At 40.4% G+C, this 527,012-nt stretch overlaps 10 protein-coding genes across 18 annotated transcripts; 7 read left to right on the forward strand and 3 right to left on the reverse strand.

Moving 5' to 3' along the window:
• Positions 1–12,517: 12,517 nt before the first annotated feature.
• On the forward strand, positions 12,518–107,247 carry cnih3 (cornichon family AMPA receptor auxiliary protein 3). Of its 3 annotated transcripts, XM_074684753.1 has the most exons (7): positions 12,666–12,876; positions 40,311–40,379; positions 50,850–50,897; positions 84,963–85,074; positions 94,123–94,270; positions 94,870–94,924; positions 105,593–107,247. In XM_074684753.1, exons 1-6 carry the CDS (start codon positions 12,799–12,801, stop codon positions 94,895–94,897), a joined length of 483 nt encoding a protein of 160 aa, XP_074540854.1. In that variant the 5' UTR covers positions 12,666–12,798; the 3' UTR covers positions 94,898–94,924; positions 105,593–107,247. The 3 variants fall into 3 exon arrangements, with proteins under 3 accessions (XP_074540855.1, XP_074540854.1, XP_074540853.1); XM_074684754.1 differs by lacking the exon at positions 94,870–94,924 and having other exon boundaries at positions 12,518–12,876; XM_074684752.1 differs by lacking the exon at positions 94,870–94,924 and having other exon boundaries at positions 84,963–85,075; positions 94,127–94,270.
• A 106,521-nt stretch (positions 107,248–213,768) lies between these two features.
• lbr (lamin B receptor) lies at positions 213,769–234,895 on the reverse strand. Of its 3 annotated transcripts, XM_074685720.1 has the most exons (14): positions 234,702–234,893; positions 228,996–229,170; positions 228,650–228,865; positions 225,946–226,044; positions 221,934–222,105; positions 221,653–221,849; positions 220,971–221,025; positions 220,676–220,870; positions 220,490–220,593; positions 219,972–220,097; positions 219,646–219,814; positions 219,418–219,498; positions 218,891–219,013; positions 213,776–216,075 (listed from the first exon to the last, which is right to left on the reverse strand). In XM_074685720.1, exons 2-14 carry the CDS (start codon positions 229,158–229,160, stop codon positions 215,915–215,917), a joined length of 1,863 nt encoding a protein of 620 aa, XP_074541821.1. In that variant the 5' UTR covers positions 229,161–229,170; positions 234,702–234,893; the 3' UTR covers positions 213,776–215,914. The 3 variants fall into 3 exon arrangements, with proteins under 3 accessions (XP_074541822.1, XP_074541823.1, XP_074541821.1); XM_074685721.1 differs by lacking the exon at positions 225,946–226,044 and having other exon boundaries at positions 213,769–216,075; positions 234,702–234,895; XM_074685722.1 differs by lacking the exon at positions 234,702–234,893 and having other exon boundaries at positions 213,773–216,075; positions 228,996–229,166.
• Positions 234,896–237,734: 2,839 nt separating this feature from the next.
• Positions 237,735–418,900, reverse strand: enah (ENAH actin regulator). Of its 5 annotated transcripts, none has more exons than XM_074684926.1 (14): positions 418,549–418,900; positions 334,445–334,610; positions 329,525–329,702; positions 295,069–295,141; positions 269,734–270,041; positions 258,453–259,265; positions 252,172–252,500; positions 251,536–251,678; positions 251,140–251,188; positions 248,988–249,039; positions 248,704–248,770; positions 244,877–244,961; positions 243,902–243,959; positions 237,735–241,478 (listed from the first exon to the last, which is right to left on the reverse strand). In XM_074684926.1, the coding sequence occupies exons 1-14, from the start codon at positions 418,551–418,553 to the stop codon at positions 241,441–241,443; spliced, it is 2,364 nt and encodes a 787-aa protein (XP_074541027.1). In that variant the 5' UTR covers positions 418,554–418,900; the 3' UTR covers positions 237,735–241,440. The 5 variants fall into 5 exon arrangements, with proteins under 5 accessions (XP_074541027.1, XP_074541026.1, XP_074541029.1 ...); XM_074684925.1 differs by lacking the exon at positions 418,549–418,900 and adding an exon at positions 354,001–354,840; XM_074684928.1 differs by lacking the exon at positions 418,549–418,900 and adding an exon at positions 354,001–354,837 and having other exon boundaries at positions 258,453–258,605.
• Positions 418,901–422,783: 3,883 nt separating this feature from the next.
• On the forward strand, positions 422,784–425,449 carry srp9 (signal recognition particle 9). The gene is made up of 3 exons (XM_074685285.1): positions 422,784–422,970; positions 423,111–423,179; positions 424,836–425,449. Exons 1-3 carry the CDS (start codon positions 422,899–422,901, stop codon positions 424,953–424,955), a joined length of 261 nt encoding a protein of 86 aa, XP_074541386.1. The 5' UTR covers positions 422,784–422,898; the 3' UTR covers positions 424,956–425,449.
• Positions 425,450–427,828: 2,379 nt separating this feature from the next.
• Positions 427,829–446,535, forward strand: ephx1 (epoxide hydrolase 1, microsomal (xenobiotic)). The gene is made up of 9 exons (XM_074685764.1): positions 427,829–428,108; positions 431,113–431,300; positions 434,347–434,527; positions 434,608–434,826; positions 436,706–436,835; positions 436,945–437,159; positions 437,483–437,591; positions 439,780–439,902; positions 442,118–446,535. Exons 2-9 carry the CDS (start codon positions 431,118–431,120, stop codon positions 442,320–442,322), a joined length of 1,365 nt encoding a protein of 454 aa, XP_074541865.1. The 5' UTR covers positions 427,829–428,108; positions 431,113–431,117; the 3' UTR covers positions 442,323–446,535.
• Positions 446,536–447,068: 533 nt separating this feature from the next.
• On the reverse strand, positions 447,069–477,193 carry LOC141802305 (uncharacterized). Its single transcript, XM_074685842.1, has 27 exons — positions 477,079–477,193; positions 475,420–475,575; positions 475,144–475,311; positions 474,865–474,886; positions 474,549–474,787; positions 472,889–473,044; positions 472,613–472,780; positions 472,336–472,368; positions 472,114–472,245; positions 469,813–469,968; positions 469,537–469,704; positions 469,245–469,291; positions 468,817–469,207; positions 467,094–467,231; positions 466,345–466,430; positions 466,154–466,215; positions 463,726–463,847; positions 463,396–463,614; positions 460,689–460,930; positions 460,503–460,608; positions 460,236–460,414; positions 452,418–452,582; positions 450,973–452,337; positions 450,829–450,870; positions 450,644–450,694; positions 448,489–448,555; positions 447,069–447,170 (listed from the first exon to the last, which is right to left on the reverse strand). The coding sequence occupies exons 1-27, from the start codon at positions 477,191–477,193 to the stop codon at positions 447,124–447,126; spliced, it is 4,842 nt and encodes a 1,613-aa protein (XP_074541943.1). The 3' UTR covers positions 447,069–447,123.
• Positions 477,194–500,503: 23,310 nt separating this feature from the next.
• On the forward strand, positions 500,504–501,493 carry LOC141802306 (trace amine-associated receptor 1-like). Its single transcript, XM_074685843.1, has one exon. The coding sequence runs from the start codon at positions 500,504–500,506 to the stop codon at positions 501,491–501,493; it is 990 nt and encodes a 329-aa protein (XP_074541944.1).
• Positions 501,494–508,939: 7,446 nt separating this feature from the next.
• On the forward strand, positions 508,940–509,932 carry LOC141802308 (trace amine-associated receptor 1-like). Its single transcript, XM_074685845.1, has one exon. It carries the CDS (start codon positions 508,940–508,942, stop codon positions 509,930–509,932), a length of 993 nt encoding a protein of 330 aa, XP_074541946.1.
• An 8,038-nt stretch (positions 509,933–517,970) lies between these two features.
• Positions 517,971–518,963, forward strand: LOC141802309 (trace amine-associated receptor 1-like). Its single transcript, XM_074685847.1, has one exon. It carries the CDS (start codon positions 517,971–517,973, stop codon positions 518,961–518,963), a length of 993 nt encoding a protein of 330 aa, XP_074541948.1.
• Positions 518,964–523,957: 4,994 nt separating this feature from the next.
• Positions 523,958–524,950, forward strand: LOC141802311 (trace amine-associated receptor 1-like). The gene has a single exon (XM_074685849.1). The coding sequence runs from the start codon at positions 523,958–523,960 to the stop codon at positions 524,948–524,950; it is 993 nt and encodes a 330-aa protein (XP_074541950.1).
• Positions 524,951–527,012: the final 2,062 nt, after the last annotated feature.

Below are 527,012 nucleotides of genomic sequence, written 5' to 3' on the forward strand. Positions count from 1 at the left end.
AAATTTAGGACAAGTAAAAATGTGAGATTTAATTTTGTTTTTTGCTTCTTTCCCAAATATTTATCTTAAAATATCATGTAGGGTTTACAGGAAGGTGGCTGTCAGTGTTAACTAATGGTACAGCTAGTGGAGGTAGTTCAGGGTTTTATGCTCAAAGACACTTCAGCATGTGTCCAGCAGGACCTGGAACAGACAGCCGACCCTCTAAATAAAGGGACAGACTCTTCCACTGAGCCACATTTACTTAAAACAAAAACAAAAGCAGATGAAAAATAAAAGAAAAGAGAAAAACAGAAATCCTTCTTGGTGTCGAAGGCCACTCTCCACAGTTTTGCCTGCATCAGTGTGGGAAACCATCTGGCATCAGATTTATGTAAATAGCAAAAGCCAAACAGGATGACAACTGCTGCTTCAGACGGCAGCGACCGTCTCAAACATACAGTGGGTTTTCTGTGTGGGCTGATGGGTGGTTTCACAGGTCAGTATGTATGTATAAATTCTCTGTTAGTGACAGTACATGGGCAGCATGATGAGATTACGTAAAGTTATGACAAACCCATGGAAATACAAGGAAGAAAATGAAAGACTGCCATCTAGTGGTGATGTTGAAAATTGCCTCTGAGATGTAGGCAAACAGAAACCACTGAGGGACTGAAAAATAGAATGAGATGTTGGCTGGCTGGCATCTTTCATGAGCATTTTTCAGGAGCTTTGTTTTAATTGGTCCTCTGGAAATCAGCAGCTTCACTCAGGGGAAATTATTTCTTCTCCACAGAAGTGATTAAAAACAGTGAGTAAACACCAATCGACGTCACACATATGTACAGGATATGTGTTATACAGGGCCATCAGGTATTCCAAGACTGAGTGGAGAAGCTTATTACAGTTTTTCTCTATTGCTTTGGCTCATTTCTTATAACAGACCAAACATTCTCAACACTCTTGGTGCTTTTGCTTGAAATAACCTGGATTGATCAGCTTAACACCATGGATCACCTGCAAAAAGCTTATAACTCTCCCAAAACAGTTCAGTTAAGTGTCAAAACCAAATTTCTGTCTCATACAAACAACCAGTGCCTCCAAAATGCATCGTCCCTTTGGCCTGCTAGGCAAACTTTTAGATGTTTTGTCACTATGACAGAGGACCAGTGAAATATCCCTAAGGTCCACCTCTCATTCTGGGCCTGGTCCTTCATTGACAAAGGTTCCTGTACTCTAACAGTACAGTAACTAACAGAATACAGTTATATATAAAGCTGGATTAAAAAAAAGGAAAAAAAAAAAAGATTTTATGGTAATAGCAGCCTCCAGGGTCTGACATCACACAATGTGTTCATACTACAAAGGACATATAACCTCTGTTACTCACACACATAAAACGACTTCCCTAAATCAGAGAACAAAGAAAATTTATAAATCCCAAAATAACTGTAATATAAACACATAAACAAAAACAAGGAAAATCATATGTAGCCTAAAGTGCTGTCAATAAAGCTGGAGCTTCATAACTAATGCTTCTTCACTGGTCCTCACCTCCCCCTGCTGGACACCATCTTTGCTCTCCTGACCAATCACACGCCGACATCTGTCTGGTCACAGATTTTTTTCACAATCATAGACAGAACCTGTCAGGTGATCTGAGATGCGTGAAACTCCTCCTTTGAGTTCGAGTTTAACCTGACTTCTGATTTATCAATTTATCAAATGTTCCAAGAGATTCATAAATGGTTTTCATGTTATTGTGTTGCTGACTAATTTTGGCAATTGAACAGACTATTGTGCATGAGGTGACTCATACAATGAAATGATACTGATATTTTTTGGAGACACTGACCATTAGACCGAGAATCAACAATCAGCTTAGATTAACAAGATGTATTCACTTGAAAATTCTAGGTGAATTGTGCTAACTGTAGGCTACCTGTACTTTGCCTTTTGCAAAACTAAACATAAGGATTTGCAATACTATAATGTACTGAACTGCTCTTTTCAAAATCTTTAAAATACAACTTTTTCTTACACTTCTGGTTTTTAAGGAGTGCTTCGAGTTGATCTTCGATAACTGTTTTATGATGTTGTGATTTTTTTTTTCTTATTAAAATGACAACTTGACAAGCTGCAATCATGAAATTTCCAAGTCGTAAGTTGTTAGGCTAGTATAAATAGATAGAAAGAAATTTTGCATGGTCCAGGGCAGTGTTACCCAAACCTGGTCCTGGAGAACCCCTGCCCTGCATGTTTTAGATGTTACCCGACTCCAACACACCTGATTCAAATGAATGGCTCGTTATCAAGCTCTGCTCCATCCTGATAACGAGCCAGATAACGAGCCATTCATTTGAATCAGGTGTGCTGGAGTGGGGTAACATCTAAAACATGCAGGGCAGGGGTTCTCCAGGACCAGGGTTGGGTAACACTGGTCCAGCGTGTACCCTGCCTCTTGGCCAATGACAGCTGGGATAGGCTCCAGTATTTCAGAAATGGTCATGTTTCCAGCAGTTTTACAATGTAAATCACAACATTTTCTCTTTTCCTTCATTACAACCACAATGACCTGTGACAATTAGACCAGTTCTCAATACATTCCATCTGAGCAGTACCTGAATTTTAAAAGTCTACCTCATACTCTTTTTCACCCAGGGTTATCATCAAGCCTTTATTTTAACCCAATGACCTCAGTTTAGCATCAGCTTGAGAAATACAAGAAATACATGCAGTTCAAGAAGCTCCAAAACAAATAATCTATGCTGCATCCAGTTCTCCCTGTGGGCTCAATAAAAATTGTGTCTGCACTGTCAGCACTTTATGTGAAATGCAGTTTTACATGACTGCGTTTGCAATTTCATTGTCACTAGACCCCTGCAAAATCATTTCTCAGGAGGCAACAGAGGCGTGACTTGCTCTGGTAATGTACAGCACAGTGGATGATCTACATATCAATGCACACAGTGAATAAGATCCTTATCTGGCCCCTGTATATGTATGTATGTATGTATGTATGTATGTATGTATGTATGCATGTATGTAGATATACAAGCAAACCCTTCTGAGGGTTTGGAGAAAAGGTGTTTTACATGTGTTTTCTGTGCCTCACATTCTGCACCTCTTCCTCCAGCCTCAGAACCTCACCACTTACTGGTGAGCCAAAAATCTTCTGAGATGTAAGCATCTCAGGTACTTCTGTTAAACTTGTTCAGCTGAGGCTAATCACCTCACAACAGCCCAACCCTTGTGCCTTGGTCCACAGTTTATCTTACGGCTTAAGTAAAACATGTAGCCTATACTGGATTATATCATGTTTAGTGGTTAATCATGAGAAATCGTGTTGTTTTAGCACAATGTGCACAATCAATAAAACATTCAGATTGCTTTATGCTAACTCAACCTAATTGGTTTAGGCAGGAATACAATGTGCAACACCTCTCCAGAGCAGGAGGTGGCAGTAATGTGCAATCGGCCCTATTCATCAGAGGATCATTTGGGCATCATTTTAAAGGGTGCAAGTTCCCAAGAAGCTGGCGACCGATCCACTCGCTGTCGCTAGGGGTGCATCTCTGGACATAACTATGTAAACTTTTGTTTGTGTAAGTGGTACAAACTAATTAAGTCATTTTTGTTGTGACAGCTCATTGAAACAATGAGTGAGGAGGGAAGTCAATGCATATGAGACCCTTCTGTGCATTGAGATGGTACTCAATGGGCATGGACTGGCCATTTGTGCTCGACTGGCGTTGACCGGTGGTATGTGCTCCATATGGCCTAGCCCATGTTCCCAAGGATTTTTACATTTTGTTTTATGTTGATAAAAAAAAAAAATGTGTTGACAGACTGTGCTTTGTTGACCAATTTGAAACTGAATTGTTTTAAGATTACACAGTTGGTCCATGCAGTGGTACACAGACAGCCTACATTGCTTTTGTTCAAAGCAATGTAGGCTACAACATAGTTCAATGTACAGCAAGGTCTTATATCCACTGTGTACCCTCCTCACTTACGGTTCAAAGGTCTTACCTAAAGGCAGGTACACACTACAGGAAAATGGGGCTGATTTTTGTCCCGATCCCCCCCTTAACGATCAAAGCCAGCAAAGGCCCGTTTGTCTGATGACATCATGTGATTTTCCTGTGGTGTGGGGTGTGTTAAGAGTGATTTCTTCTGGTTGGAGCCGCTTGGAGGGCCTCCGATTCAGAGATAGTAGATAATGAACATGTTTAATATTTGCGACTAAAAATCCTGTAGTGTGTGGGGCGCTCCGAGAGGAGCCGAGCAGGTACAACGTGTAATGTCACGCGTACCGGAGCAAAGCCAATCAAGACGTGAGCTGACTCAGCTGACTGACTGAAGAGGAGGTCAGAAATCTATCTGCAATACTTAAAACGACTTTACTCACCTCCAACTTGCATTGTTATTCATTCAGCTCATATCCCCACTGTCTCCATAACATTTTCCATAATACTTTTTTCTTTTTTTCTTTTCTTTTTTTTTTAATTCTAGAGTCTGAAAACAAACATCTTTGTTTTTTCCTGTACGTCCGTCATGTTTGTTTACACCAAAGTCAAGTTTAACTATGCGAGATTTTGAATATTGAGTGTGAAGAAGCTGAAGCTCTGCTGAAGAATCTGTTAGTGTGTGGTGTCCTCAGAGTGCAGACCACACACTGTAAGATCAGGAGAGAGAAATCTTCTGCGATCTGTCATTTTTTATCATTAAGTGTGTGCTCTCTGAATGTGTGAAGTTTTGGAGAACCCTGTAATGTGCATCAGCCTTCAGTGGATACGTTGAAACAATCTTTACAAATTAAGTAGGACCAACACATTGCAAATAAGTAACACTAACGGCAAAACTTTATGTTCACACAACATATTAACAATCAGCTGATTCAACAAGTTTGCTAAATGAAAGCAATTTAATTGGGTGAAAACAAGTTCTTCAGAGTCCATGGCAGGGGAATGTCATGATTAGCAGTTTGGTGTTAGCATTGAGCCACAAGCATGAACGTTTACTCTCTGTGGTGATGATACACACGCAGATGTCAGTACACTTGAAGTTAACAACATTAAATATTTACTTTACCATTTTAAACATTTACTTCAAAAGATTTAACACAGGCAAAATACCTCAAACCTGTGTACATGTTAAAAGACTATAGCTTTTATCTGTTAAAGTATTCAAACACCCATGAGGCATCCAAGCACAGCAGCAGCAGCTAACAGAGCGCAGAATGCTGACTCTGAGGATGGACCAGTGGGCTGTACGCAGCAGCAAAGTATCCAGGACTGAAGTAGTAATTCTGTTTTATGTGGTTGGCTTGAGGACATTGGAGATTATTGATTAAATTATTATACCCGTGCTCTTTCCAGACCACAGAAACCAGCACAGCACTTTTGGGTGGCTCTGCTGTAATCATTGCAGTGATCAGATCTGTGCGAGTGGAGGACTTTAATTGTATTGACCTGACCTAAATGAGCATTATGCGAGGCACTGAAACTAATGATACTGAATAATGATTACACCCAAATGCACCTTCTTGGTCTTGTAAACAAACAGCACAGAAAAATGGATCTGTTGTATTTTTAGGTCAGCTTTATAGTTATCATTGTTCATGTTCAGGCTTTATGATGCCAGTCTGATAGCTTTGAAAAACAAAAATCCTGACATCAAACTCCAGAAAACAATACCCTTCATTAGATCTTAGTATTTGTAGACATTGTACTTTAAAGAAAATTAAAGATGTTTTTTTAAAAGAAAAAACTTCTACAACGTCTCCAATATCTGCTTAAATCAAGAAAAAGATATTATTGTTCAAGAAGATAATTTAATGTGTGTTTGAAACATTTAAAGCAAGAACATTAAATACATTTGCATTTTAGTTTTGGGGAGTTTAGATACGGTCAGTCTCAATGACAAGTTTGAGTCGTGTGTATCTTTTTAGCTTCAAATAATCCTAAATTGTAAAATAATCAATGAAATCAGCATAAAAATGTCTACCAATTAGAGAATATGACACTGAGATAATCTCAGTTTGTTTTATTTCTTTCTGGGTAATGTAATGTTATGTTATGTACAAGAAAGACAAAAAAAAAAAGCGTTGGGCTCCTGTTTTTTTTTTTGTTTGTTTGTTTGTTTCAATTTTTGTCTTTCCATTGTTTGAAATAATCCTGTTTTTTTTTTTTTGACCATAGTAAAATGTTAATTTATTCAAACTCACAGTGTGTGGATAGAATGAAAGGACTTGGAGAGCTTTGGCATGATATTATCCTCACAGTGAATTTTTATGTGAGTTGTGCGGTCTTAAATATGTTGGTAACCAGAAAATAAAACCCAATGGCAAACACTCTAATAGTATAAACATTAGTGGATCCAAAAGCTCGTGAGATTCAGCCTTTTATCCTGCCACCAGTAACAGCTTTGGGATCCACCTATCAGCACTTTTCCTCTTCATGATAAACATGAAAATAGTTCCATCTGCTGGTAAAATGTTGCCACTGCCACCGATATGGTATTTATATCTGATTTAGTGATATAAGCATCTGGCTCATCATACTGAAGTTTAGATGGACTTTTACCAAATTAATAATAATAAAAATTTTATTTGCATAGCACTTTTCAATACAAGTAAAAAAGCGTTTCACAATGTAAAGTAAAAACAGGTAAAAATGAACAGCAGATGTTAAAAAACAATAAAAACAAATGAGACAAGGAGCCAAGCAATAAAATAAATCAATATGAGCAAAACCAATAAAATTCAGATAAAATTGTGTGTGTATATATATATATATATATATATATATATATATATATATATATATATATATATATATATATATATATATATATATATATATATATATATACACAGAGAGAGAGAGAGAGAGAGAGAGAGAGAGAGAGAGAGAGAGAGAGAGGAGAAATGTGTATCTAGCCAAACATGATATAGTCCTTTTTAGTCATTGACTTTGAGTCTGTATGTTTCATGAAATTTAGATGCAATTTTGTTTTTCAGCAGGGGAACAGTGGTGTTGTCTCCTCTGTAAAGTTTTCATAGTATGTTCATCCTGTCACTTCACAATCAGTAACGTAGGTCTTTAACAGACAGATGGTATAAAAATTACTTCTCTACTCTTTTGTTTGAAGTACTCTTAAAACCAAAGTAGATTCTAAGATTCTAAGAATCATATGCAGCAAAAACTTTCAATCAGTTCCTGGTTTACACGGCTAATACATCACAACAAATGACTGAGCTGACAGATTTGTTCCCGGAGCTCTGCCCTGTCATCTCCTGATGTGCTTCGACTGGTAATGAAAGCTTGCAGGGCTGCTGTTCATTTCACGTGTCAACCATCAAAATATATTTTAATCCAAAGAGGGATCTCTCAAACTTGTTGACAAAACAAAAGTGAGTTGAGCAGTAGAGGAAACAGCCAAGTTAGACTTTAAGAACGATCCTGATTTGTGCTAAAACACACAGGTGGGTGGGAGACCTCCACCACCTCATATCGCTGTTTGTCTGTTTAGAAGGAGCGTGCAGAGATTTGATCATGAGCTGAGGTCGTGGGAGTCAGAGCTGTGCTCTGGGGAGTAGTAAAGTCTGGTACAGACTTCTGCTTGGCAGACGGGTACACCATCTGTAAACCAGTGAACAAGAGTGCATTTAGAGTGATGTTGACTCAGTATGTGTCTGTAGTCAGACAAATATTAAGAAAAAAAAAAGGTTAAAGCCACAAGCTGTGACGGATGAGCCCTCAAATTCATGACCCCCTCAGAGCATGTTGTTGTCGCAGCATGTGCTGTAAGATTTGTGTTAGCAAATAGCCATGTATGTAGATGAGGATAGGCTTCAACAGCAAGCATACATGGGTCAGTTTAAACACACAGTACATTGCAGTGATGTTTTTGACCCTTAAGTATGACCAATGACACTAATGTATCGATCAAAGTTATTCATTACGGAGTAAGACACATGACTTCCTGATGACAGTATGAGACATGGTACTCCCGGGTGAAAAACAAGATAAATATGTACTGAAGCTATGACACTGAACATGTGTGTGTACATTTTGACCCAGATTTAACACTGTACACACAAGAGCTATGAAGGTTTTAATGCCAATTAAATCATGTGATAACTTTTCATTGTCATTTCGTCCAGTATAGACCAATCTACAGTCCAGATCATCAAAAAATATGTGCGTCTAGCTCCATTTATTCAGACGAGATAGCGTCAACTTCTATCGAGTTCTGACTGTTACAGAGCTACTGGTGTTCTTATGCAAAGAGTGACCGTGCTAACTGTTGACTCTCAGCCAAACGTGTCAGTAATTGTTGGCTGACACCAGTTAATAGAGTTACACACATGCTAAACACAAGCAACATCTGTGGCTGTTGGTATAAATGTCTTTTTTATCCAACCTCAGTTTACAAGGTTTAACCAAAAATGAATGATGTTAAGAGCTGGATACCATGCTCAAAGTGAAACTACAGTATATTAACAAACTGTTAACCAGTCTTTAAGCAATTTTAAAATACAAACCATTAATATTCTGATATATTTGGTGCAGTTCTCTGTCTGGATGATGTTTTCTGGCTCCTTATTTATAACCCAGGTCTTAGTGGTCAGTATATCTCAGCCAGCTCGCCACAAAATGTCCATCCATTGAATGTCTGCCCACTTGTTAGTGCCTTCCATTCACTCACTGGTTTCTCACAAACCTGTGAGTCATCTGTCAAATTGGTGTACCTAGATTTGATTTAAAAAAATGTGAGAATCTCTGTTTGCAAACAGTAAATTAGCCTATACATACAACAAATTTGAAGATGATCCTAAATAACTGGAATGACTTAATTCAATTATGTACTCGATAAAAAAAAAACGTTAAACAAATTTCTAAACTTCATATTTGACCATGATGACAAGAGACTTTTTTTTGTAGGTCTCGGCATAATTATAATGCACACAAAATTCCATGCATGTAGGTGAAAGCAAATGTAGGGGCTGAGATTTTGGTGCCTGGGGGGCATGTATCGGCACAAAAGCACCACAGTCATTAAATTTTCCCCAAGCCCGAGGTTTGTTCAAAGTTTGGTGACTTTAAGAACATGTTGAAGGCATGTAATGTGGGGTTTATTTCAGACATGAAGAAAGAATCTTTTCCCTGAACAAGAAGAATCTTCCAGTTCCTGCAGCACACTCAGTTACCATAGAGCCATCAATAAATCTCTATTTACACATCCCTTGATCACAACAAGAGTTATCTTTACAAGTAGTTTTTCTTTACTAAAACATTAACAGGTCTAGACTGGCTAATGCTGTATTATTAACAATAACCCGACATCAGGACAAGACAAGGAGTTTGATCTCATCTCAACCCAACACGAGTCAAGGCCTTTTCAGCGTTTTTTTTTGCTACCGCGGAAAGAACAAACTTCCTTAAACAGACAGAAACCTTGAGCAGAACCAGACTCATAAAAGACAGATATCTGCTAAAACTGAGTTGGGGTTAGAGAAGAAACACATGGCTAAAATAGCACATTGGGACACCCCCAAATATTTTCAGAGGTTCCTGTAGCTCACTCACCCAAGTAAATATAAAGTTAGTATGAAATAATCTTATCCATACATCACTGACTACAGCAACAGGGGTGATTTAGGGTTCAGTGTCTTGCCCAAGGACACTTTGGGATGTGACAGCAAGTGCCAGGATAAAATCACCAACCCTCCAGTTGAGAGACAACCCAATACTCCACCAAGTCACAGCTTCCCCACATAAAAACAAACTGGTTTGTCAAAAAGATGCTGAGCAATGACTCAGCAATATCTTAGTTTGGTTGCTGTGCAGACTCTTCAGTCAGTCTGTTTGTCTTTATTCATCAGTGTATCTGTCGGTCTCTGCTCCTCACAGGCCTGTTTGTCTCTCACTGACACTTTGACACAACAGCCTCTGCCCACAGGGCTGTCCATGCTGTCATATCACCACATGTGTGAGGGGAGAAAAACACTGTCACTGCAACAAAGGCAGATCCTGTAATGGCTCTGCAGCACTGTGCAAGTGTCTGACTTCCTTTCTCATATTCCCTGTGTGTGTGAGAGGAGACTGAGTGGATCTCAGTCAGTTGAAATTGAAAAAGCTGCAGCTTTCTGTATCATCGCAAGGAGTGGAACTGAACTGTCAGACACATCCAAAGTTACGACAAAGCTACTTTTTCATACGGCCCATATGATGTATTGATTATGCCACTGAAATAAATCATGTTTTATACATTTACATTTTCCGTCAAAGTCAAAAACAAAACCTAATTTTATCTTGAAACGTCTCACTAAACTACATTTGAACTGTGCGTAGGCTATCTGCGTCTGTACATTCTGCAGAAGCTCAACATCTCTTTCAGCTGACGTCTTTCAATGAATGGATTTGTCATGATGTTAAAATGTGCTTCATGAACATCCAGAATTCAAAAACAGAGGACACAAGACTAGATCAAATTTTTGAAATTGAGCAGAAAAGAAAAAAAATGGTGCATACAAAAAAACTTCAGTTTGGGGCTAAAAATGTTGTTTCAGGTCAAAATTGTCCCAAGAACACCACGAAAAACAATCCTGATAAAATCCAGATCCTGATCCTGCCATAAAAAAATCGTGACACATTTTCCCCATATCCCCCTCTAGTGGAGAACATTTGCCTTGGTCAGAAACAAAGTTTGCTGATGTCCACCCAGCACATAACACTGCAAAAATCTGACCACATATTTCAAAAGACTAACGACAACAGAGGGACAGGTGAAGTTTTGTTTTTATAAGCCTGTGATAATGGCACAAGTATGTTTGACAACACTTAGCGTCTGATTTTTACAGAAATCATCAAAATCAATGCAAACAGAGCATTGATAGGCTATATTATTGTCATGGTTATTAAATGTCAGTAAGGGTCACTGACCATCTTTTGTGAACAGACAGCCCTGGACCATAACATTTTCCAAGAAGTGAAGATGCTCTGGAGAATGTGACATTAAAAATTTAGACTGTGGTCTTTTATTGCTAAGTTCTGAGCTAAAATCTTAATTTTTTGCTTAACAACAAACTTCATCATGAGCGTACTTTTAAGATGTAGCCCCCTTTTCCTGTAATTTAAATAACTGTTTTATTTATTTATTTATTTATTTTCTCTCTTCTCTTTCCTGAGAGAAAATGATATCGCTGCAGTTCCGTCAGAGGTGGCAGCCTGGCCACAAGTCAGCTGCCACAATCTGTTGCTAGGCGACAAGCGACGTGTCAAGATGCATGAAGCAAATCTCTACAATCCGGATATATGGACAATTTCAAAATAAAATTCAAGAAATACTTTAAAATCATTGGGTTCACCCACAGCAACGTACCTATTAAAAAAAAAAAAAAAAAAAAAGATTAAAATAACAATAATTTATTCCAGTAAAAAACTCAGATGGCCGCGGCTTTGATAGTTCCATTCAAATGCGAATTATAGAGCAGTGTAAGTGTTGAAAGACCTGTAAATGCAATATTTGTGATTTTTGTACTGCTTGTGTTAAAAAAAATAAGATAAATAAATAAATAAATAAATTACAAAAAACAACAACAACAACAACAACAACAACAAAAAAAGTGATTATTTCTAGGCCTCGCTGTTTTTTTTTTTTTTTTTTTTTTTTTTTTTTTTCCGGAAAGCTGAGATGATTTCCTTTTATTAACCTTCTTATAATGAAGCCTTCACGCAGTTTGTCATAACGTCAGACGATGGCGCCAGCCCCATGATTATTATATGATGATTTATTTACTATCCTCCAATGTTGGAACACACACCGTCTATCCTTCAGAGAGGGATATGAGCGTCAACATGTAACATATTGTTGTGGTTATTATATTGAGGAAAGTATTCCCAAGGTTTGAGTGTGAGTGCCTAACTTGCTGTATGGGTTTAGATTTAAAAATGATTCTGAAATAACACACTCAGGGATAAAATTGAACACTTAGTTCTCTTCTGCTTAGATGATCAATCACTGAATCAATTAGTTAAATAAATTGATAAAAAATAAATAAACACATCAGCAACACAGTGAAACAATCAAACCCATCAGAAGTTATTGTAAAGGAAGAAATTTGCGCGCACGTTTGCTACACACTGTAGACACACTACACGGACCTGTACAATGGCTGCTGCTCTTTTTCAGTCCACCTGTTTAAGACCACAGAAAGCTGCCTCCTCTGCACACGCCTCTGTTAACACGTTTTTCTAAGAGAGGGGGGAGAAGCATCCTTCAAAAACGCCCTGTGCATTAATTGGCAGGGAGCTTGACTTAAAATGATCACCAGCACCACCACAGCTCAGACACGTCAGAGCTCCTTCCGCCGCTGCCGAATGGATCACCTAAAAATTCACCTCCCCGGCATGGTGTCGCGCCAAACCTCCTCTCTTTAATTTCCCTTCATCTCTGAGGAGACTGCTGCCTTTTTTTTTCCCACGGTTTCTTGGACATCTCACCAGCCCAGAGAAGCCTGAGCGGTGACCATGCCAAGTGCACTGCTTTAAGACACGCTTAGAGTCACATCGCTGCCGCTGCTGCTGCTGCTGGGTGGACGCACGGCTGGTCATCTTTAGAGCTTTTCCTGCAACAATTTGTTGCAAAAACAGTGAGGGGCGAAGCCATGGTGCCGGTACCTCATCGGCTCGTCATGGAACCGTGAGAACTTTCTTCTGGACTCCCCCCATCCCCCCTCTTTTTTCTTTTAGATGTTTTTTTGCGGGGTCTTATTTTTTGGGAAATTATCATCCGTTTCCCCTTTCAATTATGTTCACGTTCGCTGCCTTTTGCTACATGCTGTCTCTGGTCCTCTGTGTGTCTCTGATCTTCTTTGCAATATGGCACGTAAGTATTTAAACATTTTATTATGTGTTCGGAGCGTCTGTTGTGTTTGATTATCAATGATTGATCTGATCATCTGGGATACGCAGGTGTCAGAATAACGCGTAGTGACTCCTGATGGCCCAAAGCTTTGCGCCTTGATTTGATTTAAATGTGCTTTTAATTCACACCGTTTCACATCAGTGGATTTTTTTGTGTGGCTTTCCCCCACACGGCAGGTGTACACCTGTTTGTCGGCTTCATCCAGCCCACTTCCCCTTTCCTGACCGCTTTTTTTTTTCTCCCTTGATGTGGCTACTGCAGCTTGATTTGGAGAAAAATGCAACCCTGTGCAGCAAACAAGATCAATTAAAGCGCCTTCCTTCCAGATCAATTAGGAAATCCTGTAGAGTGTAATCTCCCCTGCTCATCCTCCCAGCTCTGTGCTCTCTGCCTTGAAAACGAGCCACTGCTACACACCACAGATGATATGACTGACTACATTACAATGTTTAAATAATCTAATTATTTGCTCCCTAAGCAACATCTCCATCATGCAGAGCCTTATGTAAAGACAGAATTGGGTCAGGACCCTCTGCCTCTCGCCCAGAGACTGCCTTTTCACAGCTACAGACCTAATGCATTTGGGATGGATGATACTCAGGCAATTACAGTTAATAGTTGGTTCTCCTGCCTGTCAGCTAGGCAGTGGAAAATACCTCATTTTTTCTTGATTCATCATCATAAAGATAACAACTACAACATCAGTGCCTGTCTTTGTTACATATGGATCCAGCACCAGTGAAAGTGTGACTATAGAACACATGATCCTGTGGTTCAGCGATAATCCAAACCGCACCAGGCTTTTTACTGCATTCTGCTTAAGACAGCAAAAACAGAGGGGATGCCTCCTCCACCAGTTCTCATTCAGTGACACACAGACATGCAACATAATAAGCTTTGGCTCCATATCGCACAGAAACATAATTGGGAAGCAGCTCTAAGGTGGGAATATGTGGAGCAGTGGAAGTGTTGAGCAGAGCCGAGGCTGCACGTTATCATCAGCCACCTGCCAGGTGCAGGGGAATTCAGGCTGTTACACTTCCACCTCTATCAGCTGCCCTGGAAGGTGTCCATCTTTCTGTCACTTCTTTTTCTTCAGTTTGAAAAACTCTTCAGAGGAGCGACTCGGAACACTGCTGTCGAAATCGGCCAAATGGTTAGTTTGTTAAGCCATGAGCAGCATCCTCATTAACAGGAGAGCAAGAGTGCTGTTTCCAAATCGATCAATCTATACGACAAGACAGTGACAGCACGCACTGAGCAGTTGTATCAAATAAACTGGTTTGATTCAAAACTGTCTGGGTTTTTGTTCCCATGCCATCAGATCCATATACTTCCGAGACTTTTTGCAGTGTCAGAATGTCATCACACAAGCCAGGATCACATGGAGCCGAATATTCCGATTAGAATCGAGTTAGAAGCCCAAACCTGAATCAAAATGCTCCATATAAACATCTCAATCCGAATCTAATTTCATTCAGTTGCACAGGGGTAGTATATCCCTTTTCCCAAACCGTAAAATCCTGTCATGAAACAGCGAATTGGAAAGTTGTCAGGCAGGGTTCTGTTGGCGCATGCTCTGTCTTGGCGTAAACATTGATCAATCCCATGATTTGAGGGATGAAATGTGCTGCCTTAAGTTGTCTGGCAATGTCTGAGGCTTCCTCTTCATTTGGCCTCCAGATGAGCTCCTGGATTGGTCCTTTTAACATGCCCGTAAGAAAACATGTATGTGAAGTTTTTAGGGCTGCAACTAACTTTTTTTTATGTCGACTGATCTATTGGTTATTTTTTTCAATTAGCCAATTAATCACGGTTATTTTGTGTTTCAAGCTAATTTGGTCTTTAAAATGTGCAGACCTTTAAAATTCAACCTGTGTGTTGCATTTTGGCTGCATTTACCCAGAGTTAGGTTCTCACCTCTGATTGGTCAGCCCTGAGTCATGTTTGTTTGTTTGGGCTTATCTTATTCATTATGGCATAAAAATATGAGTACAATACAAAAAAATGAAATAAATCTCAAGATGAATGAAGCAGGTAACAGAGAAATGAAATTGTTGTTGGCAGTGTTGGTTGACAAGACCTCTCATTAGTGACTTTGGGCTTGTTTTCTGACTTTTATTTGCTTGTCGGGGTTTGCTTTGCTCTTTGTATGATCCCGTCTGACTCTCTCCCAGCTCTCCATGACAACACGTTTAGTTTCATTTCTCTACATGCGCTACTTCCACTTAGCTCATGCCCACTCCACCCCTCCTGAGCTCCATCAGATAAATGTCCCCACTTTTAAAAAGTTAGGGGAGTTTTGACGGTATTTTGTGACTCAGATCCTGAAAAACTGTCTGTAACAGAGAGTGAAGGAGACTCTCTAAATTACGTTATCTTGCGCTGAACACTCGGAGCTCTCGCTGTCCAATCCGCAGATGTAGAGCCTCCGTCAGGGTGTAGTGCTGGAGATTTTTCCTCATGAATATTCCCCATGTATGAACTCAGTGGTCTTTTCCCACAAAAGTATCCAGTAACGTAGAGCCTAATGCAGTGAACTGAAGGTACAGATGAACATTGCCTCCTGGTATTTCATTTGAGGATATGACAACAACAATAAATACAATAATACAACGCACTGACTGTCAAAATTTGCGTTGATGATTTCTAATAGTCGACAAGTTGATTATGTAGACCAATCATTGCAGCCATAGAACTTTCTCACCGTGCCTTTGCAAATGCCAGATTGGATGGAGACAAGGTGGCATTCTGCACAGCTGCCAAGTCCATACAAAACAATAGCGACGCACATAATAAATGGAATGGGTGCTCTGACGTTGACTTCATCTGGAGCCATTAATCCCTCTTCCAAGGTCGGTAAACTTGAGAGGTACAACTATTTCCCACCAGTCTTTGCTGCAGACCTTCATTCACAGCTTTCTGGTCTTTGGAGGAGGCATGAAGAGAACAGGCAAACATCGCACAGCACCAACAAAAAGGTCCTTGATCTTATGTACGCCTTCTTCTCTTTAGTGCTTCCAGTACGAGCGCGTCAGTAGCAAGCTGTTGCTTTAATAAAAGTATAAAAACAATAGCTACTACTTTGCATAACAGACGGTACACCTCCATCTTTGATTAATTACGTGATGTTTAAATAGATCTGCGTGTATCACGTGTTTGTTAAACAGCTATTCTGTTTAAATGTTGTAGGACATGTAAACACCAGATTAGAATGGATCACTTCACTTGTAAACTGTTCACTCGAGATCTTCAATCAGAAAAAATTTAATCTGAATGAGAAAAATTCTGTATTTGCAGCTTTGTATCTACTCTACAAGGGGCGGCATAGACTCGAGCAGAGTTGGTCACCACGGTTGAGTCTCGATTCAGTCTCACTGTCCACATGCTTCACCCGAGTGTCTGTACTGGCAGTGTGTCATAAGGATTAGTTCATGTTGATGGGTGCTCTATGAAGCAGAATCTGCCCTCAGTGTATGACGAGTGTGGGTTAAATGGGTGACATGTCATGTAAAGAGAGTTTAAGTGGTCAGAAGAGGAGACAAAGAGGTCTATTAACATAGACCACTTACAGCCTGTCTGGTTTATACATTTGGAGCTCATCAGACGGCAGCTGTCACTTGCCAATGCAACAGAAATTCAGAAGTGTTAACAAAAAATATATTTATCACAATTTTGATATGCATCCAGCATGTTCTTTCCTATATTTACCATACAAGACAGGATGATGATAAGTCTCATATTTTATATTTTAAGCGTGAATCGTGGTAGGGTGGGTGTTACAAACAGAACAAGATGAGACAAGGATTACATTATCTCTATATTTTTACATAAATTGCAGAAAACTTAAGCAGCCTTTAAAAAGAGTAATCTAGTTATATGTTATACCTGCACATCAAGTGATTTTTTTAATCAGATCTACTTTTCCCATTCATAGAAGAGTCCCCCAGTTCTCCAAAGACTTATAATTTATAGTTATTCAATAAATTGCACTCATCTGACCATGTTTTAAAAAAACCCCACATTATTATTTTGAGGAAACTGTGAAAGAGTCTGCAGGGAGGACGCAGTGGAAATAAATGAGCATGTTTTTTTTCTTTTACATATTAATACCCTGCAAGCAGCTAACATTAGCATCTGAGTCATGAAAGTCAGAGATGAACTAACGACTGCACACAGCACCGTAAAAACCTCCATTATTAATCGTCCATAATCAATCAATCCCCCATCAAATCAAGTTAATTAGTTCTCAAGTATTTGCCTTTTCTGCCCCTCCACTCATTTTCAGTAGCTTGATACATTTTTCATCAGCTTGTTTTGAAGTAGGGGAGCTCACTGAATATGACTGATTCTTTCTCAGTCACCCTCATTTGCACTTATTTGATGCTCCTCCATCAGAAGGAAACCAAAGAAAGACGCAGTCTAACTTTTTATTATCTATTTTCACCCTCCTGGGTATCCCCGAACTGGCATTTTAGTTAGGTAAGAATAGTTTCTTGTGAGGAAATATCACAACTACAATGTGAAGAAACCACTGATACATTGTTAACAAAATGACTTTTTGATAGCAACAGCAAGTCATAAGAGATTTGCTCATCATTTATACCTGAGTCACATTTTTATGTCTATCACCTAACATCAGCTAGAGTCGGTGGGTTGAAAATGTGTTGCCTGATCTGCCTTCCTCTTGTAGTTTTCTGTCTTGGATGTTATTATTACCCAGCTTTCTTACTCATCTCCTGACTGTGTAAGAAACTTGGTTTTCATTGGTGGATGGTCTATTACTACAGTTTTTAACATTTACTAACATTAGCAACACCAGAGGAAAACTGATCACACATCAGTACAAATCAATCCCCCCCCAAAAAGAGTTCAGAGGCTTTAGTTTCTGCCTGTTGTCTCTACAGACCTTAAGGTGAGGTGGCTTCTGTTAGCATGCTAATTTATCAGGCTAAACAGCATGGATATTTCCAGACAGAAGTTACCAGTTGCCACAAAGAAATGTAGGCCATAAACAGTGATGATGACACCAGTGTTCAAAGTCGTGATATTTAGTTCATTTGATTTTAAAGTTGTGTCAACTTCAGAGAAGGAGTGCTAAATGAGGACAGTTTAACTCCACCTCAACAGGAAGACAAATAAGTGAGGCTATTTAAAAAAACAACAACAACAACAATAAAAAACATTATTTTAAATCAATAAGATATTCTTTTAGTCACAGTTTTCTGCTATCTTTAGCTAAAGTTAGTAGCCTGGTAAAATGCAGGGTAATGCTTTGCATCAGGGTCTTGTCACACCTGGCTTCTATATGCCATAACTACCTGCTTAACATACACTATCCATACTTAAACCATTGAGCCAATTATTGCACAGTACGAGACAAAAACAGTCCTGAAATCTGAATTACTGAATCTATTTGGATTCTGAGTTATCACATTTCTTCAGCCAACTACAAAATGCCTCACAAACTTGGCTTGTTCCTCCCCTCCAGTCTCAAAGGAAACCCTGACACATTAAATTTTTCATTTTTTCTTAAAACCTTTTAACTTTACAACTTTTTTTAGACATACAGAGATCAACATTTTTTTTTGCCAGTGCAGGGCATTCTTAGGCAATGACGTATACAGGTTGTGTGAGATACAGTCAGTGATACCAACTTAAGCAACTTTATCGTTCTATTTAGCAACTTATCAGACCCCTCTGGTGAGTTTTTTTTTTTTTCTTCAAAAAAGCGATAAACAGTGTTTAACATCAACAAAACAACCAAAAGCACAAACACTAAACCAGAATAATGTCTCACAGGAGCAAGGCTGGAGCCACATATTTCAGTACAAAACTACACCTGAGTTTTTGGCGATAAAAAAAAAAAAAACTGAAGCCAACCTCAGCCCGAGCTGATAATCCTGTTATTACAGCCCCTCTTTTAACTAGGGATGGGTTCGTTTTACATTTGAAATGATATGGTACTGATGCCTGGTACCTGGCAATCAGTATTCGTACTTGACGGTACCAATTTCTGGTACTTTTGTATGTGTTTATGTGGTAATAAATAAGAATTTGTTGAATAGTAAAATCTCAAAGTTTTTCAAAATAACATATTTATTTCACAATATACAACCTTGCATTGCTATGTTCATGTCCGGTATGGAAAACCGCCTTCCACTCCCTCACAGTCACAAGGATGCATTTAGGTGCCTTTACATTGCCCGGAAGATTTTGTGTGAATTGGTACTCGGTTCTTCAGACAGAATTAGGTTGGCACCTATAAAGTACCTAATTCGCCATCATCTGTTGTCTTGCAAGTTGGATGGAAAAGTTCAGAAAGTATGGCTAGCTGATTCTGGTTTGCCTCTTGTTGCATTTCACCCATTAACCAAAAACTCCCAGTTAGCCTGTAACGTTTCAACTATTTTTAGCAGTTTGCAGCCACATTCCTCCAAACAAAACACCAACAAAACTCTGCATTCTAAATCAATATGTCGCATATCCAATGATAATTTTGATCCTTAAATTGATGAATCCAGCTGCAACTGCTGTTTATTTCCAACTTTAACATCCAGCTACCATGCTTTAGCATGGCAGTGGAAAGACAAATGACTGGAAAGCCAAACGATTCTCGTTTTGGAATATAATGACAAGTTCAGAGTTTCCTTCAAACAGATTCAGTTATCAACAGAATCATGTTACATAAAAAATACACCCATAGGAGAACTCATGTAAGCAATTAATTTTAATTAACATAAAAGGTGAACTGCTCCCTCCCCCCATGCTTTACAGCTGAGTGCTTCAACAGCCTGACTCTGTTTGGGTGAGTCTCCTCCATTGTAACCACATTCCCTAATGGGCCTGAAGTGTCATTAAAGCTGGGAGTGAGCCACACAGTCCTCAGATGCTCCTCTGATAGATGGGAAAGCGCTGTGGTGGTACAGATATGATGTCGAGGATGTCCAGGCAATGTGGTGGAGGGCAGAATAGATAACTCAGCTGTGGTTCCTGTCATAGTGTTAGAGATGTGCTGTTTAGTATGAGGCCTTGTCTGATGCATTGGGATATTGAACATATTCTCTCATGCAGGGAGTACCATGTAAGGCTGCAGTATTAAAAATGTTGGCTGATTGGTTGGTTTTATATGGTTTGTTTGGATGGAATAAAGGTAACACCATGAAATCTCTTTCACCTAGTGAATTATTTTTTTTACAGAAGGAAGCATTCTGCTGCAAGCCCCTTCTCACCCTTCATTTTTAGCTCGTCTTTTATTTATTAACTTGAATTACTACACACAGTGAAGACTGGTTCAAATAGCACTAAAGTGACACCCCACATCAGGATTTCACACACACCCCATGATGCATTTGCAGGGAAACAGAGCAGATGAACCCTTCTGCCTCCCTTTCCTGTTTCTTGGTGTGACTTTGCATCACTCTGAGATTTTGACAAGTACAGGGCATTCACAGGTTTGACAGAGGTGTCGCGTGAATAATCATTCAGACTGAACAACCATAATGCTCCCTCATCTCAGCTGCTGCTGTCTCTGTGGTGTGCTGATGATGAGGCAAAACAGTTATTTTCCTGGTCGCTATGTGAAGGAGGAGGGAGAAACCAAGGAGGGGAAGGAGTCTAAGGGAAAAGAGCTCAGATGTAGAGGGGCTTATCTATCTTACAGAATTAAGGGAGTTGGAAAAGCATGTCCTGCACTTTTTTCCCTACATCAGACATCTAATGTTTGGGTGTGTTGGGGAGATATGGTTCAAGCCCCTGAGGAAAAGAGCTGACAAAGTCACAGAGAGAAAGATGAAAGGAGGTGAGGCAGAGTGCCAAAGAAGGGGGAATGACAGGAGCTGCTGGAGTGATGAGATGGTGGAGAATAAAAGGCGAAAGGTCAGAGAGACTACAGATTTGTCTTTCTGGAAGATGAGACTCGGACAGATTGGGCTGGTGGATAGATGACAGGAACAAAGTGCAAAATGGTGATGAGACATGAAAATGGATGGGAAAGGCAGATGCAAAGCTGTGAGTAGGTTGCAAAACAGATGGGGAGCGATCAAAGGGAACACAGGGTAATAGGAAATACATTTCGGTTCTTCGTCTGAGGGCTGAAGTTTCTTGATAGCGCAAAGGAATAGACTGGAGTTAGATCAAGCTTTTCTGGGAGATAGGCCCCTGACAACATGAGATATAAAGGCAAGGAATGGCAAGAGGATCAAGAACAAATAATTAAGAAAAGAGAGAAAAACAGACTGATTCAGTTCAGCAAGAAAAGCTTGGAGCTGGAGAGGGCACCTCAAGTCTTCATCTGGATTATTCATGTCTTAATGAATGCTATGAAATAAAGATGAAGTACAATCTGCGTACCTCTGAACATTCTTGTTACAACTGTGTTTAGTGGTGTCTGAAATGATTTACTCATTCAATATTTACTGAACATTTTTTTGTAGCTGTCAAAAAAAAAGCTAAGTTAGCCAGACCTGCCAGGAGTGTCCAAACTTTTCTCAAAGGGGGGCCACAGTTGATTTTGTGAAAATGACAAAGGACCAGCAGCTCTTGCTGACATATGTATTATTTCTTAAAGTAACATATGAATGCTCTCTTTGTTGCCTTCTTTTTGTGATTTCTGTACAAATCAGTCGCAAACGCCCCGTTTACATGAAGTGGTTCAGTTCGGTTCCGTTCAACACGGCATTTCCACTGACTAATCCTGGGACAGATCCCCAAATAACCAAGACGAGTTGTCCTACTCCTTGGGACTCTTCTGTATGGGTGCCAGACTGAACCGACCCGATCCCAGAAGGTGGAGCTACAACACTGCAGTCAGTTGATTGGTCAAAAGAATCGTCACTTACCGCTAGATGTTCTACAATGTTGCTTTTTGTTTACTGTGCCACATTTTTCTTCTTCGTTGGATTTATTAGTGAGGTTAACTTTATCATGCTGCTTTGACGTCACACTATTATTTAACTGATGCAGTTATTGGCATCCGGCTTACATGCCTTCTATTACCAGGGGGCACAGTTGGCTGTGACCAGGGACCAAGGACCAGGCTTAACCAAGCCAATGGCTGTTTTCCAAACCACCTACTATATACTACATGTGAATGTAGTATGTAGTAAGCACTTCATGCTTTTGCTCTTAATATGTATTATGACTGATCTGTTGGGTCTGTTTTGTAGTATGCTACTCTGGTTTACAGCCTTGGAAGGAGGAGCTACAGATGATTGTTTTTTTTGTTTTGTTTTTTTGCCTTCAATATATATAAAAACAAGCTATGGGCAGATCTCAGCATTTAGTTATTTTGTTAATCATATAATAGCAGAATCATCATTCTTGATTTCTAATCTTACACCAGAGTTATATTGCTAACTGAAAATAAATCTGAAAGTAATTTTTAATTTTTACAGCTGATGGAAAAACACTTTTATATAATCCACATTAGGGCTGGACAATTAATCGGATTTTAATCGTGATTTCAATTTTGCCATCTGACAATCATAAAAACAATATAATTGAAGAAAAACAATTAATATGCCACACAGTGTAGATGAGTGCAAGTTCCTGTGCTTCATAGCTCTTCTGTATTCCATGTGCAGCCACAGCGAGTGTGTGTGACTTATGTGTATCAATAATACTGTATGTGCCACTTGCTGGTTCTTTAAAGTTGTGTTTTAATCAGTACTGGAGTTTTTGAATAAATGGATAATTGTGTATATTAATTGTGATTTCAATATCACTTAAAATAATCAGGATTCTTATTTTTACCATAATCGCCCAGCCCTAATCCACATATGGTTGAATCAGTTGTTTGTATGGGCTAATGAATTTGTTAAAGTAAACACCTATTTTATGACAGGAAGTGACAAGATGTATTGGTGTTTCTTAATAATAATAATAAATTTGTAGAGCACTTTTCATCAAAGCGATCTCAAAGTGCGACAATAAAACAAGGTTAAAACAGCAAGATTACAAAGAGGTTAAATGCCTTCAGTGAAAGCTTTTTTAAAAAGAAAGGTTTTTAGGCCCTTCTTAAAAGAGTCTGTTGTTTGTGGAGCCCTCAGGTGTTCAGGGAGGGCATTCCACAAGCGAGGAGCGGCTGAGCTAAATGCCCGATCACCCATTGTACACAGTTTAGTCCTGGGGGGCAGAAGGAGGTAGTTGTTACCAGAGCGGAGGCGTGATGAGGTTTGTGGTTTGAGAAGTTCTTTTAGGTATGGGGGGGCGTTTCCATGGATGCAGTGGTGGGTTAGGAGGGAGAGTTTGTATTGAATCCTGAATGAGACCGGAAGCCAGTGGAGAGAGTGAAGGATGGGTGTTATATGGTCATACTTCCGCACCCTCATCAGGATCCTAGCGGCGCTGTTTTGGATGTACTGGAGTTTTTGTAGGCCCTTGCTAGGAGTCCCGATGAGGAGTGCGTTGCAGTAGTCAAGCCTTGAGGAGACAAAGGCGTGGACCAGTTTTTCAGCATCTGTAAGACTGAGTAGTGGACGGAGTTTTGCAATGTTTCTGAGGAAGTGAAAGGAGGTCTTATGGATGTGTTTTATGTGAGTGTGGAAGGTAAGGTGGCTGTCGAACCCTACACCCAGATTGGTGACTGTTGATGAAAGAGGAATGTGCTGACCAGAGAAGTTAATGTGGGTAATGCTGGATGACTGGACCTGGTGTGGTGTGCCTACTAAAATGGCTTCAGTTTTGGAGCTGTTTAACTGCAGGAAGTTGTTTGACATCCACGCCTTTATCTCCTCAAGGCAGGTGCTCAGAGCCAATGATGATGATGAAGATGATGATGATGATAGTGGGGCTGCAGATGAAAAAGGGTCTGTCTTAATGTATTATTATCACATTATTTTACTTCTATCTCGATCTAATGTTAGTGTTGTGTAGTAGATATTTTGCAGACTCATTCCAGTAGATGGCGGTAATTCACCAAAACCTGTCACCCGCATAGACAAACAGTGTTAGCGCTGTGCATTTGTGGGAAACAGTATGCCAGGTAGACTGGTCGCATACTGAGAAATTTTCCTGGATCAGTAGGACATCCAGGGATATTTTGGATACTGCCGATTTTGCAAGTTTTCAAATACTGACTACCACATACTAAATTTCAGCCAAAATATTTGGCACTGCTAGTGTAGTAGACTGTTTGGAAAACAGCCAACCTGTACCAAACCTTACTGATATAAGCTGTACTGCTTGGTGGAAACAGGGCTTCACATACTTGTGTCACCATTACAGACTGATTAAATGAAACCCCACCTTAACACACCTTTTTTTTTTTTTTTTTTTTTTTTTTTTTACTTTTGTGCTCCATTTCATTACTTTATATTCATCATGTGTCCTCTGTGTGTTTTAAACTCTGGATGTTCATGAAGCACATTTTCACATCATGATAAATACATTCATTTAAAGACGTCACCTGTAAGAGTTCACGAGTTTCTGCAGACTGTGCCCTTGATAGAAAACGGACACAGTCAGAGCATGATTCATTCCAGTATAAGATCATATGATGAAAGTTGGGGTCTGTCTGAAAATGGACCTCAGGCCAATATTGGCCTTTTGGCCTGGCTTTTAAAATACCTCTCTATTCACTGTTAGTTAAGCTTTTGCATTAAATGATTATGACTGTAAAACTTATACATAAAGCCCCTAACAGGCAGTCTGCAATCAGCATAGAGTTTAGTTAATTTGCAACAATGAGTCAGTTCAGATTCAAGCTAAAGCAAGAAGTCTCATTTTAATAGTTTGGCCTTTATTACTATATTGTATTTAGTGTTGTTGTAGCGATTCATTAATACCTTTAGTAGATTTTCTTCCATGCAAAACACTATGCAAAGAAAGGGTACCTGTGTGTTGGACCCTGAAAGTATTTTGACAATAATTACTGACTGCTTTAACAGTTAATTCATTGGGATAAATGATTACCTTGATGTAATTTGGCAGAATTATTAACCCTTTTAAATTGGTTTTAGAATCAGTATTTCTTTCAGCCAAACAAAGAGTCAAGTTCATTAAGCCAGTCCATTAAGAATAATAGTTTACAATAGCAAACATGGACTCTAAAATAGACTTGAAAGATCTTGTTACTTCAATTAGTCTGAGGCATTTTGTCAGCATGTCAACTCTTGACTGCACCCTGTGGCACCATTTTCCCCTCTGATGGACGTGGTTTTCATGCTGCATTGTCTTCATCAGCGCTTTGTCGGCAGAGTCAAAAAGTCATCTAATACAGGAGTTCATAAAGGTGTCACGGATCTGAATTAGAAGAAGTTCAAGTCTTTAAAGGAGCAACGCCATCCCATAAATCAGGAAGTGGATGGACAAACTGACTCTGCTGGGAAGAGTTGTTAGAGGGAAAGGAGAGATCGTGTTCTTGATATGATGGAGGGTGATGGAAGTAGGTGGGTTTGTTTTGGCCTTGGATTTGCTGGCTTTGAAAGACACCAGCTTATGGTCAGAAATGGATGGGTTGGACACAGCACAGCCACTTCATGGCCTTCTGTGCGAGTTGGAGACTCAATAAATTATTTCTGTTCAAAACTGTTGAGGCATGATACAATTCCCCTCCTCTAAGTACTGTCCATGTTCATATTAAAAATCAGGCCAAAATGGGGTAGTTTGATATGTGCAGGGGCATTAAGTCTCGTCACTTAAATGGAAATCTTCTTTATTTTTCGTTGACAAGATGATGACAAAATTAAAATGTTAGTGGTGGATCATCAGACATTCAAAACCCTGGGTATATTTTTTTTTCAGTGTGTCTCATCCGTCAAAATGAAATTTATTTCTATAACAGTCTCATTGAGTTAGCAGTGTTAGCTCAGTTACTGTACAGGTGAGCTGTGGGTTCAAGTTCTCACCTCCTCTGTGCATTTTTCTCATGTCCACTGATAACTTTTTTTAAACCCCTGCTGTGGGTTAGTTACATGAACAACCAGCACCTGGGCTGATGTCTGTTTATCAATGAATGTTTGATGATTTTTGCTGATGTTAGCATGTTAGCATAATAACTCTGTGTCTTCAACGCCAATGATCCTAGTTTTTTTATCCGTTTGACTCTTTTGGAAACTAGACGCCACTTAAATCTCACTACATCATCACCCCTAGACTCTCGCTGACTGTCTCGCAGAGCGACTGTTCAGTTACTTCCAAACAAAACACAATTTTACAAACTGTTGATCAACTGTTGTCAGATAAAAGCAAAACTCACAGCAATCAGACTTAACTACGATGCCACTACGTTCACTAAGCTATGAGAGTGAAGGTTACTGTATTCAGAAGCTATATCATGTAGTTTCTGAAAACCGTAATGTTCACTTATTATTGCTTATGTAGCTTATGTAGCTGATGCAGGACCTAAATGCAGCTTAGCCATCCAATCCTTTATGAAATGCAGTGTAGCTGTTATAAGCTGTAGCTGTTGCTATAGCAGCATTAGATAGATCGTTATAACAAGCGATTTCAAAATACAACCAACAATTCAAAACTGGTCCTGGGTTGTCTTCATTTCAAGGGCTGTGCAGCCCTTCACCTTAACCCTACAGAAAACTGGGACACCCCTTCACTAGACGTGCATGTGCAAAACCAAAGGCTTAGGGGTAGACATGTACCGATCAATTTCCTTAATTTTGGGGGATCGGTGATCCGCCCATCTTTACATATAAAACTGATCTTATATACCTCAGGGGAGGTCTGACAGCCAGCCATTGTTGCTTTTTGCTCTGAGACCTAAAACTCAGGACACTTTATTGGTTGTTTAAGTTAAAACATAAAGGTTTTATTGTTTCACAGGTATTGTTCAATGATTTTCAATAAAATAAGATTGGAACATTGAAGGTATATGCTGTCAGTTATAAAAAATAAAAAATAAAAATCGGTATCAGCCCAAATCTGTTTCAGCAGGTCAGGCTTTTTAAAGATCGGTGATTGGCCAGAAAATTGTGATCGGTGCACCCCTACTTAAGGGGTAAAACAGGGGCTAAAGAGCAGAATTGGGATTGGCCTTCAGTGAGATGTTTGGCAGTTTATATCAACTCTTCATCATCAGAGATGAAGAAGCAGTTCGGAGTGTGGTAAACTGTCTGTCCAGTGAGTCTGTTTGAAGTCAGAGATTAAAAATAGAGCCAGTGTGTCCACAGATAGACTGTTATCTTTGTAAGGATCGTTCTTCTATAAATCTACTTTTATCTGTGTGTAATGACCTTTCCTTACTTTATAGATCAGTAGGGACAGCACAGCAGCTCTTCACTGGGAGGAGAGTCCAGGCTGAACTGTTAAACTTTGATGTTTAACAAGAGAAAGTGTTCAGAGGAAAATGTTGAAGATTTAAACACTTGCCTTAATGCCAATCACTGGAGTTGTAGTAATGAATTTACAGAATAAACGGTTTAAGTAAAAGTAAAAGTAAATATTAAAACTAAATTTAAAAAAAGATTTCAAATTAAACAGTACTAAGGAGCTTTGCATTCCCCCGAGTACAGAAACAATGCGAAGATGTTTTTACTTCCACATTTCAATGTCTCTGGCCTGGAGGATGAAAACTGTAGTATGAATAGACAAAAAAAATGTGTTTTTCATTTTATGAGACATTTGATGCTCAGTGTCATAGAAGAAAAACACAAGCCAGAAAATGAAAACAGCAAAATATGCTTGAAGACAACCATATGACAAAAAGACTGTGATTCACTTGGCAGTCACAATAAAACACAAAGCCTCAGTCCCTTTTCTAAGAACCATACCTGAACAGTAAAAACCAGGCGCGAGCTTGTGCTGAAGGCGTCTGAGTGAGACATCAGGGGAAAGAAATGCAGAGGTGATACAATTGATTGTAATCTCAATGAAGCAAACAGTCAACAGAGCTTTGTGGCACCAGGCACCAGGGGCTATAATGAAGGTGGAGCTCAGTATATAGCTGGGTTGGCTCAGCATCGATCTGTGTTCATTAACCCCTGCTGGCCCCCTCATCCATCATTCTGACTCCACTGTTCCTATTGTTTCACTGTAGAGTGTGAACAATAGAGTATTACAGGGCAGTCTTTTTTCACCCATTCCATTTCCTTTCTCTATTCTTTATTTTTTGGAGTTATTATTTCTGGTTACATTTAACTGACATTTTAGTATTGTGCACAAGACTGGGCCCAAAGCCAATGAAGGCATGATTAAAACTCAAGCTCCCAAAGCCCTGACTGTTTCCTTTGAGAAGCCCCCTCATCTGAAACACCAGTCTGATCACTGTTCCAGCCTTTTCATTTCTGAGCTTTCTTAGATTTCAGATAGCTTTTTCTGGAAAAGGGTTGGGGAGTAATATGACGAGGCCTGTGAGAGTTTGTGGATTGAGAATAATCTAGAACTTTGTTCTTTATTCTTTTCCATGGGTTGAAGAAGTCCTATAGACTGAATAATACATGGACATTGTCTCTGTGACATCACCCATCTATTTCTGAAGTGAAGTTTTGAAGCCTATCGTCATCATAACCAACAGAGCACCTGGCTTTGTGGTAATGATGACTGGATCTAACTTTAGTCTTTGAAGCAAGGAGGAGAGGTGAGGAAGCTTTTATTCTCACCTTGTCTGTCAATCAGGCCAGCCATGCTGAAAAATATGGAAAACATTTTTCTTTAGTATCGTCTAAATTACTGATTAGAGAATGAAATCTCCCTTTTTATTGTGTGCTGTATTAGATAATTTTTTCTTGGTACCAGTTGTTCGCGTATTTATTTTATGGGCTGTTTACATGGAAACAATTTTGGGATAAACTACAAAGATGTTGTTACGTTTTTTCATGTCTTTACGTGGAAATGTCATTTTAGCCAACATAAAATGGAAACTTTTGAATATGGCCATCAGAGTGAAATACTCTTCAAGCGCTACAGCCACCATCCCCGTTTCGATGGCAAGCAAGGTTTTCAGGGGGAAACACTGGCGCCATGCTTCACTTTGTGCAAGTGCATTACACTTTCATTGTGGCAACTTAAATTGCTTAAAATGTGCATCTGTTGCACCACTTCTGCTGGCTTGACTTATTTTGGTCTGTTGAGGAAAAGGAAGTGGTCATGGGATCTGTCTCTACACTTGTATTGTTGTTTCCAGGTAAACATAGATTTTTTACATTGCGTTTTTGGGTGAGATGTTGCCATGAAATCAGCACTTTCCTTCCCATTGTCAGATGAATGTCCCTCACTCGTCCATAGACTTGGTAGAACTGTATTTTAACCCTTGATCCTTCACCAATCAGGTAATACTGAAATCAAGGATTGATGGGATATCTTGTGAATGGCATCTTGTTCTGAATGCGTTTCTAACTAGAAGGTTCATGAACTTTTAGTTCCTGGTAAAACAATCCCAGAATCTACATGGTTCCTGTGGCACGTTGTTTGTCTGCTTATCCACCACTGGTAAAAGCCCTGGGTTGATTATGTACATCAGGCCAATGACATATGGAAAAGACAAGTCAGCATTGTTATGTGTAACACCACAGTTAGCCTGTTAGCATAAAGGATACTCACCCTGTGCTGGTTTCGGCCATGATTTATTTCACTGTGTATGAATTTGTTGATGCTTGAGAGTATTTTGTGTTTTTCTGAAAAAGGAAAACTGAACAAGGACTTCTTTGGTGTATCGGCAGCTATTGTAAACTGGAAATTTACTGACATGTTCATCTGAAAGTCTCCAGTTCAGGGTCACTCTTTTAACTGAAACACCAGGAGCTGACAGAGACACATTCACACTGTCAGGCTCAAAGAAGACCATTGTTTAGGAGGTACTAAACCTAGACCATCACAGCTGAAGGTCATCTAATTGTGGATGGAGGAGGAAATAAACACTGTGGGTGCTCCGTTAATCAGAAATGTTCAGCTTGCAAGTCCCGTCCCTCAAAGTTCCTGGAACTCTAAAGTACTTCCCCAAGGCAGGGCCTTTTTCAGGGGTACATTTATTATCCCAGAACTAAAGCTAGACATGGGTTCCTGGGGTTGAAAAATTACATCGTTCTGGGTTGGGATGGGTACCTTTCCCATTTGAAACGATGGGGTACCAATGCTCGGTACCTAGCAATTGGTATCAGTACCCAACGGTACCAATTGTCTGTACTTTTTTGTGTTGTATGTGGTAAAAAATATAAATTTGTTTGATAATAAAATCTCAATTTTTTTCAATTTAACATTTCTCAGTATATAACCTTGCAATGCTGTGTTCATATCCAGCATGGGAAATCTCCTCCTCTTCTACTCTCTCACAGTCAAGGGTGCATTTAGGTACCTAAACATGGTACTTTTTGATTTTGCGTGAATCAGTACCGGTAATTTTGACAGAATTCGGTTGGTACCCATAAGAGCACCTAATTCGGTACCCATCCCTAGTTCTGGAGATGATGTCCAGTGTGGAGATGATCCTTCATTATGTTTCCTCACTAGCTGCCAGTATGTTTGATGAAGCTGCATGAACCAGTCTTTCTTTGACAAAGGCAAGTATTGACCTGCAGCAATGTCAGTTTTTGGCTGTATATAGAGCCTGAAACGGCATATGTGTTATTCATCTAGCATCCGTCCCTCCGGAGAGCCCTGACAGCTGAATCATGCATACAGAGTGCTGATGTGGACATTTTCTGGAAGGAGGGATTTGTTTCATTTGATCTCGTCACAGTGGAGAAGGAGGTTAACTGTGCCAGCAGTGTTTATTAACATCAGAGTAGCTGCCTTCTCCAGCTGTCTTCCTCTGCCAAGGTGTTCAGCACAGATACAGGCCAGCACTGACAGGAGCATGCTAGCGATGAGAACGCAAGCCAACTTCGAGCACGTGGACATCCAGTGACCTCTGGGAAGTCTGTTTGAGAAGGGGGATTTTTTAAAAATGTTTTGTGTAGAGCCCCAGGGACCCTTTGCACATTTATATTTTGCACCACTCCTCACCAAAAACAAAACAGCATGAAACAAAAACAAGGTGGAAAGCAGGCAGCTCTGGCTTCAACCAGAATCTTTGAGTTTAATTTGATGGTAAGGTACCCACACTTTGCTGTTTGTCATTTCTCTGAACAAACTGACATCTACATGTTACTCTGTTGGGATAAGATGACATTTTAATCCTCCTCATGGGTGAATTGGACAGCCAGTGCTGAAAGTGTCGTAAAGTTTGCATCATGCCAGTTTGTAAATGCAGAGAAACAGTCAGATAGCATGAAATTGAGTGTCTTATGTGGGTATCTGAGACGCTGTGTTTGGAGCCAGCTCCATCAGGTTCTAAATTGGGCACCAGAGGTTAGTTAGAAATGGTCGTGCAGAAAATCAACCCAAGTTGTGAGGGCTTACAACCCAATGAATAATTGAGACGAGGCGGTAAATAATTAAAGCAGACCTTGTAGTCCTCCACATTAGAGTGGAGGTTTCTCTGATTGCTGTTGTTGTTTTTAATCTTGTTCTTTCCAAATGAATACCTTAAAGGCCAGATGGAGAGAAAAGCATGTTTGTGGTTTATTATAGCCTCCACCAACTGAGCAACATTTGACAGATTAACATTCAACAACAAAATATAACAAACTAGCCAGCATCGATCTTTCTGTTTCCCTCTGTTGCAGACACACACACACACACACACACACACACACACTCTGCAAGGTGTTAATCCACAAGCAGCCGCGGCCTGCATTAAAGCATGCTGTTTGTGCCTGTTTCCCTGTGCCTAGAGAAAAGAAAATGATGCCAGTTTGCTTTTTGCTACTGCCAGCCAACCTTGACTTCAAAGCAGTCTGTCAAAGTCGGCTTCCACATCAAAATAGGACTGCATGTGCAAATACAAACCCAGAGCCACTGCCAGCAAATATCAAGCAGGAATCACCCTTGAAGCACGTCGCAAATTAAAAATTTGGTCTTGCGGAAGGCAGCTCGTGGGCTAATGTTTCTCTGATCATGAGGAACTGATCAGTTTCAGTTCGAATAGTCAGTTTTCTGGTTTAGAATGGCTCATCTGTTCTTTGTATTGTTCCTCCTTGTAATAAAACCTTCTTCCTGGTGGGATGATTCTTTGTGACACAGTGATCTATAGGGGTTCCAAAGAGACTAATTTCTTCGTTTTTCAGAGGCTCTAAGAGGATGATCTCTTGGCGTTGATTGCAGTGACACCTTTGGTCAGAATGGGAAGTGTTTTGCAGGGATAAAGATTCTGTTTCCCATGAGCACCATGACTCACTGTTGCAAAGATGTATATGTATGGAGAGCTGATCTTTTTGACACTGCTTTTACGAAGTGGTGTATTTATTAACAGTTACGTCGAGCTATTGTTTGAAGCGTGTCAACCAACAAACTCAGTTTGTGCTGTAGTTTAGTGTCAGACTGTATTTAGTGTTACTCACAGCCCAGTACTCCAAGACGTGTCTGTAACCTGTAACCTGTAACCTGTAACGTTACAGCCCAAATACACCAGATGGAGTCCATCACTAATTCTGTATTTATTGTTATATAGACAGAACCATCTGAAATTGACTAAGTAGTCACATTTAACTCATCACACTTCAGTAGTTTCACCAACTTAAACAAAAATGCAGAACAAAATCTCATTTAAGTAAGGCAGACTCTGCCCATTATTACATCATGAATGATGTGTTGACCTCAAAGTGCTGCTAAGTTATGCCTCAGATTCACCAGATGTGTCTCCTGTCTGTTGTTCGGTGACTTTGTATGTCAATTCACACGGATGCAGGTTCAGTCTGTCACTTTGCAAATAGGGATGGGTACCTTTCACATTTGAAACTGTACTGATGCCCAGTACCTGGCAACAGTGTTGGGTGTAACAAGTTACAAAGTAACCCGTTACAGTTACCTAACTACATTTTTGGGTAAAAAGTAGTGTTACGTGTTACTACTGAAAATATAGTAATGAAATGTAGTTCCTTATTCAGTTGGGCACAACTTTACTTTTCCCAAGGACTGGTTTGACAGCAGCACTGCCTCAGCTGCGCGTGTGCAACAGTCACAGCCCTCACTGAGGCTGGTCCTCGCAATGGCATGCAGAGAGCAGTCAGTCTTGATGGCATTATTGTCTTTCTTGTCAAGTGCTCTGTGGCATTTTTCAAAATAATGAGCACAAAATGATAACCTGTTATGTGCTACATAGCAGAACTTTATGTAAGCGAAGACACATTTAGGAAATGAGATGGGGTTCTGCCCAAAGTCGAGCACCATAAAATTAATGAGTAACGTAGAAAGTTTCTTTCCATAGAGGGTAACTAAGTAAAGTAAGGGACTACTTTTTCCAGAAGTAACAAGTAATGAGCAAACACTACTTTTTAAAAGTAACTTCCCCAAAACTGCCTGGCAATAGGTTTCTGTACTCAACAGTACCAATTTTCACTACTTTTGTGTTTGTTTAGGTGGTAATAAATATTAAATAGTTTAATAGTGAAATCTCAATTTTTTCAATTTAGCATATTTATTTCTCTATGCAATATACAATGCTGTGTTCATCTCCAGCATGGAAAATCACCTACTCTTCAACTCCCTCACAGTCACAAGGATGAGTTTCAGTACCAAAACATGGTACAGTTTGATTACACGCTACTAGAGACAGAATTTATTTGGTACCTATAAAGTACCCATTTCAGTACCCATCCCTATTTGCAAAACACTAGACAACAAGAGTCCCAGGAATGAGGAGTTCCTGCTCTTCCCAATAAGTTAGGAATAAACCTCTTCCCATTCTTGTTTGGGCAGTGAAACCTGAAACCCGTTGACTCCTGGCCTGGCTGCACGGAGCAGATCCAGTTTAAGTTTACATATTGACTTGAAGTAAAATCAATCAGATCTGGAGTCATGACAGAGCAGAGAGACCTGAGATGCATCTGGTGTATTTTGGCTGTTGGTGAATCCTGGTTATGCCCTTGTGCTCATCTACCAACTCCAACCTCACCAAGCAGAGCTAATGTAATCTCAGTCTTTATTTTATTGATAGACTCTCAAGTTTGAACAGACCACTGCAGAATATCTGCTGACTGTGGGTTGGAATCAACATTATCACAAACAGTTTAACTCATGTTTTAGCCCGTGCTCTATCACTCTCCTGTTTAGCTTTCTTCTGCTCTGATCTCTTTTTTTTTCTTTTGGCCAGTTTAGCTCCTGCTACAAAATAAATCCAAGAAATCCTTTTTCTAGAGTGAAAATGACGGATCTTACTTCTCATTTTGCAAACTCACTTCTCACTGCAAAACTTTGCAGGCTGATGTAGTGTTGTCAAGGGGACTTTAGGTCTACAAATCTATGGATTTGTGTTCTGGGGAGAATCCAACCTGTCCACAGACATTGAGAAACAGCATTTTGAAATATCTGATTTTGGTGCTGGTTATCTCATTTTAAATTGTAGATGATGAACAGAAAAATATGTGAAATAGAGACTAGGCTTGCGGCTAAGGACCTCACAGTACCTCTAGGTGAAGCCTGATCTTATTAGCCTCTCATTACCGTGAAAGCCTTGATTTGATGTGGATGGCCATCCATTTTTAAAAGCCTTTTTAATGAGCCAATATCAAGAAATAATGATATTTTCATGCATCACAAGTTACATCATGCCTCACTTTGAAGCCATATTTCATCCAATTATATTTTAGCAATGTTGCCAAGTTTAATTTCAGCAATTATTTTTAGTGTAACGTTATCACAAGGTCGATAGCAGAAATAACATAAAAATCGGAGCAGGAGTGTAGCATATCAAGTGATCCTGTCAGCCTTTCATCCACTCTGGAATCCAATCTCATCTTTTTCTCCTGTGGTGAACACAGGGATGTATACGAGGGATGTCTGCAGCATTAATACACACTGTGCTTCTCTATACGCCAGGATTTATGCATCCATGAAGACTGTGAGTGCACAAGTGTGGGTGTGTTGGTGTGTCCGTGCGTGTGTGTTTCTGTCGCCCATGAGAAATAGCCTGGAGGAGGTTAACACAGTAACAGAGCAAGGCAATGAGCCAGGATCACTGCTGGGATCCACTGGGAAATAACATGTAAAGAGCTGCCTGTCAGTGCGGGGGCGAGCCCTGGGAAATAATCAGGGATGGTGCAAACCTCTGCCGTCTCTCTGATCTTAATTCCCCATTCTGGGCAAACACACACATTCACATGTACAAACCCACATGTCACTGATTCCACTGTTTCTCCATCAAAAAGCAAACAATGCATCGTTACCGCTGTAATGTAGATAAACACCAGTCCTTTTATCCTCTCTCTCTCTCTCTCACACACACACACATTGTTCTCTGCTATCGCACAGTTTTTCCCGCGATGCACATACACTGGAGACTAGCTCAAAGGCCGATACGCTGACACACTCGTATGGCTTCCTGCAATGACTCCTTCACTCCCTCATCCTCGCACACTTACCTCCAGAGGCCTGATGAATCAAGCAGTGACATCTGTCTTTGTCGTCAAATTGCCTCCATTGCAACAAGCGTAACACCAGTTGATCTATTTGGCATGTTCACCTGGGTTTGTCGTCACTTCAAGCTGTCCACGGTGCAGCAGCTGGAAGGATACCGAAGTCTCTTACATGCAATTTTTGTATCTTGAACCAGATTTGTTCTTTTTTTTTTTAACTGAGACAGGATGTGCCAGTGATCACAAGGCAAATGAAACGGTTTAAAAATCAAGGATGATCTTAAGGGAAAACTTCAGCCGAGTTAATGACAGAGCAGTGGGATTGCTAAGCAGATGTGTCACAGGTTGTTCCTTTCTCCACCCTATCTCACTCCCAGCTCTCTTTATTGCCCTCTGTGGTCCAATGCAATCACTCACACTCACACTCACACTCACACTCATGGCTCTGGTGTAGACAGTTTAATACCACACTGTGCCCTCTCTGTGAGCCTGTGTATCAGCAGACTTTCCTGAGGAACTGAACTGTAATGTCTTACACAAGACGTGTCAAGATTTGGGGACAATCAAGGTCCATTTTCACACGACCCCTGGCTCTCATCTTATAATGTATTATTTATGGCACTGAAATGAATCATGTTCTTAATCCTGTGTACATTTGCATTTGGGTTAACCTTGCAGAGCAGATGGACCTGCCTGATTCAGTTTCTGAAATCCTGCAGATCCATCTTGCCAGGCTTCATTGACCAATGATTTCACTCGGCTAAATTCTGACCAGCCCAATCAGGGAAGAGAGGCGGGAGCAGTGGAAGTGACGAGAAGACGTGACGTCAGCAGACTTTCATACTTATTCTTAAGTTAACTTTACAAAAACAGCAGCAGTCGTCTAACGCCATTATCACAGCTGTTTCTCGGGTTCATGTAGTTGTTCATCTGTTGTTTCTCAGTTGCAACGCACATAAGCTACGTCATACTGTGGCTTGATGTGGATTGGTCTGTGGTGAGTCTGTCAATCAGAACGGTCGTCCAATCACAAGCTGCTGATATTTTTGAAGGTCCCACCTCTAAAAACAAATCCACAGAGATGCTACCCGGAAGGACTAGTGAAATATTTCCGTGCCGGGTAAATGAAACTGTTTGTTTGGCGTGTTAGGTTAGGGATGGGAATTAGGTACTTTTAAAGGTACTGACCAAATTCTGCCAAAAGTACCGGGACCGATTCATGTAAAATCAAAAGGTACCATGTTTAAGTAGCTAAATTCATCCTTGTGACTGTGAGGGAGTGGAAATGTAGGAGATTTTTCATACTGGACATGAGCACAGCATTGCAAGGTTATATATTGAAGAATAAATAAATTGAAAAAATAAATATTTTATTATTAAACAAATTGTTATTTTATTACCACATAAACACAAAAAACTACCAAAAATTGGTACCGTTGAGCACTGGTACTGGTTACCAGGTACATGGAGTTGGTACTGTATCATTTCAAATGTGAAAGGTAGCCATCCCTACAGCTGAAATGAATGTATCGTATATAATTCAGGTCAGAAACATCCTGAAAATCAATCCTGACAAAATCAGATCCTGATCCTGCTATGGAAAAAAAATATCCTGACATCTTTTCCCTATATCACCCCGTAATAGAGAACATTTGTATTGATCTGAAGCAGAGTTTGCTGATGTTTATGCAACACCCAAGACTGCAGAAAACTGACCAGTTATCATCTGGATAACTGAGGGGCAGGTGGGTTTTGATTTGACAAGTCTGCAATGATGTCACAAGTATGTTTGACCAGAATTTTTTACAGAAATTCACAAACAGAAATAGTTAATACTACTCTAATACTACTAAATAGTTTCCTACACAGTATTTATGAATGAGCCTTTAATCAGTATTGTAGCATTTGCAAAAGAGACTTTGAGACATAATCCAGATTTTGATGTTAACGGTTCTTTTGACCACTTCATACCAGTTACTGTTGGCCGTAACCACGACTAAAAAGTAACACTTGGCTCTCTAATTAATTCTTTTACAAGTGCGTCCCGCAACTTTCTCAGAAAACACATCACAGACAGCTGCTGAACTGCAGCTCAAAGGTGATGCATTCACCGAGCCTTGTAATTCTCAAGTACAAAATAACTCATCTTAGCAGTAATATTCCCATCATTCAGTTCAAGAAGAAAGGGTTAAAAAAAAAACGGGAGACTCCTGCAGAGAACAAGAGTGTTGACAGGTATGCATTCATATGTCACTACAGTTAATAAATATGCCAGTAAGAGCTGCTGGTGGTTGTCTTCACCACATCAACCGTGGCCTTTCTTTAATACTCTCGCCTGTGATCAAGAAATTAGAGAAAGTTGTCCTGATCACTGTTATCTTTACCTGTCTGGTTGTTGATAGGCTCCATCATAACAGGGGACACATAATGTAGCTGTGTCACTCCTGATACTTAATTGATGTTGCTTTGAAACGATGGCCCTTTGGCATGGCTGTCTCATTTCATTAACTTTTTGCCTCTTGCCTCTTTCCTGATGTGAGGTGTGTGTGTGGGGGGGGGTCAGAGGGCCGTTTTTCTTAGCATTAAATACATGGTTAAAATATTTCAAACTTACTGAGCAAAAGTTTTCCATAGATTTTAAAGAAAGTTTTCTCTCACTCCAATCCAACAGTTACTTCTGTCTGCCATTTATCTGTTTGATATGACATGAAGTCTGTCAAGCTTCTAACTACAGGGGGTGTTCACATGACGTCTAACAATCAAGACTCTAATTTTCCTGACACCACAAGAGGGGAGGGACTTTGACCTTTGCTCCTGTCTCTGTCCCATCTTCCCAGGCCAGATATTTCCTTAACTACTTCAGACCCACTCGGTTAAAGTCCCCCCGCTGACACACAGGATTTCTTTAACATGTTTCCTTACTTTTCTCTTATCAGCAATAAAGAGTTTATCAACCCATGTCCTCAGTTCATGGAGCATATGTCTGTTGCCGTGTTGTTGTCTATTTGTATGTTGCTTCCAACTTTCTGGCATCCAACTGTAAAACTACAGCTCTGGATCAACACACACTCATGCTTCTTGACTTTATCCAGACACCTCTCACTACAATTACAAGTTGCGTAAATTTTAGTTGGTATTTTTCAATAGAGCTGTCCCTTGAAGGAGATCTTGTGCAGCAAAGTTAATGTGCCACCAAGTCTTTGTTCCTCCACAGTGCCTTCAGTCTGGTTCTGAGTATTCATATGAGGTTTTCTGTCTGTGTAACATCACCTGGCTGACACTGGTCCTCAGCAGCATGGGCGTTTCGACCCTTTATCTTTCCAGCAACCTTCAAAGAAAAGTACAACCAATTTTTTTAAATGTGCAATTCAGCAGTTCTGCAAATACACTGAACGAAAATATAACTCTTTTGTTTTTGGTCCCATTTTTCCAGAAATGAATTCAAAGATCTCAGCCTTTTCCTATAAACACAAAAGACATTTTTCTCCTAAATAATGTTCACAAATTCGACTAAATATGTGTTAATGAGCACTTCCCCTTGCCGAGGTTAATCCATCCACATCACAGGTGTGACACATCAAGATGCTGATTGGACAGCATGATTATTGCACAGGAGTGCCTTAGACCAGCCTCAATACAAGGACACTCTTTGGGTTCAGGTGAAAAAAATGGGAATAAAAACAAAAGTGTTGTGTTTATATTTTCTGGTCAGTGTATGTTAGTCTTATAGTATTTATTCAGATTTAATTAAACTCTATTAAAGCAAAAATAATGATATATACCTCTACTAAGCCCCCCCCCCCCCCCCCCCCCCCCCAAAAAAAAAAAAAATATATATATATATATATATAGAAAAAAAAAAGTGCCCCCTCGATCTTTGTGATTAGTTTCTTCTGAAAGTCACGATCAAACTGGGTGCTCATGTATGAAAATACTAGAGCAGGGCTAGGCAACCTAGGGCACAGGTGCCATAGCTGCCACTTTTCTGTTGTATTCTATTTAACACCTAAAAAGAAATTGAGCACACTATAAATGTTCTTACATAATTCAACAAATACGTTACAAGTCCGGAATGCCCGAATGTGTCTTGCAAGTGTGTCACCACAAAATTCTTGGGTTGACAGTCTGTTAGCTCAAAATCGCATCCATTTTAGCTGCGTTATCAAGGCAAACAAACCAAGCTCCAGTCATTTTTTTCCACATAACTGGACAAGGGAGTATGGCTCTATTTTCAGAGATGGCAGAAGATTGAGTGATATGCACCCTTTGCTGTGAAAGTGTGGTGCGTAGGACATTAGGTGTGCAGAGTCTTTTTGAGACCAAACACGAAACCAGTGTTAGCAAAGTATGCTGAACAGAGTAACACATTCAAAACTTTCCCTCCTGTTAAAACATGGGCAACAGGGGGAGGTTATAGCATTTCTCACTGCGTAGCTGAGCATGGAAAACCATTCAAGGAGACTTTCTTATCAACTGTCAATGATTTTATTAAAGAAGTCTTGGCACTTTGGGCATGAGTGTATTTTGAAGTGGCACGAGTCATGGAAAAGGTTGCCTACCCCTGTACTATAAAGCATCAGGGAGTAGCAAGTTTTAGAGGCTACTTTGCCTTTCAGCAGGGCAGCAATAAAATATGAAAATGCTACATCTCACAAGTAATAGCATTGGAAGATGGTTGACCGGTAGGTACGAAGACTTTTATAACACTCTGTGAATCTGTCTTGGAGCTGAGCAGTCCTTAACATCTGATCCTAAAAACAATGGTTTCTGATTCAATACTTTATCAGTTTTCTGATAATCTTGAACTTTGTTGGACAAAAATGTGACGTGTGATGCTCCTGCTAGATCAAAAGAGCTGAGCTTTTAAAAAGCTGTTCAGCTCTGGAAACAACGATGTATCCAGGATTTCAGTTAAACTAGCGGAAACATCGTCACTGTCCAACACCGGTCTTTCTGAGCTCCAACACACTCGCTGTTGGAAATGGTGATGTCCTTTCAAAAAGTTGTTTTCCTGATCACATACGTCTTTTTTTCTTCTCCTCTGTTTGACAGATAACAGCGTTTGACGAGCTCCAGGCCGACTTCAAGGTGCCAATCGATCAGGGCAACCCACTCCATGCAGTAGGTTTCCATTTTCACTCTGTTAATCATTGATCCCAAATATTTTCTGTGTGTTTCTTGAAATTTTGTCTTTTCGTTTTCCTGAGGATGGAAATAGTTTGCTCATATATCAATTTGTTCAAGGCCAAACACGTAACACAACACATCACTTCTCTTGTGGATCTCAGTATTTCCTCACTCTGTCTTTTTCTTTTCACTGAGTTGAATTCAAAGAGCAGCAAAGACACTGGTTTTGTTGTCCTCACTCCTTTTCTCAGCTGTAGACTCCTGGTATACAGCCTCATCCCAGATCATAAAGAATAAATGAATCATCCTGACAAAATAAATCTTTATTCCAGATCTCCATAAACACAAGCGGTGAGTCGCACATATAACCGAAAAACAAGTAAAAGATAGTCCTTGTCCTGAAACTCAGATCCTCTTGCTGCAGCAAATGCTGTCAAGACTTCACATAGCTCACTTCCTGTTGGACACACAAACTTAAAATGTGTCAGAAACTAGTGGAGATATGTAAGGTTTGTTTTAAATGCTCCAAAGGAAAGCAGGGATATGGTCTGACAGAACAACACTTGGTATCAAAAATTATTTTCATAGTATTTAGTAAGAGAAAGCAAAAGTTCCAAAGACTGAGACTCTGGGACTGTTTTCCTCTCTTCCATCACTTACCAAAATCATTTCATCTTCTCATCTTTTAGTGATTTCATAGTAAAAGAAAAAAATAAAAAATAAAAAAGGAAAATGTGTTGTGCTTCACTGATCCTCAAATTTGGCACAGCGGCAGCTCGGAGTAGTTGTGGAGAAACCGTACATTAGCGCCAGTCAGCACAGGGAAACGGCCTCCGCTGAAGTTGTTTTAGGACGGTTTCCAGCCCTCTAAATCTCTCTCCCTTGGGTCTTTTGTGCTTTTACTTACACAGTTGGTTCTTAATAATGCATGGCAGTACAGTACAGCATGAAGAGTTAGTGTGGAGGTGACTTTGACTTAAGAGCTATAGACTTTCACACTATATCACTTACATGTAAAACAATGATGGACAGAATGTCAAAGACAATGGAAACTGAACAGAGGAGGTCGGTCAGAGACAGAGAGACAGATGATAAGGATTTTTTGGGAAGTTAAACAGAGTATTTGCTCCACTTCTTTGTGTTCTCCATTTTGCAAATCATTATGCTATGCAGAATGCATCAAATGTCCCTCAAGAGGATTGTGCACAGGGCTCCATCTCATTTCTTTATTCTTCTTTTTTCTCATGCTCTTGAAACCTGAACCCATTCTTCCCCCTCGCTTAACGATTCTTATGCGATGTGCTGTGACTGCAGATTTCAGGATGAAATCACAACCTTTAAAATGCAAACACTGCAGATCTTCTACTTTTTTGATAGGTAATTTCTATGACTTATCATAGTCCGACAAAAAACAACAGTGGTTTTCAACAAATTAAAATGTCAAAATATACTTTAAATTACAAAGGGTTACATTGTGTTATGTTAAGCAGGCTCTACCTTTAAGTGAAACCGCTTTTGAGATCCCTGTCCGAATGAAGATCCCAATATCAGAACTGAACTGCTTCATTGATGGAAAAAACAAAGATGCAGCTTATTCTAATTGAGACTGAAAGCACTTTTCAACCCCAGGAACTAGGGTCAGATTTGAGTTCTGGGGTACCAAATTTACCCCTGAAAATGGCCCTGCATGGGTCATTTTGTGTCAAAATATCCTCATCAGATAAGTCTTTAATGATATTCTTAAACTGTGATACAAACTGTTTTTAGAAGGATGCATCCAGTTAAAAGTCATTAATGAACAGGCTCGTTTTTTTAAGCTGAAACATGGTCAATGTCTGATGGCAGAGTAGTCCAGTGATTCAGTGCTTGAAGCTGTTTTAGGTTTTCAGAAACGGCTTCGATCAGCAAAGGCTTTGCAACTTGTGCTTTTCTCCTTTTTAGTGCCAACAACTCCATGTGCAGTGCAACAAATCAAGTCCAGCATAGACTGATTGTTCCTGTGGCCTTTAAGTTGAAAATCACGCAGTGGTAACATATATTTGGGTAGTTTTTAAATCTCTCTTATTCTGTAGGCAACCAAATCTTTGTTTCTCTGACTGACAACCTAGAAACTCAGTGTAAACCATAGACTGTATAAAACATGGACGTAGCCTCCGCAACGTCACCAGTCTGTCTATGACACTTGAAATGAAGCCAATCCGTGGCAGCCACATTCTTTGTGACACTGGCTGTAAGTTTCAATTAGAGTAGCTACAGGGTGCCCGGCAGTCAGGTGACCTGAGCTCTGCCTCTGATTGGAAAATCAGACAATCCTAAAAACTTCTTAACTGCAAAGTTAGAAAAAAAATGTACTCACTGTATAGTGTGTGTTGATAGTGAAATCAGCATTTTAGACCCAAGCCGGTTTTTTGAACCAGGCTGTAAATTTGTTTTTTTATGCTGTAAAAGTCAGTTTTTATGGCTGGGTGTGTACGTGACTTCCAGTCCTTCTGAAGCCAGCCTCAAGCGGATTCTCGTTGAACAGCAACATTTAGCACTTCCGCATAGACTTCATTCTTACTAACTGGATGTTGCCCCTTGGTGTAAACTGTCTTTCATGATCTGTTGGAGACTTATTTTTTACCTTTCTTAGCTTGTGTCCAAACTTCAGGACAAATTTCAGTGAAATAACTTTAAACAGTCCTCATGTTCGTATGTTCAGGCAGAAACAGTTGTAGATCATGAGAAACACATTAATGGAATTAAGAAGCCTGAGAGTTTTGGAGAGGAAAGCTCAGATATTTAGCTTGAAACTTAACTGTTTATCAACTTTTCCCTATAACAGTGTAATGGATTTTTGAAAAGTTTTGTTGAGAGTTGGTAAAATGGTTCAGTTTTGAAATTTTCTTGACCTAAACGTAACTGTACAGGAGTGAATTTTTTCACATCCAATTCTCATGGATATAGGAATGACAAAAGTTGTATTTTATTTATTTTTATTTTATTGTTTTATTATTATTATTTTATTTTATTATTTTTTATTATTTTGTCTACCATGCTGTAAAAAATGCTTTTATTTTGTTGTAGAGATGGACTGGTATTTTTTTTTTTTTTTTTAATTTTTTACTTTTTATTTTTTTTAGTGGCGATGATACCGTTACTGAAACCGATTATAAGCAGTCAAGGTGGCCGATAACTAATATTTGGAGAAAATAATTGTTTGCAGTAGAAGTGAAAACATTGGCATCAATATTTTGAATAATACCAACTCCAACACTTAACTTTATTCAAATTTCTTTGAGCAAATGTTTATTTAACAGCTCCCAGGCTCAGCAGTGCATATTGGAACGTTAAATGAAAACTTGGAAAAATTGGGACTGGGATGCTCATTACGGCTTCGGGAGCGACCGCAGCCTAAAATTGCTTGCTCCCTAAATTGACTTCTTTTTTTGATCTATCAGCCATTAGATTTAAAAAAAGCCAGTATGCTTCAAAACGCTGAACATCAGGTCTCTCCTTAATTTTGACACTGTACCCGACAGGATGACTGATGGAGCCGATCTCAAATTGACTCTAGTTGGACGACAGTTTTATGCATTTCCTTCTTCTTCTTCTTCTTCTTTCTTTGACTTTGTCATGTGTGCAAATTTTATCATGTGCACTATTTTAATGTACACTTCTGCTTCATATATTAACTCCCTTACACAGTCACAAAAGGTGACTTTAATGACATAGAAATATGTTAGAGCACATGTTAAATATTAAAGAGAAATAAAGGCACAGATATATCCAGGTCTGAAATAACTGAGGCAGGGGATGCAGGAAGGAGAGTCATCTGAGGCTGTTTTTTCATCCCTGTGTTTTATGAATGTGAATGTTAGCAGCGTTTTCATTAGCAGAGCTGAATGATGTTCATCACTTTCCCACCAAGGACACACAAGTGACAACAGCTTCTGCAGCCTCTTCGCTCTGCTTAAATGTACCCCACACACTCCTCTCCTCTCCCCTCGTATCACTCCATCTCCCTCCACGCCTGCTGTCTCCCACACTCTGGATCAAGGTTTACCGGGACTGAAGGAAGGGATCATTTCTCTGCATTTTAATACAGTTTGCCTCTCTTGAGCTGAGACTTTTTAAGCATCTTCTTTCACATCATCTTTTAGGGTTTAGTGTCTAGTTATGCTTACACAGCACACTTCCTGTGAGGGAGAGTTCCCTAATTGGTCTGCCTGTTAGAATAAAGGTCTAACCCCCCACCATCCATCTCCAAACTTCCCTTTTCCAACACACTCTCTTTTCTCTACTCTTGTTTATACTCCCCAAAAACTCTTGCCTGTCAAGCCAATTCTCGTTGAGGAACATTTCAAAGAGGCATCAACCTAATTGCTTGCTAATGAGTAGACAGTTGCGTATGTGTGTGTACATGCACGCTAATAAACACACACACAGCACTGCTTTGAGTGGAATATATTTGCATGTCCTCTTCTAAACCCTGAAAAAGATGAAACTAAGTGGAGATGGTGTCATGCATGAATGAATTAGTCTGGTCCGTGTTGAGGTGCATGGTCTGAACCAGAAATAGAAATTAAGGGTGGAGATAATTGGCAATCAGTGCAAGCCTTTCATGGTGTGTGTGAGTATCTAAGTATATATAGCTGTGTGTATACGTGTGCAGGGGATGAGGTCGTATGGAGGACACAGGGAGGGTTGCACTTCTATATTTTCAGAGAACATGAAAGACTTCTGCATGCGTGCAAGGAATATTTCATCCAAAGCTGTCAATACGAAATCCTGTACTGACTAAATTTTTCTGCTCTTCCCCCTTGCAATCATGAATTCCCTTTTTTGCCTGTTGTGCAGCTGGCGAACATCGCACTTCAAAGTCAAACTTTCTGAATCTGAAGAGGTCTTGCTTGTACTTGGAAACATACAATAATGAAAAGTTAAAAGGGAGTGCAGATTTTTTGCCCTGTGCTTTTTGCCGTCTTGCTTTTGAAATGAGGTAAAATCCTGCAAGAATCCTGGAGGACAGGGCAGTGAAGAGTGTGGCATTAATTGGCGTGTCTCAATACAGAGAGATGAACAGTAATACAAATCAACAACAGTCTCCCATATTTTTATTGTTGTTCAGCTGTTACCTAAGACTTGTTTGCAGCATCCTTCCCAGGAACCCCTGGTTTCATTATTCAGAGCAGGCATCAATGAAACATTAATAAGGAGAAACCTCTGTAGCAGTGTGCGCTTCTTAAAATAGTAATCAAATATGCATGTTTGCATTTTCATCCATGCATACTTGAAGAAATGATGCACAACACAGACCCTCAGAGTTTGGAGGACGGACTAGCACCACACCTTCAAAATTGTTAAATTGGAATTTAAACTTTTGTTAGTGTCAAAGACAGAAAAGCATTACGTTTTTCCACTTTCCAAATGTCACTTTTTATTTTGTTCTTTCTGATTTTTCGTGACCTAGGCTGTGTCTCAATTCAGGGGCTGCAGCCTCCCTGGGCTGTAGCCTTTTTTATGTTCCCGACTCCAACGCACCTGATTCAAATGATCAGCTTCTCATCAAGCTCTGCTCGAGCCTGATAACGAGCAATTCATTTGAACCAGGTGTGCTGGAGTGGGGTAACATCCAAAACATGCAGGGCAGGGGGTCCCCAGGACCAGGGCTGTTTCCCAAAGCCAAGGTACCTTGCCTTGCCTTGGTCTGATGTGGGCGTGGGGTGGGCGTGGACAGGCATCCACATCATTAGTCGCTGCCCAAGTGCTGTTCCAATGTTCATGTCCTCCGGAGGCATATGTCCTCCATTTGGTTAGCATGTGGCTAATTGACCAAGGATACACAGGTGTATCCTTCGCTGCCTTGCCATGGCTATAAATACCCAACATGCAACGCGTGAATCTACAAAAAAGGAAAAAAAATGGAAGGAAAAGACGCACCAGTGGAGGCGCGTGGTAAATTCCAAATTAAATGTAAGTAACAAAATACACCTCTGAAAATAACAACTTATACCATGTCCACCGCTTAACTCTTTTGTGTGTCACTCACGTAACTATCATTACTGAGAAGCTGCACCTGCAGAGTGTCAATGATCTGACAATAAAAAAGCAGAAAGTGTAGAAAAGTGGCAAGTTATGACAATATTTGAAGCTGTCTGAGTTCCTCTCAAAATATGCCTTTGTAGGCTGTTCCCGTTTTGAGCAGAGGCAGGACACTTGCCTTGGATTGGAAGGAAGTGGCTTCGGAGGCACTGCCTTCCAAGGCAAGGCAAGGCAAGGTACCTGGGCTTTGGGAAACAGCCAAGGATTGAGAAACACTGGTCTAGTCTACGAAGCATTTCCTGTTTGTCACCCTCTATGTCACACGACACCACCCTCACCTGTCAGGCTAACATTACTTTCAAACACATGAAAACCAAAACCTCACATTCAAAACAGGATGTTTTTTACTTTTTTTTTTTTTTACTCTGTGTCATTATTGTTATTATTATTATTATTATTATTATTATTATTATTATTATTATTATTATTATTATTATTATTATTATTATTATTATTAATTATTTTTTATTATTATTTTCTTTATTGATAGAGTATATAACTACCACTAACGTACATTTTCAACATTTGAGTGCTGGGGGGATGGTAGATAAAAAAAAAAAGTATAAAATAAAAACTGCTGGAATGATTTAATGTCATTTTTGATTTCCCTGTAAAAAAAAATACCAAGTAAGTTAAATATTCTTTGATATTTCAGAAATACAATCGTGTAGTTGTTGCCAGAAATCCTTTACATCAAGATAAAAGAGGACTCCTTCTGGAGTTCGGTCATGTCCATCATCTTTGCCGTTTACTTCGTGGCACCCAAAAAGAGGGTCAGATTCATCGGTAGCATTTAAAGGAGCCTTTGAAACGGGACAGCCTGAAGTAATCAGTCTTTAAATTCAGCCTTCGTAGGCTGCAGCCCCTGAATTGGGACACAGCCCATCTCTGAGGTCGAGAACATGCAATGACCACATCACTTCTATAAAATCATCTGATACATATCCACTCACTGGAGACACACCTACCTCACTAAATGTTGCACTCTTCTTTTTCTTTTTCTTCAAAGTGACTTGTTCACTGACATCAAAGTGTTGAATACAGACAGAGACACATAAGCATCCTTGCTGGGATGAAAAAAAAAAAAAACTGAGTGGTGCTTGCAGAGTTAAAGGCTGCCAAAAAAAGGCTTGGTGACTCATTGGGAAGTGAATAATCTTTAATTCCACACACAACAACAACAAACACAAACAGTAAATCAAGATTGTGTTGCTCTGCAGCTTCTTTGTGAAGCCAGGCTTTCAAATACAGTATTGCTGTGACTCCTTCCTGTCTGTCTGCATCAGCACAGAAACAAGACAAAAATAAACCATCCAGCAGGACTGATCACAAATACCAAACTTCAGTTTTAAGATAACAAGCACAGTTTCTAGTCAAACAAATTTACAAATACAGTAGAAAACACTTCACTTGGATTATCTTGATATGCACTCAGGGGGCACTTTATTAGGTTCACCTGTTCAACTACTCGTTAACACAAATATGTAATCAGCCAATCACATGGCAGCAACTCAGTGCATGTAGTCATATAGACATGGTGAAGATGAGCTGCTGGAGTTCAAACTGAGCATCAGAATGAAAAAGAAAAATGATTTAACAGACTTTGAACATGAGCGTAGTTTTTTGTTAAGACAGTTCTGAAGGTTTAAGAGGGTCCAACCCAGTCCCACTTCAAACCTGATAAAGACGTTAAGGAGTGAGACCTCAGTATGTGTGAACTATACTTAGCATTCTTTAAACACTAAATTTAAATTGTAAGCAGCATAAAAATGTTTGGTTGTTCTGTGGTCAGTTGTCAGTAAAGATACTTTACTGTAGAGTCAACTTCTATCAAGTCCTGACAGAATCAGAGCCATTACAGAGGAACTGGTGTTTTACAGTGAAGAGTGACTGTGCTGACTGGAGACCTTCAGCTGAACCTGTCAGCAATTGTCAGCTGACAGTCACCTTTGAAAAGGGTCACACTTCACTCAGAAATACTATCTGTGGCTGGGAGACATGAAATATGTTTGACTGTAAATAAATAATATTAACCGATGAAATCATACAACCAGTTTTTACTTTGTGTAGTTAATGTAAAAGTTGATTTGAAGCTGAGGTTATGAACACATACAACACGAGGAATCAGTATGTAGGGTAAATGAAAGGAAAGTTTGATTGACAGAAACAGATTTCATGTTTACAGTAAAACTACAGTATATCGTCGCCAAACTTTTTGAGACTGAGGGCTAACTCAAAGGAAACGAGTGGTATAAAAGCCTACTCGCCTGATACAAACTTCTTGAACAAAATTGCTTGGATTGCTTTTTAATAACAATAGTAGTAGTGAAAATAATGTGAAGAGACTGCTCACATGTCAATGTTAATTATTCCACAATTATTAATAATGATTTACACAACGATGATGGGAGGAAACAACAGTGACCAGTGCTGATTTTTGGAACATGCCTCATGGGCACCTGAGGTGGTTCATGCTGGCGCACAGGTGCATGAAAGGATGTCTGTCTCTGTGTCAGCCCTGCCATTGACTGGCGACCAGTCCAGGGTGTACCCCACCTCTCACTGTAAGACAGCTGGAATAGGCTCCAGGATTATAGAAGATGAGTGATCGAATGAATGAATTATAAATCCTTAAGTAAATAATCATAATTATTCTAACACAAGTGGTGCAGTTTTCTGTCTGGACGTTGTTTTATGGCTCCTTTGTTATCACTCATATATCAGTCCTAATTATGATTATGTCCACGGATAACACCGTCAAAAACATCGGGTGACCTGTGCGTGTAAACCCCTCTCTAGTGCACACCTGGATTTCTTCTCTAAAATCATCCGTCCTCTGAATATATATCAACTTGCTGATGTCTTCCATCAACTCAGTCATTTCACACAAAGTCAGGAGTCCTCTACAAGAATAGAAAATACTTTATTTATCCCTGAGGGGAAATTGGAGATAGATCTTACGTTCCCAATAACGATGGATGGAAGGACAGGTCGATGTCATCACTTCTTAGCTCACACCTGAGAACCAGCACGTCATCCTCACCTCCTTCACACCTTGTGGGGAAACATCAGGCCTTGCACCAGTTAGCATTGACATGCTAAAGGACGCTAACTGCTGATTTCACATGTAAACAATGCAGCCATGGTTATGGTATTGTACCTAGTAGTGCCTACTATCCATCAAAGTAGTGTTATTTAAAATTTGAAATTGCATGTTTTGGTGGTGAACCTCCTCAGTTGCTAAAATACATGCACAGCTGTTACTGTTTACAAACAGTAAAAGGGTCTACAATGGCAAACTAATGAAGCAGAGATTGAAAAGCAGAGGCAGCAGGATGATTGGATAATGAAGTTTCCAGGTGTTACCGTTATAGTCAATACTGCTGATCAGGTGATGAGAGAAGCGGGAGATGGACAGAGAGACAAAGAGACGGACTGCAATGATTTTACTTCCATAACTTTCCTTCATTAGCTTGTACTTTGTCTCAAACCCTGTGATTTCAGCTGTAAAGTCCTGTTTACTGAATCATAAACCCTTTTGCACTTCTTGTTATAAACTATATCTATTCCTGGTTTTACTTTGTTCATGTACTGCCTTATTTTTACAGAGGCTCAGGTTGTTGTCTTGTACAGCTGCTGCTCATAGTCATACTGTATGCAAAGGTGAATAAGGATTAGCTGTGAGCTGCTAAACAAAGCTCAAACTGTTTACAGCAAACAAAGTTATTACCCAGATTACTAAAGCATATTTTTAACCTCTTTTTTTCTGCTTTTTGTCTGGTTTGTGTATTTCCACACAGCTTTGATGGTCTACGTCCTTGCGATTATGTTATACTCGTATCACTCCCATCGTCTGCGCTCGCAGCCTGCCACACGAAGCAGAGGAAAGTTGACTTTCACAGGCACAAACAGCAGGACGCTCAGATCAATGTATGATTCATGAGCAGCCAAATTATGCATCGCTCCCTGTGGAACATGCAGGGCTGCCAGTCATGTCCAGATTGCGTCGCTATAGGAATAACTTAATATTTAATGGTGGTGATGGAAGCTGTGGTGTAATGATGGCTGTTAAAGTCAGCATTGTGGAAAACGCTGATTTAAGCACCTTTACAGCTTATTACACATGCAGAAACACTTGAACATACAAATGTCACATCATTGCACTTACATAATGTCTGTGGAGCTGATGGGTGATGTGCCGAGGAGAGTCAAGACGCTGCTGCATTCAGGGCTTCAGAGAGTCTCAACCAGCACTTGTATTCTGTTCAACCCTGTTTCAACACATTGTACTCTCTGATATAAACTTCTCATCTTTATTAGACATTAGGATCCTTAAACAGAAAGTTATAATTTTTTTTTTCCCTTTCCTTCTCCTTTCAGAGGGAGAGACTGCGAAACATAGAGAGGATCTGCAACCTGCTGAGGAAGGTAAGCAAAGAGAGGCTAATCTTGCTTGGATTTCCATTGAGTAAAAACACAATAACTGACTGGTATGCCTGTTAAGTCTTTGAGTATTAATATTCCAGATATTCAGAAAATAAAATGGTAGAGATCATCTTTCAATTTTGGATTAAATTCAAAAATTTGTGACAGATTTAATGTTTCTTTTGTGATCACGCCCTGTAACGTCACATTAAGTAATAACACGATAATATGTAGTAATTAAAATAATAATAAATAATAATACATTTTATCTATAAAGCCCTTTTCATATAAGGATCTCAAAGTGCTACAACTTTATAAAAACAGAGAATAAGAAATTAGAAAAGATAAAAAGATAAAAGGAGGCAATAAGACAGTTGGAAAGAAAAGAAAAATTAAAAACAAATTAAAAACAGCTTAGAACAGGCAAATCTAAAAGCATCATAGTTGGCTCAAAGCTTTCCTAAAATGAAATGTTTTTAGCCCCTTTATAAAACAGTTAGTACAGTTTGTGGCTCTTAAGGTGTCAGGGCCCCATCACTCATAGTCCTCAACCTGGTCTGTGGTGTATAAGGAGGTTTGAGTGGGTGGAACGGAGGGAGTGTGTTGTGATCTAAGGATGGATAAGTTCTCTGAGGTAGGAAGGGGCATGTCCATGGCTGCACTGGTGTGTAATGAGGGAAACCTTATACTCAATCCTGGTGGAGACGGGGAGCCAGTGGAGTGACTGATGAATGGGGGTGATATGATCATGTTCCCGCACTCACATCAGGATCCAAGCTGCTAGGATTTTGCTAGGGATCCCGATGAGAAGTGCATTACAGTAGTTGAGTTTGGAAGAGATAAAGGCATGGACAAGTTTTTCAGCATCTAGGAGGGATAGGATGAGGCGGAGTTTGGCGATGTTGAGGAGGTGGTAGAATGAGGTCTTGCAAAGATGGTTGATGTGTGATTCAAATGTGAGCTCGGGGTCCATTATAATAATGTAATATCTTTTCACTTCATCTTGTAAAAATGCAGCATTTCATGATAATTTGCTGCATTTTGTGATAAAATTCTTGAACTAAATGTAATAAACTTTGCCACATAATGTAATAAGTTCTTTGTAAGAAGTGATGTGTGTGCGAAGCTATAGACAGCATATGCATCCATGTGCACACATTAAGGCCAGGGTGATACGCTATTCTCGCGTTACAGACCCCTTTACTATTTTTCTTGAATTCCTCATCTGGTAATTGAAATTAACGGCTTCCCCACAACAGATTAATGCTTCATTTTCTTTTTTTGTTGGGTGGTAGAGCTGCATGTGAGTATTCTGCAGGTCTAGTCTCAGTTCAGTTTGCTTTTTAATTAATTTTTGATTTGCACAGTGATGCTTTCTTTGTGTTCCTGCCTCATGTTGATTTGACATCAAAGAAGAGACAGAGATTTAGAGGGTCTGTGCCTGTGCCTGTGTGTGTGTGTGTGTGTGTGTGTGTGTGTGTGTGTGTGTGTGTGTGTGTGTGTGTGTGTGTGTGTGTGTGTGTGTGTGTGTGTGTGTGTGTGTGTGTGTGTGTTTGTTTGTGTGTGTGTGTGTATGCCACATGTGCACATGGGAGCACATGTGTGTGTGTGACAGTTTGCCTTGAGGACTCAGTGTGAGGCTGAAAAAGAGGCCTCCTCCCAGCTTTAATGTGACATCTGTTTATCCCTCCACCTCCCTGAAAGTTGCAGTGCGCCTGCACGCCTCATGTTTGTGTGTGTGTGTGTGTGTGTGTGTGTGTGTGTGTGTGTGTGTGTGTGTGTGTGTGTGTGTGTGTGTGTGTGTGTGTGTGTGTGTGTGGGTGTGTGGGTGGGTGTGTGTGTTCAATGTGAATTCTGCTGGAGGTTTGTTGGTTGAACAGCTGATCTTGGTTATGGGTGTTGTTGGATTCAGCCTCTGGGCCCTTTTTTGGCCCCTTGAGAGGACATTCTTCCTACGGTGCTTCTGAAGGGACAAATACACTTCAGTACCCAAACACACATGCAGAGCTATGGACAATATATGCATACAGGACAATACGCTATTCTCGCAATTCAATTCTGTTATGATTTCGGCGGTGCCAATTCAATTTAAATTGCAATTCTACGATATTAAAGATTTTTGCGATTTTTAGTTTGCTTTTTTAACACCACATCATGTGAAAAAGTTAAATGATGATGATAATATTTACATACTTTATCAGGAGCCATTTTTTCCCACAAAATGTACATCACATGAGTCAGAGAGAAAAATTTCACCCTCTACTGAAAAAATGTGGAAATTTTGTTTCCAATCCAGTTTCTAAACAAAGACTGAAATAAAGAATTTGAATTTAAAGGTCCCATATTGTGCAAAAATCACTTTATTAAGTCTTTAAGTGAAATTTGTGGGTCTGTGGCTTTCCTCACAGCCCACAAAATGTGATATTTAATGACAAAACCTGTACTTATTAGTGCTTGTGAATGTAAAATCCTGACCTAAAACGAGCTGTTTGGATTTTGGGGATTCCTTTTTTTGACCAATCAGGAGCAAGTGTGACCTGATTGGTCCACCAGAGCAGATACCCCCGAACCCCCCCTCCACCCACCCACCCACCCACCCCAAGAATGCCAAAGTTGAAGAGCCATCACTGCTCTGCTGTTGGCTGTAAACAGCCACATAGTTCCATGCACAAGCTTCCCACCTCGGAAGAAGACAAGACTAAGTGGCTAGAGTTCATTTATCGAGGAAATGTTCCAGCTACACTCAGTAAAACTGTGCATGTGTGTGCTAGTCACTTCATGGCCGACTGCTTTTCCAACTTTGGACAGTACAACAGAGGGCTAGTGAACAGACTGGTCCTGAATCCAGGTGCATTACCAACCATCCACCAACAAACCTGGGACCCTGAAAATGTGAGTATTTTAAATGCTGTGTGCTGTGGAGCAGATGTAAGAGCTTTTCCTCAGTGCCCCCCCTGTCTCTGTGTTAGCTTCAGGATGCTAACTCTAGCTGCAGTTGGCCTGTTGTTTTAGCCTGTAATCTTACGGTTAACGAGCTTCACTGTTTTCTAAACATTGTGCACTCGGAGCTCGTGGCGCCGCTCTCAGTGACGCAGAAGAGCGGGGCGGTATCAGCGGTGGCTCATTTACATATGAAGGTCACGCCCACTAAATCAGAGCGTTCTGAACAGAGGGGCTATGAGAGCCTGGAAACAATGCTGCTGTGCTTGATTTATTGGCTTTTTGGACCAAAACATGTTACTACCATTTCATCAAGACATCAATGATCCATATTAAACTGCAGAAAAAGAGCAGAATATGGGACCTTTAAACGGTAAAAAAAAAAAAAAACAACAACAAAGAATCATGATTTTTATATTCCAGATATATCGTACGACTACTTTTTCTCCCACCCTTATTACTCATTAAATACAGGTGTGACCCACTGTGAAGACATGTCTGTGAGTAGCTGCAGAAGTTTTACGATGATATCATCAAACACACATTTAAAGAGGAGGTTCAAGAAGCTAAATGTATTATTCTAATTAGTTTTTACCCTAATGAAAAAAAGAGGCCTCCAAAATCACTTGATGAAGAGATTAAATTACTTTGAGACATAAAGCAGAGCTATTACTGAACAATAAGCTCTCTTGCAGAATAGGTTTTATGTTAACGGCTGAACTGTACTGTGTGTAAACATAAACACTGCACATCTATCTCTGAGGAACTGAAACATGAAATAAAACCCCAGCCAGTTCACACAGTCTCACCATGTTGTGTGTATGAGCTGACTGATGAGTGTTATTATCTACTTGGCTGAGGACCTCCAGAGCAGACCAGCTGAAACAAAGGACATCCCAACCAAATGCCTGAAGTGACAATTTCCTTCTCTTACATCAAATCAAATTCACACGTCTCCCTGCAGTTAATGAACTTCATGCTTAAAGCCCAGGCGCTGTATTTCTCTTTGTTGCTGGGCCTGTCAGTGAGGATGCCTGAGGTCTTGATGCAGGAGGATCTGCTGCATTGTGAAGCCTTTTTTTTCTCCTTCTTCTTCTGTCTGCAGAGCTTCTCCACTAAAACTATTCAGCTCTCTCCAGCTGGCACACTCGCAGCACGGTGGTCCTGATTGATTTGGTTAAAAGCTTTGGCTGCTTTTTCTCCATGTTGGCATGTCTATTTGATAGTTTTCAATGCACATGTACACACACAGGCACATGGACACGTGCCATTTTTGTTCTCTGTAGAGGATGTTCTGTTCAGACGTTTTTGGACGCCTGCAGACCCGTGCAAATGACGGTAGCTCAGGGGAAAATTCGAGGTTCTGTGCCTATGAGTATTCTTAAATGTGTGTATGTGTGTGTGTGATTCATTAGATATTCAGTCTTGTGGCTTGAAGCGATGAGCCGTATGTTGTCACAGCAACTGGGCAAACCTGAGTGTACTCATTAGTGCTCTTCCTGCCTTCATTTTTGGCTGGTCTCACCTCTTTTTTCCTCTTGTGCCTTTTTCTGAATTCTCTCTTCTCTAACTTCTTTCTATCCCTCCTCCTCCTCCGTTCACCTTCCTGAGGGATGTAACGAGATAACACACATCATCGGCAGCAGAGGATGAGCACAGTATAGACTTATTTCTGATTTTGCTCCCTTTTATGATAGTGTTTGCCAGGTTTTTAATGCAGTTACTGGTTTTATAAATACTGTTGGCATCCTCTTGGTAAAAGTCCTCAGGACCACACAGAGAGGGAGAAACACAGACCTTGAAGGACCAAATTCACTGAAGATTGCACATGCAGAATAGACAAAAATTCATTTTCTAATCCAGGGATTTCCAAACGTTTTGGCCTACAACCCCCCAGGTCAATCCAAAAACATGAAAACAGAAAAGAAGAGGCCTGTCCCCAACAAAGAAATGTGAACAATATACACTGTAAAGCAAAAAGGTACGAGCCTCCTATTGGATAATTACTGCATGAACAAGTTATTCAACCCCAACTGGTGCAACTAGTTGCTTCTTGTTTCATAAACAACCAAGTCAAAAGACACATCCCATGGTCCTGAAAAAGATATTTGTCTGTTTGAGAAGGGTCAAATCATTGGCATGTATCAAGCAGAGAAAACATCCAAGGAGATTGCAGAAACTACTAAAACTGGGTTAAGAACTGTCCTACGCATTATTAAAAACTGGAAGTTTAGTGGGGACCCATCGTCTTAGTGGACGAAATGTGGCCAGACACAAATCCTGAATGATGGTGATCAGTGATCACTTAAACATTTGGTGAAATCAAATGGAAGAAAAACAACATTAGAACTCAGGACTATGTGTAATAGTGAAGGGAACTCAAGAGATTGGGACAGAACAGCTGTGTAGCTTTCAGAAAAACACTAATCAGTGAGGCTGACCGGAAAAAAGGCTTCGATTAGCTAGGGAGTGCTTTAAGATTGGACTCTAGAGCAATGGAAGAAGGTCATGTGGTCTGATGAGTCCAGATTGACCCTGTTACAGAGTGATGGGCCATCAGGGTAAGAAGAGAGGCAGATGAAGTGATCACCCATCATGCCTAGTGCCTAGAGTTCAGCCTGTGGGGGCAGTCTATGATCTGGGGTTGCTGCAGTTGGTCAGGTCTAGGTTCAGCAACAGTCTGTGCTCAAAGAATGAGGTCAGCTGACTACCTGAATATACTGAATGACCAGGTTAGTCCATCAGTGGAGTTTATCTTCCACGGACATATCCCAAGATGACAATGCCAGGATTCATCGGGCTCAGATTGTGAAAGAGTGGTTCAGGGAGCATAAGACATCATTTTCACTCATGGATTGGCCACCACAGAGTCCAGACCGTAACCCCATTGAGAATCTTTGAGATGTGCTGGAGAAGGCGTTGCTCAGCGGCCAGACTCTACCATCATCAGTGAAGATCTTGGTGAAAAATTAATGCAACACTGGATGGAAATAAATCTTGTGACATTGCAGAAGCAGAGGAAATGAGTCGTGCCCTTCCAGAGTCAACTAGAGCCAGTAAACTCATGAAGAGTTGCCTGTAGCCTCAGCCTACTGACAGTCCTGCCACTGTGACTCAGTGAGTGAGGGTGAGGGTGAGGGAAACTGTGGACTACTGCCACAGACAAGGTGTGAATCTGCTGTCAGCTCTTTAACAGTTCATCATTGTTTGCCTTGCTTTGTTTTATGTGTGACTGTATAATTGCGTATTCTGACCACAGGACACCACACCTCGAGAAAATAGCCAGTTAAAAATAAAAACATTCATTACCATTCTGTGTAAACCCTAGAGATGGTTGTGTGTGAAAATCCTAGTAGATCATCAGTTTCTGAAATACTCAGACCAGCCCGTCTGGCACCAACAACCATGCCACATTCAAAGTCTCTTAAATTACCTTTCTTCTCCTTCTTGATGCTAGGTTTGAACTGCAGAAGATCGTCTTCACTGTGTCTTTGTGTCTGAATGCATTAAGTTGCTGCCATGTGATTGGCTGATTAGATATTTGCGTTAACGAGCTGTTCAACAGGTGAATGTAATAAAGTGAATGGGGCTTGTTTTTTGGAGCAGAAACATTGTTCTACTGGTCTGCTCTGTGTTATTATTATTATTTTTTTCTTTTTACATCACTGCTCTGATTTACAAAATCTACCTGGGTCTATGGCCCATGGTGGAAATGTGGACATAGAATGAACTACTGGAAAAATTGTTCCTGTACAACTACGACCGTGTAGTTCCTTGGAATGTTTTATGACAAACAAAAGGTTCCTGGATCTTCTGGTTAAAAAAAAAAGAATCTTTTAGAAACATTTTGAAACTCATTTTGCTTGTCACTGGAGTAAAGAAACTTTAATCCCATCATAGTGTTTGACAAGTCTCTAAAAAGATGTGTGCGTATGCAAAATGGAGTTGGAGACGCAGATTGCTGTGTGAAATTGAAGGGACTGTGAGGAGTATCTCAGTGGTCTCGAAAAAGTCTACCTTCTAGATTTATGCCTGCTCATAATCCCCTACTTGAAATGAGATCATCATCATCAATACAGGTTATTTTTAAATGCTATTTCCAAACTTCCTGATTGGGCTGGACAGGACCAGATTGAATTACGGCACCTCAAATTCTCTATGACCACACCACGCTTGCTGATCAAGTTTTGTAGTGAGAAGAGAGATTTGTGTTTTTCTCTGCTGAAAATTATTTCTTGGGCTAATGTTGTAGACTCCTGTTGACACAGGAGCTGGCTGAAACATATGCTAAAGGCTAAAACACAGGCTAAGCTGTTTGTGGTAATGTTTATTCCAACCCACAGTCAGCAGTTATTCTGCAGTGGTCTGTTCAAACTTGAGAGTCTATCAATAAAATGAAGAGTGAGGTTACGTTAGCTCTGCTTGGTAGATGACTGGCAGGACATAATCCGGATTCACTAATGTTACATGTTACAGACACGTCTTGTAACACTGGGCTGTGTGTAATGCTAAATATAGCCGGCTACTAAACTATATTGCAAATTTACAAAGATTGTTTGTTGTCATGTTTCATCGGCCAAAGGTGTCGCTGTAATCCACTTCAAACTGTTTTCACAGTCCCTTTAATTTAGATTTGATAAAGATAAAAACAGACTAAAGTCAATGGCAACAGAACTGTCAGGAGCAGGTGAAGCACTGAATGTATTGTCATCAAAGTAACAGGTGGAGGTGAAACGTGCAGATGTTTGCTAATGTTCCGTGAAGCAGATGAATGAACAGAAGTTTATTGGTTATAATTTAATTCATCTAAAATAATATGGCTCAGACGTACATCATCATCAGGATTATGAAAAGCTGTGGTTTAAAATTAACAGCTCATTTTGGTGAATTTCAGTCTCCTAAATGTAATTAAATAAATGTTTTGTAGCTTCTAATTATAGGACAGAAAAGGATCAAGAAATGGTATTCATGTTTTTTTCATGGCCAATAATCAGTTTACAGCAGCATCCCAGCTCCAAGAAAACTAAGCTTCAAAAACGACAGCTGCAGGAATAAGCAGTCATGGTTCTGTGGTAACCCTACATTTCAGTGTATGTGTGTGTGTGCATGTGTATTTGTAAGTGTGTGTGAGATATGAGGATCACACAGAACACTGTGAAGCAGGAAGAGTGTCAATAAATCTCTGTCAGTCAGAATAATGAGCTCACACTAACCTTGGTGCATGTTTGATTCCATCCACTGTTACCATCACAGAGGATGGAAGAGATGGAGAGAAAGAGGTGGAGAAAGAGGTGGAGACAGGGATGAGGCGAAGGTGAGAGGAAGAGGAAGAGAAAGAGTGGGGGAGAAGACAGAAGAATTAAAAGGGAGAATCTGGAGAAAGATAGAAGAGAGGTAGGAGAGGGGGAAGGGAAACTCTTTGACAAGAAAATAGCAAGCACTGTTAGGCTCAGCAGGAAATGAATATTAATAGCGTGCTGCCTGACTTTCACTGGAAACAGCCCAGATTCCCATGGTTGTAGTCATCAAGCACATACTGTATTGTTTCTGAGGCTGCGTTGTATTCTGCAGTGTGAAAAATAACACGTAGTATTTCCTCTGGGGGTACGTATGGTCAGAGCATTTTAACTCTTACTAAACCAAACTCCTGCCTGTATTTGTCACGAGTCTTGAGGCAGGTTACGACACAAGCAGCTGTTAAAAACATATCAGGAGGTTTCCTGCACAAAGTGTATTCAAGATATGTAAAGGTTAACAACTGTGATGGTTTAAGAGGAGTGAAGCTGCTTAAATTTGGGGAATAACTCGCTTTTTTGTTCTTGTTTAGTGTTTCTACATTTGATTGTGGCTTTGGGGGCTTTTGATGTCTGTCTTTAATTCTGAAATGCAATATACTCATTCTTTTATTTTAGGTAGGGATGGGCAAGTACTGGTTTCAGTATCGGGGATTGGGCCAATACCCGCCTTTTTTCAAAGTATCTGTACTCGCGTAGGCTGCCGATACTAGCAGCCAATACTCAAGGCAAAAATATTTTACATTGAGTTAGCCCTCCTCGCCAGTAGTTTGGCACTTCATTGCTGCAGTTTGACACCACAACAATCTGTGTCAGGTCGTGTTCAGACAGCATGAATGAACCAGTTTGAGTTGACAGTCAAACCATTTTGTTTTGCACTCCACTTATTTAAAAAAAATCACTAAAACTCTGCGAGTTGTCAGTTTTACTTTGCACATTGTTAATTTATCGCAAACAAATTATTTTCTCGGCGCGAGTTGTTTGTGATTGATTTCGGATGTAATTGCAGAGTGACTTTGCTGTCTTTGTTCAAAATGATCTCAAAGTGTTCACTGAAATTTTATGTATCAAAAGTAGTAGGAGTATCTGTACTTGTACTGGTTTCAGTCTGAAAAAAATGGCTTCAAACATCCGTAGTTTTGGGGAATGTTAATGATGTGGGACTGGAGTGGGGGCTCTGCTTATAAAGAATGTAGGTGCAGCTCAGAGATAGAGCTAGATTAGTCAATTCTTGGGACCATAAACTCGAATCTGTTTCTTTTAGTCTGTGTGAACTGAAATTTAAGCTAGCACATTTCAGTTTGAACTTGCACAACACTGGACCTGGAGGTGGGTGATAAGGGCAAATAAACATACCTCAATTATTTTTTCAAATTTCCCGATAATGATATCCTGACAATATCAAACAAAAAAAAACTACAAACTACTTGCCTACCAAGAGGAACACTATGGATGGACACAACATTTCAGAACAACAGATCTTGTTTAATTTCAAAGTGCTTCATACATCTCTGTGAAACATTGTCCAACACTATTCTATGGCAACTGAACAATGACAGTGTTTCCCCTACCACTGAATATATACTATAATTTTATTTTCCATACAGCGCCAGATCACAGCAGAAGTGATTAAAAGTCACCTTTCTCATAGATCGGGTCTATACCTTGTTTTTTTGTTTTTTTATTCAACACACTAAAAGCCTTACGTTATTCATTTAATTTAGATGACGGAATGTTGCTTGTACATCGTTGTTCACATTTCTACTTGCACTGTTTTACTCACAATGAAGTTCCACCCCAACACGTCCACAGACACACAAACACGTGCGCGCATTCACACACACAGACAAGCTCATACCGTATAGTCGACAGGTGCTAGAAAACCACCACAAGAAACATCTCCCAACGCCTTCTCTGTGATGATGCAACACTTACTCCAAAACATTTCCAGGTGAGGGACATGGACTCGATTAAATCATCCGCTGAGACGGGAGACTCCTGCATGTTTCCTCCATGTGCGGTTTCTACTGAGTCACGTGACTGAACCCTGTTCGCTGATTGGCTTCTGAGGCAAGCATTGAGCAAATGATGACTTTCAAGCACCTCTCCTTTGCCATCTATGCACTGTCTGTTTATTTTTTTCAAAACAATAATACTTCAGAATGTAAAATTGCATATTGTTAAAGCAACATTTTGGATAATATTGTGAATAATTCAATATATATCACCCACCCCTTACTGACCCATGTTCCATCCATGAACATGAAGGAGGTGAAGTTTATGACCCAAACTGTGGCCAGTCAAAAGTGAGAGCTCTAAAGGTTTTGGTTTATAGATTTCAGGCACTCATTACATCCACTCAAATATCAATGGGCTAAATTCACAAATTAAGATCTGGTGCCAGACACTCGTTACATTAATCATTAAAGGCAGACTATCAGTTGACTTTTATTTGAAGTTTAAAGCTTAAAAAGTCAAAACATCCAAATGACTTTAGCCAGGTGTGTGGATGCTAGATGCATGTCTGCTTCATACCAACACAAGAATTTGGTTTATTGTGGATTGTACTTAATGAATATTTAGCATTATACCAGAAAAAAAACAGACTTGTACTTCTGATGGGGTCATAGGCCTTACAGACTTCTGCGTCAATGTGTTCATGTTGCTCTGCAATATTCCTCCAAAACACATGAGGGCAGTGTGGTTTCATATGATACATGTTAGGATTTAATTTAGAGCAAATACTACAAATTTTGTAAAATCTGTTTGGCTAAATGGACCAATCACAGGTCTCGTGTTTTGCATTGTTTTGCCTCATAGTTACATTTAGTAGGAGGTGCTACACACGTGGACTCCTAAGTTAGAAAAGGGCTACGCAGTCCTATGACATAGGCTACACTGTTAATCTTATGCTAACCAGATTTGGTTAGCGGAAGACAATGTGGCATCAGTCTTGTGGCTACATCTCTGTGATTTATCAGCACTTATTGAAGCTGTCTTTTGGATTCACGCCTCACTGTTAGTGGAGCATAGAGACATGGGGCTCTAATTTCGTGGCGCAGCATAGGGGGCGCAAGCCTGGCGCACCCTGCACAGTGCTAATTTCATGCGGCGCACCGTCTGCGCAGAGATGGGTGTGACTGTGCGCCAGAGGGAGGTGTCAGCAGATCCATGTTGGCGCAGTGACAATTTCATGCCAAAAACAGCGCAGAAAGTGCGCTGAAAGCTCGCCAGCTCCAACCTGGTCTATCCTCGGCGTAAAGCGGAGCGCACCCTATGCAGCTGTAATTTGGTGACAGGCGCACATGTCAACAAAGCCTCAGAGGCAGGTTTCCAGAGTGTCAGACACATTTTAATGCAGTAAACAATCACAACAATCACTATTTAATGTAACCATCTGAACCAGCATACACATTTATATCTATATTAACTGTCCCGTCACATCTGATGTCAGATTAAAGCCGTTTGTCATAATGGAAAGTTAACCTGACAGCAGCTGGAAGTTTGATGCACATATTACAATTAAACAATAAACAGCCTTAACATCTGATACTGAGTATATATCTGGTTCTCTCATTTCATTTAATTCAAAGAAAAGAGGGAGAGAAAAGACGAAGAAAAAAGAGACAGAATAAATGTGTGTCACTCAGGATTTACCTGTGATTTCCCATATTTCTCTGTTTTAGTCTTTATTTTTAACATGATCTAAAAAGATGGAGTACATTATTGTAAGGAGGATGAGGTGGAGACACTGGGAGAGTATACAGTATATCACCAAAGGTTCTGCTATTTGGCGATGACAAACTAGGAGTACAGGTGGATCAAAAGTATTCTGAATGGATAAGCCAGCTGTGTAACTGTTTCTTAATTTTGTACTCCTATTAATAACAAAGGAACAGATTACATCTGTCCCGGGAGCTGGCCCACACGGTGATGCGCGTCGTGTCATTGGTGGTGCTGGGGATCATTTAGACCAGGGATGTCCAACTCGTGCCATGGAGGGCCAAGAGGCTGCAGGTTTTCTTTCCAACCAAGAACTCCACCAGCTGATTCCACTGATTACCTCACCTTCAAGCAGAGAGCAGGGACTAATCAGTGGAATCAGCTGGTGGAGTTCTTGGTTGGAAAGAAAACCTGCAGCCTCTTGGCCCTCCATGGCACGAGTTGGACATCCCTGATTTAGACCAATCAGACGCTGCGCCTCGTCCACAGGGCATTTAAAGGCGAGGAGAGGCGCTTATTTGATTGGTGAAAACAGCGTTTGGCTGTGTTAAACCAACTCATGGCTTTTCGCCTCCCTCTTTGCCATTTGCGCGGAGGGAGGCGTGGTCGCACCTCTCTGCGCCTCTCTGCACCACCAGTGCGCCTCTCTTGGCACTGCAGGAAACTTGCAAAGTGTGCCGGTCACGCCCTGTCCGCGTGGCGAAGGCCGGCACAAGGCAGGTGTGCCTGGGCTTGCACCTGGTCTACAAAATTAGAGCCCATGGTGTCCATTCAAGAAACAGTTAATGGTTTAATTCAGGCATGATTTTGAAAACTTGGACATGTCTTGTCTTTCTGTTGGCTGTATTTGAGGCTTGGTCGAAGGATGTATGATGTCCAGTGATGCAATAGCCTTGATAATTTGTCAATCTTCTGTTTGTGTTCAGACTGTGATTGTCCTTCAGCATGCAGCACAAATGTTTCGTTGTTTGGCAAAACCTTACTGTAGAAAAAAAACAAAAAACAAACTCTGACTCCCAACAGTATGTTCTTATTTCCCTAATTTGCAGTTTATTCTGTGAATTATTAAATAGAGTTTGGTTTAAGGACAATAATCTGACTGATATAAACATTATAAAGAACTGTACTGTCCAGATTTCCTCTTCGAACGGTTTTATTGACGGTGTCTTGGTGAAGCAGAGCTGTGTTCCCGCAGTGCTTCTGAAAGACACCTTCAAACATGAAAGAAGCTCTGCATCTGCCAACACCTGGCTGATATTGCACCAGCGTGTCAGCAAACAGAAAACACAAGCAGCAATGAAAGGACCTAAAATATGCACTGCAGCAGTTTGCTCTGTGTTTGAATGACAGTTTGCATGATGTTGAATTCAGTATGAGGGGATAAGTAGCTGAAAGAATACAGCTCTCCAGGAGGTGAGCCAGCCATCTGTCCATCCAGACAACACCACTAGCACTTCATTATCCATCCCTCCATATGTCCCAATAACAGCATTCTTCTTAACAGACAACATGTCAGACACAAGGTGTAACCAGCACTGCAGCATCCAGTGCTTCCAAACTGGAGCACATGGATTTTACAGTGAGAACACCTTAAAAGTAAACTCCAGGCTGCTGCAAGTCCCCAAAGTTTTCAGCCAAAGGATAAATGGTCCTGATGCATTCAGGGCTCATACATAATCATGAAACTGTCTGAAATATACCTACAATGTGCATATGGGGAGATAACTTTGACAGCTGACACATAAATTTAAGTGACAAGTTTCAACAGCCTGGTGGAAGTTGACGACCCAGATGGTCGTCTGATTTGGTCTTTAGAAAGTAAGTCTTTGGCATTTACACCTGATCCAGAGAGGTTTCCCAGGACTTCAAAAGAGGTAAAATAATAAATAAAATAAAGAACTAACAAAAAAAGCAGCTGGCTTTGTCATAGTTGAGCATCATATAGTGGAGAAGTTTTCAGTGTTGAATTTTTCAGCGTCAGAGCAGAAAGAGATAACAGAACTGGTTTTCAACAAGATTTTTTTTTCCTTTTTTCAAAGAGAGCTGGTGCTGAGACATGGGAGTTAAAATTTATCCTGATCAACTCTTCAGTGTTAACTATACATCATACTTGTGCCTCTTTCAGTTACCATTTCTGTTACTTTGATTCAGCCGTTAATGTACTACAAAATGTCATCTGTTGAGATGGATTAAAAGGAAAAAAAAAAACTCAAGCACCAAATCGTCAAACTGTATAACTCTGTCTTATGAACAAAAAGTTTCCTGGTTTGATTTCTCGCAGGGTTCCTCCTGCAGTCCTAAAAACATGCTCATAGGCTCCAGCTTGACTCTTTAGTTTAACCCTATCGAGGGATTATCAGTCTATGTCATAAAGATGCACACGCGTTTAGCTCCATTCATTCAGACGAGTTAGTGTTTTTTAACACTAAATTCAACCTGTTATCAGCATCAAAATGTACGGTTGTTCTGTGCTCAGTTTTTAGAAACGATACTATACAACAGAGGCAACATCTATCAAGTTTTGACCATCACAGAGCAACCGGTGTTGTGGAGTAAATAGCGATCATGCTAACTGGTGACTCTTGGCTGACAGTATCAGTGATAAACGGCCAAGAGTCACCAGTAAACAGGGTCACACTTTACACAGAAACACCAGCGATGTCTGGGGGCACATAATTAACTCTGGACGTAGTTTTCTGGTTCTTTTGTTTTGAACCAGGTCTCAGACTCAGCAGTCTGTGTGCTCTTTTTGGTCTGGGAGGGTTTCTGATTAAATGACACACGTTTATGTCCTGGTCTGTCACAGTTTGGTAAGTGTCCACGGAAAATGCAGTCATGAGCATAGAGGGACAGTTGTGTGTTTAAATTGCTCTCTGGGAACACGCTGGATTTCTCAGGTGATGAATCTAGCTGTTTGTCAGATCAGAGCTAAATGTTCATAGATTCTTTTTTCATTCTTTTTTTTTTTCTCTACGTGTTGTTGAAGTCAGGGCGAAGCCTGCTTCTTCTTCCTGTTACAGACAATCAAACTGGAGTTTGAAGAAGGAGTAGGTTTGGAGGGGATGAAGGCGATGAGGATGTTCTCCTGTGGTTCAATAATTCTTTTGAAGTTACAGTACAAAGCCCCCCCTTTCCACTCTTCCTCCGGTCTCTGTCTTTCTGACTCACTCTCAGTGACTGTGTAGGTGTCCATCACGCAGGTCACATCAGTCCTCACATCTCCCTTAGACACTGAAAAGACAGCAGTGTGTGTGTGTGTGTGTGTGTGTGTGTGTGTGTGTGTGTGTGTGTGTGTGTGTGTGTGTGTGTGTGTGTGTGTGAGAGAGAGAGAGAGATAGAGAAAGAGATAGGGAGAGACGTGTGGTCTGGTGGTGAGGTGTATTCTCTGGTGTGGGGTCACTGAGGGCCTGTCCTGCATACTCTGATAAACTCAGACGTTTGCAGAGACACAAGAAACAAAAGAAAGCTGCTGTGTACACACACACTGCTTGATGTTTTGTTGATGGTACTGATGCCCGGTACCTGGCAATCGGTACCGGTACTCAACCATACTTTTTCTCAGTACTTTTTTGCGTTCATGTGGAAAGAAAAATATCAATTTGTTGAATATATATATATATATATATATATATATATATATATATATATATATATATATATATATATATATATATATATATATATATATATATATATATATATATATATATATATGTCCAGCATGAATAATCACCTTTTGTTCCACTCCTTCACAGTCACAAGGATGCATTTAGGTACCTAAACATGGTACCTTTTGGATTTTATGTGAATCAGTACCCGGTACTTTTGACAGAATTCGGTTGGTACCTATAAAAGTACCTAATTTGGTACCCAGGTTTTAGGTTTTTAGAAACAGTCAAGGCTTTGCAACTTGTGCTTTTTTACTTTTGAGTGTCAATAACAACAAATCAAAGCCTGCACAGACTGATTGTTCCTGAGGCCTACAACTTGAAAAGCACCATATGGTGGCATATGTTTAGGTAGTTTTTAAATAAAAAGAAAATCGATTCATCACTTGTCTTATTCTGCAGACAATCCAATCTTTGTCCCTTTGACCGACAAACTAGAAAACTCTGTGTAAACCATAGACTGGATAAAACATGGACGTAGCCTCTGCGATGTCACCCGCCTGTTCCCGACACTTGAAATGAAGCCAATCCTTGAACGCAGCCACATTCTTTATGACGTCGGTTACAAGCTTGCCCTTCGAACAGCTACAGGGCACTCGTCAGTCACGTGTCACCTGAGCTGTGTCTTTGTTTAGAAAATCAAACAATCCTAATAACTTCCAAACTGCAGAGATAGAAAAGAATTCTTTCATCCTACAGTGTGCCGATAGTGAAATCAGCATTTTAGACCCAAGCTGTTTTTTGAACCAGCCTGTAAATAGGTTTTTTAATGCCGTAAAAGTCTGTTTTTTTGGCTGGGTGTGTACATGACTTCTGGTCTTTCTACAGCCAGACTCAAGCAGATTCTTGACAAACAGCGACTTTAAGCACTTCAGCATTGGCTTCATTGGCACAGACGTGCTAGTTATATACTAAGCACTTTACACTTCATTAGTTTCACCACCAGGAAAAAAACTGCACAGAAATATCTCATCAAAGCCAGGCAGACACTACCCATCTTTACATTATCAATGACACGTTGACCTCAAAGTGTTTCTGCTCTAAGTTACAGCTGAAATAAACCAGATGTGTCTCCAGTCCCACGCTGTTCCACTGTGCGTTAGCTGCGCACATCAACTCACACCAACGGCATGTTCAGTCTGAACTGAACATGAAGGAGGAAATTTTGCACTTCTTAAACCAGTAATGAGCCTCTTATCATTCTTGTTTGGGCTGTTTGTTGTGGTCAAGTTAAATAAGATCTGGGTTTGACACAGTTTGTTTTATTCTGAAAGTCACTGAGCATTTTTAGGTAGTTTGCGTGCACAATTTCCTGTCCGTCTTGATCTGCTTTCTGTTAAAATGGCGCATCACAGCTTCAGCATCCAGCAAAAACAGGATTCTAGCATATATGCTAAGACCTGCTGTAGGCGGACCACATCAGAGTGGATCCAGTGTAAGTTGACACATTGACTTGAATGGAAACCTATCTCATCCAGCGATGTAAGAAAGGAGCCAGACTGGAGATGTATTGGTGTATTTTAGCTGTTAGAGTATAGACAGAAAGAATACAGTTTAGGAATCATCATAACAAATTTGAAATCCAACTCCCCAGAGACCAGAAAGCTGAACTATGCACTGCGCTGAAAGCCATCAAGAGCGGAGCTGTCCATGGTTCTGAAAGTTGATGCTGTAAATCAGCACGTGCCACTTATCAGCCTCTGCAACAGTTTTCATGAAGTCTGATCAATCAGTTCTGCTCTAACTGCTCACCATGGAGCCGTAAGGAGTCAGAAACGATAGCAAACAAAGTTTACAGCGACACATGCTGGAGAAGTTAATCATCCTGAGTCAGCACTCTCCGTGGGTGCTGGGTGGGTGCGCCTGTGCCTCTGTGTAAAGTTGACTTCTCTCTCAGGATGCCTTCAGCCCTGTCATAAGCTTTCATCACGACAGGGAACTGTGTGTCTGTTTTTGTGTTTGTCAAAGTCTAAAAGACTTCTGAGTAGATTATTCTTTCAATTTTGACACTCAGCTCAAGCCTTTCATTACGAAATGACTCATCCCACTTTAGCTTAAGTGACACTACTGTCTCCTACCGACTCCTGACATCAGAAAGGAAAAAAGCTGCTGTCTAGTCGTCAGTTCATTTCTCTAAAGCTCTTAATGATTTACAACATTTTAAGAAAGTACTGAGACCTGGAGATCACACCTTCATTGAGAAAGAGAACTTGACTGTAAAGACAGACACTTCCAATCATTCCTGGCCTCAGGGTAAGAGGGCGTCAGGCAGGAACAGCTAAGTACCACAGTGAGCTCGGCTTATCTAAACTCAATGAGAGCCCTTCATGTTCAGCTTCAGGGGAAAACTGTCTTCCTGGAGCTCAGTGATCAATATATATCACTTCACTATAAAAGTCGCTACATCCATAGGTATGAAAAAAGCCTTTATTAAAACCGTTTTGAAAATGATCTGATGAAAGATTTTAAAATTACAGCTACAGCAAATGTCTTTCAGTTGTCAAACGTATCTCTTAATCAGGGGTGAAAGTAGTTTTAAATTCTTGCTGGTCTCTCTTTTCATGCACTTTGAAATAGAAAGTTCAAAACCCAAACAAATGAAAACATTTCAGTATCTAACTGCAGGTAATCTGTACGCCCCTAAAACAAGCAGGAATTAAAAACCCTTGAGGATATGGCATAGGATTTCTTTGAATTGAAACATTGATAAACAGAAGTTCTGAATGTCACTGTTTTTAACTGATGGCCTTTTATTGTTCTCATCACTTCTTTGTACTGTATTGAGTCTGTGTGACTGTTTGTTAAACTGTGTTTAGCTGCCATTCTTGGTCAGCTCTCCCTAGGAAAAGAGATCTGCTGATCTCAATGGGATTAACCTGGTTAAATAAATGTTAAAAAATAAAACATCCAAAACACAAGTCTTTCAGAGCAGATCATGGGGTCTTGAGCAAAAACTCTTTAGTGGAACAACCCCTCATCAAAAATGATCACCTAAAAGATTTTGCGCACAGTTTCTTGACATCTGACATCCAGACCAGTTGTGGAAAACGTCCCAGTGCGTTGAATCAACTTACCAATTTGATTCCCATAGCAACCGCTGAGTTAGTACGGCTGAGCCAAATCTCCAATCATTAGCACATAAACAGTTTCTTTTCCGAGCAGTTCTGTATCATTACAATAGATAAGAATAACACAAAACACAACTGTTTACTCTCCTACTGATTTTAATTGGGGACATTTTGCAATAGATTTAAAGACATTAAACGTGTGGTACAGGTTTCAAAGGCTGGGTGCAGAGACCACCGGGCTCCGTCTCTGAGGGGAGGAGGAGAGAAGCAGGGCAAGAGCCTTCAGCCTTTATCCAGTAACTGCATGTAAATACTTTCAGCCAACATACTGTTTATTATCTACTCACTATTCACTTACTCAATAAACAAAACTTTTTTTTGCATATATTGTAAGAAAAGCTATTTTGCAATGCTGTACAGGATTCTCTAAGTTATGTTGTGTATCTTATACGATCACAATAAAGCATCTATCTATCTATCTATCTATCTATCTATCTATCTATCTATCTATCTATCTATCTATCTATCTATCTATCTATCTATCTATCTATCTATCTATCTATCTATCTATCTATCTATCTATCTATCTATCTATCTATCCTTCCTTCCTCCCTTCCTTCCGTCCTTTATTCATTCATTCTTTCATTTCAAGGCTCCGTCCAGCATGGACTAAAACACACCGCGGACAGTTCAGTAACAATTCGGAAAGAGTTAAAATGGATTTATAAACAGACAAAGTAGTTTTTAAGACTGTGTATTGCGAACAGATCTATTTTCAGACTCAGAGCGCAGCACTTCCTGGTACTGCATACCCCCACTGGATCTTTTAGTGGTACACAGTACCAGACCGTACCATCTGACTTTCACCCCTGCTCTAAATACTTTATTAACACAACAGATATCTTTGTGAACAAAGTTTTTAAGTAAAAATCATTTTCACTATGGGAGTGCAGAATGGCATTGGAAAAAAAACAAACAGTTGTACATACATTTTACAGCAGGGTTATGAGGAAGTTTTTATTGCATTTGAGACATATCAAAGCATTAACAGGTTATCAGACAAAGGGGCAGTGTGATGGTGATGAAAAATACAAAATACAAAATTAAGAAAGCAAACATATATGAGTTCAGTGATTAAACTTGGTGGAAAATACTTGTGGGAACAGTTAAAGTTTTAATCAAAAAGCACTGCCCTGTATAGGATATGTAACATGTAATAAATGATAGAGGCTGATGATCAGAGGTTGTCAACAGAAAAGGTCTGGCTGGTTCTTTTTATGCAAATATTCTGACCTGAGTTTTATTGTTTTTTCCTCCTTCATTATAGAATCTGACTAAACTGTATGAAGATAATGAAAACGATAAATTTCCCTCCTAACAACAGTTGAACCGTTGAGTTTGAACAGCTAAATGAACCACGTGGGTCCCTACTCCAGAGCCTCTCAGAGGACCATGAATCATGTAAAGGTTGTAAAATATGTAGTTATTTTTTCGCCCGTTTTCCTTCCTGGAGGGGTATGAGACGGTAATTTGCGAATGGGTCTGTTTTGATCTCGAGCAGGGAGGGAAAAGCTGCTGCAGCTAAAACGAACATCCAAGCTTCATCCAAAATGAAAGAGAGGACCCAAATGAATTAGGTGGAGAAGAGAGAAGTGTGCTTGATGAGGCTGGAAGTGGAGAGCAGCATATGTTTCTTAGTTTGCACAGCAGCTCCTGAGATTTTCTTTTGCAGCAGACTTGATGCTTTTTAATCAAATGTGTTCAGGTTTGTGCCAATCATAGGTCTTTATTCTGTGTCCCTCTCTCTGCTGTTGACAACCTTTATTTTCTGACTGTTTCCTATTAGAAATGTTTATAAAGTACAATCTGACCAATCTGATGGGTTCCAATTCAAGACTGTGTGTTAACTAAACAAACTTTGTTATGTTGCTTAGCTATTTTGCTGGACAAAAACAGGAGGGACAGGGTGCCAGGCACTGAAATCAAATTAAAGCCAGAGACGACTAGGCTCAACATGAATGAGGACAGGCTATCATTCCAGTTGTCTTGCAGTCTTGCTACGTACTGAACTCAAACACAGCCACCGTGAGTCGATGGATGAGAGAGCACACAGTCAAAATGCAACAAAGCAGAGACAGACTAGACACAGATCTGATTTGAGTCCAGCATTAGAGATAAAAGTGAGTCAACAAAGGTACAAACAGGTATGTCAGACTGAATAATACAGCATTTAACTTTATTTGACAAAACAACTTGTCAAAATCAAGAAATTATTTCAAATTTATTTCCACATCTGTGTAATTATCTTGGACACCTGACACAGCACACAAACTAAAGAACTATGGAAGAAGGAGAAGTTATCCATCTTCCTTGTAAATGTCTAAAACATAGACGTAGTCTCGCTGACGTCACCCGTCTGTTTCTGAAACGGAAAATGAAGCACATTGGCTATAGCAGCCATATTGGTAGTGGCAAGGGCTTCGCCTACAGCCATAGGGCGCCGGCCGTCATGTGACCCTCAGCTGTGCCTCTTATTGGGTGCCGGTAGTAAAATTAGTGACTCAAACAGGATAGGAGTTTTTTTAACCAGGCTGTAAATAGGTTAATTTCTGCTTTGAAAATTGCTTTTTTTGGCTTGGTGTGTTTGTGACCTCCTGTACTTCCGGAGCCAGCCTTAAGTGGACACTCGAGAAACAGCAGATTTTAGCACTACAGCATTGTCTCATATTCTCAGACCGGAGGTTACCGCTTGGTCTAGAATAAAGATAAAATAACACTTAAACAGTGTTCCAACAAGCCAAACCCTTTATTACAAAAGCTTCTCTTTTGTGTAATTTTTATATTTTACAAAGTCTAACCAACAGGCCCGATTGGACCCCTCTGTGGACCAGTTTTGACACCCTTCAACCATATTGTCCAAATGTACATTTTTGACATTCACAGTCAGTTACATTCTCTGTGTCAAAGTAAAGAAAGTAAGAAAGTAAGAAAGAAAGAAAGAAAGAAAGAAAACAGACAGAAAGAAAGAAAGAAAAGAAAGAAAGAAAGGACAGGAAGAAAGAAAGGACAGAAAGAAAGAAAGAAAGAAAGAAAGAAAGAAAGAAAGAAAGAAAGAAAGAATATAAGAAAGCAAGAAAGAAAGAAAGAAAGAAAGAAAGAAAAAAGACAAAAAGAAAGAAAGAAAGAAAGAAAGAAAGAAAGAAAGAAAGAAAGAAAGAAAGAAAGAAAGAAAGAAAGGACAGGAAGAGAGAAAGGACAGAAAGAAAGAAAGAAAGAAAGAAAGAAAGAAAGAAAGAAAGAAAGAAAGAAAGAAAGAAAGAAAGAAAGAAAGAAAAAAGAAAGAAAGAAAGAAAGAAAGAAAGAAAGAAAAGAAAGAAAGAAAGAAAAAAAAAGACAGAAAGAAAGAAAGAAAGAAAGAAAGAAAGAAAAAAAGAAAGAAAGAAAGAAAGAAAGAAAGAAAAAAAGAAAGAAAGAAAAAAACAAAACAAAACAAAAAAAAAACAGCAATGTGAACCTGTACCTGCAGCGAGGTCTGAGAGCTAAAGCCCCAGAAGCGAAGCAAAAATCAACAAACAAATATTTGTAAAGAAGTTAAGCCTTTAATTTTAACAAGGACACACACTAAACTCGTGTCCCACGGACTATGTGGAAGGGGACTATTTTGTTCATGACATAACATCTCTAAAAGAGCCTGACATAAAACATCGTATCTCCTGTCGTGTAGGTTCTTGTCTCCACTAATGTCTTTTTTGTATATAATGTTATATTTGATAGCAAATTATAAGACCACTCTATGAGAATCTAAGCTTAATTTATCTATGTTATTAGACTGTAGCAGTCATAGTGATCAGTGAGCAGGCATGGCTGAATCTTATTCCAGAGCAACTGTCTCACTGCTGCAGTCTTAATGCTCATACCTGTTTACATGATGCTTAACCAGGTGTTTGTCAATCTGAGAGGTCATCGTAGGGCTTCCTCTCTTTGTAGTAACACACTGCTGGTTCTTCCTCCTCGATGTCCTCCCTCTTGTTTTCTTTCTAGTTACTCCCTTCATTAGCTGTGAGGATTTCTGGGTGACCCTGTGTGCCCAGGAGTGCACCCCTCAGATCAGTCACAGCCTGAAAGTAGTTGAAAAGCTCTGCTCACCGCCCTGCCCCAGCTGTGGGAGAACACTATGAAGCGCGCAGACACACTAATTGGATCCTCAGAGTTAAAGATCAAATCCAAGGAGAACTTGTCCCAGGCTTTAAAATCAGTGTGGCTTGGAGCTTTTTGTTCACAAAGATGGTGAGTTGTAGGAAAAAGTCTGGGAGCTGTGTCACAGCTGGGAAAGCAAGAAACAAGGGAAGTCGAATGAACATAAACACAAGGAATTACTGAAACAAAACACCAACTGTACTAATGAATGAAATCATTTCAGTTGGTGTTAACCATATGGTTTTATTGTTGTTATCATAATTATCCATTATTGTTGTTAAAGGGCAATTAATGGTATGAGGTGGGGAAATAATAATGGTTAAAAAAACAATATTAGTGATAATTGACTATTCTCTATTTACCCTACAGTAAAGATTCAGTCTGAATCACAGGGATACAGTAACATTGCATGAGTCATTTATTTCTGAAGCAAAGTTTTGAAGCTTATCATTAGCAGGCGCCTTGTTTGAAAAAGGTGATTCAACCTAACTATGGTCTGTTTAGCCTTCTTGAGTCAAATAGTGCCTATCAGTCAGGACAGCTGTGCTAACTGTGCAAAATTCATAATCTTATCATCTTCTGAACTACTGATTGAATAAAACTGTATGCTGTGCTGAGAGCGAAATGAACTCTCTAGACTAACAGTGTTTTTTTTTTTTTTTTTGTCTGAGCAATTGGTTAGCATCGACATGCTAGAGGCTGCTAACAGGTGACATCTTGTGTGTAACATGTTACATGTAGGTTGTGTTAGCACCACTGCTAACACAACCAGTTCAGTGTCAATGGCCAACAAACAAGACATGAAAAGTAATGAATGGCTCAAAATACAAAGAAAAACAAAATTATAAGGAAAAATACAAAAAGAAAAAGCAAAGAAGAGAGAGCTACTGCAACAGGCAGACACTTGGGCTGCACCTAGCAATGGCGTCTGAGGGTTGATGTCAGTCTCTTTGGTACTTGGACTCTACGGGGAGGACTCTTCCATGGGATGCACAGCCTGTCTCTGTATGGAGTTCAGATCCCAGTGGTAAAGGTTTCATAACATTACAAAGTCTTCGTAGTAACCAGGAGATGGTTGATAAAGTTGTGTAGGGCTGATGAAACTGCAGGCCCTTTGGGTGGTGACAGTGATTGGTGGCTGATGAAGCTGTGTAAGCTGGGTAGTAGACATGCACCGATCTCCTTAATTTTGGGGGATCGGTGATCAGCCCATCCTTACATATGAATCTGGTCTGACAGCCAGTCATTGTTGCTTTTTGCTCTGAGACCTAAAACTCAGGACACTTCGTTGGTTGTTTAAGTGAAAACTCAAAGATTTTATTATTTCACAGGTATTGTTCAAGCTTTTCAATGAAATAAGATTGGAGCATAAATGCTGTCAGTTATAAAAAATAAGAATCAGTATCAGCCCAAATCGGAATCGGCAGGTGAGGCTTTTAATAGATCGTTGATTGGCCAGAAAATTGTGATCGGTGCACCCCTACTGGGCAGTCATGAGGAACTGAAGTGCAGGAGTGTAGAAGTGAGAGTGCATGGAGGCGTGTGCTCAATACATGAAGTGAAATCAACAATAAAATAGCATGCAGCGTATACTCCTTCTGACCTGAACTTATGTTAGAGCTTCAATTTCACTTAAGGAAATCCACTGAAGAATCACATCTTTGTGACAGTGGGTGACGGTGCTCGGGGAAACGGAGTCTTCCTCTTCAGAAAAACACCACTGATGCTGGTCAAAGGTGTCACTGGTATGAACACCCAACAGATAGACCCCACAGTGCCTTTAAAAACCTTAGATTTTATCATACAAGAATAAAACCCAGCATCCCCGACATCTCTTGATCCACTTAGGGCCCTTCACTGCCAAACATAAACCCCCTGGTCTCTGCAACTTCACATCAGAACAATACGTTTGAGGACAACATTTTGAAAAGGCACAAGAGGTTATTTTTTTGTACCCTTGGGTAATCAGCAGTATTTAAGTGGGGCATGAAAACAATCCCTAAAGCATTTCCTCTTCTTTTCCCCCATCATAAAGTAATCTACAGATTTAGTAGAAACAACCCTAACCAGAGCCGTCTGTGAGCATGGCGTGCAAAACAGTTTCTCTTGTGCAAAAAAAGTGAAGTGAGGCTGTGAATTACGGAGACGCGTTCAGTTATCAGGATAAAATATAAATTACCACATGAATGGAGCCTCATGAGTGTTGCTGCTGGGTGCATCAGATGGGTGCAAGGGCAGCCCCAAGGCACCCCAGCCAGAGAAACAGATCCCCTGCAACAGCCAGGCACAGTCCCAGATGGGTCCCTCTGTCAAGATATACACACACACACACACACACACACACACACACGCACGCACACACACATGCGCGCGCTTTAGAGGATTTGCTCGACTGTGTGCACATAAAGAAAGAAAATAATTTGTTACCCATTAGCATGAAAATTGGATATACATGCTTGAATACTTTCTAACACACACCCACACAAACTCATCCACCACACTGTGAACATGTTCAGTGACTATAAAAGAGCTGCAGCAGGGTCAGCTGCAGCCTACAACTTGGTTTACACATTTTGAATCATACATATGTGTTTTCTTTCTGTCCTGGCAGCCAACATGTCACACTAAGTGAGCACTGAGAGGGATAAAGAATCCTCCAGAGAGTTTCCAGGTCAGATCTGGACCTGGCAGTGCTTCTGTAGTTCTCCTGGTTTGTTTGTCATTGTGAGCACCACCATTTCTTTGTTTTTCTACTTTATAGTGTCACCACACAGTGGTTTAAAAAAAAGAATAAGAAAGACCATGTCATCTATACACGTCTATCTCACTGCTTATTAGACTTCACTGGGTTGTAATTGCAACAAAGTCACTAACTTTCTTATTTCCCCTGGCACACTGACAAGCAGGATTTGATGGCCTCCTGGAGGAAATATATGTGTTACAGCAGCTTACAACAATTGAATTTATTTTTATTTATTTAACCTTTATTTAACCTGGTAAAACCCATTGAGATCTGGATCTCTTATACAAGGATGACCGGGCCAAGAGTGCAGTGGCACACGTCGTAATTAATAAATGAATAAATAAAGAGCAAAAATACAATAATGAAAATAGAAGTGATTAGAAGAACTTAAGATAACAAGTAAAGAATAGAAACTAATTAGGAATAGAATAACTAGAAACTAAGAAGAAGCAAGCACTCGGTCACAAAAAGCTGCATTTTGACCAAAGGAACTTCCCCTACTCCTCCAGGTTTAGTGCTTTGGTTGTAAATACACACCTTGTAATGGCCCAGCCTGAGGTTAGTACTGCTCAGATGTCCAGGGACTTAAGTCAAAGCCCACAAACTGATGGTTTCTGATTAAACCTGGTGCCTTAGACAACAGAGCAGTCTGTTTTAGGCTTTTCGAGACAGCATTTACCAGCGACAGCTTTACCACTAGTGCTTGTCTCTTTTTAACTTTCAACAAATCTGTCTGCAGTACAATAAATCATAATGAAAATCAGCACACGCTGAACATCCTTCATGACAACAGGCTAACTGCAGCTGCAGTATACCTTGTCTTTTTCTTCTGTGGTCTCATTTATGCTAAATGGTCATCATCGATGTCTTACTGCACACTACAGGTCTGGTAATGTGTTGCTTTTGTGAGTATTTTTTCTCCATATGCCATTGTCCTGTTTGCATAATCAGCCTGTGGTGGAAATGCCAACAAACAAAAGTCCACAGGAACCATTTCAATGTTGGGTCACGTTTTACCAGGAATTGAAAGTTTGTGAACCTTCTGGTTAAAAAGCACCTATGACTTACATTTGCAACAGTGTTCTGTTAAAAACAGAAGGCAATACAGCTGCACAAGGTAGCCCCTGGAAACACACACACTTTATAAACCCTATAGCCCTTATACAAGCCATTCATTATGCAGTGGATACAGTTTTATACAGGGAGAATCAGCCGACAAATGGCCAAAGGACATGAAAGTCCAAACACAACAGCACGACCAAAATGCAAATTAAAGAACGGAGGTGCAGCAAAAAGGAAAAACAACTCAATAAGAGAAAGAGAGCCTCAAAAAAAAAATTAAGAATGCAAGTTAAAAAAAAAATCACCCAAACACAGGAAGCAGCTGTGAGAGAAAAAAGCCCAGACTCTTTCAGCAAAATGGTGTTAAGAATTGACTGAAGGGGAGTGAGATTTCCCCAGCAATGATTTCATTGCTCAGAGGAGAAAGTGGTATCCTTCTAAACATTAAATGAGCAGTAACCTGAATATTTAAAGCCTTTCCAACCTGAGAAATGATGCAGGCATGGTGGGGATGGAAGTGTCCAGCATGGAAACTTCCTATGGAAAGTCAGTAACAGGAACGAGAATTGTCTTTGTTGGCTGGTGCACGGTAACCTGACACGCCAGACGGACAGTTTCATTTATCCGCCACGGAAATATTTCACTAGTCCATCTGGGTAGCAGCTGTTCTGATTTGTTTTCAGAGGCAGGACCTTCAAAAAAAATCAGCAGCTGTTGATTGGGCAACTGTTCTGATTGACACACTCACCACAGACCAATCCACATCAAGCCACGGTATGACCTAGCTTATGTGCGCTGCTGCTGAGAAACAATAGACGAACAACTACAGGAACATGAGGAACAGCTGTGATATTGGCGCTAGAATGCTGCTGCTGTTTTTGAAAGGTTAACTTAAGAATTAAAGGAATGCTGACAAGTACTAAAGTCTGCTGACGTCACGTCTGCACTTCACCTCCACTGCTCCTGCTGCTCCTGCCTCTCTTCCCTGATTGGGCTGTTAAAAATTTAGCCAAGTGAAATCGTTGGTCAATGGAGCTTGGCAAGATGGATCTGGATTGAGACTGAATCAGACAGGTCCATCTGCTCTGCAAGGTTAGGTGCACGGCAGCTTGACCACAAAGATCCCCTTGAGCAATTTTCAGTTTACCCATGAATAGTTGACAGTTCCTTGTGATTTGTCTTTTTTTCATCGACTGATTTACAAACATCCTAAAAAAAAATATGTTTCATAAGGACACATACCACTTGTAGTTCGAGATGGGTACCTAATTAAGTACCAACTGAATTCAACGGTCTTAGGGTGAAACACAGAAGTTTTGTTGGGTTTTTGCCGCTGGTTTATACGGAAACAGTGTTTTAGCCGACCTAAAACACAAACTTTTAAAAATGGCCTCCAGAGTGGAATTTTTCTTAAATGCTGCAAGCACCGTTGCCGTGCAAACAGTAACCTGGCATTTTTAGCGGAAACGCTGACATCACACTCCACTTCACGCGAGCGAATACAACAGGACAACAGTATCGTTGTTATGATTGACACAAACTACCATGTTGTGCTTGTGCTGCTGAATCTGCTGAATCTGCTGACTATCTTCATACAAAATGTGCATCTCTTGCTCCACTTCTGCTCTTAGTATTCACGAATACACCAGATGATCGGCTCATCTCTACTTCGGCAGAGATCTACCAAAAGCGGCTTCTGGACAAGACAGTTATAGCACCACCTGTAGGCCTGGAATGCTTACTACAATGTTTTCAGTCCCTCGGCCATTCTGTGTTAACGCAGATTTTTTTTCGTTGTGTAAAAAAAGGCCTTGGTACCGATTCAAGTAAAACCAAACTACAACTTTTTGGTACCTAAACGCAACTTGTGACTGTGGGAGAGAGGAAGAGTGGGCGATTTTCCATGCTGGACATGAACACAGCATTGCTACATTGTATAATGAGGAGTCACTACTTTAAGTTGAAAAACCTTGTGATTATATTATCAAACAAGTTAATACTTATCACCACATAAACACACACAAAAGTACCATAAATTGGTACCTCTGAGTTCCGATACTGATTGTCAGGTACCGGGTATCTGTACCGTTTCATTTCAAAGGTGTAGGGTACCCATCCCTACTTGTAGTCCAGGTATTGTCTTCATATCAGTTTATTGTGTTGTTGTCAGGTATGTTTTATGTACTCCTCAGTGCTGCGTGGTCACTGGAGTGACATGTTCTGCTTTTACCTTTCTGTGAGTGCTGTTAGCCAGCAGTGAAGAGGACAGAGAAGAGGGAACAATGCTCAGTGTGACTATTTGTTTTTTAATGAGCTCTTTGCGTGGAAAGGGAAGAGTCTGTGAGCGTGTCCTTGTCCGTGTGCTGCTGTGGTTTGTTTGTGCATGCAGCTTCCTGCTTCAGTCCTGAAAGCAAATGGATATTTTAAGGTTTAGTCTAAACAGCAGTTTTTCTAGTTCCCTGCTGTTCAAGTGCTATTCGATGAAATGTGCTTTTCTGTTATTAGGAGGTATGTGGCCATCTGAATAATGCATCATTCACGCAACCTTGTTAAGGCGGTGAACGGAGGAATGTTGGAGGCCGGGCGGCTCTGAATGGCACCGTAATGCTCTGGCCTGTGGGCTTTGAAATATACATGAGAAATGAAGTGGCTTTCTTTGTGATTAACATTAAATACAGCGGTGGAAAGCTACTGCAGATATCGGTGAAGTAAGACATTTGGGTCATTCAGGTATTCAGAGAGATTTGCATAGTGAGCAGTTTGAACAACAGAATCTGATTGGTCAGACTGGAGCTGGTGGATTTTCTCTTTTGTTGTTGTTGTTCTTGTGTGTGCCAACCCTCAGGGTGACTACAGAATAAAGAGATGCTTATTCTAATCGAAAGTGAAACTGCAACACTTTGAAGCAACTTCTGGTTCTCAGGTAGAGAAAGCAAGGCTTGAACAAATGTCAGGGTTTAATCATCCTAGTGTGCTCTGTTGTAAATTTTTTCTAATACTTCAGTACCCAGGACCATGGAAATTTGCTATCCCATACACTTAACATTAAAATGACTGCATGATGTTACTTACACTAGCTGTTGAATTAAAGAGACATTTGGTACCCATGGGTAACAGTTTGTCAAGGTACGAATAACTTTAGAGGTGGGTGGTATTTCTTTGACAAGTGTAAACTTGTTCTCTAAATCAGAAAGAAAGACAGCTTTCATATAAAGACGACATTTCACTGAAAATATAACTTGAAGAAGAACTGCCTCTGGCTTCAGATGGAGCTGAGCTTTCCACTGACATCAATGTCTTCCTCAGTTTGACTATGAGCGCGACACCTCACAGATTCTTCTGTTCCTCCAGACAGCTTTAAAATGAAGCTCAACCCACAGTTTGACTCAGTTTATGACATTCTTTTGCTCTTATTCATTTTACTTTTCAAAGTAGACTCCATTTATCTGTATCTGTAATCTGTAACAGGTGGAAAAAAATGATTGGTGAAGATTAGTTCAAATCATAGGGTGTGTTTTGAAAATTGCATTCTTCCTTGAATTGTGCTGTTTTGATGGTTTGCAATTTATTTAAACGTTATTAAAAACATAGCATAGTCAACCATTCAGTGATTGAAAGTTAATGATGTTTTTATTTTTTGAAAAAGTATCATCATTTATAATTTGATTCCAGAAACATGTTTTAAAACAGATGAGTCAGGGTTATGTTTACCGATGTATTGCATCAGGTCTTCTTGTCATTTGGAGCATCATGAAACCAAAAATACAAAGGACACTCTGAGCTGTTGAGCAGCCGAAACCCTAAATCAGGCAGGAATGGAGCACCATTTCACTTTCTTAAACTCCAGAAACTAGTCTCCTGGGTGAAGAGGTGATGCAACACATCAGTAAGCGTGCTATGTCCCGACTTTTTTAAAACGTCTTGCTGACATCTCATCTGAAACAAGCATGTATTTTTCATAAAACTCCAAAATGTAACGTTGTCTTTGCACCATTTATATTTCAATACAGTGTTTGAATGATGTGCAAACCATCAAATTGTTGTTTTTAGACAAGTGTCCCAACCACTTTTGAAACTGGTATTGCATGGGCAGATATGTGGGACTGTGCTGTCACAATGGAAACATGGCAGAATTGTCACTTACACCAAGTCACATCTGTAAAGGTCTTTGCACACTGAGTCATTTTTTTTTTCAGATGCGTTTTTTGGATCCGAAATCCCCTCCCAAAAAAGTCACGCACAGACACCTTGCATTGAATCTGTGCATTTATTTTGTATTAATTGCAAAAATTTGCAGTTCGAGAAAAATTGGATCATCAAGGAATTGATCCTAAGCAGCAGCTGTCAGTATGTTTAAGGTATGTGCGGCATGCACAAACAGACATAGACACAGACACACAAGTCTTCATTCATTAACTAAACATCGCCTGAAATGTGTTAAGATAATGTGTCAGAAAACGTGAAAAAAAGATGTTCCAAATAACTGGTATCTCTGAATAGTCAAACTATCTTTGAAACGAGCTGGGCGAATGCAAAAAAATGCAAAAAAAAAGGACTCGGTGTGCAAAGGCCTTAAGTCCAAGAATTTGACCAGGATAAAATATACTCTTTGACTAGAGCCTGGCATCTCGTTCAGATAAGAACTATTCAATAGCTATTCAATAAAATGTGCATTTAGGGTGTGAGGGCTCAGAAGGCACAATTCAGTTTGTCGCTCGGTTTTTGGGTCACGGTGAAGTACGAGTTGGGTACAAACATGGACAATATAATTGATGGATCTAGTATTAATTATGTCATCCACCTGTTTCTGACACAAAGTTTTGAAGCAAATCGCCGATGGGAAATATTTTGGAGAAGAGCTTTGTGACTCTTTACTAACAGCTACAGGTCGCCTGCTTGTCAGTCAGCTGAGCTGTGCCTCTGATTTGAACACCCCATTATCGTTATATCTTGTTAACAGCTAAGTTAGTAATAAATTACCTCCTGTACACTGTGTGCTTTTACAGAAACAGAAAATGCTGTTAAAGTTCAGACTTAAGCCATTTTGTAACAGGCTGTAACATGTTTAATTCTGCAGTGAAAATTGTCTTTTTTTGAATTGGTCTGTGTGTTTTTTTCATACTTTCATACTTCTGGAGCCAGTCTCAAGTGGACACTCAATGAACTGCACTTCTGTATCATCTTTGTTTCTCACAGCAGTTGCTGCTTGGGTATATCAGGAAAAAGCAACAGCTTCAATTAAACTCACAGTTCATCATTATCTCTTTTTGACTTTTTGACTTTTGCCTGGCTAATGGTGACAGGCACACCTGGATGATGGAAAGTTTGAAGTGTTTGATTTTCTGTGCGACTGTTGGACAGTTCTGACATATGAAGCTTGGAATTTTCCATCAAAGTTGATTCAAAAGAAGCAGGTGGTGTCCAGTGGTGTTTTGCAAACAAATTATAGATTCAATACCTTTATTGGAGTGTTGATCCTGCCATGAATGAACCTTTTTTGCCACAAATTCATTATTTTGACTGCATGCACAGAGTTGTGCAAAATGGCATTTTGGAATTAATACATATACCATTATGCCCCAAATACATCAGATACGTCTGCAGACCGGCTACACTCCATTGCATGTTGAATGGTTTCATCAGCTCACACAAGCTGCATGTTCAGTCTAACAAGCTGCATGACTGACAGTCAGCTGGAGTCAAGAGATTGAAGAGTTCCCACTTCATTGATAAGTCTCTCTTCATTCATGTTGGGCCATACAACCTATTGACTGCTGGTCTGGCTCTGCTCATCATGTCAGTTTAATGTTGTAGTCAAGCTAAATTTGATCTGGTTTTGACATGGTTTGTTTTATTTTGAAAGTCAGTGGGTCTTTTTCGTGTTTTTTTGTGAATGGCTTCCTGTCCCACTCGATCTTCCTTACGCTGAATTATTGTATCACAGCTCCAGTGTCTGGCAAGAATAGGATTGCTCTGTATTACCATAGGCTGTATATAGAGTGGACAGTGTGGCTCCGCCATTTACCATTGTACGGTTTTGAAGCCAAAATTCCCTTGTCACAGGCGCAGCCATTGTAGCAGTTGTGCAGCCAGAATCTGTGCAGTAGAGGTACGTGATGTAAAACCTCATTTTTAACCTCTTATAACCACTGAAAACAGAACTCTTCTGAAAAAAGAGGACCTGAATACAAGGCAGCCAAATGATATCTTCAAATCACCACAATAATTGGATGTGAGAAAAATTTCTGCGAGGTGTATTAATTTTTTAAAGTTTGACCACAGCCCATCTGGAATGACTGGGGAGTCCGATTTTTTTTTACCTATACTGCAGCCAGCCACCAGGGGGAGCAGTTTTCATGGCGACCTCACTTCGAGCTGAGCAAGATGACATCCATTTGTTTTACAGTGTATGTGTATTACCTGTGACTTGCCAGACTTGCCTCACAGCTGAGCCGCAACAGAGTGGATCCAGTGTACGTCTGGGGACACTTCTAGTGTATGTTAGCTGTTACTGTGCGGAGATCTAAGATATAGATCACAGATATATAAATTGATTCATGTATTTATCTTTGGCAGCTGTGAAGTCCTTCATGAATGTGTCACGTAGGATAAACCCCCTTAAAAAATGTCTTCTATGAGTTTCCCAAAGAGAGGACTTGAGAAAATCCTGGTAGTGAACATAACACGTGTGAAGGAAAGAGCATTTATATTGAAAGTAAATCAGAGCCTTTTTATCCCACAAAATCTCTGCAGACATAGACTGATAATAAAACCTGTTTTCTTTTTTTTCTCAATTCAACACTATACAGATCCAAAACTGCACTGGTGACACATTGTTACCTGTGCAGTTTGCCAAGAGGTTGTCTTGCTTCCTGCATTTTGAGGGCCTTGCACTCCATTTGTTATAGTGATAATAATGGAGCCCTGCCATTGGTGTATGCTGTCCATTGTGGAGCTAAGCTCTCAGTAATCAGGATGGGGGTATTTAGCCATTTGGAATGCTTGCAGATAGACAGATTTGCAGTAGCTAAATATAGGCTATTTAAGGATTTGAATGCTAATGGGGATACTTTGGAGGGTTTTTTCCACCTGCAGACATTGAAATGATAATCAAGGATCCTCCAACAAACTGCCCTATTGCTGAGCTTTAAAAAGTGGTGAACACTCAAGCAGTTCAGCTCTTGTTCCAGGGTAAATGTCATTAGATCAATATGCGCAGTTAGTATCTCTCATCTCTAGAATCTCTGTGAAGGAGGAGGAAGAGCAAACTCAAGTGTTTGCGCCTGTGGTTTCAGTGTGAAGAATCAATTACTCCTTCACTGCTCTTCTCTCTGACTTGTGCTCCTCTTCTCTCTGTTTCTGTCTCTTTTTAGTTGGTGCTACCAGAGTACTCCATCCATGGACTCTTTTGCATCATGTTCCTTTGTGCTCAAGAGTGGCTGACTGTGGGTCTCAACATCCCCCTGCTTTTCTACAACACATGGAGGTAACTAATTAAGCCAATGTCTCCGTCCGTGTGTGTGTGAGGAGAAGAGTGTGTGAGTGTATTCCTGATCCAAGACATTAGGATTTATGTCTTGGCTTCTTTAAGAGATAACAGAGAAAAAGGAAAATCTATATAAAAAGAGGAACGGTTCATTTTACAAGGTCAGAAAACTACTCAAAGATGACCTCTATGAATTCTTGAGTCTGTTGCTTTTCAGACTGTAAACGTTCTGTAGCTCAAGGGAAGGAGGTCTTGGCTCTGAAACCTTTAAAAGGGCTGTGAGGAGTTTCTAAGTGATCTTGAAAAAGTCTCGTAGTAACCTTTAGAGGTCGGCAAATTTCACCACACTTAGGTGATAATTAGACAAAGTTTTTTCTTATTTCTTTAAAATTAGCACATTACTTCTTTAAAATAATGTCCAAATATATTGTCCTGAGGCACGATTGGAAGGTAAATGTTTTTTTCCAGTGTCTTTGAAATTTACTCCAAATTGCAAGGTAAGAAGGTGAAGATTAGCAAATAATTTATTTGAAATTAAATCACAACCCACCACAAAATGTTTCTAGAACTATCCCAACGTTTCTGCTATTTCCAGAGAGAGAATCTGGCCAGAAGTTATGTGCTAATTTTCACCTGATTCTCGTGAAATTTCAGGGTAATTTCAAAGAAATAAGAAAAATCTTTGTCTAATTAAAACCCAAGTGTTATGAAATTTGTGGACCTCTTAAGTAAAGTGTTACCATTCTTCCTTCTAGATAAATGCCTGACCATAATCCACATTTTAAAATGAGATTATCAGCACCAATATTACAGATCGGGTCGAGCAGCCTGTCTAGTTCTCTTTGACAACACCACGCCGGCTGACTAAATTTAGTCGAGAGAAGAGATAAAACACAGAGATCTGTGTTTTTTCTCTGCTGAAAACGATTTCTGTGATTAATTTAGTAGTGATGGTGGACACAGGAGCCAAACTGTCAGACAGAAAAAAAGACAGAAGAGCAGAAGAAAGATAAACAAGAGAGTGATACAGCCCGAGCTAAAGGCTAATTAGCCTTTAGTCTGGGCTGTTTCACTCTATAACACAGGGACTAAACTGTTTGTGATAATGTTCATTCCAACCCACAGTCAGCAGTTATTCTGCAGTGGTCTGTTCAAACTTGAGAGTCTATCAATAAAATGAAGAGTGAGGTTACATTAGCTCTGCTTGGTAGATGACTGGCTGGACATAACTAACCAGGATCTAACATTACACATTACTGACATGTCTTAGAGCACGGGGCTGCCAGCTGCGCTAAATATAGGCGGCTACTAAGCTACACACAAACTGAGAGTGTTTAATTGTTGTCACATTAGCCTACAGATACATTGGAGCACCGGGCTCCCGATAGCGCTACATATAGCCAGCTACTAAAATGTCTGCTTGATGTCATGTTTCAAAACGTAGTGTACGTAACTGTACTGATAAGTACCTTACCTCAGCAAGTTTTATTCAGTAAAAACAAAGTAAATTTGTTTCGATCCAATCTCCATTTAATTCCAAAACAAACACAGGCCTCACTGAAAGTAATTTAAGACAGTGTGCGTGAGACTCCGGACCAGAAGGTGGCAAGGGAGTGCAATTAAAACAGATCCTCCTCATAGCATCTTTAACTGCTTGAGGATATAATATTACCCCACTTTAAATGTGTTTGGGAACATGACCAATGTTTTGAGCTTAGTATGTAGAAGAGTGCGTTGGGCTCCATCCTGTCTCCGGTCCTTGGAGTCAGAGTCTGATAAATGGGTCACCAGTCAGTAATCTCCCCATTTCTTTTGATTCTCAATCTTTGTCTGCTTTGCTCTTTGTCGCTGCTCTTGCCACCAGTGTGGGTTTGATGTAGACTGCTGAAGATGGAGAGAAGAGAAGAGGAGAGGATGAAAAACATCTTGCTGTCTTATTAATTGGAGGTTGTGCCAGATGCCCAACAGCTACAGATGCTGCCTTCTGCACAGCTGAAAGATGAGAAGACAAGGGAGGAAGGAAGGGAGAGTAAGGCAGAGATGGAGGAGGCTGGAAAATAAAAGAGGAAGTAGCAGAAGGGAGGGTGGTGTGAGGGGAGAAGAAAAAGGCAGTGAGTGATAGCAGAGATATCTAATATTGACAAGGTGATACAGAGGAGAGTGAGGAAGAGGGGAGACACCGTGGTGAGCAGTGACAGCAGAGACTTTTCTCACAACAAACAGGGATCAGCGAGTGAACATATGTGTGTGGAAACATGCTAGCTATAAACTTCACATGTACACGTGGTGCTTTGCAAGGGCTCGTGTTTTTTTTTGAGGTCTGCTCCCAGGCTGGATTCACACCTTTGCCAGGCAATAAACAGTTAACAATCTTTCAACATGAAGTGATGCTGTGAGATGTCTTGCAGAGAGGAAGAATATCTACATAAGGAAAAGGCAAACAAGAGTTAAGCTTTGGAGAGTTTTCTGTTGTTTAAAAGAAAAACACTCTCCAATAATAACTACATGGAAAAATAAATACTAGAAACAAAGACATAAAGCACTTATCACGGTTCATAACTTATCTGAATAGTGACATTTCTTGTTTCATGTTATCCTTTTAAGGGCTGCAACTAACAGTTATTTTAGTAATTGATTACTCTGATGATAAAATTCACGATTAATCGATGAATCAGCAAAAAAAGGATGCTACATTTATAAAGTATAAAAAGTGATATGAGGGTATTGTCACTTAAAGAATCATCACTACGGGCAAAATGACAGAGAATATATTGTTATGCCATCAGATTAAGAACTTAATGGGCCAAAAAGGCAAATAATAAAAATGTGTCCTCAGTATTTTCACCTGCAGATCAAACAGTACACCCCCTCTGCCCTAGCTCCATATGTAGCAGAGCTATCGCTAATGCTAACGTTGGTTTAATGAAGTCCTTGTGGTTTTCAAACAGAGAGATGATTTAATAAACAGACTAAACAAGTCCTAAAAGACATACTATACATTTCACAACATATAAAAGAAGTGTATGTGAGATTTTGTAGCTCCTCACCTCGTTGTTGAGCTCCCTGACTCGCCATCGATGAGCACTGGATCATTGCATTTCAGTCACTCTTGTCAACACACTGTGTGCTTTTACTCAGCGTGAAAAAATCCCAAACTCGGGAATTTTTGGATGAACTGCTTCTCCAGCTTTGCCATTATTCACGTTTACTTGTTTCTATCACCTGCTGGCTCGGCTTCTCCTCCACCACGCTGATCTGTTTTCATGTGACGCATACAGCCCAGATAATCTACACTCCAGTCCAGTAGATGGCGGTAATGCACCTTCAGCTAGTTGCCAACCACTAAATAATCCAACAAAAAGGAAGAAGACAAATAAACTGGAGAGAAAATAATACAGCAATGACGCAGCACAGTGCATAGATTATGGAAAAACAATGTTGACGCTTTTACAAATCGATTTTTATTAGTTTTATTGATTTGTCTTAGTATCCCTAATCCTTTTGTCCGTTTCATTTTTTCAAACACAACACAGGTACCATGGTAACACATGTAACTTGTACATTTTCATCATTAGAATAGAATAGAAAATACTTTATTTATCCCCGAGGGGAAATTCAGGAGTCACAGCAGCATTTAAGAAAACAAAAGTAAGAAAGAGTATAGAAAGTGCAAAAATGTCCATAAGAAATTAGATGACGACATCCCGTCCACCACTCGTCCACCACTCTCCAGCCCAGCCAGTCTCCACCTCCACAGGGTCCAGGACTGAGCCTCCCCAGCAGTCTGTTCAGTCTCTGTCTCCTGGATCCTGTCTGCTCACAGCAGGCGAAGCTCCTCCGATGTGTCGCGGCGTCTGATGTCAGCTCTGTCAGCCACGTCCATGAACAGCACGATGCCGCTGGGTTAGCACAGCTAGCTCATCCATCCCCCGGAGCGAGATCCCACGTTCCCAACAATGATGGATGGAAGGACAGGTCCACGTCGTCACCTCCTAGCTCACATCCGAGAACCAGCACGTCGTCCTCACCTCCTCCTCCTCAGCTCAAGGGAAATCACCAAGCCCTACACTAGTTAGCATTTACATGCTACAGGCTGCTAACAGCTAATTTCGCATGTAAACAATGCAGCCATGGTTACATGTAGGATCTCCAGACAAACACAGGAGAAAAGTAGTAAAAAATACAGCCGAAGCCACAAAAAGTTTGGTGTCCGTGACCGACAATGAACCATACAAAGTGATGATCCACTCCAAACACAAAGACGACGAAAAAGAGACGAAAAAGCCACAAGAAACGGACAAAGACGAGAGAGCTGCTGCAACAGGCAGCTACTCCGGGTAGCGCCACTCATTAGTCACAAATCAATTTTTGTTCACCTATCATGAAATTTTAATTGCCAAAAACTGATACCTAAGAACACCTTTACATTAAACCCCAGCTGTTTGCAAACATTCAGTAGTTACTTGATGGCAGCAGTGAACAGAACCTCTAATTACTGACAGTGAAGCCTGTTTGTAATGTTGGAGTGATGGAGTAAACAGTGCGCTGCCTCCTAAAATACACATACCTTATCACTAACCTTTTGTTTTTTTTCATGACTTTATTCAAATGGATTCTTTTTGTACACACACAGAGGCATAGCCATCATTTCAAAAGAGAGGAGATAAATTGTTGACGTTTTGAGTTTCGGCAGATAACAGGACAGAATGTATTTAATTGAGCAGATTTAGGGGTGCATGTGGCTCAGTGGTTGAGTAGCTATCTCTCACTTAGAGGGTCTGGAGTTTAGTCCCCACTCCTCCCTGAGTTCTGGGTCTTCTGCCTCTTGCTAGCTCGATTGCTGTACATTTTAGTGTAAACAGAAGTTCATTCAAGACAGCTTGGAAAATTAATCATGTCACTTTGGTCAGTCCTGGTGTGCTGAACTGGCCCTCAGACATGACTGAAAAACTCACTACCCCTGTTTGAAGGTTACAGAGCAATACGCAAAAAGTCTCTTTGTCTTGAAACCCAGTTGCAGTGACATTTTTCAGGTCACGATGAAAGCAATCACAACATGGGAGTGTGTGCTTGGAGGTTGGAATGCAAGAGAGGTTGTAATGGTTCTTTTTTTCAAAAATGCTTTTATTGTTTATCTGTGTGGTGTTTTTATTTCTCTGTTAAGGTGCTTTTCAGCCAGAGGGTCCAGGTACCTTTAGATCCTGGTTAAAAAATACCAGGAACTACATGGTTCCTGTGACCCATTGTTTGTCTTAGACACTGGCAGATTATGTAAATCAGACCAATGAGGAAAAGAAAAAAAATAAGGTTAAGGTAAGGTAAAAATAAAAAGAAGGTCTCCAGTTTACAGGGTCACCCTTAAGACTGTAACACCAGGGGCTGACAGAGACACACTCACACTATCAGGTTTAGGAGGTACTAAACCAAGTCAATCATAGCTGGGTGTAATCTTATTGAGAACGTAGGGTAAATTAAGGCTACTCCACTTATCAAAACATTTCAGCCCTCCAAAGTTCCTGGACCTTATAAAAATGGACCTCATTTGTTTAGGCCATATCCACATGTAGCTGGGTATTTTCAAAAACGAGTATCCCCCCTCATCCATTTTTGGAAATACTTTCGTCCACATAGCGGGTGAATAGGCCGGTGAGTGTGGCTCGAAGCATGCCAAACCCATGTGTTTTCCAGACGTAGAACCCGTGCCAGCAAATCAGAATAAGCTTCTGTCGTTTAGCAGTGATGTTAAAGAACAGAAAACTCTGTTTAACGGCGTCCACATGAAACCATGAAACCGGAGTTTTTAAAAATCTTCACTTTGGCTGGAATTTTCAAAGAACATTGTTTTTAGTGAGGTAAAACTGTGGTTTCGTGTGGATGACGTAAATGTATAAAAATATCTGCAGTTTTCCAAATACCCTGCTACATGTGGACGTGGCCTTATTCTGGTTGAAAAGCACCTTTTGACTTAAAGCAATACTTTTCTGCTGTATAGCTGTGTTTTCTCTTTATTTCCTGTTATCTTTGCTGCTTGTTGTTTCTAATAACTGATGGACTCATTTGATGTTGGATATTGTGCATTTGAAGATAAACTTGCTTACCTCCTCAATCATTATGCATCTAATACATAAAAACAATTTCAGCATTCAAAGCCTCCTGTCACACTCCTCATACATCAAGATGTACAAAGTAACCAATGTTTTCATACATGCATGATTCATCTGCTGCCCAGCAGAAGTGTGAACATTCTGATCAATTAATGACAACAAAATCATTCCATGAACCATCGCTGATCATTAATGGACATCCAGAATAGCCATACATAAACATCTGTTGGTTTGGGTCGTGACTGAACAGACCACATGCATAAGGATGGAGGCTTATTGCATTACCCATAATACCCTGAAAAACATATATGCTGGATGTTGACATTGTAAATTTGGATGTTATGTAATGGAGAAGAAATCTGGCTTCATGCAACTGGTCTGTTTCTCTGATACTCTATTTTTATTTGTTGCAGAATCATGTTCATGTGTATCATCTCTGGGGTCCATTTAAAGTAAATTCTCCCCCATAAAGCGTAATGAGCCAATTGTGTATTAGCACATAGGCAGCCTTCTCTCAGGAACAGGAAGAAGTTAAATCTTCCTCTCTGTTCTCCTTCTTTTCTCTCAGCGATTCTCCTTAAATACTTGTTTTCATGTGGTTTCTGAAATAACTATCACGTGTACATCGAAGCCCCAGGAAACATCCTACCAATCACAAACTCACTCTGCTATTGTCATTATTGCTTACAGCTTGAAAGAAGCCATTTGTATTATTAAAATGTTTTTAAAAATGGCAATGAAATGCAGATTGTATTTAAGGGTGCATTTCTCCTCAGCTGTGTGTTCACTTAGTGGGTTAAGAGTGACTGTAATAAGAAAGGAGAAAATGTGTCATTAAAAGCATTTTGAGACAAGAGTCAAATGGACCCCAGACCTGATACTTTGATAGGAACATAACTTGACCTGGGTGAAAATATATTTGAATATCCATTCAAATATCAATCATATTTTGTTTAACTTGTTGTAACATTTTCCATTACAAGTCAAACCAGTCAGAGCCTCTACCCCTTTACTTCAGTACGGCACACCAGCAGGTTTCAGTGACATTATAAGTAACAGGCACCTGTCTCCCATGAGCTTATTGGACATGGCTGCTGAGGTGACATATTGACAGAGGTGATTGCACAGACAGGGTCCGCTTTTGTAGTTTTGCTGCGGCGCTGCTGTCAAAATGTCAGAACCAGACCAAATCTAGTGTTGGTTTTAAAAACCAACACACATCTTGATTCTGTCCTTGGATACATGCAATTCATGTATTTCTATCATGTGGCTTTTTGTTGAGTCCTTTTAAAATCTGTTGAGTTTCACTGAAAATACTCCACAGTCCTTGTTGTAGTTCAGAAAATTGGCTGCATGGCAGATCTTCATCAAACTAAACGTACATTATAACTAATAAAAATTTGACTTGTTCTCTTTAAAAATTTCCAATTTATTGTAGTATTAACTGACAACTTGAATTTCAAAATCCCACTTTTTTTTTTTCTTAGGTGCCTCTAAAGCCACGATTCCACCAAGTAGATCAGTTCGGTTTATCTTAGTATGGCACATAATTTGTGGCATTTTCATTGACTAATCCTGAGACAAAGCCCCAAATTGCCAAGGTGTACCGTCCCACTTACTGGTACGGTACCCTTCTGTTGGGTTGCCAGACTAAACCGATCTGATCTCCAGAAGGTGCAGCCACAGTACTGCAGTCCGTTGATTGGTCAAGAGAATTATCACTCACCATGCAACAGCGGCTGCTTTATATTTCCTGGCGGCACACAGTCTTCTCTGAAACAAAGCTTGATTGCGCTTTGTAACAAAGAGCCACATGGAAATCACAAAGAGAAGACAAATTGCTGAATGTCTTCCATTGTTGCTCCTTGTTTACTGTGCCGTGTTTGTCTTCTTTATTGATATATTAACAGGGTACACCTTGGCCCGCTGCTATGGCGTCACACTGTTTTGTAACTGACGCAGCTATCGGCATCCAGATTTTATGCAACCTCCCAAGAGGGGGCACGGTTGGCTGTGGGGACATTAACAGGATCAGGCTTCACAGATGCAACCTGTACTGCACTGTACTGATTCATACTGGACTGCTTGGTGGAAACAGGGCTAAATACACCTTTGTGCTTCGCATAGTGGACACTTTTAATAGCTCTCAGGCGCTGATGTCACTGGTGCTTTCAGTTAGTCAATAGATCTGATTAAAACATGACAAGTTTATTTGTACATATAATAAAACATAAATAAGGGTATACTTGTGAAGATTTTTTTATGTTTACCTTATAACTGTGACAACCGCTGACAAGTTAAGCTGAAGGTCTTAAGTTAGTATAGTCACTCTTTCAGCTTTCAGTTTCAATTCAGAGTTTAAAGAGCAATAACTCGTCTGAATGAATGAAGCTAAACCCTGCCTCCACTGCTAAGATGGGTGTACGTCTTTATGAAGACAGGTTGTAAAGGGTTTGGTAATAAAAGCAGTTTTTGGCTGTAGTAGTGTCGTAAAAAAAGCCCTGCCTTTATAGTGTGTTTATAAACCTTTTACTCCCTAGTTGATTTGAAAAATTCATCGTCTATCAGTAAGGAACAAGTGCAACAACGAAATGCTGATCATGTCAGGAGACTTCCCCAAAAAATAGCAAATTATCAACATCAGACCTATGTTGTTCCTCTTGACCTGACCCAAAGCCTTTATACAAAAAGTGTGCTTTAGTTGATTCTGTGTAGTCTGTGCCTTGTTCAGGGAAAGGTTTCATGAACGCTCACCTCAAACATGTTAAGCAAATGTTTCACCCACGTCTGCTGCATGATGGTGTCCATCCTAACTCATCATACCATTTTTTTCCATACCTTCCCCATTTCTCTCCATCATCTTCGACATCTACCTCCTCCATTACCCTCTCCTCTTGGGTCTGGAACGGGTCAACTACCCGCGATGTGGTTTTGCCCTCTGTGGTAGGTACTTTCACTCCCCAACGGACACGAAAGAGCTGCTGTACGACCCAGCATCTGTGATGAACGGCGACACGCTCAAGTTCTGCCTGAAGGAGGCCTGGTGCAAGCTGTCCTTCTTCGTCCTCTCCTTCTTCTACTATCTCTACTGGTGAGCACATTGTGACAGGCAGTGTGGGGAGATAATTGGATTACATGTAAAGAGATTACATTAATCTGATTACAGCTGCCAGAGTGAAAAAATGAAACAGAATTTAAGCCTCTTTAAATAAAAAAACTTTGACCTAGACTAATTTAGGAATGGAAGTTGAGAAAACACACACTCACATATGTTTGTTTCAAACCATACTCCCATCTCATGGTTACATAACTTGGTTTGATTTCACAGATCTGGTGAAGCACAGTGCAAATCACTGAATAAAGTAACCATCTCTCTGGCTATCACATGCAAACTCTTCACATAGAGCAGATCTGTTAGGTTAGCTAGGTTTACGTCTACCACTAATGCATGTGATGTCAAGAGAAGTTGATTCTTTACTTCATTGACAAGCACCAGCAGAGTGCTCAGCGCCAGGATATCAGTGATACACACTGACGTTTAAAGTCTTTGTTCAATGCTTGAAGTATCACCTTGTTTTTAATATTGTCCAATATCTGATGCTGTTTCCTGATGATAATGTGATCAATGCTGCTCTCCATGTCTAACAATGACTCCGGATCCCTGTCCCATGTGTCATGTGGGTGCTGCAGTGTGTGGAACCTGGATATATCCCTCTAATAGTCTTATCAATGGAAACACTTAAAGGTACAATCCTTATTTTATTTCTACATGTCATGCTATGTAAAGGAATTGTGCGTTAACACTATCATCGAATTTGAACCTACCACTTCTCCATATGGCCAACACAGATTTCATTAAACTATCTTGATCTGGATTTTTTCATGAGCTAAACCTGCCGTTAATGTGGCATGAATGACTGTTGGCAATATGGACCAAAGTTTTCAAAATGAGCACAAAACTTCTCTGAAGCCATGCAAGTCAAAGTTTTAGCACAACCAAAAAGGATTGCAACTTTAACATGGAGTTGTTCTTATATGTGTGTGATAATGCTGTGATTTAACATTTAACGTGTGTTGCAGGTCCCCTCTTTGAAGAGAAACATGTGCTGTTGTGTCTTTTAGGGCAGGTGGTGCTCTGTTAATATGTTAATCACAGCATTACCACACAGGTAGAAAAGCAACATCATGAGCAATGAGGGAATGCTCCCTCTGCGATGACACAGTATTTCAGAAGTGTGTCAACTTGTTCAGTTTTGAGAAAAGAAGCTTCATTTTAGACTTCTTCAAACTGACACAAGCATGGGTGCTGCTTCAATATCACTCAAATTTTACCTTAAATATTAAGAACACTGTTGAGATGTCTTTTGCATTTTCTGCACATAACCCTATCTCTTTTTTTCCCAAGGTTAGCATAAGCAGGTCCAGCATTTCTGCAATTCAAGTTGAAAAGACACTAGTTGTATTCTTTAATACATCCTCTGATATTTAGAAGAAACAGATGATTAGGAGAAAGAGTTTGTGTTGTTTCCCCTCCTGGCATGGTAGAATGGTTGAAATCAAAAAAGGGAGAAAATGTTTTTTTTCTGTCTCTTATTTATTTCATTCATTTCATGCCTGAGTCTGTAGCAGTTAGCACAGAGGGTCACATTTCTCCAATACACAAAGTAAAATGAAGTTGGCTCTGCTCTGGTTCATTAAAGGCTCTGTGAGGTTTTGGTGTTGATTGCAGTGACACCTGTGGCCAGCATCGGTAGTGTTTTTCGGGATAGTGTCACAGGCTGTTTTCCAAACAGCCTACTACACTACTATTTTGGCCAACATTCAGTATGTAGTAGGCAGTATGTGAAAACTTGCAAAATCATAGTAAGGTAGCTCTGTTGTTTGAAACATAACAACAATCAAACTGGGAGTAGCCAGAAGGTGAGCAGACTATTGCCCCATTTCCGCCAAGCAGTCTGGTATGGATCAGTCCAGTTAGGTGCAGGTTTGATCGGAAATGTCTGATCCTGTTTGCGCTTCCACAGCCAACTGTGCCCCCTCTTGGTAGACGGCGTGTAAGCCTGACGTCAATTGCTGCCTCAGTTGTATAATAGTATGACGTCATAGCAGCGTGACATAGTGTACCCCTACTAATAAATCCAATGAAGAAGAAAAACGGGACACAGTAAACAAAGAGCAACGATGGAAGACATTCAGCCTTTATCTTCTTTGTGATTGGTGTGTGGATCCTTGTTAAAAAGCACAATCAAGCCTTGTTTTAGAGAAGACTGTGTGCCGCAAGGAGAAATACAGCAGACACTTTCACGCAGTACGTGATGATTCTTTCAACCAATCAATGGACTACAGTGTTGCAGCTCCACCTTAAAATATGTTCAATACAGAGACAAACCAAAATGAACTGCTTGGTGGAAACGGTGCTTATCTGTTTAGTGTTCTTCACCCTGGTGCTCTGAGACGTGTCCTTAACTTGTAACATTAGTAAAGCCTGGTTATGTCCTACCAGAGCTCATCTACCAACTCCAACCTCACCAAGAAGAGCTAACATAACCTCACTCTTCATTTTATTGATAGACTCTCAAGTTTGAACAGACCACTGCAGAATAACTGCTGACTGTGGGTTGGAATCAACATTATCACAAACAGATTAGCCAGTATTTTAGCCTGTGCTCTGTCACTCTCCTGTTTAGCTTTCTTCTGCTCTGATGTCCTTTTTCTATCAGTTCAGCTTCGTTGTCCATCATTACTGCAAAAGAAATCCAATAAATTGTTACTTCTCCCTTTTGGTACTGATAATCTCAATTCAAATTGTGGATAATAAACTGACAAATATTTAAAGTGAGACTATTTCAAGATCTCGTATGAACTCCTCACAGGGCCTTTAAGTGCTGAGCAGCACACGCAAGGTGGCGTGTTTGGTCATGTTCTGGACACAGGATGTCTGTGGTTGTATACTGAGGATGCATCTTAAACTTATTCCATCTTGCTTCTCCATCTCACTCCATCCTGTCCTGCTCTGGCTCATGCTGGATTAACCTGCTGTTTTAGAGACCAGGGACAGCAGCAGCAGCATTATCAAGGTACTCCTCTAACTCAGGGCGATGGTCAACTCACTTCCGTTTCCATCAGTTCCTCAGATCAGATCCTCAATTGCCTTTCCATTTGGGATTCTTTATTCTGTAATGGAGGTGGTTTACGACAAGGCGTAGCTCCAACTGGTAATGAACAGTGAGCTACATTCAGTGACCTTTACGGTAAACGTAGGTCACATGATAGAGGCACTGAAATGGTAGAACTGGAAGTGAATTGGTCTGAAACCTGCTCCTTCAGGCTTGTTACTGTTTCCTCGCCTTGTGACACTTAACCCTCTTTCTCCTGCTGCCAAAACCAAACACACCCTGCACCACATGACTGCACCTGTGACCTAAAGATCCTTCACACCCTCACAATACATGTTACCTCATACACACACACACACAGGCACAGAATGTGTGCCTTTAATTAAAAGTGTGCATGCTCTTACAGACCCGTACAGCCTAACATGTGCTCTCCCCTCCACAGCAGGGAGGAGGGTGATTGAAAACCCTATTTGGTTGCTCAGTGGAGTTTATCTGAGAGATAATAAGCTGGAATTACTCTATAACTCTTGATTTTGTCCACCAGGGCACAGCTGAAGGGCAGAAGCACAGGTTACAAGGGCAGCTTTTCAAACACCTATTTTTCATATTTTACGTTAATCCTTTAGTGGTCCCATGACAGGGGCGTTTTTGTAATCAACAAATCATTTCTGCCATAATTAAAAGACGATAACTCTGCAAACAGAGCTTAATTTGTCACAGTATAACACCGAGAGAGAAACTCCATGCTAGTTGGCTTGTGTCGACTCAGTTTTCATTCTGCCATAGCCCAAGGTGAGCTCTGTGCTGTCTGGCCCTCCTCAACTGTAGCTCCTCTGGCTCTGGATGGTAATGATGCCCTGCCTGCCAAATGAAGTCTTCCTCAGAGTGTGATCTTAGACCTTAACCCTTCAACCTCTTGCCTCTCTTCTCCTCCTCCTTTTTTTCTTCTCCTGAACTTGTTTTGTCACACAGACGTTTTTTTCCCTGCAACAAGAAGACTTTTCCTTTGCAAGATGAGCAGGTTTATTGTCTCATTTTTCCACTTTCTCAATGTTGGTCCTCAGCATGTTGATGGATGCTGCTACCTGTGTGCTATCCTGTTTTAAACTTACTTTCCCATCATTACTTCTTCTCTTCTTCATGGCCATAGAAACCTGGCTTCTCTGTTTGCTTACTCCCACACACACACAGGCCACATGAGGTTAACCTTGGCTCATTACCTGCACAGATGTTAGAGCCTAATGGAGTGTGAAATAAGCGACATCTGTCATGAGACCAGGATGTTTTATGTTTCTCCTGTTTTTAAAAACAGAAATCAGCCCTGTAAAAATTCACACCATAAATCACCCATCAATACAATTTGTACTCTATCGTTATACTTCAATATGAAAACATCAATTGTTATGAATATTGTGTTTTGCACTGGAAGAGCTACTTTTCCATGTGCTATTATAAAGTCAGGATTCATGATGCAATGTTCACTGAAGCAGAAGAAAATGTGTTCATTCATTGTTTTCACTGAAATCACAATGTCCAAAGAAGTGTCTGACAATAAACGAGATAAGAGAGGAGGAAAGAGGCAGCTTGTGATTTGGCTGCGAGAGAACAGTATCAGAACAGTGAGACAACAAGCTGCCAAGCTCAAGTTACCCTTTTCATGATGACCATGTTAATCCAGTGGCTAAATAAAAGAACAAACAGCGCCAGCGGCACAGGATTATAATCAGCTAGAGCTAATTAGCATTAATTGGGCATAACCGCGTAGAACAGACTGAAATTTAAAGCTCCAGTGAGGAGTTTTAGCTGCTTATGAAACCAACTGAAATGAATCCTGATGCCTCGGTATGACCTACATAAGCTAAACAGACGACAAGCAACATGATTTATTTTTATTTTCTCTGTGTTTTAGTTCTTAATAAACGCTGCCACAGGGTAGGTGTCAAATAAACAACCTGACAACGGTGCACTGCTGAGCCAGCTTTATGATAGCAGTGTGAGACGGCGAGTGACGGTTTGCTCCATAAAAAAACAGAGGCTAGTACGTACATCAAGCCATAAGTGACAAAAACAGACTGTTTATAGTAAATAAATTTAATGGAGGTAGACCCAACCATTACAGGCGCTAACAGCAGGATTACTGCATGTGTTAGGCTGTTTTAAATCTGGATGAGTACTGAGTATTGATGGTTCCTGTTAGGAATTGATCAGAAATGGTTTAGCCTTTGTGATTAACAGTTCCCTTGTTGATTTTTTACAGAATCCACAAGACAAGAGAGGAGAATCAAGATCACTTTAAGAAAAGGGATGCTAAAAACAATTTGTGCAATGCTGTAATATTTTTATTTATTTATTTAACCTTTATTTAACCAGGTAAAAGACCCATTGAGGTCAAGAACTCTTTTACAAGGGCGACCTGTCCAAGAGAGGCAGTAACACATGTCACAGTAGACAAAACAGACAGAGTACAGCCACAGAGATTAGAATACAAACAATAAAATGCAGGAGTTATTATAAGAAAACAATTTAAGAACACAGGCACTGTTGAATGGATTCATGTTGTCGGTTTCTCAGGGTAGAGTGAAAAACTTCCATAGAAACAAGTTCAGCCAGTTTCAGTTTAGATTGGAGGGCATTCCAAGTAGAAGGAGCAATGAAAAGCTTTTTTTCCTGTTTAAGTTCGTACACGTGGAACAGAAAGATACAAGATGTCATTTGACCGTAAAGCATAATGGCTTTCATTTCTCCCAAGAAAAGTACTTAAATAGCAAGGACCCAGGCCAAGAAGAGCTTTATACACCAAAGTCATCCAGTGGGTGTATCGCCATATATCCAGAGAGGGCATGCCAGCTTTAGAATACAGTTCACAGTGATGGGTGAAGCGACTACAACCCGTGACAAACCTCAGAGCACAGTGGTAGACAGGACTGAAGTCAGGTGGTTGAAGCAGACATATACACAACATCACCATAATCAAGAACAGGCAAAAAAGTAGCAGACACCAAAAGCTTCCTAGCTCTGAGAGAGAAACACAACTTGTTCCTATAGAAGAAACTGAGCTTCGCCCTTTGTTTAGAAAGTAGATTTTTCATATGCACTTTGAAAGAAAGGTCCCCATCAACAGTTAATCCAAAGGTACTTATAGCTGGTAACCAGCTCTAGGGTTTTACCTTGGAAAGCTATAATTGAGGGGATTTCCTCCAGAGGAACAGATGCCTTTGAAAAAAGCATTATTTAAGATTTATCAGCATTTAAAACCATTTTTAAAATTTTCAGACGAATCTGCACTACATCAAAAGCAGTTTACAAGAATTCAAATGCCTGCGCAACTGAATGTGAACAGCAGTAAATTACAGAGTCGTCAGCATAAAGATGATGTGACGCATTTGGCAAGTTTGCACACAAATCATTGATATAAATTGTAAACAGAATGGGTCCTAAGACTGAGCCTTGTGGGACGCCTTTTGTGACCTCAAGAAAGGAAGAACTAACTCCAGCCATCTGAACACACTGTAACCTATTTACTAAATAGTCGGCAAACCAAGCGACTGCTTGTTTAGAAATTCCAATCTTGAAGAGAATTTTTAAAAGTAGATTGTGGTCAACAGTGTCAAACGCCTTTGATAGGTCAAGAAACAGTGCAACACAAAACCTTTTGAGTCCAAGGCCTCAAACACGTCATTAAGAACTTTAAGGGCAGCAGTAGTGGTGCTATGCTGTTTCCTAAAACCAGACTGAAGAGGGTTTAGAATGATGTTTGATTCTAAGAATTCCTTCAGTTCAATATCATTCAATGGTGGCTACACCACTGCCATGTTCAAACATTTGTTGACATGCAGCATAAACACCAAAGGTGTCATGTCATATTTATTTACTTTTAAGCCCAGTAAAATGTTCTTGACACAGAAAACCTGTAAAGCTACTTTCTGTACAGAAAATTCAGCAAAAGAATTGAGAAGGGAATTGATAAAAATTGGGCTCAACATACAGAATTGATAATGGCATTGGTATCACCAAAATCTTATCAATACCCATCTCTAGTTTTAAAGATAGGAGACATACTCATGTGTTAAAATTTAACATGAAAGATGACGAACATTTGGGAAATTCTTTGTGAACGTTGAAATTAACAGCAAATTTAGATTTAGGAGGAATTATATATATTTTTTACAGTCATGGTGCAGCTAGTTAACTGGCCAGCTTTTAGCAGTTGAGCATTTGGTTCACACTATAGCCGAATGGGCTGTTTCATAAAGGTGTGACGCGACTTATGGTCCTGTTTGTGTAATTACTGGATGTGCATGCAGGCCAGGATGATGATTTTAATCTGGAAATATCATTGTTACAAACCAGAAAAGAGAGATTAAACTTGATGCTTTTGTCCACACAGGATGTCTAAACTGTTACATCACATTTCTTTATGGGACCTTTAAGCAGCTGTTAGTGATGGTGGACCAAAGTGATGGCCATGCCAAACAGCTTCTTCTGCTGGTGCTGTTGACTTTGTTGGATGACAAAGCATCTTCCTCACTGGAGGAACAAGCCTGTTACCATTTGAAGCAATCTCAGAGCAGAAAGAAATCAAGATGAGATTCTGCAACCAGTGGCAAGCCAGAACCAAACCCCATCCTTCAAGATGACAAAGCACGCCCCCCACAGAGCAAGGTTTCCAGAATTTGGGAGTGGGGAGGAAGAAGCGACCTGCCAGCAGTCCAGACTTCAACCCCATTTTTACACTTGTTCAATCAGCTGTTTGACCAACACAACCCCTTAACCTGACTTGTGTCTGATGCTGGTTGACGTGTGTGACCTCAGTCAATGGCGGAATAAGCTGTTTGGCATTGGCAGAGAAGATATGGCACAACCCTCTTCCTTCCTTCCACAAAAGGAAGGAAGGAATGAAGGCAGGAAGGAAGAAACAACAAAAAAAAAATGTTATCTTATCAAGTTTTTTGTCTTATTTCAATAGAAAATGTCTTTAACGACTTACTATAAGCCACATTAACCTGACCAGTCCAGAAAAAATGTCCTCTCTGAAGTTATTAAAGATGAAAATGGGGTCTGAATTGCTTGTCACAAGTTAAAAAAAAATCTGCCAACGGAATAAAAGAAAAGTTATTTGTATCAAGACATTATTGTAGTTTCAAGCAAATTTTCTAGCAAGTTTGTCTTGTTCCGTCAGGGATGAAACAAGATATTTTTTCTGGGTTGGCAAGTTAAATGTGGCTTTTATTGTGCATATCAAGACATGTTTTACTTAAAGTAAGACAAAAACACTTGATAAGATTTCAGTCACTCAGCTCTGCTGCTCATCCAACAAATGTATGTTCCCAACAGATGTGGCTCAATTGAAAAGAGAAGTTAACAGGATTCCCAGCAGCATTTTGAAGAGCATGTGTTGACCTCTGCTGTTTATGGAGCTTAATTGTAACTTGACATGTTTATGATGCAATTCAGGTCTTATGGCTGGTAATAACTGAGAACACCACCTAATCTGATCAAATATACACAGTTTATGAATTACAGCACATCCTATCCAGGTATTTCCTATTCATGGTCAAACGTTTTGTTAAGCTTGTGATGATTAAAGCTGATTCAGAAAGAGAACTACCAATAAAAAGCATGGATGAGGTGATAGTTGTTAATAGCAAGCCAAACAAGCAGCAGCACTGGATATGTTGAACGATACTTCCTCTGAGCTGCAGCATCTCATGCAGCGAGTCATATTTAAGCTTACATAATGTTTAGTTAATGTCTCATTAGGCTGTGAGAGTGAAGGTGCTGTAATTTAAAGAGCTACAAGTCCGTCGACTAATGATGAAGCCAGTTCCCAGAAGGTTTAATGAGAGGAGGTCAGGTCTCAGAGGAGGAAGCAGCCTTTCACTTTTGATCTGTCCGCCCCTCCCCTAACCCTCCCTACCTCTCTCCTCCTCTTTCTTCCTCTGCTTTGCTTTCTCTCTGCATCATATTTCCTCCCCGTCCAACGCTTTTCCTGAGTCAACCAAATGAACTCCCGGTCCTCTCACCAGCAGAGTTTAACAGAGGTGTTGGGAGCTCAGAGATGCTCGGGGGGGTGATCACGATTTTTTGGAAGTGCTTGTAACTGTCAGCGAGCTGCTGATCTGTTCCTGTCAAGTCACAGCTCAGTGAGAAGTGTTGAGTCCCCAATCTGTGGTTCTGGCTGGTCCTGTCTAATGCAAACACTCATCCATGTCTTCTTTTCAGGGGAAAACCACACGTCCCTGTGTCAAGGATCTATAGGTGTTGTGATCATGACTTTATAAAGGAAATGGATTTTATGGTGTTTCCTACTTTGTGCTGCAGAGACTTGTGCTTTGATGCTTTGCTCATTGCATTAACATGATGCTTTCATTGGCTTCTGCTTTTTCTTTTGCATTCGGGAGTTCTTCTTCCTGTCTTTTTTTATATCATAATCTAAAAGCACTAACATGCCAGGAAGGATGTAATTTTTTTGTTGTTGTTGTTGGAGTTCAGTGTTAAAAAATGAAGTAAAAAATGAATAAATATATAAATAATTATATATACACACACAAAAAAAAAAAAAAAAAAAAAAAAAGTGGGGACAAAAGAAAAGAATTAAGTCCAGCGGAAATCTTGTTACCAACATGTTCAAATAAAAAAGTTTCACAAGACAGGAGTTTTCAAAATTTGCAAACTGGATGGATAGATGGATGGATAGCAGCATAAAGAGGTTAGAAAAAGGTGGTCAGGATGGAGAAGGGGGGAAGGAAGGAAGAAAGGAAGGAAGGAGGAAAGAAAGGAAGGAAGGAAGAAACAAAGAGGGGTGGGTGAAAGGATGGATGGATGGATGGATGAAAGCATAAATAGGATGGACAGAAGAGGGTCAGGAGGGAGAGGGAAGGAAGGAAGGAAAGGAGAAAGGGCAGAAGAAGGGAAGGCAGGAATGAGGGAAGGAAAGAAGAATGGGAGAGAAGACAGAAGGGAGAAAGAAATAAAAAGGAGTGTGTGAAAGGATGGATGAAAGGATGGATGGATGGATGGATGGATGGATGGATGGATGGATGGATGGATGGATGGAAGTATAAAGAGGATGGAAGAAGGGGATGGTGAGGGAGAAGGAAGGATGGAAGGGAGGAAGGAAGAAAATGAATAGGTGTGGGTGAAAGGATGGGTGGATGGATGGATGGATTGATGGATGGATGGATATACGCATAAAGAGGATGGAAGGAAGGAGGTCAGGAAGGAGAAGGAAGGAAGGAGGAAGAAAGAAAGAGGGATGGGTGAGAGGATAAAAGAGGGATGGATGGGTGGACGGATGGATGGATGGATGGGAGAAGGGAAGACTGGAGGGAGCAAAGGAGGGTGGGTGAAAGATTACTGGAAGGAAGGAAGGAAGGAAGTGGATGTATAGATAGATGAAAGTTTGGTGAAATGATGTAGAAATGAAAGCGTGGAAGGAAGGAAGGAAGGAAGGAAGGAAGAAGGGACAGAGGGAAGGAAGGGGGGAAGGACAGAGGGAAGGAAGAAAGGGGGGAAGGAAAGGAAGGTTGATGGATGGATGAATGAATCTGGTTGATGAGTAGATGGATGGATGGATGGATGTACAGATGGGTCAGATGTATGTGTGTGTGTGTGTGTCTGTGTGTGTGTCTGTGTCTGTGTCTGTGTCTGTGTCTGTGAGGACAGACAGCATTAGTGGGTTGCAGTGAGTGCATTAGTTGTACATATAAACATTCAGCCTGATATCTGACTAATTTTAACAGTTCATTTTGATAATTAAATTATATATCAGCCAACAGTGAAATGACAAAAACTCTTCCTTCATTGTGATCATATTTAGAGTGAGTCTTTAAATAATGACAGGAAGAAAATATGTGGACCTTTTGCAAACATTTGCCACTAAAGAAAGAGCCCCGTCACTAAGACTTTCTTTAGAATAAACATCATCACACAGTGTGACGCAGATCATGACAGAAAGCTTCAGAGAGACTTAAAAAAAACAGCAGCTGGTCTTCTGTCAGCAGCGAACATTAATAAGTCCACCTCTAAAGTTTCCTCTTTCAAGTGCACGAACAAACACACCCATAAAATCTGGAGTCAGCTACGAGAGCAGTGTATGGATATGTCATTTGTGCAACATTTCAAACACACACACACACACACACACACACACACACACACACACACACACACACACACACACACACACACACACACACACACGCGCGCGCACACACACACTGTTCAAATGTTTTACTTTCTTTTTCAAGAACGTGTCTCACTCTCATTTCCTATTTCTTCCTCTTGTTGTGTTGCAGTATGATCTACTCCTTGGTTACCTCATATGACTGATTCATCAGCAGCTGGAGAAAACATTAAACGTTTGGACACACAGACTGCCATTGTTTTGGTACAGAAACAGGACATTCAGAGTAGAAAGGAGAAAGAGAAACTTCTTTTGCTCTGAAGTCAAAGAACTGAAGGGGGTCGTATCTGCCTTTCTATTTCCATTTAATCTCTGACTGTATATAAAGACTTGTTTACAGTTCGATGGTCAAAGAGAGACCCGAGTTTATCACTGCCTGGCCAATGTTTGTACCACACACACACGTATACCCACACACATGCAAACACACACATACTACACATCAACAGCCTCCTCTGGGTGTCGCACTGACCACTCAGTGCCAGCACCCGTAGCCCAGAGGACGAAGAGCACAGTAGCGTTTGCACAGTTTGTCTCAGGCACAGCGTGGTGAAGCACTGTCCAGCCCAGCACAGCTCACCAACCCTCAGTCATTCCTCCTCGACGTCTCACCACCCGTAGCTTCACTGGTGAGCCACAAACGAGCGACAGTTGGACACATGATCAAGAGGACAGACGGATCTCAGTGTACAGACGAGCAGGAACTCTGAGAGAGGCTCCAGAGCAGCTCGCTACCAAACTTCTCCAACGGTCGGGGCGCACAGTCCGTTAGCCTGTGGGTTTTTCTTTCTCAAATTAAGTGAATGGCTTTTGTGACATGTGCATTTCAGTGTATTCTTTGACAAAAGACATTTATAATAATTTATGATCTACAGCAAAAGGTACTCTATACAGCAAATGCCTCCTTAGTGTTGTCCTAGTGTTGTACTGTTGTGGGAAACTTTTCTAAACTCAGACTAAAAACTGACACCTGTCAAAGCTTTTTTTAGTAGAGGAGCACACATTATTTGCACAAATCAGTGTATTTGATCTTGCACAATATTTGCAATATTTGGCTTTGTATAGTAGAGATCATTTATGATAGTTTAGGTGAAGGTCTTCCAGCAAAGTGAGAACTCTCTGGCCCTGTTTGAAGACAGGGGGTGCAATGTCAAACTTCTCTGACTTCAATTTACACCATGGTCCAAAATGTCGTCTTCTCAGTACAATGAATAGATTTATTTATGTCTGTTTGTGGGAAACTGCTGGCTTGCCTCCATGTTTAGTTTGAAACAAGATTATATTTTATAACCACAATGTAGTCAAATGAGAATTAAACAAGACGATAAAGGTGCCTAGAATAAATCTGTCTTTATCTTTGATTTGAGTAAAACACCTGTAGCAGATAAGGCAAAAACTTTACTCATAAATAAGAAAATGTTTCAGTGTTTTGTCCGTAAAATGATTCCCAGAGAGAGTTGTTTCTTGGTCAGAGGATGGCAGCTGGTATAGTGGATGTGTTGCTCAGAGAAACTTCAGCAGGGCAGGTGTTTGAACCTGCATCTTCCATGTGTAGCACAGTTTTCTGACCATCAGGCCGTTCTTTGAGTCTTTACCGTTGTCTCCACACAATGAGCCCTATTCATGAGTTATCACCAGGGGAGCAGAGAGGACTGCCCAGCTCTTCTTGTTTTTCTCTTATTCGAGCATTTTCTATCCTTTCTGTGTATGTGACCAAACAAGTTCAATTTAGATATTGTTTATGAAATAAAGTATTTTAAAATCAAAGCCTGCTGTTTCCATTTTTAACATCAACATTTAAAGGGAAATAGACTTGCTCTTTTACACTTCACAGCAAATTCACCAGTTACACAACATTCATGTGCTGAAAACAAACAAAAACCAAAACAAGCCAAGTATTAAGAACTTCCCTTCATACACATTCACACTGCTTGATACATCATTACAAGCAATTTGGGGCTCAGTTTGCTAAAATTCAATCCAGCATGAGCAATTCTGCATTGAGCAAAAACTGTACAGAGTCGCTAGGACAACAGACTTGTGCATCAACGGGGCGGTACACCTGTTCAAGGATAAACCAGGTCCCACAGTCCTTCTGACTTTTTTTATTTTAAAGTGATACTCCGGGATGGAACAAGTTGGGTCCTATCACAAGGTTTAGGGCAGAAATTACCCCTACAGCAGTGATTTTGTGCAGCAGAGGCCCAGAGCCCACGCACCAAACACCCCCTCCCTGCTCCTCTGCAGGTTTCCTCTGCACTCAGACGGGGCCGTATTTTACTTGACCAAAAACACGAATAAACGGACTCCCACCGAAAAAATCTGATATCAGTCTCTATTCACGCTTTATTTAGAGAATTTTCAGCGCGTTACTTTCACACAAAAACACCGCTAAATAAGGCTCTAGTTCTCATTGTGTCGTAAAAACGGCGCTACCTCTGCTGCAGAGCCACAGCTGGTTCTGGCGTGCCAGATATAAACAAACGCAGGTAGTCTGCCAGGACGAAGAGACAGAATCAAATGATCAGCTCATTATCAAGCTCTGCTCGAGCCTGATAACGAGCCATTCATTTGAATCAGGTGTGCTGGAGTGGGGTAACATCTAAAACACGCAGGGCAGGGGGGCACCAGGACCAGATTTGAGAAACACTGGGCTATGCTAATGCTAGTTGAGCTAACAGCTATCTCAAATGCTAAAGCTCATTGGGCTAACAGTTACCAGGGCCCTAGCATTACCCAGTGAACCAGGCAAATATAAAAACAAGCGGGTTAGACCCTGCACAGTGAGTACATGACCAGAAGCACCACTCAGACATTTAATTTGTGGATGTATTTTAACTGCCGCGGTGCCCAGCATAGCTCTCTCGGTAGCCTCAGTCAGCTGCACCGACCCCCATTAATAAACTCTACACCGCTGATCGTGTTATTAGCTGTGTTTAATATACTACTGAAAAGGCTTTGAAAATTTGCAGACAAATAGTGGCGGTATTTGGCGGAAATGTGCTGGAAGCCGGTCACAATTAGATGTAGAAGAAGAAGAGGTCGACATCATGTCATCATTCCTGGTAAGTACGGTGCTCGGCAATATGCGATTTGAGACAGCACTACACCCTCAAAATTTGCGCACTAAGCCAGTTTGTGGACCTCTGAAGTCAAGTGTTGCCACACAAGCGATAATCCTGCCAGATACCAATACTCTTTGATTAATTAATAATGAGGAAATATCAATACCCATGCAGCATTTTAAAACACTAACCTGTAAGAAGATGGTGGAACAACATTCATATGACTATCTGTGGGACTGTAATCTAAGCGAGTGTGTGTGAGACTGCAGGTGAGCAAGTGTGTGTCCGAACCGTGGCAGACAGGCACTGACAGATTGGTGACAGCCTGTCTTCCCAGGATGCATCTGGGTCCAGTCCATGGAACTGCCACATATTTCATCATAATTAAACCAGGCACACTCTGCTGACCCCGTGGCCCCTCAATGTGTGTGTGTGTGCGTGTGTGTGTGCGTGTGTGTGTGTGTGTGTGTGTGTTTGTGTGTGCAGACTGGCAGTGATGTTCTTGGATTAGTCCCCCTCCCTTCACCTTCCTCTGTTTTTGTTCTCTTCCACCAAATCCCCAGCAGCATCCAGCTCTCCTCTTAAAGCTGTGAAATGACATTGAGCTCTTGTCCTGCGGCTCCGGCACACTGTGCTCAGCTGTCTGGTACCCGAGGTTTGTCTAAAAAACTCTGTTCCTTCAACTTTTCACAGCAAGGGAGCTCATTTAAATCTCGCTCTGCATGAGGCTAAAGCTTCCTGATGCATATTGGTATTTTTTTATATTAGAGGCCCAGCAAAAATTGGCTCTGTGACTGTCCAAACATGTTTTCCTGACTGAAACGAGACAGTAAATCAACTCTCATGGGATGAACTGACTAAATATGTTATATCACTGAGAAGACATTAACGAGCTCAAAGGGACTGTGAGGAGGATCTGTTTTAATTGGACTGTAGTGACACCTTCTTGCCCGGAGTCGCATGCTCACTGTCGTGATAACGTGACATGTAACGAGACCTGTGTTTGTTTTGGAAATGAAGATTGGATCCTGTTTTGAAACAACTTTTCTTGTTCAGAGCAACTTTTCATTACAGACCAGGTAATAACACAAGATATCAATAGTTACTTAGCGCTGTTGTTGAAATATGACAACCGATGCTAGTTTGTACTGTAGTTTGGTAGCCAGCCGTATGTAGCGCTACTGCAGCTGAGTGCTCCAACATATCCATAGGCTAATGGCTAATGTAGTTGCAACCTAAATATCACAATAAAAAAACCTTGTAATGGAAACACTAAAGTAAAAAAAAAAAAAAAACTACAATAAAAAAATACGAAGATTTTGATAGTTTTCATGCTCTCATGACACGTTTTTTTCAGAAGTTTCGATATTTAAGTTTATCAGAAAAGTGTTAAAGTGATACTCCGGGATGGAACAAGTTGGGTCCTATCACAAGGTTTAGGGCAGAAATTACCCCTACAGCAGAAATTACCCCTGCAGCAGAAGCCCAGAGCGCTCGCACCAAACACCCCCTCCCTGCTCCTCTGCCGGTTGCCTCTGCACTCAGATGGGGCCATATTTTACTTGACCAAAAACACAAATAAACGGACTCCCACCGAAAAAATCTGATATCGGTCTGCATTCACGCTTTATTTAGAGAATTTTCAGCGCGGTACTTTCACACAAAAACACTGCTAAATAAGGCTCTAGTTCTCATTGTGTCGTAAAACGGTGCTACCTCCGCGAACTAAGCGGCGAGCGCCTTGTAGCCAGCTGTGGCCAGCTTCTCAGGAAGGCTGAGAGCAGGTCAGAGTGCAACAGGAGGGAGGGAAGGAGATGTGTGTGTGTGTGTGTGTGTGCGTGGACGGGAGAGCAGGCGAGCAGGAGATGATGAGTTTCATTCAGTGTTTTGTTTGTGCCTGTTCTGAGTTGGCGGGATTACGGCCGACAGTTCGACCAGTGAATAAAAACACAAATGTTCACAAATCAGCATTATCATCATTTGCAGCGTCTGGACAATTCAGCATTTCATAAATTGAATCACAGGACGAGATTTTACCCCAGCTGTGCACAATTCTAGTAGTAATCAAAACACCATCAAGGCGCAGTTGTACTTTATTGAAACTTCAGAAATATTCGTTTGATTTAGCGAAAAAGTATGATGAAAATACATTTTGTGACAACAAGCAAATTTTGTGCGTTTGTGCAAAATAGTTCAGTAGCTGGCTATGTATGGCCCTACTGACACCTGGTGCTTTAAGACATGTCTGTCATGTGTAACATTAGTGAATCCTGGTTACGTCCTGCCAGTCATCTACCAATCAGAGCTAATGTAACCTCACTCTTTATTTTATTGGTAGACTCTCAAGTTTGAACAGACCACTGCAGAATAACTGCTGACTGTGGGTTGGAATGAACATTAACACAAACAACTTAGCCCCTGTATTAGCCTTTAGCTCGTGCTCTATCACTCTCCTTTATCTTCCTTCTGCTCTTCTGTCCTTTTTCTGTCTGACAGTTAAGCTCCTGTTTCCACCATCACTACAAAAGTAATCACAGAAATCAATTTCTTAAGAGAAAAACACTGATCTCTCTTGTCACTTCTAAACTTTGTCAGCCGGTGTGGTGTTGTCATTAAGACTTGGATGTGTTGTAAATCATAATGTCATTTTAAGGGGGATTACGATCAGGCATATATCTGGAAGGGAGACTTTTTTTTTTCAAGATCACTTAGAAACTCCTCACAGTCACTTTAAGGAAAATAAAAAATGCCCACTATAGAGCCCTTTTTTTTATTTTTAACTATTAACGTGCAGTTTTAAAATGATGCTGGTACTGTTAGGTTCTGTTTTTGTCTCTTCGGAGGTTGCACCAAACTCCATTAGGGTCAGTATCTGGGTTTGAGAGTTGGCTATTTTGCTCTTTGAGTGTTGTTTACTGACTCAGCCTGTTTGTCCCTAAAAACCTCTTAACTCTAATTCAGTGTGAACACGACCCAGGGAGCTGGCTCTCTGCCTCTCACCTCTTCTGTCTTCTATTTTTTTTGCTTTCACTGCATCTTTCACTGCGAGCTGTTCATCCCTGAACAAGACGGAAGAGAGGAGGACGTGTGTGTTTGTGTGTGTGTGTTTGGAGGGAAGGTAACTATGCATCATGTTCACTGACATGAGTTGTTGTGGTGTCTTGCTGAGAGGGAGGGTTGGTTGGTCAGGGTCCTTTACGCTCAGGTTTGTTTTCATGTCAAACTTGATAACCTGCAGGTGAGAGGCTGGCGAAAGCGGCATCCTCATTACACCACGGTAATCAACTTAAACCCAAATCTTTTCTTCTTTTAAATGGTGAGAATAGGCTCCATGCACAGATCGCTTCTGCATTGGCGTGCGGTGGATCCTTAAGCACGTAAAAAATCAGGCCACAATTGAAAACATGCACATGATTATTAATATGCATTAATAATAACAATTACTGTGCATAAGGCATTTTCAAAGAAAGAAACACCAAAATTAAACAGAAGTAGCAAGAAACAAACCTGTTATATTCACTGAAAAGGCCTTTTAAGGTGGAGATTCTTTAAAACCTCTATTGTACCAGTGTTGTCTTATAGACAGCAACAACAAATTGCGCATGGAAACTTGTATTTTTAGACAATTAACAAAAAGTTAGGGAGAATCAACTTTTGGATGAAATTTATGGTAAATGTAAAAAATTCTTGCAACAGTAATATTATATCATGAAAGTACGGCACTAAATAAGAAGCATGCACTATTTATTTCTTCATCTCAAAACATCAGCTAAGCCTATCCCTAAGCACCAGCTGGAGCTCGACATCAACATCTCATGTTGTTTCCCAGTCGTCTCAGAGTCTGCTGACGTGTTCCTCTCATCATGAAGGGCGTCCCTCAGGTTGAGGAACCTCGATGATCTGGGGCACTGTGGTCCAGGAAGTTGAAATCCGGCCTGTGTGGCTCATGCAGAGGCACAATGACTGGATTAATTATGTTATTCATGACATTTGGCTTGTTACAGTATCATTCACAAGTTCCAGACTGTAACACCTCCGCCTCTGACATCAGCCATCATTTCTGCTTAATGTGAATCAACTTTCAACAGAGGGTCAGGTTGTATAAGCTGTCATGAAAAGGTGGGTTTGAGCTGATTTTTGAATGAGAGGAGGGAGTCTTAATTGTTGATGTCTTAAGGGAAAATCCAGAGGGAGAATGCTGTTTCACCAACAGTACAGTTCTTGGTCCTGGTTATGGGGGTCAGGAGGTTTGTGCCAGAAGATCTGAGGTGGCAGGTGGAGGAGTGCTGTTGGAGGAGGTTGGGGGCAGAGTTGTTGAGGATTTTGCAGGTAATGGGCAGGATCTAGAAGTGGATGCAATACCCATCTCTATTCTTTGGCGTTCAATCCCAACTAAATGAGTAATCTTGTTTTTTTTTTCTCTTTTTATCTTTGCATCTTTTATCCCTTACATTTTATTCCCTTTCCTATCTTTTACTCTATTTTTTTTTTAAATCCTTATCTTGTTTTATTTCTGTTTTTATGCATATTTGATGTTTGGCTCCTTAATATAAAGTGTATGAGAGATTGTTTTGTACCCCTGTAAAGCACTTTGGTCAACCAAGGTTGTTTTTAAACGTGCTCTATAAATAAACTTTGACTTGACTTGACTTGACTAAACAGAGAGCCAGTAAAGGGGCTGAAGGATGGATGTGGGAGATGTTGGTATTGCTGGAAGAATTCAAAAACTGTATTTTTGATCATATTGTGCATTTGAAGGAGCAAAAAGCAACTTTACTCAGTGCTGCTGCTGCTGCCTTAGCAGACGAGTAAGTGCTCACGTATGAGACATCTTCTGTGGAAAAATCTTGCAATTTTCACGTCAGTACTGGTGAGCTTGAATAAAGAAGAGTGCAAGTTTTTTTACTATCACAAAGCATTATCCTTGACTGCTTCATCCTGAAATGAAAAGAGCAAATTTGTAAGAGTGTGCCGCAGCCAACAAGTGTCGGCTTGATGCAATTGACATTGATCTTGATGATGACAGACTTGATTCATGTTTTGAGACTTTTATTCTGGAAGGGGTCTGTGTCACTTCCAGGTCAGCCTGCCGATCAGCTCCTGGTGCACATCCTGCAAGATACAGTTTGCTCTCAATCAGTAATCCTTGCTAGTGTGTTGCCCTTTTCCTAAATATCTGCCTGTGTTATGGCACTGCATGGAATTGAGCTGGGTTTTGTTCTTCGACCGGTGCATTAGGTGCATGTCGAGTCAGAATTAGCGACTGGTCTGTTTCCCATAACGTAAAGGGTAGAGGATGGTGCGAAGGTGTGCCATTTAGCAGAGGTGGAAAAAGATAAATAAAATTTCTGGGTTATTTAAAATCTGTCCCTTTATAAGGATACAGGGAAATAAAAAGTCTGCATGTCCTCAGGCCTTTTAATCTGATAACCCCATCAGTGAGTCAACACTGTTAGAAACTATCATGAAACATTTAAAGAAGTCGGTGCATCTACTGTCTTGCTAGAGCTAACTCCTACTCTTACAACTTCATTATAACTGAAAACAAAACATTAAAGACCTAGAAAAGAAACCCCCCTTGGACTTTATTTTATTTCATCATAAATTTAAACTGAAGTATCATGAAGCTTCCAGTCAGTGGCTGCAGTAAAAACTCCTTGGGTTTCTTCCTCTTACTTGTGTATGTATGTGTGTGGCAGAGACACAACGAGAAGCTGTCCTCTTTAAACACAAAATAATCTGTATTATTATTCAAAGCCTGCCTGAAACTAGAACTGACATAAAGTAGCTTATACAACTCAAATAAGACACTTATAAGAGCTGAACAGCGGCTCTTGCAGAGTCTTCACAATACACTTAAAAGGAATGAGCCTTTTCAAAGAACGGCCGGGGAAAAGAGAAAATTGATTTCTTTGAGATTTAAGGTTTACAGGGACGAGGTTACCGGAGCGAATATATAAACCTGTGATTATCTCTTTGACCTGATTTCTCATACTTACATGGTTTATTGTATGCAAATAAAGAAGAGGAATACAGGACTTATGTGAGAACAGAAAAGGCACACTGGAGAGACAGCCTGGATGGTGTTATGGGTCCTCCTGATGCAGCGTATCCCGATGAAACTTTTATTTTCTGACTTTTGAAGCTCTCCAGTAACACTTTATGTTTCCATCTGGAAACCACTGACAGTTTCACAGACTCCTATGAACTTAATTAACCCCCTGAGTGCCTGCTTTTTAAACTTTCAGGCTGGTGGTGCCAGCAAGTTGCAGCTGGAAACTGTTGGAGGGTAAAGGGCCATTCCACCTCTTTGACCAAGCGCTGTGTTTTTCCTCTTTTTTTTCCTAGTTAAATTTCTGCTCTGCTATTGAAATGTGGATTTTATGGTTCAAGCTTAACTTGAAAAAAAAATTAACTTGAAAAAATAAGTTGTGCCTCTAGTTTCTGTGTCTCTTAATAGGATAAGTTCGGTTTATACAGCTTTTACATTGTTTCTAGAATGAAGTAGAACAAAATACTCACCCAGAAGGCTTTCCTGGTCCAAGCAGTGCTTTGGGAGATATTCAGACCCAAAATCGTGCAGCGGACGTCCGTATAATGGGATTCATCGGGGCATAGACAGCGCCGCTCCTAAAACTGCATTAATCATCCAAAAACTCATGTTTTTCACCAATATTCCATCATGGTCCGCTCCAGGTTAGTCTTCTGCTGCAGTCTAGAAAAAATCTGATATCGGTCTGTATTCATGCTTTATCTAGAGAATTTTCAGAGCGTTACTTTCACACAAAAACACCGCTAAGTAAGGCTCTAGCTCTCATCGTGTCTCTTCATCCTGGCAGACTACATGCTTTTGTTAATATCTGGCACGCCGCGCACGGACTGATACACTAAGCGGCGAGCGCCTCGTAGCCAGCTGTGCCTCTGCAGCGGAGGTAGCACCGTTTTACGCTACGCCGATGAGAAATGGAGCCTTATTTAGCGTTTTTTTGTGTGAAAGTAATGCGCTGAAAATTCTCTAAATAAAGCGTGAATGCAGACCGATATCAGATTTTTTTGGTGGGAGTCCGTTTATTTGTGTTTTTGGTCAAGTAAAATATGGCCCCGTCTGAATGCAGAGGAAACGGGCAGAGGAGCAGGGAGGGGGTGTTTGGTGCGTGCGCTCTGGGCTTCTGCTGCACAAAAACACTGCTGTAGGGGTAATTTCTGCCCTAAACCTTGTGATAGGACCCAACTTGTTCCATCCCAGAGTATCACTTTAAGTGTCATTTTAACTTCAGTGTAATTAAGCACAATCAAAACCAGCAAATGCTGAATATCTTACGTGCTAACATGCTAATAGGCTAATCAAGGTGTTGCACACCTGAATGTCCTTGTTGTTGACTTACTTCCTTTACTGCCATAAACAAAGAATCTTCTTCTCCAGTGCAGCAGGGAGAAAACTGTGTAAATGGGTCTCTCTGAGGAGTCTCTTGGTATTTACACTGGAGCTAGTGGGGAGAACAAAAGGTGAGTTTTGGATATTAGATTGGCCACTGACCCAGCATCTCTTCTCCTCTGGGGGTGATCCACAATGAAATGTGTGGGAAGTGTACCACCTACTGTCTTGGTTGAGGTCTTGACTGTGTCTGTCACTGGGTGTTAGGTGTGAAAAATGCTCCTCTGTTTTTCATTGGTAAGAGTTTCCTGGGATATTGTCAGGCAGCAGTAGCAGATCTCGCACTTTCTTTGTATTATGAGGGTATTTTAAGTCTTAAAGCTGTGTTTTTATTATGACTCAGTGCCCTTACTATCATCATCTTTATAGGCTTACAGTACTGTGCTTCACAACATGACAACACTTCATAAACAGACCTGAACAAAATCTTAAGACCAGTTGAAAAATTGCTGGAAAAAGAGCTACAATTTGCAAAAGCAAAAGGGGGAGTGTGACTTAAAGCACTTTGAAAAAGTAATTTATTGAAAACAAGTAAACAGAAATAGGTTGTTTATCAGCTGATCCAAAGTTTAAGACCACAGGCTGTTAAAGTCAAAATCTGCTCAAAATGTTAATTTTCTTTCAGGCATTCAAATGTCATGTCATGTCAGTCATGCCCTCCTGATGGCTAAAGCTAAGAAGCTGTCTCTTTTTGAACATGGTCGGATCGTCGAGCTGCATAAGCAAGGCCTCTCGCAGTGTGCCATTACTGCTGAGGTTGGACGCAGTAAGACAGTCATTCTACATTATTTTAAAGATCCTGAGCATTATGGAACAAAATAGTCAAGTGGTAGACAGGGCAGTCCTCGACCGAAATTAAGGCCCTTACTGGAGCCGACTGCAGCGCAATAACCATCAGACGGCATCTGTGGGACAAGGGTTTTCAAAAGCAAAAAACAAATTCAAAGACATCGTCTCCTTCAACGCCACAAAACTGCCCGTTAAGACTTTGCCAGGGAGCATCAAACATGGGACATTGATAGGTGAAAAAAAGTGTTATTCTCAGATGAGAAAAAATGAACCTTGACGATACAGATGGCTTCAACGTTACTGGCATGACGAAGAGATCACACCTGAGATGTTTTCTACCCGGCACAGTGGAGGGGGTCCATCATGATCTGGGGCTTTTTCATTCAGTGAACACTGGAGCTTCAGGTGGTGCAGGGTGGTCAGACGGAGGCTGGTTACGTGCAGATGTTGCAGCGGGTATCCTTCATGACTGAGGGCCCTGGTCTGTGTGGTAACAGCTGGTTTTTCAACAGGACAACGCTGCAGGTCACAATGCTGGCTTGATGAAGGACTTCTTCAGGGAGAATAACATCACTCTTTGGACCATCCCGCATGTTCCCCTGATGTAAATCAAACAGAGAACATTTGGGGATGGATGGCGAGGGAAGTTTATAAAAATGTTGTCAGTTTCAGACAGTTGATGCCCTTCATGAAGCTATCTTCACCACATGGAGCAATGTGCCCAAAAGCTTCAAACAAATCTTTGAAGTGATTAACAAGAACGGTGGAGCGACTCATTACTGAGTCCTACTGTGAAAAACTTTTGTTCTGGTTTTGAGAGTTTTTTGTAATTCTTTGAGTGATGGTCTTAACCTTTTGATCAGCTGGTAAACAGCCTATTACAGTTTACAAGGTGTGTCAAAGTGCTTTTTGTCATGCTCCCCTTTCTTGCTTTTGCATATTGTAGCTCTACTTAAAACCTCATTAAGATCCAAATGTGCAAAAGGTACATTTTGGCAATTTTTCAACTGGTCTTAAGATTTTGATCAGGTCTGTATTGTATATTCATAAACCATAAACCACTTCTACTACATCAGTCATTTGTAATCTGAAACACCAGTAACATCACTGAGACTAATCTACTGAGAGACTGATATGATGCCTATTTTGGAATAAAAACATTTAGATAAAAAAAACTAATGAAGAAGAAGAAGAAGAGCCATCAGGACTTCATTTTTCTAAATGTCTGTGTTGTAAGCTCAAGTATGAACCATTTAGAAACCATACCTTGTAGGAGTGAAGTTGGGAGATCCCCAGGGTTTTTTTTCTCTCTTCCTTTTTTTTTTTTTAGGACATCTTCACATTTAAAAATCTACTTCCTGGTTTCAGTTGACTGTCCTCACAAGTACAGAGTTACCTGTGTGTGAGTTCAGACAGGGCTCAGTCAGACACAGATGCTGGGCTCTGTGGGAGTCCTAATTACCAATGATGTGTTCCTTTTCCTTGACGCTGAGCTGACCTTCAATACTCGTACATTAAGCACAAGGTTAGCGGTGCTCCCACGGCTCCCACACACTCTTACCTACACACACCACTCATGCCTTCCTCCTTTGTTGGAGGAGCAGCTTGTGTTTGGTCTCTAACTTAAAAAAAAACAGCTTCATTCAAGAAATCCTTCTTCCTCGTCTGCTACATGCTTAAGGCTGAGCAGCAAAGGTTATGTGAAGAAAAACTGGGCACAGAGAAGGTTACAGAGATGCCTAACACATCATATTGACACAGTTTTAAATCAAGTTTCAAATATAATTTTAAGGCCACTTCTTGACTAATTTTCGCCAAAAACTGGTTCTCAGGGCAGTTTGAAGGACCAAGTGACAAAGAATCTTTGTTGCTCTGCAAATGATGGAAAAACAAACAAAAGAAAAGTGGACACAATTTGCAGCAACAACGGGCACTATCTAATCACACAAGCACATTTCAGTGACACACACCATAATGTTTCATCGCTACAGTTCAGTGGGATCGAAGAAGTCGCCCTTCCTCTTAAGGTGGGGGTGGGGGAGGATCACCTTCCAAACACTGACTTTTAAAGACCTTTGAGTTGAGCTTTGCATCTGTTGGAAGCATGATCTGATGATTAATGTTTTTCTAAGAGTCATTTTGTGCTTGATTTTGAATTTAATTGTATGAAGTTAAAAGTCTGATGTTTTTGTATTTTGGGGATCTACTCGAACCTAGTGCTGTATGTATTTTACTGTAAACTGTTTGTTATTCATCAAGTTTTCTTGGACTCAAGAGGTGCACACCTTTTTTTAATTTCAAGAAAATGTGAGTAAAAGGATGGTTTACTTGACAGATTTGGAAAAATGAGAAATGTTTAAACTCTTTAGCCTTAGACTCCATCTAGAATCCAGAGAGAGTAGTGATGCTGAGCAGGACAGGACACTCCCTGAGAGAGTCTGAAAACTGTCTCTAGTGATGTAGGAAAGATGCAGGCTGAACTGAGAAGCTGAGATGGGTTGGACGTTACTTATGGCTTAAATACACCAGATATATCTGCAGTCTGACTCTGTTCTGTTGCGTATTGACTGCGTTTGTCAACTCACACTGGCAGCCACATGACTGACAGACAGCTAGAGTCACAGACCGAGGAGTTTCCATGCTTCCCTCTCCATTGTTAAGACTCTTCATTAATCTTGGGCTGTAAAACCTCAAACCTGTTGACTCCTGGTCTGGTTCCGCTCATTATGTTGATTTGTCATCGTGCTAAATACAATCTGTTTTTGACATGGTTTGTATATTTTTATCATCACTGGGTGTTTAAGGTAGTGGAGGAACATCCTATTGTTAAGACTAAAACAAGTGAACGCGGAAAAAAAGTGGAGAACAGGTTTTAAGTCCTGTCAACAGCAGCAGGGTTACTCTTCAGAAGAGGTTGAGGCTAAATCTGGTTGGTGTAATGCTAAAGAGTTCATTTCCATAATTAGCTGCTCTTCGGAACAGGACGTGACAGTGAGGACCAGAGATAGGGAGAGGGACTGACGTGAATGAATGATGAATTAAGGATTGATTAATGTGGGAAGGAGTATGAAACAGTCTTCCTGCTTGAACTTATGAGAACAGAATACTGTGTGACCCAGCGCTACCATTTCAACAATTTAGACATCAATCAAAAGTAAAGGGCCCACATGAGATTCATATCTTAAAAAAAAAAATGCTACTTACTTACTTACACTGATGACTTGAACTGATATATACCCCTCACCAATGGCAAATTTAACGCTGGTTAAAGCTGAAATGGTCGTCCCTTGTATCAGTGTAGAAGATCAAAAGATGCTGATCCAGTTGGTCTTTTATGGTTCAACATAAAGTGAATATGTTATAAAGATTTTAATGCACCATATATATCTTATTTGTCTCACATATGCGGTTACTCTTTTCATTTCAAATGTACTCAGTGGTTTTAAACACATCAATCTAGATACTAAAGTTATTTGCTGTTAGGTGAGTAACTGCTGTTAGCTGTTCAAAGGAACAGTTCAGTTTCTTGTGTCACTGCAGACTGCTGGTCGAGTAATGAATTTTTTTCTTGTCAGTTTTTTTATTTGTTGTTTGTTTGTTTTCTTTTTTCTTTTTATTGGCTTGATTTACTAACTTTGGTCATCTGCCAGAAGATGGGCCACATGAACCATGTGGTTTCTGGGGATGTTCTACCAGTGATTAAAAGCTCCAGCCCCAGCATCTCTGTTCTGTAAACCTGTGGTTGATGGTTCATATTCTCTGTTACTGTTATGTAAAATAGTCTAAAGGCAATTTTCTGTGAAAGACAGTTCTGCTAATTTATGTCTCTCTACAATCTACACGCGTAAATATCCAGACACACTAGTGCAACAGTGTCGGGCGGTGCGAGAGTGAAGTACCGCCTCTGGAAAGACCAAAATAACAAGAACATTCAGACTTGTGCTGTCCACACACACACACACACACACACACACACACACACACACACACACACACACACACACACACACACACACACACACACACAGCTCAGGGTGACAACAAAGCCGATACAAGTCTTAAAGGAGAAACTGCTTACACCACATGATCCACCTATAGCATGTATGTTACAGAGGTGGGGGGTGGAGGTAGAAATAAGTGTGTGTCTCTGTAAGACTCTAGTGTTTCAGTATCTTATACTGTAAGTTATATAATTCACACACATACTGTTCCAGTGTACAATCAGTATCTGTGATTTGACAGAGGCACAGAAACAGTGATAAACTCTGTTTTTTCATTCTCAGTTTCAAGTCACTGTGAGTATTTTCTTGACTGTAAATGGACCAAATGGTAAATGGACCAGTATTTGTAAAACGCTTTTCTAGTCTGTCTGACCACGGCAGGCGCTTTACACTGCTGGTCATAAACCCTTTTATATTCTGAATATTAGCCATAATATGGTTGCGCAAGGGCCAGGTCAACACCAACAACCCTTTTGAAAACTGAAATATGCTCATAATTCTGTTTTTAATAACCTGCAAAACACTCCTAGGTTACTTATTTTCTAACCCAAATATTTGGTCATGTATACACCTATAAAGATATCCCCATTGAAAGGAACATCAATTTGTGTTCTGCGCATGGTCTGTTCGCAAGGAATCTTGGTCTTTGGAGTACAGGAAGTTGGCTGTGTTGTTGTTGTTGTTGTTCCTGCTGTTGCTATGGATAAAGGAGGGAGAAGAAGTGGAAATGAAGTGCATTGTGTCATAATGTTCTCTGTGGGTCGAGATGTTGTCTGTGTGTCACTGTTTTGATCAGGATACCAAGTCAATAGGAATAACCCTGTTTGATCACGCATGTAAACAGGTTACTATCGTAGGAACCATCAGTCCATTTAACGCAGTCACACCCTTCCATACACCACTGACCAACAGTGGGAGTCATTTGGGTTTCAGTGTCTTGCTCAAGGACACTTTGGTATGTGACAGCAGGAGCTAGAAACGAGCCCCGGCCTTGGGACTGAGAGGCTACGACTCCATCACTGAGCCACAGCCGCCCCAAACAAACTTCATTAAAGTGGACATATCATGCTTGTTTCTCCTTTTCACTATGCCAGACTAGGATGCCTGTAAAGCATTTCTGCCCTCAGTACAAGTCATTTAATTCCTTCATTGCCCCACAATAGCGTTCTCAATATCCTCATTTTAGGCCATTCTGAAGATCTCGTTGAAACCCTCAGTTTCAAGAATGACCTCCAGTAACCTCACAACGTCACAGCCCTTTGTGCTCTGATTGGTCAGTTCTATCAGAGGGGTGGAGGGGGTAGAGCCAGGGGGCGGTTTTTGCAGCATGGCAGTATTTACAAAATCGCCACATTGAATGGAGCAGACCGAGCGAGTTTGCTGTTTGCCAAATCTTCACCATAAGGCATTGATAGCACTAATAAAATGGCAGAGTGTAGGATACGTCCTTTTGTACTGGACCCCGAGTCAGACCCGGACGGTTCTGCAGCTCAGGAGGAAGAAAATCCACCTCAACACAGATCATCTCAGGACGCTTCAGTGTGGTGAGTCAAACCGGTACTGTATGTAACATGTATAGTTTATACGTTTATACTCGGCTCTTGGTGGGTGTGTCCCTCGGTGGCGGTTGTGTGACTAACTGACATCACAGAGGAGGAGCTGCTTTATCAGATTACTTCAATAAAAAGAGAGGATCCTCGTGTCGTCACGATGGTATCTCGACGCCAAGTGTCAATGACCTATTTTCAGAGGCATCAAATCTCGTTCTAGGATATCAGACAAAATACGATATCTCATTTTTTGAAAATTCAGAGGGTGAAAGGTCTTGTTTTCAACTTTATTAGTTTATATGTAAGTAGTAACTCACGGATCAGCATGATATGTCCCCTTCAAAATTTTTCATCTTTCACTTAAAACAGAAAAAAGACTTCTGAACCCTATATGTTTGTCTGTGCCTTAGGTTTATAACTTTAGAACTGACACACGTATCATTAGCGTTCATTTTTCCTGGTTGGGCTTTCTTCTCCTTCCACCAGATCTGAAGCTGAGAGAAATCGATGGATTGATTGAGCCACAGGGAACAGGTGCATGTTAGAGTGGTGGTGATGAGCTGAGAGATGTTTAAACATTTACAAGTGAGCTAATGAGTTTGACAGCTTAAATGGGCCACCCAAATGGTAATGGCAGTGTGCAAGCTCAGCTGACAGGAGAAGACTCAGAGCACGGCATTACCTTTAGCTCTGTTCCAGCAACAAATATCATGCAATGAGTGAATGACAAAGGAATCTTTATATCCAGCAGTTGTCTAATACCTAAGGTGACTAAGTGTTCTGCTTAGTGTGGAGCTGCCAGCATTTGTGTCACTTATGCCACGTCCCACAAATTTAGATTATGTCTCTCCTAAAACCTTTTTACCTGTTTGCCGTGTGAAGAGGACGACAAAGCTAAGGCTGTTGCATTGGCCCAAAGTTGGTCTACCAGCTCAGACATGGGTCAAGGGATCCTTTCAACATCCTTGTGGCATACACTAAGACTATATTGGCACAAAACCATGGCACGTGCTACCAGGAAACGCTTTTTGGCAGAATATGATGGAAACCAATACAAATATAGCCAGAGAAGCCAACACTGGAGGGATGTGCTCTCTTCCTCTAGTTCAGTCAGTACTTGAGCTGCAGCTGAAGAGTCTTGTTTGAAAAGCCTGAATAAAAGAAATTTCAACCATCAACCCCGGAAGTGTCAAAAGCATGAACACTTACACACTATGGAACACTTAGGTAATAATTAGACAAAGTATTTTCTTATTTCTTTGAAATTACCCCTGAAATTTTATGAGAATTTGGTGAGTATTAGGACATAACTTCTTTAAAATAATGTCCAAATTTATTGTCGCAAGTCACAATTGGTAGGTTACTGTTTTTTCCAGTTTCTTTGAAATTTACCCCAAATTGCAAGAAAAGAAGGTGATGGCTAGCAAATAATTTATTTGAAATTAAATCAAACCGACCACAAAATGTTTTTAGAAGTATCCCAACGTTTCTGCTATTTCCAGAGAAGCAGGTGATAAATAGCTGCTTAGTTCTTGAACACAGAAGTTAGGTTCATTGTTTCCTCTGATAATTACCTTTGAAATGTTAAGTGAATGATTCAATTTCCCAATAATCAGTTGATAGTTTGCTATTTGTTATTTAATTTCACCAAGTTCTTTAGGACCCAGTTTGTCAATATGCATAATTAAGATCAGATGCAAAATGATAAACCTTTATGTTTAGACCTATAATGTTTTACATTCTACAACTGAAGGCTTCAGATGTGATATTCACCAAGAGTGGGGTTGTAAATTGGCCTTACCTGATTGTGATAGACACTGCGAGAACAGGCGCTCTGCAAAACAGAATCTGGCCACGCACAGTTGACGGCCTTGTTGTGACATGACAGACAGGTTCACTTACCTCATGTGCAAATACTGCATAATTGGAAATTATTTATTTAACTATGACTGACGACTAACTTCCACTGATCGGGCCAGTTAAATTCTTACTAATTTCTGCAGAGCTGACATGTAAAGTGAGCTGCTATACTTTAATTTCTGATGTGTTTCACCAAATTCTCATGAAATGTCAGGGGTTATTTAAAAAAAAAAAAGAAAAGAAAAGAAAAAACTTTGCCTAATTATTACCTAAGTGCGATCAAATTTGCAGACCTCTAAAGTAAAGTGTTAACAAATAAATAAATGAATAAAAAACTAGATGAGCAGGATTTTCATGTTACTAAACCCAGAAAATGCAAGAGTTATTGAAGTGTCACCTTTTTTTTTTACCGTTTTTTTCTGGCTTCATTGATAGATACAACTGAGTGTCGTCTGCATAACAATGAACATTTATGGCATGTTTTCTCACAATAGCACCAAGAGGAACCATGTATGGAATAAAAAGAATTGATCCAAACAATGAGCTTTGCAGAACTCCATAACTAACCCATGTGTGCACAGAGGACTTTCGTTAGCATGAACAAACTGAAAAACAAAAAATTTGCTTCCGCACCAGTGAACCTGAAATCAGTGTACTGCACCACTAGCTGCTGTCTTCATTCATGATTTCTGTGTTTATGCTCCTCCTGTTTCAGATCATCAGAACATTAAACTTTATTTATGTATGCAGGTAAAAATCTGCATCCTTACAGCCTCACCTGACTTTGAATGGCTTTGTGCCACAGCCCCAAAAAGAAAGCTCAAATGAAACGATAAAGGTTTGAGGAATTTGGAAAATGATTACCCTGACTGTCAGGGAAAGCCTTGAACACAGCACTGCTCTCTCATTCCCTCACACTTTCGCTCCTTCCTCTCTGTTCTTGACCCCTCCACACTTATAAAGCCACCCCCTTTGCCTTTTCCTCCATCTCATCTCCTCCCGTGTTCTCTGTCACATAATACAAGGGAGTCTCTAACAATAGCTCCCAGGAGGTAGCTGCAGATCAATTTCCCTGCCCCCTGCTATTGAATGGTGTCTTTGTGTTGGAGTAATGCATCCAAGTCAGTCACCTCGCTTCTGCTGCAAGGCCCAGCACTTCACTGGAAGTTATCACATTTCCCAGCTCTCCCCAATCATCCCCTTCCTTCTCCAACCTCTGCCACCGCTGACACATTGAATGAAAGCATTGTTGCTTCAGAGGAATTACCAATGAGGTGGTTCCTTCAGCTCTGAGGAGGAGGATGGATATCTGAAGAGTCTGATTAAAAATCTGGGCGGGCAGCTTGAATGATAATTGCTTGGTCCTTTTGCACAGGCTCTTAACCTAAAATCCAGATGTTGAGGAGCAGATATCATACCGCCAAACTGTTTAACTATGCTGATCAATAGAAGGACACTTTATCTCTGCTGGACCAGTTTCTCTACAGACTGGAAACAAGGAAGGCGAGGCAACAGTACGAGTAACATTTAAACTTAATTCCACGCTGCTGAGTTTGGTCTTCTCCCCCAGTCTCTTACTTTAGACGGAACATGGCTAACTCTATGAAGAGGCCTGTTGGTCCTGAACTTCTATCATTTACTGATGATAGAGGCCACTGGGCTCATTAGGACCTTCAAAGCAGCAATTTTTTTCTGAAACCTTCCCCAGATTTGTGCCCCAAGACAATCCTGTCTCAGAGGTCTACAGACAATTTCTTTGACTTCATGCTTGGTTTGAGCTCTGACATGCACTGTCACCTGTGGGACCTTATATAAACAGGTGAGTGCCTTTCCAAATCACGTCCAATAAACTGAACTTACGACAGGTGGACTCATATTAGGCTGTAAAAAACATGGATGGATGATCAAACAGGATGTGCTCAATGTTGAGCTTTGTGGAAAAGGCTTTGAATACTTATTTACATATTATTTAATTTAAAGAATAAAAAAGAAAAATTTATTCCATTTAAGAATGCGGCTGAATGATAAGAAAATGTGGGAAAAGCGAGGCATTGTGTATATTTTTTTAGTTGTGAACCACCTTGTCACTTTGCTTCCTGCAAAAAAACTGTCTTGAACAGAGAACAGTAGAGTTGAAAAGAAGCTCTGTTTGCCAGTTATTCAATTCAATACAAAAACATCTTGGCAAAAGATATGTCTTTTTTATTTATTTAACCTTTGTCTAACCAGATAGATCCCATTGAGATTGAAAACCTCTTTTTCAAGGGAGACCTGGCCAAGACAGGCAGCACTAAAAACACAAAGTTACAGACAAGAAGCACAAAAAGAGACAAAGTACAGTCAATAAAACACAAGGTAATGGATTAAAGTCATGTTCTGTTCAAACAACTGAGCTAAAACACTGACATTGAGTCACTCTGCAACTGGTTCAACGATGAGGGTGCAGAGCACCCAAAGGCCCTTTTCCCAATTTTTTGCCGAGCATTTGGGACAGAGAGTGTAATGAGAGTGTCTTTACCACAGTGGGTGAAAGAGTTCATGGGAAGTGGAGTCTTTATCCTAGATTAATATTATCAATTCTGCACAAAGGTGTCACTGCAAACAACACCAGAGAGTCCTCAAAGCCCATTTAAATGTGATTATTTTATCATCCAGATTAAATGTTAATCTACAGTTTCCCAGACAGGGTCTTCTCTTTGGGTCAGAAACTTTGTGTGTGCATGGGTTTGAGTCTGTGCTGAGTGTTAGTATGTGTCTGTTTGCCTCTCTGTCAGTCTCTGGTAGCTGTTGTATTTTACTAAATAAAGGTTACATTATCTAATCTGAGATTAAAATGTTTAAGTGCTATGTGGGTTAGTTTACTAATCTCTAAAGATTCCTGGGTCCGTATGCATGTCCAGTCATTTAATAAACGGTACCATTAGTCCAAATTTTCTGTCATGGGACAGCCTGTTTGCAGCGTTAGCCGCATACACGACTGCAAATAATCAGTCAGTCAACTAATTACACCATGAAAGAGACACAGGTGCAGATTATGTCATAATTAAGGAGAGCCTCCTGGAAAACCCCATCAAACAAACTCCAACTGCGCATGTCTAACACTCATAAACTGGCGAGCAGTAACAGTGAGACTGAGAGAAGATCAAGAAAAATATTTTTCAGCGGCAGAAATGGAGATTTTGTAACAAGAACACACACACAGCTGTTATCAGTGAGTCAATCAGGTAAACAAAGAGAAAGAGAAAGTTTGTCAATCTTAGAGTAAATGTGTGTGGTGTATCTGAGCGCAGAGTAGAAAACTTCAGAAAAAAAATCAGTAATATGAAAGCTGCTTTGAGAAACAAGCGCTGCAGTAATGCCCCAGTGCCTTGATGAATAACTCTCAAAGCAGTCTATGAACTCCAACATTTCACCACACACATCTTGAAGGACCCAGACGTATAAAAGCAAAGAGTGAATCACCTGTTTGAGACCTTGATTGCCACTTTTAGCTCATCTGTTATCTGAAAAATTTTGTGTTTCCTAAATCTAAATTTGCTGGATGGCTACACATTGCCACCTTTCCAAAGGGTTGTCAACAGTCTTTGTATATTTAATCTCAAACGGTAACATATTGCGGGATGTCTGCCTTTATACAGCTGAACATGCATCCTGCCATTAGCGCCTGTAATGGTGGGGTTTACCTCCACCAAAGCAAACACACTTTCAGGGCGTTAACCAGGCTCATGCATACCAGTAATTCATTTTTTTTTTCGCTGTGAGAACAAACAGTCTGTTTTCCCTGCTAATGGCTTGTCATGCATATGGACCCTGGTCAATAACTGCAATCAAAACATTCAGTTAAAAACAGTTTGCATGTCTATTTAAACAGGAGGTCTGATGACAGGTTTGAGCTGGATGACAGGAGGAAAGGTTACCGTGCCAATAACTCCACATGACACCCACTTAATGGCTCCAACCTCACTTACTGGGATTATAGTGTGTGTGTGTGTGTGTGTGTGTGTGTGTGTGTGTGTGTGTCTGTGTGTGTGTGTCTGTGTGTCTGTGTGTCTCAGCAGGAACTCCATTTTGCTCCCAGTGTGTATCTCCAGTGTTGGAGGAAGACCTTTAGATTATCTTTAAACCAGCTCCTCATGGTTCCAACAAATTAATATTAATCTCTTTATTGCTCCCTCTTTAACACCAACTACACACACACAAACACACACACACACACTATCACTACCCAAACTATTGTGCTATCAATTATTGATATTGATATTAAATATATTATTGCTAGTTGAGTCTTTCTCTACCAATAACTCACATTCACATCCAGGAGCCTTGGAGAACACATATATTATAAAATAAGAGCACAGGGTATCTGAGTAGATTCTATTAAAATGAGCGTGGTATCGTCTGCAAGCTGACTAATAATGATTTCTTGCTCTGCTACTGTAATCTGCCTTTCAGATTTCTTGATTTGGTATGAGCAGCTAAATGCTGTGTGAAGAGGAGGAAGAGGTTAGGAGAGAGACCGCTACCTCGACCAATTCCCCTTTTAACATCAACCTGTGGGGTGGTGCCAGAGCTCAATTTGATAGAACAATTACTTTTAGCACAAATTTTTTTATAGCTTTGCTGAAAAAATTCCCCAAAGCAAATTTATTCAAAGAATTAAAAATAGACTGTTCGATGTTGTTGGATAATTATGTTTAATAGGATCAAAGATGATGATGAAATGGTGAAGTTTACTTGAAATAGATTTACAACCTTTTTAGATGTAAATGACCCCTGAGCACACTCAAATAAAGACTACATAAATCAGGTATTCAGCTCTGAAACAGTTGTGCTCCTTTAATATTAAAGTATGCAGACTATTAAAACGAGGTAATTATTATTGCATTATTGCATTTAATGCAATTTGTTGTGCTTGAAGGTAAGTTGAAAAGATAAAAACTAAACTGGAAAACTAGCAAGAGACACTGTCTGCTTAAATATTTACTTACAACAGTAATTTTTCAGTAATAAACTAAGGACCATACTTTCTGGACTATAAGTCACTGTGGAGCATAATCACACATTTTTTCCAGTTGAACCAGTCAAAAAATGCAACATGAAGACAGAAACAACAGAAATAAGTCACACTGGATCATAAGTTTCATTTATTTAGAATGATTTGGTTTGTTTACAGTATTTCCAGAGTGAACTTTTTACATATAACTGTGATAAATGTTTGTACATTAGGATTTTTAAATATTGTTCCTACAGCTCCTCATATCTGTGATCAGTTTCTCTTCTCTACGTGCACTCCTCTCCTCCTTCCCTCCCCTGCTCTAGGTGAGTGTTGCAGGTAAGATCAGTGCAGTGTGAACTTAAATGAGCTCCATCTGATAAATGTCCTCACCTTTAAAAATTTACGGGAGTTTTGGCGCTAGGTTATGAGTTAAACCCAGGAATCTGTTTGTAATAGAGAGCAAAAAAGACACGAGTGAACTTTAAAATCACGTTATCAGGGGCTTAACAACGGGAACTGACACGGTGTCCACGAGGGAGGAAGGAGACAAGCGCATCAGCAGTTATGTCAGCAGAAGACTTAGCAAATAACCAATGAGCTAGCACTGTGTGCAGGCAGTGCTCATGGGAGTTGTACTGTCATAGTCGCATACTGCAATGGGTTTAGTATTTCAGATACCATTTCAGAAAACTACAGTCAAATAATTCAACCCCCCCAAGGTGTCTAGTAGGAGTGATGGTGTTACCTGCCACAGCTGGAATTCACCGACATTTCGCAGGTTGGCTGGTGTTAATGTCAAGCCCTGCATACAGCTATATGAATATTGCAATAAAAAAAGGGTGTTGTAATCCTATGGACGGGGCCCTGCATTTTTCTTTTTTGTTAATTGTGTTTGCCTGTAAAACTACCTACAAATTGCTGACTTCTAAACCATTAAATGCCTACAGAATCTCAAAAATTTTGGCGGTGTCTACACTTAGTAGGATAATATAAATTTGTCTATTTAAGTGGAGTTAAGCCCCATTTGGTGAAAGGCTAAATACAGGCGTAGTTTCCCCTGAAAAATTACCCCGCAAAAAACTGTGTTTTTCCGAAGGTTGGCCCCGAAACCCAGTTCTGAGAAAACCCATTGGGGACGCTCCTAGGGACCTCACAGACACATCCTAGTAGTTTTGGAGCCCTCGGGCTACGTTTTGTGGTGACTTCATTCATTTTTGAATGAGAAAAGTCTCCCAAAATGATTGACATTATATAACAATGTGATGTTCCAAATTAACTAAGTCATTTTGGGCAACTTTTTGAATTGGTAAAGCCACCTTTAATGACTTTATTTTGGGTGACTTTTCGAATAGGAAAAGTACCCAAAAAATGACTCAATCACTAAGTCATTTTGGGCAACTTTTTGCATAGGAAAAGTCTCCCAAAATAACTTCATTTTGGGCGACTTTTTAAATAGGAAAAGTCACCCCAAAAAACTTCATTTTGGGCCACTTTTTGAATGGGAAAAGTCTCCCAAAATGACTCAATCACAAAGTCATTTTGGGCCACTTTTTGACTAGGAAAATTCCCCGAAAATGACTTCACTTTGGGCAACTTTTTGAATAGGAAAAGTCTCTTAAAATGTCTCAATCACTAGGTCATTTTGGGCAACTTTTTGAATAGGAAAAGTCGCCCAAAATGAAGTCATTCTGGGTGACGTATTGAATGGTAAAAGTCGCCCAAAATGGCTTCAGTTTGGGTGTGTTTTAAAATAGAAAAAGTAGCCCAAAATGAAGTCATTGTGGGCGACATTTTAAAATTCAAAAAGTCCCCCACAATGACTCAATTGCTATGTTATTTTAGGAGACTTTTCCTATTCAAAAAGTTGCCCAAAGTGAAGTCATTTTTCGGGGAATTTTCCTAGTCAAAAAGTCGCCCAAAATTACTTTGTGATTTAGTCATTTTGGGAGAATTTTCCCATTCAAAAAGTGGCCCAAAATGAAGTTATTTTGGGGGGACTTTTCCTATTTAAAAAGTGGCCCAAAATTAAGTCATTTCGGGCGACTTTTTGACTAGGAAAAGTTCCCGAAAATGTCTTCACTTTGGGCTAAGTCAAATTCAAAATTCAAAAATGTCACCCAAAATGACTCAATCACTAAGTCATTTTGGGCACATTTTCCTATTCGGCACTAGGACCAATCAGTAGAAATACTGGTAAAAAGTCCCCCAAAGTGGAAAAGCTTCCCCCAAAATTAATTGGGGCGTAAGTTTGAGGGTTTTTTTTTAATTGATTGTAGAGTAATTGTCAGTTTAAATCAATAGTAGCCAATCAGTTTTCATTTAACTTTAAAAAACTTGCTGCTAAGCCTAGGAGCTGTTTAATAAACATATGCTTGAAGGCATTTGAATAAAGTTAAGTGTTGGAGTTTGTATTGTACGACATTTTACGCCAATATTTTCACTTTGACTGCAAATTAATATCGGCTTCAAATATCAGTTATCGACCTCCTTGATTACTTATAATCGATATCGGTATCGGTATCAGTGTTGGCCCTAAAAAAATCCATATCAGTCTATCTCTAATTATTTTTATTATTTAGAATTTAGAATTAAGATACATTTTTCATGTTTATTGCTCTTTGCTCTCACTTCCATTGTGTATTTAGTTAGTTGGGCAATTTCTGGCACTAATGCATGCAGCTTACATTGGACCAAATACTCAAATTCACCAGGAAAAAAAACCTACTTTTTAAATCAAATGGATTATATCCATTGGTTTTGTCAAAATGAATGAGTTAGGATTTGGTAGATATCAGCTGCAATGTTACCATCAGCAGGTGTTGCAGTGTTAGATTCTAGTTATAGATCTCTATGACTCAGTCTTGGAGTAAATTGTCTCTCAGTCTTAAGGTCATGGGTCAAATCCCAGCTCCTGTAGTCACTTGCTAAAGTGTCTTTGAGTAGGATACTTAAACCCTTGCTCTTTCAAGCGGTGTGTGGATGCCTTTGATGGGATTAGCTTATACTGATGATTCCTTACTGTAGCAGCCTCTGACGTCAGTGTGTAAATGGGTGAATGAGACTGGCAGAGTTCAAGTTCTTTCAGTTGTCAAAAAAACACAGAGAGAGATATGAATACAACTCCATTTGCTATTACCATTTAACTCCCAGTTAACAATGGTGGAAAGACTGCTACACAGCTGGAAGGATGTATGACTTTTGTTTGTACGGACAGAAGTGAGAAACCGGGCATGCAGGACTTCGAGTGAAATTAGCAGTGAGTACATCAAGTTATAAACTCATTTTGGACTGAGCCACCTAATAGTTTAACTGCTGTTGAATCACTGTGTGCCATCTGCTGCATTTAAAAATACGCTTTCAAGGCTTTCTGTATCAGCTGTGTTCTTGTTTAGAGAGTCTGTGGGTCTCGTGGCTTCAGGCAGAATGAAATAAGGCCAAGCAGAGGCTTGTGAACATCTCTGCAGTGCTATCAGAGCATGGGGAGTAATGGACGCTTCAGAGGCTAACCACAGCTTACTTAAATACACCCAGCGACAGTGTTGTAATGGAGTCACTAAACCTGAAGCCACAGCTAAAACTCGAGCCCTTGATGTTCCAGTCTGAGCCACCAAAAACTGGTGAAAATGCTCAGCTCATCGAAGTTTCACTCCAATAATGGTTAATCCGTCTTTAAAAGTCAATTACATTTACTCTGCTTACAATTAACAAAGAGGAAATTCTTACCTCAAAGCTGGTTTAATGACTAGCAGTTAGCACCTGTCCTGCTCCAGTAGAAAGGGTCAAAACAGTCTGGTTCAAGTTAAAGGTATAATCCAAATACATCCACAGAGATCTACAGATTTCTTCAAATCCACAAAGGCCGTACACACTTTCTCAAGCACCCCATGAAATAGTGTGCTAGTTGATTACTCAGCTGTAGCGGTTAGCCTCAGGGCTTGTGTCCACAAAAAGTGTTTCTTCTCCTGTAGTGAAAGTGCCAGGTGCTCCTTCAGAAGTTTTCAGTAGGAGACGTTCTGCAGGTCATTGCTCACTCAGCATTTTTTTTTCCATCTGAGACACTTAGGACTGCCCTGCTGCTTTGATACCAACACAAGTTTAAATGTTAGCTCGTGTCAGAGGACTCATCACAGAGGCTTTTGGCCTGGGTGAAGAAAATGTTAACTCTGGCAGGAGGAGACAACTAACCAGGATGTCCGTTTGCTTTATGAGATTATGACACCCACAAGTTAATTATTGTTTTCTTTCAGTGTTTTTTTATTTATTTATTTATTTTATTTTTTTACATTTAGCCTTTGTCCTGACATATTTTGCAAGTTTAATTCTTGACAACAAGTAAAACAGTGAGGTTATATTTGTGCCACCAGACACTGAATTTGAATTAAAATATTGAATTTGAAAAAGCATGATGTGTAATAGAAGTTAATGTTTTGAAATTGAATTTATTTTTTCAGTTGAATTTATTTCTTAAAGGTCTCATATTATGCCCCTTTTGCTGCAGTTTAATATGGGTCATTGATGTCTTCATGAAATGGTAGTAACATGTTTTAGTCCCAAAAGCCAATAAGTCAAGCACAGCAGCATTGTTTCCAGGCTCTCAAAGCCCCTCTGTTCAGAACGCTCTGATTTAGTGGGCGTGGCCTTCATATGTAAATGAGCCACCGCTGATACCACCCCGCTCTTCAGCGTCACTGAGAGCAGCGCCACGAGCTCCGAGTGCACAATGTTTAGAAAACAGCGAAGCTCATTTACTGTAACATTACAGGCTAAAACAACAGGCTAACCGCAGCTAAAGTTAGCATCCTGAAGCTAACACAGAGACAGGGGGGACACTGAGGAAAAGCTCTTACATCTGCTCCACAGCACACAGCTTTAAAATTACTCACATTTCCAGGGTCCGAGGTTTGTTAGCCGATGGTTGGTAATGCGCCTGGATTCAGGACCAGTCTGTTCGCTAGCCCTCTGTTGTGCTGTCCAAAGTTGGAAAAGCAGTCGGCCGTGAAGTGACTAGCACACACATGCACAGTTTTACTGAGTGTAGCTGGCACATTTCCTTGATAAATAAACTCTAGCCACTTAGACTTGTCTTCTTCCGAGATGGGAAGCTTGTGCATGGAACTATGTGGCTGTTTACAGCCAAAAACAGAGCAGTGATGGCTCTTCAACTTTGGCATTCTCCTCCCAGGGAGAGGAGTGGGCGGGGAGAGGGTTCGGGGGTATCTGCTCCGGTGGACCAATCAGGTCAGACTTGCTCCTGATTGGTCAAAAAAGGGATGCTGAAGTCGGCAAATCCTGGAAATTCCAAACAGCTCGTTTTAGGTCAGGATTTTACATTAACAAGCACTACTAAATACAGGTTTTGTCATTAAATATCCCATTTTGTGGGCTGGTAGGAAAGGCAAGGACCCACAAATTCCATTAAAAGACTTAATAAAGTGATTTTTGCATGATATGGGACTTTTAAATTGAATTTTAAAGTGTATTTTACCTATGAAAACTAAACTCTTTTTAAACTTTAAATTGTAAAACACAGAATTCAATTTTAATTCACAAAAGACAGATTCAGTTTTACAATTCCATTTCAATTCAGAGCAGCACGACCATTATGTCATCTTGTGCCTGTAAAGGAAGACTAATGGAGCACAGATTCACAGACACCCTCTACACGTCAGGCGGGTGACATTAATTTATGTCAGCCCACAGCTGCACTCCGCCGTTGGTGATCGCGGTGCTGGCAGACTGCAGCACGTGCTGTGTAAATGCAATAATTGGCACGGCCCTCACCTTTTGTGTGTGAATTGGGGGTTAGTTTAGGTTTACTGTTTTATGTTAGTGTCAGTTTTGCCGGTCCAACTTGGGTTGGGTTCGTTGCTTTTTTAAGCATTCATTGATTTAACAAACACAATAACAAAAAAAAAAATCTATCCATCTATCATCTTCCACTGCTTTTTCCATTTCAGGTTCACAGGGGGCTAGAGACTATCCCAGCTTTCATTAGGCATAACGTGGGGTGCATCCACTGTTGTAGATTTCCCCAACATGTATAATAGCACAGTCAATTCCAGTAAATAATGCCCGTTGAGCCAGGTAACTTGTTGGTTTTTTTACGCCATGACACCTCCACTCATTTGATCGATCTTTCAAAATAAAACTAAATGTCAGCCTCAAACGTCTCAGAGTAACATTGTGTTCATATGCTGGGCGTTTCCTTAAAGTGATACTCCGGGATGGAACAAGTTGGGTCCTATCACAAGGTTTAGGGCAGAAATTACCCCTACAGCAGTGATTTTGTGCAGCAGAAGCCCAGAGCGCACGCACCAAACACCCCCTCCCTGCTCCTCTGCCTCTGCCTCTGCACTCAAACGGGGCCAGTTTTTACTTGACCAAAAACACAAATAAAAGGACTCCCACCAAAAAAATCTGATATCGATCTGCATTCACGCTTTATTTAGAGAATTTTCATCGCCTTACTTTCACACCAAAACACCGCTAAATAAGGCTCTAGTTCTCATCGTGCTGTAAAACAGCGCTACCTCCGCTGCAGAGCCACAGCTGGCTACGAGGCGCTCGCTGCTTAGTGTATCAGTCCGCACACTCAGCGTGCCAGATATAAACAAACACAGGTAGTCTGCCAGGACGAAGAGACACGATGAGAACTAGAGCCTTATTTAGCGGTGTTTTTATGTGAAAGTAATGCGCTGAAAATTCACTAAATAAGTAACTAAACTAATTAATGATATGGAACTAGACTTGATTTCATTTTAGTAATTTTTTAAACCTAACTGCATAAAGCAAGTGTAATATATACATGCCAGGTGTTCTAATAATTTTGGCCTCACTGTATATTTTCTCTGTCAACTGATCCATCTCTGATTTTTGGTCTTGATTTTAATTAGCTGCTGAAGTGGTACTGTTCTTCTGCAGCAACAGCGGCCTTACTGTTGTGTAGAATAAGAGCAAGACAGCTAACGTTTAAAAATGTGTTTGTCTCAGACTGTATTAGCCTCATGGTCAAGGGTTCCTGCTAACAGAGCTACTGTGTGCTCCTGAATGAGACTAAAATTGGCCCCTGATAATAATAGCTAGCTCATTAAGCCACATGCGACATGGTCAGACCTCCATTTATCTCTGTCTTTGAAGTGGCTTTTTGAGGAGTTAGGTGTAATTTATGCCTATAGAGCACAGTGTGGGCTCAGAAATGTGGCTCTGATTCTTTATGGAGGAAAATATTCCTGACAGAGGAGGAAGAAAAAGTCTTTGATGTACAGTGCATGCATTCAAAATCTCTCATTTCTATCTAAATATAATAGGAGAGTTGATTTGCTGAGGTTTGAATTTCAGTTGAGACGTATCAAAGGCTTGATCCTTAGTTCAATGTTTTCAATTTTCAATTATTAGTTCAATATACAATAAACCAGGGGCAATCAGTCATAATAAGCTATTAATGCAGTTAATGCCCAAGCCCTTCAATAAAATCATTACAAAAATTAATCTGTCAGTGAGTTCTATTATACAATACCTTGGTTCTACTGTTTTGGTCTTAAATTTCTGCCTCATCTGTCCAGTTTTGTTTGCAAAAAGCTTGAAAGCTGACAGCTTGTTTCAAGCATGCGCACTGTGATACAGAGTAGTATCAGTGCTAGAGGCCGTGTTTACTGTACTTGAGCATTTTGAATGGCAAAAAAGCTGTCAGTGAAGCAGCTTATCTGCCAATGTGCATGCTCATAACTGGATTAACTTCATAACTTCATTGCCACAGTAGCAGAGTCAAAATGAGTGAAATCAATTCAATTCAGTCTTTGCGTTGAGTGCCGTTTTCCCGGAGAACTTTTGAGGAAAAGAAGAATATAATTTAAGTGGTCGGCCTACTCCTGAATTAATCAGCACAAAAACGGCAAAGAATTTTGACTGTCACTTTCAAGCTAGCACTTATGACCAACATAAATGGCTTGCTGGCTGTCCACAGGTTCGCAAATTGTTCTGTTGGCCATGTCTCATTTTTTCCACGGAACACACAGTCTAGACTACGACAGGTTACGGTGATTTAAACAACCTTCAACACTGCTATCAGCAAGCATGAGCGCGCATCTCCACACATACTTTGTACTGTAAATTCCAACACATTGTTGTTGGTAACATGGGCAAGTGTGAGTGTGAGAGTGTCTATTAAAATCGAGTTGATGTAGTAGTTAAAAAACTACTATAATATAGTAGTCTCACTATAATAAAGAGAGGTGACTATTTATCCCGTTCTCTCACTATACTATTGCATGGTATTCCCCACCTTAATAAAATATTCTGCAGCCTGACACCTCCGGGGCTCCGTGTAAAAAATATTAGATGTTTATATTGAAAACTAAATAGCTAAAAAATGGGCGCTCGCACGGATGTTTCCTCTGTATTCCTTTCAGTCTCCATCTGTAGCAGCTCTGTGTACTACTGTTCATACAGGTATCCTTTTGGTTCCAAAGTGAATGGAACTTCATCGTCGCTGCCATAGTCACTCATTTTGAATTTCCTACGCTGCCTCACAATCCTTAGAGTACAAACAAAAGAATTACGATACTAGATCAAACTTACACGAGGCTACAACCGGCGCCCAAAGCAAAGCTTGTTTACATTCCCTACAGCTGAAAGGAGGAGGGGGGACAGAGCGCACTAGCGTTGCGCGGAAGGATACATGACCAGTTAGTTAGGTCCGGATAAATGTTAATATTTCCGAAGACCTAATGCACTTAAAAATTATTTTATGTAGCGTACTCTTAAACTGTGGTATTACTTTTTGATTTTAGTTCTTGTAGGCAGAGAAAATAGCCTTTGAATTTAGTACGGTATTACCCTGTTAGGGCCTATTTCCTCGTCACCATCGATTACAGTCTGTGTCTTACTGAGGGAGAGGAGACCACTTTCTACTGTATCTAATGTCCTTAGTGGTCACATAGAGCTCATACAACCCCACTTCGAAAAAAACTGAACTGTCCCTTTAACACTTCAGCGTGACCACTGTAACAGGTCACCGCTCGCCACTGCAATATACAACTATCAGTTCAGTTATTTACTGGAACCGCATGATAAACTTTGTCAGCCAGCCTGGTGTTGTCATAGAGACCTAGAAGTGCTGTAAATCAATCAAGTCCTTCTCAAACTGATTGGGAAGCTACCGAGTAGAAGCTACGAAGCATTTTGAAATGCCTATATACCCACATTGGCACTGATGATGACATTTTAAAGTGCGGATTACGATTGGGCGTATAGAAGGGAGACTTTTTCAAGCTCACTTTGAAATGTCCCACAGCCCCTTTAAAAAAACAGTCAAGATATGATGATTAGGTTTGATTAGACTGGCAAACACAGAAATAACCAAACTATTCAGTACACAATAACTTCAGATCATGATGGTGGAGGAGGGTCAGTGATAAAACCAAATTAACTTATAAGACAGACACACTTCACTGGTGTCCGCAACAAAAGAATAGCTGGGGGAAAACATCACAGTGATTAAATCTGACGTCAGACTGCTTGTAAAGGCGCTAATGAGAGCTCATGTAGCTGATGTACCGCTGACTTTACAACACTCAACAGTCTCCCTTTCGCACTTTCATGGAAGATGGTCTGCTAAGTGAAACTGTTGGAGTTCTCCTGTTTGTGTGTGAGTGTCTCCGTTTGAGGCCATAAAATTGAGTGTCCATGGTTCATTAGAAGAGTGGCAGAGAGCTTCCCCCTGCACAATTTGAAGTGCTAATGTTATAATTGGTGCAGAGATTTCAGTGTTACTGGTGATGCATAAAAACCAATGCAGATGGCTTGGTGACTCAAGCACACACATATACACATCAGATAACTGAGCGCAGAGGGGCAGGGAACTGAGTAAAAATTATTTTCATCAAGCATGACACATCCATTTGACATCTTACCATGAAGAAAGTGCTTAAGCAATCACAGTTTTGGTTGGCCAGCATCAGGGCTGCTAATAAATTTTCTATGGAGCTCATTCGTGCATCCCCACACCCTACAGGATCTGTCCTCATTTCAGAGATGACTGGGAAGCATGGAGAGGTGGGAGGAGTAGGCTGCAAACAGGAAGGAAAAATGAAAGTAGAAATAAAGACAAAAAGATTGTGTAGTGCTTTATGACAGAATGCCAATGTAGGACACACAGATGTCACAAAGTGCTATTATACAAGTGTGTTGTGTTGTAAAAGGGGGCAGATAAGAAATGAAGTGGATGAGATAAATAGTCGTTGTGGTGGGCACATGGAGATTGCAAACCTTGCCAGGTAGAGACAGAGGCACAAGAGGGAACACAGCTGGCAGAGAGGTGCAGGGAAACGGGCCTGGAGATAGGCCTACGGGGATTGTGGATCAAGAGCAAATCATCAAGCATGAGATCAAGGTCACAGAAACACAAGGTAAGCAGTCTAACTGCAGCCTAAAGCCTGAACCACTGCAATATACACCTCGCAGGGAGTATTATAAGGCTGATGAGCTGACAGGTGACGTGTTCAATGGATGCAAGCCAATAGTAAAAGCAGGTTGGAGTAAAATGAAATAAATAAGTATTCACTTTTTTTTTTTTTTTTTTTTTTTAGATTGACATAAGCTTTGTGTGGGCTCAGGGGGACTTGGCAGAGCAGGGTCATTACAATCGGACAGAGGTGAAAGCAGAGCCACACCAACCGGCCACTGTATGAGTTACACCTGTTCTGCTGCTTAACGCAAATATTCAATCAGCCAATCACATGGCAGCAGCTCTGCAGCATCAGAATGGAGAAGAAAGGTGATTTAAGGGACTCTGAATATAGTTGTTGGTCTGAGTATCTGACAAACTGCCTATCTACTGGGATTTTAACCCACAACCATCTCTAGGGTTCACAGAGAATGGTCCCAAAAAGAGAAAATATCCAGTAAGCAGCAGTTCTGGGGGCCAAAATGCCTTGTTGATGCCAGAGGTCAGAGGAGAATGGACAGACTGGTTGGAGCTGATAGAAAGGCAACAGTAACTCAAATCACCACTGGTTACAACCAAGGTCTGCAGAAGAGCATCTCTGAACACAAAACACGTCCAACCTTGAGGCAGATGGGCTACAGCAGTAGATGACCACACCGGGTGACCCTCCCTTCAGCCAAGATTGGACAATAGAAGATTGGAAAAACGTTGCCTGGTCTGATGAGTCTGGGTTTCTGCTCCACATTCAGATGGTAGGGTCAGAATTTGGCGTCAACAACATGAAAGCATGGATCCATCCTGCCTTGTATCAACGGCTCAGGCTGCTGGTGGTGTCACGGTGTGGGGGATATTTTCTTGACTCACTTTGGGCCCCTTAGTACCAACAGAGCATGGTTTAGAGTCCACAGCCTACCTGAGTATTGTTGCTGACCATGTCCATCCCTTTATGAGCACAGTGTACCCATCTTCTGATGGCTACTTCCAGCAGGATAACGCTCCATGTCATAAAGCTGGAATCATCTCAGACTGGTTTCTTCAACATGACAATGAGTTCACTGTACTCAAATGTCCTCCACAGTCCCTAGATCTCAATCCAATAGAGCACCTTTGGGATGTGGTGGAACGGGAGATTCTCATCATGGATGTTCAGTCGACAAATCTGCAGCAACTGTGTGATGCTTTCATGTTAATATGGACCAAACTCTCTGAGGAATGTTTCCAGTACCTTGTTGAATCTATGCCACCAAGGATTAAGGCAGTTCTGAAGGCAAAAGGGGGTCCAACCTGGTACTAGCAAGGTGTACCTGGTAAAGTGGTCTGTTGGTGTATATGTTGGCTGGGCTTTGAACTGTGTAGCAACAGCTGATGTTGTCCATGCTAACTAAAGGTGAAAACTTGAGGCCAACATGTTGAAAAAAGGCTGACTAGGGTACAGATTGGCTGCTTTTGTAGTTGGAGGATAGGAGTAGGTCAGGTTAAACCTAATTAAAATATCAGCTGACCATCGTTACAAATCTTTTTTTTAATACATTGAGTTTCTGCAGTAAAATGAGTCATAGCAATAGGAACTCACTGTTTTATTCAAACCTCAGCTACCGGTGACTTTCCCTAGTGTCACAGTTCATTTATAGGTCACCATTCTGCCCAGAGGCTTATTTCTGGCCACAAATGTCCTTCTTAGTTTGTGAAAATCCTCGAAATTACCAACTGCAGGCTTTATTGTGATTGTGTGGTGCTTTACTAGAAGTGAGAATAACAATGAAGTATGAGTCACCGGGTTTTTATGTTACGAGTGCGTCACTGCTGTTTTTAAAGGAAGACCCCCTGAGGTAAGAGCCTTGGGAATCACCGGGATTTGAATATATGAGAGGCAACATATGCCTAAAATAGAAATGAGACCGAGGTCAGTGATTAATGTGGACATGGACCTTCTCTCTTATTAGTGGAAATAAAAGAGCAGTCGCTGGAAAAGTGAAGCCAATGAAACGTTTTGGCACCAGCCTGGAATCGTCAGTGAGCACTATAATCGCTCTGAACAGATTCTGCTTACATTTGCAGAATCAGAAAACCTAAGAAATGTCTCTTTGTGCTGGAAGGAGTTGATAGAAAAGCAGTGTTGATCAAAGGAATAGACCCTGTTTCGTCATTTCAAAATAAATGAGCTGAAATGAAAGCAAGAACGCAGACCAAGGTCTTCAAAGAGCCCTAATACACGCTAGCCTCATTTAGTATTGTCCTTCAGACATGAAACATTCAGCGGTGACTTTGAAGTGTTTCATCTTGTGTTGTGGAAAGTTGAGGAGCACCAATGTGGGGATTACATGCAAATTATAATAATTTCATCACTGTCTCAGGAATGAATGATGAATGCTTGCAGAGAACAAGGTGTCCCTCGGTAAATGAGTCCCAATTTCCCTCACAGTGACTGTGCCTGTGTCCACAGCTTCCCACTGTCTCTGTGGATTCATGAGCTGCCCTGTGTCCTTGGGATGTCCTCTTGTTGGATGTGTTATCTCCACACCTCGTGTGTTATTGACAGTAAGTGTAACGGTTGGGCTTACTGAACAAGGGGAGCAGATATATGCTGTGAATTCAAATGAAACTGAGCTGAGATGATGGTAGATCAGAGCTTATTTGGAGTACTTTGTATGTCACAGACAGCTGCAGTCTTGCAGGGTAAACACCACCGTTTCATTTTCATTAAAAGGAGGGTTGACTGTTTTCACTTCTGCCAAGAGTCCTGTAAAGACAGGAACAATCATAAAGTGCATTTTTGAAAAAACAAAGAGTGTTTATTGAAAGAAATGTCACGTTTCTTGCTTATCATTTTGTAAATTCAACCTCAAATGTAAATAAAACATTTTTCTAAAGCGGTTTTTCTCACACCTTTTACTGTTTAATTTATTAATTTGACATGAATTGAAATAAATTTTATATGACCTGGCGTTTATTTTTCTCAACGAGGAAATTGGGTAAAGGGGAGCCCCCCTGCCCTGGCGGAATGGTTGCAGTCGGGTATACGATCAACTCCTGGGATACCTGGAGGACCGTATGCCTGTCGATTCGTTCCATCGAGGATGTTGAAGATTTTCACATCTTTGGAATTATGATAACCAGCTTTCTGCTGTTTGAAGCTGGCGGTTTCCTGATTTATCGCAAAATTAAAAAGACCCAGGCAGCACTTTTAGGATTCGAGAAGATGCCCGTCACTGAGGGATTGTGCAGGGCTGTCAACACTCGGACTCCAACGATATGCAAACTTAATCGCAGGCAGGATGTAATTCCTGGACTTCTTCGCAGGATGGATATCAACTTGGAGAAGTTGTTAGCTCGGCTCGGCTGTAATGGGCCACCAAATAAGGTCATGTGGCACGCCGCAGAGTTGACCAGTTTGGACTTAAAGGCAGACGGAAATATTTTCAGTGTGTCTGCCTGACCCAGAGAATCTTTATCTCTCTTTCGGCTCCTCTGCGCCGGCCTTGGTAGGCTGATAACGCTCTATTCTCCTGGATGGTATGCAGACAGATGCTCTTCCCCTCCCATCCCCCACCTTCCTCCAGTAAACTCGTCTCTGGATCAGAACTCTTCGAGGGCGTCTAACGGCAATACCTGTGGCCTTGTCACCATCAGACGGCACAAACATTGTTGAGTCTGGGCAGGGATGTAGTCCATGGGCTTAAACCTACACACACATGAAGTCACATGGCACACACAACCTCAGACTCGACGCCTCCTTTGGCTCTGTTACAGTTCAGCTGCAGAGGGTTGATGCGCACGTGCCCGGGTAAGGCTGAGCAGTGACATTTGTGCAAGTTTTCAAGTTGATGTCTGTTGTTATCATGTGCTCATATGACAAGGTGTTTTTTTCTCGATCTCAAACTACGCCCCCTGTTGGGAATAGTCTGGACAGACCTTTTTTTCCCCTTTCTTCTCCCAATGTTGTTTTTTCATATCTATTGCAAAGGGACGCTAGATAGCTGGCAGCTCCAAGGTTGATCCCATTTCTGCGTTTCCCCATGTTTGTTTTCTTATATGTCTTGAAAAGGATGTAACTGAAATGAAATTTCTCCATGGGGATCAATTAAGTATTTTGATTCTGATTCTGATTCTGATTTAGAAATAATTAGAAAGGAAAACTATTGTTTCTTTCAAACTTCAACCCCTGACAAACAAGGAAATCAGGCTTTTATCAGTTTTTAATTTCCCCAGCCAAATCTGCAAGCCAATCAAAAGTAACAAAGCCTTTCTTGGATATAACTTCTTTTCACAGGAGTTGCATCTTTTTCTTCTTCATATTTAACCAACTCAAGAAGAGAGCATCTGTAAACAAGCTCAGAAGTTGTGAAAGGAAACTAAGAGGCAGCAGTAAAAAAATTATATATATATATATATATATATATATATATATATATATATATATATATATATATATATATATATATAAAATCCCAATGCTTGACGAAGATGGAAGAAGTTTTAACAAGTTGTTAAATTTCTCCCACTTTCCACAGAATCAAGTTTGTTCCAGTTGAAATGTGTCTCTCAGCCGCAGGAGAGCTCTGATGAATTTTTGACCAATGATTTGCAATCATGTGCAACCGCACAGCTGCACAAGTTTTTGTGTCTGTTTAACTGTGTACAGCACGCTTAAACATTATTTTCATGTTGCTGCACTTAATCTGGCTCAGTTAAACCAAGTATATACACTGGGTAGTCTGACATCCTGATCTCAGCCTTTTTTTGTGTGTTTTAATGTGTCTGCCAGGCTGTTAGTGCAAGCATGCATAGCTCTATGTAACAGGCATTAGATACTGAGACAACTGTTTCTGTTTTGGGCGTGTATCCCTGAACTGCAGTCAGCTGATAGCAGGCTGAGCTATTTCAGAGTTTAAAAAAAAGTTTTATGAAATATTTTGATTTATATGTCATCTCTTCTGTTTGCTTTTTTTCTAAATACTCATGTAGCTATTTTAATAGCGATTAGCGTTGCCACTGAGTCAGTGTTGATGTCAAATGAGGAGCTCAACACCAGACTGACTTGAAGTGTTTTGTGTCAGTGATCAATTGAACTGTTCAAATGGAGCCGAACTGAACATTTCATCGGAATAGGAGTGATGAAACATAATGCTGGAGGTCATTCAGTGGCAGTGATTTTTCACCTGAGCCACCGACAAATGAAGAGGGAGGTTTATCTTCTGCGCTCTAGGAGAGCACAGGAGATGAACCTTCGTTACACAAAGCTCCGGTTGCGTTACGACATGACAATTACAGTACGTACGATACGATACGATACGATAAGATACGATATGATACGATACGATACGATATACTTTATTGTTCGCCTAGGGAATTTTGCTTTGGACTTACCTGCTGCTTACAAGTCTCCACTATCTGATAAAACAAACAACACAAAATTGCACATTGCCAGTATTGCACACAGACACATATTGCACGTTACAGAAATTGCACATTTTACACATATTGCACATTCCCAGCTATAAAAGAAAGAAAACCAGGTAAATATTGCACTCCCTGATAACTTAGATGCTGTTTTAATTGTTACTGTTGTAGAAAAGCCATCAGCTGATGCTGCCCTCTAACAGAAACATCAGTGTCAGCAATCAGCATCTATTTCACGGCCTTCATTTCATGTCTCGGACAGAATGTGAACAAACTGCTTCAGTTATGGTTAGTCTGACATTTACCCTACACCCTGGAGCAAAGTGCGACTCTGTAAAATACCAAGGGTTATATAAAGGCCTGTGCAGATGGGATTAACAGTACTAGAAGAGGTCAAGTTTATAATTTTCGTCTTGTGCAGGAATGCATTATTAAGAAGAAAATTTCATCTGGCTTTGCTTGAGAAGAAGTAAAACAGGAAACAAAGCATTAGGACAGGGCATTTACAGACATCATTGTTCTCTGAGGATTTTCCATACCATCGATGATGACCCACATTTAACAGGCTTCAGAAGGTCAATAACAGCGACAGAAAGCCTGCAGCGTTGCCTTTTACACCTCAGGAGTGCGCAGTAAGCTCTATTGAGAATCATTTATTTCCCTCTTTTCATTGTTTCTGTTATTGTTCTTTTCTCATAAACAGTAAACATCATACATGATCAGCATTCTGTTTTCAAGCCGCTGTCAAACTGGAATTCATATCAAGAGATGACATCACTTACAGCAATTACATTTAAGCAATTTAAACATCAATCATCAGCTTTTTTAAAATAGCCCCTTTTATACAAATCAAATGCTATTCAAAGTGATTTACAGGGATTGAAAAAAATGATTAGAAATTATTATAATAAAACAAGATAGGGGCAAAACTTTTTGCAGCTGTGGCATATACACATTTGAGCAAGCAACTGCACCCAGGTCTAGGGTCTTCATGAATGGACGAACGTCCAGCCACATTTGATTTGACGCCGGCTTTCAGCTTCCTTTCGAACCCGCTACAGGTTGCTCATCAGTCAAATGACCTGAGCTGTGTCTCTGACTGGACAATGAAACAAGGATTCAATGTTTTTTATTTGCCATTTGTAGATGGACCGACAGTCCAGACACACTGGAAATCTTGTGCGGGGCATTCTCAGAGTCAAAGACAAAAGATATAAACAATATAAAGATACGTTTAAGATATTTAAATAGGGTATATAAAAAGTCTAAAAATAGAAAATATAAACACTTTAAATAAAGAATATGAAACAGTTTAAATAAAGAACATACAAAAAAAAAATCCACTGTAAACAGTAGAAAGTATTGCACTTATTGGAGGTATATGTATTTCACAGCCACCTTATTCCACACAGAAACAAGTTTTTACAGACAGAGTATTACACATTTCCAGAGGATATAATAATACTACTATTAAAAGTGACATATTGCACATAATAGGCGCCGCCCTTGTGGCTATGGCTGCCTCTTGCTGCAGCTCTCTCTTCTTTGTCCGTTTTATGTGGGGGGGGGGGGGGGGGGGGGGGGGGGGGGGTTCATCTCTTTTTCGTCATCTTTGTATTTAGAGTGGATCATTACTTTGTATGGCTCATTTGTTGGTCATGGACACCAAACTTTTTGTGGCTTCAGTGATATTTTTACGACTTTTTCTCCTGTGTTTGTCAGGACATCTGACATGTAACCATGGCTCCATTGTTTTCATGTGAACTCAGCTGTTAGCAGCCTGTAGCATGTCAATGCTAACTGGTGCAAGGCCTGATGTCTTACCACAAGGTGAAGAGATGGAGGTGAGGACGACGTGCTGGTTCTGTGGCAGGGAAGAAGCTGTCGATCAAGAAACAATCCTAATAACTTCAAAAGCACTGAGTAAGAAAAAAATTCACCCAAGCTGGTTTTTTTTTTTTTTACCCTGGCTGTAAATAGTCTTTTTAACCCCTTACTGCCTGAATTAATATACAACCATACAAAAAATGTGTTTTGTGTGTTTTTACAGTCTTGCAGATGCTAAACAGATCGTAGATTGTAAATTTATATAAATCACAATTAATAGTTATAAGTTATATGATATATATAGATATATCTAGTTCCCCTCTTGACCAATATATTTGCACATAGTTCATTTGATACATTCCTTGATATGTGAAAAACATGATTCAAAAGGCATTAGTGGGATACAAAGTTCATCTCAGCTGCATGAAGACCAGACAGGGTATGTCCCAAATTCATGACAACAAGCATCAAAGTGTCAATGACGTGAAAGTGAGTTTTATGGCTGGGTGTGTACGTGACTTTCAGTCTTTCTGCAGTCAGCAAGTGGATCCTTGATGAAAAGCAACTTTTAGCACTTCTGCCTTGGCTTCATTTTCCGAAACCGGATGTTGCCCCTTGGTTGTTGTTGCCTGTTGCAGCAGCTCGCTCTTCCTTGACCGTTTCTTGTCATTTTTTGTCTCTTTTTTTGTAATCTGCATTTGGAGGGGATCATTACTTTGCATGGCTCATTTGCTGGTCGTGGACACCAAACTGATTTTATCTCCTGTGTTTGTCTGGAGATCCTACATGTAACCATGGCTGCATTGTTTACATGTGAAATCAGCTGTTAGCAGCCTGTAGCATGTCAATGCTAACTGGTGCAAGGCCTGATGTTTCCCACAAGGTGAGTAGAAGGTGAAGAAGACATGCTGATTCTCAGGTATGAGCTAAGAAGTGACGACATCGACCTGTCCTTCCATCCATTTTATTGGTTATTGGAAACATAAGATCTATCTCCAATAAGATAAACAAGCTAGCCGTGCTAACCCAGCAACAGAGGGAATACCAGAAGTTGGAGTAGCATCTTGCTATTCACAGACATGGCTAACAGAGCTAACACTGGACATGAACGCCACATTGAGGGAAGAACTTCACCTGCTGTGAGCAGACAGGATCCAGGAGAGAGAGATGGAGCATGACTGAAGAAGCTCAGTCCTGGACCCTGTGGAGGTGGAGGCTGGTTGAACTGGACAATGATCGACAAGCTATCAGCATCTATTTTCTTATGGACCTTTTTGCACTTTCCATACACTTTCTTACTTTTGTTTTCTTGGTTGCTGCTATTCTATTCTATTCTATTCTATTCTATTCTATTCTATTCTATTCTATTATTTCTGATTTGATTTTCCTGCTCACTCTGTCCAGTGTCATGTGGTAAGTAGTAGTTATACTTATACAGTGTCTTTCTGGTTTTTCTGACCACTCAAAGTGGACACTGCTGGTCTAATTCACACATTGTTTACACACTGATGACAAAGACTGCTGCAGTAAGGCACCATCAGTGATAGTTCATCTTATTCATACACTTCCAGACACCGCTGACCAACAGTGGGGGTAAATTGGGGTTCAGTGTCTTAACCAAAGGCACTTAGACCCACTGATTGAGAGACAGTAGCCACAGCTGTTGTAGGAGAATGTTCATTTTAATTGTCAAAATAATGCAGCAATGACGTCTCCTCCAACATCACTGTAACTCACTCAAGCCTTTGTAGATTTTAAGGTCAGTTTCCATACAAGCTCCCTACACAGAGGTCAGTGGGACACGCTGTAAAAGTTAATGTTTTGAAATAAAGTACATTTGATGTATGTTGGAGGATAAAAACATCCAGGATCGTTGCGAGCTTCTCTGTCAGTGAATTTCTCTGCTTAGTCATTTCACGCATCCTTGTTCCTCTGCTTTATGTCCGCCTGTCTCCAGGGCGGCCGGCCTAATAACTCCTGTTCTCAGCTCTGTGGATTCAGCCAACCCGGGAGGAACATGTTGCTCTGGCTGAAAACATCAATGAAGTTTTATGGCTCTGCCAGGACACGGTTTGTGGAAACAAACTGTTCTGCAGAAGGATGCACCAACATATATAGACCACATAAAACTGAGATTGGCTGGGTGAGTTAGACCAGTGCTGGATGGACTGGAGGACAGAATGAGAGTTTCTGCTGCGAATGACTTCAGTGCCAAACTCATATCAATCTGTTTTGATTACAACAGCAATCATACATTTAATATAACCATGCTAATCGCTGCAAAAGTAAGGTAATGAAATTCTGCTGATCTAATTTCACAACCATGTGCACAACACGGATGCATACATCCCCATGTGAAATAACAAATACCTTATTATTCTGACAAAAAGAAGCAATTTTCAGCCCCAGGGCTCTTATTAAGCCAGCTCGGCCCACATTTGGGCTCTGCCAGGAGCAGATTCAGCAGAACATTTCGCCCTTGCATTGTGACATTATGCTGTGATTGCATTAAAATAATCTCTATCTGCTTGCTTTCAGTGCTGCTTTGGGCCATGAGGCGACCTATAGAATATAGCCAGAGGTCTACGGTGCAATGCTTGGATCAATGTGAGGTTTCTTTTTCTCTGCAGAGGTAAACATATGTGTCTCACAGTACAGTACAGAAGCTCCAATGTGGAAGTCATCAAAGATAACTCCACATGACCTTTCCCAACAGGTTATATCATTTGATGTAGAGTTTCTATTTTTACATCACTAATATAAAGGTATTTAAAATAATCACATCAAATCCTGAGTACAGTGAAACCTACAGTGTGTACACCCTGCACTGCACAGACAGAGCTGAACAGAATGCACAGGGGTCATGTTTGGCCATTACATTTATATCCATTAATACTGAACTCTGCTGTACAGTTTGTCCATTACTCATTTGTGACACTGGGTTATTGTTATTTTTTGCATAACCAGCTGCAAAGTATTTTATTTGTCTCGTAATTGTACAGTTACATCTGTGTTTCCAGTCAGCTGGAAGGGTAGAGAGTAGGTCAAGATATTAATCGTTAAAATGTCATAATAAGACGGAGAATCCTCCTCTGTCATACAGATTTAGGGCAAGTTACAAAATGTTAACAGTTAAACCGCTGCACGATCGATGTTGATGATACAGATACAGAAGGCAGCAGCAGCAGTCATGACATGTGTAGGTTAATTAACATGATGATCACCATAGTGCCCTACATAAGAGCCGTACAGCACTTTATTTCCTCTGTCTGATCCACAGTTTGTCCACTGTTTTTACACCTTTGTTTTTTGTTTGTTTTTTTTAGTCTGGTGAATATGAGGAGAGGACACAGGGTTCTGAGAGGACTTAATAAAGGATATGGAAATAGTGTTTTTATAAATGCCTGTTCATAATCCACTATTTAAAATGAGATTATCAGCATTGTATTTGGTTATTTCTAAAGATATTTCTCAGTTAGTCAAAGTTAAAGTTTAGCAGAGCAAGGCAAGATTTGTTCTTTTTCACTGCTGAACTTGGATTTCTTGGATTAATTTTGTAGTAATTGCTGACACTGCAGCTGGACTATCACAAAGAAAAAGGACAAAAGAGCTGAGAAAAGCGAAACAGGGAAGTGATGGAGCACAGGCTGAAACACGGGTTAAACTGTTAGTGATAATGTTCATTACTACCCACAGTCAGCAGTTATTCTGCAGTGGTCTGTTCAAACTTGAGAGTCTATCAATAAAATGAAGAGTGAGGTTATGTTAGCTTTGCTTGGGAGATGACTGGCAGGAAATAACCAGGGTTCACTAATGCTTCAGACAAATCTTAAAGTGATACTCCGGGATGGAACAAGTTGGGTCCTATCACAAGGTTTAGGGCAGAAATTACCCCTACAGCAGTGTTTTTGTGCAGCAGAAGCCCAGGGCGCACGCACCAAACACCCCCTCCCTGCTCGTCTGCCGGCTTTCTTGTTAAAAAGATCTGCTCTTACTAAAACCTCACACCTTGGTAAGAGTCACGTCCTCATGATAGTTGGTGATGGTTGCTTTAACCAGGAAAAACACTATAGAGGGATTATCAGTCTACGTCAACATAAAGCTACGCACGCATCTCGACCGCAGAAGCAGCTTTTAGCTCCATTCATTCAGAGGAGTTAGCGTTTTTTAGACACTAAAATCTACCTGTTAGAAGCATCAAAATGTACGGTTGTTCTGTGAACAGCCGTCAAAAACATTACTACACAATTTAAGCAACTTCTGTCAAGTTTTGACCGTTACAGCGCAACTGGTGATTCGGCGTTACTAGCGACCGTGCTAACTAGTGACTTTCAGCCGACGGCAGCCGTGATTAATGGCTGAGAGTCACCAGTTAACAAGGTCACACTTTACACCGATACACCTGCGACGTCTGGGTGTGTGTAATTAAATGTGTCTTCTTTATCCAACCTCAGTTAACCAGGTTTAATTGCAACAAGCAATAATAACTGCTGATACTCAAAATACAGGTTTGACTTTGCTTATTTAATGAAAAAGTTGGTTTGGGGCTGAGATTCTGACCAAACATGGACTCAATATGGACAGTAAATAATGAGTGAAGCTATAAATTATGATTAACAGAAATAGATTTTATGACTTAAGTAAAATTAGGGAATATTATGAAAAAATGTTTATGTCCTGGTCTGTCACAGTCTGATAAGTGTCCACAGATAATACAGTCATGAGCATCGAGTGACAGTTGTGTTTCCTCTCTGGGTACATGCTTGGTTTCTCTGCTAAAAACGTCTGTCCACCTAATATCTGTCCACTTGCTGATCTCCTCTGTCCACTCACTGCTATTTCACAAACCTGGGAGCATTTTACCCTCCGTCAAAGTGATGACATTAAGTTAAAAAAATGTGTTTTTTGGTGGTTAACTCCTCCACATCAGTTAACAAACCATTATACTCTGCAGTGCTTCTGCACCCAAGTTGCGCACACATCCACCGTTGTTAATAAACAAATAATCCTTCTATACGACTACAGCTCTAACCAAACAGATTGTCCTTATAGAGCCTTAAACCATTAAATAATAAAAAGATTCACAGTGCATGGAATCCCAAAGAACCCAGGCCCTAAATTCAGACTTTCATTTGGTTAGCCATTTCCTCCCTCCGTTCCTTATTTAATGTGCTGCATGCAATAACAGTGACATTGTTAGTGTTGTTAAAATGACACTGACAGAGCTGGCGTAGACTGTGGTTAATGGGCCACAACAGTGACGCAGAGTCAGGGAAACACTGGCTGGCACTCCAGCTGGCATGACGCAGCAACTGGTGAAAGGGCAACAGGACATATAGTCACATTCACTCAAGACATGACTCCTTATACACTCACAGACTTCCCTTTTTTACCCACTAAAAGACATGAATATCAAATGATGCAATGAGGCTGCACATCAAACTGTAGCCAACCACATCAGCTCTTGTGAGTGACATTCAATTACTGCAGGCCCTTTGGTGCTGTTCTCAGATTTTCTTCCTTGCAAGACAGTATTTTCATTTCCATAAGAAATTATCCCATCATTTCCTCTGGCAGCTGACTGTGGCTTAATGTGTTTCACTTTTTTTTTTTACACTCTCCTAATTTTCTCTGAACAGGCTTAGCTGAGCCAAGATGGGTCCAGGGGAGAAGTTCAATCAGCTGCCAGAGCCAGACAAGCTTTTCAAATCCATAAGTTTGTAGTACGACTGGGATACTAAAGCAGCTCGGCTTCAGCGCTGATGGAGGAAAAAGAAGTCAGGCCCATTCTGCATTCATGAGATAACAGTGTTTATCGAAAAAAGTCCAACTTTTTCAATCTAAACAGGAGTTTTTGTAAAGAATTAAGAGCAAAGTTTGATGGGGTGAAATCAGCAGGCGTCCTGAAACAGAATAAAGACCAACTCTACTGTGTGTCTGAGTGTGATTACAATGTGTTTGCAGAGGTTTAGGACACATCCTGTCTGTTCATGTGCCTTTGACACTGAGACACACCTCTCTCTTATGTTAAAGTGCTTCAATGTAATTTTATTTCTTTGTGATGGGTCACTTTTTTTCCCCTCCATCTTTTAGTTAGGCTTATTAAAAAGAGGATGCTGATGCTGCAGTAACTGACACAAGTTTAACTCAAATTCATTTTGTGCTATTTATTTGAAACTTTTAAAAAATTGAAGTATTATCCTCTGGGCTAGTATCTGCTGACCTCTAAATTTCCAAAACGAGTGGATTTGATATTTGCCCAGAATTCTCAGTAGTAGTCAAATAAATTCAGGACATTGAGTTTTATAATAAGCTTCTAATGCAGGCATTGGCAAACTACGGCCCGGGGGCCACATGCGGCCCGTTAAACGTTTTAATCCGGCCCGCCAAACTTGAAAAAATTAAATGAATAAACCTTGTTAATGTTTTATTTTCCCAGCAATTCTGATGTTTTCTATATAGAGAGTTCACATTTAATATCAAAATATCACACAAACAATTTTGACACAATATTTTAGTATTTTTTGTTTTTTTCATTTTTAAAACCAGGACAGAAAAAAAAACGTTTTTCTGTAATTCTGTTTTTCCGTTTTGGTTTTATAACAGAAAAACAAAAAAACAAGTCAGTTTTTTTCATTTTTAGATTTTGTTTTATAACAGAATAACGAAAGAACGAACCATACACGGATTAAAAATCACATTATGATTCCATTCTCTCATATTCTAATTTTAATTTCAAAACAAAATCAAAACAGCGAAAAATAGACTTATTTGTTTTCAGATTTTTTATTTGAAAACAAAAATTGAATAACAAGTTGTTCTGATATTGGATTCTAAAACAGATATGGAATGAATGAAGGATACCCTGATAGTTACCAAAGCACTCCATCCATCTGCTCCTGGTCCGGCCCCTTTGTCAAATGTTAGAACCCATTGTGGCCCACGAATCAAAAAGTTTGCCCACCCCTGTTCTAATGTATCACAAGCACACATTGGCTAAAGCAGACTTTTTTCATCAGGTTGCTGAAAAAGGTTGGAGTTCACAGCTTGTTCGGTTATTACATCCCTCCCTGAGTAGCAGAGCTGTTTACGTCACATGTAAACATGAGCGTAGCAGGGTGGAAGTGAAGTGAAGCCGCTGATTGGTACATGTGGAAAATTGTAGCAGAAGAGAAAGCAGCAATGCTTTAAACTTCTTCAGTGTGCAGGAATTTATGTCCGGGAAAGCTAGAAAGTGTGTTAAAACAAACTGTGCAACTTTGTGGTCCAGCACAGGGGCAGCGTGGGAATAAGTCAACAACTGCTGAGGAGGGGAGGTGCTTAAAAACTCTGTGCTGGAAAATGTTTGGTGTGTCTCTGAAAACTTGTCTTGTCCTGATGTTAACTGATCATTCCATTTGACACCTATGAAAAGTTGATGAAACTAAGGTTGGCCTTAGCTGCAGTAGATAGCTTCACCATACAAACACACCGCCTCATTTGCGTATCAGCCAATCACATGCATGTTCCCTCATACAGATGCCTGTCATATCAGGGATGACTGATGAACTATCAGCCTCTCACATTACACTGTTATTGGTCCAACACATTTACTCACATTAAGGAAAGCTCAGTAACTGCCATTACAAAGTATTTTTGTTTGAATTTAACTTTATTTAACTTAACAGTAAAAAACTCATGTTGCCCAATCCACAAGAAAAAAAGTTTTTTAACTCCATAAAAGTCCCCATATTATGCAACTTTTGAACAAGTTCAAATAGGTCTCAAAGGTCCCAAGAAAGTCAATTTAAAGTTTTTTCCCTCAAAATCCAGTTATTTCCTGGACTTCAGCCACTCTGTAAATCCCCTCTCCCGAGCGCTCCTGAGAACAAGCTGTTTCTGTGGGCGTAGCTCTAAATGATAATGAGCTGCCCTGTCCATGCCTCCTTCACAACTTCTTTGGATGAGGGTGTGGCTTTTGCTCCTGTACCATGCTGCTGTGTTTGCACAGAGTGTGTAGATATTGCTCATAGAAGCGCTGCCGTGGTTCAGTCATACCAGTTTGATCCAGAGTCTGACCCAGAAGGAGAGGCGCCTGAAGAAATCCAAACTCTACGGCTGCAGCAGGATGTTTCTGAGTGGTTAGTAACTACTGCAGTTACCATCAGGTAAATAAAATTAATGTTAGCAGCTTGGTGCTAACCAGAGTTATATGACCATACCGAGCAGAAAGAACTGTGTGCAGCCTGGACTGTTAGTTTTTCCAGACAGTACCATGAGGGACATCTATCAACAAACTAAACAGCAGCAGTAACACACACATTAGTGGTGACTGTGGTCTTGGCGTCCATAATAACCGCTGAGAGTGCATTCGCTACCCTGTAGCACAACATTAGCTCCGCCGGGGGCTACCACGACAAGTACTCACATCCGTCCAAACAAAACATAACATGTGTGTGAGCACACACATATAACATTTTAGGAGTTGTTGTGGGTCCATCTCCATCAAAAATAGAATTAATCCACTGCGTCTTCAAAACCTAATAAGATGGAATTAAAAAAAAGACTTCTGCGCTCTTTTGTGCAGCCAGCAATAGAGCAAATGCCGTGCTTTGCTCATACCGTCGCCATGTTTATTTTTCCGTTATGTTCATTTTTTTTTGTTTTAGAGAAGGAGACAATAGAATTTTCTCATTTCGGGGGTGTTAGTAGACAGGCTGGGGATGCATATAAATGTTACAAAACCAGACTAAAGTGAATTTTGCATAATATGGGACCTTTAAAGGTCTGAGAGTGAACCAATACAGACACTTTTAAAGTTTAGCACCATGTGTAGTTGGTATGCCAACACTGCTGGTTAATGATTTTAATGATCTCTCTATCGCACATTGCACATTTTTCTGACATCTATTCAGTGCACTATTTTTTAATTTAAATTGTGTATATATTTTAATTCAACTCTGTACAAAGTTTTTTTATTTAATATTGTTATTTTTTATTATTTTTCTCTTCTACTTAAGCTCTATTTTTTTCTACTTCTTGCAATATTTAGTGTTTCTCTAATGTCTTTCTTTTCACAACATTTGTACTGAGAGAGTACAGTTTAAACCGGAGTCAAATTCCTTGTATTCTTGAAAATACTTGGCGAATAAAGGCGATTCTGATTCTGATTCTGATTCTGATTGATCATGACCTCCCCATAGATGATCTAGAAATTATATTAATATATTAGATCAGGGTTGTCCTGGGTACTTTAACACAATAACACAGGTTCAATGACTGATAATATCCTGACCAAACAGCAAATACAGTATAGTGTAAGATCAGAGCAGGATTAAAGAGCACACTGCTTTACAGAATTTCAAACTTTTATTCCCGCTCAAACCTTTTGAATCACATCAGTAAATCAAAAAACAGAAATTAAAAATATCCATTGTAACAGTACAATTGGCTGTTAAAACACTTTAATTTTAAAAACACACAAAGTTCCAACTTTGTTTCATTCACTTCGTTTCATTCACTCCGTATACAGCTGAGCTCCGCTCTAATTATTTGTTGGTGACGAGAGCACAGTGTGAGGCTAATGAACTAATCTAATGATGCTGTTTTGCTCCTGGTCTCAGACACGTTAATGGAACAATCTGCCTGAGAAGAAGCATCAAGTTTTATCTTAAAGCCTGGCTGCATGACACATGGCCCTGAAACACTCTCAGCTACACCAGAAAAACATTGAAATGTTAGATTTAACACAAGGAAAGGCAACCGTCATCCAATTCAGGTTTTCAGAAGAGAAAATAAAGATATCTCAGCTGCTTCAATGATCAACTGGCCAACCTTTCCCTCAGCGTCTGTGACTTGAATTAGATCAAAGAAAGGTCAGTGTGGCCTTCAGAGCATCATCAATAAATAGTGGGTCCGTGACATAAAAGCATGGTTTACGTGGATGGTGCCCTGAAAGTGCGTCCTATCCTTTATTAAAATCTAAGAATGCTGAGGGTAGATCATCTCGTACATTCATTATACCATTTTAACCAAACACACCCTGAAACCGCTGCCAAAACTCTTCCAAAGTTGCAGTTATATGTTTTTTTGTAGCTTAAAAGAGATTTGTTTTGGTCAGGCTATAAGACAGAACAAAAGAAGTAACAGCTGATAATTTACATTAATATATGAAAGATTAGTTATGTTTTAAATGTTTCTGTGCTTCGGTTACATGTTGTGCATGCAGCTCCTCAGGTCATGATGGTTAAACCAAACCTCTGTGGGTTTGTGGAAAATGTGAACGCAGTCCCACTGGACAGAGTGATTCCCTCAGGACGGCTTACATGTCTGCTGTCACATCTGTGTTTCCAAACCATCATAACTCACCACATCTGTCACACATTGGGTAACAACCCAGAGCTAGAAAACAAGAAACATCCCGGGTGGCTCCAGGCTGTACCCTGCCCCTCACCCAAGGACAGCTGGGATAGGATCCAGCCCCCACAGGACACTGGATAAAAGAAGCAGCAAAGATAGTGGACAGGATTAATAAATTCATGTTGTGATTAGACCATAGATCATTTCTGTTTTGTATTTTGTTTTTCAAAAAACTTTAAATCTTCATTTCTGTGAGAACTCCAATTCCTGTTTGTATTTGTTTTAAAAAACCTGTTAAAGTCAGGTTTCTGTCAGTCATGGCGGAGAAGAAAAAAAAATCTTTTCTAATGTGGTCGTGAAAGAGATAAGAAGCAAAATACCAGACTCAGAGACTCAGGACTAGATACTCAGATGGGATGCTCATCCAAAATGAAGTAAAGGATCTGTTCATGTCTCTTTTTCAGCGTGACGTCGCTGCACAACTATAACAAGCTCAGTTTCTGCAGCTGGTGCTCGTCCAACACTGAAAAAAGAAAACAGTTGGACCAACTTACAATATTGCTTCAATTGGTAACACCTAAATAAATTAAGTGATTTAAAATGAAGTTAATAAGTTCAATCAACACGATTGATTTAGTCAAATTAACTTAAAAATTTGATTGTTCTCAAATCAACATTTTGCATCAGTCCAACTTAAGGTTTTGAGTTGTTTCATCTCAATAATTTGCAGAACCTCAAAGTCAAATCTGATGAGGTGTTTTTATACTTTATTGCACTGTAATAAAGTGACAGGTTGAGCTTACTTAAAAGACTCTAGGGAAACAATTGCACTAAAAAGGTTAGCACATATGACTAATATTTTTAAGTTGAGTTTACTTTATTTCTACTTGTAAAGTTTACTTTACAGCCTATTGAATTGACTCATTTCAGACCTTGAGTGAGGAGGGAATGCAGTGGATATTAGACCCCGCTGTACATTAAGCTGTTAACCTGCCAAGAGCACAGACTTTCTGTGCTCCACATGGCAAGGGCCTGCTGTCTGTGCCCTGTGGCATGGACCATGTACCTTTAAGCGTGTCTACTGTTTTAAATGTTAATAAATGAGATGTGTTGATGGGCTAAAATTATGATAAAAATGACACACTGGGTTTTGTCTTCAGTTATATTTAAATTTCCATTACTGAGAGAGAATTTTAATTGGAGCCCTCACTGCCGTGGAGCACAGGCAGCCAGGACAAGCAGCCTATGCCTTGGAGCGCAGCCAGGCGTCCAGGCAGCCAGGCAGCCAATGCAATGGGGCACAGCCAAGCAGCCTATGCCGTGGAGCACAGACAGCCAGCTGGTCCATGCTACGGAGCACAGACACACTGACCCTGCGTGTATCTTAATGTGCAGCAGGGTATCATATCCACAGCATTCCCTCCTCATCCACGGTTTTCCTTTTGGGGTTGCAGATTATTGAGTTGAAACAACTGAAAACTTTAAGTTGGACTGATGTTGATTTGAGAAGAATTGAAATATTTATTTTATTTGACCTATTAAGTTGCGTTAATTGAACTTGTTAATTTAATTTCAAAAAACTTTATTTAGGTGTGACCAATTGAAGCAATTCATTTAAGTTGGTCCAAATACCTCTTTTTTTAGTTGTACCAACGCAGAATTTCAAGTTGACATGATCCACAAAATACACTGGAAACCTTAACCTAAAAATTTTGAGTTGGTTTGATAAAAAAAATTACATCACTTCAACTGACTAGAGATTCCCTTTTTACAGTGAAGATCTGACAGTGACTACAGACTTTCAAAATCAAACAGGTTTTGAATCTGACTTCAAATCTTTTTTTGTTTGTTTTGTTGGGAAACTAGTGATCAAAGTTATCACTGGGTTAACTCTTTCATATATGTGATGGTGACACAGTGACAGCGTTTTGAGCGAGTTCTGTAATACAGTAGGAAAGATATGGTGGCTTGGCTTTAGCTGTTTGAGCTTATGGCTTCAGACTTTTTTAAAGCAGGTACATGCTTCCAGTTACATTAAACATTGTGGCAATGACCCTTTACGATTAAAAAATAACCAAATATGACAGTATGAGGAGCCAATCATCATTAAACAAATCAGCAAGAGGAGACTTCTTCTGGTTGAGGAACGCATGAATTTCATGCAAACATTCTGGAAATTAATTTGGCGACCCACCTTTGGGTCAGGACCACAGACTGTATATAGAGTGGACAGCATGGCTCCGCTATTTACCATTGTACAGTTTTGAAGCCAAAATTCCCCAGTCATTGGTGCAGCCATTGTAGTAGTTGTGCAGCCAGAGTCTGCGCAGTAGAGACTGTGAGGGATTCTGGGAGAATCTGAGTGGAGCCAGGTGACAAAAACAATATATATATGTATATTTTTTTCTTTTGCAAGTCTGATCACTACTCTACCTCCTGACATATTTTACAATCCCCGAAAAAAATACATGAGAACGGCAGCTGTCAATCATCATTAAACATGACATAAAACCCTGTTTTTAACCTCTAATAACTAATGAAAATGAAACTTCTCAGAAAAAAAGAGGACTTGAATACAAGGCAGCCAAATGATATCTTCAAATCACAACAATCGGACGTGAGAATCATTGCTACGAAGTGTATTGATTTTTTAAAATTTGACCGCAGCCCATCTGGAATGACTGGGGAGATGGATTTTTTGACCTATACTGCAGCCATCCACCAAGGGGAGCACTTTTTCTGGGGACCTCATTTGGAGCCAAGCAAGAGGACATCCATTTTTCTTACAGTCTTTGGTCAGGACCCAGACTTCGGGAATGACTGGTCTATGAATACAACCCATGGCGTGGATCACCATGAACAAAAATACATAAACACAAAAAGCCAACACAAACTGAGTAGGTCTGCAACAAGAGAAAGGAAATCAAAGACAGATTACAACAACAGAAACAAAAAAACAAAAGAGCATGTGACAATACAGGCTACTATAACTTTCCTGTATTGTAAAGCTGTTACAGTATTTGAGTAGGATGTTAAGACCACGCATCCTCAAGTTACATTTCTGCGCATTCATCACAGCTTTTCTTCCATGTCTATTTTGCAAGCCATTTACACAACCGCTCCAAGAATGACCGAGAAAGTTCATCTCATGGAAATTTACTTGGTTATTAATTTCTTTGTGCCTGATTGACCTATAATCGTTTTTATCCAATGCTTTGCTTCTAAAAAGATTACCACCTGTCCAGAGGTTGATAAGAGGCACAGGAAAATGTAAAGTTAAGAGCACAGGAATAGAAAGAGCAAAGAGGTGGTGTTGTAGGAGTGAGAATGAGGGTATCACTGAAAGAAGGGCAAAGGAGAAGCAGGCTGGGATTAATTAAAGTTGACTGAGAGGCTGACTCCTCACTGGATGGTAATGACTTGTATCAGCAGAGAACAGGGATTAATAACGTGCTTTGTGTGTGAGAGAAAGTGTGTGAGAGAATGAGATCAGCTGGCTGGACTTTCTTAATCCACTCAGGTATTGTATAGAAAGACTTCACCATCCCCCCCGTTTATCTTCACACGCAGACAAAAGCAGTCATGTATCCAGCTCCTGCCCACACCAGAAGAAAGCCATCACTCCCGCTCTGTGCTGCGCTGCGCCGGGAACGAGACAGCAATCACAAACAGAGGACGGGATAATTAGATGGTAGGTGAAAGAATGAGAAGATATGAGATGAATGAAGACACCATGACAGGGAGACAGAGATCCAGTTAATAGGATAAAGCTAAGCAGCGATCAGAGCTGGTGATACTGGTTCACAGATCTGCATCTGGGAATAAAAATAGACAGTTTGAAACTTCGATCAAAGACCAGTTTTTCCAACACAGGTGTATTCATTGATCTCATAGAAAAGGGAATCCTTCATCAGAAAGAAACACACTGAACTGCTGTCTTTGAATGAACTTCAGCTCGCTCTGAAGAGAGCACTTACGCTTCCTGTGAGCTCCTTATAGAAATCTAGTCCCACTGTTACCACTCACATCTTTGCATTGAAGGAAGAGCTGAAAAGATTAACTCAGGTTATGTGGCTTAGCTTGTGTTATGTGACTGTTATTCATTCTTTTATGTTTTGTCACACACATCTGTTCCTAATGCTTTTTATGTGTCGTGTAATGCTCTTCATTTTATCATCTCAGCAGCAGGAGCTCTTGAAATAAAAGTGGGATTACACATAATAACTAATGGGTGATACAAAATATCAAATCCCAATTAAGAGTTAAACAGTCACATTCAGATAAAAATATTAATCACAAATTAACCCCACAAATATTGTTAACATGAGGTGTTTTTCTGTGTCACTTCACCTATGTAGACATGATGAAGACGAGCTGCTGAAGTCCATTCAAAGCATTAGAACGAAGAAGAAAGGTGATTTAAGTGTCAGAATTTGGCATCTACAACATGAAAACATGGATCCATCCTGCCTGAGTATTGTTGCTGACCATGTCCATCCCTTTATGAGCACAGAGTACCCATCTTCTGATGGCTACTTCCAGCAGGATAACGCTCCATGTCATAAAGCTGGAATCATCTCAGACTGGTTTCTCCAACATGACAATGAGTTCCCTGTTCTCAAATGTCCTCCACAGTCCCCAGATCTCAATCCAATAGAGCTCCTTTGGGATGTGGTGGAACGGGAGATTCTCATCATGGATGTTCAGCCGACAAATCTGCAGCAACTGTGTGATTCTACCTTGTCAATATGGAACAAACTCTCTGAGGAATGTTTCCAGTACCTTGTTGAAACACCAAGACAATAGTTCTGAGGGCAAAAAGGTCGAACCTGGTCTGAGCAAGGTGAACCTGATAAAGTATCTGTATTGTCTAGTTATATTTCTAGATATACCATGTACATTTGTACAACTCTAACAAAGTGAAGACATTAACCTTTACATACTGTGCTGGTCAAATTTGACCTGTTTTTACATTTGATAGAGAATATTGGGAATCTTGAACTTTGTAACAGTACAGGTTGTTTGTGTGTAATTTTATTGGGCCAGAGGTGACAGAGTTAGAGGATGTGTCAGATTAAAATCTTAAAACTTTGATTATAGTGAAGAGTCCTAACACTGCTCTGAAAGCAGAGACTGGTTTATAATATATTTTTTATTATTTGCTAAAGGTTTCTTTCTAAGTGGTAAACATTACATTGATTTTGATAATTATAATTTCTTGTGATACAGCAGTGAGGAAAGTGGTTAATGGTTGCAACGGTTAAAGATGGTTATATTATGAATTTCAACTGTTTCAGATGGTCATCCTGTTTTCAAACCCAATAAGATATATTTGAATCATTATGGATTTTATGTCTTGACACTGTGTAAAAGTAGGTTTTTTTTATTTTGTTTTGTTTTATTTTATTCTTTTATTTACAATTAAAGATGAGCTATTTAAATATTTAAATAGATATGTAGGTCAACATTTGGTACAGACACTTTCTATAAGGGATTTCTTGGTCTGGGAAGGTGTAAAATATGAAAAGAATGAAGGGTAAAAATAGCCAATGAGTGTTGGGAAGTTTTCAACTAATTTGTTTGTAAAAGTATTTTTCTGCTCTGTAGAATTTTTAAAGATTTACCATTTGACAAAGATAAACATTAAACCTATACTTTTAAGTCTAAGTCAGCATTTCATTTTCTATTGGCCCATATGTCTGTTGAGCGGTCTGTCTCAGTGCAGAGCATTGACTGTAAAAAAGATGGACATCATCTTGATTGGACCCAAGTGAGGTCACCACAAAAACTGCTCCCCCTGGTGGCTGGCTGCAGTAAAGGTAAAAAAAAATCTGTCTCTCCAGTCATTCCAGATGGGCTGTGGTCAAACTTTAAACAGTTAATTCACCTTGTAGAAATGCTTCTCACGTCCGATTTGTTGTGGTGATTTGAAGATATCATTTGACTGCTTTGTATTCAAGTCCTTTTTTTACTGAAAAGTTTCGTTTTCATTAGTTATAAGAGGTTAAAAACAAGGCTTAATGTCAGGTTTAACGATGATTGACAGGAGGTAGAGTCAAGAGGTAATTAGACTCTTGAAAGAAAAAAAATATATATTATTTTTGTCTCCACTCAGATTCTCCAAGAATCCCTCACTGTCTCTTCTGCACAGACTCTAGCTGCCATAACACCTGTGACTGGGGAATTTTGTCTTCAAAACCGCACAATGGTCAATGGCAGAGCCACACTGTCCTCTCTATAATCAGTTTATGGTGCAGAGGCACATAGATGGCTGATGCGGTTCACCTCACTCTTTGATCACCTAAGTTTATGTTTGGCTGAGGTCTAAAAAGCAGCATAGGAAACTATAGGAGATAGATGTAAGTGGCGAAACTCTGAACTTTGAAAGAGGGGATGTGGTGCTTGTTCAGAGAGAAACTGGAAACATACTGTGCCAGTAATACAGAAGGCATTTAATTGAAAAACAAACTGATGGAGAAAAAGAAACCCAAGAAACAACAAACACCGGATGCAAACAACCACCTACAACGGCGTGGGATTACCCCATGCCTCTGTTCGTAGCTCTGTGTCTGGAATATGTGTTTTCACACTGGGGAACAAAGTAAAGCGGATCAATGACAGGAACTGAATGTGAGCGTTTAAAGACAGACGCACATGGGTATGAGAGGGGGAGGCAGGGGTAAAAACTGAAAATGGCCAACAGGCATAACGCTGAGTGGCTTCAAAGGAACAAATGTGACAAACAAGTCCTGTTGATGATTGCAGAAAAGTTTGAAGATCCCCAGCAGACAGTGTGGCAGACACACATGAGCAAAGAAACCTTTTGATGTGTTTGAAAAGCTGCTCTCAAAAGCACGACCACAGGGGTGAGCCAGAGACGCAGCAGCAACAAAAGATGAGACACTCGGCTATATAAAGAGAAGAAGACTGCAGGAAGAAGGGATGACAGTGAGATGAAGAGACAGATGAAATAAAAGAACACAGACAATAACTTTTCTGTGTCTGGGCCATAAAGGCAACCTGTGGGGGAATTTCAGTTGTGATGTCTGTTCTTCGTTTTGCTTCACCTGCTCGTTGAAAAACTGCAGGTGTCTGATCTGGATACATGAGGGAAGTTTTAATTAGTAGTTTATAACATTCAGTGAGACACACACACTTCCTGTTAGCGTCTGTATCAGAAACATTTTCTAACTTTCATCACCTATGAACAGGAAACCAATGGCTACACTGTCATTTTATTGTTAAAATAAATGATGTCTGATAAATACCACATGCAATAACTACACACTGTTCAGGATCAGTAAAGCATGACGATTCATTATTAATTTAGCTTGTTTGTCTGTGAACAACATAACTCAAAAACTAACCAACAGATCTTAAAGAAATTTTCAGGAAATGTTCAAAATAGGATAAGGAAGAAGTGATTAAATTTTGGAGGTGATCCTGATCACTGTCTGGATCCAGGACTTTTTTTTAAAGGATTCTTTATCATTGTGAAATAGAGCCGTTGCTTTGCAAAACAATACAAGTCAAGGTCATGATAGTTTCTGTCAGATGTTAAAGTACGATCCAGATCCTGGCAACAATCTGGATACTAAGATCCAGAATATTTAATATGTACTGGGTCAGCATAATTTTCAACACTGTCAGGAAACAAATTATCGTACAAACCTGCAACTAACACCAAATTGTAGCAGACAGTCTGCTGAAAGGGAGTATAACATTAAAGTAGGACTAAAGTGTTGGTGACAATCACATTATGCTTGGTGGAGGTCTGTGCTCGCTGATGGCTTTTCTAGTTTTTATTATTTTCTACATCTTTAATTAAAACGAAGACATCAAAACTATGACAAAATGATAATGTAGTAAACAAAAAGTGTGAAAAAAGAAAAAAACTTTATTTGTTTCTTATTTCATACGCTGATGACAGCTTTTTACACTCTTGGTATTCCCAGCTTCAGGAGGTATTCACTTTGACTGGTTTTCTATTGGCAGGTGCACCCTAACAAAGATTAATTAGTGAAATTTCTGTCCCTCTGTTTGTGTCTGAAACCACTAGTTGTGTTACGGCTCAACGCAGTTTGATGCAGTGAATTATCCTGTTCAACTACTGTTCTAATCTATAATACAGCAAGAGAAGTTACTCTACAAAGGAATAAGTTATAATCACTTGTTACTTTCCCAAAAAACTAATACTAACTAAAAGTAAAACAAAAGAAATTCATAAGTTAAATTCATTGCATATGTTGTACTGTTTGTTCATTCTTCCTTATATGACTTACTGTGTGGAAGTTTGGGGAAGAACATACAAAACAGTCACAAATTCCATCTTTTTGCTTTAAAAGAAAGCGATCAGGCCCATAAACCGAGCAGATTATCTGGAGCCAACACACGAACACACAAGTTATTTATAAATCTACAGACTGTAAAATTTTGTGAGCTTAAGGATTTAAGAACAGCATCACTGATGAACAAAGCATACAATTGTTGTAACAAAAATCTCTAGGTTGGGCCTAGCCCAAATCTTTGGTCAAAGGGAGAAAGAAAGGAGACAGCAAATGAGTGCTTGGTTCAGTCCTCTGTCTCTCCATCTATCCATTTTCTATACCCCTTATCCTGTTCAGGGTTGCGGGGGCTGGAGCCTATCCCAGCTGTCATTGGGTGAGAGGCGGGGTACACCCTGGTCTGGTAGCCAGCCAATCACAGGGCTGACACATAGACAGACAACCATTCACTCAACCACTCACACCTAGGGACAATTTCAAGTGACCAATTAACCTGGTGAGCATGTTTTTGGACTGTGGGACGAAGCTGGAGAACCTGGAGAGAACCCACACATGCACAGTGGACTGGATTAGACACAGACATGAAAGAATGACAAACATATGGAAGGTTTAAGAAATCATTGAAACAAAAGATGGTCGCAAATTACAGAAATGGTGTGGGAAATCGTAACGTGTCTGAGATTTTGGAAAGACAAAGGGTCTATGTATGATGAATGAGTATTCAGTTATGTTTATCTTATTTTTCCACATAAATCTAAAGTAAGCTGAGTAGACAAGTTTAAAAAGGGAAGGTGAAATAAGCAAAGGCTTCAGCCCAACACTTTTTCTGTCCTGCTTTGTTTTATGTTATGTTGATTTCTTTTTTCTTGTTTTGATGTTGTTTGCTGTTTAGTCAACATTTTTCATTGTCACTTCTTCTGCATATGAGTATTTTTTTGTTCAAAGTGAACGAAGTAAACTAAACTGAACTAAGTAAGTAATAGATTTAGTGACAGGATTACTTATTCATGAATTTAATAATTTACCAAATTTAATTTCCTGAATGTACATGAACAAAATCTCAAATCATTGCCTCCCCATTAAGCTAAAATCAAGACAGTAATTTTGGGGTTATTCATATATTGATAACCATTTGACCATTTTTCTGATAATATACAGAACAGATGTGATTTTATTAAAAATGTAAAGCAGCCTTTCTCATACAGCTCTCTGGCTCTTTCATTCCAGACATTTTCAAGAATCCCCTGATGATTAGGAAGAGAGATCTGAGAGCTGGGCGCTCTTCTCTACCCAGTAATCACCTCCCACTGGTGTCATCACAGCACCTCACAGACACACACCTCCACATTTTCTGTTTTTGTTTACGTGCTCTGAACCCTCCTTGTCTGTCCACCCTCTGCCTCCTCACCTATCTGTGCTCCTCCACTCCACAGTACACACCTTTTCACCGTCATGTCACTTCCTCCACATTAGTATGCCCAGTTCATGGCTGCTTCTGGCTGTCATTTTACCCCTCTTTCTATTTGCTCTCCTCTCTCCTCCACCCTTTCCTTTCTTACATCCTCACCAATGTAACACTTTTATCAGCACCTCCCAAATATGCTGACTGACACGTTCCTGAAATGGCTTTTCTCTGTGAAAAATCCCACTGGCCAGTCAGACGCTTAGAGTAACTAAAAGGCCTAAAATTGTCTGCTGGCAGCAGGATGACATCTTTTTGATAACGCGTTTAGAAAAGTAGCAGCTCCCTGGTAAAATCCAGGGGAATACATGACACCGGAGCATGTAGTGTATTTCCATGTAGTCTAAGTGGAGATAAAGATTGTTCAGCCATGCAGGAAATGTCTCACTTCTTGCAATTCAGGGGCCTCTGAGATTCCACTGAAGACAACCTGTGGTGTCTCTTTGCCACTATGAGGACCAGGCACAGCCGTGGGAAAATGTGTTTCTGAACAAAAAGAGATTCACAAGTCCAAGAGCAGTCAAGACTCCTCATATGATGCAAGGAATTCATTTGGCAAAGATTTAACAAAACAAATATGTTATGATTTTATTTCCCTTCTCCATTTCTTCTTCTGTTTTATTTTTATGTATTTATTTATTTTATCTTATTTTTATTCATTTATTTATTAATATATTTTTTTTTTTTCATTTTTTTTTTTTTTATGGGTAAAGGTTTAAAAGTGCTACATTTAAAAAACTAGCTAAGAGAAAATTGTTAAGGCTATGAAACAGCAGTAACATCTGCAAAAAAAAGCCATAAAACGATATGTCTCGAAAAATTTGCTTTCATAAAAGTCTGACCAAAAGTAGTTGTTTAAAAAACTGAATCCACAGCATTAATAAATTAAATACACTAAGAGGAAACAGATGCATACAGCAGTCACCACAACAAAACCAAAAAAGGAAAAAAAAACCTTTTTGCCCCCTCTTCTTGTAGCATCATGATCGGGATCTTTTCTCTAAACCCAGAACAGGATTTCTGTGGTAGTTTCCTACATGTGTAATCAGGCTGATGACCCAGAGCTGCAGATGGTAATATTTCAGAAATTAATAGCTTAGAAATATCTGGGTCTCTTCCCAGCCCAGACTCACACTTTAACCTCTTCATCATCACCAGCAAGACATCTCATTCTGTGTAATCGAAGTCCAACCAGACCCTGGGGTCAGTGATGTCATGGCTCACTGAAAGCTGGAAAACAGATCGTGCCCTGAAAGGATTTGTCAGTGAGTTTTATGAAGTATACTACAGCCGTTCCTGGAACGATTTAATGTCTTGGCATAATTAAAAGGTAATTAAATGCCTCAAGTTTTTCCTTTCATTGTATGGTTATGTAATGCCTTTTTCCTTACCCCTCTGCACTGTAAAAAAAAATAAAATAAAATGTTGACTCAATTTAACCTAAGTCATCTTGTTGCTTTGACTGAGTTAAGTTAATTCAACATGAAGGGCTCTAATTTCGTGGACCAGGCACAAGCGCAGGTGCACCTGCCCTGCGCCTTCCTTCGCCGCGCGGACAGGGCATGGCCGGCGCACTTTGCAAGTTTCCTGCAGTGCCAAGAGAGGCGCAGTCAAGGTGCAGAGGAGCACAGAGCTACGCTTCCACGCCTCCCTCCGCGCAAATGGCAGAGAGGGAAGAGAAAAGCCGTGAGTGGGTTTAACACAGCCAAGCGCTGTTTTCACAAATCAAATGAGCGCCTCTCCTCACTTTTAAATGCCCTGCGGCCGAAGCGCAGCGTCTGATTGGTCTGACTGATCCCCAGCCCTGCTGAAACAGTGCTGGTAGCGGAGACGGTCAGAGCCGCTGTCCCTGCAGCAGGAGAATGGACAGCGGGGCGCATTGGAGGACATGAAGCGCGTCACTGTGTGGGCCAGCTCCCGGGACAGATGTAATCTGTTCCTTTGTTATTAATAGGAGTACAAAATTAAGAGACAGCTGGCTTATCCATTCAGAATACTTTTGATCCACCTGCACTCCTGGTTTGTAGGATAGCAGAGCCTTTGGTGATATACTGTATACTCTCCCGGTGTCGCCGCCTCATCCTGCCAACTTTTAATTATGTGTTATTACAAAAACTTTAATAATCTTTTATTATACTGACTTAAAATAATATGTTACAACAACAAATGTGCAAAATCACTTTTTACAGTGTGTGTTCAGTCTGTCACCACTTTTTCTGTGATAATTTTCTTTTATCATTCTTGTTATGATACATCTTGACTCTGTAAATTCCTCTGTTTGTGAGGCTAGGGGGAGGTGGTCATTATTTCGGATGTAGGAATGTTTGGATTTTAAGGATAATCATAATCAGTAATCATCATTAAGCACTCTTAGACATGTAATGAAACTATTGGAAAAAATACAGTCACCCCAAAAAATACAAATCCAAACAAAGTTTGGAGCATGGAGCAGTCAGAACAGTCAACAGCGTCAACAGAGTAGTAAGGTAGACTTTCCCATAGTAACAATGTCTCTTGGTGTGTGCAGTGTAATTTAAAGGCCCAATAAAAACAACTTCACAGCTCTGTTTCTCTGTTTTTACATGACTCCTCCTCTGAGTATAACCTTCAGATACCGTTAATTACTTTAGAAAATCTAGTCAAAGATAAGAGCTTAAAAGTGCTAACACAGGCTGATATGGTTAATAGCTAGCTGTGAGACCAAAATCCTCCCAGCCTCATTAGCATTCCTCTCCTGTTTTCCTCAAAAGCCCCAGCTCTATGGGTGTGGTAGAAGCATGGGATCAGATTTATTTAGGTGACAACATCAAAGTTAATTTTAACTTCAGGAAGATCTAAGTTAATTTAAGCAAGGTAAGTAAGACTCTATACTTTCCCCATAACTCTCACAGTTCATACAGATAGGCAGCAACAAACAGCAGACCATCACTCCTACAGTGCTTCACAGAGCTTCCTGGACACTGACTGAACCAAACCAAGGCTCTCTTGGCCTCACTGCAAAAACTGAAACATTATCAAGTGTTTTTGTCTTGTTTTGAGTAAAAAAATGGTCTTGTTATACTTGATTTGAGCCACATTCACCTGACCAGTCCTAAAAATGTCTTTTTTCAAGTTATTTAAAGATAAAAACGAGGTCTGAATTGCTTGTAACAAGTTTAAAAAAAATGGAAAAATGGAAAATGGAACAAGAAAAATTTGTTAAAAACTAGAATGCCTCAATACAAGTAACTTTTCTCTGGACTGGTCAGGTGAATGTGGATCAAATCAAGTCTAAAAAGGCATTTCTACTGAAAATAAGACAAAAGCACTTGATAAGTTTTCATCTTTTTTTTTCCAGTGCACCCATCTGTAATTATTGTTGCACCAAGCCTGACACAGGCTCTCTTCGTAAACCAGTCAGGGTCCAGGAGGCAGACTCCCCCCCACACCAGTGATTTACTGTCACAGTACTCATTGTATTACCATTGAATTTCTAACCATTTCCTTTGCTGTCTACAATTAATAAATAATGAAAAGACCTTTTCCACTAAGTTATTGCAGATATAAAAGTAAAAAAAAAATCAGTTTGGCGCAAGTTGACAAAGAAATCCAATCCTATGTTGTATCAATAATGTTTGCACACTGTCGCCAAAAATTTCAACCATGTTTTTATAAGAACAGGTCCCATTTTTTTCCTTTTTAATGTATCACTCCAGGTCTGTTTGACCATTCAAAGACGCTGTAGGCTACTCGCAGCGTCACATTTTCAGGAATTTCGGGCGATGTTTAGATGATAAATGAAGACTTATGTTTGTGTTTTTTATTTAGTCTTCAGGAGTGGATGGACCCAGTGTTCTTTCTCTTTATCAAGAAGTGAAAGAACCACAAAATTATCATCACTGATTGATGAATCAACTTTTTTTGTACTGCCAATTTTTACAATTGATAGGAAAGTTTTTTTTCTTTTCTGCTCTCAACAAAGACGGACACTTTTCTTCTAGCTCCCTCCTCTCTATCTGCTCTGCTTGCTCTCAGTCTGTCTTTGTCTGAACTATCAGAGCCTCTTTTTGTATCCTATCCAAAACCTTAAATCATGGATTTGATCGGCTGGTCTCTCAACACAATTGATCAAATTTTCTCAACAAGGAAACTGGGCAAAGTGGAGCCTGCCTACCCCGGCGGAGTGGTTGCAGCCGGGGATACGATCGACTCCTGGGATACCTGGAGGACCGTATGCCTGCCGATCCATTCCATAGAGGATGTCTAAGATGTCTACATATTTGGATTGATGACAACAGGCTTTCTGTTGTTTGGGGCTGGCGGTTTCCTGATTTATCTCAAACTTCAGAAGACGCAGGCTGCAGTTTTGGGTTATAAGCTGCCCGTCACTGAGGGATTGTGCAAAGCTGTCAACACTCAGACTCAAGCCATATGCAAACTTAATCGCAGGTAGGATGTGATTCCTGGACTTCTGAATAGGATGGACAACAACTTGGAGAAGTTGTCAGCTCGACTTGGCTGTAATGGACCACCAAATTAGGCCATTTGGCACGCCACAGAGTTGATCAGTTTGGACTTTAAGACAGACAGAAAAATCTTCTTCAGTGTGTTTGCCTGACCCAAATAATCTTTATCTCTCTTTAGGCTCCTCCCAACACAGTCACAGCAGATCTCTGTCCAACATAAGTCTGGTTCTGCTCAAGCTGTCTGCCTGTTCTTAACACTTAAATTCTCTAAATGCTGCCAAAGTCTCTGCTCATGGTGGGTTAAGATGAGCTCAAACTTCTTACCTTGTCTTTATGTTGGGCAGAGAGGCGACTCAAGTGGAAGTTTATTTTATTAGGTTAGATTAGTTATCAGAAAATAGAGCATAACGGATGAAATACACGGTATGCGTCTGCAATGTGTCTCCGCTCCGTCATGGCAAATGGATGAATGCCCGGCGAAAAAAATAGTTGCCACCAAAAAATAAGGTCACACGCTCTAACATTTTGTTGGACCGCCTTTAGCTTTGATTACAGCACGCATTCGTTGTGGCACTGTTTCTATAAGTTTCAGGGTTTCCATCCAGTGTTGCAATGATTTTTCACCAAGACCTTTCATTGATGATGGTACAGTCTGACCGCTGTCAGTCAGCAATCAGTGAGGCTAACTGGAATAAAAGGCTTTAGTTTGCTAGGAGCATAAAGATTGGACTCTGGAGTAATGGAAGAAGGTCATGTGGTCTGATGAGTCCAGATTGACCCTGTTCCAGAGTGATGGGCCATCAGGGTAAGAAGAGAGGCAGATGAAGTGATCACCCATCATGCCTTGTGCCTACTGTCCAAGCCTGTGGGGGCAGTCTATGATCTGGGGTTGCTGCAGTTGGTCAGGTCTAGGTTCAGCAACAGTCTGTGCTCAAAGAATGAGGTCAGCTGACTACCTGAAGATACTGAATGACCAGGTTAGTCCATTAACGGAGGTTTTCTTCCCTGATGGCACGGCCATATTCCAAGATGACAATGTCAGGATTCATCGGGCTTAGATTGTGAAAGAGTGGTTCAGGGAGCATGAGACATCATTTTCACACATGGATTGGCCTCCACAGAGTCCAGACCTTAACCCCATTGAGAATCTCTGGGATGTGCTGGAGAAGGCTTTGCTCAGCGGTCAGACTCTACCATCATCAATGAAGATCTTGGTGAAAATAAATGCAACACTGAATGGGATTAATTCTTGTGATATTGCAGAAGCTTATTGAAACAATGCCACAGAAAATGCATGCTGTAATCAAAGCTAAAGGCGCTCCAACAAAATATTAGAGTGTGTGACCTTATGTTTGATGGCCAGGCAGTGTAGGTTTCCATTCAAGTCAATGGGTCAACTTCCACTGGGTCTGTTTTGTTGCAGTACCTCTGCATGGCTGGTCCAACATGTTGCAGGTAATACACAGCCATCCTATATTTTGGCAAACGCAGAGTTGTGAAGCACAAATTCAGCCCGGGTTTTAGAGCCCAACATGAATGAAAAGAGACTTATCAATGGAGTATGAGGCGCAGGAACTCTGGGGTCTGTGACTCCAGCTGTCTGTCAGTCTAACAGCTGAACAGACTGAACACACAGCTGATGTAAGTTGTCGAACGCAGTCAAGACGCAACAGAACGGAGTCGGACTGCAGACGTATTTGGTGTATTTCAGGCGCGCAGAGTCTAGAGATAGAAGATGTGTGAAACTAAGGAATAAAAGAGTGAGTTATAAACTGTGACACATCATCACTTACCAAAGACCTCCTTCCAGTTTTTCATTTCTAAGATTTATCTGATGTCCTCACCGATCCAACTCCATTGGTGTCAAATCGCCTTCAGGTTGCGCTGATGCATCCCTAACATGTGGTGACATAATTAGGTTTGGCAAACACAGAAACACATGAGTCATCCTCCACTGACACCGCTGAAGGCTTTCTCTCTGACAGGTTCAGTGTCCCAGCCTGTGAGAAGATCTCTGATCAGCTTCATGAGGAACTCTCTCTCGAGGTGACAGTAAAACGCAAAACACATATCTTAACTGAGTATTAGTCCCTGCCTCTCACAGAAAGCTTCACTTGCTTCATCAAACTTGGGTCAGGCAGCAGTCCTGTGGAGTTTCAGGGTTTGATCTGAGAAAGTGGTCTGAGACGAGGGATGGCAACTTTTAAATCACAAAGCTGTAATACGAGACCTTGAGGAAACACATTTTTCTTTCAGAATAAAAGCTAGATGAAGTTTGAGCTCTGTCAAATAATAAGGAGCAATATGCTGTGTAAGTAAGTGTAGTAAACATTTTGCTCCTCCAGTTTATCCCAGTTATCATCACAAGTTTCAGGACTTCAAATAGCCCATATGTCTCGTTTTGAAGTCCAAAACTTTGCTGCTGTCAGCCTTTCTGAAAAACACAGCCTCAGTCTTCAGCTCACTCCTCGGCCTCCCCTCTCATTAGCAGCTCTCCCCACGTCCCTGCAGAGCCTCATTATTGAGAGTCAGAGTATTGATTATGGAATTGGTTCAACAGCACATCCCCGTTCAGATCCCGTTGGCTCTGTGTACCAGCCAGATGGCGGGCAGTCAGTAGCTCTCGGTCCAAATTTACGGACAAGTTACTGAGAACGACTATCAGAAGACGGGCTGAAAAATGTTCTGCTTTGGCTTCCAATGTTCATCCTCTAATAGTTAGTCAGTAGAAATTCAGCTGAACAAGACTGCTTTGTTAAGTCCACTCATTCAATTGCTCGGTACCACCAAGTTTGTCATGATTTATGTTTTCTGTTGTGTTTGTGTTCTTCTGGGTTTTGGATTTTCTTTTATGTCTTGAGTTTCTTGGTTCTTTGTGTTTATCTTTGTTATTCTTGTTGTGTATTCTTTGTTTCCTGTTTTTGTCTTTGGTTCGTGTTCCTTGTGGTTATGGTTTGGTTCCTGTCATGTGTAGGGATTTTGTTATGTTTATTTTAAGTGTTTCTGTGTTTTGGGTTTATCTTGTGTCTATCTCGAGTCTCCTTGTGTTTGGTTTGTTTTTCCTTGTGTTTCTCTCCTGAGGCCTACAGCATGAAGCACGGTCAACTTATCCGTGGTAACTCACATCTATCCAGGATTGAGTAACCGTAACAATGGCAATCAGGATAATTGATAGCATGACGCAAGTTATCAACACGGTAACTCATCCCAGGATTGTCTCATCAAGAGCCGTGAACACGCACGTATAAGAGGAGGGCTCAGAGGCAGCTGACCAATCACAATCATGAGCGACTAAGAAAGCTCCGTACTTCACCGCTGAAGAGCAGTGGCTGATAATGCAGCAAAACAAGGAGGAGAGAAGCAATAACTCGGTAAGGGGGAACACGGTAGCAGCGGCCAACCGCAGGCAAAATGCATAGCGACACATAGCAGACTGTGTAAATGCCTAAGTTACTCATCATGGCTCAGTATGATAGTGATCACACTTCTAAAACTCATAAAATAATAAATGCTACTGTACAACTGACTTGCGTGTATCCCAATTATCATGTCATTGACCCAGATGTAATCCTTCTGGAGTCAGAAGAACATGGAGCAGATAAAAAACAAGAACATCATCATGTCTGATAAGTCTGTTTCAAGCAGTGGCGATTGCTTTAAGACTGCAAGGGAAGCTCAGCTTCCCCTAAAATGTCCCTAAAAAAAAGTGGTGATATGTTCTGCTGTGTGTACATTTCATTGACAAAAATATGAGCTAGAATTCCTTCATCTTTTGTTCAGAATCATCTACCTATCACAGGTAACTGCCACAACTTCCTTCTCATTCATCCTGGGAACGCTATTAATTCCCTAAGTTGCGTGAGGACAGCAGGCACATGATGCACAACACGGGATGCCGCAGCTCAGCCGCTCCGCATCCCCGTCGCAAAGAATCGCAGGGCGATGCACAATGTCTGTGGGACAGTCAGTGCACCGCTCCTGCGGGTTGCACGGGCAATGCACGGCTCTAGTATTTCACAGAAGTAGAGTAGTCCGGGCCGTCAGAACCTATACCTCTCATACCGCGAATCGTGGCTTTGATCGAGTGGATCTGATCGATCTTTAAACACCCTTTCTCTTCGTAAAGCTCTTCTTACAGCTTGTGTGCCTCTGTCCACCAGGTTTGGGAGAAAAGGGCAGGCCATTGTTTCTGAGAAGCCGATTGGCCAGTGGGAGGGGCTTTTTATAGGATCAGATTCAACCTCCAACTTATCCTTCTCCAGAGCAGGATAGCTGTTCGGAGTAGGTCACCATGGTGATCTACTCTGATAAAAAAGGAACCGACTTCGTGCTATCGGTAATCAAGAGTTAACCCTGAAGTTATCTCGCTAAGACACTAATCCTGCTTCGTGGTTTATGCCTCTGGTTGATTGCTCTTCATGTGTTTCACCCTGTGTCTTGTTTCGCACCTGTGTTTGATTACTCCCTCCTCTATATAGGGTTCATCTTAAAGTGATAAAGTTCCATCCTTCCTTCCTCCACTTGCACCTTAGTCCCTCCCACCAGAGATGATGGAGAGACGCGAGGAAATGAAGAGAGGAGAGAGAAATGGAGATTTGTTTTTAGAGCAATGCGACATCCTTTCCTCCAGAGCGTCCCATGAAGTAGATAGAACTTTATTTGTCATTGCAACAAGTACAACAAAATTGCAGTTTGTGTTTTATTGAAACACGTGGAACTGCACAGCATCTTAACCACTTTTCCCACGTTCCACAAATTGAGACAATGTCCCACATTAATAATGCTCTTATTTCAGAAACTTTTGCCTCAGTTATTATCAGCCACTGTTTGTGTTAAATGTGCAGTATTATTTCCCATAAGACGCTTGTGTGCTGACAGAATTAATCATTTGTCTTATCTGCATCAGTAACAATAACATGAGCTGTGCAGCCCAAAACTTCGACATGTGTAGACCTGATACTTATGGTTTGTTGCAGATTTAAGTCAGTTTCCTCAGTTTAAAGAAAGTTATGAGCACATTTAAAGAAACAAACAGGAAATTCAGGATTGTCAGGTCTAGTTTTCAGACTGCTTTGTGCCCTGCTCTCCGTGCTCTAACACTGTTCTCTGGCTGCTTTGCTTTGGGTACACTTGTCCTATTTTACAGCTTCTTTTTGTTCAATGAATATTTAATGGTTATTTTTTGCAGGAGCAGAAATAATTCTCCATTATTTATCTTGAAGCCAGAGAGGCAGACCAAAGTCTTGTCTGGTGTTCGTAGGGCACAGCTACAGTAATGATTTAAAGTCTCTGACTTTGTTTTGCTGTATTTTATAACTGTGTTGAGCATTGATCTGTTTTCCTCTCAGCTTGTCAATTTAACAAACATCCTGTTCAGAGACTCACTTCACCATGAAATGGAACCATTCATGAAAACGTGGGAATGTTTTTCCCGTTTCACCATGTGTTCTCAAACGTTAAACTTCGCCCACCTCCCTGCTGTCTCCTGTTGCATGAATTAACATGTTTTTCTTGAAGGATAAAGCTGTGCCATAACTGTAGTAGACACAATATGCTGGTTTCTTTGTGTAATGAAGCAACATTTTGTTTTTTTTTTGTTTTATTTATTTATTTTTTATTTTTTGTAGGTTTACAAACTATTTTCGATAAATGCAACTGGACTTGGTAGAGTAAAGTTTGAAGACATTTCTCAAACTCCAATTCTCAGAAAGAAACTTCTTTAGAATACTGAGTCATAGAGTTGCCAAGAGTTTCCCTTTCTGGGGTTTAAATGTTTGTTAAAACTGGAATGAAAGCCATCAACACTCGGAATAAGATAAGGTCATCCTCATGCACGTTTTTGATACTAATCATGGTTTGGGAATTTATTGCATATTCTGTTTCCCTTCAAATTTTTAAAAAAGTAAAAGTGCAAGCTTTGTCAGGTCTGTCCCCATGAGGAAAAGAAAATGGCGTGTAGAAAAATTGAATGTTGAATAGAGTTTAGATTTATTTCAGTCTTCTTGTGTTTCACTCTGAACATAAACTGACTTGTTTGCTCCACTTTTTGTTTGCTGCACCAACATCCAAACATTTCTTTAAGAGAGTGTAAATCTAATTTGGCTGGTAAAACTGGTGTCAAATTGCTGTCAATGACTGCACTCTTTTTTTTACTTGTTAGTAAACACAACATTCAAACTGGGCTCCTCCTCCTTGGCTCAGTGCCAGCAGCAGCACACACCCACTGCCTCTGACCGAAGCTGCGTGAACACACTCACTAACCCAGCAACCACCTGCTTCATCGCGTGTCTATGGGGAGAGACTCATGGGGAGAGTCCCTCAAAGTACCAGGTATGCTTTCCTTTTAGCTGGCTGACTGATCTTTTGAACAAAGCAGTCAAAAATAAAAAATCAAGCATTTCAGCGTGTCTCTATATTATTTGAAGGATTTAACATAATGCATTATTTAATGTGGAAGTACAGTCTAACGTTTTGAACATGTGAACTGTATTATTTTCTTGTCTTGTATAATAAAAGGAATTCCATTACTTAACTCACTTCAGACACCTGATGCAACTCAGTGATGAGTGTGATTTTCACAGATTTTTGGTGGCACAGAGTGGGAGGAAATCTGTGATTCAGAGAAAAACTTTATCTTTCCACTTTGCCATTTTAAATGAGGTACCATATGGTTCCAGAAACCTCAGGGAGGAGAGTCACAGCGTGGTGCAGGGCATCACAGATAGTGCAAGAGTGTCTCATGACAGCAAGCGCCCTTACTCATTAGAGATCATTAATTCATGCTTTTTGCTCTTCTGGTCATTAAAACTGAGCCCCAAGGGGAATGCTAGCAGAGCATTAATGCAGATGTCAAGTGAACGCGATAGAAACTGTGTTCAAAAACAGAGAGGAGACTAAAAAAAATGTTTCCAAAAAGCAACTTATTTTTCCTTAACTCACGTCTGTTCCATAGATGAATCCCATCTGAAGTCAACTGAAGAGGAAATGTGTATTCAAATGGCGCTGGCTAAGGAGGAACAACAGCAAGATTACAAAGAAAATGAACCCAGAGTCTTTTTAAATAAAGTTATTCATTCACTTTTTAATACATGTGAAGAGAAGGAAATACATAAGAGCTAACTTAAGTCTTCAAGAGATGTTCATTGGTTGACATTCCTTAAAGGTGCAGCTCCTGTACTTAGACTAACTGATAATGCGCTGTTACCAACATTGCCATGACTCATTGAAATCCTCATTAGATAAGTGAACCACAGTTAAAGTGCTGGGAGGCTCAGTGTTATTATCCAGCCCTTTGACTTCAGTGTTATTCATACACCAGCTGGGAGAATGATGATGAACTCACCTCGTGTATGTGTCATCTGAGCCCCTGTTAGTGCCCACTCGCCTCCCAGTGATGCACGCAGATTTAATCCTGGACATCTCCGGCTTCTCTCTGATTGAATAACTTTGCTTATTGCCTGTTTTGAGTTTCCCCTTCGTGGAAAACATGTTGGCATCCAGCCACTACTGTCAACTGTTCCTTAAAGTTGGTGAAAATATGGAAAACACATTAAAGGTCTCATATTGTGCAAAAATCACTTTATTAAGTCTTTTAGTGAAATTTGTGGGTCTTTGGCTTTCCTCCCAGCCCACAAAATGTGATATTTCATGACCAAACCTGTACTTAGTAGTGCTTGTGAACGTAAAATCCTGACCTAAAATGAGCTGTTTGGATTTTGGGGATTTGCTGACGTCAGCGATTCCCTTTTTTGACTAGAGTTCATTTATCAAGGAAATGTGCCAGCTACACTCAGTAAAACTGTGCATGTGTGTGCTAGTCACTTCACGGCCGACTGCTTTTCCAACTTTGGACAGTACAACAGAGGGCTAGTGAATAGACTGGTCCTGAATCCAGGCACATTACCAACCATCCGCCAACAAACCTCGGACCCTGGAAATGTGAGTATTTTAAATGCTGTGTGCTGTGGAGCAGATGTAAGAGCTTTTCCTCAGTGTCCCCCCTGTCTCTGTGTTTGCTTCAGGATGCTAACTTAAGCTGCGGTTAGCCTGTTGTTTTAGCCTGTAATGTTACGGTAAATGAGCTTCGCTGTTTTCTCAACATTGTGCACTTGGAGCTTGTGGCACTGCTCTCAGTGACGTTGAAGAGTGGGGCGGTATCAGTGGTGGCTCATTTACATATGAAGGTCACGCCCACTAAATCAGAGCGTTCTGAACAGAGGGGCTATGAGAGCCTGGAAACAATGCTGCTGTGCTTGATTTATTGGCTTTTTGGACCGAAACATGTTACTACCATTTCATGAAGACATCAATGATCCATATTAAACTGCAGAAAAAGAGCACAATATGGGACCTTAAAAGAGAGAGTATTCTGCTTTCACAGTTTTTTTAAACATGGATATACAGTAACAATGCTGGATGTCCAGACTGAACATGTGCACATTGTCAAACCTCTACTTGTTCATATGTTGGAAAAAATTCCCTGAATTAGTCTGTAATCTGATCAAAAAGTCTGCTCTGAAACATGAGATCTACAGTTCTACAGTTTTACAGTTTAATTTAGCAGACGCTTCTGTTCAAAGTAGAGGTTGGCTGATCGATCCAAATATCGATAATATCGGTACCAACAGTGGTATTGATATTGAATGATACCATCGTAAAAAGATCGATACTCTCGTTTAATTTTTCTCATGCATGCACTGACTGCTGCTCCTGATTTTTGATGATACACTGTCACGTGGCTCAGCAGCACCAGGGAAAACAAGCAAGCAGACTCAAAAAAATGAAGTGTTTGAAATTTTTTAATAGCTTTTGTTTTAGTGTGATAATTCTTTATACTTTACTATTTAAAAAACGAGTGCAATAATAGAAGAACTTATATTTATTTACTTTTTTATATTGTAGTCTTCAACCCTGTACCTCAAAAAAGATTTTGTTTTAATTTTTTAAATATATATTTTTAAATTTTAATTTTACCTGAAAGTCATATTTCTTAGCACTTTATTTTCTTAAGAAAAGAATTCACGCAAACTGTTTTGGGGAAAATTTGTTTTGTTACAGTTGTATTGTTGTTGTTATCGTGACACTAAGATAATTTGCGATCACCTTTAAAATTTGCTTCAACAAGATTCAGTAATTTGTGCTGAAAAATCCCTAAGAGTTGGGTCTGAGACCTTCTGACTCATTCTAACCCTGAGGACAAAGAGGAGAAGGCTCAGATTAAGTGTCTAAATGTTCCCTGAACAGATAAGTTTTCAGACATCTTTTAAAGTAGAATGGGACTCTGTGGATCGTATAGAGTTAGGTATTCCATTCCACCATTTGGGCACAACAGAGGAGAAGAGTCTGGCTAGAGATTTGGAGCCACGCTGGGCTGGGAGCACCAGGCGTCTTCCACAAGCTGAGTGTAGTGGGCGAAAAGGAGTGTAGACCTGGATGAGGGACCCCAGGTAGGCAGGAGCCATTCTTGTCAATGTTTTGTAAGCCAGAAGAAGAGCTATGACTTTGATTAAAGCTGCCATTGGAAGCCACTGAAGAGAGATTAACATGTGCTGTTTTGGGCTGGTTAAAGACCAGCCGTGCTGCTGCATTCTGGGTACACACAGGGAGGCCTGCTAGGAGGGAGCTGTAGTAGGCAATGTGTGAAATCACAAGGGCCTGAACCAGAAGCTGTGTGGCCTGTTGTGTCAGGTAGGGTCTGATCTTACTGATGTTATAGTGAGCATATCGACAAGATCGAGCAATCAAGGCCTTGTGAACCTTAAAGGTCCGCTGGTCATCAATCATGACACCCAGATTTCTTCACGGGATCTTCACAAGACTTGCCAAAATGATGAGGTCATCCCCAAGGATTTCCTAACTGGTCTATGAAATGTTAGGTCTGCCCATAGCTCTGCCCCCAACAGGCCTCCAGAGTGCCAGCCAATCAGAGGGAAGGGGGTTCATGGAACCTTAAAGAGTGGGCAGCTCAAACAATGCATTCTCGACAGAGGTTGAAACACTGTTTTTGGAGCTGTGAATTACTGCTACAAGGGTACCTTAGAGACGGAATAAAGACCAAAAAAAGGACAATACCCCCTCTTTAAAGTAACTCCAGAAATTCCTGTGTCTGGATCAAACAGTTGATTCCCATTGACAGAGTCAAAAGAATGCTTTGTTTTAGCTGTTTCGTGCCATGTGCTGTTGCTGATTCATAGCTCCATGCACAGGAAATACCTTTGATGACAAACCAAGAGGAAAGCCAGAGATTCCTTTACAGCCCACACTGAGCTAACCCGCCCCTCCCCATCACTTCAGGTTTTACTCTCATCCCTGCTGTGTTCGTTGTCCTTGACAGACACATTTTCAAGGAGGAAGTTATAACGCCGGGCTCACTCAGAAACACCAACACATACATCTACTGGAAACTGCAAATGTAAGGGGGGGTTGCCATAGCAACAAGAAGAAGGAGTGGTGGTGTTGAGATACCACAACAGTGTGTGACGGTGTCTGTGTTACCTTGTGGTTGGTTACACACTTTGAGGGGAGGATTGCCCACTTACGCTGGATATGTATGTTCAGTCTGCTGTCAGTGTATCAGAGATTAAAGTACAACGACTTTGTGCAAGGACAGTCATAAATCACTTCATAGAAATAGAAATGTACAAGTTTTGTGGAGCTGGGGAAAAAAATCCAGCTCTGTAATATATAACGTACATACTGAGGATGACGAGTCGTAATGTCTGCCCTCATTGAAATGATTTTGGGGCCTTATACCTATCAGCCAGATGAGCATAATGTGGTTAGTTATCTCTGCATTTGGTGCCTGTGATTAGTTTTTACAGCTCATTTGTTGCACCCAGTGTGAATAATATAGAAATAAACCGATTACATTTGCAGTGATGTTTTACTGTTTTGTGCCTGTGTTTGTCTGGAGATCGTACGTATAACCATGGTCGTGATGTTTGCATACAGTTTGGGTCAGCCCATGACATGTTGGACTAGCCGGTGCTGGGCTTGATGTTCCCCGCAAGCTGATAAGAAGGAGGTGAGGACGACATGCTGGGGCTGTGCTGTGAGCTAAAGAAGAGATGATACTGACTCCTCTGTCCATCCATCGTTGTGGGGGATGTGGGAGCTGTTTCTTGTGGGATGGACCAGCTAGCTGTGCTAACCCAGCACCAGAGGACATACTGACAGATCAGCATTATGCTATTTAAAGTGACATGGCTTACAGAGCTAACACAGATACGAATGTGACATTGGAAGGATGTCACCTGCTGTGAGCAAACAGGACAAAAGATAGTGAAACTGAACAGACTGATGAAGAAGGCCAGCTCAGTTCCTGGGCTCTCTGGACCCACTGGACCCTGAGGAGGTGGTGGCTAACAGGAGAGTGTTAGCCTCCTCAACCTTTACGTACTATATAATCCTATTGAATATATTTTAACAGTGTTCTTTTTAGTATAAACCTTTTTGTTTGCTGATTGTAAGAGCCATAGTTAAATGATTTAAATTCATTTAAAATGTAACACTAAGTTCATAAAATGTTTGGGCTCCTCCTCTTTGGCCTGCCCCTTTATATGGATATGTGATGCCTCATGCAAGTCAGAGTGGCACAGAACTGGTGCGACTTGGGAGCATTTAGTTCTTCTACCATGTGACTGACGTATGGCGATGCAAAAGAAACTTTTTTTATTAAAAGTTTAAAACCTAGATACACCTCTTTTTATTCGCCTAGGGACCACGTTATCAAGCCTGCAGTTCTTTAGTGACCTAGACACTAACCAAAAACGCCACTGTACTGATGTAAATGTAAATTTACCTATTGTGAGAAAAATAAAGGACTACCTAATCTTATCTTTAAAATAAAAAAAGAGGCCTCTTTTTCAGCATTTCATCATTAAATGCTGATTTCAAATTTGATGCCAGAACAAATTTGAATGACGATGTCATTAAACTTTTTACCATCACCTCTACCTTTGATAAAATTCTGTAGTCTTCACGGGGGGCTGTGAAACCAGCTTCTAGAGTTGGGGGGACAACACAATGTGGCAGCTGCACCCCCAGTCCTTTTACTTATTTCCCCTGACTAGCATACAATACCCCTACTTCTATGAAAACATTAAAACCTCAACAAGTAAAAATTAAATGAAACTAAGAATTTTTAAACAAATAAAAAAAGGAAAAATGCTTCAAAGACACTTTTGAATTGTAAAAAAATTAAAAATCATACTTTGACAGTCTGGATATCCAAACTATAGTAGGTCTGTGTAAATCACACATTTTGGTTTCTCTCACAGCTTTTGGCGTTCATGAATAGAATAGAATAGAATATTCTTTACTGCTCCCTCATCTGGAATTTTTTTGCCACAGCAGCTCACAGGACAAGTGCAATTAATGCAGTAACAATAAAAAAGAATAAAAACAACAAGAAGAATATGAGTTTAGAAATTTGAAGAAATATATTAAAGTAGAAAAATATTTTTTACATATCTACACAATAACAAATAAGTACAAGATCAGCACTTGACCATGAACAGAGAGTACTGGGATGATGCACAAAAAGGCCAGTTTTTTTTTTTTTTTCAATGCTGGATGGCATATGAAGAGAGTCCAGGTTCAACATGCTTTCTATTGCAGATAATACCAAATCAGACTTGGTGGAAAAGCAGCTGTTCTAAGCTCATCACATTCAACCATTTACACCACATTCACACCCTGATGGCAGAGGAAGCTGTGCCAAGCATTGTTCATTGTTACCTACTGTGGTGGCTGTAGCAGTTTTTCAGGCTGATGTGCAGATAAATCTCTGAGACATGGTTGTAATAACAGCATGGGGAAGTTTTGAACATTTTGTATTAGAGAACAAGTATGAAATACCTGCATTTTCCTTAAAACTCTGACAGACTTGAAGTTTCTTAACCATACAGTGATTTTTAAAGTACCTACAGTTTTATAGTTTATTCCATCTACTTTCTCTCTGTGTGCACATCTAAATGAAAGTATCTGTTTGTCACTAAAGGTTAATCTGGTCTTTGCAGAAGGATTGTGGAAATTGCTGACTTGTGGAGGTTATGTTTTGGACTTAATACTTCTGATTAATAGCAGTGTTTATTCTTCAGTTTATGACCACATGTCATGACTTTTTCAGCATCAAAGAAAATTATATTTCTATTTTCAGTCCCATCTGTGCATCTGACAGCAGTCAGCCTTCAGCACCTTTCAGCTCATTACTAATCCCTGTCCACTTAATCTTCTTTTTCTGACAGACTCTGAAAGGAAACTGATGCATGGAGCGACCTCTACATGCTGTATTTACAGTTCCCATCCCTTTGATTGAAGAAGTGAAGAGAAGTGAATCTGGTTTAGAAAAAACATCAGATAAAGGTATGAATAGACAAACTGAGGCATGACAACCTCTGTTGAGTCACGTAGCACAAAACAATAAGACTGTAAAAAATCAACCAGCACTGTGATCAGAACATATCCAAATCCACGCTGAGCAGCAGCTGTTTTCTCCTGTTATTCCTCACTCAATCTAAACAAAGTATTATCAGAAATCTCATAAAGCAGATTTTCCTGTGGACACCTGAGATGCTGGTGTGTGGAGTCAGTGATCAAAGTAAGCTGTGTTTCAGCAGCAGCCAATTAAAATCAACAAACTAAAAAGAGAAACATCAGGGAGGAGAAAAAAATCACGTCTCTGGCCTGTGGAATATTTCACAGCCACCAGTGGAGGTGAGATCAGCGGCAGCTCAGAACAAACCCAGTTATTATATTGTTCTTGGGCGCTCTCTTATAATGCAGGTGGAAATTATGGCGATTATCTCCCCCTCTGGAATGGGAGATGGCAGCGTTTAGGCGCCAGAGTCATTGTGCAAGGAGGTCGCTGGGAGTCACCTTGTCAATAACAGAAAGCTCGGAGCAAAGTATCGTGCTCTGCTTTCCTCTGTCTCCTTTATCACCCCCTCTACCCTTCCCATTACACTTTCATAATGTGGTGACACTTTTCCTCCTGCACTCTGCTCGCCTCTATGATCTGATCTTACTATCCAAGTCTCTTTTTTTTTCTCTGTTTGCTTCTCCCGTACTCGATAAGAGAAGCCTTTGAAGCTTTAAAGACAGAGAGAGGTTAGTACTTTTCAATCAGCCCTTTATTATTAAAAATTTGAAAACAACTGTACCAAACCAGCCTTATATTAAGTAAGGGGTAATGTATGGTCAGCAGGATTTTTAAAGAATATAGAGCCCTGACAGGGTGTGACAATACCCTAATGCAAGGCTTTTTAGCTGGCAACTTACTTGGGGTATGGATTGGCAAAAAGCTAAATAAAGATAATGTTTCTTTAAAATAAAAGGTGTAAATCTTTTTTTTTGTTCTCATGTTTTTTTAAGAGGTCAACCACTTTGCCATGTTTTTAACCAATATGACCCTAAGAGAAATTATAATTTTAGGTGCTTTGTTGATGCTAAAAGAAACTTTTTTTTAGCTTATGCTAAAATTACTTATGTTGCTTACAGAAGCTAATGTTTTAGCCCCGTTGTTTACTAATATGCTGCTGACAAAAATCAACATTTAACCCACATTTTTTTGCAAGTATGATGCTAACAGAAATGGGCATTTTCAATACATTATTAATCAGTGTTGTGCTGATAAAGGCTAATGTTTTAGCCTTTTAGTAACCAATGTGATGCAAATAGCAGCCAACATGTTAGCCACATTCTATACCAATCTGTATCCAACAGAAACTAGCACTTTAGCCATATCACTTCAAATATGCTGCAAACAAAAGCTAACGTTTTAGCCATATTGTTTACTAATATCCTGCTTATATTTTCCCTATTTGCTGCAAACAGAACCAATCAATTCAGCCACTGCTTGTGTTTTTAGGCTCACTGTTTACCAGTAAAATGCCTAAAAAAGCTAATGTTTTAGCCCCTTTGTTAACCAATATTCTGCTGAAAGATAACAACATTTAACCCACATTTTTTAGCAAGTATGATGCTAACAGAAATGAGCATTTTCAATACATTATTTACTGAAGTTATGCTAATGGGGCTAACATTTTAGCCTCTAAGTAACCAATGTGATGCAAATAGAAGCCAACATTTTAGTCACAATCTATACCAATCTGTAACTTACTGAAACTCGCACTTTAGCCATACCTATCCCTTACAAATATGCTGCAAACAATAACAATGTTTAGCCACATTGTTTACCAATATCCTGCTTATATTTCCACAATTTGCTGTTAACACAAACTAGCAATTCAGCCACTGCTTGTGTTTTTAGCCACACTGTTTACCAGTAAAATGCCTTTAAAGAAGCCAATGTTTTAGCCACTTTGTTTGTCACTGTAATGCTAACAGAAACTAACTTTTTTTAGCTCACCTTGATGTCAACAAGCAGAAGCTTCACCCTCTGGACGTGCGTCATCAGTTTACTTCAGGTGCTCATGCTGGTGAAAGTTAATCACCGTCATCAAGGGGTTTTGACCAATCAGAATCGAGGATTTGATGCACTTGGAGGAACAGTAAGATAAGGGATGATAATAAGCCTTTTTGATTGCTTAAATGATTTTTAAATGTTATGATTTAAGATAATAAATTCAATCAGTAGTGCATCAAAGGTCACATATCTTTATCTTGATTGCCGTGCCTTGAGGTTCACTCTTCCATAGCGCCTCATTCTAGGTCTGAGGTTTATCTTTGTCAGCTGTGGATGTCTGAGATGTACTGTAACACGAGACAATGCATGGCCTGTTTTCCTTGATAAGGCTCATTAATTCAAAACATGGCAGAGGATGCATTAACATTCTTTCAGTCTGGCTCAACCTTCCACCCTCTTATCCTGTATGAATCCTTAAAAAACACAAACAAATAAAACAGAGAGGACACTGGAGAATTGAAATGAGGTAAATTTGATTTATCAATGCTAACTTTGACTATCATAACTCAGTCTGGATCATGTTCCTGACTTCACTGTAAATCTTATTTCTTGATTACGTAATCTCGCATTATCTGTGGCCATCATCTTTTAGTTTTAGCGGTGCACATCCTTACAGTGTGTATCCTCTCTCTATCCATCTTTTACATTAACCAAAGATTATAGAGACCATTTGCTGAAATGGGATTAATATAATCCCATTGCATGTAATCCGCCTCTTTCCAAACCTGCGTAGCTTTACGACAAGCAATATGAGATTATAAGAATAATCTTAGGGCTGGATTTGGAGATAAGTGACAGAGCTCTTTGATTGTGGAGAAAGAAGGGACACGCTCTTGTTTTTAGAAATGATCAGACTTCAGCCGCAGTTTAGGAAATCGTGTGCTAAACATTTACATTTACAGCTCCTGGTTTTCATCCTAAAAATATATGTTTGTCAAAGCCAGAGGTGATGATCAATGCAAGCATCACGATGCCGCTGTAAACAGAGGAGATGCATCATCCTACAGGTGAATGTATTGATCGTGTTGCAGCCTATGAGATTGCACAAGACACAAGTTCACTCTAAAAATATAAACGTATACAGAGTGAAAACACAAACAGTCATTTCTGAGTACATCATCCGACTCTCCGTGGAGCCTGAGCCCTTGCTGTTTTCTCCATACATATTTAAAGGGTTAGGCACTGCAAAACAGCGTTTCTGCTTGGAGGCGGGAAAAGCTTTTGTTTCGGAGCTCCTGAGGGCTCATGCACCTCAGGCTGTCTCTCGGAGACAACGTGGTGTTGGTCTGACCCATCCACTGTATCAAGGAGACGAGGTGACAGTCACAGTGCCACTGGTTGTCATGGAGGTGCAGCTTCTTCAGGTCTGTGAGGTTAGTGAAAGAAAAAAGACAGAAAGCCACTCAGTTTGAACAAAACAGGCATCAGTAAACAGGGTGTGAGTGAAAAACACAGGCAGGTGATTCTTGTACCGGGCATGTGGGTGAACATTGTTCCATCTATTGTCTTCAGGTGGTTTCCACTGAGCGCCAGCTGAGAAAGCTTGGCCATGCTCCTGAACACATCTGGAGGCAGCTGCTCCAGCTCATTGTTCCTCAGGTAGAGCTCCTGGATCAACAATCAGAACATTTATTCCTGTAACATTTATTTAAAAAATGCAAATAAACACATGAAAAACTGTATGAAAGTCGTAGGTGAAAGCAATGCTGCGATATTTGCTGGTAGACCAAAATGTGTAATTAAACCTGCAGGTTATAAAGAAAGTCGACCTGATGTTTCTCTAAAATCACCTATAATTGTTTGTGCATAACCTTTTTAAAGGCTCTAGGAGTTATTTTTTAAGTGGTCTTGAAGTGGTCATACTTTAAATATTTGCCTGTTCATTATCCATGTTTTAAATTAAAGGGGACATATCATGCTTGTTTCTCCTTTTTACTATGCCAGACTAGGATGCCTGTAAAGCAAGTCATTTAGTTCCTTCATTGCCCCACAATAGCGTTCTTAATATCCTCATTTTAGGCCATTCTAAAGATCTCTGTGAAGTGCTCCGTTTGGAGAATGACCTCCAGTAAACTTGCAGCGTCACAGCCCTTTGTGCTCTGATTGGTCAGTTCTATCAGAGGGGCGGAGGGGGTAGAGCCAGGGGGCGGTTTTTGCAGCATGGCAGTATTTACAAAGTCGCCATATTGGATGGGGCAGACTGAGCGAGTTTGCTGTTTGCCTAAACTCCACCGTAAGGATCTGATAGCACTAATAAAATGGCAGAGTGTGGGATACGTCCTTTTGTATTGGACCCCGAGTCAGACCCGGACGGTTCTGTAGCTCAGGAGGAAGAAAATCCACCTGGACACAGATCATCTCAGGACGCTTCAGTGTGGTGAGTCAAACCGGTACTGTAAAGCTGCGTTTCCACCAAGCAGACCGGTTCGGTTCGTCTCGGTACGGCGCGCTTTTTGGGGCGTTTCCCCTGACTCATCCCAGCACAGATCCCTAAAAACCGAGAGGAGCCGACCTACTTTTTTGGGACCCTTTCGTATGGGTGCCAGACTGAACCGATCCGCTCTCGGAAGGTGGAGCAACACACTGCAGACCGTTGATTGGTCAAAAGAATTGTCACTTACCCCGACAGTGGCCGCATTTCTCCTGGTGGCAGACAGTCTTCTCTGAAACAAAGCTTGATTGCACTTTGTAACAGAGAGCTACATGCCAATCACAGAGAAGAGCATGTCTTCCATCTGTGCTCTTTGTTTACTGTGTCACGTTCTTCTTTTTATTTGGATTTAATAGCGGGGTAAGCTGCTACGGCGTCGCGCTATTGTTTAACAGCTGCGGCTTCTGGCATCCAGCTTACACGCCGCCTACCACGAGAGGGCACAGTTTGCTGTGGAAACGCAAACGGGATCAGGCTTAACTGTACCAAACCGTCCCAAACCATACTGAACCGACCCAGACTGCTTGGTGGAAATGCAGCTTTAGTTTATACGTTTATACTCCGCTCTTGGTGGGTGTATCACTCGGTGGCAGTTGTGTGACTAACTGACATCACAGAGGAGGAGCTGCTTTATCAGATTACTCCAATAAAAGGAAAGGATCCTCGTGTCGTCATGAAGGTTGAAATCTCGAAGCCAAATGTCAATGACCTATTTTCAGAGGCTTCAAATCTCGTTCTAGGATATCACAAAAAATACAATATCTTTTTTTTTTTTAATTCAGGGGGTGAAAGGTCTTGTTTTCAAATTTATTATATTATATGTAAGTATTAAATCAGGGATCAGCTTGATATGTCCCCTTTAAGATTAACAGCATAAAAATTGGTTATTTCTAAATGCAATTTCTCAGTTTCTGCAGAGCACGAAACCAAAGCACCAAAAGATACTTGGATGATATTACACCAGTCATTTCTTTTGTAGTAATGTTGGGCACTGGAGCTGGACTGTCAAAAAGAAAAAGGACAAAAGAGCAGAAGAAAGATAAACCAATAAACTATGCTACAACTGTACAACTGGTATTCAGGAAGGCATCCTGATCAACTACGCTAACTGATTTTACAAAGTTTGATTGTTGTAATGTTTAGAACAATAGCTCTGTGTAACTACAAATAAATACACTGCCTTGTCGCTTTGCAAAAATGTGTTCTCTCCATTAATTTGTCTTGGAATGTCACACTTGTATGATAGCTGGTGGTGATACTCATGGGAAAGGGAGTCTTCATCCCCGAAAATCATTATACTGAAAAGTGTCCCCATCAGATAACGCAGAACAGCTAGACCTCACAGAGCTTTTGGAGGTAGAGTCTGCAGGATTTTTCTAAAAATATAAAATGTCAACTTTCACAGGAATAATCAATTAATAATCAATCGTCACCTCTGGGCCTCTTTGAATGTGTGTCAGTGTCTAGGTCTGCCTCAACCCCGTCCTCCGCCTGTATGTTGATGTTTTGGTTGTATCTGCGCATTTCTGGGTGAAGAGAAAGTGTGGTAACCCCAGCCAATCGCAAGTTACTTTGTGTGTTGATTAGCTAGTGGAAGATGCTATCCTGCGCAGCTACGATGGTGGGCGTGGCGCAGGATAGGAAAATCAACCAACATGAAACGCCAAACAGATAAAGCTTTTTACTAAACAAGAGTAAACCACAGCTTGACTTTCATTTGCTTTCAAGCACTTAGAGAGCAGCACAAGATGAAGAGTGATGCAAGTTGCCTTTCTACTGAGCAAGTATGTGTCAGATAACCCAGTGATTAGCTTGTGCTAAGATGCTAAGTCACAGCTCTCGAGTTTTTCCCACACAGAAACAGGATGCTACGGGTGGTTGCTAGGCTAGTGAACGCGTTCATGTAGTTGCAGCCAAGGAGGGGGAGCCCAGTTTTGATGTTGTGTTTACTAACAGGTACTGAAAATTCCTGCAGACCCTACCTTTAATTAAAATCCAACATAACATTTGGACCAGGGACGGGAGAAGTGGTGTGCTGAGGGTGCTGCAGCACTCCCTGGAGGTGGAGGAGGGGAAAAACTATATTTAGATACACAGGGTTTTGATCTTGATCGTTTTGTATCGTTGAAGTGTTATTGAGGCTGGAAGTGGTGTTTCCTAAACACGGATAGAATGCGTTCTTTGTCTCTCTGACCCTCTCTCCTTCCAGGGACGTCACGTTGTGTTTTGTCGGGTTGTGCCTTTGTGGTCAAGATGGGTAGAAGAGAGTGAGACCCAGAGAGACTGTCAGCCTGGACTGTGGTGTAATAATATTTTGTTTAATTGGTTTAAAATAAACTCTGATTTGTTGGCACACAACGTCTGGTTATTTAGCTGTCTGCAGGCTCAATAAGAACCCGTAGAAAACCGAAAAAAAAAATTTTTTTAAAAGACCCGATTTTTCGCACGTGCGTGCGCACATGTTAGTATCCCCTAGTACAGCCCCCCTGGTATAAATGACTTCTCGCGTCCCTGATTAGGACACAGTAATAAAAGATTACATGACCTTTTATTTTAAGTTACAAAAGAAGATTAACAACAAACAGTACAGATACAGTAGTACCTGAAGGTTTTCCAGACCATCCAAAGTGGACTGGCTGAGTGTGGTCAGAAGGTTGTTGTCAAGAACCAGCATCTCCAGAGAGCGTAGAGGTCTAAAAACTCCAGCAGGAAGCGTCTTCAGGCTGGATTGGAGAGAGTGAGTCTTAAATTAGGGTTAAAATAATATATTAGTACAAATAGATTTCAGGAATTGTTCCTAAATGTGGCACTGTCATGTTGAGATGAGGGCATGATGTTAGCTCTCTCAATCAATCAAATGGCATCCAGGACACAAGCCTACCTTAGGTTGCATAGTTAAAGTTGGTATAGCCTTATTATTAGCAGACAGGGGTAAATAGTAATAATAGAAGATGAGATGGGTAAACTTCCTTTCAGTGAAGTGATGTTTGTGAATAATTTGTTCAAAACAGTGATATGTAATGGCCGAACCAAAAAGACAGAGTTTGTCAGAAATCCTTTGCTGCTCAAGCCCACCCCTACAGCTCCCTCTCATGTCCAGAATCAAGGCAGTAGCAAATAATTAATTGAACCCTCACACTTTAACACGACTCAGCCCAGTCAGCCTGCCGTTCAATAACCGCAGCTCCAACAGCTCACTGACTGTTGTTCACTGACTGATCATACTGAAAAGCAGCTCCGCCTCTGAATCTTTCCCCTCCTCTCAGTCACACAGTCAGTGAGTGATTTATGGACTGAACGTAATAAACAGAACAGTCAGGGAAATGATGGTTTTAGCAGTTTATAAACTGTAGCTTTATCCCACTAAATTATCAGCTTATTGGCGTATTATTCACCACCGGCCATTCTCAGTACAACTGATAGCAGAACTAATTGTTTGGCTGTGTTTCAGCTTATTGAACTCTGACTCACTGGCGGCATTGCGGACAGGTACTTAACGATTAAGTGGACAATTTTTTAATAAATCACTCTACTGAACAGATTCTACTGATTCAGTAAAATTAAAAAGAAATGCTTTTTCTCATCACTCCTTAAATTAATAAACTTTAACTGTGGTCATAATTGGTTTATAGCAGCATTAACAATAATTATACCATGTATAATTTAATTATTTGAACAGAAGAGAGACATTAACCAGCACAGAGTCATTTTTCAGTATGGATGATGTTTTGCAGGAACTCATAGTTTATGTTTGGTGACCGATAGAAATGTCTCCTTTTCCACCTAGGAAGGAGATTTTTCTGAAGAAGTCAAAACTATGACTCCATTATTTGATTTTATGACAGCAGATTATGTTATGATTACCTGTTGTTATCCAAGTTGAGGAACATGAGCTGTCTGAGTCCTGTGAAGGCCTTCAGGGAGATCTTCTGGATGCGATTCAGGGAGAGGTCCAAAACTTTGAGGGCCATCAGAGGCTTAAAGGCGTTGGCAGGAAGCGTTGTGAGTGCATTTAACGGAAGATCTAAATCAGACAAGTTCCTCATCCCAGCGAACATGTCAGCTTTGAGGAGACCGATCTGGTTCTGTCCCAGCATCAGGAAGCGAAGAGTCAGGAGATCCTTTAGAACATAGAAGGAAGCACAGCTGTTGTGGTGAGATTATTCTCTCAGGATAATGGAAATACGTGACCCGATTCTTTTGTGATTACCTGGAATCCTTTCCGTGGAAGGTTGGTGATGTGATTGCCATAAAGATTGAGGAGCGTTAGCTGCTTGGCACCTGAGAAGGCTTGGGGGTGGATAGACTTGATGGCGTTTCGTTCCAGGTTGATGCTCTCAATCTTTGGAATTGGTTTCAAAACGTTTGCCTTTAGGTCTGTGATACCGTTCTCACCTTAGAGGAAGAGTTTGGTTTAAGTTGAAGTTAATGTCTCTGCTGATAGAAGAACAGATGTGACTGTGGTTTCAACATTATCTTTGGAATTACATGATCGACGATGTGGGTCTCACCAAGTTTAAGGATCCAGGCATCAGGAGGCAGCTGTGAAGGAAAGGTACGAAACCCTCTTTTATGACAGTTCACCTCTGACTTCTCTGGACCAGACTTCCGGGAACATCTACAGACATCAGGACAGCTCTCCGAAGCCTGCACCATCCATAGGATCAGCAGCATCAAGCACCCCAAGCGCTGCATGTCGCCTGCAGAGAGGTGAGTGGAGACAGAGAGTTGTGCCTAGATAAAGTTGGACATGTTTTCAGTGTACGTTAGCATCCACCAGGGTCATTCCTTGTCACTGATTCTGTTTGTGGTCTTCAAGGACAGGATCAGGACAGATGCATCTTGAAAAGGGGGGTCTCCAGTTTGTATGTGATGCAGCAAAAATGAAAGTCAGCACCTCCGAGTCTGAGACAATGGTTCTCTATGCATTGACCTATTCCAACTGTTTTGTTAAACATGCTGTGAGAAGGATCTGTTTTAATTGGACTGCCTCGTCTCACGCACACTGTCGTTTAACCAGGCAAGCAGGGTTTTTTTAAGGAACAAATTGTCTTTGTTCAAGACAACTTTTTACCAGATACAACCTGACGAAGTAAGGTATTTCTCAATACAGGAGGTCCTCGACTTACACGGTTCTTGACTTGCATCGTTTCGACTTAACACCGCTGATAAATATATGTACGTAGTCCAGCTGTTAATTGGATGTCTTGTTGTTTATGACAAGAGTGTACAAAAGCTCTGTATGAAGGCACCTTCCCCAAATCTGAACGTGAACTAAACTTGTGTGGAGTAATGTTGGTTAGGCCTTTTGAGGAATTTCCTTCAGATTTGTCAGAATTGGCAACAATCATTTGTTTCCTAGTCATTAAATGTCCAAAATGTTTGACCCTGAAACTAACATCAAGATAAAAACTAGCTTGCTAGAAGGTGCCCTCTTCCTAAGGCCAAGGACCCTAATTAGCCAGTTTCAGGCAAAAAAAACAAAATCATATCTTATTATATTTGATGCAATAGATCAGCACAGCAATTTTTTTTTTACAGGAAATGGACAGTTTTCAAATAGATGTGTATTTTTACAGGAAATAGACAGTTTTAAAATTCAGTAAAATAAAGGAACAAAAAGTTTGTTTTATCTCTGTGAAATCAAAGTGCAGTAAGTAAATGATCAACCTAATCCTGTATTTTGTCCCTTTAAAGAGCATTTTTTCTTCAGATTATCAGATGTCATGATGTATCATTACATGATTTTTATTTATTTATTTATTTTATTCTTTTATTTATTTATTTATTTACAATGGATCAAGAGTTACTGAATTGTGATTTAATCGTATTTGTTGGCCAAGTATTGCATAATGTACCCTATTGTGATTTTCTCAACTCTACTGTGCACATGGTGATGTTTATTTATTTATTTATTTATTTTTGGTTCTCAAAGTGGTTGGTTTATTTTTAGAGAAGACACTCTTTCAAATTTATATAATAAAATAAGTTAATGATAGCAAAAACTGTCCCATGGCGTGTGGCGCAGTTTGCCCTCTACCTGCCTGAAAATGTATCCAGAAAATTAAAATGTAACATGTGCACATCTGCACTTCTGGTCAAATTCAGTTCTATTGCATTATCTCATCATCACTTGCTCACTCCCCAGCACCATCAGAGTGTAATATGAAACATGTAATAATTAATTTATCTGTAATAAGCATTACAATGTGTTAGCATGTTGTTAAAAAGCTCTGACATGCACAAGTGTTTCAGAGGAAAACATTTTGATTATGAAACTATAAAATAGGGAAAAAGCGTGTCACTGTGATAAATAATTACTGAGGCACAGATAGAAGAGCGTATAATACTGGTCGGCTAAGAGGCAGTTCATGTAACCAGCTCAACACATCTCTATGCAGAATTTATAGAACAGAATATCATCATAGAAGTTTACTCTGTGAATTACAGACAGCAGATTAGTGGGGACGAATGATGCGCTTTTCTTTGCGCAATTATCAATCACAATTCATTATTAGTGTTCATGCCTGACTACAATCGAGCAGTGTTTGAAAATCAAATCTCCGTGTAAACATATTCAAACAATCCAAATAAATAAATAATTAAAATAAAAAGGAATGTTTTATTGAATAATTTGCAGAAGTACCACACAAAGAGATGATGAAAAGCTGAAATGTGTTTGCAGCTAATCCAATTTGAAAGCCCACCTTCTGCAGAGTTAATCCTTACAAACATCAAAAGCAAATCGGTGCAACAACTTAGCACCCACACGCTGCTGTGACACCAAAGAACAAAGACGAATTTATCAAAACAAATCTTAAATCTGAAACCCATCTGAATTTAGGAGGCTTTGACAAATCAAAGATGGATTCAGCTCAACAGGAAGAGTTTTTTAGTCTGCAGAGCATCACTTACCTGAAAAGGCTGTCCTCACTCAAACAAGGGTCGATCCACTTTGTTTCCACCCTTCACACAGGTTGAGGTCGCTCATTTATCACTGACAATAACTCATTTTTCTGAGCATCAGTCTGAGAGAAATGGCCCAAGTGTTGAGCTTGTTCTGAGGAAACGCAGTTTTAAATGCTGCTCTGGGCTCTGCAGCAGGTAGGTGAAACCGTGCAACCCGGGAAGCGCCCTCACCAGCTTGAAATAAAAGCAGCTGTCAACTGTTGCCAGTCTAGTAGTGTGGGAACTCAGCCTCAGCAGACTGGACACAGGGTGTGAAACTCATAGAGCCGTAAGTCCAGCAAAATGTAACAGATTCCAGAGAAATGTGGCGTCTTCTGATTATGGCGTCAATCCATGTTCTGCTGCCAGGTCTACTGTGTGTTCGTGTGTGTGTGTTTTATGTTGTTAGGTGAGTGCTGCTTTGATGAAAAGCACACTGTTCACATTTTTAGCTCTTGTATTTTTCAAGGGTTATAAATAAAACAACACTCAGCCAATGGGAATATTTCATTAGTAATCATCACAATTAATTCAATTCCAAATGATAAAGAAAACCTTCCAAAGTTGTTTTATTTACCTGCAGACTGGCTTTTGTGCTGTACATTTCATCACAGTAGGGGGCAGTATGCAATCATGTCCATAAATGCAACCCATGCAACAATGAGCCGACTAAAGCTTAAAAAGGGAAGAAAATGTGGAGAAAAACCAGCATCAACAGTGGCAGCAGAAAAGCAACAAGGGCCACAATGTCAATTCAAAAGAGTATTTTATCTACAGGATCCAGGAACCTTTAGTTCCTGGTAGAACATCCACAGGAACCACATGGTTCCTGGGGCTCATTGTTTGTCTGTGTTACCCCCCAAAGACCTGAGTAGATTGAGCACAACAGCCCAGCAATGTATGGAGAGAAAAAAAGTTTCCTGCAATAGACTGCCAGACCAGTAGAGGCCAGTAAGACCACAGAGGTCATTCAGAAAAAAATGACGCCATGGAAGGAAGAAGTAAGCATGACCTGGTGCCGCAGGATTTGAGTCCCTCTTGGCCAAGTGTGTTACTGATAGTAGCCTTTGTTAATTTGGCCCCAGCTCTTTGCAGGTCTTTCATCAGGCCCCTCTGTGTAGTTCCGGGATTTTTGCTCACCATTCTCATGATCACTTTGACCCCACGGGATGAGATCTTGTGTGGGGCCCCAGATTGAGGGAGATTGTCACTTGTCATTTATTCACACCAACCTGCTTGCCTGTTGTTGATTCACTCTTCCCAGCCTGCTGCAGGTCTACAGTTTTCTTCCTGGTGTCCTTGAACAGCTCTTTGGTCTTGGCCATAGTTGAGTTTGGAGTCTGTGGACAGGTGTCTTTTATACAGATAACAGTTCAAACAGGTGCCATCAATACAGGTATCGAGTGAAGGATAGAAGAGCTTCTTAAAGAAGAAGTTACAGGTCTGTGAGATCCAGAAATCTTGCTTATTTGTGGGGGACCAAATACTTATTCCTCACCATAATTTACAAATGAGAAAAAAAATCCTATAATGTGATTTCCTGTATTTTTTTTTTCTCATTTTGTGTCTTATAGTTGAAGTGTACCTATGATGAAAATTACAGACCTCTCTTATCTTTCTAAGAAGCAGAACTTGCAAAATTAGTGGCTGACTAAATACTTTTTTTGCCTGACTGTATTTAAAAAACACTATTGTCTGAGGGCTACTTCTTCTGTGTTTAAACCAGTGTTGTTAACTGGATATCCACTGACACATTCAGCTGAAGGTCTCCAGTTTACAGGGTCACTCTTTAAACCGGAACACCAGGAGCTGAAAGAGACACATTCACACCATGAGGGGCCATTTACACGTCATCAGTTTCAGGGTGAAACACTTAAGTTTTGTTCCGTTTCAGCCTTGTGTTTACACTGAAACGGCATCTTAGCCAACCTAAAATGCAAACTTTTGAAAATGGCGTCCAGAGTGGGTTTTTTTCTGAAACGCTGCCGAGACTGTTGCTGTGTGAACAGTAAGCCAGCGTTTTCAGTGGAAACGCTGACGTCACACTCCACTTCACATGAGCACATACAACAGTACAACAGTACTGTTGTTACGATGGTTGCAGACTACCAAGTTGTGCCTGTACTGCTCAATCTGCAGAATCTGCTGGCTGTCCTTATACAAAATGTGCATCTGTTACTCCACTTTTGCACTTAGCATTCCCCAATACAACAGAAGATCAGCCAAATCCTACTTTAGTGGAGATCTAATGAAGTTGGCCTCTAGACAAGACATAGCGCCAAATACAGGCCTGGCATGATTACGACAGCTTTTCAGTCCCTCAGCGTTCCCGTGTAAATGCAGATTTTTTTCACTGCATTTTAACGTTTTCGGATGAAGATGTCATGTAAACAGGGCCCCAGGCTCAAAGGAGACCATTGTTTAGTAATTATCAAACCAAGTCAGTCACATCTGGGGAGCGGACAGTGTAAAAAATATGTGTTTATAAAGAAACACTGAGGGACCGAAAACAATGTAGTAGAAAAATTCCACTCGGGAGGCGGTTTTCAAAAGTTTGCGTTTTAGGTCAGCTAAGACGTCATTTCTGTGTAAACTCCTAGACCGAAACTCAGCAATACTTTTGTGTTTCACCCTAAAACCGCTGTCATGTAAACGGCCCCTAAGTGTCATGTTATTGTGGACAGAGGGGGGAATAAACACTGTGGGTGCCCCACCAATCAGAAATGTACAGGTTGCAGGCCCTGCCCTTCAAAGTCCCTGGACCGCTGGAAAGTACTTCCCCATTAGGCAGGGCTGTTATCAGGGGATTTTTTTTTATTTATTATTTTTTTTTTACTAAAATTCCTATAAGAGTCCCTGGGAAAAGCTCCAAACCAGGAAATTTCTTTTTTAAAATCAACTTTAAAAAATTCGCTGTGTTTCTTTAGAGCCTGTGTGATCTACAGAATTCATAATCTTAATGACATAAATGTTGGTCTTGGAGGCCTTTTTGTTTCTGTTTGTTATTTTTGTGGTGCCGTCTTTAATGCAACAATGGACAGTGACTGTAAACAGCAAAAATGTAAAAGTAAAGAATGATTCAGCATCTCTTAACTCAAGGCTGTAACTTCTGAGGCTGTGCCATCACAATACGACGGGGGATGGGTTCAGAGATCAGGATCGACCAATCTAAGAAGGTCTTGTTCTTTAATTGATTGTTTTTCTTAAAGAGGCTATCATTAAACTGTAATAGTTCAGGTAACAGTCCGGGGAAAAAAAAGAAATAGAATTCACTGAGTCAACAAATGCGCTTGGTACGGTAGTTTCTCTTTAGCTGTCAGCAACACAGATTGTTCCACAGCTGTGCAGAAGTGACAATGGCTGCATGTGAAAGTGGGTCAGGACAGTAATTCCTTATGAGAGGAGAGAGCAGAGGAACTGCCAAACATGTCACTCTCTGTTACACAGCAATGAAAAGACCGAGGACTCCCAGGATAGAGAGGGGAGGGGGGGAGGCAGAGACACAGGGAATCAGAAACAGAGGAGAAACTGGGAGGAAACAATGGTGGTGTGGAAGGATGGGGATTTAGACGCAAGAGAAAAGGCCAGAGAAGAAGTGGGAGTACAGGAGAGAGCCAGAGAGATGGAGAGAACAGGGACAGAGTGGGCCTGTGCAGAAAGACAGAGAGGGAGAAACAGTGCAAAAGAGCGATATGTTGGGTAACAGAGAATAAACAGAGTGATGGAGGAGAGCAGAGGCCACGGCTGAGCTGTGCAGCATGACGGCAGGAGAAATCAGGACATGTGCTGGGAGAGAGGCAGCGCATAGACAGCTGTGCTGACTGGACTGATTCTTTTGTCAGAGGAAGTGAAAGATGAAAGATCCTTTCAAACCTGGCCAGGACACACACACACACACATGCAAACACACACACATGCACGACAGGCAAGCCATCTGGAAGAGTGTATTGGCTAGTCTTCACAAAGATATGGAGGGAACCAGGGAGAAGACAGGAGAAGGAGGAGAGGTGAAAAAGAGCTGTTGGCAGTGTGTGTCTGTGTCTCTGTGTGTGTGTGCTGTTTTCAATCAGTAGTATCTTAAACCCAGGTTTTTTCTTTTAATAACTGATTTGATTGACTCTCTGTTAGTGCAGCCTCCAACCATAACCGGATGAAAACCTTCTTATAGAATAGAATAGAATAGAATAGAATAGAATAGAATAGAATAGAATAGAATAGAATAGAAAAATACTTAATTTATCCCAGAGGGGAAATTCAGGAGTCACAGCAGCAATCAAGAAAACAAAAGTAAGAAAGTGTATAGAAAGTGCAAAAAGGTCCACAAGAAAATAGATGACGACATCCCGTCCACCACTCTCCAGCCCAGCCAGCCTCCACCTCCACAGGGTCCAGGACTGAGCTTCTTCAGCAGTCTGTTCAGTCTCTGTCTCCTGGATCCTGTCTGCTCACAGCAGGCGAAGCTCCTCCAATGTGGCGCCGGCGTCCGATATCAGCTCTGTCAGCCACGTCCATGAACAGCACGATGCTGCTGGGCTAGCACGGCTAGCTCGTCTATCCCACCGGAGATAGATCCCACGTTCCCAACAACGATAGATGGAAGGACAGGTCCACGTCGTCACCTCCCAGCTCACACCCGAGAACCAGCACATCATCCTCACCTCCTCCTCCTCACCTCAAGGGAAATCATCAAGCCCTACACTAGTTAGCATAGGCTGCTAACAGCTAATTTCACATGTAAACAATGCAGCCATGGTTACATGTAGGATCTCCAGACAAACACAGGAGAAAAGTAGTAAAAAATATCGCCAAAGCCACAAAAAATTTGGTGTCCATGACCAACAATGAACCATACAAAGTAACGAGCCACTCCAAATACAAAGATGACAAAAAGAGACAAAAAAAAGTACAAGAAACGGACAAAAACGAGAGAGCTACTGCAACAGGCAGCTACTTGGGCAGCCCCTAGCAACGGAAAAAGGCAGAAACTTTTCATGCATAGCTTCAATTTAATGTTGCATCCCTCAAGGTATGATATCAGGGCCTCTTTTTATTCCCTTTAACTGTTTTTGTTTCCTTTGCCTCAGTGTTTAATATGTGTAATGTAACTTGTAAGTTTTCTTGATACCTTTTTCTTTTTATGAAACCCCTTGAAATAGATGACTTCTGAGTGGTGTCTTCACCTTCGACTTCAAAAGGCCAAGATCAGTAGTGGTGTGAATATGGGGGGGTTGTTCCTTGTTCTGGGAGCAGCAAGGAAAGGTCACGCCACTTTTTTTACCTGGACCTTGGGATGTCCAACAGAAGCTGCCCCAAAGAACGCAGGGCCCTCACATGATCACAGATAGTGACCAGTAAAGAGGAGCAAGCGATGAATGGCTTTAAAAGCAAACAATAAAAGTTTAAAATCAGTTCTAAAACAAACTGGAAGCCAGCGGTATGCCAGCCACTGCTTTATGTGGCGAATACAGCCCAACAACTTATCAAGAGCGTTGTCTTAATAATATTCTCATGTTTTGTTTTAAAGCGATCTAACCCTGACTGTGAAGAAATGTCTGTCAGGTTGACAAAAATTAAACCACGGGTTGAATCACTTAATCCTTGGATGGAACTTACATAAAGTTAGATACAATTAAAAGTTTTGGTAAACACAACAGAGAGCCAAAGTAGAGCAAGTGATACAGAAAAGAAGAAAAATAAAAGCAAACAGATCTGATGGTGACTGACTGAAAAACGCCTCGATCCCTCTCTCTGTCTGTCTCCCCAGCAGTCATCTGAAGCTGTTTACAGCCACTCTACACTCAGCAGATGGCTGTTCATTTTTTATGGCTCCTTTCCAATCGAAGGGTTTGTTAACAATGGCCAGATGCCATCAGATCAAAGCTAATAGTGATCAGATGGCGTTTTTATGGAGGAGCCCATCATTTGGTGTGTCTCACAAAGGATCTACTGTCAATGAAACGACTGCTGAAAGAGCAGGATGCACCGAGACCCTGAAAGCCTGACTTAACACTGAGTCAACTGCTAAAGACATCATTAACAAGTGAACTTCTGGAGCATCGATGTATAATCTCAAAGGCAGACAGATCCTGGGGCAGTGCTTCAGTGTCATAAATGTGTAGTCAGAAACGGCAAGTCTTATTAATTTACATATCTGTCGAGAGTTAATGTGAGGGCATTGAAAGGGGACATTTACAAACAGTAAATAATTAGTCACTGTGAAAATAAACCCCCAACACCACCATTATAGCCAATACGCTTTGAAGCCTTACAGAAACTACACAGATTTATTCACATCACAAAAAATCTTTTGCTTGTTTTTTGCACATTTTTTCTTATATATTAAAAAGAAGAATTGTTACGGTTTGATTGCTCCTTCAGGGACCCTGGGAAGCAATGCAAAAGACCAAAATGTAAGACAAGACCTCTGCGAGACAAACAAGGTTGAATGAATTTTTAAAAAAAGAAAAGTTTGGAGCTCTCATGTTTTTTTTTGTCTCCCACAGGGGGCTTGGTAGAGCCTGAAATGTAACAATGACCTAAAATGTTGCAAAAAGGGCCTAAAATGCAATTTAAAAAAATGTTGTTACCACATAATCCACACATGTAAAGAAATCCCAATGTTCAGGTCCATAAATAATGATTAAGTGGAATTAAGTATGATAACACAGGAAAAAAGTATTGAACACACCATGGAAAGGCTGTTTACTTTGGCAAGGAAATGCATCATACCACCTGAAATCTGTCAATAATTATTACTTGAACTTCCAATTAGTGCAAACCAACATCAGCTGGGCCAGAGCAAATTGATGGTCCTTTTTTCACCAAGTAGTTAAACATGACACACCTCATGATGGGTAAAGGCAAAGAGCTCTCTGAAAACATTCACAACCTGATTGTTGCTCAGCATCAGAATGGAACTGGTTACAGACTTATACCAAAGCACCTGAATATTCCAGTCAGCACCGTTGGGGCCATTATTCTCAAGTGGAAGAAGCACCACCTTACCATCAACAGGCCATGCACAGGAGCTCCTTGCAACATTTCTGACCAGGGAGTCAGAAAGATAGTCAGAAGAGTACTCAATGAGCCAAGGACCACCCTGAAAGTGCTCCAGAAAGACTTGGAGGCAGCAGGTACAATTGTTACAGAGAAAACAATAGGCAATGCACTCCACCGCCATGGCCTTATGGACGCTCAGCCCACAAGACTCCATTCCTCAGGAAAAGGTATGTTGGAGCTTGTTTAAAGTTTGCTAAACAACATCTTGACAAGCCTGTAGAATACTGGGAGAATGTTTTCTGGTCAGATGAGACCAAAACTGAACTTTTCGTCTGTCATACTACATACCATGTTTGGAGGAGAAATGGCACTGCACATCACCCAAAAACACTATACCAACAGTGAAGTTTGGAGGTGGAAGCATCATGGTATGGGGTTGTTTCTCATCTCATGGCATTGGCAAACTTCATATAATTGACGGAGCAATGAATGGAGCCATGTATGGGGAAATTCTTGATATGAATCTGCTGCCATCCACCAGGATGATGAAGATGAGACGTGGTTGGACCTTCCAGCAGGACAACAATCCAAAGCACACGGCAAAGTTCACTCTCAAATGGTTTCAAAAAAAGAAAATCAATCTGTTAGAATGGCCTAGTCAATCACCTGACTTAAATCCAATTGAACATTTGTGGAAAGAACTAAAGAAAAGGGTTCACCAAAGGGCACCAAAGAATATTCAAGATTTAAAGACAATCTGTGCAGAGGAATGGGCCAAAATCACACCAGAGCAGTGTGGAAGATTAGTTCAAATATACAAGAAGCGTCTGGAAGCTGTCATTGCAAAGAAAGGCTTCTCCACTAAGTAAAAGATGAGTCTCAGTTAGCGTGTTCAATACTTTTTTCCTGTGTTATCGTACTTAATTCCACATAATCATTATTCATGGACCTGAACGTTGTGATTTCTTTTCATGTGTGGATTATTTGAGTTAATACCAATGTCTATTCTAGTCATTTCATATGATTGAGCAAGTCTCTCCCAGAAATTCAGTTGACATTCAGAAGAACTTTGTCTTAACCTGTATCAGAGTCCTGCAGAACAGCAAGTAGGAATGATGTAGTACCAGAATAAATACATCAAAGCTGTTTTGTGCACAATCCAGCAGCATTATCTCTGATTCTACTTTCACCTTCCTGGCTCCTCACAACATCACATGAGAACAAATCAATGACTGCTCTTCTCTGTCTATACAGAGAGTATCACTTTACTGTGTACGCCTGAGTTTGAGCTGAGCAGAAAGAGAAACATGAGCTTTAACGTGAACACAGTTCCTGACATGAGCTCTGTCTCTGTCCTGACCTTGCTGCAGTGTCCTGAAGACCACATGTGATGATTCTTTGTCGCTGCGAGGGACATTTAGACACTGAGTCCAAACTAAAAAGCAGCATACATTACACATTTTGTAATATTATACGTTGTGTTATATGACACAGCAGCAGTTTATCCGAAAGTTGGTGCTTTGTTCATTGTAGGGGAAAAACAATGGGTGTCCATTTCACCACTCCGCTGAGTTAAAACCTAATGAATTTAATGCTGGCTTAGCTTCTTAACACACTGAAAACAGTTGGGTTAAAATTAAGCTATTTTAGGCTGTTTTATGACCAATCCACAGGGTCACTATAGCACCAGTTCAGCAGCAGTTAGTTTGACCCAGCAGGGTGGAATGGTCCATTTTAACCCAATAGAAGAGTTCAATATTCCAGATTCTAGGTTAAATTAATTACAATATGGGTTGTTTCAGCTACATGTATTTGTTCAGCACCAGTAATCTATTTGGCGCAATTTAACTTCATTTTAAACATAGTTTATAAAGCCATGGTGCACTGACAGCAAGTCCATGCTGCGGAGCACAGACAACCGGTCTGTGCTGTGATGCACAGTCAGTCCATACCATAAGTAGCATGCATACCAAGCATACTTAGTTTACAATTAAATGTGACAATATGCATTTTAAAATGTTGCATTTGCAATATTGATTAAATTGTCATGGTAGTATGCTGATTGTTGGTTGCAGAGTAAGAATATTCCTACGTATTTATTAGTGAATGACACCCAATGTTTTCTTTGTCTTCTTGATAAAAACAAAACTGATCGAGATAAAGAACATAAACTCAGCACAGAAAGTAAAGGCATTTATGTTTCATAGATCATTTCTTTTGGTAACAAATCTTATCCTGTTGTAGAGCCTGTTTATGTCTCCTACAAACGGAGCAACATTTATCAGGAACATGCATTTGTGGGATGAGCAGCAGAGCTGAGTATGTGGGTTGTACCCATATAAAATTTGCCAAATCTTCTCACACATAATATATGATCAGTTTTCATTTAAAGGATAACAGCTGAGTCATCCCAGGGCTGCCACCACTGTGGAATAAAAGTAGCTCAGCTCCATGGATCAGAAGGAAGTGGTAAGGAAAGACAAAATATCAGCGCTCTCATCAGCAATAAAAACATACTGAAGTTAAAGCTATCATAAATTTACAACTAAAGACAGATCATAAAATTGAGTTAAACTAATGTGGTTAACTCTAAGAGACTATAAAGGAGTTTACAGAGGTAAATGAGATAAGATTTGCCCTAAAAGTTACATTTTACAGATAATCCTGTAAAAAAAAATTGTTAAATGTGAAAATGAAAACTAATTCCTGCTTTACCCTGAGTGCAAGAAAGCTGTTTTTTTTCTGCAGCTATAACTTAAAGCCTGCAAGGTCTCAGAGCCTGCTGTTAAAAGCATCTCTGTGATGAGGTACATTTGGTGCTAACAACAGGCCTTTTTGGGGGGTTTCTATCAAGCAGATGCTGACTGTAATGCTGCTGAGGAAGCCATGGTGAGCCCAAGCACCTACTCCCCATGCAGTAGCTCACACAGCTTCGTCAAATCAACCATCTATTTAAAGGAGGACTTCGATTGTTCCCTGCAGGCAAATAGCTCATCCCACTTTGCACCCCAAGCTCTGTCTCCTCTAAGATTCACTCAGGGAACGCTGCAGGGGAACCTCCACACTGTATTGAACAGACATCATCACCATGGTGATGGGAAGCACCGCTTACAGAATGGCTCTCTAGCATCACCTACTGACAGGTGATGTGCAATGCAAGCGTTTTCACAGGGGTTTGGGTTCTTTGGATCAGGCTGTGGCCTTTTTGTATTCAGCTCCAGGAGCATTCATTCAGTACATGAGACAAAAAGATGGGTGCATTATTTATTCAGGTTTCTATTTAGCAAAAGGAGATGTGGGCTTGATTATTAATGAAATCTGCCATCCACATGATGAAAAACATCAAATCAGCTTAGCTCCACAATTAGAGGAGGGCTGTGGGTGGAGGAATTAAACACAAGTTAAACAATCTGTGGGTATTTTTATGCTGTTATTAAACATGAGACAAAGAAGGTCTGTTTATCTTTACCAGATTCTATATTCCAGATAATGTTGTCCTGAATTTCATCAACAATACCAGAAAATTTCAGCTTCCCCCCTGCCACATTATGTAACAGAACAAAATAATTGAAAATGAATAAATAAAGAAAGAAAGAAATCAGCCTCTGACACCTCTGATACTGAACCCCACATACAGTTTCACATGCTCACATATTCTCTTTTCAGGACTGAAAAGACTAGAGTTCAGGGGCACAGGTGGCTGGAGCCTGTCCCAGCTGTCTTACAGTGAGAGGGGAGGTACACCCTGCACTGGTCACCAGTCAATCACAGGCCTAACACACAGAGACAGACAACCTTTTGCACTCATCTCATCTTGTCTCTGAGTGATGCTGAAAAACTAGTCCATGCTTTTGTTTCTTCCAGGCTGGACTATGTAGTTTTCTTTTATCCGGCTGTCCTAATAAGTCTATTAGGACTCTTCAGCTGGTTCAGAATGCTGCAGCTCGGGTACTGACTTGGACTGGGAGGCGAGAACACATCTCTCCAATATTAGCGTCTCTACACTGGTTACCTATAAAATCTAGAATAGAGTTTAAAATTCTTCTTCTGATTTACAAAGCGCCATCCTATCTTAAAGAGTTAATCATTCCGCATTATTCGTCCAGGTCATTGCGTTCTCAACATGCAGGTCTGCTTGTTGTACCTAGGATCTCTAAAAGTAGTATGGGAGGTCGAGTCTTAAGTTATCAGGCTCCTCTTCTTTGGAATAACTTACCAGTTGAGGTCCGGGGAGCAGATACGGTCTCAACCTTTAGGAGTAGACTTAAAGGCATAGTTCAGTTTTTTTGAAGTGGGGTTGTATGAGCTCTATGTGACCACTAAGGACATTAGATACGGTAGAAAGTTGTCTCCTCTCCCTCAGTAAGACACAGACTGTAATCGATGGTGACGAGGAAATAGGCGCTAACAGGGAGAGACCGTACCAAATTCAAAGGCTATTTTCTCTGCCTACAAGAACTAAAATCTAAAAGTAATACCACAGTTTAAGAGTACGCTACCTAAAATTTTTTTCAAGTGCATTAAGTCTTCGAAAATATAAACATTTATCTGGACCTAACTAACTGGTCATGTATCCTTCTGCGCAGCGCTAATACGCTCCGTACCCCCTACTCCTTTCAGCTGTAGGGAATGTAAACAAGCTATGCTCCGGGCGCCGGTTTTAGCCTCGTGTAAGTTTGATCAAGTATCGTAATTCTTTTGTTTGTACTCTAAGGATTGTGAGGCAGCGTAGGAAATTCAAAATGAGTGACTATGACAGCGACAATGAAGTTCCATTCACTTTGGAACCAAAAGGATACCTGTATGAACCGAAGTACACAGAAGAGGAGCTGCTACAGATGGCGACTGAAAGGAATACAGAGGAAACATCCACGGACGATGTGGATGTTTCCTCTGTATTCCTTTTTCCTCGTCACCATCGATTAAAGTTTGTGTCTTACTGAGGGAGAGGAGACAGCTTTCTACTGTATGTAATGTCCTTAGTGGTCACATAGAGCTCATACAACCCCACTTCAAAAAAACGGAACTATCCCTTTAAAACTTTCCTTTTTGATAAAGCTTACAGTTAGAGCTGGATCAGACCTCTAAAGACCTTAAAATGCCTCAAAAAAACCGCAAGAAAAAAAACTCCACTCCAAGTCAGAAGCAGTTTCTTTTATATCCTGGTGTTGGGCGTTCCAGATGATCTGCTAGTCATTCCTTTCCTCAGTACAACATGTTGATTGACAGTTCTTTTCTGAACAGCAAAAGCTGTCTTTCTTGGGTCCACATTTGGAAGGTGTGCAATAGTAGTCAGTTTGGCGTTCGAAACTCCTGTTGCATCCTGAATTTGAGTAGGCTCAGGTTCAGTGTCCCCAGATGTTTCAACATTATTTCTGTCATAGCGGGCCTTGGACCTGCATGTCAGCCCACGCTTCAGAAGGAGACTGGTGGGATGTGATCATGTCTTCATTTGCCAGTTACTCAAAATCCAGAGATCCTTTAAGGTCTTTTTGATGTCAACAGCAACATTATCACATTCAGCAAGCTCATCCATTGGTCAGTGTCAAGCTTCATCCCCTGTACTCTTAAAAACATTGACAGCAATGTCTGTCACCTGTCATTCAGTTATTTATGATTCTGTTTACTACTACCCCAAAGCTGAGGGGGCAGGAGGGACAACTGGCAGCTAAGTTTAAACTGGAGACATTGCTTAGCCCACGATGACTGCTTTAAGTAAGATGCTGTACATTTCTTAAGTTTTTTTGGATTTTCCCTTTAAAATAATACAACAATTTAAAATACTCTGTACTATTAAACTAAATTAAACTAAAGTATTGGCAAAAACACAAGAGTTTGTTTTCTCATCAACAGTTCTCCATCTCATAAAATCAACAAGGGGAAAACTGAATATTTACAAAATAAATAAAAAGTTTTATTCTTTGCAAAGGTGAAAAGGCTGCTTTATTTGAACCATCAACCTGTCAGTCTACAGTCATGAGCATCCAAACTTCAGTGGATTAACTTTTAATCAAAGTTATAACAGAGAATCTAGTTTATGAACTTTGATGTGTCCTTACGTAACACACAGACTTCTGTCTCTGCTCTGTTCTTTAAACTGTGCTAAAAGGAAACTTCCACAGCACAGATCAATTAATCATCACATTATAATTACGCTGGATCTCATTCATGGGACAGAGTTGGCAGTAACCCCATGCTTTATACCTCTGAGCTCATATTTGCATCTAATTTATTAAAACCAGGTTGAATAAAGTTTCTCTTCTCCATCTTATGTAATAATGTGTCCATCAAAGACCTCATTATTGTATAAATCATCGCTGTGAAATTATTCAGCGCGAACCGCAGAGCTGACACCTCAGATATCTCGTGTTTAAAAGCACAAGTGACGAGCAGGCTGCCTGAGCCATCTGCTGCGTGTGTGAGCGTGTGTAAGCAAGGTGAGCTGGTTTGAATGATGGTGTGTGTGTGTGTGTGTAGATGTACGACGTGCACTGTACCTGCATGTGTGACTGGAGCCGGGGAAGGCCCCTCACATCCTGGCTAAGCTGTTTGCCGGCAGCACCTGTGACTGTGTAATCTCTGCCAGCAGTAAACACACGTCTATGAGCCCAGTGCTGAGGCAGCTTCCTGACTCATCTGACTGTCAAACAGAGCAGAGAGATCGTCTGTTTTCACCCAGGGCTGAGATTCAAAGGTGAGGTTTTGCTGCTTTGCCATTCTGACCTACCCAGCCTTCAGGAGCGCATGTTGTATGAACTCTGACCTAAAAGAGTTTCACTTAAAGACCCTGTGAGACCATTACGGGGGACCTCAAAATAGTCTCAATTTCAAATTTTTAAAATTGTATCTGTTAACCCCAGAAGTTGCAGATTTGCAGCAGCTAATTGCTAGCTACCTAATTACTCCATATCCACATTTTATGAGCTTTTTTTCTCAGAAGTACCACTGTAGAACTTAGTTGTGGATTAGCAACAGTTTCCCAGTATCCCACCAATTGGCAGAGCTGTGTCACTTTTAGATAGATAGATAGATAGATAGATAGATAGATAGATAGATAGATAGATAGATAGATAGATAGATAGATAGATAGATAGATAGATAGATAGATAGATAGATAGATGGATACAATAAACGCTAATTAATAGATTTTATCTCCTCTGGGTTTTTCCCTAGGGGTAGCTTTATTACAATGTTGCAACATCCCAGAATGCATTTCATGTGAAGGTCTCTCTCAAAAAAGTCAGAATTGTATCAAACTACCTCATATGATATTTCTCCCCAAATATCTGTTTTGTTTTGGGGTTTTTTTGTTACTAAAAATTAATTTGAGCCTGAAAAGGTTAAAAAAGAGGGACTTTTAAAGGCAAAGTTGGTTATTTCTTAATGCTGTTTCTCAGTATGCAAGGCCAGGATGGATTTTCCCAAGAGAATATGAATCCATTCCACATAGAATCAGAATCAAGTTTTTTTAGAATCAAGTTTTATTTCCAAGTACATTTGCGCATACAAGGAATTTGTCTAGGTCGGTTAACAAGAAAACAATGAAAATGCAAGATAGAATTTAGAAAAAATTATAAAATATAAAAAATACAAATGTACAAAAAACATACAGATAGAATAAAAATACATTTTTTATGACTGCATAAACACTAAAATTAAAAGAATTACAATACTATTAGCACCTTATACTCAAGGAGCAAAACATTGGACCAGATTTCTACCGCTATAAACTCAAAGTCAGCCTCACACTTTTGGCAGAACTATACACATAGTGATTTCGGAAACACTAAACACACTTGTGTACATCAGACACAGAAGTATATAATGATGTCACATCCTTACAATTTCAAAGCACTGATTGACAAATCAGACCACCCATGAGCCAGTTGATTAAACACACACATCAGATGTGTAAACACATGATTGCTTGGTTGTAGACACACCAATCAGTTTTGAGTGCTCTAAAAATGCAGCAGGTGAGTTCACCTGCTTTCAACCAAAATGGAAGGAGTCAGAGGAAGAAGAGTGAGGATGAGGGGGAGTCTGTAGGGGAGGAGCAGTAGCTAGAGGTAGAGGAAAACCTGAAGCAGGAGAATATGTTTTGTTGTGATTGTCTGTGTTGACTGATTTTGGTTTTGTGAATAGAAATAAAACATATTTTCAGTTGTCGGCAGCACTGATCTCATGTTGTGTTCGGTGAATTTACCATGTCGTATATTTGCACTTTCTCTGTGTACTTCACTTTAAGCAATCTAATCACTGAGAGGTAGAATTGCTAAAAGTGTTTTAATTTATCACAGCAGTGTGTAACTGGTTCAAACAGAATTAAGCCTTATAAAATGTGTGTGTTTTTTACATTGTAACAATATATGGTTTTAATAAATGTGTAAATTGTTTTTATAAGCGTGTTTCATTTTGCACAGGATCCGAGGTGTTCTGCATATTGTGTGTGGTTGTGCTAATTGTGTTTAGTGTTTTTAAATTCTGTGCAAGTCTTCCTCTCAGATGTAAAATGAAAAACAGGGAAACAGAGAACACACTGAGCTGAGTTGTATTGGGTACTGGTTTGGGGGTGTGTGTGTGTGTGTGTGTGTGTGTGCGTGTGTGTGTGTGTGTGTGTGTGTGTGTGTGTGTGTGTGTGTGTGTGTGTGTGTGTGTGTGTGCGTGCATGTTTGTGTGTGAGAAAGAGAGAGAATAACTGAGCAATTTTCTGCTTCACACACTCCTAACTTCAAAGAGACTTTCAAATCAATTAGCCTTGTCCAAACCACACTTTCTCCTGTTTGTCTCTCCTTCTCCCTGGTTTTCTGCTCACACTTTCCTCGGCCTTAACCTGAATGTTTTCAAAAAGCACAAACAGTCGAATTCAGACTGAGAAGCAGCAGAGGCAGATTTCTTTGATGTTTGATTAAAGCGACTATTGTGCTGCATAATGAGACCCAAGCTGACCTTCGTGGAATATTTCGTCTTGATTAATTCATAAACACAGTGTACTCGGCTCTTTAAGCTCTCTTGTCTCTTTCTGGGGAAGTGCTGAGTGCAGGTTGAATGGGCCTTAAGACTGAGAACGTGGGAAGAAATCAGTTTGTTTTATTTATTCAACCAAGCTTTTTTGAGGGGTGTCTTTTATGCCCTTAACTGGACAGCAGAGAGGACAAGGGACAGAGCAGGAAACAGGGCGAGAGTGGCCCAAACCTGGGCCACACCAGGGCACACCCCTATGGAGCGCAGGACCCAAACCACCAGGCTCCAATAAAGCTTCTTGAATAAATGATTAGCCCCAGGTTTCTGTATACAATTCCACCAAGTCTTTATGAAAGAGGCTGTGAGGGCTACCTAAAAAAGCTGGTGTTTTTCCAGGATAAAGACACCATTTCCCATGAGCCCTTGTGATCCACCTGCTTTAGTGAATCTACCAACTCCAATCTTACCAAGTAGACGTAACGTCACTCTTTTTTCATTGATAGACTGTAGAATATCTAATGCATGTGGGTAGGGGTGGGTACCGAATTAGGTACTTTTATTGGTGCCGACCGAATTCTGTCAAAAGTACCGGGTATCGATTCATGTAAAACCAAAAGGTACCATGTTTAGGTACCTAAATGCATCCTTGTGACTGTGAGGGAGTGGAAGAGAAGGTGATTTTCCACGCTGGACATGATACAGCATTGCAAGGTTATATGTTGAAGAATAAATTTGTTGAATTGAATTTTTTTTATATTTCATTATTAAACAAATTAATATTTTTACCACATCAACACAAAAAAGTACAGAAACTTGGTACCGTTGAGTACCGGTACCGATTGCCAGGTACCGGGCATCGGTACCGTATCGTTTCGAATGTGAAAGGTACCTATCCCTACATGTGGGTTAGAATGTACATGATCACTAACAGCTGTGCAATAATAAAGTGATATTGATTGATCAAGTGCTGTATGTTTATATTGTTCGATGAATGAATATTGTTTAATGTCACAAATTTATGCACAAACAGAGCCGATCATTTTCTGCCAGTACTCCTTAGTGGATTTCGTAGCACAGGCCCCTTGGTGTTCTACAAAAACCATCTTGTGGCATAATTTTGAGTGAGGCTGAGCACCATCACCAAAGTGACAGCCAGGTTCTGTATAACAGGAGAAGTCAGAGTCAGGCTGTGTGTGGACCATAGACTGTATATGGAGTCTCAGGCAGCCAGAGTCTGGGCAGTAGAGACGATGTGGGATTCTGGGAGAATCTGAGTGGAGCTGGGTGACAAAAATAATAATTTTCTTTTTTTCTTTCGAGAGTCTAATCACTTCCTGACTCCACCTCCTAACATATTTTACAATCCCCGAAAAAAAATACTGGAGAACGTCAGCTGTCAGTCATCGTTGAACGTTTCGTAAAACCACATTCTTAACCTCGTATAACTAATAAAAACAAAACTTTTCAGAAAGAAGAAGACTTGAATACAAGACAGCTTAATGATATCTTTTAATCACCACAACAATCGGACGTGAGAAACATTTCTAAGAGGTGTATTCATTTTTTAAAGTTTGACCACAGCTCATCTGGAATGACTGGAAAGCCAGAGTTTTTAACCTATACTGCATGTGATGTCATGTGACAGGGACCACTTGGAAATTATTTTTTATAATCCAGAATCTTAGTCCAAGTTGTCTACCAGCATATAAATGGAAAAGGTTGCATGAGTAACGTTGAGATTTTTTTATCACGAGTTGAAAATGACAGTGATACACTTTGGCAATAATGCTGTAAAAGTCTGTTTTTTATTTTCTTGGTGTGTACGTGGCTTCTGGACGTTCTGCAGGCAGCCTCATGTGACAGTCAGAGCAGGGAAAGAGGGATGCGCAGCCAACTAACTCCTCTGTAATCATGATAATGTGACACTAATGTGTTTATAAAATCCTTTTCCCTCCGGACTAGCTCTTTGAGAAATCACAGACATTCGTAAAGAAATACTGTAAATCTTTATTTTGTTCCGCAACATTTGTACAGTTAAGCATTTTGTGTCCTCTGTCACAGATTTAAGCCACTGACTCCTCCTTTCTCCTTTTTATATATTTCACTTATTGCTTTCCACTCAGACTGCCAAATGAAGGAGTGAAATTTGACACATATTTGTAAAGTGAACACATGTTTTTATAAATATCACCAGGATGTGTTTAAGCATACAGAACAGGTTATCTCAAGTATCAAACATGTTTTCTTTCTGTTCAGGTCACTGGTGAACACACCACTTCAAATGTTTTTTTTTTAAATATTGTCCAGATACACAACAGATTGAGGTGTAAACAGCGCTACAGTGGTCAAAATTAAGTGGTTAAATTAAAAACAAGAGGAAAATGAAACATGATAAAAGCAAAATGACATGGCTAATGATGAACAGAACTATGATGACTAGTCTGAAAACAACATGATCAAAAACAAACGTAGTATATTTACATTGTATTCAGTCAGCACAGCATTAAAAGAAATGCTACCTAGTCTACTTCACGTATTGCTACTTATACTGTTCTAGAGCTGCACATGCAGAAAAACACTTTTTGGGTTCAGAACAGCAGAGGTTATCAACGCTGGCACAATCAAAGCTCTGCATGTCGTCACAGTATCAACTTCACCACCTGGAAAATTAAAGCTTAACAAATAAAATCCTAATTTCTGAGGCGCCAGCTGGCCTAGCGGTTTACGCACAGTCACTGGTTTGATAACCCTCTTTAACTGTCCCGTGAAAAATGGCAAAGATGCCCAAAACATAACTTTTAAAACCTAGAAATCATGTGGCAGTGTTGGCAAATCAAACACCCGTTTATAACGTGCTCCAGAAAATAAAGCAGTGAAATTAAAAGTACAGATAGTTCCATCAGAGCCAAGAAAATGTGGCAAATAAAAGTTGTTTAGGATGGAGGATGTGCGCCACTGTCATCACAGATCCTTGTTGTTGTGACTGGGTTTATAAAGCAGTGATGTCACTCTCATTATTACCAGAGCGTGAGGGGCAGGACAGCGAGTGAACCTGAGGTAGCTAGGCCAAATTAAATACACCTTGGAGTCGACAATGCAGAATAAAAAATTAAACACATTAGTGCATTTTTTTGAAACCAAAATTTTTTACACTCTTAAAATCATAACTAGATTATTTCTCTAACATCATACAACAAAACTCATAACTTTTTTTTCTAATTTAAAAATTTCAGACAACATCCTGGGTCCTGAGAGAAGACATAGGTCCTCGTTCTGCTGTACAAAAAAATTAAACTGAAGTTTCTATCCCATCTTTCACAATATACACAAGCATTAAAGGAGGAAGGCGTACTTACAAAGTTATAACCAAGCTGATATTGTTACACCGTGAGAATTGGAAGCAATGAGTAAATTTGAGCAAAATGATGTAAGTTTGGAGTTATTCCTGCAGTATAAAAACAAATATGTCTATACAAAAATATACATCCTGTCAAGACATTCCTTGCAGTGGCTTTTTTTCTCCCCTTTTTGTAAACTTTTAAAAATACATTTTAAGTCCTGTTTTGATTAAAAAGGCAATCCTTCAAAAGTTCTTTTTTCTTTTGTGAAAATATTCAAAATACTGCAGCGCCTTCAGTCCACAGAAGATTTAAAAAAATAACCTAAAAGACAAATCAGTCCGTCAATCCATTATTGAGGTTTTTAAAACCTTCAAAGCCACAATACTGGGTCAAAAAAGGCCTCAGCTCGGGAGTGTCCGTGGTTGTCTTAGTAGACGCGGGGAATGATCCGGTAACGAACAGTCCGGCAGTACTCTTCCCACGCTGAGCCGTACTTCCTCCTGCACTCACTCATGTCTCGAGAGTCTCGGTGCACAAGTAGGATGATGAAGTAGATCATGTAGTACCACGGGAGGAGGTGGCTGAAACCTGGATGGTGAAAAAAAAACGGACATCAGTAGAGGAAAAAGTAACATCTTTATTCAAAGGCAGCTGGTGCTCTTAGTGTAGTCACTTCAAAACAAAAGTGCGATGAAATAAATCATGAAGGAAGAACACCTGTAGAAAATGTGAACTTTCATTTAAGCCTCTGAAATTTCTTTTCCTTATTTGTCTGCTGAACTTCACTCAGAGGAGAAACAGCACGGTTACCAGAAAACTAAAGAAGAGTCTCTTAAAGGATTCTGCTCTCACTCAACAACCAAACAAACTATTTAATCTGTGAAGCACTGACCTACTGAAGCCTTTAACATTCAACCTAACTCTGCTTTTTCCATTTAAACTAGAGAAGACAAGGTCAGACCTCAATACTTCGGTTGAGAATCATCTCTAAACATTGAGAACATGACACGTCATCCCTCCAGCCGACATACCTGACACAACCCTGACGTGATTTCTTTTTGTAGAGAACAAAGCCCGACAATTAGATTAATCACTAGTTTATTGTCTGGCTATGATTCTTTGGTGAAATTGCATAATTTCATGCTTCACGCTGATATAATGATCTTTTTCAGAGTTAAGTTGTTTAGGGTGACACATTTTACTTCCATGGTATCTTTGCTAAAATGGCACACAGGGAAAAAAAACTGCCACTGGAAAAAAAACATGGAGGCAGCTTATTTTTGTCACCATTTTGTCTCCTATAATTTCTCAAGTCTGGGATCATTTTACCTCCAACAGACACAAATCTGAAAACCAAAACATGCTAATCATAAACGTATGAAGGTGTGTGCAGCAAGGATTGAACGTGCAAAGTTAGAGCCAAACTGAAAGTTTTACATTTTCAGGCTTGAACCATAATTCTATATTACTGAAGGTATCACATTTAAAACACAGGTTTTAGGGATTATAAACAGTTTCCTGAAAATCTGTTTTAAGATTTTTTTAAACAAATTCTTTTTAAGAAGTTGAGGTCAGAATAACATTTTTTTTTTTTTTAATTTTTTTTTTTAGAAAACAATAAGTTTTTTTTTTTTCATTAAAAGAATGCACATTTTCTGAAATTTTACTAAAAATGTTGCCTAACCTGCTGAATTTATCAAATGTGATACAAAAAATATACCATTAACAAAATCATATAGCAATACTTTTTTGTGAATTTTTCTAAAAAAAAAAGAAGAAGAAGAAGAAGGGTTCAAGGATAAGTTCAGTTTATACAGCTTTTACTCACCCAGAAGGCTTTCCTGATCCAAGCAGTGCTTCGGGAGATATTTAGATCCAAAATCGTGCAGCGGACGTCCATATAATGGGATCCATCGGGGTAAAGACAGCGCTGCTCCTAAAACTGAGTTAATCATCCAAAAACTTGTGTTTTTCACCAATATTCCATCATGGTCCACTCCAGGTTAGTCCTCTGCTGCAGTCTGTGTCACTCCAGACAGCGCTGTGTTCACGTTTGCCCCTCAAAGAAAGGAGTCAGCTCTCCAGAGAGTACTGCGCATGCGTGGAGGGGCAAACGTAAACAAAGTCTTCGTCTGTTCAGAGGTCATTACAGCCACACAGCGCTGTCTTGGGTGACACAGACTGCAGCATAGCACTAACCCGGAGCAGACCATGATGGAATATTGGTAAAAAACACGTGTTTTTGGACGGTTAATGCAGTTTTAGGAGCGGCACTGTCTTTACCCCGATGGATCCCATTATACGGACGTCCGCTGCACGATTTTGGATCTAAATATCTCCCGAAGCACAGCTTGGATCAGGATAGCCTTCTTGGTGAGTATTTTGTTCTTCTTCATTCTATAAACAATGTAAAAACTGTATAATCCGAAATTATCCTTAAATGAAAATAAGTCCCAAAAAAGTAGAATCTTCTGTCAATCTTTTGGTGGGTCAGGCTTTACAGGGTTAAAAACTCAGTCTTTAGCTCCTTGCTTCGTCTCTCATTCTTGACAGAAGAGCAACTTCAACCTTTGGTTACTTTAGTTCTTTAGGTCATACGCTCGTTACTTTTACAAATCAGATGCATGGACTGTATAAAACATGGACCTAGCCTCGCCTACGTCATCCATATGTTTCTGAAACAGAAAATGAAGCACATTGGCTATAGCGGCCGTAAAGATAGTGGCAAGGGCTTCGCCTACAGCCATAAGGCACCTGTAGGTCACGTGACTCACATCTGTGCCTCTTATTGAGGGAGCTCGTGATCTTAATATCCTCTGAACTGCCGAGTTAGAAACAAATTCACCCCCCGTACAGTGGGAGCCGGTAGTAAAATTAGCGACTCAGACAGGAGACGTTTTTTGAACCAGGCTGTAAATAGGTTAATTTCTGCTTTGAAAATGACTTTTTTTGGCTTGGTGTGTATGTGACTTCCAGTACTTCTGGAGCCAGCCTCAAGTGAACACTCCAGAAACAGCAGATTTTAGCACTTAAGCATTGTCTCATATTCTCAGACCGGAGGTTGCCGCTTGATCTGATGACTAACTGACCATCAAAACAAGCATGCTGAGTCTTTTCTTGATGTTTCTCATTTGAGTTTTGCTCTCAGCTCGTTGTCAGCATCAAACTCACTTCAGAAGATTGCAACTCATACCAGAAGACTGCTGAAACATGTTTGAGGTAACAGGCTCAAAAAGTAAGATCAGATATGGGTGAAAGGGAAGATCCATTAGATGGATCTTTTCAGGGCATTTGTTCTCACCTCAATTATTGACACTTAAATCTTCAGAATAAGAGAAAACCCTTAGACTGAAAACACCATTCAAGGTTTGATTGCATCTGTATTAAATATGAATCAACTCACCACAGGGCAGGGACCACGCCAGGGCCATGATAAGGTCACCCAGGTAGTTCGGATGGCGAACCACACCCCACCAGCCAGAAACCAGTAGACTCTTCCCTGTAGCTGTGGGGATGGACTTCAGATCTGAGAAGAGAAGAGAGAAGTACAAGATGTGAAAATTACTTCAGAACCCAAACATGAGCCGTTTTATTGACTGGTACTCAGATCTAGTCGTTTTATGAAGCATAACACACTAAGTATTAAAGTTCTTATTCAATTATATTAGACTTCATCTGTGAAAATGATTCTTCAGGGACGAGACAGACTCTGGGAAAAAAGACCTTCAATTTATTATAATCCTTATTTGGATAAATTGAAGATACGCAAGAGCATTCTGTAACCAAAAAGACAGAGAAACAAAGAGACAGACAGAAAGAGAAACAGTGGTGCCATTTTACACATCATAACTGCATAATTCTTTGTCAGTACAGCTCTGTTAAGAGGCAGCTCAGTTATTAGTGTGTCCAATCACACATAAGAGGACTTACGAGACAGTTTGGGGTCTGCTGGGTTCCTCCTGAAGGCGTTCTTCTCAGAGTTGGATTTCCTGAAGATGTAGAAGCCAAGGACTAAAAAAAGAAAGAAATAGAGGACACTTTGGTCACACCGTTTAAAAAACTATAACGCTAAAACAACATCGCAGACATGGACATGGGGAAAAAGAAACTAGATATAAACAGTCATAGTACCACATTTGTTGCGTCACTCCAACTTACGTTTGAGTGTAACAATGGTAGCCAGGGCAGGGAGGCTCAGTGGGTTTGGGTGGCTGACCAGATAATAGGCCTGTAGGGTGTACGTAAAGGGAACCCAGACCAGATCACCAAAAGCCAACATGAAGCCAAAACCATCGTGCATCAGGTCCATGGTGGTCAGGATGGCCTCCTGAGGTAAAGACAAGGAAGAAATAAAGAAATCATTTTGTCTGAATTTATTCACTTTTCATTGTGAATAAGTACGATTTACTGAGAGGTTGGACACTTAACTATTGAGGAAACAAAGAGCTTGTTTCCAGACAAATATCAATGACCCGTGCGCTCACCTCGTTCCAGAGACCGTCCACCACATAGAGGAGCTGGAAGACATTCACCAGGATCATGGAGTATGAAGGAGCATCCAGACCCTGATACTTCATCTCAGCCAGAGCCATCGCAAAGTTTATCAAACACTAAAAAACAAAGGAGACAGAAAGAGTGTGAGAAAGAAAATCATAAATATTTGCAAATTCTCTTTTTCCCTTTCTCGGCATGCCAACTTCCTGAGTCTAACAGCTGCATATCTCTAGGATCTGATCTAAAAGTCTCCATCACTTGTATCATGATTTGACTGAATGCATTCACTGACTTCCTGCTTTTGTTGGAGGTTGAGAAGTTTCTGCCTATGACCACTAGGGGGCAATATGTCTAAAGAAATGAACACTTGGTACAACGACCGAACTTCCCTCAAACTTAAATTAAAGTGTGAAGATAATAAAAAAAAAGAAAAAAAAAAGATCCAAATACAATAAAAAAAAGTCTTTGGTAACCAATAAACTGATTTATTTTACCCACTACAACTCACCCAGCCAATCAGACCAGGGCGCATCTCACAGAAGAACTTCAGGTCAAAGTCTCTGATGCGGGGATTGAGCTCATGTCCTTTGAAGAAATCATACACCACATTCCCTGGAGAAAGAAAAATCAATAAATGAATGATGTGACATTAAATCAAACTTGTGTGTAGATTACTGTAGTTCTTTCCACTCACCAGAGTTCCCTCCGAGGGCCAGACGCTCTGGAGTGGCATAGCGGGAGCGCACGTACAGGTAGACGCTGAGCAGTACAGAGATGAGGAAAGAAGCCACAGCCAGCTGTAGGAAGCGACTGTGGATGTAAGTGAGGTCCACGCCCTGATGCACGGCCACTGCTGCAGCCACAGAGCTCACCACGATGGCGAAGAAACCTGGAGGGACGCAAGGAAATAGGGAAGAAATGTATGAAACTAACTCGATGCTTCAACTAAACCTGTTTCCCTTTGCAGAGAGAGGAGACAAAGTGCTCACCATTGGTTCTGTACTTCAGACGTTCTCCAGACCTCAGAGGCATGCCCTCGCTCAGCTGGAGGTAAAAGAAATTAGGATTAACAGAGGATAAACAAACATTCCTCATTCACTCACTACTTCTCTGTTTTAAAACATAAACCCACTTGTTAATGGTTTTCAAAGCTAACAGGGTGGACACAAAGTTGAAGGGGAAATATTTGATGGTTTGAGTTACTTGTTGCTCACAGATTTCTTTTTTAATTTACTTTTGACTAAAGCTGATTTCATAACTCTTCAGATTTGAGAGGAAGAGCATTCAGTTTGGGCTCTTCTATCTAATTTTGAGTTTAATGATTTGAATAAGAAGGAAGTAAACCAAGTGAGTGTGAGAGATGACCCAGGAGAAAGACTGCAAGGAGACCTTTTCCCCCGCGGAGCATCTCATTAACTCAGACTCCTGACCATTAATCCAATTTCTGCCTTCTGCTGGAGCTTACAAACAGAGGAAGTCATGTGCTAATTCACGCCTTGTTCCTGTGGATGTGGAAACTTAGAGCCAGGCAGCTGTAACAAACCTGTGTGATGGCTCAGTGGAATACTGTACTGATGATGCTTCACATCCTCAAAGACAGGAGAAGGATGGACTGCATGTCTTTGACTGAATGTGTCTGTGTTTGTGAGCACCTCTCAGCTCATCACTCACCTTTCCCACAGGCAGGATGTAGAGCAAGGCCTGGAATAAAATCCACAGAACAACAAATCCAAGAGCCTGGGCATCCCAGAAGTCTTCAATAGGAGGCAAAGGAGGGGGGAAGTTGGCCAGGCTGGGGTCTGCCAGGTTGACTTGGAGGATGACGAAGAGGACCCAGGCTGGCAGGAAGAGCAGCCAGAAGTAGGCTCCTGGAAGAAGGAAAGGAAGACTATTAAAGCTGATCAGGAGTCTGAAGACATGACACTGAACTTCTCATCTATCCTCTAACCTACCTATCTTCCCTCCAAAGTCAAGTGGAGTAGGAATGGCAGAGGGAGCTGCAGCCAGCTTGGCCTCCTTCTCCTCCAGCTGCTCTGGTTTGGCCTCAGCTTGTTTGGCTTCTCCGTCATCCTTTCTGCGGCGCAGATTGTAACGGCTTTGGTTCTTCTCAGGCTCAGCCTCCGCCTTAGAGGGAAAACACAGGTTAAGAATTAGAAAGAGTTATTAAGAACTGGCATATTAGAGTTGAAGTGAAACATAATTGGAGTTTGCAATTTCCAAAAAAGTTTAGTAGTAGTTGTCTTTTGCACTGAAAACTGTCAGTGAAGGGAGCAAATAAATAAAAATGCACCAGCTGTGATTCAACCTGACTCCTCTGAAACGGAGACTTCACATTTTATAACTCCCCTTAAACAAACAGAGGAAGTGTTGGCCCAGACTCAACACAGGCCACTCAGGAAGCCTTCAACATTTGCTGCTGCTCCTGGAGGCAATATTGTTGCCACACTGTGAAACTACAGCCACAGGATTCAGATAACTCAGATACAGACTGCATTAGACTTCTGTGCTCCTTTTAATAAGGATCAGTCAGGATTTTCCAATAGTCAAAAAATAGTTCGACATTTTTTAATAAGTATATAAAAGTAATATTTCATCTTAAAAAGTTTTTCTTTTTCAGTTTTTAGTCCCTGATTGTGTTGTGACATAACACCAGATAGTCGCTGTGGAGTATTGACTCTCAAATGTGGGTATGCCTACCGCTTGAGTCACACGGGGTACTTGACTAGTGTTCACAAAAAGTTGCATCACAACAAATTGAACAAAAATTCTATCAATAGGATTTTTTTTTTTATGTATACATCAAATAGGGTACTATTTCCAAATTAAGCATATTCATTCATGAAATATATTATTTGCAAAACCGCTGGAACTAGACAGCCTCCGTCTGTTGATATCAAATGTTCAGTGAGCAAACCCATTTTTGCATGCCATTAGTAGCCGGGCCAGGAGGAGAACAATGGACAGGTGGTTAAAACGAGACAAATCAGTTGGGGAAAATGAGGTGGATGATGACGAAACCACCAAAAAAGAAGGAAAAAAAAAACATTGTCAGTATCTAGAAACATGTTTTCTTATTACCAGTTTGCATTTTAACATAAATTAGATAAACTGAGAAGGAATAAAGCTTGAAAGAATTAATGAAACCAAAGGCAGGTTGATCGACATTCCCATTCCCACAACAAGCAAGTTATTTAAGGCCAACTTGCAGGAAAAAAAACAGGAATTTATTTCATCATTGTCAAAATTTAGGACGTGCTTGAGATTGTGTTATGTGCTTTCTATCAGCGCTACATACTGACGGCTACTAAACCACTGTACGAACTGAGTTTGTTGTCACATTAGTAGGGCTGCACGATTATCGCAATCGCAATGTCAGCACATGCAATTACGTAATCGCAAAAGAGGTTATCGCAATGTCACACATAGAATGTGTATACTACTTGACACAACAGATCCTGAGTCAGCCAGGAGCGCTGCAAAAAATTGCTGCTTTGGCGATCTCAAAATTGCATTGTCTAAAATTGTGATTTCGATCTGAAAACGATAAATTGTTCAGCCCTAATCGCAAGCACAATCGCAATCGCAATATTGTCCACCTAATCGCAAATCGCACCTTTTCCCCAAATCGTGCAGCACTACACATTAGCCTACGGATATGTTGGGCTGCTCGCGCCACGTATAGCCCGCGCCTCACAAAATTACAACTTTGCTTGTTGTAATGTCTCAAAACAACAGCGCAATGTAACTGTATTGAAAAATACCTAACCTCATTACGTACTATCCAGTAAAAAGATGATTTTAACAAAGAAAATTTGTTCCCAAACAACTGAGATCAGGGGAAGCTGGGGGAAGATTTCTCTAAATCGTAAGGATCCAAGATCCCAGCTCCTCAAAAGTCTGAGAAATTTTCTCAGCAGGCTTGAGAAACCCTTATGATCTAGAGAGAAATATTTTGAGATGCTAAAGCTTTTTCTAGATCCTCTCGCTGGTCTGTGATGAGTGTGACGAGCAGAACGATCGTCCAATCACCAGGTGTAGTTATTTTTGAAGGTTCACACCCTGAAAACATTTTCCAACCAGATGGACGATTTCTGTGGCGTATAGATGGAACTGTTTGTCTGGCGTGTCAGATTAGTTTGTAACAGTCGCAGGGAGAAAAATAAATATTCATGGATACTTTTGGAGTCAAAGCTTGAATACCAATACAATTTAGTACCTCATAACATCAGGATTAAGACTTTTTAATATTTTTTAAGGGCCTTGATTTTCCCACAATGGATTTATCAACTTTTACTACTTTTTAAGACCCCGTGGACACCCTGATTACTGTTATTTTCCCAAGTTATTTTCCAAAAACTTCTCTCAGCCTCTCAGGTCCTTGGCTGAAATTGTATTTGAAAGGGGTTACATAATCCACAAAGGTTTGAGAACCTCTGCTGTAGAGTACCTAACCGCTGTCCACTTTTAGCCATAAAATCACTACAAAATTCCATCATAACATAAAAAAGTTCCTAATTACATGAGAAAACATTGGTGTCAGTTGACACAGGTACAGCACTGTGAAATTCAGAACTGGAGAAAAAATAAACCGAATTCTGCTGCATCAAAAGTCCCGTTTCCACCAAGCAGTCTGGTTTGGATCAGTACAGTTTGGTGCTGTTTGCCCCCGTTTGGTAGGCAGGGTGTAAGCCGGATGCTGATAGCGCCTTTCTGAGCAGGTCAGATCAGGCACCCCTATGGGAGGGTCCCAAAAAATGATGCCTCGTCTTGTTTATTTGGTGACCTGACCCAGGATTAGTCAGTGAAAACGCCATCAAAAGTGGGCCAAACCAAGACAAACCGAACTGAACCACTTGGTGGAAACAGATCTTTAGAGTTGTGAGAAACTTCTACATTAAAAACCAAAAACGCAGCAGTCCAAGTAATACTATAAAAATTCCATTCTCCATTTGTAAATCATAACTAAGTGGACAACAGCAGCTTTCCGCAGCCTTTGAATGGATCTCTATCTTCTTTCTGCAGATGAGGCAGGGAACTACTCAAATCTGTTTGACCACACATTAAGTTGAATCTCATGCACAGTCGTCTCTACTGTGACATAAGTGGCAATGAAGCCTGACTGATTTAATGAATTTTTTTTTCTCAAATCAAGATTTCATACCCCGATACAAAATCTGATCAACTGAACAGATTCAACTTTAAACACTACAAATAAAGAGTTACAACATGAAGCCCTTAGAGTTCATCTGTCACCACCTATTCATCTTTCAACTAAGTTCTTACAGCTGCTTTGCTGTAATCATAACATTGTTACAGGGCTTTACGTACTGAGTGATACTGCTCCAAAGCTCTGAAAGAGCTTTGCTCAGAAAGCTTACAATGCTCCTCAGGATTAGTGTTAAGTCACATAGCCATTCTGACTAACAGTGACTTTGACTAGACGATCTGCAGCCTGAAATCCTACTCAAGCAAACAAATTACACACACACAAATGACCAAAAACAAACAAACATGCAGTAGACTTGGTAAAACAGTCAATAAGTAGTGCTGAAAAAATATGTTCTTTCTGTTAAACCGCAGGTATCTGTGGCTGCAAAGCTGTCAAAAAACCTTAAAGGAGGGAAAGTAAAGAGGAGGCACATGTCAGCGTGCCATGTGACTGACCAAACGAAGCACAGTCTTGTGAGGGGAGCCCCTCTCAGCTGGAAAACATACACACGGCCTCCCAACGTGCGTGCATCATGACATTCCAGCGTTGTGGACTTACCTCAAAGCTCTTTCACTGCCAGAAAGACAGGAGCGCCTGGAACATTTTGTCATTTCTGCTCTAGTGTCACCTTCTATAACCTCAGAGTCTTGAGTGAATTGTGTGTTTGTACTGGCTTGTGTTGATGGTCGTGTGTGTGTTCACAGGTGTTGAGCAAAGCTTAAACATTTGAGTCCAACTGTTAGGATCAAACTCACCTCATTAACTGTGTTAGCAGTGTTATTCTCTTCTTTCTGTTTCTCCTCTTTCTTTTCATGCTTATTGTTGCTATTGTTCTCTGCTGGCTTTGTCTGATCCTGTCCATCACACAATGGAGGGAGATGATGGAAATGGAGAGAGACAGAAAGGGGAGAAAAAAAAAGACACGTGAGGAACAGGTAAAGGGAACGTGAAACTGCTGCTGTCAGAGAGCAGAGTGACGGACAAATACATCCCCAACAATGACCAGGTGCTGATGACCGAGGACGACTGACCATGGACTGGATCATCTGGGGTTTTTTTTTTACTCTAAGTCTAATTCGGCTATTTGTGCAGCTGTGATGGTTCTCATGTTGATGGTTAAGTGCTGTGGGGTTTGTTTGGGATATTGCAATTAAATTAATTTCTGCTAAAAAACGAATTAAACCTCCACTCATCGGGAGAATTACTTTACTAAAATGAGGTATTAGCTCAACCTCTCACCTTCTTCCCTGTGTTTGTGTGTCATATTGCTGCTTTGCTTGCATTTTGGGACTCGTACTGTGCCTAGTTAAGAGTCCCACTCTGACTGCGATGGCTGTTTCCTGCATGTTCCAAAGGAACTCCTAGTGATATCCATCCCGTGTTTTGGAGTAAAATGTGACCATACACACTGGGGCCCATCAGCCCAGCTTATCAATGATTGTCTGCCGACAGCTAACAGGGTCACACTTTCCACTGAAACACCAGTGACGTCTGTGGCCCCAAGCTACTAAATGTGTTTCTGTATCAACTCCAGTAAAGCAGGTTTGGCTGTAAATAAATAATTTCTACTGAAGAATTTCTAATATTAGTCTTTAATTTGTGTATTGAATGAAAAAGCTGTGTTTGGAGTCGAGGTTATGACCAAATACAACTCTTTGGACTCAATATGGAGAATAAATAACAAGAGGTAGTTAGGATCATGTTTAACGGAAACGCACTTCATGTTCACAGTAAAACTACAACATCTTATCAAACTTTTAAATATGATTATTAATCTGCCTGATTAATCGGTCAGGCCGATTAATCAGGCCGACTATGCCCGTCACCGATTAATCAACATTGGCCAAAATGAAGCCGATTATAAAAATTTTTGCTTCGTGGAGATTCTGTCACTCCTGTTCCTGTGTGTCTGTGTGTTGGGCTGCACACTGCCTGAGTGCCCGCCCCCTCCGTCCACCATTATCTAATGTAAGACTATAGAACGGCGTTTTAACGTCGCGAAAGTTGCTTTTTTAAGAGATAAGCAGAGATAAATGCTACTGTTATTTCACACGTCCACCATTAACTAATGTAAGACTATTATACAGCATTTTAACGTGGTGTATGTTTTTTCTACCTACTGTGTTTAAAGTTTGACTTATTTATTTATTATTGTGTTGACAGCTTGTTCTTATTTATCATTGGTTTAAACTACAGTTTTTATGTTGTCAGCTTTATAATTAAAGTTTCTTGTTTTAATCTAATAGTGTTCTGTCTCTGCCTTGAATCATAGGGGTATTATAATTATTTGTGTTCATATACAGTATATGTGCTGTGAATATCAAAGAATTTATTATATATATCAGCCGATATATCGGTCAATATATACTGGATATCTGCTTTTTTTTTGCCCCAAGTATCGGTATCGGCATCGGCATCGGCCCCAAAAATCCCAAATCGGTCAGGCTCTAATTAACAACCCTAAAATATAAAAGCATTATCATTAAGACATGTTTGTTGAAGTTCTCTGTCTGGACAGTTTTCTGGCTCATTAAGTATGAATCAGGTCTCAGACACAGTGGACTGTGTGCTCGTAACGGACATTAAGTGACCTGTTTGAACACCTCTCTCGTGTACACCCTGAATTTCTCCACAAAGAATAGCTGTTCCCTGAATATCTGTCCACTCACTGATTTTACATGATGTTACTATCTTCAGGGTGAGGTTTTTAGGTACAAATTTCTGGTTTTGGTGGTGAACCTCCTTGTGTACCCCGATAAATAGGGACGGGTACCTTTCACATTTGAAACGATACAGTACCGACTCCCGGTACCTGGCAATCGGTACAGGTACTCAACGGTACCAGTTTTCGGTACTTTTTTGTGTTTAGGTGTCCAAAAAATCCTACTTGTTTAATAACAAAAAGTTTTTTTTTTTTTCAATCCAACATATTTATTCTTCAATATATAACCATGTCATGCTGTGTTCATGTCCAGCATGGACTCCCTCACAGTCACAGGGTACAAAGACATGGTAGCTTTTGGTTTTACGTGAATCGGTACCTGGTACTTCTGACTGAATTCGGTAGATACCTGTAAAAGTACCTAATTCGGTACCCATCCCTACCGATAAACCCCTGTACTCTGCAACACTTAGCGTAAAATCGGCACATCACTACCTTGTTTGGCCAGCTGACAGGGACCCTGATGTTTGAAATAACTCTAATCAGTTCACTTTCTGTAGAACCTTCCTCTTAGTTTTTCTAAGATAAACAAGTTCACAAGGATGTGTTTGACAGGTTAAGAGCCACAACACAAAACTTGTGTAGTTATGACAAATGCCAGAGCAGATTAACAATTAGACCTCTGGTTATCAGACCTCTGTATCATGAACAGCACAGTTATACAAGTACAACAGGTGTTAGGATAATGTAGAGTATAAATATTCACGTCTCTTTTTCTGGGCTGCTGAGGTACTCACCAGGGGACTGAGCCTGACTTCCACAGCTTCCTTCAGCCTTGCATCCCTGCGGGAGGATGGTGCGCTCTCTGTTATAGCTGCAGCAGCAACAACTGCCGCTGTGCGTGAAGACGAGCGTCTGGTGGTCCGCGCTGGGGAGCGTGACCTGCTGCGACGGCGGCCTGGTGATCGTGAACGTGAGCGAGAGCGTGTGCGGGCCTGGAAACCAGATGCACTCTGGGGAAGAAAGCAGATTGAAGTCAGTTTGAGCAGACAGGTCTGCTGAATGTGGGTTTCTAAGTCTCATATGTTTAAGTGAAGGTTCTGGTGACTGATGTCGGTGTAAAAAGCTTCAGTCAGTCTTTACCTTCATGTCCTGCTCCTTTAACTCCAGCTCAGTACCATCCTTATAGATGACAGTGTAAAGCTGACTTTTGGTGTCAAAGCTCAGCACTTTGACCTCGTAGTACAGACTGCTGCCGGGCCAGCGGCCCATGACCATGTCTCCTCTCTGATACTTCACTGAAGGCATCGTGAGTGACCTGAAGACACAGAAAGCACAGAGATGATTAGAGAGAGACAGGAAGTGTGAACAGAAAGAGAAAGACAGAGAGAAAGTGAAAGAGGAGGATGGGTTTGATTTTTTTAACCCATGCCTGAAGGTTTGTCAGATCGCTTGTTCATTACTCTACATTTAGCATCAAACACTGATGTTATTACTAACATGAAAGCACCCCACAGTTTGATCTAAATGGACATTGGTAAACACAGTAAAGACGATGAGTCTGACTCGATAATAGTCTTTGTCATGGCAGTTAGTGCTGCAAGATTTGGGGAAAAGGTGCGATTTGCGATTAGGTGGACAATATTGCGATTGCGATTGTGCTTGCGATTTAATAAAAAAAGTTGTGTCATGATGAGTCTTCAGACTTGGTTATCATGGAGAAAAATCTAAATCGCATGTGCTGACATTGCGATTGCGATATCCTCTCTTGCGATTACGTAATTGCATGTGCTGACATTGCGATTGCGATTGCGATTGCGATAACCGTGCAGCCCTAATGGCAGTCTGCCCTTTCAATTTCCATACCAAGTCACAGCATGAGCTCAAACTTCAACACCAACCAAAGTGGCATCTCAAAGTCTCAAAAGGCTCTTTGTCACTCATGGTCGAGCCAGTTTCATGTTTAACATAAGTGACGCACAGTATCTGCAGCTGAACAATAATTCCTATTTACAAATCACTTCAGTCAGTTACAAAAATGAATGCTGATGGTTTGCATTTTAACTGTTCAGGTGCCAGTGTTTTTGAAGCAACACTGCTGGATTCAAATCAATCCCAACCTAAAACAGTCCAAACAAAAACTCAGTCAGCACTTTATTTAAAACCAGCAGTTAACAGTTTGTCACCTGGCTGCACCGAGAAAATCTTATTTAAAACAAATTGTTGTCATAATTACATAACTTCAATGTCAAATTCCCCTTTTTTCTTACAGTGTAGCAGAAAGCTCTCTGTGATGCTTAGTTAGAGGTCCATCTCAAAAATAGAAAGTTTTGTGACGTCAAGTGAAACCTGTAAGTAAGTGCAAGCTGCTGCTAAAACATGCTTACATCCCGGTTCCAAATGTAGCACTGACCACTCTTAACATGTAGGAAGTAATGCAACAGTAGCGTGGTAATCTAATCTAATGCTGAAAGGACTGAGGTCAGACCCAGCTTGTGGATTCTCTTTAAGGTAAGAAAATACAGTGAAAGTTGATGACAAATTGTTTAGAAACTTCTCTGTATGTTTCTGGCGTATAACACTAAATAGCAGCATCTCTGGCTGACCCTGGCTGTATTAATCAAGCTTTTTTAGCAACTCAACACAACAGGAGCAGCTTGTTCCAAAAAGGAATTTTGTGACAGTTGTTTGGACACACTTTGGCTACAATAAGGATGATGTTGACCAAAAAGTACTGAAGTACCTTTTTCACAGGATGAAATGTATTTGTATATCAACAGTACAATATTAAAATTGTCGATTTTGCTTGCAAGCAACACAAGTTATTGGCAACTTTTTTATTAGAAAAAAAAAAGTTTTTGTTTTTTTTTCCTCACAAATCATTTTCACTCTAGTTAATGTGTGTTTTCTATTCCATTGATTGAATGAATGAACCTAAATTCTTCATCTGTGAATGTTTATTTCAGTTACTTGTTTCAAAATTATACAAATATCTACAGAATAAATTGAGTTGAGATCGGGGTAATTGTGCATTGACTGAAACCGAGGTAAAGGTTCAGTTGGTGGTGATTTAGAATTTTGCCATAATTGCCCAGCCTTAGTTTGGAGAACTGTAGGCAGTGGATCATCAATCAAAGAACCAAATCACAACAAACGTGATCTCAAGACGCCTCCCAAAACCATCAACAGGTCTAGATCAACAAGTTCACATGGTGTTAAGTCCGAAGCCTGGATGTCAAATCTGTATCAAATCAACACTTAAGCATACAACATAAAATCCCCGTACCAACACAAAGGCTCATGCCCACAACAACTGTTCACTTGTGCAAACCACTGCACAAACCACAAGCCCATCGTTGCTCTTCGTGATTGGTCTACTGAGCAGGACCGTCTTTTGTGTATTTCCAACATTTTCGTAATCAAAGCACATCAGCAGTACAATCCAATTCCTCATAAGTGGCACGTTTCAACTTCAATAAAACACAATATGGTGTCCAGGAAAAAACTGTTGTGAAAAAACAAATAGAAAACGTAGCTAAACAGGAAACTGGCGGCTGGGGATCTGCCCTCATGTGTTTTGGATGACTATCTCCGCCCGACACGTCAACACAAAAGTATGTAGTGCTTCTAACCTTTCTTTAAGGGATAGTTCTGTTTTTTTGAAGTGGGGTTGTATGAGCTCTATGTGACCACTAAGGACATTAGATACAGTAGAAAGTTGTCTCCTCTCCCTCAGTAAGACACAGACTGTAACCGATGGTGACGAGGAAATAGACGCTAACAGGGAAATACCGTACCAGATTCAAAGGCTATTTTCTCTGCCTACAAGAACTAAAATCAAAAAGTAATACCACAGTTTAAGAGTACGATACATAAAATATTTTTTAAGTGCATTAAGTCTTCGGAAATATAAACATTTATCTGGACCTAACTAACTGGTCATGTGTCCTTCTGCGCAGCGCTAGTGCGCTCCGTGCCCCCTCCTCCTTTCAGCTGTAGGGAATGTAAACAAGCTATGCTTCGGGCGCCAGTTGTAGCCTTGTGTAAGTTTGATCAAGTATCGTAATTCTTTTGTTTGTACTCTAAGGATTGTGAGGCAACGTAGGAAATGAGTGACTATGACAGCGACGATGAAGTTCCATTCACTTTGGAACCAAAAGGATACCTGTATGAACCAGAGTACACAGAAGAAGAGCTGCTACAGATGGCGACTGAAAGGAATACAGAGGAAACATCTGCGTTACTTTCACACAAAAACACCGCTAAATAAGGTTCTAGTTCTCATCGTGTCTCTTCATCCTGGCAGACTACCTGCGTTTGTTTATATCTGGCACGCCGCGCGCACGGACTGATACACTAAGCGGCGAGCGCCTCGTAGCCAGCCGTGGCTCTGCAGTGGAGGTAGCGCCGTTTTACGACACAATGAGAACTAGAGCCTTATTTAGCAGTGTTTTTGTGTGAAAGTAACGTGCTGAAAATTCTCTAAATAAAGCATGAATGCAGACCCATATCAGATTTTTTCAGTGGCAGTCTGTTTATTTGTGTTTTTGGTCAAGTAAAAATTGGCCCTGTCTGAGTGCAGAGGAAACCAGCAGAGGAGCAGGGAGGGGGTGTTTGGTGTGAGCGCTCTGGGCTTCTGCTGCACAAAAACACTGCTGTAGGGGTCATTTCTGCCCCAAACCTTGTGATAGGACCCAACTTGTTCCATCCCTGAGAATCACTTTAAGGTGATAATAACCAAAATTGTTATTTAGTACACTAATTTAAAAAACCAAAAGGAAACTATACAAAGTTAGAGTAAAAGAAACAAGTACTGTTAAATTTTGGGCCCCTCTAGACATGACCTGATCAAATTGTTTGGGTAAAATTTCCAAACACTTGGAGAGGCTGGACATTAAGCCAACACTTTTGGATGACAGAAAGAAAAAAAAAGTCCTATTGGAGAGCGCAAAAGCTAACACAAAGAGATGAGCCAGGCCAGGTCAGCATTATGGAACATTAGGGACCAGGGAGGCTCAGTGTCTAGAAGCCAGCCCACTACTGCAGAACTGCTGACAGGTCTGTCCCTGCTAGGTTTACCCAAAGCTGTCTGTCTGAAAGAGAGGTTCCACTGACGTTACAGCATCCACAACCGTACCACTGAGAGACAGCCCAGGTGTGATCATAATCATCAACACTGATCAACCAACATTCAACTTTGAATCACTTTCATTCAAAATAGCCCAAAGTTAATGGAGAGAAGGACTTTTTAACACAAACAGTATATTAGGTTATGGTTTTAGCTAATCACTTTACTCGTATCCTCTTTAATAATAAACTTCCAATGGTTGCCATCATTCAAACAATTGCTCAGATGAAATCTTTGATAAATACATTTTTAGACCAATCACTATAACTGTCAATCTTCACACTAAGATCTTATTACAAACTAACAGACCTGTACTCTAAATTTAAATCCAATCTGTTCCTCATTTAACTCTTGTAACTCAACTAATCTATAGCAAAAGCTCAAACAATCCATTTAGAAGTTGGCTCACAGGATTACAGCCTGTAAGCAGCAACAGTTTAACATTTACATTCTATTCCTAATCCAGTGGTAACGCAAGTAATCTCGTAAAATACCAAAAAATCCACAACATCTGAGTGAAACCCAAACAAATTTGACACACCCAGCGTTGCTCTCCTGGCTTGGCGGATGACTTCCATATGGGATGTGAAAGTCGGGGATGAATCGTGACTGCTGAGAGTTTCCCATCGGTTCTCAGGTCGATGAAAGGATACGAGCTGTAACGTGGGTGGAGTTTAAATACTAGGCATGCAGACCAACATTCCCTTAATGTTGGAAAGTGCATATCAGGCTCCACCTGGTATTTAACCTCTTTGAAAGGAGTCATGTGTTTAGGGGGGGCACTGAAAACAAACGTTAACTTGGAGTTTCTCTCTCTTTGTGAGTGCACAGAACAGTAAAGAGTAGAGTCAAAGAAGGGATAAATGAAAGCATACCTTGTGTTTTTTTTATATATAAATGCGACGAAAAGGTAGATTTATGATGCTGTAAAGTGAAAATAAAATTCAATATGTGACTGTTTTTCTGTGGCATCCATTAAGTAAAGCGAAGTGGCTTTAGGGCACGTTTTTGTTTTGTCTCGCTTCTAAAGAGAGTTAAATTATGTAAAGCACCATTTAAGTCGTAAATGAAACCCGTTTCTTGAATGAAATACAACCAACACCCGCTTTGCTAGCCTCAAGATACCCGTGATGCGTTTGCAAACAGGAGAGAGTACGTGAAGGAGGGAAAACGTCATGCATTCAAATACTGTAAGCGGAAAAAACTGCACGCATCCGTCAAGAAAACAAACCCGCCACAACATAAACCCACTCTGCTTACTTAATTCACAGACATTAGCTCAACATTCTGCTGTTAACACGTAATGTGTTTACAATGGAAAAACCGCCTGAGGCTACAGTTAGTGGAACAATCTGTCAACGGTTATCATTGACCTGCTTGGCACCGTCTAATTTCTGATCACTATATTATTACGTACCGTTAATCTGGTAGTAAGCACGTCCCCGAATGAGGCAAAGGCTTTTAGCCAGCGTGAAGAAAACACTTACAAATGAAATGTGTTTCTTAAATTAAAACGCATTCATTAAATAAATATAGCGAAAGGACACTGTATTGTTTCCACTCAAAGCGGTGGAAATAAGTTGAGAACCCAGGAAGTAGCCGGCACCCACATGCACCCAGCTTGACTTAGCTTCGGCTAAGTCCCAGTTTCTCAACAAAGAGACACATACAGCGAAATGCTATTTTCACTTCATAAATATCACATGCATGGAAAGACTTACCTTGGTCTTACGCGGATAATTCCAGCGAGTAACACAAATGATAAAATAATTCCTTAACAAACCGGGAAATTGATAAAATTAAGCGGTATTATTTTGTAAACGGACTCCGCTAACGTTTGACGTACGGCTCCTTCCCTCCCTCTCTGGGTAAAACCACCAGTGACAAGAAAGGCGCGAAGCCTGATGATTGGCTCCCCCAGCGTTCATTTCAAACAGTCCTGCGATCCCATTGGTTAGCTCTGGGTTTTAAATAAGAGGGGATTGGTTATGAGGGGTCACGACTACTTTGTTTACTGGTGTCAAATTATCGTCGGTGAAATGCTGTTTTGTGAAAACCATCACAATTTGTGGTCAAAACCTTTAATAGTAATCACGTTCAACCAGAAGAATGAATTAATGAACACTGAAGTACAAGTTTTCTTCCAGAAAATACATGTAGTATGCATAGATAGATAGATAGATAGATAGATAGATAGATAGATAGATAGATAGATAGATAGATAGATAGATAGATAGATAGATAGATAGATAGATAAAGGTGACATTATGGAATTAAAATGATTATCAAGTATTGCTGAAATTCTGATTCCATTGCAAAGGAAATGTGAGAATAAGAAATGCACTCTGTTCGGTATGACCAAAATCAGGCCCATGGGCCAATTGTTGCCAGAGGTCTGTTTTCATATAACCCCAGCATTCATCTTACTATGCATTAATTATGTCACTAAATTAAATCATATTCTAACTTATGTATACATTTACATTTTCTTTAGAATGCACAAACAAAACCAAGCCTATTTAGAAATGTCTCACAATACTAATTTAGTCTGCTTGTATAAAGCCAGGGCTCTGTATATTTCGCAGAAACTCAAGAACTGTAACAGCTTGCATAAAATAAATGTGCTTGATAAACATCCAGAGTTCAGAAAACACATCAGAGGACACAAGACTATATTTAAGTTCTGAAATGGTGCTGAAAAAGGCATTGGAGCACAAAATTGTTCAGAATGCAGGACAGGAAATAGTTTTGGCTAAAAATGTTGTTGTCAGGTTCAAATAGTCTTAAAATATCCCAAAAACAAAGAAACAAAAAAACAATCCCAATAAAATCCAGATCCTGATCCTGTCATTAAAAGATCCTGACACATTTTCTTCATATTGCCCCCTAATGGAGAACATTTTCTTTGGTCAGAGGCAGAGTTTGCTGATGTTTACGCAGCACATAACACTGCAGAAAACTAACCACTTATCTGGTATCAAGAGACAAATGAAGGACAGGTGAGGTTTAATTTTATGAGTCTGTAATGATGAAAAAAGTGTGTATGACCACATTTAGTGACTGATTTTAGTAGAAATCTCTAAAATAACAAATAGAGCATTCATGTTACTTTGACAGCTAATAAATATGTAAGTAAAAGTTGCCAGCCATGGTCTTTTGGATAATCTCGCTTTAAGCTTTCCATGTGTTCTCCCCTCAAGTTTGCAACATCCTGCTTGGGTCTGGTGGTAGTGTACCTGTTGATTGTTAAAAAGATAATAATTTCAAATGACAGCACAACTTGATTTCCACATAACAAGACTTTTTTTCCCCCAAAATTGGAAAAATCCACCTCAAAATTGTCCTGAATGAGTTACCTAACACCAAATTACAGAGGTCACAGAAGTACACCCAAGCGTTACCAAAATCTTCATGATCTATTTTCAACAGACTTTGGAAATTTGTGACTTTATAATCGAGTTTTAACGCTGACTATTTCTACACAGTAAGTTGAGCAAAAGGAGATTCAGTTACAGTTCGAATGCCGTGACTTATTTGTAAAAACGTATTGTAGACATGGCTTTGTGCCACACTGGGCATACCTGCTGCAAAAGCTTCAAAGCTCAGCATAAGGAAGAAAACAGATTTGAAATTTCAAATCATCCAATCCAATTACAGCATCAATGTTGCTTCAGCTTCCTCATCTTTCACTCTGCAGCTGGGGTTTTTCCTGTCTTAGTGCAGCTTTCGCCACAGCTCAGCTCAGCTCTGGCTGCAAGTCAAACAGATCCTTAAATGAACTACAGATGCATTGCGAGCCCTTTGTGCTCCGCCTACAGGAAGTTCTGCTGCTTGCATTGAAAAGAGAAGCTGCAGTGTAACGTTTTTACGACCAGTATAAAAAAAGTCTCCTGTTGTGCTAAAAATAGCATTAACATAACAGTGAGTTTTATAGTGATAAAATGAATAAAAGAAAAAAAAAAGAAAAAAAAAAATGGAAATAACTTGTGGTGTGAATCCTCTAAATGGATCTCCATTTTGTTTGGCTTGCTTTTCTCATGTTCTACATCAGTGAGCAGCTCATATTTTTAAACAAACGAAAAAAGATAGGTTATCTGTGTCTTATGGCACAGATAAAGCTTGAGTTGGAAGTTCCTGCTGGTATGACACATCATAGGGTTGCTAAAGGTTTTGCAAGAGTGATACAAATGTTAAAAAAAAAACAACTAATAATAAAATATGGTTTTCTAAAAATAAACATTTAAAATAAGGGTGATGTATCTGTCTTGGGAAGGGAAAGTCAGCCCAGTCCTCTGTAATAATTCTGTTTTGGGGAAAAAAATCAACAACTTGCTGTATTTCTTCTCTGAATTCTGGTTTTCATCTCAGGTTGATCATCTCTTCCTTGCTTTGTTCTGAACATGCAGCAACACAGTAGGAGTTTCTCTGAGCTAAAAAAGAAACCAGCAGCATGAAGAGGAAGCACAGCAGTAAGGCATGCATCATGCAGGCTTTCGTTTTCAGTAGGTCTTCTTCCTGTTCTCTGACGAGCGGGAAAGTACACTGAATATACAACTCACAACATTTATTAGAATAAAAAAAATTCTCCTAACAATTTGCACTCAGGATTATTAAGTAAAATTTTCCTGCTGTACCATCAAGTTAAACATCCTCAATAGTATTAAGTAAAATCCACTTTCTTCTCCTGGTAACATTTGTAAAGAAAAAAACGTTCAGTGTTCAAGATGGTAAAACAGAAACGAGGGCTAGTCTTGTATTGCAATTTTTATTTAATCTGCTCAAACAAAACAGTATGTTAGCATGTAAGAAAAGACTAATTAACATGAGAACAGTATGGTACAATGCAGATGATAAAAGAAAATGTCTGGAACCCCACCCATCAATCTTGCATTAGCCGACTCCATCTCTGAAAATATTTTCTGCAAATTCACCTTTTTTTTCAGTTCCCTCAGCAGAAAACTGGGATAACAGACAAATATTAACGTTTCTATCAGCAGTCTGCTGTCAACATGGAGAAGACCTCCCTGAAGAGGACTAAACAGATTTTCAAGCTTGATAAGAAAACTAAGCTGCTGAACACATAAGGACAATGTGACATAAAAAAATGGCGTAAGGGATTACAGAGCATCTGGACTTCTAAACTTGAGTTTAGGTTTTTCAAAATCCTCTCAGACTGTTTATGAACCCCTTATAGGCCTCGGATCTCAAAGATTTGATTGTACTTCAGAGCAGTTTGTAGCAACCTCCCATCAGCATGGATACAAATCATATTCATGTAAATAAGATAAAAAAGAGGCAGACAAAGAAACAAATGCAAAGATGATCTGGGTGAAAAAAAATCCCTTCAAATCAGAAACCTGGCGGTAAAAGTTGAACATACAGAACAACTGTGTGAGATCATAACGTCCGTCTCTAGACATTATTACTAGTCCTCTTTTTAACATATTAAATGCAACTTTGGAACAAGGCACAAACCACATAGCTTCACACAAAGATAAACTTTTCTTGATCAACATTTCAGCCACCATCACATCAGATGTCTTGATAAAATGATACAAAAATAAGAAAGGCGACTTAGTTGAGTGATCGTGTTGAGCAGGAGACTGCGAGGTTGAGTCCTTTGGTGAGATAGCTGCACCGTCTGTGCCAGAGGCTTTAAACCGTTGTAGACAGAGTATGTTGAACTGCTCTGTGGGGTTTTTGTCTTAAAGTGCAGTACAGGAGCTTCCTGGCTGGGCGTTTCCGCTAAACAGAAGGATGATGAGGATAGGAATCGACTTTCAGCGAAGGGAAGAGACCTAAAACGAGGAAAGGTACCAAAAACTCCTGACTATAGCCAAGGGTTGATGGCATCTGGATGTTTGTACCAGAATTACATTTTTTTTTCCTATTTCATTATTCCCGACAAATGTGACTCACTTTAAAGCAAAGAAGAGAAACTAGTGGGAAATAATTTCTGAAACCACTTAACAAATCATCATTTGCAGCAAAGCTATATTGTCCAAGCCCTTGATCACAGTCGAGTTGCACAAGATCTTTAGCTTAAGCACACAAGCAAGGCATGATGAAAACCTCCTTAAGCTGGTTCTCATGAATAAAAAGGAGCACTTCATTGATGTTTCTTACACAATATTCAGTTTGTAAAGACACTAACTGCTCACAAATGGTGTATTATGGGTTTGAATAACATTAAAATCCACTGAAGTGAATCATTAAGCTAGTGACACTCAAGTCTCTTGGTGCATTTTTTTCACATTTCTCATGCAAGTCTCTAAACTTTCTAAATTCTGCGTCAAACTCCTGGATTTCCCTTGTTTAACTTTTCTTGCAGAGTTTATTCACACTGTATTGCTTCTTAACGTCAGAATTTGATGAATGCACCACTTGAGACTTGAGTTACAGATGCTAAATCACTCAGTCTGTTTCCTGCTAGAGAATCAAAAGGTAGTTTTCAACAACCTCGCTTGTGCTGCAGAAGCTGTCGTCCATGGCTCGACAGGTGTAACCTTTGATTGTATTAATTTCCCAGCAGGGCATCACAACAACAGGAGGAAATAAGATCTTGGAATAACAGCTACAGTATTTAGGCATCAGTCTCTTAGCTCCCAGCGTATCCCTGTCAGGTTGATTGTACTTTGAGCTTTAAGGGGAACAAAAAGAGCACTCAACTGAAATGAAAATAGAAAAATGTACAGTTCCCTTATCGGTGCCAAGTAACAGGAAAGAAAACAGTTTCTCATTCAAAGGATTTGACAGTGGCAGATGAAAAAAAGGCAAAAAGATAAAGTTGAAACGAAAGTCATCACTAAGCACTGGTGAAAGAGTAAATGGCACAATCGCGTCCTCGTACGGACACTGATCTTTTACATATTGTAGTTGTCCTGTGCACAATTCACATAAATGCAGTAAAAATAAAAATAAAGGATAAAAAAAATCATCTCAGCTCTAACGTGGCTTCACTTACACTAACCTTGGATTTTATAGAAAAAATATCAAAACTGAAAAACTGTGATTCTGAAACGGTGTTACTCCATGAAATCAGGTCTTAGAGTGTTGCTCTGAAATCCTTTCATGTCTGCCTTCAGTTTTATACCAAACTTTGATAAAATATACAAAGTGGTGGGGGCTCAGGAGGGCCAAAAAGGACAGAGACATCCAAAATATTTGGTGGAGTAAGGACTGGTGCAGGTGGGCGTTCAGATAGATGCTACACTTATTGCTTATAATAAACGTGTGACTGTAAATGCAATTTCTTGGCAGACTTGTGACCCTTAACATATAAAGAAAACAACCATACATGCATCAAATGTTGTACCTAAATATGACAAAAATAACAAAGACTGAAGAAAAAAAAGGGGAGAAAGAGTCTTCAAATCAGAGCGTCTTTGAAGGAGAAGTCAGTCCTATCTACACGTCCAGCCATGGCGGACGAGCGTGACGGATGTTAGCGAATCAGCACTCTTTGTTAAAAGATAAAGTTTGGTAGAGAGCTACACTGGCTGCTCGTCTCGTCCACCTGCCACTCGTTAGGATGAAGAAAGAAAAAAAGAGGGTGAAACATCACCACGGGTCGCTCACTTCAGGAGGGAGACAACACTTCTGGTCAGAGTCCAGAGACAGATGAGACAGACGAGAGATCAACCGGTGTAAAGACGGGATTATTGATCTACTTGATATGGCCAGAGTTCGACACGGAAAAAGACATTGTTGATAGATATTTTTTTTCTAAATAACTTTTTCTCTCTTTTGTACATTTTCAGGTTAAAATAGTATTTGAGGAAGACAAGCTTTACAGTGTCCTGCAGTGGTGGACCTCACAAGAGACCGTCAGTCCCCTTTACAAACTCTCTCTCACACACACACTCAAACACACACGCTACCCCTACGGCAGTACGGGAAAAAAGTTTGTATTTTCCATCTTTCTCGTCTTCCAGTCTCCAAACTCTCTGGATAAACGTGCCTGTTGATAGTAAATCACAAGATTCTCAGCATCAATGCTACTGTTCAGGTATGCGCCCGTGGTTAGTACAGTATTAGAGTTCGATATTGTTGACGTGTTTTCTCTTGTTATTTTAGGACCAAATGAAGAGAAATCATCTTTGCATAAAGACATTAGCTTCTCTTTCAGACTGTGCACTGTCCTCCAGGATGCGATGTCTCAGCCAGAGGAGGGGGTGGGGGAGGCAGCAGGAGCAGGATTTGTAGAGTGGATTTTGAGTCATAGCTATCAGAGCAGTAAACCCCCCCCCACCCCTCCCAGCCCCACCAACCCTGTCCATTGTTGTCGCGTCTGAAGCTGCTCTGCCCTAAATAATGTCCTCTCCAAGTATTAATATGATAATTGTCTTCATCACCACCTCAGCTCTTGCAGGTTTTATTTTCCCCTCATGTATTGTCTCGTCTTGTTGTCTTTCAGCTCTCGTGGATGTAGATTTCATGAAGAGGGGAGTCGGGATCTTTTTACGCTGTACTGGACTTGCCCAGCTCCTCCCTGATTGCTGTGAACACAAAAAGAGAGTTTTACCATCAGTCATGATGTTTCACTTTGATTAATAAAACTGCCGTAACTTATAAACTCAACAGTCACTTTATCGTGTACACCTTGCTAGTACCAAGTTGGACTTCTTCCTGCCTTCAGAATAACCTTAATTCTTCATGGCATTAATTCAACAACATGGTGGAAACATTTCTCAGAAATTTTTGTCCATGATGAGAATCTCCTGTTCCACCACATCCCAAAGGTGCTCGATTGGATTAAGATCTGGGAACTGTGGAGGACATTTGAGTACAGTGAACTCATGTCATGTTGAAGAAACCAGTCTGAGATGATTCCAGCTTTATGACATGGAGCGTTATCCTGCTGGAAGTAGCCATCAGAAGATGGGTACACTGTGCTCATAAAGGGATGGACATGGTCAGCAACAATACTCAGGTAGGCTGTGGACTTTAAACCATGCTCAGTTGGTACTAAGGGGCCCAAAGTAAGCCAAGAAAATATCCCTCACACCATTACACCACCAGCAGCAGCCTGAACCGTTGATACAAGGCAGGATGGATCCATGCTTTCATGTTTTTTGTTTCATTTTCCACCACTTATCCAGGTCCAGGTCCCGGGGGCAGCAGTGCCATCAGTGAAGACCAATGACCCCTGTCCCCGGCTACTTCCACCAGCTCCTCTGGAGGGATACCAAGGCGTTCCCAGGCCAGTCGAATGTGTTGGACGTGCCCGAAACACCTCACAAGGGAAGCGTCCAGGAGGCATCCTCATCAGATGCCCGAACCAGCTCATCCGGCTCCTCTCGCTGTGGGGGAGCAGCGGCTCTACTCCAAGCCTCTCCGGGATGTCCGAACTCTGAACCCTATCTCTAAGGCTGAGCCCAGACACCCTGTGGAGAAAGCGCATTTCAGCGCTTGTATCTGCAATCTTGTTCTTTCAGTCACGACCCACAGCTGGTGGCCATAGGTGAGGGTCGGAACGTAGATTGACCAGTAAATTGAGAGCCTTTCCTTTTGCCTGAACTCTCTCTTCACCACAAAAGACCGGTATAGCATCCACATCACTGCCGACGCCGCCCTGATCAGTCTGTCAATCTCTTGCTTCATTTTCCCCTCACTCGGGGACAAGACCCCGAGATACTTGAACTTCTCCACTTGGGGCAAAGACTCTCTCCTGGCCTGGAGTGGGCAGTCCACCCTTTTCTGACTGAGAACCATGGCCTCAGACTTAGAGGTGCTGATCTTCATCCTGGCTGCTTCACACTTGGCTGCAAACCGCCCCAGTGCAAGCTGAAGGTCAGTATTCAATGAGGCCAACAGGACCACATCATCCGCAAAAAGCAGAGATGGGATCCTGAGACCCCAAACTTGACTCCCTCCGCCACTTCACTGTGCCAAGAAATCCTGTCCATAAAAGTAATGAACAGAATTGGGGACAAAGGGCAGCCCTGGCAGAGTCCTACCCTGACTGGGAAAATGCTTTCATGTTGTTGATGCCAAATTCTGACCCTACCATCTGAATGTGGAGCAGAAATCCAGACTCATCAGACCAGGCAACGTTTTTCCAATCTTCTATTGTCCAGTTTTGGTGTTGCTGTGTGAATTGTAGCCTCAGTTTCCTGTTCTTAGCTGACAGGAGGGTCACCCGGTGTGGTCTTCTGCTGCTGTAGCCCATCTGCCTCAAGGTTGGACGTGTTGTGTGTTCAGAGATGCTCTTCTGCAGACCTCGGTTGTAACCAGTGGTTATTTGAGTTACTGTTGCCTTTCTATCAGCTCCAACCAGTCTGTCCATTCTCCTCTGACCTCTGGCATCAACAAGACATTTTGTCCCACAGAACTGCTGCTCACTGGATATTTTCTCTTTTTGAACCATTCTCTGTAAACCCTAGAGATGGTTGCATGTATGTGATGCTCAGTTTAAACTTCAGCAGCTTGTATTCATCATGACTACATGAATGCATCAAGTTGCTACCATGTGATTGGCTGATGGCAGCTTGGACTAGCAGTGATGAATCTTAACATGAAGAACTGGTTGAAGTTGCTGCTTTACAGTCAATCTGCATTTTATAACCCCTGCTGACTACATGCACAGGAAGTGGGCTGTTGTTTCACTTCTTCCTGTTTCTAGTGTGAGTGAGTGTGTGTAAGGAAGAGAGTTGAAGTACAGGCAAACATGAAGATGAACTAAAGAAAACACCCGTTCTTTCAGTCATATATTAGTTAATGTGAGTTTGTAACATTACCACAAACAGATCAATATACACTTACAATTTACTGATGCAGTACAGCTCATGCTCCAGTCACGCTAATCTGACTTTGACCAAACTGCTAAATTTAAGTTTTTTTTTTTTTTCTGTCACTAACATGAGCTGTGGATAAATAAGACATGAACAGATGCATAAGGGAACATTTCAGTAATATTTACCATCAATAAGCTCTTCTTTTAGCTTTGACAGCTCCTTTCTCATCTCATCCAGAATGTCCTGAAAAACAAAACAAATAAAAATGATCCCTCCAAACAAACATGACACCTTTCAGAGCACTGGGCCAGCTGACAGCTCCTCTTTCCACCCACAGCTCTCCTTGGATGGTCACATGACATCCAGAGGACATGCTCTCACACTGAGTTACCTCAGGCTTTTGGATTTAGTTCTGAGGCTGACCTGCCAACTGGCAAAAGGGGATCCCTCGTCTTCTTTACCAAGTAGCTAATCCCTGTGTAGGGAATCCCTGTGGGATTACAGCCTAAAGACTGATTTAGAGACAGCATGATGTAAACAAACTCACAGGGAGAGTATCTGAGTAGCTTATTATTATTATTTTCATCCTCAGGTTTGACTCTTACAGCCAAAATTAATGAGAGACAGAAATTAAAGAGTCAGAAGAAGAAGACCGCCTTTGTCTCCTCGTCTGTGTCTTTGCTGAGCAGTTGTAGTGACAGATAGGCAGTCGCACTGGCAGACTCTGTACTTATCTACCAGGCTCATTCACAGAGGTCAGAGGGAGGAGCTGTCTCACACACCCACTCCAACACTTAGAGCATAGTTTATTTATATTATTATTATTATCATAGAGGAGAAGAAGACAGGTACATCTTTCAGTGAATGTATTTGTTATGATGCAAAAATTTGCTTCATGAACACCCAGAGTTTTAAAAACTCATCAAATGACAAAATACTGAGGTCAAAATCATCTTACAAATATCATGAAAAAAAATCCTGACAAAATCCAGATCCTGATCCTGCTATAAAAAAAAAGTCTGGACATATCCCCATATCACCCCCCTAATGGTGAACATTTTCCTTGAGAAGAAGCAGAGCTTTCATTTTTTATTTTTATGGTTAATAAATGTCCCATTACGAGCTAAAAGTGTGTAACTGCCTTTTAATTGCTCCCTCACCTGTTTCAATCGATCATAGTCAATAGCTTCTGTGGACACACCGTTGGCACTTAGGGACGCAGTAGGTGTAGGAGTGGATTTAGGTCTGTAAAATGAGACCAACAAAAGAGTTTAACTTGATGTTAAAGAATGAAAAGAGGTCAGCATGAAGGAGAGAAAACAGAATTATTAAGGATCCACACAGGAAAATATTAATGCAATATATACAGTTCATAATAGTTCACTTCAGTGGAAACAGATCTCAGATCTCGTGCATGAAAGTTTAATCTAAAGTCATTTAAATGACATCAAACTGCATGATTACAAACATCCAATACAGACTTTCCTGACCAATATAACAAACGAGTCTGATCCAATTTTGGTTTCCTCTGATGTGACTAAAAAATCATAGAGGTAAAACATCTTTTTGATTATATTTTGAATTTTAAAGAGGAAGAAAGTAGCTTTTATCTAACTGTAATTTTTTTCTCTCAAATGCAAACACCATCATGTCAACATTATAAATAAATAAATGGGAAGAAAAAAAAACTTCTCTCATTAAATATGTTTCACTTTAAAATGTTTGAAACCTTTTGAATAAGAGATGACAGCTTTTCAGAAGAAGAGTCTAAAGTGGTTAACATTAAGATGACGCTGTAGCTAAGAAACATTTTGGTCATAGCATGCAATCCTTTGAGGAAGAGCTCACGCTTGGACATGCATGTTAACACTCAAAAGCCAAAAACACACACACACACACACACACACACACAATGAGGTCTCAGCAATACATCAATCCTAAAAACACAGTTGGTTTTTGGAGACAGTTTTGATCTCTGTATGTGTTTTGATTATTCTGTACATCCTCTCTGATGTGACAGTATCCTATCCGAGTTATTTGTTATTGTCTGTTGTTCTGTCGCACTCTGAAACTTTTTATGCTGCCGTTTTGTTCAGGACTCCTTTGTAAAGAAGATTTTGCATCTCAGCAGTGATACTCCTGGTCAAAAAAACAAAAATAACAAAAAATAAAGACACAGCTGACATCATCTGGAAACACTAAACATCTTCATTTCATTGAACTTATCTGAAGCAAAACACTGAGCCCAGAGGATGCCAACAAAATCTTTAGGTAAGTGAAAACTACAGCACAGCTAATTACTTTCAAAAGAGAAAAGGTTTATTTCAGTTGGTGTTTTTTTTAACCCCTTTCCCACTTAAGTGGCCCTAATGCTGGTTCTGGTTCAGAGCTGATCAAACTTAAGAGCTGACTGAGAATCAGCCCACTGTCCACGGGCAAGTGTCACGAAAGAGCAGCATCAGTGTGGATCTGTATCACTGAATATGTCTCTTTATGTCTCAAAAGCATCCAGGAACACTTCAATAGTTTAAAATGACACATAAACACATTAAACTAGATGAAGACTTTTTTCATTGCAACACAGGTGAAAATGGGGTCTTGTATTTTGGTCTACTCTTATATAAATTTAAACAGTGTTTAGCCAGTGCTGAAGGTCCTGATTTTTTAACATTCACCTTAATGCCACATGTCATGTTTTGATCTGTTAATCCTCTAGCGAGGAGCTGAATGCTATCAGGCTTCAAGTTTCCTCATTAAAGCAGCAGAAAAAACTTCTCTGATTTTAAATAAATGACAGAGAAGTCCTAAAATCATGACGCCATCCAAACGGGACGACCAGGTTTAACAGTCAGCAAGAGTGTAATATGAGTGAGTGAATCCACAGCGTGATCACAGCACTGATCAGGGTGGATTTTAGAGAAATTTACCATGACCAGAGGAGCAACTAACTCTGCTGTTAGTGCTGGATTTAAAGCCGTAAACAATCATTCAAAAATTACCAATAAAGTAATGTTTCTTTTAGGGCTGCACTGATATGAAAATTTTGGCCGATACTGATATCCAATATTAATATTGCTGTTATGGCCGATAACCGATATTTACCAATATCAATATTGGTAATAAAAAAAAATCTGAGATGATGTGTCAAGGCAGTTCAAAGAGAAAGAGTGGTGTGATAGTGAGAAAAGATGACCATGGAAAGGATCAAAAGATGGAGTGCCCAAGATGAACGTGATCAAAAAAAGTATGTTTTGCTTGTTTTTTGGATCAAAAACAGGAAGAGAGACATTGAAGAAGGGAGTCCACTCTTCTTAGGTAGTTTGAGTGTTTACATAGTCATAGAAGAAACAATATTAATTGGGTCTTAAAAGTTCGTTCAAGATGCTCTGAAAACAGCTGGCAGCTTATGGGTAAATATTGGCTATACCGATATGTTAAAAAAAATGACAACATTGGCCAACTAGCATATTGATACGCTAGTTTTTTTTTTCCCCATCACTGGCATGACTTGATACAATGTCTGCATTAAATGATAGATGAAACCTCCATTTAAATTTTAGGACAACTTTATAACCCTTCATGTCTGGAAAAACTTTGATTTTACAACATTTTATTCAGGCTTTTTGTAGGTGGACAAGGGATATTTGGTTTTTTATTATTTGTTTTTTTTACAGTAATGATTTGACAAACTGCACATCCACTGGCTTTCTAAAAAAAAATTAATAATGATTGTTAGACTTTAAGATGCATCTTTAATTATTTTTGAGGATTTTGTTTATACTTTGAGTTACAACAGTTTATACCTAACATAAAATGTGTCACTTGCTGTGCTTAAATGTCTTGTGAGTTCAGTTCTGTGGATTACACGTTGAAGTCTTTGTCTCCTTCTTTGTGCATATGAATGCACACAAACACACTTTCATACACAGCTTATCTGTGAGTGCCTGCTTTGGCCCTGTGATGATAAAACTGTGCCAAGTCTGCTCTGCAATGGGCGGACACACTTTTTTTTCCATGCATGCGTGTCTGTGTGTGTGATAGGATGGCTGTGCAGTAAGAATTAAGAGAGCAGCGGGCAGAGCGGCATGCATAAACAATTACTAGATTACCTCAAATCTATGAATGGTGGGTTTAGAAAATACCATGTGACATAGTTCAGCACATGGTATAAGTCAAACAACAGACGGACAGAGCCCTGCAGGCTGGTACACTCTTACAGGCATTTAAAAACCCCTCCAACCAATCCACATCCATCACAGCAAACCTCCAGGAAAATAAAGGAGATAAAAGAGATTTGTCAAACTCTCCAGGGCCTTTGCTCTCTACCTGTTGGAGGAATCAATGGGAGTCCTCCACGGAGACTCTCGTCTGTGTGAGCAGCAGAGACACTGACTTTACAAATTACAACTTGGTGCACCCCCCGCCTGAGCCGTCAGCTCTTTTCATCACACTCAGACAGCAGACAGCCAAATGATTTTACAGGACAATATTCATCATGTTTGGATTAAATGTAAAGTGTAAAAAGAAATGATGCTTCTGAATGACAACCAACCAAAAGTCACCCATAATTTGTAGAGGTTGTTACGCACTGGTTCAACCAAAAAGGCTTCAATTAGCCTCAATTAACTTCTGTTCTCTAAGCTGATGAACATGTTTTCTCTCCATTCACACACAGACACCTCAGCTAAGGTTGGACATGAAGGCATCATAAGCATTAATGATGTTAGCCAGTGATTGACAGCCCTCGCGGTGCATCATGCTAAAGCTATCTGATGCTTTATTGTTCCTATGGTGTCTTTAATATGAAAGAGGAGCTTAGTAGCTTAGCTGCTAGCCATTCAGATAAGAGTCAGAGCTGAAAAATGTGGTTAGATCACTTTAAGATGATGAGGCTCCTAAAACATTTTTGGATATATAACATCATTAAGTACAAAAACACTTTATAAATGACATAAAATAAATTTGGTGAGCAGAAAAGACACTGTACCTTCCAATAACTGGAGATTTGCTACCGTTCATGGTGTTTGTTCTTTCCCATGGCTTCCTGGGCATGTCTAGATCACAAAAACACAACAGAAACAGGGTTTCAAATTCAAAATAAACTCTTCTTTGTTCATTTAAATAGTAAAACAGTACAAGCTTTAAAGAAATCTCTAGATTAATGCTGACTAGAACTCTTGTCCTCTGTGTGAGGAAGCTACATGTTCATTCAGGGGTGTGGTTCCTTCATCAGGCTTCAGGCTCTGAGTGATGGCTGCCTCTGACACTTACCTGGTGTGCTACAGGCTGACATTTTAGGAGTCGTGTTCATCTCGCCCTCCTCCTGTTGAGTGGACAGACACAGTTCAAAGGTCAAAGATGAGTCACCATCACAGGTTTGCAGATAATACTGAGAATAAAAAGTTCTCTCATAGCAACCACTTTAGCTAGCTTTTCAACAGGTGTTAGTCTAAACTTAGAGAGCTGATGGATGAAGGCGCAACGCTACTGCAAGTTTCCTGAATGATATGTCTCATAAATGGTAAAAAGTGTTTCTAACCGCACAAACAAATCTACAAGCTGGTCAGTATTCCACCTGAACTTAGATCTTTATATTTTAATGTCTCTGAGGACATCCTGTTCAGTGCTAACTGCAGTGAGAACTCTGGTCAGGATCTGTCGAGCTTTCTCCTGGCCAGCCTGTATTAGCACCATCACCCACTGTCGTTAGGACGTGGAGAGCAGCTCTTCTTTTTTACCTTTCTTACATGAGATGATGTATTTTTTTGTAGTTATGTGGTGATATTGTTTAAATTGTGACAAAAATCAAACTTTGTAAACTCAGTTTTTAGTTTAGTGTCCAGGAGGTGAGCAGACCCAGCAGAGTTTTGGAAGCTATACAACAGTATGAAGCCGAGGACAAGAGCAATCGAGCTCTTATCTTTTTGGTCCTTTTATGTGTGTTTGGGGCGTCGCGCTCATGACTCATCAATGGCGACAAAGTCTGACCAGTCAGTAGCCGGCAGTCGGTAAAGTCATCTTTTAGTATTGACTCAGCTCGCTTGAAACCAGAGTGGAGTTGGTACTAAAACTAGCTTGTTTTAGGAGGCACCAGGCCAGTGGAAACGCTGAAAATTGAGTAGGGCCGAGTAGAGTAAGGCCTAGCATGCTAGTGGAAAAGGGCCACATCTGTTTAGTTGGGCTGGGTATTGTTGAGAACCTGACGGTTCGATTTGCATCAACTCAATATTAATTTGACTGCTTCAATGTTGATACAGTAAAAAGTAGAAATACTCAAATTACTAGTTTCTGATGACAGTTTTCAAAATGTTTATTTTTCTGCCCATGTGAACATATGTGGTTGTCGCCTCTCATTTTTGAGTAAAGCCAGCCTCAAAGGTTGAAGAAAGCTTTATGCTGCTGCTTGCTTCTGTTGCTGTTTTTGTTGTTGTTTGGTCCAGTGCAGACCCGGTCCATACTATGTACATAACATGCACAGCACCCGCCACTGGCCAGGTGGTGATATCGATTCAGAGGATTTGCCTGAATCAATACTGAATTGGGTGGAGAGGTATTGTGATGCAGTGATTAATAAATGTTTTACCCACCCCTACTGTGTAGTGTTAATCACAACCTGGTGCTCTGAGATGTGTCTGTAAGGTGTAACATTCGTGAATCTACCAACTCCAACCTCCACCAATCAGAGCTAACATAACCTCACTCTTCTTTTTATTGATAGAGCCTCAAGTTTGAACAGACCACTGCAGAATAACTGCTGACAGTGGATTGAAGTGGACATTTAACTCATGCTCGATCACTCTCCTGTTTAGCTTTCTCTTGCTCCGACATCCTTTTACTATATGACAGTTTAGCTCCAGTGTCCACCATTTATACACATAGCTCCAAGAGATTATTTTCAGCAGAAATAAAGGACATATCGTGACTTTCTCTGCTTAACCTTGCTGGCTAGCGTAGTGTCAACAAAGGGACCTTCAGTTTATGGGCTGTAAATGGATTCTGAAATCTGACCCAACCTCAGATACTGAGAAAAAGCATTTAGAAATAACTGACTTTGGTGCTGATGATTTCATTTTAAATAGTGGATTACCAACAGGCAAATATATATAAGAGTGGGAGTTTTTCAAGATCAATTTTAAAGTCCTCACATAAACTTTCAATAGATGTCAAAACTGGTTCAACTGTTCTGGTGTTTGAGACTTCATACTGCATTGAGTGGGTATAACTGATTGGACTGTAAAAATCAGCACAAGGCAGATTGACTGTATCACAGATGGAGAGCTGAGGACTTATTTCAGATAGGGATGTAGAGGATGTGTTGTGCCATGTACGGCTTGAGCATAGAGTAACTATTGAGTTATTCACTTCATCACTGACCTTAAACTTAACATTTTGCAAAAGACAAAGAGGTTCTGATGACACTTACTGATCTCTGGTCGGGTTCAGGTGATGAGCCCTTCTCTGCAATTCTTCTCCTGTAAAAGACAAAGCCAGTACAGTTCATTGTTGAATAATATCTCAGTAGTATCTTCAACTTGCAGTGCACACCATTTTTGTTGGCTGATTACTACAGCAAGTTACTCTTTGACCCGACCAACCGTTGGATGACAAAGAAAAAGCGTGTACAGATAACATGAGCTACCAGAAGTCATCTTCCCAGCACACTGCTTTAATATGCTCAAATGAAAGCAACATTTTAGTGGTGTTACATTTACTGTCTTATTTTAAACCTACATTCATGGTGATTGAAATTCTGTTCGGTGTAAGGAGACTTGTGCTTGAAATGAGGATAAGCAACCAATAACCTTTATTATGACTCTACCTTCTAGCCAATAGGGCACTCATCTCCTCCATCAGCCCGCCTCCTCCAGGCACTGGCCCGTTTCCTCTGGCTTCAGTTTTGGCCCCGGCAGCCCCAGCAGCCCCCAACATGGCTGCTGCTAGAGCGGCCCCTGCATCATCACTCTGAGAGATACCAGGAAAACATTAGAAATACAAAAATGGTGAAACTTTGACAAAACCAAAGGAAAGGGATGATGCTGAGAAAACTACATGATGGGAAAGTGTTGATTTATTTTCTGTTTTTAAGAACAGTTGAAGTTTTCTGACAGATTTCAGTTTGTGTTCTGTGAACAGTCCTGAAGTGTGTTTTCAGGAGTGTGTCAGCAACAAGTACAAATCTGAGTCTGACATGTGGCAGATGGCTGCTGTGTGTGTGTGTGTCTGTCATCATCTGTGAATGTTAAGTGTTTGTTTTTACTTGTATAAACAATATTTCTGTGAAGTCACCTCTGACAATAAAGATCACCAATGTTGATGTGAAAGTAAGTTGGTGTGCACGTTTGCTGCTTGCCCCCCTAAATAAAGGGTTCATTAGCCATGACTTGAAGTTGGAGCACGAGAGCAGACACTGGGTTGTCAAGCCTTCCACTGATCAAATAACCAATCAAGCGCTCACCCTTGGCACTTTACGCAGCTTGGCTCCAGCGAGGGCTGCGGCCAGGCCTGAAACGGGGCGATCCTCCGCAGGAGAGAACAGCCCGACGGGTAGGGGTGGTGCTGGGGGAGGGAGCGGGGCTCCAGGAGGAGGAGGGGGACCTGGGGGAGGAGGAGGGGTCCCGCTTGGAGTCAACGTAGGAGGGAGCGGAGGAGGTGGGGGTGGGGGAGGATGGCCGGCTGGGGTGGTGGGGGTGACGGCTGGGGTGGCGGCAGCTGAGGTCACAGTGGAGCTGGGTGGCAGGGGTGGAGGTGGGGGAGGGGTGGCCAACCCTGGGGTCTGCACCACGTCTGTTAAATGACAGGGGGAGGGGGAGGGGCCAACATGGTGGGGAGGAAAAAGAAGTTTAATGTGTTGTTTTCTATGAAGACATGACATTGCAGGATTCCTGCTGTGGCCTGACTAAACTCAATCATTTCACTGCTCATCTTTAATTCTCATCTGAGGATCTTTTTTTACGCAGGATTGTGATTACATAATGACAGATAAACAACATAAATAACTTTTCATGTGTGTACAGAATTCACTGAGAGCTGCCTCCTCATGTTTGCATAATAAAATCATTAGTCAAGAATATCCAATCGACTCATTTCATCAGATAAATATCTGTACTTCATCGTGTCTCTCTACAACAAGCACTTTAAGTCCTTGAAATAAAAAGCAAAATCTAATTAAAATGAAGGAACACTAATTTGGGAACCTTTACCTTTGCTGATAATACATCTATTCTTCTAGTCAGAGCTTCTTTGCCTCACACATCAGTGAAAAACAGACCTGATCAAAATCTTAAGACCAGTTGAAAAATTGCTAGAATGTACCTTTTGCACATTTGGATCTTAATGAGGTTTTAAGTAGAGCTACAATATGCAAAAGCAAGAAGGGGGAGTGTGACAAAAAGCGCTTAATTTTTTGAAAACAACAAGTAAACTAAAATAGGCTGTTTATCAGCTGATCAAAAGTTTGAGACCATCGCTCAAAAAACTACAAAAAACTCTCCAAACCAGAACAAAAGTTTTTTCTCAGTGGGAGCTTTTGGGCACATTGCTCCAAGTGGTGAAGATGTCTTCATGAAGGACATCAACTGTCTGGAACTGATGGACATTTTTATAAACTTCCCTCACCATCCATCCCCAAATGTTCTCTTTTGGATTTAAATCAGGGGAACATGCGGGATGGTCCAAAGAGTGATGTTTTTCTCCCTTAAGAAGTCCTTCATCAAGCCAGCATTGTGACCTGCAGCGTTGTCCTGTTGAAAAACCAGCTGTTACCACACAGACCAGGGCCCTCAGTCATGAAGGACGCCCGCTGCAACATCTGCACGTAACCAGCCGCCGTTTGACCACCCTGCACCACCTAAAGCTCTGGTTCATTCCACTGAATGAAAAAGCCCCAGATCATGATGGACCCCCCTCCACTGTGCCGGGTAGAAAACATCTCAGGTGGGATCTCCTTGTCATGCCAGTAACGTTGAAGCCATCTGGACCGTCAAGGTGAAATTTTTTCTCATCGGAGAATAAAACTTTTTTCCACCTTTCAATGTCCCATGTTTGATGCTCCCTGGTAAAGTCTAAACGGGCAGTTTTGTGGCATTGAAGGAAACAAGGTCTTTGAGTTGTTTCTTGTTTTTGAAACCCTATTCCCGCAGATGCCATCTGATGGTTATTGTGCTGCAGTCGGCTCCAGTAAGGGCCTTAATTTGGGTCGAGGACTTCCCTGTGTCTTGACAGACAGCCAATTGTATCCTCTGGCTCAGTGCAGGTGTAATTTTTGGGGTCTACCTCTTGACTTTTTGTTCCATAATGCTCAGGATCTTTAAAATAATGTAGAATGACTGTCTTACTGCATCCAACCTCAGCAGCAATGGCAAGCTGTGAGAGGCCTTGCTTATGCACCTCAACGATCCGACAACGTTCAAGAAGAGACAGCTTCTTAGCTTTAGCCATCAGGAGGGTATGATCGTGTAAATTGTTTTTTTCTATAAATTACTTTTTCAAAGTGCTTTTTGTCGCACCCCCCCTTCTTGCTTTTGCATATTGTAGCTCTACTTATAACCTCATAAAGATCCAAATGTGCAAAAGGTAAATTCTATCAACTTTGATCTGGTCTGTATAACAGCCATTGGAAACTCACTAATAGAAGCCACAAACACTGTCTCAACTCCAATTTGCCTTTGTGAGACTCATCACTTGAAGAACTGTTGATGATGAATTCTTCAAATAAAATAAAGCATGGAGACACACAAACATATGAGAGCAGGCCACGTTTCACAGAAAAATGTGTTTGATAAACATGCATGGTTAGTGAAAGTCTATCCTGAGTTGTTGGTTTGAGAAAAGTTTGATGTTAATCTGTTTCATCACTGTTTTTTTGGAACATGTTCTTTCCTTGACTTGCTGTTCTTTAGGTCTGAGAGATTGTAAGAAACAGAGCAAAGGCATAGCATTGAGCACTGAATAAGCAACATACTTCAGAAACACACACAAGCACGCACAGAGAATCACACATGGACTTTTTATCAGGGTCAATGATGAGACTTCTTCAGCAGTAACAGTAAACTAAACCCCCCCACAGATGATCTCACCTGTCATCTAAAGAACATGAAAAAACACATCAACTTTGACATAAAACACCACATCTGATGACTAAAGGTGTGACAGTAAAACAGCTATCAGCTCTGTGACCAATAATCTGGTTTCCAATGTTTACATATTGAGCTGTGATCAATATTCAACAAGGAATTGAGTCTAGGCTCAAACTGGATGATCTCTGGGGTTAAAGGTCATTAGGACACAACCTCTGACTAATAATGGAAATGTTGAAAGATCAAGGTCACAAGCATGGCTGTTTATTGTAATGACAAATGAGCAAAAGACAGCCCAGAATGACAATTAACTGAAAGTATTTTGAAATTCAGATGGCAACATTTAGTGAGGACACAAATCACTAACAGCTGAGGATGAATGCGTGTGTACAATACACCAAAAACACAGTTACCACAGGGTATTTGTATAAACTTAGCAGTAAATGAAAATAAATGTGTGTAAGGTAGATTTCTTTATTGTGACAATGCTTCTTGACAATAAATCATATACAATTGGAAACGCTGTTTATTTCTTTTTCAAATGGAGCCACATCTATAAGGACCAAGTTTGTCGGTTATGCCCGTGAAAATTTTGCAAAACCTCCTCTACCGATGCCAAACTGCTTTTTTAAACCATTGACTCAAATGATTAAAGGCTGGAGAAACAAGACATATGGTCACTTTATCTGTTTATTCGTTTAACAAACAGGAGCCTCAGTGGCGTCACAACAGCCAGGCACCACCTCCTCCTCCTCTTCATGCTGGTCACCAGCCCGGTCACATGCTGTTGTGGGATGGTTTCCCATTCAGGCAGAATCTAGGCTCATTGTTGTACATAACGTTTCTCTTCAGGTTCCAGTGCACGTGTTGCTGACATGAGAGCAGGCAAGCCTGATGGTGAAGGGCAGTCACAACAGGCACCCTGGAACCTTTAAAAGACCGGAGACTGGCTGGGATGCAGTCTACACTGAATAATATGAGTGCTGTCAACCATATCGTTTCTCAAATCTGTGGGAAACGACCTCTGGTCTTCTTCTGGTGTCATCTTCTTCCTATCTTTGATATCCCCTGTTATATTGGACTTGGCCTTCACTTCACTCACCCTCATTAATGCTTTAAACTTGGTTTTGACAATCAGGTACCTGATTGTGAGCACCCAGGGTTACTAAGGGGTCAAAATAAGAGTTTATAGCAACAGCAGAATAAGCTGTTTGGCATTAGCAGAGAAGATCTGGCAGATTTTTTATGGGTGCAACCCACAAACCCCGCTCTGTTGCTTATCCCAGAAATCCAGGTTCTTTAAAAATGTGGCACTCCTTTCCCAAGAGTATAAAATTTATTGACAAGGAGCATTAAAACAACAAAGAAGAAATCTACCAAACACTCATTTTATCATGTTTTCTGCCAAGTTTACTTGATGATCCGTCAACTACTGTTTGAAAACAGCTGTTTGCCTCCAGGTAGGAATTAACTATTAGTGGCTTGAGATATGCTATTTATTAGGGGTGGGAGAAAAAAAATAAAAAATTATATATTGGGATTTTTTGTTTGACAATCAAAATTGGGATTCTCTGTTAATTTTGTTTTTATTTTTTTTTTTCAAATAAAAGATGCTATGAGGAGGATCTGTTTTGATTGCACTCCCTTGACACCTTGTGGCCAGGAGTCTCCGCACAATGTTGTAAATTACTTTTAGTGAGGCATGTTTTTGTTTTGTAATTAAATGGAGATCAGATAGAACCAATTTTTCTTTGTTCAAGACAACTTTTTACTGGATACAACGCCCTGAGGTAAGGGACTTATCAGTACAGTTATGTAGCGCTACAGTTTGAAATGTGACATCAAGCAAACGTTGTAGCAGTCGGCTGTATGTTAGCCCAGTGCTCCAACGTATCTTTAGGCTAACAACAAGTAAACACCGTCAGTTTGTAAGTAGTTGAGAAGCCGTTTATATTCAGCACAGCTAGCAGCCCGGTGCTCTAAGACATGTCTGTAATGTGTAACGTTAGTACGGGTTAGCTATGTCCTGCAACTCATCTACCAAGCAAAGCTAACGTAACCTCACTCTTCATTTTATTGATAGACTCTCAAGTTTGAACAGACCACTGCAGAATAACTGCTGACTGTGGGTTTGAATGAACATTATCACAAACAGATTAGCCTTCGTGTTATAAAGTGACACAGCCGGAGCTAAAGGCTAATTAGCCTTTAGCTCGGGCTGTATCACCCTCCCTGTTTTTAGTTTTCTTCTGCTCTTCTGTCCTTTTTCTGTCCAACAGTTAGGCTCCTGTGTCCACCATCACTACAAAATTAATCACAGAAATCGTTTTTAGCAGAGAAAAACACAGATCTCTCCTCTCTACTAAACTTTGTCAGCTGGCGTGGTGTTGTCATAAAGACCTAGACATGCCGTAGATCAATCTGGTCCTGGACGACCCAAACTAGAAGCTTCTTAGCTTCTAGTTTGGGTCGTCTTAGAATAACCTGTAGCCAGCAATATTGGTGGTGATAATCTCATTTAAAGGTGTGGATTACGATCAGGCATATATCTAGAAGAGATCAAGATCAATATCAAGATCCCTTTGAAACTCCTCACAACCCCTTTAAAATTCTTCATTTTAGTCTTTGTTTATAAACTGGATTGGAAAAAAGTAACCACTTTTCTTCAGCAGAGGGTGAAATGTTTGTCTCTGACTCACGGGATGTGCATTTTATAGGACAAATATAGCTCCTGATATAGTCTGTAGGCATTACCATCAACATTTAACATTTTAAATAGTCTGGTGTTAAAAAAAGCAAACTAAAAATCACAAGAATTGAAATAGAATTGAATCGTGAGAATAGCATATTGTCCCAACCCTACTATTTATAGCTGTTGTCTGAGGAACGTAAATGTAATTCTTCTTTAAGTTCATAAATGTGATGACTGTCAGCTTCCTTCTCGTCTGTTATTTCCAAGCAGAGATCAGGAGGAGCACAGTCACCAACAACAGTAACACACTGTCTTGTTCACATTGAGCTTTTTCTCTGTGGTGAATCATGGACTGACTGTAGAGAGAGTCAATGAGGAAAAACCAAATGAGAAAATGATCAGATCAAAGCAAAGGTGAACACTGACTTTACACTGAAAAATGCATCGATGACAGAAAAAAACAACAACCACGAGATGAAAAAGCTGATCCATATCCACAAACCACTTTTCTACAGACAGACATGCTCTGCTGAAACACAACACATACATATCACATACATGTTTCATACCACATGAACAGTCAGCAAGTTGCACCTCTAAGCAGCCAGCACAGAGACAAACATGCAGTTTATGTGACTGACAAACAGTTAGACGAGTCTGAACGGCAGCAACTGCTACACCAGGCACAAGAGTCACAGAAGCAGGTGTTTTATTTCAGAAACTGCAGCACGATGGAAAACTTAATTTGAGACTGAATCAGGATGAGAAGCCAGGGCTGACTGGTTCCTTTCCAAAAAGTAAAACTCCTCTGCCTGTCTCACGGGACTCGCTTTGTGTTGTGTCTAGCTCGGTGTGGAGGTTAGCAGACCTAACGTGTCAAATAGCCCCCTGTTAGTATGTGAGTAGTGGAAAGCAAAGGGGAGAAAGGCAGAGAGAAAGAGAGACACGAGTCTGGACTGGAGGCCTTACCCTGGGGCTGGGGTTGACTGATGGAGCCCCACTGAGGCGGGTGGGGCTCTGGGCCTGTAGCTGTGTCCGGCTCCCCCGACAGGCCCAGGCCCACGGGGAGGGAGAGGTGCTCAGCAGAGGCAGAGGTGGCGGCGGCTGCAGCAGCAGGGGGTGCTGTGGAGGGAAAGGGCACACCAGGAGCTTGGGATGAGGAGGGGGGAGACGAGACGAAGGAAGAAGACAGAGGGGCAGCTATAGGTGAGGGGAGAGGAGGTGGGGTAGGTGGGGGAGGCGGGGTGGGGCAAGCAATGCCAAGAGGGGTGTGCGGTATGGTCACAGGAGAAGGGGCAGGGAACATGGGCGGGCCGTTTGGGGCTGGTGACGGTGGCTTCTGGGTGAGAGGGGAAGGTGCTGCGATGGGAATGAGCGGCCGTGGGCCTGCAGCCTTCCCTGGGGGGCTACTTATCATGACAGGGGGTGAAGGAGGCAAGGGGGTGAAGTTGCAGGCTGACCACACCACAGACTTAGGGGGAGGAATCTGGACGGAGGTGGGGGCAGGAACAGGAGCAGGAGCCGGAGCAGGAGCTGCAGGCGGGGCTTGAGGGAAAGCTTGCTGTCGCCTTGGAACCGTGGCGTAGTGAGGCAGGACTGGGTGGAAGGCAGAACCGAGTGAGGTGGCAAATCTGGAGGCTGAGTGCCTGAGGGGAGGGGTTGGGGGGGTCGTAGAGGAAGGTGATGGCGTCCCGGGGGCTTGGCAGCTGGATGGTGATAAGGGTGTTGAGGATGTCCTGCTGTACTCCTGAGGAGTGGGATTGTACAGGGTGCTTTCAAAGGCTACATGGACAAACCAAGGACAAGACAGGACAGAAGGGAAGTAAGGATAGAAGGCAGTAAGGAAGGAAGAAGGCAGTGTGCAAACAGGAGGGAAAGACAGCAGGTCAGGATAGAGAGAAGGAAAGGAGGGAAAGAGGGAGGAAAAAAAGAGAAGGGGGCAGATGAAGCAGGAAAAACCAGCAGAGAGCTATAACCAAAGATCAAGTCCAGGTATCAGGTATCAATACTTTCTTGGGCTGCTACAGTGTTAGTGAGAGGTGTTAGCAGTGTGGACAGAGCCAGAGACACAAAGCCTGTACAGCCTCATACGGGAAAGAAGAAAGGAAAAACGGACTGAGGAAGAAAGTTCAGAGGAGCAAGAGTTTACCATGTAGCACAGCCATCCAGAATTTACAAGGAGAAGCAACTGGCTGTCAACGACAGGTCACATCAATCAGTAAACCACATGTAGCCAAAGATCAGTAAATGAATACAGTGCGTATCAAAACAAAGCGAGTAAGCAGGTAACACTTCTCTGGTCTCTGCTGTTGTGTTCATGTGTTAATGTCCCATTGAACTGCTCAGAAGCTGGATCATAACGTTTCTGAGGGTCAGCCCTGTTGTTTTTAACCTTTGTACTGTGTTCAGGGAAACAGATCATACAGTCGAGGAGTATGAATTTATAATCAGATCTCTGCTGCTGGTGCCCTGACACTAACTACAGCACAGGTGAAGCCCTGCAGATAATCTGAAGCCTCTATTGTTTGCTCTAAATGTCTTTTATTGAATGCCAGCTGCAGGTAAAAAGGATCACACTCGCTCTATTCATTGACTTTGTAAGCAGTCTGATAAGACAAGGTGATACTTCAACAAACATCTACTTCTGAAAAATGATGGTATCGTATATGCTTACTCTAGTTTAAAGAAATTGGGGGTATAACGGTACAAGTACTCCGACTGGACCATTTCGGTACAGGGCCTTTGTTCCGGTCAGCATGCGAACAAATCAGAGTACACACGGAACAAAAGTTTTGTTCCTTGTGTTCTGGTTTCTTGAAATGACTTTGACCGGCCACAGCTCTTTCATTAACATTTGTCTGATATTGATTCAACAAATCCAATAATTCACGATCAAAACCAGCACAGGCTGATTATTATGGAGCTATCATTGTGGCAAAATTTTGTGTGTGTGTGTAAATGAATCCACAAATGTGTCAACAGATTTGCAAATTTGTAGTAGTAGTACTAGTAGTACTACTAGTAGTACTACTAGTAGTAGTAAGGTTTATTTTGAACAAATAATAACAATAACAATACTAGTACTAAAAATAGAGTACAAATAATGATGATAATAATAATAAACAAAACAAAATACTCTACAGAAGCCAAACGCATGAAAAATGGGCAACAAAATGTATTGAGTGATTTAATAAACCATATATCCAAAAAGGAGTGAGTAGAAGTTAATCTTGTTTAAACCCCATATATATATATATATATATATATATATATATATATATATATATATATGTGTATATATATATATATATATATATATATATGTATATATATATATATATATATATATATATATATATATATATATATATATATATATATATATATGTATATATATATATATATATATATATATATATATATATATATATATATATATATATATATATATATATATTTATATATATATATATATATATATGTGTATATATATATATATATATATATATATATATATATATATATATATATATACACATATATATATACACATATATATATATATATATATATATATATATATATATATATATATATATATATATATATATATATATGTGTGTGTGTGTGTGTGTGTGTGTGTGTGTGTATATATATATTCAACAATATAACAAAATATAATATATAATTTATACAAATTTGTTTACAGCATATATTAATCATCGTCATTTATCATTCAAAAAAAAAAGCTGCGCGTAACACCCGAAACAACAGCAAACAATCAGCAACAAAAAAAAGACAAAAAGAAAACAATAAAAAAAATAAAAAACCATGTAAAGTATTTCCAAATGTGTGAGCAAACACATGACTGTAGCAAAAATCACATGTACTCAGACAGCCAATTTGGAGGCCCACCTCAGATGTAATCAATGATTTGTGTGTTTCTTTTCCAAGTCTTGTGGAAAACACACTTGGACTTTTCAGGCATTTAAGTTCATGTTTTTTCAAAACAGTCTCCACATTTGTAGATTTGTGTACACATTTGTAAATATTTCTACACTTTTGCAAATAAGCTAACACATTTGTGGATCTGTTCACATATCTGTGGATGCATTCACACACTCAAAAATATTTTTTTTATAAAGGTAGCTCCATAGAATATCCTCCATGCTAACAGGCTAACAGTGGTGCTGTAAATAACAATGCCAACCCGTTTCTCCTTTTGTGGTGACATTTTTTGCTGAATGGCCTTCCTTGTCGTTGTCTTACCGCCCACTACTGCTCTGACGCTGTGTTGCAATTACCTTTATATTTTTCTCCATGCGCCACTGGCCTGATTTACATAAACTACCCAGGTGCACCAGATCTTTCTCTCCTGTGTCCCTGACAGGTCAACTTTTCTGTTATCTTCTGAAATACTGCAGATGTGATTGTTCTTTTGCTGACTATACAAAGTGAATGGTGATGTGAGCAGCAAAGTGTTCTTTTGTTGAGAACTTCCTGTTTGTTTTCAAACAACCTCTTTTTCCTTATCTTCATTTGCCTCCCTCTGATTCTTGTCATCTTACTTCTTTGTACAATCAGGGGGAGGAAGGACTTTTAATCTCATATCATTTCAGCGCTGTGATTGTTTCTTCAATCTCTTTTCTTTCTCCTTTAATGTGGCTTTCATAGCTGTGCTGGGCCCTCTCTAACTAATTACCTTGATTGTGTCTGTTTGGGTGCTTATTTGGCGCTTAGCATCGCCTGAACTCTACTGTATGGTGCTGCCATATGTTTTCTGCATGGTGTTAGCTTGTTAATCCCTGGTTCAGCTTCTGCCCCACTTCCCCTTATGATTGATGTAATTCTGGACTTTCCTGGTATCATTCTTTCCCTGACTGGATCCTTTTTCTTTCTTTTTCTGATGCAATAAACCGACTATTGAAAGTCAAATACTAACATACTACCATAATGCATGAGACGTCATATTTAGAAGCTCACTACATACTCTCCAGGTCCCCATCATTTTGATTTTCTGTGTTCATAAAGAGCTGTTCACTTCATTAAATCTGTGCAGCTCATTCTTCTCCCTCTGAAGGAAAAACCTTAATCACACAGCCACGGAAACACGACCCACAGACGCATGAATAATCTGATTTCTCTGTCAAATACAAACAACATTAACCTGACTGCTGTCTCAGACACACGCAGCAGGACGAGTTCATGATTTCACGTGAACACCTACACAACAGTCACAAGACACGTAATGTCATGGATTTGTAAGACTGGCCCTCTTCCATCTTCTGCTCAGTGTGACTCCTCTCTGCGTCTCCCTGCTAAACGTTCTGACAGCTCATGCTACATTTATCCGCTCCTAACTGGACTCAGTGCTCATTCCCACTTCCACTTCACTGCAGACACAGGCTCTCCCCCACATGTCTCTGTCATTATTCCATAATCCACCATCATTTTATCTCCTTAAAACTGGCATCTACATACTTCATTCCCATAATCCCGTCCTCTTCCTCACCCTCCCTGTTCTTCACCTCTCTTATCTATTCTGTCATTGGCTACACTTTGACCTTTTCCTTCATCATAGCTCCATGGCCCCCTCTTCTTTCATATTCTCCCTCTCCCTCCCCGGCGCTCTGCAGCTCCAGGCTAATCATGTGACTGAGAGGCCCCAGCTTTGCACTGCCATTCCACGCAAAATCAGCACACCATCAAAACACACTGCTTACATGGAGAGCTGGTCACGTGCATACGAGGATATAAAGCGCACATGCACACATGACAGATAAAGACACACTGCAGCCGAGCTCCTCTGCGCCAAAAAAACAACTGAACTGTGAAAACTATTTCAACATGAGAGAGGAGAATATCAAAATATCGTGCAAATACACAGATGAACACAAGTATTTAACTGACTCAAAACAAACAGACTGAGATCTGCGGAAAATAGAGGATTCAAACATCTTTAAACTGAAGTCGCTGATAAACACAGCTGTGCAAAGTGTAAGTGTGTGTTTAAGAGAAATACAGAAGATGCAGAAAATCATTTTTCCTGATCATGAACTAAAACTGAATACAATTTGTTGAAAAGACTAAAAAAGGAATAAACAAATAAAAAAATTATAAATTTTTTTTTAGAGGTCTTCAAATTTCATCGCACTTAGATAATAATTAGACAAAGTTTTTTTCTTATTTCTTTGAAATTACCCCTGAAATTTCTTGACAATTTGGTGAAAATGAGTACATAACTTCTGTCCAGATCCTGTTTTGCAGTGTGCCTATACTCACAGTGTCTATCACAACCAGGAAAGGCCAATTTACAACCCCACTCTTGGTGAATATCACATCTGAAGCCTTCAGTTGTATCATGTAAAACATTATAGGTCTAAACATAAAGGTTTATCATTTTGCATGTGATCTCAATTATGCATATCAACAAACTGGGTACTAAAGAACTCGGTGAAATTAAATAACTAATAGCGAACTATCAACTGCTTATTGGGGGATTGAATTATTCACTCAACATTTCAAAGGTAATTATCAGAGGTAACATGAACCTAACTTCTGTTTTCAAGAACTAAGCGGCTATCTATCACCTGCTTCTCTGAAAATAGCAGAAACATTGGGATACTTACAAAACATTTTGTGGTGGGTTGTGATTTAATTTCAGATAAATTATATGCTAATTGTCACCTTCTTACCTCGCAACTTGGGGTAAATTTAAAAGAAACTGGGAAAAAACAGTAACCTACCAGTTGTGACTTGCAACAATAAATGTGGACATTATTTTATAGAAGTTATGTGCTAATTTCAAAGAAAGAAGAAAAAATGTTTTGTGTGTAATTATTACCTAAGTGTGATGAAATTTGCAGACCTCTAAAGTAAAGTGTTACCAAAAATTTTAAAGGGTGATGTTTCCATCCCTGGGTGTTAAAATCATACTTATCTTTTTTTCTTACTGCATTATTGTCTAGGGCCAAATGTAAGAGTAGCTCCATGACAGGCTGTAAACATTTTTTTATTGAATGGGGGGGGGGTTATCCTCTGAATTATTCACTAAACAAAAGCAATAAATCATTCTATCTTTTGACCAACACAACAAAGGATACTGTCAACATTTTAACAATTCTTCCCTGCACTTTTTAATTAAAAAAGAAAAAGGAACCCTGAGAATTTTTTTTTGACCTCTAGTTGTTAGTCAGAGTAACAAACCATACAGAATAAAGTGAACAAGTGGTGTGGCTCACCATCATTCAACTGTATGGATATCTGTAGCTCACAGGGTTTTTTTGTCCCCAAAAAAGACAGAATATTGACTTTTGCTGGTTTCAAGTTACTCTATTCCCTCCAGTTCTCAGTACATTAGGGATGGGTACTGAATTAAGTACTCTCATAGGTACCAACTGAATTCTGTCAAAAGTACCAGGTACCTAAATACATCCTTGTGACTGTGAGGGAGTGGAAGAGTATGCGATTTTCCATGATGGACATGAACACTGCATTGCAAGGTTATATACTGAAGAATAAATATGTTAAATTGAAAACAATTTAGATTTTATTAAACAAATTGATATTTTTTTAACAACATCAACACACAAAAGTACCGAAAATTGGTACCTTTAAGCACTTTTACTGGTTGCCTGGTACCAGGAATTGGTACCGTATCATTTCAAATGTGAAAGGTACCCATCCCTACTGTACACAAATTTATTTTTTTTTAATTGCAGCCTTTACAATTTGAAAATTACATTCTATTACATTGCGATGTTGGTTTCACTTCAATTAGTTGTTAACTCCTCATGAGTTTTTTACCGGAGGCTGAAAAACCTGCAGAGCCCCGCTCATTAAAACAGGTCTGCTGATGAAATCAGTGAATAAATGAAAAGAAACTGTTGTTTGAAATGCTCTTCAACACTTCTTTCAGTCTGTGGGCCTAACTACTCCCTACTTGAGATCCACAGCAGGCGTGTCAAAAGTCAGGCCTGGGGACCAAATGCAGCCTGAGATCCATTTTCATAAGACCCTCAGCGTCTTATCTACAGGTTAGTAGTCTCTAAAATAATTCTGAAAAACAATCCTGTTAAACTTCAGATCCTGATCCTGATCCTGCCTTAAAATAACATGACATACTCTGCCCGTATCGCCCCCTAGTAGAGACCATTTTCCTTGATCTTTGCTGACATTTATGTAGCACATAACACTGTGGAAAAATGACCATTTCTCATCAGGTATGAATCATTTGAAGACTATTTCTGATTCAAACTTCCTAGATTAAAATCATTCATTAAAAACTGTGACAGTGGACAGCTTTTCTGTTAGTCACAAACACTTCACTGACATCTGTGTTACTGTTAGACTTGTGATTGAAAGAGTTACGCACTTCAATCCCAGAGAAAAAATGAACCAAACTGTTAACGTGTTAAATCAGGAGCCATCAAACAGACCATATGGTTAAACAGAACATGTGTGTGTGTGTGACTCTATTCCTGTGTGGTCCTGTGTGTGTGTGTGTGTTTTCCATGTTTGACGTATGAAATAATCTGTCTCACTTATCCCTGGGCATTTACATGCACACACACACACTCGCACACACACATAACCCCTGGAGCTCTCACCAGCATTAACCCTACTGATGTATTTTTAGCCTCTGAGTAACACTACTGAACTGTGTCTGCTTGCCTGCCTGCACGTGTGCATGTCTACGTGTGTGTGTGTATGCATGCATACACTAATAGGTTGATTGTGGCAGTGAAGCATGTCACACAACACTGCCTTCCCTACTGACCCAGTCCTCACATGACGCAGATTGGCCTCTCTATCATACGACAGGACTCTGGTCTATTACAGCTCCACTTACTGTTGATAAAAGATTCACGTAGCTGAGCTCAAAGTAAAACATCAGGTTCATTCAGGGTGAGCTTTTTATGCTTCAAGCACTGACAAGGATGCTTATTAAAGATAATAAACAGGACAGGCTGTTTAAAGGAGGAAGATCACAATTTGGTTTTGTTTTAACAACAGTTAACCCCTTCACAGAATCAGTTTGTGTGTGTATATCGACCAGTGTTTGAGCAAACAATGCTCTTTCAAAGACAACGTACACACCACTAAACTCACAAGAACAACTCACACATTCATCTCCTCCATGCTCTGGTGCCCTGGCAATCTGTTTGGAGCGTCTGCCCAGCCTATGGGCAGATAGTGTGGGCTACACTCGAGCTCTGTGGCTTGACTCTAATAAACATGAAGGTAACAATGCTAGTGGCTAGATTAAAATGGTGCAGACAAGACAAAAACATGGTATTTAGAAGATATGGAAAATAGAAAAATTGAAAGCGAAGCATTTAGCTGCTTCAATGCTCAAAGTATTCTGGTGAGCTGGTCCAGTTTCCTCTATTGTCTGTTGGGGTTTAATGATGCATTTAAAGACAATGAAGGTACATTTTGGGTTAAAAACACTATGTGAAGAGCTGGTTTGGCTCAACAGGCTCCTGAATTCAAGAAAAGAAATGACCAGCAGAGGGGGTTGGCGCTGGTCTTTGTGGCAGTCTTATAGCTCCCTCTGTCCTTCACAACTTCAGATGTTGCTATGGACTGTATTCAACCACCGATGGGTAACTGGCAAGATAATAAACTGTAATAGAAGGAGCTACACATCTGCACAAAAAATGCACATTGCTGACTACAGTGGATATCACGGTTTGAACAGTTTTCATCCAGAAACTGTCTTGGGGCACGTAAACTGGACCATCTTACACTCACCAGCAACCTTACTAGTTACACCTGTATAGCTGCTTGTTAATGCACATGTTTAACAGAAGTTATATACAAAGTTTATGTGAAGTTATTCTATTTTTTTAACATTTCATACATAGTGTACTGGAACTCTGTAATCTATTGTCATGACTGAACATCCTAATAACTATCCAACATATTTTTGCCTCATGGTATTGAATTAATATACTATACATGTTTTTAAAAACTGTATAATATCTTGTGCAGATGACACAAATTTGTTTTTTTTTCTGCTATAAGCTTAAAGGTAGAGTCTAAAGGAATTTCCTGGATAAAGAATGCCAACCTTTACAGGAATATCCTACTCAATCATCTCCTATGGGCCTCTATACATGTGTGTCAGTGTCTGTGTCTGTGTCTGCCTCAAAACCTCTCCTCTGCCTGTATGTTGATGTTTTGGTTGACTTTTAACATTACACTACCAAATTTTTGGTTTTTGGAAATCAGAAGAAAATACAAGGAATTATGAGGACAACAATCTGTAATATTAATATTAAAGATTTTTTTAAACAAAATTCATTGGGTTGTGATTGATCAAAAGTTAGAACTGAAACAACACGTTGATTGTGCCAAAGGAAAAACTTCACTTTCTGAATACTGTATAAGTCTATATCAGATGAGTCTTACACCTGATATACTGCTCACTGATTGTCCCCTACTTTTCCTATTGTGTCGAGCTGTGGGGTCTTCTCATAAAATAATTATAAATTGAACTATTTCTAGAAAAACGGACAGTACTCATTAACGATAACTGATTATTATGCTCGCATTGACTCACTACCTTTAAAATCAAGGACCAATTCTATTACAAAATAATGCAAAGAATGTGTATGGCAAAGTCAAAGTCACTTTCATATTCTATACATAAGTTCTTTTCAACTTAGGGGTCTTGATATGATTTGAAAGGGTTTAATTTGAAACAATCTAAGTATATGTCTGAAGTATTGTTATTCACTTTTGTTTTTTTAAAATGCTTTGCAAAGCTGTTTTTCAAGCTTGTAAATGTAAAAGATTTGTCTTATCTGTTGAGTTTTCTTTACATGTTTCAGATTATTATTTTTCATGAAGACGCCTAGGCCTAAATAACATTTAAACTCTGTCTTGATCAGTCACTAGGGATGTCCCGATTTTACATTTTCACTTCCGATACGATACAGATACTGCAGCATTGAGTATTGGCCGATACTGATATTAATCCGATAGGATATCAGCATTAAACATGCTTACTTTTATTACTTATTTTGTAGTATGTCTGTCATGTTAGAAAAGGCTTGATTACGTGATATTATTCAAACAAAGAAAAGTAGTCAGCAACAGTAGGTATGAGGAAAAGCTGACCCATTTATTATTTACCAATGGGTAACAGAAACTGCTTATATCGGAGTGCTTATATCAGAAATTTTAGATTCATTCTGATACGATAACGATACTTGTTTTTTTTTTGCTGATATCGGATATCAATATCAGACTGGGACACCTCTATCAGTCACCTCTCAATTTATGATTGTTGACGTGTTCAAAGTACCTGAACTGTGAAATATGCTATTTGTATGGGGAATGAATGAAACACTTATACTACTGGATGTAAAATCTCTCTACAATAGGCGCTGACGGATTACACTCATTGAGCCAAGACCTAGCTTGTGGAGTGAAAGCACAAATGTCACACCCCTTCTGCCCACGAAACACACGTTTACACACAACAAATTGTCCTGTTGGTTTGAAGTGGACACTGAAAGTGTGTGTCACATTTTCTTCCACCATTCCTCATCTTCTTTTCTACAGAACACTGCAAGTCCACATTCATTAACAAATCTGTCAATCAATCAATTAGCCAGTCAATCAAACATCTTTAAGCATCAAAACGTAACCCTTCCACTTGAACATACAATAGTTTGACAAGAACTTACTATACTGACAGAAAGCTTCTTAGAGAAACATTTATAGACAAGATTTTTAATATCTGAGTTTGACCCATGTTTCATCTGTTAAAATGGAGGAGAGCTGCACTTCAGCCGGTCACAGAGGAGCTCTAAAAGCTATGGTCTCACACTGGAGGCTATTGTTCCTTTAATTCTAAATACAGCCAATGATTCCTGATCACAGTACAGTAAACCATAGCTGCTGTATTATGGGATGTACTGCCCTGCATGGAGTCCAGACCTGAACAAATAAAGCCTTCATTCTGAAATCACTGATCACTCTGAGCTGCTGAGTTGATGCAACATGCAATTTGTTTTAATCAGACGGCAGATGAACTCAGCTGTGCTCTAATGAGACAGGCTGTAGTTCTCCTCTGATCAGAGGGACAAGCACATTTCAGGTTATAAAGTATGATGACTAAGACAGACAACCCAAATCTGTAGTTCATACCCAGGTAAATTGAGTGTGTGTGATGTGTGTGTGATGTGTGTGTGTGTGTGTGTGTGTGTGTGCACACAAACCAGAATGCATCACTCACCGGCGTTGGAGATGCGTCTCCCTCTCTCCCAGTCCTGCTGCTCTCTGTCCAACTGCTCCTGCTGCTCCCTCTCCTGACGCTCTCTCTCCGCCTTCTCCCTCTCCATCAGCTCGCGCTCGGCACGCTCCTGCTGCTCCTGGCGCTCCCGCTCGAGACGCTCCCGCTCCGCCTGCGCCTCCCTTTCCTGACGTTCACGTTCCTGACGCTCGCGCTCCTGTCGCTCACGCTCCTGCATCTCTCGCTCCAGGCGCTCACGCTCCTGACGCTCACGCTCCAGCTCCTTCTGCCTCTGCAGATCCTGAAGCTGCCTGGAGGAGGAGAGGAGAGGAGAGGAGAGAAGGAAGCAGGAGAAGATGTCAGGAGGGCAGATGCATAGAAAATATGGTGGTAATACAAGAGGATCAGGAGTGAGGAGCAAGATGGAGAAGAGAAGAGGTCAGTGGAAGAGAGGATGACAGAGATGAAGACAGGAAAATGGAAAGTTAGGAATAAAAGAAGGATGGGGAAAGGGAGAAGAAAGAAAGGAGAGAAAGAAGGAAGGATAAGTATGATGGAAAACAAAAATGATAGGTGAGAGCGAAGGAGAGGAAACAAGATACGAAACATCACTTCAGTGTACAAATCACAGCATGTCACTTGTTTTATTCTGTCACTCCAAACAACCTCAGGGCTGAGACCTCACAAACATTATCTCTGAACTTATATTTTGAATATCTCAATCTCTAATCTGGTGACGGAGCGGACAGTGATGGATGTGACGAGTAGACCGACCAAGAAGGAGCAAACGAGTGTAATGCCCGTCTTGACCCTTCTCTTCCAGAGGCAAATGCAGTTGTCCTTACATAAGAAATGTGATTATATAACAATTACTGCTGGGCACAATAGCCTTCTTGTTATACAACCACTGCCAGCTTTGCTAAATTTTGGACAAATTAAACTCAAACACATGGAGGTGAGGAGTTTCTGTGGGGAAAAAGCCTCTGTTTGCAGCACGATGATGCAGAAACATCAGCACCAAGAGGAAAACATGGGCAAAGATTTAAGCTGTGTTTTGATAGTAGTGTGTGTGCATGTGTGTGTGTATCTTCATTATTGTTTTTTTTTTTACTTTTCTTACAAGGTAATTTTTTTTTTTATAGATGTAGGTATTTTTGATCCAGAGAAATCAATTATAGTGTCCATTAAGAGTTTTTTTCTACAACTGGTCTGTCTGTTTGAAATTCCAGTTTTGGCCACTGGGTGTCAGCAGAGGGCAGCGGTGAAGGTGTGTGTTTCACTCCAGCAGCAGAGAAGGGAACAATATATGTCAGCAGTGTGTGTTAGCATTTTCATGCATATAAAAAATGACCATAAGCTGTTTTCCCTCCACTATCTGTGAAATCTGATGAAAATTATAACAACAGGGGTTAATAAAAGTATAACAACACCACATACATCAGGATAACCACCAAGAGGTATGCATGCTTCACACTGAAAAGATATGAAACAGAAGGTGGAGCAAAGGTGAAACTTTCATTCGGGTGAACTGACAGCTCCTCCAGATAGAGATTGGTACTGAAATAGGTACTTTTGAAGGTACTGACCAAACTCCGTCTGTAGCACCGAATACCAGAGATGGCAAGTAACGAAGTACAAATACTTCATTTTTGTACTAAAGTAGATTTTTCAGGTACTTTTTACTTTTACTCAATTACATTTTCAACATAAATATCAGTACTTTCTACTCCTTTCATTTCCCAAAAAGGCTCGTTACTTTGTATATAAAGCCTGGGCCTATATATTTATTGTTTTTTGGCACCGCAACATCACTGTCAGAGCAGGTCTGCCACACTGCCCACACCTGTTACACCACTAACATTCGAGCAGCTGCACGAAATAAACAATGGTAAGGGTCCCACACAGTCACTGGAGCAGCACCCATGGCCCTATTTAAATGAGCTTTTTGAGTTTGTTGGTGCTAAAAACAACTCCTGGTGTATGTGTTGCATCATGTGCAAATCAAAACTCCTGGAAGTATTGGTGCTCAAGAACAGTCCATCAAGAGTACTAGGACACAAGGCTGGTAGTGTTTGTTCAAACAATAACATTGCTAAAGTAGATTTCATATAAATTATTCTTTGTTTACAATCAGTGAATCGTGCGATATGAATACTTTTTACTTTTAAAAGTACTTATGAGTACATTTCAGAGCCTGAACTTTTTACTTTTACTCAAGTCTTTGCTTGGCGCCGCCCGGTTGGCTATGGCTGCCTTTTGCAGCAGCTCTCTCTTCTTAGTCTGTTTCTTGTAATTTTTTCATCTCTTGTTCGTAATCTTTGTATTTGGGGTGGATCATTGCTTTGTATGGCTCATTTGTTGGTCATGGACACCAAACTTTTTGTGGCTTGAGTGATATTTTTACTACTTTTTCTCATGTGTTTGTCTGGAGATCCTACATGTAACCATGGCTGTATTGTTTACATGTGAAGTCAGCTGTTAGCAGCCTGTAACATGTCAATGCTAACTGGTGCAAGGCCTGATGTCTTCCCACAAGGTGAGGAGAAGGAGGTGAGGACGACATGCAGGTTCTCGGGTGTGAGCTAAGAAGTGAAGACATGGACCTGTCCTTCCACGTAATATCTATCTCTAATAAGATGGACGAGCTAGCTGTGTTCACCCAGTAACAGAGGGAATACCAGAAGGCAGAGTAGCATCATGCTATTCACAGACATGGCTAACGGAGCTGACATCGGATACCTGTGCCGTGCACGGGGAGCTTCGCCTGCTGTGAGCAGACAGGATCCAGGAAACAGAGACTGAACAGACTGCTGAAGAAGCTCAGTCCTGGACCCTGTGGAGGTGGAGGCTGGCTGAACTGGACAATGATGGACAAGCTGTCATCATCTATTTTCTTATGGACCTTTTTGCACTTTCTATACACTTTCTTACTTTTGTTTTCTTGATTGCTGCTGTGACTTAAATTTTGTTGTACTTGTTATAATGAAAATAAAGCTCTATTCTAAGTATTTTTTTACATCAGTATTTTACTTCTATTCAAGTAAGGAACCTGGGTACTTTTGTCATCTCTGCCGAGTACCAATGCACCCCTTCACCATGTTTGGGTACCAAAACACATTGAGACTGTGAGGGAGTTGAAGAGTGGGGGATTTTCCATGCTGGATATGAACACAGCATTTCAAGTTTATATAATGAGAAGTAAATGTGTCAAATTGAAAAAAAATGAGATTTTAGTATTTAAAATATTAATATTTATTTCCACATAAACACACACAAAAGTATTGAAAATTTGTGCCGTTGAGTACCAATACCAATGCCAGGTACTGGGCATCAGTACCATATCATTTCAAATGTGAAAGGTACTCATCCTTAGCACCAGACTTACCAGGGGCGATGAATGTCAGCTAATCCCACCATAACCAATCTTAGGGACCTCCGTATATCACACCCTTCCTTGCAAAACATCTCAAATTCCTTGTACATTACTGTGGCAAATATCAAAGGTATAACATCAGTCCAGCATCTATAAAGCTTTCCTCCATCATGGGCAGCAGGCAGCTTGAAGGGATTTCCCCTCACACCTAAACTCAGCACAAAAAGTACAGAACTTCTTGTTTGGTAGATTATTATTTTGTGGCAACAACACTTCTCGGCAGTAAATTTCATAATGTTGTAAATCTTGTTTATTTATCTTTCAAATGGAGCCACTTTGTAAGGAACACACATTTTTTGGGATGAGCAGTAGAGCTGAGTATGTGTGTTGGGCCAATGAGAAACTTGGACTCACTCCATAATTTGCTGCCACTTGGTTTTACTAAACAACAGCTTGACTTTGCCCGACCACACGGACCCTCTCCAGATCAGTCAAACATGGTATGCTGATTCTTGGAGCAGACACCTCCTGATCCCTGTAGCAGGGCCCAGATGTTACAAGATGCTGAAGCTCAAAACAAGGGCCAATAGCAACAGGGGAACAAGCCTTTTGGTATCATCAGAAAAGATCTAACAATTTACTGGAGGCTACAAAAAAATGGGGGCTGACTAAAGAAGACCTGGCTGTAGTCAGTGACATCACAGTAAATACAACTTTAGCTGTCACAGGTAAAGTCAGGTTTTTTGATTTACATGAATCAGCGAGTGAAGCAAGACGAGCATTGAGTGCATTCAGAACTTCCCAACAAGAGCTTGCTCACTTACAGTCATGCAGGTTAATTTTTTAAAGTTAGGTGAATAAATTAAATCTAAATACTAAAACTTTGTTTCATAACAGTGAATGAACACATCAATCCTGCAGTTTGCATCTTAAAGAGCCTTTTTTTATTCCTCAGTTATTCAGATATTGTGATTTATTGTTCTATTATCTTTTCGCAATATATCAACCATTGCAGTATTGCTTTGTTGTGAGATTATCGTCATCACGAGCCAAATATTCCACATTATAAGCTAACCTGTGAGTCCCACCCTTAGTTGTCAATACTCACATTGATAAGGGTCCTGAAGATGCTGATGTATAACAACACAAACCACTGATCATCACAACTTCCGTCAGGCAGTGTGAACCCATAGACTGTACAAGGAGCTGGGGTTAATGGGTACAAATGAGGGGGCTAAGTCAGTTTAAGAGTTTGGTGTGGGAGGTGGCAGATGTAACTGTGGGAGGTTGAAATCTGTCAGGTTCTCACACACAAACACATTCAGGGTTCCAAGGAAATCTTTAATGCAAGAGGAAAGTCTTAACTGTCACACAGACTGATTTACGTCATTTCAGATTGATCAGGCTGTAAATGAAAGAGTACACATTCATAAATCACATCAGGGAAGAGAGGGATGGTGGGAACCTGAGCTCAGCAACACCACCTCTCCTCCTCTTTCTCTCCCTCCACTTAGACTCACATCGTGTCTAATCCTGTCAGGTTGTCCGCTCTCACTCATCCTGTTCTGCTGACTCACAGCTAAAAGTCAGATCTTAGCATTAAAACTGCTGAATGCAAACACGACCTCCCACTGCTCCCATCTGCACTGGTGACACACACAGATCTCACTCCACCAGTGACACAGACACATGTCTCAAGGCATGTTTGGACCTGCAGGCTTACACTTACACACACACACACACACACACACACACACACACACACACACACACACACACACACACACACACACACACAGATGATGTCATGTGAGAGTTGTTCCCATGCGTGAGGCTGCTGTTAGAGACCCTTCTGCCTCAGCTGAGTCACCCTGCAACAGACACGCAAACATGCTTGTTGGCATAATGTTTTTTTGCTCAGCATGCACATTCTGCATAAAATTTATACAGTTCATTTCCAAAACAACAAGAAATAAACTTCCAGTCCTTCCATACTTATCACTCTTGGACTGTGTCATGGTCTGGAAGAGAAAAATGGATGTAGCAGTATATTGTTGCCATCAAGATGAATTATTATGATGCTGTGGCTCAATGTGTCAATAGCTGGATGACTCCACAGAGGAGTGCTAATTAAATGAATGAAGATAATGTGAATTGTTAATGATTTGTATATATATAAAAAAAAAAAAGTAGCCAAAAAAATATACAAATAACAGAATTGGATTTCAGACAGCGGTGAAAAGAACCTAAAAAATGCACTAGATGTTTTTTGAAAGTCTCTTTGAGAAACATCTGTTTGGAGTGAAACTTTTGGCCAGAATCTGTAGTGTAAAGACTCAGTTTCCCGTGAGCATCATCACCCACTGTCCTGAAGACATGACTCTTGTCAAGCTGTGCATTCATGGAGAGCAGATCTAATTAACACCACTTTTCTCTGTTCAAGAAGATGAGGGGCCTTGTCTTGACTGTGTACGCATGCAGAAAGAGAATCGGACTCTGGCCAAGAAAGTCTCAATCTAATTTGACACTTTTTTGAGAGGGAAAGCTGCTGGGGTAGCGAAACAGTTTCAGTTCACCTGGAGAGGAAGCAACATTCTAACCACAATAACCGAGATGGATGCAGCTGTAGCTCTCTATGTTATTATGTATGTATAGTCCACCAAGCAGTCCGGTTCAGATCGGTTCAGTTTGGTACAAGTTTGCTCGGTTGAGCTTAGTCCTGTTTGCGTTTCCACAGCCAACCGTGCCCCCTAGTGGTAAACAGCGTGTAAGCTGGATGCCAACAGCCACATCAGTAACATAATGGTGTGACGTCATAGCAGCGTAACACAGTGTACCCTGCTAATAAATCCATCGAAGAAGAAAAACACAATATGGTAAACAAAGAGCAATGAAGGTAGACATCCAGCCTTTCATCTTCTTTGTGTGATTGGAAAGTGGCTCTTTGACACAAAGTGTAATCAAGTTTTGTACCAGAGAAGACAGTGTGCCACCAGAAATGCAGCCGCTGTTGCACAGTACCTAACCAACCAATCCACGGTCTGCGGCGTTGTAGCTCCACCTTCTGAGATCAAATCCCCTACGAAAGAGTCCCAAAAGGTGGGACGGCTCATCTCGGTTATTTGGACGTCTGTCCCGGGATTACACATTGGAAACGCCATAAAATGCGTGCCCTGCCAGGATGAACTGAACTGAACCCTTTGGTGGAAACGGGGCTTATGTGCCATGGTGCTTGTTTGTTGTGTTGGAGCCAGTGACTGAATGATTGCAGCGACTCTATTTCTCATGGTAATAGACTTCCTCTTCTGGCCGAGGCATGCCGAGACCTGTCGAGTCCTGCTATATCCAACCATAGTCTGATAGCAATCCCATTATCTAGGAATGTCAGTCGAGCTATGCTTAGTCTGATTTTGGTCAGACTAAGCTGTTTACATGCATTTCAATAGCCCGATCTCTGACTAAGCTCAAAGTCTAAGTTCTGAAGCTGCAGGTAAACGTACTGAGTATATTTAAGTTTAACCAAGTGACATGGGGGAGGTGGGACTTAAAACCTATACTGGAGACAAACACCAGGGGGAGCTTTGAATCTTCTGGCTTCACTATCAGGGAACACGCAACGCCCATACAATGTTGTGTAGCTGTTAACAGTTAATGTGAAATTTACCTGATCAAACTGGCTTCATATTTTTCAAGGGAGGAGGTCCAGCATTTCTAAGTTTGACAAATGTCTTGAGGAATTTTAAAATATAAAACAGTGAGTTAGCAGTCAAAGTGGCAGTTGGAAGGTAAACCATCTTTGCACATTCCCCCTGTGTAACCCCTCTGACACACCTGAACACAATGAGTTTTTCTTACGTGACAGGGTTTATGTGCCGGATATAATCAGGTTGAACTGCTTCTACACAGGATAGGTCCCCACAGGGACTCATTTGCCTTCAGAGAGAATATTTCTGGAAATAAGGAAAACCCCAAAGAGACTGTAAACCCGCAGAGAGGCAGCTCTGCTGTGCTTTAATCCAGGTTACCCTGTGCTCATGTAATCACAGTAATGGACCACTGAGACACCGTGAGAATGGGGGCAAGTGTGTGTGTGAGTGTGTGTGAGTGTGGCGGGGATAGCTGTGGTTGGATGTTTCAGCTCACAGACACCCAATCCTCATCCTCTAGCCAATAATCTCATCCTAGGACAAAGTGTGAATGAAATTTCTCAAAGGAAACTAAAATAAAAAGGATGACTTTTTTCTGTTTATCGTTTTTTTTCTCTGTCTCTTGTGGACAATCTTTGCCCCTTTATATATTCCTGAGTTGTGCAACCAAAAACCAACCAAAAAAAAAAAAATCACAAATTTGCATCGTAGTTAATATAATGAGATAAAAGAGATGGAATTTTGATTCAGTAAGTCATTATTCTGATATTAACAGTCAAGACTACAAGAGGTTTCTTTTCACTTCAATGTGTTCATTTGTTAGTCTGTAAAAATTAATGTACTTTACAGCACTACAAGGCCAACTGACTAGGGATGTCCCGATCCCGATCCCTAGTATCGGATTGGGCCAATTTTGGCATTTTTTAAAGTATTGGTAATTGGGAATTCTAGCCAATCTTCTCAACCGGTCATTCACGTTAAGTCGTCATAAAGCCAAAATTGCTGCCGTACACCAACGCTTCAGTAAAAATGAGCACTATTACTGCGCCCAACCTCTTAAAATTGATGAGAGAATGATAAAATAAGGTTTGGTACAGTGATGTAGAAAAGCAACCACACTTTGAACACATGCACAACCAGACACATTGCAGCAATAACCTCGGCTTTACAGCACCCTACGATAACTCTACAGGGACAAACAGCTCAAACAAACAAACAAACAAACCATTGTGTCATGCGCTGATGTCAAGTGAGGATGTGATGATGGTGAGATCAGTTTGACGACAGAAATTTGTCCGGTGTTTCTGCTGAGCCTCACAGTACACTAGATTGATCCCTTGCCATGGATGGTTCAGGTCAGTTCAAGTTATAATCCAGTTTTTGTAGCAAAATAAATATTTACATCAAAGGAGAAAAGCATAAGATAGTCCTGTGTCTAATACTGTGAGTACAAAGTCTCTCACCGTCTTCGCAGAGTTGCGTTCAGAGCAGCCTCTGATTTTAATGTACTGTATTACATGCATACAAGTTTTCCACCTTTCAGAGTTTGCTGAAAGCTGTAAGAAGCCTAGATTTTTTTCAAAAGACATTTAGCGAGCAAACCAGTCATTTTCTGCAAATATTCAGAGAAGACATGAATTTCAAAATGATGTCAATGAAATTCTCCGTCCTTTGTGGCAGGTTAAAACGTGTTTAAAGCTTCGTATGTGATACATTCATGTACCCTTGGAAACTTGAGAATTTGACGATTACCCCTGTTTTTGCAGTTTTTGGATTGGACAAATGGCTTTTAAATGCCAGTCATTCAAACACAAGTGGTATTTTGATCCCGCCAACGGGTTTGGGATCTAGAGGGTTGCTGGACTGAGTTAAATGGATGGATCAGTATTGTTGATAAACAAAACAAAAAGACTGTGCTGCTTCACTTTCTCACTTCTTCAGCAAAAATTATCTCCAAACCCAAAAATCGGATCGGGACTCGGTATCGGCCGATACTCAATATTAAATAATCGGGATCAGAATGGGGGGCAAAAAAATCCTGATCGGGACATCCCTACGACTGACAAACCACAAACACACATTTCTGTAAAAATAGAAAAAAGAAAGGCAAATAAAAAAAAACAGTGGTGCTTGAACAAACATGAGATTTTGTTTGTTCATCTCTTCAATTTAATTGTATTTGCGCTGCAACATGTAGAGTAGCAAAAGTGAATAACTTAAGCTTGGTCTTTACAGTCAGCTCCTATTCCTCAGTAAAACATCTTTTTTGGGCACATGGACCATGGTTACAGCGAGGGATGTCCCTAACAGCATTTTTTGCCCTCAATCCCGATACATTATTTAGTAATAAGTATCGGCCAATACCAAGTCCTGATCCAATTTTTGGGTTTGGAGATAAAGTTTGCTGAAGAAGTGAGAAAGTGAAGCTGCACAGTTTTTTTTTTGTTTTGTTTTAAGTATTTAAAATACTGAATAGTAAAAAATAATAGTTAAAGCTTATTGAATTAATTTAACTAAGTCCAGCTAGTTTTGAAGCAGGATCATAATACCACTCATTTTTCAATGACTGGCATTTACAAGCCATTTGTCCAATACAAAAACTGAAAACTCTGGGGTAATCGTCAGAATTTCAAGTTTCCGAGGGTACCTGAATGTATCACATACAAAGCTTGAAACATGTCTTAACATGACACAAAAGACGGGAGAATTTCATCAACATCGCTTTCATATCTTCTCAGAACATTAGCAGAAAATGCCCAGTTTGCTTGCTAAATTCTGTCTCGGTTTTACTGAAGTGTCAGCGTTTCGCAGCAATTTTGGCTTTATGACGGCTAACGTGAATGATCGGTTGAGAGGATCGGCTAACATTCCCAATCACTGATACTTAAAAAAATGTCAAAATCGTCCCAATGCAATACTAGGGATCGAGATCAGGACATCCCTAGTTATAGCTCAGCAGAGGATGGTGAGGGACGGTAAAGGATGTTTAGACACTCAATGAGCGGAGTGTGAAAGATGTCAATGAGCTTCTTTTCACTGTCAGAGAAATCAAGGGAAGGAACAAAGACGTAAACTAACAGAGGCATTGTCATGATTCTTGATGCTGACTTCTTCACTATGGAGCTGTGATTAACGCGCTGTAGGATTACTGTTAGAGTAAAATATGTTCAGCACTTGGACATTTCCCAGAGGTGCAACACACACACACACAACTCTCCATCTGATTTATGAATATCACACACGAACACAGCATTCCCCTTAGCAGTACATCATGAAATTCCTGAACAATGTGTAAGCACGCTCTTAAAATAACCCAACTGGAGAGATGTGTTTGTGGCACTGTGTGAGTTTGCAGGCTGGTGTGTGTGTTTGTGTGTGTGTAGGTGACAAAGAGACGACCATGAAGCTGCCATTCCTCAAACAGACACCTTCCACGCTCTCTAGGCAAAGTCGCTGTGATGGTTACTTGTCAGGTCTCACATTCCTGTGATATGAGAGCGGAGTGTGTGTCTGTCTGCCAAAACTTTACGTGTTGAACACACACACACAGGAGGAACGGAGTATGAATGAGAAGTCTTCGTCCTCTGGGTTAAGAAATGTAAACAATTGGAGGGTGAAGGAGATGTGTTAGGATTACAAAGGGAAAACAAAATCTCCTACCCCCTGCTCTGTGATGGTGCATGACTAATGTTACTGAAACTTTTTCTCTGCTCCAATAACATTTTCTAGATATACTCTATATACAAACTCTATAGACCTGAGTGAGTGTTGAGCGCACTGTATGGATGAGTCCGCTCTGTGTTTTAAAAATGAGCTGAAGCAAGTCGAAGGTGGTGTCCTCAAACTGCACTCCTCTGAAGGCCAGCAGGGATCACTGCACAGGTTACGACCCAATTATTCACCTGATTTATTACCTCAGAGCACATTTTCCTCAAGAGCTAATGGGCTCAATTTCAAGTTACACGTCTCCTCTAAATAAATCACTGTGCTCATTATTCTGAATTATAGTCACATTTAGAGTAGAGGAGAAGATAAATCAGAGTGTACTTGACAAACATGACAAACTGCTATTAAAACATCCTTCCAGGTTAAAAAAAAGAAAAATGACTAAGGCCTCAAAGACATCAAAATCCACAGTGCTCATGTTTGTTTTTCAGAAACAGGCTGTGATTAAACACTAGGTTCACAACTGGTTCAGTGTTACAGCAGAACGTATTTATCTTTCAACAGACTTTGTCTCAGCACAGAACCATTCACTGTGTTTATCTGCAGCTCAGAAGTTTATAGATTGGTTATCTCATATAAAATGCTTTGTTGTCTTGAGATAATGAGTTAATCAAAGATAACCTCAAGCATAGGTTCTTTAATTGAAAGTGTTAAATCAGAGATCAGGAGTGTCGAGGCTTTCTTTCAAAGATAGCGCCTTAACATCAGTGGTAACAGTTTTAAGCTAAAATGTCATAAAACAAGAACGTCAGACCCTAAAGCTCCAACAAGGAGTTTTAGTTTGTCATGAAACAAAATGATTTCAACAGTAATGCAACTTTGTGACCCACTCAAGTAAATCAGACTATCAGGGACAAGATTAACCTCTTCTATACTGGGCTTTGAGACGTCTGAAACAGTTGGGGAAAAGACTGATCCCAACCTGCGACCCTTCATGTTTTCCTCACTCTAACGTCTTGTCCACATGTCTGGGTATTTAAAAATACTTACGTCCCTATACAGCGGGCAAATCTACAGATGAGAGCAGCTTGAGGCATGTCAAACCCATACTTGACAGTGTTTTCCAGATGTAAAACCTGTGCCAGCCAATCAAAATCAGCCCCTGCCATTCAGCTGTGACATTTGGGAACCAAAAACTCTGTTTATAGGCATCCACACACCACCATGAAGCCAGAGTTTTCCAAAATCTTAACTTTGGCTGGAGTTTTCAGAAAACATTGTTTTTAATGACATAAAACCATGGTTTCACATCTAAAAAAATGTGCGGTTTCCCAAATACCTGGCTACGTGTGGACATGGCCTAAGGGTGTTTCTGAAACCACCTGCTGTAGCAGCAGAGCCTGTAGATTTGGCCAAAATGTAGAATGTAAATTAGAGCTGGGCCGATTTGCCTTTCTCCTTATTCTATTCTTTTACATATTAGGGGTGTTGATTAGATTCAAATTGATTCCTTGAATTCCATTTTTTTTTTTTTTTGCGATTTTTAGTTTGTGTTTTACTTTTTAACAAGTAAAAAGGTTTAGTGATGATGATGATGCTTATAGACTATATCAGGAGTCATATTTTTCCAAAAAATGTACATCAATTGTGAGTCAAAGAAAAACATTTTGCCCTCTGCTGGATAAAAGCTGTAACTTTTTTCAGACCCAACTTAAAAAGAAAGACTAAAATAAAAAAATTAAATTTGGGGGAAAAAAAAGAAAGAAATCTACTTTTGAACAAAAAAATCCTGATTTAAAAATTTAAAACTCAAAAGCTTAAAGTTCTCAATACTTATGTGAATCCATTTTTTTCCTATTTCTCTAAATTATTATTTATTGCATGAAAAGAGTAAAAACATGCAGTACGTTAAAAACTCCTGGATTTTCTACTGGTAAGGAAAAAAATCTCAGTATGCGATTGACCAGTGTACCTTGCATACTGTTTCCCACAAAGCACAGCAACAATGTTGTTCTATTCTGCTCATGGTGGGTAGCACTCAGCCACCAACTGTGTAACCAGTTCTTCTACAAAACTAAAATGTTAAAGTAGGGGGTGGGAGAAAAAAAAAAAATCGATATCTCAGGAACTTTTGTTCGACAATATCAGAATAGGGATTCTTTCACAGAAATCCTTTTTTTTAAAATCATATTCTTCATTCAATCTTTGTTTATAAACTGGACTTGAAAAAAAGTTACCACTTTTCTCCAGCAGAGGGTGAAATGTTTCTCTTTGACTAAATGTGATTTTATGGGATAATATGGCTCCTGATATAGTCTGTAGACAATATCATCATCATTGAACTTTTTCACGTGGTCTGGTGTTAAAAAAGCAAACTAAAAATCGCAAAAATTGTAAATATCGAAGGACCGCAATTTAAATCCACCCCCCCCCCAAAAAAAATAAATAAATAGATAAATAAATAAATAAATAAAAATCTTAATAGAATCAAGTCGCAAGACTAGTGTATTATCCTAGCCCTTCTGTAAAGTATTTAAGAGAAGATAGTATGAAAAAAACTCTTTTTAGCTGTATACAAATGGACATAGTTTCTGTGATGTCACCCATTTGTTTCTGAGGCAGAGTTTCGAAGCAAATTTACACTGGAAGCCATATTGGAAAATGGGGCGGGCTTTGAACCTCAACACAAACTGTCTGCCAATCAGCTGAGCTCTGCCTCTGATTGGGTGAATTTGTCATCTTAATATCCTCTAAACTTACTTTCTGCTTACAGAAAATAAAACTCTCTAATGAAACAGTAGCATCTGGAAGTAGACTTGTCTGCCTTAGTTTTAAAGTTGTTTTCTTAAAATAAAAGTTTTTATCATTTTAAGAAATATGCCTCTAGTTAAAGTAACCAAATAACCCTCTAAAACCTCAAGATAACATCCACACAATCAAATAAAAAAGACAAACATTTAGTTTTTTACAATAACAAATAAAAGCAAGCAGCAGTCTTCTTCAGCCAGAGAACTGGAGCAGCCTGCATCCAAACTTTAACCATCCACAGTGGGGATTCATGTGTTTTCTCACTTCATGTAAGAGGGTGAAATGACTCCCACATGTTCTCCCTCTGTCTCCATATGTCCTGCCTCAATAACTGAACCTAAAACGGGCTTTGTCCTCCTTGTCCCTCTCTGCCTCGCAGGGAAACGTCACAGGATGCAAAGCTGTAAAAAGCCTTCTGCATGGTTTATCTGGCGTCTTACTCGCTTCCTGACAAGGGTTGCCAAGGAAACTGTTGCTAAGGGAGTGTGGGCAGTCGCGCAGCCTGAATCCCCCAACACACACACAGACTCACGTGCACACGTACACACACGCTCCTTTTCTCTTTGCAGTAAGTTACTATGAATGAGTTCAAGACTCCCTGGGGCAGAGATAGAGAGGATTTAAGGAAATACTGAAACTTAAATCAAAGGTAATGAAAAGACTTATTGTCAGATTTAATCTGCAACATCATAAACACAAAGCCAGTAACAAACGACTGGGTGAGCAGATGCAGGATTTGAACTGAGCATGTTTGTTAAAAAGCTCTACACCACTGATAAAACATAGATATAAAGTCACGTGTCCTTTGCCAAAACATGCAATATTTACATGTTACTTCATCGGTACAGTAAATGCTGAGATGGCAGACTTATGGTGCAGTGAAAAACAGAGCTAAGAGGTCGCAGCCAAGGGAAATCCACACTTTACAGCCCAGTTTCAGATCTAGTCAAGCGAGCATAGATGAGAAACTACAATACTATTGTTGCACTGAAAAACTAAAAGGATCAATGCAAACTTTTTACAAACAACATTTGGATATAAACTTAAGACGTACAGTATTTGGGGAGGCTAGATGAATAATCCTTTTTTTTAATTCCAGCATCTTAGTGCTCATATTTTAAGCCACACAATCCTCAAAACTATGCCGCGCTGGTTTTAACAGCACTAAAAAAAGCTTTCGTAGTGAATTCTGTTGGGGCATTGTCATCATCCAGATCATTGTGTGTCACGATATGTATCCTACTGTGGCCTGCCTTCTCATGTTTAATGAAAACAAAATGAAATACTTAAAAAAACAAGTTGTTTTTTCTTTGCAGGGGTCAAGAGTTGCAGCTCAGTCTGTCATAATGTCGTACCCAGGGGGGAAGAAAGGATTGTAAATCTTTAACCAATCAAGGCAAATACAGGACAGAGCTGAGCCAAGGAGACAGAGCTACTACAATCTACAAATAGTGTCAGGGTGGGGTCGCACTCTTTGGGGGTAAGACCTTCATATGAAACTAACAAAAGATACTCGGATAAAAAAAAGCTAAATGAATGGGTCTGAATTGTAAGATTTGAAGATGATTCAGAGATGACCTGTTTTTAGCTCAGCTTTTGTTTTATCTCCTGCTATGGTAGCCCCTATGTTCAAAACAAAAATCATCTTTCCAGCAGTGTCAATCAAAACAGCCATTAAAATACCCAGTGCTAAGCCAATGGATGCAATTTTTCACATGTTCCACATGAAATTAATGCTCTTAATCTTTTTTTAACCCTTTACTGCACTTTCAAGCAGAGCTATTTCACTTTATACTGTGCTTCAAGGTTTGGGACCTGATACTGTTTTGCCACATTGTCGGTGTCAATTGCATTTTGTTTGTCTGTTGGGTTTTTGTGTCTCCACTGCTGCAAATCAAATGTTCCCTCTAAGGACAATAATGATCTGAACTGAACTGAACTCAACACACTGTAGACAGAAACAATGCTGGATGTTTAGACTAATGGTGTGCAGATTTTCAAACCTCTACGGCTTCATATTTTGTATAAATCCCAGGATCTGTTTGTAACTGATCAAAACAGCCTCTTCTAAAAATAGAGTTCTTCACAAGACTTGCTGAAACTAGAAAAGCAGTCAGAGAGCACAGACCTCCACCAAGCATAATGTGATTGTCACCCACACTTTAGTCCTACTTTAATGTTATACTCCCTTTCAGCAGACTGTCTGCAACAATTTGGTGTTTGTTGCAGGTTTGTATGATAATTTGTTTCTTGACAGTGTTGAAAATTATGATGACCCAGTACATATTTCATATTCCAGATCTTAGGATCCAGAATATTGCCAGGATCTGGGCCCTACTTATACATCCGTCAGAAATTATGGTGACCTTGACTTGTATTATTTTGCAAAGCGATCCGACCATTTATCATGGAGTTATATACACATACCGTGAAAACGGCCCTAACTCACAATGATAAAGAATCCTTACAAAAAAAGTCCTGGATCCAGACAGTCACCTGGATCACCTCCAAAATTTAATCACTTTTTTCTTATCCCATTTTGAACATTTTCTGAAAATTTCATCAAGATCTGTTTGTTACTTTTTGAGTTTTGTTGTTCACAGACAAACAGACAAACTCCCAAAAACATAACCTCCTTGGTGGAGGTAATGTTGAGGTCATGTATGTTAAAACACCAAGTTCTGCTCAGAGCTCTGCCCCTGTCAGGCCTCTGGAACTGGCCAATCAGAGGGAAGGGGGCTTGTGGAGCGGGGAGCCTTAAAGAGACAGTAGCTAAAATTCAGTGTTACAGACCGAGGCTGAATTATGGGTTTCTAAAACACCAGTGTGAGGGGAAATGAACGTTTTGATCTTTAAACCATGTAGATAATAGATGGAGAACAGGGCAGAATAAAGACTAAATAAAAGACACAGTACCCCCTCTTTTAGTGGCAACAGGGTGTTTGAAAGTAGAGGAATAATCATACATCTAAAATGCAGCGGGCTTTTCAAAGCACTGTGCGTACATACAGCGTTATTCCTGTGTGTGTTTACTTGTATTTGTTGAAATAACTATGCTGAAATAATACATTCCTGCTCCCAATAGAACAAACAACAGTTCCTGAATCTCCAGGGATCCAGAAGTCTGACAAAGTGCTGTTGGCCTGCTCGCCTCATCGGCTCACAGATGAAGAAGACGCTGTCTGAATGGATGGGAGCCCAGATGGACCATATGGACCTACTCTAGGGAAGATCTAGTTCAGCATTCACACCGAGTACATGGGCACGTGACACACTAACAGTAGACCCCAACTTTTGTTCAATGCTAAGCCAACACTTGTGTGTGTAAAACAGAGTGTGTGTGACAACCTACAATAATGAACGTACCTGTGACAGTGTTAGTAATTATCTGGTAATTACAACATGTCAGCTAATGATGGACACAGAAAGAACATCTTTACTCTGCACCCTTTCCTCCACTTTCCACCCATCTCTCATTCAAGACGATGCAACACATTTCCTCTTCTCCTAACACACACTCCTTCGCTCTCACGCGCCACGCAGCTATTTATACCACAGCCTATTATTTCCAGCTCATGCCTTTTTAATCTGAGGGTAGCACCCTGCATTTCTGAACAGGTGGTTTATCCACACTCTCTCCCCCAGCTGTCTATGAATCTGCTCAGACATTACGTGGAGTGAATATTCCCATCAATCATCAGAAGCTTGAAAAGAAGCTTCTTTGCTGGATTAAACGTGAGATGGATGGTGAAGGAGAGACAGTGAGATGCAAAAGAGGATCTTGTTTCTCCGTTGTCATGTGATCAAGTGGAAAGCTCTAATGCAGGGAATATATTCCTCTGCCTCTCCACCGACAAACGTTCTCAGTGTTTCCTCCTCGCACAGAGGGGACGCCCACAAATGAGCCCTCATGTGAGTGGAATGTGTTTGAACATGTGCTGTCGCAAAGGAATGAGGTCCTTCATTCATCGGTAAGTTGATCTTATTTATCGAGGCAGAGAGGAAGGAGAATCGGACACTACTTCCATTCATCCATATCTCCACTGCTTTCTATTCTCACATCTTTACGTCTCATCTCTCATGAAGAGCACTCTGAGTAAAGGAAGGCAAAACCATGACAACACGGGCTAAGTTTACTGAAAGCTGTGTCGTGGGTAAAGTGCTTCGGCAAATAGCATTAATTGTTGAGAAGGTGAACTTCAGATCCTTCTGGGGAAGTCGTGAGTTTGGGGAAAAAGATATCCATTGGTTCATTACGTGTGACTCAATGAATGGACACAAGTTGAGATGTGTGATAATTAACAGTGGAGGTCACTGACCCGTGTTCCTCCATGACTTGGGCTTGTATGGATGAACAGCTATTAGCAAGGAAACAGGTACTGATGGTACTAACAGTATAAACGGTAAAATAAAATTAAAAAATTGATCAGTGGTATGAGTATTTTATAGATGTAGACCCCTATTTCAGGTGCTAATGGCAGGATAATTGCACCTGTTGGGTTTGTTAAAGTCCGTAACCCAACAACGACCTGAAATGTAATACAAAAATGTAATAAAGCCTGAAATGTAATAAATTGTTGCATCTTGGGCAAAAAGTTACTCAACTGTTTTTTTTTTTTTACCAGATTTTTGGGTTGTTGTTATGTTTTCGGGCTTTAACAGGGCAGACATCATGCTTATGTTACTGCTTTGGACAAAATATGCAAAAAACAGCAGATATTTAAAGTGATACTCCGGGATCGAACAAGTTGGGTCCTATCACAAGGTTTATTTAGAGAATTTTCAGCGCGTTACTTTCACACAAAAACACAGCTAAATAAGGCTCTAGTTCCTGTCGTGCCGTAAAACGGCACTACCTCCGCTGAAGAGCCACAGCTGGCTACGAGGCCCTTGCCGCTTAGTGTATCATGCAATAACTACGTAAAGATGAGTGATTATGAGAGCGAGGAGATTTTTTTCGGTAGGAGTCCGTTTATTTGTGTTTTTGGTAAAATAAAATATGGCCCCGTCTGAGTGCAGAGGAAACTGGCAGAGGAGCAGGGAGGGGGTGTTTGGTGTGCGCGCTCTGGGCTTCTGCTGCACAAAAACACTGCTGTAGGGGTCATTTCTGCCCTTGTGATAGGACCCAGCTTGTTCCCGGAGTATCACTTTAAGGATCGAAATAATCCTTTGGAAAAGTATGCGGAGCTATCAGGTAAATCTGGCTTTAGGAGACACATTTTTTAGCTAACAGATGAGAAAAGGGATGCGACAGAAGTCTCAAACCAGCAAGACTACATGCCGTCAGTTTTGCAAGTTTGTTTTGCTCTTCGCTTTTCTGCGTCTGGGTCCTTTCAAATAACTGCTACTCAAGTTATTTTGTGAGTTACTGGGGGATTGCTGAGGAGCTTGTTCCAGAAAGAGCTCTCATGTTCTTTATTTTATTTTTGAGGTTTCCTACTGTGTGCTTGGAAACACCACACACATTCACTCTGTTCAAGATTTAACACCCAACTTTCCCTTTCTCTTTGTTTGTTCTCTAATTTACAGTTGCAGCTGTTTGTTCATTTAGTACTCCTGTAATAAAATGTCCATTTCTTACCCTGATTTTTTTTTTCTTGATTTTCTCTCAGTCACACCATCACCTCTGTGGCCAAACCTCCATTCCATAATGGTACATTAAGACTGATGGTCCCATTTGTTTAATGACTGGATGTGCGAAGTCCAGACCCTTGTGCTAGCAGCCTCACTAGACCAGGTGAAAGCCTGAAAGTCCCACTCATGGGTCTAACAAGCCCTTGACCTCCAAGCTCTTTAACCCTGACATATTTCAGTGTCTGATTTTTTTTTATGACAAAGTACTACAGCTTTGTCTGACAAAACAGCAGACCACTCCCCTGTCCAAAGCAATAGGGCAGCAGAGACTGAGTGGGGTTTTGGCTTAAAAAAATTGATTGATGGCTTTCAGCTGGATGCTTCCTTCTCAGACGTCTTTATATCATCATTAAATGCTTAAATGTTAAAAGTGTCAAATTTATATCGAACACCTATGATGGGTTAATGTTATTGATTTAGAGATGGAAATCCTCAGTCTGCAAAATTATATCCAGTTCAAGTCACACAGGACTGGTGATGATCACTGGAAGCCAAGAAGAGGCAAAGAAGTTTTCCTAAAATCTGCACAGGAGCCATGAAATGTGTTGCAATGTTTGGTTCAACATTTCTTGGTGAATCCACCTTTTCTGACTTGAACTTTGAGTCAAGATTCCAAACTCGTCTCACTGAGGCCCACCTGGATGACTGCATCATAGAATAGAATAGAAATAGAATAGAAATAGAATAGAAAATACTTTATTTATGGTAATAAATATTATTATAATAATAGTAATATTTATTCATGGTGAACCTCCTGGGATGCACACCAAATTAGAAGGCCTTGGTTGACAGCATGCGACATCTCATTAAAGGTAAGCCCACAACAAGGTGCTCAAGAAATTTACCTGGTAAAAAACTGAAAAACATAATAATAAAACAATTGTAATAATAATAACAAAGGGGCAACAAGTATCATGTGACTTGTTTTATAGTTTGATGAAAGTAGCTCACATCTCGAAAAAGGTTGGAGACCCCTGCTTTAAACTGGAACCCCTGGGAACTGACAGAGATGCATTCACACTATTAGACCATTGTTTAAGAGTTATCAAACCAACCCAGTCACAGCTGGGTGTGATTTTATTGTAGATGGAGGGGAAATCAAAACACTGTGGGTGCTCCACCAATCAGAAACGTTCAGCCTGAAGGCCCCGCCCATACAAAGTTGCTGGATATCCATTAAGGAACCTTCTGGTCGTCATGTTTTGAAACAGTTTGCCGATATGTTATCTTACATGTGTTGGATGTGTTGTCATCTCTTAACATCATATAGGGGTGTCAGGTATTTATACTCTACACAAATATCTGCTACTGCCAATTTCTCTCTCTGCATTACTACTTTGTGACTGCTGCTGTGGCCCTTATACCATGAATGAGGGTGATCTGAAAAGAAATCAACAGGCTGAAAAAGAAGCATAAAAGCAGAAGAAGACAGCGGGTTAATGTCAGATAGTGGTGAAAAGAAGTTAAGAGGTGTGCTTGCTACTTTCAAAAGCAGAGGAGGAAAAAAGCAAAAGATGTTCTCGTTCTTTATGCAGAGACGAGGGGAGAGGTAGAGGATGCACTTCAGTCTGCTGGGAGACTTCAGCCACCTGTGATGGGTGGACTTCTAAGATAACTACTGCAAGTTTTATTAACAAGTGGAGAATGTAGTCCTACATGCAACACACGAGTCATTCATGGGATTAACGTTGGTGCTCATACACCAGAAGTGTTACTACAGAAGAATGAATGCTTTGGCGTGAATTGAGACCTATCAGATCTGGTGCCACAGCAGAGTTAGGACTCATTAAAGCTGGATCTGGTGAGATCTGGCGGGGCCACCCTTGATTTACTCAGTGGCAGGTGTCTGAAAGAAGCCCAGAGTGATCTTCACCTTGCCTTCATTTAATGATATATGATGTGTTGTGACTCAAATCCTCTCAATTCAAGGATCCTTTACTTTATAAACACTCTGATTGAGTGCTGTTTAGTCAGGTAGTTAAATGAATAAGTATTTCCTTGAAATGCTTCGAGGACATTTCAGACTCAAGGCTTGTAGTACTCTTTTTTAACAGATGTCAGCCCGCAGATGTTTTTCTTACTCCTATAATTAACAAACATCACAACTGCAACGACTTCTGACAGCCATGTACTGATTAGATGAGAAACAGCTGGCCAAAAATAACCTGTCAATTTTTGTTGGCCAAACAGACCTTCAACGAAGCTCACCATATGGTCGCTTTCCTTGAAAGAATCTCAAGGCTCATGTGAGACTGTGCTCATAATTCATTTTTACACCGTTCTCCTCCTTCACACGTCTTTCATCCCAGCCTAACTCGGCTCTACACGTACCTATCAGCCTTCCTGCCAGGCTGATACTGGAGGGTGAATCAGCAGATGATCTGAGTTGTTGATCCACTCTCTGCCTGTCAGTCATAAGCTGCTAAATATGGAGCATGAGCAGGACTGGGGGGGTGAAGGAGGGGACTGGGGTACAAGAGAGTCTGACAAAGCCAGGAGCAGATCCACCGGGATCTCTAACCTACAGGGTCTGGAAAGTTCCTGGTTGATTTATGTTCAGTACAAGCAGATAACAAAAACGTCAATGAGTCACACACCTGAAAAAGCTCCACTGCTTCACACCTGATGATGGAGACTGTTTGTGTTCCATGTTTGAGAAAACATCTAACAGGCTGTTTACATCTCTCAGAAACATGAAGTCATGTGTTTTTTTTTTTTAATCATTAGTAAAATTACGCCACTGCCTCTTTATTTTGCAACAATTCAGAGTTTATCAAGAAGCAGACATGCAAGTCAACCATCTGGTTGGGCTGCCAGCTTGGCTGCATTTTTAGCATTATATGACAGTCAATGTTAACACAGTTGTACAGATCTTTCTGATATAAATACTGAAGATGTGCTGACCAATCAAATGAATCTGCCATCTAGTTCTGCACTGGTGGTTTCTGACAGCTTTAAAAACCAGAGCTTAAGACTGGCTCACATTACAGATTCTTCAAACCTTCAAACATTTAGAGAGCACACACTTGATGTTAACAAAAGATAGATTGCAAAAGTTATTTCTCTCCTGGTCTTATAGTGTGTGTTTTGTGTAGTCCAGAGCAAACCAGACACTAACCAATTCTTCAGCAGGGTACCAGCTTTTTCAAGCTCAGTATTCTTAACCATACATAGTAAAACATGACTTCAGTGTGGGGAAAGGTACCAAATTAGGCACTTTTATCGGTATCGACCGAATTCTGTTAAAAGTACCAGGTACCGATTTAGGTAATATTGAAAGGTAACATGTTTAGGTACCTGAATGTATCCTTGTGACTGTGAGGGAGTAGAAGAATAGGTGAATTTCCATGCCGGACATGAACACAGCATTACAGGGTTATATATTGAAGAATAAATATGTTAAACTGAAAAAGAATTTACATTTTATCATCAAACAAATTGATACTTTTTACCACATAAACACACAAAAGTACAGAAAATTGGAAAATTGGTACCGCTGAGTACAAATTGCCAGGTACCGGGACTCGGTACTGTATCGTTTCAAATATGAAAGGTACCCATCCCTACTTCTGTGTAAACAAACATGGCTGACGAACTGGAATAAATCAATGCATGATTAAAGAAAAAAAAAAAGAAAACACTCAAAAAGGAAAAATAATTATGTCAAAAAAACATGGGGATGGCGGGCTGTGTGCATTACAGTGCGAGTTGGTGGTGAGTAAAGTCGTTTTAAGTATTACAGATAGATTTCTGACTTCCTCTTTGGTCAGTTAACTGAGTCAGCTCATGTCTTGATTGGCTTTGCTTGGGTACACATGACATTACGGGATGTACCTGCTCGGCTCCTCTCAGAGAGCCCCACACACTACAGGATTTTAAGTTGCAAATATCACTTCTGAGTGGTCATGACCAGACAAAATCACTCTTTTTTATCACTCTTAACACACCCTGCACCACAGGAAAATCAGACAATGTAATTTACAGATATCAGACACTTGGGCCTTTGCTGGCTTTGATCATACGGGGGAGATTGGGACAAAAATCAATCAGATAATCCTGTAGTGTGTGCCTGGCTCAAGATACTTACATGTGATGTGCACACAAGTGAGCAAAGATTTTGATGTAGTTTTATCTGTGAGGGTTAAAAGTTGACTATAAATAGTTAAAAATGTGTAAAAAAAAGAGAAATTAGCAACTTGAGCTGGGCTACACACTGTCTGCATAAACTGGCAACTCAACCAAGTGGATGACCATGTTTTCTGAGGATAAGTAGATAAACATTTAATTGTCTAACTAATGCCCCTGAAATCTGTACAGATTTTTTTCTTTCCTCAACTTTCAAACTTCCCCCATGAATATTTTTTCATGTCATGTCTCCTTTTTTCAACAGCTTTCAGATAATGATATTTCACTGACGTTACAATGTTGTGCACACCTGCTGCCCTTTTTCTGAACTGGTCACAACCACAGAGGTTATAATAGGGCACACGTACTTAAGATAGTTGTTTACATCAGTTTACATGTGATCAGGAGAGGGCCGACTACAAAAAGCTCTACCTGTCATCCTACTCAACACGTCCATGACACGTCTCCATCTCTCCACAGCTGTGTGCAGACAGCTCCTCCAGCCAAATCTGTTTGTAAGCATGTCCATGGTCTTGTTTATGCATGTGACTGTGCAGGTAGGTAATTCCCTCTAATAAAAGCCCTGAGCAGGTGAAGAGGTTCAACACCTCGCCTAACAGCTGAGCTCCATTAACACAGCTCTGTTTGTGTGACTGGTTCTGTTCTACAGCCTCATTATTACCTGAGGGAGCCAGTGGCCTTGTATGGGGAAGAAAAACAGCGGAGGGCATGCTGAGTGTGTGGGTCTGTGCAGCACAGAGATATATTGAATTTAAAAATAAATGTCAGAAGATTCTGAGATAGAGATGAAAAGATGGTGCCTCACACATGCCCCCTTTCTACCACGACAGTTCAGAGACACTTCCTAATGAGGCACCAGCTCTTTGTGTTTCATCCACCACAGAACTGACCATACACCAGAAAAACCTGCTCCACAGATCCAAGATTACACCAGCCAAAACTTTGTTGTGGATACAAACAGCAAAAAAGAAAAACATTTTTTTTCCACATGCAGAGCTATAAATCTGGCTTAAAAGTCATTGTAGGTTTTATTTACAGGAAATACATTTTTTGATATCATCTTTGAATCCAGCACAGCGGGCAGTGTTGCTCTGATCCTTCCTGTAAGTGTAAATTTCTTTTAACTTCATCCTCAACAGTTTGGAGGAGACTGGCTGATGCTTTATCATTTCTCATTCGATACAGTAACGATGCCTGGTACCTGGCATTTGGTACCGGTACTAAACGGTACCAATTTTCAGTACTTTTGTTTAATAATGAAATATAATTTTATTTCAATTTAACAAATTTATCCTTTATCCTTGCTGTGTTCATATCCAGCATGGAAAATCCTTTTCTTCCACTCCCTCACAGTCACAAGGATGCATATAGGTACCTAAACATGGTACCTTTCAACTTAACGTGAATCAGTACCTGGTACTTTTGACAGAATTCGGTCGGTACCTTTAAACGTACCTAATTCTGTACCCATCCCTACTTTGGACAGGGGCTACTTTTCTACATTCATCAATCAGTTTATCGAGTTCAGTTGAAAAGTGTTTTCCTGCAGGTTTAATGAAGAAATGTGTGGCGTTCAGGTGAAAGTGAAAAAATCAGGCACTTCAACACTGATGAAAATATTTTGTCAGATTTAAAAGAGCAGACCCCACCACAACACCCCATTTTTCATGTGTGCTTCATTGCAGATAACGTAATGTGATATCTTTGGGCGATAATGTTCATGATGATAAGTTGCTTTCTGTCACTGAAAAATGTTTAATGGACAGAAAAAGAAACTTTCCTCATGCCGAACATGGAGATCCCAGTCTGCTGTCTCCTTTATCTGCCAGTTTGTGTTTTCCTCTGAGGATTAACTTGCAGCAGCTACAGTCTTTCCTTTGGCTATTGGCTGGACCAGATTTCTTTGCAGCACTTCAAGAACATGTTGTACCTTTGAGCCATTCAGACCCAAAAATATGCAACAAAATGAGGTGTGAGAAAAAGAGCTCCAGCATCCACTTCAGGAGTCTCGTATCATGTTTCTGATTAAGGACACAATTATTGCCTCCCACTGTCTGCCCTTACCTTCTCTGCTGCTCCATCTCCTCTGGTGTGGGGCCATTCTGAACCTGGGGGGCCTGCCTGGGCAATGTGGGGCCTGTAGAGGGCGACACAGAGACAGAGCCTGTCAGACATTTTGCTGACATCATGCTGATTCCTGACTAAATTAGCACAGCTTTTCTTTATCTAAAGGAAAAAGTTACTCATTTAAACAGATGACCTTAGTATTTCAATATGTAATCAGATTAGAACAGATAGAAATCAAGAGCCCAGAAGCTGTGGGATAAATCCATTATGCTGATTAGTATAATCTATGGATTGTTTTGGATCATTTTATTGAAATGATGTTTTTTCTTTTCTGCAGCTCCCTCTGGGCTCTTCTAGTTCATGTCCTTCCCTTTGTTTACTTCCTACAGGGACACACAACAACAACAACAACAACACGGCTGCCAGCATCAGTGAAGAGTTTGTTCCCAAAAAAGGCGCAGGCTCATCAGCCGTTAGGAGCTGGTTGGCTGTGTTAGATCTCACACACTCCGCTGCAGAGCCTGTTCAAAGGGCTGTTGCAACTCAAGGCAGCAGGATGACCAATGTATTGCAACATCTTGAGCAGACGTGATGCTGAGTGGGAGAAATGTGTCTGGCTATAGATCCCGTTTACTGTTTGTAAACAGCTGGGGCTCTGTGCACATTTTGGCAACAGAAGAAGAAAAGTTCATCAAGCTACATAAAGAGGGAGACCACTTAGACCCAAAAATTTAACCTAAAAAAAACTCACTTTGAAGAGGACTCTCAGCTTATAAAGCAAATTGACAGTGATATTATATTTCAGGGTTGATTTTCATGATTAATAGTTTGATAATACACCATACTTTTACGGTGAATATGAAATCTGTTTCTGTTGATCACTTATCATTCCTTCTCCATACTGAGTCCTAATTTATGTATATGGTCATTACCTTGGCTTAAAATCAACTTTTTCATAAACAACACGAAGTGCAAACTGGAGGTTGGACACAGGAATCACATTTTAGCTCACAGCTCCAACAGCGTGACTCCGTAAAATGGTGTCCGACAGCAAAGTGCACCTCTTAAAAGTGTCTTTAATTTGTCATCAAAGAAATCTCTGAAAGGGTAGTTAGAACATCATAATGAAAGACACATTAGGATTCTATGGGGACTCTTTCAGTGTTTCAACAGCTGTTGTATTCGCTACAATCAGTGACACGTTCAGTCGAAGGTCTTCAGTTAGCACAGAGAGTAATAAGTCCAAAACACCGGTTGCTCTGTAATAGTTGTGATCCTGACAGCCAGAGGTAGAATCTGCAGGATTTCCTAAAAAAAATAGTAATAAAATGTCGACTTTAATAGGAATAACCCTGCTCAATAGTCTCCTGAGGGCCTCTAAACATGTGTGTCAACATCTGTGTCTTCCTCAACGCCCTCCTCTACCTGTGTGTTGATGTTTTGGTTGTATCCGAACACTTCTGGGCGGAGGGTAAGCGTGGTTATATCAGCCAATCACAGCACTCCCAGTGCGCAAGTGACTTTGTGTGTTGATGATAGCGAGTGGAAGGAGCTGTTCCAAAATGAAACTAAACTCCTAACAGATAAAGCTTTTTACTGAACAAGGGTAAAGCTTGTTTCTACTTTCACTCGCTTTCAGGAACTTGAAGGGCAGCAAGGGATGAAAAGTGATACGAGTTGGTTTTCTGCCAACCAGGTATATGTCATACCCATGATTAGCTTGTGCTAACATGCTAAGTCAGATGCACAGCTCTCGAGTAGAGATGCGATGCTACAAGTGGTTGCTAGGCTGCTGAGTGTGTTAACGTAGTTACAGTTGGAGGCTTTGGGTGTGCTCTGCCACTTCGGGATGCACCGATCCAACTTTTCTGGTTTCAATACCGATACCGATACCTGGGCTTTGGATATGGACCGATACCAGTGTTAAAAAATAATCTGCATGCCCTACTGTGGGATAAGACTGGTTATGTTTTAGGTAAAAGGCAAAAAATGAGTATATGGAGTTACTGAAGTTAATATTTATTTAACTATAAAATATCTAAATGTTTTCAAGCAAGTAAGGTAAAAACCATGCTTCAAAATGTGCAGAAATTCATATTCAATTATAATATTTTTTACCCTGTAGCCTGTTAATTCCGCAAAAAAGAAAGAAAGTGCATCAGAGGTAACATTCCAAATCAAGTAACCAAGAGTGCTGGTAAAAAAGAAAAGGGAGAAAGCTGGTTGCCTGGATCGGCACCGTGGATTGGCCTCCTCCCACCAACACCAATCCAGCTTTGAGGGGCACTGATACCTGGATCAGTATCAGTGGATCCCTACTGCCACTGGCACTAAACCAAGGAGGAGGAGCCCAGTTTGAGTGCTGTGTTTACTAACAAGTTATGGAAATCCATGCAGACCCTACCTTTGAGTCTATAGGAGAGAATCATCCCTGACAACAAACCACAGAACAACCAGACATTTTTATGCTGCTTAAAGTTTGAATTCACAGTTTAAAGGATGCTAACTCGTCTGAATGAATGGAGCTAAACACCGCTCCCATTGCCAAAATCGATGTGCATCTTTATGAGGATATTGGTTGTAAAGGTGTCTGTAAGGTGCAGATCACAGCCAACAAACACTCATCAGAAACCAAAAAAACACTGGCTAAATAATTTCCTACTGCATTGAGATGGAAATTATTCACAAATCAAACAATCAGGTGTATTTTTAGGCCAAACTGCCCACACCTGGTCAAAAGACTCAACATGGTATTAGAAGAATCCTTCTGTAAACTGTGAACACTTACAGCACAGACTGACACAGCCTGAGCAGCCTCTGGCACAAGAACAAGGGACACCAGACATCACTGTCTAATTTACATGTGCTAATGAGCTAACTTTGTACACAACTGAACAAGGGCCAGATGGACCGACATGGTGCTCCTTTCCCCCTCTGTGTTTGTGTACCACACACACACACTTACCACACAGATACACATCAACCAAAGGATTTTAGATCGAGGCACATTTGAAGGCAATTATCATCCAGTCCAGGGTCAACAGTCTGAAGTTACTCACACACGCATGTAAAAACAGACCAACAGAGGGCGAGCAGGTGGCTGCTTCTGAATTTCATCCATTATTCCCCTGCAAATTCTTAACCAGAACTTACCATACTTTTCACAAAATAAATAAATAAATGTAGCAACATCTGAGTCAAATCAATGAAGACTTCAGTAGCAGCTACTTTGTTTTTAATTCATGCTCAGGCCTGTTAAACAACAGAGGTCAGCAGACCACAGGACAAGAAAAATAGGAAGAGCTTAACTGGAGAAAAATGCACCACTTGTATTGATGACCCACATCTTTCTGTGTTTTTTTCCCAGGCAGAAACTTCCCTGAGGGAAGCTGCAGATCTAAAAAGCATTGTAAAGTTACAGCCCTGTGTCTGTGTGTGTCTGTGAGGGGATGAGTCACCAACACCTCTTAACAGCTGTCTGTTAGAATCATGATGTCAGGACAGAAACACACACAGGTTTGACAGTTACACCATTATTTCAGTTTTTGCCTTGAGATAAGGCTTTCTCTTGAACTTGCCTCCCAGTTTTAAAGAGATAATGAGTGTTGGACCAGAAAGCCCTGGAAACTTGAAATTTATGGTCCCTGTGGCCGATCATTTTGCTGTATTTCCTCCAGTAGATTATGTAAATCAAGCCAGTGAGGTAAAGGGAACAACATATAAGTAAATGCAACCCAGCAGCACACCAGTAGGGGGCAGTAGGAGAAAAAAATGGAGGCAAAAATGACACCATTGAAGAAAAAGACAAACCGCCATCTTTATGTGCAGCACAACAGTTCGCCTGTTAGCCTGTTAGCATGGAGGATATCAGCCTGTGCTGGTTTTAAATGTGATTTGTTTCACTGCAGATGGATTTGTTGATGTTTAAAGGGGGTGAGAGCTAGTAGCAAATCTGTTGCTGTTAGGAGACGTTTCAAAATGCTCAATCACTCTGAAACGAGGATTGAAACATCTTCAATCAAACACATTGATTGATGACTTTCAACTGAATGTATCTCTATCAAACATTTTTTGATCTTCTTTAAATAATTATCCAATGAGGATAAATTGACACAAATAAAACTTCAGTAGGATGCAACCCTGAGGACTTCTTTGATGCAAAGCTGACAAAGACACATTCACACTATCAGGCTAAAAGAAGACCACGGTTAAGGAGTTATTGGACCAAGTCCATCACAGCTGGGTGTCATCTTATTTGGGACGAAGGGTGAAATTAAAACACCGTGGGTGCTCCACAATTCAGAAACGTTCAGCTTGAAGGCCCCGCCCTCCCAAAGTTCCTTGACATCTGGACAATGTAATCTAAATTTAGAGCCTAGTTCCTGCAGTTGAAAAGTACATAGCTCCTTAAAAAGTCCCTAGCTCATGCGAAAGTTCTTGAGTTGGCGTCCCTTGGTGAAAAAAACTAAGAATGATTAACAAATCAGATGAGGCTGGGGCCATGACACTGCTCACCTGTGATTGGCCAAGACTGTGTCAAGAGAAGCCATACCATCTTTGGCCTCAAAACAATCAAATCACAGTATCGTCGTCATCAAGCCACTGAATGAAATCAGGGAGGTTAGCACATTAGCAGTGTGTATGAAGCAGCCAGTTGTGCGTTTAAGTGGGCGGTTGAGTAAATTAATAAGATATTCCAGCTAAGTCAAGAGGACAATGTACGTGTGTGAATGAGTGAGTGAGGGTGGGAGAGTGAAAGGGTGTGTGTTGGTGTTCAAAGTGTCGGTTACATAACAAACCTGTGTAAGTAAAATGAGCTCTCTGAACAGGTCATTTCATAACATGAAATAGCGATATACAAGCTGCAACATAGCCTTTTATGTAGCCCACTTCTTAAAAAAACATACAGATTAGAGACTTTGTCTCACTTGGCTTCCTCAAAAAAAATCTCCATGCCATGCCCCTGCTTCTTTCTAACAAAAAAAAAAAGAAAAAAAAGAAAAAAATACTTTCTTATCTTTCTAAGCAATTAGCTACCCAGCCACCTACCAAGTACACCAAACAGATAAGGAGGATTTGTGGGAGTGTGTCTAATACAGACAATCCATCTTGCTGTGAGGTGCCTGTGTGAAAGGAATCCTGAAATTATCAGGACGGTCATGAAATTATCTTAAAATGTCAGCAGAGTATGTGTGCAAGTCAAAGGACTTTAAGGAGTGAGGGGTGGGCAGCTTGGCCCAAGCACCTAGAGCAGGGATGGCCAACCTGCGGCTTGCGAGCAGCATGTGGTTCTTTGCCTTTCAGTGTGCGGCTCTTCGATCCATTCATAAACATGTATTTATAAAGTTATGAGTAGCGGTGTGCTAATCAATCTAAAATATTGATACACTGATGCCAACGTTGGGTTCAGTGTCGATCAATATTTGGGTGTACAGATTGATACTTAAGTTTCAGTTTCTTTTCTCTAGTATGGATTTAAACACACTAACACAGTAAACCTTGCTTTGAAAATTGGAAATGTATTGATTTTAATTTTATGTAATTTATTTTATGTGTGAGAGGAAGTGCGTTTGTAAGACCCCGTGTCTGACATGGCTCGTTGTAGAACTACGGTAATTTTTGTGGCTCTTGGTCTCTGACTGGTTGGTAAGTTTAAAAGTTTGTGTCGTTGAAGACACAGACACAAACATCTCTACAGGTCAGACATTGTTTTTTGGGCATTAAGAGACTCCACAGAGAAAATGATCTACATCTTTGTCCCAATCTCCTCTCAAACATCCGTAATTATCCAGATCATCTCATCTTATTAACATCCGCTTAGTTTCTTTCTCGAGCACACTGAACAGAAATACTATTAAATTAAGCCGAGCCCACAGGCAGCCCAAATCTGCGACTTTAATTGCTGACATGGGCCTCCGTCTCCATCTCCTGCTGCCTGTGGGTGTAATTGTGTTACTGTCTGCTCTAATAGAGCTTATGTGCTAATGACAGAACACAGAAAGCGGTCTAGTGGGGCCACAGCCCTGGACGCAACTCAGGAGGGACGGCTTCAGATCAGATCAACAAGCCTCGCATTCATTGAAGACAAATTTTCTTATCAGAGCAGGCTTTTTATCAGGGCTAACAAATTCATTATGAGAAACAAGCGTTTGGCATCTTATCTTCATTTAATGAGTTTTAACCCAACGCTCCACCAACTCACAGCAGTGTTTCTGAAGAAAGGCACTCAGTCCTTTCATTTCTCATCTGAAGAGATCCAAATTGATCCAACAACAGTGACGCCAGCTTCTAAGCTTAGCTCATTTCCAAAACAACGCCGTCACCGGGCTGTGAAAAGGACGAGTCAGGCACAGGCAGGAGCTGGGTAATACACACACTGACCAGGAGAGACAGAGAAGAATAGATAAAAGTTTCACCCAGACGATTTTGAGAAAGTTTACCAGCTAAGTCCCACAGACTCTATCCCCGCAGGCACACACACAGACAGCTACAGCCCGTCTTGTCCTGTTTGTATACCTACATGTAGACAGCGTCAGTGACGGCCTCCTCTGACAGCAAACAAACCGCCACAGTCCGTGAGGGGCCCCACTGGACCCACTGCCAGGCCTGAGCGCCACCACCACCTCGCTGCCTGCTCCCCCCACACAGTCCCGGGGGCTCACATACAAAACCATCGCTCAGGCTTCAGAGTTCTTCTTTCAATTTCCTGTGCCTCAGCTCTGCCTCATCCACGCTGCCGGAGGTTTGTGCAGCTCAGAGCGACGCTTATGAAGTTCCACCAGGAGAAGATAAGAGCGTCTGTCCTCAATAACAATCTTCTTCTGCTGAAGTCGTCTGTGAGGTTGTTTATCCTCTGGAATCAGATGCCATAATATCCGGACAGCACACTTTGAGATGATGCTGAGATGCTGGGTGTGGCTGTGCTGTGTGCTGGATCTCCAATAGATTATAATTGATGGAAACAAAGGAAGAGAAGGGAGAAAGGCAGGGAGGGAGGGATGGAGAGTGGGAGGGTGGGATGAACATAAGAGGCAGAGAGAGGAAGGAAGATCTGGAGGATGAGAGCCTGTCGTAGACAAAAGAAGGAGGAGAAAACAAACTGACGAGACACACAAGGCAAATAAAGATACAGAGAGAAGAAGAGAGACAGAGCTGCTCACAGGATGTGGTGACTCCACCTGATGGCCGCCTGGTTTGTACTTCCTGGATGCAATCAATTATTCATAGACGGGATACAGAGAAGGACACATCGCTGCTGCTGCTGCAGATGCCCTAAATTCCATTACCACAGGAGTGTGTGTGTGTGTGTGTGTGTGTGTGTGTGTGTGTGTGTGTGTGTGTGTGTGTGTAGTTCAGCATTTTATATAAATTTTTTGCTTTGAATTATTCAGTCACATCACGCCAGCCAGCGCTGAATCTAAGGGGTGTGGTCACAATAAGACATTCCCAACCAGAAAATAACAAAGAATAAGAAACCAGCTGTTAACACTGAGAAATATAATAATAAAAATATAAAGCATTAGGATGAGTGACAAAATATATTTTTCTCATCATTCAATTCAAATTTTAACATATAGACATACAGTATCTTCAGGTAGTCAGCTGACCTCATTCTTTGAGCACAGACTGTTGCTGAACCTAGACCTGACCAACTGCAGCAACCCCAGATCATAGACTGCCCCCACAGGCTTGGACAGTAGGCACTAGGTATGATGGGTGATCACTTCATCTGCCTCTCTTCTTACCCTGATGGCCCATCACTCTGGAACAGGGTCAATCTGGACTAGTCAGACCACATGACCTTCTTCCATTGCTCCAGAGTCCAATATTTATGCTCCCTAGCAAATTAAAGCCGTTATTTTCCAGCTAGCCTCACTGATAAGTGCTGTTCAGCCCAAATCTCTTGAGTTCCCTTCACGTTTAAACATAGCCCTGAGTTCTAATGTTGTTTTTCTTCACTAAACGTTAAAGTGATCCCTGATCAACAATCATTCAGGATTTTTTTCCCACCATATTTCTTCCCGGAAGAGGATGGGTTCCCACTATCCTTCCAGTGTTTAGTAATGCTTGGGCCGTTCTTAACCAAATTTTAGTAGTTTCTGCAAACTCCTTGTGTCTTTGGACTTGGTTGTATAAGAAAAGAGAAGAAACTCATTGCACCAGTTAGAGTTAAAAAACTTGTTGCCAGCTGAAAGATAACTGCCCATGCTTCTACCTATTTGCTTGGATGGGATGTTTTTTTTTTTGGCCTGGCAGTGTATATCATTTAAGAATATTTCTTTAGATCATAAAAAGGACTTAAAATTCAGATTAGTCCAACTTCTGACTATATCTTTATTTATATTCTCTACTTCCCTGGGCTCTTTTACTTTGAAAAACTGCATCCTAGCAGGGGGACATGGAGGCGATCACCCTGTGGCTCTGCTGAGATGTTATTGATACCCAGGTTACTTTGATCGCAGCCTTCAGCTCAGCTGTACTTTTGGGTCAGGTGTCTTAAAGTACCCCAGATACTCTCAGGGATCCAGGTCAGGTAAGGTGGCTTTACAGTCAGGCAAGGTGATTTCAGGCCCAGCAAATTTTGATATCTGATTGTAGTTTTGGTGCTGTGGGCAGGTGCCCAGTCTTGCTAGTACAAAAGAAATTAGCATCTCAGCAGAGGAAAGGATGAAGTTCCCCTATATCCCCTCTGATTCCATCAAACACAGTGGACCAGCATAAAACCCAAAACCATCAAGACTGCAGAAACTTCACACTGGACGTCAAACACTAGGGGCTCTCTACCCTCTGACGGTAGAAACTTAATTTCCAAAAGCAAAATTGGCTTTCGCCTCTAAACAGACTAAGCAGAAAGTCACTGACCCTGGTTCAGGAGTTGCTTGATATCAGGAATGTGGCAGCTGTAGTCTCCTCTCCTTAATCTGTCTGAATCCAGCCTCAGTTAACTCATCATGAAGCTCCCCCAAGTTCTTTAATGGACTTTCTCAACAAATCTCTCAAGGCTGTTTCCCAGCACACCTTTTCCTTGCAGCCAGCTTTCCATTAAGATTCCTCAGTGCAGCACTCAGCCAACAGGCAGCCTGTTCAGTAATGACCTTCTGGACAACTGTCGAGTCAGCAGTCCTCCCCCTGAGTGTGGCTGAGCAGACTGAAGTGGACGACTGAAACTCACAATAAAATGTCCCAATGTTTTTAGAATCTTTTTAATACTGTTTGGGTTAACAGCCATAATATATTGAAATTTCACTTTCTTATCTGATAAAGTTAAACCCTGTTTTCACCAAGTGATACAGTATGGATCAGTACAGTTTGGTACAGATCGGATCCTGTTTGTTTCCACAGCCAACCTTGCCCCTCTTGGTAGGCGGTGTGTAAGCCAGAAGCCAATAGCCGAGTCAGCTACATGGTAGCATGTCACCATAGCAGCATGACACAGTGTACCCTGCTAATAAATCCAACAAAGAAGAAAAACACCACACATTTAACAAACAGCAACAATGAAAGACATCCAGAAATTCATTTTTTGTGATTTCAATGTGGCTCTTTGTTACAAAGAACATAAAGACTTTGTTTCAGAGGAGGCTGTGTGCCGCCAGGAGACATACAGCTGCTGTCACAGTAAGGGACGATTCTTTTGACCAATCAACAGGCTGCAGTATTGTAGTTACATCTTCTGAGAGCGGATCGGTCTGGCGCCCCAACAGAAGAGTAGGGATGGGTACTTTTCCCATTTGAAATGATATGGTACTGATGCTCGGTACTTGGCAATCTGCAACACTCAATGGTAGCAATTTTTGGTACCTTTTTGTGTTTATGTGGTAGAAAATATCATTTTTTTTAAATGATAAAATACAACCTTTTTTTAATTCTACATATTTATTCTTCAATATGGGCTGCACGATGGCCCAACGGTTAGCGCTGCAGCCTCACAGCAAGAAGGTCATCAGTTCGATTTCCCAGCTTGGCCAGTGGGCCTTTCTGTGTAGAGTTTGCATGTTCTCCCCTTGCATGTGTGGGTTTTCTCTGGATACTCCAGCTTTCTCCCACAGTCCAAAAACATACTCACCATGTTAATTGAACACTCTAAATCGTCCCTAGGAGTGAGGATTGTGAGTTTGTGAATGGTTAATGGTTGTCTGTCTCTATGTGTCAGCCCTGAGATTGACTGGCGACCAGTCCAGGGTGTACCCCGCCTCTTGCCCAATGACAGCTGGGATAGGCTCCAGCCACCCGTGACCGTGAATAGGATAAGTGGTTGAGAGAATAAATGAATGAATTATTTCTTCAATATATAACCTTGCAATGCTGTGTTCATGTCAAGCATAGAAAATTGCCTACTTTTCCACTCTCACAGTCACAAGGACGCATTTAGGTACCTTAACATGGTACCTTTTGATTTTATGTGAATAGGTACCCGGAACTTTTGACAGAATTCAGTCAGTACCTATAAAAGTACCTGGTTCGGTACCCACCCCTACAGAAGAGTAGCAAAAAGTAGGGCTGTACAGTTCGGTTATTTGGGGATCTGTCAGCCACAAAATGTGTGCATTACTAGACAAACCAAACTGAACCACATGGTGGGAACAGGACTTAATTAAACTTTTTCATAGCCAGTTTCATTTAAATGCACCTGTATGTCTCTGTCACTTATTCTACCTTGTGATTCACCAAAGCTTCGATTGGTAATTGTATCAGCTTGGATTATCAGCTTGGATCCGACATTAAGACTCTTTCTAACCACCACAATGGTCAGTATTAATTTACCCCAGACAACAAAGACACAGAGAAGAGAGGAGACAAAAAAAACTGATGGATGACAAAGTGACCACGGGAAGAAGAATGAGTGAACAGGGGAAAGCGCAGGGTCGTTTATTGGCTCACCCATCAGTGAAACAACCTGTCAGCACAGCTGCCATCCATCTATGTCTGTGTAAGTGAAGAGCTGACACTGTCACCTGTGAAGAGGTCAAGGTGTCTCTGAGATGAAGGTTTGTTCAGTGCATTCCCACACATACATGTCCATCCATCAGGCCATCATGGACAGGCCCGCTAAATAGCACACAGCAGTGATAAATAATACATGAAGCTCAGCTCTGGTTCAGTGGATGCTTTGATCCAAAGAGTCTTACAGTATGATGAACGTCTACATTTTTAGCATGTGTGGCTCCAGTGGGAACTGAACCCGGGAACTTTATAAACCTCTACTGCTAGATGACGTACCCGCTCTGCAATCGCAGACGCACCGGTGTGGAAAAATGCTGCAGGAAATTCCAGCTGTCTTCACTCCCTCAAAGGTGACCTGACTGTGAGACATGTGTCCACACATGTGTTTATTTAGACTGATGGACAGCGGGCTTACAGACAGGACACATTTTTGAAGCTAAAATTCACATATGGGATCAGATATAGCTCATGATGTCACTGCTCATGGGATGAGATGACAGTGTCTACGGGGAGGAGGGGTTCTTGTGATCGGCTGCAGCCCAAGCTCTGCAGGAAAACAATGACACCTGCTCTGTTTTAATATGGACACTCCATAACCCACCACAGCCACAAGAACAGACTTGAACCCTGTTTTAAAAGTTCCTGAAACAAATTTATGAGTAAGAAGAAAGAATATAAACTAAGGATGGCTTAGTTTATAGATGAGTGTGCCTGCCTAATGGTCCTTTGGCCTCTTTTCCATCATCCTGGCTTCCTGCTGACATCAGGGTTTCCAGTAGGAGAGGGTGAAACAGTTCTTTAAGGTCTGATTAAGGTTCTCATCAATAACCATTACACCAGGAAGCCTGAGAAAATGGGCTACTTCGCTGACCTGAAAATTCTCTCTGAATATCAACTGTTCACCTGGGTCTTCTTTGGGTCCTCACCTCTACCTGTGTTTACCTTTTAAATGGCTCTAAACAACCTCCCCTGGAGCTTCCTTTAATGGCTGTTTTTCCACTGAGAGACAGAGAAAAGCTCTTATAAGCTCTCTATTTTTTAACTTAACCTTCATAATAACTTCAAGGCCTTTTTTTAGTGGGAATCAAGCACTCCAAGCTCTTGAAGAAAAACATGTCTGAAAGTCTTGTTTTGAAGTGTAAGCCAACCAGAGGTGATTATGACGCTTTTCTAAAAACATGGGTCCAATAAAACAAACCTCTTGATGTCCTGAAAATCACTTCTCGGTTCATTTAAGAAAATGCTTTTATGTTGGAACAAAACCCATCCCAGAAAACTCACAGATTTCAATGATTTGCAAATCATTTATACCCTAAAATTAACTTTTCGAATATTCAGGAAGAAATCCTTTGTCTTTATATGCTTATTTCAGATTCAATACCAGAAACATGTTCTGAGTGAAGATGTTGTGTGATGCCTCTAAAAACATTATGTTCACCCCACAGCTACAGCCTGTGTCAGCAAATCATTCCACAATATCTGAATAAAGAGTCTGGAGTTATATCTTCACAGCCAATGACAAAAACCAAGACTAGACTGTTGTGACCCTTGAGCCCTCAAATGGCATCTAAAGCCCTGTTTCCACCAAGCAGTCCGGTTCAGATCAGTACGGTTTGGAACGGGTTGGCATGGTTGAGTTTGGTCTTGTTTGTGGTAGATGGTGTATTAGTTGGATGCCGACAGCCGCATGTACTTTGACGCCATAGCAGCGCGTCACAGTGTACCCCACTAATAAATCCAGCAAAGAAGAAAAACGCACAGTGGGTGACAATTCTACCGACCATCAACGGTCTGCAGTGTGTTGCTTCACCTTCTGAGAGTGGATCAGTACAGTCTGGCATCCATAGGAAAGGGTCCCAAAAATGGGACGGCTCGTCTCGATTATTTGGGGATCTGTCCCAGGATAAGTTAGTAGAAACGCCACAGAAAACAAAACGAATGAAACAAAATATGGCATTTTTTGTGGAAATCATGGACAGTATGTACTCCGGAGAGGCCATATCTTAGACAAGGTAGACAAATTTTGGAGCAACAAATGCTGCCATCCAGTCTTATTGCTGAGCAATCCTATGAAGATTTCCCCACTAGTGACCTGTTGAAAACATCTGACACAATGTTAAATGAAAAACAGGAAAAGGAGAATCCAAATCTGGAGGCTGGGAATGCGATCAACTTTGTCTACAGCAATGACAGAGGTCTACATGAAGCAAACAATCACAACACCTGCGCAAAACTGATTATTTCTATCAATCTAATTTTACAGTTTCTTGTTGGCATTGAAACATTTTTTGACTTCACAGGGTTTTTAATATCCAGAAATTCTGTTGAACTATAGTTCTAAAAATTATTAGTAGATACAAGTAAATGAACTGATGGACTTTTTTTGTCTCTCCCCTTAATCAGAGCAAAGTATCTTAAGAAAAGCAGCATAAGAAAGCAAGTAAACAGATAAAATACCTAAATCAATGGATGAACTTCAAGCGCTTATCATTCAAACAGGACCAAGTAAAGTTTTTTGTAAGACATAATTTTTACAGACAGATTTTAGGAAATGAAGTTCACAGATCTAATGTGATCTAAAGTTAATGCAGTCATTTGTCTGGTTTTATGTCCACCTCCGACTCCCCCATAGTGTCCCACATATTGAGGACTTATTTTTGGGCTCTGGGGAGCCAGGATGTCTCGTGGTGCCGTGGGATAAGACATCCACACCACCATCGTCTCGACCCCCTATAGACCAGCCCTGGACATCTGATTCCAACCAGCCAAGAACACAGAATATCTCAGCAACATGACAGGAAGTATCATGAATCAGGAGAGATCACATGTCAATGTGACACAACCTGCAAATATCTGCTTATTTTAGTTTCAGAGCTGCCCAGCAACAAGAGTGACGGCCTGTTTGACAGCCGCTCAAGGTTAAAGTAAACAGAGGGGCATTTGTTGGAGGGGCGGAGGCAGAATGTAACAGATGATGTGTTTGTTCATGATGGACTTGTGACAAACAACAACTGGGTCACGAGCATCCATATTTACAACCATTAAACTTCTATGTACTGCAAAAGAGACAAAAATTAAAAAAAAGTCTGGAACAGAATATTCATTCACTGACCAACTCAGTTTTCAATGTATCTCTTTATATTTTTGCTGCTATGTATCTAGTATTTGATGTCTGCTGCTGTCAACAAGCAGCTCACTGTAAAGGAAGTCTCGACTCAGGCATCATTCTTTCTTTCTGACTCCTCCTGTCTGCACTAGCAGCAGAAAAATATCCTTCAAAATATTATTTAAGAAAGGGAATAAAAACAAATTTTCTTTTTAAGTGTGACATCTAATTATCTAACTGGTTGCTCTCATTCAGTGGTTGTTGTGTTTACAAAAAGAGTTATTATCTGCCTCAGCTCTATTGCAGAAATAACGATTGTTCAAGTGAGAGGTGAATTCTATTTTTTAAGGGGTTTTCTTTTATTTTTTTGTTTTCTTTTTTCTTCTTCAGAACCAAGCTTTTGTCTGGTGTGCGTTTCTTTTCTCCTTGCTATTTGGCTTTAGTAAGACCTAATAAGTATAAAAACTAAACTTGGTCTTCTTACAGGAAGTTTGGTTATTTGTGTGACGAGTTTGCTATGAGGTATTTGTTATCAGTATTATTCTACTTAAATATGCTGTTTTTTCACTGAAATTGGTAAAATGTTGTGATATCACCAAGAGATAACATGGGCAGTGTCCCTAAACGTGGATAATACGTTTCAACAATGCAGTATGTAAGGTACACATTTGGGGACATTAGGGGTGAGTATTGGCAAGAACCTAACGTTACAACACACATCATGATACTTAGGTTGCAATACGATAATACAACAATATTGTGATATATTGTGATATTCTACACAGTTAACTATTTGATTGAAAACAACTTTTCTATTTTATTGTGTTTGAAATACTAAAATGAGTCAGATGCAGTGTTTCATGTGTTTTCAAGTGCACCAAGTTTTTCACTTAAACTTCTGGCATTAAACTGATGTTGTAAAGAAATTATTGGGTGAACGTTGTAGTCAGTTGGTGAAACTGATAAATGTCACTTAGTGTAACCAATGTGACTCACAAAAATGTCTAATATTACACAAAACATGAGTGTGATTATTATTTTATCAGTCTACTACACTGTCAAAATCAAACTTAAAATCATTTTAAACTAACTGACCTAAAAACAGAGAAAAAACATTTATGTTTACAGCATCAAAACCCACATCATCAAGTGTAGGAAAAAAATATTTTGAAAACACTCTGAGATTATGTTTTTTATACAGTTTATGGGCAACATACAGCAGAGTAGCTCTTCAGTGCCATCTACTGCAGTGAAGGTTCAGAAGATGTATAGCACTTCCAACTCGCCTAAAAAATGAATTTTTATCTTAACAAAAATATTGATATTAAGAGTTGAAATATCTATATTTATCACAGGAAAAGGTATCGCGCTAAATTGCCATATCAATGTTTTTTCCACAACTCTTATACACATATGTGTATGCTGGGTACAGACACAAGTACTGAAATGTTTAACAAAAAAATCAACCAAGTGGTGTGTAACCAAGTAAACTTAAAGAGGCAGTTAAGTACTGGCTTCAAGGTCTTAAAGTCATTTAATATTATATAACATTATCTCCTATTAAAATGAGTTGTAAATCCACGTCACCAATTTAAAAAAAAAAAAAAGTGAAATGTGTAAAAGTGGAGTAGGATTTTATGTCTTGTGTAAATGAATCTTGTAACAAAAGCATAAAATATCTTGTTAGCTAATCACAACGTCTGGAATCCAGAAACTAGTTAGAGAAGGAACCGGCAGGGTCAAATGAACAGGATGATAACACCAAGTTTCCCTACAAACGACTGTTTTTTGAACAAAGTCCCTGACATTTGTGTGCAGTCAGCTCACTGTATCCTGTTACTTTCTGATACCGTTAAGACTCCAAATACACTGAGAATATAATCATGGTCTAAAATGTGTCAGCCTAACGTTCACACTGCTACTTCAACCTTACACTGTAGCAGATGACATCACGGTAATCACCTGGTTGCAAGTAAACAACATTCTTTCTGCTGAGCTCTGAGGATTCGAGAACTTCAACTTAAAACAAGCAGCTGCATAAAGAAACAAATTCAACTTCAGAAAAATCATTTCTTTCCTGCTGTTTCTAACATTATAGTTTACAAAACACTCTGAATATTGTTTCTGATGAACAGTTAACTATCTTTTTACAAAGACCACCGCTTAATATCATGCTGGAGAGGAGCTCATATTGTGCTGTTGTGCAAGGAGGAAAAAACAAGTTATGTTTGGGAATGTTATCAGATTTCATATAACTTCAGTGAGTCATTGGTTATTGACATTTACAGCGTGTAGAGCTGATGATACGGGCCCTGAAATATTACTGTAGTCTCCTAACCACGCTGAATTAGAGTCGTGCTCTGATACAAAGCCTGAAAAAAAGGCTACTGGGAAGTTGTTTATCTCCTACCTCCACCTCATCCAAAGCATCTTTTAGAAACAGAAAACCAATACTGCGATGAATTATATATTACTGCATGACTCATCATGGACTCAGCGGGCTAATGGCAACAACAACAACGAAAAGACCAAATCCTTAGAGTATCCTTTGAATGTTGGAGACAACAGCAAGAGGAGAAACCGTCATTATTTTCCAATTGTTATTAGAAAAATAGATCTCAAAACAACAAAAGATGTATAACATGATGAAAAGAGAAGAAATGAGCAGCACAGCAGAGGGAGGCAGCTGTGCACCAAATTACTCCGTCAGCTTTTCTCTGATCATCTGGGCTGATTTATTTCATCAGCTCTTATTTACAAGAGAAGGCAGGCGATCATCACAGACGGAGGAGGAAGACGAGCAGCCCTGATACATCATTTATCATCTGAACTCTAAGCATTTATAATAACCTCATTCATCCATAAGGAGTATTTGTTGATGTCTGATTGGAGCACCACAAGTTACGGGCTGCAGGGATGAATCATGTTTTGTTGTTTTTGTCTCAACCAGTGTTGATTTTGACAGCTATTCTAGATTAAGTTATGGTCTTTTGTAAGAAATACCTGTTAGTTACAGTCAGCAGTTATCATCAAACCAATTTAATAATGTCCGTTTATTGATTAACGGTCAATAAAAGTTGTGAGTTTTCCAAAAGCATCTCTCTAGAGCTTCACTCCAACCAAACATGGTGTGAGACCTTTCCACTGCTGCGTTAACCTTTTCGTGAGACGCCTTGTTCGACGCCCCTCCAGAGGCTGACACAGAAAGCGTTTGTTTGGGTCTGTGTTTTCTCAGAACCATTGCCTCGAGGAGCAGCAGTCTTTTATTTTAGGGCTCTGCTCATGCAGCCAGCTGTCAGTCAAGACTTCAAAACAGCTAACTTTAGTCAGAAACAATCAGCTGATCGTTAAACTTCCAACAAGGACGAAAACAATTTGTTACAGTTTTCAAAGTCCAGGTGATTGTGTTTTGTTGTTGTTGTTTTTTACTTTATAAAACTTTGTCTATTTTGGTCCTGACAAACAAAAATCTCTCAATTATCACAAGAGTTGAAGAGTAGCGGGCTCACATATTTACAGTAGGTACCAGTAAGACCAAAATAATGTTGAGGGGATTTTTAAATATCTTGTCACATGAATGTTTGAAAAAGTCAATTGATGGATTCCCCAACTCATAAATTCAGCAAACAAAAGTTGGGGTTAACATTTTTTGATTATTTTCAAGTCCCATAATTCACAGATCACAGGTGCTGCCTTCATGCTGAGCCCAGTTGGCAGATTTATGGTGTCAGGACCGTAGACTGTATAAATAATAGATGTAATCTCCCCAGTGTCACTCGTCTGTTTCTGAAACACATTTTGAAGCAAATTAGCTATTGCTAGGGATGGATACCAAAATAGGTACTTTTATGGGTACCAACCGAATTCTGTAAAAAGTACCGGGTACCGATTCACGTAAAATCAAAAGGTGCTGTGTTTAGGTACCTAAATGCATCCTTGTGACTGTGAGGAAGTGGAAGAGTAGGCGATTTTCCATGTTGGACATGAACGCAGCATAGCAAGTTTATATATTGAAGAAGAAATATGTTAATTTGAAAAAAAAAATTTCATTATTAAACAAATTGATTTTTGTTCCCACATAAACACAAAAAGGTACCAAAAATTGGTACAGTTGAGTACCGATACTGATTGCCAGTATCGGGCATCGATACCATATCATTTCAAATGTGAAAGGTACCCATCCAGAGCCATCGCAGTCATATTGGAAGTGGCAGGGGGGCTTCGAGTACAGCTATTGGACGCCTGTCAGTCACGTGACCTGAGCTGTGCCTCTGAGCACGCAATCTTGATATCCTCTAAACTGCTGTGTTAAAAAAAAAAAAAAAAAAAAAAAAAAAAAAAAAACCATACAGTGTGTGCCAATGAAATTTGCGATTCAGACAGGAGACGTTGTTTGAACCAAGCTGTAAATAAGTTAATTTCTGCTGTGAAAGGGATGCACCAATCACAATATTTTTGGCCGATCACCAATCTATGAAAAGCCTGACCTGCCGATACTGATTTGGATACCAATTTTTACTTTTTATTCTTTATAACTGACAGCATATACCTTCAATGTTCCACTCTTATGTTTTGAAAATCATTGAACAATACCTGTGAAACAATAAAACCTTTTTTGTTTAACTTAAACAACCAATAAAGTGTCCTGTGTTTTAGGTCTCAGAGCAAAAAGCAACAATGGCTGTCAGACCTTTGGAGGTATCAGTTTCATATGTAAGGATGGGCCCATCTCTGATCACTGATCACCCATGCATGCATGTCTACACTTGACCTCAGCCTAACTTGAACAAAACTCTGTATCACAAACAAATTGATGACATCACAGAGACTAGGTTCATTTTTTATAGAGTCTATGGTCTAGACCGATCTACCCTGAAAGTTAACATATCATCATAGCACGCTAAAGAATAGCCAACAACAACCAAGGCCACATATGAGACATCAAACAGAAAGTCGGACTTGTTAGATTTTCTTTCTGCTTTCCACAATTTGTTGTTTCAAGTCAGAGAGTTTGACCAAAAAGTGAGCTACGCTCTATAAAAGATACAAGAGTCAGGAAGAGTCAAACAAACCAGTGAAGATAAATAAGATAAATTGCTGTGAGATGGAACTATGAGACTGAGGAAAAGTTTAAGCTTTGGCAACAAGATCCCTTCCTGTATGATGTGGAGAGCCCCATTCTGTCACCAACATCCCGGCTTTAATGATGACCGGTCAAGTTCCACAGTTAAGCCCATCATCTGTCAAGTCAAACTATATATTTCTGTCTCTGTGATCACACTAACATCACAGAGAGATTGTGTCGTCTGACTCAAACATAAAAGTGAGGTGAGAGTTAAAGTAAGAAGACAGAGAACATCAGACAGGTTCAAGTCTCCAGGCTGACTACTCACTCCTGAGGATGATCTGAGCTCGGCTGATCCTCTGCTGATCCTGGAGGAGCCGGTGAACTCTTGTTGAGGCAGGCATGACTCTGGATACCTAAGTGATAGGGCCTTCAGGGGTCCTCAGAGCTTTGACTTTCCTCTTCGAGGTTTTGACCTTTTCTTCAGTTTTTCAGATCAGCTTGGTCTTTTCCTCCTCTACCTGCTCCTCCTGTTCCTCTAACAACACTTCTGTCCTTCTCTCTGATTCCTTTCTGGAGACTTATTTCTCTGTCAGTGTGTCGGTCTCTTTGTTACGGTCCAACATGCTACGTCTCTCTCCACTTATATCCAGCTGTGTTGTAGTGTGTAGTCTGTAGCCACTTTGCCAAGCGAGGTTTGATGCCAGAGACCATGAGCTCATCAAGAAGGAGAGAAGTGGGGCAGGCGTACAAACGGGGGGTTAGTATGGTCACGCGCTGTCACGATGTGATGAGCACAAACACATGCCAGACTGATGCTGTGCACTGTGTGCAGGGGGCCTGTACCTCTGAGTGTTTACAACATGTGGTCAACCCCCCCTGACCTGTAAAAACAGACTGTTTCTGAGCAGACAGAGCGGACTGTTTCTATGGGACAAGAGGGGAAGGGTCCCTCTGTGTGTCTCCTTCCTTTCCTCAGGTTTCAGCCCCTCCTCTCTCGGGAAGATTTCATAAGATGGAGAGGCACATGGGGTCCTGTAGACAGGGATCATTTCAGTCTGAAAATAAATGATGACCTCCCCTTTAGCAACTTTTCGCATGTTTCCGTGGAGACAAGTGACTGCCAAGTCTGGGTCTGGCTGTCCAGACAAATAGACCAGAGAATTAGAGTCTGCTCATCTGGCACAGGCTCGCCCATTTCATTAGGAGCTGAGAGGCGCTAAGTATTACTAATTGAATCATTACTTTAAATCTTCTCCAGAACATTTCTTAATAAAACAGATTATGTTAGCTCCAATGCTGATTTTAACTTCAACAACCACAGAAACACTAAACAGAGGATGTGATTGTAAAGTATGGCAGATTCTGTCTGATCAGTCTTTCATAAAAACACCTCTTTCAGCAATGGCTGTTAAATACCCATAACACTAAATCAATGAATGTTTATAAGCTAATAATGGAATTCACTGACCTGTCTCTACAGACACTGCATCACTTTGTGTAGCAACAGACTCTTCATTAAAAATCACCAGATTCTCAGCTGCGAACAGGATGATCAGCTTGTTTCTTCAGGTGGTAGCCGGGGTAGGTGGGATAAGGTAAGGTGAGTGGATCGTTATGCAACACAGAATTCCCCAAGGTGAGACGAGTCCCTGTCAGGATGTTATTTCACACATCAGGCCGCTCACATACATTATCCTTTACATATTTCTATTCTGAGATGCTGCAACCAAAGCGCTACTTGACACTGAGAGCTTCAGCTTTTTTAATCAGAGTCTCTGAAAACATACCAGACAGTCTCATCACCTTCATTCAGCTTGTTTCCTCCCTGGAAAACTTACAGAGTAGTAACCATAAAAGCTCAGTAAGACCTTCCTGCTTGGGTTGATCGCAGTGAAACTTGTGGCTTGGATCTGTAGTGTTTTTCAGGATAATGACTCTGTTTCCCCTCTGCTATCCAATAAAGGACATGAAAACCCCCAAAATAAGTAGAAATAAAGAAAGAAAGAAAGAACCTATTTTGTTGCTGATAATCTGATTTTAAACCATATATTTATTATAAGTAAGCAAGTCTTTGCCCCAAGTAGAGGAGTTCAAGTCTCTTGGGGTCTTGTTCACGAGGGAGGGGAGATTGACTGATGGATCGGCAGCGTCGGCAGTCATGCAGACGCTATGCGGGTCTGTTGTGGTAAAGAGAGAGCTGAGTCAGAAGGCAAGGCTCTCAATTTCCTAGTTAATCTACATCCCGACCCTCACCTATGGCCACCAGCTTTGGGTAGTGACTGAAAGAACAAGATCATGGATACAAGCAGCTGAAATGAGTTTCCTCAACAGGGTGTCTGGGCTCAGCCTTAGAGATAGGGTTTGGAGCTCGGATATCCAGGAGAGGCTTGGAGTAGAGCCACTGCTCCTCCATCAAGAGGAGCCAGATGAGGTGGTTTGGGCATCTGAGGAGACCCCAGGGTAGACCCAGGACACGGTGGAGAGATTATATCTATCAGGTGGCCTGAGAACGCTTTGGTATCCCCTCAGAGGAGCTGGTGGAAGTAGCCAGGGACATAGGTAAGAGTGTCCAAATCTGATACTGATATTGATTATCAGTCTGATATCAGCAAAAGAAAAAAACAACAACTAATATCTGATTATATCAGATTATATCCAGCTTAATCAGCATACATCTAAAATCTCTGATATAAGTGCTCTGACACAAGCAGTTCATTTCAGACTCCACTCCAACACTTCTATCCAACATGCAGAGTCCACATGATCACAGCAGTGTGTGCTAAGATGCTAAGGAGTAAAAATGATATCGGCTGTGAGGCAGTGATTTTCATTTAAGTCTGAAAAGACATTGCAGCTGAAACTTGACATGCACAAGATCCTGGTGGTGGCACAGAACCTGGGAAGTATAAAGCCGCATCTTCACCAAGCAGTCCAGTTTGGTTCGTCTTGGTACGGCGCGCATTTTGTGGCGTTACCACTGACTTATCCCAGGACAGATCCCCAAATAACCAAGACGAGCCGCCCCACTCTTTGGGACCCTTCCGTATGGGCGCCAGACTAAACCGATCTGCTCTCGGAAGGTGGATCAACAACACTGCAGACCGTTGATTGGTCGGTAGAGTCTTCACTTACCCGACAGAGGCTGTATTTCTCCTATCCGCACACAGTCTTCCCTGAAACAAAGCTTGATTGCACTTTGTATCAAAGAGCTACATGCCAATCACAAAGAAGACGAAATGCTGGATGTCTTCATCGTTGCTTTTTGTTTACTGTGTCACGTTTTCTTCTTCGTTGGATTAATTAGCGGGGTACACTTTGTCACGCTGCTATGTCGTCACACTACATGCGGCTGTCGGCATCTAGCTTATTCGCAGCCTACCACGAGATGGCTCGGTTGGCTGTGGAAACATAAACATGACCGAGTTTAACCGTGCCAACCTGTACTAAACCATACTGATCTGAACCAGACTGCTCGGTGGACACGGGGCTTGATACGTCCAACCTCATCATTAAGTTTGAGTAATAACACTGGATCAAGCATTTTCTAAAATTCCATACTACAAAAAAGTTTTAAAACGTTTGTATAATTCATGCTGGTATCGTATTGAATCGACGTTGGTATTGGCCAATACTTAAGGCTGCAATATCAGTATGGCATGGGAAGTGAAAAGGTTGTGTCAGGACGCCCCTAATTATAAACAGGCAAATATATAAAGGCAAGACTATTTCAAGATCACTTATAAGCTGCCTATATATATATATATATATATATATATATATATATATATATATATATATATATATATATATATATATATATATATATATATATATATATTAAAATGGCCATTTCAAACCTAAGTATAACCAATACAAATAAAATGAATGTATTAAATCCATGTGTAAAATGGTAATATTTAACACTCCACTTCTAAACAAAGCAAACATCCTCACAGAGACAGACAGAAGCAGAAACTTGGCTGCAGGGGGGCTACACTTCACACAATGCAAACAATAGATGCTGCAACAGTGCTGCTGTCACAGACTTTACACACCAAGTGCTGCTATAGCAGCTCTCAACAGAGGTCAGGCCAGGACAGGGCTGTTTGTCTAACCTTTCATTGGACCGTCTGAAAGAAACGACTGCTGCAGTCGAGAGAGGATCAACAGTGTTTACCGTCCTGGAATATTAAAGTTTGATCAATCTTTCCAGAAAATCACGGAGGAATCTGTCCCTCATTTTCCACCCCATGCGGTTTTATATCTGTGACTGTATCTTTACTCCCTCCTTCCTTCCACTTTTGACCTGACGGGTGAGGATTACCACGAAACCACAACACAGACAGTTGCCCGGCGGCCTGTGACCCATCCCCTCTTTCTCCTGATCCCAGTCTCTTGTCCTGCTCAACTTTAGCCTTTTTTGGAGAAAAGAGGAACAAAGACAAACAAAGCAGGAGCCTCTGGATCAGCGTTGGTCCGTGTGTGAGCTCATCGTTTTTGAAAAACACGTCACTTTCGGGGGAGACTCTGCTCTCCCTCTGACTCGGCACATAGCGATGAATTATGGGCCGTGGAGCACAGACTGTACACACACAGAGTTCCCAGTTATCAGAGCTATGACACACTTTCCACATGTCAGCAGTCACCACACACACACATACACACACACACACACTTGCTTCCGTAGGATGGAAACTATTCTGTGCTTAGTTCAAAAGCTTACTCACACATTCCTCAATGCTTCGTACGAGCGCACACACACACTGAGAAACATCCAGGACTTCACTTAAAGAAAGTACTGTTGATCATGATGGAGTGTCAGCCACACACGAACAGCATATGAAGCGCAGAGTGATTTTTCTCTCCTCTAAATCCTGGAATATCAAGAGTTCTTTCTTGGGCTGCGACGTCACTTCAAAGAAAGAAACCAAAGCAGCTGCAGCTGAAGATAAGAAGAGCCGTTTATGAGAGAAAGAAATCCTTCTTTATCTACACGATGACCTTGCACATTATTTGTGTGAATGTGGCAGAATTTCTTCATTCGATTAAACACTGCAGGGAAAGATCAGAGGAAAAGGAAAGGTCATGGAGACAACAGCCTCGAATTGGTTCAAAATGTGTATATTTTAAGAATTGTTATATAATTTTCCTTTTACTAAAGCAAGATAAATGTTATAAACTGTATGAGGAAAGGTTAACCTTTCCCGTAAGGCAACAACAGGCCAAGAACTGTGTCTCCGCCTTTGTTTTTTTTTTTTCTTTGTGCTGCTTCAAGTTGTCTTTGCAATCATATCAAAGTCCTCATGAGTCAGAGCTTTAACTGTAAGATTATATCAACTTAAGTGCGGGATCATAAATGATTGCTGTAGAAAAACAAAAATCCAGATTGTTACCATGTTTTGAGTTATGCCACCTTTAAATAAAGACTTTCCATCAGTCTGTGTAGCCATCAGGGACCCACCAGATATTATCTGAGACACGCTGATTGTTACAGTGACACTCATCTGGGGGTTTTCAACCAAAAGTTCCAGGAACTCTTAGTTAGTACATAGCTCCATAGCATACCTGTGATTGGAGAATGGCTCTTAATCTTTCTTGTTCAACCCTTTTATTTGTTTTTGTCAAATCTTTTTCTTAGATTTTGTGTTTATGAGGTGGGTACAGAAATGGAAAATACATTTCCAACTAGAACAACTCATTCATTCACACTCATTTACATCACGAGAACAAAAAGTACAGGACACAACACTTAATTGTCAAAGATTAGCAAACATCAACTGTATAACCATGGATGTAGTCTCCTCAACATCGCCCGTCTGTTTCTGATACGAAAGATGAAGCACATCGGCCATAGCAGCCATATTTGAAAAGGCAAGGGCTTTGCGTACAGCTATAGGGCACCTGTCGGTCACATGACCCTCAGCTGTGCCTCTGATTGGGCGAGCTTGTAATCTTAATATCTTCTGAACGGCTGAGTTAGAACCCCCCACACACACACACATAGTGTGTGCTGATAGTATAATTAGCGACTCAGACAGGAGACATTTTTTTGAACCAGGCTGTAAATACATTAATTTCTGCTTTGAAAATGGCTTTTTTTTGGCTTGGTGTGTATGTGACTTCCGGCACTTTTGGAGCCAGCCTTTAGTGAACACTCAAGAAACAGCAGATTTTAGCACTTCCGCATTGTCTCATATTCTTAGAACGGAGGTTGTTGCTTGGTAGCAACAAGTAGATAAAACGGTATTGTAGAGAGGAAGATAAAAGAAAAGACGAGAGAACGGAAGAAAATCAGAGAAAGAAAAAACAACTATATATCTTACATATTCAGATAATAATAATAATAAACAAATGTATTAATTACTCAAATAACAAAATCAGCAACTCAGTGGTTTATTGGTTTCAGCTTCAACATGTAAGGTATCCATATCAAGTTCCTGTTCAACCCCTTTGGTCCAACTGTGGCACCAATCAGAGTGGGTGTACACACTATTTAAAAAAACCTCATAGCTTGATGTACATGCCTGTCATTCAGCTTTGCTCAAGAAATCCTTTAGTTCCTGGAACCACTCTTCTGGGAATTAAATGATTCATGTGGCCTATTGTTATCTGCGTTCCCCTGTTGTCAAAACAGTTTCAGCCGGACAAACGCTTAAGTACTCTGCTGTCTAAAACGTAAAGACAGCAGAGATGGACCCAATACGCTCCTCTATTGTTGACTTTCAGCCGAATGTTCCCTTCAGAAACAGTTTTAGCGTATCATTCAATATTAATCTGATGAGACTATTTTGACATGTATATGTGTAAATAAAACTAAACAAGGACGTATTCTTGAGGAGATGTTCAGCTAAAGGTCTCCAGTTTACAGGGTCACTCTTTAAACTGGAACACCAGGAGCTGACAGAGACACATTCACACTATCAGGCTCAAAGAAGAACATTGTTTAGGAGGCACTAAACCAAGATCATCACAGCTGGGTGTCATCTTATTGCTGACGGAGGGAGAAATAAAAATACTGTGGGTGCTCCACCAATCAGAAACATCCTGCTTACAGGCCCCTCCTCCCATAGTTCCTTGGTATCCATTATCCTGGCTTTTTTCAGAGGTAGATCAATGTCCCCTCAAGAACTAAATTCAGACCCCACTAGTTCCTGCAGTTGAAAAACACCTGTTGAGTGTTTCTACAGCATGAGCTCACTTGTTTGCTGTTTATGAAAGGAGCAGGCATAAAGCCAGATAAGAGACCCTGATCTAGAAAAGGTCGTCAGCACTCGTTTATCAGACTCCTGCGAGAGTAGCGCTGTGTGAGGATCCATGAAAAGTGAGCTCAAGGGATGTCTGCCATGGTCTTCATTAAACCCTTTGTCTCGCTCCATTTAGCTGCCCGTCCGGCTGAAGCTGACCGTGGCTCGGTGCTTTATAATTTATGCCTCCATTGATTATTGAGCTGGTCCTGTTGAGTGTGAACACTGCCTGGATAAGATCACTAATATCTGCCGGAGCTGCAGAGCACTTAAGATAAAAGCTTGGATGGTTTAATGTCCTTCTTTCCCTCACATACTGTTAAAAAACTTTTTTTTTTTTAAACTGTGAGTGAGCCGTAAATCAGACAGATACTCTAATGGATGTTATAAAAGGTTGCCAAGTGCTCACTGGTGTATCAGGGTTTATAAATAAGACTCCAGTGTCTAGACCTGCTCTACACTTTCAGTGAATAATGAGTTCACTTTAGTTTGAATTAGCTGCAACATAAATAAGATGTAATTGATTCTGTCTTTTACTTACTATGCAACTTCTCAGTCTAATACAGTTAAGATGCTACCATTAAGCCAGGGGAACAGCCCAGTGAAAAACCCAGTCCACCGATCAAACAAATCACTTTGATAAGTCGACCCCTGAGCTGACTGACAGAGGGGGGAATTTACAGAACATCTAGACTGAATCTCAATGTTCCCATAACTCCTGAAACCTGATGTGAGTGAATGCATTAGTGGCTGCAGACTTTTACAGCATGAAAAAACCTTTTTACAGCCTGGTTCAAAAATAGGCTTAGGTCTGAAACACTGATTACGCTATCGGCACACACTGTACATGGTGGATTTTATTTTCAAACTCTGCGGTTTAGAAGATATTAAGATCATGAGTTTGTCTAATCAGAGGCACAGCTCAGCTAAAATAACCTACAACTGTTAGAAAGGCTGCTCAAAGCTTGCGTCATATCCAATATGGCCCTGCCAACAATCAGCTACAATACATTGCTTTATTTTTGATATATATATATATATATATATATATATATATATATATATATATATATATATATATATATATATATAGGGTGATTATTACACACAGATATTTGTTCTTAAAGCACCTTCTGGCACCTTCTGTGTTTCTTGGTAACTGTTTATTTTTTTATTTTTTTTACGTGTTACATCGCTCATTTCCAATGACATGCTCGCAAGGTTCCTCACAGAGTCCTATGTTTCACGTCACATTGCAATGAATTGTGGGTAATTCCCTCACACCAAGTCTGCAAATAAGCAGGCCTCAAACAGTCAGTACAGAATCCCTCACAGACTTCATGATCTGTTGATGAATTTTACTTTTCTTGTAACATCCTTCAACAGAGACTGAAAAAGTTTTAGAGCCTTCATAAAAAAAATGTGCTTATGGCTCTGAATCCTGTTTTCATATTTGTTTTATTTCAAATTGGCTCTTTTATCCTCTAAATTTGATAGCATGAGTACCGCAGCTAGGAAAAAAAACATCCAAAGCAGTACACCACAATAACAAATCACAGAAACAGATAGTCAAGTTTATCTGTAATGATGGAAAAAGATATAATCAGCTCTTTCATAATGCCTCCTTCTGTTTTAGTGAATACAGCTTTGTTGTTTTTAGTCTGAAGTGTAGAATTTCACTTTTTAATACTTTTCTTACACCATAGTTTGCTCAGAGTTTGAAAACATGATGCTCAGCTGAAGTCAGACTGTTTCATGCTGTGTTTGGTCACATGTTTCTAACTCTGTCCCCCTCATGTTAACACGATCAGAAACTCTGGGTTGATTTATCAGGTTAATCACCTGCTTTGTCTGACTTGTGAGGTGGAGATGGAGTCAGGCAATCAAAAGATAATCTGAGGAATAATGAACCCACTTTGCAGTGAAGGTTTCAGTGAGACCACAGCATGGCTAACACATTACAGACAATTACCACGGCTTCTGCTACACCCTTCACATAAACTGAACCACCACATCCAACAGCTGGAGGTCTGAAGCGAGTGATCTGATTTCAACACTTTTTCAGTGGCAGGATTTCAACGCCCACTGAGATAGTGATGGAGGGTGAAGCCCGCGTGTCGAGAGGATTGTCAGGTCTGCAGATGACTGTGACTGGAATAGACGCCACAGAGGGCAGCTGTCAGGACAGAAATACAGTAGCCAAACAGTGGGGTGAAAGGAGAAACCCTTCCTCTGGGGTCAGCTCGCTGAGCCACTGAGAGGGGGAAGACGGCACGGTGTGTGAGAGGAATTGAAGAGTGACCGAGGGAGGAGAGGATGAAAGGATGTGCCAGGTTTTTGTTTTTCTTCTGTTGTTCATCAGATTCTTCCTCTGGCTATTCTCATTCACCAATGTCATCTTACAAATCAGCAGCTTTAAGCTGCAGCTCCACACGGGGTGACTCAGCTCACTCCTTAAGCTCAGCTGTGACTCACAGGACGTCACTTCCTCCTTTAAAAATATTCAGGAGTCAAAGAAACGATCACAGCCTCATAACTCAGATAGAAATAACAGGATTTGAGCAGTTTACCTGCTGTGCAGGTCTTTCCTGGACTACACACTGAAGCTGGATTTACTGATGAACTGATAACTGTGTGAATCAGGACTGACTGTCAGTCTGTATGAGCCCTTATATCATCTGAAGCAGACCCATTTACTGTTCATACTTTTACTGACAAAAATTGGTAGCCCACAGGATTGAGCTTGGCTTTTTGCAGCATTATCAGAAGTTCGGAGCCGTTTCTGTTGTCAGCAAAAATCTGGTGACTTAGTATGAATCAGGGTGGTTGTACAAAGTGATTAAATCTGCTTTACTTCTCTCTCTGAACACTTTCTCTTATAATAAAATAATTCAGCCTGGACCATGGCAACAAAAGATGTTAAATCTCAAACATGAAACAGACGTCAGGCCAGGAGCTGGCTGTGGGTTTGTCTCTGACACACACCAGGAGTTAAACTCATCAGTGAAAATGAAAAAGGTTCATGGAGGAGGAGGGAATGTATACCCTGAGACAAACAAGGGTTAAAATTAAAAATGTGCTTTAAACCTAATAAAACAACATGTCAGATGTTTGTTTAAATGTGTAGTTTTCATTTCTGTTGGTGTCACAGTATTTTATGACATGCTACCATGTTTAACCAATTAAAGAATCAGCCCCATTATACTGTTAAATAGTGTAACTGCAAGTATTAGCTATAAGTAGTAACTCAGCTTCCTAAAAGTTGTGCAAGTGTACTGATGAAATACGTTATTTGTGATGAAACCACATATCATCTCAAAGTAGGTTTGAAATATTTCATTTCTAAACTTGAAAATGTGGGTTTTTGTTGTACTGAGCAACTCCGTATGCTGTGGACATTTGGGGTGGGAGAAAAAAATCAAGCCATCACAGCATCCAGATTTTTTGTTGAACAATTTTAAATTGTGTTTTTTTTTTTTTTGGTTCAAAAACTTTCTTTTTTAAATTTATTTTTACTTCATTTTGGTCTTTGTTTATAAGCTGGATTGCAAAGAAGTTGAGATTTCAGATCCTCTGAATAAAACTGACTCACATGTGTGTAGGTATATGTACCTTCCACATTTGAAATGATTTGGTACTGATTCCTGGTACCTGGCAATTGGTATCTGTACTCAATGGTACCAATTTCGGTTCTTTTGTGTGTTTATGTGGTAAATTATACCAATTTGTTTAATAATAAAATGTAAATTCTTTTAAATTTAACATATTTATTCTCCAATTTATAACCTTGTAAAGTTGTGTTCATGTCCAGCATGGAAAATCTCCTACTCTTCCACTCCCTCCCAGTCACAAGAATGCATTTAGGCACCTAAACATGGCACCTTTTGATTTTACGTGAATTGGTACCCGGTACTTTGGACAGAATTCGGTCGGTACCAATAAAAGTACCTAATTTGGTACCCATCCCTTCATGTGATATGCATTTTTTGGCAAAATACATCTCCAGATATAGTTTGTAGACATCATCATCATCATCATTCAACTGTTTTACTTGGTCTGGTGTTAGAAAAGCAAACTTAAAATAAAAAAAAGATCAGAACTGCCTAAGAATCACAATTTAGATCAAATTTGCACCCCAAACATTGTTAAAGAATTGAATCTGGAGGAAAGGATATTGTCCTGGCTCTAGTTGACGTCAATGTTTCTTATCCATTTTAGGTCAGTTGGTTTGAGATAATTTCACATGTATTTTTTTACAGTGTAGCAAAAATGATTTAAAACAGATTCATAGTAACTTTTCTTTGCAATACCAGATTTTTTTTATGACAAACATTATTTACACCAATCAGTTTTACCCACCTACAGCATACTAGCTCAGCTGACTCAGTGAGTCTGTGTTGCTTATAATCAACAGAGTAGAAATACAGTTGGGGAAATAGCATGAGTTTTGAACAGCTCACCCTCCACCACAAACAAATTCACCTCATCTCTGTCTCGTTAATGAAAACAAAAACACGTTTGTCAAAGTTTTTAACATCAGTGAGTTATTTTTAGCTTCTTATCATACTGATCCTGATCACTGTCTGGATCCAGGATTTTTTAAAAGGATTCTTTATCATTGTGAGATAGGGCCGTTTTCACCATATGTGTTTATAACTCCACAATTAATGGTCGGATTCCTTTGCAAAACAATACAAGACAAGGTCACCATAATTTCTGACAGATGTTAAAGTATGATCCAGATCCTGGCAATATTCTGGATACTAAGATCTGGAATATGAAATATGTACTGGGTCATCATAATTTTCAACACTGTCAGGAAACAAATTATCGTACAAACCTGCAACTAACACCAAATTGTAGCAGACAGTCTGCTGAAAGGGAGTATAACATTAAAGTAGGACTAAAGTGTTGGTGTGTTTTTCTAGTTTTTTTTTTTTAAGTTATATCTTAGCCAGCACCCTATCATATTTCCAGAACCTAATCATGTCTACACAACAAAGTAGACACTGATCACTACACTTGAACAGAAGCCAGACTCTGCTCTGTGCATCAGTATGAAACATCACAGAGCAGAAACATCAGTGACCCCCTCCAATGTTAAACATTCTCCACTGGGATCGATAAAGTCGAATCAGTGATGTTTAGATCAGACGACAGCTTCTGATCCTCTCTGTCACTGTCTCATCATGTTGCTGCGCTCCTCTGGTACCTGGTCTTGTCTCCTCAAACACACTCATACATAAACACACACACACCTTGTACTATTAGCATAATGAGGCGCATCATTATCAGGTTAATTAGCGGATGGGATTAGGGAGTGATGAGGGAAAGGTAATCACAGAGAAGAGAGGAGAAAGTAACACATTTAGCTTCAAATGTGATCAGTGAACGCTGGGCCTTAAATTTGGGATTGGAATCTGAACAAAAAAACGAATTGAGGATTGGAGCAGATCACAGTAATGATGCCCTCTCCTCCTCCTCCTCCTCCTCTCATCCCTTACAGCACATGAGCATATTTAGACCCACAGCCTGACGGGGCTACATAATGAGAGCACGTTCCAGCTAACTAAGGTCATGGTGAACCACTGGAGTCACAGCCGGAGAATATTTGAGGCATAATTAGAAGTTGCTGTTTGAATCTGTGTCTAGTGGATTCTTAACCAGCAGCCTCCTGACATTAAGCTGCTTTTTTATGATTCTGTTTCAGGTTCAGTGAGCGATTGGTAGACCTTATCACACTCAGCAGAGCCTAAAATGCTTCACCTTACTAACTGAGGTTATGACTGACAGTCATCTATTGCAAACCTCCTGCAGAGATGGAGGTTTGGGTGAAGGAGAGCAGAGCGTTGAGTTGCTGTTTGTACCTACAGCCCCTCTCTGTGTGGAGAGCTGCCTGTGTTGAATTAAACATGACATTTCACTGCAATTATTGTTTCTGGTAAGCCCATTAGTAACTCTTGTTCTTTTATTTATTGTTGACATGTGTTTTTTGTTACCCTGAATTTTTCAGGAGTGTTCCCGTCCCCTGTGGTACGACTTCCTGTCTCTACACGTTTCAGAGTGTCTGCACACAGAGAAGCTTTCAAACCAGCTGCTTAACTTTAGCGTAGCAAGTCCAGACCACAGCAACACTGTCATTTTATGTTCTGCGAACAGATTAGAGGTGAGTATTGGCAAGAACTAGGGATGTCCTGATCCCGATCCCTAGTATCGGATCGGGACAATTTTAGGACAGTAGCAACACTTAGCTTTATTACAGAACAGATGTGCACAACCAGATACGTTACAGCAATAATATCTGCTTTATAGCACTCTATGGTAACCTCACGGGGACAAATGGCTCAAAGGGGGAAAATAAACAAACCGTTGTGTCATGCCCTGATGTCAAGTGAGGATGTGATGATGGTGAGATCAGTTTGACAACAGAAGTTTGTCCGGTGTTTCTGCTGAGCCTTGCAGCACACGAGATTGATCCCCTGCCATGGATGGTTCAGGTTAGTTGAAGTTGTAATCCAGTTTGTAACAAAATAAATATTTACATGGAAGGGGAAAAATATGAGATAGTCCCATTGGTATCTAATATCCAGTTCAAAGTCTTACACCATCTTCGGAGTGTTGCGTTCAGGGAAGCCTCTGATTTTAGCGTGCTGTATTACATGCATACAAGTTGTTCACCGTTCACGGTTTGCTGAAAGCCGTAAGAAGCGTAGATTTTTTTTTTCAACTACATTTAGCGAGCAAACTGGTCATTTTCTGCAAATGTGCTGAGAAGGTATTAAATTGAAAGCGATGTTGATGAAATTCTCCCATCATGTCAAGTCATGTTTACAGCTTCATATGTGAAACATTCAAGTACCCTCGAAACTCGATAATCTGACCATTACCCCAGTGTTTTCAGTTTTTGGATCGGGCAAATAGCTTGTAAATGCCAGTCACTTAAAAATAAGTGGCATTTTGATCTCTCTGCGGCGCCAGTGTTGGGAGAGTGTAGTGTTAGTTTATTACACGTTACTTTTTGAAAAAGTAGTCCCTTACTTTACCTAGTTACTCTCTATGGAAAGAAACTTTTTTCATTCCTTGTTAGTTTTACGTTACTTTTATGGTGCTCGACTTTGGGCAGAACCCCATCTCATTTCCTAAATGTGTACAGGCTTACATAAAGTTCTTCTGTGGAGCACATAACAGGTAATTCTCTTGTGCTCTTTATTTTGGAAAATGCCACAGAGCACTTGACAAGAAAAACAATAATGCCATAATGACTGACTGCTCTCTGCATGCTATTGCAAGTAGCAGCCTCAGTGTGGAATGAGAGCCCACAACCATTGCACATTTGCACAGCTAAGGCAAAAGGCAAAAGGAACCACGTTTTGTCGCCATATTTTCAGTAGTAACACGTTACACTACTTTTTACCCAAAAAAGCAGTAAAGCGTCACTGTAAAGCGTTACTTTGTAACTCGTTACACCCAACACTGTTCGGCACCATCTACCACAGTGGAGGTGCAGAAGATGTATCACACTTCCAACTCACCCAAAATATAAATTCTTATGTAAAAAAAATATTGGTATCAAGAGTCAAAATATGAATATTTAATCACAGGTCAAAGTATCACAATGTATTTATTCACACCCCTATAGCAGATACATGTGAAAATTCACAAGATACCTGGAGTAAAAGCTGAATTGTGAACCACTGTTAGACAAGACTGAGTTGTAGAGGGAAACTGTCTCAGAGGATAAATTACTCTCCTTCACACGGTGGAGTAAACAGAAGTGGAACAAAATGAATAGAGGTTACTTAAAGCAGCTATCTTTCTCAGCCTCACAGCATCTATCCTGTGGGTGGTGGAGCCATCAGCAGTCCTGACCTCTGTGGGTCAAAAACAGACTCCAGCTGGCTTTCAGAAACAGCCTTAAGTGGACATTCAGAGAAACATTTTCAGCACTTTGGTTATGTTTTTAACGTAAGGGTTTTACTATCTCCATGAACCTGAGCCAAATCCACACCTATGTCTATCCCGATACCATTCACCGTTCAACAAAGGCAAAAAGACGTTTTAAACCACACATGTAGTGTGAGGCAGACTGACCTGCGTCCTGCGAGTTGAGCACCTCCAGAGCATGCATCATGGCACTGGCAAATACGTTGGCGTCCTCTTTGCTGCCAAAGTTGAGGCCGTAGACCTGTCGGGCGTCGCGCCACTGGTGGAAGGTCTGCGTGGCCTGGTTGTACTTTAGCCCCTTGGGAATGGCACAGTTTATCACCACCTGGAGACATCAGTGAAACAGTGAGTTAACATGCAGACAGTGGTCTGACTGAGGTTATAGCTCGATTGTAAAGTCACAGCAGAGTATCCAGTCTCATCTGTGCATAAATGCAGCAAAAGAGAGTCAGACTTCTGGCTGAGGACATCTCACTCCATTTCAATAGGTGGCGCTGTGTTTTCATATCACACCAGCTATTTCAAGTTGACCTGTAACTTATTTAAAGAGAAAAAAAAATGTGTTTTTTCTTCGATCCATGAATTTAAGAATATTGACTTTGGGCTACATCAAAAGGAAGGCTGTTTCCTCCTTGCTCGTTGGTGAGACTTGTTACTCTCTGTTGCCATGGTGATTGTTTATTGTGTTTAAGCACAGAGACCCTGTTTATCATGGTCATCTATTTCCTCTTTCAGGTGAAATTTTCACGCACTGTACACCGAGGCGTTCCAAGACCTGTCGAGTCCTGCCGTATCCAACCGCAGCCCAATAGAGCGGTGGCCTGAAAAGCTGGGTCTGCAAAAACTTAAAGTGGTGTGTCCAACTTTTATTTTGTCCCTATAGTTCCACTGTAGTATCTTAACATGATTTACAGATCAAAAATCGAAAACCCTCATTTCATCTTCTTTCTGAAATTCTTCTTTTTAGCTGCTGTCCCTTTAAGACCTGCTTCACAAACCCCCCTCCTTCTGATTGGCCAGCCTTCTGGCTCCCTGTTACAGGTAGACTTTGGTGTTTGAGGCCTGTCCTGAGTTCCTTATTTGATGACCTCATCCTTTCATCACTCCACTAAGATCTCATGAGGATCTCATGCTATTTTCAGAATGAACCGTTTTGATCAGTTTACAGTCAGATTCAGGGATTTCTACAACATATGAACATGAAGCTGTTTGAAAATCTACACAACATTAGTTTGAACATCCAACACTGTTACTTAATATCCATGTTTTAAATATAGGAAGGTAATATACCCCCTCTTTAAAGGGACATACCCCCTCTTTAAAGGACAAAACCACAGCAAACATATGTTTTTAGGCTGACCTGAGTTTCATGGCTTGTCCGAACAAATACAGACGTCAAAGAAAAGAGATAAGGCTATAACAGTCTCTGTCCATCCATCACTCTGTCAGCCATGGTGCTCCCTCTGTTTACCTGCTGCCAACTTCAGGAGCTGTCACAATCATGAGGATGATTCAAGGGTAACTCACTGGTCTCTGATCTTGTCACAGTAAACACCTCGACCTCATTAAACCAAAAGAGAGGACGGAGCCCTGCAGCCATTAGGAGGTGAAAGGCCACTTTCACCTGCTTGTAAAATGACTATGTGATCTACCCACAATGCATTCGAGGCAATCTGGATGCTGATGTTGTCATTTTTTGGCATCCAGAGTGCTTGGCCAAACATAAATACCTCAAGCTGCTCTTCTCTGAGTTACTGAGACGGAGGACTGAACCTCGTATGATTTATGGGAAAGAAATTTTAAGATGACTTAAAAAACATCCGTCATCATTATCTGCTGCAACTCTGAGGAGATGTGTTATGGGGTTTAATCTGGTAATCACTGTGTCGTCATGTGTCCAAACTCATAAGAGACAGAATCTGAAACATCCCCCTGCAGGGACCCCGTTGTCTGAAGCTTATCTCACAGGGCCACTGCTTTGTCAAGATTTCAGAGGATTAAACTGTAATGAGAGCAGCTCCAGAAAATAAAACATTTTCTCAGCTTTGGCCAATAAACAGCTCTGCCAGGGCTTAAGCCTGAACCAAAACATCGTCTCAACCTGCTGCTGGCAAAATTTATTTTAACCCAGCGAGAAATAATCTGGTGTCAATTTCTGTGCTTGTTATAATGTGCCTGTAGCAGGAGGGAAAGGATTCACATAACCGTTCTTTATTGTTGAAGGACCGGCTGATAAAACAAACAGCCAGCAAATGTGGGAAGAAATTGAGCTGTTGTAACGCTAGATGCTTATTGTAGGTGGCAGCGAATAAAACAAAACAGAAGAAATGTGCATATTATTATCGCAGTGGCACACAAACTGACAGTCAGCCTGAAGCTCTGAGAGTGAACTGCGAACACAAACACAGCCGGCACAACCACTCACTTCCTTTCCTGAGCTTTTCATGTCCAAACTCAGGAAGCAGAAAAGATCCCACTTCACCACTGTTTGGAGCATTTTCATGTTTTTATCATTATTTCAGGAGTAGTGTGAATGAATGGGACACTAAATGAAACAGGTTTATTCAAGGGAAGGCCTTTGTTACTCATTTTATCTTTTTATTTCTCTGTTTTTACAACCCATGCTCACATGAAGTATGTGAAACCCACCTTTCCCCAAATCTCAGTTGTCCTTTAAGAGGTTTGTTCAACTTTCAGAGTGAGTGAAATGATGGTCAAATATCTCTTGAGTTTAAAATTAAGTTACAGCCTTTTATCTTAAGGATTTCATCAACTTGCGGCTGCCATATCTATAAATGTTTTCTACAGAAACACTGAGTAATTAGGATGGGATGCAATAAACAAAGTGAGTGCACCAGGGGCAGAGTCATGGGTGGGCCCAATAGTCCCAGGCCCACCTCAAACTTTTCTAAAAAAAAAAAGATTTTTTTTCTTGTATTTTTTTTCTCTTTAAATAATTTCAATATTTTATTTTGATTAATTAATTTCATTTATTTTTTTCATTTATTTCATCTATGTTTTAAATCGGTTTTAAGGAAGAATATTATAAAATTGTGTCACTTTACTCAGACCTCATTGCACTTTACAACCCCGCGCGCTCGCTGAGGTCTGAGAGCCAGCTCCAGCTTGTTGTTCCTAAGACAAGGCTTAAAAGTCGGGGCGACCGGGCATTTTCTGTTGTCGGACCCAAGCTGTGGAATAATCTTCCACCACACAGTAGAATGGCGCCCTCTGTTGATGCTTTTAAGTCTCGTTTAAAAACACATTTTTATTCACTTGCGTTTAACCCGGCATGAAATTGTGTGGTCCTCTGACTGTTTTTATTTTTATTTATCTGTTTTAATTATGTTTTTAATTCATTTTTAGTAATGTTTTTTTTATATATATATTAGTATTTATCATTCATTTCTTTTGTATTGCTGTTGGTTGTCTGTTTTTATTAGTGCTATTACTCTGTGTAGCACTTTGGGGACCTTGTGTTGGTAAAATGTGCTATACAAATAAAAATGGATTGGATTGGATTGGATTGGATTGGATTGGACGGTTAGTTATTGTTAGAGACGTCCTGTCTTTAGAAAATGAGCCAAGTTTGGTGATTTTTTAGCCTGTTGATAAAAGAAAGTTATGACTCATTCAGCCTCATGTTATACTGGTAGGACTAGAGAAAGATTTTAGGATAAACTGTAGATTTTTGTCTTTTGTTTAACTGTGGTTAATGTTGCTGCTCTTATAGACTATAATCCATGGAAAGTTGAGGCAGCGCAGCCCATTGGTGCGTTAGAGCGCTACTCTTTAGTCAACACCATTGAGAGCTATGGCCGTCTGATGCATTCAAATTTGATCCAATATTAAAGGATTAAAAAGCAACCAAATCTTCGTTAAAACAAACATGGTAACAGTACTTAATCCATATCTATATCTATATCTATATCTATATCTATATCTATATCTATATCTATATCTTTATCTATATCTATATCTATATCTATATCTATACAGTAATAGTTATTTACTAACTTCTGTAATTTAAGGCCCACTCGTAATTGAAATCCTGGCTCCATCTCTGTAGTACACTACAATAAGAGATGGCAATGTGATTTTGGAATCAGTATTATTTTTCAGTTTTAGAATTTATTTATAAACTTTTGAAGCACCACTTGGATCTGCTACCAAGTACATTTCTAATCTCTTCAGTCTATATGTGCTGGTTGTGACCTGAGCCCAAATTATCTGAGCGTGCTGTAATCTTAAAAAAATTTTTTTTAAATCTTTTTCTTTTTAGTATTATTTTTTTTAATCCATCATCTTTTTATCTTTTTTCTATGTTTTATTTCATTTTATCTGCTGGTGGTTTTTAATCTTTTTTCAATATTGCTTCTCTTGTGTTGTTGTGTGGTTTTACTTTTTTCTCCGACACATTTTTATTTTGTATCATGTTGAGCACTTCATAACCCTGTTTGAAATGTGCAATATAAATCAAGTTTATTGGTTGTATCATTTTACTTCATTTTCTATGCAGGGAGTTGTACTCTGCTGCACTTCACAAAGAATGAGATATTAAAGAAAACTTCTCTTTAAAACCAAAGTCTGAATAGTTTCTAGATGTTAAGAATGAGGAGAAATGGTCTGCTTCTTCATCAAGTATGGCATCTAGGTGAGTCTTAAACATAAACTGGATTAAACAGATAAAATCTGTTCACAGGAGCTCAGTGTTGCAGAATCATTCCAGGTGTTTCTGAGACATTAGGTTCAGAGAAAAATGATGGATTGACCACTGAACCTGAAAACATTCAGCCTCTGGTGGCAGCTGTCTCTGAGTAGAAGCTTAAAGACAGCAGGGCGATTGATTTAACGGGTGGGTAAAACTGAAGCTTGACTACAATAAGACACTGATCTCTCAGAGGAATAAACAACAGAAGAGCTGATGTGACACTAACATGTTTCAGTTTGTGGTCTTTGTCTGAAGTTCAAGACAAATTAAATCCTCCAACTTCAGAGGAGGAGGATGAGTCCAGAAAATTACTCCTGTTACACCTGTTCAAGAATAATTACGAGCTATCCACTCACCTGATGATCCTGGATCTTTCGCCCCACCACACGGAAGGCGTTGTTGCCTGTGTGGTGGTAAATGTGGACTCTGCTGAAGCCCGTGGACCCACCGGCCGGGACCCACTTTTTGTTGGCATCATCGTACACCATGACAGCGGCTCGCGCCTGGCAGATACTCTGTTCACTGCAGGAACACAGAGACAGGAGACAGAAAATCAAACACAGGTTCAGATCACTACTTAGATTTAATGGCTTCATAAACACACGCTGATCTGTGGACAGGACAATTAATAAACTCTGCACTCTTTATATATTTACAGTATAGAGCTGATTTATTGTGTCTTTTGTTTAATGCTCTAGTTATGAGCTGGGTCTGGATCCTGGACTGACTCTCTGGTCTGGTGTTTAAGAGGTCCTGGTCTATAGTTTGCTATTAATAGCAAACAGGCACATACAGTGAGTTCACATTAGGTTTAATTCAGACACCATCAGCTCTGAGCTACAGACTAATGAAATCTGCTCGATGGGTGGCTGCTGGCTGTGTTTCATCTCTGACACTTCATAACTACACTGAGAGTTCAGTGACATGTCTTCTAGTTAAAGCTGGACACCACAGCTGTGTACCTCACGCTCAGAGGGACGGCAGAGCAACTTCTTCCTGCTCTGTCATGATGCTGGTGGACAGGCACACAAACACACACACACAAAAATACAGGGTTTCTGACAGATTGGTTGAATATCTGAAATTACGCTAGAAATATTGAAAAGACGTCATTAGCTCAGTATTTGATGTACTGAATATCTGATAAATGAAGACTGACAAATACTTAAAAGTACAAAGTCTGTAAGATATTTAACAAACACACACATCTTTCAATAAGCAGGAGTACGGAAGAGGAATAGGGCCACTGAACTTTGAGGTTAGGCCTCTGAGATGTAAAAGATTCTGCCTTAAAGTCTAAAATCTAAATTTTGTTTATACTGATGTAAAAAAAATATATATATATAATTCCAAGATCAAAAATAGGATTATACTTTATTATAATTTTAAAGATAATTATCAGAACATTCAAAATAAAAAAATGTAACCCCAATCTCAGGATTCCATCTTCATGAATTTTATTTTTGACATAATTCTCTGATTCTTTTTAATAAGAAGTTTAAACCTAATTTTGGATTATTAACTTTTTAATTTTTGATTTTGACTCCTATCCCAGAATTCTACCTCTTAATTTCATTTAAATCTGATTGTAATATCAAAATTCTGACCCTTTTAATTAAGAAACTGTATCCCAATAACACTTTTTTCACATTTTATAATATAATTCTGACCTTGATCTCAGATTGATGCTTTCAGAAATATCAACCAAAATCTCAAAATTCTGCTTTTTTTTTTACATATTTTTTTTCTGTTTATTAGAAAAATTTCTAGCTTTTTTGTTAATTAAAATACAGTTCATTACATTTCATTTTCCATACTGTTTATCCTGACTTTTAATGTCAAAGCAATCATTTTTTAAATGGAAAATCTGGACCCTCATATTTTTAACTTTTCAATTCAGAATTCTGACCCCAATCTTGAAACTCTGCTATTTTTTCTAGTTTATTTGTGACTTTAACCCCAAAATTCATACTTTTTTAATAAAAAAAATTAGACTTTAAGAAACCTGACCTTGGATTTTTCTCTGTTACAGTGTGCGGAAATGATAATGTTGGTAATAACTAGATTCAAATGTTTCCTTTCTCAACTCTCCTGTTGGTGAAGCAATAATAGCCTTAAGGTCCAGTCCTAAATCATAGGTTTGATCTTCCATTCCTCCAATTATTACCACCAAAAAGTCTAACACTATAAGCATTTTTGGAATTAACAATAACTCATCTCTTCTTTGACGTCCAACCTTAGCATTCCACGTGACCACTCTCATCAATCCCTGATGTGGTTTAACTTCCAATCCTACATTTCCTATGATGCCATTATCATGTTGCACTAGCATCAAAAGGAACATGATAAGTCTTGCCAGGAAGTTGTGTGCATCAAAGATATCAAGCAGTAACTGAATGTGAACGCCACTGCAAGCAAACAACAACATAAATGCCAAAATATCAACTGTTGTCCTTCAAGCTTTTCATGTAAAAACGCTGAAATTCTCTGAGATAAAGAGTCAAGCAAGCGCGTTACAACTTTAGTTTCTCTTGAGCTGCACACTGCAGTCCTCTTCCTGTCATAGAGCTCTTTGCATCTGTTTTAACATCAAACCATTTTACAGAGCTGCAGTTTGAGGAGAGGTGACAAGGACTGAAGAGAGGGAAACAATCACTTCGACATATAATACCAGAGAAGCATACAAGTGGAAAACAGATGCATTTCTGTAAGTCTTCATGAGTGCCACACTGAAAGAGAGGAGTGAGAAGGGACACAGAAGCAGAGGAGGCAGAGGAGGAGAAGCAGTGAGTGTAAAATATGACAGGAGGAAAATGGCTCAAGAGATTGCAGAGAGAGTGAAAATGGGGAGCAAAGGGCCGAAGAGAGAGTTCATTCAGCTCCACTGAGACAGACACCTTGAGTTTTTAAAAGTATCTGAGTGTCAGAAATGCATTTCAGTGAAGGGTCCAGAAATACAGAGTCTAAAAGTCTGCTCCACATGCCTGAGCGGCTTCCTCTGGGTCTCACTCCTGGTTTTAGGGGCTTTTTAAATAAGGCACAATCTTTCTGACACTGCTTCAAGCGTTTATCTCCTCTTTGGATCAAAATAACAACATCGCCAAACACATACACGAAACACACCTCGCACAGAAAGCTTTTCACACCTCTGCGAACGTGTTATTATGTCAGCAGAAGCTGGACTGTGTCTACACTCTGCAGCAGCTGATGGATTTACATTAAGATGGAATCTGTTGATTCACATCAGCACTTATCACACACTTAACCGTGAGAGTAGAGACAAACAGAGCGGATGAAAACAAAGAAGGAGGTGGGAGATTCTTTTCATAATTTTATGATACCAACAAAAAACAATTTTACTTTTCTTTTTTAAACTAGAGAAATCACCAAAAAACTGAGAAAGTAGATCTTAACTTTTGTCTGTTTATTTCTCTGGCGCCACATTTGTAAGGAACATTCATTAATGGATAAGCAGCAGAGCTTCTGTTGCCCACAGATGCACCTTGGTTGTTCAACACCCAACTTTCAGATTTCTTCCACAGCCAACCTACTTCTGAATCTTTAAGCCCTTACAAGGAAACATCTTTTAAAAAAAATCCCCTCAGCTTCTCATCGTTTCTTAAATTCTTGGGTTTCTTTTTAATTGTGTATGGTCAGAAACCAGACTTTTGGAAACAATGACGCTGACGCCACATTCCTGCACTGATTTGGTCTCATTAGTCACAAAATGTCTTCACTCTGGTTTGTGATGTCGCGTTCATGTGATTCTTTTCCAGCAGAAAACGATTCATCACTGTCCTGACTGATCAGGGGTTGCTGGCCTGGGTGTCTTATGTAAGCTACTGGTTGTGAAGTTTGTAGTTTTCAGGTGAGAAAGTCAGGACAGCATTTTATTCTGAAACAATGCTGAATTAAAAATGCAGGACTAAAGTAGCTTAAAAGCCTCAGAAAAACCATGTACCATGGATAAAAAGACGTAAAGTGACAGTGATACCTTTGGCAAGACTACGTAGTGTTTTTGTTTTTCCAGGATGAAGACTCTGTTTCCCATGAGCACCATCACCCACATAAAAAAAAAAAAAAGTGACTCTTGCTGAGGTCAAATAAAAGAGCAGGTCTTCTTTATATCTCTACCTTTCTTTGTTCAAGAAAACGTTTAAGTTAAGTATTTATTTGTCGTAGAGTTATTCTTTGTGATGTGACAACAATAAAACTTTGAAAACTCAGTTTGTGGTTTAGTGTCCAGAAGGTGAGCAGACTATCTGTTTAAGGTTCCTCACGGTCTGGTGCTTGGTCTGTAACGTTAATGAACCCTGATTATGAGGGGTGAGTATTGATAAACTGATGCATCGCAATATTTCCTAACCCAATTCAATATCAATTCAGCAAATGCTCTAAATCTCTTCACCTTCTGGCAAGTTGGGGGGGCTGTGTGTGTTATACGTGTTGAACAAGGGCCGCACAAGACCAATGACAACAGTAAAGCAGCTAGGGCTGAAACAATTCCTCGAAAAATTTGAGTAACTCTGCAGCAGCTCTCTCTTCTTTGTCCATTTCTTGTAATTATTTTGTCTCTTTTTTCTTCATCTTTGTATTTGGAGTGGATCATTACTTTGTATGGCTCATTTGTTGGTCATGGACACCAAACTTTTTGTGGCTTCAGTGATATTTTTACTACTTTTTCTACTGTGTTTGTCTGGAGATCCTACATGTAACCATAGCTGCATTGTTTACATGTGAACTCAGCTGTTAGCAGCCTCTAGCATGTCAATGCTAACTGGTGCAAGGCCTGATGTCTTCCCACAAGGTGAGGAGAATGAGGTGAGGACGACATGCTGGTTCTCAGGTGTGAGCTAAGAAGTGAGGACATGGACCTGTCCGTCCATCAATCGTTATTGGGAACGTAAGATCTATCTCCAATAAGATGGATGAGCTAGCCATGCTAACCCAGAGGGAATACCAGAGGGCAGAGTAACATCATGCTACTCACAGACATAGTTAAAAGAGCTAACACCAGACACAAACGCCACAGAGCTTGTGATTTGAAAATTGCATTCTATTACATTGTGATGTCGGTTTCAGTTTGATTAATTGTTCAGCCCTACTTTCAGTCACAGTAAACGGGTTTGTGCTTTCTTTGGAAAATCTGACCTGACCACACTTACTGAGAAATTTCATTTAGAAATAACTGATTTTGGCACTGATAATCTCGTTTCAAATTGTGGATAATGAACAGGCAATTATACCAAGTGAGACTATTTCAAGATCACTTATAAACTTCACACGGGGCCTTCAAAGGAGCCTTAGAGGTGCTTTTTCTATCGAAAGAGCTGTTCAGTTTACGACTTTCCTTTACGTAAAATGACACGGTTTGAATCTGGTTGTCTCTCTTGATCGCATGTAACCAATCAGAAAGGCTTTATCACGGTCACGTGGGGGAAACTGACGGCTGCTCAGCTGCATTTTTTTGTGGATTCTGGTAACTTGGTTTGGTCAAATGTGTACATTCATTAAAACACAAAGCCTCACCGCAGTGTGCCTGTTTTCAACAACACACACGCATGTTTCCTGCCTTCACATTTTTGTGTGGTGACTGTACTGTTAAGTCCTTGTGTGTGGATGCTGATTCGAAGTGTGCGTGTTTCAGCTGTGGGCCTCAGCGGTTCACTTGTTTATAAGTGCTGGGAGCTGAAACCCAGAGGAATCTGTTCCAGAGAGTTTGAGAGGAAGAAAATGTGACCAAAAGAAAAAAAAAAAAAAAAGCTCAACAACATGAAACGTGAGGAGAAAATGCCCTTAAAACACATCTGTGGAGCCCGCAGAAAAGCAGACGTGACTCAGTAGCTCACTGTTATTGAACAACTTTGACATTCGTGCTTTTGTTCTTGAGCCAGACTCTGGAAACACGGCAGAGGGAAGAGGGAGCACAATCATGTTCCATTTCCAGAGACGGCAGCCTCATTACAGTCCTCAGTCAGATTAGTGCACATTAGCTGATGCTGCGCTGCCTCTTTGTCTTTGCAGATACTTCAGAGATGTGATGTCACGGTGAAATGTGGATTTCCACTTGTTAAGTCCTTGACTGGTGTAATCTCGTCCTGTTGACCCTCCTCATCTGCTTGTTAACCCTACACTGAACACGCCAGCTGCTATCTTCCTCCTTTTCTCTCCACACAGCCCACACCACTGTATTTTCTGACTCGAGGGCTGACTTAAAGAGGGGCTTTGACGTGATAAAAGCATATTTACACAGGTAGAAATGGCTGTCTGACTTGTCATAAAGGAGAGGATTACTCAGGTTAGCAATTACAGCTGCCTGGATAAGATTAAATATGCTGAAAACGGAGTCTTTTGAAAATATAATTAGCTCAATTATAGGAAAACTGAGGGGATGAACTGTGGTCACTTAAAACGCTGAATGTTGATACAGGATTTTAGACTGGGTGAACAGACAGAATCTTTTGGGTATTTTATACTTTACAATGTGATAACAACATCCAACAGCTGACAAGTCAAAACTGTAGGCTGCCCAAGTTTAACAACGGGATCCTTTATTTACTGCTAAGGGATGCTATGATCAAAGATTTCCAACAGAAATTGCAAACGGATTTATCAGACCACTGGGCCTATCTTTAACAAACTTAATTTCTGTTAAGACTTTAAAATTTTGAAATGACTTTAATGACTTAAACAAACAGGACCATTAGTCCTTACGCTCTGTTATGGAACATTGAATGAAAATGGAAATAATCTTCCAGTTAACTAATTACACCATAATAGAGACACAGGTGCAGATTACGTCATAATCAAGTAGAGCCTCCTGGAAAACCCCGTCAAAAATTTGAACTGCGCATCAATAAACCTGGTAAGCGTAACTGTGGCTGAGAGAAGATCAAGAAAAACATTTTTTTAGCCTGAGAAGTGGAGTTTATATTCTAATAATACAGCTGGATGAAAAGCTGTTATCAGTGAGTCAATCAGGTAAACAAAGAGGAAGAGAAAGAGAAAATTTGGCGATCTTTAACAGAGTAAATGGGTATGGTATGGACCGCACAGTAGAAAACATCAATAAGTGCTGCAGCAATGCTCCAGTACATCCAGTTCATGAACTGGATATAACATATCATTACACCTGGGAGGACCCAGACATATAGAAGCAAATAGCAGATCAAACTTTTAAAACTGACGGCAGCAAGCCTCGATTGTTTGTCTCCCTTATCTCATCTGTTCACTGAAAAAAAATGTCTCCTAAATCTAAAGTTGCTGTATGGCTACACATCGTCACCTTTCCAAAGGATTGTCCACTATATTTGCATGTTTCGTATAAAACGGTAACGAATCGCGCGATGTCTGCCTTTAAACAGTTGAACAGGCACTGTAATCCTGCCGTTGGCGCCTGTAATGGTGGGGTATACCTCCATTAAAGCAAACACTCTTTTGGGACGTTAACCTGGCTCATGCATACTGCTGATCAACATTTTTTTAGCCGTTAGTACAAATGGTCTATTTTCTCCGCTAATGGCCTGTCATGCATACAGGCCCTAGTGTTTGATTTTCATTTGTGTCCCATGTAAACAGAGATTTCTTCAGACTGTCTGTAACTTTTAACAATGTTACTAACCAGCTATAGTTAACCTTGGTAACTGGGAGATGGTCAGGAGAGTTTTTTTTTTTTTAATTTCTCAAATACTCTGTTTTCTTTCTTTCTTTCTTTCTTTCTTTCTTTCTTTCTTTCTTTCTTTCTTTCTTTCTTTCTTTTTGCTGGGATCAAATCTCTCAGTTTAGAAACTTGGTGTTAACTCTAAGCTGTTAAATAAAACATGAGATTTTAATGTTTTTTTCAATATCAACACAATTTTTTTTATTATTATTATTATCATTAATATTTCATTATTTTTATTAAATTCTGTACTACAATATTTTTTTTCTGTGAACATAATTTTAGTTCTTAAAATAAAACACCAGATGGTTTTAAGTTAATGGACAGGTGGCTGTGAAAGAGAGTATTTTTACTTAAGTTACAGACACCTTGTCAGAGCCCGAAACGCAATGCTCTAAAATGTAACAACTTTAAATGAAATAATATAAATAATATACAGCAAGTTCTTACATTCTTGGTTTCATTTATTTATTCATTATATTTATTTTTTTGTGTTCAGCACTTTTTTTTTTTACATATTGGGTCAGTTATTGCATTTCAGGCTTCAACAAATATTTAAATAGTGTCATCACGTTTTGGGCTCTGACTTGCCTTTGATTGAAAACATATGATGAAGAAAGTCTATGTTGGTTTAAAAAATTCGACTAATGAGAATTACATTTTACTATTTCATATCTCATTCCATTTTCTCCAACTCATAATTACTATATGAACATTTTTGTCAAGGGTGTTCACTTTCACACACACACACACACACACACACACACACACACACACACACACACACACACACACACACACACACACACGCACGCGCACACACACACACACACACACACACACACACACACACACACACACACACACACACACACAAGGGAGACATGCGTATCTGCTGAGAATAGAAATGGAAAATGGGAAATGAGAGGAGAATATTTTCATCCTCTTCATTAATGTTAATGAGGCTCTGAGTGAGGAACCGACTTGACTTCAAAGACGACCAGAACAGCTCCAGGGGCCGTGCAGCTGTGATGATGTCACATCCTGTCAGGGTAGGTTGGTTGGGGTGTGTGTGTGTATGGAGAGCAACAGAGGAAACAAGAGGAGAGGAGGCAAGAGGAGGAAGCAGGATGCTAACACTAAGGTGCCCCTAAAAGTTCTGATAACACATTTACTACAAGGTTACAAACCCTAAGGACTCAGATTATATTAAACCCAGTTAAACACCACTGTAACCAGGAACAGTGAGCACCTCTGTTGCTGACGGGCCAAAGCTACATGAGTAACTGACTGATGTGTCTAAAAACAGAAATAAAGGAAAACTCTTTCATTGTGTGTGTGCCAAAAACGAACCCCAGGGACAAATGATGACTTCATATTTCTCCATGCCAGCTCCACATCTCCTTCTGAGTCAAATGAAAGCTGTGTGTGAGTGTGTTGAAAATAACTGTGGATCTGAAGTTGTGCAGATCCATGTTATGAGGAGTGTTTCAAAGTATTTCTGCATGACAAAAAAAACACACTCACACAGACAAAGGGGAAAGACGAGTGAAAACACTCCCTATAATTTCTTTAAATCATTGTTTCCTTTATAAAACCAGCACTACATTTCCTCTAACAGTGTCCCATGACGTAACTAACTGCCTTCTGTTCTGGTCAGCTTCACCTTCTCCATTTCTGACATTTCATCCAAAAGAGACAAAGTGACAACAAAAAGGTCTTTGCCCTTGCCACACTCAGCGTTTTGACTTTGCTCTGTGATAAGAATAGATTTTGTAGTACCTGAGTCACTGCAGAGGTATTTCTTTCTCTAAATGTCTCCATCCTTCTCAGCTGACTCACTCTCTCTGCAGTTTGGCCTTTTTCAGCATGAACTCATCTGACAAGAGACTGACTGAGCCGGGAGAGGATGATAAATCCTCTGAGCTGAAGCAACACGAAAGAAAAAAAAAAAAGTAGAGATGTTGGACTAAGCTCTTCCTAAACTTGGGTGGGGGAGTCCCCGCTAAAACCAGGAGAGCAGAATGTTTACTGAGAGATGACTTAAAGTTTGTTTGAGAAGGAATGCAGCTGGTTTGGACGCACAGAGGAGCTTTGTTACAGAGCATCAGAGCCACATCTCCCAGTGTGGTTTTATTCTTCAAAGTGATTCATTTCCCTCTGCACTGATTTTCCCTCTCTCCTCCTGTCTCCTCTGTCCTTCTCTCCTTCACATTAATCAGCTATCACTTATGGTGCTGTGTGGTCAGAGCACGCAGAGAGCCTCCAGCTCATATGGAAGTGATCAGCGCAGGCGGAGAGGAACAGCGGAGGCCCCACAGACAGCAGAAAGTCCCTGTTATAGGTACTGAGCCTGTGGAGGGAAGTGGAGGCCAAAGTGGGCTCAAGAGATCATCAAAGGTTTTTGAATTGATTCAGATTTTCCAGAAAACTGCGGTCAGTTAATTTCAGCTTCACTGAAGACACAACACAGCTCCTGTGTTTCAATATAACATGTTTATGTCTTTAAAGAGGGGATATTGTGCTTTCTTATGATTTATATTTCAATAGAATAGAATAGAAAATACTTTATTTATCCCAGAGGGAAAATTCAGGAGGAGTCACAGCAGCAATCGAGAAAAACAAAAGTAAGAAAGTGTATGGAAAGTGCAAAAAGGTCCATAAGAAAATAGATGATGACAGCTTGTCCATCATTGTCCAGTTCAGCCAGCCTCCACCTCCACAGGGTCCAGGACTGAGCTTCTTCAGCAGTCTGTTCAGTCTCTGTCTTCATTAGCCATGTCTGTGAATAGCATGATGCTACTCTACCTTCTGGTAGTCCCTCTGTTGCTGGGTTAGCATGGCTAGCTTGTCCATCTTATTGGAGATAGATCTTATGTTCCCAACAACGATGGATGGAAGGACAGGTTGATGTCATCACTTCTTAGCTCACACCTGAGAACCAGCACGTCATCCTCACCTTCTTCTCCTCACCTCGTGGGAAGACATTAGGCCTTGCAACAGTTAGCATTGACATGCTAAAGGCTTCTAGGAGCTGATTTTACTTTTAAACAATACAGCCATGTTTACATGTAGGCTCTCCAGACAAACAAAGGAGCAAAAGTAGTAAAAAATATTACTGAAGACAAAACCAGTTTGGTATCCATGACCAACAAATTAACCAAACAAAGTAATGATCCACCCCAAATGCAGAGATACCTAGAGAGATAGAAAAAACAACAAGAAACGGACAAGGAAGAGCAAGCTTGTTGTTTTCTGAAACTCCGACCAAAGTTAAGATTACACAGTTTTCATGGTTTTGTGTAGAGGCCAGAAAACAAAGTGTTGAGTTCTCAAACCTCACGGATGAATGACAGGGGCTTATTCTGATTGGCTGCTATGGGTTGTTCATCTGAAAAACGCCCAAATTTGGGTTTGGTATGCTTCGAGACGCACTTAGCAGCGGATTTGCCCGGTGAGTGTGGACAAAAGTATTTTTAAAAACAAACTGAGGAAAATACCCGGCTATGTGTTCAAGGCTTAAGCCTCCCTGCTTCACAAGCCCCCTTCCCTCTAATTAGCCAGCCCTCTGGAGGCAGAGCTTTGGGCAGGCCTTGGTGTTTGAGGCCCACCACTCCAATGTGTCATGGAGATGTTTATCTTGTGTGGATTTGAGGAAAATTTTGTCAGATTTTCTAGAGCAGAGCATCTAGATCAGTTCACAGATGTCTTGAGAGATATAATGGAACATGTGGATATGTAGAGGTTTTAATATCTGCACAGTTTTAGTCTGAACATCCAGCTTTGTTACTTTATATCAGTGTTTATAACACAGGAAAGGAAAATACTCCCTTTTTAAGTCTTTGACCAAATGTCAGTTTAAAGTTTTAGTCTCATTCTCTTTTGAGAATCTGAAATATGCAGATATTCCCATTTCAGCTGACAAAAGTGGAACAAGGTATTGCTTGATTGAGGGAAAAGAAATTTCAGCAGTAAACATCTGAAGAGAACAATTCAGCAAATCAAAGCTTGAAGCCATCAATAAGCTACGCTGCTCACATTCAGTGATACTCATCCACAGTCCCACATTCCTAAACTGAACTCTCCATCACCTCTCTTCCCAACTGTGCTCCCTTTTTATAGAACTACAAACTGAATCGTCACCCTGGCAACACAGCCCTACAGGGGCGGGGCTTTGTCCACAGAAGAGAAAGGTTGTAGAAAGGCGAGAGCAGGAGAATAGACGTGCACAGGTGTGTCCACTTACACTTCTTAACCACTCATTTATGTGCAGCTGTTTGTAAGAGGTGTCATATAAAACCTATTAACATAAACACAAACCGTGGAGCAGCCATGAGAAAATACCCTCCACTCACACATATGAGTCATCCACTGGAGCAGATGGTGGGAGAGAAATAGACAGATCAGCGCGTGACATGAATACAGTAGAAACACCTGAAGTGTGACAAGGAGACCATTGCTATTATATATATATATATATATATATATATATATATATATATATATATATCTTTCCGTTGCTAGGCGCTACCCAAGTAGCTGCCTGTTGCAGCAGCTCTCTCGTCTTTGTCCGTTTCTTGTATTTTTTTCGTCTCTTTTTCGTCATCTTTGTATTTGGAGTGGATCATCACTTTGTATGGTTCATTGTCTGTCACAGACACCAAACTTTTTGTGGCTTCGGCGATATTTTTACTACTTTTCTCCTGTGTTTGTCTGGAGATCCTACATGTAACCATGGCTGCATTGTTTACATGCGAAATTAGCTGTTAGCAGCCTGTAGCATGTCAATGCTAACTAGTGTAGGGCTTGATGATTTCCCTCGAGCTGAGGAGGAGGAGGTGAGGACGACGTGCTGGTTCTCAGATGTGAGCTGGGAGGTGACGACGTGGACCTGTCCTTCCATCCATCGTTGTTGGGAACGTGGGATCTAGCCCCGGGGGATGGACGAGCTAGTTGTGCTAACCCAGCGGCATCGTGCTGTTCACGGACGTGGCTGACGGAGCTGACATCGGACGCCGCGACACATCGGAGGAGCTTCGCCTGCTGTGAGCAGGCAGGATCCAGGAGACAGAGACTGAACAGACTGCTGGGGAGGCTCAGTCCTGGACCCTGTGGAGGTGGAGGCTGGCTGGGCTGGAGAGTTGTGGACGAGTGGTGGACGGGATGTCGTCATCTAATTTCTTATGGACATTGTTGCACTTTCTATACTCTTTCTTACTTTTGTTTTCTTAAATGCTGCGGTGACTCCTGAATTTCCCCTCGGGGATAAATAAAGTATTGTCTATTCTATTCTATTCTATTCTATTCTATATATATATATATATTGTGCGTGTGCGTGATAATGAATCTCAGCCCTGTCACAGTTTGGTCATTAGTTTCAGCAGGATTCAATATCACTTAATATCACGTGCCGTCACTCTCACAGGGATCCCTCAACACCTACACTCTCAAACTGAGACTCAAACTGACAACGTACTACAGCAAATTGTTAATGAGGAGCTCATCAGGAGCAGACAGCATGAAAAACATGTCAGAGCTTCACACTGGGTTTTATGAATGTCTTGACTGTACCAGCTGTTATGTAATATTCTGTTCATCTACTGTCCTCAAATGTAAACTGACAACTTTTTACTTTTAACTCACTCTGGTTCTTTTTATGTATTCCAACCATGTGGACAAAACCATCTTTAAAGAGACACTATTTTCAACCTCAACGTTGAAATGATCTAATATTTGCATTTAACTGATCCTCTGCATGAATACCAAAAAGCAGAGGTCTTTGCACCTTATTGATTCAAATAATGTTGTACTTCCAGGAGTCTAGGGATGGGTACCGAATTAGGTACTCCTATAGGTACTGACAGAATTCTGTCAAAAGTACCGGATATTGATTCACGTAGAATCAAAAGGTACCATGCTTAGGTACCTTAATACATCCTTGTGACAGTGAGGGAGTGGAAGAGAAGGTGATTTTCCATGCTGGACAAGAACACAGCATAGCAAGGTTCTATATGGAAGAATAAGTATGTCAAATTGAAAAAAAACATTCTTGGTCATTGAGTATTGAGTACCAGTACTGATTGCCAGGTACCGGGCATTGGTAGTGGTTTTAAAAGTAAAAGGTACCCATCTCTACAGGAGTCTACAATAAACTTTATCAAATAATTATCCTCAGAAGCCCTGAAAACAGCTTGATGTGTTGTTTCTTTGTGTCCTGTGTTCAAAGATCTCAGTTATTTATTGACTAACCAGTTGGACACCCTCACCCTCACTAGTTGGCAACACAATTAAAAGTCAGTTGATGATTTTTGGATATAGTTTCACCCCTCTAGGCCAGAAATGCTAGTCAAGTCTAGTAGTGCAGGGGTTCGCAAACATTCAGCCTGACCCCCAAAAAGTGATAGCTGCGCTCCATGAGGTTCACTCTTGCACAGGCAGCCTGGGTTTGAATGAAAACCCACATGTCTGTCCCCACTCTGGCCCCTTTCCCTGCTCTATCCCCTGTCCAAGATTGACTTAAATATTTTCTGTCTGCATGGTATCATATAAAGCTTTATCCAATCGCTGAATAGACGCCAGTGACTATCGAATGGTCTTGTGGTAACACCAACCTGCAAGTCATTGAGAGCCTCTATTTAGCCTTAAATAAATAAATAAAATAAATAAATAGACCCAGTTTTATCATTTTTTTTAAATCTGACCTTTACCTTGCCTATAAACTACCTGGTTGGCACCTGGTGCGATTTGCGATTAGGTGGACAATATTGCGATTGCGATTGTGCTTGCGATTTAATAAAAAAAGTTGTGTCATGATGAGTATATAGACTTGATTGGTTATCCTGGAGAAAAATATGAATTGCATGTGCTGACATTGCGATTGCGATTGCGATAATCGTGCAGCCCTAGTTGGAGCTAGCAAAAAAAAAAAACTTGACACATGGTTTCTGATTTTTATCAAATAAATTTCAGGGCCTTTTATCATTGGGAGGAATTACTGGTTGGTAAATAAACCAACAACCTGCATATTTGATCAGACAACAAAAGACAACATAATACAAGTCAGCAATATATACATAAAAATAAAATCCTCTTGAATTTGACTATCCAATGCTTTTTGTGAGAACCAACCTGAGAGACAAAAGTTCAACTACTTATACCCCAACAAGAAAACTATCAAGGTTGAAGAGTTTGTTCTGCACTTTTAATTTGATCTGCAGTTGGGCAGAAATAGAAATCCTTTGTCGGTCCTCGTTCTCATCAAAGAAACTTGAAGAAGGTGGAAAACATTCAGCCTGGCCTGACCTCTACACTACAGTAAAGACGGGTTTTGTTCTCTAATTGTATCTTAGTCACCTAACACAGGTCACTATGGTGTGAAACACTATTACCAGATAATTACAGCAGGCCTCCAACAGGCCGGTTCAATCACATGGCTCGTTCAAGGAGCAGTTGAGCCCGATACACAGAATCCATTTGGATTCAATTAAGTCCTGAGCTGCTCACTCAAAGAAACCATTAGAGGACTGAAGAGGCAGATCCCCAAAGGAACGATCCACAGGTGGCTCCCACTCACACCGCCTTTAATGGCTCTGCCCTTTTTCAGCGCCATGGTTACCGAAGAGGTGGGATCAGCCCCTGGAGAGCAGGACTGGAATCCCTTTCACATATTCATCCAAACAGTTGAATGAAATGATACACTTCGTCGCTGGTGACAAATGAGTCACAGAAAAAGTTTAGAAACCCTGGTTTCATGATGTGGAATCACTGCAGGGGAAATACTTTGGCAGCTTCTCTCACACAATAGAGAAGTACAGTAAGCAGTTACAAAACGAGGAACAGAATCACACCTGATATCACAGAGATATGAAAGAGCTCTTTTCACTCTGAACAGAAATAGAAAACTGATAACATACGTGTTTGCGGAAGCTTATGAGTTTGCCAACATCTCCTGTGAAAACAGACTTCCCTCCACAGTCACATGAGAGGAAATGTGGTAGCTGGCATGTTTGGGTCACGCTGCATTAAACTGTGCACAGCTCCACACTCACAAAGGTGACCTGCAGGGTGTTAGAGGGTCCAGAGTGCAGACTGTTGTGTTAACTGGAGACCTGGCACATTTTACAAGAGTCCAGGCACGTTCCCACTCACACAGAGACAGGGGACACATTGACAACAGAGCAGGTCTGGACCGGACTGGGCAGCACCCTGCGCTCACTCACAGTTTATAATCCTGGGACACCAACAATTGAAGCTTTCAGATGGACAACTTTACTGGCCTGTTTGAACACAGTGTTCGATTAAAGCCAAATGTTCCTCTGGGATCATTAAATAAACTTTCCTGATGGGAGGATTGTCTCTTATGGGCTACCATAGGAGACTTGTGGGAAACTTTAACAGAATAAAAGTGTCTTGTTGTATGTTACCTCTGGTTGGAAAAAAAACAGCCCTCAACAACCATGACTAAAACTGTCAATAAATACAGTTATGCTGCCTGAGTCTTCAGTGGCAACATGAGGTCAGAATCAAACATGAGAAAAAAAACTGATCATACACTTTGAAACATTCAAATTTTCAGGTTTTCATTTTAAAGGTATTTCTCAGTATTTAAAGATTAGCAGTAAAAAGTGCATTTGATATAAACAGCAACCTCCGGTCAAAGAATATGAGACAATGCAGAAGTGCTAAAATCTGCAGTTTCTTGAGTGTCCGCTTGAGGCTGGCTCCAGACATACCTGAAATCACATACACACCAGGCCAAAAAAAGCCGTTTTCAAAGTATAAATTAACCTATTTACAGCCTGGTTCAAAAGAACGTCTCCTGTCTGAGTCGCTAATTTTACTACCGGCACACACTGTACGGGGATGAATTTTTTTCCAACTTGGCAGTTCAGAGGATATTAAGACCACAAGCTCGCCCAATCAGAGGCACAGCTGAGGGTCACATGACTGACAGGCGCCCTATGGTTGTACGCGAAGCCCTCGCCGCTACCAATATGGCCGTGATGGCTGACATGCTTCATTTTCCGTTTCAGTAACGGGTGATGTCAGGGAGACTACGTCCATGTTTTATACAGTGTATGATTTGATACGATGTGGTTCAGATGCCTGGTACCTGGCAATCGGTATTGGTACTCAGCGATACCAATTTTCGACACTTTGGTAATAAATATTGATTTTTCTAATAATGAAATTTCAGAGTTTTTCCAATTCGACACATTTGTCTTCAATATATAAACTTTCAATACTGTGTTCGAAATCATAAGGATGTGTCTAGGAAATAAACATGGTGCCTTGATTTTAAGTGAATCTGTACCTGGTACTACAAACAGAATTTGGTCGGTACCTATAAAAGAACCTGATTTGGTACCCATCTCTAGTTACACGTTACAGACACGTCTCAGAGCACCGGGCTGTGAGTAACACTTAACAGTCCACTCACCTTCTGGACACTAAACTACACTACATACTGAGTTCATAAAGTTTTATTGTTGTCATGTTTCAAACAGAAGCGCTCTATAAATAAATGAATTACCCTGTTTTGCACCCTGGGAAAATTTTTCTGCTCTACATTCATTTGTAAAACAAAAGCACACTTTGGTATCAGTCACGTCTGTATGACAGTGGGTGATGGTGCTCATGGGAAACTGAGTCTTTATCCCTAAAAAACCCTACCAATTCCAGCCAAAGGTGTCACTTAAGTCAAGACAGAGCTAGTAGTCCTCATAGCACAGTTAAACCCAGGGTGTTGTGATTTAATGTAAACACTTGCATCACTCATAATATTTGTGTTGTTTGTGGACACAGATGGCTCGACAGATGACCTAAGACAATGTATCGCCTCTGGCTGTAATTCATGCCTGTGTGAAGCATTAAGTATTAAGAATGGCTGCGGGCACTTTGCCAGAGAAGTTCAGACAGTGGGTCTTATTTTTTCTGCTTTGCCACCTTTTGTCCAGCCCATATCTCATATCTTCTGTGTAGCTGTGATTGCAAAAACAGAAACTCCCTTATGATTCTACATCACAAGTGACTGGTGTTTCAGGGCACTAGTGTGTTTTCTTCCAGTTGGGTCAGATGTCAGGTACTGACTGGATGGGTCTTTTTATTTAACAACCAAAAGGAAAGATCACAGCCAGGGAAATATCTTCACTTGGCACACCAAGCCAAATGAAGACGTTTTCTGACACTTTTGCAAACTGCATCAATTATTAAGGCGTCTTACTGAACACTACCATACAGACGATACATGCAGCAGTAAGGGCTGCAGCCTGGTGTATTCTAGGTAAGCCCTCAGGGTGACAGACACTCAGGCATGAGGAGGGAAATCCTTCAGAGAGTTCACTCAAGTAAGGAATATCTCTCTGCCGCAGCCGGCGTCCAGAAACAACGAGTCAAATCCAGTGATTCAGATAGTACAGACACAAACATACTGCAGCTTCTGTCTGGTAACACAACACAAACATTTCACACACAGAAATTCACACAAAAATCTATTTTATGCAGTTACTTTCTGATTAAGATGATTTTGATGGTCTGCTATGAATCCGTTTTTAATCCATCACACTAAAATGAAGCCATCTTTTTCCACTCTTCCTGTATCTCTGCAGTGAGGTTGCTGAGATGTGTCGAAGAGATGCCACAGACAGAGAAATTATACAACACTGATAATACAGACTACATCAATGTTCCACTGGATAGCTCATGATTAACATCAGCAGGAAAGTTCTGCATTAACCTAAAATGTTCTTATCATCACAGAGGTAAAATGTGGAACTGAGTTCAAACTTGAAGATGGGATCTCTTATTTTTTTACAAGAAGATCCAGGGACTTTGGGTACCTGGTAAAACATTCCCAGCGACAACATTGCCCCTGTTACCCACTGTTTGTCCGCATTTCTACTCGAGCCAAAGACCTGAGTAGATTATGTAAATCAGGCAGTGATGTATAGAGAAAAAAATGAAAATACTTGCAACAGACTGCCAGACCAGTAGAGGGCAGTAAGACAACAATGAAGGATGGGAAAAAAAACATCACAGAAGAAAGCCAAAACAAGCCAACGCTCTGCAGTGCGGCTCCACTGATATTTGCAGGTTTTGGTCATGCTTATTGCACTGCAGATGGGTTTGTTGTCATCTGGAAAGAAACAAGTGCTAGTGCTAAAGCTACCACCAGTATAAAATGGCAAACCACTCCACTGTTTGAAGCATGAGGATGGCAGAGAGCGACCGGTGTTTTGCCACAGAAAACAACCATGATGGTTGACATCTTTCATCAAGATTCACCGGTTTCCAACAGTTTTAGATTATCATTGAATACTTCTCTGATGGGGACATTCTGCCACATATAACACTAAACGAGGAAGCATTAATGAGGACTTCCTCTGCGTTTGAACTCGGGATGGGTTACATAGTTAGGTACTTCTATAGGTAGCAACCGAATCTCATCTGTAGTACCAGGTACCAGTTCACATGAAATCAAAAGGCACTATGTTTTGGTACCTAAACACATGCTTGTGACTGTGAGAAGGTGGAAGAGCAGGCAATTTTATATAGCACTGCAAGTTTATATTCTGAAGAATAAATATGTTAAATTGAAAAACTTTGGAATTTTATTATTAAAAAAATATGTATTTATTACCACATACAACACTCACAAAAGTACCGAAAACTGGTACCATGAAGTACCGATAGCAAGTACCAGCCATCGGTACAGTATTGTTTCAAATGTGAAAGGTACCCATCCCTAGTTTGAACAGCTGTTGTAAACTCGATATCAACTGACACGTTCAGCTGAAGGTCTCCAGTTTACAGGGTCACTCTTTAAACTGGAACACCAGGAGCTGACAGAGACACATTCATACTGTCAGACTCAAAGAAGACCATTGTTTAGGAGTTATTAAACCAAGTCAGTCCCAGGTGGGTGTGATCTTATCGTAGACGGATGGTGAAATAAAAACAAATTTATCACTCCAGAACTAAAATTAGTTTTAATGGTCGAAAAGTCCTGTGAGAGAATAAAGACAGAGCTGTGGCGTAAGGTTGAAGCTTTATATTTATGATAGAAACTAAAGTTTTTCCATTGTTTTTCTGTTCAATTACATCACTTGTAAATGACCAAAAGAAACTGACCCATGTGACAGAAGAGAGCAGGAAGCTGTGGCAGCTAAATGATCAACACGGAGCAGCAATAAAGACGCAGAGGATGAAGACACCGCAGAAGAGGAACCTACTTGTGAGACAGCAGGTACATACCGGTGGATTTCCATTTTGGAGGCCAGCACACATCTGTGAGTGAGGATGAAGCCAGAGGCTTTGGACTGAGGAGCCGGAGACTGGATCTGCATGGCTTCACACAGCTTGTTGGCTGCGACCTCCTCTATCAGCCTCCTCCTGCTTCTGCTCTCCAGTCCCGGGGTCTCCTCTCCTCCTCTCTTTGCTCGGTAGCCAAGGGAATCTCTCTGCTTTCTCTCACCTCTCTACCAAACAGCTTTCATCATCCGAAGCAAAGTGACAGCCGCCCCCGCCCCACTCCCTGCCTCCCACCTCCTCTCCTCAGAGCCCCCGCATCAGGGTGATTCCTTCTTTATGCATACGTGTGATGTCAGCCAGTCAGCCGGTGAGAGATCCAGCAAACAAGGGGGAACCATCCAGACAGTCAGCCAGCTGTGTTCCTCCCATGGCAGCAGCACCAGCCAGCAAACACACACACCGTTCAATCCTGGCTTTCTGCCGCTGTGGCGACAGCAGGGGTATCCAGGCAACAGGCTCCTGCTCCAGCACAGCCCGTTCCTGCGCTCTCTTGGCTCCGTGTTGGAGAGCTGTTGGGGGGAAAGCACCGCAGCGGTATCTAAGCTCAGCTCAGAAGGGTTCACGTAGAGGTGGGGGGGTTTCCTTCTCTTCTCCTGCTCTCTGATGCTCTTCTCCTTTGCCCAGCTCCTTCTCTTACATCTGTCTCATACCTTTTGTCTCCCACTTGATCTCCCCCCTCTTTCATCTGCCCGTGGCTCCCCCCCTTTCTTCCTACCAGCTTTTATCACTGCGTCTCTCCACAGTCGCTCTGATTCTAACTTGCCACACACCCACCCAACTCATCTCTGGCGCTGCATCCAAAATAAATATGCTCGAGCGAGGAAGAGAGGAGAGAGTTGGGAAGGATGAGCAGTTGGAATTAGTGACGTTTGGTGGAAAAACAGCGAGGATTAGCGAGCGATCCCCGGCATGTGACAAACACAGTCCTGACAGGAGATATTCTCCTCACACACTTATAGCAGCACTGTGAGGCTTTACATCCAGGGTGTCATCTGCTCCATCTGTATGCAGCGTGTTACAGGGCTGTTCCCTTCAGACTAGTTTATTCCTGCCTTGCTCTTTTTATCCATCTGCACCCTGCTGAAGAAAACACATTCAGAGCTCTGACAACACAGCAGCGTGGAGGCAATAACAACCAGTGAAGCTACCAAACAACGAACACATCAGCCATCACTTTGTTTGCAGCTTTATAGTCACAACCCTGTTCCAAACCAGACCTCTTGGATAATGAGTCTTTAGAGGCAGGAAGAGGACTGCAGTCACTGCTTCAGTCACTGCTGTCTTTCTCTGGAGTGATCGGCATTTGAGCTACAATATCATCTAATGGTCACCGGCATCTATTCAACAACTGGCTGACCCCTTCACATACACAAAAACATACACGGCTAATCAATAGTGAAGCAAACTAATAATTCAATATTTTTTCTATTGGTTAAACATATTTTCATATAATTCAGAGACCTATACCTAGGGTTGGGTTCCCCACCTTGGTTCTTTTAAGGCACCAACTTCAACGTACCACGTTGGTACCACTTTGGTGGTACCAAGTAGCAAAACATGCCTCGTCTTTCGAGTTTCAGTACCCAAAGGGTTAATCACATGATCTGATAATGCCACCAATGATTGGCTGTAACATTACACGTAGTTGCAGCATACAGGTGTTGCCAACTTAGCAGCTCTGTCTCTAAATTAGGCAACTTTTCAGACCCCTCTAGCGTCTTTTTTTGAATATTTAGCCTATGTATGCATGCTTTTATTAACAATATTATGCAGCTGTGCTTTACAAACTTTTTTGTACAGATGTGCTCATTGTGTTGGTATGCATTGTTAGACACTTGAGGGGGGCTGGGGGCTGGGGGTTGGGGGTTGCATCCCTGCTCCGGCAGGTTGCAGCAGATTCTCAAACCTCCTAATTTTGCCTCATGCCAGAGCTGTGACGCATTAATTTATAAAAAACAAAAAACAAAACAAAACAAAAAACTAACCAAGTGGGCCAGGAAGTGCATGGAAACTATGTAAAACAGCCAGTGACTTTAAAATAAATCAAACTGTTGCAAAACGAGATCGTATTTAGCTCGACTACAAAACCATAATGACAACAGCCAGACCAGGAATCAACAGGTTTGAGGTTTTACAGCCCAAGATGAATGACGAGGGGATCATTAAGGGAAATGGGATTCAAAGGCACTCCTCGGTCTCCTGACTCCAGTTGTCAGGCAGTCCAGCAGCTGGTGTGAGCTGATGGATGAGAAAGCACGCAGTCAACACAAGGACAGCACGCTCCGTCCCCAGTGACTTTGTGCGTTGATTGGTGAGTGAAAGAAGCTAATCAGTGCAGCTACGATAGTGGAGGAAGTAAATAAGGTTGAAGCTTGGCTCGACTTTTATTCGCTTTCAGACAGACGTGAGTTAGCTTTCTGCTAACCAGGTGTGTGTGATTAGCTTGTGCTAACATGCCAAGTCAGGTGCACGGCTCTTGAGTCCCCCCCCAACGCAGAAGAGTGATGCTACTGGTGGTTGCTGGGCGAGTGAGTGCGTTCATGTAATCGTGATTGGAGGCTGTGGGTGTGTGCTGCCGCTGGCACTGAGCCAAGGAGGAGGAGCCCAGTTTGAATGTTGTGTTTACTAACAAGTAACAAGAAACTGTTCTGATTTATTCTGATTTAAAGGAACATTTAAAGACCTCTAAGCGAAATATCCATATTTGATGTCTCTCTTAGATTCTTTAAGTAAAAAAGTGAGCCACTGTGAAACTATGTCAGTGTCACAAACTCTTGCTGCTACATTTTGGCAGGTGGTTTCAGCCAGCTGACACGTGACTTCTCCTTTGACGGTGCAGTCTGAGACTTGGTATGGAGGGTTTACAGCCCTACAATGCATTTTTCTTTCTTAAACATTCTTCTAATCAATCACGTTATGAGATCTACAATGTTTTTTTCTGATTTTAAACAGTTAAGTCCACTTTTATTGTGCTCCATTCAGTTTTTTCCTCAGTGAGGCTCATTCTTCATTGTGGAGCTACGTGCAGCCACAGCTGTCACTGACAAAGGACACAGAACTGAACAAGTGTTTCTTCCAGGGTTTGAAGTAAATGTGATTCACCCTGAAGGCTACAAACTCATTCAAGTGTTGATGTAATTACTACCAATGCTCAAAACAAGGACCATTTCTCCTCCCATCGGACAGCAGCTGGCTCGGCAGGCATGAAATCAGCCCCGGGAAGGCAGCAAATTTTATCAGCATGTGTGAGAGGCTGCCATGTTTTCAGGGTAGGGCACAAAACACACACACATGCAGACACAGACACACACACACAGTCACACACACAGGGCTGCAAGGGAAGGCTGTACCAAACTCTTGAGGTCAGAACGACTAGAGCTCGGGGAGATATTTATATTTGTGTCTTTGTTAAGCACAACAACATGCACAGTGACGCGGTCTGCCAACACTCAGCTTAACCGACCAGAAACACAACACACTGACACATGTATACACACTTTGTGTCACAGCCTTTAAAAAAATCACTGACCACAGTCTCTGACAGGATTTAGGATCGAATGTTTCCACGTGATTACTCAGTTACTGATGCGGCCCCACACTCAAGCTCCTCTAATAGACTAAATGACTGTTTAAAAGCAGGGGGAGGCAGAACAGACCCCCAGAAAATGAGCAGGGATGGATAAAAGGTCCACAAGGAGAAGAGTTTGTCACGCTCCTGTTAAACACACGGGCAAAAGCTGTCTAAACACAGCGCACGCATCAAGAGCCATTACAATCAATTAGAAGAAGCAAACGACAGAGAAGGACAAGGACGGAGTGAGAAAACGAGGGAGCAGCGAGAGGCACCTGTGATCAGCTCCTGCCTCTTTTAGCAGCACAGATGATGCGAGGGAGGAGTGGAGGGAGCAGGGGGAGATGAGGGGTAGAGGATGGGAGAGGAAGGAGAAAGGGCTCAGTCATCATGTTTACAACATGAGGGCTGATTTAATGTTCAAAGGGTGAACTGATACCAGAGGGTTTGTTGTAAGGGTCAAGATACGGTCATGTTAAAGCTTCAGCTCATAGAGACTGTGATGCTAACTTTGCCTTTTCTGGTCACTTGGTTTCTAATTTTGACTGCTTTTATTCTGAAAGGACTCTTGTTGGATGGTAAAGTTAAAGCAGAAAATAAGCAACTCTTGTCTGTTATCTGCAGAGCAGATATGGAGTAGGGGTGGGCGATATAGCCTCAAAATTGACAGACAGTGTGCCATATCATACAAGACAGTATGACATGGCACACTCCTAATGTGGAGACACTAATCGAGACACTTAGGCTGTGTCCGAAATGGCATACTAACGTACTACTCATACTAAGTGTGACGTCAAAAATAGTATGTAGTGCGTTCACATTAAATAGTATGAAAAGACTGTGTGCGCGAGAAATACCCGGATGTATACTATATCGGTAAAATTTTTAAGTATGGGAGGTGGGCATACTAGTCGTACTGACACGCCCCATAATGCATTGCGAGCCCCGTATTTATAAACGTAAATTCATGAGATGACAAGATGAGAAGCGACTAAAATGGACTTAGCTCTACAGGGAAACCTAAACGTAAGTGCAAAGAAATAAAGTGCCTAAGGCGACGGACGGATCGTCTTCGGTGTCTGCGAGCAGTTAACATTTTTTAAATTTTTTGGAGAGAGATGAATTCGTCTTGAGACCGGTGTTAGCTAAAAATCATCCACTAGCGAACTTCCCGTTTTCAAAATAAAAGCACCCGTTTATCTCCTTTAAGTTCTTTAACGCTTTTGTAAATTGGGCTCTTGTTTTGGAGCGGACCGGAAGTTTCTTCGATAGCATATTGGCGCGCTTAACAGAATGTCCGAAATGTCGAAATTAAATTTGTATCCGTGCGTTTTATGGCCCAAATGACCACATTTTGATATTCTACGTGATGATCTTGCCTAAAATGTTCTTAAAACTTTCAAATGTGGCGAATCAACAGAGATATTTGATAGCCTGGTGTGCTTCCATAGACGTATGTGTGCTTCCAATTTTTGTCGTCGGAGGTTTTGAAATGCATCATGGGAAACCGAGTAGTATACTACGGTGTAAACGGTTGGCACTCTAATCATACTTATAGTATGTAGTATACAGTATATACACAACGACCATGTAGTATGTAGTATGTTAGTATGCCATTTCGGACACAGCCCTAGACTCACCAGCCACTTAATTAGATACACCTGCTTTGCTGCTCGTTAACACAAATATCTCATCAGCCAATCACACGGCAGCAACCCAGTGCATTTAGACATGTGGACTTGGTGAAGTCAAGTTTAAACTGAGCATCAGGATGGAGAAAAAAGGTGATTTAACTTTTGTCTGAGCATTTAACAAACTGCTGATCTGCTGGGATTTTAACCAACAACCATCTCTAGGGTTTACAGAGGATGGTCCCAAAAAGAGGAAATATCCAGTGAGCGGCAGTTCTGTGGGACTTAATGCCAGAATGGACAGACTGGTTGGAAATGATGAAAAGACAACAGAAACTCAAATAACCACTGGCTACAGCCAAGGTCTGCAGAAGAGCATCTCTGAACACACAACACTTCCAACCTTGAAACAGACAGGTAGATGGGACTGAGGCTACAATTCACACAGCAACACCAAAACTGGACAACAGAAGATTGGAAAAACGTTGCCTGGTCTGATGAGTCTGGATTTCTGCTCCACATTCAGATGGTAGGGTCAGGATTTGGCGTCAACAACATGAAAGCATGGATCCATCCTGCCTTGTATCAACGGTTCAGGCTGCTGGTGGTGGTGTAATGGTGTGGGGGATATTTTCTTGGCTCACTTTGGGCCCCTTAGTACCAACTAAACACTGTTAAAAGTAGGGATGCACCGATCCAACTGGTCCCAATACTAACACAGATACCTCAGCTAACGTAGCTTAAATATTAATTTGGCCTGAGCGTCAAGTCCGAATTAGCCCTTTCCCAGTTTGAGAGGCTGGATTAGGCTAATAACACAATTCAGATTGGTGCGTCCCTTGCTTAAAGTCCACAGCCTACCTGAGTATTGTTGCCCAACTTATCCAGATGTTCATTTTTCATCTTATTGATTTTTTTGTGTACTGAATTTTAACTTCATTCCTTCAGGCACTCATTTATTCTTCCACAGTACTTTGCTAACTTTGAAATGACACAGAGAACAGGATCACCTGTGGGAACTCTGCACGAGGCTGGTTTCATGTTGTGATTGATGATCCCTTTTCTTCTGTTTTGTCAATTTGATAAATCACCTAGCTTCTTCGACAACAGAAACAGAAAACACAGAAGCCAGTCAGTGAGCAGTGTTTCTCTTGTATTTGAGAACACATCCCTACACAAAGATTTATCGTCCTCTGGGGGGAACATGAGCCACACAAAGGGACATTATCCCACAGAGCTCGATGGATCTTAAATGTTGCCAAAGAGCACTGAAGGAACACTGGTTTTGAACACTTAACTGCTTTACTGTTTTTTGTTTGAGCACTTTTTAAACCATTGGCTCTGTTTGATTTAGAGAGGCGGAGATCCTGTGGACAGTTTTGTGATAAAACCTTATGAGCTATGAAAACTGAAGGAATCCTATTTTTACACAGGCTCAGCACTTGTTGCAGCCCACATACTGTGTCTGCCAAAAAGTGTTGCAGAGACATTTATTTTCAGTGTGACCCTGCTTTATGAACCTCAACAACTTTAGTGCATGAAATCAATTTCAAAGTCCGACTAAAAACTACACCTGGTGTTTCCAGCCGTGAAGCAGCATTTTCAAATCCTGTATTGTTATATCAAAGTCAATATCACAGCTTAACAAATACTGTTTTATTTTTTTTTCCATATCTCCTTTACCCTCTGTTTGCACAAAATGTTTTAATCAGTACTTAATAAATAAAATCCCTGTTGTAAGGAGTCTGAGAGGCTGTATCAGGCGTGTTAATAGAAACGAGAGCCACACAAAGGAAAAAGATGGAAGCGAGCAGGGAGGCGGCTTCCCCCCTGAGGACTGATGCCATTTCAGGTTTTGTGTCTGCAGGAGGCTGAAGGGCACAGGTGGCTCAAATGCCACAGACACACACAGCTTCAAACCACAAGCTGGTTTCCACACTTTCAGAGAGCCAAATGTCAGGACAGAGGGAACATTTACAGGGGTTTACATTAGAGAGATATCTTACTGCAGTATTAAAACATTAACACATTGACTCTCATGTTTCTGCATTTATGTTTATGCCATATGAAAGATTCTCAATAAAACAAAGTACTGGAAACATTCCTCAGAGAGTTTGGTCCATATTGACATGATAGCATCACACAGTTGCTGCAGATTTGTCGGCTGAACATCCATGATGAGAATCTCCCGTTCCACCACATCCCAAAGATGCTCTATTGGATTGAGATCTGGGGACTGTGGAGGACATTTGAGTACAGTGAACTCATTGTCATGTTGAAGAAACCAGTCTGAGATGATTCCAGCTTTATGACATGGAGCGTTATCCTGCTGGAAGTAGCCATCAGAAGATGGGTACACTGTGCTCATAAAGGGATGGACATGGTCAGCAACAATACTCAGGTAGGCTGTGGACTTTAAACCATGCTCAGTTGGTACGAAGGGGTCCAAAGTGAGCCAAGAAAATATCCCCCACACCATTACACCAGCAGCAGCAGCCTGAACCATTGATACAAGACAGGATGGATCCATGCTTTCATGTTGTTGACGCCAAATTCTGACCCTACCATCTGAATGTGGAGCAGAAATCCAGACTCATCAGACCAGGCAACGTTTTTCCAATCTTCTATTGTCCAGTTTTGGTGTTGCTGTGTGAATTGTAGCCTCAGTTTCCTGTTCTTAGCTGACAGGAGGGTCACCTGGTGTGGTCTTCTGCTGCTGTAGCCCATCTGCCTCAAGGTTGGACGTGTTGTGTGTTCAGAGATGCTCTTCTGCAGACCTCGGTTGTAACCAGTGGTTATTTGAGTTACTGTTGCCTTTCTATCAGCTCCAACCAGTCTGTCCATTCTCCTCTGACCTCTGGCATCAACATGGCATCTGGCCCACAGAACTGCCGCTCACTGGATATTTTCTCTTTTTGGGACCATTCTCTGTAAACCCTAGAGATGGTTGTGTGTGGGAATCCCAGTAGATCAGCAAATGCTCAGATCAAAACTACGCCCATTCAAAGTCCTTTAAATCACCTTTTCTTCCCCATTCTGATGCTCAGTTTCAACTGCAGCAGATCGTCTTGGCCATGTCTACATGTTGAAATACAATGAGTTGCTGCCATGTGATTGGCTGATTAGAAATTTGCATTAACGAGCAGTTGGACAGGTGTACCTAATAAAGTGGGCAGTGAGTGTATGTCTTAAGAGCAAAAACTCTACCATCAATACATTTTGCTTGGTCAGTGCATAGAGTTTCATTTTGACTGGATGGTCTATGACATTCAGGAAGTTGCTTTTTAGGTCTAAACCAACAACAACCCTGTTCATGCTGCTGTAGCTTTTAATGTTACTATGTAAATCTTGTGTTTCTATGGAAATACCTAAGGGTAAAAGAACAGCTGCACTGCTATTTTCTGTATACTTGGAATAATTCCTTTACTTCCATGATATTGTAATGCTGGCCGTTGTAGCTGCAATCACTCTATTTCACCAAATTGTACCGCACCAGTTAGCACTAAAAGCTAGCAAAGCATTTCCATCGACCAGCAGCTTCCACTGTTTCAGCAGAGCTCATTACCACAGCATCAACACTGTCAGAGTAGCCAAAAAGTTTCCAGAGCTGGAAATGATACCAACTCAGGAACAGTGGCTTTTTACCCTCCCTGAAATCCCTCCTAGGTTTACTCCTCGCCTAACCCTCTGCTGTTTGTTTGGGTCTTCAGATAGTGTTTCTATGTTGTTGAAAAGTTATTTTCATTCCATTGTTACTTAAAAGTTGAATGAAATCCAAAGGAGGTCTGTCTTTCAGAGCTTCTGCAGTGTGTGTTGGTCTCAGTTTGCTCTATCAGCCAAGTCCACCATCACTCAGTCTAATGACTGCAGAGCTGAGGTCAACAAACCATCACTGCTCAGCTTTAGTGGCTGCTCATCAGAAACTTGGTCCAATCACCATTTTGTGTGACAATGGAAAACCTGAATCTGGCAGCCAAGAAACAAAACAAGTTGTCCTCTGAAACTAATGGTGTTTTTCGACCAGAAGGTTCAGGAACTTTTAGTTGATGGTATATAATTCTTGTATGGGAACTATATAGTTCCTGTGGCCCATTGTTTATCTGCGTTTCCACTACGGTGCTTCTAAAAGTCCAAAGCATCTTTGACTGGCGACATTGGACCACTCTGTCGCCTTAAGCATGAAGACAGCAGAGAGTGACTGGTGTGCCAACTTAAAAAGTAAGCCAACTGATTGATGATTTTCAGAAAGATGCATCTTTCTTAAAACAGTTTTAAGATTACCATTATCAACTTCTCTGATGAGGATATTTTGACACCTAAATATGATGCATTCCCAAGGACTTCTTCTGTGTTTGAACAGCTGTTGTAAACTGGAAATCCTCTTGACACGTTCATCTGCAGGTCTCCAGTTTACAGGGTCACTCTTTAATCTGTAACACCGGGAGCTGACAGAGACACTCCCACCATCAGGCTCAAAGAAGACCATTGTTTAGGAGTTATTAAACCAAGTCAATCACAGCTGGGTGTCATGTTACTGTAAACGCAGGGGAAATAAAAACACAGTGGCTGTTTCACCAATCAGAAATGTTTAGCTTTCATGCCCCGCCCCCCAAAGTTCCGGGACATCAAGGAAAGAACTTCCCCCAGGCAGGGCTGTGTTGAAAGTCACCCAATATACACATCATACACACTGACCAGAATGTTTCATTAGAAATGGGTACCTTTCATATTTAAAAGGACATGGTACCGATGCCCCATATTTAGCTATCGGTATAAGTACTTAACGGTACAATATTTCAGTACTTTTGTGTGTGTTTATCAGAGATGGGTATCCTTCAAATTTGAAACAATATGGTCTCGATGCCTGTTACCTGGCAATCGGTACCGGTACTCAACAGTACCAATTTTTGGTACTTTTCTGTGTTTATGTAGTAAAAAATATAAATTTGTTTAATAATAAAGTATAAACATTTTTCCACCTGAAATATTTATTTTTCAATATATAAACTTGCTGTGCTGTGTTTATGTCCAGCATGAAAAATCAACTACTCTTCCACTCCTTCACAGTCACAAGGATGCATTTAGGTACCTAAACATGGTACCTTTTGATTTGAATCAGTACCCGGTACTTTTGATAGAATTCGGCGGTACCTATAGAAGTACCTAATTTGGTACCCATCCCTAATGTTTATGTAGTAATAAATATATATCTTTTTAATTACAAAATCTCACATTTCTTCAGTTTACATATCTATTTCTCAATATATATACATTTAAAGCTGTGTTCATATTGCACGCTTACAGTTAGCCAAAAATTCTGCAGCTCATCTTTTAACCGGGACACGACTTAGAGAACACATCACACCCATTTTATCTTCACTGCACTGGCTCCTTGTTCATTTTAGAGTTGATTTTATTGTTTGTTTTTAAGGCCCTGCATGGACTGGCACTCGCGTACATCTCAGACCTCATTGCACTTTACAACCCCGCGCGCTCGCTGAGGTCTGAGAGCCAGCTCCAGCTTGTCGTTCCTAAGACAAGGCTTAAAAGTCGGGGCGACCAGGCATTTCCTGTTGTCGGACCCAAGCTGTGGAATAATCTTCCACCACACATTAGAATGGCGCCCTCTGTTGATGCTTTTAAGTCTCGTTTAAAAACACATTTTTATTCACTTGCGTTTAACCCGGCATGAAATTGTGTGGTCCTCTGACTGTTTTTATTTTTATTTATCTGTTTTAATTATGTTTTTAATTCATTTTTTAGTAATGTTTGTTATATATATTAGTATTTATCATCCATTTCTTTTGTATTGCTGTTGGTTGTCTGTTTTTATTAGTGCTATTACTCTGTGCAGCACTTTGGGGACCTTGTGTTGGTAAAATGTGCTATACAAATAAAAATGGATTGGATTGGATTGGATATCCAGTGTGGAAAATCACCTACTCTCCCACTCCCTCACAGTCACAAAGATGTGTTTAGCTACCGAAATATGGTACTTTTAGATTTGACGTGAATCAGTACTCAGTACCAAAGACGGAATTTGGTTGGAATTTTGGCCTATAAAAGTACCTAATTTAGTACCCATCCCTATGCTTAATAAGGGTGAGAAAACACAGAAAAACTGATGGAAACACACAAATGTTAGTGTTGGCTACATCCAATAAGAGACTTTCTCCCGTCTGTCACTGTGTGTCCAACAACACGGTCTCAGATCTGCCCTCTGACCGGTTCCTACTGGGGGGACAATAATTCACCGTCAGCCCTTCTCTTTAATTAAACTCAACAGCCTCCTCTTCCTTATGTGTTTGTGTGTGTATGTCTGCGTGTGTGCGCTGAGGAAAGGAGATGACATCATCAAACAAGTCAGCAGTCCTTTTTAGCCCAGCAGGCAAGAAAACACAACTCCAGCTGACTAAATGGAGATGAAGAAGGGCACAGAGTAGCTTCATTTTGTGTCGGAGGGGGAGACACCCCTGCTGTTCTGGAGGAGGTGTCAGAACAGTGCTGATTCTGCCTTCAAAGAGCTCACCATGTCCCCACATGACAATGCGAGTGACAGCGTTTTATTTTTTATCCCACTTCACAGAGAATTAGCAGGGTTGAACTCTGCTAGACTCAAAACATTGAGGCACCACTTTTTAAAATGATGCTCTAATCTGGGTCTCATGGCTCACGCAGACGAACACATTTCTTGTGGGGTGGCAGACAGGTGTGGGTGTGCCTGTGACACCACGCCAGAGCTGCGATAACAATGGTGCATTTCAGTCTGGACAAAGAAACCCTGACAATGCACGAAACCGTTACTGTTCTCTCACAACACACTGAGTGTGAGAGCCCTCCCTTACCATAGACAGAGCTTTCTATTACTGATGAGGCGGCAATATAGGGCGAAAACAGCAGCCTTTGTCCTTCAGAACTCCCACAGGAACGTTTCAGGTACACTGAATGCTCACGGATCAGTTTACGTGAGAGAACACCAAGGAGAAAGACCTGAACAGGACAGCTTTCAGCAGAAGTCAATGTGCTCTTTTCCTCGCCATTATTCTCTCATCTGCTGCTTGACCCTGAAACCAAGGTGTGAGGAAAACCTTGACATTCAGCGAAGCTCGGAAATAGCTTCACAGATGGAGATAAAGGAGACCAACAAGTCTCTCATCTGCCAGCTCTGTGGTGCAGCAGATTTTTTTTCATCCTGTCAGTGAGTAAGTCATTTAAACCTCAGACGAAACAATGCGAGTACAACTTCCAACTGTGACATCATGATTCCCAGCATGTGAGTCATTTCACAAAAATTCACCAGACAGGTTTCTAACGCCAAACATGGGATGACTTCAAAGACTGAGCAAGTCTTCTGACCCATATAAAAATGTGTTGAGTGTTCAGAGAGAGTCAGGTTTCAGTCTTTAAAACTTTCCTGAGCACAGGAACATTGCTTCAGGTTAGAGACACACAGTTTTACTGGAACATGCCACTTTTTTTACTCCCTACTCCTATTTGCTCGTGGACAGTGTATTTTCTTTTATAAGGAATCTGGATCAAAAAGTACAATTAAACTGAATAAGAATTCATGACTGTGACTTTACAGTTAACAGCCATTTACAGCCTGATCAGTCAAATAAACTCTGGCATGTCAGACACTGCACCAGCACAGACAGCAACTGCACAGCAAAAACTGAAATCTGACTGCTTCTGCCTTACTTTTAGTAAAAACAAAAATTTAAAAAAGGGAGAAAAAGTCTTAAAAGACTTTGTATGAACCAAATTTAAAAGACAGTCTATTAAAATGTCTTATTTTATGAGACTAAAAGACGTCTGAGTTGCTTGTAAAGAGGAAAAGAATCTTTGAGTTCAGAAAATTTTACTCAAGACAATATCCTTCAATCATCAAACCAAAGATGCTTATTTTTTTTACTCTACTAGCTTTGTTTTTAAGTGTATTTTATTTGAAATATGACATTTTCTAGATTTGTCAGGTAAATTTGGCTCATGTTGAGACCTAGACCCTTGCTTACATTTCAGGTTTTGCAGTGTAAAAGTCGACACTGAGCAAAATATTGGTAGGCTTTTACAGTGGCAGTAACAGAAAAATGCATTGTTTTGCAGATGACACTTTGGTTTGCTTTGCACAGAAACAGTCTGCAGTAACGTCTCAGCAGATCAGGATTGAGGAAATGTTCTCTTTTCTTCCTTCTTCTGCTGTGAAAGGTGAAAATCTCAAAGACTTTCATTGAGATGTTTAAGCTTTTACTGATATCACCACAGAAAAAATCCACTACCTTGCCTTGTAACACCTTATTTTAAATGTGAACTGAAGAGGTTGGTAGGTAGAGGATCAAACTGGATTTGCTTGGTTTCTTGAGTTACGTCATTATTCTTATTTCAAGAAACTTGTGAAGTATATTTTTCTTACCTTATTGGTACAATTTCCCTTTTTTGCCCTACAGGCAGCTCAACCATCATTTTTGTCGTTTAAAGTTGTAGTTGAAATGTGAAATTTTTCTGGACTTGTTAGGTGAATGAGGCTAGTATGAAGGCTGTTTTCCAAACCACCTACTACACTAGCAGTGCCTACTATTTTGGCCCAAATTCAGTATGTAGTAGGTAGTAGGCAAAAACTTGCAAAACCTGCAGTATGTCAAAAATCCCTTGATTTCCTACTAATCCAAAAATTTCTTAGTATGCAACGTACCAGTCTGCCTGACATACTGTTTCCCACAATGCACAGTGGTAACACTGTCGTCAATGTGGTTAGCAGGTTTTTGTGAATTACTGCCATCTACTGGAATGAGTCTGCTTTATAACTACAATACAACAACACTAACGTTTGAAAGTCAGTAAGATAGAAGTGAAGTGATGCAAAAGAAACACTGGTAAATTTTGTCACTTCCAGTTTGAAAAAGAGGTGTTGACTTCCACAAATTCATTAAAGCCCATGTAAACCACTAATTCACTTCTTTAAACCATACGTGGATTATGTAGAAGTGTTTTTTCCATCAGCTGCAAAAGTAAAAATCCTTCACAGATTTATTTTTCCATTAAAAAATATAACTTTTGGTGTTAGATTAGAAATCAAGAATGATGATTCTGCTATGATATGATTAACAAAATAACTCAATGCCAAGATCTACCCAAAGTTTGTTTTGTACATTGAAAATAAAGGCAAAATAAAAAAATAAAATCCATCGTCTGTTGCTCCGCTTCTGAAACTGAAAAACAGAGTAGTATACTACAAAACAGACCCAACAGTCATACTACATACTAAAAGCAAAGGCAGGAGGCACTATGCAGTGCCTACTGCATACTTTATTCATATGTGCTTAAACTGGCATTTTGCAGTCTGGCAGCACCACGGTGACACACTACCTTGGCAAATCATATTGTTCGCCATGTTGTTTATTTACATTAACAAATATCAATGGAGATCATTTAAAAAGACTGAAACAGGAAGACATGGTCAGCACAGCAGTCTTTATCCTTAGACTAACAGGTGGGGCTATCAGTGGAGGTTGGAGGAAGTTAATCAGTCGTGAATAAACTAAATGTTACTTGTCTCAAAAAGAGCACAACAGCTTCAGTTTGCTTCTTTTCTTACCTCAGAAAAAGAAATCATAAATTACTGATCAGTGTTAAAATGACTGTGTAATTGTATCTGCTTTATCTAAACAACATTACGCTGAATGATCCTTTCAATAACTCGTGACAGAGATTAAAGTTGAAGGCCGTGACACACAGACGGCAGGAAGCCACAACTCTCTCTGTGGGACAACAGAATAACTCTGTGCTGCTGTCACCGGACCTGCGCCGCGTCTCTTGTCTCGTCTGAACAATGATGTCATTGTTGCTGGGTGAGCCCGACCTGCCGGTGACACGACCAACAACAGGTGGCAGACACATGCGAGGGCAAACCAATGCACTTCTCTGATACAAATCATTGTTTCTCTGATGCTCTTCAGGGCTTCAGGAGGGGTGTTAGCTGAGCCGCTAGCAGCTGACTTAAACCCTTCATCTGGTGAAATGGCAAAGTGAAAAACAGGAGAGATGCTTACAAAGATGTTCATGAAAAACTCATCCAACGGTGAGAGTTATTCAGATGAAAATAGATGTTTGGTTTGGGCTAACCAAAGCCTTAGCAGTCAAATATAATAGTTCAGCCCAAAAATGAAAGAAATGACAAAAACACTGTTCATCACTGAGTGTTTTCAGGCTGAGCAACAACGTATGGAAGGTGCTGCAGAGGAATGAAGAGCTCACTGCGGCACCACAGCAGATGCTAGTTTTAAAAAAGTAGGAACATTACCATGTAAGAGACATTAAACCCCCACTGCACACACACACACATACACACACACAGAGCCAACATTTGACAATAACCCACAGGGAAATGTCCGTGGAGAGCTTTTTGCACAAGTTCTGCTGAAATACAGCAGCAGCTTCAGAGGCAGTGAAGGAGAAAAGTGCCCCGTCACCTCTCAGAGAAATGAATCCTGTCCTGTAACAGAGCTAGAAGCTCCCCTCTGATAGCACTCTGATGGCTTTAACAGCCACTGCAGCTCTATAAATATATAAGCTCCCCATGTGATGAGAGAGGCTCCAAATAATGAATGAATATGTGGATGGTGCTAAAAGCTAAAGCTGGTTCTGATCTGAGTGGGCAGAGAGGCCAGAGAGATGAGCGATAGTACAAACAGACAGGTAGAAAGGTAGGCAGGCAGACAGGGCTAATCCTCAGTCATACAGTGCTGCCCAGATCCCTCAGAGCCTGTTCTGTGAATGCTAACCCTGCTTCAGAGGAGATAACACTCAGAGTATTTAATACAGAGCATTAAGCCTCCTTTCACTTAATAATTTGACCCACGGAAATCTTCTGACCCCCAGCTGCTCCTCAAGCGCTCACTGAAACTTACGAGTCACGAGTCATCCTGGCGACGGTAACGGTTAAATCCGGCACCTCCGCCCAAAAGAAAATGTGGTGTTGGAAGCGTTTGGTCAAGTTGGTGAGGTCTCCACTTTCTTCTCAGAGAGACTGACTCAGCAGCTGCTTCGCTGGCTCCACGACTGACTGGCTGACTTCAGAGGGGGGAAAGTGAACCGGCATTTTAGACGGACAGTGACAGTGGCCAGGAACCCACCCCCCTTCTCTATTTGCCCCATACACCCACCCACCCACACTCCCTCACCCCACTGGAGCCAGCTGGGCTAAAAGTAGAACAGCTGGGTGGGGGTTTTGGAGAGAAGGTAGCAGGAGGGGGTCTCAGGTTGGGGGTTGTTGGGGAAGAATTTTCGCTGGCCTTCCCTAAAATAGATATTCAGACCTGCACACATCATTTCCTGGATTAAATGGAGAGGTGTTGCAGCCCTGAGAAAACAAGGCTGAGTCATCCTGATACAGATGTTTCATGTGTTTCCAATGAAGGCAGCTGAAACAAATAACCACACAATACTGCACAGGTTACATAATCCTCTCCAGATTTAATCAAGCTCAAACTGCAGCGGCAATCTTCTACTTCCTCTTATCCTTTCCCTAAAAAAGAATTAACCTCTTGTGTTTTTCCTACCATGAATGGAAATGATAGTTTTTCCCAACAGAGCGAACTGTCTCACATCCTCACGGTAACATAACAGAACAAACTGGTGGCAGCTGATGCACCACCATCGTATCCTGAAACTTTAAAACTCAGGAGCATTTCACCTTCAGCACTTCAATGAAAAGGACTGCCTGCAAATTAAATGAAGCATTTAGAGATAAGGAAAAAAAGTCCCTCTGAGAACTTACATAGTGATCTTAAAGAATTTCACTGTTGTAGATTTGCCTGTTCATTACCACAAGTTCCCAGGGGAACACTAATTCATTTTCACCACGTAAACTGAAAGTCCCTTTGATGACAATACACAGGCTGGCAAGGTTTTGCAGTGAGAAGCAAGATCCATGCTTTTTTGTAAATAAATTTGGTGGCAATTCTGGCATTTTCAATGCTTGTCAACTGACGTGGAGGAGCTAACCTCCGAAAAGTGCATTTTTAACTAAATATCACTTTCACGAATGGTAAACAGCTTCCAGGCTTGTGAAATAGCAGTGAGTGGACAGAAGAGATCAGCAAGTGGACAGATGTTTTTAGCTGAGAAATCCGGCATGTACCCAGAGAGCAATTTAAACACACAACTGTCACTCAATGATCATGACTGCTTTTTCCATGGACACTTACCAAACTGTGACTGATCAGGACGTAAACATGTGTCAATAAATCAGAAACCCTCCCAGACTAAAAAAAGCACACAGACTGCTGAGTCTGAGACCAGGTTCATAATAAAGAACAGAAAATTACGTCCAGAGTTAATTATTCACCCACAGATGTCGCTGGTGTTTCAGTGTAAAGTGTGACCCTGTTAACTGGAGACTCTCGGCTGTAAATCACTGATACTGTCGGCTGAGAGTCACCAGTTCGCGTGGTTGCTATTAATGCCAAAACACTGGTTCCTCTGTGACGGCCAAAACTTGATAGACGTTGCCTCTGCAGTATAGTATCGTTTCTAAATTTTAACAAATCATTTTAACAACTTTACTTAAAAAAAAAAATATTAAAAAAATTGCACAATTTTGCAACTCTGCACTGCGACTCTTATCTTAAAATCTGTGTCAAAAATCTGTTTTAACTTTTTTTTTTCTTTTGTTTTATTGCATCTTATTAATTTTAATCTGCTTTTTAATTTAATTTTAATTGCTTTCTTTTAATTTCTTCTGTCTGTTAAGCACCTTAAATTGCTTTGCTGAAATGTGCTATATAAATACATCCAGTCAGATTATAGGCCTTGCCTTGCCTATAATCTGACCACAGAACAACCGTACATTTTTATGCTGATAACAGGTTGAATTTAGTGTTTAAAAAAAAAATGCTAACTCGTCTGAATAAATGGAGCTAAACGCTGCTTCTGAGGTCAAGATTTGTGCACATCTTAATGATGAAGTTCACTGATAATCCCTCTATACATAACTACAAATACATTACCTTGACACAGTGCAATAAGTTGTCTTAAACAAAGAAAAGTATTGATAAAAAGAAGATCTGCTTCCAAGACAAATGCATGGTTTGGCTATGACAGTAGTTGATGGTGCTCATGGGAAATGGGGTCTTGAAAAAAACACTACCAGTTGTGGCCACAGGTGTCACTATAAATCAAGACCAAACAGAGAGTCCTCACAGAGACTTCAAACTCATTTTCTTTACTGAGTTTGAACAGTTTATGAACTATGTTTTATGATTTTGGTTGTTTTCCAGAGCAACTAATTACTAATGACTAAAATAATGTGTTTTGGAATAAGTAATGTTGCTGTTGTAAAATTTATAGGACTTCTTTGTTTGTCTCTTTTTAGATGTACAGTCTTTATCCTGGTTAGATACTACAGAATCTTTCCATAGGTGTCACCACAAACTTTTATGTTGAGTCAGCATTTTTAATCTAGCGACCAGCAACAACAGGCTCAAAACTACAAACCCAGAAATAATCTGATGATCTTTGAATAACTTTTCTGAATACCTATCAGAGAATATCAAACAGCACTTTTACTTGTAACGTCCTAAGACCCATGTGCCAGGCCTTGAAGGAAAGTGAAAAAACTTTAAGAGTTATGTGCAAAATAAAAAATTAATAAATGATCAACCAGTCTTTATAAAAAATAACTCCCTCCTTCCTATCTGAAAAGTCCGGATGCTGTGGATAACAGAATCCAAGAACAAGTCTGAGTCATCGGTGCTTAAATCCAAGTTTTGAGTCTTTAAAAGCAGAACTAATGTCAGACTAAATGCATGAGTCAAGCTCCTGGACTTGAGTTCTACAGAAATGTTTTACAGACTGATTGGTCCCTCCAAAGAGTACCCAAGACTCAGGGTCTGATATGCCAATAACAAAGTGGTTGATTCGTTAAGAGTGTCTGAGTTTTTTGAGTTTTTTTGAGTTTCTTTGGTAGAAATGGCTTCAAGGATTAGTTTGAGAGTGGGAATTTTCTTGAAAGGCTTTTTTTATACATAATTAGGTCATGTCTTAAAGAGTCTGATGGTCCCGGTGCTGCTCAACTTGTTGCTTCAGAGCGGCCTTCAGGCTGCTGAATTTGAAAGATTAAAAACAAAAACTACCACAGTATTGATGAGCTTTGATCAATTTTCTGAAATAAATGTTTACTGTTAAATGTGGAAGTGTCACAGTTGATACTTCCTGATGCAAAGACCTTCAGGATAGATGATATTTAAGTACTCTCAGCGATTAGCATTACACAAACAGTACTGTATATAGCTCAGCTGCACTTTAGCACAGATTGATTTAAAACCCACTAAATCGATAAACAGCAGGAACAGAAATATCTGACTACCAGTTCCCCCAGGGAGTGAAAGAGAAATTCTAGACACCACAATCCAAGGTGTTTGGGTCAATAACAAACTCACTCCTGGTCTTTGAGTGAGAGGCCGAGGTGCAGGGGTGAACAGAGCAACCCTGTGGGGGCTTTGCTCTCTAAAGATCTGTTTGAGTTATTTTCACCTGAGAGAGGCTGAGGCAAACAGCAGAGAGCTGATGACATCAGTGACACAAGTCCATCTCACGTCACATATGGCCTTGGCTCTGACAGGATATGTGGGTCAGGAGGTTCATGTAAAACACACCGTGGAGGTTAAAGGTCAAGTGTATCCAGTGTCTGACTTTCTGGACAAACCAGCTGTCAATAATGTTTTCTGGTGTGACCCACTGCTGCAGTATGCCAGCTTTTAAATAGCCCGAGCTGTCTGCAGATTCCTCACCCCCCTGTCACCAGAGACTTAAATAGATACTGAGCGTCCACAGGGACAAAACTCTGCCGTTTCAATGCTGTGAGGTCGCTTAACAAGTAAAGACGGAGGGAGAATTTTCTGCAGTCACGGTGGTAAAATCGAAGCCCACTGAGAGACACATTACTTAACATTCAGGGGCTGACTTGGATTCATACTCCAGGATATGTGATATGCCAGCACTGTTTGCTCCCCTCCCTCTGAAGTCTGTCCGTTAGTTCCTTTCCATCAGCGGATGTGGGTATGAAGCCCTTGTCTTGTCCTTGTACTGTCAGAGATGATTATTTTATCTGTTGGAGCAGATAGAAAAAGAAGGCAGAGGTTTCTCCAGGCTGCTAAAGGCCAACAACACAGGCATGTGCTGCGTATGCATGTACAGTACTGCTCTGACGGCTGTTGTTCTGCCTCAAGGCGGTGCTGTGCTCCGTCAGAAGTCAAATTGTCATCACACCTGTCAGATGGGACCGTACGACAAACCCCTTCCCATCATGCCACATAGAGTAGATCTTGGTGGTGTGCACCTCTCCTTTCCAAGATAAATTAGTTCAGATCTGCATCAAACATTGATGTCTGCCATCTGAATCAAGGACAACTCATTGAAATATAAAGTACAAAACTGCAATGATGAATGAACTGAAGTCTATCACACATCAGTGCCAAGGTCTCTCATTATCACAGGTAGGCGTAGCTTACTATAAGACTCCAGTACCTCTTAGTCCTCCATGTGCTTTTTAGAGCACAGCTAATGCTCAAAACAAAGTTTTTATTTCTCAAAGGGACAATTCAAAATTAAAAAGAGATAGAAACAAAGACACATCCTATTATTTAGTTTAGTTAACTTTTTGCTAGATAGGATAATAATGTTGTTGTGTTGTATTATAATAATAATGCCAATTTTATCTGTTTCCTTGCAGACTCTTTCATAAATTTCTCAGGACATTAAGCCATTAGTGGATATTGCTGCTTACTTTTCATTTAAAAGTTTTTGTTTGTTTGTTTTTGTTGTTAATAATTTCAGAGCAATTTAATAAAAAAACCATCACTCCAAACAATAGGTAAGGATCATAAACCTGAGGAACATGCCAACCACAGGGTGTCTAGATCAGTGGTTCCCAAAGTAGGGGTTTGGGGGGGTTACTAATCCTAATAAATACATTCTAATTGAGCCGGAATAACAATGGTATCTGGGGCTGGTAGGTATGAAAAACTTCAGTATATTCAGGTCTGCTTGCCACGTTTCTTTCTAATGCCTGGTTTCATCATTGGGTCTTATCAGGTGATGTTTGTCCTACAGTCCATGTTTGTATCAGTAGTCAACTGGTGTCAGTTTTAAATGGCTGGTGCCAATTAGAGGGACCAAAGTGGGTAATAGACAACATAGCTTGACTTGAATGAACAGTTCTTCCATAAATGGTGGCAGCTCAGTAAATTATAATAGAAAGATTTTCTGGATTTCTGTCCATATCCAGATTTGAAAAGATCTGGAAAAATTAGGGTGTTTTTGTCCAGGTGGAATCTAATGTCGGTTTGTTGTACTATTCCTTAGTCTCCACCTAAGCTAAGCCAGAAGGAGGCAGAACATCCAAGTGGACTCAGGGAGCTTAACCAAGATGCACGCAGCAGTCTGACCAAGGCTAAGTTCACACTGCACGCCTAAATGCTCAATTCCCATTTACTGCTCAATTCTGATTTTTGTTTGGTTGTTCACTTTACATTTTAGAATGTAGCTTGTCTGCAGACTGGGATGTGAACAGCTCACACTCCTGAAGTGACCCACATAATCAGTTGAACGTTAATGACGTCACGTACAGAACGGAGTTTACAGACATGAGCAAGGCCCTGGCTTTTTGGGGGCTTGTTTTCCGAAGTGTAGCTGCTTATTTGAGCTTGCTTTTCTGCCTGTAAGATTCACGCCTGTTTCTCTCCCAGCTCTCCACAACAAAAAACACATACACACACTTAAGTTTCACTTTCTCTTTTCTCCATGCGCTCATCTCTCCGCCCCTCCCATCTCTACCTCTGCTTTCTTCCATGTCTGCTTCTGCTCCAGAATGACATCAAAGACACATTAAATAAAACCTGGCTGTTTAGACCGTGGTTGCATTCAAAAAGTTGGAAACGTATCCAATTCAGTGCCATATTTGAAAGTGGCCTGAGACTGATTGGAAAATGTCTGATTTCATTTGTCTTGTGCTGTTCATACTGTCAGAAAAAAAACAGATATGGATTTGATAGCAATGTTATTATCTACGTGTGTCCATCGAGCTGTGCCCAGTCTGTTCTTGGTCTGACTAAGTTGTTTACACTCGTTTTAACAGTATAATCTCGTGCTAACTGAGCTCATGATCTAATTTCTTCAACTGGATGTAAACAGACTGAGTGACATGTCTGCCTGAAGTGTCCTCAGACATTAATCAATTTTGACCTCCCTAATTAGTTAGTACAGGTATCTGTTTCAATTTTTTTGGTTCCAGTTTCCAGTTCTGGTTCTGCTTATTGTCTGATATAGATTCCATAACTTTTAGGAGAGTATATGTAAAAGAAAAGAGCTTTTTTTAATGACCCTGCATGAGCAGCATCCAATATACATAACACAACATCAACACAAGCAGCCTTTTATTTCCCCATTCACACTTTCCTATTCAGGCCGTGGTAAGAGAGCAATAATGCTGAAACACAAAGGTCTGAAATGTGTTTCCTTCATGTTTTATTATTCATTAAAAGAACTTCTTTTATCTGACAGAGTTTAAAGAATGTGTGCTTCTACTTCTTATCACAATGATTCACTAATCAGACTCTCTCTCCAAATAAAAAAGGTTAGAAGTGCGGCTCTACAGAACCACATCCAACAAGTGGGGAGAGAAACTGTGAAGGAAGGAGAGGAAGGAATAAGAAAGAATCAAAGAAAGGGAGTGGGAGAGGAAGGAATTAAGGAAGGAATGATTAAAGAAAGAAAAAAAAGAATTAATGAGTGGGATAGATTGACTAACAGTTGCAGTGGCACTGAACAGTCCCAGGCTATGACCCCGTGCTTGACTAAACCGGGAAATTGCCAATGTATCACTTCTTTTAGAGTCCCCCTCCAAACTCCTCATTCATTCAACCTTTTCCCAGCCCGGTCTTCTGTTCCCTTCTCTCCCTCCCTCTTTACCGCCTCATCTCCTCAGCTCACCTCTCATGCTAATAGGCCATTCATGTGGTCACTATGGTGATGTACTTTTCATTCCACCCGAGGAGAACGGGCCAATGAGCTGGCAGGATTAGGGAGACACAGAGCAGAGTGTGTGGATGTTTGTGTGTGAGTGCACGAAGTTGTGTATGAGCTTCACATACTCAGAGACGGGTGATTCCAGATTGCAGTGTGTACGTATTAGCTGAAAAGAAACTTCCTGCTTAGCTACTGTAAATGCAAAGTTTGGCTTTTGGGATTCAGTAAAACTGGTTTGTTTCTGTTTAAATTTCTCAATAAGACACTTTTAAATGCATGATCATTTGTTCCCAGCTTAGTAAATAAACTTCTGAAAAACACAACGAACCATACAGAGGTGATCATCTTTGAGACAACGTTAAGGAAAAAGGCAGGAAAAAAGGAACACTGGTTGTTCCTGTTCTTACTTAGGAAAAGGCTTGTACAAAAAGTTGAGAGGAGGAGAAAACAAAGTGACAAATTCTGATGGTGTAGCAGGGTAAAGGCCCTGTGAGCCTTTAAAAAGAAAATCTGCTCTCCAAAACAAACAAACCCCAAACTGAGGGTCCAAATAGGGTCTTTAAACTTACTTTCTGTTCTGAGCTCAAACAGCTCATACACCACATCCTATATCATAAGATCACCCACACACAAGTTTAATTGTAAAAGGTAAAGGGATGATTACGGGAGTGTATTGCTGCCATGCCAAAAATAAAACAGAAAAAATCTCATCAGAATCACGTGATAAGTTTTTCGTTATGTCGTGAAACTAAATTATCACACAATAAAGTGATACAGGATCATCAAGTTATTTTGTGATACTAAATATCACGTTTAGGGATGGGTACCTTTTACATCTGAAACAATACAGTACAAATGCCTGGTACCTCGCAATCGGTACCGGTACTCATCAGTACCAGATTTTGGTACTTTTTGTGTTTGTGTGGTAAAAAATATCAATTTGTTTAATAATATATATATATATATATATATATATATATATATATATATATATATATATATATATATATATATATATATATATATATATATATATATATATATATATATATATATACTTTTTTTTTTTTCAATTTAGCACATTTATTCTTAAGTGTATAATCTTGCAATGCTGTGTTCACGTCCAGCATGGAAAATTACATGTATTTAGGTACCTGACAATGGTACCTTTTGGTTTTACATGAATAGGTACCTGGTACTTTAGACAGAACACGGTTGGTACCTATAAAAGTACCTAATTCGGTACCCATCCATTGTAATAAATGTTAATTTGTTTAATAATAAAATCTCAAAGTTTTTTAATATATCATATTTTTTCTCCAATATGTCAAATTGCAATGCTGTGTATAAGTCCAGCTTGGAAAATTGCCTACATTTCCACTCCCTCACAGTCACAAGGATGCATTTAGGAACTTAAACATGGTACCTTTTGTTTTTACGTGAATCAGTACTCAGTACTAAAGACTAAATTAAGACGGTACCTATACAAGTTCCTAATTTGGTACCCAAACCTATACTTCTACAATACAAATTAAGAAACCTGATAGTTACAACATGGTACATTTTTTGGCAGCATTGGACTTTTGCAGCTTAAATATATGGAGCTTTGTGTGCCCCTCCAGCATGTCGTTGATTAATGAAGAGGGTCAGAGATGTTCCTACTTCTGCAGAGCCCCATGCATTTCATAATCTGTCATGGTGTACGCATCATTATTTTATCCACAGTGCTCAATAACAGCAGAATCTGCTCATGTCCTAACCCAAGCATGAAGCAGAATTTCATCAAATCACTGGTATAAGTTCAATGATAAAGTAATCATGTTATTTTGTGATAATTCAGTTTCACATTTTAATGTGAAACTTATGTTATGACATGACACCGATGAGTTCTTTTTTTTACTTTCTGGTGCTGCAGCAATACACTTTTGTAGCTGACTAACCAAAACTCAGTGATGGGATCAGTTTTGCTGCAGTTTGCACACACAAAAAATATAAGCACACAGACTTCTACACAGGATTTAATGCTCTCTGTCAGGGTTTTACAGTTCACATCACTGTCACAGCCTGACTGGTTAAACCTGCTGAAAGGGTGGTTACAATTATAGCTACCTTGTGTGTGTGTGTGTGTGTGTGTGTGTGTGTGTGTGTGTGTGTGTGTGTGTGTGTGTGTGTGTGTGTGTGTGTGTGTGTGTGTGTGTGTGTGTGTTCATGAGGGTGAGTGTGTAGATGAAAAACATGAAAACAGAACTCTTCCAGCGTTGTGGTGCTGACTTGGCTTTTCTTTCAGAGCAGCAAACGTTAGCAGTGTTTGGTAGCAACCCTCGGTTGCTACAATAAGCTGAAAGACTTCCATCCATCAAACTCCAGCCGTGTGGTTATTGCACGAAGATAGACGAGAGTGAGTGGGTGAATGAGAGATGTGATGAGTCAAAATATGCTTAAATATCCACAAAGTGAACACTGCCATTTTTCCCATGATGCCACAGTGAGAGGATTTCAGCAGGAGGAGAATCTGCTTCCCATGATGAAGTGCTAAATTATGTTCATCAGGAGTTTTTGGTGCTATGATTAATAACTGCATGGCTCACTCCTGGACTCTCCTGGAGAAGGCTGGACCTGCCAGGGCTGCCAGGACTCAGCCCCTGAAAGATGAGCCTGTGTGTGTGTGTGTGTGTGTGTGTGTGTGTGAGTGAGAGAAGGAAGAACCAAAAGCACTTTCTTGGAATGGAAATGTGTCTCCTGTGTCTCTTTTATGTCACCTGACACACTACACCTCATTCCACACAGTGTTACACTTCGCTGCTGCAGCTTTCAGGGCGAACTTTGCTTTGAGCTCCTAAAGGGCCTGTTAAACTTGCTTCTTTCAGCAACAGCCTGCACCTAAAATGCACCCCAGTGGGCCCCCCCGGCCACGATGAGGAGCTGCACAGATGTACATAGTGTACTTCACAGATGAACCGTCTGCGGTCAGGTCCAGTCAATGTCTCATGCAATGGGTTCCAACTTCAACACAATCTGTGGTATAAAATAAGTATCAAATGTACGAGCACACTTTTAAAACCACCACTTTCCACCTCTCTGCCATCGCTCCACATGCTCAGTATGATCCACACACTGACAGCTTTGCCCAAATATGGCTAAAAGCACGGCTTCAAGGGGAACATGCAACATGAGAACAAAGTATAAAACTGCAGTTCAATAAAAGAATAAAGAGACAGCACCTCAAAGTGTATCAAACACCACTTTTTTATGGTTTTAAAAAAATGTTGGTAAATAAGTTTCCTTGAGCACAGTTTATTCATGTTAAAGAGGGTAAGCCACTTGTTTTGGTAGAAAAATCACAGATTAAGTTACATAATGTCCATAAGTGAGGCCCTGAGCAGAGTTTGTAAAGACGCCCCCCACTGACTCACCACACATACTCAACTCACAACAAGATTCCTTCAAGAGCAGGACCATCAATCAGAACGTATTAATATGGAACAGCACAATTGGCCGTAGCATTAGCCAGATGGGCAACTGCCAAAAATTGCCTAATTAATGAACTGCTCCATGATAGTGAGGTAGGGACAGAGCATCATATGTCATAAGACAGCTAAAAAATGCGGTACCTCTGTTTTGTAAGTTGGTGGTTAAGATAACATTTGACTATTTAAACAATTCACATTATAGTCTCAGTATTATTGAGATTGTTTGCAGTAAATCTAAAGTCTAAACTTTTTTTTCTGTGAATTACGACCTGGTGTTGACACAGGGTGTTTTATTTTGGATGTTTTAATGTAATTTCAGTGCCTGACTGCTCTTCAAATATCAATGCATCGTTGCTCTAGCAAAATTAGTGGGTTTGCGTTTCTGGTCTGGAGGGTTTATTGGGTATACTAAGCTGGTATTAGTACCAGTGCGTCCCAATGTGATGACGCTCGGATGAGATACAGCAGAGCAGAGTCAGTGTGAGGTAATACACTGGCTTTAATGTAAACCTATCAGATTTGATTTGGCTGTTCTGTTCTGTTTGTTTCCATCTGTCAACAACAAGAGGTAAATCATGAGTAGTACACTAGATGTGTTATGCATGCAGGTTGTCTCTAGCGTTGCTTTAGCTGGTCAGAATTAGGGGTGGGTACCAAATAAGGTTTTTTTATAGGTACGGACTGAATTCCGTCTCATGCCATGTTTCGGTACCTAATCACATTGTGACTGTGAGTAAGTGGAAGAGTTGCCAATTTTCCATGTTGGACATAAACACAGTTTTGCAAGTTTTTATATTGAGAAATAAATTTGTTAAACTGAAAAACTTTGAGATTATATTACTAAACATATTAGTATTTATTTCCTCATAAACACACAAAAGTACTGAAAATTAGTAGCGTTGAGTACCAACACCCACTGCCAGGTACTGGGCATTGGTACTATCGTTTCAAATGAAAGGTACCCATCCCTAGTGAGAATTCATAACCGTACCCAACATTTGGACTTCAACTTTCGAATGCTTCTCAAAAGCATCTTTCCAAGACATTCAACCCAACCTCAACTTGGCCATCTTTGGGAGCTCTGCAGAGACTTTTAAACTGTTACATGATTCATAGATTGCATTGCTTTTAGGAAAGGTGGTTGCTAAAAAACTTATTAACTTAACCACACCACCCTGTTTCTTGCATTGGCTTAAAGACATGCTTTACGTTATTCAAATGGAGAAACTGCGTGTGCAAAAACCCAACAAAGAGACTAAATTTGAAAGAGATTGGAGACCTTTCTTGGCATATTGTGACATCAGCTTGCTTTCATGAGACGGTTCGGTGATCCCAAGGTTGTACTTCTTCATACCATACCCTCATGTCACTAACCCCATCACTGAACTGTTACTCTTGTGTTAACAACTTTGAAACTCTTTGTACTACACTTGGCAGCCATTTTTTTTGTTTGTTTTCTTTCTTTCCTTAATGTGTATGTGTCCTGTACTTTTTTACTTGTGTTTATTTGTGTATGTTATCAAAATGTGTTCTTGTGTATTCGACTACAAGCATGTGGATTTTTGTAAATGAATAACTGTATCCAATGGGTTTTGACCAATCAGAAGCAAGTCTTTAACACAGCTGGGTGGTTACCAGCTGAGTTGCGTGAGGAGAATTCTTCACCACATGATGTTTCAAAATGATCAAACCCAACAACATTAACGGTTAGTTATGCTCACAGCTCAACTTCACAGACACTGGCATAGGCCAACACCAGTCACTGCTTCTGGGTATCATATCATGAGGAACCCTTTGAATTCCATCCCTGTCTGAGAGTTATCCAACTAGCAGAGCTGAGATTGACAGTGTAATGTTAGCAGAAGATGAATCTGTGCATGAAACTGACAGGTCGTAAGAGCCTGTAGCTGCTGCAGACTTTGCATAGCTGTGTTGATAAGAGGTGCACAAACCCTATTTGAATGTCCATTCAGCATCAGATAAGGCAACGAGATTTCATCACATTAACCACTGTTCCAAACTTAGCACAAAAGTATTGAAACTTGTCTCTGGTAGATTATTTCTTTGCTGTAACAATACTTTGTCTTCGCCTATGAAAAATTTGCCAAATCATCACTGCCAATGCCGACTAGCTTGTTCTGTCATTAAAATCTTTAATGGTCACAACCCACAAACTCAGCTCTACAGCACATCCTACAAATGCATGGTCCACACAAGTGTGGCTCTATTTAAAAGAGAAATTAACAGACTTTACAACTTATAAGAGTTGTTGCAAATAAGTCTTGTTACTGGAAGTATTGGTTTCCTTGTCTCTCCGTCACACACTAATGTGTCTGAAGCAGCTTCTGCAAGTCTCCACCTGAAATAACGCACAGCATTAGCACTAAGTTCTGACCAGTGCTGATAAAGGGACCATATTCAGGCACTCCTGCAACGTGAGTGGAAGTTTTATACAACAGAAGCACCTCTGTGTGTTTCTCTACAGTTGTAAGCAAATGCTGTACTACTGTCTGTTAAATAGCCCCGGGTGTTCTGTGAACCCGGAACTGATGATAGAGCTGACAACGATGACTTTGGCTTTTTTTTCTTGTAGCTGCATGTTTTGCAATGGGAAATCAATGTCAGACAACAGAGGTCTTTTGGTACACCAGGAGGACAAGGACATATTTTTTCACACGCACAGCTTTTAAAATTTACCCTCAAGTATCCCCTTAAAAAAATAAGTGTCCATTCTTTCACTGCCTTCACTGTGTGGTTAAAGAGAGCTGCTTGTTAAAAGGTTTTGTTGGTACCGTTCCTACTCGGCCTCTGTCCCTTCTGCAGCCAGTTTGTGCTGAGCCTGTGGATTCCACTCACACAGGGGTCTGTTTGTGAGTGTGTTGGTGTTTTATTTAGGACTTTCATGGATCCGTTTCCTGGGTTTGCGAGAGTGCGTGCAGTCTGTGTTTTGTTACTGCTGCCAGAGTCCTGCTGCCATTACAAGGCGGTGCAGGCTGATGACGTCTGCAGACGTGTTGGATGATGGAGCACGAGAAGACCAATCACAAAGTCTAATGTAAGAAAATTAGGTGTTCATATACTTTGATATTGATACGGTTTGTGTTTGAGATGTTATCTGAAAATTAGTGAAAATCTGAATCTTGATAGTAAATCAGTCATTCCATCACTCTTAGTTTATTACTGATTACAACAGATTATTATTAATCCTCAGGTTTCAGAAGCTGTGTTACGGTTATAATTTTTTAGATTTTACTTGGGTTTACTCAAAGTGCAGCCTCAATGCCAATGATGTTAGGAACCTGTGTGAAGCTGGCCTCCCACCCCTTTCTTAAAATAGTCTGTTTTGTTTGTGCTTTGTTTGTGCCGGTTTGTACCGTTAAATTTCGTTTGTGCTGCTATGGTTTTATAGATATTACACACTTTATTTTCTTGACATGACGTCACCGCCAGAAATGCTCTCATGCTGGTGCACTTCATTTGTTTTGGAAGCCGTTAAAGTTTGTCTCGTCCGTGTAAATAAATAAAATGCTACAACATTGTGACATGTTTACCTGAAGTTCGTCCTGCAATGGTGGCATTCCAGGTGACTGAAGTATGAAAAAAGTGCAGGAACATACAAAGGTACGTTAAATAAAAAAAAAAAAGAACAAAAAAAAAACAGCAGTTCACTCAGTACAATAGCACAAGACAAACTTTGTTTAACTGCATCCAAAACAAATGAAGCGCACCGGCATCAGAGAATTTCTGGCTGCATGTCATTAAATTAAGTGTGTGATATCTAGAAAACCGTAGCAGGATGAACAAATATGCTTTATACAATATATTTTTCTCCTGAATCAATTCTTTTATGATTTTTTGGGGTACTGATTCAAATTGATTTGCAAATCTTTGATATTTCTGTATTTGTGATTTATGATTAGCTTTTTAATATGTCTACATACTATATCAGGAGCCATATTTTCCCCAAAATGCACAGGAAATGTGAGTCAGTTTTTTTGCATTTATTCAGGGGATCGGAACTCTCATTTTTTTCAACCAAGGTTACAAACAAAGACTAAAATGGAAGATTAAAATTTGAAGGAAACAAAAAATAAGATTTTTGAACAAAAATATCACAATTTAAAATCATAAAACAAAAAGTCCTGATACTTTGATACGTTTATTTTTTCTCCCACCCCCTAGTTGGTGCTGTTTTACTCAGTGAACTTCTACAAGTACTTAGGTATAAGTTTATTGGGTATATTAAGCTGGTAGTAGTACCAGTGCGTCCCAAGTTAATATTAATGAGCTGGTTGTGTCATTTAAGCACAAAAGTTTGTTCTAAAATTGGCATTTTTTAAGAAACTTTCACAGTAAACTGGTAGTTTTGCAGCTTTCCAAATTATACTTTCAGACTACAATTATACAACGTATAATCTCCAGGAAATCAAATAAGTGAAGAATTACATTGATTTTGTTTTTTGACTTTCCAAGGGCATACTCTAGTCTTACATTAATCAGACACTTGATTCATTCCGAAAGTTTGACCTAAAACCCAGTTCTGAGAAAACCTACTGGGGACGCTCCTAGGGACCTCACGGATCTACCCTTGAAGTTTTGGAGCCCTCAGGCTCCATTTTGGAGTTACAGCCCATTTGGTGAAAGGCTAAAAACAGGCCTAATTTCCCTCAAAAAATAGTCCGCTGATTGACTCTTCTTTTGCAAAACGGTTTTCGCTGTATCTTAATATCACCAAGCAAAGAATCACTATGATAACTCATCGATTTCTAACCTTTATGGCGGATTTGCCCAGGCACATTTTTTACTTTCAAAATGTGGATATGTTAATTGTTTTCATTTCACTGTAGGTCTTAGATGATTTGCAAAGCATAAAACTATGTTTTTAAAATCATTTCACACAGTGAACCATCTGTTTCTGAACACGTGTTGTCCTATGTTTGCTTGTGTTGTTAAAATTCTGATAGAAATGTTGCTGTAAATGGTTCCAGTGCCACCAGAGTTCACTTTTGTTGCTCGAAGGCAGACGCTGAATTGAAATAATCATTTTCTTAAATTAATAACCTGATGAATATAAGGAGAAAGGAGGAATGTTAAATTAGGACCATGAACCGCTGCTGGGACACAGAGTTACACATGAGGTCTTGGTCTCCATACTTGACCCCCCTTTTTGAGCCTCAGCAGCTAAACTGCGACCACAATATTGAGAAGACTCTGAGTCTCCAGTGGTCAGATCACAGAGCTTTGAATTAGCCTGCCGCTGTGGTGGAGAAAGAGTGAGATAAAGAGAGAAAAGGAGAGGAAAAAAGAAGTACAGAGGCTGTAAATAAGCTGATTGATGATGGAGAGAAAAAGTGGAATCCAGCCTGCGGAGAGGGAGGGAGGGAGGCAGAGTGTTTCACAAAATGTTCGGCGTTTAGCTGACAGCATGTTTTTAAGGACTGCAAATAGTCAGCAGAGCAAGTCCTCATTAATTATCCTGTTGGTGCTTTTATTATGGCTGACTGTTTTGTAACGCAGCACAAACACTTTTATTAATTATAGACGCTGCTGTTTGTTACAGAGAAGATAGTTAACTTAGATTTAATAATAAAGTTGTGCACTGAGGAAACTATGTCTGTTTTCTCCTCATGTCTTAACAGAAAACTGTGTCCCAAACATATATGAGGTAATCCGCTTTGGGGTCAAGAGGTGAAAGATTCAGCTGGTTTAGAGAGCTGTGATTGGCTCCAGATGAGATGAAAGCCTGCAGACACAAATCTGAATCATATAAAGAGTCAGGAAGACTGTTTCTAGCTACATTCCTTTATGAAACCTGGACAGTTAGAGTGGAGCTACAGCTCATGAGTGCAGAAACTGAGAATCATCACAGCTGAGAACTTTGAGGAACACCTGAGGAAATGAAATCAATGACGTATACAAAGTCAAACAACTGAATTCTTTTTCAGCTCAACAAGAATTTTCTTCCTACAACTGGATCCTCGCGATGCCTTTGAGTGCATCGGGAATCTTTAGAGGGATTTTTCTTTCGAGTCAATTAGACTAGAGATAGACCGATAAGGATTTTTTGGGGCTGATACCGATATTTGAAGCTGATATTAATTTGCAGTCAAAGTGAAAATATTGGTGTAAAGATTTTGAACAATTCAAACTCCAACACTTCACTGCATTCAAATGCCTTCAAGCATATATGTTTACTAAACAGCTTCCATGCTTGGCAGCATGTTTTATAATAATAATAATAATAATAATAATAATGCATTTTATTTATATTGCACTTTACATTTACACAATCTCAAAGTGCTACAGAGTAAGACACAAATTAAAAACAAATTAAAAGCAATTTAAAAACAATTAAGACACCTTAAAAACCTTTCTAAAAATAGATTCTAGGAGTTAAAATGGAGAACCCAGTACTTGCAACTAGCTAAAAGCTTTTTTTAAAAGATGAGTTTTAAGATTTCTATATACATAAAGTTAAATGAAAACTTAAAAAAATAATAAATAGCTAAAGTTTTCTACAGTAAATAAAAGTTTCCAAAATTTCTATGTAACTGCAATAAAACTGGGCAGAACTGAGTTTGTGCTTCCTTTTACAGGCATGTAATGCAGCTGAATTAACCGGGCATTGGTGCCATATCCTTTCAAATGTAACAGGTACCCATCCCTAGCGCTCATATTTTGTTGGATCGCCTTTAGATTTAATTACAACACGCTGTGGCGTTGTTTCGATAAGCTCCCATAATATCCCAAGAATTATCCCCATTCAGTGTTGCGTTAATTTTTCACCAAGATCTTCATAGATGATGGTAGAGTCTGACTGCTGTCAGTCAACAATCGGTGAGGCTAACTGGAAAAAAAGGCTTTAGTTTGCTAGGGAGTACAAAAATTGGACTCTGGAGCAATGGAAGAAGGTCATGTGGTCTGATGAGTCCAGACTGACCCTGTTCCAGAGTGATGGGACATCAGGGTAAGAAGAGAGGCAGATGAAGTGATCACCCATCATGCCTAGTGCCTACTGTACAAGCCTGTGGGGGCAGTGCTATGATCTGGGGTTGCTGCAGTTGGTCAGGTCTAGGTTCAGCAACAGTCTGTGCTCAAAGAATGAGGTCAGCTGACTACCTGAAGATACTGAATGACCAGGTTACTCCATCAATGGAGTTTTTCTTCCCTGATGGCACGGCCATATTCCAAGATGACAATGTCAGGATTCATCGGGCTTATATTGTGAAAGAGTGGTTCAGAGAGCATGAGACATCATTTTCACGCATAGATTGGCCTCCACAGAGTCCAAACTTCAACACCATTGAGAATCTTAGGGATGTGCTGGAGAAGGCTTTGCTCAGCGGTCAGACTCTACCATCATCAATGAAGATCTTGGTGAAAAATTAAGAAAAGATTGTGCTTACAGGTTATCAAACATGAAGACATTAAGAAGACGACTTGCTGAAGTTTAATCTAAGAATCAGAATGGAGAAGAAAGGTGATTTAAGGAACTTTGAAGTTTTCCACATATCACCAAAGGTCACAAAACCAAAAAGGTCTTTCCTTTACTCTAAGATTTATCACACCCCCCATAATGAAAAACTCCATAACCTTCTCCTGTGGTCAGATTTTATGAAGCTTCATGACACAACAAATAAATTCTCTTCACTCTCATGTTGTCATTGAGGCCCAGGCTGGAAAAAACCCAGCAGTGACCAGAAGCAACATGGAACAAGAGAACAACACATCAAAGAAGTCAGAGAGGCCAGAGGCATGAATCACTGCCCGGCTCTCATTTTGAAAGACAGAAGTAATAAATAAGGAGACCACATTAAATGACTCGTTGCTGGGGATAAAATTAAAAGTAATAACTTCGCTGCTTTGTTCAGGCAGAAATCTGAAGACAACCAAAGTCTAATCACTTGGCTCACAGGAGTTTAAGATTTCCTGCTGACAGATTCTTCCAAAAACACAAACAGCTGAGGGTAAGTCTCAGAGACTGACAGTGTTTGCTCCCTGCTTTCACAGCAGCTACGTCGTCTCAGTCTGTTCAGTCTGAAGGCCAGAGATGGGTTCAGTTAGTCAACATGCACTGTTTGTGAGTGAACACAGGAAATTTACATCAGTTATGGTTTTAATCAGAGTGACAGTGAAAGTTAGAAAAAGACTTTACCAACCAAACAAAATCTTGAGACCTGCAGACTGTGGAGTTCACTGGGAAGGGAATCAAACTTCTCTGTGTGACAAATTGGGTCTGGCTGAGTATGGATCCACTGATCTGATCCTGATGTCAAGAGGCAGATACATGGGTCAGATCTATCCAGCTCTGTTTTATGCTGTTCTGCGTATACTACATCATGAGTTAGCATGAAAGCCAGCATGTGGGTAGCTAACTGCAGAGGCCGAGCAGTTTGCATATACTTTTTATACAGACGACTCCAGAAGCACCTTGCAATAAGTCAAAAAGGTTCATCAACTCAGTCCAGCGAGTAGCTAGAGTTGAAACAGAGGAGTTCCTGCACTTCCAACCCCAAAGTTGGTCCTCTCCTCCTTCACGTTGGGCTGTAAAACCCAAAACCTGTTGACTCCTGGTCTGGCTCTGCTCATTACATATAAGATCTGGTGTAGGCACTACGTTTTGGCAACGTTTCATCTGAAAACGCTACAACACAGCAAACAAAACCTGTGTTTACACAGAAACCCAGAGGGACTGAAAACGCTGTAGTAAGTGTACCAGGCCTGTAGTTGGCGCTATAACTGTCTTGCCCAGAAGCCGCACTTGGTAGATCTCCACAGAAGTAGAGTTAAGCCAATCATCTGGTGTTTTTGCGAATACTAATAGCAAATTTGGAGCAACAGATGGGCATTTTGTTGAAAGACCATCAGGAGATACAGCTGATTGAGCAGCACAAGCACAACACGGTAGTCCACGACGATCGTAACAACTGTACTGTTGTCCTGTTGTATGTGCAAAGAGCAAAGCAGATTGTGACGTCAGGGTTTCCACTGAAAACGCCGACTTACTGCTTATACCACAAATAAACACCCCATTTCTCTCATCACTTTTCTCCCAGTTCTTTCTGAAGTCTCAATGAAAAAGCGATTTGCTCTAGTAGATTTAATTGTTTAACAATATTGATAAAAGTAACAGCAGTTGGGATCTTCTTTTGTCGCCAAAATTTGGTGATGGCCCTTTTACTTGATGCTAGCAAGATCTTGAGGAGATAGGTGTCATTTTTATGCAATACATCTGGTATATGTGCGAGGTAAAGAGCTATAAATTTTGTGCTTGATTGATCCCACCTCCTTCCAAAAAGGTTAAATGAGGGGACAAGTCCGGAAAATATGGGCATTGTCTGCCATCTCTGCCTAACATTACCTCCAACAGGGGAGATGGGTGCCACTTTGTTTTGATTTCTGTTTGGGCGTTGTGAAAAAGTGCGCCAGGTTTTTCCAAACAAAGTCCCTCCAAGTCCAAGAATTTGTTGTTGATGACTTTCAAGATGTATTTTCCATGCGTGCTGCCAATTGCCTTCAGTTATTGTGATGTCCAATTGTTTTCCTTAATCCATATTTGAACTTCTACTCTTTCTTGTTTTGGGTGTTAATCCACCATCCTGTTCACTTCTGGTCTGGCTCCATTTATTTCGTCAGTGTGTTGACGTGGTCAAATTAAATATGATCTAATTTGGACACGGTTTGTTTTGTTTTTAAGTTAATGGGAAATTTAGATGGTTTTCATGCACAACTTCTTGTCCTGTTTGACCTGGGTTTTTTTTTTTTTGTGAAATTGATGTATAACAGCTCCAGCATCCTGCATAAAACTTCAACCTGCTGCAGACTGAAAGCCATTGTCACATGATCTATTCAATTTTTTTTTAAGGTAATGACTATTGAAATATTTGAAAATCATTGTCCATCCCTAATCAATACTCTTACAACATGGGTGACACATCACACGGTGCAGTGCTGCGACTCTAAATAAGAGACACTTGTTTTAATCCGTGATCATCCAAAGCTGCATAAACAGTTAAACTGCAATCCTCTTCAGTTGTGTGTATGCATAAATAATTACCCAGACAGTTTAAACATTATTTGTTTCTTTTCGGCTTAAAAAGTTGGGAAAGCAGGATGTTGTCAGAGTATAATTCCCAGTCTGCTCCTTCTCTGAAGCACTAAGAACATTTCCTAATTCCTGTGTTTGTGTTCATCTGTCTCTCTGCTAAGTGTGAACAAACAGCAGACAACCAGAGAACAGTGAAAGTGCAGGGCAGTCCTCCTGTGTGCTGCTGGTGTTTGCACAGAGGTTCACGCTCAGCAAGGAATTTCACTGAGAAAACGGGAGCTGAGCCAAAGCATCAGCAAAGGAAACAGGAAGCTGTGATGAAACCGCCAGCTCTCCTCCTCTCACCTGGCTTTCCCCTTCGCTTCGCATTTTCTCAATTACTGAAAATATTTATGCAAGTCAAGTGCATGGCCTCCCATTCCTCCCTTTAAGAAACTCCTTCCTGGCTTGTTAACCCTGCTGCTTACACATCCCCCCAGAGCCAGTAACACAGTGTTTCTCATGGTGCTGCACCGTGTTTGCAGTGTTTGAGATGATATGTGATGTGTAAAGGGACAGCCTCTCAGGGTGTAATGATAAGTCAACATTGTCATTAGCTGTCTCAGGGTTTTGGCTAAACCACTGTGGATTTCTCATGATTTGAGAGGAGCTGAGTTGCGAGGCAGTGAGCCATCTCACACCTTCACCAGCTCTGCTGAGACTTGTGTGCCAAACTGTAAACGTGAAGTGACAGGTAAACAAAACATGGGAATTCGTTGGCAGTCAATTCAGCACCATCATGTCTTAAAACTGATGTCTGGCAGCGTTTCACCCTCAGGGATGAAGAGAAAGTGGTAAAGGAGACGTCTCTTCTCGCAGGGGCATAAGATTCATGGACGTCTCTCTTCTTCCTCCCTATGTCCCCTTAAACATCACCAGTCACATTCAGTCCAACGTTAGCTTCATTCTGTGTGTGTGATTTATCTCATGCTTACATTTTCAGTTCCTCACCCTTACATCATGCCCAGAATCCATCTACTAAATCTAATAAGAGTCTGTTGTAATCACATGTTGACAACAGAGTTAAAGAGGGGGTGTGCTGCATTTTCAGTGTTTATTCTGTCCCTCTGTACCCTTGTAGTAGGTTTACGTGATTTACAGCTTAAGAAAAACCAAATTTTACTCACACTGGTGTTTCATAAATGCCTTATTTCAGCTTCTGTCTTTAGCACTTTGTTTTGGCTGCTGTCTCTTTAAGGCTCCCTGCTCCACAAACCCCTTCCCTCTGATTGGCTAGCTCTCTAGAGACCTGTGGGCAGACTTTGGTGTTTGAGGCCCGCACCTCCTGAAGATCTCATGTTAGTATTAGGATGGACCATTTTTGGCAGTTTATAGACAGATTCAGGGATATCTATAACATACAAATATGTAGCTGTTCCAAAATCTGCACATTTAGTATGAACAGGGTTAGCATTGTGACTTTATATCCATGTTTAAAATATGAGAAAGCAAATCACTCCTTCTTTAAGCACGTTAAATTTGGTACAGATGAGAGTTTTCTCTTGAAGCAGTGCACAGGCTTGAGGAGTAAGCTTCATAGCAGTGATGTGTCGGTTGAGAACGATTAGGCTCTTACAGCCGGCTCTTTGAAGTGAAGGATGGCAGACAGCTCCTGAAGGGGAGTTTTTTTTTTTCTCTTTTTTTGTCAAAGTTGCACATGATTGGTCAAGATGCATAGGGTGTTTGTGTCCACGCTAAGAGGGACACATTGGGAGGTTTTGGTAACTTTTTAGTGAAGTTTGTAGTAAATATGTATTCTCTTAATGCAGAGAATATTTTTTTTTAAAAAAGGGTAAATATTTACATGATACTTTGACCAAAACTTCTTGAAATGAGCAATATATAAGAAGGTAGGATACATATATTTCTACTCTTTAAAAAAAAGTACATTTTTTATTGCATTTTCATGAACGTGCATTCATTAAAATAAGAGACAAAAAAGTCAAAGTGGACTATGAAGGAACACTTAGGGTGCTGGTGGAACGTATCAAGCACCACTTCAACACGAATGAAAACCTCCTAGAAGAACAAAAAAAAAACACCCCCCCCCCCCCCCCACACACACACACACACACACACACACACACACACACACACACACACACACACACACACACACACACACAAAACAATACAAAAGAAAGATTAATGTTAGAATTGTAATTGTATTAGTAATATTTAATGAATGAAAACACTAACAAACCACCAATGTAAACAGGCAAAAAGGCAGACAGACTCCCACACACACATACACAAACATACATACCCACACTCAATATTTCTATATTTTTATACAGGTATTTAAGGAAACTATACATCATGTGATGAGAAAGAGGTCTTTGAAACTCGTGTATCAAATATGATACATTTGGTATTAAAGGGTTAATCTGACACATAATTTCTAACACTGTTTCAATGAATCAAATACGCAACAAAAATTTGCAAGAAGCAACTTGGGAGTCAGTGAACCGAGCCAAAAAAAACTTGCTCTCTAAAAAGAGCTGAAATTCCCAACATTTACTGATAACATTTTGACTAACTATGAAATACTTGTTTAGCTTTTCTGTAGAATCAAAGTGTTTTGACACCAGCAGTGACATCCTCATACTGTACTGGAGTTCATGTTTTTAAAGAAGAGTTATGTAAGACGTGGTCGCCTGTGTGAAATGACATCATGAAGTGCATGTCACTCTCTCAGCCTACGACACGAAGCTGGACCAAGATTTGCTCTCGTCTGGCCGGTTGCCCAGTGATCCCCCCCCCCCCCCCTTCTCTCTTCTTATCTAACTCTGTTAAATCCTCTGTCCCGATGTCTCTGCCATCACATTTGCATTGAGTGTGCTTGACTAGGACCGGTACCAGGAGGGGACGGTGTTTGGGGAGTTTGTCTGTGAGGCTTTTTCTGACAGGAAGCAGAGCTGGGAGGTGTTAGGAACTCAAGCAAAGAACTTAAAAGACAGAGTGGGGGTGAAATAATGATTAAGAGTATATTTTAAGATTTAAACAGCAAATTTAAAATCCAGAGGCAGACCTTTGTGTGTTTGGCTGGGAACCAATGTGGTCAGAGAAATGAAGCGGAGTAAATCTAGTTAGGATAAGTCCATTCATCCCACAATCTCTGATGGTTTTCTTTTCTGATTTGGTTCATTCTGAGTCATTTTCACCAACCTAATATCTCTTCAAAAATGTTTTCTCCTGCTTGACTTATGTAATTGCTGACTTGGAAATGGTTTTCCCTGGAGTAGGATCACGTTTTTTGATCTTTTTGATAAAGTCTGTCGTTTTTAAAGACCCCTCTGTGACAAAGATTTTAGATAAAACTTGGTACTCGGGGTGTGCCATATCATAACGTCTACGATAATACCAGTATAATTTTTTTGACTATATAAGTTTGTCATTTTGCGATATTTACAGTGGGGATAGACCGATATCTGCCGAGCTGATTATTGGGCCTTTCAAAACTGTGATATTTTGGCTCCGATGCTTCTTTGCACAGAAATTCTTCCTGTCTACCCTATGGAAGCTCTAAATGGTCATTTAAAATCAGTCACGTAAAACCAAACAGAAAACTAATTCAACTACATAACATGCCTGTAAAAAGCAGCACAGACTCAATTCTATCCAGTTTTATTCAAGTTACATAGAAATTTTTGGAAAACTTTATTTACTGTAGAAAACTTTGGCTATTCATTCTTTAAGTTTTCATTTAACTTTATAAAACATGCTACTAAACCTGGGAGCTGTTTAATAAACATGCTTGACGGCATTTGAATAAAGTTAAATGTTGGAATTTTTTTTTTTTTTTTTTTTTTTTTCACGCCAATATTTTCACTTAGACTGTAAATGAATACTGGCTTCCAACATCTGTTATTGGCCTCATTGCCAACGAATAATCAGTATCAGTATCAGCATAGGCCCCAAAAAATCCATATCGGTCTATCTCTAATTTACAGTGCAGAGGCGCAATGACATATGACGCTCCCTGCTGTGTACAAAACAATAATGACCGAGAGAGAAAGTAGCAGCATCAAGTTCATCCTCACATGAGGATTTAGAGCCTAAAAGAGGAGCTACCTCAGTGATGTGGAGGTGGTTTGGCTGAACAAAGATCAGACACACAGCAAAACACATTAAATGAAAAATGTGCAGGAGAACTATTACCACAAAGGGTGGCAAGACCACAAACATGTTCCACCACCTAAAGCTGAAACACACGACTGAATACAAGCAGGCTATGAAGACACGTGAGGAGGATGTTATTGTATTATTGGTGGATTTTTTGTCTCTGCGACAGACGTGTAGTCGAGCCGAAGGTCCGAACCCTATATCAGCATTACCCCTAATTCACACATAAAGCGTGAGCACCGCGCAGCGCACAGGATTCTGGTTGCGTGCCAATTCATACTGGATGTGTCTCTAGAGCACGGGGCAGCACAGCGGCCATAGCAGCTGAATACCCGAGATCACAAGATCCCAGGAGAAACACATGTTCCTGCAAGAATCCACCCATGAGAACATACTTTCATGGTAATTAATTAGCATGTTAAGCTCATCTTGGCCTCGCAAAACTTCAGCTCCTTCAGCCCATGCCTTCTCCTTTCTGTTGGTGTCCTTATAGAAAAAATGTGTTGTGTCGTATAGAATTATGAAGTTTTTCACCTGCTATATTAACTTTTCCTCCTACAAAACAAAAAGATTTCCTCTGAATCTGATCTATTTACTTAGTTTACATTTCAAGCTTGTGTAGTTAGGGTTGGGAATCGAAAACCAGTTGAGAATTGCTAAAAAATGTTTCAATCCATCAATATCATTAGCCTTTGTGCTTAACAATTCTCTTATCGATTCTTTACACTATGCCAGAGCTGCAGAACCTTATGTGACTAGTGTGCCGCAGTTTTCTTAGATTGGCAGTTAGATAATGATCCCCAAGAAAACCCTGTTTAAGGATTTCTAGCTTGAAATTTTACTGAAGAACTGAACCCTCAAAGAAATCTACATTACTCTCTTACAGGAGATTCCTATTCAATACATTCAAAATAAACAAAATAGTGCTAGCTTGATGCTAATGTATACTGGAAATTGCATTGATAGTGGTTAGCATACATTGGTATAACTTTGGCTTCAGAGTAGAATTTTAACTTTCATCACAGAGGCATATCACAATTACTCTTTTTAATCAACACCGAGAACTCCAAATGTCAAAATACTTTCGAGCAAATTAAAGAAAAGCTAGGCTCATGGTTGTTTCATAATAAAGGACAAGGTTCCAAACAACTTAAAATAATGCTATAACCACTTCAAGACACCAGATGGCTTACTTGAGTCAATAACTTATTACAAAACTGTACATCAACGCCACATGACAATGCAATTTTTCCTTATTTCTTTATATTTACGCCAGGACATATCCAGATCAAGTGACTAATTACAAATTCATTCACTTGAAAAAGAAGAAATTGATGTGGAAATCAATAAAAAAAATTGAATCAATAAGCAGAATCGCTAGGAGCATTGATATCGAGAAAATCTTATCCATGCCCATCCCTATATGTAGTAGTAGTAAATGATTGAAAAAGTGGCTCCCATACTGTGTGTGCAATAAAAGTGCTGTTATTCTGAAGCAGCAACCACTAAAAATAAGTTGTTTGTTTTCTTCCCCCCTATCGTCATAAAAGTTGTTATCGCAAATTTTCTTAAAATATCGTGATATCATTTTAAGGCTATATCGCCCACCCCTTGTTGTTATTTGCTTAATTGAAGTTCAGTGTACCCTAGAACACAAACTGAAGCTGTGTCAAAATACTTTTTAATGTTGCTTTAAGGAGGTCACTGCATCAGTGTTGCTTCTTATTCCATCCACAGAGGAAGAAACAGAGGTGTATGTGAAGAAAAACTGTTAATATTCAGACACTAAGCCTGTGTGTGCATGTGTGTATGTGTGAGTGTGTGTGTATGTGTGAGTGTGTGTGTGTGTGCTCTATTTGCAGCACTTTCTGTCAATACCACTGCTGCTCAGCTCTCTAGTGGAGGTTATGTTTCTGATGAGAGCTGTGGCTCTAAGCTCTGCTCAGTGTTGGACCTGCATACTAACAGCCAGCATCAAGCTGAGGAGGCTGAAATCTTCCCTCAAGACTCCAATAAACGCTCACACACACACACACACACACTCACACATATAAAAAACACAGTGATCAGAGCTGCTGTCAGGATCCTAATAAATTGGCAGTGTTTGCGGTGTGAAACAATAGCTACGACCCATCTGTTGGTGTGGGCGTGAGAAAGACCGAGGAAACTGAGGCGACTGAGAGGAGGAGCGTGAGAAGAGGAGAAGATGATGGAGGAACAACGCTGAAATGAATGAAGACGAGCCAGAATGACAGAGAGTGGAAAGTGAACAGCTGATGTTTTTTACAGACTGAAAGCAGCAGTCATTCATTCACCTCCTGAGGAGATGATAAAGCCTCCTGCTGCTCATCACCACACACACATTTTAATAATGAGGGAGAATATCGAGGAAGAGAAGGTGAAAGAAATGCTTTAATCTTTTATAACACTGACGTTTAGCTGCATCAGCACATACGATGGCACAGGCCTGTGGTGAATATGATGTGAGAAGAGGAGGAGGAGGAAGCTGGCTGCAGGCTCTTCATGATGCTGTGGAGGAGCCAAGTTCAGTCAACAGAAAGTGGATTTTTGACATTGAACTCAACAGATTGATCCGCAAAACATCAGCTGTCTGCAGCCTATAAGCCTATAAGATACAATCTAAATGGAGATGAAAGATATTCAGACACTGGACGGAGGGTAAAGACACAGGATCAGAAATGAGTCAAGGAGTCCTTTATTTTGGGTCTAAAATTAACATGCCAACAACAACATGCTTTCAACGCTGCAGTGCAGCTTCTGATATTTTCTTTAACTTACTCCTAAATGCCACCCATCACTTTATTAATTGACACATTAGCATAGACCAGGGGTCTGCAACCTTTACTTTGATAGGAGCCATTTTCCCTCAGCTCACCTGAATTAAAGTCATTCTGGAGCCCCAAAATCTACGTTATCTTCACCATAAAGGCTACTAAGTGCAAAAAAAAAAAAACCCTACACGTATAAAATCTAGTGATTAACTATCTGAACAAGATTTATTTTGAATTCATTAAATTATACAGGTCCTGTTTTTTTTTTTAACAAATTTGCAAAAAAAAATTGGGAAATTTGAAAAAAAAATTAATAAAATCTCAAATTTTCAAAATTCAAAATTTTTGAAAGAATACTTGAATTTTATACATTGATAATTTTTTGATTAGTTTGTGAAGTAGAGCGGTGGCAGACTTAATTACAAGATGTGATGCATATTTGGTTGAACAAAATGTTAGCACATGATTTTCTTTAGTGTCAGTGTCTTTAATCATCAATGCCCTCTGTAAGAAAAATAAAAATTCTTAATTTCAATAATATATTTTTTAAAGGTACAAGGAGCCACTGCAAAGGATTCAAAGGGCCGCATGAGGCTCCAGAGCTGCAGGTTGAAAACCCCTGGCATAGACAAAGACCCCTGACCTTAAAACCACTAAAGCAGTAGGACAACCTCTCTTGAGGATTTTAAAAATAAAAGGAAAAACTGACAACCTTTCACTTCTTATTGAGAATCCAACAAAAATAAATGTACATGTGTGCAGTGAAGAAGTAGTATCAGCTGGTATTCAGGCTTAAAAGCTAATAGGATAATAGAAATTTACAGCAAACTGATTGACAGGAGAGATGGGAGGAACTGTGCTGCTTGTGCTGGCTTTATGGAGGAAAATGAATGATGTAAACAAACTCACTGCAACTCACAGTAAATGATCCTATGAAGCACTAATATGACAAATAAAACAGTGAAATGTGCGGCAGGTCTGCAGTGACTGGTGTTTCCCGGTGTATGATCAGACACAATTTGATTACCGATCAAATAGAAAGGTTAAATTTTCTCTCTGGGATCAAAGTTTCATTGCAAGTTGTAGTTATTAGGGATACGTTTACTATTTGGAGTGTTATCCCCAAAAATGTTTGTTTTATCCAGAATTCTGAAATAATTATAGAAAAATTTAGGGATGGGTGAATATTTGTATCAGGTATCGGGTCATACCAGCCTTGTTTCAAGGTATTGGCACCCGCAAAGGCTGCAAATACCAGCAGCTGATACTCAAGGCCAAAAAGATCTTACATCGAGTAAGTCCTCCTCGCCAACAGTTAGGGCAACATAACTGCGGTTTGACACCACGGTGAATGTGTGTCGGGACTAGGGATGGGTACCGAATCAGGTACTTATATAGGTACCGACCGAATTCTGTCAAAAGTACCAGGTACCAATTCATGTAAAATCAAAAGGTACCATGCTTAGGTACCTAGATGCATCTTTGTGACTGTGATGGCATGGATGAGAAGGCAATTTACCATGGTGGGCATGAACACAGCATTTTAAGGTTATATACTGAAGAATAAATATGTTAAGTTGATTTTTTAATATTTTATCATTTAAAAAATTGATATTTTTTACCACATAAGCACAAAAAAGTACCGAAAATTGGTATTGTGAGTCCCGTTACCGACTGCCAGGTACCGGGCATCGGGACCGTATCGTTTCAAATGTGAAAGGTACCCATCCCTAGTCAGAACCTGTTCAGTTAATTAGAATGAACCAGGGTAAATTCACAGTAAAACTGTTTTGTTTTGCACCTTGGTTTATTTAAACAAATAAAACTAAAACTCTGACAGCTGCTGGTTTTATTTTGCACTTTTTTAAATTCATTAAAAGTAATCATAAACTCAGAGAGAGTTGTTTGTGTATCAAAAGCAGGGTTTCCTCCAGGATTTTTTCAAACTGGTGTAAACTTCCAGCTCATCTTGAAACAGCCTTGACCTCTTATCGTCTTCCAGCACTTACAAATGTTAAGCTAGCGATGCTGAGTGGACCCTGAGCAGAGACAACTTAAACACCAAAGAGAGAAAGGACAGACAGCTGCTGTACGAGAGGGGACAGATGGACAAACAGAGCTGCCACCTGTCTCCCCTCTTCTACCACGTTTACACTCAGAGTCGGTTTTCTACAACCAAAACCATCCTCCATGGTTCAGCCTCACTCACACACACACACATACACACACACACACACACACGGTAAGTTCAACAGTTGGCAGTCTTTCCCACATAGAGCAGGCCCACTGTGAGTGTTAGATGAACCAGAGAGCACCAGGTCTGGATCATCAAACTGCTCACACCAAGCACGTACACACACACATGAACACACACATACAAACACACACATGCTGGCATCAGGGGAGAGTGGTGGGCATTAGGTTGGCGGAGTCATTACAGGCTGCTACATAAGCCTCTTCCAGTTTTTACTACCAGTGACATCTGCTGCCTGAGGTTACATGTGCCTGTAACAGCGATGACTCTGATAAAAGAGTCTCATTGACAAAACACTGGGAGTACGATACAGACCAGTACTACAGAACCCACAGGCTCATGGACAAACTGTGGCTAACGCTAGCAGGTCGCACTGACTCAAAGTCATTTTTGATTCATTGTTTGATTGACGCAAGCATTGGTCCCACAGACTGTATTAGAAATGGAGGTAGTGTTTATGACATCAGCAATGTGGTTCTAATACGACATTTTGAAGACCATTGTCAACAGATGCCAACAGATGACAATTTAAAATGAGATTATCAGCGCCAACTTTGATTGTTTCTGAGTGTCTGAGGTGAGGTCACATCTCCCCAAGAAAATATGAATCCATTTACAGCACCTAGACCCAAAGTCTCTTTAGCCCCGTTTCCACCAAGCAGTGCGATTTAGATCCGTACAGTTTGGTACGTTTGGCTCGGTTAAGCCTGGTCTTGTTTGCGTTTTCACAGCCAACTGTGCCCCCTTGTGGTAGAAGGCGTGTAAGCTGGATGCTGTTAGCTGCATCAGTTAAATAATAGAGTGACACTACAGCGGTGCAACAGAGTACCCCGCTAACAAATCCAACAAGATGAAAAATTGCAAAACAGTAAACAAAGAGCTATGATGAGAGTAGAGCTGAAATGATTCCTCAAATAATTCAAGGTTCTTGATAACAAAAGAATGATTGAGGAATTTTCTCTGCCTCGAGGAACAGTTTTATTTTTAAAAAAGATCAAAGAGTGGTATTTCAGATTGAGCTGACGTTATATTTATAGAGTTTTCAGACCCTCAAGCCGCCCCTTTTTTCAAGAGTCTTGAAAGATTTTGAGTCTTTTAGTTCAAAAGACTCAAAGACTCAAAGTCTTTCAAGAATGTCTTATTCCTGGTTAAAATGTCTGATATGTGGTCAGGTCACACAAAACTCAAAATTTATCACCCAAAGTCCCTTGATTTTACACTTGCTTGAAACAAATTTTTATTTGAAAAATATCTGCTCTTTAACTAAACAAAAATGTGTTATACCCAATTAATCGGTGGAATATTCAGTAGAATACTCGAATACTAAAATATTCGATAGCTGCAGCCCTAGATGAGAGTCATTTAGCAACTCCTCTCTGTGGCATGTGGTTCTTTGATAAGTGCAATCAAGCTTTGTTTCAGAGAAGACTGCGTGCCACCAGGAGAAATACAGCTGTCACATGGTAAGTGACGATTCTTTGGACCAATCAACGATCTGCAGTGTTGTAGCTCCACCTTCCAGGATCAGACCGGTTTAGTCTGGCACCGATACAGAAGGGTCCCGAAAAGTGGGACAGCTCGTCTCAGTCATTTGGAGATCTGTCCCGGGATCAGTCAGTGGAAACGGCATAAAATGAGTGCTGTGCTGAAACAAACCGAACTGAGACGCTTGGTGGAAACAGGGCTTATGATGACACTACATCAACCAGCCATGAACAGTGAGCTGACAGCGTGAGAACTGGGAGTGCTCATAGAAAACAGCGTCTTTATCCCAGAACACTGCCGAGTCTGACCTCAGGTGTCATGAAAGTCAAACAGGTAGTCCTCACCTCACAGCATCTTAACAATCCTTGGTTTTAATCCTTAAGCTTAACTTGGTCTACAATCAAATCACTGTTTTTACTCCTTGTTTTCCATGATAACAAACAGGTTGAAGGAGTATTTGCCTGCGCTTTTTTTGAAGGTGCATTCTGTGACTAATGTTATTTTGTTGAAGATTTTATGTCAACTCTGTCTTGTCTGAACTGTTTGTCTTTGATTTATTTCAGAGCACTTGAAGTAGGTATGGGTACCAAATTAGGTACTTTTATAGGTACAGACCAAATTCTGTCAAAAGTACTGGGTATCGATTCACAAAAAATCAAAAAGTACCATGTTTAGGTACCTAAATGCATCCTTGTGACTGTGAGGGAGTGGAAGAGTAGGAGATTCTCCATGTCGGACATGAACACAGCATTGCAAGGTTATATACTGAAGAATAAATATGTAAATTGGAAAAAAAAAACATTAAAAAAAATGATATTTATTATGAAATAAATTAAATACCCAAAATTGGTACCGTTGAGTAACGATGCCGATTGCCAGGTACCAAGCATGGGTGCTGTATCGTTTCAAATGTGAAAGGTACCCACCCCTAACTTGAAGTGTGTTGTCAGAGCAGCTGTGAGAAAACCTACATTGGTTTTGGCCGTAAAGCACATGTTGGGACGTGAGTAAAATAAATTAATTTAACAGACCTCCTTTCTCAAGTTTCAAACACTGCAGCCACACCAGCTGCAGAGCTGCAGTTCAGGAGCTGACCCACGCTCAGGTATCAAATGGCAGTGGCTGTAGAAGTGAATAAAAACATTAACACTTGTCTGTGAGTGGATGGTGCACCTTTCCTGGCTGTGATAAAACTGACTGAGGTGTAGTCCAGGTCTCACCTCTCTAATCCTATTGGACTGTAAACTTAACCCGGCCCCCCACTGATTTGTTAGGGGATATGTCTCAGGTGTACACAAACACACACTATGGGTTGCCACGTCCAAATGCCAACCAAGTGAAACAGATCACATGCTAGCTCCTGGATCAAGCTGGGAGTCGTTCGGGGTTTACATGGAGGTCCACTTGCTGTTTGCCAGCTCTGTCACGAGAGCAGAACAAATTATTTTGGGCTCAAAAACCAATCAAACCCAGCGACTTTTGGCCGTACTGGACGCTATGATGTCCAGCAGAGAAAGCAGTAATCTTGTGTAATCTGGCTAATGTCCATCGTGGAGATTATTGTCTGAGCTCCTCTGCCTAACTCTGACACACACAAACACACACACACACACACACAAACACATACATGCAGAAATTAAATCTGTGCCAGTTTCCTTTCCAATTGCTCAGCTCAAAAATAAAACACAAAAAAAAGTTGTTAATACTGAGGGCGAACCAAAGGTGACAGACGGGATTTCTGTACAGTAGATGGACCAGCCGAAGTCCTCGCAGCAAACATAAACCCTCAACTGTTTGTGTGTGTTCTCAAGTGTCGACAGGTGATAAGCAGGCTGCTTTAGGCAGCAGCTGTGAGGCGCAGGGCTGTCAGGGGCCGAGGAGAAAGCGTTACCACCGGAGACCTCTGAAAGTTTAATAAGTGTCTCGTTCAGAGATGAGTGGGAGCTGCTGTGAGTATCAGGAATTAGAGGGCTAAGCTCAGACCTGGCTGTCCTTGCTCACCCTGTTTGGGTTCAATGTGAAGACCTCGAGGGTGAAAGCCGTAAAACAACATTTACATCGCTCTGAAAATGTGGTCAGAAAAAACTCAGTGATCTTTTGATGACAGAGATGTTTTGTTCCTGATCAGGGGAGGTTCTGGTAAGCCCCCTTAGGATTACACTAGGGCTGAACAATTTGTTGTTTAGTTGTTCTTGTTCTGTAAAGAGTGATGTAGAGATGTCAGTGAAGGATTATTGTTTAAGTACTTTTGAGATTCTATTTTCTATTATTTGTCACCCTCACTTATAGATGTTGAAAAGCTAGCTCTCTTGTGTCATTAAAAAACTGACCTTGACCTACCACCTTAAGTATAAGACTGTTGAGCAAGATCCTTTTTCCTACACCTGAATTAGCGATGGGTACCTTTCACATGTGAGACGATATGACACCGATGCCTGGTATCTGGCAATCCAGTATTTTTTTCCGTAAATGTGGTAAAAAACATAAATTTGTATAAAATAAAATATTTTAAAAAATTCAATTAAACATGTTTATTCTTTAATAGATAACCTTACAATGCTGTGTTTATGTCCAGCATGGAAAACCGGCTTCTCTTTCACTCCCTCACAGTCACAAGAATCCATTTAGGTACCTAAACATGGAACCTTTTGGGTTTGCGTGAATCAGTACCCTGTACTTTCGGCAAAATTCGGTCGGTACCTTGAAAGTATCTAATTGGGTACCCATCCCTAACTGGAATTATTCAATTTAATTTTTCTTATCAGTGCTTATTTATTTAAAAATGTTTTGTATTATACGTAACTTGTTAAAAATAACACAATTACAGATTTTTCGCACTTCTTTTTTTTATTCCAGACAGTCAAAAATGGCTTCTTTAGTTCTTCAGTTGTTGTAATAACTTTAAAATGTGTACATTCATATGTCTTGTTAATAAACATTTGGAAGCAGTTTTTACCTGTAGTTTTTATCCTTGCATTAGAATAACAGCTTTTAATATTTTGATGGTATGAGGTAATTTTCTTTAATGTCCGTAAATGTTCCTGCACATTGTGAGTATTGCACTAAAGCTTGAATTTAAGGAAATCATAAATCGTATTGAAATTGCAAAATCTGCCAGAAAAATCGCAATTAAATCTTTTCCTATAATTGTTCAGCAATAGATTACACTGATCAGTAAATGGATTTGTACTCGTCTCATTTACACCACATTCACACAGTGATGGCACACAGTGGCTGCTGCAGCAGGAATCCATCAGCTCATCTCATTCACACTGACACACTGCTCAACAACAGCTGGAGCAGTATGAGATTCTGTGTCTTGCTCAAGGACACTCTGACATGTAAAGCAGGAGCTGGAGTCAAACCTCGACCTTCCAATTGAGACACAATTCTACCATTGAGCCACAGCTGCCACAAACCACTCTAACCCAGATGAAAGTATTTATCCATAGCCAGATTACATGCAAACAGAAAAGACAAAGAAATGAGACAAGTGAAAGTGTTGGGCAGTCTAAAAAAAAAGCAATCATACACCAAAGAGCTGTTTCTGTGCAATATGAGTAAACAAATAGGTTTCCAGCATTTCAGCTTGCAGACCCCAAAAATAGAGAAACCAGAGACTGGTATCCCCCTGCAGAGGGAAAATACTAATAAGCCAATCCCGAACAGACAAATACCAAAAAATTAAAGCCTAAAACACTTAATTTAGCTGATCAGTTAAAAAATGAGATTACCTTTGCAAAACAGATAAAACATTTGCGTAGCTTGATGTAAATCTGCTATTTTTGTTCATTCTTATAAAATATTGAATAAAATGTGCAACTGTAAATAGATTTGAATTCTGTAAGGCATTTTAGGACCCCAGTGTTTCCAGACCAATGATGGGAAGTTCAGCTCTTTTCAGAGAACTGGTTCTTTTGGCTCAGCCCCCCAAATAGCTCCTGATGTGGTATTATTTGTAGCCTCATATGGCAAATATGAGTGATTTTTTTGTTAATAAACCCTTTTGCCAGATCCAGATGCGGGATCAGCATCTTGTAAAGTGATAGACTCCCCTCCTCACAGCTGTCTTTCGTCTTGATGAGTGGGGATGAGATGCTTTACCTGAGTGGGTGTCCACCTCTCTGCTGTCACATAATGGTATGATCCTGTATCTATTTTTTTGTATTATTTATTTTTTATTTAACCCTTATTTAATCAGGAAAACCTCACTGAGATCAAAAATCTCTTTTGCAAGAGTGTCCTGGCCAAGACAGCAGCACATACAACATACAGTCATCAAATACATAAAACAGGAATTAAGAAAGAAAGGCCACAGTTACAGATATTATACTTGATCATGTGTCAGAGGAAAAGTGCATCAAACAAAACATCTGCAGCCAGAAGTGTCCCTCTCCAAATGGCTCAGTATTAATTCAAATGTATCTAGCAACACCAAATCTTTCAGTTTTAGGTCATTATTTTGCAGCACATTCCAGGTTTCTGGAGCACCAAACCCAAATGCTTTTTTTCCAAGCTCAGTTGTTACAGCAGGAACAGACAACGAGAAAAGTTCCTCAGACCAAAGATTGTAAGATGCTCTGCACTTCTTATTGATTTGAGGCAGACGGTAGGATAGGAGCAGGCCAAAAATACATTTATAGATAAGAGTTAGCCAGTGATCTTCACATGTGATTGGCATGGCTGCTGCGCTGTCTGTACAAACAAATTTCTGTCGTGAGCTGAGACTGAGTGAGAGCTGAGCAACGAAAGGAAAAAGTAGGGAGCTGGCTCTCACTCAATTGGAGTCGGCTCTTCTGATTCACTGCAAAGCATCAGCTCTGAGAGCCGTATCTTTTGAGCATGACCCGGCACTATTCCAGACCCCTCAGGGGGTCCTGACTCCCACTTTGCTGAGCACTCAGTTGACGAATGTTTCAGAATAAAAATTAAAAACTTGTAAATGTAAAAGTTTTGTTGAAAAAATGAGTCAAATATTTACTTTTAGGAGATGGAACCACATTGAATAGAAGAGGGAGCAGTTAGCAACCAGGCAGGACACCACATCAGGTCAAACATGCAAGTCAAATGTAAAGTAAAAACAGACTGATGAACAGGTAAGAGGCTGGATGATAAGGCAAAGACAGAAACCAAATTAAAGAATTACACCCCAGATGTCTTAAGTGTCTTAACTACTCAAACAAATCTGAAAAGAATGTTTATTTACTCTAAATGCTGCATCTCTAAGAAATCATCAACCATCGAAGCAAACACAGAGCTGATGTGAGCTGGTTTCAAAGTGAGGCTTCGTCTAGCCAACATGAATTATTCAACACATAAACACACACACAATGCACTGTGCTGTTCACACGCTGTAACAAGGCCCTGACGTGTGCCTTATTTTAACAATGAGTAATTAGAAACTTAAAGTCAGCCTCCACCCTGACCTGAAGGAGGAGGAACTGTGTGTTCATGTGGTGTTTCCTCTGATAGGTGAGGGCAGGAGTATCTCTGTGTTTCTGCAAATCGACACCTCAGAATGAAAGATACAACATCCTCTGTGCCAGGCCGGATTTACCCTTCCCTCCTCTCCAGCCCGTGGAGCCCAGCTGAACGCTCGGACTTCATGTGTTAGATGATTCTCCCTCCCAGAGCACAGCCATTGTTCAGGGGAACAAAGATGGAGAGGTTTGTCCGGGGTCGCTTCATTATGGAGGCCAAATGAGGCCTGACTGTGATGTGGATGACCTGTTTCACAACTTTACACTCCTCCTTCCATCCCTCGCCTGTCAATCGCCTCCTCTACGTCTTCCTGGAGCTGTGACTCTTGTTTCTTCCCTCTATTCACTGGAGATCGAGTGAGGCTGCAATTGGCCCAACAAAGGCTTTCAATTTGGCCGTGTTGTTTGGTTGCCGGGACAACAACTTCTGATGACAGAACTATTTTGTGGGGGGTGTTCAGTGGGTTCAGGCATGGCAGGGATATGACAGTTGTTATGGAACCAAACAAACCAGCGAGTTTGTGTGTGTGTGTGTGTGTGTGTGTGTGTGTGTGTGCGTACATAGTCTTCCATGTATTTCCAATGCCTGATTGTCATTTAAAGATTAACTAATTCTTCCTTCCACAGTATTTACTGACCATTCTTTTCCGGGTTTTAACTGTCCTGCAGGCAGCGTGGAGCTCAAATACAACACTGATCACAGAAAAGGCCAAAAAAGTATTCTTGGTTTGTCCTTTTGTTCGTCTAGGCCACAGACTGTTTTATTGCTTCATTATTATCCAGTAAGGCTGCAACTAACTATTTTTCATGTCAACTCATCTACAGGTCATTTTTTCATTAGTCGATCAATCACGACTATTTTGTGTTTCAACCTAATTTGGCCGACCTCTAAAATTCAACCTGTGTTTTGTATTTTCACTGCATTTACCCAGAGTTCGGATCTCACCTCTGATTGGTCAGCCCTGTGTCATGTGAGCAGGTAACAGAAAAATTAAGTTGCTGTTCGCAGTGTTGGTTGGACAGACTGCTTATTAGTGACTTTGGGCTTGTTTTCTAATATTAAGTTGCTTATTGGGGCTTGCTTTGCTCTCTGAATGATACCCCCTGACTCTCTCCAAGCTCTCCATGACAACGCATTTAGTTTTGTTTCCCTACATGCGCTGGTTTTAATGCGCTCATGCCCACTCTGCCCCTTCTCCTCCCCGCTGAGTGTTACCGGTGCAGTGCGAGCATGAGAGTGAGCTCCATCAGATAAATGTCCTCTCTTAGTTAGGAGAGTTTTGACACTGGTTTGTGACTCAGATCCTGAAAAACTGTTTAAAACTGAGAGTGAAGAAGACTCACTATATCACGTCATCATGCACTCAACACCCGGAGCTGCCAGGCTGTCCAAGCTGGAGTTGCAGAGCCCATGTCAGCGAGTAGTGCCGTCGGGGCACGGAGATATTTATCTTCAATATTCCTCATGTATGAACTCAGTGATCTTTTTCAATAAAAGTATCCAATAACTTGGATACTTTAAATGTTCATCTGTGAACTGGAGTCACAGATGAACATTTGACGCCTGGTATTTCATTTCACCTTATGACAATAATAAAAACAATAATATGACCTGAAAAAAAAAACAACTCTCAATGCTGGAGCCCTTCAGTTGTCTGCCATTGACTGACACAGAACTGTGCCACTTGTGAAGGGTGATGTATATTTGAGAGGGTTTCGGTAGTGGGTTGGAGGCCTGGTTGGAGGAGGATCCTAATAGGGTCACAATTAACACGTTTTTTGTTCCCAGGGAACAAAGCGACGAGGTAATGTACTTATTTGTAGTTATGTAGCATTATAGAAGTCACACTTTGCAAACTCAGTGTGTACGGTAGTTTAGTGTCCAGAAGTTTGTCAGATGATGTTCAGTGTTACTCACAGCCTGTGATGTTCAACATTAGTGAATTCTGGTTAAGTGTAGAGATGGGTATTGATAAGACTTTAAGGATATTAATGCCATTAACGGTTCAGTTTATTGGTCCCATTCTTTATCCATTCCCTTATCGATTGCTCTTGTGAATTTTCTGTGTTCAAAAAGCAGGTTTTACAGGTTTTCTGTGTCAATATTTTATTAAAATAATAAGTAAATAAATATGACAGGACACTAGTGGTGTTGAAAGCTATTGGTGGTGTTGCCATCCTTGCATATTATACAGTTGCACAAACTGTATTTAGTGTTGTTAGCATCCTTTTTGGTAAAGTGAAGCTTTCCACCGCTTTGATCTTTCCGACAATGTCTTGGAAATTTTGCTGCTGCTGTCCGGCGCGTGTAATTGACATATAGCATGTCACGTGATGTCCACATGAGGTCTGACTGCTCCAGCTGAATTTAGGCATAAACAGTGGAATCACTTAGCACAAAGGCTATTGATGTCAATGGATTGAACCATTTCTGATTATTACCCATGCCTGCTTATGTCCGACCAGTGCTCATCTACCAACTCCAACCTCACCAAGCAGAGCTAACGTAACCTCACTCTTCATTTTATTGATAGACTCTCAAGTTTGAACAGACCACTGCAGAATAACTGCTGACTGTGGGTTGGAATAAACATTATCACAAACAGATTAGCCCGTGTTTTAGCCCGTGTTTTAGCCCGTGCTCTATCACCCTCATGTTTAACTTTCCTCTGCTCAGACATCCTTTTTCTCTTGTCAAGTTGAACTTTATTACAATCACAGTGGCTTGATGTAATGACCACTGCTTGTGGCGCCTAACAGAAGTTTCCTGTCCACCTTGATATGACTTTTGAGGACAGTGAGCAGCCAGCTCAGACTTACAGCTCGACATGCAAAGATAAAAACTGTCTGGAAATAGATGGATATTATAATTAAAAAAAGACCAGGCAGGGAAAAGCTTGTAAAAGCGGCCTTTTCTGGAGCAGACCGGGTGAGGGAACGAGTGAGCAAGATTAAGGATGGGAAGAGGCAGAGCGAGGGAGATGAGAAGTGTGCAGAGCAGATGGTGCCAGACAAAATCAAAATCTCCTAAAAAACTTCAAAGGAAATCACTGGAGCACAATAAATGTATCCTCCTGTCATTTTGTCACATGCTTTTAAGGTCCTGTAATTAAATCTACCTTCAGAACAGCAAAGAAACAAGCACAGATCCAGCTGGAGGAATAACACAGGAGAGAAATGAAGAGAAACAGAGAGATTAGGCCGGATTAGTTTGGACGATTAGGTCAACCGAGACTTCCAGCTGATTAGTCCGTTTTAATGATTTCTTCCTGACATTTTCATATGAATTATTCAAGATTATGGACACATCGCTGGAATTACAGTAATATAATGTCACATCAATGACTCTGCGTGGATTAACAGCAGATGAAGAAGGAAAGTGGGATCCGTCTTTGGGGACAGCTGCACAGAAAAGATGATTTAAGAGAGTTACAAACTTAATGACCCTGTAAAAAGTTAATCAAACCATCTCTTGTATCAAATGATTGATCGTTTGATCAGTCCAGACACAGTCAGGGGTACAGTTATCAGTTTTTCCATCACTCAGGTTGTAATGATAGTGGGTTATGTAGATACATCTCTTGAGTTAGCTTCCAGCTGCATTCCTTCAAAAGCCATGTTTGTTAGGGGGGAGACAAAGCAGCTACTGTTGTGAGGAAATTTGAAGCCACGTCCAGCAAGGTAGAAACGGACTGTAAATAGACATTTCTTTAATAAAAAGCTCTTAAAATGAAGCCATACAGAAACACCAGATTCAGCAGATCCTTCCACAGACACCTGTGGCCGACTATAAAAGAGATTCCTTTATTTCCTCAGAGCCTTGAAGTCCACCTTCACAGCAGAAGTTGGCTGATGGTTCAGCTATTACTTCAGTCTCTTTTAAGCTTATTTCCTTAGTTGTGACAACTTTCAAGTGAATTTCCATTCAGCATATGTCTAAGCTTAAGGTAAGGGGCTGCAGGCCTCATTAATCAACAGCTGGGTGCTGCTAGCTTTCTGCTAACTTTGGGTATGAATCATACAAGTCACATCGGTATTTGGCAAATCTTTGTTTCTTTCCAGCTCTAACCCACAGTCTGTGATGGGGTTGGGTCTCTAAATCGAGTTCCAAATTTCCATTAATTATGAAAGCACCAACGTTGCTCTTATCAGATCCTGAGAGTGATATATGCTGTCTCAATTAGGATACTTCCATTTGCGCTTTTACACACTTACACAAAGTACACTTCAGCTCTGTGTTTGCTACAATAGTCAGTGATTTCTCAAGGATACAGCATTTGAAGTAACTAAATTTTGTCCTTTTCAGATTTGTTTGCGCACACAAAAGACATCTGGAGTGTAGTCCTTTGACTGGGTTCTTGCCATAGATTGCATAAAATATGGACATAGACTCAGTAATGTCATCCATCTGTTCCTGAAACTGAAATGAAACCAATCATTGAGCCAACCATCAGCTTCAGTGCGGATTCGATGAACAGCAACTTTCAGCACGACTACATTGGCTTCACCTAGGCCTGTCACGATAATCAATAAATCAATTAACGGAACAATAAATAAAAACGTCCTCGGTAAGTTTGCCAGCCTCGATAAACTGACATGTGCATGCATGTTTGTTTTCCTCCTCTCTTTCAACCAAAGAGGCTGAATGAGAAGATGGCTCACTGCGTCTATCTTTCCTAACATCGGGGTGCATAGGTTCTATAGCGGATTTATGGCGGGGTGAGCATCTGTCAAAAATGCGATCTTTGAAAATAGTGGCGACGAAGAAGAAGACGGGGAGGTGCAGCGGAGCCTTGTTCTTTGACAATCCGCTCTTACTGAGGCTTTTGGCCTGCAAAGTAAATAGAAATAAAAGCACCAAATGGTGGGCACTCAAAGATAGCTACATTGCAAAAGAAATGCAGCCCTTCAATACGGTTGAAAGCCAGAAATGTTAAAAATGTTTGACAGACAGTACCGATTGACTGGGAAAAAGTACAAACAAGTCAGAAACTGTATAAACTCCCTTTTATTTAGGCTATAGTTTTTATTGTTGTTGTTTTTTGTTTTTTTTTTTGGAAATTTGTTATCCTGACAGGCCTAGCTTCACCAGATGTTTTCCCTTAGTTTCTACCAATTGACAGTGAATAACTTACATATAGGTATAGATAAGGTAATATTAGTGCAGATGAACATAATTTGAGAGACAGCCATGAAACTTTTAGGATTCAATTTCAGGGAAATATAACGGTTTTTCTTCTTTGTCAGGACCTGAGGTGTTGCGTTAACTTACATCATGTGACGTCAACAAAGACGAGAGGAAATGATCATAATAGACCACAACAAATGCTGATGTTTGGCTAAGCTTCATTTAAAATCATAATGACACAGCAATGGAGGAAGTGTGTCTGTTATGACATTTACTTTAACACAGTGTGAATTTCAGGATAGGCTTTGTTTTCAATGTGCTGTAATCCTCTGTTCATAAGAATGTCACTGCTGGGGTAAGGTCTCATCTCAGGTACATAACACACATTCTTCAAATCTATCTCAAGGAGTCTCATGGAGCAGAAACTCTTTCACTCTTCACTCTTCACTCTTCAACTCTTTCTTTCAGATGAAGATGAACAAGGAGAAGTGAAGAAGATTCTCTGTGGGTAAGAGATTTATGGCAAAAGGCTGATTGTCCTCCGATGAGAAACCTGAGTTTAAGTATGCAAAATGCAGTATGTTGATACTGTTTTATATTTGATGTGTTTTTGTTTTTTTCTTCTTTCCCTCAGTGGAGTTAATTATTTTAAGTTAAAAGTCTGGCTGTCAATTTAATTACCTCAGTATAATCTATTGTGTACTGTAATGAACAGGGAAACATCCATACTACGATTCATTTCCTTTCCTTCCCAGCCACTTCATAAAATCCAAGAAAGGACTTAAGTGACTGTCTGCATTTGAAGTCTGTTGTACAGGACTCATTTATTTTCAGATCCAATTGACCTCAGGTTGACCTCATCAATGCCTCATCCTGATGGGACAACAGGAGTGGCTGCTGAGTGACCTGGGTTTAGTTTTCCTGCATAAACCAGCAGCAAGAGAGATTCAGAGCTCCTGTCAATCATCTGTGACGTGAACCTTCAGCGCCTGTGTGGCATGAGCCCTTTCAGCAGTTGTCAAGGCTTGTTACCATGACACTTCACTGCCTCGTCGCCCAGACGATGTTGCTTATCAAACAGCCTAAGATAAGCTGACATCAGCGCTGGGTGCCACCTGACACAATGCAGGAGAAGAAGCTGATCATTGGTATATTTATTCTCACCCTCATGCTTCAGGAATGTGCTCCAGTCAGGTATCTTTGACCTTAACAATCAGAGGTAAACCTCCAGCTGTGTGCTGCTCAAGCTCTGTGGGGCCTGTGGGGCGCTTGTTTACAACATCAGCATCTTGTGTTGATAACCAAACTCAGTTAAGATCAGTCCCTCAGTTTTAAGCTTGTGCAGATGTGGGGCTTGTTTTGTGCAGTGACACCAGGATGCTGCTTTGGCCGAGCTCTTCTGACACTTTGTCGCTTTTGTTTTCTCTGTATCAGAGCCGAGCTGGGCTGGAAATTAACACAGCTACCTAACTTTGTACCATATACGAATGCTAAATGCTGACATATCTGGCCAGTAATCTGGTTAGCTAACGCAAAGGAGAACATGCTGCTCATGCTGAAAACACAACACTTTCACAGGTTAATTCTTCAGGTCAATAACTGCTCAGAGAAACAGAAATTTGATGAAGCTTACTCCTTTTTTTCAGCCACAGTCAGTTCAAATGTGAGCTACAAGCTGATTTGGATAAGCTGTCCTGCAAACCGGACACTTACAGTGAACTCTTTGGACTCACATTAGGCTGTGACTTGATGTAGGGAGCGTCTACAAAGTATAACATAAAAACAAAGAGGAAACTCAGATATTCAGGAACTTCAACCTAAATATGTATTGCTCTCACTCTAGTGCTCTGCTGTTGGTTAGACTTCAACTGATCTGCACTACATCTGCTCTGACATTATTTGGAGCTCATATCTGACTGGCATCTCCAAAAAAACAACCCTCACTCTGACCCTAACTCAAAACTTAATACTCAACTAGAAAGGCTCTCAGAGAGCACAGACCTCCTCCAAGCATATTGTGATTATCACCAACACTTTAGTCCTACTTTAATGTTATACTCCCTTTCAGCAGACTGTCTGCTACAATTTGGTGGAAGTTGCAGGTTTGTACAATAATGTGTTACCTGACAGTGTTGAAAACGATGATGACCCAGTACATATTTTATACTTCAGATCTTAGTATCCAGAATATTGCCAGGATCTGGATCATACTTTTACATCTCTCAGAAATGATGGTGACCTTGTCTTGTATTGTTTTGCAAAGCAATCTGTCCATTTATGGTGGAGTTATATACACATATGGTGAAAACAGCCCTATCTCACAATGATAAAGAATCTTTTAAAAAAGTCCTAGATCCAGATGGTGATCTGGATAACCTTCAAAATCGAATCACTTCTTCCTTATCCCATTTTGATCATTTCCTGAAAATTTCATCAAGATCCGTTCATTAATTTTTGAGTTATGCTGTACACAGACAAACTCTCCCAAAAACATAACCTCCTTGGCGGAGGTAATTAGAACATTTTGAAACAGATTTTTTTAACTTTACTTTAGTAGATCTACTGACAAATTTGGGATCAAACAATCATGGATCAAAGCGTCTTGTCCTCAAGCTGACCGCTAGATATCCCTTAATAATTTCATTCAACAAGATTTACATTGAAACTAGCTCACTAGTCTAAATTCAACTTTCTTTGGGATCAACAGTTGCTCTGATCATGTGATCAGAAAGAGTGTGTCAGTAAAGAGCAGTGTATTCTTAACCAGACCACTTACTTAGGAGTTGTCAGTGTGGCCACAGCCTTATGGCACACTAATACACAGCTGCAAGTGTCCAGCATGAGTCAGCTCTGAGCAGCTGGGGCCGCCACTCACACACACACACAAACACACACACAAACACACACACGAACACACACACACACCTTTTAGACAAACACATCAATACGCCCCCTTTTAACACACATTTCTCCATTTGAATGACAGCAGGGGAAACAACTTGAGTTTAAAAGCTTCAATGTGTTCTGTTGAACAAGTATAAACCGCTGAAGTCTCCTCGCCTGCTGCCACCGGTGGCTTAGTAATGTTCAGTTTCAACAGTGCTCCAATTGAAGGACAGATACGATCAAATCACCAGACAAGAGGAGAAAGAGAATGGATAAGAATGTTGGAAGCAAGAAGAAGAGTGGGGGAAAATTAAGATGAAAGTAAGTGTTTCCAACCTGGGAAACGCAGACACAACATGCAGATCTTTCAAACAAGCAGAGCTATTGTTAACCACAGCTTGGCCTACAGAGAGATTCCAGCAGCTGGATTCAATTAGGGGCTTTCTTTAAGGGAGCAGGCCCCATCCACACTGCATGTCTCAGGTCTTAACACACAAAGTCAGATCGGGGAAGAAAAAAAACAAGGTCACACTTTCTCAGAGGCTGTTCTGACATTTGAACTCTCTCTGCATAAAACAGAACAGCAGCCACAGCACCACCATAAAAAAAGAGATATCTGACAAAAACTGCTGCGCTGTGTTGGACATGTCGGCCAGAATCAGTGCTCTCTGCTTCATCAGCAACCTCAGAGCATTTATGAGAGGAATCCACGGACAAAAACAGCTCCAAAGAATCTCTCTGCCAACCTTCTGTCCATCAAATTTATTTTACATCAAATCTGTAAATGTACAGGTGAAACTAAAAATATTCTTAGTATGTGTATATGCACACTGCGTACTTTACTACCAGCACCCCACACACTACTAAGCCAAACTTTAGCTGAAACATCTTGGACAAAGTAGTTGAGTCACTGTAAACAATCAGCAAATCACATCTCACTGAATTTCCTGGATGCATCCTGGATGAATATATCTTTAAGTGTGTCCCTGTTTTCCTCATGATTGTTCCTTCCATATCAAAACATGTTGCATGCTCTTGGTTGCAATTACTGTGACATCAGCATCTGGCCTGAAGTCAAACATGATGTCATGTGATCATACGTGCAGGTGCACACACAGCAGCATTTAATCTACAATGAAGTAACTATTAAAGCATCATGTGCTGTTTAATGTGATATAAGTCAAAATATTCTCCTTAGATAATTATTTATTGTTCATATAAAGCCACTTGAGAAGGACGCATTTGGCAGATAGTTGTGAATCGATGGGCTCATTATTTAAGTCAAAACACCAGTCCACAGTAAGAAGTAAGAAAAACTAACAGCTGGCATCATAGTGAATGTGGCTGCGTCCGCGGATTGGCTTCATTTCACAGTTTCAGGAACAGACGGGTGACGTCACGGAGGTTTCGTCCATGTTTTACACAGTCTATGTGGTTAACGGCAGAGAGTCACCAGTTAACAGGGTCACACTTTACACTGAAACACCAGCGACTTCTGTTAGTAAATAATTATCTCTGGACTTAGTTTTCTGGTTCTTTTGTTTTGAACCAGGTCTCAGACTCAGCAGTCTGTGTACTTTTTTTTTGGTTTGGGAGGGTTTCTGATTGATTGACACACGTTAACGTCCTGGTCTGTCACAGTCTGGTAAGTGTCCACGGATGATGCAGTCATGAGCATCGACTGACAGCTGTGTCTTTAAATTGCTCTCTGGGTAAACGCTGGATTTCTCCTCTAAAAACGTCTCTCCACCTAATATCTGTCCACTGCTGATCACTTCTGTCTACTTATTCCTATTTCACAAACCTGGGAGCCGTTTACCATCCGTCAAAGTGATGATATTTAATTTTAAAATATGTTTTTTGGTAGTTAACTCCTCCACGTCAGTTGACCAACATTTATACTCTGCAGTGCTTCTGCACACAAGTCGTGGGCGCATCCGGCGTTGTTAATAAAAACAAATTATCCCTCTATGAGATATGAACACAGTCTCTGTGATGTCACCTGTCTGTTTCTGAAACAGAGTTTTGAAGCCTATCGCTGGCAGGAGACATATTGGAAATGGAGTGAGCTTTGAGCCTCCAGACTAGCTTTAGGGTGCCTGCCTGTCAATCAGCTGAGCTGTGCCTCTGACTGGCTGAACACATGTTCTTAATATCTTCCAGAATACCGAGTATGGAAAAAAATGTCTCTTTTAACTTTTCAGACAGAAGACATTTTTTTTCATACTTGGTAGTAAATATCTTTTTTTATTTCTTTAGCACTCCCATCTTGCCTAATTTTTTCAAACCACAGGATGCTGCTTACTCTTCGCTTTCTATGGTATCAATTTTGCTGAGTGGCCTTCACTGTAGTTTAGCTGGCCTTTGCTGGTCTGGCGATGTGTTGCACAATCTACCAGGGCGAAACAGGAACCATTGTACCAGGATCTAAAAGTTTCAAGACCATCTGGTTAAAAAGCCCCCTGCTTAACTGTGGAACTTTTAATCTGTGCATCACAAATGTATTGCAACCCTTACTTTTCATGTTTTTGGCTTTTTTTTTTTCAGGAACGACAACAAATACACCCAACATTTCAACTTTCATATCAGAGTCTAGATTTGACCCGTGCTTTAATATCTCCCACCGGTAGTCAAGGGTGAATTAAATCTGAAAATTTTTCCTCGTTGCTTGGTATTTAACTCACTTCTCAAAATGTAGTTTATTCTGTGCTGTTTTTATTTTCTTAAACCTTGAATAAATGCATCAACACAGGAATCTTAAACATGTGTAAGGACATTCAGAACTGACTCAACGACTGTCATCAGGTCCATGCTGAGCAGTTTGCTCATGTGTAAAAGTGACGATCTGATGGGTTCATTCCTGCACGTTTTCACACAGAGAAACACAAGACTACAGCCATGTTACACAACAGACACACATATCGTACATCGCTTCAACCTGAACTTCTGATTAAGTTACAGAGCGGGGGTCAGGTGGGGTCTGTCTACCTTCTGGAAATAAAGTCATGAGAGTGTTTCTCTGACACGTTTGTTACATGTGTGTGCATGTGTGTGTCATCTCGTTTGCATGTTCACGGTGATGACTGAGACATTCGTGGGTATTTGTCACACACTCTGCATGACCTTCCTCCAGCTGACAAAAGTGCGCAAGCTGTTAAACAATCCCAATGTGGCATTAAATAAACCCATCACCAGCGCTGGAAGATAATCCCTCTTATGCGGTGTGGGAGTATCAGCAGGAAAGAGCCAGCGCCATTCCCAACCCATGCACGTCCTCCAATGCAACAAAAATTCAGTGAAACGCTGAACAAGCCAGAGGGTGCATACAGCTCACATTGACAGCCTCTGGTACATGTAGTGTGGCTCGCATTGAGCAGTCAGTCGCTGGTCATGCGTGGATCCAGAGCCGCTGACATAGACATATCAAAGCAACATGTTTGAGCTAATGTCTGGGTTTAGTTTTCCTCGCGTCCCCCGCTGCTCTGCGCGGAGCTTCAGCTCCACACAAACACACTTCTCTCCATCGTCACTTCACATCAAACACAACTGAGAGCTTCTTACCTCATGGCGAAAGTGTTGTCGGGCCAAACGTGTGACAAACTCCTCTGTAGGATGACTTGTACTGTTCGCAAAAAGTTCCCCCTTCAGTTCAAGGCTACAGGCGTCCCGATGAATGGGATTCCGACAGCGTGACAAGAAGCTTCACAGTTTTGCAGGCTATCCGGTAAAAAAAAAAATCCAAAAAAGAAAAGAAAAAATAAAATATGACTCCAAAAGAAACTATCAAACCCTACATGTTATGGAGCATCACAGCTCCGCTAGTGACGACAAGTCACTCGCAAGAAAAGTGTTGAAACGCAGCGTTTCTCGGGTCTTTTTGACGCACTTTTATCGGTGTGATGCGGCGCTGTGCCGCTCGGGTACCGGTCTGCTGCCGCTGCCTGCCCGCTGCAACACGTGCTGCGTTCAGGGACACACTCCGAGCTCGTAAAAAACACAACTGATGAAAAAAGTGGGAAAAAAATCGTTACAACAGCTCTCTTTTTCTCAATTTCAATTAGATGACTTCTTAAGCTCATCGCATGTATAGTGAAATATAAAATACTTAAAGTACATGTCCTACTCTCTTCAGCTGATGATGCGCCAAGCTGACTAACAACACTTTTTCTGACTCAGTTTAATGCACCATCCCCAGTAATAAAGTTGCAGCATCTTTGCTTTTCCGTCATCAGCAAAATAAATCTAAATTTTGCATTTGATAAAACAACTCATTCTAGGCAGCCTCCATGTGTGCTGTTTTTCTCTATCTCGGATTTACCACTGTAACTGAAGGCAACAATTTACGCAACTTGGGGGACGTAGCACGTACCAGTTGCCCCTGACAACCGAGTTGGCTCTTTCTCCTGTGTTTCTATGATGCTGAGAAGAGACCAAAGAAGACTGAAAATAGTTGCTATGAAATAAATGTGCAGATACAGACATGTTGTGGCCGACCTGCTCTCCTTTTTAGAAATTCCGTATCAGACTAAAAAACGCGCTGCACAAATAACCTCTGGAGCCAAGCCAGCATATCATAATGTAGACTACATACTGTCTCATGGGGGAGTCTGTGGTCTGCAGTTTAGCTTAGGATGTACCTTCTACGCGTAAAAGCAGAGAATCATGTGGATTTAGGTTGTTGAACTGTAAGTATGTTTTGAATTCCTGAAGAAATAAAGTCATATCGAAATGCCTCAACAAGTACAAAAGGTCTTCAATATTTAACTATCCATCTGTCTTAAATATTAAACAAAAGACTCATAGAAGAAGCAGTTTGGTCCTTGGAAATGAACCTCATTTGCTGCAGATTTGTCGTCTGAACATCCATGATGAGAATCTCCCGTTCCTCCACATCCCAAAGGTGCTCTATTGGATTGAGATCTGGGGACTGTGGAGGACATTTGAGTACAGGGAACTCATTGTCATGTTGAGGAAACCAGTCTGAGATGATTCCAGCTTTATGACATGGAGCGTTATCCTGCTGGAAGTAGCCATCAGAAGATGGGTACACTGTGCTCATAAAGGGATGGACATGGTCAGCAACAATACTCAGGTAGGCTGTGGACTTTAAACCAGGCTCAGTTGGTACTAAGGGGCCCAAAGTGTGCTAAGAAAATATCCTGCACACCATTACACCAGCAGCAGCAGCCTGAACCATTGATACAAGGCAGGATGGATCCATGCTTTCATGTTGTTGACGCCAAATTCTGACCCTACCATCTGAATGTGGAGCAGAAATCCAGACTTATTAGGCGAGGCAATGTTTTTTCAATCTTCTATTATCCACTTTTGGTGTTGCTGTGTGAATTGTGTGGTCTTCTGCTGCTGTAGTCCATCTGCCTCAAGGTTGGACGCGTTGTGTGTTCAGAGATGCTCTTCTGCAGACCTCGGTTGTAACCAGTGGTTATTTGAGTTACTGTTGTCTTTCTATCAGCTCCAACCAGTCTGTCCATTCTCCTCTGACCTCTGGCATCAACAAGGCATTTTCACCCACATAACTACCACTCACTGGATATTTTCTCTTCCTCTGTAAACCCTCGAGATGGTTGTGTGAAAATCTCAGTAGATCAGTTGAACAGGCAGTCAAAACTGGCACCGCGTTTCTGCCCAGTGTGTGGGCCTGGGTGTGTGTTTATGTCATGTGTCTGTCATCTAACATTAAACATCACCATTACTATAAGTGGAGGGCAGAAAGTGAAGCCAGTACTTTAAGCCACTTATCAACAGAGAGACCAAAAGAGGCTTAACAGAGCAGGGGCCAACTCAGTTTGTTTACAGAGAAAAATTAAAAGCAGCATTTCTTTATTTAGCTCTGAAGGGGAAACCATCAGCTGCCTCTCTGGGTTGTGTTATTCTGTTATCTATAAGGGCAATGTGAGGATGTTTATAAGGAGATTTAATGGCACAAATCTGCCCAAACAGCTTCAGTGAAAGCCCGGTTTTGGCCCCTGACTTCAAATGAAAACTCAGACCGTATCTGATGTGTGGATTAATGAAGACAGTGACACAATAAAGATGAAAAATAACAAAATAACTGAACCCTTAAGCTGTTACACCAATATTTAGAGGATGCTCTGCCGAACCTCCCGGTTGTCTGATGCTCTAAAAGAGGATTATGACAGGGTTTGAAAAAAAATAAAGAGGAAGAGGCAAAGGTCATATTTGGAGCTTTGCTGCTCTTATGTAATACTGCTGCACTTTGATGGAAAGGTTCACCTCTGTGGAAAGGGCAAACTGATTTTATCACAACCAAAAAGAAGTATGATCTCACAGTTTTGCTGCCAGTAAGGAGGTCTTCAATTCAAGACATTTAAATGAATGAAGTCACACATCAGTGCCCAGCCGTATCTATGTTCTACATGTGTTAATGTATGCTTTTGGGTAGTAATTTTTTTTTCTTGTATATTGATGTTGAACTTAAACAGATGAGTTGAATGGCTGAGCTAAAACTGGCTCATCTGATGATGAATTAGCCGTCAGCACAACGCCCACTCCTCACCAGCTCTGTTATTGTGACATCAAACCCACTGAAGCAGTAAATTCCTTCAGCTCTAAAGGTTGCTAAACTTACTCTCCTGCAACACTCACATTAAATTACTCTGAAGACGCCTGTTCCACTAAATGTTGAGGTGAAGACATCAATATTTCCTTCCTTAACTTTGTCTGCCATCTAGTGTTCAACATCAGTTATTGCACCCCCGTCCCTTTACAGTTGGAGCTCTCCTGATAACCACAGAGCTCTGTTCACATCTACAATTTTCATAAAGTTTGCTTGTGCCTTCACCCTACATCCCCTTTCTCCTCTTGGCTGAAGCATAACTTGTTTTCTTTCCTTGTGTCAGACAAGCAAAAACAGATTTTTGAACAAAATCTTAGATATGTGCTAACACAGGCACACCCCCCTCAAGCCAATTTGTTTTGTTGTCTGCACCACCCACTCACTGGACTCTAAACGTGAAGGAATGATGATGGAGTAACATCTTTTAGAGGAGGCAGGGTGATTGTGTGGGGTGACCAGGGGAGACATCTCCCTCCCTGGAATCTAACAATATGGACAAACCTCCAAACTACTTGTTCACAACACACTGGAATTTCTCATCAGTTTTATCAAACTGCAAATGCCTGTGTTAATTTTTTGCAAATGACAAAGTACAGATAGCCTACAGTTGGCACAGTTAGCCTAGATTTAGCAGAATTTTCAGGTGATATCTCTGTGATCTAAACTGATTGTTGATTCTCATGGTCAGTCTCTCCAAAACATGTCAGTAATATATATATATATATATATATATATATATATATATATATATATATATATATATATATATATATATATATATATATATATATTTATATATATATATATATGAGAGCACGAAAATTAGTGAAAGAACACCTAATCTGACGCTAATTTTGAGAGAAAGGCAATTTTACAGGATTCCGAGTGGCCCAAGCAGACGCTAGAGGGCGCTATATAAAAATGTCATCCTGTTTCCAGCAGAGCGTCTTACCGGATTCGCTCTGCGTGTTCTTCAAGTAAAAGTCATTTGGGTGTAGTGAACAATGATATCAGAATAAAAATACATCAAACTTTACCCAGTTGCTACAAGATCTTGGCCAGTTATAATTTGTCAGTCTTAGTCATGTCTTTAAGTCTATTAAAAAATCCCTCTAGCGCAGATTTATTTCCTTCTTATTCAAACTCTGCTCTTATTTTGAAGTCACAACACGGAAAAACTTCTGACGTCACGACACAGCTGCTGCGATTGGCTGTCTTCACGCTGGTGCTGATGTGGTGCTCCAGCGTTAGCAAACCGTCGTTAGATTCAACATATTTTTTGGTAAAATAAAGTCGTGATACGGTGAAAAATAATGCCTTTCTACCAGACGTGGGAGGAGTTCGCCCGTGCAGCGGAGAAACTGTACCTCACAGATCCAATGAAGGTGAAATCTGATTTCTGTTCATAACGTTGGTTAGCATGTTAGCTTGCGCAGCGTGTGAGCCAAATAACCTGGTCGTGTCTGAAACTTACAGATATGTTCTTTCATTTAGCTAAATTATTTCTTTCATTCTCTCTCTGCAGGTCAGAGTGGTTCTTAAGTACAGACATTGCGATGGAAATCTTTGCATCAAAGTGACTGACAATGCGGTGGTAAGTGAAGCGAGAATGTACTGTTTGATGTCGCAAAGACGTGTGGCTGAAAACGAGTTTGGGACCATTTTTTTCAGAGGACTTTTTTATTTACTGATCAGATAATCGTTTTTTTTTCTCGGTTCATAAGTAACGATTTTTGTCGCCCTTAAAGAGTAACTCGTTTTGAAATGGATCGTACGGGTTTACATCTGAGCAGTTGAAAACTACATTTACTGAACAGCAATCACCAACTTCCTTATTGAGTTTGTCTGCGCCACTTTTCACATAATGATCATCGATCAAAAACAGCTTTGACTCCGGCTTATCTGTGTCCGGTTGTCATTCGGATTATCACGGACAGCAATTCAGCAGCAACGGGCTTTTCAGCTTTTAATCAACTTTTATCTATTGTTCACCTTTCGTACAAATAAAATCAATTCAGAGTGCTTCAACAGTATAAAACAATATTAAAAATAGAATAATAGCAACAGAAAATAGCAGAAAGATTTTCAAAGTAGAGAATAATTGACACAAACGAAAGATATTTATGAAAGCAATTCAAAACTTTAAAAACGTTAACATTTTAAGGTAGTTATAAGGTTGTGAAACGTTTAAAAATGTAAATATATACAATTAAAAAGGCAATGGTGAAAGCTGAGGTAAGTAAAAGCCGGAAAATACCAAGACGCAAAACTAAAAGGTAATATGAAGAGAGATATTGATGAAAGAAACAAGACATTAAACAATCTAACTAAATACAGATCATATATGTTGGAAAATTAATAAACCCTCATTAAACTTGGCAAAATAAGTCTGAGTAAGTGTCATTCTGTAATCACAGTATCTTTATTTCTGAGGCAACACAAACTGACAAATTTAAGCCTTTCAGTTTGTAGACTAATAGGATTTGGAAAGGATGTCACACAGACACACACTCCACAAGACAAATGCTGCATTCCATTTGTACTTGGAAGTCGGAATTTCTAAGCTCCAAGTGGGAACGCCCGGGTGGAATGCCACTGGAGGTCAGAATTTCCAACTTGTAAGTTGGAGCACCCACAACACCCCTGAGTTCCTAGAAAAGAATTCCGATTTCAGGGGTAAATAGTAATCAAGCTCCTGTTAGATTCTTTTTATTTTAGAATTTCTGTCTAGTGTTTGTCGCATTAAATCAGTCGTATGAATAGCATTATTCAGTGTTTATATACACAAATACTGCTTTTATGGCAAGTTTTTCCAACTTGGCATTTGGGACGCTGAACTTGGAGAGGACGTCACTCCCACTCCCGACTTCCCAGTTCCAAGTACAAATAGAAAACAGCATGTGTCTGTGCTTGAACGGTACTGCCTTAAACAGGGATGTGAAATGTATTTTTCAAGGGAGAGACTGGGTCTGTTGTGCAGGTTTGAATCATTTTTTAAAGTAATAGGTTTTATGTTTTGGGACTGTTGCCTGTAGGAATATATATGTTACAATAAGAATGTAATAATGCAGAGAAGGTCAAATACAGCATTTTTAAAATATGGGTTTAAATCCATAATAATTCACTGTTCAATGATATTTTTCTATACAAGAAGCTTTCAAACCATCAATTAAAATAAAATAGGAAGATGACATGATTGAAGATGACAGTGGATACGTTTGACCTTATGTACTCTTGTGTTAATCTCCAGTGTTTACAGTACAAGACGGACCAGGCCCAGGATGTCAAGAAGATAGAGAAGCTCCACGGAAAATTGATGCGACTCATGGTGTCCAAAGAGACACACAGTGGGTCCATGGAGACAGACTGACGGGCTCCATGAGAACTGGAGCACTTGGACTGAGTTCAGTGGATGCAGTGGTTGTTGGGAGCACAGTACCATCAAAGTGCGACACAGAGTCTCAGAGATGGACAGAATTAAAAAGGATTGTGGAGAGATTGATAAGCTACCTTCCCTGGTTGGATACCATCAGAGATGTTTATATGTTATTCTCTCAGGATGCTGTTATTTTTGCTACTTGCTCAGATATAAAATCCCACTATCCCTGTCTTTATTGGGCATTTTGTTCATATCTCTGATGGTATAAACAAAAGGAAGTGCAAAGTAGGTGGCTGAGTAATTTCAGGAAATGAATGCAGGAGAAATTGAGGGGGGTTGGGAGGTGTGGGACTAAATGTGCAAAAGAACAAATCACCTGCTGCTGTGGAAGCAGCTTTGGTATTTTGATTTCTTTAAAGGAGGATTTTATTTATTTTTGTTTTTAAAGAGGGTGCAAAAAAAGCCAAGAAGGCATGAAGTTTTTTTTTTTTAAATTACATCTACCTTTAAGTGAATTTCAGCACAGCTTGCTCTCATTTTTATGTCCTAATGGACCAGTGCCGCATAAAATAAGTTTGTTTTGATTTCTTGAAAAAGATTTCCCAAATGAAAACCTGAAGCCTCCAAATGCCATTTTATTAACTGAGAATATCTGTGCTACAGTTTCAATAAATGTTAAGTTCCCCCTGTACAGTCACTCTCTGCTGGTTTCATTTTGTGTTGACATTTGACCAAATTTGTGTGAAACCAAAATCATTTGTTGAGATAAGGTGGACGGTGTGGCATTTTGGGGAAAATACCTAGTTTGAAACATGGTCCTCAGACTTTGGTTTGAAATCTTTGGCTCTAATTTAAAGGTGACACATACTACTAAAAGGAAGCAATACAGCAGCAGAGAAACTAAAAGAAACAGCCTGATACCATGGTCAAGCTTAAATCTGAGCAAAAGTCAAACCATTTGTGAAATGATTAACAAAAAAAAAACAACATAACTGTCAAGCCAGAATTCAATTTGCCAACAGTCTGGGTGATGTCAGGTCTGTGATGTCAGTTAGTTGTGATTCAGACTCTTCTGTTTTTGTTAGAACTTAAAAAAAACATATGTAATTTTCCCTTGCTTTTTTTTTTTTTTTTTACAGATTTTATTTAGGATTATTTATCTCTTCTTTTTTATGCTGATATGGACCAATGGGTCCAGTGAAATTAGGTATGAAGTAATATTTTAGACCAGCATATTTTGCTGGCAGGATGATCCAATCAACCAAATTGTCAAGCCAGAAACCAACTGTCTTTGATCCACACCAACTTCCTGTACAGGCGGGGATGTACCAGGCCTGCGTCTAAAGGGTCCGAGGGTATTTGAGCCCAGCTGCCTGACTGTCTACCTCTTAACGCCAGCCCAGTTTCATGTACCTACAGTAGACCCCGGGGTAGCCTGAATGACCCCTGCAAGCATTGACATTTATTAACTGCAGCTATCCTCTCACGATCTTTGCATTTCGAAGTTGCCAGGATAAGATTTAGTAATCTGAAAAAATGATCCTAAGGACTTGTTTAAACCATTTGGGCTAGAGTGACCCATGAGAACCCTTTACCAGCAAGGAGCACACTCCATGAGACCACTCTGCTTCTAAGTGAGATGTATGAAAAATGATAACTCTTAAACTGTATTTCATCTGCAGGTTAATACTTTATTTGCAATTTAGCATAGGTGCATTGTAATCAAAATGGAATTACTCTGGGATCTACATATTTCAATGGACAGTGGGTTTACATTGCACGCCATCAGGTTTCCACCCACCCATTGCTTTAACCACAGAGATAACCCAGATAAGTAGCCTAACTGTTAAACATTAAAAACGATCAAAATTTGGATAGAGTCTCTTCAAAAATTTAGGATAGAAAGTCTTTTTAAAATTCAGCAAATTTAAGAACACTCTCAGGAATTAAGCTAAGTCGAGGGGCAGGTGATTGGGGCCAGCAGCGTAGCCCTTCTGCCGGAGGCAGAGGAGCAAGGATTATCGAGTCTGTCTACAACTGGGCAAGATGGTTCAGAGGTGATGTCTATCAATGTGGATGGGGACAGGAAAAATCTCTTGAGCTGTTCCCATCAAATTTTTCTCACATGAGGTCAAGCAAAAATAAGTCTCTCAGAATTTTTTTTTCTTTTTTGAGGCGCAAAATTTCCTCCTGCACCATAGAGCAAATCTTGCTGTTGCTCCAGTGAAGGATTTACCTGTCTCTTGTGCATATCTCCAAGTACCCTGCCCCTGTTGTCTCTGTTCAGGTCTCTCTGAGTCTCACTTCTTTTAACAATTGTAGGTCTTACCTGTCTCACAGGCTTGACTTCAACTCTCTCTGATCCCTCAACCCCTGGATCTGCTAAATAGGGGCCCACTTGAAACAACTAAACAAGGGAAAAGTAAAAAAGAAAAATTCTACAGGCCCTACTCCACATGCACCCCCTCTTTCTTTTAAACGTATTATTATTAAAATTATTATTATTATTATTATTATTATTATTATTAAAATTATTAGTAGTAGTGGTAGTAGTAGTTGTTGTAGTAGTAGTAGTAGTAGTATTCACAATTGAAAATATAAAATTTTCATTTAGCACCCCTTAGAAAGGGATGACACCCTATTATCAGAACTTTTCTAAATACTGTATATCTGCCCATGTACAATGATACGAAGTGTCATACTCTTCTTGTTTGTAATATTTATTTTATTATTATTTGTGCATGTTTGTATTTTTTTATATATATGCTATGATGTACTATACAGTAAAAAAAAAAAAAACAGCAGTATGCGTCAACAGAACCTCCCCCCTCCAAATACTACATATCCCGTCAGGCACCGGGGTATCCAAATAGTTCACTGGACAGACATCCGTCCTCATGTTAACTGTTTCGGCGCGTGAAGTTACAAAACACTACTTGTATAATCAGTCCTTTGATATTATCGCTGGAGGCTTAGTCCAGGCTGGTAACGTAAAACTGGCGGACAGGTGAAGTGGGTCAGGAGCGTGGGAGGACTCAAGGAGGACTCCGTGGAAGTGGGAGGACTAACGTGTCCTGCAGAGCTGCGCAGACTGAGGTTCCTGACAACTCTTCTACAACTGAACAAGTGAAGTGCGACGACCTGGTGAGTTATGGTGCTTTTGTGCATGATTCTTGTAATCATATATATATTTTTTACCTCCTTGTTTTACGGCTTCAGTTGTAATTTTTTCGACGGGGTAGTATTCAGCTTATGATGCGTCGTTCTGGCAAAACCCTTTGCTGAAACAAAAACGTAGAAGTTAAAGAAAGGTGTGGAGCGCAGATGTATGAGACACTTTATCTCCGTTTTGCTGTGATTGCGTTGCCCTGTTGCACAGCGCACTTGCACAGCAGAGTTCAGCAGACCTTTGTTTCTGTGATTATCATTATGTGGGTTAGAGGGAGAGACTGGCTGGCTGGAACCCACAGGAACCTTCAGTTTGTTCCAGAGAGCTCCGGCCCGCTCAGCTGGCAGGTCATTGAACTCTGTTAACAGTGGTGTATTATGTGAATGTATTAGCCTGCTAACTAACAGTCCTGGCGGGGCTCTTTGAACTTCGATCCCTATGGATAAAAATCGTATTGCTGATATGATAATGGAAGGATAATGGATAATGGAAGTTATGTCATGCAGGTCTCAGGTCTGTGTAACTGAGGGGCCAGGTCTTTACCTAATCCCGTCACCCTGCCACAACAGTAACAGTGACACTTTTGTTTGACTGGCCCCACATTTTTCCAACAAACTCATGACCGATCACTTCATTGGAAGCCACTGACTGACATTATAACTACTTTTGTGTCCAATGCAAAATTAAAAAAATTGACATGGTCACAGTTCCAAATCATGCTTGATATTTGTTGAATGAATCCAACTATTCATAAGATTCAACAAGCAGAACACTTACATTATTTTATTTCCAGGGAAAAGTAAAACAAATTAGATCAACTCATCAAAATAAATGGATGAGAGAACAAGTAATGACACTCAGGTGGTAAAAATGATTGTATAATAAACTTTATTTTTAGTACATTTCTTAACAAAGTCACGCCATGGCTCATAACAAAATGTAATAAACTGAAAACAAAGTAGATAAAAACAGTAGCAGTAAAATAGATGAGAGTAATAAGACAGTAGAAAACTAGCCAAGGTTAAAACTTTCAGAAAAGCCTCCCTGTATAAAAAACGATCCTTGGGGTACACCCCATCGAAAATTAAAAACAGATGAATCTGTTATGTGCTTAGACAAAAAAGTTGGCAGAAACATATCAAATATTACTGTCAAAAGTCAACCACCCCTAAAGCACGCTAAAACCTACCCAGCTCCAAATCTCTGAAAAAAAATGCTGAGTTAGTTGAACTTCAAAAACATGTTCCTTGAAACGCATACACCTGCTACAGGCCTGATTTCGCACTGTGTTTGGCAGTGATCCACTTCTCCTACCACTACTATGCTGATGACACTCAGCTTTTCCGGTCTTTTCCACCTGACGGCACAGCTGTCTCAGCTTGGCTATCAGCGTGTCTGGCTTATAGCTTCTCATGGATGAAGGAACACCACCTTCAGTTAAATCTGTCCAAACTGAGCTCATTGTCCTTCCTGCTTGTCCCTTGGTTCAACCACAGATCAGTGTCCTGCTTGATTCAAATCAACTTGTGCCACAAACTCTGGCAGAAATCTGGGTGTCATGATTGATGACCAGCTGACCTTTAAGGTTCATGTGGCCTCAATTGCTCGATCTTGTGGACAGCGCTCTGTAACATCAGGAGGATCAGACCCTACCTGACACAACTGGCCACACAGCTTCTGGTTTAGGCCCTTGTGATTTCACTGCAACTCTTTCCCAGCAGGCCTCCCTAAACCTCTATAGATTACCCAGAATGCAGCAGCACATCTGGTCTATAACCAGCCCAAAACAGCACATTGCCTTGCCGTTAATCTCTCTTCACTGGCTTCCAGTGGCAGCTCCAATCAAATTCAAAGCTCTTCTTCTGGCTTACAAAACATTGACAAAAACAGCTCCTGCCTTCTTGGGGTCCCTCATCCAGGTCTACACTTCTTCTGGCCCACTAAGCTCTGCGTGTGTGAGACGCCTGGTGCGTTTCCACCAAGCAGTTCGGGACGGTTTGGTACAGTTAAGCGTTATCTTGTTTGCGTTTCCACAGCAAACTGTGTCCTCTTGTGGTAGGTGGCGTGTAAGTCGGATGTCGGAAGCAACAGCTGTTAAACAATAGGGCGACGCTGTAGCAGCTTAACCCGCTATTAAATCCAACAAAGAAGAAAAATGCAACACAGTAAACAAGGAGCACAGATGGAAGACATGCTGCATTTCGTCCTCTCTGTGATTGTCATGTAGCTCTTTGATACAAAGTGCAATCAAGCTTTGTTTCAGAGAAGACTGTGTGCCGCCAGGAGAAATGCAGCCGCTGTCGGTGTAAGTGACGATTCTTTTGACCAATCAACAGTCTGCAGTGTGTTGCTCCACCTACCGAGAGCGGATCGGTTCAGTCTGGCACCCATACGAAAGGGTCCCAAAAAAGTTGGTTGGCTCGTTTCGGTTTTTAGGGATCTGTCCCGGGATAAGTCAGTGGAAACGCCGCAAAAAGCGCGCCATACCGAGACGAACCGAACTGGTCTGCTTGGTGGAAACGCAGCTTAAGCCTTCTCCTCTTTGTCCTCAGGGGTGGAATGAGTCAGAAGGTCTCGGACCCAGCTCTTGATCAATGTTTAGGACAGATCTTTGAATGCTGTTGAAGGTTAAATGATATTGTTGACATTTATTTTTATTTTTGGTTAGCTGTGGCTACATTATTTTAGATTTTAAACTTTTTCTGGCACTAGATGGCAGCACCTGTGGCAAAAAAAAACAAAACTAGAAGCTCTTTGTCACACAAACTAAGGTTTCCCCTCAAGTCTTAATTCTTACTTGTGTTGAAAGCCATTTTGGACAAAAGGGACAAAAGAAACATGTGATTCTGTTTCATAGCTGAAAGTTTATATCATGTGTTAACTGTGTACAATAGCTATTGTAAATTGTTTCAATATGACATCCTTTCCTTGTTTCCTCTTCTCTGGACATTCATCTCCCACTGTCCTCCCCAACTCCAGGCACCATGTTCACAGAGGTGCTGCTTGCTGTGGTGATCGGAGGAGTGATCTTCTACCTGGTTCAGAGGAGCAGGACACAAGTGCTGAAGACAGAGGATGGCTGGTGGGGGCCTGGAGCCCCACCTGAGGGTGGGGAGGACGTCTCCATCAGGCCTTTTAAGATCAGCACAAGTGATGAAGAGATTGAGGTTTGTTCCTCCCTGGTTTTTTGATGCTACATAGGAATGACTTTCTGACCCACAGTTGAGTCTGTTTTTTTATCAGCAAGTTACAAATAACTCAATTGAAATTCATTCTTAGAGATCCTCCTTTGAGTCTAGTACTCCCACTTTTATTTTGTCCACAAATCCTCCAAGGTCTTTCACATGCGTGATCGCTTTTAGTGGTGTGTGAGGAGTGAGGATCAGATGGCTGAATGCTTGATGCCTACTAGAGGCCAAGGTCTTTAATGCAACACAAAACCACCTCAGTATCTTTACAATAAGAGGGTAAATTAAAATATTAGACCACAAAAGTCAAGTATTTCAAAAACTAACTTTTCAATAGCAGTGCTTGTATGACCCCCAGAGTATAAAATTGCCCTATGAAATCTAGTTTGTTTCTTTTTCATCTTCTTAAAATCCTTTTTTTTATTTTTATTTTTTTAGAATTCTGTTACCACACCAAAACCTTACGTTAGGGGGTTATTCTAAAACTTCTAGTGGTTCCCACATAATACTTAGCCAAATGCGAATAGTGGTTTAGTGTGTTTAGGGTGACTGCTTTGACATGTTGTTTGGTTCATGAGGGGATGATGAGGGTTTGTGAGTAGTTGCCATGGGAGATGCATGGGTGAAGCCATAAATGAGCAGTCCCTGGAAATATTTCCCCAGACAAACTTTCCATTTCCAATGACAGCATTTCAGTCACATTATGGTGACTTCTGCGATATTCTGTGTTTAACAGTAAATCGTATTTTTGTTGGCCGATGCCACGGATCTGTGAACTCAGAAATCATAGAGCCTTATCAGAATCCATCTTTGTGGTAGATAAACACCACTTAATGGCTGTGTGCTCCTCATGCTTCTTTAATGCAATGAAAACTCCACCACTAGAGTACTATCTGCACCTTGGTATTTTGGTATTTGTATTATGTGGAGACCTCTGGTAATTTCAGAATTAATTCTGAATTAAGTGCACCCCTGTTAGATTTTTAACAATAATTTGATCATGCGCTTTTGCAGAAGGTTGATCTTGCTGCAGGTTGGGAATAACACGGTGTCTCGGTAGCGCCTTAGTGCCATACTGATGCACCTAGAGAGAAACTCAAAATCGCATTTCAGGCTCTGTGTTTTTAGACCTCTTATATTATGGATCTGTCTAAATCTTTGACTGTATGCTTTTTTATTTGTTGTTATAATGATTGTGTCAGACTAATATCCTGTGAGTGGGGATGGGTACTGAGCAGTATGGGCTGCTGGTCAGTCAAGGAGGGGAAGCTCATTTTTTTCCAGCCTACATCGTAAATGTGTTAATTTTATTAAATGTAAATTCTACCCTCCGTTCCTTTTAAAGAAAATGATCTGTGACCTTGTCGTACCAACCAGGTGGTTTTTTTTTTGCCTGGGAATTGACCACTGTTCTCTAAACGCTCGTCGTTTTTAAGAAAAGTAAACTCGCTGGGGATCGATAAAGCGTCCGGATCAGTCCAGAACAACTGAGAAGGTGCTCCAGTAGAGGGTTATACTTCAAGATCACTGACTGGCTCATTTTACTGTCAATCAAAAAGGGATTCGACCTCAGACAGATCATCCAAACATCATGCGGAAGCCCAGCATCCAGGCCAGCCCACTGCCTCATAGACCCCCCCACAAAAGATGAAGGAATTCTGGCGCATATTTTGTCAATGAAATGTACACACAGCAGTACATATCACCACTTTTTCCTGGGACATTTTGGGGGAAGCTGAGCTTCCCTTGCAGTCTTAGAGCAATTGCCACTGGTACCGAGTTAGGTACTTTTAGAGGTACCGACCAAATTCTGTCAAAAGTACTGGGTACCGATTCACATAAAATCAAATGGTACCATGTCTAGGTACCGAAATGCATCCTTGTGACTGTGAGGGAGTGGAAGAATAGGCGGTTTTCCATGCTGGACATGGACACAGCATTGCAAAGTTATATATTGAAGAGTAAATATGTATAAAAATTGAAAAAAAAACCCATATATTTTATTCTTGAATTAATTGATATTTTTTTACCACATCAACACAAAAAGTACCAAAAATTGGTACTGTTGAGTACCAGTACCGATTGCCAGGCATCGGGTATCGGTACCATATCGTTTCAAATGTGAAAGGTACCCATCCCTACCTGTGAGTGACATTAATCTAGAGGTATAAGATTTTTACATTGATATATTTACGTTCATAAATGAGATAATTTATGACCCGTTTATCAATGACTTAGGGAGTCTCCTTCCATTTTATTTCTTTCAAAAGTTCTGTAAAACCTTCACTTAGAATGCTCAATGCTGCTTTGATTATTTTTGTAATGGAAAATGATCAGAAAAAGCTGCAGAGACAGTCTTAAAAAAATATTTATCTGATGACCTATGTGTGTCTCAAAATATGGTCGGTGATTTACTCTGGAATTTTTACTTTACCATTTACAGACATTGTCAGTTTGCATGGGATTAAAAAGGCAAACATCCTCCGCAGTTATTACAAATTATCAGAGGTCTCAGGTGAAACTGATCTGTGAGAAAAGGGCTTTTGACACCAGTAGGATGCTGGACCAGTAGTATGTCATCTTTGTGGGAACGGAACTGCGAGTGCATCTTTGATGAAATACACCACAATCTTTTTCGAAATGCACTGTTGTTCAGTGTTTTTTCTGCCATTTTCTTCTCTGCTTGAGAGACTCTTAAGCTTCTTAAAAGTTCTCTTCTTACTCCCAATACTGTGTGCAGAGCTCTCTGAGTCTTTAAGGAGCTTTGTGAATAACTTTGACTTTACACAGTTTGAAATGCCCAGACAGAATTCTAAGAAAGGCATGTAGAGAGATGTTTTCTGTTGTTTTGGCCTCCAACTTGTCAGCCTTGTCTGACATTTCCTTAACTGTCTTTCTCAAATTCTGTCCACGCACTATAGTAGTGAGAAAGTCGTGCTACAAAACCTCATCATCTTACTTCTACTGGGCTGACCCTCGCAGTTCTGTCTCTACTACTTACACATCTTCTCTGTGTTGTCATCAGGACCTCTACAGGAGGATCGACCAGACTCGCCCCGTTCCTTCACTGGAGGACAGCCAGTTTAATTTTGGCTTCAACTCCCAGTACCTGCAGAAGGTGATCTCTTACTGGAGGAACGACTTTGACTGGAGGAAACAAGTTGATAAAATCAACCAATACCCACACTTCAAAACCAACATTGAAGGTGAAACTGCATGCCGATGTATTCTTAAAAAAAGCTAAGCTACTTTTTAACCAGTTCTCACTCTTTAAACTTTCATCCAGGCCTTGATATCCATTACCTGCACGTGAAACCGAAGAAGGTACCTGAGGGGAAGACTGTGCTTCCTCTGATAATGGTTCACGGTTGGCCCGGCTCCTTCTACGAGTTTTATGGGTTGATCCCTCTTCTGACAGGCCCAGCTGACCCAAATGACCTGGTGTTTGAGGTGGTGTGTCCCTCTATACCAGGCTATGGTTATTCAGAAGCATCACACAAGAAAGGTGAGTCTGTTGTAGTCTCCTTTCCTAGATGGTGCTTCAGCTCAGTAAAACCAAACATCCCTTGTCAACATCATTGCTAAGTTAGTTAGACCAATTAAAGTCACTGGTTCTGTCTCTCAAAATGAACCTTAAATAGACACATAAATCCACTCTCAAATTACTTACTCTGCTATGGCAGAGGAAATATGCATTAGTTTGAGAGTGGTTGTAACTGAAGCACATTAAAAAGGATGTAACAATGTAATGGAGTGATGTAGTTCTGAGCCTTCCATGTGAATGTAGCAGCAGAAACCTAGACTCATCAGATCATTAACTAATGAGATACCGCTACTCTTTTACTATTATTATTTTTTACAAAAAAGAATACTTTCTGCATTGAAATAATGCATATTTAATAAAAACTTAACTGAAAAAGTTGCCAAAATTGCCCAATTTATCAAATGTGATTAAAAAAAAAATTCTTAAACAAAGTACTGTAGAAAACTTTTTTTTGTGGAATTTGTTAAAAGGGTTAAAAAACATCTTGGCTCCAACCCCCCCCCCCAAGTAAAGCTCTCCAAGTAAAGTTTTCCATGGAAGTTTTATGGCCCTTTGCAACTTTATCACTGGATATTTTCTATGTTTGTTCCATTCTCTGTAAACAATAGAGATGGTTGTGCATAGAAATCCCCAGGGGCCAGTTGTTCAAAGATAATCCAATCAGATTTTGATTTTCAGATTTGATTAGATCCTGAAAATGGGTTGTTCAAAAGGGAGAGACAGATTTAAAAATTAGATTAGATCACATAATCCAGTCCTAGTGTTAATCTGGATCAAATTTTCAATTTGTGTTGTTCAGAACTTTTCAGCAGTATTAGAGAGTAGGATTTCAGGAAGAAGATGTAGTAAAACTTCAAAGTTGGTCAAATTAAACGACACTTTTACAATTAAGTTTCCATTCTTAGATTTCTATTTTGAACTTGACTTGTTTGTTCAACCATTACAGTGATAAAGTAGATAAAGTTAACTTAGGCTACCAATGAAGCCTTTCAGTGCAGTAAAGTAAAAACAAAGAGAAACTGAAAGAGCAGAAGCACAGATACTCCTGGCAGAGGAACAAATCAAGCTGAGCAAACTGCAGCAAACCAGAGAAAAACTTCATCCACCTTCTAAAAGCAGAGCTAAAAAATGTTGAAGAAGAACCCTGAACATTTTTTTTATTTTGCTAACTATTGGACTTTTAGCCTTTTTTTTTTTTTTTTACATTTTGGACGTTTTCAAAATATCCACTTTGTGTTTATATTTGTTATTCATTTGTTGTGGCTCGGATGGCGGGTCATAAAAGAAAATTATCTGGAAAACTGTGCATCTGGATCAGGTGATCCAATCCAATGTTGCTTTGAAAAAACGGCATAAAACTGAGACAGATTACCTGATCCTGGATAGCAAGAAATGGGATTTCCAAATCTGGATCATGTTGATCCAGATTAAATTCTTTGAACTGGCCCCAGAGGATTCTCAGTTTATCAAATAGTCAGACCAATAACCATGCCATGTTTAGACCACCTAAACCACCTTTCTTCTCCATCCTGATGCACACATTAAACTTCGGCAGGTCCACATGACTAAATGCACTGAGTTGCCACTATGTGATTGGCTGATGAGAGATACGAGTAACAAGCAGTTGAACAGGTGTTCGTAACAGGGTGGCTGGTTTTGGTGTTTATAGTGTTACATGCAGCTGATAAACATTCTTCGTGAGTTACCTTATCAGTGTGTAAACACACAGATCGACTATACAATTACTAAGAAAGGGGCCCTGCAAAATTCAGTCATTTTGAACATTCAACTTTTTTCCAAGTAACACCAACACAGTAACATGCATGTCTTGTGTCAACAGGTTTGGATTCGGTTTGTGTAGCACACATTTTCCACAAATTAATGAAGCGACTGGGCTTCCAGCAGTTCTATGCTCATGGGGGAGACTGGGGTTGGCTGATCACCACCAATATGGCTCAGCTTGAGCCCAAGTAAGACTAAAACAATCATGTCCCTTTGTTGAGGCTAACCCTGTTTGTTATACCTCAAAAAAGCTGTGTTTTAAGAGATCACTCTGGGTTATTTCTCCCTTTTTTCCAGATTAGTCAAAGGCCTCCATGTGAACTTCGCCCCACCCTCCAAGCCTGGGTTGCTCATGGCTTTATCTCTCATGCTTGGTCGGCACTTCCCCAAGCTGTTTGGCTTCACTGACCTGGATGTTCAGCGGATCTTCCCCTGCATGGAGAAACTGGTGGTGGAGTCTGTGAAAGAGTCAGGCTATATGCACATTCAGGCGACCAAGCCTGATACTGTCGGTGAGGACCTGCAGCTGCCTCAACATTTGTCCTAAACACAATTTGTGCTCAGGCTTGTAGGTAACTCACCATTAGTAGGACGATCTCAGTGATCACTCACTCTGTTAGTTACCGGCTGTAAGGACAGGAAAGGTTATCCAATGGACTTGAGATTTGGCTCAATGTGCTTGTTTGCACTACATCTATCACCTTACTGGTCTTAAATAGCTCAGTTTTCAGCTCCCATAGCAGAAGATATCTGTATATCTGTTTGTGTGTGTGACAGTCACCAACATAAACCAAACCAGGTATACAGTCATTTCTGATTTTAAACTCTGCTGTAGGCCGAGGACTGAATGACTCTCCAGTGGGTCTGGCTGCCTACATCCTGGAGAAGTTCTCCACGTGGACGAGCCATGACTTCAGGAAACTGGAGGATGGTGGTCTCACCAGGTAAGCTAAACAGGTCCCTTCATTCTTAACAACATGAACAACAATGATGAGTTTCTCCAGACTTGATTGGTTAGTAGCTACTTCAGTCTGGGTGTATACGCTCAGAGAATCAATGAAGGAGTTGATTTTTGACACTAAGACATATACAGCAAAGGCCATACACAAGTTGGAATACATATATGCTTGATAGATAATAAAAATGCTTTTCGGAAACATTAGCTATTGATAACTGTCTAGTTTATAAAAAACACAAAGCATCATCAGACAAAACTCAGATTTATTTGATTTAGAAGCATTGACTGATGAATATTGCTGAGTGTTTGATACAATACTTTTCTATACCAGAGAAGCAGAAATCACAAGTCTGCTCAACTTTAGTTCAACACAGGTGTAAGAAACCTCAGGTTTGGCCTAATTAGTCTCAGCTGTCAGGTGATCCATTGGGGGTGCCACCCATCTCGCCTGAAGTGTAAACGTTATTTCATCCAGTGAGCTACGGTCAGGTTCTGCCCCTGTCTGAGTCATAACTGGCCTTAAATAAAGACAGTCAAAAGCTGCCCAGAGAGGATGCTAACAGGGTGATACTCACCAGGAAAGAGTGTTCCTTCTTTAGAAAACAGTTATCATAAAAGAGTTTAAGAGCAAACACTCTTGAAAAAGGAAAAGAAAGAGTGATTGTCTGCTTTTAATTTAATTTTCTTAATTTTATTTAAAGAGGCTGTGAGGAGTTTAAAAGTGTTCTTGAAAAAGTCTCCCTTCTAGATATATGTCTGATCATAATCCACACTTAAAAATGAGATTATCAGTGCCAATGTTGCTGGTTACAGGTTATTTTAAACTGCTACTTCTTAACTTCCAGGTCAGGCCGACCAGGATTGTATTGATTTACAGTACGTTTAAGTTTCTATGTCAACACCACACCAGCTGGCGAAGTTTAGTAGAGAGAAGAGATAAAACACAGAGATCTGTGTTTTTCTCTCCTGAAAACGATTTCTATGACTCATTCTGTTGTGATGGTGAACACTGGAGCCTAACTGTCAGACAGAAAAAGGACAGAAGGGCAGAAGAAAGATAAACAGGAAGGTGATACAGTCCGAGCTAAAGGCTAATTAGCCCTTAGTCAATTACAGACGTTTTCATCAACAGAAAGTCCCCAGACTTGCAACGCTGCTGTCAGCACATCATTTTCTTTACCCCTTAGTGAAGCAATCCAGAGTTCAGGCTGATGATTCAAAGATGATTTGCCGTCAAACTGATGTCAGTCTTATTTGCATTTGAAGTCCACTGATCAGTAAAGACTGGGAAGGGGTGTTGTTTAAAGCTGATAAGGTTATGAACTTGCTGAGACTGCAGAAAAAGATGAGTGAGTACCCAGGAATGAGGAAATGCAACATAATTTGGGAAAACATAATAAATGTAGATGTAGACTGTTAAGACTCCTTTTTTCAGGGTATCTGCAGGTTTCAGCAAGTCAAATTTAAGACTTTTTAAGACTTTTTAATGCCATCTTGAATGAAATTAAGGGCTGAAAATGCTATAAATATAGGCGATGATCAGGGGATTCTGCTGCATTGCAATCCAAACTCACATTATCCAGACAACCCTCATTAAATATGCACTTACCCACAGTCCCAGACTGGCTTGCTAGCATGCAGATTGTTTATATCACAGAGAATAAAGTGAAAAGTAAAAAATGAAACTTGTATTCCTAAACAAAGAAAACTACAGAGGTGTTTTTTTTTTCATTACAGGAACCAAACTGACATGTTTTTTTTTTTCTTTGAAGCTGAAGATCTGAAGATCCAAGATCTGGGCAGACAGATATGAGCTTGCCTCTGTTAATAAATATAACATATACAAAATGTGAATGTAAAATATAAAAAAATATACAAAATTATATACAAAAAACTTGTACTTGTCCTGCCCCCCAAAATGTAAGACCTTTGGGTAAAGTATTTAAGACCAGCATATAAAATTTTCAATGAATTTAAGACGTTTTAAGACTTCAAGGATGTCCGGACACCCCGTTTTGGATCAAAATATCAGTTAAGTGTGTGTGTGTGTGTGTGTGTGTGTGTGTGTGTGTGTGTGTGTGTGTGTGTGTGTGTGTGTGTGTGTGTGTGTGTGTGTGTGTGTGTGTGTGTGTGTGTGTGTGTGTGTGTGTGTGTGTGTGTGTGGTGCCTTTCAGAAAGTTCACACTGGATGATCTTCTTACTAATGTGATGATCTATTGGACGTCTGGCTGCATCATCTCCTCCATGAGGTTTTACAAAGAAAACTTCAGCCAAGGCCTGGACCAGCCTCACGGGAAGTAAGTGACTGAACTAAACATTTCTGTGTCGGGGTGTTCACTTTTTTCTAAAGAAATTTTTGGGCTTCTCATGCCTTCAATGATAAGAGATGAGGAAAGTGGATAGAGTCGAAGGGGGTGAGAGTGGGGAGCGACATGAGGTTAACAGGCCACAGGCTGGACTCAAACCCGGACCACCCGCTCAAGGGCGAACCTCATGGGACCTTTTTTGACGCTTACAAAATATCACGTTGCACACAGGAGCAAGATTATTTCAGAAAATACAAAAAACTACCAGGGTCAGAATCATGTGCCCCCTTAAGAAATGACCTTTTTATTGAGCCAAAGCACAAACCACTGTTGTGCTTTAATCATGTGCTCTAACTTTGTAATGCTCACAGCTGATAATCAATCTGTCCAGTTCAAACTGGAGGACATCAACAGAAATCACATTGGATTGACTTTAAAAACAATTTTGATGCTTAAAAAACAGGTGAAGGATATACAGAGTTTTCATAGCTTTTTCTCCAAGTGTCAAGAAGTAGAGTGAGGTGTTCTGTTAGGGGTGCAGGCCAAAAAAACACCACTTCTACCAAAGAGAGAGATGGAGACCTTCAAGCCAGCCAAGAAGGATGCTAAGGATGATCTGGAGGTGGATTCTGCAGAGTAGAAGCAGCCAGTGTACTTTGGTCAGATGAGACCAAACTAGAGATCTGGAGAGCTGTAGAGACGTTGCTTATGTTTAGAGAAAGATTGGAGGGACAAATATAATCCAAAGAATGCCATCCCTTCAGTGGAACACGATGGTGGAAGAATCAAGCTATGGGGATGCTTCACTGTTCAGTCTGGACCTGAGAATGTCCTCAAGGTTGAAGGTTGAATCATGAAGAAAGAAGGAAAAAAAGGAAAAACCAGGTTGTGTCTTTTGAGATGAGAATTGAAAACCGGTTGCTGTTAAGAATGGGTAAGAAATGTTTCAGTCCATTGATATCATTAGCCTTTGCGCTAAACAATTTTCTTATAAGTTCTTTACATTATGCCGGAGCTGCCAGACCTTACATAGACTACTCTGCCAGAACTATCTTAGCTTGGCAGTAAGATAATGTTTCTCAAGAAAACTCTTCAGGTCTTTTAGTTTGAAGTTTTGCTGAACACTACCCTCTCACAGGAGATTCCTATTCCTAAGTGCTGTGGTGGAACCAAGTGCATTGAAATGCTAGCGGCTAGCATACTTCAGTATAACTTTGGCTTCAGAATAAAATTTCAACTTTCAAATGTCAAAACACTTGCAGGCAGATGAAAGAAAAGTTGCATAACTATGGCAAGGTTCCAAACAACTCAGAGTGATGCTATAGCTACTTTGAGACGCCGGATGGCCTGTTTGAGTCAGTAGCATATTATAAAACAGTACATCAGTGTCACATGATCTGCATTTTTTACTTATTTCTGTAATTTTATGCCCAGAAATATCCAGATCCAGTGACCAATTACATATTTATTCACTTTTAAACTCATTTTAATGCTGTTGACCTAGAAAACCTGTAAAGCTGCTTTTTTACAGAGAAAATCCACAGGAGGAATTGAAAGGCAATCGATAAAGAATCAAATCTATTAGCAGAGCAGTTTTGATCAAATCTTATCGATAGCCATCCCTACGTGTCTTTGTCTTCCAACATACTAACGAGAAAAAACATACGTAGCTCCTGGTGAAAACTAGCTCCAGAAAACCAAAGTGGACCTTAGTGACTGGCCTGCACAAAGCCCTGACTCAAACCCCATTGAAAATCTGTAAGGGGGCTGAACTGAAGACCAGGGTCTGTGCTAGAAGAGCATCAAATCTGGAGGAGCTTGGAATATTTACCAAAGAGGAGTGGGCTGGGATTCCTCAGGAGACGTGTCAGAGGCGTGCTACAAACTACAACAAATAACTGCACGCTGGTGTCCAGCAGAAAGGCGACACAAATGACTATTAGCATCAGGACAGCTAATTATTTTGACCTCACCTGTGAGGCGAGGTAGCTTTGGATATTTTCCCCCTCAATAAATGAAACATGAGTCATTTAAAAACTTCATTACTCTGGTTTTCTTTGTCTAGTACTAAAATTTGTTAATGATTTAAGAAAGAAATATAAAGAATCAGGAAGTGAAAGAAACACATTTTCACAGCAATGAGTACAGTGATCTACTGTGATAGGCTCACACTGTCTGCAGTTAACACACTTACTTCTTTTTTCAGGATACCAGTGTACGTCCCCACCGGCTTTGCCTGCTTCCCCAATGAACTGATGCACACTCCCAAGCTCTGGGTCAAACAGAAGTACTGGAAACTTGTGACCTACACGTACATGACCCGTGGTGGCCACTTTGCTGCCATGGAGGAGCCTCAGCTGATGGCTGAGGACATCCAGAACTTCATTAAAAAAGTGGAGAAGAAGAAGTAACAGTGGAACATCATGTCAGGGTGAATAAAGTCATGTATGAAGGTATAAAGAAGCAGGTGATGAAGGAAAAAGAGTAAATTACAGCTTTGTAATTCTTGACCGAGAAGTAAGCACTTAATCTCTATGCACCAGTTGTTCAAAGTATTCAAAGACTCAAAGAATTTTGGAAATCCCATTTCTTAATATCCAGGACCAGGTAATCTGTCTCAGTTTTATACCGTTTGTTCAAAGCAACGTTGGATTGGATTGTCCTGATACACAGTTTTCGAGATTACCAATTCTGGATTACCAGTACTCTAAATGGGACAGCATATCATAATGTAGGCTACCAGCTCTCTGAAGAAAAACAGGTAAAAGAGCCGACTGGTGTCATTGTGGGTGTTTTTTTATTGAGAATAAAAAAAAACAAAAAAAAAAAACATAAACATCAACTTTTATTTCTAATTTCTTTTATGACCCTTCATCTGAGCCACATCAAATGAATAACAAATATACATTAAAAAAAATGCAAAGTGGATATTTTGACAACGTCTGCTTTAAGAAGGTGAATCTGAAGTTTTTCTCTGGTTTGCTGCAGTTTACTCAGCTTGATTTGTTCCTCTGCCAGGAGTATCTGTGTTTCTGCTCTTTCAGTTTCTCTTTGGTTTTACTTTACTGCACTGAAAGTCTTCATTGGTAGCCTAAGTTAACTTTATTTACTTTATCCCTGTAACCGTTAGACAAGTCAAGTGCAAAATACAAATAAAAGTATCAACAGTCAATTCTACAAATGTTGTTTTATTTAACTAATTTAAAATTTTACTACATTTTCTTCCTGAAATCAACCTTGAAATCCTGCACCCTGATGGGATCGAGATAATCCTGTTTTTTTGGACCAAAGTGATCCAAATCCTACTGAAAAGTTCTGAACAACACTAACTGAAGATTTGAACCGTATTTAAACTAGGATTGGATTACTTGATCTAATCTGATTTTGAAGTCCTTTTTACTCTTTTTAACAATTTAATCAGATCAGATAACCAACATCCAATTGGATTACCTTTGAACAACTGGCCCCATGAGGGGGAATCAACAACACATTGAGGCTCTAGTTTTAAAATTCCAAATTATTCCAGTCAGTGAGCGGATGAATGCAGCCAGAAAGTACTTGTTACTTGATCAAAGAAAAAAAAAACATGTGAGGAAAAGCTCAAATCCCACAGTTCATCTTCACTACAAATGCTCAAAACTTTCACAAAAATTCCACAAGAGTTCCAGTTATACAAGGAAGCAAGAAGAAAATGAATGGTGGTGACATTGCTGAAATTTCTTACATCTCTAGTATTTGTTCCCCCTTTGTCCTACCACTCTTTATAAAGTTGATAAATCTTCTTGAAGTTTTTAGAGGTGAGCATTTTGAGAACTAGCTGCAGACGGGGAGATGTTGTTTTCACAGCCTTGACAAGGGGGCCAGACATTCCTCTGAATCAAACAACCATGCTATGGTTTTCTTCTAACCTTGGAGTGTGTTTTTTCTTTTACGACTTACTTAAAAGGCCCTGTGAGGGCTTTATAAGTGATCCTGAAATTGTCTTGAAACCACTTTTACACATTTGCCTGTTCATGTTTCACAATCTAAAGTGAGATCATCAGCACCAAAAACTGACTCCAATGATGTCACTGGGCACCCTGCCAAAAACAGCGTCCCATAATCTTTGTTAACTCTTTAAAACCGCTACAGAGCAGGAGTGTTATACAGCCCTGTCAGAGCATTATGCTGAACTTTTTTCCCTTTGATTTCACATGTAAGTTGCATGAAGGAAGTGTTGGATTGATACCCTTAAGGCCCTCTCTTTAAACCAGGAACCATCCTTCTGTGACGCACAACAGCATTACTGTGCATTGCAGCTGTCTGCAGATGGTGTCTGAACGTAAAACCTCCAGCAGATGGCGTCATTGGGGCCAGCATAGGTATATATCTCACACGCGCATGCCCTTAACCCAGTTTGGCAGTTTGGACGTTTGAAAAGTAAAGACTGCATGAAAATCACCCTGAATGATACCTAAAAGTTTGTTATCAAACACATAACTGTGCCTTTAAACAGCTAAACAAAAGAGCACCTGGAGCTTTCCTTCCTTTTCTTGGGCTGTTTGTTCTTTTTTAAAGAGCAAGTGAAACTTCCACCTCTTCGAATCCATAAAGCTCTCTTTTCCCAATTTCTGACAAACTGTAAAACCATCGACACATTTTGTAATTGATGTGAAATCATACAGCAAAATGTCTTTTTTAAAGTAAAGATTTCATTGAAAGTGCCTGAGTGCTCAACAGGAAGCTTGGCATCTTTTGCAAAACTAGACATCATACAGTATAAAAGCTTCTCGTACACACCCTACAGTTATAATTATTATTAGTTATGATTCAAAGGGTGTGCAATGATTATTAAACTCTACAATGTGTGTTGAAATGCCAATCATGTACAGCCTGAAGAGATACTCTGTTCATTTCTAAATAACATTTCATGTCACAGAAATGACAGAATGATGAATGTCTTAGATTGACCGTGTTGTTCAAATGGGTTGGGGTGAATGCTCTTGTTAGGAGATGACAGTGACATGATCACAGAACTGATCCTGGCTGAATGCAATTTTTCTGTCTTTATTATAGACACAATTATTTAGCTGTTGGAAATACTCATAGCTAGGAGTCATCATGCAAAAGCCTGTGAAGGCAACATTTAAGATTCTTTTATTTTTCATTTTATCTTAACCCTCTATGGTACCTTGTTGCCTCTAGGCAACATGCCCATTTTTGACCTTTTACACTCACACAACTCATCCAGGTTGTCATAAAATCCATTAAAAAAAATAAATAAGTAAAAAAAACCTTGAGGAACCAATAACAGTGTTTGAATTTGTCATGTGACCCTCTGGAGGTCATACAGATTCCCTTTTTGCAGACTTTCTTGCAGGGACCAACTCGGCCAATTATTTCCTCAAAACTGTCCAATCATTTTTGTATAGGGCCTCTCTGTCTAGAAAAAAAAAGTTCATATTAATAGACAAGTAAAGCTTAATCTCTAATGGTTTGATTTAGTTTGCTGATTAATTGAAGGAAACATGTAAAAATGCAAACGTTGCCCTGAGGCAACACTGTACCATCACAGATTCACCATGAAAACATTTTTGTTACTGAATTTGGGGTTCAAAACTGTTCAAAAACAAACTGGTTATTAATTTTTCTTTGGACCTCTTCAGTTTTCACCTCAATAAATTTAATGTTAATGTTAAGGCTTTAACTGTAGGCTCTGGTCTCCCAGAGTGAACTTTGTGAGCCTTCTTCACAGAGCACAGGCTCATATCCTCCACACATTTTTTCCACAATGAAACGTCTGTCTCCTGTAATCCACAGAAGTGAAGTCTTTCACTAAATAGTTCATGTTAAGTTAGATAAAACATACTCAGACTCCTTGATCCATTCATTTCAATGGGACATTCTCCAGTCGAACAGTGTTGCCTTCAGGCAACATACATGTTGAAATCTTACAAAAATATATATTATTTAAAAAAAAGTTTTTACACTTTTTAAGGCAGGTATTGTTAACTGTTGAGGTCATTGTGTATAATCCATGTGTTTTTTGTTTTTTTTTAAACATGTTAAAATATAAATAACTAACTCTCTTCTTTTATTACCGACCATTATGGTACAGTGTTGCCTCAAGGCAACAACCCCCAAAAAATATCCATAATTTTTTTTTTTCAAAATTTCTTTGGCTAATGATTATTTGATTTGTTTTAAAACAAAAAAACTGAACATTTTTTTCTAACTGGCATCAGTATGTGTACCATAGAGGGTTAACAATGCTGCATAGAAACACAATTTGGATTTACTAAAAAAGTACTGGTCAGCTTTTAATTCTTCCTTTTTTTTTACATTGTGTTAAATGTTCTTTTTGTGATGAAGAAACAGTTGGTGAGCAACAAGCAAGAGACTTTGATTCTTTTTTCATTATTTTCTGCAAGCAATTAAAAGAATTATGTGTGAAGATGTGTTAAGAAAAGAGTTCAGCTGACATTTTCTTCCACTGAGGTGATTTTTAAGGCTTGTTTTTTTGCATCAAGTCTGACAAGAGAGCAGCTTCTGTTTTATCACTGTACTTTCTTTTGAGATACAATTCTGTGACTACACCCTGTTTTTTTCTTCTTTTACTCATTAAATAAATAAAAATATTAACTAGTTATGGATTTTTTTATCCTCATCAGACAAAAGAAGACACAAAACACACATACAGTGAGCCTGAATTCCTTTAATCACCTGTCAGCTTTTTAAGTGAGTTCACAGTGATCTCATATAATCTTGTATACAGTGTGTGGCTATGCGTTAAAGTGCATCAAGAATTTTAAATTATCGAAAAAGTCATTGTAAATGCTTACAGTCATTTGGATCTCATGTGTTAGCGGTGTACCCTTGTCTCTAGTGGCCAGAAATAAGAATTGCAACAAACTTTTCTTAGTGTTTATCTTTGTGATTCAAGTAAATTCATCCTTTCTTCTTTTTTTTTTTTTTCCAAAAATACAATTTAAATCTTATAAAAATAGAAAAGAGAAGTTTATAGTAAAATACAATTAATACTGTACATCCTACATACATTATGTAATACTGCTGCATAATTTGCTTTGTATTCCAGAGTGTAATAAGCAGTGCTTCATTTAATACAACAATTAAATCCTTCATTTACATTTTAGCATTTAAAAATGAAGCCTTCATACGTTTCACTTTACCCTTCCCTTTCAGCCAGAGTACACTGCAAAAATCATCAGGTCATCAGGGATTTGATGCCCCAGAGTTCCCCGATGATACTTGGTAACCATCTGAAAAACACAGCAAAGAACCAGAGAGTTCAGTTAGAGGCAGATGACGGCCATGCTCCAGGCTTTTACTCATGTCTCTATCATCTTAGAGTATATTTTGAATATCTGCCAATACAAGAAAAGTCCAGGTCTGCTATCTGGTATAATTGGTCTTCAGCATATTCAATTAAGCTCATGATTCACAATGGCAGAGCCTTGCTCCGAGCAAACTTAAGTAAATATTTGACATCAACTTGACCATCTTGTGTTTTTTTCCCTCTTTCAATTGAAATCTGTTTTTTGCAAGTGGACAAGTTAAGTGCTGTAGAGCTGCAGTGAGGCAGTATGGGAAATGTAAATAACATGCCCCTAAATATTCAAGGTTCAGCTGGCCAAACCCAGCTGGAAATCACTGGCGTTAGAGCGAGTCAGGAAAAACTTGTCTGCAAGAAAATCAGTGCAGTGATTCAGCAGCGTGGATGTGACAAACTAAAACACAGCAGAGTTTTAAACATTTAATTTACACATTCTTCTTTATACCTTGATTAATTAATCCGTGATGTCTGACTATAAGAAGCCACAATATTATTAATTGTTTCTGTTCAGGTCCAGAAACGTGGAAAGTTGTCTTTTAAAGATGTGTTGAAGCTCTGAAAGAAGCTGCAGACTCCAGCCTGAACCTGTCACAGACTGAGGAGGGAGTGCAGCTGAAGTTTGTCCATCGTGCTCAATTATGCACGGGTACACTGGAGTTTAATGATTATTTGTACCACGTGAGGAGCACATAGATTGTGATCTCATGTAAATGAACGACTTCTGTTAATAACTGGTCACTTTTTCACACACAGTTCACGTTTATACGATAATATTATGAGGAGTGAAATCATAATCTGTACAGTCAATCCTGTAATCAATGCGGCTTCCTTGAAAAAATCCAGGCTAAAAGTTTGATCCAGTGCCATCTAAATATCCTCTGCAGACTTTATCATAGACATGGGAGTGTTGTAAAAACTGATAAACCCTGCTTTAATTTTTTTCTTTTTTTTTTTAATAAACCGATAAAGGAAACATTTTTTTATGTGGAGAAATCAGCTGAAATCTTGCGCTCCTCTTTCATAGCAAAGTATTTTATAGATTGGCAGGTGAACAGTGAAATGTTAGAAACATTCTTGGTGTTGTATCTAATTCAAGGATCTAAATATTAATCTAAGAACATCAGTTTTTATTTTCCTCCACAGACGGATTTCCCTTGCCGCAACGCGCTCCCCACTGACATGAAACTTGCGTACACCAACTCAGACCATTTTGGTTCCACCACAGCACTTAGTTTGTGATTTACCTCTTCCTCTTCTCCAGTTTCGGAAAAGGCCAAATACGCCTGAAGACGAAGCTCCTGCACTTGTGCTCTGAAATGCAAATAAAAGCAAAACATGTATCAACCCAATCTACGGTGGCCCTAAAAGCTCACGGTGCTGCAGCTTAAGAAAGTGCATGCAAAAAAAAAAAATACACATACAAATTAAGAAAAACATCTTCACAAGTGCGCAGCATTAAGAAAATGCTCTGCAAAGACCACAACACAACATATTAGAAAAACACACTGCAAATACGCTAAAACACAACGGAAGGGTTTCCAAAGGGCACTTAAAGCTGATGCACATTTGTCGACACGCTTGTTGTTGCCGGGGATTTTCAGTCGCTGCTTCATTATGGTTCTCTTTTCATCACTTGTATTGGGAAATGAAGTCAAAAGTGTGTGGTTTGGATTTATTTAACATTGTGTCACAGTTCATGCACAGATCGCTTCACATTACCGTGAGGTGGCTTCAGCATTTCCAGTTACTGAAAGAAGGAGTACAAAGTGACAGTAGACAGTGTTATGGTGGCAGAGATTAAATTAGGTGTTTGCTGGAGTTGCCTAAAGTGTCTGTCAATGATATATGGAGAATCGTCCAGGTACCTTGTACAACACCATGTACTAAGTCGTATAGAGGCTTCAAAATGTGTTTTTATTTCTTTGGGGCTTTGAAGGTAATTTGCTTACACTACCTAGCCTGAGCTAGAAGACTTGATTTCGTGTTCAAATTCAAGAGCTTCAGATCAATCTGGGACTGTGACTGAGCCCACAACAACAGGACACATCCCGTTGCCCCCCTCCCCATCAAGATGACCAGTCCACCCCAATCTCATTAATTTGAAAACAAAAAGCTCCGGCCGGCTAGGGTCTAGGAAAAGACTGGCCGTTTGGGGAAAGTCCCAAATTTCCCGATGGCCAGCCCGCCACTGCAGATTACGCAATCTTCAAATCCCCCAACAATGCTGTCTGGCACTGTCCCCATTTGAGCAGCGTGATTGACAGGCAACTCTGCCACAGCCTGATCCCCCCACCCCTCTCTTGCATGTTGTGGCCGTGGCCCACTGGCCCAACGGCTCACCAAGGAAATTCCCGGTATCCCCGTAGCCAGTCCACCCTTGCTTTAAAGTAAGTAAAATCATGTGTATACCTCTCACTTGAGGTGTTTGTACTTTTATAAAAGTAAAGGGTTGAAATGGGGCTATTGGAGATCTCCCTTAAAGCCCCATGATGGTTTTACACAAAACTCTCTTACAAGAGATAACTATTTCATAGATTCAACATGTTATGTAGCTCTTAAACTACCAAAAACGCTGTAGAGCACTTGGTGCTAGCTTGATGCTAACATACATTTGAATTGCATTGAAATTCTCGTGGTTTCCAGCAAAACATCAAGTTTCATCACTGAACACACAAACGTGAAATAGTCTCACACATGAGATTCATTTCTAATCCATTCAACATGTTATAGAGCTCTTAATTTACCAAAACGCTAAAGAGCACTTGATGCTACTTTGATGCTAATGTACACTAGAAATTGCATTAATATGCTAGCAGTTAGCATACGTCAATACAACATTGTTTTTCCAGCAAAATATCAACTTTCATCACTGAACAAATATATGTTCATAACTTTATCACAAGAGATATATTGTTAATCCATTCAGCATGCTATATCTCCCCTACACCGCACAATAGTGGTGTTGAGAAGGCTGAAAGTGCTGTCATTCCGCCTTTAACAGGACACTTACGTACAATCACACTTAATCTCCTTTAGCGCGTGAAAAACAAGCCATACTTAAAAACATCAACATCACTATTAAAATTAACAATTTTGGATAATTTGACGGCAAACATTCAGCTGGGACTGAAAATCCATGACAACAACAATTGTGTCGGCAGATGTGCATCAGTTATAAGTGCCCTCTGGAAACACTTCCATTGTGTTGCGGTGTATTTTCAGTGCGTTTTTCTAAATGCTGCGCACGTGTTGTCAAATTAATGAAGATGTTTTCCTAATTTGCTTGTGTTTTGTCTTTTTGCTTGTGTTTTCTTAAGTTGCAGCACTGTGTGCTTTCAGGGCCACCGTACAATACTCAAAACTGCTTAAAAAGATAAAATGACTGATAAAAAGTCTTACCCTTGTCCCACTTGAAGAAGACTGTGACTTTATTGCTATTTCTGACCGCACCTGAAAAGTTGACACTCAAAAGTTAGCGCAGCTATTTTTAACAACAGTTAAAGCATTTAAAGCAACTCCAGAAAGTAATTAACCTGGAACCAACTGTACCATTCAACCAATTTTGATTATTGAGACATGAATACCTTTTTGTCCAAAAGCAATCCAAACACCAGTATGAAGAAACCCTTTGAAAAAAAGAGGAGAAAGAGTCGCGTTAGATGGCTTGAAGACAGATCATGCATAATGTGTAATGCACAAAAGAGTGTTGTTAACTCTGTTTGTTCTACCTGCAGTGAATTGAAGAATGAAAAAGCGATATGGATCCCTTCCGATCGGTCAACCATGGTTCCAATTCCCAGACCCCAAGTAAGTCCAAATATAGGTGTGAGGACAGCCAGGCTCCTTGCAATAACCAACAGAACGTGCCTCTCAGCTGCTCGTGCGGCGTCTCCCACTGCCCTTCTCCTCAGCATTTTGGTTATAACAACAACCAGGATGATTAAGTTAATCACTACAATCAACAGAGCAGGGATCACAAAAGCCAGGATAGCGTACGAGTCGAAGAGTTGAAGCCAGCAGACGTCTTCTTGTATGTACTCTTTGCTGGGTGCGGTAACAGCTATAGTTATGACTGCGATGATGAGAGGAGCTACGTAACCCAAACAGAATCCAATTGCAAGCATGGCATGTTTGGACAATCCTCCATCAAATACGCTGACTGTGCGGTACAGCAGCAGCAGAGCTGAAGAAAACATCCAGAAGAACAGGGCTAGATAGAAAAAGTGGATAAAAAATGTAGCTGCAGAGCATCCTGGGTAGTTATCCTTTGGCTCTGAAATGGACGCCCCGACTATAAAACAAATGTCTGCAATCAGAAGTGAAAAGGCGATGTTAACAATGGAGACATGACGCAGGTAAGACGTGGTGTTCTTTCGAATTTTCCTCCATATGACAGCTTCAATTATTAGGACTATGACCAGGGAAGCCATGGAGATGCCGACTCCAATGTATGTTATCAAACTGCACGCTTGGCAATCTGGAGCAAAGGGTGACATGAGGATGGAGAATGAGGTCAGGTGGTTGCAGGTGCAGATGACAGTTCCATTCTCGCCTTGTACTGCTTCACAGCCCTGATCGTCCCATCCCCCCAGACCTTCAAAAAGGGTGAAGTTCCAAAAAACGCACTGTGGGTTCCCCAGTGTATCATTCGTGACATCAAATGTGAGGGAAATGTTACTGAAGGCATCACTTGTTATGGTAGACTGAACTAGTACGACTCTCCCATTGATAACCAAGCCGGAGGAGTTGTCTCCATCCCTCGGGGGGAGGACATTATCCATTGAAGCAAATGTTATCACAGTGATAGTCACATTTTCACCAGATTCTGGTATTTCTATCTCCACTGAAGAATTAAAGTCATTACTGAAAAAGCCTGAATGATCTGTCGTTTTGTTCAAGAGAACAAAAGGTGTGAAGATGTCAAAAGACTTATTTTCAAGGCGACTTGTAATTGTCTCAATAGACTGCAGCAATCTTGAGCTGACACTTTCGCTCCTGTTGGAAAATGAAGCATTTCCCATGTCTCCATTCAGAATGACCCAGGTATCCTTTGCCCCATCTGTGGTGAGGATACCTACAGTTGTAAGGATATCCTACAGAGACAAGAAAGAGAAGATATTAGATTGTGTACAAAGTAATACATGTTACATTTGTAAAACTCTTGTTTACCTACCTCCATTGAAAATCGATCAATTGTTACTGATGTGTTGGCAATATTGCTGAGAATGTCAACAATGGCATTTATGTTTGATGTAGAGTTTAGCACTTGAGCAGAGAAGTTCTGGGTGACATTGCTTAGACTCTCCACAAATCCAGGAAGTGAATTGCTATCCAGGAACTGCAGGATTTATGAGAAAAGAGAATGACTATTGTCAGTATCTCAGAGATCAAATCAATAAAATAATGTCCAGAAGTTTGATTTAACAGCAGAGGGTTGTTGCATGACTTCCAAGTTGCAGAGAGAGGAAACGTAAATCTCAAAATATCAAAACTCTAGGAACAGGTAGTAAAGACACAACTTTATCTAAACCAGGCATATCCAAAGTCAGGCCTGATGTCTGTTTTTATTTGTCCCCCAACTTTAATCTTACATGTATTAATTATTACACTAAAATGAATCATGTTCTAAATTATGTGTACATTTAGATTCCCTGTCAAGGACACACACCAGTGTGATGTGACACATGCAGTTCACAAGGCGTCTTTCTGAAGCCTGTCGGACTTTCTCTGAGACGCAGCTAAGGTAAGCCTGAACGTAAGCCTGCCCAGGACCAGACTTTTCACACTGGCTAATTCACCGTGGTTACCAAGCCCCACTAGCTCTAAGCCTCGTTTATGGAACCAAACTCTCACTAAAGTTAGCGCGGCTCTGTTGGTTCAGGTCCTACTTGGCAGAGCAGACATTCTCTGTTCAGTTAGGCCACACTTCCTCAGATGTGGCTTCACTGACCTGTGGAGTCCCTCAAGGGTCCATCCTGGGTCCCATTTTTTTTCTTCTGTACATGTTGTCACTTGGGGATCTCTTTCAGAAGCATAAAATTTATTTTCACTGTTTCACTGATGATGTCCAAATATACATGCCGCTTAGATTGCTAGGCCAGGATACTGTGAAGGCATTTCTCGATTGCCTCAGTGATGTGAAGGCTTGGATGAGGGAAAATTTTCTCAAATTTAATGAATCTAAGACAGAAATCATTTCCTTTGGAGGATACACCACCACAACAGCCTGCTTTGCTGAAAATCTGGGCCCCTTGAGTTCTAACATTCAGACTAATGTTCGGAACCTTGGTGTCATCTTTGATAACAATTTTAACTTTGATAAGCAGGTCAGTGCCGTTGTTAAAGCAAGTTTCTTCCAACTCCATCTCTTAGCTAAGACTACGGCCTACTTTTCACAGGCAGATCTTGAAAAGAGTATCCATGCCTTTGTCACATGTAGACTGGACTACTGTAACTCCTTATACATTGGCATGGATAAGTCATCAATTAACCGCCTTCAGCTCATTCAGAACGCTGCTGCTTGACTCCTCTTGGGCAGGAAAAAAGGTGACCACATTACACCAGTCTTGGCGTCCCTCCACTGGCTCCCAGTCCGTTTTCGCATTGATTTTAAAATTCTTTTAATCGCTTTTAAAGCCCTCAATGGTCTTGCTCCTCTGTACCTGTCTGAAGTGCTATATCTCTACTCCCCAACCAGAGCCCTAAGGTCTTCTGACCGGCTGCTGTTGGAGGTTCCCAAAACCAGACTTAAGTCGAGAGGTGTCAGGGCCTTTGCAGCGGCTGCCCCTAGACTGTGGAACAGTCTCCCCATCCATATAAGAGCCTCCCAGACCACAGAGATTTTTAAATCTTCCTTAAAGGCCCACTTTTTCTCTCTGGCGTTTCATCAATGAGCTCTTAAAAATCACAGGCACCTTAGTTTTTAGTTTTTAAATTTTTAGAGTTTTATTACAATGTTTTTCTATCTTTTTTTTTATTGTTTTTATTGTTATATTTATTTATTTCTTTGTATTGTGTACAGCACTTTGATCAACTGCTGTCTTCTTGAAGGTGCTTTTTAAATAAAGTTGACTTGACTTGACTTGACTTACCAAAATAAGCCAGGCTTTGAGCTTAGCCAGCTTTGTGGATTGACCAGTTTCCTGTTTGTTAACAGTTACGGCTGCGTATGCATCTATATTTGTATGCACAATGGTTTGTGAAGTGATGTGTGGGTTTAACCACCAAAATCACATTTTTTTTACCTAAATTACACCAATTGACTGTTAGCAAACAACTCACAGGTTTGTGAGAAATCAATGAGTGAATGGAAGATATCAACAAGTGGACAGACATTCAGTGGACAGAAGTTTTTAGTGGAGAAATGCAGCGTTTACCCCAGAGATGAGTTTCAACGCGAGTTACTTGATGCTTTTGACTGCATTTTCTGTTGATGCTTATATTATGGGTCTATGTGCAATCACTCCTCATTTAACAGTGCAATAAGGGGCTACGTGCAACTACATGACGGTCAACGTTTTTTTATGCTCTATGTTTTAGATGTATGATGATATATGTTTTAACATATATACCTGCTTTAATATGAGTGCATTGTTGTATTTTTATTTATTTTTTTGTTCTCTGCGTTCAGGATAGCGCAGCAAAATCTCGTTGCTTTTGTGCAATGACAAATAAAGTCTGTTCTATTCTATTCTATTCTATTCTATTCTATTCTATTCTATTCCGGCTGAAATATCAACACGTAAGCATTGGTCAATAAACCAGAAACCCTCCCAAATCAGAACGAGTATACCTTAGTTTCACTTTAAACATAAAATCTGTTCCTGTTAATATTAAGGTTTACTTATATTTACTCTCCGTAGTGAGACATGTTCGGTCATAACCTCGGCTCAAAACCAACTTTTGCAATATATACACAAAGTAAAAACCGGATTTAGAAAATCTGCAGTTAATATTGCTTACTTGCAGTCAAACCGTGTAACCTAAGGTTGAATAAAGAAGATACATGAAATAACACAGCTGCAGACCATGCTGGTGTTTCAGTGTAAAGTATGACCCTGTTAAATGGTGACAATCAGCCAACAACCACTGACACATTTGGCTAAGAGTCATCCATTAGCACGGTCACTCTTAGAACTTGATAGAAGTTGACAACTGACCACAGAACAACCAGACCTTTATATGCTGCTTATAGCTTTGATTAATTGTTAAAGAGCACTACATTTTCTAAATGAATAGAGCTAAACGCTGCTTCCCTCGCCAAAATGCACAGGCATATTTTTGATGACATCGACTCTAAATTGGTCTAAATTTTCCCCATTTCACCCCCTAATGGAGAATATTTTCTACTTCCCGCACATAACACTGTTGAAAACTGTCCACTGATCATCTGGTATAAAGAGACAACTGAGGGACCGGTGAGGTTGTTTTTATAAGTCTGTGATGATGACACAAGGCTGTTTGACGCCACCTAGTGATGAGAAATCACTAAAGGAAGAAATTATTTAAAAAACCATTCGTGTGTTACTTTTAGGGTTAAAAGTGTGCCAGTAAGAGCTGCTGGTTCTTTGGTCATTTTCACAAAATCAGATGTGGCCTTCTTTGAAAAATGTTTGGATACACCCGGGCTTAATCAACACAATTTGGCTCGTGGCCTTAATTGAGGTCACAGTAAAACAAACGGGAAAATCCGGGGCAGAAAGCCTCTGCCCAACTATTATGTGGTTTGTTTTTTTTAGGTAATGCTTACTGTAACTGTTGTAGTTCACTCCTCCAGGGTGTTAACTGGATGTCAGCCACCAACCCAGTTTACTATCTAAAAGGAATGCAGTCCCACATTTTCTCCTACAGCTTACTGGTGACTGAAGCTCTTACACAACGCAGCAAGACCAAGAAGTGATGATGTTAGGTTCAACAAAGGCCACAAAATGCTCTCATCAAAAGATCTGTCCTCCTGATACCTCTGTAGTAGTTTTTTGATTTAGAGATCCTAATGCTTTAAAATAAAATCTCAGGCTCATGTTTTCTTTCAGCGTCTGTCTGACAGCTTCATTTCAGCAATGTGAATTAACTGGATTGAATAAATTGATATGAATGGACCCAAAATTTGACCTGGACAGATTTTTAAGGCAGTAACTCAAAAATCTGCAAAGGATAACCAATATTGTCTCTGTTTGGTAAGTTTGGGGTTAAATGTGCTTTTTTGACCTCACTCTTCATTTTGTTGATAGACTTTCAAGTTTGAACAGACCACTGGAGAATAACTGCTGACTGTGTGTAGTGTTGGGCAGTAACATCACTACAAATAGGCTAGCATTGTTAGCAGTAGCGTCATTGTTTACAAAGTCAAAGGACGTTTCAATAGATTTGCTGATTTTTGGGTCATATAGTGCGGTAGTGAACACAAAAGTTATATTAAACATCTTAAAATGGTTCATGTTGATTTGAGTCTCATCTCACACTTGATAGGATCAGACTGTGATGCTATCGCCAAATGCCGCTATGTCTGTGTCGACCAATAGAAGTGGAGGAACTGTTGATGTCGTCACTCAACAATACCTGCCTGCGACTTCACTGCATACACACACACACACACACACACACACACACACACACACACACACACACACACACACACACACACACGATCGTAGTTTTGTCCTGACGATGCTGGCGCGGGTGCGCACAGGGCCTGTGCTCTGCACACGCTCCTGCATCCCATTGTTCTCATTGTTTGTCTACGAGACGCAATTAAGATACCTGAAAAAACACTAACAGTATGTAAATAAATGAATAAATATTTGGTTATTTGAAATTATTCTGTTAATTAAGGCAAAGCAAAACCTAATTTATTGTTCAACACAGGATTTCTAAACATGAAAATAATTAGTTTCAGTTATTTGTAAGCAAAACATAAGTTTAAGCTATAATTAAACTTAATTTATTTAAATATATTACTTTGATAGGAATTATGACTTTTCTTTTTTTAAATGCTTAAACTTCATGCTCATTTTTGATGATTTATATGATTTCTTAACATGGTTATATTTGGTCTGCTTACTTTAAAGTTTTTTTTTCTTTCTTTTATCTTGAAAAAGAATAAAATTGCAAATCTAAGGAGAATCTGTTTTGGTGTCCTTTCAAGTTGGGATCACTGCACAGCGGAAAAAAAACTTGACAACTGCTGTGTGTTTTGCCGCACACATCGGTGGACTGAGAGAAAAACATTTCATATAATTATCGCAGATCAGGGTGAGGAGTGTAAATAGTTGTAGGACAACATTGTGGTTAGATAAGCTCCATCAGGATTCCAGGGCAATAATCTGTCATTAATCTCAACATTTGAGTCTGTTCACAGCATTTCCTGTCAGGTAGGTCATGTTCTCTGCCCATAGCATCTTAAAATGACACATTAGTAAAAGTAAGTATACTATGATAAACAGTGATGCTGGTAACGCGCTACTAAGTAAGGCATTACTCTGATTTCACCACCTTTTTAAGTAACGAGTAATCAAACGCGTTACTATTACCAAACCAGTAATCAGATTAAAGTTACTTCTTCAACTCACTGTGCGTTACTTTTCTTTTAATTTTTCATGTAAAAAAAATCTACATGCTTTTTTCTTGTGTCTCGGGGATTGACGGGAGTCGCGTGTTTATCACGTTTTCAGCATGAGGATAACTCACACGTAATAGCAGCCAGTGACACAAAGGTAAACAGAGGGGGAGAGGAGAAATGTTTGTTTTCTAGCTGGAAACACAGTCATTGTTTTGAGTTTGTCAGGTAAAGATGATAATATTATGGTTCGTTGTTCACCGCGTGCTGGCAGTTTGCTTAAGATATTTGACTCAAACATTTAGGAATCAATCAGAGAGAGATTTGCGCGCTGCGGCCATAAACACTTGAGAAGTTGTTTGATTTTTACCTGGGGAAAGGTAGGTCCTGTCTTTAATTGTAACTCCCTCTATTCCAGGAGCTGAACCCTCTGTTTTGCACAAATCCATCCACTGAGGAGCAGAGCAACATAACGTAGGCTACAACAGGGCACCTGGTGGCAAGCAGGGGCATGCCCAGACTTTTTAGACTGGGGTGCCCCGAGCAGGGTACTGAGGATAATGTAAGCCCGCACTCCAGCAACATTTGTTTTTGCTTGTTGTATTACAAATACAGATTCAATAGGCTACAGCAGGGGTCTGCAATCTTTACTTTCATAAGAGCCATTTTGCTTTAGCTCACCTGGATTTAAGTCATTCAGGAGCCACAAAATGTATTTTGTTTTCAGAATAAAGACTAAAAGTGTATATAATTCTAAACATACTACAAATCTAGTAAGTAGTTATCTAAACAAGAGGGGTTTTTATATATATAAATTTGTACTTTTTAAGGTCTTAGCTTTTTCATTTCTCATACATTTTGAAAAAAAATAAAATAAAATAAGAAAAATTTGAAATTTCATAAATTTGCTAAATTTATGAAATTTCAAAAAGTTGCAAAATGTTTCAACAATTTGCACAGAAAAAGGAACTTTTTTAAAATGTGCAAAAATTTCCAAAAGAAACATTTTGAAATTCCAAAATTTGCCAATTTTTTTGAAAAATTGCCAAAAATAAATGAATGGTAATTTAAAAAATTGTTACATTAAAAAAAAAAAGAAATATTTTAAAAAATGGCAAAAATTTTCAAAGAAAAAGTTTTTTTTGTTTTTTTTTTTAAGTTACAAGAAGCCACTGCAAAGAGCCACACGAGGCTCCAGAGCCACAGGTTGCAGACCCTTTGACTACAGCTTAAAGAAAAATGAAACTGATAAAAACCAAACTAGACCAAAAAAAAAAAAGGAATTTAAACAGAAAATAATTTAAATAAAAAATTGCGCAATGCACCAAAAATGGTACTGTAAAAGCATTCGTTAGTTGTATTTTGAAATTCAAAATGTGTAAAATAAATATTTTTGTTTTCATTGTAAAGGTCACGTTTTACAACTACCAATGTCTGCATGTTACTTTTAAACAAAACATGTGGGCTCATGTTATAATTTATTTTAATTGCATTGTACAATTATTGCCAAATTATGCAGCTGCAGGTGTCGCCGGCAGCTGCTGAAAGTAACTAACAAAGTAACTTGTCATCTGATTGAGTTACTTTTAAAATCGAGTAGTCAGTAAAGTAACTAAGTTACTTTTAAAAGAGTAATCAGGAACTAGTAATCAGATTACTATTTCAAAGTAACTGTGGCAACACTGATGATAAAGTATAACTTTGATTAAGAGGTAATTGACTGGAATAAATAGTAATTGAGTAAAACTCAGAGTCTTTTAAGGGCTTTTTAAAAGTGAGCCTCTCCCAAAAGAACATAATTTATTCCATGGACCTCTCTTTCCATGAAAATTATAGGAGTAACATCTTTGTTTTTAAACCTTTGGGTAGATGATGATAAGGATGCTAACCTCTCATATGGGTCGCTACAACTTGGTAGGCATAATTTTCAAAATATATTTATTTTTCTTAATGGCTGAGTCCTTCACACTTCAACACTTGTTGGCGGATAAGACACCTTAAAATAATATTTTACCACGCACTTCCATCTCCGTCCATTCAATATTTACGTTTGTATACATCCAGGTAACTACCTAAAATGTGACGCCAGTGCAAACACTCTATACTGAGAAAAGCATTTAGAAATGTTGAGTTTTGGTGTATATAATCTTGTTTATACCATGGGTTACGAACAAACAACTTTATAAAAGTGGGATGATTTCAAGATGACCGTTGATCCATTTCTTTTTTATCCTGGGTGTAGTTTTTATTGTTACTCTTCTTCATCCTCTAACCTAAGGTTAAAGTTAAGGTTGTTAAATGGGAAAAAGCACCATGTACCACTTGTTTAGAGAAATAAGATAAAATATATACAGGGGTACAAACTTGAACCCAGTAATGTATTTACTGTATTCATATCAATAAACTTTGTGTCAGGAACTGTGTGAAATACATCACCTGAGACTGCTCTAGAAGATCCCAAACCTCTCGCAGGATGCAGTTGTTTCTCTCTTGAATCCATCTACCAGTTTCCCGACAAACTGCTGTCCTGCTTCCCACCTCATTACTGTCACAGCTGGCTGTGGAAGTTTGCCCACGTTGACCAGTACCATAGATAGAGTCGTTGCAATCAAAATCTGTGAAGAGAGAAAACTTTTAGACCACAACACTTTGAAGTACAGGAAAATATGAAGGTCTTTTAAACTTCCTGTTGTGGATACTTACTCCCTATGGATAATTCCAGTCTTATTTGTTTTGATTCTGGAAAACCGACCACTTGGCAGGTGAATGTCTCTTCTTTTTCTTCACATTTTGAGATTGAAAACTGATGGTTGGTGGGAATTTCTTTGCCTGTATAGTTTGAAGAAAAAAAAAACATATTAATTGTGAAAAGATTTTTAAAGTGCTGATTTGTATTGAGGAGTTTGTATCATCCAGCTTACCAGACGAGTCATTGATTAACCGAGCTTTGTGAGGGCTGTTGACTTCACACCTCAGGGACACATTTTTGACAGAATCACAGTGGACCTTTATATCAACTGGTATCACTCGAACCACTGGTCTTTCAAGGAGGTTGAATGGTTTTTTGACTGTGGTTCGTTGTCTGAAAATTTGTCCTCCACTCTTCTTCCTCAGCCTACATTCATAATTTCCTATAATTAAAAGTGATGAAAGATCCATTCAACAAACTTTTCTTATACAGAACACTGCAGTCTTGTTCAAAAAGGTTCTCAGGTGACAACAACAGATATTAGCATTTATGTTGAAGGCTAAAGGTAACCATATTGTTCAATATTGCAATAATTTGTCCTTTAAGTTTTGTGAAAAAGTACAGTGGTTTTGGGTTTCAAGTTTTTGTCCTGAGCTTGTTGAATGGTAAACAAAATTTTTTGGGTGTTAGCAAAGATTACGTCGTTAAGTTTTTGAGGTGCTGGTCATCAAGTGGCAAAACATATCCATACTTTCTCTATATCAAGCAGCAGGGGCAGATCTGGCTACTTTTGCGCCCTGGGCATCCCCCCCCCCCCCCCCCCCCCCATTATATCTATATATATATATATATATATATATATATATATATATATATATATACATATATTAGTGCTGTCAGGCGATTAAAAAAATTAATCTTATTAATTACAGGATTTGTAATTAATTAATCTAATTAATCTGATGAATCGCATTTTAATCTCATATCTGCTTAAGGTCCCAAAATAAAGAATTTGAATTCCAGGACATTAAAATTACATTAAAAGACATTAAAAAACATTTACAAATAAGGTGGGAATAAAAACAACACATTTTTAGGTACCCTGAGGCATAAGGAACAAATGAAAAAAGTGTTATGGTTCTATCTTTACAAAATCTACTCAGTCCTGCACCTAAGATAAGCTGATTTGATTTTTAGGACGTTTTTTGCTTCTGTTCACATTTTTACTCAATGTGGACTCAATTTTCACTGCAATATGAAGTTCTATACTTCTATGAGGTCAGGAGAACCAGGGCTAAAGGCTAAAAACACTTTAATCAATTGTTGGATCAAAGAAAAGTGAAGTATTTTCAGTTTTACATGCTCTGAACACACAAACTGTTGCTCATTGGTGCAGAGCAGCCCCAAGCTGAAACATGACACCAGGAAGATGGAAGGAAATTTTCAAAGAATTCTTTAGATTTAAATACAGGATATATATCGATCAATCAAGGCTTGTTTGATGCAGTAAAGAGTGTAAAATTACCTGTTTTTTACAGAATTTAGCTAGAGCAAATGGTTGATTTTCTGTAGATTTTCAAAAAGGACGTGTGAATAAACGAGATGTGGACGGCAGTCCCCTTGACAGCGCTCTCTCTTCCCCCCGGTTCAAAGCATGTTGCTGACGTCAGGTGTGAGACATTCAGGGACCGTTGGAAATTTGAAAATCTGATGAGAACACCACTTTTTCCATGTACGACAAACTATTTGTAAATGCTAGACATTTGAAAATAAGTGCGTCTTTGAAGGCCTCGCGGGTTTGGGATCCAGATTAATCTACGTTAATTCTTATAACGCATTAATTTGCGGTGTAATTAATCTAATTAACGGGTTAAAATGACAGCCCTAAAACAAGATTCTGAAATAAATAGCATTTTGATAAATAACAGAAAAATATGTAATTTGGCTATTAAATTGTGAAATATGTTTTATTATTCTTTAATATCGAATTACTATAAGTAAATATTACACAACTATTATTCTAACAATTTCATACTTTTTAAAAAACACCTTTTTTATTATTTACAAGCTTTTATAAAATAAAAAACTGCTTTTTACAAAGGCAGTTTTTATTTCCAAATGTTCTTTTTCACAATGGCTTTTTTGTTCCATAATGTTGTTTTTCAGCATAATGACTCTGTCTGCCAAACAAAGCATATAATGCGGAGCAAGTTAAGTGATTGGCTGATCCTTTACACAGACATTGCAGCAGCACTTGCAGGATCGATTCAAATGCGGAGATCTCACCAACTAACTGAAAAGCTGAAAAACAGGAGTGCATGACACGTTTGAGACAGAATGGCTGCAGCAGAGAAGTCAGTTTCAAAATTGCTCCTCAAGCAGCTGAGTGGAGGTCTGCAGCTAGACCCCTCTTAAACTCATCGATCTTAAAGGATCAAGCTGCACCCTGTAGCTTCGACTGACAGACAAAACTATCTCTGCTCTTATTCCTCTTGAGAAGTTGACTCATGACCTTAATCAAAAATTGGTCTAGTTCTGGAGGATCTGGAAACCACTGCACTCTCTCTTGTAGAAGAAACAACTTAAATCTGTATCTGGAGGACAAAGACTGTGTGCTCTCTCATTTATTTCTTGTATGTGCTTTTTGATTTCCTGTCTCCTGGTGTCTTTTTATTTTCATTCTCTTTTTTTATCTACTTATTTCTCTTGTGTGTATGTACAGTGAAGCTTGCTCTGTCAGTTTGGGGTGGGAATTTTTGTTTGTTTGTTCTGTTTTGCTATGAGTCTTTTTGTTTTTGTTCCAATGTTTGTGCATTCAAAATTGAAAAATCAATAAAAAAGAATACTAAAAAAAAAAATCACCAGAAACTGAAAAGAAGATTTCTCGTAAAGAGACAAATGTCTTACCGTTGTCTGTGCTAAAAAAAGTGTTTATGCTCAATGTCGATGCTCCATTTTCTGTTGTAAATTCATGCTGACTATCTTGGGCGATTAGCTTGTCATTAAGCCTCCACTCTGCCTCCAAGTCGGTACCAAGATTTAGTTCCTCTGGAGGAGGACCACATTTCACAGTTGCTTCGTTCCCGGTGATTACTGTGAGTGGATCCAACTTTAAGACTTCATCACCTTTGAGGAAAAGGCAACAAGGAAAGAAAATTAATTCATTTCTGGGCTTTATAAGATGATCAGACATTCCTGACAATATTTCAGATTGTTCTGAAAAATGTGAACTCTTACTGTCAAATATCATGGTGTAGTTTCTTGATAGATCTAAAAATATCCCAGATTTCACTGCTCCAAGTTCTGCATTGCTGAATGAAGTTGCTCTCACAGTATAGTCAACAATAGTGCTCCCGCTCCTGCAACACAGAATGCAAACCCAATGAAAATCAAGTCTTGAGCAGGTATCATAAAGGTTATGTTATGTAAATCATTGTTTGAATAGAAACCTGTTAATCTCAGAACATACTGTGTTATTTCTTTAACTTAAGTATGTTGAGTCTCAAGCCAATAGCTTTGACCAAAAGTAATCTGAATTCACCACTGACAAGACTTTGTTTGTCCATCAATAAGTCAAAAGCCTCTTTGAACAGCAAAAAAAAGAAAAAAAGGAACCACAAACATGCCAAGCCATAAAATCGGATTTCTGCTGCTTTATGAACATGCCTACAGCCTGGTTCATTCATTCTAGTAGCTGTCTGCAAAGAGGCTAAAGACCCACCTCTTTATCAGCAAGGGTCAGCATTAATAATACAGATACAACTGGTGTTGTGTCAAAGTTGCATCATAGTTGAGGGGTGGGGCAAATTGGGGGATCACAATCCTTCCCCCCTCACCACCGGTACTGTAAGTGTGCAGATTTTAAATTTTGGTATTTATGCTGACTGCTAAGATATTAGAAATTGATTTATTAGAGGCAATTGAAAGGGATTGATAAATTAAAGAAATACAGTAATAGGATCAGATTCTGTATCTTTTTAAGGAGGTGATGAATGATCCTGCTTGGCCTGATGTTTTATTCACTGTTATCTTCTGTTCCCTGGGTGAATCACTCAGTAGGAGGCAAAAGCAAGGCAATGCAAGTTTATTTATAAAGCACATCTCAGCAAGGCAATTCAAAGTGCTTCACAGAGAGAACAAATTAAAAGAAAACAATTAAAATTCAATGTAAAAGCATATTAAAATGAATAAGATACAGCAAAATAATAAGATGAAAGAGAGAAAAAAATATTAAATCGATTTTTGAATAGATTTTAAAATAAAAGTCGCAGGGCAGAGTTGCAAAATTGTGCTTTTTTTAAAAAATAAAGAAAACTCATTAAAATGAATTGACAAAATGCTCTAATAAAAAGCAGCTGTGAAAAAGTGAGTCTTCAACCTGGATATAAAGGAGCTCAGAGTTTCAGCAGACCTGATATTTTCTGGCAGTTTGTTCATGATATTTGGAGAATAGAAGCTGAACGTTGCCTCTCCATGTTTGGTTCTGACTCTGGGGACCAAAAGCAGATCTGATCCAGATGACCTAAGTGGTCTTGATGGTTTATATGGGATCAAAAGATCAATGATATATTTTGGCCCTAGTCCATTCAGAGCTTTTTAAACCAACAAGAGTGTTTTTAAGTCTATCCTCTGACGAACAGTAGGTTCAGACAAAAGCAGGTTTAGTAATAAATTAAATTTCACATATTTTAATATCTGACTAGAAAATTAGCACGTAGTACATTTGTGCACCACATAATGGAGTTGCATATATTCATATGTTTTTGGTGACTCAGAGTTTCATACAGGTATTTTCACACACAACAGCCTAAAAAAGATTACTTTTTTCTCCTCGGCTCAGTGCTCTGGTTCGCTAAATAATAAAACTGTTTGTTTGTTTTTGTTCTTTTTCTTTAATTTTATTTGTGATGCAGAAGGCAACTCAACAGTTCCTTGGTGTTATGGAAAACAGTTTGTTTTCCCCTGAGGTGCAAACAGGGATACGACGTTTTGTCGCTGTTCCTCTTCATGCTGACTGTATCTATGGTAGGACTGAACAATACTGAAAAATATCTCTTGTGGCATCACAGAAATAGCATCCATATAACTAACTTACTTACTTTATTACAGTCTTTAGCCAAAATTTAGGTCCTAAATTGAGTTTAAAGTTTTCTAGCCTGTGTCCAGCCATAGCATAATGTCAGCCCTAGAAACAGGAAACCAAAACAAGTGGATGTAGCAGAAGTGAATCTCTACCACAGTCTTAGTGAGGGGATTGACATTTACCAAGTGTATCAGAGTATCACAAAGGCTACTTGCTTTACGGTAAATTCATTATCTGCCTATAGTATTATGCAAACTGAAATTATGAGAAGGTGAATGAGCAGGAGAAAAGCTCAGTGGTTACAACAATTGCAGGGCAATGGGAACATTGAATTCCAAATTATGCCAATGAAAATGCAGAGGTTACCAAAGCGGTAAGTTAAATTTGATCTGCACTACAGATGTTTCAACAACTTTCTAAACCAATCAAATCCTCTTATCATTAAATACGTCTCAATACCATAAGAAAGCCTTGACCAATTGATGTGTCTAGTTCATATGAAAAACAACAAAATAATGATTCTTTTTTTGGGGACCTCAGAATATAACAGGAGTGTGCATACAGATAAAAAAAATGACTTACCTGATTCTTCTTATATCTGCTGAAATGAAACCGGAGATGTGAGTCATGCATTGATCCCGAATCTGTTTGAAGAAGTTGAAAAATACATTGTGTTAACTACATTTTTATAAAGAACAACTTCTTAAAATACGTTGATTCATTAAATCAACATTTGTAAAAAAAAAAAAAAAAAAAAAAAAAGCCGGACCTACCGTCCGAATGGAATCTTTATAAACTTGACTGGTCTCGTCATTGTCTGAAGGACTGAATTCTCGCTCAATGGCATAGGAAAAATTCTCTACAACAGACAGAGCAGTTATCACAACAGTTATTTCATGGGACACAGATAAAAGTCAGGTTGAAGTGTTTCAATCATGTCAAGTTGCAAAGTCAAACTGTCAACACTGACCAGAAAAGTCTTTGCCATGGTAAATATCAGTGATATGTACAGGCAACACTTGTAGGCCATATATATTGGCTGTCACATACAGTTATAAGAAAAGGTATGTGAACCCTTTGAAATTACCTGATTTTCTGCAAAAAAAAAAAAGTAATAAACTGCATTCTTACATTTGTGTCTGCTTAAACTTGTACCACACAATCAATGATATGTCTTCATGTTTTTATTGAACACACCATGTAAATATCCACAGCCCAGGGTAGAAAGAGTATGCGAACCCTCAGGCTATTGACTTCTCCAAGAGCCTAATGGTCTCAGGAGTCAGCCAACCAGGATTCCAAACAATGACACCATATTAGAGGTGTTGGTTTAAACTGCCTCCTCCGTGGCCGCCACCTTAACATGGTGGAGGGGTTTGAGTGCCTCGATGATCCTAGGAGCTATGTTGTCAGGGCAAATGCCCCTGGTCGGGTCTCCCAAGGCAAACTGGTCTTAGGTGAGAGGCCAGACGAAGTGCAGTCGAAGACCTCTAATGGTGGCTACACATAGGAATTTCTTTACCCTGGCCGGAGGGTCTCCGGAGCCTCGCCCTGGAGCCAGGCCTGGGGTTGGGGCCTGTAGGCGAGCGCCTGGTGGCTGGGCCTTTACCAGAGGGGCCCGAATGGGTAACATGGGTCCATACTTCTGCCGACCCAACACCTGCAGGAGGAGCCATAGGGGTCCGGTGCAATGTGGATCGGGCAGTGGTCAAAGGCAGAGGCCTTGGGGGCCTGATCCCCGGTTATGAAAACTGGCTTAATGTGGTTTCCATCCCGGCCGTGGAACACTAGACCAGCTCTTTACGCTTGCAAGGGTGGTAGAGGGCGCATGGGAGTTTGCCCAACTAGTCCATATGTGCTTTGTGGACTTGGAGAAGGTTTTCGACCGTGTCCCCCGAGGTACCTTGTGGGGTGTGCTTTGTGAATTGCCAACAGTAAGTCAAACTCGTACCCAGTCAGGGTTGGACTCCGCCAGGGCTGCCCTTTGTCACAGATTCTGTTCATTACTTTTATAGACAGGATTTCTAGGCGCAGTCAAGTCAGGTTCGGGGGTTCAGGGGTCTCAGGATCCCATCTCTGCTTTTTTTGCCGATGATGTGGTCCCATTGGCCTCATCGACCACTGACCTCCAGCTCGCACTGGGGCGGTTTGCAATCCAATGTAAAGCAGCCGAGATGAAGATCAGCACCTCTAAGTCTGAGGCTATGGTTCTCAGTCAGAAAAGGGTGGACTGCCCACTGCCCCATGTGGAGGAGTTCAAATATCTCGGGGTCTTGTTCACGAGTACGCGGAAAATGGAGCAAGACATTGACAAACAGATTGGGGCAGCATCGGCAGTGGACGGCATACCAGTCTGCTGTGGTGAAGAGAGAGCTGAGCCAGAAGGCAAGGCTCTCAATTTACCGGTTAATCTACGTTTCAACCCTCATCTATGGTCACGGGCTGTGGGTGGTGACCAAAAGAACAAGATTGCGGAAACAAGTGGCTGAAATGTGTTTCCTTTGCAGGGTGTCTGGGCTCAGCCTTAGAGAAAGGGTTCAGAGCTCGGACAACCGGGAGAATGTCCAACTGGGAGAAGACCCCAGGGTAGACCCAGGACACAGTGGAGAGATTATATCTCTTGACTGGCCTGGGAACGCCTTGGTATCCCCCCCAGACGAGCTGGTGGAAGTGGCCGGGGACAGGGGTCATTGGTCTTCGCTGATGGCACTGGTGCCCTTGCGACCCAGACCCAAATAAGTGGTGGAAAACGAAATAAAAACTGCCATGCTATTCTCCAGAAGCATTGCCTGATGTGAACCATGCCTTGCACCAAAGAGCTCTCAAAAGACCGATTAAGGATGCGAACTTGCATAAAGCTGGAAAGGGTCACCAAAGTATCTGTAAAAGCCCTGATGTTCATCAGCCCTCAGTAAGACAAACCATCTGTAAATGGAGAAAGTTTAGCATTGTTGCTGCTCCCCTTGGGAGTGGCCATCCTGTAAAGATGACTGCAAGAGCACAGTGCAGAATACTCTGTGAGGTGAAGAAGAATCCTTGAATGTCAGCTACAGACCCATACAAATCTCTGGCACATGCTAATATCTCTGCTGACAAATCTATGATACATAAAACAGTAAACAGGTAAGGACTTAATGGAAGGAAGCAAACAACATTGCTCATAATTGAAGCTTGCAAAAGAGATGGATGTTTGACAGTTGAGGTAAAAACATACCAGTAATAACAGTTATTAAAGTTGGACTAGCTGTTGTGGTTGATGTTGTGGTTGTAGTTGGAGCAGCTGTTGTGGTTGATGCTGTCGTTGTAGTTGGAGCCTCTGTTGTGGTTGATGCTGTTGTTGTAGTTAGAGTAGCTGTTGTGGTTGATGTTGTCGTTGTAGTTGGAGCAGCTGTTGTGGTTGATGCTGTCGTTGTAGTTGGAGCTTCTGTTGTGGTTAATGGCGATGTAGTTGGAGCAGGTGTTGTGGTTGATGGTGTTGTAGTTGGAGCTTCTGTTGTGGTTGAAGCAGTTGTTGTAGTTGGAGCTGTCATTGTAGTTGATGCTGTTGTAGTTGGACCTTCTGTTGTGGTTAAAGCAGTTGTTGATGTTGGAGCTGCTGCTGTGGTTGTAGCTGTTGAGTTTTGGAAAAAACATCAACTGAAAAAAGTTAAGAACAGGAAATGGAAATCAAAGCAGATGTAATCCTACCTGGTGTGGTTGAAGTTAGGCACTGAGAGGAACCTGCCAATCAAAATGTAAGATTAATTGATAAAATAATTTGTAATCTTTTATGATGTTATTTACTCAAATAAATATTCAAAGCACATATAGTTCTACTTTTGTCCTCTTCTGTCAAACATGAACAGCTGGTTTAATACTTTAGTCAAAAGGAGATGAGGAACAATTAACAAATTAACACTAGTTGTTTAAAGCCACTTAGCATTTCAACATATTTGTTTGAACAGTTTCAAAATCATCATGCCTACCTGTGATTGGTTCACAAAACACTCCATCTGCAGGAAGTTTACTTAAACATGTACAGGTTTGCCCTGTGGAATTACTGCAAGCACCATGAGTGGCACACTGATCACATGGAAACGCAAACCGCTCTGTGCACTGACACTTAACATCTCCGTTAGAGTCTGGAGTACACACTGAAACAGACATAAGAAACAACAAGACCAGCTTCAAAATCAGTCCTAAATAGAAAAGGATCAAGACAAAAGAGTCTGTGAAAATAATACACAAGCCTTTGTTCTTACCTGTTGTCACATTTACATCCACTACTTCAACAGAGCGACTTAAAGTGAGGGGGAGCATGAGGTTACTCAGATTTTGCTGAAGTGAATCAATGAAATTCCCCTCTCCACTGAGGACTGGGATGTTGAGTTCAACCAGTAATGAGATTTCCAGAAGTTCTGCAGAGACAGACATTGTTATTGACAGGCATTGGTGAAAGTACTCATAATAATATTTGGTCATTTCTGCTTATCCTGGTTTTCCAAGTGAAAGGGCCATCTCTCCACCCAGTTGCAAACTGATGGTGTACTAGGACTGAGCCAGTGGGTCAGTTCAAGGAGATGAAGTTACAAAAATCTGTGCCCTGTGCAAGAAATAAGATGCACCGGTGTGTGTGATCACACTGATTAATGGCAACTGTTAACAAAAATCAAAAATACAAGTATACAGAGAAACAACAAACAACCCCAAGTAGGTGACTCTGCTAGACACTGTGTGCCCCTGCTCCACCAAGGCCAGGTGAGAGGGATGAAAGTCATTTAGAGTGCGTGTCCTGTGACAGACCAACTGACTGGGATGCAGACACCCCCCTGCCAGGCTGAGACCTCCTCTTCAGCAGTGTAAATGTGTCATACATCTCAAAAAAGGCTCCCAGATCATGTTTCGAAAAGAAAGAGCTGATCACCACACTCAGTCAATACATCTTGGCAAAGGCAAACATGTTTGCCTGCTCTGTGGTCACACAAACACAAGAGGCCTTGCCTTGGGGCCTAGGAGGTTGTCTGAGCTTATACATAATGTGCCACCTCTTCCATGTTACTGGGTCACCAGGGACATTGTGCCCCTGATTCCCACTGTTGCCCTCCAACTATTATTGCCCATTTTGTTGCCAGAAGAAAAGGACTGGAGCGCCACTGATTGATTTAAGTCTGAGTCCGAGGGTACCTCTGGCAGTAAGGCCTTAATTTGACTCAGAACATCCCCCAGCATGACCTGGAAAGACAAAGCAGTCCTTCCTTAAAATTGATGACCCATGTGATTCATCAGTCCTCTTGGCTGAAGTCACCACTATAAGGACTGACAACCACTTGATGTCCACTGAATCCAGTTGGTTCAAAGACTCCTGCTTCATTTCTATCAACACAAGGTTCCAGGTCCCATGTTGTGACAGCCTGTCTTTCTCCTGTGTTGTGCAAGTCTTTGAGGGCCTTTTGGGAACTGAGATAAGGCTGATGTTGGCTAATTTGGTCTTCAACCTCAAATTCAGGCAGCCTTCTTTCTACTTCTCTGTCCAATAATTTGGGCCCCCTGTACAGGACAACGTTTCATCTGAAAATGCTCAAACGCAGTGAAAAAATCATCATTTACACAGATATGCTTGGGACAATTTAAATGCTGTAGCTGCATGCCAGGCCTGTAGTCGGTGCTAGAACCGTCCTGTCCAGAAGCTGCTTTCGGGAGATCTCCACCAAAGTAGAGTTGGGCCAATCATCTGGTGTATTGGGGAATACAAAGTGCAGAAGTGGGGCAACAGATGCACATTTAGTTAAAAAATAGTCAGCAGAACCAGCAGATTGAGCAGCACAAGCACAATATGGTAGTTCCTGACAATCGTAACAACGTTACTGTTGTCCTGTTGTATGTGAAGTGGGGTGTGACATCAGCGTTTCGACTGAAAGCACTGGCTTACTGTTTACATGGCAACGGTGTCGGCAGCATTTCAGAGAAATCCCCCTCTGGTGGCTGTTTTAAAAAGTTTACGTTTTTAGGTTGGCTGAAACACTGTTTCCTTGTAAACACGAGGCTGAAACACAACAAAAGTTGTGCATTTCACCCTGAAACTGTTGTTATGTAAATGTCCCCATACAGGGGACTCCCCTGCTTAAGGCAGCCGCTGAGGTCTGCACTGTACCATAATGAACAGCTCTGTACCCAGTGGTAAATCCAATTTGTTTCTTCTGGCTTGTTTTTCTTGAATTTCTTTTACCTCTATTTTCTTCTTGTTCACACTTGAGTTTTCAATGTCTGTTTGCCATGTCTCCTAATCTCAACTTGGAAATCAATGAATCACAGAAACAAGGCACCCCTAGGTCTATATTACTAATGAGGGGCCACAGATTTATGTCTCAAAGAGGTATCCACATCAACTTTCCCACTGGGACATTTTGAATATGTAACTGTGAGGAGAAATAATTTGCATACAATAGAAAAGTCCTGATTTCCCTGTCTGCATCATTCAGTTTATGGCTACAAGAGTGGACCAGACTTTTTGATTAGCTCTGAGTCCAAGTTAAAAGTAGATTCTCCTTGAACCCTGCTCTAACCTGGTGTAGCTGGAGCTGATGTAGTATTTGTAACTAGTGTGTATATAGCTGGTGCTGTTGTGACAGGAAACATTGTTGTGGTAAAAACTGATGTTGTATTCGCTGTTGCTGTTGTTGTTGTTGTTGTCATCCCTGTAAAAAAAGAAAAGAAAAAGTTTTGGAGAACACATCAAATAACCAGTTAAGAACAGGAAATGGACATCAAAGCAGATGTAATCCTACCTGGTGTGGTTGAAGTTAGGCACTGAGAGGAACCTGCAGAGCAAAATGGAAGATTAATTGATATATTAAATAAAATCTTTTATGATGTTATTTACTCAAATAAATATTCAAAGCACATGTAGTTCTAATTTTGGCCTCTTCTGTCAAACATGAACAGCTGGTTTAATACTTTAGTCAAAAGAAGATGTGGAACAATTAACAAATTAACACTAGTTGTTTAAAGCCACTTAGCATTTCAACATATTTGTTTGAACAGTTTCAAAATCATCATGCCTACCAGTGATTGGTTCACAAAACACTCCATCCACAGAAGGTTTACTTATACATGTACAGGTTTGCCCTGTGGAATTACTGCAAGCACCATGAGTGGCACACTGATCACATGGAAACGCAAACCGCTCCGTGCACTGACACTTAACATCTCCGTTAGACTCTGGAGTACACACTGAAACAGACATAAGAAACAACAAGGCCAGCTTCAAAATCAGTCCAAAAAAGAAAAGGATCAAGTCAAAAGAGTCTGTGAAAATAATACATAAGCCTTTGTTCTTACCTGTTGTCACATTTACATCCAATACTTCCACAGAGCGACTTAAAGTGAGGGGAAGCCTGAGGTTACTCAGATTTTGCTGAAGTGAATCAATGAAATTCCCCTCTTCACTGAGGACTGGGATGTTGAGTTCAACCAGTAATGAGATTTCCAGAAGTTCTGCAGAGACAGACACTGTTATTGACAGGCATTGGTGAAAGTATTCATTATACTATTTGGTCAAATCTGCTTATCCTGGTTTTCCAAGTGAAAGGGCCGTCTCTCCACCCAGTTGCAGATTGATGGTGTACTAGAACTGAGCCAGTGGGTCAGTTAAAGGAGATAGAGAAATAACAATCTGTGGCCTGTGCAAGGCATTAAAGACCCAGGTATTTGTAATCTCACTGATAAACAGTGACTGTAACCCTTGGGGCCTAGGAGGTTGTCTGAGCTTATACATAATGTGCCACTTCTTCCATATTACTGGGTCACGAGCATCATTGTGCCCCTAATTCCTAGTGTTGCTCGTCTATTTTTTATTGCCTTCTCTTTGAACATCTCCAGCATGACCTGAAAGGACACAACAGTTTTTCTTTGGAATTGACGAACCATGTGATTCATCAGTCCTCTTTGCTGAAGTTACCGCTATAAGGACTGACAACCACTTGATATCCACTGAATCCAGTTGGTTTAAAGACTCCTGCTTCATTTCTATCAACACAAGGTCCAGGTCCCATGTTGTGACAGCCTGTCTTTTTCCTGTGTTTTGCAAGTCTCTGAGCACCTTTTGGGAACTGAGGACACCGCCACACTGGCCAACCGTGCCGTGCCGTGCATAAGCACGTTTCTCTGGACAGTCATTTTAAACAAAGCATGGGTGTTAGAAGGCTGTGTCGGGCGAAAATGACTATCTAAAAGTCCAAAAGTCTCTAAAGTTGTAGCAGTTTTCTCTGTATCTCATGGTGCTAACTCTGATGAGATCGCACTTCATGTAAACAGATGCTTCACAATATCAAAGGTGGGCCGTGTGTGTGTGTGATATCCGCTAAAGTCTGGTTCATATAGGGGTAGTGTGACCGCTGGGTAACAGCGCTACAGGGGGGTAATCGTGCTTAAGCACGGCACGGTTTGGATGGCCAGTGTGACCGTGCCCTGAGAAAAGGCTGATGTCTGCTAACTTGATCTGTAACCTCAAATTTAGGTAGCCTTGGTTCAACTTTTCTGTTTAAAGACTTAAAGGGGCCTCACCTGCTTGTGGCAGCCCCTGAGGGGTGCTCTGTACCACAATGAACAGCTCTGTACAAAGTGGTAAATCCAATTTTGCCTCTTCTGACTTGGTTTCCTTGACTTTCTTTTACTTTTCTTTTCTTCTTGTTCACACTTGAGTTTGCAATGTCTGTTTGCCGTGTCTCCAAATCTCAACTTGGAAATCAATGAATCACAGAAACAAGACACCCCTAGGTCTATATTACTAATGAGGGGCCACAGATTTATGTCTTAAAGAGGTATCCATGTCAACTTTCCCACTGGGTCGGTCTGAATATGTAACTGTGAGGAGAAATAATCTGCATACAACGGAGAACTCCTGATTTCTCTGTCTGCATCAGTCAGTACATGACTACGAAAGTGGACCAGGATCTATTATTAGCTTTGAGTCAAAATTAAAAGTGGATCCTCCTTGAACCTTGCTCTAACCTGGTGTAGCTGGAGCTGATGTAGTATTTGGAACTAGTGTTGTTGTAGTTGGAGCAGCTGTTGTGGTTGATGCTGTCGTTGAAGCTGGAGCAGCTGTTGTGGTTGATGCTGTCGTTGTAGTTGGAGCAGCTGTTGTGGTTGATGCTGTTGTGGTTGATGTTGTTGTAGTTGGAGCAGCTGTTGTGGTTAAAGCAGTTGTTGATGTTGGAGCTGCTGCTGTGGTTGTAGCTGTTGAGTTTTGGAAAACACATCAACTGAAAAAAGTTAAGAACAGGAAATGGAAATCAAAGCAGATGTAATCCTACCTGGTGTGGTTGAAGTTAGGCACTGAGAGGAACCTGCAGAGCAAAATGGAAGATTAATTGATAAAATTAATTTGTAATCTTTTATGATGTTATTTACTTAAATGAACATTCAAAGCACATATAGTTCTACTTTTGGCCTCTTCTGTCAAACATGAACAGCCGGTTTTATACTTCAGTCAAAAGGAGATGTGGAACAATTAACAAATTAACTCTAGTTGTTTAAAGCCACCTAGCATTGCAACATATTTGTTTGAACAGTTTCAAAATCATCATGCCTACCTGTGATTGGTTCACAAAACACTCCATCCACAGAAGGTTTACTTATACATGTACAGGTTTGCCCTGTGGAATTACTGCAAGCACCATGGATGGCACACTGATCACATGGAAACGCAAACGGCTCTGTGCACTGACACTTAACATCTCCGTTAGAGTCTGGAGTACACACTGAAACAGACATAAGAAACAACAAGACCAGCTTCAAAATCAGTCCAAAAAAGAAAAGGATCCAGACAAAAGAGTCTGTGAAAATAATGCACAAGCCTTTGTTCTTACCTGTTGTCACATTTACATCCAATACTTCCACAGAGCGACTTAAAGTGAGGGGAAGCCTGAGGTTACTCAGATTTTGCTGAAGTGAATCAATGAAATTCCCCTCTCCACTGAGGACTGGGATGTTGAGTTCAACCAGTAATGAGATTTCCAGAAGTTCTGCAGAGAAACAAGATCACAACTTACAAAAGAGTTGTTGACAGGCACAAGGTTTTTTAAGTTCAACCATAAATGTTTTTGATGATAACTCAGGCCACTTTGGTTATGTGCTATCTCTTTGACAGGTATGATGAAATGCTATGAACCAGGACAGGTTTCTTTTTGTTTTCTGACATAAAAATATAAAATGCAGAGAATGAACGGAGGAGAAGTCTAAGTCAAATTAATATATCATGAACACTTTGCCTTCAACACAGCAACCTGGCAGGCTGTTTCAAACATCTTGGAAAACTAACCACAGTTCTTCTCTGGATGTTGACTTCTTCAAATACTTTTGTGACACATAAACTTTGACAGATTGGTTGATGTTGAGATCAGGGTCCTGTAGGGGCCATACCATCACTTATAGGATTTCACCATCTTTACCCCAAAGACAGTCCCCAGTGAAATCAGCCATAAGTTTGGGGTCATTGTCCTGCCGCAGGGCTTTTTTTTTTCTACCTACAGTTTTGAAGTCCAAGTGCCCAGACCAACACCAAAATAGGATCTAACCCAGTGGTCACCAACCTTTTTGAGCCCAAGATCTCTAAACCCAACCAGACTGAATGAAAGATCTGCCTATTGAAGACTTAAGGAAAAATGGAAAACACATGATGTGTTTCCAGTTTTCACAAGCCTAGATGTATGAATTAAACTCAAGTCCCTCATGTTCAAGTGTTCGAAGCTGTTTTGCTTACCTGCTGAAACTATTTGGATGTTATGACTTTACCTTTTACAAATGACAAATTAGTTTTTGTCTTCACTTATTTCTAAATTACAGTTACTGAGAGAGTGTTTAAATTGGAGCCTTCATTGCCGTGGAGCATAGCCAGGCAGTCAAGACAAGCAGCCAATGCTGTTGAGCACAGACAGCCATATGGTCCATGCCATGGCAGCAGGGTCTCATATCCACAGCATTCCCCCCTCATCCATGGTTTTTCCCTTTGAGTTTTGCCGTTTATTGAGTTGAAACAACTTAAAACTTTATGTTGGATTAAACTTAAATGTTGATTTGATCGGAATTAAAATATTTAGTTTATTTGACCTATCAAATTGTGTTAACTGAACTTGTGAATTTCATTTCAAAGAACTTTATTCATTAAGGTGTAACCAATTGAAGCAATTAATTTAAGTTGGTCCAACTACCTCTTTTTTTTAGTTGTAGCAACGCAGAATTTCATGTTGATATGATCCATAAAAATACATCGAAACTTTACCTAAAAAATATTGAGTTGGATTGATTTCAAAAAATTATATCACTTCAATTGATTGAAGATTCCTTTTTTACAGTGCAGTCTATGTGGGACACACATGTATCAATGGTAGCAGCAAGCTCTGCAACTGCTGCACAATGTGACAGCACCACCACTCTGCACGAGGCCCAATCAGTGCTGCTTTCAGCTTTGATTCACAGCATTTTTCACATCTGCCCAAAACTTCAGCACGGTTTTATTAAGTTCTCACTTATGGGGATGCAGCCTACCTGCTTGACAGGTTTCAGGCTCACATGTCTGGTCATCAATTGGAAGTCCGCTGATGCATCGACAGGTGTCACCAACATGGTCATCACAAGCTCCATACTCCATACAGAGGTTTTGTGACCAAACATAGTTTTGCTGACATGTGCACTGGTATTCACTTACATTTGATGGTGAACACACTGTGGGAAAGAACAAGATCAAGGTCAGTGTTACTGGTAGGGTCAGACTGTGACCTGTTTTGGCAAACAGAGCAACAAAACTAAAAGAGATTTTACCTGTTGTGGTGTTAAGGCTGGTTATTACAGTTGTATTGTCGATCTCTACAGGCAAATCTATTCCGTTTAAAGCTGTATACAGAGCCTCCAGGTCAGAGGTGGTAATACTAACTCGAAGAGTGTAATCAGAGGTAGGTAAACTGGCTGGATGGACAAAAGACAAACATCCTTAGACACTTTTTCAGGAAAAAGGCAGCTTAACTAATCATTAACATTTCCTCTATTGAGAGCACTGACACAGTAACAGTACTGCTGCTAAGGTATTTAATCTTTTGATCAAAATGTGACTCACTTTCCCTTTTTTCTCTGGCATAGATGTGTGATGCGTTGACAGCATTTGTTTCCTGGAAAACAATAAATACCTCAAATTCAAGAAAACAATCAACAGAACAACTCATGTTTCAAGTCATTAGCTGTGGTCATGACGTGCGAAATCATGTGACGTGTTAAAGTTAAATCTGAGGAAGTGTTTGTCTTATCTTTTTACAGCAAGTTGTCTTATTAGACTTAATATGAGACACAGTCACCTGATGAGTCCAGAAAATGTCTTATCTCAAGACATGAAAAGACAAAACTTACCCTGAATTACCTAGAAAAAATTATCAGTGGGGTAATGTGAAGTAGCTTGTCAAGTTTTTGAAAAAAATATCATTTTAATACAAGAAACTTAACCAGTCCTTTATTATTATCTAATTTCCATGCTTCTTTTAATAAAAAAATAATGATAAATTTTATTTTTAAAGCACTTTATATTCAAAGAATCTTAAAGTGCTACAAAGCAACAGATAAAAACGTAACAGTATAAGATTTGAATTAAAGGGGGGAGTCTATAGCTAAGTAAAAGCTTTTCCGAATAGATAAGTCTTAAGGTCCCGTTTAAAAGCATCTATAGTCTGTGGGACCCTCAGGTGGTATGGAAGGGTGTTCCACAGCCTTGGAGCTGCGGTGGAGAAGGCCCGATCACCCATGGTGTGAAGTTTTGTTCTGAGAGCTTTCAGGAGGTTTTTGTTTCCAGAACGAAGGGAGCATGAAGAGGTCTGGAAGGAGAGGAGTTACTGGAGATACTGGGGGGCATGACCGTGGATACATTGATGGACGAGGAGGGAGACCTTGTATTCAATTCTGAATGGGACGGGGAGCCAGTGGAGAGTTTTCAGAATGGGGGTGATGTGTTCATGTTTGCGGACCCTTAGCAAGATTCTGGAAGCGCTGTTTTGGATGTACTGTAGTCTCTGAATGCTTTTACTGGAGATTCTAATGAACAGTGCATTACAGTAATCAAGCCTGGAGGAGATAAAGGCATGGATGAGCTTCTCTGCATCTGCCAGGGTGAGTGTTGGACGGAGTTTGGAGATGATCCGCAGGTGGTAGAATGAGGTCTTACTAGGGATGGGTACCAAATTAGGTACTTTTATAGGTACGCACTCAATTCTTTCTTAAGTACCCGGTACCAATTCATGTAAAATCAACGGTACGCTGTTTAGGTACCTAAATACATCCTTGTGACTGTGACAGAGTGGAAGAGTAGGTGATTTTCTATGCTGGTCATGAACACAACATTGCAAGTTTATATATTGAAGAATAAATATGTTAAGTTGAATCTATCTATCTATCTATCTATCTATCTATCTATCTATCTATCTATCTATCTATCTATCTATCTATCTATCTATCTATCTATCTATCTATCTATCTTTCTATCTATCTATATAATTGTTAAACAAATTGAATCTTTTTTTAACAAACAAACAGAAAAAAGTACTGGAGTACCGATTGCCAGGTACCAAGTGTCGGTATCGTTTCAAATGTGAAAGGTACCCTTCCCTAGGTCTTACAGAGGTGCTTGACGTTAGTGTCAAAGTTTAGTTGTGGGTCAATTTTGATGGTTAAGTTGGTGGCAGAAGTGGAGAGAGGGATGTCTTGGCCAGAAAAGGTGACACTGGTGATGGTGGAAGAGTGAAGCTGATGTGGTGTTCCAACTAGAATGGCCTCTGTTTTGTTACAGTTTAAGTTTTTAACTGGAGGAAGTTGAGCTTCATCCACACCTCTATCTCCACCAAGCAGGTAGTCAATGTGGGCATAGGAACAGTGGAGATGGAGTTGGTCCTTATGTAAAGCTGTGTGTCATCAGCATAGCAATGGTAGGAAACCCCATGCCTGCTGATGAGCTGACCTAGAGGGAGCAGGTAGAGTTAAGAGGGTGGGACCTAACACAGAGACCTGAGGGACACCACATGTAACAATGTGGGTGTGGGACCGTGTTTCGCCCAGGGCAACGTGTTCAGTTCTGTTTGTAAGGGAGGAGGTGAACCAGCTATGTGCAGCTTTAGACAGTCCAATTGTGGAATGCAAGCGGTGAAGGAGGATGTTGTGGTCAACTGTTTTACTCTTTATAAGCAATTAAAGCATCACTTATGTCTTCTAACATCTTAAAATGAAACATTTTCTGGACCTGTCCACTGAAGGCTGAGGCTAATATCAAGCATAATATGAACATTTTTAGGGAAAACATGACATAAACACTTGCTCAGATTTCTGTTTTTGCAGTGTAAGCCTGTGTTAGATATCAACAGTAGAGAGTTTATACCTGATTCTCCAGGCAGACAAAAACAAGCAGAAGGACAATCATGCATCTTCCCACATGAGGTGACGTCATGCCAGCTAGAAAGAAAATGCAACCAACACATTGTGTTATCAGTACACTTTAAATTATTTGACACTTCAAGAACACCAAAACATGATTTAATTTCTTGTATTTAGACATGGGAGATATCTAAAACTTGTTATCAAGGCAGAATCCAAAACTGATCTCAGTTTTTTCTCTATCATGTCAAGTTTTTGAACTATAGGATCCCTGTTTTCTTAAAAATATGAAAAGTTACATTTCACAGATATATGCTTGTTTTATAAAAATCTTCAAATATTGACATACAATAAAATGTGAAAGAAACAGGCGTGACTGCAATGTTTATTTAACATAACTATGTGTTTACACATGATATGGATATTAGAGGAGCTACAGGAGCAGACATAATCTGAAACAAAGGAAATATGAACCTGTGTAAATAAAATGCTAAAGGCTGGTACACATTACAGGATTCACCAAAACTTTACACATTTAGAGAGCACACACTTGATGATAACAAAAGACATATCGCACAAGATTTCTCTCTCCTGATCTTACAGTGTGGTCTGCGCTCTGAAGACGCCTCACACTAACAGATTTTTCAGCAGAGCTTCAGCTTCTTTACGCTTAATATTCCAAATCTCACGTGGTAAAATGTGACTTATGGAAAGGCTTATGGAAAAGGTTGTGGAGACGGCGGGATATGGTCTGTATGAAATAACAATGTGAGTGGTTGGTGAGTAAAGTTGCTTTAAGTATCACAGATAGATTTCTGTTCTCAGAGCACCCCACACACTACAGGATTTTTAGTTGCAGATATTAAGCATTTTCATTATCTATGATCTCTGAGTGATTTTGGTTATTATCAAGGAAACCATGGAAAATAGCAAGGTATCAGCCCTTAAATTAAACTCTTATGAGCTGTTTTTGTTGATATCATCATATTTGTCCAAACAAATGCACCTTTCACTGTTACAGTTAGAGTAACCCTGTAAACTTGAAACCTTCATTTGAACATGTAAGTGGATATCCAGTCAATGCAATCAAAACTCTTGCTTTCAATTAAGCCAAAACACTGGTCCATATCTGCCATCTTCATGCTTTAGATGGCAGAATGGTCTGGTATTTAATGTCAAAGCTGTTTCTGACTTTTTGAAACATGTTTGACTGACCATGACTTCACCATTTGCTGTCCTCTCTCAAATGTCAACAAAGCCATCTACATTGCAATTTAGCAAAGGCTAAATATCCTCCAATGCATACAAGCTACATACCAAGAAGCCAGCCTGACTTCTAGACACTCTCATCGAAAAGCACCTTAAGAAAACCAACAAAACAGGCTGTGTGGTGGAGCAGATGCAGAAATATAAACCAGGATTATGAGGTTACTGAGCCATAGCCACAACATAAATGGGATATTGGACTAACAAAATTTGTCAAGTGAAAGTTGTGTACATTTTAATGAAAGATTAACTTGGTGATATCAACTAATTCAAATTTTTCTTTGTGGACAATTTCAAAAATGAAAAAATTGAATTGCACTATTGCGCGCCTTTTGTTTGCGCAGCAAGTGGTGACTCAGCGTGTGTGCAGCGTGATTTAACAGTTCACTGACGAAACAACAGAAACCTGAATGTCATAAAAATGTTCTTGTGCTTCTTTGACACCCAGCACCTTGACAGGCACGTGTTCCTTATGGTCTGTATCAACAGCCCAGAGTTTAATATAAACTAAACCTCTTATCAGTAGGTGTTCAAACCCCTTTCCTCTGATACTCTGTTTTCTATCTGTCACTTTTCAGGAGTTTGAGAGCGGCGTGCTGCTCGGACAGACATGACTGAGAAGTTGTTTGACTTTCACCTGGGGGAAAGCTGAGTCCTGTCTTTCCCTGTAACTTCCTCTATTCCACCAACTGAACCCTCCATTCAGCACAAGTCCAGCCACTGACGAACAGAGCATCATAATGAAAAAGCATCGAGGTGCACTCTGACAAGCAGGGGCGGACCAGACTTTCTAGACTGGGGTGCCCCGACCAGGGCACTGACTTATGCAGGGAGGCTTGAAGTTTGTGAGCCCACACTATTAACATTACAGGATTAACAGGCTACAGCTACAAAATAAAAAAATGAAATAAAATAAAACTAGACAGAAACAAAGTGCTTCTTTTTTGATTATTTAAAAGTAAACTATAACTGAACAGTGCACTGAAACAGTACTGTACATGTGTTTCCTAGCTGTTACATGTAGCTGTTTTTTTTATTTAAAATGTATAAAATGGTGCAGCTTTAACTGTGAATGTAAAAAAGTCTGCCTCCTTAAAACTACAAATAGAAGTTGTTGAAACAGAAGAAAAGCTGAAACTTAAATTCCAAGAGTCACATAGAGGTTATTTTTATTAATTTTTTTGTGAAACAAAAAAAAACTGGTTTTGAGTTCTCCCTGTCATTTGTACTTGTTGTTTTCTTTAAAAGTTGGGAAAAAATTGTCAAAAAATCGTAAATCATTTTTTTTTTTGTGAAAAAATCAGAGATTTTATTTTTAGGCCATACTGCCCAACCCCAAGTTAATTGGTTAGATGCTTTTTTCCTCAAGTTCACTAAATCCTGGTTACAGAATGTCAAAAGGAGTAAACTGCAAACTTGTATCATAAATTTTAAACTGTAGCCTTTTGAAATTCAGTGCCAAGACGGTCTCTAGACTGAGAAAGATTAGGGATTCAGATTTGCCTTTTTCAGGCAGGGTCACCTCACAGATCTGTTGAACTGTTAGACAGAGCTTTACCTTCACACTCCTGAAGCTGCATAGAGCTTTTCACATGTTAGATTTGTCATTTGCTGAAAGTTTGGGGATCCTTATAGATGTATTTGAACTTTGTACCTTACCCTGCCCCCCTCCCAGCCTGCCCCCACCCTGTATTGTAACCTGAAATGTCTGTGTCATGACGGCCTTTGCATACAAAAGGGTCTGAGGTAATTATAAAAAGGGGTCCTCAGGGAGTTTCACACCCACACTTTCAGAAAAGAAGGCCGGAGAAATTAAAGACAACGAGTTCAAAGAGAAAGCATTTCTGTCTTAAATAGTGACAGGTAAATAAAACATCAAATTTCCTCAGAAATGTGTGATTTTAGTTATGTTATCAGCGCTTCAGCTCCGCATTGTGGTTATCCATAAAGTAAGAGTAAGGTATGATGTTGATCACATTTCAAAGCAAGAGTAGCCAGCTTCTTGTATCACATTAACTCAAATCACAAGAAAAAAAAGCTAAATGTACCCTCTGTTTTTTCTAGATTCCTGAATTCTAGTTCCATTTGAAGTCTGTTTCACAGACTTCAAATGGAACTGGTTATAATCAGGTTCAACTATCAGTGCCATAACAAATCTGTGCTTCCTCTGCAGTGTGAGGAATCTTCCCAAAAAGCACAGGCGGGCATTATAAACTCTAAAGTGAAGATTAAAGTTAGTAATATTAACTGAAGCTGTTTACCTCAGGGTCCTCTGGCTCCTAAGAAGGCCACTTGTCAGGAGCATACAATAATTCCACTGTGCTTCTCCAGAAACTAAGACCAATAATCACACCTGCCAAACAAGCCATCGCATCGCTAAAACTTCCTCCTTTTTTTTCTCAGTCATTCCTGTCTGGCAAGTTTAAGCAAACCTGATCCTTTGTGTCACATCAGATACGATTGTTGACTCTACAAAAGAGCCGTGTGAAATACAGAAGTGCAGTTCAAAAGTTTTTCCAGCTTCAAAAGGTAACTGACAGGGGCCTGGTTAGTGGTCGGGAAGCTCACCGCTCATTTTTCTATTCAGACGGAGCTGATCAGGATCATATGTAGGACAGAGCTATTTTTAGCTACATGCAGATGACAGGTGTTGGCCCCTGACTGCCAGGGGGCCCCATTGTGCAGTTTTTCTTAAAAACAGGGTCACCTGTCAGAAAATAACAAAAATAACTACAACTTCAGAATGTCAAATGAGAAAAGAGAGGTGTGTGCTTTCCTTGTTTTTAAAAAATGAGTCACCTTCATGGCTAAAACTTAAACACCTTGACACTTTTTTCACTCCTTTATGAGATTCTTAAGTCTGAGTTATGTCTCAAACTACGACAGATGTTGCGGAGCTTCACTTCCACCCTTTACAGAGCTTGTGGTGTAATTATAATGTCATGATCGCACAATTTTCACATTCTTCCTGAAAGTGCCCCAGGCCTAAGCAGTGCTCTTCATGGCCTCTTATTTCAGCTGTTTCAAGTAGGCCATGCATTGTTGGTCATGTAAGTAAACACCATTGTCTGACGTGGTAAGTCATTCCGAATAGGTCACTCAGTTTACCACACGGCAGATTGTGCATTGTTCTGTTTGCTGGCAGATGGAAAGAGGAGAGGAAAGAAACCACACAGGTAAAATGATATGCAAGCATGAAACAACATCAACAGTTGGCCACTTCACACATGCTGGTCTGGCTAGCTTATACAATGAACTATTACAGTGTCATTGAAACTTACCAGACAGTTAGGCTTCTATGACTGTGCCCATTTAACTGTAGGCTTATGGGTAATTTGTATCATAGGATATAAAAAGGACTGTGTGTCTATAATGTGAAAAAGTGATAATGTAGTGTGTAGAGCCTGTACACACGTGCAGCCATTAGCATCGAAAACGAACCATTGGTGATAATGGTGAAAAAAACCCAAAACGATTAGCATTATAATTGAGCCAGGTTTCAGACAATAATGTTACAATGGCTATAGTTTTACTGCTATAATGGCTTTAGAATAATTTCCTCATTAGTTTTAAGTTATACAACACAAAATAGAACAAATTTAGAGGAAGACTAGGTTGTTTTAAGTACAGCTGTTTGTGCTAGTTCACTTTTTGTGTGAGCTAGCACAAAGTTCAGTTCACACCAGCTGATATCATTGACTGTATAAAGAGTGGACAGCGTAGCTCCCCCATTTACCATTGTACAGTTTCGAAGCTGAAATACCTCCATCACAGGCGCAGCCATTGACGCAGTTGTGCAGCCAGAGTCTGCGCAATAGAGACTGTGAGGGATTCTGGGAGAATCTGAGTGGAGCTGGGTGACAAAAATAATATTTTTTTTTCTTTCTAGAGCCTAATCCCTTCTTGTCTCTACCTCCCGACATATTTTACAATCCTGAAAAAAATGCACAAGAACGGCATCTGTCAATCATTGTAAAACGTGGCGTAAAACCTCATTTTTAACCTCTTATAACTAATGAAAATGACACTCTTCAAAAAAAAGAGGACTTGAATACAAAGCAGCCAAATGATATCTTCAAATCACCACAACAATCGGACGTGAGAAACATTTCTACAAGGTGTATTCATTTTTTAAAGTTTGACCACAGCTCATCTGGAATGACTGGAGAGTCTGATTTTTCGAACCTATACCGCAGCCAGCCACCAGGAGGAGCAGTTTTGTGGCAAGCTCACTTCAAATTGAGCAACATGACATCCATTTTTTTTTACAGTCTATAGTTTATATAAACAAGTTCATGTTCATAGTTAGTTCTTCAAAATTTTGAACTCAGTTCATGGTCCAACTAGTTCACCTTCATTTTTTTTCCTCTACTTCTCTTTTTCAGGTTAGCGCTGCAGCCTCACAGCAAGAAGGTCACAGGTTCAATTCCCAGCTTGGCTGGTGGGCCCTTTCTGTGTGAAGTTTGCATGTTTTCCCCGTTCTCCTCCCACAGTCCAAAAACATGCTCATCAGGTGAATTGATCACTCTAAGTTGTCTGTAGGTGTGAGTGTGAGTGTGTGCGTGAATGCCTGTCTGTCTATCTTAGTGTGTCAGCCCTGTGATTGGCTGGCAACCGGTCCAGGGTGTACCCCTCTACCAATGACAGCTGGGATAGGCTTCAGCCACCCTTGACCCTGAACAGGATAAACGGTTTGGAAAATGAATGAATGAATTCCTGTATGCTGTTATAGAACCATGGACGGAAAACACTGTAACTATTTTGTGAACTGTCTGTAGGATGAGCCATGCTTAATGCACCAAGAGTGTTGAAGTGGTGGTATAGCTGAGTGCTGTTACTGTACATCACCATAGACTGTATAAAACATGGGCATAGCCTCTGCAATGTCACACGTCTGTCTGCCATGACGCCAGCTGTGAGTTTCCTTTCCAACAGCTACAGGGTGCCCATCAGTCATGTGACCTGAGCTGTGTCTCTGATTGTCTCTGACAATCAAACTTCTAAACAACTGAGTTAGATAAAAATCCTCTTACCATACTTTGTGTGTCAAAAGTAAAATCAGCGTTTTGGACCCAAGCTGGCTGTAAATATTCTTTTTGATGCCGTCTTTCTGCAGCCAGAAAGTAAGTTGTGATGACTGTTTCCCAGCATCACCTCCAAGTGTTGCCAAGAGTCAACAGCAGTAGAAACGTGCGTAGGCCAACCAAGAAGTTGTCATGACGTAGTGCACATTTCCACAGTCATTTCACTCTTGATACATCTGAACTTTGCTGTAAAAGAGAGCGAATGCTACATTTTTGTGCATACGCACTCTTTGTACATGAAGCCTCTGCTCTGTTGTTCACTGGTTCTCCTCACACCACAACTCAACTGCTCTCCTATGGCTATAATTAGGGTCCTCGGCCTGAGCCAGGGCACCTTCTAGCAAGAGCTAGAAGGTGCCCTCGGCCGAAGGCCGAGGGCACTATTGTATTTCGTCCGTTTCTTTTTAGGGTCCTCGGCCTGAGCGGAGGGCACCTTCTAGCAGGGCTAGAAGGTGTCCTCCGCCGAAGGCGGAGGACACTATTGTTCCTGCTGCGTTTCTTTCTTATTATTATTCCGCCCTACGCGTTTCGTCTAATTTGAACCCCTAAACTTGCTCAAAAACTCACCAAAATTGGCACACATATTGTGTAGCTCCGAAAATTTTAGAAAATAAAAAAATTAACCCCCGACATCCCATAATAAGCTCTGTAGCGCCACCTAGGCACACGCTAAGGGCCCTAGCTCGGGCTATGAATGTCGTAGATAGATGAAACCAACACCAAAACGCTCGTGTCATCAAGACGCAAAAATCATACGCTGCTACCCTGGACCTATCTCCAACAGGAAGCCGGCTATTTGCCTCACAAAATTAAAAAATTTTTTTTTTAACCCTTTCTGCAAAAATTAAACCCACTGAAACCAAAAATGGTACATGCTTGAAAATACCATCACATGACAGATTAGACCCTGCTCTACAAAAGTTGTTCAGGAAGTTGTTGTTTCGGGCCCGGTTTTCGAATGGCGAGCCCTCAAAGCTGCCGACCGCTTTTGGCCGATTCAGGATTTCTCCATGTTAGCAGATGAGGAGAACCGATTTCAGGTCAAAACACACATTCTACTAGTGTCGCATTTGGGCCTCTAGACAAAAAACTAGAAGTCATAGAGCTTTAAAAATTACATGGTTGGATTCCTGACAAAATTCCCTACAACCATATGATATTTTTACACAGATTAAGCCAACATTGTGGCCTACAGGACAAGTAGTTCGGCCATTTCTCTAAAGTAAAAAATCCATTTCTAGCACTTTTCCACCGCTTTTCCAGCGTTTTTGTGACGCATTTGGGCTTCTAGACAAAAAAGTATAACTCGTACAGCTTTAAAAATGCCAAAAATGGATTCCTCACAAGCTCTACTATCAAATATGATATTTTTGACACAGATTGGGCTAAAATTGTGGACTCTGTGAGGACTTCTTTACATTACATGCCTGATCAACTCTCAGTCTCCACTCTGTTTGGGGTTCTGTCACGCTAATTAGAGTTCCAAGCATGCAGCAGGTGATGTCATTCAGCACAGCAGAGGATACGTTGCCATGGTATCAACTGACCCCCAGACATCCCATAATTAGGGTCCTCGGCCTGAGCCAGGGCACCTTCTAGCAAGAGCTAGAAGGTGCCCTCGGCCGAAGGCCGAGGGCACTATTGTTTTCCGTCCGTTTCCTTTTTTTTTTTTTTCTTATTATTCCGCCCCGTCAATGAACGCTAATTTGACCCCCTAAACATGCTCAAAAACTCACCAAAATTGGCACACACATCAGGATCGCGTGAAATTGCAATTTGATACCAAACATGACCCCCTACATCCCATAATAAGCTCAATAGCGCCACCTAGGCACACGCTAAGAGCCCTAGCTCGGGCTAGGAATGTCGTAGAGAGATGAAACCAACACCAAAATGTTCGTATGATCGAGACGCAAAAATCATACGCTGCTACCCTGGACCTATCTCCAACAGGAAGCCGGCTATTTGCCTCACAAAATTAAAAACAATTTTTTTTAACCCTTTCTGCAAAAATTTTCTCCTCTGAAACCAAAAATGGTACAGGTTTGAGACTACCATCACATGACAGACTAGACCCTGCTCTCCAAAAGTTGTGAAGGAAGTTGTTATTTCGGGCCCGGTTTTTGAATGGCGAGCCCTCAAAGCCGCCGACCGCTTTTGGCCAATTTAGGATTTCTCCATGTTAGCAGATGAGGAGAACCGATTTCAGGTCAAAACACACATTCTACTAGTGCCGCATTTGGGCCTCTAGACAAAAAACTACAAGTCATAGAGCTTTAAAAATTACATGGTTGGATTCCTGACAAAATTCCCTACAACCATATGATATTTTTACACAGATTAAGCCAACATTGTGACCTACAGGACAAGTAGTTTGGACGTTTCTCATAAATAAAAAATCCATTTCCAGCACTCTTCCATCTGTCTTGTGACGCATTTGTGCTTTTAGAGAAAAAAGTAAAACTCGTACAGCTTTAAAAATGCCAAAAATGGATTCCTGACAAAAATTCCTATCAACATGATATTTTTGACACAGATTGGGGTAAAATTGTGGACTCTGTGAGGATTTCTTTACATTAGATGGCTGATAAACTCTCCCTCTTCACTCTGATCACACTAGTGTCACGCTAATTAGAATTCCAAGCATGCAGCAGGTGATGTCATTCAGCATAGCAGAGGATACGTTGCCATGGTATCAACTGACTCCCTGACATCCCATAATATTCTCTCAGAGCCAGTAGTCTCAGTAAAGCCTATTCACACCAAAACAGCCCTAACTGAGGCTAGGAATGTCGTAGAGGGATGAAACAAACGGCAAAATGTTCGTCTCATTTTGTCAGACACATTGGAGGGAAAACCGGCAGGAGCCCGAGGACCCGTCTAATGCTGCTTGCAGCTTTAATTAGGGTCCTCGGCCTGAGCCAGGGCACCTTCTAGCAAGCTAGAAGGTGCCCTCGGCCGAAGGCCGAGGGCACTATTGTTTTTCGTCCGTTTCTTTTTTTTTCTTATTATTCCGTCCGCGCTTTGAACGCTAATTAGACCCCCTAAACATGCTCAAAAACTCACCAAAATTGGCACGCACCCCAGAATCGTGAAAAATTTTCGTTTAATACCAAACATGACCCCCGACATCCCATAATAAGCTCAATAGCGCCACCTAGGCACACGCTAAGGGCCCTAGCTCGGGCTAGGAATGTTGTAGAGAGATGAAACCAACACCAAAACGCTCGTGTCATCGAGACGCAAAAATCATACGCTGCTACCCTGGACCTATCTCCAACAGGAAGCCGGCTATTTGCCTCACAAAATTAAAAAAAAAATTTTTTAACCCTTTCTGCAAAAATTTTCTCCTCTGAAACCAAAAATGGTACAGGTATGAGACTACCATCACATGACAGACTAGACCCTGCTCTCCAAAAGTTGTGAAGGAAGTTGTTGTTTCGGGCCCGGTTTTCGAATGGCGAGCCCTCAAAGCCGCCGACCGCTTTTGGCCGATTTAGGATTTCTCCATGTTAGCAGATGAGGAGAAAAGATTTCAGGTCAAAACACACATTCTACTAGTGCCGCATTTGGGCCTCTAGACAAAAAACTAAAAGTCATAGAGCTTCAAAAATGACATGGTTGGATTCCTGACAAAATTTCCTACAACCATACGATATTTTTACACAGATTAAGCCAACATTGTGGCCTACAGGACAAGTAGTTGGGAAGTTTCTCTACAATACAAAATCCATTTCTAGTACTTTTCCAGCGCTTTTCCAGCGCTTTTCCAGCGTTTTTGTGACACATTTGGGTTCTAGACAAAAAAGTATAACTCGTACAGCTTTAAAAATGCCAAAAATGGATTCCTGACAAGATCTTCTATCAAAAATGATATTTTTGACACAGATTGGGGTACAATTGTGGACTCTGTGAGGATTTCTTTACTTTAGATGCCTGATAAAAACTCCCTCCAGGCACTAGTCACACTCGTGTCACGCTAATTAGAATTCCAAGCATGCAGCAGGTGATGTCATTCAGCACAGCAGAGGATACGTTGCCATGGTATCAACTGACTCCCAGACATCCCATAATATTCTCTCAGAGCCATTAGGCTCACTTTCACCCTATGCACACCAAAACAGCCCTAACTGGGGCTAGGAATGTCGTAGAGAGATGAAACCAACGCCGAAATGTTCGTCTTATTTTGATGGACACATTGGAGGGAAAACCGGCAGGAGCCCGAGGACCCGTCTAACGCTGCTTGCAGCTTTAATTAGGGTCCTCGGCCTGAGCCAGGGCACCTTCTAGCAGGAGCTAGAAGGTGCCCTCGGCCGAAGGCCGAGGGCACTATTGTTCCTGCTGCGTTTCTTTTTTTTTTTTCTTATTATTATTCCACCCGCCCCGAGAACGCAAATTAGACCCCCTGAACATGCTCAAAAACTCACCAAAATTGGCACGCACATCAGGATCGCGTGAAATTGCGTAATGATACCAAACATGACCCCCGACATCCCATAATAAGCTCAATAGCGCCACCTAGGCACACGCTAAGGGCCCTAGCTCGGGCTAGGAATGTCGTAGAGAGATGAAACCAACACCAAAATGTTCGTGTCATCGAGACGCAAAAATCATACGCTGCTACCCTGGACCTATCTCCAACAGGAAGCCGGCTATTTGCCTCACAAAATTAAAAAAAAAATTTTTAAACAATTTCTGCTAAAATTTTCTCCTCTGAAACCAAAAATGGTACAGGTTTGAGACTACCATCACATGACAGACTAGACCCTGCTCTCCAAAAGTTGTGAAGGAAGTTGTTGTTTCTGGCCCGGTTTTCGAATGGCGAGCCCTCAAAGCCGCCGACCGCTTTTGGCCGATTAAGGATTTCTCCATGTTAGCAGATGAGGAGAACCGATTACACCTCAAAACACACATTCTACTAGTGCCGCATTTGGGCCTCTAGACCAAAAACTAAAAGTCATAGAGCTTTAAAAATGACATGGTTGGATTCCTGACAAAATTCCCTACAACCATATGATATTTTTACACAGATTAAGCCAACATTGTGACCTACTGGACAAGTAGTTCGGCCATTTCTCTAAAATACAAAATCCATTTTGAGCACTCTTCCACCGGTGTTGTGACACATAAGGTCTTCTAGAGAAAAAAGTACAACTCGTACAGCTTTAAAAATGCCAAAAATGGATTCCTCACAAGCTCTACTATCAAATATGATATTTTTGACACAGATTGGGGTAAAATTATGGACTCTGTGAGGACTTCTTTACATTACATGCCTGATAAACTCTCAGTCTCCACTCTGTTTGGGGTTCTGTCACGCTAATTAGAATTCCAAGCATGCAGCAGGTGATGTCATTCAGCACAGCAGAGGATACGTTGCCATGGTATCAACTGACTCCCTGACATCCCATAATATTCTCTCAGAGCCATAAGGCTCACTTCAAGCCTACACACACCAAAACAGCCCTAACTGGGGCTAGGAATGTCGTAGACAGATGAAACCAACGCCGAAATGTTCGTCTTATTTTGTTGGACACATTGGAGGGAAAACAGGCAGGAGCCCGAGGACCCGTCTAATGCTGCTTGCAGCTTTAATTTCTTATTATACCACCCGCCCCGAGAACGCAAATTACACCCCCTAAACATATTCAAAAACTCACCAAAATTGGCACGCATATCAGGATCGCGTGAAATTGCGATTTGATACCAAACATGACCCCCGACATCCCATAATAATCTCCATAGAGCCAAAAAACCCAAAAAACACACTTCAACGGCCCTAGCTCAGGCCAGGAATGTCGCAGAGAGATGAAACCAACACCAAAACGTTCAGCTCATCGAGACGCACAAAAAATATAGGAGGTATTTTCGCGTAGCTCCAACAGGAAGCCGGCAATTTGCCCGCCAAAATAAGAGTTTTCTGAAATTTAAGCCTCTCTACAAACATTAACTTGTCAATAACCAAAAATGGTACCGGCATGAAAATTGGCTCACATGACAGACCAGACCTTGTTCTACAAAAGTTGTGGGGGAATTCGTTGTTTCGGGCCCGGTTTTCGAATGGCGAGCCCTCAAAGTCGCCGACCACGCAATGTTAACAGATGGGAGAGGAGCTTCAGTGAAGCAGTTGGGCCTCTAGACAAAAAAGTAAAAGTCGCACAGCTTTAAAAATGACATGGTTGGATTCCTCACAAAACGCTCTTCAAGAAAATCATATTTTTACACAGATTAGGTCAACATTCTGGCCTACAGGATGAGAAGTTTGTCCTTTGGGGAATTTGATCCTCCTGCACTTCTGTGATGATGTCACACACTGATTAGGGGTTCCACACAGCTGGTCACATGACTCAGCAGAGGCAACAATGACTCTCTCCTCCATTAAAGTGCTTATTAGACCCCCTGAACATGCTAAAAAACTCACCAAAATCAGTACACACATTTCAAGCATCAAACTCTTCAATATAATACCAAACATCCCATAATATTCCCTCTGTCCACATTCTGACACATTAAAACAGCCATAGCAGCCAGTAGGAATGTCCTAGAGAGATCAAACCAACATCAAAATGTTCATCTCATTAAGACGAACAAATTACTTGCTGACACCCTGACCTTTCCCAGACAGGAAGTTGGCTATTTCTCTTCAGCATAGCAGAGGATACGTTGCCATGGTATCAACTGACTCCCTGACATCCCATAATATTCTCTCAGAGCCATTAGGCTCACTTCCACCTATGCACAGCAAAATAGCCCTAACTGGGGCTAGGAATGTCCTAGAGAGATGAAACCAGCACCAAAATGTTCGTCTTATTCTGTTGGACACAGTGGGGCCAATACCATGATAGTAGGGCAAAACCGGCATGAGCCCCGAGGACCCGTCTAACGCTGCTTGCAGCTTTAATTTCTTATTATTATTCCGCACCGTCTTTGATCGCAAATTAGAACCCCTAAACATGCTCAAAAACTCACCAAAATTGGCACGCACCCCAGGATCGCGAAAAATTGCGTAATGATACCAAACATGACCCCAAGACACCCCATAATATGCTCAATAGCGCCACCTAGGCACACTCTGAAGGCCCTAGCTCGGGCTAGGAATGTCGTAGAGAGATGAAACCAACACCAAAACGCTCGTGTCATCGAGACGCAAAAATCATACGCTGCTACCCTGGACCTATCTCCAACAGGAAGCCGGCTAAATCCCTCACAAAATTAAAAAAATTTTTTTTTAACCCTTTCTGCAAAAATTTTCTCCTCTGAAACCAAAAATGGTACAGGTTTGAGACTACCATCACATGACAGACCAGACCCTGCTCTCCAAAAGTTGTGAAGGAAGTTGTTGTTTCGGGCCCGGTTTTCGAATGGCGAGCCCTCAAAGTCGCCGACCGCTTTTGGCCAATTTAGGATTTCTCCATGTTAGCAGATGAGGAGAACAGATTTCAGGTCAAAACACTCACTACTAGTACTTCTACTAGTGCCGCATTTGGGCCTCTAGACAAAAAACTAAAAGTCATAGAGCTTTAAAAATTACATGGTTGGATTCCTGACAAAATCCCCTACAACAACATGATATTTTTACACAGATTAGGCCAACATTGTGACCTACAGGACAAGTAGTTTGGACGTTTCTCATAAATAAAAAATCCATTTCCAGCACTCTTCCATCTGTCTTGTGACGCATTTGTGCTTCTAGAGAAAAAAGTATAACTCGTACAGCTTTAAAAATGCCAAAAATGGATTCCTCACAAGCCCTTCTATCAAATATGATATTTTTGACACAGATTGGGGTAAAATTGTGGACTCTGTGAGGATTTCTTTACATTAGATGGCTGATAAACTCTCAGTCTCCACTCTGTTTGGGGTTCTGTCACGCTAATTAGAGTTCCACTCATGCAGGTGGTGATGTCATTCAGCCTAGCAGAGGGATACGTTGCCATGGTATCAACTGACTCCCTGACATCCCATAATATTCTCTCAGAGCCATAAGGCTCACTTCAAGCCTACACACACCAAAACAGCCCTAACTGGGGCTAGGAATGTCGTAGACAGATGAAACCAACGCCGAAATGTTCGTCTTATTTTGTTGGACACATTGGAGGGAAAACCGGCAGGAGCCCGAGGACCCGTCTAACGCTGCTTGCAGCTTTAATTCCTCCTAGTCCTGCTTTATTCCTGGACTACATCTTGTCCAGAGACTGTATAGAAAGATGATTTGTTTATCAACAACTCCAATTGCGCGCGCAACTTGGGTGCAGAAGCACCGCAAAGTATAATGGTTTGTCAACTGACATGGATGAGTCTCCGCCAAAAAAAACACAGTTTTCTGAAGTAAATGAAGGATTGTGTTATATTTTATTGAATGAAATATACTTAATTTTCAAAGGCGTAACTTCAGAAGGTTTTTTAAAAAGCCATCATTTAAAGGATTATTTGTTTAATCACGTTTGACTGGAAATTCTTCATGCTCAGATTCTGATCAGATGCCAAGCGCTCAGCTCACCTTGACAGGTGATTTCTGGTATATAACATTAAGGAAAATAGTTTAACCTGTCACATGCTGTTCTCTGCTCCTGTCTTTATTTTTTGTTCCTTGTAGTTCTAAAAATAGAGCAGCTACTGTGTGCAGTGTCACAGTTTTACAAGCATCTTGAGAGCTCCACTGCGTGACGTGGAAGGCCATGGAGCTTAACAACACTTCTGACTCATCCAGTTAATGATTATAATAACCTTTTATAAGGATGGATACCTGAAGGTTCAGTTTTTGCAACAGTCTTCAAAAATCAATCAACTGTTACTGTATTTTGAATCATCCAACCACATGCTAACCTCTTCCCACAGCTGGAGTATGTGTTAAAACAATGTCAAGATTGGATTTCCAGTAAAACCTCCAAGCTGTGTCTATTTAGAATGGTATGTAGTGTCACAATACGCCTCAAGGAAATACTTTTCTTTAGAATCCGAGGGCAAACTCAATTTTTTTCAAAAGCTGCCTGACATGTTTGTGATGTAACAGCGATATCATTCTGCAGGAGGAACACCAGTCTTTGTTAAGTAAAAGTTTAAACAGTGGTGCTGTTCTGAAGGGAAAGGAACTTTAAAACACATGTTCCAGTTGACTTTTTTTTTTTTTTTTTTACATCTTTAATGATGTATTTTTTTCTTGTTTAAGGTCAATGCTTAAGAAAAGTTTTATTAAGAGAAGACAGGATCACTGCAACCAGGCAGAGGAGGGTCCATGTATGTTTTGGTAATTGGATTTCCATTTGGAAAACAATATTAAAAACCCAAATATGAGTAGTTTTTTGATTTTTGCTTTAAAATCAAAAGATGAAAATTGAAGTTTCCTTTCAAAGTAAGAGCGCCAGTCAGGACGGTGCTTTATAGGACAGATGAATAATTTTGGCGCTGCTATGTAACAGAAAAGTGAGAGTGTGTATGCATTATAGACTGTATATAGAGTGGTCAGTGTGGTTCCCCCATTTACCATTGTTCCGTTTTGGAGCCAAAACACCACCGTCTCAGGCACAGCCATTGTAGTAGTGTGCAGCCAGAGTCTGCGCAGTAGAGACTGTGAGGGATTCTGGGAGAATCTGAGTGGAGCTGGGTGACAAAAATAGTCATTTTTTTTTTCTTTCGAGAGTCTAATCACTTCTTGACTCTACCTCCCAACATATTTTACAATCCCTGAAAAAAAATACACAGGAACAGCAGCTGTCAATCATCGTTAAACGTGACGTAAAACATCGTTTTTAACCTTGTATAACTAATGAAAACGAAACTCTTCAGAAAAAAAGAGTACTTGAATACAAAACAGCTAAATGATATCTTCAAATCACCACAACAATCGGACGTGAGGAACATTTCTACGAGGTGTATTAATTTCTTAAAGTTTGACCACAGCCCTACTGCGCATTTTTTAACCTATACTACAGCCAGTCACCAGGGGGAGCAGTTTTTGCAGAGACCTAACTTCGAGCTGAGCAAGCTAACATCCTTTTTTTTTTTACAGTCTATGGTATGCATGCATGCAGGGCTATGGAGAGGAAAACCATACCTACTTTATAATACTAAATAATTAAGTTACAAAACATGTATTGGTATAATACAAATCTTAACAGAGACGAATCGTATAATACAAGAAAAAACATGAATGCACATTGCATTGTCTGATTTCAATGCGAAGGTTGTGCTAGTTTGTTTGTTTTGTTTTGTTCTGTACTTAATTTTCCAGACGGGACCTACACATAGAAGAAGGATGATGAGGGGGTCATAAAAAGAGTGCGGAGACAGGAATTGGATCATTGTTAAGGACTTAGCATCAGCCTTACCAAGCAAAACATCAGGTTTATACCTTCTCAGCCTCAGTGTCTTATATCATCAGACTTGTTGGGATCATGTATAGCTATAAGCTTGTATAAGATTACTAACCAAAAGTTAATGTTAAATGCTTCAAGTTTTTGTGTATTTTATGTATATTTAACTTATCTATTTGGCAGTGACCCCACACTATATTAAGCAGACTACATGGGCCCAAGGGTTCAAAGGGTCCTTATAGGGATCAATAATGAAAAGCTGTCTTTGTTTGGGGTCACTTATGTTTTAGCCTAGACAGCACCATCCTGACTGGCGCTCTTACTTTGAAATTCAACTTCTGGCTGCACAACATGAAAAAACAGGCGTATTTTTGTTTCTGTCTAATGAGATTTATTTTCTGATTTTAGAAATAAGAAATGAAACTCAACTGTTTTTTTTTTTCGCAATTTTCATTTCTAAATTTGAAAAGGAAAATCAAAAAGCCACTTTATTTTTGTTTTTTTGATATCATCTTCGAAATGGAAAATCAAATGACCAAAACAAACACGGACCGAGAACATTTGTTCCTGCAGAAAAAAAAAAAAAAAATCCTACATTTACACTAGCATTGGTATTTGAGTCATAAATACACAGATAGAAAAGGAAGTCAAAGGTAAATTACAACAAAAATATACAGAAGACCTTTACATATTTCTTTCTGTAAAAGTTTTGAGGTGTTTCATCAGTTTAAATGAATAAGAAAAGTTTTTCAGTAACTTGCAGTCATCACACAGAACACACTCCCATGATCATTGTTAGGGCTTTTCTCAGGTTTCTTGTTTGTTGTTTGTCTCAAACTTAATTGCACTCTCTGGATGGAATGTGTTATGTGTCATTCACATCATTAGGCTCATGAATTTTTTTTCCCCATTAGTTTTGTTGTTGAGACAAAACACTGGGACCCAGGTTGAGGAGGTGAGAAAACACAGACACAAAGATTCAAGTGTGTGTGTGTGTGTGTGTGTGTGTGTGTGTGTGTGTGTGTGTGTGTGTGTGTGTGTGTGTGTGTGTGTGTGTGTGTGTGTGTGTGTGTGTGAGTGAGTGTGTGTGTACTCATTTATTTATGAGACAAGGGCAACAGGGACCAGGAGCCACACCAAAGAGTCACACCTTTAATTGAGGACAGTTTCATCACATCATCCAGTAAGATGACTAATGAAGTTTCTCTTCCCAAAGACACCATTAAGTTTTCAACATAATAATATTAATAGTTATAATTTATGTCTTTGTTTGAAAGCATGTTTCTTTAAATGCCCAGGACTTTATATATATATATATATATATATATATATATATATATGTGTGTGTGTGTGTGTGTGTGTGTGTGTGTGTGTGTGTGTGTGTGTGTGTGTGTGTGTGGCAACACTAGTCTTCATTTTTGTGCTTTTTACTTACTTGTGAGATCAGGAATCCACTTTATAAGTGGCCCACTCACCGAGCTCAAAGCGCAACTGAAAGGCTTCGGGTCAGCTGACTACGCGCTGCACTGGCCTCACTCAGGTCAGTTAAAAGATGTAGCAAACTGTTGTTTTGTCAGTGATCAGTGTGAGATCACGCCGTTATCGAAAGATTCACCGATAGTCTCTCTGCTTCGCATCATGGATAAAAAGCACTGCAGCTCTCTCCTCCTGTCCCACCATTTTCAAATCTTGTAGTTAGTGTGTGCTCAAGATTCAAGAGAAGATGATCTGTGAAGATTCTCCTTATGTGTGAGATACAACCTGATTTCAGAATTTTATAAGATTTTAAAATCCTGTAGTGTGAGCCAGGCTTTAGTCTGTTGCTAATTGATATGTGCGGTGTAATTGGGAACACAGGGCCCAATTTTGACTTTCATCAGACAGACCATCCATCCCTTCTTACCCACTCCTCACCCACCAATTGTGCTGTGAGTATCCACCTCTGGCCTCTCCTAAACCCCCTACAGACCACCAAACTGAGAGGCAGAGGACGTGATTGGAAGGTGGTTATGAATGGGACATGTGATACGTGCATAGCAGCGCAGCTTGAGCTTCCTGCCTGAACTAGCTCACAGGCTTTACTCCATTTTGACACAAGTCAGCCAACTTGGTTGTGTTGTTCACTCTGCGATGAATGACACACCTAAGCTGATCCCACAAGTTTTCAATGGGGTTGAGGCCTTTCCTGCAGTCTGTTCTGCCCATTTGGACCTTAATGAGGTTTTAAGTAGAGCTACAATATGCAAAAGCAAGAAGGGGGAGTGTGACAAAAACATTTGGAACTTGTAATTAAAAAAAAAAACTGAAATAGGTTGTTTATCAGCTGATCAAAAGTTTAAGACCACAGGCTGTTAAAGCCAAAATCTGCTCAAAATGTTCATTTTCTGTCAGGCATTCACACAGTCATGCCCTCCTGATGGCTGAAGCTGAGAAGCTGTCTCTTCTTGAACGTGGTCGGATCGTTGAGCTGCATAAGAAAAGCCTCTTGCGGCGTGACATTGCTGCTGAGGTTGGACGCAGTAAGACAGTCATTTTACATTTTTTGAAAGATCCTGAGCATTATGGAACAAAAAAATCAAGTGATAGACCCAAAGAAGGAAAAGGATTTCAAAAACAAAAAAATATTCAAAGACCTCATCTCCTTCAATGCCACAAAACTGCCCATTTAGACTTTGCCAGGGAGCATCATGGGACATTGAAAGGTGAAAAAGAGTTTTATTCTCTCATGAGAAAAAAATGTAACCTTGACCGTCCAGATGGCTTCAATGTTACTGTCATGACGAGGAGATCCCACCTGAGATGTTTTCTACCCGGCACAGTGGAGGGGGGTCCATCATGATCTGGGGCTTTTTCATTCAGTGAACACTGGAGCTTCAGGTGGTGCAGGGTGGTCAAACAGCGGCTGGTTACGTGCAGATGTTGCAGCGGGCATCCTTCATGACTGAGGGCCCTGGTCTGTGCGGTAACAGCTGGTTTTTCAACAGGACAACGCTGCAGGTCACAATGCTGGCTTGATGAAGGACTTCTTCAGGGAGAATAACATCACTCTTTGGACCATCCCACATGTTCCCCTGATTTAAATCCAACAGAGAACATTTGGGGATGGATGGAAAGGGAAGTTTATAAAAATGTCGTCAGTTCCAGACAGTTGATGTCCTTCATGAAGCCATCTTCACCACTTGGAGCAATGTTCCCAAAAGCTTCCTGGAAACACTCACATCAAGCATACCCTAACCAATTTTTTGAAGTGATTAACAAGAACGGTGGAGCGACTCATCACTGAGTCCTACTGAGAAAAACTTTTGTTCTGGTTTGGAGAGTGTTTTGTAATTCTTTGAGCGATGGTTTTAAACTTTTGATCAGCTGATAAACAGCCTGTTTCAGTTTACTTGATGTTTTCAATAAATAACTTTTTCAAAGTTCTTTTAGTTACACTCCCCCTTCTTGCTTTTGCATATTGTAGCTCTATTTAAAACATCATGAAGATCCAAATGTGCAAAAGGTAAATTATAGCAGTATTTAAACTGGTCTTAAGTTTTTGATCAGGTGATATGTTCAGAGGCCCACAGTGAATCATATGTACAGCTACATTAATCATAGTCGTTTGATACCAAATGCAAACATAATGCTTCTGATTGGACTATGGACCATGATTATGATAATCAGGGAGGAGTTCATAGGCATAAAGGCTCTGCACAGTGGTGCATGTGACCAGGAGCATCTGTCTGCATCAGTGCATGGACAACACTGAGAGTGGATCAGGTGTGTTGAGAAAACCTCACAGATTACGTTTTGATCTGTTGCACAGTGATTGTTGAAACTTTGTCTCTGTATAACTAACTTGATAATGTAAATGTTTTGTGCTGGTTTGTAGGAATCCTGCAGTCATGGGACCAGAGGTTTCTGACAACAGGACAATCACTATGACTGACTTCCATCCTTGCTATGAGATGCATGATTTTAGTTACATCCTGTCAAAAACTCCATCAGTGATATGTGTTTTGTTGTATTCTTTCCTCTTTCTGGTGTCAGTTGTCTGTGTGTGTGGAAACCTGCTTGTTATAATCTCCATCATTTACTTCAAACAGCTGCACAGTCCCACTAACTTCCTCATCCTCTCTCTGGCTGTGGCTGATATACTTGTTGGGATTGTTGTCTTTCCTCTCAGCATGGTGTTTTCTCTCAGCTCGTGTTTGTTTCATGAAGATTTATCTTGCAAAATACGAACCAGTTTTGACATTTCACTGGGTACGTGTTCTATTCTGAACCTGTGTTGTATTTCTATTGACAGATATTATGCTGTGTGTCAGCCTCTGACATATAAAGCTAAGATTAACCATCGTATTACTGTGCTCATGATCCTGGTCTGCTGGGGAGGTTCAGCTCTGATTGGAATTGGTGTTGTACTTGCTGGACTCAGCAATGAAGTGTGTGATGAAGTTTGTTTTGTTAATATCTTTGTGCACAACACAATTGCAACTACTCTATCGTTTTACCTCCCCGTGATCATAATGCTCTGTATTTACCTAAAGATTTTGCTTGTTGCACAGAAACAGGCTTCCAGAATCCTGAACAAAATGCACAAATGTGCAGTGACTGTTAGTAAGACGGAGAGAAAAGCCACCAAAACTCTGGCTATTGTTTTAGGAGTCTTCCTCTCATGTTGGACTCCCTTTTTTCTCTGCATCACTTTCCCCCCTTTAAGCAACCCAGCTCCAGTTTCTGTCATGGAAACAGTCAACTGGCTGGGTTTATCAAATTCAATGCTGAATCCCTTCATCTATGCTTTCTTCTACAGCTGGTTCAGGTCTGCTATCAGAATGATCCTATCAGGGAAACTATTCAGAGGAGATTTCACCAACACCAAACTGCAATAATTAAAAAAAAAAAATCTCAACTCAGATTAATGTGTTTGAGATCCTTTTGCTGGGATACATTTTTGATGAGGAAACTAAGGGGAGGAAAGTTTATCTCTGTACAAAATACTGTTTTTAAGCAAAGCCATCAGTCCATCTATCTTAGAAATATGAAACACAGTTGTACTCAAATATATTTTTACGAGTATTAAAGTTGTTAATTTTTTTTTTGCCATTGCTTACATGAGGGGATGCTCTCTGTTCTTTACCAACAGCCTTTTTTACTGTTTCACTGAACATTTGTAATAAAGGAATATGTGAGTTATATGTATATTTATACATGCAACCAAAACCTCACAAGCCTGAAAACTATAAAGTACAACCAGAGCCCATTTTTGGATGTATTGAAATTAATTCACCCCCTCTAGGACCTGGCCTTTTTTGGGTCTCAGCTAGAAAAATTAAAGGGATAAAATATTTGCCATGATGGTGATGATGTGAGGTGAAGATGACCTGCATCCTTAGTCTTGTATTGAGAAAATACTTGGGTTTTAAGATGTGCAACAAAATTCAGTGCCAAAACAAACACACAGAAAAAAAACTACACAAAATAAAATAAAAAATAAATAAATAAAAGATTTTCTCTGCTTTTATTATTGCAAAGGGCACAAAAATTGCAAGGGTTGATCACAGATGGGTACTAACTTGTAAAACACTTTATGAAGTCAGTGTAATTTATTATAATCAGCAGAGCAACATAAACGTAAAACCTTATTTAAACCAAAAAATTATTAAGTGCATAACAAATTTATTACACCATCAGTGTAAGGCGTTTGCCACTGTTGCCCTAGATGAAACAGTGAGTTAATGACAGTTATCATTATCCGAGAACTTTTAAATGTACCGTTTCACAAAAAATAGCGAGACACATTGTTATTTTGATTAGAGATAGACTGATATGGATTTTTTGGGGCTGATACCGATACTGATTATTAGTAGGCAAGGAGGCCGATAACTGATATTTAAAGCCAATGTTAATTTGCTGTCCAAGTGAAAATATTGGCGTAAAAAATTTTGAACAATACAAACGCCAACACTTTACTGCATTCAAATGCCTTCAAGCATGTGTTTATTAAATAGCTCCCAGGCTTAGCAGCATGTTTTATAAAGTTAAATGAAAACTTGAAAAAATAAATAGCTAAAGTTTTCTACAGTTAATAAAGTTTTTCAAATTTCTATGTAACTGCAATAAAACTGGACAGCATTGAGTTTGTTCTGCCTTTTACAGGCATGTAATTTTCTGTTTGGTTTTACATGACTGATTTTAGATGTTTTGACCATTTGGGGCAGGGTTGGCCAACCTGTAGCTCGGGAGCCACATGTGGCTCTTTTCCTTTTGGTTTGTGGGTCTTTGATCCATTCTTAAAAAAAAAAAAAAAAAAAAAAAGAATAAATAAAATATTGTTACGTGTAGTGGTGTGCCAATCAATCTAAAATATTGATTTATTGATGACACCGCTGGGATCAGTACTGATCAATACTTGGGTGATGAGATCGATACTTAAGTTTCAGTTTCTCTTCTAATCATATGCTCCTCTCAACCCTTCATGCCTTCATACAGATAGATAGATAGATAGATAGATAGATAGATAGATAGATAGATAGATAGATAGATAGATAGATAGATAGATAGATAGATCCAAGTAAGAATTTAAATACACAGACAATAAATCTCGCTTTGAAAATCAGAAATGTATTGGTTTTAATTTCATGTAATTTCGTTTATGTGTCAGAGGAAGTGTTTGTGAGACCACGGGTGTGATGTGGCTCTTTGTAGTACCATGGTCATTTTTGTGGCTCTTTGTCTCTAGCTAGTTGGTCACTCTAGGGCTTCCAAAGTGTAATCAGGGAGAAACTAGGTTCAGAGAAGCATCAACAAGCAGCTCCTTAACGTCTGCAGTTTGAAACATTTCTTAGCATTTTTTTAAATACATGTGATCAATAGACACGTCTGGAGGAACTATTAGTGAGCAGAGCTGCTGCTTATGTTTGCATAATATTATTGAGTTTATAGTAATGTTAGTACAACTGGGATCCCATTTGGTGTTTATAACAATTTCGTGAGTGTCCTCTGCCGTAATTTACCTTCAAAACATGTATCTGCTATCCAGAGTTACTCTACTTGACAAAACAATTTCCATCTATGTGTGTGTGTGTGTGTGTGTGTGTGTTTGTGTGTGTGTGTGTGTGTGTGTGTGTGTGTGTGAGAGAGAGAGAGAGAGAGAGAACACTACATGCGCACAGCTTTAACTGCTGATTGGCTGTTACCCGAGCCATGGCTCTGCTTGTGACCAATCAGATGGTACTGTTGGTGGGACAGTGCGGAGGACTAAGAAGTGACTGCAGACAGTGGCGACTGCATCAGAGCCAAAACAACACAGTTATCGTCTGTCGGATTTAAAAAAAGGCAGATGCGGATATGCCCCAAAATGCCAAATATTGGACCCCATAATTGGCCCAGCCGATTATCTGTCCATCCCTAATTTTGATTGACCAATTAAAGTTATTCACTTGCAAAAATAACAATTCCTTAACAAAACAATTTATTAGAATCGAATTGCAAACAAAATCAAAAGTATAACCCATAAGAATTTTAACTGTCGTTGGCACAAACCCAAACAAAAAAGAAAATAATTAAGAAAAAACCAACAAACATAATTCACCTGAATCACTGATTAAATCAAGTTTCAAAGGATAACAAAATCTAACAGGTGCCAACCCTTTTGTTAACACACTTTTAAAATAAGTACAGGCCGGAAAAATTCTTGCATACACATACAGCAGGAGTCACTGCACCAGCCTACTCCCAACATCAATCAACCCTATGCTACGCTAAGTACGCACATCCAAGCCACACCACGCAGAGCAAAGCAGTGTGAAGCCAAGCAGAGTTCAGCAAAGAAAATCAAAGCGGGACAAAGCAAAGCCAAACAAAGCAGCAGTGTTTCTGCTGCGTTGCTAACCCAGCAGTCTTGATCCATGCACCAGATCACATGCAGGAGAGGGGAGGAGAAATTAACTTCTATAAATACTGACACGTCTCTGCAACAATGCGTGGACATCGGTACAGTGCCTATGGATTGGCAGACTGGGGTGGTGGTTCCCCTTTTTAAGAAGGTGGGGCCAGAGGGTGTGTTCCAACTACAGGGGGATCACACTCCTCAGCCTTCCTGGTACTCCAGGGTGCTGGAGAGGAGAGTCTGATGGTTGGTCAAACGATTCAGTAGGAACAATGTGGTTTTTGTCCTGGCTGTGGAACACTGGACCAGCTCAATACCCTTGCAAGGATGCTAGAGGGGCCAAGGGAGTTTGCCCAACCAGTCCACATGTTCTTTGCGGACTTGGAAAAGGCTTTTGACCGTGTCCCCCAAGGTATCTTGTGGGGGGGGTGCTATGAAGTCAATAGCCCGTTGTTACGGGCTGTTCAGTCTCAGTAATTCTGGTATGAAAGCTTGGTCCGCATTGACAACATTAAGTCAAACTCATTCCCAGTCAGGGTTGCTCTCTGCCAGGGCTGCCCTTTGTCACCGATTCTGTTCATTTCTTTTATGGACAGGATTTCTAGGTGCAGTCAAGTGGCGCGGGAGTCAGGTTCGGAGGTCTCAAGATCCCATTTCTGCTTTTTGCGTATGATGTGGTCCTGTTGGCCTCAATAAATACTGACCTCAAGCCCATGCTGGGGGTTGCAGCTGAGTGTGAGCAGCCAGGGTGAAGATCAGCATCTCCAAGTCTGAGGCCATGGCTCTCAGTCGGAAAAGGGTGGACTGCCCACTCCAGGTAGTGAGTGGGTCTTTGCCTGAAATAGAGGAGTTCAAGTATCTCGGGGTCTTGTTCGCAAGTGAGGGGAAAATGGAGCAAGATTTTTTTTTTTTTTTTTTTTTCTCCCTTGTCCTGTTCAGCGTCACGACAACAGAATTATGGTCTGGCTGCCGTATTGTGCAGAACACATTTGCTTTTCCAAAGGGAGCCGTTAATGTATAAAGCTGCCCTTGAGTGTTAAAATGGTAATCTTTATTAGTGTTTTTTTTTTTTTTTAAGTATATATATATATATTTTATACATAAATACACATACATATATATACATACACACACACATACGTATATGCACATATATATACATACGCATACATGTATCCATACAGTTTCCCTCCCGTATATTGCCAAGTTTGAAGATTACTGCTTAACCAGAACAAGGTGATATCAGGAAAGAAACAGTGATAAAGGAAAAGATTGTAGAGAAGAGACTAGACAGGGGGGGAGAGAGAGACAACAAAACAACAGTAGAGAACAACCACAACAACTGAACAGATGACTAATGGAGCAAGATTTTGATAGACAGATTTGGGCGGCATCATTAGTGATGGGGATGCTATACCGGTCTGTTGTGGTGAAGAGAGAGCTGAGCCAGACGGCAAAGCTCTCAATTACCGGTCAATCTACGTTCCAACCCTCACCTATGACCACGAGCTGTGGGTAGTGACCAAGAGAACAAGATCGCAGATACAAGCGGCTAAAGTGAGCCAGACACAGGGTGTCTGGGCTCAACCAGACAGGGTTAGGAGCCTGGACATCCGGGAAAGGCCTGGAGTAGAGCCCCTGCTCCTCTGCATCGAGAGGAGCCGGATGAGGTGGTCCAGGCAACTGGTGAAGATGCCTCCTGGACGCCTCCCTGGGGAGATGTTTTGGGCATGTCCAATTGGGAGGAGACCCCGGGGTAGACCTAAAAACACAGTGGAGAGATTATGTCTCAACTGGCCTAGGAACACCTTGGGATCCCTTAGCAAAGCTGGTGGAAGTGGCCAGGGACAGGGGTCATTGGTCTTTGCTGATGGCACTGCTGCCACCGCAACCTGGACCCGGATAAGTGGTGGAAAATGAGATGACATGAGATGAGCCCTTACCAGTGGTGTGCGGTCAGGGGAGGCAGGGGAGGCAGTGCCTCCCCTAGGCTAACAAGAAAAAAAAAAATTATATATTTTTTTATAAAAATATTTTTTCCAGTTTTTTGTAAACAATTTGTCATAATCAAAAATTAAAAAAATGAAATTGCTTATTTGTCAATAAGAGGGAGGCTAACAGAGGGGACGGACAGCGTTTCACGCTGGCTTCATGCTTGTAATGTGCGTCGGAGGCAGAGACTCCAAGAGAGAGAGACCGTTTACTTGAAATCACAACATTTTGCAGGTTCGCGCATGCGTACTAAGGTCTCACGTTGATTAACGTGGGCATCGATGAGGCACAGTGCTTCTCTGCCTCCGCAGGTTATAATACCGCACCCTCTGAGGTCTCGCGATAGTTTGTTAGTGCAGAGGTTTGATAGAGTATCCCGGAGGTGCCTGGCCTGTGTTCTTGAGTTGTTGAGATACGGGTTAGTTTTGTTCGTATTTTGCTCTTGCTCCTGTGATGTCAATCCTGTTTCGGGTTTTAATTGGCATTTCGTCTTGTTAACTCCGGGACTTCAGCCTGTCACCGAACCGTAGATGGGAAAGCTAATTAACATTTATTTACTTGGCTCGTTGCTGGTAACCGGTGTCTAGGAGTCCAGGCCAAAGTGAGGGAAGAGACTAAAGAGGAGGAAAAGCAGGTGCACCTTGTGCACAACCGCACATTTATTGAGGAAACAAAGACCAAAATAATGTACTCCCGCCCCACACACACCATGCATGCACTCAGACCGTCTCTCCTTCTGCTATGTCCCACGCACACGCGCACACACACACACACACACACACGCGCACACACACACACACACACACACACACACACACACACACACACACACACACACACACACAGACAGTCACCGCGTTAAAGGGGCAGGGCTGGCCAGTAACAGTTCGTATAAGCAAATGTGAGCAGTGCACCGTATATATAACACACACATATAGAAGTTTCAACTTTAGCTGGGTGCCTGCCTCCCTCATCGTGGCCCTCACCGCACGTTACTGGCCCTTACATATTTCAGTAAGACAATACTAAACTGTATACTGCATCCATTACAACAGCATGACTCTGTAGTAAAAGATTCCAGTTGCTGTATTGGCTAGCCTGCAGTCCAGACCTTTCAACAGTTGACAACATTTGGAGTATCTTAAAAAAATAAAAAATCCTGTTGAGCAACCCAGTGGGTCAACATTCCACCCCAAAAATTCAGAAACAGGCCCAGGCCCGGACTGACAATCGGGAGAGGCGGGCCTTTTCCCGGTGGGCTGCCTCCTTATTGGCCTGGACAGGCCAGCCACGGACTGGCAGGCAGGGGCGGCCTGCTCATCGGGAAATTCAGAACAGCGGGTGCTGCCATTTGGCTGACAACCGGTACTGTCGGGGAGGGGGATGCCGCCAGTCTGTTTATGGCCGATGCTGTCTGGGGGGTTGCTGCCGGTCTACCAACATGTCCCGTTGTTGTGGACTGGGCCGAGTCAGGCCAGTCCGGCACTGAACAGGCCTCACCAGTCCTAGATGTTAAGAGACTGTTTAAAGAAAAGGTGATGCTAGGTAGTGGTGAACATTGCTCTGTCACAACTTTTTTAGATGTGGTGCTGCCATCAAATTAGAAATGATCTTTTTTGTTTGTTTGTTTGAAAAGGGGGATTAAAGCTTGCTATGTATCAGTTACTTTACTTTCCAGCCATGAGCCTGGCGCTGCGCTTGTGACGACAGGCAGTGTCGGAGTGGTCTGTCCTGTTTATTGCTTTGTGTTGGTGTACGTCGAACTGAGCTTTTGGTTTTGACTAAATAGAATGAGACCATAGATACAAGGAGCAAAATACGGTTTCCTCCAGAAGGGTGGCTGGGCTCAGCCTTAGAAAGAAGGTCAAGAGCTCAGACATCCAAAAAGAGCTCTGAGTAGAGCTGACTGGAATTAGTTGTAGCTAGTTTAATTACTAGTGACATGTTGCCTCTGCAACATCAACATCAAAATTTCAGATATATCCCTTAATAGTCAAGAAAGGGTGACCATGGCCTGGTAAAGCTCTGAAACAAATGGCTGTGGCTCATGGAAAGAGCTTTCGGCTTGTTACCTGAAAATGTGGATGGCGGCCTCTGGTTTCTACATTTTACATACAGCAACAAATTAAAGGCAGCTCAGCAGTTTGCGCAGAAGCCTCAGATATGATTCATAGTTGTTTAGCAATAATTGCAAACATGATGCAACTAATTAGACAATGATTATGATAATTAGGGAGGATATCAAAGATTAAAAAAGCTCTGCTCAGTGGTGCATGTGACCAGGAGCATCTGTCTGCATCAGTGCATGGACAACACTGAGAGTGGATCAGGTGTGTTTAGACAACCTCAAAGATTAAATTGTGTTCTGTTGCACAGTGATTGTTGACACTTTGTCTCTGTATAACTAACTTGGTAATGTAAATGTTTTGTGCTGGTTTGTAGGAATCCTGCAGTCATGGGACCAGAGGTTTCTGACAACAGGACGATCTCTGTTACTGACTACCATCCTTGCTATGAAATACATGATTTTAGTTACATCCTGTCAAAAACTCCATCAGTGATATGTGTTTTGTTGTATTCTTTCCTCTTCCTCTTGTCAGTTGTCTGTGTTTGTGGAAACCTTCTTGTTATAATCTCCATCATTTACTTCAAACAGCTGCACAGTCCCACTAACTTCCTCATCCTCTCTCTGGCTGTGGCTGATATACTTGTTGGGATTGTTGTCTTTCCTCTCAACATGGCGTTTTCTCTCAGCTCATGTTTGACTCATGAAGATGTATTATGCAAGCTACGTAGCAGTATTGACATTTTACTGAGCACATGTTCTATTTTGAACCTGTATTGTATTTCTATTGACAGATATTATGCTGTGTGTCAGCCTCTGACATATAAAGCTAAAATCAACCATCGTATTACTGTGCTCATGATCCTGGTCTGCTGGGGAGGTTCAGCTCTGTTTGGAATTTGTGTCTTGCTTGCTGGACAGGACAGTGACACATGTGATGAAGTGTGCTCTTTTGATACCCTCATTTACAACACTGTTGGAGCTTTTTTATCATTTTACCTCCCAGTGATCATGATGCTCTGTATTTATCTCAAGATTTTCCTGGTTGCACAGAAACAGGCTCGCAGAATCATGAACACAACACACAAGTCTGCAGTGACTGTTTGTAAGACGGAGAGAAAAGCCACCAAAACTCTGGCTATTGTTCTGGGAGTCTTCCTCTTATGCTGGACTCCCCTTTATCTTTGCATCACTTTTCCCTCTTTAAGCAACTCAGCTCCAGTTTCTGTTATGGAAACACTCAACTGGCTGACTTTATCAAATTCAATGCTGAATCCCTTTATTTATGCTTTCTTCTACAGCTGGTTCAGGTCTGCTATCAGAATGATCGTGACAGGGAAAATATTTAGAGGTGATTTTACCAACACTACACTGCAAAAATAAAAAACTAAACACTAACCTGTGGAGCTTTAGCTGGTGTTCATTTTTGATGTGGAAACTCTTTAAAAACCAGACTCGATGTGTGACAAATATTTTCGTATCTTATTCTTTCATCATGTTAAGAAACCCAACAACTGTTTTAATGTTGCGTTTTCTTTAAATGATGTCTAATGTTTGTCATTCAAACAATTAGAGAGAGAAAGTGAATGGAAATGAGGGAGGGAATGATCATCTCTGTACAAACATACATCTTTCAAGCAAAGTTATCAATGCATATGTTTAAAACCCAATTCATTTATTTATTACGTTTATTTAAAATCATTGTTTTTTGACTGCTTACATGAAGAGTGTTTTTTGTCTTCCTTGATAGGCTTTCAACAAATGAAATAAATACATCATTTTTTCATTTTTTTCTGTGTTACTACCAGCATCTTTTACTGCAAACAAGGACATAAAACCTGATGTAAACAGAAAATATTTCAGCAAAAAAAGCTTTTGAGAAAAGATAAAATAGCCCTTTATCTGTTGCACAAGAGGAAATGTACAGAGTTGCTGTAACAATACTATTTATCCTACAAACAAAATTAAAAAGAATAAAGTAATAATAGATGAAGATAAAATAATATAAGTGTATCTAGTTGTAGAGAACAATTTACCAAAAGAAATGTATACAATCAATACACAAGTACAAAATGAACACAGACTGATAAGATAAAGGTAAAAACAAACAAACAAAACGATATGCCGAACAATAATACGGAGATGAGGTATTGCACATGTCAAGATTGCCCCAGTTATACAAGAAAGTTATTGCATATTGAATTGACAGAGGGTTTCAGCATCAACATGAGTGAAAGTGCTATCATTCATTTTAAAGTCAGGTTACACAGTCTGACCAGGGCTGAAAGAAAACACGTGTGGTATTTCTCAGTAGCTGTGTTTCCATTAGTCCTAGAAATGTGCAAAACATAAAAAATTGCAATAAAAAAATGGTAATGACAACGCCACATTTTTGAAGAAAAGAAAAACCTCTCAAATATTAATAAGAAGTTTTTACCCTTTCATGAGGTGGTTTTTCAGAAGTTTCGAAAATGAAGTTCCTTGCAAAAGTGCAATGGAAACACCTTTTGTGCAAAAACGCCACGTTGTGAGAGTATGTGAGCTGGAGATGTTGATTTTCAGTCTGTGTTTTGTTCATGTCTGTTATAAGTTAGCATGATCATGGCCGACATTTCAACAGTGAATAAAAACACTAATGTTCAAGAATTGGCATCATCATGACTGCAGCGTCCGGATGGACACTATGTTTTACTTTACTCAAGTTTTGTGCATTTCTGGTCGTAATGGAAACACCGGCAAGGCGAAACTGTTCTTTATCGAAACTTCAGAAATATCACTTTTATTTTGCGAAAAAGTGTAACGGAAACACAGCTATTTAGACACTGCGGGTGCAATGTAATTAACGTCTGAAACATCGGAAAAAGAAAAGATCATAATTCAGAAGGCATGGCAGCTTTTACTTTGTTGTGGCAGTGTGCCACGATCCTATGCATGTAGCGGAAACCCAGCTTTACGATGCGTTCTGAGAGCACTTTTTTAAAATAAAGATTGAACATGAAGGGTTGAACTGAACACAAGAGTTGGAGGCTCCACAGTCACTAACACAACATCTATAACATGTTGCAACGTTTTTAGTTTTACACAACTACATCCCCACCCCCACAAAAATCAAACTATTTTGGAAAAGCTTTGGCGGCCCACTTGCAGTACCTTCGCGGCCCACCAGGGGGTCGCGACCCACGGGTTGGGAATCACTGGTGTATATCATAGACCCAATAAGCCTGTAGGTGTGCTGCATGTGGAAGAGCATGTCTGGGTGCCTTTTAACCAGAAGGTCCAAGTATTCTTAGTTCCTAATAGAACATTCCCAGGAACTAGCCTAAATGGTTAGTGTTTGTCTGCTCTTTGCTGCAGGCTGAAGACCTGGGTGGATTAACATATGGAGAAAAAAATGTAATGTCAATGTCATAGACAGAGAACTCAAGTTAGATTTGTTTTGTACAGCAACACACAGTTAGCCTGTTAGCATGGAGGACATTCAGCTTGTTTTGCTGCTGGTTTTGATTGTGATTTATTGCACTGCAGATGGATAAAGTGACACTTGAGAGGAGACAAGCATAAGTGGCAAAGCCATCACTTTCAAAGTTGTTCAGAAAGCTTGAACCAGCTTTGACCATCACAACAGTGGACCACTATGCTTTCTTAAGCATGAAGATGGCAAAGATTGGCTCATTGATTTGCTTTAAAAAGACAAACCCTTTGATAGATGTCTTTTAGTCAGATGCATCTCTTTCATACGGTTTTTGATAACCAATAAATACTTTTCTGATGAGGATATTTTGCCACAAGTATATATTAAACTAAACAAGGATGCATTTCTGAGGACAGTGAATGACTGTGCTGTGGAAGTCAATCACAGCTAGGTGTGATGTTTTTGCAGACAGAGGACAAATAAGAACACTGTGGATGCTCCACCAGTAAGAGCAGTTCAGCTTTTAGGCCCTGCCTCCCAAAGTTCCCATATATGTGGAAAGCACCACCCCAAGGCAGGACCATTTCAGGGGCTAATTTAGTTACCCAGGAACTAAGTGTAGACCCTGGTTCCTGCAGTCAAAAGCACATAATTTTTGAAAAACTCATTAGTCCCTGCAGGAAGTTTGTGCAGTTAAAAAACTAAGTCTTTGTTATGTTCTAAAACAGTCCAGAATCAGGTGGGCTCTCTACTGGCAGTGTGCTCAGGCTGAGGTCATTCACTTTGACTTATGGGGCAGACAGACTTGGCCCTATCTACAGATAATTGGACCCTAGCTTGAATAGTGGTTTTCTAGCTGTTTTCACTGAAAAGGCCACGTTGAACAGATTAAGTTGTTGCCAGTACAATTGGTAGTGAAAACCACTTCAGAAATACCATAAAATCCCTTTGAGGTCCAGAAAGGACAACCATGGCCTGGCTGAGCTCTAAAATTATTAACCGTGGCTCAAGTTTTGGCTTGTTAGTTCAGAATAATTACAAACAGCCATGAGGAACTTCTGCACTTCAGATGTTCAGTGCACATCCTCAAAGAGATACCGAGAGGCGACCACCACGGGGGACAAATGCCACAAGGAAAGTCAGAGAAAGGATCGAGAGGCCCAGTGATTTGGAACCCATCCTTCCGTCCGTTGATGATTATGAGGAACGTGAGGTTGCTCGCAGACAAAACAGAAGAGCTGACGGTGTAAGTGAACAGCAAGAGCACCTACAAGAAGTACTATTTGCTCTGCAACAAGCAGACAGGGTGAAAGAGAGCTGAAGTGAAAAAAAGGAGGTCTTGCTTTTTTAGTGAACTCTAAATGGTCTAATCCTGGACATGTTTCAGTGAAGCACAATACTATTTGTACTCCTGGAGTGGAACTGTTAGCTGTAATATTACGGCCATATTATCTACTGCAGGAATTTTCACACTCCATAGCTGGGGCTATGACCCCCCTCCCCCTTCTTGGAGATTCAGACCACAGCCTGGTCTACCTGGACACCTCCTACAGTCAACTGGTGAAACAGCATGCACCAGGGTGTTCAAAGTGTGGTCCAGGGATGCAGAAATGGCCCTCCAGGAGTGCTTTAATGTCACAGCCTTGGAGCTGTTCAGAGAGGACCATGGTGACAACATTAAGGGCTCTAATTTCGTAGACCAGGCGCAGGCGCAGGCGCACCTTCCCTGCGCCGGCCTTCGCCGTGCGCACAGGGCGTGACCGGCGCACTTTGCAAGTTTCCTGCAGTGCCAAGAGAGGCGCAGTACAGGCGCACATCAGCGCAAATGAGCGCTGAGCTGCGCGTCCACGCCTCCCTCCGCGCAAATGGCAGAGAGGGAGGAGAAAAGCCGTGAGTGGGTTTAACACAGCCGAGCGCTGTTTTCACCAATCAAATGAGCGCCTCTCCTCGCCTTTAAATGCCCTGCAACCGAGGCGCAGCATCTGATTGGTCTGAGTGATCCTCAGCACCAGAGTGCTGGTAGCGGAGACGGTCAGAGCCGCTGTGCCTGCAGCAGGACAATGGACAGCGGGGCACATCGGAGGACACGAAGCGCGTCACTGTGTGGGCCAGCTCCCGGGACAGATTTAATCTGTTCCTTTGTCTTTATTTGGAGTAAAAAAATAAGAGACAGTAACACAGCTGGCTTATTCATTCAGAATACTTTTGATCCACCCGCACTCCTGGTTTGTCATCGCCAAGCAGAGCCTTTGGTGATACACTGTATACTCTCCCAGTGTCTCCACCTCATCCTCCTTACAATAATGTACTCCATCTTTTCAGATCACGTTAAAAATAAAGACTAGAACAGAGAAATATGGGAAATAACGGGTAAATCCCGAGTGACATAAATTTATTTCGTCTCTCTTTTCTTCGTCTTTTCTCTCCCTCTTTTCTTTGAATTAAATGAAATGAGAGAACCAGATATATACTCAGTGTCAGATGTTAAGGCTGTTTATTGTTTAACTGTAAGATGTGCATCAAACTTCCAGCTGCCGTCAGGTTAACTTTCCATTATGACAAACGGCTTTAATCTGACATCAGATGTGACGGGACAGTTAGTATAGATATAAATGTATATGCTGGTTCAGACAGTTACATTAAATAGCGATTGCTGTGATTGTTTACTGCATCAAAATGTGCCTGACACTCTGGAAACCTGCCTCTGAGGCTTGGATGACATGTGCGCACATGTGCACCTGTCACCAAATTACAGCTGCGTGGGGTGCGCTCCGCCTTGCGCCGAGGATAGACCAGGTTGGAGCTGGCGAGCTTTCAGCGCACTTTTTTGGCACGAAATTGTCACTGCGCCAACATGAATCTGCTGACACCTCCCCCTGGTGCGCCGTCAACTCCCCCAGGCGCGCCGTCACACCCACCTCTGCGCAGACAGTCTACCAAATTGTCAAATTGGCAGCGCACGGAGGTGCGCTGCACGAAATTAGCACTGCGCAGGCTGCGCCAGGCTTGCGCCCCCTGCGCTGCGCCACGAAATTAGAGCCCTAAAAGTCTCTCTAGCTGCATCACAGACCACACCCGCTTCTGTGAGGGCACCATTGTCCCAACCAAAACAATCTGCAGCTACCTGAACAATAAGCCTGGGGATTATAAGAGGTTAAAAGCCCTTCTGAACAGGAAGAAAAGGCCCTCATGTCCAAAGATTTGAAAAAAAAACTCACAGAGGTTAATGACACCTACAGGGAGAGGACTGAGGCCAAGTTGGGACAGAAAAGTGCCAAAAAGGTGTGGAATGGGATGAAACTGATGACGGGCTTCAGCAAACCAGCACAGAGACCCAAAGCTGAACCAAAGTTTGTCACTGAGCTGAATCTGTTTTTCAGTAAATTCAACACAACCACCACTGTGTGCTCAGATTGTGACTTTGGGTCATCAACCAGCGCTTTAGCCCCCATCCACACCTCAACTGACCACTCCACTCACCAGCCTGTACGCAACTTGGTTACATTTCCTCTTCTTTGTTTTCTCACAGCTTCAACAGCTTCAATGGACAGTCCTTTAGCCACTGACCTTCTCCCATCAAACATCAACATCTCAATTGACAAAGTCAAGGGGCCAGACATCAGCTCTAGGGTCCTCAGGGTCTGTGCCGGGGAGCTTGCTGGGGTCCCTCAGGGCCTCTTCAATCTCACCTCAAGGTTGATGACTGTGCCAGAAGACATTCAAGAGGCTGGTACTCCTGCATCTGAGGACACAGCTGACTGTTGTAACCCACTGCAGTTTGCATACAGGTGTGGAGGATGCCATCATCTTTCTGATCCACAAGTCTCTGTCACATCTGAGGGGGCAAGGGAGCACTGTGAGAGTCGTGTTCTTTTACTTCTCCAGTGCCTTTAACACCATCCAGCTCTGCCTCTTGAGAAACAAGCTGTTGGCCATGCAACTTGACCCTGACACCACCGACTTGACTACAAACTACCTCACAGGTCGACCACAGTACATCACGGTGGACAGCTGTATCTCTGAGGTGGTGACAAGCAGCACCGGAGTACCTCAGGGGACTGGGTCGGTGCCATTCCTCTTCACCCTTTCTGTCAAACTTCCAGTTTGACTCCTTCATTGTTAGATGCATCATCGATGATGACAATGGAGAAATACAAAGGAGTTAGTAGTTTTGATAAACAAGGATGAGATTTACTATCGGGATCCAGAACATGATGCTTTATTTTGAAATGACCAGATACTCTGACCGTTTTTGCGTCTGATTTTCTGTTTGGTACGATCTGTTCTGCAGAGATTGATGCATTTCTGCTGTGCACTACGGCAAAATAGACTTGCAGCGAAACTGCCGCATACAGCCTGCGGACCGCATGCTGTGTAAATGCAATGATTGACTAGAGTGGTTTCTAAGTACGGCATTGTGTGCTGCTCAGCATGGGGCGGTGCACACGCTTTATGTGTGAATTGGGGGTGAAGCTCAACATCAGCAAGAAGAAAGCTCTGGTAGTGGCTTATAGAAGGTAGAGGAGTCCCCTTGCCCCTGTCACCATCCAAGGGGAGGTTGTGGAGAGGGTGGACTCCTACAAGTATCTTAGGGTCCACATCGAAACAAACTGGACTGGTCCACCAACACTGAGGCTGTCCACAGGAAGGAACAGAGCACACTGACTGTCCCAACCAAAGACTGTAAAATAAATGGACGCCCGCTTGCTCGGCTCGAAGTGAGGTCTCCACAAAAACTGCTTCCCCTGGTGGCTGGCTGGAGTACAGGTTAAAAAATCTGTCTTTCCAGCAATTCCAGATGGGCTGTGGTCAAACTTTAAAAAAGTAATGCACCTCGTCGAAATGTTTCTCACGTCCCATTGTTGTGGTGATTTGAAGATAACATTTGGCTGTCTTGTATTGAAGTCCCCTTTTTTCTGAGAAGTTTCATTTTGTTTAGTTATGAGAGGTTAAAAACAAGGCTTTACGGACGGTTTAACAATGATTGACAGCTGCCGTTCTCGTGTTTTTTTTTCAGGGATTGTAAAATATGTCGGGAGGTAGATTCAAGAAGCGATTAGACTCTAGAAAGAAAAAAAAACTATTATTTTTGTCACCAGCTCCATTCAGATTCTCCCAGAATCCCTCATTGTCTCTACTGCCAATGGCTGTGCCTGTGACTGGGGTATTTTGGCTTTAAAACTGTACATTGATTAATGGTGGAGCCACACTGTCCAGTCTATATACAGTCTATGGTCCCAACGCTGAGCCCCCCCCCCCCCCCCCCCCCCGGATACTACACTGTAACAGAACTCACCAATGAAACTTGTAAATTAGTGATGTCCTGATTACATCACGTGATTGGAACTCGGGGCCAATCAGAATCTGACATTACATCATGTTCACTGATCATATACGTATATACTTAACTTATACTCTGACTTTTTACACTAACCTATTGTTTATATGTTAAATTTGTATAGTCTCCTCTTATTTATTCCACTTTATTTTATCTAACTGAACTATCATTACAGTTAGATTGGTGTATTGTACTGTTCCGCTGCACTGCTCTTTTACTTCTCACTTGCTGTATACTGCGTCAAAATAATTCCTTCTCTGGGGGTCAAGTCATCTTATCTTATCTTATCTTATCTTATCTTATCTTATCTTGTGAAAACTTAAACCTATCAGACACTAAGGTGGAGTTTAGGCAGCTCAGCAGTTTGCGCAGAGGTCTTAGATATTATTCATAGTTTAGCACCAAATGCAAACATTATTCAACTAATTCGACAATGATTATGATAATCAGGGAGGAGTTCAAAGATATAAAGGCTCTGCACAGTGGTGCATGTGACCAGGAGCGTCTGTCTGTATCAGTTAATGGACAACACCAAGAGTGGATCAGGTGTGATAAGACAACCTCACAGATTACATTTTGATCTGTTGCACAGTGATTGTTGAAACTTTGTCTCTGCTTTACTAACTTGATAATGTAAATGTTTTGTGCTGGTTTGTAGGAATCCTGCAGTCATGGGACCAGAGGTTTCTGACAACAGGACGATCTCTGTGACTGACTTCCATCCTTGCTATGAAATGCATGATTTTAGTTACATTCTGTCAAAAACTCCATCAGTGATATGTGTTTTGTTGTATTCTTTCCTCTTCCTGTTGTCAGTTGTCTGTGTTTGTGGAAACCTTCTTGTTATAATCTCCATCATTTACTTCAAACAGCTGCACAGTCCCACTAACTTCCTCATCCTCTCTCTGGCTGTGGCTGATATACTTGTTGGGATCGTTGTCTTTCCTCTCAGCATGGTGTTTTCTCTCAGCTCATGTTTGTTTCATGAAGACTTATTTTGTAAAATACGAACCAGTTTTGACATTTCACTGAGCACATGTTCTATTCTGAACCTGTGTTGTATTTCTATTGACAGATATTATGCTGTGTGTCAGCCTCTGACATATAAAGCTAAGATTAACAATCGTGTTGCTATTCTCATGATCCTGGTCTGCTGGGGAGGTTCAGCTCTGATTGGAATTGGTGTTATACTTGCAGGTCTCAACAATGACACATGTGATGAAGTATGTTTTGTAGATATGCTCATGGCCAACACTATTGGACCCATTCTATCATTTTACCTCCCAGTGATCATAATGCTCTGTATTTACCTCAAGATTTTCCTGGTTGCACAGAAACAGGCTCGCAGAATCATGAACACAACACACAAGTCTGCAGTGACTGTTAGTAAGACGGAGAGAAAAGCCACCAAAACTCTTGCTATTGTTCTGGGAGTCTTCCTCTTATGCTGGACTCCTTTTTTTCTCTGCATCACTTTTCCCTCTTTAGGCAACTCAGCTCCAGTTTCTGTAATGGAAACACTCAACTGGCTGACTTTATCAAATTCAATGCTGAATCCCTTCATTTATGCTTTCTTTTACAGCTGGTTCAGGTCTGCTATCAGAATGATCGTGACAGGGAAAATATTTAGAGGTGATTTCACCAACACTACACTGCAAAAATAAAAAACTTAAAACAAACCTGTGGAGCTTTAGCTGGTGTTCATTTTTGATGTGGAAACTCTTTGAAAACCAGACTCAATGTGTGACAGATATTTTCATATCTCATTCCTTCATCATGTTAAGAAACCCAACAACTGTTTTAAAGTTGCGTTTTCTTTGAACGATGTCTAATGTTTGTCATCCAAACAATTAGAGGGAAAAAGTGAACGTTAATGAGGGAGAGAATGATCATCTCTGTACAAACATACATCTTTCAAGCAAAGTTCTCAATGCATATATGTTTAAAAAAAACAAATTCAATTATCTATTACGTTTATGTAAAATTGTTGTTTTTGTCCACTGCTGACATGAAGAGTGTTTTTGGTCTTCCTTATAAGCTTTCATACTATCTTTTTAGCTGTAGAGTACTGATTTAAATATCAACAAAAGAAATAAATACATCATTTTTTGTTTGTTTAGTGTTACTACAAACTGCAACATAGACATTAAACTTAATGTAAACAGAAAGTATTTTTTTAAAGAATAATTGAAAATAAGCTAATGAGATAAGATAAAATAACCTTTTATCTGTGCCACAAGAAGAAATTTTAAGAGTTGCTGTAACAATACTATTTATTCTACAAAAAAATTAAAAATGATAAAGTTAAAATAGATGAAGATTGAATAATATAAGTGTAACAAGTTGTAGAGAACAGTTTACCAAAAGAAATGTATACAATCAATACACAAGTACAAAATGTACACAGACTGATAAGATAAAGGTAAAAACAAACAAACAAACAAAAAAATAACTATATACCAAACAATAATACAGTGATGAGTTAATGCACATGTCAAATTTGCTCCAGTTGTGTTTATTTATTGAAGAGGGGACAGGGCATATAAATGAACATTTTTACAAATGTTTATATGCCAGATTATAGCCATGGGCTAATTTCCATCTACAGACCCCCTGGTAAGTTGATAGTAACATATACATACAATAAACTAAATACAGTCGAACAAACCCAAGGACAGTAGACAAGTAAAAAAGAAACAAACATATATATTGCACATCCTTCCATAACATTGAGTCCATCAAGCATTTAGCAAATGCTACTTCTATTGCACCAATCCCTATTGCACTGAATATTATTGCACCAGTTTGTATTGCACAAATTCCTATTGCACCAACATGAGCAACTTATAGGTCACACATGCTGCTTCTCTTAGCCACAGTTTTAGCTGTTTCTTAAATGTTTGCAGACTTGGACAGTCCCTCACTGATAAAGGAAGAATGTTCCAAATCCTTGCTCCCTGGACTGACAGGACATTTTGAGAGAACGCTGTTCGTCTTCGTGGAAGTGCACAGTCTCCTCTGGCCACAGTGCACAGTCTCCTCTGGCGGTGCCCGGGTCACTCGTGTAGGACCACAGACAGATTTCTGCTTGATGAACTTATTCATTGTAGGAGGGGCCAAATGGTGTAAAACTTTGTAAACTAAGCAGGATGATTTAAATAATTTAAAAATTGAGAAATTTAATAGAAAATATTTGTTGAGTGTTTGGCAGTGATGGTGAGAAAAAGGTTTCTTGTCTAAAATTTTCAGTGCCCTTATGTAGCATGGTTCAATGGGCTTAATGACAGAGAGACCAGTGTAGGACCAACCGCTAATGCATTACTCAATATGAGAGAGTATTATTGAGTAGATAAATGCAAGTGCTGCTTTATCAGTCGAAGATGCTCTAATATGTATGAAATTACGGAAACTAAAATTTAGATTTTTTACTATTTTCTGAGCATGAGCATGTCTTTGGAACAGCATTTTTTAATCTAGCACCACCCTGATTTACTTAAACTCTTCTACATTTTGTAGAGCTTCTCCTCCCAGGTTAACTTTGGTTGGGGCTAACGTTGCCATTGGTTTAGTGAAAAACATAGATATAGTTTTTTGTACATCAAGGCAAAGGCATGAATCCAATAACCATTTCTGTAGCTCATTTAGAGCTGTTGACAGTCGAAGGGCTGCCTCCTCAGCATTTTTTGCTTGTGTAAAAATTACTGTATCATCAGCATACATAATAGTGTCCACGCTCTCACAAACCCTTGGTTAATCATTAACATAGAGAGAAAAAAGTAGGGGACCCAAAATTGATCCCTGTGGAACCCCTACTGTGTAATTAAGATATGGCGACTTGCTGTCACAGACTTGGACAGACTACCTTCTGTCTGGAGGGATAAGAGTTCACCCATTTAACTGTATGGTCACTAAACTTAAAAGCATACAGTCTGGAAAGAAGTTTCACATGATTTACTGTGTCAAAGGCACATTTAAAATCAATAAAGACGGCTGCAACACAACTATTTTTGTCCAAGTACGACTTTACCTATTCGACAAACACACAGACAGCTTTTTCAGTTAAATGCTGGGCCCCAAACCTGAATTACATGGGGTGCAGGCCAGGGCCACTTTCATTTAGATGTTCTGTAATTGATTTGGCCACACACTTTTCAGCATTTTTTGAGTTAAGCAAGTTATTGCACATTCAATTAACAGAGGGTTTCAGCATAAACATGAGTGAGAGAGCTATTATTTATTTTAAAGTCAGATTACTGGCCAAGGCTGAAAGAAAACACTTGTGGTATTTCCCAGTGAGACACTGCGGGTGAAGGACCCTGTTACTGAGCAAGCTTCCCTGTGATGCAACAGTCTCCTGGAAGAGGTGGCAATTCTCCACCTGTCAGCCACCACCTCCACAGTGGTACCCTCGCTAAGCTACAGTTTTCTGGAGAGGGGGTAAATCTGCCTCTTGTTTCAGGCATTGTGACAGACTCTGACCCAGTCCAGGGACCCAAGCACTCATCTTAGTTTGAGTATACACTCTACAATAATATTTAATAGGGATATTACCTGATTTGTAAGGGTATGGTCTTTGGTGTGTCTTTTAAGTTCATAGTTTGGGTTTTCTTGTGTATCTTGATTTTCTTTGAGGTTTTTTAGGTTTTTCGTCTTGTGTTTCTTGTGTTAATCTTAGTTGTGTGTTTTTTGTGTATTCCTTGTGTTTTCATGTTCACTTTGTGGCTTCCTGTGTTTGGTTTAGTTCTCCCTTCTGGCCTTGTGTTTCATCTGTGTCTTTTTTCACACCTGTCTTCAAATGCCCCCTTTCCTATGTAGTCTCTGTGTTTTGTCAGTTCATTGTATCCTGAATGCTGTTGTGTTTGTTGTGTTCCGTGCTTCTTGGCTTTCTTGTGAGTTTTCTAATGTTTTTGGTTTTGTTTCTTTTGGTAGAGCATTTTGGTTTCGAGGTTCTAAAACTTTTGAGTTGAGCTTATAAGGGAAAAAAAATTCTGTTTAATCTGCAACTATATCTTCTACCCTTTGTTTCTGGCTCTGTGGGTTCTGACACGTTTGGCTTTCATTGTTTTCTTGTGAATTGTGACACAATGCAAGGGACCCAAATTATGTCTACTTACCAAAACACACTGCAAAAAGATCACTTTTTACAACATATTAGTGGCGTGTATATCACAGACCCAATTAGCCTGTTGGTGTGCTGCATGCAGAAGCGCATGTTTAAGTGTCTTTTAACCAGAAGGTCCAAAAAATTCTTAGTTCCTAATAGAACATTCCAAGGAACTAAATGGTTATTGTGGTCCATTGTTTGTCTGCTTTCTGCTGCAGGCTGAAGTGAACTTAGGATAGATTTGTTATGTGCAACACACAGTTAGCCTGTTAGCATGGAGGACATACAGCTTGTTTTGCTGCTGGTTTTGATTGTGATTCATTGCACTGCAGATGGATAAAGTGACACTTGAGAGGAGACAAGCATAAGTGGCAAAGCCATCACTTTCAAAGTTGTTCAAAAAGCCTGAACCGGCTTTGACCATCAAAACAGCAGACCTCTCTGCTTTCTTAAGCATGAAGATGGCAAAGATTGGCTCATTGATTTGCTTTAAAAAGACAAACCCTTTGATAGATGACTTTTAGTCAGATGCATTTCTCTCAAATGGTTTTTGGTAACCAATAAATACTTTTCTGATGAGGATATTTTGTCACAAGTATATATAAAACTAAACGAGGATGCATTTCTGAAGACTGTGAATGACTTTGATATGAAAATCAATCACAGCTGCGTGTAATGCTTTTGTAGGCCAATCACGTGGTTACGGACTCAATCAGAATCTGACATTACATCATGTTCACTGATCATATATGTATATACTTAACTAATACTCTCAATTTAATTTTAAAATTTGTATAGTCTCCTCTTATTTATTCCACTTTATCTTATCTAACTGAACTATCATTACAGTTAGATTGGTGTATTGTACTGTTTCAATGCACTGCTCTTTTACTTCTCACTTGTTGTATGCTGCAACTAAATAATTCTCCTCTGGGGATCAAGTCATCTTATTTTATCTTATCTTATCTTATCTTATCTTATCTTATCTTATCTTATCTTATCTTATCTTATCTTATCTTATCTTATGAAAACTTAAGCCTATTAGACACTAAGGTTGGAGTTTAGGTAGCTCAGCAGTTTCCGCAGAAGTCTCAGATATTATTCATAGTTGTTAAGCATCAAACGCAAACATTATTCAACTAATTCGACAATGATTATGATAATCAGGGAGGAGTTCAGATAAAATGGCTCTGCACAGTGGTGCATGTGACCAGGAGCATCTGTCTGCATCAGTGCATGGACAACACTGAGAGTGGATCAGGTGTGTTAAGACAACCTCACAGATTACATTTTGATCTGTTGCATTTTAGAGCTATACAAAACTGTGTGTCCTACTTTTCAAGGTCACTTTTTCATGAATACATGAAATAAGATTTTTCTGTGCCCTGACAGACTTTGGTAGAGCTTTTTATTCCTTCATGTTTTGACATGTGTTTGAATGACAAGAAACTTTACCTTGAACCTTGCACAAACAACAGTTGTTGAAACTTTGTCTCTGTTTTACTAACTTGTTAATGTAAATGTTTTGTGCTGGTTCATAGGAATCCTGCAGTCATGGGACCAGAGGTTTCTGACAACAGGACGATCTCTGTGACTGACTTCCATCCTTGCTATGAAATACATGATTTTAGTTACATTCTGTCAAAAACTCCATCAGTGATATGTGTTTTGTTGTATTCTTTCCTCTTCCTGTTGTCAGTTGTCTGTGTTTGTGGAAACCTTCTTGTTATAATCTCCATCATTTACTTCAAACAGCTGCACAGTCCCACTAACTTCCTCATCCTCTCTCTGGCTGTGGCTGATATACTTGTTGGGATTGTTGTCTTTCCTCTCAGCATGGTGTTTTCTCTCAGCTCATGTTTGTTTCATGAAGACTTATTTTGTAAAATACGGAGCAGTCTTGACATTTCACTTAGCACATGTTCTATTCTGAACCTGTGTTGTATTTCTATTGACAGATATTATGCTGTGTGTCAGCCTCTGACATATAAAGCTAAGATTAACAATCGTGTTGCTGTTCTCATGATCCTGGTCTGCTGGGGAGGTTCAGCTCTGATTGGAATTGGTGTTATACTTGCTGGTCTCAACAATGACACATGTGATGAAGTGTGCTCTTTTGATACCCTAATGTACAACACTATTGGACCTATTTTATCATTTTACCTCCCAGTGATCATCATGCTCTGTATCTACTTTAAGATTTTCCTCGTTGCACAGAAACAGGCTCGCAGAATCATGAACACAACACACAAGTCTGCAGTGACTGTTAGTAAGACGGAGAGAAAAGCCACCAAAACTCTGGCTATTGTTCTGGGAGTCTTCCTCTTATGCTGGACTCCTTTTTTTCTCTGCATCACTTTCCCCTCACTAAGCAACTCAGCTCCAGTTTCTGTTATGGAAACACTCAACTGGCTGACTTTATCAAATTCAATGCTGAATCCCTTCATTTATGCTTTCTTTTACAGCTGGTTCAGGTCTGCTATCAGAATGATTGTGACAGGGAAAATATTTAAAGGTGATTTCACCAACACTACACTGCAAAAATAAAAAACTAAACTCAGATCCGATGTGTGAGATTCTTTTACTGGGGTTTGTTGTGATGGAGATAATGTGTAGTAAAGATGACGTGTTGCAAATGACATTTTACAAATAGCATTTTTAGTCTTTGCAAAGAGACAATACTGGAGTTTTCAGCTTTACTGACAAAATTAGTAGTAAAAAAATACCAAAACAAACCAACCAACCAACAAACAAACAAATACTATGAATCATGTTTTAGTTTTTGCTTCTTTACAGGAAACAAAAAATGGCAAGAACAGTGAGACTTAAACAGGTGGCTTACCAGAGAATTATAGCCTGGCTTTTGTCTCTAATGGCAGTATTTTTCATTTATTTATTTATCTTTTTTCAGGTTTTTTTTTTATTATTATTCTATTTATATATTGTTGATTTTTTTTTTTTTTTGCATTATACACTTTATTGTATTGCTACTGTCACTCTGAATTTCCCAGAAATTGGATCAATAAAACACACTCTATTCTGTTCTATTCAACCTGATGAGGTTTTGAAGCAGAGGGTGGACATTCCCCGCAGTAATTCTTTGTTTACTTCCCCCTTATGTTATAGGCAGCATGTTCTTTCTAAAGTGGGGTTCTTAGTGGAGTGTTAAAGCCCCCTCCTAAGGCCTTGAATACAACTGTCAGCTCTCTGTTTCATGAAGCCATCCAAAAAATTTTGCCACATTGTAGATTCAGTGTCATGATGACAAAGTGCATTTTGTGATGGTCCTGCTTTTAAAGGTGTGAACCCCTTCTTTGGCTCTGTTACAGTTCAGCTGCAGAGGGTTGACCTTACACGTGCCCGAGTAAGGCTGCATGGCAGCAGATTCATATCAAGAATTTCCCCATACATGGCTCCATTCATTGCTCTGTCAATTATATGAAGTTTGCCAATACTATGAGATGAGAAACAACCCCATGCCATGATGCTTCCACCTCCAAACTTCACTGTTGGTATAGTGTTTTTTGGGTGATGTGCAACGCCATTTCTCCTCCAAACATGGTATGTAGTATGACAGCCCAAAAGTTCAATTTTGGTCTCACATGACCAGACAACATTCTCCCAGTATTCTACAGGCTTGTCAAGATGCTGTTTAGCAAACTTTAAACCAGCTTCAAAATGCCTTTTCTTGAGGAATGGAGTCTTGTGGGCTGAGTGTCCATAAGGCCATGGCGGTGGAGTGCACTGCCTGTTGTTTTCTCTGTAACAATTGTACCTGCTGCCTCCAAGCACTTTCAGGGTGGTCCTTGGCTCGATGAGTACTCTTTTGACTATCTTTCTGACTCCCTGGTCAGAAATCTCACAAGGAGCTCCTGTGCGTGGCCTGTTGATGGTAAGGTGGTGTTTCTTCCACTTGTGAATAATGGCTCCAACGGTGCTGACTGGAATATTCAGGTGCTTTGATATAAGTCTGTAACCAGTTCCATTCTGATGCTGAGCATCAATCAGGTTGTGAATGTTTTCAGAGAGCTCTTTGCCTTTACCCATCATAAGGTGTGTGGTATTTAACTGCTTGGTGAAAAGACGACCTTTTTTATAGGACCATCAATTTGCTCTAGCCCAGCTGATGTTGGTTTGCGTTAATTGGAAGTTCAAGTAATAATTACTGACAGATTTCAGATGGTATAGCACATTTCCTTGCCAAAGTAAACAGCCATTCCATGGTGTGTTCAATACTTTTTTCCTGTGTTATCATACTTAATTCCAAATAATCATTATTTATGGACTTGAATGTCTTGATTTCTTTTCATGTGTGGATTATTTAAGTTAATACCAATGTCTGGTAGAAATTTTGTTTGAATTGCTCCTTTGGAAATAAATTCCTAGAAGAAGCTGGACAAGATACAGATTTTTCACCTTGTCCTCACAGAAGTTTTAACCACAGAAATACATTTTAATTTTTTTTTTTTTTAATACTGCTTTGAGTGTTCTTTTCAACTATTTTACACTCTCGGTGTTCAGTAAATCATTAAAAATGAATAAGAAAGAGAGGAATAATGAATTTATAAAACTAAGCCTAGGTATCTCCTCATTTGTCAGTTGGGGACAC

This window comes from Halichoeres trimaculatus, unplaced genomic scaffold (genome assembly GCF_033239565.1).
Source record: "Halichoeres trimaculatus isolate MK-OKI-2021-1 unplaced genomic scaffold, fHalTri1.1 fHalTri1_scaffold_13, whole genome shotgun sequence".
Lineage (NCBI taxonomy): Eukaryota > Metazoa > Chordata > Actinopteri > Labriformes > Labridae > Halichoeres > Halichoeres trimaculatus.

Excerpts from the sequence above, each read along its gene's own strand:
- cnih3 (XM_074684754.1), top strand. The coding sequence starts at position 12,799 with ATGTTCACGTTCGCTGCCTTTTGCTACATGCTGTCTCTGGTCCTCTGT. Across the intron at positions 50,898-84,962 it reads TCTGCAACCTGCTGAGGAAG|TTGGTGCTACCAGAGTACTC; the intron begins GTAAGCAAAGAG and ends GTCTCTTTTTAG. Across the intron at positions 94,271-105,592 it reads TTCTTCTACTATCTCTACTG|TATGATCTACTCCTTGGTTA; the intron begins GTGAGCACATTG and ends GTTGTGTTGCAG.
- lbr (XM_074685722.1), bottom strand. The coding sequence starts at position 229,160 with ATGCCTTCAGTGAAGTATCAGAGAGGAGACATGGTCATGGGCCGCTGG. Across the intron at positions 221,850-221,933 it reads TGACTTTGGAGGGAAGATAG|GAGCCTACTTCTGGCTGCTC; the intron begins GTAGGTTAGAGG and ends TCCTTCTTCCAG. Across the intron at positions 220,594-220,675 it reads GGCCCTCGGAGGGAACTCTG|GGAATGTGGTGTATGATTTC; the intron begins GTGAGTGGAAAG and ends TTCTTTCTCCAG.
- enah (XM_074684925.1), bottom strand. The coding sequence starts at position 354,092 with ATGCAGATCCAGTCTCCGGCTCCTCAGTCCAAAGCCTCTGGCTTCATC. Across the intron at positions 259,266-269,733 it reads GAGACGCATCTCCAACGCCG|CCTTTGAAAGCACCCTGTAC; the intron begins GTGAGTGATGCA and ends TTGTCCATGTAG. Across the intron at positions 249,040-251,139 it reads CTGAACCCGACCAGAGATCA|GAGGAGGGCGAGATGAACAC; the intron begins GTAAGTGTCATC and ends TCCACTCAACAG.
- srp9 (XM_074685285.1), top strand. The coding sequence starts at position 422,899 with ATGCCTTTCTACCAGACGTGGGAGGAGTTCGCCCGTGCAGCGGAGAAA. Across the intron at positions 422,971-423,110 it reads ACCTCACAGATCCAATGAAG|GTCAGAGTGGTTCTTAAGTA; the intron begins GTGAAATCTGAT and ends CTCTCTCTGCAG. Across the intron at positions 423,180-424,835 it reads AAGTGACTGACAATGCGGTG|TGTTTACAGTACAAGACGGA; the intron begins GTAAGTGAAGCG and ends GTTAATCTCCAG.
- ephx1 (XM_074685764.1), top strand. The coding sequence starts at position 431,118 with ATGTTCACAGAGGTGCTGCTTGCTGTGGTGATCGGAGGAGTGATCTTC. Across the intron at positions 434,827-436,705 it reads AGAAGCATCACACAAGAAAG|GTTTGGATTCGGTTTGTGTA; the intron begins GTGAGTCTGTTG and ends TTGTGTCAACAG. Across the intron at positions 437,160-437,482 it reads GACCAAGCCTGATACTGTCG|GCCGAGGACTGAATGACTCT; the intron begins GTGAGGACCTGC and ends ACTCTGCTGTAG.
- LOC141802305 (XM_074685842.1), bottom strand. The coding sequence starts at position 477,193 with ATGGAGCTTGTGATGACCATGTTGGTGACACCTGTCGATGCATCAGCG. Across the intron at positions 474,788-474,864 it reads CCTAACTTCAACCACACCAG|CTACAACCACAGCAGCAGCT; the intron begins GTAGGATTACAT and ends AAAACTCAACAG. Across the intron at positions 466,431-467,093 it reads CCGGAGACCCTCCGGCCAGG|AGAATTTTTCCTATGCCATT; the intron begins GTAAAGAAATTC and ends TGTCTGTTGTAG.
- LOC141802306 (XM_074685843.1), top strand. The coding sequence starts at position 500,504 with ATGGGACCAGAGGTTTCTGACAACAGGACAATCACTATGACTGACTTC.
- LOC141802308 (XM_074685845.1), top strand. The coding sequence starts at position 508,940 with ATGGGACCAGAGGTTTCTGACAACAGGACGATCTCTGTTACTGACTAC.
- LOC141802309 (XM_074685847.1), top strand. The coding sequence starts at position 517,971 with ATGGGACCAGAGGTTTCTGACAACAGGACGATCTCTGTGACTGACTTC.
- LOC141802311 (XM_074685849.1), top strand. The coding sequence starts at position 523,958 with ATGGGACCAGAGGTTTCTGACAACAGGACGATCTCTGTGACTGACTTC.